The sequence below is a fragment of the Lichenostomus cassidix genome, chromosome 1, assembly GCF_008360975.1.
Source record: "Lichenostomus cassidix isolate B80296 chromosome 1, HeHo_3.0, whole genome shotgun sequence".
Taxonomy (NCBI): Eukaryota; Metazoa; Chordata; class Aves; order Passeriformes; family Meliphagidae; genus Lichenostomus; species Lichenostomus cassidix.
In genome coordinates, this window is record NC_139479.1 from 106,482,598 (window position 1) to 107,059,313 (window position 576,716).

The window sequence follows — 576,716 nt, forward strand, 5'->3', positions numbered from 1 at the left end:
CTACCAGGGGGATGCCTGGATGTGTTCATAGGTGGACTCTGTCTGTAAAATCCTGCTACAGCTTTTGTGTTCTGGTGAATAACATCACTGGCCAAAAGCCATGTGAGAGATTGTGACAGTCAAGAAAATACAAATTTTGGCAGTGAATACAATTTCCAGAAACACTTAAATGCGAAATACACTATTTTTTTTTTTTTTTTGGTCACAGGATAGATATTCAATTCAGACTGGTTAATAAACTGCTTTATAAATTACTGTGATTACACATTTTTTGTGTAACTAATTGCACAGGCATTTAAATATCATGACATTGTAAGATACTCCAATATCAATAAAACTATTATAAGCTACTGTAAGTCTTCTTCCCCATTCTATTTGAGATTCAGCTATGCAGGTAGTGATTGCTACTCTGAAATACTTGGGGAGGAGGTTATCTCTAATTACACTGAGATAGTAAAAATTGCACAACCATTGTGTGAAGGGGCCTAAAATATCTGAATGTAGTAAAATGTGCTCCAGGACTAAATCCTAGGCTTCTAAATAATTTAAGCATATTTGAAAATTATTTCTCTTTTCACACTTAACACCTCGGGTGAAAAAGATGTGCTTTCAGACACTGAATCAGTTCAGCAGTCTCACAGAAAGGAATCAAAGCAATACATAACACCATGCAAAAAACCCCCCACCAAAACTACAGGTGGAGCACAGTTATCTCAATTAACTGCATTAAATTAACAAGTGAGGGAACTTTTCTGCTCTCCAGATTGTGTCTGGCAGTAACTTACATGGTATTTATTCTTCCCAGATTCCTGGAGACTTTCATAATCTCAGAGTTGTCCACTTTTGTCTTCTGGACCATGCCACTGAATGGGGCTTTTTCAGCTTTACTTTTGGAGGACTCATTTTCTCCCTTCTCATATTCTGTTTTTCACTTACATTTTTTCTCCGAGCTATCTCAGACATTCAGATGGTCCCAGCTGTCATCTTTGCAAACAGATTAAAAACCCTCTGGTTTACAATCAGTTTAGGGTGAAACACTCCACTTTGGATCCATCTCCAAAAGATCAGTTGCAACAGGAATGAAGTTCATTATTTTCTATATATCCATTTACTTGTCTCAATAGTGAAACCAGGTTGACCACCATAGGTTATCTCAAGATATTGGTACTCTGCCATTTCTCTAAAACCACTTAGATAACTGTTCTGTTTTCTCTGTCTTTAGATTAAGGTTTAGATGGAAAGGCCTGATTTAAGTATTAACCCTAATGCCTTGCTCTGAAAGTGAATGTGATGATCACTTCTGCCAGTTTGAGAAGCAGAGTTTCCAATGTCAGGGGAAAACTTGCATCCTGTGCTTTCATGGCTCCCCTGATGACTCCAGCTGTCAACAGATTGCTACTAAAGAGTAAGTTTTCACTGAAATTTTAGACCAATTACACTGAAACCAAAGAGAAATTAGCCTGGATTTTTCCCACATAAAAATATTGAAGAGCTGGTTTTTTTCGTGTGTTTATAATAGCTCCGACTAAAAGTTGCATCATGTTATGGATCAAAGTCATTCTACTACACCCCTTCTGTTTACAAGGAGCAGACCTGATTATAAAGCACAGATACTTGCAATTTTTTATAATTTCCCCGCAGCATCAGCTCCACAAACAACTAGATTTGGACAAAGCATGCCATTTTGTGCTTTTGTAACTGCTGAGACAATGACATCTGCATTTCTCTCTTTCTACTGGAAATACATTTTATTGGATATCTCACGTTTGTGTTTATTTTGCTTTGTTTTTATTGGCATCATCTCACTGGGAGCTTCTAGAATTTTCAGCGATCAACAAATACAAGTCAGGCTTTTTTCTTCCTCACTGTTGTTTACAACTGATGAATTTCGAGCATATAATGGACATTTATATTAATCGCTAACAGCATGACTTTGCATAGTGGACTGCTTAATTTCATGCTTTTTTCATACTCCAGCCCTGAGAAGGTGACCCACTGGTCCATAAGGACAATTGCCCACAACTTTTGTGATCAGCACATTTCATTATCAGACTCCTGCTTTTGTGCTAAGTACTTTAATGAAAATATTAAATAAGGCTGTCCCAAAATTGATCCTCGAGGGGCTCCACTGACAGTCTCAGAATATCATTAGGCCTTACATTTTAATACTAATTATATTGTAGTATTTGCATTAGGGCAGCAATGCTCTTGCTCCCATATGGACTCATGACAAAGAGTCTCCATCCAGAGGAGACAACCACCTGAACTGGCCAGAATCTAGACAATGTTATGGGAGCTGTAATAAAGATAATCTAATAATATAAAATTATTTAAAATTTAAATTTCTGCTACATGCAGACTAAGAGAGGGGGAAAATATTTTGCTATATCTTACTCAACTGTAAGAATGATGTTCTACATTCAGTAGAAAGTTGAATTTTCTAAGCAGCTGACCAGAAAAGTGATAAAGACACTTTGCTGCCCATTATAATGCTTCAAGAAATATTCAGAATATTTCTTGGGTGCTCTTCACAAATCTGTCACACTAGTCTCCTCTGGATGTCTTGAATGGGACTCCTAAACATTTAAGAAAAGCAGTTTTCAACATTAGTTTCAGTATTTCTTAGAAAAAAATTTAACATGCTATCTTTCCCCAACACAAAATTGGTTTGATGACAATAATCAGAAATCCAAGAACTGTTTTCTTCTCATTGCTGAAGTATTGCAGTCAGCAAATACTTAAGGGAAAGTTCCAATTATATGTTTCATCCCAGTTTTTCTTTGATCCTTTCTATAAATTGATGGTAATATGGAGATTAATTTATTTAAAATGAATTGAATCATACACTTTGTTAAGAACGTTGTCAGTCTATCATTGATAGCAAGAAAATTTTCCCATTGTTTGCTGGACTAACATCCTCCACATTTTGCCATCAACAAGAAGAATAAAGCAACTGAAATTAGTACATATGTGTTTTCCTGGCACTTGAAATCTGCATTTCCCCAGTGTGGGCATGATGTCAAAACATAGTGACAGTGTGCATGCATCCAAGAAAGCAAGCCTACAAGCAGTGAGCATGGAACAAAAAAGAGAATCCACATAAAATGTATTTTTTGTTTTCTGGGTTTTTTTCCTGTAGTGCAGATTTACTGCACTTCAGTGGACTGGTTAACTAACTCAGTAAAAGCTCTCCAGAAGCTATTGAGAAAACAGCCTGAGTGATTGCAAAGCAAAACTGACAGAAGTGCTCCTACTTATGGCTTTTACAGAAATGATCATATTCAAAGTGCTTGACAGACATTAAATTAATCCCACTGTATCTTAATTCTAATTGCCACAGGGATTCAGACTGTTCTGAGACATATCTGCTGCAGAAGTTAAGTGTCTGCAGCACCCTCCTACTGCAGGAAATACAGTTCAGCTCGTTTGTTATTTCAGTGAGAATATTCCTCCAAGGCTCTCTTCTTACCTGTTTTTTAAACTGGGCCTCAGAGGTGCTCATTGGTATCTTGTCAGCACAGCCTTTTTAATCTGTCAGCTCTGTAAAAAATGGATGTGGCTGAAATGTCTCATTTGAGAGTTTTATGACTGCTACTGTGGTAGCCAAAAATGGCAATCTCACCAGTTATTTGGTTTTTATGTCACTCCTGAGCTTTCATGTACGATAAATTAGGAACATAAGAGTCTTGTTCTTCTTCCAGGGGAAAAAAAATCCACCAAAATCAACCACAAAACACATATAAGTGCAGTTTTAACCCCCCTCTTCACCTCCTTTGTTCAACTTCAAATTTTAGATTCAGTACATGTAATATTTCTGACCAACTCCTTTCCAAGCACTTGCACACTCAACCAGCTCATCGCAGATCAGGGTGACAGGATGACCAAATGTTTTTGGGTTTTACAACCCAAGTTTTTTCATGGTCTTAATCTTCTGGAAATAAGTTTCTTCAGCCCCTGTCACCTTAAACTGAGCTTAATGTCGCTGCCCAACCTACCCTATGCAGAGTTTTAACGGAAAAATTAAAAATTCCCCCTGAAGAGCATTTGCAAAATACTCACCAAAATCACAGGGGTGCTGAAAACAAGAAAGGGTTTTAGCAAACTAGACAATCACACCCTGTCATGCAGGTTTTATGGGAAAAAAAGTGCAGGCAAAGAAAGTCAAAATGCAAGCATAGAAGGGCAGAAAAATTTAGGTTAGTGAACAAATGTACATTCTTTGCCTTTACACCTTCTGCACATAAAGCTGCTGCCGTTTTTTTGGTGAAGTCCTCCCAAAGAATTCAACCTACAGTAGCAGAAGCATAATAATATACATGTCCCTCCTAAAGGGATCACATAAGAATGAAGTTAGTCCCAGGAACAGACAGATCCATCGATCTAGCTATCTACCTCTCTGTCCATCCATCCATCCATTTGGCACTTATGATTTGTTTACTTGTGCCTAAATGGATTCTGTTTCCTATAAGACTGGAGTCCATTGGCACCTTGCATTGTTAAACTACGTGTAGGATTATTTCAGGTATTAGTATCCCAGAAATAGACTTTGGGATTACGATGGTTTGTGAATTTTAAGCTGCCTAAGCCATCAAATACTGCCACCTTTGTAGTATGGTTAACAAAGGCTATGGGAACTAACATTTTGTTTCTATTTTAATTAGTTTTAGTAAGGTGAGGGATCTGCAGGGTGAAGACTTGGCATGCTGCTGACAAGGTTGTGGCAGGACCCTGTACTCAGCTTCACTTTTTTCAGGCTTTTACTAGGTATGAGGAACTGCACTGCTCTGTACTCAGCTCAGCAGAATGCAATTTCTTGTACAAACATCATTTTCAGGAATATAACTAAATCTTTGATACTGTGACAATTAACACAGCAGAAATAAAGGTTCCTGGCCATTATTTTCATGCTATCCAAATGCTTTAGAAATATCCCATTAGTTACCATTTGCTGAAAGAAGGGGTGGAGGGTTTTTCTTTTAATTTTTTTTTTAAATTTATTTTGCTTTTGTCCTTCTATGCATCAAAGCCCATAAGGGCTCCTTTACTGTTATCCCTTGCTGCTGACTTTGAACCACATTTGTGCTTTAAGAGTGGTGGGAAGCCACAGAATAAAAGTCGATACTAATAGCTTTATTCTACATTTCCTGATGTTGCTTTTTCTAAAAATATCTTAGGCTTGAAAAAAAAAAAAAATCAATAAACACCATTTTTATCCTCATGGCTTTGTCATGCTCCAAGAAAAATCTGAAAAGCAATTGGCTCCACTTTATGCCAGATACAGAGACTAGAACTGAATAGGTCCCATCCTCATCATCCCGTGAGACAAACTGAAAACCATGGTGAATTAAAACCTCACCTTTCTCTTTTGGTAGCTTAAAATGAGGCAATTGTGTTTATTTAGCAGGGGCCCCAAACAAAATAAGCATGCAGCAAGGATTTCACTCTTCTTCCAGTGTTCATTGCACTGTGATGGGCATTGTTTGTCATTCCATAAGAAGGCAATTCACTTCCAGAACAGTTCAATTCAACAGTATTTTTGCCATTAGCTTCAATGAAACTTGGGTTCCTCAGTGCCTCTGTTTTTTTCTCTCTTTATATCCCTTGGTTCTTCATCTCCATCCTGCCTTCCTGTCTTATAGCTTTCATAGAAACTGGATTCCAGTTTCATCAACTCCTCTTCCTTTTCTCAACAGGATGGATTTTTTCACATCCTCAATATGGACAGAAAACATAAAAGCATCCTCATATCCATGGTGTCATCTCAAATGTTTGACTGTTTCTGTGATCCAAAATTCAGCGGCTTGCTAAAAAAACAGGAGCATTTTATAAGATAATCTTCTTAATCTTCAGACGTTTCACTGCCACAGACAGCTAAAGAACATATGTAGAGACAACAGAAAACTCATCATAGACAATGAAATAAAAACCTAAAGAAAATCAAACCTGAGATCCATAGTTGTTGCCAATTTTAAAGATTCATGGTGTGACCTAAATGGTCAGATTTTCAGTCAGTTCAATATAAAATTAAGCTTGTGAAGGGCATGTCCAGTGAGGATGATGTCCATGGTGACACTGGAAGTTACTCATGTGTGGGCAAACCTCAAACACCCATAAACAAGTTCACCTTTCACTTGCGTGTTTTGAACAGACTCTCAGTTCCCAACCTTAATCTCAGCAAATACAAAACTCCATGGAAATCTGCATTTGCAAATAGCAGTATCTTCCTGTATACACACTAAACATTATTATACATAAGCAGTAGCACTTTCACATGCAAAGAATTTTCATCTGTAATATAAGCAAAAACAAAGTACAAAATAACTTTCTCCACTTGTAAGAAGATCCTTTAATTAATTTGTAAACTTCACTTATGGAACATAGCATTTTAAATTTTTAATAGATGGTTGTGTTGCTGACAGAAAATCTTTCAGGAGCTATGAATACAGAAGTGGGATATTAACTTTCAAAAAAGCACATTGCAGAAGAGATGCTATGTTGGGTAGATCCTACAGTCTTCCCATGGAAGTCGTTTCTTCCTTAAGTTTACTGAAAAAAGATAATAGATTAAAGAAAAATAAAGTAGAGAATGTTAAAAGCAAAACATGGTGTAAAATGTACATGCTAATTAATGCTTTAAATTAACCAAGTTGTTATTTTAACAAATAGCTGGTGCTGGAATACAAGAAGTGAGGTGGTAGATTAGGTTTCATGATCAGTTCCAGCTAACCTACTCCTGCAAAATTTTTGCAAATACAGAGCTGGGGCATATTTGCATTACCCTAAAATAAAAGCACTTTGTCATTTATACATCAGGATAATTACTCATTGGAAAATGAACTGGCAAATAATGCTAAAACATATGCAAGGCATTTTATAAAATTTTATATATATTATTTTAGACCTCTTTCATAGCATTATTAACAAGTATTATTTTACTTCAAGTAAAGTCCTATTTAACAGGAACTCATACACGATTTCACAGGAAACACAAGAAGAAAAAAATAAAATGCCTACATCAATTATATTAACTCAGCACACAAAAACTATTGATTTTCCAGTAGAAAACACCTTGCTTTTCCAGGTATTCATAATCAAAACCTCTGAACACTACTCTGGCTTTCCAATCACTTCATAATTCTTTAGGAAATGTAGCTATGTATAAATGACCTCATTTTACTGTACCTAAATGGCAAAGACTAAACCAGGTGTGTCTCAATAGTGACTAACAGGAGTCATAATTTCAAGATCAAGCTTGTGCACATTTTCTCTTAATGCCATTGGTTTTGGTAAGAGCAGGGTGCACTGAGAACCCAGGGTGGGTGCCAAAAACCTTGACAACTCTGTGACACTGATCAAGACACTGCAAGTCACAAGTGAATAAAATCACAAAATAATAAAAAAAAACCGCTTAGGGAACACCATCAACCATCAACAAATTTATAACAAGTTCATAAAAAGTCTCATAGAGCAACATTTCCCACTTACTGCTGGCTGAGGTCAGAACTTCAGCTGCAGCCTGATTTCCAGTGAAGCTACCCAGATGGACGTGGATATCCCTGGGGATGCAGTGTGTGCTTTCCATTTTGTCACCATGCCAGCAGAGAATGAAGCAAGCACCTGTAATTTCAGGCCTGCAGCACCAGTGTTTCTGGGCAGATACACCTTACAGAGGTGCAACCAGATCCCAGTTTCGTGATGCAACATCTTACCTCTGGCAGAGGGATTTTTGTGCCAAGGGGCTGATGCTCAGACACTTCCCTGAGCTCCACCTTGCTGCCCACAGCCTGCTGTGGGAATTGCTGACCCCAAACCAAAGGCTGCTTCTGGTGCCAGGAAAGCCTTTCACTTGCCCATGAAAACAGCCTCTCCTGCCTCCTCCAGAGGAAAGGGGCAGACCAAGATGGGTATCTCCTGTGGCACATCCTGGGCTGTCTGTGGGCTCCTGCCTGGATGATGCTGCTCTGAGGCACAAGCACTGAAGACATCCCAAAAAATTCAACACAGAAAGGTTACACATTCACTTATTTGGATCTTACTTCCTTTGCAGCCAGTGTCTCACCCCTGAGGTGAAAGCTTTTGTTGGTACAGATTTTCTCCATCAGCTCCCTCTGGAAATTGGCAGGCTGAGAGAAGTTTTCATTATCACAGTTCATGAAGCACCCAGAAATCAGATCTTTAAGGCAATCAATTGTAATTATGTAAAATCTTAGGCTGCATCCAGCTCTCCCCACTTTGCTCATGCTACTGTAGCTGCATGATTTTAATGGAACAGATCCTGGCTCTTGCCAATAGAAATAAAATTAGAGTTGCCCCTAAAATTATGCTTCAGGGAACATAAGAAACTACACGAGAAAGATAATGTATTTGAGAACATTTTTAATAAATAATGTGACAAAAATTACTTTTCTGATTATTGGATCCTCAGTATGCAAAATTATGGCTAAAATATGAGGTTTCTTACATGAACATAATGAAAACATTAATCACATGGATTTTTCCTTTAGTACTGCACACCCTTTCTATGGAACCTTTCTTTAAAAATTAGCTAAATGAAAAATTTCAGTCCTCGGTAAACACCAAAACACTTTTTTTTTTCTTTTTTTTTTTCATTGGGGCTAGTCCTGATAGCTGTCAATAAACAAACACACATTTTTCCATTAGCACCAATGACAAAGAATTATAATTATAATTACAAAAAAGATCAGAAAATCTACAGACAGAGGACATCATTTGGCAAATTCAATGCAACTAATGCCTCTATTTCAGCTTTAATGATAATCCAATGTTGCGAGAGGCCACAGAAAAATTTGTAATTTTCTGTAAGTCCAGGAAAAGTGAGAAGTGTTTTGATTATGGCCCACATTTACGTTTGTTACTTTACCATCTGTCATCATTCAAATATTCCAAATACAAACATAGAGCATTAACAAAAAGATGAAAAATATCCCAAACAAATGCTTAACATTTTCAATAAGACAAAAAAAAAGGTTAATAGTTACAATGGTTTACAAACAAAGTTTAGTGATTGTGCTTTTAAAACCAAAAAAAAAAAAAAGATAAGCAGTGCATTACAAAAAAATTCATTGCCAAGATCAAACAAACTTCTTTAAGTGGCACTTCTTCTTTAAGGTGAATTGACGCAAGTAGAGGTCTGAGATTTGGGCCAGTAACAGTTGATGATATTACCTAATTGTTATTAAAAATGTCCTTTGAGCTTCTTTTCATAAGCATTGTTGAAGCTGAAAATTAGAAAAAGTTTCAGATAAACTTGCTCATGCTATGATTAGGCAAATAGCAATCACATTGGCTTACCTCCTGCCTATCCCAAAGGACATTTTTAATAAGAATGTATTTAATGATGAAAATGGAAAGACAAATCAAAGTACCACAGGGGTTTAAAATGAGTACATATTTACAATAAGAGCCACCTTGTCCCAAATTAATTTTACTTTCATTTGTCAAACTGTATCATCTGCAAAAGGTTAGCAAGAGACTGGCAGAAAACAAGACACACAGTCTGTATTAGAACTGCAAGACACCCTTTGCACTGACTGCAGACTGCAGTGAAACCCCGAGAACCAAAGAATGTTCTGCACCACGTTCACTTTGGGGACCTTTTTAACCAATGCTGTGTCACTTGCAATTGGCTCATGGGTGAAGTGGCAGTGCTCTGAGCACTGCCTTGCTGGGGAGAAACCTTGGAATCCCAGGCCCTGGAATTCCCTTCTGTTCTAATCCTGAAGCAGCAGCTGGCCCAAGAACCTGGAGGAGCAGCGAAGGCGACGCGCTCAGCCTCACGGAATAGGCAAGGGCCCTTCCTAGTGAGGAGGGTTTACAAAGAAAGAGTAAAAGAAAAACTAGCATTCTGATGGCATGAAGAAAAAGGAAAAATTGTACACTGATTGCACTGAACATTATTTCTGGCGTCAAACATCATCAGACTTGAGGCATCTTAAGTGATTTATTTTTTTTTCTGATTAGATTTTAAAAGCCTGTTACAGTACATGTCGTTGTCTTCAGCTTTCTGTTTCCTGTATAAAAAGAAAAGGATATAAATTATTACATGTTAAACTTTATTGTTTAAAATTTGTTTTAGAGACTTAGAGATTTACTATTTTTCCATCATAATTACTACTTTTAATTATGCACAGCAGTGTGACTGTATGTTAGCCACCTTTTCTACAATCATAATTTAAACTAAATCAGTATAATTGGGCAGAAAAAATAAAGAAAAAAGTTTGTACCTTAATATCTAATAAAATCTAGAATGATAAACTCTCAAAAGATGTGAAAGGCAAAGTCATAGTGTTCTTAGATTCTCTAGTTCTTTGTTTTCATTTTTGAAAGAATCTGGGTAATGTAAAGTGCACTTCCAAACATTGTATTTCTGCAAGTTCTGTTCTGTAAGTTTTAGTGTGGTGACAATTATATAATACTGTAAGTTACTTTGGGTTTTTTTTGACATATTCCCAAAGTTTATTTACTTGGATTGGGCATAACATTAATGGACAGACAAATGCACTAATTTTCCTGAACAAAAATATTTCTGGTTCAAAACCACTTTTTTTCTTGGTATGTGTCTAAAACCAAAAGCAGCCTTATTGTAGTCATCTTCAGAATTACAACTGCACTTACCTCCATCTCTTCTTCTTCTTCCTCTTCTCCTTGTTCATAGGCTCCCAGTACCTGCATTTCTGCAACATTCCTTCGGGCTAGATTTGCTTGATCTGCCCTCTGTCTGCCTCCTGACCCTCTTGACGACATGGAGCTGGAGGAGCTGGGATCTCTAGGATTATTTGACGTTGGAAACGTTGGTCTAGAATATGGCAGGATGTCCTCTGTATAATTAAATGCATACATTGTTATGTTTACAAGCCCAGAGATACCGTGATGCTAGAATTTCTGCATGCAGCTGATTTACTTTTTATGATTCTCAGGAGGTTTAAAGTGATGCCTGACAAGAACATGAAATACGCTGCTTCTGTAACAGCATTACAGAAATTTTCTCAAGGAATTTTATAGTTTTTACAAGGTAACATTCACCACAGAAAAACTAATTCATGATTAGTGTCCATTCCATTACAGTTTAGGATCCCTGGGCTATGTTCTACAGGAAAATTAAAAAACCCTACCCCTTGTAGTATATATTTGATAGGACAGAGTAGGATGAAATGAGCACACATGTATGATACAAGGAACTCATTCCATCTAAATACTGGACCCTGCATTTCTCAGGCTGAATTTGAGACAGAATTTCTGGCCATCCTTTAAAATTTCACTACCATCCTCTGTGGTAGCATTCTAATAACTTTTCTCCATAGCAATCCACTGTAATTAAACTTTAATTCATGTGCCCATTTAACCAGCTTAGTACCCAAACACCTCTGATGGTATTCCTAAATTCATATAGGTAGAAAGGAGCAGGCATTTGTATCAATCTGTGTTTTTAGTGAACTCTTGGCATGTTACATTAATTAGTAAACTTGCCACCTTCCATATAAGAGATTACTTTGATCAGGTCTGGCTCGTACTCATGTCAGTGAGTATTTACAATTAAACTGCTTTCTTACTTTCCAAACTGGACCAGGTATCATTCTGGCCCTTTTGTCCTCTACAAATCAGCAAAATGGGCCAAGTGCTGATCCTTTGGTAGAAAAGTTAAGTTTCTGACTTACTGATCCACTATCTGACTTCACTCCAGATTATAATTAGAGACTTTATATATAACTAGACTTCAAGTGTATGGTGTGAGCAAGGACACTGATCCTTACAACTCTTAAGGAATATTTCTTTTTGGTTTCCTCGGCATCAGTTTTAATACATCTAAGGGCAGCAAGATAGAAAAAGGATGTTTTTTAAGCTTGTAATGAGCTTGTATTTCTGTTTTACCCTAACAAGCACCTACAGTGTGACCTATATTAACACAGCAGTGATGATAAATCCAGCAGCCTGCAAAGTTCCCAGTGCCCAACACCCAGCACTGCAGCCAACCCCGAGCAGGCAGAACCTTGAAGAAGATGAGTTTTTGCTGGTGTGCCGTCTCGTTTCGGTGCTTTACTCCCGCGCAGCTTCCCGTCGCTCGGCTGCTCCTGGCATTCCCGGCGCTCTCCCGAGTTTGTCCGCGTGTCGGGATGCTGCCTGCCCTCCGCCCCGTCCCTGCCCTTGTAGCTCGCTGCTTTCCTGTCCCCCGAGCGCTCTGTCCTGGCCTCGATGGCAGCCAGCTTGGGCAGCAGCACCGGCCGCACCTCCAGCTGCGCCTTGGACTGCGCCGTGGGCGACTTGATGGCCGGAGGGGGCACGGGGGGAGGTGGCAAGTCTGTGGAGTTGGAAGAGAAGAGCAGTTACAATGACATCATGCACTAGTGGAATGAAGAAATAATATTTAGCTTGAACTGAAGAAACAGATGCTCTTGTTTGCTTTCAGCCCTCCCTCTGCCCTTCTCTCCCCACCCTGAAAAGTATAATGTTACTGCTAAAACTGCTGATGGGAATTTTTCCAAAAGCTTGAGCTTTAAAAACACAAAGGAAGACCTCTCACTGCCTTTTCAAATCACAGTATTTTCTTAAAAATCATTACCAAAAACTGCAATAAACTTCAGGCACTTGGATATTAACATATCAGTTATGTATATCAACGAAGAGTTAAGGATACTAACATACCCTTCCTGATATTTATGATTTCTGCTAAGTCCATTCAACGGTACAGCACCTTGTGCTGTAATTGCTCAAGGTCTTCAGTGTAGTAAGCATTAAAGACAATGGGCTGGCATGTAAGAATGTGTATCAGATGCATTGCTGACATATGTAAGGATAAACTATAGGAATTATTGCATTCTTCTTTTAAAATAATAGGTTAAACTAACACACATATCCTTGATTTCTGAGGGTATGTTATGACATTTAAAAAAAAAAATGCACAGTTGGTCAGTGAAGTAATAAGCTCTCAGAAAGAAGAAAAAGAAAAGAAGAAACACACAAAGACTTTTGAATTAGTCTCTCTAAATTAGCACAGCTTAAGGGGTTCTACAATTCTGAGTGTTTTAAAATACTATTTATAAAACACACGCATAATTGACTTCGTTATATTTTTCCATTCTTGCATTAATTCATGAAACTATAATATGTAAAATGTTCATCAGGATACAACAGTGCTCTGTGGAATATAAAATGTGAAGAAAAAAATATAGGAGTCAAGCAATGAAGTGGCAATACAAAAGCAATTCACAATAAAGCTGTAGGCACAATACACAGGGATATAAGAGAACAACAGGTTAAAAAAACTGAGATGAGAGATGTTGCTGATGTTAATATTCTCAAGTGAAATTGCTAGGAAAAAGCCCTTCACTATTAAAAAATGTAACTTCTGCATTTTGCAATAGCGTGCATTTCTATTTCCACAAAAATCTGGGAGAAGCTGTGTTTTTAAAACACCATCACTATATACACAGATAATTCTCTGTCTATTCAAGAGAATGTTTCAATTGAAATCTACCTAAATTGGGCCAAAAATAAAGGTGGTACTCCTGAATATGAAAATAATAGGCACCAAACATATATGTATAAATTCAGATATGGCAGATGACAGACATTTTTGAGAGTTTTTCCAGTGACACAAAGCATGAGTGACTTGATCCAGCCCTGCAGAAAGGTGAAAATGCAGAATTCAGTGCTCTGTGCAAGCTTACTGGGTACCATCCACCACATTCAGCTGGTGGCATATCTTGGAATTATCCTTGACCTGTTTTAAACAAGACTGGAAAATTTATCAATTGGCCAGGCAGGGATGATAAGGAATAAAGATGTCAAAAAGTATGTTTCAAAGGGCTGGACATACTTCAGAGAAATTATATCCTGCTGCAATAATTCCACTGTTTTGGGAAAAAAAAAGAACCAACAAACAAACAAAAGACCCCATCAAGGTAGTTTTTTTGGATCTACCGTTTTGTTGAACTTTAGCAGTTTGGGTAACACCAGTTTTGGAGAATAGCAAAAGGTAAACAATTGAACACTGAGACTTCATTTTAGGTATCTACTTAACACTCACTATTTGAAGATATCTTTTAAGAAAATGGACTGCCATTTCCAAAACTTAAGAAGGCATAATGTAAACTGGCTGTAAGCTTGGATAAACTAAGTGGCTGAATCAAAATGAAGGGGAGCTTTAGGTGGGTATCAGGAAAAGGTTCGTCACCCAGAGAGTGGCTGGACACTGGAACAGCTCCCCAGGGAAGTGCTCACAGCACCAAGCCTTACAACATATTTGGCAAGAAAGCACAGAATCAGTTATGTTGCTTTCCTTTGTTATCTGTAACTGTTTAAACATGGTTTAGAGAGGTAACCTCTGTTCAGTACACAGCCTTAGCAGTGAAAGTCTGTAATTCCAGCCACCAGAGCAGCACTCAGACTACCTCTTCTAAAAATGCTCTGCCTTTCTAAAAAAAGGTCCTGCCGCTAAAGAGCAAACCAAACTACTTTCACTGGGCTGTCCAGCCCTGCAGATGCAAATTTGGATTTCTTGGTCATAAAGACCCACAGCCAGATGATCTTAAGGGTCAATACCTGCTGAAGTATATAACCTCTCACAATTCAGCAATCATGTGAAAATGTATGTGAAGTCTGTCCAAATCCAAAACAAAGCACTCTAACTGCTGCTGAGTAGAAATTAACTCCACCCCTGTTGAAACCAGGACAGTGCAATATCTTGTCTCCCACACTCCACTCACTTTCTCTATAACAAAGTTCCCAGGGCACTGAACAGCCCTTCTCTTGAGCCTGCTGATGTGAAGGAGTGCAGGTATGCAACACCAGCCTTTTCAGCCACACTTGGAGCCACTGTCCCACAGACGTGGCATGGCAGTGCACAGGCTGAATGAATACTGCAGGGCAGGAACATTCCTGTGGCCTATAAATTCAGCTTGGAACAAACTACTGTGTTCAGGAATCCTATCTGGCTACACAGGACCATGAACAAAGTGGTGTTGAATTGTGACTATGGAAAGGGAAGATGCATTGATATAAAAAGTTCCATAAACTGGCAGTAGCTCTGTGGTACAGTAGTAACTAAAGAAAAGTGCTATTCTCTTTCAAGAACATTTTTGCAACCTGCAGGGAAACTACAAAAATCTTCATTATAACACAGTACTTCTCACTGGGAAGAATCCTTTACAGAGGAAAAAAAAAAAATCCTTTTCAGAGGTCAACACTATTACACCCCAGTGGTATTTATTTTAACAGCTCAGATCACAGAGAAAATCCAGATTCAATCTGCCTCCTCGAGTACAAACTGGCACACTTCTTATTAAAAGCAAAATGGAAGCTTCCATTGTAAAGAATAAAAAATAAATCACAAAGCAACATCAAACCAATAGAAAGAACTCAGAAGTATTTGTTAAAGGTTAGCTGTGCTCACGTTTCATTCATGTCTATGTATTACTGTTATCCTGCTTCCCACGTAACTCAAACAATTAATGGATGCCATTTCACAGCACAGCCTACAGGAGAAACCTTCCATATGTGTCTTTTGAAAGGAAAGATGGTAATTTTCTAAATGAGAACACATACAGGAACCACAGGATAAGCAAAACAGTACTGAGGAAAAATAATCTGCTAAATTAGTTTGACACTAAAGTGGAGAAACCACAGATAAGCACAAAAAGATGAATTTTAAGTAGTGACCAATGAGGAAATTAGGCCTCAGTAGACAACTCTCTCTTCCAAACTCTATCAGGCTGCAGATTTTTCAGTCATACCCTGAAGAAAACAGCAGTTATGCGCTTGATGCAATCGTGAAGAAGATAACTGGAAGTGTCCAAAGCAAGGCTGGATGGGGCTCTGAGCAATCTGGTCTAGTGGAAAGTGTCCCTGCCCATGGTAGGGGGCTTGGAACCAAATAATCTTTGAGGTCCCTTCCAACCTAAGCCATTCTGTCATTCTCTAGGACAAAAAGCAATTTTTTTTTCTACTGCATGTTTATGCAGGCATGCAAAACTCAAGATTGTTCCTGACTTAAAAAAACTTACATACCATTTAGGATTCTCAAACACATCATAATTGGAGCTATTATTCATGTATTGAGTTTTTTTCATGCTTTGGCTCTCAAGAAACATGGCTCACACTGCACATAACAACTGGATGAACAAATTGATACAGTAAAACCCAAAGTGATGTATAAAAGCAATGGGTTGTTTTTGTTGGGTTTTTTGTTTTGCTTTTATGTGTATTTGCATAATTATCAAAACAACTTTAACTCCACAAAACCTCCCTCAAGTAACAAAATCAGTATCTACAAAATATCTATAATGGACCCAGAAGCAAGGACTGAGAAGAAGGCAAGCATCTGAAAATTATTATAATTCAATAACGATGATTTTTAGCAGAGGTAAGAAATGCATTCCTACTTATTTTCTACCTTGCTAAAATTTGCTTCACACAGAGTAGATTTCTTTTGTACTGCACAGGCAGAGGGAGACAGAAGTACAAATGGTGTTGGCATGCATAAAGGTTTAACATTTCCAAGTGAAAATTTGAGGAATATTTGGCAGATGCTCAATTGCCTTTTGTGAGAAATTCAGCTGCCCTCACATCATGCCATTGATAACATAGCTAAATAACTCAGTTACAGTCTCAGCCAGTTAGTTGCAAAACTGTTTAGTGTTTTTTTGTCATTTACAAATTTAAAGAAGAATCAGGATTTAAAATCTCATGTGAACTGTCAATGGCATAATTTCTACTGGAAAACCTGCTGAATTGGAACAATGGCAAAGTACTTTTATCCTTTTTATCCAAATGCTTAAAATTCTGAGGGCTTGTAACAACTGATAAATCAATTCAAGACAGTTCAAGAGAGACTCTCACATCCATATTTTTAGAAAAGACAAACATATTCTTCTAAAGTTTGGTTTCCTAAATTAAATATGTAAGTAGGTCAGACAAGGTTGAGAAGGAGGGTACATTTGCTAGTTGGTTCTTGTAATGCATTCTTAGTAAACTCTCTTAAAAGGCTAGATGAAGAGCAATTAAAAATTCATACATTTTAATCCTTACCACCTACTGAGCAAAGATTTCTAGCAACAAATATGAAGAACATTTCACTGCCTGGATGACTGTCAAGGAACAAAACAAGCAAGCTGAAATCCCATTCCACATAAAGTAGGAACTGCCTTGAACTACTGGTCACAGAAAATACAAAATTGTTACTACTTGAATAATGCAGAGTAGGTCAGAGAAAGACCAATCTCTTCCACAAATTTCTCTTTATGAAGAAAATAAAATAGAGACTTTTTAAAGAGTTATATATATTGCTGTTGGTAATACTCCCAGCATTTTCAACTATTCATGAAAAACTTTAATTAATTTATATATCCTTCCTGTCAACTAATCCTTCAAATTCTTCATTAAATTCATATTTCATAGAAGTGTTACCAAGTACTAATTCAGGTAATTTGGGAACAGTAGAAAATTCTTTATATGTAAAAGTAAATTCCATTTTAAAGGCTGAGAAAATAATGAAGGAATGTATTTTTCTCATTTTAGTATTTATTGAATGCTTCTAGCCACCAGTAAATTATTGAATTAAGAATATCCGTTTTTTTTCCCCCAACTACTACAAATGCACAAAATTTTTATCCTCAACATGAGGATAAAAAAGCAACTCTGTATCAGGCACTCCTTTATTAAAAAAAAAAAAATAGCGTGACATTAAGCCAGTACAAAACCCCAAGTATTTCTCAGAAAGGTCAGCCAGGCTTAATTGTTTCATTCATGCATCCATATCACTTTTTTCCACCTAAGGAAAACAATTAGTAGATGTTATTTTATAGCTAATTCTAAAGGGTCACAGTATACTAGATGTGGCTATTACAGTGAATGATTAGAATCTGCAAGAAGGTTCCAAATACGCTTATGCAAATAGACTGAGGGGAAAATAATAATAGTTAAAAAAAAAATCAAAACCAAATAAGTCCTTCAACCTTTGAACTGGATTTTATTAGATCTGCAGAAATTAAAGCCATAATTTGCTATTCCCTGAATGACCACACTGTATAGCACTATAAAAAGGTTAGTGGAAATTCTTACCTAATTAGAAAATCTGCTGAAGTAAGCAGGTGCTACATAACACAAAACAAATATTGATCATGATTGTCAAATCTATATTGCAATATCTAATGACAATGGCTCAATGATTTAGCTCTGTATAACTATTTTCACAAAAGCCTGTCATCAAAGACAGGCCCATCTCTTATTTATCCCTGTGTTAGAAGCAAATGGCCACATAAATTCCTTTATTTATTTATTTATTTCTGATGTCCTAGCTGTTGTGTTCGTATTGAGGTTTGATGCTCTGCCAATGATTCAGTTAAGAGCATTCTCTTCAAGAGAATAAAAGCTGATAAAATGTCAATAAAATCCTGCGAAACACCATTATGAGACTCTCATAAATGTAACGTTTCTGGTACAGTTTTGGGATTTACACCTTGTGTTGTCCTTTCACAGAAGCAAACATGCACAAAACCACTGTAATAACCTCTTGAAATCAGATAATATTCCAACAGCTCAGTTTTGCTGACAGAAGGGGCCTGGGCACAAGCCAAGAGGCCCAGGTGCACTGTGTCATGCCAGCATTTAACGCAGCCTAACATCAGATAGATGCTACTGAGAGAAAATACTCGGGATAAAGTACAGATAATAGCACGGACAACCACTCATTGCTAAATTACTTCTGCTCATCGTGCTTTGAGCTTTGTATTAAATTTTTTCGTCAAGTGGCAGGAATCACAGGGAGAAGTGGTTCAGAACTCCCTTCTTGTAACCCTGGATAAGGATCTATAATGTTAGGCTTTCATATGATAATGGCAAATGATGCCCCTCTTTGAAAAATTTCAGACTGGTAATGAAAGTCCTAATCAGATTGTTGTTGCAGAGAAGCAGGAGGTGGGGAGCTCTGCCCTTCTTTCCTTTTCCCTTCCTTCCCCTCCCCTTCCCCCACATCTCCCTCCTGTTAGCAAATTCAGCAAACTTGACAAGATGGGTTAAGTCTTGGGGAATTTATCTTACATGAATTTCCAACAAAGCCCACGGATTGTTTGATACAAGTGGAAGGCAGTGCTTTAATAAAAGCTGCACCACCTGAGGCATTTTCATTAAAGGCTCTCTCTAGACAACATCACGATGTTTGCATTATCATCCTACACCCCCAAGAGAATACAAGCACTACCTTTTCAGCAAGAGTTGATATTGTGTGTGAAGGCACGAGGGAAGATGATTAGATATTGCTTTCACTCACAAAGTAACCACTCCCAGCAATACTGCGGTCAGGATCACAATTCACTGATTTGTGTTGCCCACCATTTGAATGGTGAATTGTTTTTTTTTCAGGAAAGGACACATTCTGAAGGTTTTAATAGTCAGTCACGTGGATGAAGATTTTAATCCTAACCACACATTATTCTCAATGACTGTACTATTTAAGCTATCTGGGATCTTAAATAATGAGGGTAATTAGCCGATTAGGACACTATAGAAAACAGGTGCAAGGCTCTGGAGTGGAAGCATCAATGTACAGTATTAAGGAACTCTGGCATTCAAAATGATTAAACTGTTCAGCGTGTTTAGCAACAGGAAACACAAATCACCGAATTCTGAAACACAGCGCTATCTCTGTGGAAAAATTTCACCCACATGCACTGAATGCACATTTAGAAAGGTTCACTGAGGCTCTCACCCGTTTCAGTGGACTCACCATCTGTGTAGACTTCTCTGCGCAGATGTCCTGGCTGGTGTTTTTGCTTTTTGGCAGGTCGGACCTTCTGTATTACAACAGCACTCATGTTGCTGTCGGTAGATACAGGGCTGGTGGGTCTAGGACAGTGTGATGCATGAAAATGTCTACGGCCTGGAAATGGTTATAGAAAAATAGCAATTATTTTTCTTACCTTAAATAAGACCTCACATACTTTCTCTTTTCACATCAGAATGCTCTGTCCATACAAAACCTAAAAATACACTGTTGGAACAATAGTAAAGCTCATCCAGTTTTAGAATGAGCTGTAACTAAATCAAAGCATTTGCTATCCTATCATTAGGCAGGCTGGCTTGGTTGCACAGAAATTATCCAGCTGCTCAGTAGCTGGTAGCTCCTGCCCCAGGAGCACAAAATCCATCAGCAGGCAGGCACAAGCAGGATTCCCACCAAGCAAGTTTGTGAAAAGAGCAGAATGTTTCCCTTTCAGGACAGGTTTCCCCTCCCCTAGCTCGGGCCACACGAGGTCACCCCTGCCACAAGCAGAGCAAGTCACCAGCCGGTCTCAGGTACAGAAATCCCCTCTGCCACTTGGAGTGAATTTTCAGGAATACATTGAGGCTGAAGGACTGGCATTTTAGCATACAGTATTTGCAGATAAGTGTCACATTTTAAGGACATGCAGTCAGGCATACACAATACCAGTATATAGAAATCACTGCATAACATGAACTTAACAGTTTCAAAAATATTAGCAACCAGATATAAAAAGGTCTTTTCTAAATATGTAAGTCCCTACATATATTTATAGAAATTCGTATGTACAAAATGGATAAAATCCTGGCCCCGTGGGTATGAATGGGAGTTTTGCCACCTACTTCCATCGGTCAGGATTTCATCCAGAATTACTAAATTACCTCCCCTCTCACTCTTCATGATGAACAGCTGTGTTGAAATGGAACAAAGGATTGTTAACTGGAAGAGGATGTATGAAATGGGAGGAAGGTTGAAAATCTGTGCAGTTAGTGTGGACACAGTTGTGACAGAGTACCTCCTCTCCAGGTCTGGCAGTTTAATAGGACTGATTGTCAAAACATTCATGGATCTGCCTGAAACCTGCCGTATTCTTATATCTTATCTATAACAATACCCATTTGGCCTAGTCAGGTTACTGATTACCTGTATATATCCAGTCCTACTAGTATCTAGTATCTTATAAAAAAAGAAATATTTCAAATAATATGTTTCATATGTCCAGTGGTGATTCAGGAGAAAAGAAAAAGGAAAAACAAACATATGCATATGGCCCTGCTGCATATGCATGATCTATAATCTAAAATGCAACTCATAAAAGCTGTCAAAATATGAAACCAACACAAAGACTGTTCATCCTAATAATATAACAGTAAAAGCTTGAAAAGAATTCTTCAAAAGAAAAAAAAAATCTGCAAATGCAGGGAAAATAGGACTCTAAACGTTTACTATTTATTTGGACATTTCAACAGAGAGGGATTAAATCTTCTCATGTAGAGTGACTGAAAACACTAGGAGCCTTATACTGGGAAAAGACAGAATTTCTTCCTCCCCTCTCATTCACTTTTGAGTGTAAATCTACCAGCAGCGTTGATGTTTGTCCATGATCAATGAGACCAAAGAACTTGGAACTACTTATGAAAAACAATGCAGAGGGGCAATTTATTTGAACTGTTTCACCAAAACTCCTTTTCTGTCTCTTCCTGACATCACCTGAATTTCTAAACACCCTAAGAACAGGAGCTCAGGAAGCTCCTGTGGGTAGATTCATTTCACAATGGCCACTTTTTTTAATTGCCCCACCAAGCAGAGGACAACTCACCTCCTGCTGCCTCGTGCATTTGCCGTCTGGCGACTTTGAGCCCAGCGTATTCCGCAGCTGCCGCGACAGCCTGTGCAAAATCCGCGTCGGTAAAAAACGAGCCGTCGGAAGAGCTCACGCTGGAGCGCCCGCTGGAGATGTTGTCTTCTTCCGAGGCTGAGCCCCAGCCATTGATCATGGAGCCTGTCACTGAGCTCTCCAAATCCCCAACGCTGGAGGCAGGGGTCTGCTCCAGGCCACGCAAGAGGAGCCGCCTGTTCTGCATCTTGGCGACCTCGATGTCTGCCTCGTCCTCCTCCTCTTCCGGGGCGTCCGTATCCATGTCAGACACCAAGGGCCCTGAGATGTATCCATAGGTGTGGGGTGGGGAGATGGGCCTTGGAGGGGGTGGAGGACTCACAGGCTGACGTCTGCATAAAAATACAAGGGTGAGAAGAATCACATAACAGAGTCAGAGGAAATAGTAGATTGATGAAAATATTTTTTTTTTATTTCTCAGCAAGCCTGGCTTGCCTTTTTAAATCAACCTAATTTATATCTGAAATGCTCAGGTTTGTTTTTTTAGTTTACATTCTTGCTGTAAATCAGACCTGACAAGTATGTAGTTTGAAAACTATCACAAAGAAATGTGATTTTTTAATACAGTTCCTTTATCATTGACTTTAATGATAAAACTGTTCATTTTCCCTAAATTACACATGTAGAGCTAAGCAAAGAGTTGGTTACAGATCATGTGACTATTAAAAAATTATCTGTGCACCCTTGAGAGTATAAGCAAAAGAAATAACTGTAAATATATAGCTTGAAACTATTGATGTCAACAGATGCCTCTATCCAAACAGATTGCTGCCTAAACATTGTCTCCCCTCCACCAACCCCAGCGATTCAGAAAGATATGAAAAGAGAGGTTGCAATTTAATTGTTTTTTAAATTGATTTAGGTGATAAAATAGAAGAATTTTCTACCACACGGTTAGTTCTAGGCCTTAGGGATACCAACATGCACACAGATGTAGAGGTTAACGTACTATGACTTTGTCAGTAATGGTGTCTCCAGCTTAAAAAGGCAAAGGATTAGATATAATAGTATTAGATATCAGATGAATGTTCAAGTTTAGTTAATACTTCACTCAGAAGTTCCAGGTAGCAACATTGTCCACAGTTCTTCATGGGGCCATGAAGAACTTTTTAATTGCCATTTGTCTAGCAGGAAAACATACTTTCTGCAGTAATGGTTCTCCTGTTGGCTCTGCTCACCAGGAATCTCTACTGCATTCTGCTTTGAAAAAATGTTAAAGTAATTTTCCTTTGTCAACTTTGCCCTCTTAATATAGAGAAATGGTGACTCTCATAGTTAAATTGACTCTTTTGTGCAGGGGACATGCAATTTTGGTTTTTAAAAACTGTAATAAATGGCAATACATATTAACAAGGGAAAACCTAACAGTCTAGGGCAAGAGCAAGCTGGATCCTCCCTGGACTACATCCTCTAGCCACTGTTTTTCACTTGGTGTATTAAGTACTGAACAGAGTTAAGAATAGTTAGGGATAAATATCCAATAATCACTTTATAGCAGCACTCCCAAATCCCAGAAGCTGTTGCTGACTGGAATCTGTGCCTGCTTTGAGTAGAGACCTTGCCCAATGAAGTTTTACTGCCTTAATTTAAAGCTCTTGTGACAATTGCCCTTGTGTTATATTTGCCTGTTCTCTTGGTTTTGGTATTAGAAGACAGGCATCCAGTTACAAAATATGTTAGGGTTCTTGAAAATGTAGTTTTGCTGCCAACCTTTAAGGATAGGCCAATTGAGAGCAGCTGGTTCACGGGCATGCAGAATTAACAATTTTTCTTTCCCTTTATCTGATGCAGGTTCTCACTTTAACAGTGACACTGTCTCCTATCTCAGCTCTCGCTTTAACACTGATATCACCTGCTATCCCACTAAATCTTTAGTTTTTTCTGTCCTTGTTGATTCTTCCAGAGCACAGGTTTCTATTTCAGTTTGCTGTATTTCCAGCAAGCTCAGCAGACAGAGAAATGTTACAGCACACCAACACCACCAGAATCCAGTTCTAGATACCTGGTTCTGACCAGCAACTGAGATAATACTCAGCAGAACTATGAGTAAAGCTAATCAAAAGCATGACAAACAGTATTTTAGGCATTATTTTCACTATAAACCCACCATTTACAAAACACCCCAAATCAATATGGAAAGATACTGCTTGGAATGTATTCTTAGTTTCAAGGTATTGCCACACCACATTCCAAAGAGAACCCCCTCTTTCCAGAATGGGTCATATCAACACCAGTGGATGGAACAGGAAGTCAGCCATGCCTTACAGATCAAGTAAATAGAATTATATGAATATTTTTAAACTGATGAGATTGATGCGGGAAAAAGAAAAGAAACAGCGTTTGAAAAAGTAAGGTGGAAAAGACAAATTTAGTCACTAACAAATGTTAAGACTTCCAGCAAAGCTAGACTGAACCATTGTGGGAGGGACAAAATAAATATACATTTCATTTTTTTTCAGTCCACAAAAAGAGTAAGTTGCATGCCCTAGGAGCCTAAATTGGAACATCCTTCCAGCTACTTCTGCCATTACGTTTTGATGGCATTGATGGTGACCAGACATCTTTGTGTTGAGCAAACTTTCTACTTTCCAGGCAGCTGCTGGCTGGTTATGCATGTTTGTATACATCTGTTTCCATGTCTACTCCATTTTGTGTTTCAGTACACATATCCTAATCTCCAGAAAATCACAGAGATTCTGGAAAGTCACTCGTGACTATTGCCCCCTTTTCCATTTGTGTCCAGCTAGTTTAACCTTCCAATAACCCAGAAAATTTAATGATTAAAATTAACACTTCTGTGGACCAACACACCAAGGCCAATGGAAATTACAGGAAATTAGCCATCCACTAATAAAAAGAGTAATTTTAAAGACTCAGGAAAATAGAGGAAGAGGAAAAGATACACAGCACAAGTGTTACCATAAAGAGTAAAGGAAACAAACCAAGGCAGATCAAGTAGTGGGGAGCTGAAGAAAAGCAGATATAGGGCCATTGAAAAAAAGATGCATAACTACTGCCTGTTTAAAAAAATGGGAACCATAAGGATGAACTAACTTTAAAAAAAAACTCTGGAAAATACATCCATAAATATCCTGTGAGCTCTGTTGATAAAATCAAAGTTCTACAGTCTACTCAGAAAGATCAAATAAATTTCATTGTAATAGGCTTGCATTTTGCTAAAAATAGAAATGCTACATAGAATACTGCAGGTAACTTTATATATTTGTGGCAATAAACAATATGTGCAGACCACTGGAGAAAAAAATAATAAAAGCCCATAATTTGGGATGGAAAAGCTGTGCCTTCTTAACAAAAGCCAAGAGAAGTAAGCATTGTACATAAAAGGGCTCATTCAGAATTCACTGTTTTATGGGAGAGAAGCTGTGAGAGTGTATGTGCAAAACAGTTGTAAAAGCAACTCAAAGCAGAAACAAAATTTCCCTGTAGCAAGTATCTATCTTTATTAATGTTGGTCATTCCTTTAAATAAGGGTAGATGGAAATGTTAAGAAAATTTTGCAAGCAGTAATTTCCTGTATTAGGATTTATGAGAGGAGGAAAATCTATAGGTTATATAAATTATATATTTATATATATTCATACATATTGGTGACAAGTTAATTGCACAGTTACTGTGAAATAATGCATGCTATTTTATGGTAATAATGCAGTAAATCTATTGGAAACAATGGAACTGTAATTATATGGTAAGCTGTGTTAACGATACCACTTTAATAACCTGATGACTGCGAATTTAACTTATGTCAGCATCATACGTACCCTAAAGTGATATACTGCATTTCTTCCCACGGTACAATAATAAAGCAACTTAATTACCCATTTCTTAGGTTAAAATAGTTCTAGCATCCTGGATTAGAAGTTACATAGTAACAGAATAATGGGGAAATTGTTGGCCTCGCTAAATTCAACAGGAATTTTCAGCGGGGCTCAGGTGGCTCTTGTCACATCTCTCTGGCTACATTTGCATTCACACACCTCCGGTCAGGTTGGTGTTGTGTGTGTCCCAGATCCTCCTGACAGTCCTGTAACATGGGCTGGAGTTCTTCCTGGGGAGAGGGGGTGAGGGTGGCAGTTGACTGATGGCTATAGGAGACAGCGGCTGGAGAGGAAGCTGCTCCTCGCACAGGTGGAGTAGGACCTCGCTCATCTTCTTCCTCTTCCTCTAGCTCATCCTGCTGCAGATACATCCTTGCAGGTGGCACAGGACAAGGAATTTCTTGGTCATAGCTAAAATTAATTTTTTAAGAAAATAAGGACTTAAATTTGCACTGTGTAATTAGCATATGTGATACATGTATTAATAGCCCAGAAACAAACCATTGTTCTCTGTGCTCTTGAGAACAGCTTAGCAAGGATGTGCTGAGTGGATGCAAACCACTGTCAGCAAGTGCTCTCCAAATTGCCACACTACAGCTCAACAGCAGCACCAGAACCACGCTGAAGGAAGCTCTCACTGCCAGCTTGTAGGGCAAATTACACTTCAATTAACTAGTGATTAAAGTGGGAGGTGGGTGATGTCTTCATCTTTCTTACCTTTCATCCACGGAAAGGCTGTAATCTTCGCTGTTGCTGTGGGGAGGTGGATGTGCTGGAGGGGGTGGGAGAAGATCTGCCCAGTTCATGCCAGCCTGCTTGGGAGCCTTTGGGGTCCTGGCACCCTTCTTGTGCCCTTGACTCCCTGGGAATACAAAGCAGCATATATTTGCAATGCTTTTAAGTCTCTCCTCAGCACTAGGTATGAAAAACAAAATCACTGTAGTCCCTCCCAGATGCTCTTGCATTCCTTGAGAATTTACTGTTTTGCTCAGTTTGGGGCAAATTGGCATTCTTCCTTTCTACACCGCTTTGTAGCTTCTTTCTATAATTAATCTACATTTTAAGTTGTTGAATTTAACCAGAAACTTTACATAGAATGGAAAAAAACACATGGGATACTAAACTTCAATTTTTAAAATAAACAGTCAAAATGCGATAAAACCGCAAATGAATTTTACAAGCAATGTCATTAAGAGTGAGCTTCCTACTTCTGTTAATTACATTAAAGATTATCATCTAAAACAAATGAGCTGTAGACATATTTTCTTAAGTGCCTTTATCCTATTTAATTGCCAGAACCTAAAATACAATATGAAACAGATATGATCTATTAAAGTTCTACTGTTGCATTAACTCACTCAATATAGGTAATTTGTACTTGTCCACTGAAACATTTTAGGCACAATGAAATTACTACTTTTAGTCTAGCTGGCAGGTGCAGTTGAAAATAATTGCTAGAAGAACTAAAGTAACAGGAAAAAAAAATAAAGATCAATGAAGTATTTCACAAATGTTTTCAACTACTAATACTGGAAAATTACAGCTCATAATAAAACAATGCAGCTTTAACTGTTCAAGTAACTTTGAACAAGACCAAATACCCAGGTGGTCTCAAATTTTAAGTTTGGACATGGCTATGACAAGAACTGGCTCAACCACTGTTCCTTGGTATACATACATTATAATCCTGCTTTGCTGTTGTTACTCCTTTATTGTAGATAAAGTCAGTGTGGTTTTGAGTGTTTTAGAATCCTTCACACTTCTCTCTTAAACTGAGGCATGATTTTACATTATCACAGTAAAGCCTTATACACGTGATTAAATATGTTGCGGTGAGATTTAGGCAGCTTGTTTTTTTCACTTCTGCTGTCTCAGATTTCTCACTCTTACAGACAGTAGTTCTGTTTATTATTGTCCCACATTAGCTGCCAGATACACATTTTAGCTATGCACAATTATTTTTCTGGTATTTCAGTATGTCAAGCAAGACCCTAAATATCCCAAGGTGACCATCACCTGCATTCTGTACCCTAAGCACCACGATATATACTAGGTTCAACACAATTAATCTATTACTTTGGGCACCTTGCTTCATTCCTGCTGGAATCCTTGGTATTGGACTATAAATTGTTGGAATTATGAATGCCCCTAACAGGCATCAGCACAGAGAACACCACCTTCTCATTTTTAATTTGCATGGGTTCATACCACTGACATGTTTCATGCTAAATTTCAAGTCTTAACATCCCTAAGGACAGGCTCAGCACCACATCCTGATCATGCAGACCTGGGAATGGGCAAAAGGCTGTCTCCCAGAACAACACTGCTGAGCAGCTGGGAGAACTGGGAGCTGTGCTTATCTCACCCCAGCCACTGGGAATTCAGGTCACCCAGAAGCACAGCAGGGCTCAATCAACATATTTATGTCTCTGCCGTGTCTCAGTCAGGACAAAGCAAAGGTTGGGATTAAGACAACTGGACTATCAAACGCAACAGCAGCACAGAATGGGAAAATCCTCATCTTGATTAGTAAAGTTCAGGGCTCTCGTGACTGTGACCATCACTCACCCCACAACTGGTTTGATGTAAATAAACACAGCTGAACGACCAGACTTACAGTAAAGCCCCAAACCAAGCTATGTGTAGTTTCTGGCTTAGCTCATATGCCTCTACCAGAAATCAAACCTCAAAGTGAACAGGTTATACCACAATGATAAAGCATAACTTTTGAATTAAAACATATTCTGTGGTCCCAAAGTACACAGTGCAATTTCAGTGCTCTGGTCAACACAAAAAGCTGTTTTGTTTCAAGATTTTTACAAAGGATTTTTAGACTGTACAGGAGATGCCAATGAAACACAAAATTTAATTTTCTACCATCTATATCTAAATTATGAACCTATTCAGTGACTGAAACCTATAAAATTTTGTGTATGCCTGAACGCTCTTTTACTCAATAAAATACATGGGTTTAATTTACAAAATAAAAAACTTCTTAAAGCAGCTCTGTTGGGTATCACTCAACTGCTGTGGTATCTTGAGCTGGTTCATGAATTGGTAAGTAGACCCAAGTGATGGGAAAAAAAGTCACTAAAGTACAAGGATGGTAACAGATAAATTAAAATTATCTTTTTTTGGTGAAAGTTGTAACAAAATTTCTATGACTTGCCCATCTGGAAAACATAACGTTAACCAGCAGGCCATTAGAATTAGGAAATCCAACTTTTATTTGATTACGTGACTTTCACAATTTCGGAAAATCAGTTACTTAACTGACATTTAGATGACACTAAGCAATCATGAGGATGCAACAGAAATGCAGGCACCTATTGGGACAGCTTTTGTGCTGTTTCACAACCCTGTGCTGTACTACTGTCAGTGGATTCCTCCCCATAACTCGTTCTCTGAGCCCAGTAAATATTGCTAACCATGGCTACATCATCCAAACACCACAAAGCTGTTTGGAAGGCTTGGAAAACACAGCAGATACTCACCAGATGTGCTGCTGCCTCTGTCTGAGCTGTTGTAGGATCCACCTGTGTTCTGGTCGTAGGACTGGTTGTAGGGAATAGTTGGAGCAATGTTGTCATTGACTCTGTAATCTGCAAGTTTAATGGGACAGTTAATGCTGCCCTTCAGCAACACATCTACTTTTATCTACTTCCTTTGTAACACAAAGTAAGATCTCCTGAAAATAGTGAAGCAGAAACAAATTCATTTTTTGAAAGAAAAACTCATCCTGCAATCATGTTTTATTTTTAGCTTGCCTCTAATTGAAAGTTTAAGGGAAATCATGGCAACTTAGTAGCTGCACAGCTAAAATGCAGAAAAATGGAGTTCTATGCACTGGGCTTTCACAAAGCCTCTGCAGCAATCAAATCTCAAGGAATCTATCTATCTACCTATCTGACCTGTGTGAACATTTTGCATACAAATACACTGTCACCTTGACTGATTTTCCATGGTCTCTGCCCAATTTATGCATGCAGGGCAATCAATGGACTGTGGTGGCTACTTTCTGTATTTCAAAGATGACAAACCCACATAGGAGTCAGCTCAGTATGACAAGGGCTGAATGATCTGTTGGAGCAACAATGCAGCTCCAACTGAATTTGGCTTACAACAGAAGTCTTTGTTTCAGGTCTGCTGGCTCCAAGAATATTTTTATTTACACTGGATCATGCAGGTTCTACAGGGAGGGCCTTTTTTGCTACTGGCTGTTACCATAAATTTATTCTCCAGTACCAAAGCACTTGGTATACACTTATTACTTTTAAATCTAGATTTGGCAACCAGATCTGTTAAACTTCATCAGAAGTAAAATATTCATCTGGCAGAACAATACTCTCATGCTAAAAAGCAATTACAATTTACAGAGGACAGAAAGGAGAAAAGTTACTCTTCATACAGCAAATAAAACTGCGTCATAAACAGAACCACTGGACATAAAGTAGTGATACTGAAGCACAGCATGTAACTCATCAAAATGGTTACTTCCCATCACAAAAGCTATAGGTATAATCAGCAGCAAGATGGCTTAGACTTAGGAAATGAGAAAACCAAGATCAGAATATCGACTCATAAAATAGCAAATCAAAACAAAAACAAACAAAACTAAGAATTCAGTCCCCATCTGCTGCAGAAATGTTTGCGATAATGTAAGCATGGGAAAAAGAGCAAAATGATAAATTCCACACCAGAGTGTATTCTGTAATAGTTTCTCAGCCTAGTTGCATTCCACAGACCACGCTGAAGCCCTACATACCACATATGTTTACACAGAGGATAAACAGTAAATCAGCACTCTGAAATATGTATATATGACTGTCAGCAGACAATGCTTTAAGGGGCCTTTCCACACTACAATATGCTAGAGAATATGCAGCTGTAATATACACAGTTTGAAAGATGCAGTATCTTCCAGCACATAAAAACCAAACATGTTTTAATTCCCAAAGAGGTACGTAATACACAGTTCATAAAAGAGAACAGTTACAAAAAATACAGCTTTCACCCTCTAGTAAGGAGCCAAAACCCTTGAATGTTCTTTTGGTACGTTTATGTCAAGGGAGGGTGTCACATTTTATATTGCCCTTTGAACTCCTCTGTGAGTAGATGGGTCCGGTAGAGAAATCAACATTCCTGTAATGAAATCTTTCTTTTTACTGGATCACTTATCACTATGGCATCACTTGAGTTACAAAAATCCATGCAAAACGTTCCAAGTTAGAATGGGTCCAGCTCCTAGGGATACTGTTTTGCAAATCAGGTTATTAAAAGAGGTTGCATGGTAGCCTGGAGGACCAGAGAGAAGAAATCACATACCTATTTCTTCCAGCTCCCACACAGTATATTAAAGAAACATGCCTTCAAGGCCTCAAAAGCACATTCTGATGTTGCCCGTTAACACTGAAATCAATTTATTTTTAGCTTCTGGATCCACAGACTTCAGTCAGGGTAACACAGGAATTTAGTTTCCGAAATTGTGTGCGGTAGCATTGCCTCTCAATATGAGAATTGAAGGCTTGCTAGGAACAAGTCTAAAATGAATTGGATCACTCCATTTGTGTCCCCAGTGTACAACACAATACAATTTTACAGAGTTTGCTATGCAAAATTTCCTTCGTTTACATGAACATGTAGATTTAATGAGTCTCCATCCACGACTGGGAAGAGTGGGTTGACCTATTTAAAATTTAAGGCAGAGTATAATGTGACTACCATGCATCTGGCTTGTGAATAAAATATCTGGCCTCTGTCCTAACCAATCCCTTAACTACTATTAAATTTAAATTAATCTCATATCCATAGGAAATGTATTTTATTTAACTCTTTTCTAAAGATACAGCTTGTTATTTTTTACAATAAATTCAGTATCTGAAGGTTATTGTGGTGCTAATTAACTTTCTGACACTGCTAACTGTATTTCTAAATCTAAAGAGGCAGAAGCCTAAAAGCACCACAGAAGCCTGTAATTGCTGAACCTGAAAGCTTTAGACTCCCAGAACCAGAAGGTCAAAACTCCTCTGATGCCTAAAGAGGAGAAACAAGCTAAAAGCTCTTCACCTTTGTTTAATTTGTTTTGCTCCATAATGTTGTACTGTATGGGTGGAACCTCTTGCTTTTGCTGAACAGAGGGTTTCCAGTGTTTCTCATTCGTGTCCCCGCTGCCATTGTTAACATTATTGCTGATATTTGACTGGATGAGCTGAGTGGTGGCATAAGGAGTGGGCTGCCCAGGCTGGCTGACAAATCTTCCGTCCTTTAGATTTGGACTATTGAAGGTTTTCATCTCATTGATTTTGTTGCTGAGGTCCACGTCCCCATACACAGTTGACTCAGGCAACATCAGGTTTGTCTGCTTGTTGTCCAGCTGATTGTTGTAATTTGCTATACAATCGGCTAACCACAGAGGAGAGAAAAGAGAAAAGGTCATTCTGTTCGCTCACACCAGACTTTCCACGAAACCCCCTCTAACATTTCCTCAGTGCATACCTATATGGCTTGAATCCATGTAGCACACACACTGAGGGAGAGATACTGCCACTAACTATCTGATTTACAGAATATTATTTACCTTATACACTACTGCTGCAAAAGTAGGGGTCACTGTTCTGATTCACTGTAAATTCAGAATTGTATCTACAATGACTTACCTTGCTGGGCCTTTTCCATAGTGGCCATATAAACATCCATATTTTTAGACATTATTCTCATAGCAGTATAGATATTCAGTTAATAATTTTGATTAAAATAATTTGCATTTCAAGGAAAATTCAACCAAAACTTAATAGCAGGAATAACTAAATAAGCCAGTCACCTCATGTCTGTATGGATAACTCAACAGTATCTAGACATTCTTATATTTGTGACAAGACATAGATGTACAATGGGTTTTTATAAAACAGACTGAAAATTGATTACATGTAGGAGAATTAAAGAAAAACAGTACAATGTAAAAGGTAACTCAGTACCCAGTAGCAAGTCTTTATTTGATCATTGTTTCCTTGTACAATCTTAAACTTGAAACAAAAAGACAGAAAACCAATCTGGAATTTTTGCTAATTCTTAGTTGCTTTGGATATTGCAAAATACATAATACCACGGATAATATCGTTGTTCTGTATGCTAAAGATATATCATATGGATATAGACAGCATGAATTCATTCTTCTGACATTTACTGCATCCTGAGATCACCACTTATTGCAGACAGTAAATTGACATGTGCTGATGCTCTGGCCACTACTGCATGAAACAGTGTCCCTGCCTTGCCACCTTCTCCTGCCACTGTGACAGCAGGCTCACTCATTTTTTCCTCTCCACATCCAGTGCACTGAGAGAATACTGATGAAGTAAAATAGGCTGTGGGTCAGCAGTTAGAAGGCTTAGGAAACTAACATTCAATGATCCTTAGGCAAAAATTCTCATTTTCCAGTTGATTAATGCATCAATAATTACAGAACACTCACCAGGAATATAGTTTTCCTCTTTCAAAAGATGTGGTATTTACACTAATGAATTTGATTCAAAACTTGAAGTTCATTACCTGTGTCCACAATGAATTTATTGGAGAGGATGCCAAGTAAAACTACACACAGAATTCAAGATTCTACTACTTCTATTCTACTCTAAATGAAATAACTAGCAAACATAGAGGGTGTTCAATGTCAAAAATACTCCCTAACACATACATATTTAGAGAAATATTATATAATAAAGGGAAATAAAATAATACTTTTGTAAGAAAACCACTGATCCACGTTCTCAGTGACTAAGGAACAGTATCAGAGCAAGCCACACAGAGCTTATCACTGCACATTTCATGCCCCCCAGTCTGTGGTTTTCTTTGAAGGTTTTACTGTTTGATATATTTTTCTTTCTTATGTGAGGTGTTATTTATTGCTTCTGTTATTTATTGCTTCACAGTCTTCAACTTCTTGATTTCTATTGTTTAAATGTTTTCATTTCTCTCACCTACTGAAACCATACTTGTCTTTCCTCCTTTCCAAGTCTATTGTATTATACTGGGCAATTATATATACAGTATATTCTTTACTCCTGATACCTCAGGCTTTGCTACAGTATCCTTGCAGAGTCACATATATTTTTACCTCCTTCCATTTGCAACTACATCTGATTTGTGTGTAAGGCAATATCATCAATACAGTATATGCAGCAGGTAATTTTTTTACACAGACACATTAGAATTCCTCGTAACACGTACTTAAAACTGGTTTACCTATATAACAGAAGATTTATCCTGTTAGATTTTTTAATGGCATCTACTTTTGGAACAATCCATTCCCATTTGGTAGACTTGGAAGACAGAGCTATACTTAAAAGCAATTAAAAATGCAGCTACTTTGCATATTCACAGCTACAGAGGGGATATCCACTGCTGCTGCCTCAGAGCATAAACCAGCCCCACATGACAGAATGATGATATTTGCCAGAATACCCAGGAAAGAAGAGACCACTCTGAGCATTTTGTCTGACCCACAAGTTCCAAAGATCTATTGAAAGGAAGGAAACACTTTGCAACAGAATCAAACTTAATATGAAAGCTAAAAATAGGGAGAATCCACCGCAGTTCAATACAAGATGTTATAATAGGTTGCAACCATCAAAAATGTGCACTCTCTTCCTTTTCTGAATTTGTTAAGTTTCAGTTACCAGAACTTGCTATGTCTGTCCTTGCCATAGTAAAGTATTCCTGCATCACAAACCTTTTTATATAGGTAGTGGTGGAATGGCAGCCTCAGCCAGAGTGAGATACGAGTCTCTAATGCCAAAATCTCTCACCTTGCTCTGCAGCACCTGGCAGTGGTCACTGTCAGACAGCATTACTGCAGGAAATGAATTGCCATTACCACCACCCATGAATTACCAGCCATTATTGCTGGTTTCACATTAATTACAGGAGGTAATGCTGCTTGGCACTCATGCAACTTCACACACTCCCTCTCTGAAATGCTGGGACATGCTACTAGCAAAAACCAGCTAGAGGTGCTTGTAGTGGAAAAGCTTCATTTCATTCCTCACCAGTAACACAAACTGGGTTAAACCAAAAGGAAACTAAGGTCTATTTAAAACAAAATGTGCAACAATTAGCACTCTGAGATATATTTCCCAAAATGTCTTCTGCGGAAGTCATGAGGTTTTCTTCCACAGCTCTCTTGAGTCCTGCCCAAGCTCCCAGGAACTAACACTTAACCTGACATTTTTTAGTTGTTTTAAGTGTGTGAAGTTAACTTCCTTATTCACACACCCTAAACAGAACACCATCTATCCAGTTTTGTACAGAATGGCACTCCCAGGGAAGTTCTGAGTGTGCTAAAACCAGACTGACTTTGGTGCAAGTACTGTAGCAATGTTTTATTTCTTGCTTCCCATCACATCCAACCAGAAGGAAAATCTCATTAGTGTCGTTTTGGTACTTCTCCTTCTCCATCCAAACAACAAGGATGTACAGAGCAACCTAAAAATGACCTGATCTGCTCTATTCAGAAGCTGAAACATATCAGTTCTGTGTGACTTTTGGCAGCACTGAACTTTGCAGGCCAACTATCCAAAGGGGGCTGAGAAAGGATCCAAAAAAGGGACCAAAAAGCATCATCATGACATAGAGGAGACACTATATAAAGTCCAAAAGCACTGGAAATAAACAACCAAACAAACCTGCATGTTCCCTCAGGTATTAGAAGCACACATTCTGTAAAGAAGGTTCCTTAGCAAGGTAGAAACATATCTAACCTGGTCGACTGTACGTTGTAAGGTTGCTATCACTGTTGCCATTGCCAGAGGTGCAGCAGTTGATGGAGCAGTCATTGTGATTGTTCCCTGTGTTAGGCCAAGTATCTGCTAACCATGGCTGAGTGGCTGGTTCACTGATGTTTAGGAGTCCAGGCCTTTAAAAACAAAGCTTGGTCATTTCAACAATTAAACAAAAGCATTGTCACATTGCAGTTACACTCTTCTCAAATGGTGAGATATTACAAAATAATACCACGCAGCAAAAGGCTTGAGCACTGAAAAACACAGCTTGATTCAATTGTTTAGCAGTTTCTAGTCTCCTGTCTAACCCATTCCTTATTAAAACACTCAGGAGTGAACAGTCAAGGACTGTATCAGTTCATTTTGCTGGGCTACACTATATGTTGGTGTGCAACATTTACCATCACTTTGGTTTAATTTTTTTTTTTTTCTTAGGAGGTTACATTTTTATTTTTCAGTCCCCTTGCCCTTTCTTAAAGAAATTAAGGAAAAAGAAGGAAATTGGCAAGTCAAATAAACAAAAAATCCATACATGGAAGCAGGATGGATACACATAAGTGAGAGTCAAATTTAAATGTGAATACTCCCAAATTCTTGGTTGTTTATGAAGCAAGTTCTCCTCACCATCAGGCAGTACTGCTGTGGTGCCTCAAAGGGAACAGCAGATAACAGAAACCTCTGTGGCTTGGAACATCTGGATCTCACTAACCCTCCTGAGTGGGTGATACACACTTACTGAGTAAACCACTCAGCTAAGAGAGTTTAAGGTAATTGGGAACACTGACCACCTGAAAAATATCCAGATATGAATGCTGCATCCTGGCTGCATTTGGAATAAAGTGTATTCCAGAAAGGAAGAGCATTCCTTTTTTTCCAAGCTGCTGAATTTTTGTAGTGAGTGTGAAAGACTCTCTGATGAGAGAGATTCTGTAGAATCTTTGGTGGCCCCTCAGTTCTCACACTAACAATGCAGTGGCATGTTATAGATCCACACAAGTAGCATCCCTATACAATTTAAAATTGCCTTTGATAACTAAGGTGCTTTTAAAATATAGATAATTTTAGCTACTGTCATATAGGTATATGAACACAGTCTCCTTCTCATGGGATTTAACAGGCAACTTTCCATTTGAAATAGTGAAGAAACTATTTTCCATAATATTAGATGTGATGATCTTCAAAAATAAAATATGCTAATCCTCTTAAACTGCAAGTTGAAAATACAAGCTGCATGCAGTTATTTGTGGGGGATAGAGTCTGTCAGTGCTGCAGGCTTAAGTCATAGACTTAGAATGACATTTAAAAGATCTATACATATATGTGTATATATATATTTCTGTACTGCATATGTCATCTGACAATTTAACATAGGAGGTGATGAGGCTTGACTTGCTGTCAGGCATACAAACCAGGCAACAAACCAGGCAATATGCATTCAGTAAAGAAGTATTTAAAAAACCATCTGAAATAAATATACAGCTGTGTAGGCCTGTGAGCAGGTCAGCTGATTTGAAATTCCCTGCTTTTTTCCCTGCACTCTGCTCTTACAATAAACCCACACCTCAAGGCGTTTGGAGGAGACAAAGCATTCCAGAATGTTTCAACACTTCAAAGACCTCTGTACTGGATTTTTGCATAGACAGTTAAAAATCCTTTGTTTCTAAAATTTGCTTTGCATTCACACCTACTGTCATGTAAGAAGTGTGGTGTGAGGTACATAAGTAGATGAGAATTCTACTAATTGGAGCCATTTAGGTGGAACTGTAGGCAAGAGATGCTTGCATTACAGCTCCATAGCATGGTGATGATCATAATTTCCAAAGATCATTAGCACTGGCTAAAGGAAATTGCTTGACTCCCTGAATGACTGGACTGGCTCTGAGGCAGGGCTGGACAGAGCAAGTGGCTGTGTGGGTGCCGGCTGGAGTCAATCCACAACCATTACCATTACTCAAATCCTGTCTAGAAAAGGGATTGCCACAGAAATGGGTATTTTTCCAGCATCACACAAGTGGGGATTATGTTGAAATATATCACTGTGACATTTTGAAATCTGAAATATGCTTTAACGTGCTCACATAACTACACTTGGCAAAAATGCTAAACCTTTGCAAAACACTGCAAATATAAAGGAAGAGAGTGAAAACCTTAGGGCTGGATATCAGATGATGGTTTCATATGCAAAAATCTTTTTTTTTTTTTAAACATTGCAGAAGTATGTTTCATATCCCACAAAATAAGTTACATCACACATGCTGTAAATGCTATATATGCAAATGAACAAAACCAGCACAGATGTTTGCACCTTGAATCAATTACATTGTTAGATTCTGGCACTGCAGCTGAAAACCAGGACAGTAAAATTGAAGCTGCTTCTCTAGCAGTACTAAAATTACTGTGTATAAAGTAGACACTTGTGGGTTCATTTCTGTCCTCTGTGTGAGCGTGCTTCATCCAGCCTGTGCCATTGCAAGAGTGAGAAAGCACAGGGGCAGGGAGAACACAAAGGATGTTAGCTCAGTATCTTTTTGTATAGATACTCCCCCTTGCCAAGGAAAAAGAGGGTTCATTTCTCTCCTATTTCCTCACTGTCCTGGAGTAAAGGCAGCAACCCAGTGATTTACAGATTTGTCCATTCAAAAATAACATGGTAACTGTTCTACAGGTTTCCCTCCATGCTTTTCTGGCCATGACAGCACAGCAGCACATGGAGCTGGGCAGAGATATCTGCAATTGCTCTTTATATGCCAGGTCCAGCTGCAGCAGGAGCTGAATAGCCTCACCTCTGCACAGCACTCAAGTAGACTGGGAATGTTTTATTTTATGCCTAATCTTACAATTACCCAATTTTTGCATGGTCTTGCAAATTAGGAATCACAAGATGCCACTTGTGAACAGGAATTGTTACAGGACTTTGTTGCCCAGCTGGTCTCTGAGATTTTAGCATTCATTTCAGCATCATGCCAAATCTTTGAATGTGACCTAGAAAATAAAATGGTGCTACTACTAAAGCACCACTGCTTTGACCTGCCTTTTTGCTAAAACCATTATTGTTCTTCCTGAAGAAAACTTCACCTCTACACAGGAAATGTAAATTACTGTTTTCTCCAAGGCCATTCATTGAGTAGTAACACAAACCCAGTGAACATGCCTTAGTTAAATCCTCATTTTGGAATGGGCTTGGTTTGCAGAGTGGGGGGCTGTAAATTTAAAACCTACCTGTTTCCCTCTCCCCCTCAGTGCCCCATCTCTTTAAAGCAATGCTTTAACTGTTTTGCACTCACAGAAAGATTTTTTTCTTAAAATGCCACCTTATAAGCCTTTTATGTCCTCAACAATATTTCCCAATAAACGTTTTCTTTCTTTGTAGTATTTGTGAAGCATCTATATTTCTTAATCTTCATAAATGCCACGACTTAATTACTTTTACTCCCTTAATGAGGTGGTAAGCCAGGTCTCTATTTTGAAGTTAAAGAACTCCCTCTGCTGCTCATTTTTTGAGATGCAGTTTTTACAGGTTAACAAAGCTGACAATACTTCAAATAATGTTTTGGAAATCAACCTAAAAGTTCAAGCCACATACCCTCCTTCTAAACAGAAAATATATGACCAAAACATATAAATATAATGAACTAAAAGATATCTTTGCAAGTGATTATTCTGCCATCACTTACAAGGAAAATTGAACTCCTGGAATCCTTTAATTTATTTGCACACAATTTATACCTGTAAGAATAAAGCACATAATTACCTGCCTCCACTGCTTACGGCCTCTCCTCCTCTCTGATATGTTACTGAAATAGTTAAAGATAAAAAGAAGGAAATAATTTAAAAATCATACAAGACTCCTTTAATAATAGTATTTATGTTGCCTTTGTTTCATTTTAGCTAAGACAATAGCTGTGCACTGTTTATACATTAATTCTGTGTCTCATTCTGCAAGCTACTGCTTTAAATCCAAGTTTAGACACAATACTTGTGTTGCTTGATAAGTGCTTGTCTCAGCCCCAACAGGGTTTTATATTTCAGTTCTGTTCTGAACACACACACACACATGTATTTCTTAAGAAAGCAGGAAGCCATACATCAGCTTGAACTTATTCTTAACATAACTCTGCTGACTTCAGTGGAGTTACTCTGTGGAAGAATTTAGGTCATATATTTATTTCATGAATGGCTGGATGTTAAAGCTTTGCTCTACCTTATTATTTTGGCAAGATTAAAGAGGTATCATGGTTCTATAACAGACCTTACTTCCAATGTAAATAATGGCTCATTACTGCTGAAGCTACTGCAAAAACAAATGCTCTTTCTGAATATTACTGCAATACACTCAGGGAACAAGCACACTCTATAAGTCCACATAAGCTCAACATTTTATAAGATTTTACAACTGGATTTATAAATTATACTATCTATACTAAAAATTTAAATATAAAAATCTTGGTAATAAAAAGTCTGGCAGAAAGAATACTTTCTAAATTAGAAGGAACAATTCTTCTAGCATTTCAGAAATACTCTGCTTTAACAAAGTGGATGTCCACATGCACTTGTTTGCTGGCATGGATTGCATATCCTTCACAGGAAGCACAACATTTGAAAAGTTATCTTTCAGGATGCAAACATCCACGAAGAAGCAGTGCTAGGTATTTTGCAGGTTTGTGTTGGCTTTGGCAAAGGGTTAAGGAGACTGCCTCCCTGCAAATGCTGATGGATTCTACACTTTCCAGCTAGGAATGTGCTGAAAACAAGCAGCCAAATTCTGCTCTTTAGAAGAACTCCAAACTGGGAGTCTGCAGGAGAGAGATAAATGCTGGCAGTGATTACAATAACAGGATTAAAATGTAGGATGCATTCCTACAGGTAAGTCTTTTACTGTAGGTAATGCTACAGAGGAGGGCCTGGTTAAATTTAAAGTCAAAGAATGACTGAGATTCTGGATTGAAAAAAAAGGATTTTTTTTCCTTTAAGTGTTTTACATGCTTTATGTTTTTCCCAATTTCTTTTTTAAAAATCTCTGGGCTATTTATTTTGCAGCTCTGACATATCTTAAGAAACCCTGATATATTCTTTTAATGTTAAGAATCCAATGGAGAGAATAAATGTTAGCTTCCAACCTCTGCAAAATTTCAGTGGCTTGCTACAATGGAGATTACAACAGAAGCCCTCTGTTCAGTCAATTAAAGTAACAGCAAAATAATAAGAGTTTGAATTGTTCTCCACTGTGGCATTCAGAAACACTAAGAACCACTCTGGCTCCTGCTGAACAGGGAAACTGAGTGTGCAGAGGAGGGGGTAGGTGGTTTTTACTCTGCCTAGATACTCATGTCGTAGGATTTAGAACAAAGGAGGAATAAACAACCTGTCTGTTCACTCAAGCTGTAGCTAAAAGAAATGCAGAATAGTGGTGGGTACAGAATGTGTTGGATTTTATCTACTGTGAGGATGAGCTGCTCAGCTGCCAGACTCTGGGACCCTCTGAAGGTCAGCTCTACAGGACAGAAAGGCTCTCATGGACTTTGGTGGGCTGTGGTTCAGACAATGTCATATTGCACATTTTCAAACAAAAAAAAAAAAGAGAAGGTGATTTTAAACCCACACTGTATCTGAAATGCACCTCTGTTTGAGCAGAACAGGGTAATTATTGTAAAATTTCATAGCAGAAATACGGTTTAAGGCAGCAAGCAAAGAAATCTATCTGCTGTAACACTTTGATTTTCTATATCTTCCAAAGCACACAACTCTGAGTTCACTGGATCAATGCAGATTCAGAGGAAAGAAAAGGAGCAAATGTTTCACCAACTCTAACCCCACTGAATCCCTTTCAAGTCAGCATCTGGGCTCTGCTAAGTCATTCCTCCATCAGAAGCACCTTTTGCATTCCTAGATGTGGGAGGCCACACTACCCCCTTGGAATACGCAGAAAGAGAGCCCAGGTTGTACAAATTGACAGGTCATGCTACAAAAGGGCATGCTGGCGTGGAATGGTGTGCTATGAAATGATACACACAGATAGAAAATATTGTCAGCCACAAAGCAAATACACACTACTTAGAGAACAAATAATGATACCTGTCATTAATGACATTGTTTAGAAAAACCCTTCAGAACAGCTGGGCTGGTTGGTTATGTCAGAAAAAGAGAAATAGTACCACAAACACATGCTTAAGTAACAAAGAAGGGGGAAAAGTGCAAATATATACCTGTTGGTGTGAAGGTAAAAGACGGGACTGAAAAATCAAAACAAAATACAAACTGGTTATTAAGCTGAAGAGAGAAAGGGAAACATACCACATTAGTATAAATCTAGCAGACAGCTGAACATAAAACAAATATATATAACTAATCTACTAGTTCAGTCACATTGATATAAAAATAAAACTAAAATTGCAATTCAGTAAGAAGCTTGTCTCTGCAGGTACTATTCTGAAAAAAAAAAGAGAGAGAGAGAAAAAAATAAAAAGCTTGATATTCTATTGTGCTCCTGAGGGGATGAGACTGTGGTTTAGCCTTTCAAATCCCTTTCAGTTTGGTATTTTAAGTTTTTTTTCTGAAAATCCTAGCACAAACAAAGCCCCACACTGTTAATCATTCTAGAATACAGAATGACAAATTCCTTAACAAAGCCTTATCAAGGTCCTATTGAATCTTATCTGCAGTTCACTAAGTAAATGCTCATTACACTGAACTAATAGGCACACTTAAGTATTCAGTAAGGAAATAATAATCATAAGAAGGAACAAAGAGAACTGCTGTTTTACTGCCTCTGAACCAAGAATGGCACCAACTCTCACTGTAATAAAGGCACTAAAATCTACTGCAGCAATTAATTTTTGTTTTCAGAGATGAGACTGTTACACAGAGTTATTATCTTTCTTTCTTAAATAATCACCAAAAAAAAAAAAAATCTCCCTAGATGTAACACCTTTCTACCTTTCAACCCCTGGCTTTAGGAGGGAAAGGTTAACAACAGAACAATGACACTGCCTGACAATCTTCTCCCTCACAGCTACTATAAATCCTCTTTGGATCAATAGGATCTCTAATCCAAATACACAGCACCAGCATCTGCTCTTCCTATTAGCACATGCTCCCCCTCCTGTTGACAAGACAGTATCGTTTTCCTCTCAGTGATGGCAGAACAAGGCTAACATCTCCCTTTCTGATCTAATGAGAGCAAAAGGTAAGGGAAACAATCAAATATTCACTAAAATAGCCTGGAGACAGAAGTTGATCAGCAAAGCCGGCACAGAAAGAATAGGTTCTGGCTAAGAGAACAACTTCTTAATCTGATTTTTTAAATAATTTTGATGTTTGTGGGGAGTGCAGAGTGTCTTGTTGATAACAACAATTTAGGATATGCTGCAGATTTCCCTCTTTTTACCAAGCCAATTTATTTCCAGGGATATGACACTAAGCAAAGAAAGAAAAATGGAGCATCTCCCCATTTCAGGCTGCCTTTGTAGCAAAGCTCCTTATCTTGGGAATTCCATTGTATTTTTTTTGAGCTGGGCCTTTTCACACAGTCAAGATTTAATTTGGTTACATTCAAAAATATAGAACCATAGTAACAAGCTTTCATTAAAATAGAACAGGCATTTAAACCTGAGCTATTCCAAAGAGAATCAAGAATCTCAAAATTAATTTGCAATCACAGGGACATGAAAAAAAAAAAATCTTAAGCTACAGTCTCGTTACTCTTCCGTGAGCTAAGTACTAAACCTAGTTTAGTTCCTTAAGGAACTGAGGAACAGAGGTTCAGCTAAAAGAAATCTTATTGCTACCACATGAAAGAACGACTTAATTCTTAGAGCTTCTATTAATAAACTTTTCCAAGTGTGTAAGACTGCTAGCACAGTATGTATGTGTGGGAGTAAGTGAAGTATTTTAACAGATGACAGGCCTGAAGCTAAATATAAAAATAAATAAATGCAAGACTGAAGAAAGTTTGGGCTTGCAGTGATGACTTGATGAACTGCAGAGTGGCAAACTACTTTGCAATTCATATTTCCCTAAAGATAAGTTTTGTCTTTGAAGGATACTTGATACCACAGATACAGACCCTACTTTTCTGTATACTTTCATTTAAATTCCACCCCAAATTACATGAAAGATATTTTCACAGACACTGGAAAACACAGCTGTTTTGAACAATGGCTGATGTCACCGAAGTAACCATTTTTAAGGACAAATTGTATGCCTTTTGCTTAATCATAGGTAGTGGTGAAAGCACAGTGCTGTTAGTGTGACAGAGCTGTAGAAAGGCGGAGTGGCAGCATGCTATTAGTGAAACAAAACAGCGCAGGCCAGTGTAGCAGTGCCTGGGGGATGTCCTACCCAAGAAACCCCAGCAGAACAGAATCCAGGGCTGGGATTCCTTCCCAATTTCCCTGGCTGCAACTCCACTGCAGCCACTGTGCCTGGAGTCCAGAGTGATACTTTAATAGCATGGAGGGCATCTCAACTCTGCAACACTCTGGACTTATTTCCATGTTTCCAATCACTCGTTTGCTATTTTTAGCACTGCTTCTTCAACATAACAACACACTGCTGCTGTTTAAAACCATTTGTGCTAGATTTGCCTACCTACTTGCTTATAACACATTCATTCTTGAAGGGACGAAAGAATGTAATCTCATGACACCTTTCATACATGAGGCTTCTTCTGATTGCTAAGTATAAAATATTCTCCCTCTAGTTCTTCCAAAGCAAGATCTCCCATTTTCTGATTCATTCAAAAATTTATGGTTCTCACTCTGTAAGGTACTGCTTTGAGATGCAATGAATTGTAGCTCATTGAATTCAGCTTTAATTTCCAGGCTTAACATGGAAATTATTTAATCAGGAGGAGTCAAGTTTTTATTCCAGAAGATCTTCCAGGTAGAGAGTCTAGTTTTGGTTGTCAGAGAGTATATTGCAAAGCACTGCTTGACCACTGACAATGTGATATATAAAAGGTATCAATAACATGAAATAACACAAAAATGAAGAGTGCTTTAAGTTAGCCCCACTGCTGCCATTCCATCCAAACGCAGATGCAGGATGTGATAGCCCCACAACTCAGTCCCAGACAAGGGTCTCCCAACAGCATTTATGAAAAGAGTCTTGGAAAGTAGCCTGACTGCTGTGCTTTTGCAAACAGCCACACTGCCCCAGAACAGAGGAAATTCAAGTAGACGCACCCCAAGAGTTACTGCAATGCTCACCACTGTTAGCACTCCCAGCAGCAGGCAAAGCACTGAGCAGGGGACAAGGAGCTCCCAGCCACCTGGCTCCTTTTCAGATGCTGCAGTGTCAGAGAGCAAGGGCCCAGTGGAAGCTCCCAGCCTTAAAGCCATCTTTACATTTCCCATTTGTAGGAGTATCTTTAAAAAAAGCTACTCTGGGTACCTAGCTTGAGACTTATGCTCTAAAGCCAGACTTAGCACGTTATGTAAATAATGCTGCTCTCTGCACTGGTTCCTGACCCACATTTCATGAAAATACTGAAATAAGCTGATAATTCCTTATTCGAGCCTCAGAAGAACAACAGACTGATGACAAAATAAACAGGCAGCAAACAGGCATTCAGCAGCCATCAGACTGAAACAGGTAACAGGGCACCTTTTCTGATACCAGCGTAAGTACTCGTGAGCCCGTTCCTCTTCTTCCTGTGGCGATACAACCAGATGCTGAAGACCATCAGGATAATCCAGCAGGCTGCACCAATTCCAGCAATAAAGGCAGGCTGCTTCACTACATCAGAAATCTGCTGGGCTAAACTGACTTGATCTTCTGAAGACACAGGGTTTCCATGAGAATCTGAAACAGAGACGCCCATAACAGCCAATTAATTTGAATGAACAAGGCAGAGTGAAAAGAGCTGACATAATTGCAGTCCAGTTTCGCAAGGTAAAATCCTTAAGGCTGCCCTTCAAAAAAATCTCTTTTTTACAGGTCTAGACAGAAATGGTTTGTTTTCCACAAAAGACAGGTACCTCCAGTATCACTGACTTTTGTTTGCTTACAAAAGCTGCTAAAATCAGGCTACCAGGTACACAAATAGAAAGGCTCGTAAATTATAAACTTGTGGACTGCTATTTTTTATTTTTATTTTAACAAAGAAACAGCAGCTTCAGAAAATTATTCAGAAAACCAGCAAAGAACACACCAAGTAAAAGAAACTTTAAAAAAAAAAAAAAGTAAAAGAAACAAACAAAAAAAAAATGAAACATGAGCAGTAATGTGAATGGGTACAAGTCAGCTCCCCAAACATCCTCTCCCAGAACTGAAAATCAAAGTCACAAATTTAAACTACATTCACATGAGGTTGGTATTGAGTGAGATATTTTAATCTGGCAGTTCCTGACAGATTACTTAAATCTTGTATTACACAGTCTAATGTACTGTTTGCCGTCTCTAAGTCTCTCACTTTGACCTCAATTAAAAAAAGACTGAATATTTAAAAGGATGCGCAAAAGTAAAACTACCAGCCCTGCCCTCTTAGATATGGATGAAGAAGCTAAAGGATAACTAAAAAATTATTTATGAGTTGCTAAAAACAGCCAAGGAGTCTCATTAGTAATGAACAAACAGTGCTCTTCAAATCCAGTTAGCCTTAAATATCGCACATCAAAATAAAGAACATGTATTTTTCCACAGACTATTTTTTTTTTTAACAGAGACAGCACCTTTAAGAACTGGTCTTTTCTGCTTTTTCTGTACTGAACTTTTGCAGGAACTTTCTAGGAACAGCAGTAAGAAAGTCCAGCTAGTGACCAGGCTTTCTGACTGAAGTGAAGCAACTCAAAGACAAAATAGTGCCTTCCTGATGCTTTACCACCACAGTGAGTGCTCACTGGGAATTTCATCACTGCACAGGGCGAGGGCAAGAATTCAAAACCTTTACTCAGAGTGGATATTGCTTTACACATTCCTCAGCTTGGTCTTTTAAATACCCACTTTTATTCCTATATAAATCCAGCAGATCGTTGCTTTATACTATTAGTAGTGACTTCAGAATGAGAGATTTAGTGCTTTAAGGAGAACAGTGCTGTTACTAATTCTATTAATATGAACTATATAAAAAATGACAACCTATTTACTTAAAAACAGTATGTTTTCCCTATGAACTAAGCAGTGAATAGAATTTTTTTTATTATGACATTTTGCATTATGCCTAAGTAAGCCTAAATAAAATATAAGAAATTGCAATGCAAACAGAAGATAGAATCACAAAAAAATGGTACAAATAACAAACCTCCTCTGGAATGGAAATGGTTAAATTAATAACATCTTCTTCCAGAGAAGGATTCCAGATTCCAGTTTTTGCGACCTTGAAGTCAAATATCTATTTTGCTGAGAAATCACCCCCCACCTTTGACTGCTACCTTATTGGAAATTTTATTTCATATTTCAGCTCTCTTTATCTTCTGCGATCCTAAGTGCACTGCCTAGCCTGAAAGTTCACCAGGCAGTCTCATTCTTTTCTTACTAATACACTCTTTGTGTCTGCAGGGTTTATGGATTTCATGCCTATTTGTGCAAGGTTAAGATGGGTTGCTTCAGATTTTATGGAGACAGCCAAGTGAAGTTCCACACAAGTGGCCAGATGGGCTTAAATGTATAAAGTATACTGTGACCAATGAATTAAAGCTGTCATCTCATCTTTTGTCTCTCTGCAGCTGAGGCCATATTAAGATACGAAAACTCGCATCATCAGTCTCCTTTTCAAAATGAGTAATTTCTGTATTTTTAAACAGCTACAGTCAGTTATACAACTTAATGGAATAGCATAAAACGTTTATGGAGAGCCTCTGGTCCTGAAGAAGTAAGAGTGATAAACATTTTTTCTCTCATCCTTAAAATACATATTTTAAAACAATAAATCCAGGAGAAAAAATAATCACAAACTCAAAAACCAAATAAGAATGGTTTTTAAACATGCCAACAATTCAGCCATACAGAAAGACAGTACTTTGATACACAAACATATTGTGTTGCTCAGTTAACGTCTGAATATTATAAAATCCTGAGGAATCTCTTTGAATGTTAATTATTCTAATTTTTAATTAACATTAATTTCATGCTATTATTTACTTGCCATTGCAAGCATAAGAACAGCATAACAATACACTTGCTTTTAAGAAATTGTGTTTGTGGCACATTGAATATGGGTGGACATTTAGAACCATTAGATAAGCTGGTATATATCTATGCACGTGGTAAAGAGAAAAATGCATCTTTGTTCCCATACAGATAAACAGCATCAGAGAAGAGGAGATGGAAGGGCTTTCAAGAGGTCACATTTGACTGCATCCTACTCCTCTTATAATTCAAAAATAGACAGTAGGCTAAATACAAAGAGAATGAAATTTAGTGATCTCCTCATCACTAAAACCTTTCAGGAACACTATCTTGGAAGCCTTCCTTTGAGAAGGGCATCTTCCCTCTCCCTGATAGCCCCGTGAGATCCTGAATGATCAGTCATGAAAATAGCTCTTGAAATTAAAAAAAAAAAAACCTACTTTTTCTTCATCCCAGGAAATTTCTGGAACTTTGACTGATATATAAATGGTTCATAATGAACATTCCTGTTCCTGCTTGCACTCTTCAGGGAGATGTGCCAAAATAATAAGCGAACATAAACATTCTATGGCAAAGTGCATCCTACTGCCAGAGCAGCAGCCGCAGCATTTAATGGACTTGAAAATGCCTCAGAGTTGTTGGAGCAGGCTGAGCCCACAACTCCCTGAAACCAGCATATTATCACAGTGACTCATCCCTTCTTCTACCCCAAGATAAGAGCTTTCTTTTTAATCACAGATAATGTTGCTATGGCTATTGCTCACAAGCTACTTGATTCGAATGTCTTGAAGCTCCAAGTTTCAATCTTCAATGGAAACTAATTAGAATTTACATTGAGAAGTGGAAACTCTAATCCCCTAATGTTCAATATTCATATAAGTAATAATCATGTGAAAGCTAACATTTAAGCTGCTAAATGATAAATAAAAGATTAATATCCAATAAAGATTGGAATGCCAAAGATTCAAAAAAGACAGGAAATTCCAGGTTCACAGGTGTGCAAGCAACCTTAACTTTGCTTTGTATATGTACAACCTATGGAATGGTACTTTTCCATATGTGTGTCTCATTTAGTACACAAAAGGTACAAATAGGGTGTAGGAATATCTACATGATGTTGACACTGTTAATTCTGGCAACTAAAAACTTGCAGAACGCCTGAAATCTGTAACATGCTGTCTGAGTATTCTCAAAAATACATGCACGTGTGATGCAATATGAAAATTATTTGGTAAAATATTACCAAGGTAAGAATAGGCAATTTTGTCTCCTTTCTGGCTATGTATGTTTCCCAAACTGATAAAATATCAATTGTGCACTTCAATCTTGTAACATATAGCTTGAGGAGACAGCATCAAACTGATTTGGAAGGGTTTGCTGTGAGGGTGAAAAATGAAGATTGCTTTCTTCAAGTTGTTTTCAGGCCACAAACAAAAATATCAACAAAAACCCCCTTGCAGCTATCACATTCACAGCACCTTAAGGGCTGACAATATAATATCTCGAAGGCATGCTAGCTAGTTCACAAATCACATCTAAAAGAATCAATTAGAATAATAAAGATTCAATGAGACTTTCTTGTGTTTTGTACATTTGAGACACCCACTGGTTGAATAATACACTCAACATTTACAGTAATTGTGCAGACACCTCTTAATAAATAACTGCATACCATAGATTCACACAAATTATGCGTTTAAAAGTAACATCAACTGCAGTTGAGGGGCTTCTCAGAGCTGGTACCAGAAACAAAATATGTCACAATATATTCCAATGTCACTTCTTATTCGTCAACAAGAACAGGTAATACTGCCAAGCTACCACAGGTAGTATATCCCATCACTTTACAAAAGCCAGGCCAGAGATCAGCAAAAAACTGTTGTGCTAAATCTCATCTTTCTGTGCAGAGCATTTTTGTAAACAATGTCTTCAAGTTATGTGTTGTGACAAAAAAGAAAAGGTTCTATTGAAATTCTAGGATTCTGTTTCTCCACAGCACCTTGTTATAAGCATAATACCGTGAGCTGTGGCTAGGCCTCATGAATTTCTTTTCCTTAACACCAAAGCTTTTCCAGTCTTTCTTTATGTAAAATATAATCTTTTCTTTCAAAACAAACAAACAAACAGTTTTCCAGTCGTTGGAATCCACAGGAAGCTTTCAAAAGGCCAATTTGTTGGAATTCCACAGAAGCTTTAAAAAGCCAAGAGGAAAATACAGAAGCTTCACACAAGGTATTTTAAGAAGACACATAATTTTTCAGCTGATCTCATGATTTTATGAATAACAAGAAGGTTATTTCGTTGGCTTGTCCCTGGTGGCACAGGAAGTCTGGGGTACCACAGCTCAGTGAGCTGCTTCATGTCAGCAGAGACGTGGAAAATGAAAGAGCTTCGAGATTACAATTTGTACCTGTCTTTGTAACAGGTTAAGTGCGTGCACAAGGTCATTTATCACAGCTCAGCTGATGCATGGGACTGCGACTGCACGCCTCAGCTCCCAGGGAATCCAATGTCTCCTGTCCTCCCCTCCTGTTCTGGAAGACAGCCCCGAAAGGTGAAGCTTCCTCCTGTCACACATGTGGCTGAGACTCTGCCCAGCCATGTCCCAGAGCCACAAACCTGGGATCATCCCACACAGGCTCAGAGAGGAGATCCAGGGCCAGCCACAGCCTAGTCTCACATTTTTGTACAAAAAACACATTATAAGGAGAGAGATGTTGGATTTTGATGAAAAGTTCTTATTAAAAAAGTGAACCTCAGAATCACATAGTATATTCTGTTTTCACACACAGAATTCTTGTTTTATTTTTTTTTAAATTAAGGATTGCACTAATTCAGATATCAGGAAAAGATTTCCTGAAGGACTAGCTGGGAGCAGTGTAATGTAAAACTTGAAGCTGTCACATAGTCCTTAGATCACGTACATTCATTCAGGGTGTTAGGACTGCTTCAAACCTTCTACAAGGAGTAGCCTCAGTCTTCTTTCCCCCCTTCCCTGGCCTCCCTTCCCTCTCTCTGCAACAATGTAATTTATTGCCAGCAAAAAGTGCCAATTGATGACATCAACAAATTAATTCTCTCTCCTCAGAAAGCTACCAGAAAACTTTGCTCCCCCACCACACTGAGAACACTTCTAAGAACTAAGAATGTAATTCCCTGAGGGGACTGGAGAGAACTTGCATCACAGGGCAGAGTTGGATAAACTGGAGCCGTTCTTCTACCTGGTTGATTTTAGGTTGACCTGTGCTACCAAGGAGAGGAGATCCAGAGCTAATAAGCTACCTCTTATTAGCTTGAGAGGTAGCTTTTCAGCAGCCTCCTGCAGCTGCTCAAAGGACTGCAGCACCAGCTAGATATCTCTCCGTTCTGTTTCTTGTGGCATGGATCTTCACAAGACTCCTGTCTCCACATCTTTGCCATGGAACAACCAAATTATGGGATTTACTACAGTGTACCTAGATTTGGCCAAGCCACTTAATTAGAGGCAAGAAGTGAAAACTAGGAAAGCAAACTCCAGCCATGAGGAAATATATGTATTATACCAGACTTGCACTTTTGAAGGTGTGAGATTACTTCTTGTTTTCTAACATAGTGCCAATAAAGGTCAGGAACACAAAAGAAGGCAAAAATCCTACCCTGATAAGTCTCATTTGGTTCTTTTTCCACTTACCAAAACCTCGAAGTGATTAAGCCACATTATAGAATTCCCCTTCATTTAGTATTTGCTTATTATCAAACAAAAGGGTAAAAAAAAGTGGTTATGGAGCCTTTGGCTCTGAACATTTGAAGTTATCCTCATAAACCTCACTATTGTAGAATTTTCAAAACCTATGCCATATAGAATAAAGCTTGATTTTGACTGTAGAAAGCTGTGAATGGTAGCTGGCTGTCCAATCCAACAAATAACTACAGGGTTTTCCTATAATAATTCCATACCAATGGAATATCATACAAGCTGTGTGCAAGTTTATTGTAAAATCTCCATCAATGTAATTGGGAATCATATACCTGCCTAATTTAAGTAAGCTAAAGATGGCCTTCATTTTAATACCTAAGGAAATGTACATATAATTTTCTATATTAGTTGCTCTGTCTTGTTTTCACATGCTCTTAATTATAGATTTTTAAATAGAACAAGTGAAATAAGCAAGTAGATCTACTAATGATACAGAGACAGACGGGACATAAAGTCCAAAGCAACATGCTGAGCTTGCTTCCCTAATTATATACTGTAATGATAAGGTATTTTGCTCCAGGCATACTAGTAAAGCAGCATATGACTATACTTAAAGCTACTTTAAATAATCTTCAGCTAACCAACAGCAAAGATGCATTCTTCCCAGAAACATCCAGGAGCAATGTCCCTGGTCGACATTTAAGACAGAGATTTTTGGTGTAAATGAGATTAGAAGGTCAAATTATAGTAAATAATTTGTGTACACCTTTTTTCCTGTACTCAGGTTATTTACTAGCTTTCACACACAGCTAATACTTATTGGGCCCAATTTTAGCATGCTGGATGTTTTTTTTTGTTCAATAATGAAAAAATCTGATCAAGACAAATTGCATCCCTAAAGTAAATCAACATTAAGTGATTCATAGTCCTCTACAAGTTTTGTCACACCAGTCTTAAGGGTTATAATTCACTTTGGAAAGTCAGCAACCAAAAAGCACTGCTGAACTGGGAGACTAAAGAAAAAACAACCCTGTGTTGTTTTAATCCCACCTTTAGAATGCAGTTCTAAGGCAAGTTTAAAACCAGAAACACCAAATCCTGCTATTCCAGAGATCAAATAACAACTATCTATTTCACTTGTCTTGAAAGTACTCCTGGTGCCGTAAAAGACGAAAGTAAACAAACAGAAACCATCCAAACCAACAGGCAGGATTACCAGGAAGCTCACCTAATTGGATAAACTGGGGATCACTTTTCACTCCAGGTCCTGCCCCAGTGCTTGCCGCCACTTCCACGCTGTATCGGATTCCCGGGACCAGGGAGGGGATGACTACGGAGAAGGTGGTTCCATCCACCGTCTTGTTTATGTGGTATCGACTTTCATTGCCAAGGCACCAGACCTGCAGGGAAGGAAAGGCATGGCACATATAAATGCTCAAAATTCAACGCTGAAGGAGAAGAAGAAGGGAAGTTGACGCATTCTTTTGTCGTGGATGAAGAAATTTACACTTGGTCAGTGTTTTGACATCTGCATTTGTGGATTGCTGTTCTAGGCTCTCTATGAATACTGAAAAGATACATCTTGTTCCACAGAGCAGCTCCAGCTACTACCATTATTTGATGAGTTTATCACAATTCATTTAGAGTTTAACAAGTGCTAATAAAACTAGAAGCTTTAATACCACGGAAGAAATGAGGGAAGCCCCACAGCCAAGAACTGATCACATAAACAACAAAGAGCATTTAGTTAAATGAACTTGCAATTCTCTTTTTCAAGAATTATTTGTCAAGCAGGACTTTCGTCACGCAAGTGCACAAGCAAGTCTTTCATAACATGACATCATAACAGAACTGATGCCATGGTGAAATCCAAGGGTTTTTTGGGTTTTGGTTTTTTTTTTTTCTCAGATGGCAGCAAAGGGCAAATTTTGAGTGATACACTATCTTCTAACTGAGACAACAGTATGGCATGGGATCCCATTTTTTGATTGAGACCAAGATACAGGTCTAGGAACTTCAAATCACCACTTTATACATTACATCAGTGACATTAAATGGTTGAAAGAAACAATATGATCAGATATCTTTATCTCTTTAGGCCTGAACCATTGATGTGGCAAATGCTTTTAGGAGGATGGTTGAACTCCCAGCTGCTATTCAAGGTGAAGTAGCAGCTAATCTACATCTGCTAAAAAAAGTCATGAAGCTGTGCCTATTTCCTTTTTGTCCCCTTTCCACAGATGTATTGCTCTACAAAGAACATTTATCCAGAAAGTTAAATTAGTTAAATCCAATACTTTATCTGTAAAGAAGCAAACTTGGCTGAGAACAGCAGCATATCTGAACCTGGGCCGATTGCACACAGGAGGGAAGATTTTGCTTTCAACATATGGAGCTCCTAAAAGATTTAGTACCCAGATAGCTGCTTTAAATCCCTGGTGCAATTCTGCTGCTGTGGAGATTGCCAGGTGAGGGAGATAGACTTTCACATGTGGAACAATTGCTACAGCCCTTTCTGCCTGGACACTGGAAATTTTATCTCACCTTCAGGACAATGTAAAGACCGTTTTTCCTTCTCTGGATTTCATGGCCTGAAACAAGGCTGGTGGGACACTTGAGGATGTGAAATGTATTTTAAGTTCCTTTGAAATCGAATCCCAACACAGGATATATGTAAGTGCTGCTGCAGAGCAGGTCAGAGCACATGAAGAGAATCTCCTTTTTGTATTCTGATACTACACAGAGGCTGTTCCAACCAGTACTAGGAGTAAAACTATCAGTAATACTGCTCTTGAATCATAAAGGATGGCCATGAAAATGCTCTTATGCAAGTAAGAATTCATTAAGTGAGGAACAAAAGATTTAAATCTACATTTTGACTTAGGTCACTTTCACAGAAACTAGTACTGCCACCTTGTAAAATGGGGTATGTGCAAGCAATGAAAACCACTTATGTACTTGTAACTATGAACTCCTTATTCACAAAAAAGGTTTTGTTCTTAGGCGCTCAAGTACATGGAGAAGTGCATGAAACAAAAATATTTGCTTAAACATCAAGTTGTTCAGTACTTGCCATCCTACGTTTGATTGTATACATAAAATAGGCAAGTGGAAATGAAGTTTTAGAATGTTATAAAAGAAGGATGAATTTACATTATAACAGACACGTAAGTGAACAAAAAATTAGTATAACAAGAGAATTTCTAACTTTGTGTTAGAGAGGGACAAAATTCCTTCTGTTGTGAATTTGAATTTCTGACTTTTTGTGTGTGCTACTGACACTTCTTCAATTAAGGTAGTATCTTTCTTCCTATTTATTTTATCCTTTAATCACAACAGGTGCACTCTTGCCTTTGATCTGAGTTGCTAAGAAAATAATTAATTCTCCCATTCATGCATCCTTTTTTTGTTTCCGAGAGAAAACAGAAGATAGAAAAACAAAAAGGAAAGAAAATAGAGAAAATTTCAAAAGACTTATATTTGAATTTTTTTCTTGTTATTATTTCTTAATCTTAAATCAGTAGTTCTGCATTTCCTTAGGTTATTTTTTACAAAACCAGTAATTACATATAGCAACTTAAGTAAGAATCGCATCTATATTTTCACATATATAGTTTTTATGTCTGTTTTCTGTCCATGGTGAAAAGCACAAAGGAAAATAATGGCACCAATGCAACAAACATAGATGCAAAATGTGCCCGTGTGCCATCTACTGCTACACAAACACTACAAGGTGCTTGCTCCAGCACCTGATAGCCAGACATCCCAGAATCCTAGGAGGTGTGGTAGGGATTATATCCACTCAGAAATGTGAATTTCCTGAATTTTATCATTGTGTCCTTGCAACCACAACATTCCTCTGACGCAGTTTCTTTTTGGTAATAATTCCATCTCTCCAGCTCAAGGTCTGTCTTTAACTGAAATAACTTCACAAGTATTTTTTCCAATTGCATTATATTACACATCTGAAACAAGGCCATAAACAGATTTTTTTACCAGCTGACCAGGTTCTGAAAAGATTATTATTATTTTAAATTGACTGTGAATCTTCCCTTTCCCATTTTTACTGAGAGGATTAAAAAAACCAAATTGGTTTTGATGGCTAGGAATATGTTTATAGCACTGTGTTTAAACCTGAAAAATAGCCAAGACATTCCCATTTAAAAGATTTTCTCAATGATGTGCATTTGCAGGGAGCTGAAACCAAAGCTCCTATCTCTCCATGGCTACAAAGCTTACTTGATATCCACAGCTAAACATTTAAACACAAACTTGATATCCACAGCTAGCTTGCATATTAAAAATAAGCTTCATTTACTTTGCTGTGTAAATTATCACCAAAAAATCTGAACCGCAAATACAGACTATGCTCATAAATGAGTAACAAACAGTAAATACTTATAATGTACCTTCAATTTGTTAAAAATTAAATAACAATGAGAACTGTGTTTGGAAGAAAAGAAAAATTTCTATGTACTCCCAGATTTATTATCATAGAAGCACATTCTTTCCTTGAAAGTTTTCCATTTGTATTAACTATCCAGCTCTGCATAATTTACTCAGATCTTAACACTGTTAATTATTATCCCTAAGCTTTTCAACTCATTAAGCCTGTTTATATTTACTACCTTGGCCAGTGTCTTAGAGTCACAGAATGGTTCTCAAACAGGTATGGTTCCCTCTCTCCTTGGGTGTGCATTTCCCAAGTTATAATGAAGGCAAGGAGGTGGCTGTTTTAATTAAGAGTGCTGACCCTTTGCTTTGATTTATGGAGGCTGTTTTAATTGCTTTCCACCACCTAGGCAGAATTGCTACATACAGAGTTTGATTCAAAGCAGTGATTTCCTCTCCCATTTTCCCTGAGTAGCCAGAAGATGGAGCCAAGCATCCACGAACAGCCTTTCCCTCACTACCTGGCCATGCTCCCTCTGCCAGAGGAGCAAGGCATGCCAGCAGTACCTTATATTCCTGAACCATCCCGTTCTGGTTGTCCTCGGGCGGTGGCTGCCAGGTGACCACGATCGCCGTCCCGTTCCCATCGTTCTTCGTCACTGAAACACTCTGAGGCGGAGCACTGGGAGCTGGTTGTTTGGAAAGAAGTGACTTTGTTTAAGAGAAAAATGATTTCTGGGCCCTACAGATGCAATCTCTTGTGCCCCACCCTTCACTGAGGGCAGTTTGTGCCCAAAGGATAAAATGATACAGAAGGAAAGTGTGTCAACTACAACCAGGCTCTGAGTTCTGCCACAGTCTTGCTGTGCAGACCAGGAAAAGTAATATCAGATAGCCATTGCCTGAAAGTCACAGTCCCCAGCCCTGAGCTCCTCACTGCCCTCAAGTCATCTCGCTCAGGATCAACTGTTTTGAAAAATAAATCCAATAAACAGTCCCCAGTCTAAATCTCAGTTCCTCTAGTCCATAAAAAATAATGAGTTTCACAAAACTTATTACAATCAGCACAGATTGTTTAATATAAAGAGATTTATAAATATTTTTGCATTTGAAATACTCCTAGAAACTGGATGCTTAGCTGATGCTTAGGATGAATGTGGCTATGCACACCTTTTGAACCACTTGCAGCAATAAACTGGAGCTACACAGTGTTTCTAATGGAGAAGGAAGAATGGAAAGGTTGCACATCCTAGCAGAAGCACCAAAATCCCTGCTCAGAAGCACTGGCCACCCTGCATACTTATCATGCCTGTGCAGCAACAAAGGGAAAAGCTTTATGAATCTTGTCTTTTTAGCACATGTATGAGATGGAAATACATAATTTAGTCCACTATATCTGTTGCCCTCATTCATCTTCCCATTTTGTCTCGCTGATTGATCCAGATATAAAAGCCTTCTAAAAACCATGGCTTCCATTCCCCCAGCTACAGTGCTTTGATGATTTCTGTGGTGTCTGCTATCTACTCAAGATAGTGATTAGCAAGTGCTTGAATCTGACACAAGTCACTTGTGACCAGCCCATGAACTCAGCAGGGAGGAGAGCACACACTGCAGGGAAGATAAAAAAGCGCATTTCCCATTGTGTGTTGGAGGGGATTTTTGCACATCCCTCTCTGTCTGTCTCTCGTGCCTGGCTCAGAATATTTACTTCTGTGTCACCAAACAATTCACATAATGATCAGTCCGACACAGCCTCCTCTGCCACAGATTGCTGCTCTCAAACAGCATGCACTTCAAACAAGATCAAATAATGAACATATCAGAGGAAAGCCGGCCAGGCTGCTACTTCAAAAAGGAAAGATGAAGACAGTCTAGCTCCTACTTGCCTTCTTCCAGGGTCTTTGCAAATTTCACTTCACTATCTGCTCCCTGAAACTCATTAAAGAAAGGGCGGGCCTTGATTTCGTAGTTTACACCTTTCTTCAGCTCGGGAATGATAACGCTGTTTTTGGTTGGAGTCCTCACTTCAAAGATCAACCACTCGGACTCTCCGTAAGAGGCTGGTGTAGGCCGGTACAGGATTTTATATCCTTGAATATACTGGGATTGCTGGTCCACCTGGCAAGAGAGCAGAACACAGAACACATCCATAAACAGACACGAACCAGGGGTGATGCCATGCATGGCCCCTGGACCATCCCTCACGTCAGTCAGAGTAAACATCACTGCCAAAGCAGATAAAGGCTCCTTGCATTACAGCAAATTACAGGCCTGACTCACACGTGCATTAATCTCTCTGATGCTGGTAGAACTGTGCTGGTTTCCCTGGATTTAGGAAGGCATTAAAGGGGATAACGGAGTTGTATAATATAATGTGCCTCAGCTCCATGAAATGAACAGTCTTTGCATCCACGGAGCAACAGAGCTCAGCACAGGCCAGACTGCTGCCCACCTGAATCTGCACAGCAGGGCAGGGGGCACGTTGGAAAGGGAGATTTACAGTGCCACGACTCAGAGTGATGAATATGGAGATCAAAGAGAGAGCTGTCAGCTCTCCCAAGGTGTGGAAGCTTCCCAAAACCCTTGAAATGAGCACTGCTTCCTGCCTGCTTCTTTTTGGAGAAAGCAAACTGGGAGGGTGGCCAGCTGGCACCAGCTCCACGGCTGTGGCTGGGCTCTGCCAGAGGGCAAGTCTGTTCAAACATCTCCCCCATGTCCACCCACTCACAGGGAGGCTCTCTGATGGAAGGAAAGGGTTATTCCAAGAGGGAACATAAAACTCAGTATGGTAACACGGATGAGCCTTGGAAAAGTAGATCAAGCTGATGCTCAGTGGTCCTGAGCACTTTTCAAACCAAAGCAATTTTACACCAACTGTATGGAGAAAGAGATCTGAATGCAAGTGAGGGTAGATCCAGTATGTTTGGCTATAGCTGAAACAGAAAATTACCTTATATAAGTAATCTGTCGTGGAGCATTCACTAACTTTTTAACTACTGATTTCAATTTCTGGTGAACAAGAAACTCCAGTAACAACCACAATAAAATTTTTAAAGTGCATCAGATTTTCCCTGTTTTCAAAAGCCTTATACAGTGATATAATAAAACTATGTGCTTGCAATTTTACTCCAAAGAGCAACACATTTCATTTCTAATAATCGCATAAAGAATGCGTGTGTTAGCTGAAACTGAGGTAATGCTTATTTTTGAAACTGCAGAGAAGCCACAGGCCACCCAAGAGACTGACAAAAGCTGCCTGTCTGGAAAAGGTTGTTCTGTAAGTAAAGGTCAAACAAAATTTGCTAGGAACCTCAAAGATTTTTTAATGTGTTTGTTAAAACAGGAGATTGCCTGCTGCAGGTGGCCATACTGCAGGTGAGAGTGTAATTACTGTGCAACACATAACAAGATATTATTGGTATTCTTGCAGCATTCAGGAGAGCCCTGGTTGTGGATCAGGACTCCTTTGGGCTGTGGCTCTTCTACAAAGTCAAAATGTCTTTTGTTCCTGTTCAAAATATTCTGCCACGGCATGGCAGGGGCTACAACCTGTGCTCTCCCACACTATCCCTGCCAACATATTGAAATGTTCAGATGGAAGTCCTAAAAAGACCCCAAAGCTCACTCCTTATGGTTTTATTCCTCTACGTGGTATAATTATATCCCCAACCTTTTCTTAATTCTGCATTCAATATAAAACTGATCTTTGAGGTACATTCCTCACTCTCTCAGCTCCTCTGCTGTATCCTCCACGTGGCCAACTTCCTGCTTGCCTGCTGCCAGAGCAACATCAAGATGACATTGCCTTTCTCATCTCTTCTCCCTGCACCACATGCACTGAGGGCACCACAGGGAAGGACAGGTTCAGATGAGGCTATCTGGATCTGGGTGTGTTTGTCAGTGTGTCTGTAGGATGGAGGAAACACTTTCAAACAGAATTATGCAGTATTTTTCTCTCCAGGTGACTGACAGGCAGGGAAGTGCCCATGCTACCTCATTAGGGGGCTGATACATGTCCTACTGAAAGCAGGGCAAAGGCTTCAAATGATATGACTTAGGAGGGCTTTGATCAGTCCTAAAGCTTCCAGGGGAGGACTCTCAAACCCTCAGTATATTGTAAACAGCACTCTCTATGGAGATGGAGAAAATGGGACAAAATTTATTGAAGTAGGAAGGCAAAGCACAGGTAGCTCTCTTTCCAGAGAGAAACATTTTCAAGCATACAAACTACACAGCTTCTTAAAGTGTGACCCCGCTGCTGTCAAAGCAGGACAATTCAGCAGTGCATGTAACCTCCAGCAGGATACAGATTTATACTCACAGTCCAATGAACTTCAATTGAGGAGGAAGAAAGGATAGTTGGGTTGTGCAGATGTAGCACCACATCACCAAGCTCTCTCTGGACCTGCTTGTGATCCACACCTTGACTTGTTGGCGGCACATCTGCAACAATTTAAGATTCCATTCTCACAAGTACATATGATTGTTGAAATAAGTACATTAAATACAAATTAATATGTCAGAAAGTATATGATGCTATTACTAAAAAAGTTTATCCTAAATGACTTCCTAATCATGTAAGGAAGAAAAACTACATTAAGTATTTTCTTGAGCAAATCACCAACGCTTAGGTAGTACCAACTCAAGACACTGCACTTGCTTTGACCAAGAGAAACATGAGGGTAATGCTGCATAAAAAGACACATCACACTCAGGGATGGCTTTGGTAAATGGCTACAGCAGCATCTCTTTATTCTTTCCTGCCAGGAAGAGAAAGCATTCTGTTGCCCACTGCAAATTCCAAGAGACCACAAAACCTACAAAGAACAGCAAAAGCAGAAAAAGCAGAAACTATATCTTAAGACAAATTCATGACAAACTTACTTGATGTAACTACAAAATAATGTTAACAACTAGAGAAAAGAAAAAGAAGTCATATGGCTGCAGCTTCTCTAATGGCAAGAGGCTCCTGTAAATGGGAGGCAGAACCCAGCTGAGTGATGTCTGGATTGTCTGATATTTGGTTTATCCTATAGCTGGAAAAATTATTCATATGCATGAAGGGACAAATTCCTCTCAAAACATGCAATGGTACAATGAAAACACATTATTTTTTGCATGCTGAGCCCTTGGAAAGCATATTTAACTGAAACAAAATGACTGTCAGATGTATAAAATTTACAGGGTAATCACTAAAACACCTACTATGGACAGCAGAGTAACATAGTTTCTGTTCTAATTTCACATCTCACTCCTTGATAATTTTAAACAAGTACCACACTGACTACAACTAAAAATGCAATGACTGGAAAACTCATGTAAAGTGCATGTAGTGGTTACTACTGGGATTATTGTGTAGACAGTGAGTGACAAACCTGGATTCTTAGCAAGCAACATAACTAAAAACAAAACAACAAAAAAATAAATCCTCCACTGAGTCACGGCTATATCCCCATGTACTACACTCTGCAAACAGTCCATTATCACAGTGTTCCCCTCCTCCCAGAGTTTGAAAGCATTAAAGATAAGAGCTTCTGTTTGGGAGCATTGCCTAAACATCATCCTGCTCAGAATGTAACAGCAAAGTCAGTGGGATAATTAGCTCTATCTTTGCTAGTCAAAAAAGATGAGTCATCCACAATATGGACCAAACTATTCACAAGCTCAGGCATTTGCACATCTGTGCTACATGATGATGAGTGTGCTTTCTTGTTTCAGCTCCAAGCTTCCAAGACAGGGACTTGCAGTGAAAACACAAGAATGTGGTTGTTAATGTTTGTAAAGTGCAAAGATGAAGGTAGGAAGGTAGTATTGAAGGCATGAAGGCACTGAAGGTAGTGACTTCCCATCACCTTGGTTTGTGGCCTGGACATGCATTTAGGACAGGACTGTACAACCCTCTAGACAAAAGTTAACGGGGAAATTTTTGCTTAGCTAGACCACAACTTAAAGAAAAATGAAATGGTATTGGAAGAAGAAGATAGCTGCTTTAAACAACTTGACACTTGATTACATTTCTTGCTATTGGAAAAAATTTTACGTGTTAGTTGTTGTTTTCACTGAGGTATTGTGTGTTTCTTAGGTTTTCAGCTCTGCTAGGTGCCCAGAGAACAGCAGAGCCTTTCCATGTCATTATAAACCACTCATCTGAGTGAGCAGAGCATTTGCTGTTTCTCAGAATCAGGTCAGTAATCAGTTAATTTGGGACAGACACAATACCTCTTCTCATCTCCAGTAATGAAACAAAACTACATGAAAAACAAGCTCGTGCAGCTCTATTCTCAGAAATCAGGAATCACACTAAAAGGTTAATAAATCTCTCCTTGGTAACAGACTTGGGAACCTGTGCAATCCCAATTTTCCATGGGGCTGTGACTCTGCTGCCCATACATATCCACTGGAAACATCACCCATCAGGGAAAATGCATAACACCAAAAGACAGCAATGTGGAACTGGTCACTCCCCAGGGGAAAGACTTGCTTTCGGAACAACTACAGAAAAAATGAGAAGTCACCAAAGAAAACCACTTTGTTTCCTTTAGAGAACTTCCTTTCAAAAACTAACATGTACTTAGTTGTGCAAACAAAGAAACAAACATACAACACAGACACTCTTAATAAGCCAGTGGGTCAATTTCTCCAGTAAGTAGGAAGATCAGAAAAACAAATAAACAAAAAATGTGATCTCTATCACTTTTTCTTCGAAAAAGAGTGTGTCTAGTTTTCCCCTTTGTAAGAACCTAAGCTTTTCTACTGGAAAAATGCAGACTTCAAAGCTGCAATGCATTATTCCCTGTACCTCATCCTAAGTGTCATTTATTGGCTCAAAGATAGTTTTAATTTTACATAGCTGGACTCAGTCCATAGCTGGACTTCAGTCAGAGCTGGAGTCAGTGGATGACTTCTTCATTCACTTTTACCCAGACTTTCTTCCACTTGGCTATCTGTAAGCACTGTCTTTCTACACTGTTTTACTTCCAACAGTTGTACTATGGAAATACTTACAACATACTGCCAAAACCTCTTCACTGGTTCATGATGCCAAATTCCTTCAAATTTTCAACTTTTCTCTTTCCTAATGCAGCAGAAATCAACTTAGATTACATGTTGTTTCTCACCCTGTCTCAGTCTTAAGCCTTATTTGATTCACTGGACAAACTAATAACATTTCCATGGAATTTGAGGATTTGTATGGGAACTCAAAAAACCAGGGATTACTTTGCTAGCAAGAGCTACTCTGCAAGTTGTAACTATCTTAGTATAAGAGATACTAGGGTTCCCTTAGGCAATGCAACAGGCTGTCACAATCTATATTATAGAGACATGCAAGTTTAAACACTGTGTTTTACTGTAGTATGTATTATAGCCTGGATAAGAAGATAGTCCAAAGCTACCAGAATTTCTGCACCTGCTATTGTTTGATCAAGTTCTGACAGCTGCTGTGGACACCAAAAATGTTTAGTATCAACAACTTACCTTGAGTTTTCACTGGATCAGATATTTGGCTTGGGTCGCTCAGTCCATATGCATTAGCAGCTCTCACAAGGAAGAGATAAATTGCATTAGGTTTTAGCCCTTTAACTGCAAAACTCTCAGTTTTCACATTTTCAGCTACAGTTTGCCAGCTGCTCCCTGATGCATGGCTAAGGATAAAACACACAACAGCAGGTTAGCACATGGCTCTTTAGCAGCACATGACATGTAAACATAGAGACAGCAAGATCACACGAGACTCATATACCTGAAGGCCTCAATTATGTAAGAGGTTGGTGTAGCACCTGAATTCAAATTAGGTTGCCATGACAACGTTACTGTATTTCTGCTGACATCTGTAACCTCGGGCTTTGATGGAGCACTAGGAATCAAGTTTGGGTCAGTGGGTCTTGGTGGCTGCACTGGGACTCCAAACTCTGACAAAGGAGAGAGAAATTGCTGAGTATAGACAGGAAGCAGCTGTAAGCTAAATGCTGTTCACATCTGCACTGGCAATTTATGGCAGAGTCAGATAACTTCTGCATTTCAATAGCTGGTTTTCCTTCACGTATTTTCTCCAGACAGAGGAGCCCTGATGGATTTACCTTGGACCTCTATGTATGCACTCCACGTCGCTTCGCCGCTCGGGGTGGAAGCAATGCAGGTGTAGCGGCCAGTGTCACCCAGCTGAGGGGGAGGAGAAGAATAAATATTTGAAACAATCAGGCACTCAGTGGGCTAGCAAAGTGATTAAGGCTCTCTGTGCTCTCCCATGAATACGGATAGATGTATTAGCCTGCAAAAACTCCCAACTAGAAACTTCTTCCATTAGAAGTTATGATTCTGACAAAACAAATATGGGTATTTGTTTCTGAGCAGTTACAAAAGAATCAGAAAAGCTGCAGATCCCAATTTAACATTAACTATTCTGTAATGAGCAAACTGAAGGCCATTTCCTGTAGCATTTATTCCTTACTCTGCAGAGGTCCTAGCAAATAAATTGAGAAGGAACTCGGATGACAAGACCCCATGCAATTGTCAACCTTCTGCATAAATAATGCCCGGGGATTTATCAGGACTGGAGCACTGGAGAACATGTCATCCTGAAAACAAAGCTTAAATATTGCACAGGGTACATATGGGGCTCCCTGTGTTAGTATAAATTTCACTCTACAGCAGACCCGAAAAAGAATCTCCATATGCTATCCTCATCCAGTTCTGAATGTTGGATTATTTGCCCATATGTGACTTAATCACATTTCAAAAGAGGGTTTTTTTTTCCCCAAAAAAGAAATGCTATCCTCCTCAGGTCCCAGCCTTAGCAGATGAGCTGAATGGAAGTGATCAAAAATCAGAGGTTCAAGCTCTAAGCCAGCCTAACTTGTAACTGGCAGCAGGGCAACTCTAGGGAATATGGTAAAGTGATGTATTCAGCCTAATAAAAAAAAAAAAATACTGCATTTCAAACCACAGAAAAGATAGCAGAGAATAGCCAGTATGCCACAACTTAATATTTTTGAACATTTTAAAGTGTGCTATGCAGGACCAGCAGCAATACTGGCCAGGTACTGTAACTCCCTGGGGAAGACAGGTATTTGACAGGTGCTTAACCATTTTAAGCTTATGTTACACTGATGAGTGAGCATGTTTAAACACTAAAAACTCATTTTAAAAAGCTGGGTACATGGCTCTATTACTGCATATACAAAACAATGGTTTTCTTTATAAACATTTGAATTAACTAGATCATTTTAATCTCTTAGTGCTAAAGCCCATATAATGTGTAATGATTTGTCTTAGTGAAATAGATTCCCCTTTATGTTTCAAGTACCAAATAATTCCCTTAATTAATACCTCTTAACAGCATTTTTTTGTTATGAAATCTGAAATAATGTGCCCTAGGCAGGTGTTAAGCATAAAGAATGCAGTATCTGAAAGCATGAAGTATCAAATATTTTAGTACATTTATGTAACCTTTTATTAATTCTAAATGTAGGGTTTACTACATCAAAAATGCCTGGAGGTAAAAACACAGAGTGAAACAAACACTGAGAAAACCCATTTGCCAGTTGAGGCTACCTTGGCATATCGAATCTGCAGTGCTCCTGTCTCCAACTGCTTGATGCGAGAGTCTTGGGTGGAAATGAGGATCCCATCCTTTTTCCAGAGGATAGTGGGCATTAAAGTGCCTGTGGCCACACAGTTCAGTACTAAAGTACCATCTACAGCTACAGTCTGGTTCACAGGACCCTGCCGAATGACAGGGGGAGGCCGGTCTGCAATCACTGCCAGGAGAAACAACAGGAAAGACATTTCTGCAACTGGAAGCAATTTTCTAATCATCTAAGCAACAGCAGTTGCTTGAGGCTTTGAAACAAACTAAAAATAATTAAACAAGTAATTAAAGTTGGAGCCATGCATTATTCAGGGCAGAGTGCATTATAATGATGCACAGCTACGGAAGTTTAAAATGATACACAGCACAGTATTTTCAGAACAGAGAAAGTATTGCAGATTATACATTGGTATCCTCCAGGCATTCCCCAAGTCCAAGGTCTTTATGAAGTGATAATGGAAAAAGAAAGGACTTCCCAGATTCTTTGGCAAGGCACAGACTTCACCTTTTCCATCTTTTACCACTGGCAGGCCTGTATAACACAGCTCATACTTCCAGCAGTTAAAGACAAAGAAAAAGGCAATCAGGGGATAACCTGACAAATATCTGCTGCCTTAATAACCATTTTTTATGTGCCACCAGCTCATCCTGGTGCTGTGTTCCAGTCATGAGATGCCTGGCAGTAGGGTAAAGCAAACATAAATGGATAGAACCATATTGGAAAATTTTTATCTACAAAATATTTTTCCAGTAGTTTCTGACTTTTATGATGACTCCAAAGCCACAAAGAAAATCTCAGTGTGTTTATGTCAATTTTAATGAGTCTTTCACACTGTGGAAATTAAATGTTATTGATGGGTTATGTGATTATACTGCACAGAAAAATATAAACCAGTCTCAGTATTCACAGAAAAAAGAATGATTGTCTTCCATTTTCCAAAAAAGTGGTAAAAGTTATCTTGTATTTCGGGGATCTGCTCTACCTGTACCATCCAAGATGACATGGACTGATGATCTGAAAATAGCCATAATTTTAAATGTCATAAATCTGTTCAGCAGTGGCTAAACAGTGGGGCTCACATAATTTAAAAACTGGTTTGGTAGCTGAAATATAAACCTGAAGTTCTGATAATTTGTGAACATCAGATATTTCTAAATTACTTTTCATAACAACAGACAGGATGTTAGCACTGCTTTTTTTGGCTGAATTCCAACTCCCATAATTTCATTTGCATGTTCAAATGACACTCTGTTTTCAACTGCATTATTTATCCTTTAGTGCTTGCCCCAACCTGTTGCTACACACTTTGAGGCCATTACTATCTTTCCATGCAGAGACAGTCAAAATAAGCCCACTTACAATTTGCATTTGACTTTGACAAGTTTGTAAAGAGCTTTGCAGTTGGCAAAGGTAAGGAGTTGGCTGATCTGTGCTTTACAGGGGAAATCTAATGACACTGAAATGCAAGGCTAATTTAAGTGGCACTCAAGTTGATAGCAACTCCTCCTACCTTTAGGAAAAGCATTCTCAAAGGTATTCTAATACCTTTAGGAATATTCAGTATATTCTGTCTTCACTTTTATCGAAGTACCAAAAACTGTCCCCCAAGACATCACAAAAACAACTACCCATCAGATCAATCCAGAGCATGTATAGTAAAGAAAATGCATTCAAACTGACTATTTCCAACTTCCGATGGCATAGGTCATTAGCAGAAAACCATTTTAAATTTATTTCTCACTGTGCTATAGCCTTCTCTCCAGTGCAAAAATGGATAAAAGAGGATTACGAAATGTGACTTACAACTTGTGAGGAACCAGAAGGGATAAACTCCTATTCCTCCCATCTCAGTCCAGGGGGAGGGGGAGATAAACAATTTTATCCTACAGGTTCACTGCATATTTCTAGTACTTTATTATTTCAATGTTTTCTATAGGGAAAGGGCTATTTTATGGAAACTCTTCCCAGACAAAAGCCTGCTTCTGCTCAAATTCTCTCCTCTTATCCTCTTTCTCTATAAGTGCTAAGATTAGTATTTTCCCCATGTACCTTTGCTGTCAAAAATAAGAAGTATTTCTGATAATTGGCAAACTGGCTTCACATTGGCATGTATTACAGCTTGTAGTCATGCTCCCTGTAGCTTTTTCTCCTTATCTTTTTTCCTAACTACTCCTAAGAAAGGATGTATAATTTCTGTTAATCTGCTGGTCTCCATACAGGTTGATATTTTTTTCCTTGCTAAAACACAATATTAAGAAACAGGGAAAAAAGCAGCTAAATGGAAATGCTAAGCAAATGGCCACGCAATAAAAGGGATCAAGAACCAGGCAGCAAGCAGTCTTAAAGTAAATTAAATCCAGTGGGGGAAGCTAAAAACCAGTCAGATAAAAATTAACAGATCTGACAAAAATCCATAAACTGAACATACTTACCAAATACAAAATGTAAATATAGAGTTAGACATTATCCAGAATTGCAAGCCCCTGACAGAGATTGCCAAAACCAAATTTTTATGTTCAAAGAAACATGCAATCCACACTTATGCAAAACAGATTTCAAAGTAGTGTCACATCACTGCACTGCTGTCTTCAAATAAAAATGAAAACTTGGAAATGATAAAATGGATCTATGATTACCATCTGTAACTTCCAAGTAGGCTTTTGTTATGATACTTCCTGCAACATTTAAAGTCTGGCAGATATAATACCCAACATCAGATCTCTGGACATTGGTGATGGTGAGGTCTCCTGTCTGGGAAACTGAAAATCGGCTGGATGACTGAGGGGGCTGGTATGAGAAAAGCAGATTCTAAAAGATGTACAGGAAAGAAATTGAGGAAAAATAGGTTAAACAAATTCAAATACCAATAAACATAACTTCAATGTAGCTAAACAAATTAATCTTTTCATGTCACACAGAAAACATTCTGCTCTTCTCGTCTTAAGCATATCTATACCACAATGTGAATAGCTTCTGTAGAATTTTTTAATGATAAAATAGGTGCAGATATGCACATAGAATTGTGTAAGACTTTTGAGATTGCTCTAACACTCTAGGATCAATACTGGGCTTTACACAAAGTGTAAGAGAGTCTAGTGAAATGTGAAATGTACAAATACCACAATGGTGCAGGCAACTGTGGTGAACCTCAGTAATTTGCTTTAATGTTCTTTTTTAGAATTTGCTCCAGGGCATTAATTTTCTTTCATTTAAATGCAGATGGTGGTTTACTTATCTGTATTTTAACATTCGCCTTCCTATGAACGGAGCAGTTTTTAAAAAAGAGATGCTCTGTAGGTTTCTCAACAGAGTGTTTGTGTTTTATGAGAAGTCTTATAATACAGAATTAAATCCTATGGCTATTTAGAGAGTTTGGGTACGAAGTACATAGTATTTATGAAATATCAGTTGGGGGTTGAATTTCTACATCTGGCTGAATAACTTGTGAATGGGAATACTTTAGGATCCCAGAGGCTGTATTTCTCTCTTTTTCTTGCTAACTACATTTTGCATTTCCAGAAATTGTCCAAAGGAATGGGACACAATATTCTCCAGCACTAGCAAACCCTATTTGTTGACCTCTTCTTTCATTTCCCTCAATCATCACAAGTGGTCACCACTCAACAGCATCAAAAATGAGTGAAAAAAAAACTATGCACTAGACAATATGTGGCTAAATAAATCAATATATAAAATACAAACATAATATACTGCTATATATACATACCACTGAAGATTATAATCTAAATTTGGTTAGCAGTCTAGTTGTACATAGGTATTCAGACAGAAATGTTGCAAATGGAGTAAAGAAGCCCATCTCTAAGTGCTCTCAATTTCTCTGCCCTATTGTTTTGTAACACAAAGAACCCTGTCATATACTATTGCACCATTCATTCCCTCATTCACAGGAAAGCCAGAATCCCATATTCCTTCTTTCCTTCCAATAAAGAATACTTTGTGTCACATCCCTCCTTCAAAAGATGACTCTGAAAGAAAACTGCAATTCTCTTGCTGTGCTATATTGCGTTTCAACCACTGGCTTTCAAGTTCCTTCACAAAGAAGCTGAAAATAATTTTGCCTCCCATTCAAACAAGGAACCTGGGAGAAAAAGTGACCTATTCAGGTATGATCTGTCAGTCAACTGATGAAGTAGGAAATCAGTTCTCCTGAGCCCAGAACTACAGTTCTACCCATGCAGTGATGCAGATCCCCATGCAGCAAATGGTTTAGTTTGCCAGAGACTCAGAAACACATGGCAAACTAACAGCTGCACCATAAACCCAGAGCCAAACTTCCTGAAAATCTGGGAGTGTTTGGGGGTTGAAACAAATTTCAGCCTAAGTCATCTCTTCATTTCTTAAAAGTTCTCCCTGTTAGGAGAAATAGAAATATTAGAAGAAATAGAGTAGTGAAACATGGAATGTTTCTAGTTGATTCACAGATTTGTTTTTACATTCATGGAGAAAACAGGAGACAGTAAAACATATACATCCTTCCTACTAAGGCTGACATCACTGAGCGTGCATGTGACTTAGAAGTGAAGAATAAGTGTCCAGCATCTCCTTTTGTCCACATCCTTAAAGCAGTAATTAAAATATTCTTCTCTCATGTGAAATCATCTCCTCAAGAAGCTGCCAGGAGGGAGGACACAAAGGCTGTCTTACCTGGCTCCCTTCTCTCCTCCAGAAGATGGCTGGCTGAGGGTTCCCAGTTGCCTCACACTGGAAAGTCACAGTTCTCCCCAGTGCAGCCACCTGGTCTCGAGGCTTTACAACAAACTGTGGAGGCTCTGAAAGGAAAACACTGAAATAAATCACACTGCTACCAGCTGATCTGAAAGAACAGTTCCCCTTCTGAGTTTAAATGGTATAAACCACAACAGTTAAGCTTCTTTAAAAAGGAGAGGCAGCACAAAAACACATCAGTCTCTAACAGCCACAGCTTCAGCATCACTCAGATCATCTTTCCTGTGTCTGGAGCTCCCAATTAAAACTCTGACTGAGCAAAATGTGCGTTTATTGCTGACCCAGTGTACAAGGAAATGAGTCCCACCAGCTTGAGGAGACAACTTGCAGAGCAACAGTCACCAACACAAACAAATCTGTTACAATTTGGTTTTCAGAGAAGGAATAGGGCTGAAAGCCACAATGGAGAAATCTTTGAGGGACAGCTGGCCCAGAGGCCACACTTTGTTACAGGCTGCAAGACACATTGTCGAATAACTATGAATTCAGCCTTACACACACAAAACTCATAATTTCTGACTTGGGAAAGCTGAGGAGAGAAAAAGCCCTTAAGTGTTTATATAAGAGACTTTTGATGTAGTTGTGATCTCAAAAAAATGAAGTCAAAAGCCCAAGAAATACTATTCAAATTAAAACCACTTAAAGTCTCCAGTTCAAACATACTGAGAAGGAATGAACTTAAAGGAACAGCAGAGCTAAATGTCTTCCTCATTTACATACGCAAGAGCATGTTCAAACAAAATATATATGCAAATGAAGGCAAATTTGAAACATCTGCTCAGCCTAACATTATAAATACTGCCAGCATTGTTTGATTTATACTGACTTCAACAACCCCTTCATCCAGTAGTAAATAGAATGTCAAAAAATCATGTCAGTCACATAAAAAACCATCAGCATAGATGACATTAGATATCTTGGTAGTGCTAGCACAGAAAAAAAATCTAGCATGTTCTATAGGCTGTTAACTCTTGCTTCTTGAGAAATGTGCATTAAATGAAAGCCCATTTATTTATTAATTTCCAATTCTTTCTGATCATCTGTCTGAAACTAATTATGCTCTCCCTTCTCTTTGGACTGAGAATAAAGGGGATGTTTTGTATCTGATTTTAAGAAATCAAATGTTTTTGGTATTTGTTTCCTTTTTTTCCTCTTGTGAACACTGATGTATTCAAATGGTTTTCCTTTAAAAACATTGTAAAATATGTAATGCAAAGATGTGTTTCATAAACATTGAGCAGTAGTGGCTTTGTCAAAAATAAATTCAATAACACTTAAGTCCATTAAAAGAAAAAAAAAAATCAGTGCCCCTGTGGGCCAATACTTGCAGTTTTCTGCTCTCCATGCCTTGTGTCCGAGTTCACATCAGAATCTATTCTTCCTACAACCCTCCTGCTTTGATAGGAGGTTTTCAAGCATAACACTGTTGTGTATATCTGGATGCAAATGCTACCTTTCCTAGCATTTCCTTAGATAAGAAACTATGCAAAGTGAAGCTAAGATTGACCCACTGTAATTAGCAGACTTCAAAACATTTAGCTCTGAAACGTTCAACCCGCACCTTGGAGGAAGATGTGGGAAGACTTTGACATGACAGCAGGTTTCATTTGGAAGGGAGGGCTTGCCATGGGGGTGTAAAATATGAGGGGAGAAAATGGAGATGAGGGCAAAGCACCTTTGTTATGCTGCTGGATTCTAATAGCAAGAATAAATTTAGCATATAGTTAAAATTTAGGGTTTGGCTGGTTCTGCACTGGCCTGTGACACGAAGCCACACAATATGGAACTGAGGGTTTCTAAATCCTGTGCTAGTGCAGGATTGATGGGGTTTGGGATTTTGTTGAACTTGAGGACAAATACAACTCTAAAGAGATTAAAATGGCTCTGAACACTGGAGAAACAGCTGAATGGTTGTGATTACAGTACCTCAAGATGACCATTCAGGGACTACTTAACACAAAAAGGAAATGAGAATTTAGTCTTATAGGCAGTCATGGTAGCATTTATAAAACGTAAATAGGTACATCTTTCTCTAGGTATTATTCTAAATATGTATTTCATATGGATACTATTTTAAATAGAGATGCATATTGCCCATATATGTATTATCCTAAATCTAGTGCCATTAAGGTAAATAATAAAAATCTTATTAGCATCAATGTTACAAGAATTAAACAGGGTTAAGTTAAATTATTAATTGATTCCATTCTATGTTAACCGTACTGGAGGCTTTTTCATTATTTTTTTTTTTTTTTTTAATTTCATGTTGATTTCACACCTTGGGTCATATACACATATACACATATGATATATACATATTATGAGACCATAAAAGATGCCAAAAAATTTAATCCCCGTAAGAAAAGAACAACTTTTACCCTAGAAACCTTCTACCCAAACATGATTTTTATGGCACCCTTTGAAGCTCAACCAATGCAGCCACTGGAGAAAGGAGACATTAGGATTTGACTCGTTACATCATTTAAAAAACAGACAGAAAGTTTGCAACCCATTACCTTTCTCTTTGCCATTAAGTTACCCATACTTGATGCAGAATTTATTCTGTTCGAAGTGAAAGATGGGAGCTGACTGGTTGGAGGAGATGGAAGGGGATGGATGGGAAGGGGAGGAGAAGTTCTCGTCACAGTGACACGATGACTAGAAGATGGCCAATAAAATTTCAACTTACCAGACACAACTAAAAACAAAAACAAAACAAAAAGAAAACATGGAATAAATAAAATTGAACAGACATGAAACAAAGCAAAGAATAAAGCAAAATTAAAAAAATAATAATAAAAGAAGGATCCTTGGTAAGGACCTTAGAAAGCAAACATGTATTCTGATATATGGAAAATAGGTTTAAAATGTTGAAGAACATATTTTCAATTTCATTTTTAAGCAGCAGTCTATCAAATACTGAAAGTAGGTGATAGAGGAAAATGGGTAACAGACTGAAATAATGGTCAAGGCAGTCTGGGTCCTACTCCAAGCCTTTCTAATGAACTGATGTGTACCTTGAGTAAACTATTAAATTTTTTTCCACATTATCATTATTCCTCTGCATCAAGATCTTTCCATGGTAAAATTAAATCATAATCTCCAGTAAATATCAATCTGCAGCATGGCTGAAATGGAACAGTGATATTTACAGCCTTTCTAAAGCAACCAAACATTTACAAATGGAATATATTTTCCTGAAGCTAGTATCTATTAAAAAAGAAAGTTTATTAAAAAATTAATATTATGCTAAGGCATTTAGCCCACACACGAATCTCTTCAGTATAAGAGTGCTGTGTCAAGGTTACAATGCTGACTATAAAACCATAAATGCAAAGTAAACCACAATTACAAGTAGTTAGAAAATATTATTAGCCTTTTTCTTTACCCACCCAAAACCTCAATTTCATTGAAATATTAAAAAACAGACATTTATTGCAAAATATTAGATTTTTCAATGGAAATGGTCAGTAGTAGATTATCAAATAATAAATTATCCTTCAACCACAGTTCAAAATTTTCATGAAGTTTGAAATGGCACAGATTCTGGCAAAGTAACTCTGCTTATAAAATAATGGCATGTTAGATAGTGTTCCAGCCTCATCTCAGTGATGGAAAGAACAGATTGAAAATAAAAAGCTAGAAATAATGCATTTCGAAAATATACACAGATCCTGACCAAAAATAAGGTTAATCAAAAAAGGGTAATTAGTGATAATTAGAGTAAAGGTCCAAAAATATATAATTTCTTAAATGCATGCTATACTTTGGTCTTATCACTTTGTGTTGACAGTAAACCAACTCTTAATCAGCAATGGCAAACTTTCATATCAAGAAGCTCAGCATCCTCAATTCACCATCCTCTGATAAACACATACAAGAAACCAGTAATATCCACTTTGCCAGCATTCATTAGCCATGAGGAATCCTGGCCTCCTGTTCTAATAAATATAGAGAACTCCAGGTGTATTAAGAAAATGAAGCAGAAAGAGAATCAGATATAATATTGGAATTTGGAACATGTTGAAGGCAAGAAGCTGCAACTGAATATGCCAAACCCAGATCAACCAGATTTGAGTTTTATGCTATTAGAGACTTCTTTTTTAAAGGAAATAATCCCAAACAGAGAAATTTGTAGTTAGCATTTTTCAAATTTGAGTTTCAATTGTAAGTAACTACTCTGGATGTGCACTAGCCTTCTTTAAGTGGTATTTCTCAGAAAGAAAATCAGTGTAATTGGCTCGGATTATATGCAAGTCTACAATTCCTAAGAGGAGTGCCCAAGAAATGCCACACACAAATTCCTGAGGGAAATCTGCTCTTCTCCAAGATTCAGCTCCCAGGTACTCTTGTTCCTGTGTAACTCTATTTCCCAGTAATTGTTGCTTTTTAACTGAAAAACTCTATACTAAACTTGCAATTACAGTCTGACGTGCTCTGGAATTAGAAATGATTCTCCATAAAACACAACTCATTGTACATGAAACAGCCTGATAAGAGGCTTAATGGAATGCAATTCTTGCACAGAGGAAGCAACTCAAAATTATCTGTTTTCCATTAGCTGAGTAGTGCCAAGGGGAGAAAAGTTCACCCTTCTCAGTAGCAATGCAGAGCTGCTCAAGTCCTCTACTGAAAACTTGCTGAAAAATGCCTAACAGATAGAAATCTTTCCTGGTTGATCAATGATATTTCTCCAAATTAAATTAACTTCTAAGGGCTGAATTTCCCCTTTTCTTTTTATTAGACATTTCTTACTGTAGGTCAAAAATAACCCTGTTGAGCAAATATAACTTTCTGCCCACCTGTGAAAACAGAAGGGATACTAATACATGAAAACAAATCCCTGTAGAAACAGGGCATCACATTGGTTGCAAATCTGTGGAAAGGGCAAAGGGTGAAGTTTCATAGAAAAATTTAAACCATTCTGTCAGAGGGATATCATGTGGTTTAAAAGAACAACAATAATAGCAACATCTACAACAAAGACCACATTCTTAGTTTGATTTGCAGGCTATTGATATCTAAGGTTACTAAAACTGAGAAGCGAATAGCTTTTCCTCTATTACAGCACATTTTATTTGACACCACTTTCAATTAAAAAGTAAATTAATTTTCCCTGTGTTAATCATGGCTTTTCACATGGCAATTAGGTGGAATAACCTGTTTGCAAAGACAGGAAGTTAGCATGTAAAACCACAACTACCAAAGGAATAATATTTTTGCCTTTCATATAATTTCCTTGACATGCAAGGCTTTTCAGGGAAGACGTGTCCAGTCACTGAACAAAAACCAAAAGAAAAGTGGTTTCCAGACTAGTGACGTGATCTTTTAATGCCTTATTCTTTCCAGCAATCCTATCAACCTCACTGGGACTATTGGTATCATTAAATCCACTCACAGGAGTAGGAATTTGCAGTTTTAGGACTTAAACTACAGCCTAGTGCAGTTGCCAGATGTTAATGGAGCAACTATTGTATTTGACAGATGTAGGTTGGTGGGTTCATATGATAATCAGGTTGGAAGCAACCTCAGGGGTCTCTATTCCAACCTCTTGCTCAGGAGGGTCAGCCACAGGGTCAGTCAGGGATTGATCCAGTCAGGGCCTGAAAAATTTCACAAAATAACAAGGCACAGACTCTGGCAACCCTCTCTGCTGCTTGGCTGTCCACCCAGTGAAGAAATGTCTTCTCATTTCCAGCCTCAATCTGCTTTGTTTCGACTTCAATCCATTGTCACTTGTGCTCCCTCCATGCCCAGCTGGGATGAGCCTCGGTCTGTCTTACCCTGTGGGTCTCTTATATAAGACCTCAACATGCTGTGTGCAATGTCTGTATCTCAAGAGACTATTTTGTAACTCTCCTCACAGAGCTGCACACAAATGTTGATCTATTGTTTCTCTATAACTCATTGGTTTACTCATATTTAGAATAAAGTATTACAGTGTGACGTCCAATTCTTAGTCTGACATTGGTCAAGCTAGAAGCTTCAAGTACCCCATTTTTGACAGCTGTGTTAGCAATTATCTATCTCAAAAAGAGTAAAATTATAGAAATTCTCATTCATGTATACTAACAAGACACTTCTGAGATCTTGAGATCTGAGGTGGTACTTAATTACTAAAGACTATTTTTTTCTGCATGTTATAATTATTGTTCTATTATTATTTACAAATACCTTCCAGGTGCTCAGAAGATATCGAGTTATTTAACTAACACAAGTTGAATACTTTTGATTTAAGCTCAATGCATTTCACTTTTGATTATTTAAAAAAAAAATCTTAATGTCCTCAAGGACTGTTTGACACCCACAGAGGCTATTATAAAAGCAGCAAGAAAGTATAACTCTAGACCAGAGAAATTAAACAATACAAATTTTCAGGGCAGTCTTTAGCTTCTGTATAAATCCTTTGCCATTATGACTAATCTAGGAGATGGCAGTCGCAATGAAATTTAGATTCCTTTCAAGGAATTTTGTGATACAATCATCCCAGTTCAAGTGAAAAACATCAGAAGTTGAATGTGCCTGTAGAAACAGAGTGACACGAGCTGAATTCCCAATGGGATTGGCCAGGGACAGACTAGACAGTGAGAGAGGAGAAACTGCAGAGCTAGCAACAGAGATAGCAGAGAGATTGCTGTGCTTCTGTCAGGGAGCTGAAACTCAGCTGTTTGTCATCTTGATATGAATGCAGGAGACACCCACAGTTTATAACCCCTGCCTGAAGTCAGTGGGTACAGAAAATTTGGGTACCAGAGTCACAGGTAGAGGAAATGTGAGAGTCTGAGTATGTTTAGCAAACTGGTCAAACTCTGGCTGCTCCCTCCTTAAAAAAAACCCAAACAAACAAAAAAACCCCAACCTGAATAATTCCAAATAAAAACTCAGCAAAAAGTTGCTAATATCTTCAGTTCAAAAATATGTTTAATTGCTAACCCTGCTAAGATCTGAAATCTAATGAAATACCTTTTACCTTTCAAGTATCTGAATGAGGTCCATTGAATGGCTCCCTGCAACATGACTACCAGGTATTTGTGTTGGTGTTTTGCAAAAACTATTATTAAAGGAGTTAGTTTAAGACAATGTGCCATGTCCCGCTTCCTATCTGGTGATTTGTAGGCTATTTGTTCTTATCAAAGCAATCTGAAACTCTGAATATCCTTGATATGCACATCTCTCTGCAGTCATTTGTGGGAAGTATCACTTTCTACAGAGAAATAAACAAAGGCCTGAATCTCTTGTCCTGAACAAAACATAAATGCTGCCATTCAGCTGCCTCCTGGCCTCAGCCTGTGAAAAATGCAGGAACATAACACCAGGTACAGTACAAAAGAATCAGGGCATATCACTTTTCGTCCTCACTGGACTTTCTATTTTCAGCTGTCACTTCTTGAGGTCTACATACATATACAAACAATTCATATTTTCCCAGGTTTTCTGCTGAAGGTCACATTGATGTAAGACCAGCCTGGGCCACCCTTACTCACCATGAATGCTTTCACAGTGGTCCCAGAGCACCAAGTTTGACACAGTGCAGCACAAACTTCTGAGCAAAGGTTTCACAGTCTGGCGCCAAGCATGCCACAGCCCCAGAGCTGAGGTAAAATGTTTACATGAGATTTTTGATGTCTCAAATCAAAAGTGATGACTTGTAATTCCAAAGCCCCAGCAAGGGAGTGATCGTGGTTTATTGCATTTATGATGACTGGAAAAATTGTGTTTTAGATTGCTGCTGATTTGTCAGATAAGCACCTCTTAAGTTTAAAGGAACAAGTGACTACAGTAACTTCACATTTACCAAACCTGAGAATATAAAAATCTGATTGGAAAAGAAAGTGATTCATTGTTTTCTATAATGGCTATGTGAGAGAATGAAATTAAGACAGAAAGGCTTGACTTATTAGTTGGAAAAATAGTTCTGCTAGTAAGATCACTTTTAGACTTAGTGAAAATCTAGAAGACAAGGTTTTCACTTGTAGCAATGTTTCAAGATCATGGACAGAAACATTAACATGGGGAAAATCAATTAGGTGCCCTTTTCCTTAACATATTTCCTAAGAGGTTTGTGGATTTTTTAACATGTATTATATGTACTTTTTTTTTTTCTTTTTACTGTTGATTCACATTCCCTCTTCTTTCTGAACACTGAAGACCTGTCATATGGTCCTGGTTTTGGCTGGATAGAGCTAATTTTCTTCTTAGTAGCTGGTGTAGTGCTAAGTTTGGTATTCAGAATGAGAAAAATGTTGATAACGAACACGCTGATGTTTTGGTTGTTGCTGAGCAGTGCTTATCCCAAGTCAAGGACTTAGTGTCTCATGCTCTGCCAAGCAAGGAGGGGTGCAAGAAGCTAGCAGGGAGCATGGCTAGTACAGCTGACCTGAACTGGCCAAAGGGATGTTGTTTGCTATAGAACATCATGCCCATGATTTAAACTGGGGACAACTGGGTGGGAGCTGCTGATCATTGTCCAGGTGGAAGTTGGTCATCAGTCAGCAGGTGGTGAGCAGTTGTACTGTGCATCACTTGTTTCTCTTGGATTTCATTTTTCTTTCTCTCCTTTTCATTATTATTATTACTATCATTACTATTATTATCAGTAGTGCTACTAGCATGAATATCTTTTACTTTGTTTCAATTATTAAACTGTCCTTCTCTCAACCCACAAAGGTCAGAGTTTTGTTTGTTTGTTCGCTTGCTTGCTATTTTTTTTTTCCTGGCTCTTTTCCCCATCCCACTTGGTGGAGAGGCACTGAGGTAGTGCCTGAGAGGTTTGTGGTACTTAGTTGTCAGCTGCAGGGCAGAATCTGTGGTCTCATTCTCAGCAAGTGGCACATGCCAGGCAGGCTGGATTTAGCCTGAGCCTCTCGACTCAGAACCCAAAGGAAAAGGGCTGGCGCCCGTTTGTGCTCAGGAGAGCTGATGTGCTCCAGGAGAAAGTGGTCTGAGCAGGAAAAAAGGCAAGTGTCGCTCCTTGGTGCTGACAGAACAGACAAAGCCTTGGAAATGTAAGTGCTTCTGGAGCTGCTGCACATACCAGGGAGAGACAGAGGCCAGGATAAGGCTTTGGAACAGCCCTCAACACGGACATTGTAAACACAGCCGGGCAGCTCGACATCATCAACTCCAGAAACAGCTTTAAGAAATGAGCTCCAAGTACCATGGATTCAAAATCAGTGATCCTCCCTCCTGCAGCAAGCAGGAATGGAGGTACCTGTTTCAGTTCTGTGGCAGGAGCAACAAGCAATTTTTTAAGAGCTTTTTGTTTTCCTTACTGGCATTAAAATGTCTCAAAGCTGCTCTTCTCTGTGGTGGTCCAAACTCCACCCTCTGCTGATAGACAGCACAAGCTCTGGGCATTAACCAACCCCCTCCTTGGGTGCTATTCTCATGTCAAGAGCAATCAAATGGCATTGATTCCTTATGGACTTCTGGCCATTTTAAGATTTAGTTTAAGCTGAGAGGTGTTTCCTTCCTCAACTCTAATTCATGGCGCTGGACAGTAAAATCTGGCTCTATTTCAGCTGTGTATCAGTCACAGAACTGTATTATCTTAAAGTCTGATTAGCAGCAGGGTAATGAATTTTCCCTTTAAAAATCAAGATGAAAAGGGCTACACAAGTGTGCATGTTTGTCTAAGTGTGTGAGAGAAACTTACTGCAAAAATCTGTGTGAAGACAACAGTCTGTGAAATGTACTCATATGAGACTTTGCTTTGCAACTGACACTAGCAAAAAATAAGATAAATCAAAATCTCTCCTCCTGCAGGATTCAATGAAGATTTCCACAACAAAAAAAACAAAAATGTGGAAAAAGGCTTTGCAAAGTCGTTTTAAAGGCAGCACTTCTCATGTTAATACATGTGGTACACAGTTTAAAATGTGTATAAATCCTGTAGTCATTGACTTGAGGTGACAAAGAGAAACCTGAAATATGGAGGGTAGAAGACAGAGAGAGGGAGAGGGGGATTTAAGATTTTACAGAAGTTTCTCTCCTAGTCTACCTTCCCCCTTCCTTGCTCTGAATCCTCCTAAACCACACTATAAACAAAACATAATTTAGAGAGCACATTTATGACGAGTCTGATTCCATCTATTTGAAAACTAGAGTAATGTGGTAAACTGTGAAGTCCTGTTTCCCAGGCTTCTCTTTTCAGAGAGGAGTTGTCTTCCCCAGTGTTTTAAATGAACTGAGGTAATTTTAGGCACTGCTGCAATATAAGTAGTTATGGCTACAAATATTTATGCTAAAGCCTTTTAAAAGAGTGAAAAATATTAATTTTAAATAAACTGTGCAGAAGTACAAAAAGATTATGATAGATAGACACTATTCGAAGAATTCTTAGGAGCTTCCTACTGCATTTTTGACTTACAGTTAAAGATAGTAGAGCTGAAAAGGAAACCGAGTAGGATTTTTTCCCCAGCTGTTTATGATAGCACAGAGTACTTCTTGGAAAAGAGAACTTGAAATCCATAGCAACCTTCTTATAACAAGTTAAAGCTATTTGTGAAAAGTGGCCAAGGCTCATGATCAACGGATACCAACACACACTAAAAATGGAAGGACAATAAATCTCTACAGTGTACTAACTTGTGATCATTAAAAAATGTTGTTTTGGGCATGCAGTACTCAGCTAGGAATACTGTCAACTGAAACACATTATTTCAGAAGAAATCTGGATTTCTTCTTATGGGGATGCCATACCCCCCACATAGAGACAACCCAAGTCTACACTAACACCCCAACTTTCTTTTCAATAATGTTAACAGGAAGGTAACTGTGACATATTAACAAATTTAAATTACAGGTAGCAAAAATTACAACATGTAAGAATTCTATACAGGACAGACTATCCACCACGTACTAGGAAGTTTTAATGTCATGGAGGCAGAAATGGGAACAAGATGCTTTAAGAAATAAGGATATTCTTCAAAAATAAAATAAAACTAAAAAATTCAAGGACACTTAGCCTGATTTTCATACAGTGAAGTAGCAGCCCACCTCTGTTGAAAGACGACAATGCTATCAAAAGTTGCTTGGTAGTCTGAAAAAAAAGTGTTCCTGCAGCTGTGATGGTCTAGAGATGCTAGCAAAGCTATTTCACATTTTAGATTTTAGTTAGGTTATAGCCTTCAAGCAGAATATCTGGCAAGTTCTAAGCAGTGAAGAACTTTGGAAGAAGAGGTACAGAAAGGGCCATCAGACCTCGCTGGTGGACGACTGGACAAAACCAGAACTCTTAGGTGACTTCCTTCTCTGTACTGAGACTCAATGTGTGACCTTAACTGTGTCAAAAGAGAGAGCAGATGTCTAATTTGAGGAGGTGCAAGCCCTAAGTGGGCTCTCAAAGGCCAGAGAAAGACAAAAAAGTGCTGTGTTTAGAAAGCACAGAGCATTTATGAGAACAAAACAAGCAACCTGGTCCATCTGGACAGCTTTGCTTTTCTGTTTCTCTGCTCTGTCATCCTATCTCATATTAAACCAAAACAAAACATGCCAAACATTGGGAATTAGTGTGGTCACAGATACAAGAGAAGCATACAAATGCCTCCTGCAGAAAATGATAATTTACATTTAAAAGTTTAGCCTAAGCAAGGAATTTTTCTTACACTGGAAAGTTCTGATACTGAGCCTACAAGGCAATCAAATCCACATATAAAGAAAGCAAAATTCCTTATTACCAGTTCTTGTGCATTATTCAGCACCTAGCAACAAAGAATTTTAGTGTTCAAACAAAACACAACTCATAGTAACAAATGGTACTCAGAACAGTTTATCTAAATAATGTTTGAATGCACTGTTATTTAGCATCTTTAAATTTTTTTCTTGAGATCAATTTAGAGATGACTGACTTTACTGATGCATGTAAACTAACAAAAGTAAGGGACTGTACTGCAATCACTGTATTACTCACAGGCTGTGAACAAGGCAAAAATAAAGTGTATATTACCTGTTTATGGATGTTTAGCATCATTTAATAAAGCCTGTATTTATTTCAGAATGAATGTATAGCAGAAGTACTGTTTACTGAACAATCAATCAAAATTATTATTCCTCACACACCTAAATTTTATTCATAAAATCAAAAATTTTCAAACGCAACAACTTGAGTATAATTCTACTTTGTCTATTCCAAAGACAGAATTATTGAAATGTTACCTTTAGAACAGCAGTCACACAGTAAAGTCTGCAGCAGTGAAACCTGATACAAAAACAATTGCTTTTTCCATAGCCATGGGATTTAGGAAATTTCAGGCACTAGAAAACAGCTTTCAGATTTTCTTTGCTACTTTTTAATTGAGTGCTGAAGTATGCTATGCAAACCTACTTGCTTCAATGCTCTGCACTGAGTGATTAAAATGCAGATTTTTTTGAGAACTATACAGTAAATAAACCCCTTCCAGCAGGAAAAAGCCTCTAGCTTCAACTTATTTTTGTAGTAACATCTCTCCAAGTTCTTTGGTCTCCTATTCTGCTAAGAAACATCTGTCTCAAGTCCTTGTTTCAAAGTACCAAACTGCAGGAAGGGAATCTCAAAAGTTTTTACATGTTATTTTCCTGTAAGCTGCTGTTGTCACTGTTGCGAGATTCTATGTAAAAAACCCAAAAAACCAAACCAAAAAAGCCAACATCCATTTAGAACTTAAAAACCATGGAAGCAGTTATTTATTAAAATCTTTACAGATTCCTACTTTTATCCATATTTTAGAAATGCTTCAGGAATCTTAGTGTTCATCACTTGCATCAGTAAGACAAGGATCTTCAGGGCTCTAATCTTATCTTCAGACAGTTTCCTCATTTCCTTCTGATTAACTTTTAAGATTTCCATTCTTTCACCAGAAATTGGTTGCAGTCAAACTCCTCAGTTCCTTGATAGAAATCTGATGTGCTATCAGAGTTTACAGCAGTCATTAAAGGGGAAATGGGCTCTTTAAGCTATAGAAATCAAAGGAGATGGTCTCCTTCATTCATCCTGCCAAAAATTTACTAATTAAAAAAATCCTGAAGTTCATTGGACAGTCATTATTCTTCCTTCCTCTTTCAAGAGACTGAAGACAGAATATGGCTGCAAATTAGTTCTTTCAAAGGAAGAAATACTGACTTAAAGGGAGAACATGTAGGCAAGTTTAGATTTAAACCCAAACCCTAGTTTTAAAATCCCAGTGGTTAAATTCACCCCCGAGACTGTGAGGTGTTCACAGCAATGCATAATAACTGCTGTACACCTCAACAGCATTTCTGCAATCCCATTAAATTCTGAATTTTGTCTTTCTTGCCTTAATGTAGATAATTCAGATGTCCATAAAAAAAAATTCTGTTTACAGCCAACTTATACATGTACCAGCAGCATGACACAGTGGAAATATTTCTAAGGTATCAGACAGATGAAAGTGCAAATCCCATTCCTTCTCATTCCGAGTGGTATTCTCAGCCCTTCCCAAAAGCCTTATCAAATAGATGCCTTTTACTGTGTGCCTTGAAGCTACTTTGCACAAAGAGGAGGTGGAAGGAGGAGGAAATTCCAGACCTGAAGCATGTGCCACCTTTTCAGATTAAAATTCCCTGTCAGTTTTACTTGTACAGCAGAATCACAGCCAGGAGTCACTTATCAGAAGTTCCACTCGCTATCTACCTTGCAGACAAGCTCTGCTAATCCTAAAATTAAAGACATTATAATCTAAAAAGGCTTGGTATCAAAGATTGCCACTGTAAAATATGAACTGGCCGGTATAATTTCCCTTGGAATTCTTCTTTTTTCCTGCCAAACTGATAACACCGAATGTGTTTAGTGCCTTTGAATGGCAAAATTTACATTTCACAGTTCAGTCCCCGCTGCTGCAGGTTTAGGTGCAGGTTAGGCAGGGCCCTGTACCAAGTATTGCACGCTCCTTTTCATGGTTAAATGTGAAATTTACATATTCTTGAGAAGCTCTACTTCTATTTGCATTAATGGTAAAACTAGTTCTCTTTTAGTACTGAAGTTCTGAAGCATGCATTTTTGGTAACTTTGTGTGACTTACGAACATTGTTTTCAATTATATACATAATAATGAAATGCATAATATCATAATTCCTACAGTTCTGCTTTGAGGCATAAAACTAAGCAAGTCACATAACAGAAACTCACACAAAATATGAAAAGTATCTTGCATATATATCAAATACAATACAATATAAATACAATAAATATATCCAGCTTGCTTAGTGTCAGAGCAAGAGAGAAACCCATTGGTTTCAGAGTTGAACTTTTGGCCATTTTTTTCCTTTTCTGGAGCACATCAGCTACTTGGTAAAATATAATGTATTGGCAAAATATAATGCATTGTACTCTGGGCTGCTTCCTGGCATTATGTATTGACTGAGGTATTTATTTAATAATTAATCATCTCCTGAATGAAATGCTTCCACATGTATTTAGCAACATCTCTGGATGCCTTACAGATGCAGTACACATTGCTGCAAAATGAAAACAGAGGGCTAAACTCTCCAGTTTTAGGTATATGGAAACAACATCAGGATTACATTTCCTTAACTATTTAATTTTCCAAGGAGACAATAAGATAACTTGACAGCTTTAGGGATGGAAATGCTTCTAAGCTGCAGGGGTAAAACACTAAATGAAGGGCTCAAACTTCGCCATGTCAATACAGAACTTCAAATTTGGTTTCTAGATATGGCTGAAGTCACAATAAGAACACATCTGTATGTAGGAACTGGGAGCTCTGATCCCCAAAGTTTGGAGCCTGTATAGAGGGAAACTGTGATTGCAGTAACCAACAGCTGTGACACCAGTGCCATGAGCAGGAAAAACATTAAAGTGGAATTGATATTCCCTCCCCTCTCTTGTATTTTCTCCAGTTAACAGTTTATTATATACGGAGAGGGGGAGAGTTGAGCTATCAGAGCTGACAGTTCCTAGTCCAGGGACAGAGCCTGGGCCAGCACAGTGCAGAATTCCCGAGAGCATTCCCAAGACAGGGAACCCTGCAGGGCTGCACCATGCCGAGTCTGCTGCACCGAGCAGGGGCAGAGCTGAGCTGCAGGGAAGGATCCTGGAGCTCCAGGGCAGCTCCTGCCAACACCCCAGGTTAGGTGATCATCACATCCCATCCACACCTCCCTGACAGCTGGGGGTCTCAGCGGCCCTGGTGCTGCACACTCCACCTTTTCGTAGCCCAGATAACCTTCCCCAGGATAGAGCACACACGGGTCAGTCACAGTGTGAGTGAAAACGATGAGCAGAGAGGAAGATAAGTCCTTTTCTCAGCAGTGCTGCCAGCCCTGAGGCCCTGAAGAGCGCTGCTGACAGCCCTGTGTGTCACAGCCCCACTGTGCAGACACCTGGCACGAGGACTGTCCCTTTGCTGACATGGACACACATCTGGGGTCACCACTCACAACTCTCATGTTCCTCCTCTGGCAGATAGGCTGGCCCAGACACCACAGCCTGCTGCTGAAAAGCAAAAAAACCCAAAGTCCCACGAATAACCCAAACCCACCCTAACCCAAACCTCCTCCTTGTCCTTTGCTGAATTTAACAGGTCTGCATGGTGGCAGCTCTAACTTCTGAGGCTGTGATTTGCAATGCAGCCCTCTGTTTACAAATATTTCACAGAAATAACTCTGTCTGGCACAGCAGAACACACATTTACTAAGCTCTACAGTCAACAGATCATGTGACAATGACCAAAAGGGCAGAAAAGATTTGTCATTTGCATTCCTTAAATCACCCAGAAAAAAAAATCATAAAATACAACCAACAAAAGTAAAGCTCAAAGAGCTGTGTGTCCACACACAGTCAAGACAATGTTATTAGAGTACTGAAAAAATATCAGTCTACTTTTCTAGATGGACCATAGTCAAAAAGTTGGACCTTTAGAAAAAAAAAAAAAGAAGTGTTTTAACAAGGGAAGAGGAGAGGAAGTAAAAAGAGAAGGCAAAAAAAGGAGGAAAAAGTGAAAAAATCTATATGGAAAATGCATTTTCTAGAGGAGTATTTTTTTCCTCCCATAAAGCTTGGTCTCCTAGATACACTAATAAATGGATTTCGATCATAATTTGTTTCATTACCAACTACAACTTGTCCTTACACATTACAGTTTCTCACATCAATCCCTTCTACAAAGACATTAGTGCAGACAAATGGCCCAGGAGGTAATCCATTCTCACTGGGAAACAAATTATCCCATAGCAATATCCTCAGAGCAATGCTGCTACAATGTAAATATCCACTGTGTAATACAAGTACTTAAAAAATTATCTTGCTGAATCAGGACTTAGGCTGTGCTCTAGTTCCTTAAAAATACTAGTTTGTTATCAAAAAGATCTCACTCAATTACTAACATCTACATATTTAAGTCATTTTATATCTACATGGGATTTCAAGAATGTTTTTGTTTATTATGTTGAATAGGACTAAGAAAGATTAGGACTACCGACAGCTTATTTCCAGAAATGTAACTGCTCAACCAGTCATTAAAGCAAATTTTCTTAATAGTAATATTTTACAGTATTAACAGTTGATATGTGATCTTCAGAACAAATCACCATTTAAAAAATAATTCAGTCATTTTCCTTTAAATAAACTCTGCTTACTGCTCACATGCTTATGTTTAATTCTGCAACACTGAGCATGAGAGCTGGTTATTTCACAAACATAAGGTATCAGTTTTGATGTATAAACATCATGGTGACTAACAAAACAGAGCATCTCAAAATTCTTGGTTTTATGAGAGCTTCGACAGAGAATTCATACTTTCCTAACAGAGGGAAACCAAATGTTTCTGGTGGAAAAAGGAGAGCAGGTTAAGGACAAGACCTTTCCTGTTACAGTAAATGTGTCAAAATAGAGGTCTGTTACCAAATAAAATACTTTTAAGCCTATACTTCCCCAGAACTCCATAATGACTAATTCCCACTGAACAGAGAGAAGGACAGAAGGACCATCAGTGCCTAGAAAAAAGCATCAGGATGACATCATTGCCTGTCTGCTAGCCAGGAAAGGAAGAGAGGGATTATCTGAATGGTGAACATCTGGATTGTGTATATAGAGGCAATGAAGGATTTTTATACATATTAGTTCACCGAGTTCCACTGAATTTTTATCTTACAAAGAAACAGTAGTGCCACGATACGCTTCTATAATGAAAAAGCAACAGGAATTCCAGTGGTCTGGGTTAGTGTATTAAAAGATACACAAACAGATTTATCATTCACTGCTTCTACACTACATTTAATTGAAAAAACTTGGCAGATACTTGAACTTGCAACTCCTTCTTCTTGAATTAAAACAAGTAACACTGACTTTCTTCTTTCTGTACCTTGTCAGATACAAAGATTGCAAATGACACGATTCTGAACTTGAAGAACTGAAGTTCAAAACAGAGTTCCCCACCCCAGTATTGTAAAGACTGCTTAAAAAAAACCTTACACACAAGGTGTTTCCATTTCCTCAGAATACTACTCAAACCAAATTTGTATTTTCATATTTTTTTATCTCCAGAGTTGCAGTACAAAAAAAAAAAAAAAAAAAATCAACTTTATTCTACTACAACTTTTTTCCACGCTTTTCTTTGCAAAGAAACATTCTTACCTTGGACTGTTAAAGTTGCTGATGCCTCAGCTTTTCCAACCATATTTTCTGCAACACAAGTATAGGATCCCATGTCTCCTGCCATAACTTTCCTGATTTTCAAGGTATGGTCATCACGGATTTCGTATCTTTAAATATACATAGGAATTAATAATGAATAGGAGTAACTGAACTTTGTACAATTTCTGTCAAGGGTAAAAATATCAGGGATTTGCTCTCAAATGCTCTTATTTCTGCATTTTCCATATGGTGAAAAAAGGTATAAATACTTATAAATTAATAATGTAAAATAAAGTTATAAAAACAAAATATATCCAAGCATTTGCAAACCTTATTCTGATATTATTTGCTCACAGTTGCAAAGCCATAATACAGAGCATCTTAATTGTTAGAATCCTTTTAACAAGTAAATGTGATAAAATATATTAATCTCCACCTGAATGAAATATTTCTTTTAATACGGTTGAAAAAAAAATATTGTTCCCAAGAATATCAGAATTGATTGAAAGTCAAGATAAATAACAATTCATTTTCTTTATTTTTTCCTGAAGAACAATGTGGCCTTTTACTAATTTCTCTCCTTCCATTACCTTTCTCTCTTTTTTTGTATAATGCAGTCAATGTGGTTCTATTTATGGTAAGTAGATTTTTCTCTTAAAAATGACAGTTTTTATTAAGGTTATAGACTACATTATCAAGAAGCTGGATTTGTTGGCTGAAGCCAACTGTTAAAGGGTTTCTTCTTTCAGTCTACTGCCCTAAAAGTTTTTTAAACTGATAATTAGGATTTCAAAGTAAGTAAATACGTATTTAATCTATTTCTATATCTAACTATCACAGGATGTATTTATTTTTAATAAGGTGCTTTACTTTTTGGCCTGAATTGCAGCAATGACAAAATAGTAAGTTGATTTGAAACCTAGTAGCAAAAACATGTATAACCAAGGCAGCTTTCTACATTACCAGACTATATTTTGTATCAGTTGTAATTCCAACATATACTTCTTGATGTTGTAATCTCTTTCACTATTTGTTATATGTTCTCCAAAAATTTAGTAACCACAAAAGACTCTTCATGTGAAGTATTAATCTGTATCTGGTATTCCGGGCTGAACTTGGTTATTTTTTGCTGTATTTGTCATGTTTTGTTGCAATAAAAATTTGAGAACAGGCTGTTCTTCAGTTCCAACATAAATTGTAGCTTCAACCAGAGCACAATAGTTATTAGAAATGCCTCATCAGCTCAAGCCAGGCCTTTTGTGTTCAAGACAAAGAAATGCTAACTGTCACTTGTTGAACAGCCCCATCATAAACCAAACTAGATGACACAGAAAGGGTAACTCCTATACTGCACCTTGCTTTTGGCAGCTCCCCATCATCTTTCCTCCATCTCACTGTAGGCACTGGGTCACCTCTCGCCTCACACTTGAACTCTGCACTGTCATCCACAGTTACTGCCAAATTGCTTGGTCTCTTCACAAAAGATGGTCTCTCTAAAGGGAAAGGAAAGCAGAAAAAGGATTAATCCAGCAGCTCTGAGTCCGAATTGCACGGGATCTTTGTGAGGTAGCTTGCAGGTGGCAGCAAGTGTTCCATGCAGTAATTTCCAATGCTGGATTAGGAAGGCAATGTTTTCTTTCACCAGCACACATAAAGCAAAACAAGCCAAAAAAAATCCAGAACGTCCTCTCTGTAATTTTTGTTCCCAAAAATTCCTTCTATCCCTGACTTAAATTGCAGGACATGGATGATCCAAGTCTTGGCTCACCAGTCAGATTAATTACTGCATACTTATGCTCAGACTTTCAGGAACAAAAGGGTATCCCAGTACAGGCTGTGTTATTCTGGTAAACCCACATACTACTGCAGATTTCAGGAAAGTTATTGATACACTTTTCCACCAGGGTTCAAAGCTGTAGATTGCTGGACTAATCATACTTCCATAGTTCCACACCAGGCTACAGTGCAGTGAGGTTTACATACTTCCGAGGACAAAAGCAGTTTTAAACAATTTCTGGAACATTCCAGGAATGACCCATCTAGAAGAACAGCAGCAGCTGACAACAGTATGTCCATAAAAGAACTGGGAAGGTTTAACAGGAGAGTGTTTGGCAGGTTCCTTTGCCTAAGGCAGATGAACTTTTTGTCTATAAACCTGTGAAAGTTCTGAGGGAGCTGAGAAGGCAGTTGCATGTTGTGACTTGTATGTATTGAAGATATAAATATCATCTCACTGGAACTGGAAGAGTCTGAAGCCATTGGCACCATCAGGAAGTGAGAATACCCAAAAATACACCACAAATTTCTCACAGGAGTACAAAATGACCAGACAGGAGGATAAAGAGACAGTCCCACACTCTTCATGTCTCACATTTGTGTTTGGAAAAAGCAGTTCTAAATATTACTCAGGCTTTGCAGATACAGAGATTCAGTATTACAAAAACTTAATGGGTCGAAAAGGAAATGTGAACTGAATAAAACCCTATTAAAAAATAGGCTTCTTTTATTCTCGAGGATGTCCAGACCAGCTGGACACTTGTGTTGTAGAAAACTTAACTTTGCTGGAAACTCTGGGAAATAATGTTAAATGAAATAGCAAGTTGATCTTTAAGCTGTCAGTTCTAGCCTGGGTTCACAGAAAAAAAAGTAAGAAATAAAACAGAGATCTACAGACAGAAATCTAGCTGTGAATTAAAAAGATACAAATATAGACAATCCCCTGCCCTGGCCCCTTTCTTGTAGGTGCCAAAAAAATGAAACCTGAATGTAAGAACAGAACATTCCAGATTAAACCTCAGAGTAGGAATAGTTTGGGGAAGAATATTTAACTTAACTATTCAAGAAAAAAAGGACTGATCTGGTAAGCCCAGGACTGCTGCCCAACTCAAAACCCACAAGAGGCACATTGTTCTCCAGATCAGTTTCCCAAAGGAAGAGTAATGGACTTCCACGAGTTTTTGTCTGCCCATTCATAACACTCTTATTCAAATGCAGAAAGGGATAAGGGAAATCAGCACTGATTTAAGGATCTATCTTTGTCACACCACTATTTGGTACATACAAGGAAAGCTTAGCAAGGATCACTTTGAAACTTTCTAATATTACATTTTCTGGCACACAATCCTCCCTCTGATCTAAAGCAGAGACCTAGAAGCAAAAGTTCAACTTCTAAATAACCAAACCTCATAAATAGAAGATTAACGTTAAAAAAAATTAATATATGAAGTCAGCATATTTCTCGTGCTTTTTCACGCATACCCAAGTCTGAGTTGAAAGAATAAGGTGTACTAAAGAATTCTAGACACAGACTGGTAAGACATTCAAAGCTTTACTGCCCCATTTGAAAACAAAACCTCACTAGTTTCTCCAGGCTAAAAGTCTGAAGTATGTCTGAAAGGAACAGGACACGAAGAAAAAGCCAGACAGAGCTCTGCCTGCAATGCATCCCTCTTATGAGTGTTTAGCAAGAGTAGTATTTTGTCAGCCCAAATTACCAAACAGTTCAGCCCATGATTCCCTGGCTGGCAGCAGACTGGTGATGAGCTGTTAACTGGTACAGTTAAATAGGAGACTTGTGCCAGGACTTCATTCATGTAATTACAACTTACTTTCAATTTTAGATTTTGCTGGAAAGGTCTGTAAGTCTATTTGACAACAAACTTCCTCTCCTAGTGCTTCAGAAGTGTTTATACAAAACCAAAACAAAACAGTACAGTGGATCACGAAGTCTTCCTTAGCTTCTAAAGGGTTACACACTACTTTCTTCCTGGAAACTCAGTTTTAACCATTTTAATATGGCAGAAAATCTTGTTTTATTAAAGAAACCTCTGCTTCACATGAAACTCTGAACAGGTCTTCAAGTTGCCTGAATCCTGGCTCTACAAAAGTGCCAAAGACTGACAAGAGAGCTCTTAAACATGAATTAGACAAAAATAAAACCAACAACAAACTACCAGTACTGCAGCAGCACTGTGATGGAAACCAGTGTGCTAAGAACCAGGGCTTAGATAGTCTCATCTTGTGAAGACAAAACGCCTGTTTCTTTTGCAGAAACAAGCTATCTCAAGCCCCCTCTAAAGTAAAATGGGACATATTTTGAAGGAAAACCACTTAAGGGGCATCTATAGTGAGCATGACTGAGTTCTCCCATGCTGAAAGAATTCTGAGATTGCACTTGGAGTTACAACTTCCCTTCTGAAGTAGCAGCAAAACATGCAATTTTCAGCTAAGCTCAGCTATCTTAAATGAAAACATATTTTTGATGCTCAGAGGGACTATCAATATGATCACTTGAACAAGCAAATCTGCTGCAGCTTTACAACCCTCAGTATACACTCCTATAAATGAAAGAATAATTATTCCAAATAGAAATTTAGAATAATTCTGATTCTCTCCAGTAAGATGGAAAAATGAAGCCTCTGCTCCTTAACCATTGTAATTTTTCTTTTGCTGTTATTTCACAATCCTGATGCAGTCATAGACACTGGAATTATTTTCAGCTTGGAAATTAAATACAAAAGAACCTTCTGATAGGAAAATTGTCCCAGGTGGGCTGCAGAGCCATTAACTTCTTTCTATTTACTAGAACACAACCATGAGGAAAACATTGTCAGTGCTGAAAAGGAAATGGATGAGAATTATCTTTAAAAAAAGGCTCACTAGGAGAAACAAAAGTTGGACATTTTCATCAGGAGAGTCTTAAAGGAGTTCTTACCTAAAACAGTGAGCTCTGCAACTTCACTTTCACGTTCTCCAACCATATTTGTTCCAACACAAACATATTTGCCAGCATCATTCTTTCTCGTGTATGTGATCATAAGCTTTCCTCCTCTGATCTAGGACAAAACAAGGAAAAAAAAAATACTTTAATATGAATTATTGATTTAATAACAACTTGATAAGTATTTTGTTCCAGATAATGAAAGAGAAAAAGCCATCAGTGATTTTCCATATCATATTAAAAAAGTGGAAAAAATTTACTATTAATCTAATTTCCTTCTCTTATGGAAAAAGCTTGTGTTTTAGTTTTATATATATATTTTAAAATCTCTGAGACTTGGACCTTGTTACTTTTCTCTTCATTCTGTGTAATGAAATGCTGGCTGTTCACCAGTCTGTTTAATGCTTGTTAACCAGAAGGACTACAATTCCTTCCTATGTACTGATACAATCAGGTGGAGAGCAAAAATTAGCACTAGACATAAATCTGATTTTCAGATCAAGTGCTGCAATTACTTTTTCTTGACAAGAAATATGTGCACACTATCCTACTGCTGGTTGCACTCATTATCATTCATGAATTTTGTGTTTGTTTTGGTTTTCATTTCTTAGGAAGTGAAGGAAATTCTTTATCCTTTAGTTCTTCAGCTTTAAATAAGTAACTTTAAAAGCTGATAAGCAGATGAGGGAAGCAATTACATTCATACTGGGAAATGAATAACATTCTGCTCTGAATTTTGAAATCACTATTTGGGAGATAATGGAATTCCAATAACCCCCAAATTAGAAAACATACTTACCTTCGTGATTCCAAGTCTTATTATGTTATAACAAAATATACATTAAATGCATATGGAAATATCTGATCTTCCTTTAAAAGGATTTATTCACCCATTTTATTGACTCAATGGTTGAACAAGTTTAAACCAAAGTTCACCAAAACAGCAAAATTTGTGTGGGCAACTGAATATGTACCATGTTAACTTTCATATACAAAAAAAAAAGTTCCTTAATTACATAAACTACATTTTGAAGTGCACATATGCTTATGAGTCCCAAAACCACAGCACTTCAAGGCATGGGTGGAAGCAGACAATAAATAAAAGTCACATACGAAGCGACATGAAAGGGTCTAATGTGGTCAGTGACAAGGAGGAGAGTGTTCTCAATATGAGGTATTTAGCTCGAGTTGCCTGCAGCTAGATATCTATCCCTGGAAATTTGACATCTCGAGCAGCAATGGGCTCTTATTGTCACTGTAAGATGTAGAGGCACAAAGATGACAGTCAGTTATTGAGATAAATGGACACGTGCGTGGAACGTAGATAGTGTTGCATACAAATTTCATTCTGTTGCCTTTGGCACTCATTGCTTGAGAGCACAAGAGATATGTCCTTTATCATTCAGAAAGCTGGCAATGCTGAAATTTCAATGGAGATTTGAGGCATGAAGAATGAAAAAATAAAGGTGACCTGCAAACACGCATTTTTCAAGAATCTATGTGCATTTTTAGATTGCTGACTGCCTGAACTGGCAAGCTGGAGAAGAGAATGTAAAATATAACTTGAAGTCAATTTATATTTACTCCTGTTTTACATCTCCCTAAATCACAGAAAGCAATATATTTTCCACATAATGTATGCAAAGAATTAAAAAAAACCAAAAAACAAAAAAACAACAACAATTTTAGAATGACTTCCACTTGCATTTTGGGGTATTTGTATATACAGACACATATGCAGAAATATATACCTTTTATGCATATAAATACTGACCACACTGGATATAACAAAGAAATGTATTTACATATCACATGAATTTACCAACTCATCTGATGATTTCAAACCCATGTAAACTGAAATCAGTGATTTTTGTGCATGTCTTCAGAGTCTAAATCCTAGTGACATTCAGTAGCATTTGTGCTCCTCTGCTACTTTATCACTTAAGAAAATCCCATTCAAATCCACCACAATATGACACAACTGCATATCTTGCACAGATTGTAACCTTAAGCAAGAACAATCCTAGGAATTTCTTGAAGGAATCACTACAAGACTCTTCAAAGCATTGATTGAGAGAAGCATTAAAGCAGAAACATACGAAAAACTAAGATGTCATTGAAAACTGCTTTTCTTCTTATTTGAGATTTAGATAAAGAAGGAGATACAGAGGAAACACTCCCTCGTGGATGTTGAGACAGACTTCCTAAGATGTGACATGCATGCTGAAGGAAGCTGTGCTTACAAGATGGAATTCTGAATGCATTTGCAAAGGGGTTTCTTTAGTTTGTTTGGTTGGTTTCCTTAAAACATGAGAAGGGTTTAGAACACTAGCTCCAATGATGGTTATTCCACATGGAATTGTGATGAATTACACAGCTACAATAAAATGTGCCATCACTGGATGTGGAATTACATATGTCTGTAACTGGAGCAGTCACAGATGGCCAGAAGGAAGTGAACTTCCCCTGGTGCGCAACTACCAGAATTCTTCATTGAATTTTTAACAGTTCCCCACCATCTCCCTAAGACTGATCAAGACCTTCTGTTTCTTAACACGACATTACAAGTGGAAACTGCAGCTATGAAAAATTTATGCTGTCTGTGTGCAATATTTCTCTCAATGGGAAATCCTAGAAACACCTATGGACAAGTGAAAAAGTACACAATGAAAGACATGCATGTGAAATTTGGTAGGAACACATAAAGAATCACTACTGAATTTGTCTTACTAAGTTCATATCCAGTAAGTCCAGTTCATAACCAGTTTTTAGAGGTGCAAGCAGTCAAATCACCTTTGGGGACAGTCTGAAATTCTGCAATTAGAACTATTCACAGTCTGTGGATATTTAACAGTTAATGAAAGCATTTTAATTTGAGTGCTCTGGCTCTTCTCATGTTTTTGCCCCTGCCCCAGAATACACCAGCTGGATTTTATAGCAGCAAATGATATAATGGTTTGCAAAAGTGACAGGCAGTGTATTATTACATCCCAAACCTCCTGAAGAGTTGTGACCACGCTGAATATCGAGAAAAGTCCTTTCTTTCTAGTAAACAAGATATAAAAAAGAGTTTCATTCCTCTACGCTGGTAGATAGGGTGAGTCGTGGGAAAAGAATGGCTTTGCTAACTGCCAAAGCTTAAGGACTAACTCTGAAAGCAAGTGTCATGTTTCATTTATACCAACATGAAGCCAAGGCACTTTTTGACTTTTCATGGCTCTTCAGGATTTTGTTCTGTGTCTACCAGCAAAGCTATCAGGGCTTTGCAAGTAGGATAATACAAGAATAGCACTGAATTCTGATCAGAGAAAAGACTGTGATCAGCATTTCACAGATGATCTTCAGTTGCCTGTAACACGTATGGATTATTGTATGTATGCTAAGAAAATATATGATGGTATGGTGACTTACAAAGACTTATAGAAAGCTATTTTCTATGACCTGCCTGCCTAACCATATTTTGCTCCTCATCAGTAAATTGTTCATTCAAGCAAGTCCACTTCATTTATTTCTTTAAACAATAGTTGGAGATGTTCATACAGAAAACTCTAGGCACCCACAGAGTTAACAAGGTCCAGAATTGTAAATTATGGCCACCCAGGAGCAAAAAATCATATACAAATAATGAATCAACTCAGCCAGCCAATAAATCAAATCCATAAAAACTTACCCAAGGGTTCTACAACATACCACCAAGAATTCAGTATAGCTGTACACACATATATTCTTACTCTAAGACCATATTTCATATACCTATGTGTGTTGTGTATATATGTGTAAATTTCTCTATGTATAAATCCATACCCATCTGTGTTATGAAATATTTTATATATGTGGGTGATTCATTTACTTTTCACAGAAACGTGGTATGAAATACAAGACCGAATGAAGCCGCAAAAGAAATGCTTGGGAAGTCCAAATATGAAGGTGACAGAGATTTTTTTTTAACTTTCTTTCAGTTCCTAGTTTAATTCTATTTAATATATGAAATATGCTCTGTTGTAAAATAATTCTAAAGCAAAACAATGCATAGGAAAATGAAATTTACACTGCAGAATGAAATACTGACTTCTGTTTGTATAGCCAGGGTTTCTGCGTGTGTTATATCCCAAATTTCATATATTTCAGTCTTCTACAGTACAGCATGCACAACAACCCATTTTCATTAAATTCAAAGTGGTAGGCATGTGATACTAACCTGTCAGACACTGCTTTTGCTTTCAAAGTCTACCATCTAATTAAAAATAACAATGTAACAGTCAAAGTACAAGGTGAGTTCAGGGAATTGTAATTAATAGTGCCACCAACGGTATATCCAAGTAGAATGGAGCTTTTATTTCTTAGTTGAGAAGCATGAAGTTTGTTCCTTTCCCTCTATGTGGTCTAGCATCCCAAAATATCCATATGACAATTTAGGTTTGCTGGAGAGGCTGTGAGACATGGAACGTCAGCAATAGAAGGCAACTTTGCAGTTTGAACAGAGCTGAATTAAAAAGAGTACAAACGGCTATCTATATTTAAATTTTTATTTAAAAATGTGAATTTTGTTCCAAGCACTGTGAATCCCACGTATTCTTCCCTACCTACTATAGCATGCCTAAATATCAGACACTAGACATCAAAATGTATTTGGAGCAGGTCTTCAACAATGATTAAAGTTTCTTCTTGTTTAACTTCAAAGTTCAGACAGAGCAGTCTGTCCTGCTTTCCGCTCCATTCTCTGGGACCCCAGGAAGGCACATGCTGCCTCCTCCAGATCAAACACATGAAAAATTCTATTTGAAAGTAGTCTGAAACATTCTTTCAAGTGGTCTTCCTGTGCTGTAAATCTGTCATGACAAAGTGCAAGTCAATTGTTCCCCCCTACCACACAGACCAACAAAACAGCCTTGCAATACAGACAGGCCCGGAGGCAGTCTGAAGGACGGTGCAAAATGCATAGGAAGGTGGCTTTACATAAAAAGAAAGTATTTAAGGTAGATGAAATGACAATAGATTCAAGCTGCTGCTTCTGGCATCCCTGCCAACCTGGCTAGGATACATCAGAGTCAGGATGAGATTCAAGTCCGCTCATAAGACTCCTTTTCCCACTTTTCTGGCCTCATTATTAATGGATGTAACTACAAGGGGATGGATATCTACAAAGGCTTAAGGGTTATCTGTGTCCTGAATTGCTTGGTGAATTCAGAGGCTGCTGAGAGTTATTCAGCCCTTGGCATTATCACAAGACACCAAATATCAGAATTACTATGTGTTTGATACTTCACCCAAAGAGATTGTGGAAACAGCCAAGATATATGCACAATGTCATAAATCAAAATTAAAAAAGAAAAATCCATGCTTCAGCATATGCAGTTTTTGGAAGTTTAAAACTGTAACAATCCCAAATATTAACTTTCTATAAACATTTGACTTTTGTTAATCACAAGGGAAGATTTAATTCACAATAATCCGTACTGGCTCACATTAGTCAGAACTAATTTCTGAACAGACAGCTATGTTTATATGACAATATTTGAACTAGTAAAATACTTCCCTGAAGTGGTTACACAGCTACAGTACAAAGTATTTACTATTCAATACTCCCTTCCTTATTATAAACCAAAATTAAAATCTTGTAACAAAAGTATGTTGCAACTACCTTCATGGCCTTAAATCTCTTCTACAAAGATCACAAAAAAAAAAAAAAAGAACAAGAAGAAACAAATGTTTCAGGAACTGTTTTTCACGTTGTTTACTAGGTACAGAAAATACACTAAACTCAACTAATGGACAACACATAGGAACATTTTATGGGTCACTAAAAATGCATCTGGAACTAGAAATCCTGGAACTAGAAATGTTTCTGCAACACCCAAAGGAGGCCCAGCATGGGAATGATGTGTTTATAATGACAACTGTGAAATTTCTGTAAAACTGTAAATTTAACCTCATGCATAAATCTCTCCTGGATGCACCAGTGCATATGTAGCTTTCACTACAATCAGTGATTGAAATCAGAAATAAAAGTGAACTTGAACTGAACTCAATGTCTGGTATGTCTTCATTTCTCTCCCCTTAAGCAAGTCAGATGATTTGAAGTATCAGTTACACAGGAATTTGCTTTCAAGCATCACCACTACTGTGTTATTTACAAACCTCCAAGGATAAAATCTCAGACCAGATGGGGTTAATTTGCCACACAAAATCTCTCAGTTTTTAATTACATTACCTAAAGAATCACAAATGTAATAAGGAAAAATAATACTAACAAACCACAAATTTTAAAACATGTAAAAAAATCCTACCTGGTAACCATAAAAAAACCCCAAAAAACCCCAGACCTACATAACTCAAATCTCCAGAGGAATTTAGCAGCCTGTTTTGCCAGTGAGAGTGCCCATGCTGTAAAAGACAAACCAGGGTCACTCTGAGGGGCTGTTGAAGCCACCAAGGATGAAGCCAAGGGTCCATCCAAGGGCTCCTGACCTGACTCTGCATGTGGCAGATCACACCTAAACCCTGCAAATGGCACTGGGGTGGAGGGAGGAGAGTACAGCCACCATGGCATTCCAATGGGCTCCAGACTATGCTGCTGATTCCATGGGGATTTCAGTTCCTAACTGCCACTGCAGGTATTGACAATATTGTCTTTTCTGTGTCTGGAGCTAATGTTGGCAGGATGACAACATGGATTTAGGACAACTGTGTATCATGGGGTGTATTTCATCAGTAGGAAATTTCCTACTTTCCCCTAAGAAAAGTGCAGCTGTGCAGAGCACAAGCCTTCAACAGCAGAGTCCTAACTTTCAATTTCAAATTTCAGAATGATAGGCAAAACTTCACCAAGACTTGTAATCTGATGAAAGACATTTCTCAGAGTACAGATCTCTCACATGCTAAAAAATATGGGATTTTTCAAGGTCCTTATGTAGGGTCCCCTAAAGAGAACTGTTCTGACAGGACTCAAGAAATTTGAAGCAGAAGTTCATAGGTCTTCTTTTACCATGAGCTCCCACAAGAAAATGAAAGGCCTGAAACGAAACCAAGGTTCTCCTAGGCTTACAAGAACCATTGGGAAGCAACAACAAAATCCTCACAGTTTGAGAGGAGAGAACAGAAATGAATTATTCACATATTTTCTCCTGGCTGGTCTGTGCAGCAGGTCATTATTTTCCGCTATGGATTCAGTGACCTTTGGAGAGGCAGCAGCTTTGGCTCAGACTCCCACTTGTCTGGAAGGGAAGGCACATCCCCTGTGAGCCTGGCTGCCCACTGCTGGCTCCTCACTCAAGGGATGCGAATCCCAGGCTCCCGGATCCTTCCCGTGACCACTGCACTTCCTGCACTAAATTGCCTGTGAAAGCTTTCCTCCCTGGAGCTGGCACAGCAGCTTCCCAAGGGAGGAAGGATTTTCTGCGCTCCTCTGGGGGTAAACCTGAGCTCTTTATGGCAGAGAACACAAACTGAGAACCAAACTAAGCAAATAAAATTAGTCACAGGTGACTAAAATGCAGTGGATTCTTTCATACGTTTCCAAGTTTGTATTTTGACAGTTTTAAATTTTGAGATTGATTTGACTTCTCATTCATAACATTTTCTTTCAGAACTTTACAATCAAGTTAACTTCAAAAGGAGTTTTGGTCCTGCCAACTAAATACTATAAATAAACAAGTATTTTGCAAAACCAACCTTGAAAAAAATATATAATGTTTCCTAACATAACTAAAAACCCACCAATTCTCTGATTTTCTACCAAGATAACATGTAATGGAAATGAGACCACACTTCAGGAGAAGCATGTAAAGCCATGTTAAGTTTCTACTGCATTTATCTCTGACTGAGCCCAAGCTTAGTAGAACTCTTTTATTGTAAATGATGGACATACAAAGTTGTGAAAACATTAAACCTTTCCCATCATTTGTGGAGCTGTAAAGAAGAGGAACATATGCACCAGAATGCTCATTTTTCATGAACAGTTAAACACAGAAGTCATATATTAATCTGCCACATTTCACTCTTCCATCAGCGATCACTACAGCTCTCGTGACTGCAGCACATGCAAATCATAAATCACAGATTTCCTTGTATTTTTTGTGGTTTGCACACAAGCCTAGTGTTACTGGACCGAGGCAAAAACCTGCAGTCCTAGGCAACCACAAGCAAATCTGAGTGTAACTATCATTATTACTGAAGCAGCACTGAAAAACCACTGGGCTAGACATTACAGCTACAGAAAGGCCTCGGCTTGGATGATGCTAAAATTTACACTTACGAAGAGTAAGGAGGAAAATGCATGCACAGAGAGGCAAAGAGCAAATCCCCCAAGTTTCCAGCTTACAGAGCAGCCCAGAATCATTATTTTTATGCTCAACTTTACATCCTCAAGAGGTGCAGGCAGGGAAGGACCTGCAGATCTTGGTGTGTTCAAACATCCAGCCCTCCCTTGCCACAGCCTTTACAACACAAGCTGATCTTCAGCAGCACATGGTGAAGCCAGGAGCTACTGGGAGTTTCTCTGACTCATAAAGTAAGCCAGCGCAGGTTGCAGCCAAGCAGAACAAAGCATGCACTGTTCCCCCATGCACTGGAGGCACTGCTCCCTGATGCTCACTGTCCCCACTGACATCCTCTGGCTGTGATACCCTGAGCACTGCTGTCCCTGGGCTGCAGCCAGGCTGGACATGGACAAACACACTCCAGCAGCAGCAGCACGAACAGGCTGCCTTCCAGTTGGCCTCTCAGCCCTTGCCTCTGGAGCAGCAAACCCTTATTACCCAGAGTATAAATGGAAGTGGTTGCCCTGTGAAAAGCCAGGGAGGATGAAGAGACTGCAGGCTGAAAAGCGGTGCCTCTCGCCTGGCCTTGTCTGCTCGCGGCTGGGGGCTCTGGAGCCCTGCTGGGATAATTGCTTCCTTTGCAGCAGCTCCTTGCTATTCTTCTCAGATGCCACAGTGGGTTTAAACTCCTGGCACGATTCTTGTTGTTGTTAAAAGGGAATTGTAAACTGCACCAATGGAAAGGGCTGAGAGAGAAATGTGGCTGGAAGCGGGGAGAAACAGTTCTGGACACTGAAAATACTAGTTGCATGACTTTTCACATTTGTATTTACAAAGCAAAGGAAACTACAGTCTAGCTGGCCATGTTCTGTATGGAAATCAGTCTCCTGTTTGCTGATGTTTGCTATTATTGCTATTGGAACAGGCTTGTAAAAATGGCAAAGAAATTGCAATTCCTCTGCACTTTATTTTATTGATTTATCTTGTGTCTGCATGCGTGCCTTTTTTAAAATCAGTACTATCCTAACAAATGAAAAGCTTTGAAATCTTCTGAGGGAGCAGTGTGAAAAGAACATAATGAATAAGAAGTAGTCTTTAAAAAAACGAAAAGTGTTGCTTGTTCAGATTTCAGTTCACTTGGTACAAATTACCTTTTTTATGACAGTGACAGGAAGTTAAAAACTGCATATACACTCCCACAGTATACTTTCTTCCCCAAGAACATGGAAAGAGCCCACACTATACTTCCAAAACATACAAATACTGAGTCTGAAGTAAACCCATAACTTTTAAAGACATTACTGTTGGCATTTCTTTGTGTTGTAAGGAACATGATGCAAAAAACACACTAAAGAGTGCCAGGGAAAGTTGACCCATGTGAACAGGCAAGAAATACAGCATTTAAAGGACTGTCTTGATAACATCCTTGCAAACAAAAGACCTTACCAATGAGCTTCCTTAGCCGTCTTGTCTCCTTTTCCAACACAAATATTATTAACAGGATCGACCCCTACTGCAATTACAGTATGTCACATCAGTACCCTGATGTCTGCACCAAGGTATAAGCTTACAGCAGTATTTGTTGACAATAAGGATCACCCTTGTTTATATTAGAGAACACAGATCTACTCTTTTCACTTACTTATATCCCGAAAAGCTAAATAATTGATATTTGCTACTCTTGCAAATTAATTGTTAATGGAAGACTCCCAATACGGTTTTCCAACTCTGAATGAACATTCAGAATCAAGGGGAAAAGATCTAACAAGTCTTACATATAAATATAAAAAGAAATATTCAACTAATCTAAGAAATCATCAAGTATGCATTGTATTTTGCATTGTACTATTAGTGACTATCCTTCATGTGTTTCAATGAGATTTTTTCTAAGACAGCCCTATTGTTGACTTTGGAAGACAAAAGAAAGTCAAGTTCTATTGAAAGTGGAAGCCAATCATGACCAGAAAAGTAATAATTTCAGAGAATGTTTTATAAAGAGAGGGAGAAAAAAGTGTTCTTATGATTCTCATCTCCTTTCAAATAGTTCCATTTCTTATTGCACATTTGACCAAGTGCCATAAAATCTTAAATAGTTCTGTCATTTGATGAGATTCACTTTCAGTGGATTGCAATGAAATACTGCATGTTTTTCCAGATCTAAGGTTTGGCAAGAAATGCTTTGTAGAATGTAACATGAATATTTTTATTATAGTTTAGAAGAATGCTTAAATATTCTTACATTTCTGAATACAGGAATTCTGGACAATCCTACTAGATTCAAAATTTTGATCATGACCTGGCAGAACTAATGCATAAATGCTGTATTACAGATATTATTAGTGGCACTTTCAAACATGCATGCAAAGAACAATTTGATATGCAGGCCATTCTATGCATGGGATATTAAAATATTAAAATATTAAAATAGCTGCTGTATTTAGAATTGCCTTTAATAACATGTTAGATTTGTATCTTGGCTCGTTGTGCAAACTAATTTCATAGCCTGGAAATTTGCCACAAAGGTATTAGTTTATGATCCTTTAGTTTATGATTAATTTATGAACATTTCAACAAATGCTTAAGATAAATTCACCTTGAGGCAGAGGACTACGTCCTTGTAGCCCAAGCAGCAACTCTGCTCCTGAGACATGAGAGGAGGCAAAAACCAAAGCAGGAAGAGGGATTTAATGAGACACTTACTTCTTTGAGGAGCAAAAGAACAGAAGTTCATTAAATGTGGACTTGGAAGAAAGAAGGTATAGATACAGGGTTCCATGGGAAAGGAATTTCATATGCTAAATTGCCCAGGTAGGCACATAGGTATCAGAGTGGCTTCAAGTTTGGAGGTTTTTTTTACAACCATGTGGTTAAATAAACAATACTTTGCCTTTTCAGAAACTTCTTTCATGGCACTGTCAACTACTCTTCAAACACAAAGGGAAAAAACACTGGAGCACACCTAACTGGAGTTAGCATAGTTGTTATACTATTAAAAGTTTTCAGACAAGTCAAAGAGAAGGAAAATTATGTAAATCTAATTGAAAGGACTGATTTAAGGCTTGTTGCCTACAAGATAAAGCTAATTGAAAGGAGTGATTTACAGCTTGTTACCTTGAACACTTGTGTTCAAAGTGTTAATAGAGAGCACAGAAAAGGATACAATCCTGTCCCAGTGTCATCTCAAATCTCCAGCTGAATGTAAAGTGGACAGAGAGAACTTTGTATATCATCTGAATGCTGCAGATTGGTATCTACGTGTAATGTTTGTAGACCTGTTTTAAAGACTGCATTTTGTAGCAAGTAAGAAGCAAAGAATACAAAGGTGAAATCTAGTAGACTATGGGCTGCCTGGGGTTAAAAGTAATCTCCTCCATGAGCAGAAACAAAAAATCCCTTTGCATTCTCCACTGCACCTGAATAAATACATCATCTTTACCTTATAAAACTTGTCAACACTAGTACAGTCAATTCTCCAATGAGAATTTGTGGAAATCATTTGAAACAATGTCCAGAGAGAGAATTAACCAATTTTAGCATCTCTTGGTTTCATTATTTCATGAATGCAAAACTGATGGCCTTTAACAGCATCCAGAAGTAGGTCTGGCCAGTCAAATGGCCTACATGTTTTATCAGAGGACAATCTTAGAAAAAAAAAATGAACTCTGCTAAGAGCACATTAAGAATCACAGAATTGTTAAGGTTGGAAAAGATCTTCAAGATCGTGAGTCCGACTGTTAACGGACAATACATTAAAACAACATTGTAATATATACTCGGAAAATCTGTGATAACAGGCTTTTCTTATAAGAGTCCCCTTGGCTAGTCATCAGTGCCTCATCCAAGTATTTGTATATACCTTTTTCTGGGTTAGCAAAACAAATCCCATTTTAATTATAATCAGCTTATTCTCCAACATGATACTTTGGTAAGAAAATTGCAAATAAATAAGGGGTCCCTAACCTTATCCTACAGAACCAATACTTAATGCTGTAATTTTGTCTGTCACCACACACTTCTTTGCACTGTGCAGCAGGTATGAATGTGCCCATTTTCAAATTTAAATAGAATATGCTTCTTCACCTCTTTATTTTTATTTGTAGTCATACGGTTGATGTTTTAATGATAAAGGAAAAGAAGAGATAAAGCTGGAAGTTTTAAAATTTCACATCTCTTTTAACACAAAACTAGAAGAAACACAATTCATTCTCAAAAATCAACAAGACATATTCCTCTGAAAAAGCAAGGAGAACTGAGACTTCTGTTTGAGTTGTGTGAAACAGTGCAGGCTGACAAAGGCTCCAAAGGCACAGGTATCCCGAACATCCCAAGCTGTAATGATGTGTTAACCTTGGTGACAGTCAGAAGAGAAGGGTCAAAGGTTCAGCTGGAATCCCTGGGGGTGATCCTTCAAGGTGAATTTGACACTCATTGACAGGGCAGCACAGTGAAACTGACACTGCAGTCTGAGAAACCTACATGTTACAAAGATGAAGAATTGCCTTTTTCTTGAACTTGCTATCCGTGGCAGTAGAAAAAATAGTCTTTGTTAAGGTGGTTAAAGTAGGGAGAACACAGGTCATTACCAGATGAGATGCTAAAAGAGAACATTTATAAAGATTATGTCTCTTTTTGAATTGAAAATAATTGTCAGAGTAGGCTTGCAGTTTAATTTATTCTGGTTGCTCCAGCTACTCTTAATTTTGCATATTTTAGAGGTTATTTCCCATATCCTGCTTAAAAGGTTCAGATTGCTAAAGTTAAGGTTCCTCCTCCTGCTGAAAAACCCATTACAACTACTTGCCTTCGTTAACTTCAAGACTAACAGATACAACAGATGACCTCTTACAACTCCACAATCTTCAATTATAATGACAAAAGCAGAGTAACAGTTGTCACTGCCAGCTGTGTGATTTCCAATCTTCAAGAATGACAACGCAAAAGATACTAGGAAGACATGGGAATTTTCTTAGTGGAAAGTCTCATTAGAACAAAAACTGAGAATCAATATGCAGTATGCCCAGAAAGCTCCAGCTGGAATATCTTAAGTAAAGAACCTTAATGACAAACAAGCCAATAAAAACAAGTGAAGCAGTAACAACATTAGCAACAAAAAAAGTGAAGAATGTCAACTCATTTAGCACTTCAAAATGAGGCTTCTCTATGCTATAAATTATACTATATACTTGCTTGGAAAGTATTAGTCTCAGGAAGGACAGTGGTAGAACTCACAGATATTTCAGTATTGCCAGAACTCCACCCTGAGAGTTTAGGATGTGCGCAAAGTGTATTTTAGTGAAACATGCTAACCATGCAAATTTCCCAGGAGTTATAATCATGCAAAGTACCTGCTCTGTAGGCATTCCTAGATTATTACAAACCCTTGAGATCCTTGAACACAAGGGACAATAATCTCAAAACCACTCTAACACTTCAGCATGTAACTTGAATGATAAAGAGATGTTTCCTTTAAAATCACAGAGGATCTTTAAGTCTTTGTAGCTGGGCTAGATCCTGCAAGTATCACACAATCACAAACACCTAGAGTGGAGCATGGCCTGAATATGAAAATGAGGATATGATTCTACTGTTCTGTACAAAAAATAGCCTATTTACGATTTAGGAGGCAATAACACTTTGCAAAGGGGCACAACACAGCTTTGCTCAGCAGTGTCAGGCTGCTTTACATGTATGAATGAATTCAGGTCCACAACTCACAGAATGCTGAACAAGAAGAACTGAACAACTTCAAGGCTTGCCCAAAATCACCCAGGAAGATTGCAGCAGCCCAGCAATCTGCTCTGCTTAGCTTGCAGACTCTCTACCTCAAGGCAATCTTCCATTTACTGCACAATAATGTTCTCTGTAGGAAAATGCTTTACAGCACACTGCTAGAAATCATGTTGCAATGACTGTATAGTCTCATGGCAAAAACAGATATTCTGTGATTCTATCCAGTGTACAGGTCTGCCAGAGAGCAAAACACTCATTTCTGGAAAACCTACTATGCACCATGAAATTGCTTCAATCAGGTACCTGCAGCTTCTTGGTAACACTTTACCCTGAATAGGCAATTTTTTTTTCCCTTCTTGATTTTCATCAGGTCTTACTCGAAAAGAAATTCTCAAACTGAACACCACAGTTCAAAGAAATCCTAAGAGACAAAGGATTTCATATGAATGGGGAGAGCAAGATGTGCAGAGTTTGAAACGTGAGGTGTGCTGGAGGGAACTCCAAGCCATCATGTTAACATATTTCACTTTCAAAAGCTTGACATTCTGAATGGCACTAATACTTTGGAAAACAACGATATAAAACCCCCACACTTAAGAGATCTTGATTCATCATCATTTTGTTCAAGGAACAAAATTTCATATTTTGTGAGAGAAGGCAAATTACTTAACCGTAGATATCTCTATGGCTAGTTTCAAAATTCAATATATCCCATGGGGCAGTAAAAATAATTTGAGATATACAGCAGGAAAGCATTTCTTTTTCTCATGCTTTAGTTTTTTAACAGCATTATTTTCCCTGCAAAACGTGTGGGGTTTATTCACTCTTTAAACTTACTCACTTTTGCCCCTCTTATCTCTGTGTAATTTACTCTCCCCTGTGCAGTCAGAAGCAGGAGGCCAAGCAGAGGCAAGCAGACAACTGACAACAGCAGCAGACAAGAGGCAAAAGCAAAGCTGCTGAGTTAGAAAAAACCAAGATGAATATAAATAGATCCATGTATAACTAACCACCCACACTTCCACTTTAAACAAAGGAACAATCTTCATGTGACCATGTGCCAAGTAGATTCTTGTTAGATAATGATTGTTCAGAACGAAAAAAAATCAATTAATTGCTCAGTGCAGCATGAGTATTAGCAAGAATTATCCCACTGCTAGATAAAGAGAAAACAGCATTTTTTTTCCCCTTTCCCTTTTAAGAAGGACGACCTCCAGCAGGCAGACTTGGCCCTGCATAATGTTACACAGGAGTCTGGAATAACACCCTGCAATGTGTGTGTGAATCCCACACTACTGCACGTGGTGAATATCTGAACTTGGCAGTAAGTAATTGTGAGTATATTATTACCTGGAGAGAGAGAAGTACTCTGTTGGGTTGAGGAAACCCAAGAACTGAAAAATTATTATTTTTGAAGTGCTGTGATTTGGACTAGACTTTTCATATAACCAGAAGCATCACAGGAAACTCAGTAAGGCAAAACTATCCAAACAAAGTGAAATAAGCAAAAGTGAAGTTGACAGAACTTTCAAAAAGTAGACCAAAAAATCAAAGCAAACCAAACAAGAAGCTTTAATCACTTACAGCTGTTCAAGGCTCCAAAATGGGCACTGTTCTTCTCTACTATTTTTATTCTACATTTTTCTTTTGATTATGAGAACATAATATGTGCAAACTCAGCACACAGATTGTTGAGGTTTTATTAAACATGCTTTTAGAGTTAGTGTCATTTTTACTTTACAAAAGTAATTCCTAAAATAAGCATGATACACAATAAAGTCTCAGTTAGCAGTTATCTGATATTTAGATTTTAAGTGACAACATGTGGCTGCTGTGGTGTGTGAGCAACTAGGAATATCAAAAATGCCAAGTACAATCAAATTTATAAGGTCCACTAGAGACTTTCAAGAACAAAAATGTACCTTTTTTTTTTCTCTCTCCCATCCCCTGAAATGGAGAGGGTTTCAGTGTTTGGAAAAGAGTGAACACAGTGAGGAGCTGGGTTGCTTCACTTCACTGTACAGACTTGCCACAAATACTACATAGATTTCTGCAGGATATCTGTTTATTAAAAAGTCTTTCATGCTTTACCAATAGAAATATCTCTGTATATGAGTATAAAATGAACCTAAATAAAGAAAAATTAAAGGCTGACAGGTCCAGGAGTCTGCATGATAGAATATTGGAGAGCAGAAAATTGGTAGTGCTGTTCTGCACATTTGATCTGTAGGGGATCCTAAGATCCTAAGAGGATGCCCTCTTCCCACTGTGAGTCCTAACATTCAGTGTGTCAGACTCATGAAAGCCTCTGAAAGCCCAATTTTTTTCTATATTGCTTTGCCACTCATTGTTTTTGCTCCTGAGGAGGAATCAGAGAAGGCACAGCAGTCAATAAGGGGCTGGGGAGAACAGTGTTTCTAGAAATGGATTTTTATCTTAGAGCAGGATAACACACTCCACATGTAAGATTTCTCTGCAGCTGATGAAGGGAGGGAAAGGGAAGAATTAGCTTTCTAAGCCCAAACTTCATCTTTATTGCCTGTAATACAAGCAAAGGCTCCTTTCCTGACTGCTTAAAAAAACTAACTAAACAATAATGTTTCTTTTTCATTAGGAGAATAAAATGAATGAAGAAATAATTTCCCTCCCACATCCTTTTTTCATCTCTCTTATTCATCCAAAAAACCCCCAACAACGAGACTGTCAGCCAAACAAAACAAAGAATTTACTTTCTCAGCATAATAAATCACCTTTGCTCCTAACCATCCAAATCATAAAGTCCTACACACCCTGGATAGCTCAAGTAACCTAGTCTGAGATAACAACCACCTGGCTTTTTATTATTTTTCAGGGAGAAGCTTCCCAGACACCATTTCTATAATTTCAGATGGTCCCAGAGGTTCAAAACTCTCAATAAGCCATTTTAACAAGAAAATCCTGATAGTCTAATATCTAGGCCTGTGAATGTCCCAAAACTCAGATATCTAACACATACTCTATTTGCTGCAGGCATTTATTTTCTTTTACTATCTAGGTCATCAGTTCATGACTAGGGACAAAAGAAATCCGTAGAGAATTTTGAGTCAATGAGAAGTTTTCAAATTCCTCTAAGTCCACAGAGTATCTGCAAAAGAGCCCCATTCTTCTTTGCTCTACTTTCCCAATCGAAAGTAGAAATTGGTGTAAAATAAAGCTGACCGTAGAAAAATACACACTTATTTCACATTAAAGGAGTACTTTTTCACTACTGCTGGGTGAAACAATACTGAGAAGCCATAGTCATGCATGTCTAATGCTGAACTTTTTAAGTGGTGGGAAGACAAAAATAGCTGGAGCAAAGGACATCACTGGTGCAAAAGAACATTTTTGAAAGTTGCAAGAAAAACCAGAAGGAAGAAATACTCTCATAGATATAGGGTCAAATATGATCAGCAATAATTCAGTTTAAAACGCCAGCAGATGAATGACCACAGGCAACCTTTTAATCTAACACTGAATTAGGATGAGTTTTAATTCCAGCACTTCTGATTAGTGCAAACACAGTCAATAAATCTGATAAATTCAGAGTGGATTACACTACTACCAGGCATGCCCTTGGGAACACAGGAGAGCAGTTTGGTCCTAAATGTGAAATCTGGTCCCTCTAATAGTTGGCACAAGCCTGCAGACCCTGGTGCTCTCCTCAGCCCACAGATGTTCAAGATTGGGCCATCTCTTGCCCTTTGTCATGATGCTCCTTCCGTTTCCCCTAATTCCAGAGACCAACACTATTCTTGGGAGATGTCTGCTGGGAAGATATATCACATCAAGTGTCAACCTATGCACGGTTTAACCTATCCAGCACAGAAGATTCAGGGTTAATAATGAGCTATTTAAACCAAATAGTACAATGCTGGGCATTGAACATGACCCAAACCCTTGAGACTGACAGGCTTTTTTCTCACTGTTTTCTTATAGCAAACAGAGAAAGAACCTCATCCCCCACAGAAGCAATCGGGACAGGTGACTGTGCGAGCTGTAGAAAAGAAGGGAACATCCCCACGGGCATTTTCAGGCCGCTGGCTTTGGTTTGGCACAGGGATGGAGACATCAAGCCCCTTTCCCCCAGTGCCACAGGAGCAGTGTGGCCATCAGCCCCCGCTGTGCGGTGCCGGGCCATGGAGCCTGTCTCTCAGCAGGGCTCATTAGCCCTGGCTCGGCGCTGCAGTAACCACTGCCAGATGGCTGCTGGGCCTCCACATCTGCCCAGAAACATCTGCACAGCGCCGCTCTCTCACAGGGCAAACCTGAAATGCAAGCTGTGAGGGGAGAGTCTTGTGATGGGTTAGGGTTTCCAATCCACAGCGACGCGGAGAATTCAAGCTCTGGCTATTGGCAGCTGTGGTCAGGGCTGGAAATGACTAGTGGGTGTGTTAGAGATGAGAAGTTCTGTTTCAAGGAGATGAAAAATGAAGTGAGGATGGTCAGATTCCAAGTGGGATGGAAGAAGCGAAAGAGGAAAATTAATACAAAAATAAAAGTCTGTGTGATATTTCTTCACTTCATTTTAGCCCAGGCTATTAATCAGATTTTTTACAACCTTCCAAGATGAGTGTGGCACACTGCAGAAGGTAATGTTTTTTAGGGTTCAGCCAAAATCCCCACAAACAACACACAAAACGATGCAAAAAATGCTAATCAAAGATTAATGGACCACTAAAAACAGCTTGGCTATGCCATGATAATGAAGAGAAATTACATGGGAAGTCACAGTGCAGCAGAAGATATCCTGAGAACCTTTTGTCTGAACAGAGAGTGGCTGTGCAGGTGTGGAAACCTGAGTGGTTGAGACACAGCAGGGGAAGAGGCAGGCATGCAGACAGAACTGAGGGGAAAAATGGGAAAAGTGTCCTCATGCTGAGGAAGAAGACAGCACAAGCACTTGGCACTGTCAGAACGGAAAAGAAGGGAGAGGTGATCCAGAAGACACATTCTGAAAGATTTGTGGAATCTGGAGAGCAAAGAGATTTTGTCAGGAGCAACAGGGACCCTGAAACAGAGCTTAAGCATGAACACAGAACAACAATGTCACATTTTGGAAAAAAACGGGGAAGAAACAGCAGGATTTAGAGGCATTCTCACTATCCTCTGGGACAGCTGTGTGGTTCCAAATTATTTTTCACAATTTTTTACCCTGTTGAGGTGCCAAGTTAACTCAGCAGCTCCAGCTGTGTCACCTGGGGAAACAATATTAAGAGCATAAGAAATATAAATCATTAACAAAAAACTACTCTTGATCCTTGAGGAAGCCACCATGGTAGGGATCAGCAGATGAAGGAAAGAGAGAGGTAGAGTGGGAAGCCAACCCTCCCAGGGAGAAAGAAAAAGGACTTGGAAGAAAGGAAATTGCTGGGGGGCAGCAAATACATATTGGGAATCAGAAGAAAAAATACACTTCTCTTTCTAGCCCTCTTGGGGCCTATAGGAAATTGCTGCTTGCCCTTTAATCTGCCCCAAAAAAGAAAAACAATTAAAATGAAATAAAACCCTGAACTGTAAGTCCTTGCTCCCTGCCTTCCCCTCACCCCCACTGCTCTGTGAGCTGTGCAGCCAAGCCATGATCTCCCATGCAGCTCTCCATAGCAGAGACAGTATTACCATTAGAATTACTGCTCCTGCAGGAATGTGCATTCTTTTGCTGTGTATCTAAAATAAGTAATTTGGGGAAATGAAGGTGTTAAGAGATTAACGATCAATAAATCAATGAAAAAGAGGCCAGAAAATAAAAAAAAAAGAAAAAAAAAGAGAAATGGAGAAGAAATAAGGATAAACATCTTGAATTAATTTGGAGTGGCACCGTAACAGAATGGCTTCTGTCAGGGGCATTGCTGTAGTAACAGGTTAAGACTGTTACTCCACATAGCACACCCCAACAATTCAATCAGTTTCTGTTTAATTTCTCTTGATTCACCTCCCCATTGCAATTTTCCCCGCAATTTAACTTTAGAAAGAAAGATCCTTTCCTAAACAGGGAATTAATTTCTGCTCTTTCCACTGTTCCCGCCAACACTAACACTTTTCTCTTTTCCTTTTTAACTGACAGTCATAGCAATTTCTTCCACTTCCTTTTTTTCTCTCTTCTTATGATCAAGGTCACATTGAGATCCACCTATGTAGTTTTAAACTTGCCCAAGCACAATGAGGCTATGACTGGTCTCCACCAAGAAGACTGAACACAGTTCTCTTTGACAATTCATTAACCAAAAATTGGGGCAAACACATGAAACATCTTCCTGTGGATGGTACCTTTAAGGAGGTTTTCCTGTCATAAGAGAAGATCAGAAGGCTTTGTTTTCACATTTTGTACAAACATTTTCATCACTCACTCATGTAAATATAGCATTGTGTAAGATACAATAAATGCTCCACATTTGTGATGAATTTAAGGGCTGGGAAAGGAGATGTGAAATGAAAATTTAAGTTGCAACTCATCTAAAATAAGAGTGTAAGTCATTCAAAACTGTTGATGTCACAAGACAGCCACACAAAAAAGGAATGAAAACCTATATGCATTATTCATCTTGTAACTTTGATCTTTAAAGCTAAGAAACTTGAACAAGGAAAGATAAATGGCTTCTCAAGCTTTTTCTTTTAAAAATCAAATGAGGATGATTCAGGATAAATGAGAGATAAGAGTTAATACGAATGAGAGGGAAATTGCAATCACGGTGCTGCATGGAAGTTTCAATGCAGGGGCTTTGCTTTTTGTATTCAATTACAAAGGATTTCTTTCTTAGGTACCAGCATCCTTTTTCATGTATATGTAAAAGATTTTACCTATTAAAATTTCATGTTCAGTATGCATAGCTTTTTTCTTCTTCCACCTATACCATGGCTGGATGTGAACTATTAGGAAGCCTTCTGAAGCATGGGCTAGCAGTGGTTATAGGGCAGGAACAGACCCAGCTGTGAAATCCTGACCTCCAAACCTGGCTGGAACATCAGCTTGCTCTAGAGTTTATGCAAGACATGTCTACTTTCTCCCACTGGGAAAGCACGGATAATTACAGGCACTCTGACTGCATCCTGATTTCACTGAGGCTTAGTCAATTATGCAGGCATTGCTGCTAAAATATAAGACAAATTGATAGATCCAAAAGGACATGGAGGTTGCCCTGTCTGGATGGGAGAGCCACAAAATCCTCTTTGAATTCTTTGCACTCTCAGAGTCTGTAATTATTGCCAATTTTTGCCTAAAGATATGCTGAAAGGCCTCACCATCTTGGTGAGATTACTGGTGTCAGCATCTTACATAAAGGCAGTTGCATTTGGGATTCAGAAAGAAGGCAGAGCAGCAGCACAGCTCCTCGAGGGAGGCTGTGAGCAAACCCAACACAGACAGACACTGCTGCAGCCAGCAAATCACAGCACACCAGCCATTCACAGCAACAGCAAAGCCAAGGGAAGGATGCACTGACCCCACAGCATGCTGCAGGAGGGGTTGCTTATCTGAGATTCCAAGTTGTTACCTCCACACAAGCAGGTAGCACTGATCAGATGGAACAGCTAGACAGGCTGGGTGGATGCAAGCACATGCTGTGAGATGGAGGAAATGGCTGAAGAATGAAGCAAAAATTTCATGGTGAGATATGTGGTGGGAAGGCATTGGGAACACCATTTGAAAAGTAGTGGGAGGTTTGTGGGGTACAGCAGAGGGGTGAGAAGTGAATGGAGGCACACTGAATTCACAGGCTTACAAGCAACCAATACTGTGATTGCTGTGAGTGCCTGAGCAAGTCATTGCTAGTGGCACTCGCAGCCACTGACACTCTGCCAACTGCATCCAGACAAAATACACTTGGAAAGACCAAACCCAGCGATTACAGCAGTCAGCAGAAACTGCACTGATTGCACTTCCTGCTCAGCCTCAGGGAATGCAAACTCACAGCTCTTGGCACCGAGGTGACACACGTGGCTACACCCCAGTGACACTGCGCTGCCATGCAAAAAAGATGGCTAGACTGACGGGGCTGGGAGCAGGGCTGCTCCTGCGGAGGATACCTGGCAGCCTGGAGTCCTGGCCCAGATCCTTGCTCCAAGCAATGGGCAGGTCTGTGAATTTCACCAGTGCCAAATGTGTAAACACCATGAACAGCTGGAAACAGAATCAGGAACTTTCCCACCCTGGTGTGCTCCCTTCTCTCTCATGGACAAGACCTTGCACCTTCTTTCTCCAAGAGGAGTGAAACACAGCCTCTCCTAGTGCAGACAGATCACAGAAGAAATTGGAAAAATACATTTGAGCTTCACACTGTTCTCAGTGAAAAATTAGAGCTATTCACTGGACTGAGCTGAGGCACTCCTTTTCAGCTAAATATATTTATTACAGGAGGAATTCTTGATTCCACAGTAATCCAGGGAGAAAAATTAACTAGATGAGCACGGAATCACACTGGTTCTGCTCTGTCCTCATAATAACTGTTTTTCAATTCAATAAATTAGGCTAAAGGTAAGTGTTTGCTTTACAGACAAGACTGCTCCAGCTTCATTTGTAGTATTTGGAGAGGGATTGATCACATCAAGCATTTGCTTTCATACCATGGTGTAAGGAACACACACGAGGAAAATCACATTTGGCCCCAATGCACTAAGAAAACTGTTCATAGACAACACACTCAAGAGTAGAGAGAAAAAATATTTTGCTGATTCTTCATCAGGTGCACCCAGTACACATTTGTGTGCTGAAGAGCTCACACCAAGTCTCTAAAACTGAGCACTGCTGGGAGAGCTGTGCTCAAATAAAATGTCTGCTTCTGTAATCCCCTTCACAGATAGCTGTGCCCTCACCCCTAACTTTCATTTCCTATTTGTTCCATTCACTAGTTTATAACCTGAAAGACATATACATTTTTTTTTCTCTTCAAAGCACATTTATTTGCCCTACAAATGGACCAAAAATATGAAAAGACTGATTTTTACTATCTCACCTGCAAAAACACATTGATTTCCTTAACTCTACCCAGGATAAAATAATATTTTCTTTTTATTGCATTCCTGAGGAAACAATGCCTTAACTTGGATCTTATTTATCTGCTATTTATCTACATATTTTGCTTCAAACTCTCAGTCAGGAATGGAGCTTCCAGCTCTGTTTCTCTGGCACTCTTAGCACTCATTCTGAAAAGTCCAGTTTTTCTGACTCATAGACACTGTAATTGTAGAGGAGAAAAATGCTTCTATATATTAAAAACAAGGTTGCTCCATGGAGATACTATCTTTTTGAAGAAATAGATATGAACCAAAAGAGATGTCAAGCATCATGCCTTATTCAGAAAAAGTACAGCCTTAATGTTTACTTTAAATCTCTTGTCAGAAAAGAAAGCATTAATAGGAAATGCTTCAAACAGCCTTTGACACTTACAGAACTCTTAAAATTGCAATGAGAGAAGATGAACAAACCTCTAAGAATAAAAACAACTGGAAATGCTTCAGAAATGGAGCCACTTTTTTCTTTTTTCATTTATTAAATGCCCACTGGTATTACATATCTATTGAACATCAACACATATAGTTTGACATTTCCTGATCTGCTAATTTTGTGGCTTAAAAAGAGGAAAGTAACACTTGTATTACAGAAATTTACTGCCACTGAGTCAATCAAAATTTTGCCACCACGTGAAGGTAGGTGTTAATTTTAAATACAGACACTTAAAGAAAAGAAACCTGTCATTTAAAACCCATGAACTGCATCCTTGTTTCAGCTTTTGTAGTCTTTTAGATTTTTTTACTCCTGTTGCCAAGCTGAAATAGAAATGCCTTTAAGAAGATAAATGAACAGAAATGGACTAATTCTAAGTCAGGTTTCACAAGTAGCGTTTTATTCCCATCTGCCCTTTAGCAAGCTGTCCATTCCAGGTCCCAATCCCCCCAGTTGCAGCCACCAGCAAGATCACACAGATGGTTACTGCAAAGCTGCAAAGAGGTGCATCTGAATGCATATTTATCCACTTGGCAAGATCCTGCTACAGCTGTAAGATGATGCAAATCTGCATTACAATACTGCTCCAGGCTCTGCCTCGCCTGTGTGAAGCACCCATGATATCAATATTGCTGCTCAGGACAATCCCAGGCACATCTGACATCAATGGACAGAGTCAGGCTGGGAATGGCAGCTCTGCTCATTTACACCTCTGGAAACAAACACTCCTTTGGGTACCTGAAACAAGGGTATATCTACACCTACATCAAAACTCACTTTAATTTGTTTCCTTTTGGGAGGAGACGCTGACAACACACAGTAACTCTACCAGACGACATGGTGAAACAATACTGTGTAGGTGGGTATTTGAGACAAACACCAGAAAATAAAACCAAACTGGGGGGTTTATTTCATCCTAAGAACAGCTTTAATGACTACAGGTGACACTGCCAGTCAGTGATGGCTGCTCTTGTTCTGGGTATGTCTTTGTTCCAGCAGCTGGAACAGTTTTCATGTACAACAAAAGAAATGTACTTAATAGGCAACACCTGAAAATCCTTTGAGAGAAACTACAGCAATAGAAAATGCAAGTTTAGAAAGCGCTTCCTGGGGAAAAAAAGAAATAGGTAGCACTGGAATCTTCTCTTTATCTCAGGTCAATTGACTTGTCATGGTTGGAAGGAGATTTGAAAAGGAAATTGCAAGTTCTTAGCAAGTATGATTGGAGGAATAGAGTTAATAGCCAGCAATCAGTATAGGTTTGGTAGGGTACTTAAAAATTTAAATGTATGCATATGCCACAACTGCAGAATGCCTGAGCTTTGTTTTATTTGTAAAAAATAAATGGGATAACAGGCAATTTCCATCTCAAACAAAAATGGTAATTTTATACTTAGGTTGCTGGGTTCTTCCATTAAACCTTTCCCTCATTTCATGATGTGATTGAGGCATACAAATGGTATGTGCCTCTGATCCTGCTTTACAGTAGTAATCTTCCCAGCACCAACAGGGTGGTATGTGCTTTCAGATGAGAGTTTCTCACCACAAGGAGAGCTGTTTCTCCTATCACCATATTGGCAGCAAACAAATAATTTTTGAACTCCATTTTTCGCTGCCATTCCTGCAAGACATTTAGGCTCCCTAACTATTTGTTTCCCACGTCAAAAGCTAAAAAAAAAAAAAGATAGTTTTCTAGTTTTCTGATTTGAGAAGTTGCTTTATCTGCACTCTTGATTAGTTGTGCACTGTATTCAGCAAGCTACAGATACAAGTGAGACAAGTGAGTATGACAACACCTCTAATGAGAAAACACATTTATTTGAGACAGCAGGATAAGCCATTATCTCTCTAACAAAATGTGGCTATATCCCCAAACTCTTTTTATCCTTTCTAATACAATGCACAACTTTTCCGCGTGTATTATTTTCAACAGAATTACAAAAGAAGATCTCACCAAGACTACTTTTCTTTTTTCTCTTTGGTTTCTCTTTCCAACCCAAGAAGGCAGATATTACAGGTTGTGGAAATTTGTAGGTGGATAAAAGGTAAGAAAATTATAGGACAGTGATGAGTATAATGAATTTCATTTCCAGAAGCTTCTAATTCTTCTGAGGAAGGGAAGAACATAGGTTTTGCATAGGTCTCTTAACAAGCAAATGCATACCCTGCAATGAAGTACTGTGAGATGAGAGGTTACATTCCACACTAAATGCAAACTAGCCCTTGCCTGGGAGGCAAAGAAAGGACATATCCTAGAAAGGACACCACAGCCAGATACACAAATGCTCAAGAGACAAGTAATTTTAGATTAGTCGATTTTTGTGTTGCTTGCAAAACATTTTGTACTTACTGTAATTCTCTCATCTTTGTCATCCAGAGGGGTCCCATCTTTCTTCCATGATATAGTGGGTTCTGGGTGACCTCTAGGGGGCTGGCATTCCATCACTGCAGGTTCCCCCACAGCCACCATCACATCTGATGGGTTTTGTCTGAAGTCATCCCGTAGAACTGAAAGAATAAAGACAACGAAGCAAAAAATTACTTAACGATACACTAACAGTTCAGCAAAGTGTTTTGTATTGGCCTTTGATGGTGCCTGTTGCCATTGGACTTTACATTAACAATCATCAGTTAATCAATATCATCTGTTGATGGTCTCTAGTACTTCTGGTTTTTGATGACACTACGAATCACTAAACATTTGTCCAGCCTTAGCCAAACTCATCTTTGTAATTTGGCTTGTGTCCTTTTCAAGAAAATAATATTAAAAATCTTTCCTGATCTCTGGTAGTCATCACTTAGCCTAATCCAGGACCACATCCTTTATTCAGAAGTCAATTTTACTACTTTTATGTAGAAAGAAACATTTTTATTGCAGCTTCATTAATAGAATTTTTTCTCTCTCATCATTTGGCCAAACCCAGGCCTAGGAAACTCTAGTTTCCTCCAAACATCCACTATGAATTTTATCAATAGCTGTGAGATTATTTTGCTTTTGGGGAAAGGAGAGACATCCTAGTGTGCTCAGCAGACCACTACACAGGGACATGGTTTAACAGAATAATGGCATTCCTAAGCCTTGCCAAGTAAGTGGCATTAGGTTTAATCTAAAAATAAATAACTCAAACAATAATAAATACAACATTCTAGTCCTCTCCACTGCTGTTCATTCATTCATGCTGAACAAAGGGTAGGGCAATGGAAAAAGCACATCACCACCAAAGCACTCTCAGGATTTTTACAGAGCTATATGTCACACTTGCTACCTGCACCAGTCTTGTGTCAACAGCAAATAATGCCAAGAAACTAAAGCCATATATATATATACATATACATACATATATATATATATATATATACACATCCCCCAAGCCATGGACCCCAGATAGATGGACATTCACTACTGAACAGGGGTTTGGTTGTTAATGCTGCTTCAAAGGGAGCTGTGATTTATTGTCAGCTGTACAGGACTGTGGCTATTCTCACAGACTGGCAGCACAGCACCAAACCATCCCTCTCTGTAAGAGCTTTCATGCTGGTAGGACCTTTTGAAATGGTCTGAGGGCAAATGGGTCACTTCCTTTGGGACAGAGTACAGACACCTCCCTCCCACCTGCCTTCTGCAATGCTGTATAATCCACAGTGCAGGAGGGGAGCCAAAACTACTCATAGTTACTTATTTGGAGGATTATTGGCAAATAGTCCTGCCAATAATCACTAGGACTGTCTTCTATTTTTCCTTCTCAACTTACATTATGACCCCCTACCATCCAGCAGCTACAGTCACAGGTCTCTCTCTCCTGCTTGGCTTATTTTAATGTAATACACAACAAGGGAAGTTCCACATTGACACAGAAGTGTAGGCGGGAATCAATACATGAGGAATATTTTGCCACTATTCTAGAAAAAGGACATAAATTCTGGAAGTAACAAAGAACATCTGTGTGTTTTTAAAAAAGGGGAGTGATGTAATTTTGAGTTATTCAAAAAGGTAAGTCAAAAGACCAATCTAACTTCCTTCTGCTATCAACAAAACTTTATTAAGTCTAACCCACATTCTCTTACATCTTTCTTACTATATTCCTTTCATACAGTGATGCACCAAAACTGCACTTCAAATTAATTTTTGGTTATGGAAGTGTTAAAACACTACAAAAATACATTGAAAACATTAAATATCCTTATTCCACTTATCCTGAATACGGTGTTAACAGCCAAAGACAATTTCTTGTGTTCCCAAGCAACCCTCAAGCCACCCAGACACAGTAAATCATGCAGTGCAAAGGGACAGCTGCACACCACTTCTACTAAAGTCCAAGAATTTTTTCTATTTAATACTTTAGAGACTAAATCTGGCTTGGAGGCACTGATCATGTTATTACTTTTTTTTTTTTTCTTCATCCACTTCTCCTAATTAAAAAACATTAAAGAAGACACAGAAGTTGCCCTAACTTACCAACCCCTCCCTCCCATACATCCAGTTCCCATTGCCAACAGCACATGAAAGTGCACAAGAGTTCATTTGCCACACCACAGTTCTACTGCAACACAATGAAAGGGGTGTTTTGACCATGAGTAAAAAGCCTCTTATTACTGCTGAAGATTGTATCACTTGGATAAATTTAAGAGACATATAAAAAGAACCACCCTGAAGTTTAAAAAAATATTAAATCTAGTGATCTTAATAAAGCATAAGTGCTTTTCAAGTCTGAAGGAACTTTTAAATCTGAGAGGAAAGCCTATCAGATAGCACCTCAGATGGCTTTAGCACCTTTGAAGCAACAAAGAAGTCCAGTACTTACATAATAAAATCAAATTACTTCTGTAATTTCTACACTCAGTCTTATAATAGCTTTACAAGCATAGTACCTTGTCTGCAAACCAAGACCTTTCACAAATTAACCAGTTCTTAATATAATGCCCAGGAGGACATCAAAGGTCCAGGCTATGGATACTTCAAAACACGTATTTTTTTCCCATTTACTCTGAATTATTTTGGCTCTAACATCACATAATGAAATGCTAACAAAATGTAACCCATTAGAGATTACTCCACAGATAGTCCTAGTAATTATTTTTGCAGCTGTAAAGTAGATACATGCTCTGTTTTGCTTGCCTCAGGCCCTGGCAATCCCGCATTAAGTTATAAATCTAAAATTTTCATCCCTTCCTAAAAAAATATAATCTTTTCTTTGCTGTCTTTCATTGTCAAGACTCACTGTAAATTGAGCAAACATCTCCTTTTTAAGTTACATTAGGAATATACTTTGCAACCCACTACAGCAAATGCTTTCTTTCACCAAATGGTCAAATTTCACCACACGCAACTCTTTCTACATATATGCAGCTGGAATGAAAAAGGGATATATTAAGAGGACATTTGTTTTTTTTTTTCTTTTAGAGTATTCATAGATGTAACATCCTCCTCCTCATTTCTGAAAGACCTTGGTTAAGGTTTTTGAGCATTTTACCATATATTTTTGGAAATATGATGAAGAGTGATTGTAACCATCATCAGTGCACAGCTGGGACAACTCCATGATCTTGCTGTGTGAACATGATGAACTAAACAGGTTCAAAAGCAACTTTTCTAGCTCCACTTAAAAGTCAACTGCTCACACAACTACTTAATATCTTGTACTATTCAATCAACTAAAGAGTTTTAATTTCTACAGAGAAGCTTTCTCAGAGAAGAAGGGAACAGGCAACCACTTGAGGATAAATTTTTATTGATAAGCAACCTAAGGAGAGATGGCACCAAAACAGAGCTTTGCAAAATGCAGCACCCAGAGCATTCTTCTTTTCTTTGTTGCCTGCTATGAAAAAGAGTAGGGAGACACTACTAGGTGAAAAGGGAAGAAGTTCGGCAGGATTTTTTTTTTTGCCTATATAAACTCTATAGATAATTCAGAAAGATTACTGTTGCAGTTTATCTTTAAATAACTGTGATTGGAATGGGATATGGAAAACACAAGATAAAATAAACCAACCAGAAAGTTCTAGTCAATACTTGAAAAGAATGAATGTGTAAGGAACACACTAATTACCATCCTACAGTATGGATAGCATGCCTTAACAGGAGATATCATTTAAGATCTGGAAAACAGAAAATTTCCTGAAAATTTCGATTACAGGTCTATTCTAGTCCAGACACTTCAGGCTAGAACAGTTCAAAGCAGTGCAACAAAATCTATCCAGGATCCCTAAACAACCAAGATTTTCCAGCCATGGTCACTCAGTGAACAGAGGAAGAGGAAAATGATGATGCTTGTGGTACAAATTTCTGAAGGCAATCCTAATCCATTTCAATTCTTATAAAAAGGCATCACCCAGACTTGTTTCCCATTAACTCTCTTGCACCATCCCAGACAAAATACATTATTTGACAGGTCTACTTCTTAGAGAGAGACTGGTGAGGCAAAGTATTATTTAATTAACAGAAGAGATCCCAAAAAATTTCACTCTTTCAGCATAAAGATAATTTGATTCTTTCTTTGAGTGGCAGCACGTGCCTTAAAAATGGGGAAAAAAAGAAAGCTAAATAATTACAGGAAATGCTCATTCCTTACATTTCTTTGGAAAACAACTAGACCTCAGCTAATGAGCAAGTTTCCAACAGCAAACAAAACTCTCCTGACATCAAAGAAGCTAAAGCTGAGCAATGCAGCCTTAATGGCCCACTGCCCCGCCTTTTGGCTAATTTTATGAAAAACTGTAATAGATTTTAAATATTTTTAAATACCCACCAATTCTATAATTTTCATTCCAGTAAATATATAAAAAGTATTTCCATGAAATACGTTTTCCTCCCCAACAAAACATAAGTATTTACAAACTAAGTTTCCACTTAATACTTCTTCTGACTAATAAAATATGATGAACAAAACAATAAAAATGAGACCTTGCTTTAAAAAGCTGTAAGATTAGGAAAACAAAAATAGGATCCAGGAGGTTATATAAATCTTCTAATCCCATGAAGCTGTAATCAAAGAGAAACTAATTATTGCTTAGTCAGGATTGAGCTATTATTCAAAAGCAGAACTCTTCCTGTAATTTAGGATCAGCAATGACCCCTTTTCCCCACTGCCTACTGAACTTGTAATTCAAATTTACTGAAACACACCAGACATTTTTGGCATCCAAATATAAGATGGTTGTCAGTTGGAACAGTGCTTCAAACCAGGTGCTTAATTTTAATTACAACTAACTTAAGCATCAGCCAGAATTATGGTACCTTGTTTAAAGACTTTGCTGGCATGAAATTTATACAGATGTCAGGAAATAATTTTTAATACATGCATGCCACTAATAGGAAATTGTTAGAGCACCTAATTAAGCAAAAAAGAAACACAAAAAGGAATGCATTATCAAATTTAAGTCAACCCATGTGTTACCATATTATATTTTAGACCTCATTAAACTGTTACCTGGTTTGATGAAAAAACTTGATCATTTACAAATGAGAAATATTCTTTCTTTCTGAAGAGACCTCCCCTAAAAAAGTCTCCATGCAGCCATAAAAAGTTAAAGGAAAAATTTATTCCCTGAAAAAAATGCTTTCCTTTCCTTTCTGAAGGTGTTAAAACCAGGTTAACACTGGTGTTAACTAAAATAAATAGCCATTAAAACGGAACAGAAGGAGTAGGGCTATAAATAGCCAGAAATTACAGTTATGATCATCTAACAAGACCACTCATGTAACGCAGGCAGTAATTCCGAGCAGTGACCGAGCCCAGCAGTGCCCTATGGAATGCCTCAAAGGATGTCTGCACTTCCACAAGGCTCCAAGAGGCTGCAAGTCTCAGCCAGCATGCCCAGGGCTCCTCACTTCCATCACTTCAGTTCTCTCATCTTTCCTACCTTGCAGCACTTTGACCTCTTGCTACCCCTTGCTCAGGCAGACTGAAGCCTTCTACAGCTGCCAATCAGTTCACTATCCACGTCTCTAATATTTTCTCAGCCTTCAAAAGCCACACAAGCACTGGACATGTGGCCACTGCTCTGAGCACAGCAGCTCTGACTGCACAGTCTGAGAATTCCCATCAAACAGGTCTGCAGACAGAGGAAGCTGCTCATGGCAAAGAGACTGATGACAAAGCAATGACCACCACTTGGCATCATCACAGGAGAGATCTATTTTTAATCTCTGGCTATACATTTAAGACAACACATTCAACATCAGGTACTCATACAGTGCTGTACTGCTCTGCTTCAAATTCTTCCCATTAGCAAACCCTACCACCTCATTGTCTGAAGAAACAAAAGCATTTCAAAGTCAAATGGTTCTTTACTTAGCAGCCATATATGTTTGTATGAGTTAGTTCAGACCTTTACCCGATTCTACATAATTGATATCACAACATTATACATATTTAAATCTCTTTCAGTTAAGGAAACAACCATTAAAACCCTTCAGTAAAACAACTGTGTTTTTTCTACTTTATTACCACTGAGATCTACTAATTTAGTTTAAACAGCTGGCTCATAAAATACTTCTTCCATGATGTCACTATGGAAGAAACTGAAGGGTTAATGAATGCAAGAAAAGATTTCAAAAGGCCTTTCTTTTAGACATTGTAACAATTTAAGATCTGCCTTTTCTTATTATGCTCATTCTTCTGCTAATGTTTCATATTGCCAATGATTTATTTTTAAATTTGAAATTAAACCACTTCTAAGATTTTGGGAGACATTTTAAGAGGCACATAGAAATTATAACATTAATTTAAATTTGGAAGACTTAAGAGTGCCAAAGAATAGCATTATTTAACTTGAATGAATCGAAAATAATTACTTAAAGCGTCAAAGACTGAATGGTATTCACAGAGTGCTTCAGTTCAGAAAACTTGTATTCCCACTACCCACCAGAATAATGCAGAATTAGCAGCAATGGAAACTGCCTATTTCTCATCAAACATGCAGATCTGCTAAAGATTTTACTGAACCTTTACCACCTTATGCTGTAAGAATGTTAACAGATTAAAGGTGTCAGAAAGCAGCATTAAGTTCATGTTACCAGCCTATGTAATTTAGTACTAACATTATTAGTACCATCTGGCTGATGACACCAGCAAACAGCACTGACAGTCAAAGCAACAAAGAACCATAGCTTTGTTTTTGCACTGACAAGCAGAAACAAGATATAACCCAAAACTAGCTGAAATAGTTAAAAATAGGTGATAGATGTATAAAATAGCAGCAGTGGAATTAGATCACCCTTCAAAATGTCTCGGGGGAGACCTTATCACTGTCTGCAAGTCCCTGACAGGAGGGTGAGCCAGGTGGGGGTCAGGTTCTGTTCCCAGGTAACAAGTGACAGGACAAGAGGAAATAGCCTCAAGTGGTGCCAGGGGAGGTTTAGGTTGGAGAGCAGAAAAAAGATTCCTCACTGCAATGGTGGTCAGGCATTGGAATATGCTGCCCAGGGCAGTGGTGGAGTCAGGATGCCTGGAGGGATTTAGGAGATGTGCACATGTGGCACTCGGGTTTAGAGGTGAATTTGTCAGAGCTAACAGCTGGATTCAATGATCTTAAAGGTCTTTTCCAACCTAAACCATTTGATGATTCAACACAGCATCATCAAATTAAGGTCTTCATATCTACTGAAGGTTAATAATTACCATCTCTGGAGAAGTGTCATTCCCTCATACACTCAGCAATACATGTTAGCAAATAAAAGACCAGCCTGCCTCTAATCTGTTAAAGCAGAAGGAAATCAAGGAGTGCTGCACAACCTGGATCACAGATTTAAAAGGTGCTGATGACAAATACAACTCATATGCTTGAATCAAGCAGTATGTTACACTGCGAAAGCAATCAAATATTTAGGCATTTGGCGATAAATTTATGGCTGCATAGAAGGACTTTAAAATAAATACATTAATATCATTCATTACTGCCATTAAACTCACAATCATTAATAGAAATGCATGCATAAGAAGCAGGATTAAAAAAAAAACCTATAAAAACCATTGGCTGAAAGTTACTGAAAACCATTGCAAAAAATTATGGAAACCACTCACTGTGTCTGAATTTAACTCATTTAAGATTTGGGCTTTAAGTATTGCCTGGAATCTTACTGGGCAACATAGCTGTCAGCCTGTAACAGTATTTCCATGTGTGGAAAGGAAATTGTAAAAGGATTGGATGATGAATTGAGAATCAATTAAATGACCAAATCTGATAAGTCTCATAAAGAGTAATTTTAACTCCTGTGAGAAAGGGTAACTGACAGGCCTCAGAGAGCATGCTGCAGCACTGGGAAACCTAATTAAATCCTGAAGGACCTGTGATGCCTCAAGCACGCAGCTCTGAGAGTATCCCTTAGGTTGATTGAAAATTGAAAATAGATAAGGAGAAGGGACCTAATTATTAATTTGACTGACTGTGTAGGAAAAGCAATCCTTCTTAACATCTTCCACATATTACGCTCTAGGACAAGGCTTTTACTACCTGTAACTAAAAATTTACCTCCTGGAAGAATAGATTAATTTCTACAGACTGCAGAGATTATTTCCTTTCACTTGTCCTAAATAATAAATATTTTCAGATATTCTCTGTTATTATTAGTAGCAATAGTACATTTACATTTCATTTTGGGGTTATTTGAATCATGCTGGATTACAGACAATATTTTCAGCATGACTAACACAGCATATTTTCAAATTTAAGGACACAAAGAGGTTTCAGACACAGCTCAGCCAAGAGCTGTCTTTCAGACATCACAAATTAGTTTTCACAAGGCAAAGAAGGGTGTGCATCTTTAAATCCAGGGATTTGTCTGCATTCTGTAAATGAAGATTTTTCTCTGGATACTCCAAACCAAGGCTCTGATGTTTAGTTTGAGGGGAACTGTTGGCTGCACTGGCCTTCCTTCAAATCAGATTATAATGCAGGAGAAGAACCAGATTAAGAGGTTGCAGCAAGACCTTGTCTTGGCCATCCAAATTACATCATAAGGATATAACTGAAATCAAAGAAGAGATACAAGGACCAAACAAGCAAAGAGAAAAGATGAGAAGACACTTCACCAAAACCCCAATGTTTTCTTTAGTTACTCACTAAACTTCTTTCACAAGCAGAATAGATTTCTCTTTTAAGAAGGAATAAAAGAATCAACCCAGAAATGCCTCTGTCATATAACTCAGGATTCCAGGGGAAAAAAATAAAGGAATACAGGTAGCAAGGACAGAAGCAAGCATTTAGCCACTTTTCAGTGACAGGTTAAAGCTAGGATGGCAAATGAAGGTAGATTGCAATTGATTTAAAAGGTTTTGCGCTCAAATAGCAATCTACGCTGGTTTGTGTTGTGAAAAACTTACTCTCTTCCCATAGTTCCTAAGATGGAAAATCCCTCAGCAGGCCAAATCTAAAGGAACCTCATTTGTTGTAACCTGTGATGTTAAAAAAGGAGAAGCAAATTCTCCAGTCTTGCCAATGGAACTGGCAGCACTGTTCCTGTAGTACAGCAAAGACTTCAATGTTGGACATACTTGTATGTTTGCTGATAATCATCTTTTCACTCTGAAGAAGTCAAAAACTTATCAGAGGAGACATTTTCAAAGAAATTGATATTCCCATGCCCTTAATAACAATGTTTCTGCAGTAGTTCTAAATGTGCATATGCACTGTGTTAGGGCTCTGTTAAAGGTGCTGCCTCCACACAGTAATTTTAGCCACATCCTTCTGCTTAGCATGCAAATTCTAGGGTGTTATAAGTGTACCACTACAATCAACATTTTTTGAAAGCACTCTATTTCCATGACAAAATGCCCATTATGCTCTTATGTGAGAAAAAATATGACATTTTAATATCAGAGAATATACAGTATCATTATCACACTCAAACAGCTAAGTTGCTCCTTTAATATTCTGGAAAATTATATTCCCCCATTACACATGAGGTCAAGCCTGAAACATCAGTCAGAAGGGGCAAGATGCAGGCTCTTCATAAGGCTGAGTGGCTCATTCTAAATAACAGCAGAGCTAAGAACAGCATTTATTGGCACCACAAAGTACAGCAAGGCCACACAGCTCAGGAATGTTGCTGAACTATCACATACACTTTTATTCTGTTCTACTGTTCTCTCATTGTACACAGTTTCATTCTCTTGGCAGATCACAGAGCTGCACTGTCTTTTTTCAGCTCTCCAGAGTGCTATACAGCAGGACATACCTCAGTTAGATAGTAGATGTTTCATCAATTATACCCTGCATTGCCAAATGCATGGATGTATCATCCTTACAGTAATGCTATCTTGCTTTTAGCATCCTAAAACATTCAAGATCTAAATTGACAAGAGATTGCCATGGTAGAAACGGATAAACCATTTCAAATTTACATTTATGCCGAATATCTTATACTTTCCAAGTTACTTTTGCTGGCTTTAGAAAACAATGGAGGGAATCACCTCGGGGAAAATGGTCATAGAGAAATATAGTCTTCATCTAATTCAATTAACTGCTTTTAGTTAGATCCCAAATGGTACAGGCAAACATTTGTTCTGTTTCAGGCATATTCTAAGAAATGAATCATCCTGCTTTCCCACCACACAAAAGCATTTCAAAGTATCACACACTCGATTATTTTATTGGTCAGAATTTGAAAAATCTCAAGGCAGACATCTTTACGATTTATGATGACATCTCGTAATTTAGGAAACCATCTGAAGGCCTCAAATATTGTAAAATTCTACGAAGAGCATTACAAACTGTAGCAAAGTTAATAGCTACAACAATGAAAAATGGTTTGGTAAGCAAACAGACACACCAAATTCACCAAGCTGGAACTCTGAATTGCAACTCTTGGAGATTTATATGCTATCATAAATGGCAAAAGACAGTAAAATCATACAGAAAAGTACTTCTGCATTTGGACTCTCATGCTGGCTTCTATCCCTATGAGATACTCATAGGCAAAGTGCCAGTTGATCAATATGTTAGTATTTAATGTGCAATAAGTGCTACTGAGGAAAAATCAGAGAAACATTGCCTGTTAGCAGAGTCTGCTGCACTGCTGGCAGGAAGGAATGCACGAAGTTGTGCATCACCCCATGTGGTAAGACAGCAGCCAGAAGTCTGATTCAGAATTAACAAAAGGAAACAGAGGGCGATGCTCAGCATGAACACAGAAGTGCATAAAGCCAGGCAGATTTCATTACTGAAGATTTTAATTTTGATTAAATGCTTCCTTTTATATCAGGTCGCACTCATTGTTTCCTACCCTGTGTTTTCATTAATACTTTAATACACAGGGAACATTAAGTTGCATAACTTCAGTGCTGCAGCTAAAGATAGCATCTTTAATAAGAACTGCAAAAGAGATGCTGGCATCTACCACTGTCCAACTTTGGGATGCTCTGAGGCACTGTGGGCTGGCAGGGGCTTTGTGGCATGCAGGACAACATCTGCACTCACCACCAAGGCAAAAGGAAACTGGATGACTGCAAGGTGAGCTGAGACTGTTTGGAACAGGAATGCATCATCCATCCTTGTAAATGCATCCAAGGCAAAGCAAACCAACGCAATGGAAATGGCTGTGAAAGGCAGAAAGTATCAAGGTGGCAAGTACATTTGGGGAACATAATGCATTTGACTTTGTTTCACAGCCTGTGAGAAACTGCAGTACAAAGCAACTCCTCAAAGACTTCCCAGGAAACTACGGCGGTAACATGAAATTTTAGTAATTTGACAGTTATCTTTTCCCCCCTTGTTTTTGGTGTTTCTGCTTACAAATGATGAAATTTAAATCTAGACAAAACTCAAGAGACCACACTTTTTCTTGATCCCATATGAGCGGAGGTACCCTCAGCAGAAGTACCTACACTCAATTTCCCTTGCCCTTACAAATCTGAACTGTGGAGTGCATGGTGACCTCTGCAGAGACCTCCCAACTCTGTTAATTCAATTCCTGCCTGTGCTGAGCAGGCCCTACAGGCTAATTTCTTAGATTTCCATTCAGAATTGTAATAGAGAGAAAAAGCAAATGTGCTACTCTGTGAGACCAGGATCTTTTCATTTCTCCATGAACTCTGAATTAATTTTCAGGTTAATTCAGTGGCCTGGTTCTTTTCTGTATGTTTAAGCACAAAAAGTAAGCTTGAAAACATTATGAGACTTGACCTAGTCTATCACTATATGCATAAAAATGAATGCCATATATTTTCAGAATAGTTTTATAAAGTCAGTTCATTGCTATTAATTTTGGCAAATAGGATACTTAGAAGCCACTTAACTTGCAAGGTAAAACTACTGGTGTCTTCTAATAGTTCACTCAGAAACAACTGACTTAAGAGGGGGGGAAAAAAGCAACCGCCAGAAAGTACCTGGAGTGCCAAAATCCTTACACTTGTTTTTCTGATATACAATGTGACAACATGTTTTTATTGTCTTTCTGAAAAATGAAAACTCCAGTGGGTGATGGATGAAACTACACCAGGTGAACAGCAGGTTCCAACACACCAAACTCGAGTCTTCCTGAAACAAAGAACAGTGTGGGTATCTCTTCTCAGAAAAACTGTTTCCCCCCATAAATACAACTCTATTGGGCTGCACTATTTGAAACTCCTTTCTGCACACACAGCAAACATACATTAGAACTAACAATGCCTGGTATCACAAAAATCCCTTATTAATATCCACTGTAGCAATCTCAGAAATGTCAGGTAAGTTTTAAGTTCACATTACAGTGTATTTATTTCTTAGGCTTTGGGTTATGATTACAAAACCACAAGGAGCAAGAGGACCAAACAGGCAATACAAGCCTTATCTTGTCAAGAAAGAAAACATAAACCAGCAAACAAGAATCTTCAAAGTCACCATGTTCATTTATATATGAAAATCCGAAGGAAAAAGAGATACTGTCTATGCTGAAAAAAGTGATTTATTGCTGTTTGTGTGCTTGAATGCAATTGTTTGGCACTTTTCAGTAGGGTCCCTTGACAACTCATCACTCAGAAGCTTTCCTGAACTTTCACACTGAAACACAACAGTTACTTCATGCAGAAAATGCTTTTAAATAGTAGACACTCCTAATGTTTATACAAACTGTAAGGTGCTTTGGTCCTCTTTGCTATATTTCTTGTTGGCTTCTCAGCAATGAGATACTTGTCTCAGAATTGAAATACTTAGAGTATTATGTAGTACCAAATCCACAACACATGTGCACTACTGCTAAATGTGAAAATCTATTTGTATATTTTGCATTTTTGAAGGGGAAAGAAGTACATCTGTTGTGTCCTTACTAAAGCCACAGAAATAATATTATATATCCACAAATACACTTAATCCATGTACCTGGTCTAAAATGGGAACCTTCAAAAGTATAACAGTAAACAGGAAAAATAAAGATGGATATGAAAGTCACAAAAGAGTTTATAGAAGTTATAAAGATACCAGCTCTCAGAAGTAAGAAGTGTCATTAGCATTATTCCCATTATTGTGTCAAACTGCTCTTATCACTATGTCTGTACACAGAATGCCTGGGTAGCCTCTGCTATTCTAACATGTAAAACTGTATGACAGACCAAACTATCTAATCTCTCTGAGGGAAAAAAAGAAAATAAAGAGGAAAGGGGTAACTCTATACATATTCACCTAAAAAAACCCAGTAACAAATACCTCACTAAACTCTGCCAAGGTTCATGGAAACTACTGGGATTTGGATATACATCATTTGGATATAGGCCATTATCAATCTATCTAGAGAGTTAATCAACAGAGGACACTCTCAGCAAAACAAGACTGATGCTACATAATCAGAAACACCAGAGCTGTAAACAATGGGAATGCACATTATTCCCAAACAGTATAAATAATTTAAGACTTCCAGAACTGAAATTAATCTACATACCATTTGAAGCACACAGAAACACCAATTCAGACAGAATAATAAAAGGTAAGGGAAAAACAGATGGATAATTAAAAAGATACTTTTCAAGTGGGAATAGTCTTAGCTTTGCACTGCTGGTAACAAGAAATAAATATCAAGAAAATCCTATTACATGCATGTATATTTTATAGGATTTTTTTTTCCAGAAACGATTGTTGTGGTTTTTTTCCTACAGTGTGATTGGACACTGAACCTGCTATATCAATCAACATCTATCTGATTAACACTTCATCTCTTTGAAGCATCATTGTTTCCATCTCTCCACAAGTAGTGCCCTATAAAACAATCTCATCTGCCCACATTTGAGATGGGCATTCTTCCTTTAAGCCCCTGCTACCCTACAAGTCAGCACCCTTTCATCCCCACATGGTCTCCACAGCATACTTCAAAGGAAAAAGATACTTATGGTGTCTTAACCTTTCCTTTGAAACTGAACCTGTAGATCCAATATCATCTAGCAAGGCTAATTGCATAGTATGCAAGGGAATTACTATTATTTCAATATAACCCACCATAGAGAAATGATGAAAGCTGAGGCACTGTTGTAACAGGCTTTACATAAAGACAGCACCACAAACTATCAAAGGCAAGTATCTAGCACAAGTACAACAAGAAAAGTTCACAAATTATCTGTATAATCCAAAAAATTGCATTCAAATATCATCCATCTTACCCTGCAAAGAAAACATCAGGAGGAGAGAAGAAATAGAAAAAAAAGAAAAGAGTATGTGATTTCATGGTTAGATGTTACCATACTTCTTTCATCTTATTAACTTGCTGTACTCCGTATTTTACGTTTTCATCTCCTTACCCTCTGCAAATTTTACATTTTCCTATAACACAGGTCTAAATGAATTAAAAAACTGATTTAAGATAAAATAGAAAAATACGGAAATTCAACAGAGGAACTAATATGAACATTTCATCATTAAAAAAACCAAATTCTCATGCAGGAAGCAACAGTGCTAAAAAAAGGTGCATGTGCACAAGCAGAAGTATGACCTAAACAGCAGTTTGGAAAGCTCTTTCTGTATGAAACAGTTTCTACTGTAAGAATGAAAAGGAAAGGGAAGTAATTTGGAGATAAATATAATTTTTAAATTAAAAAAGAGTAACCTTCTATGCCTCACCATGAAAATTCACATCTTCCATGAGTTTCATTAATGCAAAGATAAAAGAGAAGTATTGAGACCCAAGTTAGAAAAGTGCTTAAGCATGTCCCTGTGTTTCTGGAGCAATCATCAGTTTAAAGTACGCTCAAATGTTTTCTCCAGTTGGGGAGAGATTGGTCAGTTCTCCCTCTAAATGTCAGAAGCAGGGAAAAGGTCTTCAATCTGGTAAAATTACAAGTACAGTGTTCAGGCAAAAAACCAAAACCAACCCGAAACCAAAACACAACAGAAAAAAACCCACTCAAAACCCTTAAATAACACTAAAAATCATATTTTTTTTACAGGATGGGAGCTGCCTTCTCTATTACTTCCTTATGGAAGAGCGGGGAGGTGCAATTCCATGACCTCCATTTGGCACTGTTTTGTGTTACCTGTGATTTTACACCAGGGACCATGTATCATCTGAGCCAGAATGCAGCAGTTCAGCCCAAATTCACTACAGCCTAGAAAGCAGTGAGAGGATCCAGCCCCACATGAGGTACCAGGGATTGAAAACAGCTTTGTCTGTTTATGAAATACATCATACTATATTTATTTTTGTTGTTACATTTACCATATGAGGTTGGAAATTAGTACATGAATACGTTTTTACACATACACATATATATATGTAATCCCACACTTTCTCCATCTCTATCAAAACACCTTTTGTTTCTCATGTTCCTAAATAAGTGTGGAGTACTAACAGTATGTGTTGCTTATCACTAAATAAAATGCATCTAGAATTTATACATGTTTTTATGTTGCAACATGATCAGTCAATAACAATCAGTTGTGTTTTTAAAGGCAGCCAAATTCTTCAGCAATGGGCTGGATGTTACTTGGTAACTTCACTTAATTTTCCACACGAGTCTATTAGTAGCACCTACACTCAGAAAACACTGAAACAATCATCCAGTATTTTTAAAGACATTTGAGGTTAGATGTAAAAGCTTCAGGGGAAACAGCTATGAAAAAGAGCACAGAAAGTAAGGCTACTTTTAATTATACACAGAAATTAATATCTAGCACAGAATAACACATTATTGATGTGGTAATTAAAATATTGTATTCTGAAAGATAAATATATTAGCAAGCCAGAAGGACCTGGCCTTATTTTATTATACTTTAATAGAGAGGAAATAGAGTTAAACAGATGGCACTCAGTATTTCTCAATGAATTCAGCATCTGTGAGTACATGTTGCATAAATGCCAATTAAAATGTGTCCGAGTAAATTTAATTCCCTTGCTGATAGAATGTTAGCCAACCTAGCTGGCTAAAGATCAAGGTTAACCTTAATCATCTGCTCAACTTGTAGCAAGTTGTTCCCAAATTGTACAGAAAATCCCAGTGAAATAATAAAAGAGTGTTCCTATTGATTTGTATTCATTTACATTCATAATTCTCTTCTCAAGTGTTGGGCCAAAGCACTAAGGGGAAAAAAATATAGTACTGTGTGAATCACTTGACAAGTCTAAACTGAGGAAATATTTCTTTGATGTAAAAAGCTTCTGCAGAAACGTTCTGCAGAACTTGTCCTTTGGGTAATTTTATGAAGTAATTATTTTAGAAGTGACCTGATCATTTTTATTAACCACACAAGACACTTTTTAATTTCCTGTATTCTGTTACTGACAAACTACCACTTTCTTATATTAGGTTGTCATCTAAATTTTTCAAAGAATGCAACGTGAGTTTTGATTATCATGTGATCAAATACACATAAAAAAAGACTATATTGAAAAGCTAAAGAAATACTGTTATGCAACCCTATAGGAGCTCTAATTTAATTTGACATTTTACTGTCTTGTAATAAGTCAGAGAACTGAAATAACAAACACCTTAGGTATAAAAAACCCCCATCAAACACCATCCAAAGGCAAAACTCTGAAAACTTTGAGATTTTGCCACGTATTTCAAAAATTACAAAGTGCAGTCCAGTGGGTTTGCACCCAGGAAAAGTGAGCATCCACCCTCATGAGAAAAGAGAAGGCATTTTTGTGATGTGCTGAGCCATCCATAAAAATTTGGTATCATTGACTAAAGCAGGGCAAATGTACACCAAGCAAAGCTTGGATCTTTTGCAGAGCTAATCAATTAAGTCCCTTTATACATAATCCATGTGTGCAGTCTTTTCCCATACCAATTATTTCATGCTGGCAGCGTTTTGTTGAGGGAAAAGCCAGTCAGAAACTATAAAACATACAGCCCAACAGCAAATGAAATTAAATGCCAGAAGTGCAAATTACTATCTAGGAAATGAAATCTGAACTATTCATGCATGTATACATACTAGCAATAAATTAAATTATGGCAGTCAGGGAAAAGACCTAAATGTCATTAGAAAGAGTGCAATGGAAACAGTGGAGCCACAATCAGAAGCTATAAAATAAAAGCTTTCCTTGAAAGTGGGAAAACAAAAGGTTTACAACTGTTCTCTACAATAGCAGGAATAAAAGGACTCAGCAAGACCTCTATGCATTTTTAGATCACAGAAATCATACTTGATCTTGAAGAGCTCACTAATTCAGCAAAATCCACTTCTTGGGCAGTTCTGCAAGACTGGCTGGGGAAGACATCATCATGTCTTTTATAGGAGGTCAATGCTCAACAGAATGCACACAAGGAGCCTCATTTTCAGACCTATTAATCAGTGAACTATTGAACCTCTGGCCGAGGAGCACCTTGGAAAATCAGGTCCCTAAGCATTTTAATAACCACAGATAATGGTACTAGAGAAGAAAGGAAATAAAAATTTAAAAAACCCAACATAAAGCCAGGGTCAAGAACAGACATACTTCCTAAATCGAATTATGGATTGTGTAATGTCAGCAGAATTCTCAGATATTTAAGTAAGTAGGGATGGTGCCCTACTCCTGGACTGCCTTGTCACTTGTAGTCCTTTACTGCAATAGAGACCACAGAAAGAACAGTAAAATACTGAAATGTTGAGGTAGTCAAAGGTGCTATAGCACAACATGTCTGACTATATAACGTACTCGGGAAAGACTCACATGGACCAAAAATGAGAGAACTTCTTATTCAAAACACCACTACCAGGTAAGACAAATTCTAAGCACAGGCAACATTCAGGACAGAGGAAGGCTGATGGAAAGAAAGACAGATGGACAGGGCAACTTGGGGTTGAGCAAACAAACAATGCTGTCCACTTCCAGCCCTTCTGGGTCTCTACCTTTACCTTTTGGGAGAAGCATTTTTGCTTGACTTACCTGAAAAGAGGACTCCTGGCAAAGAGCAAATTCTAGGGGACAAACAAGCAGCCCCCAAACAGCAGACTGGTTTTAATCCCCTGCAGGAGTGCAGAAGCAAAGAGCAAGGGAGATCTGTGTGCTCTGTCCTTCCTTTATACTTCTTCAGTTGTTATTCCTGATTGCACCTGTGCTTGATTTCTGCACCTGGCTATTTCAAACCCTTTTCAGAGGCTTTATATCCTTGCACTTAGAAGTCTCACCAAAGCCAGGATGGGTCTGTTCCCCCAATCAGCTGATAACAGCTCAATGTCACGTGCATCTCAGCACACTACTAGAATTTTTAGAGTGAACTTAGAGCTTTTGATGACAGAAGCATCTCCAGATTCACAAACAAGATTTGCTACTGATGATTCAGACATATTTTTCCTAAAGTTCCTGGAAAATGAAAGGCAGAGCATCTGACAGGATGGATCAGGCCCTACCAAGCACTAATCCTCACAATGATGGTAGTGATACTTGGATTAGGTTCTTAACTCCAGCTTGCAACGTGCAAAATAATATGATTGAACAACTGCTCTAATTCTTTGCAGTTACACAAAGAATAGGCACTTAAAGATCCAACTGATCCGATTGTTTTCTACTGTAACTACTGCTCTATTTATTCAGAAGAGGTGACCTTCCAGTAACCTTGTACAGTAGCCATAAATGAATGAAAATTTGACCTCACTTTAAGACCTCCATAAAAAGAATTATACTACAATGATTTTGCATCTTTATGTCAGCATGTCAGATAAATATTTTATTCAGTTGCTAACTGGATAATGCATTTTCAAAACAACTCACAATGCTGAATGCATTTTTTAAATATATTGCTAAATGAAGGACAAATTCATCTAATTTTTTAATATTTAAATATATTTGACATTTAGGAACAATTGGACATATTTTCCTCGGTGCAAATGCATTATGCATTTAAAAAGTTTTAGCTGCCATTAGGAAGCAGTACCTATGAATAATACATCTTTTTCTAATGTCTTTGTATGTACACAAAAACATCAATTTGTACCTAGCTTAAAAGAAATCTAAATTACAGGTAAGCCATCTAATGTGTCCCTTACTACCTTTTGGCAAGATTAGTCTAATCAGAGTTTTTCCACTAAATTACCCAGATCAACAGAAACCCTGCACAATTATATCCTGCTCTCTAAAACAGCACATGATCTTTGCTCATGTGGGTAATTGCCAGGGTGGAAAATTGCAGTGAGGATGATGGTACAGATGTTCTTTTTCAGTTGACCAAACAAAATGAAAGAAAACAAGGAATTCCTGTTTCATAATGATTTCTGTTTAAAATGCACTGGTTTACACACATTTGCACACAACACGTAAACAAATACAACAGGGATTTTCAACAGATTTTTCCAACGGAAGATTACATTCTTCTGCTGGTGGTACAGGAAAGGATTAGGTTTTAAGGAAGAGAAAGTATTAAGAAAGCATCAACATGTGAAAAACAAATGTTCCATATTTGCAACCCATAAGAATGCACACCAGGATACTTCTTAAATTAAAGTTCTGGAAGGGGACTTCAAAGCAGGATAGCTACACTGAAGGCAGTCTTTTTCACTTGAGTGCAAGGACAAAAGACAAGCAATCTTAGCACTGACAGGATTAAAAAAAAATATAAAAAAAACCTGCACCCATTATTACTGGTGCATTTACTGATCCCCATGGCTGAAATCAGAAATTGCACTTTAGGGGGGATGAGGGGAGGTCACTGTGAGTGATGTCCTCTGTATTCACCAGAGACTGCTGCAGAGCCATCCTCTCAGAAGGGACAGCTAAAAAATCTAAATCTGTTTTCCAGAGCTCACAACCCCTTGCCCTCCTCCCGTCTTGCTCCTCTCTCCCCACAGGTACTCCTTGCTCTTTATGCCTCTGGAAGCTCCAAAAATTGTTTTCCATTATATGTTTGTTCCATGAGATTTTACCAAATTGTGGGCTTTTTTTGGTTTTTTCTTACCATTAACTATTTTAAATTGTACCCAACACCCATCATTAAGCACCATTGCTGTTACAGTTCAGGATTTTTCACATTTAGGTTATTTCCAAAACTGCCCTGCTTATTCTCTAATACAAAGCAAAGCAAGCAAACAAGGCCTAGCAATTATTTTGCATTGGTTTCTATCAGCACCAGTCTTCAGTTATGGCAATACAGAGTGATTGAGATTTTCTACTTTACAGGAACACCCAACAACAAAAAAAAAGGAGACATGGAACCAGGCAATCGTGGTGGAGAACTTAGAAAAGCACCTGTTTGAGGCCAGACCACAGAATTCCTTCGTGTAAGTGACATTATTTTGCAATATTATATATACTGTTATGTATCCATATCCTGGATAATCTCTAGCCAGGAACAGGGATGGAACTGTTCTTCCTATGAACCTAAAGAATGTGTTTTATTTATCCTCCGTTGGAATAAAGTAATTGGAAACATCTGACAAGTGTTTAACAGTAACAAATAAATAATTACTACGAGTTTATGATAGGAAGAGTAAATACACTATTTTTGAGCACCTCCTTAGAGCTCACCTGTCGGGAGCAGATTAAGTTCCCATTTGTTTCCTCTACAGAGCATGGAGCCATAATTACAAGCTGGACTCACCCTCGTTTTGCAGTTCAGCTTTATGGACAACTAAGACAAAAATGCAGCATCCTTTGGGCTACATTTGTCTCTAAACTAGTCTGTCAAAGATCCATCACAAAGGGCAGGTTCCTGAGATGCTGACCCTCTCTCAAAGAAGCAAGTGACAAAGAGTCAGAAAACTAATTTCATTTCTATGTAAAAGCCTAACACCCACAGACTTAGTTGATGACTACAGGATCTATCATCATCTTACACTTTCAAATATTTGCTGCAAGAGAAATGGAGAAGGACAATGCAGAGAGTGACTTATTCACTGCATCAAAATGAAAGAAAGTAATTTGGATTATGCTTCCCTCTTCCCTAATCCAAACCCCAGTTTGCAGTGCAGGGTTTGAGCCAGTCGTGTCTGGCTAAGCCAAGCATTAACAGTGTGTTTTTCTTTGCCTTGCCCTGGCTAAAGCTCTAAAAACAGCTGAAAAAAAACTTTTCCAGCAAAAGATATCAGACTATTGGTGAACTATTTTTTTATTTGACTTGAATCACTGAATAATTTCAACAAATATATGTTTAAATTTCAAGAATGTAGTAATAATAACACTTAAACTGCCTCCCATATAACACTGAGAAGGAAAGGGTGTTAGCACTGACACCCAAAATATATGCACTGGTGGCACACACAGGTTACCTCTCACACCCAAAAGGTCAGCAATTAGGTTTTTTCTCCTTGTGATTAATGTCTTTCTGAACAATGTCTCAAACACTAAGCATTTGGTTTATGTGAGCAATAAAACTGGCAGCTCCATCCTATGCTTATTTGTGAGCTGTGTTCTCCACAAAAAGTTAGGCATCCCACCAGAGTAATTTAGTTTGCAGCAGATTTAGGCTTCAAGCTGCTTTAAGTATTTGGTGTTGAAAATCATCTTGTTTTACAGTGATACTGTCAAAATTCTTTCCCCTACCAAACATGTCAGTATTTAATTTACTAAGCAGTACTCGTGGCTTATAATAAAACCATCACATTTTTGATGCTGTGTTCACAGAAACAGCTGGATGTGCACACTATGGAATTTACCAGTATTCACATGATGCTTCATGACACAAAGATGGGCTAAATTTCAGTTCTTCCAAGAAATGTGAAGTTTAATCAAGAAGTATATAATTACCTGTACCCAAATGAGAATACCAGGACTCACTCAGGGTAATTTATTGATGTTTCATGACTTTGTCTGAAATATTGCAAAAAGTCAGCAGTGTTAGAAACAGATCATGTGGGATTATTGTCCAGGTCTGAAATCTGTGCTGCCCCATAACCCAGCAGCTAAAGAGATAAAACCACTCGTCAGTGATTACAAATCTGGGAACAGAACCACATTGATTGACTGCACTGTGCAAACCTGCCTTTCCTTGCTCTAGTCCCAGTTTCCTGGCTGAAAAAAACACATGGCTTCCCACACAGCCAAAGGTCACAGAACAGTAGAAACATGAAGGCTGTAGGAAAGCTTAAAATAGATGTAGAGCGTGACCTAGATCTAGACATAAATACTGAAATGTAGATAAATACTGAGAGGATTTAGATCACTGAGCCCTTCAGAAACTAAAATGGGTTTATGTTAATGAAAATCCTTCCATCCTCCTCATATTGCCACAAGTCTATTCACATATGTTAAGAAATTCAACTTATTTGTAGCTTTCTGTTCTTAGTGCCCTATGTTTGCCACAGACATAGGATGTGTCTACATCTTCCTTGACCACATTATCAATATGTTAACCTGAAATAATATTAACAAGATACTTACACTCTATTTTTACACTCACATTAAATTCTGAAATGGAAGACTGCAAATCAGTCATTAAATAGCTTTGAATCATACTGAAACTATACAACTGAGGTTTCTCTATGGCCTGTTTATAACATAAAAAGCATTTATTGTGGTATGTATCCAATAACTTCCACTCACCTGTTCTCACGGGAGCATGAGGTTAATAAAAGATACAGATTTAAATAAAAAGTACCAGAATTGGAACCTCATCTTTAAGTTTGCTCTCATCCTATCAAATCCTGCAGAGAAAATGGCTGTCAGATTCCTGGGGCAAAATATATGAGGACTTCACATCACTGACTTTTATTGGATAATGAGGCTGCTGCCATACCTGGATCTAGGCAACCATTTTATGTGCACTCAAATTAAATTTACATTCTTTAACAAGCTCCTTGAAGCCCTGTTGACATTAGGTGTACTCTAATTACTGCTGGACTTTAAAGTTTTAGTTAATCGTGTTAACTTGAATTCAAGTCAGATTGTTAAAGTTCAGGAGCAGCTACAAGAGATGACAGGAAGCAAGTGTATAGCAAAATATTCACAGAGATGGACGACACACAAGCAATATACTCTTCTATAGGTTTCTGTTTTCAAATTGCCTAAATAATGATTATTTTCAGTGACAAGACGAAAATTTTTAATCTTCTCAGAATGTGCACCTACTATTCAATTCCAACCACGAGCTGAAGAAATAGTTTTATTGTCTCCCATTGCTTTTTCACAAACAAAATCCCTAAACTAAGAATCAACAGTTCCACACACTTAAAAATCACCTATTCATATACACATATACAAACAAAGATGCACATGCTTACTACTTGCTTCTCAGCAGTCCTAAAAAATCAGGAGATCCACTGGAAGTCCTGGTACCTCCCGAGATCCTGACAGTGGCTTTGTGTCCTGATTTCAGAGGAGGCCTTGGAGTCATAACAACTGCACAAGGACCAACACAAGCATCTGATTCTAATCAAACCTGCTTGCAAGCATATTGTGGGATTTTTTTTTTTTTTTTGAGGTGGTTTGCTGTTGATTTCATAAAAATAATTTTAGAAGTCTCATTCACAGGCCAGCTCCTATGCAATTTACCTGAGAGCATTTCTCAGCTAAATAATGACTGCTCCTGTGGTTGTGGCTGAGATTCTGTAACACTGCTGCACACTGATTGATTGCAAGACATTGGAATGCAGGATTTGTACTCAAAGGAAGGCAGGGAGAAGCAAAGAAGAACTGTTACAGCAATGGCAATCACCAAACTCATGCCAGCAATGCAAATTCAAAATTAAAGATGAAATGTAATCCCTCGTTTTTTGCATTTAAAAACTATGTATGATTTTTCATTTGGGTACACTCATAGATGATAGCAAATTGAAAAGCATTGTTTAAAACCACCTCCACAAAATAAGCAATTGTTCTTTTACAGCTGTTCTTTTTATTTCCTTTGGTGGAACAGGTTAGCCTGTTATGATTTTGAAGTGGTTAATAACTGTTTCCTTTCACAAACTTGTAGCCCAAGGACAAATGCATTCTTATGTGTAGTAAGTGCAACGTGTTTCTAACAAAATCAATAAACTTTCGTCCTAAAGTGCTTTACCACCACTAACAGATGATTCCTATATTCTATGAATTAATGCAGTTTATAAATTCTAGCACATATTCTTATGGATTTTTAAAAACTCAGACTCTGGTCTACATTTAGGTTTGCATCAGGCAGCTGTAACTGAGTGATCAAATGATTTTCTGAACTAAAATTAAACTTACACCTAGATACAATGAGTGACTCTTGGGTTTGTAACAGCAGAATCTACATAGAAAGAGAGCCAAACCAGTAATTTATAAAACTCAACTCCATTTCAGTGACACTAAAATAACAGAAGGATTTATGAACAGTTTCTCTCCTTGTTATGCCCAGATTACTGTGTCATCTGGGTAAGGCTGAAGACTTAAGAGTATTTCACCTAAACTAATAAAGCTATTTACTGAATCTGAACTAAGTGCTGAAGTTTACTTGTAATGAGTGTTGACTGATCTTGGCAAAGAAAGTGAATTAGAATACACATAGCTGAGCCAGACAAGTCATCACTAGTCAGCATGTCCCCGGGGACAGAAAGAAGAAAAATTGTTTCTCAGCTTATTTTTTTTCTGAAGGATCACCACAAACGCTCATGTTGATAGTAGCACTATCTTGACATCCTTTCAGAGCTGTTCTTAGCACTGGTAATATCTTGCCCTGCTGAGAATCTTTTTCCAAGTTAAAAAATGAAGCCATTTTAACAGTTCATTTTGTTTTTATCTCTCCAAACACTTATAACACACTCATCACCCCCATGTTTGTAAGCCTGAGATGTGAGTGTTGTCACACAGAGGATTACTGTGCAAATCCCCCAGGGCTGGAGAGCTCCATGTCAAACTGGTTTGCAGTGCAGCAGCTCTGGGGTGGCAAAGGGCTCTGCAAAGAGGTGCTGGATTGGTGGTCTGAGGATCCAGCTGGTCTGACTCAGCTTTTCCTGACACCCTCAACAACTCGAGTCACATCCCTCTGCCTCGGTCTCCAAACAGAACAGAAGCAGAGATCTCTCTCAAAACCTTTGTCTAGAAAGCCTAAATGAAAACTCTGCCTCTGTGAGCATTCTCAGTAAAAACACACTAAATATCACTAGAAGTTTCAGGGTGTTATATCTTATTGCTTCTACCAAAAAGGCAATGCTGAAAGGATTTTATTAATGTCATCACCATTGTCACTGTCATGAAAACAGGAAAAATAATCCCGAACTAACAAACACATAAACATAAAATATTGTGCAGCTGAAAGTTTTGCTGCTTTCACTTATCTGAAGTTCATGAAGGTCATGAAGAACAGCAAGACAGGAGGACAACACTCCAAAGTTGTAACTTGATTTACTGTTCCATGTGTGTTTACATTTCAGCTGCTTTAATTTGGTTTTGGTAAATTTTACAGCCACTCTCCCCCTTAATTTTCTCCATAGTTTAGTTGTCTTTAAAATAAAGACAATTAACGTACTGTGTTACAGAGAAGTGTGGCTAGAGCCAGATAAATTAGGCCTTCAGTAAAACTTTTTAGGTGTGAAATCAGAATGAAAACAAGACAAACTCTTCCAAACCAATATTTAAAGGTTCAGTCTTATATTTAATTTGTGTAAGTTGCAAGCTCCATTGACATTAGGCTAAAAAGGAAAAAAACAAAACCAAAACCACACAGCAAAAATGCTCAAACCCTCTATTTAGCAATGACAGGTATTAGAGGCAGATGGTTTGGAACACAGCACTGTTGGGACCACATTACTCCACTGACCGTATCACCACACAGGAAACTGGAACTCCTTAAAGGCTATTTTAGACACATCAAAAACATTTGCAGCCTAATAGAATAATTATAATAACAACAACATCTCCCTTAAAGTAGAAGTGCATCTGCTAAGCCTCTCTGTGTAAAGCACATAGCTCCTTTGCTCCCTGAAGATTTTCAGCTGTGCCCTGTATTTCCTTGAATAGTCATAAAAATAAGCAAATATCACCTTGCCATGAATTTTTAAAAAATACATTATGAGATGGTCCTGGCTCTTTCTAACTATGTATTTTGTTACCTCTCTGTTTCCCAGATTAGGATCCAAGGCCAAAAAATGCTGGTTAAGAATAAAAAGCCCCTCAATATTGGTTCAGTGTTGGAGGAGGAAATTAGCATGCCCTTTGCATAACAGCTTCAGAGAACCTGGAAAAAGTAGAAGGAATTGGGTTTTCCTCTAATTGAAACCTAGTATCCAGATAAACTTGCATACATCTAACCTTTGTTCTCTCACTACAAAGCTGCCCAATTACACATGGAAAATGGGGCACAATAAAAGCTACAGCATCTATTCACACCACGGGAATCCAGTTAATTATTCCCACTAGTAGATATGAAGTATTTCCTAATGCAAATACATGGACTCTCAGAACACTGACATCAAGGACCTGCACTTCACAGGGATGAAGTTGCATTTTACATTTTAAGCACATCATCATTTTCTAATGCTTCTGCTATGGAATTGAAAAGGCAAATATCTGAGTTTTCAGAAAACTGTGTGCAGATTTTCTAACATGAAATATGAACATGCATATCAGATGACAGCAAAATGTAGCTATTTCTGCAAACAGCCACAGAAACATAACACAGTACACTCTGCATCCATTCATGGATCTGCCACTGAGATACAAGGAGAGTTCTGCAGGCCTCAAGCATTTTAGTGCTTTAAAGAGTTGTTTTGAACAAGAGACTCAATTAATCTGCTAATGGTTCCATCAACAAGCCAAAAGATCTTTATGGTGCAAAATTCAGAACTGAAGCTTCAACCTAAGTCAAATTCATATCTTTCAGGTCCCTTCCAAGCCAAACCATTCCGTGACTAAGGTTTATGGCAAACACTGAATGAAAGCTACACTGTGTAGAGGAGTTTCCTCCCTGCTCTCTGCCAGTGCTCCACGCTTGACTTTGCCCACAGACACCTCCATGTCCCTTTCAGCAGCTGCTCTCACAGACCTCCTGTTCCACTCTCAGGTTATTTCCAGTGTCTTCCCAGGTCTGTAAACAGAGGCATCTCCAAGCAGTAAATATAGCATGGTAACCTCAAGTACTGCAGAAATTCAAATTTATTATTGCCTGTATTTTAAAATAAATATGAGGGGAATAAGGTCCTGACTTTACAGACTGCCAGACAAAGAGTCCCTTGAATCTTCTCAGACTCTGTGGATTCTATGTGAAGTCCCCTCAAGCAGTGACTGAGTGCCAAAGCACACATCTGTCATGAGCAAAAGCTTTTATTCCAGAGACAGAATAGGAAATAGACTTTAAGAAAGTATCTGTGTATTTTCATTAAAAGCATCTGTCATATGATCCTGGAAGGAAAAAGGAACATGATTAGGCTACAGTAAAAAAAAAGGAGTCACAAAGTTTAATTTCAGGGGAAAATTTGGTTTACATTGTCCTCCATTCTGTGCTAGCAATCCAAACATTCTCGCTTATACCAGAAATGGTGTTGTTGCAGATCACACTTATAAAAGTAAATTGATTCTCAGTGTCTATGGTGAACAACATATATCCATATGTAAATTTTATATATGTATATATATTCTTTCATCCAAAATACTAGAGCTAATGTAGGGTCTTTGTTAAGCACAAACTTCAAAGGTACACTTAAATACAAAGAAACCTTTTAAATATTACATTTTTAACTTGATATATAATTCAGAAAGATGTTGGATAAATGAAATGTTTCAGACAAATGTGGCAGATTCACCGGTTTAACTTCTGTACAGAGACATATACACTTCTTTGCCATACACACAGCTTAAAATTACTACCATGTGCCAAATAAACTTTTACAGATGTTCAGCAGCAGAGTTCAAAGAAACTGCATTGTGTCTTCCTTGATATATACCAGCCAAATATACAAAAACAAAGAAATGTCAAGATATCAAATGAAGTGTCCATTTGCTGATGTTCAGATAAATGAGAGATGCAGGGCTGCTAATATTCTTTCCTTCCCATTATTTGAACTACATTCAAACGATGCTCTGTAGTTATTTTGAGCTTCCATCGTGAAGCATTCCAGCTAAGCTATGACATATTTTAAAGTGATTTTTCCCTGTGGCTTTTTCTACAAAAAAACTGGACATTTCTACATCACAGTGCATGTGTTAAATCCTCCTCTGAGAAACTTTTGTGAGCAGACATAGAAACTATCTCTCTTTTTCTCGGCAGTATATGTATTATTGGGAGAAAAACACATTCTTTTTGGGGTTGGGTGTCTTCTGTAAATTTGATCATAAAAAATTTAGGGTTTTTGCTCAGTAAAACCAGTAATATCTTGGATAAGGTAAGCCCAAATAGGGTACCACCTCTGCTTTTATTTTTTATTCTTTTAAAGGCAATTACACTGCAAATTCATGTAATAAATCTAAAAATCTTCTAACTAAGCCTGTACATTAAGTTTATTTCATCATGTCCTGTTGACCACTCACATGTTTCATACTTGTGTTCCTATTAATCCATTTTCCCTAAGGCCACTTCTAACATTCCTACCTTTTGAACGTTTGAACATCTCCAATTACTTCTCAAAAATAAAAAACCCAACAAACCAAAACCTTCCCACTTCACCAGGATAAGTTTCCTTCCTTTCTCACCATTGTGGATTTCCCTCCCTATCCCTAATGCAACCCCACACACACATTCCCAAATTGCAAGGTACAGGACAAGCAAGATTCAGACCAAGAAGAGGTTTAAAGAGACAAATTTAAAGTATGATATTTCTCAGCCCATCAAGGCTGGAAAGAAAGGTTTTTTAGCAATTTAATGAGCTACAAATTCTCTTTCCAATAAGAAAGATTCATTTCTTCCTCTGTGTTCATTCACTCACTCATTCTCTATAACCATGTATATATACACATAAACACACACATATATATATGCACCAAGTCTAATACATATGTCTTTATATACCATAATCACAGATATATTAGGCAACTTTTGAATATTTCTACAAATTATTGCTTATGATTTTCCTTTATTTTCTAGTATCACACAGGTAGATTTGTTCTACAGGATAGAAAAGATGAGAAATAACACCAATGCAAGTAAGAAATTATTCAAGGGGGTTTTCTGAAGCTAGGTTTCTCTTCCATGCAAGTTTTGTGGTACATAACAAATTCACGTAACATAAAAGACGTAACTTAATGGTTTTATTCTCCTTTCCTTAGGACGAACTGCAGGAGTAATTTATGGCTTTCACACCCTATACCATCCAAAGCTCTTGCCAGTAAAAACTAGCACTAACCCTTCATGCTTTCTTGCTCTCTTAAATCTAAAATTTCCTCTCCTAAAACAGAGACTGAAGTAATTACTACTGAAAAAAAATACCATTTTTTGGTGGTGTTTGTTTTTTTTTTAAACTGAACTGACAATTCATAAGACAACACAGTTCTGTGAACAGTGAAATTAGTGAAGTCAGATTTCATGCATATTTCTCTCATAACCAGTCACTTCAGAACCTAAAGAAGGTAGACTTCCATTAGTTAGGTAATTTACAACATCTCTGCTCCCTAGTGCCTCACAAGGGCTGATCTCACACATGCTACTTCCTCCAAAGTCCCTCATTCTCCAGCTGTCTTTCCTAGGTGCCTGCACTTCAGGAAATTTGTAGAAATGGACTGTCTCAGAAACTAGGCCCTGTCTTCAGATTTGGTTGAAATTGTCTGGAGAGTTAAAAAACGTGTCGTTGTGGGAAACACCCGCATTGGTGTGGCTGCACGTGTGCACACCCAGGCACACAGAGTGTAATCACATAAAACTCATTTCCTTCGGAAACCAGGCTAAAAGCGATTTAGCAACAGCAGATGTGAACGCAGTTATGAAAAACAGCTGCGTGAGTTTTCCGTGAAACAAACAAACATAAGGTCAACACACATGCAGGTTGCTTTAACAAAGCTCAACTGGAGAGCCTTTGAAATATTTACATAAATATTTTAAATATCCTCTTTCTGTGGGGCAGGGGACATACATCTTGACATCAGTTCATGGAAGAAGGCATGTGTCTCATTTTCTCTGGGTTGAATTCTTACCAACTGAAGTCAACAGAAGCTTCATTTCTGACTTTTAGATCCACAGTCAGGATTTCTTTCTCTGAGTATATTGATGTAATTTATCTGGGTGTCCTCATACCTTCCCTTTCTCTGACTGCACTTGCATAAATAATGTTTTGTATAGATATTTAATGCAGTTAATATATTTAATATATTCCAAAATCTATCACTGACAAAATATGCATGAAAATCTGTGTAACAAAATGAATTAGAACCCAGAGACATTTGGAAACAAGTATCACCACAAAACAGCTCCATGGTTTTAACTAGGGAGATGAGCTTTTCAGTGCCCCTGACAATGGAACACAGTTTGTGTTCTCTTCTGAGAGCCATTTAGCAAATACTTTGTTACATCCAACTTCAAAAGCCATCTGGAAATTATACTGGGGCATGTGTCACCCGGGTAACACAGAAACAGAAAACTGTGAGGGATCCTGAGGGGCAACAAAATCCAGCCTTATTGTCTCCTTTATGCAAGACACATTTAATCCAGAGAAGTCCAGAGCACATCCACCTTTTATACTCCACAGCTCTCTCATCTACTTCAGAAAGCTCAAGTAGAAACCAGAACAAGGCTCTAATTAACCACCCCTCTCAAGACATCTCATGTTCAAAAATCTGTGCCAAATATTAGTTTATACGTGGTTTGACAATATTGGGTTCCAGTACATCACAGGAGCTACATTTCCTTTTCAAGTATTCCTCAAGAAAAGCTTCCTGCACTGAATTTCCGTAGTTTGGATGTTTCAGCTAAAGACAGAATATTAGTTGCTGGATCTATACCACTTCCAGAAGTAAAAAGGTTTGTCTTAATCTATGACAAATGCAGTAAAACTACTTTTTGCAATACTCTACCAAGGGCTGAGTTTTGCATTGTACTGACCAGTTTCATAGGAAACTGAGGGGATTTGGACTGTTGGTTTTAGCTCTGTGGCTGATCTCTTGATGAATAAAATATCTGCCCCTCTCTCCCAACTGGATATAGAAATAACAACAATATTTAAAAAAAATAAACTATCAGAATTTTAACAGCTACCTCAGTTATGGGCTGCTTTCCCAAATCTCCTTTTTGTACGAAGTGAGACTCAAATAAAACTCAAATCACCTCTGCAATGCAGATCTGGGTAAAAGTTAAAAGAGGTGAAGGGAGAAATGCACCCACTATTTCACGTGCCGTCAATCACATCTCATCAGCCTACAAGCTGAAAATAAAGACCAGTAGGATTTACAGTGAAGCAGAGATATCCTACAATACCACAATTTCAGTATCAGAAAACAAACAGCCTCAGTCTAGTACAACCTTGGTGATCACCAGCTATAGTTAATTGGGATTAGTTATCTTCTAAAAAGAAAAAAGGGCCATGTACTTTTACTGGTCCAGTTTCTCTTTAGAAGAACAGACAGTATTTTTCCAGATGTGAATGAATAAATCAGTTGTTGAGACAAAGCCTCTTAAACTGAGTGCAACTCCATGAGTGCCTGCATGTATCCCTGCTTGAAAGACCATTCTCTGATTCCTTTTTCCCATTCTGTCATATTTGGTCTTCCTCAAATGCTGGGGGCACAATTATATTATTATTAATAATTTGAATAGTAAACATTTCTGAACAATATGTGAGATTTAAAGTACTTCAGCAGAGATGACAATGCAGTAAGAGCTTTGCCTGGTAAAATGCATGCCACCTGCAAGGTGGGCAATCACTGATCCCTTTACTTAGGAAGAGGAAAGAAAGGCAAGTTCAAGTCAAAAAATGAAGATATGAAACATAAATATCAAAATTAACTTCACCTAGGATAACTTAATAACATTTTAATGGCATTTGCAGCAAAACACAACCCATAATTAACGAGATCACCAAATTTGCAGGGACACAAGCAGAGTGCCCAGGTTAATTCTGAAGGCTTGTTTGAGGCAAGTGTTTATCTGATACATTGGGAATATAATTAGAAGCCAGTAATCATGGAAGGAGGTCGATCTGAGAAGCTGGTCTGCAGTGTGCGTGCTTGAGAGATGTTATCAGTGCTCCCTGTTGAGAAAGATTACCAGTACCCAATCTTGTTTAGTGTTTGGGATCAGAATGGTGTTCTAATGACATCTTCTTGCCTTTTTTTCCAATGCAAATTCTAATTCTGTAAACATGTGCCTGGTTTTTTGTTTTTTTTTTTTTTGCTTTGCTAGAACATACACCTTTGTGTCTATAATCATGTAAGATAAGAAAAAGACTAATGTGATCTGACAGTCATCAAACACAGTTATTTCCTAGAAACACAATACTTCCCCACGCACACACCTTGAAATATGTAAATATTATCTGGTGATTTTTGTCCTCCCAGATGTGTTTCAGTTTTAGACTGCTGTCAGAGCAATTAAATGCCACCTCCACTGCAGCACACAAACTGAAACACAACTGCATCTCTGGAGAACACAAAGCCAGATCCCAATGCCAGTAGCACCACCTTGACCTTGCAAGGCAGTTGTTTATCCCACTGGAAAGTTTAGCAATACTTCCTACAATTTATCTGAAAGAAGAGGGAAAAAGCTGCCTCCAATTGCTTTAGTTGGTTTAATTCTTGTATATTCATGCATACAGAAATTATTAAAAATTGTCACAGTATGCATTTTCTCTGCAGTAAAACACAAATGTTGGGGTTTTTTTTGTCATCAGAATAGTACTCCAGCCTCTATCCAAAGAAGAAGTAATGACTACACATTTTTCCTAGTTTACAAAAGCAAAAGTAAACCAAAACCTAAAAGGAAAGAAAAGTTCTCTTTCCTTAAGTGAATCCTTAAGGTAAGGCAAATATGACTGAATTTTATTTTCTTTTCTTTTTCTTTTCTTTTCTTTTTCCATCTGCCTCAGGATTGGCACATTCTGGAACAGCTTAGCAGTGCTTGGCTGCTTAGTTCACTTGAAGGAAAAAATTAAAACTAATAATTATTTAAAAAAAAAAAAATTCTTTCTTGCTTCTCACCAAGTCTTTCTCCCTCATGGTAGCCTTCCCCATAGTTGTGAATCCTGATGCCTTTTTCTATGGACAGCTCAGAAACCTCTGGGCTAGCCCACCTTCTGCAGTCCTCTCAATTTCTTTGCTCTGCTTCTTGGACCAAGTTCCCAGACTCTTTACACTCCTAAGCATTCTCACAGCTCCCGCCTTTTGCATGGTTTCTGGGCTGATTCTGGCACCGATTTTCTCTCAGTTCCTTTCCAGCAATGAGTCAATCTGTGGTGCAGCACAAGTCTCAGCACAGCAGCTTCCTTCATCTTCCTCTTATTTTAACAAGCAATTCTCTGCTTAGCATCTCACACAAGGCCAAGCCTTAAAATGAGTTGTGGAGGTCAGCAGCAGCTTTGCTGCCTTTTGTCTGGAGCTCAGGATTCCTCCAAGGCTTGTTCCTTCTCTTGAGCAATGTCCCAACACAGACAGACTTGCTTTACCTTTCCAGCAAGTTTTCATGTGTAGGTGACTAGTTAGATGGCAAAGCCGACAGCTGAGAAGATATTTGCAGTTTGATAAGAAAATATGGCACAGCATAATGGAAAGATAGGAGGTTGCTTTAGATTTTATCTACCAAAAGAAAGTACTCACCTGCATATGCACATTTCCCTCTCTATTTTTTTTTAACCCCAAAAGTCAATGTGGCCATGGAATACTGAAATGAATCTAACTTTGTATCCTAACGGGCCCAACAGTTTAAATCTAGTTTCAGTCTTCTGATTTGCATCTGCTCAACCTGAATGAATTTAAGGAAGTCAGGAATTCTTCTGTGAAACTGATGCTGTTAGTAGAATACAGAAACTAAAGGACAAAATAATTTCTAGGATTCAGAAAAGAAAAATTTATTTGCCTGTAGTACAGACAAGATAAAGACTTATATATCCAGAAATATTTATATAAAATACTTTTGCTTGCTGCTGTTACAGAATGACACCTAAAAGAAAAGATCTTAAAGAAAGTCCTCCTATAGACAGCTCTTCCATATAATTTATAACAAAACCCACACGTCCTATAATTTTCCTGTGCCATCAAATACCCATTCACTTTGGAATTTTGCAATAGTCACAAAGCCAGTTCTGAAGCCCAGAGATAACAAGGAACATCATGCACCAAACTTCAACAATGTAGGGAGCCCATTCATCTTACTGTGGAGCACAGGTGTCACTGGCACATGTTATCACTTCAACTTGCTATTTTATGCTTTCAAATATTGACGATACCAGTATCACCATGAAGATGTAAACAAATCTTCCTTTACAGCTCTCCTTACATAGCTTTTTTCCTTTTTTGTGCATTACAATGCAACAGTTCATATCCTACAAATCCTGCTTTCATGTCTTCCTTATTAAAATACCTTTTCCCGAATAAAATACTTTTTTTTTAATTAGTCAATCTTTTCTGTAACCCTCAATTGTCATATCACAAGAAGATGTGTATGAGATTAGGAGTTGAAGTGGAATCCAACATAGGATTCTGGCATCTGAAGGTTATTTGTCATATGGAGATTCATGCCGTATCAGCCATTTTATACATGGCTACAAGGGAAACATCTGCAAGGTCTAAGAGTGATAAGGAGTAACCTGCCCTGCTACTAAAAAAGGGAAGACTGCATTCTATTCAAAGGCTGCAGATAAGACTTAATGAACTGAGATTTCATAATGGAGAAATGATGGATAATGTAGACCTAATATATTCCACATACACAAAAGCATCAAGAAAATATGTCAAAAACAGAATCTTAAGCTCTGTTTTTCCCTTCCCCTCTCTCTCAGAGGTATTTGCAGCCCTGAATAAAACAACTCTCAATATCAACTTTTCCAGAGATTCTATTTTTAAATTCAGATCTTCTGATTCCACTCCCTCTCCTACCATGCTTTTGCAAGCATTATTAAAACACACTATTTTAAACCAGGATGGAGAAGGCAGAGAGGGCTTTGACATATTAGTTTTTCTGGCCATTTTCACAGAGAAGAGGTTAAGCCACATAAATTTTAATAGCAGTCTTGCTGGTCATTTCAGAGAGAAACAAAGCTAGTTGGTGGCATGAAAAAGAAGGATAATATTAGAAGTTAAAGGAGGAAAAAAAAACCAGAAAAACCTTTTCACTGACAATAAACAACAAGCTTGACCTTTTGGACGAGGGCACTCGTTCCTAACACTGCATCTCAAATGAGCTGAAAAGGAGATCTCAGCAGCACAGAATGATTTATAAAATGGCAAATCCTACAGCAGGAGAGAAGAGGGAGCCCAAATGACAATGGACAAAGGAATTAATCCCCATGACTGTGGGCAGTGTTTCACTTCTAGTGAAGTCTGCAACCAAAGGCATTTGCATCTGCATCCTGACTGAACTCCTTTGCAATTGTTTGGCAAAGGCCTCACTTTGCATCTCCACTGGAATGGAATGAAACCCACATATTGCTAAGTAAGTCCCTGACACTTCATCTGGCTACAGCCAGCACCACATAGGCTGGTTTTAGTTTCGGAGGTATTGAGACATATGAGTTTCAAAGCTAACAGAAATCTCGGAAACAAACAGAACTTCCATTTCTGATCAAGCCCGTCGCACCACAGCCCTTCAAAATACTCACAGCCCTGTCAACAGTTTTCCTTTCAAAATATATTGCTGAATCCAAAAGCTAATCTAAAACATTTTAGTTGGCCGGGAACTGCTGCTTCTCAACCCAACGCTAATTGTGCCAACATTTTTTCCTCGTCTCAGGAACTTCGAGTTGTATTCTTGAAAAGATTGTTAAAGTATGTTACAAGACTTGTCCTTCACAGCAGTGATATCAGAGTGGTAAGCGAAGAGGCTTTCATCAAGTAACAACTCTTAGCTGCCAGCTTGCTGTACTGCATATTAGTGAATGAAATGGGATAACCACGTGTTGTACAAGTATAATTGGCTGAAGTGATCAATATGATTGGCTTCCCCTCGTGCGGTTTTCGTAGCCACACGGATCAGTTTGCATTTGCCTAATCTCTCAGTTGGCGTTAAATAACCGAACGTGTAATTTAGGATTGGCGTTTAAAAAACATTAAAACCAATTAAGGGCAATAAATGCTCCTAGGAATGCCAAAGGAAAAGCCTGGTACCAAGATTTCTAAATTGCTTAAAGACATAAAAAAAAAAAAAAAAAAAAAAAGAAAAAAGAAAAAAAAAGGCAAGGAAGAAACCCTATGTAAGCAAATGTATCTGCTGAAAAAATTATTCTGCAAAATGCATTGGAAAAGTTACTTTGTTTTGTAACTACTTTCATAATTCCACTCTTCTGTTACCCGTAATGCTCCCAGGTCTGTGTAGGACAAAGGGAACTCTGCATCCAAAAAGTGATACATATGGTTTTAATTGCTTTTCGCAGGCAAGTCAGGGTCCAATGTAAAGAAAAGTTATTCCAAACTCCAGCTTGCAAACCAGGTTTTCATGTGAAAATTTCCAGTAAAAAAGCAGCAACAGATGTAGCTGAGGCTATAAACTGGCTTGGGACAATTTTTTTCAGTCTGTCCATTTCCAGTCAACTACCATCCACGTCTGCCTAATCAACACTGGTTTTACTTAGCACAGTCAAGGCTTCCCTCACAAAGCTTCTTCCCAGAAAGAATCAGCTGTACTTACAGCAATGCACACCCAATACCTTCCTTTCCCTTCATTTCCCTTTTTTAGAAGTCATACATGCCTGATTTTCTCCCCTTTTATTCCTGAAATCATAGATTTGATTTATGGTATCATTTTAAAATGAGCTGGTGAAATACAGTATCAAACTACTGCACAGCAATGAAGCTGTCTCTTCTGACACCAAGCAGAGCAAAAGAAATCAACTTTGAACATCAATAAAATATAACCAGTGTTTTCCTAATTTGATTCCTTGCTCTTGGCTACAGTCAGGGCATCAGGCACTGAGTAAACCTTCACTTACAGAAACTGAATGCAATTACACAGCACAACTTTAATGCCTTCCAGAATAAATGCTGCCTTTTCCTTAAATAAATTAATCTAAGAATTTCCATAACTGAGGAATGTCTGCTGTTAAGTGCTCTACAATTAAATTTTTAGATGATAGCTACTATTTGGTAAAAATTTCCTGTCAAACTATAAATATTTCATTTTGTCATGATTCACAGAGGCTCTGCATTGTTAGCATCTGTGATGGATATAGAATAAGCAAGTATAGCACAAGAATTCACTTAAAATACTAATACATTTTGTGGTTGCAAGCAGCCACTACAAAATGCCACCTGAATGAACTCCCTCCAGAACAACTCCATTTGTATTGTCAGTAAAAGTACGGAGGTGATGATTAAAGCATGGAGTGAAGGGAACATTTTCTATATAAAGGTGCATTTATTCAGGCTTTTGTTTTTCTGTGATTGCATTCTTTAATTCTGACATACTTGAGGCTGGGATTCTACATTTTTTAGGTCCTTTATATCGGTTTTCCTGACACATTACTAAATATGTTCAGCATTTAGAATTTCAAAACACTCTATGTATAACAAAGGAAATAAAAAAACCCCAAAAACCAAAAAACAAAGCCCAAACAAAAGAAAACCAAACAGCAATGAAAACACTGTAAATGCTGACTTAATATGCAACCCCCTGAAAATGTATAAAAGAGATTCATTTTAATCTATAGTCAACTTAATGTAATTTAGCTACCTTGCATTTAATGAAAGAGCATTTACCAGTAAGTTCCAAGTGAACTGGAGGATATGAAATTCCCTGAAAAGCAACAAGGTTTGCCCTTCCTACATGTTTTTACCACACCACTATGTGTGTCCTTGGCTCAGCAAGAGAGAGCTTTTCACATGAGAAAACCTGACTGTTCTGAAAAGACCCTTTAGTTCAATGATGCTTTTTCAGTAATGAAAAATTTTTGGTAGTCATCTCAGTAACAAAACACCAGAGTTTTTCATTTTGAAACTGAACTCAGAGAGTATTTTACGTTAAAAGATAGCCCAGAATTGATCTGACGAGTTGCACAGTCTAGCAAGCTGAATAAATAGTGATATTTAAAGACAATCAAAGAACTGGTTTTTGCTGTTCTTCCTAAGTAAGTTTGCACTCTGTTATCTTAAGTCTTTGAATAAAAAGCAAGAAAAGAAAGGGACAGACAAAATTCCCAAGGTTTTCAGATACTTTTCACATTAACATTTCTAGTTCTTCAAGGACCATTCACAATCTATGTATAATTCTTCTACAATTCAATGACTTAACATTGTGAATCCTACCTATGATTACATTTTCAAAGTGAGAGAAAAGAGTCTGAGTTGCCAATACTTATGTTAACTATGTGTTTTCAGTTGGTTTTAAAGCACAGGTAATCAAATTAATAGATGTTGGCATGAAAAAATCCAATGCAGTCCAGCACGGCCATCTTTAAGGTTGTTCAAGAAACATTCCTAGTAAATTTAATACACTTTTAAAAGGAAATTCCTGGATGTAACTGGTGATATCTAGCTCTTTGGAGACTGCAGAAACATGTATCCTCTTGAGCATTAATTTGGCTGGAGGTTGGAAATATCAACAGTTTATGGACTAAGGCACCAGAACAAGAAAAAGAAATCTTGTTTATAAGAACACAGCAGCCATCAGACACTGTTAATGTTCTATAAAGGGCTCCCAAAGTTCATTAAAAAGTACATAAGCCTTTCTGTTCTCTTTTTGAGAAAAGGCATGTTTCCTCTGTACGTGATGACAAGGAGGTATTGGAAAGGCTTTTTGGAATCTACAAATTCTTCCATGAAGAACAGCAGCAGTGCCTCCACTGTGCCCTCAGACAGAGGTTGCTTATCACTTGACCAATGGGATTTGAGTAACAAATGATAACACTGAAAAACTTTTGCAATACATCCCTGCTGTTTAATTTTCTGTGCCTCTGCTTCTCCTCTTTGTCTCTGCAGCAACATTGAAATGTCCATTCTCCTAGCAGGAAAGTGGATCTGAAAATAAAATAGGTGTGTAGGCAACTGTCTTATCCTTGTGCTTTACAGTCATGAGGGCCAAACATATAAAACTAACTACATGATAATACCATGCAGGTTCTGCAACTGCACCACATCACCTGTCAGGCTGGTGGTTTCATATTTGCAGTGCTTGTCTAGAGGATTTCTTAGGGCAAACAGCAGCAGAAGCCAGAGAAGATAATTTTAGAGCAAGAAGCTTTGCAGGATCCAACTTCAGGGAAAAGAACCAGGCTATCCTCTGTCCATGGGAGTCTCTGCTGGCTGCCAAGGAAAACAGGCAAACAAGAAATCTTGCTCCAATACCTGCCTACACATGCCTGCACATTTTATTTTACGACAATTCCTCAACTCTATGCTTATTTTATCTGAATACAGGCATTTTCTTTAATCTGAGATGAAAATAAATACCTAAAAAGGAAAAAATAATGTCCTGTGGTCTAGAGAAAAGTCAAAAAGTCTTGACCTTCACATATGTGAAAGGATTAAAGAACCTCCATGCAATAAGTCAAGTGTACAAATACATACTAACTTTTCAACTCCTTATTTTATACAAAGTGAATTTCTAGACATCTAAAACGTGTGTAACTTCACCATGTGAGATCTTCTCATGTGAATATTCCTAAAGACATAATCATGCATGAGAAATGCTCTGAAACCCACTGTTAATAAAAGCCATGAACTGAAGTGTACTGAGAAAGTGCTTAATTTCTCGTAAATGATCTAAAACAATTCATTGAACAAAGGAAGAAAGGCAGTTCAGATAATTACCACCCAAATAATTACAAAACATTGGTGTTACCATGGGGCAATAACAGGGTGGCTGAAATGATGACAAATTTGCATTTGTTCTACTGAAATAAATAATGTAAAATCCTGATTCTGCTACTGTGAACACTTGGTTGTGGGATCTGGCTACTTTCTGTAGGTTTCAGGACATCTGTGGAGTGACTACTTCCCAATATTTTGCTTTCTGCTAATAAGGAACTACCTTATTTTTTTCTTCCAATATATGTTTTCCTATGCCCATTTAACGAAAAAGAGTTTACTTTGGTTATAAAATAAAAATTCTACAATTCTGTCCTTACTGGTTTTGTTTTCTGTCTTTTTAGTTAACACTCAAGCTTCTAATATTATCTTTTTTCTTTCCCCAATTTTCTTTCCTATCTGAAAAACCTAATACCATAGCATTTCTCTATTTCTCATGTGGCTGTAACAAAATACAGTGGGAAATATTTAATTTTATAGCTTCATAATTAAGATAAGTGAAGCTGAATAAAGAATTGGTCCTATAAAACTAAAGAAAACCAAAGAAAGATTTGTAATTAGTATGGGTTCATAAAGATGCTACAGAGAAAAAAGTACATTTTGGTACATTATAAAACATTCTTCTAAGGCCAATGCAAATTAATATTTACAAATTGTTCTGAATCTTTTTTTCTACATATACAATAGTTCACTTGTTAACACTGACATATTTATCTGGCCTCTCCCAGTTGTAGGAAAAAATTATGTCAATTTTCCCTCAGACTGCCTTCCTATTCTGTCACACACATTATTTCATGAAACATGAATCCAAATGTTCTGTTTCTTTTCAATTTCCTTTCACCACAAATTCCAGAGTCCCCCTCTTCATGGCTTTTAGTAACAATTCAGCCTTTCTAGTCTAATGGCAAAAACTCAATACTGCTGTCTTTAATCAGGCTACTTTTCACTTCAATGCCTTCAATACCAAAGATTCAACCCTTTGTTAGAACTACTTTTTTTTCCAGGTCAGATGTTATGTCTGTGATTTCACATTAAGGGTCTACTCTCATAACAAACAGCAAGCCTTGACAAGATGTCTGAAAAACACAGACATATAAGGGAAAAAAAAAAGTAATAGATTTTATTAGAGAACATCTTTTAAAAGTTGCAATAGTCAAGTATTCAAGCACTTTTAAAAGAGATGATTTTTTAAGCTGGATATGGGCCATTACAATTATGGCTACTGCAAAGCTAACCCATATTACTTGGCAAAGAAAAAAAAAAGTGATGTTTAACTAATTAGCGGGATTAGAGCATGTTTGTCTCTTGCCTTTCCAAATTCAAGACCCATTGGTTAGTTGGTTCAAACTGTCTAGGACCACAAGCTTGTGTCAGGCTTGTGACAGCTGAATAGATGAAGGTCCAAAAAGCTGCGTTCAAATGATGATCACAACACTGACATGATACTTTCTGTCCTAATGAGCTCTCTAATAGAAGATGTGACAGACTGTAGAAATAAGGGGACACCAGTTACTCATGCATTGAGGACAAAAACAAGCAGGTGGATTTTCTTATTTCACAAGCTGTGGCTTTTGAATGGTTCATCCTGTGTGCAACACACTGCAAACTGTGACCTCAGTGTGACCACATGAGCCACAGGCACACAGGCAAATCCCTCCGAAAGGAAAGGGCAGAAAATCATTTGATGGGAAGGAATAGCTGCCTTTCACACACTGCAGAAAGGCAAAGCCCAGCCTGAGACAGAGTTTGATATAGGCTGTCCAGCTCATCTAAGAGCATCCTTGACTGGGAAGAACAACCTCCCTTGATCAGCCATGTCCCTCAATCTCAAGGCATTAAATACTGCAAAGAAATATCATATACCTCCAGAAACTCAACATATGAATAGAACATAGCAGCAACCAGTATGTAAGAGACATAAAAATGCCTATGGTACAAACTAAATATACCATAAGTAGTGGACCTCAGGATAAATCAACATTAAAAAAAACCAGGGATATTGTCTGTTCCAATGGATTGTGTATATTCTGGGATTCTGCTCCAGAAGAACCAGATGTTTGGTATTAAAACAGATACATTAAGCTCAGAATTGGTTACATAATGAACAGCAGTGCCAATTCAAATGTGTTTATAAACACAGAGGTTATGTTGAAAGATACCCAGGCATTTAGAAATGCTATGTATATTTGTGTATGATTCTTTGCATGTAAACTGGCCTCAAGAGTTATTCTTTAATTAATCCCTATAATTCAAACTTTCAAAACTAAGGACAATTTACAGTAATAGCAACCGCAGAAATGATACAGAAAAGAAAGGTTTACCTATGGAAAATAATTATTTCTTTAAAACTGAGGATTCAGCTCAGGCATCCTTCCTTCTCAACTGAACACCTTTCTAAGGACACAGGTGGTAGGAACAGATGTGCTTCAACAGGGTCAATACCAGCAGAAGATTAGGAAAATCATGATAAATATGGCTCTTCAGCATTCCAAATGTGTAGCACTTCACAGAGCCACTAGCAAACAAAACACTCAGTTTGTGTCTAAAATGTAGGACTACATACTGGATGTAGTCAGCTGAACTCCTCTGGGTTTTATCTAACCAAGTGACCTGGAAATTTGTTCAAATAAAACTATTGCTTCATGGGATACTAGCAATATATTTTAAAACTGCAGCATATTAGGCACTAGAAATATTCACCATACTCATCCTGTCCCAAGGGATCAACAGGCAAAACAAGAAGACAGATGAAAACATATTAAGAAACCTCACCATGGAGTACTACATACCAGTTTCTTAAGGGGGCACACAAATTACACCTCTCAGTCACTGCTGTGCATGTAGACTTGACTTTCATTGGCTCAAAACTTTTGCCCTATGATAGCAATTGGTTGCTTTAGCATTGAGTTGTAAAATCAGGTATATGATCCTAATGCATAACCAGAGCTCGTTTCCATGTATTGATCATTATTGGCCCAGTTAATTTGTTTACATAGCTTCAGTTTTGGAACATAAAAAAATGAATGGTTCCATTTTCCTGTGTTCTCCGATGCCAAATATATTTTCATATATTGAAAACAAAAGGAAAAAAACCAAAAGAACTCTGGAATCTGTCTTGGACTGAAAAGAACTCCTGAGGTCAGTGCTACACAAGAAATATGACTCTCGTAAGTCAAAGAATTAAGACAAATAAAGTCACATACTGCAACAAGAATGAGATCTAAGGCCCTTAGATCTGATCCTGAGGATGAGGAAGAAAGAAACTTTTGAAATGCTAGCATCAATAACCTTGAAGACAGTTATTAAAAGGTACAGAACTTGAACAAAATTATATAAGAAGGCTGTAATGGAATATATCATGGTTCTCTATTTCCCATTTAAAGAGTAAAGAGATATTTGCAAAGACCAAGCACCTTTTGTTGCAATGTTTAAGCAGGTTCTCACGTTTCCAATCCCCTGGTAGAAATTAAAATGCCAAAGTTCCTGGTAAATCTTAATAAGACTATGCAATTGAATTAATCTCCAGGTGAACAAACGGGAAGGAAACATTCATCTCACAGTGAACAAACGGGAACAGAAAGGAAGGGAAATACTATGCTAGGAGTGCTATTCAGTTCTTAGAGCTTCCCAGAAGACTGATGTCTGAGTACTGCAGTTAGAGCCAAGCAGGAGTTTCACAATTTACATCCAGGGACTGCAAAACTCAGTGTGTGTGACAGGACAAGTGCACTGCTCTGATCTTGCTTGTCATGTACTTTGGAGGCTTCAAAATAATACTGTGGCTACAAAAACATTTTTCTATGTTTTGTACAGAGATCTGAAACACGTGTGGTCCAAAATGTCCACAGTCATACAAATTGTTGATGAATAGGGAAATCAGGACAAGCAAGCATCAGGTGAGCCTTCTAACTCTTCTGCTTTGGAGACCATGTAAGAGTTGCTCAGCACTCACAGAGAATCAAGTCAAGTCTGGAGAGTAGCCACTGTATTATTTTAATTCCTTTTACTGTAAGTTTTGTACTATCCTAATCTGGAGCTAAACTAGATGTAACAGTGATGACTGCAAAAATGACATGTCAGTCTATTAAAGATTTAATTAAGCACTCTATTTGGAATAAGACTGAACAGTGCTTGTCACAGGGTGAAGTTCCATGTTCTGTTGATCATACAAACCCAAACCCAACTAAAATTTCCCCCAGAGTTTTTAGCATATTCAGCCACAACAAGTTTTAAGGCAGATTTGTTTAACAGATCCCATTTTGTCTCTCTGGCTCCCTGGCATCACATGAATGTACAGTACACCTTGTTCATTGAGATCTGTGTATGACTAAGAATTATATATTGTCTAACAGGTAGGGACAGAGGCAGAGGCTTCCTATTTAACTTGATCTAGAAAGCTACAACCTCACCTTATTTATATATGCACAGTTTATCTGAAATCAGTTCACCTCCCTCTATTTGCTCAGGCTAAGAACAGGGGATAAGACTTATACTATAATAAGCCTCCAAGAGCCTCACCTCAGCTGTGCAAACCCACTTTCACCAGATACACTGATCACTGATTGCTTTTTTAAGTTTTGGGCTGTGCCCACACAACTGACCCCATTCTGTTCCATGCTTTTACTTAGATTTTGCTGCTAGCAACCCAGAACTCCCTCCCACCATCTCTTGCTCATGTTTCTGGTACCAGGAATCCCAGATCTGCTATATAAAACTCAACCCCTGTCAAAGAACTACTCTGAGTGTTCTGACTTGGCTTCAAGCCAATAAGATTTTTTTGCAGGAAACAGACAAAACTGGAACATATTTTCTATTTACCCTGATGAAGTCAGTCAGCTGGAATATATTAAAGAATTTGCTAGTGTTAAATTAAATTTTCTAGTACCTGCATCACCTGAATGGAAGCAACAGAATTTCTCAATTATAATGGTTTTACCTGTAAACCTGTTTCAGATTATATGACTAAAATGATGAGACAACTTCAACCCTTGCTTGATGCTGTACAGCTGAAAATCAAGCTTATGCTCTTCTGTGGCTTGGAGTGAAACTGTACTTGATTTTAATTTATCGCTGATAAGAATTATTTTTTAGTATACTTGTCAACATTGCTCTATTTACAGCAAGAGTGAAAGGGTTTTCTTTCAATAAATAATTCATATTTACAGATGCTGAGTTTTATATACATTGATATTTAGTTTCACACACATTGATAATCAGAAAAATGTGAAATACAATACATGTAATTCAAGATTTGATTTTCTAAGAAATAAATTATAGTCCTTAGGAAAAAGATGGAGCTTTGAGACAAAATGTAGTGATTCTTTTTAAGTTATTTTAGACATGCTACTGAAAAAAGATATTTAAATTTTCCAGCTTAAATACTATTAAGCAGTAAAATCCCAAATACTCAAACCTTGGAAACTATAAACAAGTAAAGTATATATTGTTCGAAAAATACGTACTTAGAGCCTACAAATATCAATGTCAACCAGCAGGACTAGCAAACCAATCTGTTATATTTTTGTGATGGTGTTAGTGGTCTCTGTTGTGTTGATATCTTAGATTTTCATTTCCAACTTAATAGCTGAACTTGATTTTATTAAATACTTGCATTATATGTGTTCTTTTTTATGACTTTTTGGATCACAAAGAATAAGAAGTAGTGCTTTAAGGTCCCTAGGGACCTCTTTACAGTACACTGCTTTTTCCAACTAGTTTTGTTGTGGGTTTGATTTGCAGGGCTCATTGTTAGTTTTTTTTTGTTGGAAACAATGATCTAAACATAAAATCTCTATTGCAAGCATGCAGATGACAGAGAGCTTAGTAAGTACATAAATAAATAAAGAGTTAAAGCAACTTGGCTACTGCTACAGTATAACCTACCAGGTTAAACAACTGCAACTCAGCAAAATTTACTTTATAGTGACAAATAAAAAATAACACCTTGGAGATTAAAATACAACTCGTGTAATAGGAGAATAAAAACTAAAGCTTGGAAGGTCTTCACAGAGCACAACTAAAACAATATAGACTGCAAGCTCCCAAATAAACTACTGTTGGACAGGGAAGAAGCTGAGCCACAGCAGCAGGGCTCCGTGCCAGAGCCAGACTAACCTTGGCACAGAACTGCTGGGAGAGACAATCTGGTCACCAGCAAGTGAGACTAATCCAACATTACCCCACCACTGTAAAAGGCTTACAGACTTCTCTACTTCTGGCCAGCAGGCAGCTGCAGGGCTCCTCGTGGGGACTTGGATCAGCTCATCCATTCCGACGGAGACAAGGGTGGTTTTATTTTTTCCCTGGTAGATTTGGTCAGATGAGTGAATTGGATTCACCACGCCAGGGCAAGAGCCAAGGCAGCAGGAGAAATGGGAATGTCTGGTTGTGGCTGAGGCAAGAACAGCTCGTTCCCTCCAGCAGCAGCACAGCCCCTGACCAGCTCCTAAGCCAATAAATAGCTGCACTGCTTCCAGAACCACATCAAGACAAAACGCCGTGCAGCAGTGCTTGGAGACCACTGCCACTACATGTTTCTAACGCAAAACAGTGACCAAAAAAGAAGGGGAAACAAAAGGTGCAGCAGTACAGCAATCACTGGTTGTACACAAAGAGAAACTGCAAATACAATGGAGAACTGGCTACACCTTTACACAGGGGTAAAAGGCAGTTTTGGCTCCCTGAGCTCCAGCCAGAGAGGCAGACCTCACATTAAAGTCTTAAGAGAAAATCTGTTTTTCCAGGCTAAACTTAGGACTTTTAGGAAATTCCACTTGATTTATGTAAAAGTGATCATACATACCCTGATCTGATTGATAAAATTTTTCACATTTTATTATTATTGTTTTTTTATTTCTGGGTGGTGGAAAGAAGGAATGAAAGAAAAGAAATCTTAATTCCTTCCTAAATTTACATATTGGTCACCAAGAACTGAAGAATTACTGTTCCTAGACAGCTGCCTGTGTGCATTGCTTGCCCATGGACAGTCGTGGTGATCCCATGTAAAATCAGATGGGATGCATACCACAGGTCTGACTGACAGGGGGGAGGGAGGGAACAAATCATCTCCCCTTTCAGCATGCATGATGGCACACCTGCTGAGATCATCCTAGCAAACTAATCATCTGGCACAGACCTCAAAAACTGCTCACGTTCTACTCTCTGCTGCTTTCAGCTGTTGTAAAAAAAATAGTTTTATTTATATAAAGTTGCCAGTCTTAGCATGCAGATAACTGGGTGAAATTTAACAGATTGTGACATGCAAGGTCCCAGTGAAACTAAATGGTTTATTGATCCTTTCCAGTCTTAAACATTATGAAAGCCAGACCCTGTGTGCATGGCAGACAGATCTGAATTATGATGAATCCCCAGGTGAAAACAACAATTGTGGCTAATGACAGTTGCGGGGTGGAGGTGGGGAGAAATCAATGCAATATAAAATAATTTCCACTTTAAGTAATTTCATTTGCCTGAGCATGCAGCCAGATGGATCCCAGAGTTCGAGAAGCCCTTTGCTGCCTGTACACTTAGAGGAGTACATGGAGATATGTGCACCATTAGGGGGAATTCATAAACCACTGAGTGTCCCTTGCTTCCTTTAATGACACTCATCAAATTAGACTAGCTGAGTCACAGCCAGCAGCACAGGGGACACCAAAAGACTAAATATATGCTGGTTTGGTTTGGTTCAACACGCACAAATTAAGAAAAAAAGAATTAATCCAAAAAAGGGCAATTTACATAAACATTTTCCCTGCTCCTGTTTTGCCATCACAGAGCCTGGGGACTGCCCTTGCTGCATGTGTACAGTGTTGAGCATAACAATGTCCTGGCCATACAGAAATCCCCAAGGCCTGCTGTAATATATGTAATGAGTGGTAATGCAGTCTCCTGCTGCTTCCTGCATCTCGAGCTGCTATGCTGACCTTCTTCTCTTGATACTGCACATGTCAGCTGGCTCCATTTGCTTCTGGAATTAGCATTAAAATGGCAATCCTTGGAGATTATGCTACAGCCAGAGCAATGACAATGGAGATTTTTAAATATTTTCTAGGGGGTTTTAATTGCATATTTTAAAAATAGAACAATTTTCCTGTGAACGTATGAAGCAAAGCTAAAACTAACTGTTTTCATTTAAAATAACAAAACAAAAGATTACTTTCAGAAATTTGTGTCAGGAGACATATTTCTCCATCTCCATCTCTTGTTGCCAAGACAGCCTGTGGATGTATTTCTCAGAGCGATGCCATTAATGAGATTTTATTGCGCGTTTATCTTAATTAAAAGAATGATATTTTTCCCTTTCTAAAATAACTGCAACAGACATGAAAATTCCTGCAATCTTTCATCACATATTAAAATAAAAGACAGACTAGATTAGTTTAAAAATCTGATCAGCACTTCTAAGATAGGTGGAAAGAACATAATACTTGATAAACAATAATTTTCAGGTACTGAGGTGATTGGTTAATGAAATTTTGCACGGGCATTGCATCTTGGAGAATGCATGTCAACCTATATGTCAAAGTTGTTATATATTAAATCTAATTCTTTCTATTGAACTAAACTGCATTTCCTACATTTGTATCACCTGCCCTTTACCTAAAGCTCAGTAGGAAATATTGTCACAACAGATTTGTAAGACCATATAAAAGTTCAGGGAGAAATAAGATTAAGAAACAGCACAAAACAAAGCCTGTAAGACAAAATCTTTTTTGTTCTAAGATGAACCTTATTGTTTAAAACTCTAGAATCAAACTTAATCTGTATGTTTATATTTCTTTCTTCTTGTGAACAGATCTATTTTTATACATTTGAATCCATAAATTTGGATTATTTTTCATGTATTTATTGTTTATGAAGAATAATAGCAAACCCCCTGAATTTGCACTACAAACTATTAACAATTTAGAGAAATACAGAGATATAGTTAAGTACTGCACTTACTAATTTCTTTTAACATCATCCTGATTGTGTTTGCAGAATGTCAAAACTTAACCACTATCTCCTAGTTAAGTATCAGAAAATATGAATATTTCTAGTTTTAAAAAAAGGGCATAATCTGGCAATCAGAAAGATAAAGTGCAGTTGCTGATTCCTTCAATTGGACAAATTTAGTCCAGAAAATAGAGAACACTCCACAGTCAAGGAATGTAGTAGATTCTCCCTCATTTTAAATCTTTTAATTAAGACTGGATGTCTGTCTTTAAGATATGCCCCAGCTCAACCACAAATTGCAGGTTGGATGTTGAAATTACTGAGTGACATTCTAAAGCCTGTGTTATTCAGGAGGTCCATTTCTGGTCTACATTTCCACCGAGATGAAAGGCACTCTAAAACTAAGTAGCACTTAATTTGATTTCTGTGAATTTTGAAGTCAATGCATGTTCTCAGGGGTCAAAAGGAGAGAAAGGATGCAGGCACACAAACTGCACTCTCTTTCTTCTAAATGAAGAGGGTATTTTACCTTTCTTTAATGACAGCACCGTTCTGATTGTAGTAGCAATAGCAGTAGTGCCCATGCTTTAGAAAACATGCCAGTTCATGAGAAAAACTCATTTACACCATTTTAAAAATAGGAATTTATGTTACTTATCTGATTTGTCATTGTCATTCAGACACCATCTCAGCTTACTAGTCTACCCTCCTGCGGAACAGCTTAGAGCAATATTGCTGCTTTAAAGACTGTGGCATTACCACTTTAAATACTTATCTGTATTTTCTTTTCCATTAACAGAAAACAGAATTAAACCAGATCTCTAATAAATGCAGGCAAGATACAAAGATTATGATCTCTATCTATATAGTGCTGAGTGTGTTACGGAAAGAACATTCCACACAATAACTCAAAAGTATCTCAACAAACCGATGGAGAATTTGAGGGCAAAAATAAAAATGTATTTCCAGACTTAAGAGGATCCACTATGCAGGAGTATGCACACATATCAACAAGACAACAGGAAATGGAACTACCACGAAAACTCTCTGGGTGTCAAGGGCAGAAAAGAGAGGGTTTGCTTAGACTGCACAGGTCCAGCAGCCTTATTTACAGCGCTAGACACACTGAGCACTGAACTTCAGGCTCAGGCTCCCAGGTGCCATCCATTATTAAAGGCTGGCTGTGGCTCACAGCCCCTGGGCTGACTCAGCTCAGTGTGCTGTGTGCATGGCTGCCCTCAGCCCCATGGGCACACACCCTGCCCTGCCCTGCCCCTCACTCCTGCCCTCTCGCTGGGGGTGCCACCAGCCTGGCAGCTGCAGCCAGCTCAGCCCTCTTCAGCCAGGATAAGCAACACCAGCCTTGCAGGAGACCTTGCCCCTGTGAGCAGCAGCACTCCACAAACAAACTGCTCAGGATAACCTGTTCTCCCAGGTTAACTTCCCATGCTGCTTGCCAGCCTCCCTGGCTCATCTCTGTCTGAGCCACTACAGCCCCTAAAGCCCTCCTCTCCATCCCCTCCAGCCAGCATTTGTTTGTTTTTTCCCTGCTGCTTTCCATCTCTGGCCTCTGATTCTTACTGTGTCAATTTTTGAAGTATCCACTGGAGCTCGGAGAGAGGGAATCTGCTGTCCAGCAAAGAGAAAGAACAAGGTTTAGGGCTGACTGGATGCAAGTGCTCAGCCCTGGCTCAACTGCAGGGACATGCCAGCAGTAAAAGCCTGGCTGCAGTTGCTGCCTTATCAACAATTCCCATACCAACACTGTCCCCAGTCCTGGCCAGCCCTCCCGAACAGTCCCCAGCACCAGCAGCCCCTCCCAAGCACATGGACCCATGGGATCCAGGCTGTCAGGAGCCACAGAGCATTCAGGAGGGCAGCAGAGGAACTCTCACATAAAGTGCAGTCAGCTCCAGTGATGTGAAAGACGCACCGATGTTTAAGTAATTCAAACATTCATTTAATTACTCTCCTTTGGGAAGTAACTGCACTGGTGATGGGATGATCTAACAAGTTTCCATCTCCTCTGTGAGCCTTTGGAAAAAAAAGAATTTTATTTTAAAATGCTTTCTTACCAGTTCTATGATATTATCACCTCTGATCATTCTTATGTTACCAGCACCATTTCCCTGTTCCTACTCAACTTTTAACTAAGATGTCAAAACTGTAATTTTCACCAATAAATAAAAATGCAATGCATTTTTAAATGGCAGAATTACTCATTAACTTCACAGACTCCCTTATCTACTACTGAATGACCATCCCTGAGCTGTCTAACTGAGATCGCCCTAGGGAGTTGCTCCACTATCAGCTGAAGTCACAAAGTCTTTGAAGTCCTTCTCTTGTAATATCAAGTTTAAAAGAAAATGTTGCCTCCAAGGAATTCTAATTACAGTATTTCATTTCCAGGAACACAGTTTTATACTGACCCAATGGTTCAAGGTATACACATCTTTTTCTTGTCACTATGACAAATGAAAAAAGCAAAATATATTTTAAATGTTTCCCAGTCCAGAAGATTTTAAATATGTGGCTTAAAAACAAAAAAAAAAACCCAAAAAACAGGGTCAGAAATCATCTCCAATAAAATAAATTAAACTGTAATGAGGATTAAAAATGACGTCATTCATCCGCTTTGCAGTTCTATTTACAGTGTGTCTAGGTAGACTATTTATTAAAGTGGGTATACAAACGGATTAATAGGAGTGGAAAAGAAGACAATAAAATCACTAACAAAGAGAACATCAAAAGTTTGGATTACAGTTTTTGTTGCTATAGCTAAATACAAATCAGTTAAACAGGTTGTATAACTTTTTATTTCTTTATGGAAGTCTACTTCAGCCTTTTTTTAAACTACAATGAGATAATGGAAGTATGTCTCACTCACTAATATCTACACTCTTTCATTTGGTGTTTTGGAAAGCATTTTTAGGATTTTGCCTTTCTGAAGAACTCAAAGGAAAACTTTTCATTAAATCTTCAGCAATGACTTTGTGTGGACAGGTTCTAATGAACTGAAGTAAAAGTTCCCTAAAAAAACATTATTCCTGTTTGGAAAATTTTGTCCACTGACTTAAAGTGACTTGGTTTCATATCAATTTGGCTTCACAATCAATTTTATGAATATGGCAGAAATGCAAAGAAGACTGAACTAACCCTAGACAACAGTAATGTATATTGTTTACGTTACAAGACAGCACTCTAATTTTTCTACAGGGAGCACTTAGTGTTAAATTATAAAGCAATAATTTTTTTACATAAAAATCCTACTGGGAAATGATATGAGCTGAGTATTACAGAGGCAGTATGTCTAACTGATTAATTGTACCAACTTAAGAATTCCAAGTTGCCTGTATTTAACCGACTGGGAAATGCACATTTCATTGTATTTTTAATGCTGTATTAATCTCCAGTATTTCCATTTACCCAGGCAGTCAAATTAAACATTTTGGAACAGTGCAGTGATACATCTTAAAATTGCATTAAAAACATTCCCTGCTGTGAAAGCTTAAGTATTTATTAGGAGTTCAGGTGCAACAGAAAGAACTGATTAATTAAAAGACAAAAGGTATTTGGTTGGAAAACTTTCTGGAAAGAAAAAGAAAAAAAAGAAAGCAACAGGAGACAATGGGATGTGCTTAGTTATAGTTAGTTGCCACTTGACTTAATGAGTTCTGCTGAGCAAACCCAGCTCCCCCAAGATTCTCATTCCCACTACCCTTCTGGTCTTAAAACTTGCATCAGCCTGGGCATGATGAGAGTTCATTTGACTGCATTTCTAGAGGTTTGGGAACAAACCTTCTCTTTGCTGTCCTGCTGCCTCAAATGGGCTTGGGTACTAGCAGGTGTCCTTTTCTGGAAAAGCCACATGCAGGAAAGCTCTGAGACAGCCCTGCAGAACCCAGATCACAGAGTGAGCAATGTCAGAAGTAGACAATGGGGGAAATGTAGAAGAAAATGTGAAAAGTTTAGCAATCTGTATCTGGAGACTTTTCCTACATAGATGTTCATGAACCCAGGTGTAAATGGCCCAATAATTGTAAACTCTCCACAAATTCTGACTTGAGCAGGTGGCTGTGTTTACCAGTTATGATATTATTCATATTATTTAGATATGCTCCTGTGTATTTAGGAACCTACTAACCAGCATAACATATTTGAAGAGTAATATTTCATAAAAGAATAGGAGAAAGCAAATCAACAAACCCAGGAAATTTCTATCAGCTTTGTAAAAGCAGTAGTGCTTTTCATCTCTCCCCTCCATACTGTTCTCTCAGCAGAGAGAATTCAGTAACGAATTGAGTAAATATATCCATATTTCATCCAACTTTGTAATAAATTAAAAATCTCTGGCTGTCTCCTGAAACACCTTAAACACTTGAATCAATTAGTCTGGCAGGGTTCCAGCTGGAAATTGAGCTTTGCTATCACACCTCAGAAAAGATGTCAGTAAATATAGAGTTAAAAAGAGAGTAGAAAAGAATAACTAAAAAGTCTAGATGTGTCTTTAGAGGGAAAGAAGTGACGATGCTCTACAGAATGAGTAAGACTGAAAGAGAGACACAATAATCCCCTTTTTATGCAAAAATTCCATTCCTTTAACTCGCTAATATATCAGAGACACTTCACTTTGTTAAACACAGCTGAGAAGCATTACTTGGATGTAGTTATCTGCAGTGAGGTTTGGGAGCAGACCTGATGGGAAGGGTGAAAGACAAGTTATCTTACACTTCCTGCATCTTACACAAAGCATGCCTCATCTGACTCACATGCAAAACGTGAACAGCAAAGTTATTGTACAGACAAACTTGTTTTGGATGACATCCTCAAGTGTCAAAACCTCTGCTTTTGATTCGCCTAATTTTAATTCTTCAAGTTCAAACTTTCTGTCAGGATGACCGCCTGAGGCTAGTTCTTTTTGGAGGTATGGATTAGAAGAATGATCCAAAAAGGCTGCCATAGGATGAATTAAACCTTGGAACTGTAACACAGAATATGTGGCTTCCGTGGAATTTTAAGTGGTTTTCCTATCTTTACTTTGAATCAGAAACTGAAAAAAAAAAAAACCTAAACCCATCATTTTTTTCATAAACAAGTCATTGATAGAGTCAGTTCCAACTTCCATGAAGTGTATCCCACAATTCTTTTCAATGACTCCAAGTAAACTCAGTTTTGTCTGTCATGATAGTATCTGGAGACAGAAGACTGATTTTTTTTTGTTTTTATTTTTTTTTTCTTCATTTCTTAATTTATTCTGGATGAACCTGAAGATATGTCAGCAAGGCAACAGATGTTAAATGCCAATTTCAGGCATTTCACAATAGTTTGAAAAATCGCTATATTGAAAGATTTACAAGTTTCATGCAGAGAGATACGTAACACAACAGATCTGACAGGGATGAGAATTCCAAAGACTTTCTTCATATTAGAAGTCATTATTGCAGAGAATAAATGTTTTCATGTCAGGTTTGTGTGTGCATGTATGTGTGTGAGAGTGAAAAAAAAGTCCTAAAATATCAGTATTATGATGATGGAAAAACATAAGTCTAGACCAACATGCCTGAATGAACAACATTTATGTGAATGGTAGCGTCCAAGTTACCCGAAGCACTGACCTTTTTCCAAGTATAAGACTATTCCTAGGAGGCCCCTTTGCATCTAAATGTGTTTTCACTGGGCATTTTCCTCTTCATTGCTAATATATGATAAAAAGAAATTCCTGAGAATAACCAAGTCAAATATAATATTGCTACATTACCTTTTCAGCAAGGGGCTATGAGAAACACACTCTGTCATTTTACCTAATGCATAATTCCAAGACACTTCAATGGTAAAGGCACTTTGAAAACATATACAAGGCAGAACTTTTCATAATGAAGACTTAAAATATTGCCATTGCTGCAGGGGATATTTCCACCCTACAGGATGCTGTCTGTAAGAACAAGTTCCTACACAGTTCCTACCTATTATACCTGCAGGACATAATGAGATTTCAAAGACTTGGTGTTGTGTGAGTGATGCTTTCAAACAGGAGCAGCTTTCCTAAAGCAGCGAGGTTTATATGGATAGATTGCCTACCTGTCTGCTAACCTGCCTCCTTCTAATAACTTTGTGGAATACACTTTCAACCAAATTTAACATCAAGCTATGGTCTCCTAGATAGTGATGCTCCTGCAAGTTCTGTGAAATTGAGCAGCTAGAGCCAGAAAAATCTAAATCAGTGTTTGCAGTAAGAAAAGAGCAATCAGAACTTTCAGGCAGTGGTTGGCTCAGCAATCAGCATGCACATCCATCAATCACAACAGCCCTGTGGCTTACCTGGGCATCCCAGAACACACAGCACTTGAGGGGTCATGTGTACGTATCCACACGTTGAGAAAGCATCAGTAAACCATCACCAGAATTCGTTTTTCCTCTTTAAACAGTATTTTTGCCTCTGATTGCCTGTAGATTTTGGGTTGTAACAGAACTCTAGATACCAGGACAGACCACTTCAGTGTGCAATTCAAATGCTGGGAAGTTTTCCATGACACTCCTCTGTAACCACCAGAAGAGGCAGAAAACCCCTCTGACCCAGCTCTCTTCCCAACCCCTTTCTCTGTTGCTGTAAAAAGCTCAGCTCCATGCAGAGTGAGAGAGTCTACAGCAAATGCATGATAAAATTAAATTACCATAACATATTATTGACACTTCAAAAACATCAAACCAAGAGAATAGTAAAAACATTTGGGGTTTAATGGATTAACTACTTTGGGTTATTCATGTGCTGCCAATGGTACCAAGTTTCAGTGAGCACATGAAAATGAGAAAAGGATTGGACAGCAAGGAAAATCTGTGTCCCTTTCGATGGAATTATACATACAACTGTCCACATCTACCTAGCCCAGTTTTCCATTTGTCTCAATTAAAAGCAATAACTCAGGATGGTCAATCACCATGTTTTGTTGGGGGTATTTTCCAAGGAAGAATGTTCTGTCCTATTAGTTTGATATGTTCAGCATCAGTTAACAACTGGACCTCAAAAGGGCATCCTCTGCTACACAGTTCAACTTCAGACCCCTTCCAAAGCCTAGTAACAAAAGCCTGGGGACTGAAACGCTGCTTATTGTTCAAAATGTAAAGCTACCAGACTCATTGAAATGGCTACATTTTATCATAAAAAGACTGGAAAATAATTAAACAGCAGGTTTGAGGAAAAGTATTATTTGGTTTTTTAGCATGTCAGGCTCTGTCTTTCCAAAAGACGATATAGGAGATATCCATAAACTATCCTGATAAACTGAATCAAACAATCTTGTCAAACTCATAACATAAAACGTGAGAGATGTAACTTTATGTCTTGAAGGCAAGAGTGTGTCTCATCACTGCAGTACTGTGCCCACAAGGATAATTCTATCCTCTCCATGAGAATACAGATTATTTTATGGCTATACAATACAGCCATTGCTGCACTGTGCCCTATAATGCAGAACTATTCAAGGGTTTTTTTCTTAATCTAGATTTCATTTTAACCATAATTAAGCAATTTACATTAATAGTAGAAAAATAAGAATAGGAGAAAACTATTTCAGTCAAGTTTAATACTTGTAATATTAATATCCTCTTCAGATCACAGATACAATTTCATTCAACTGTTGAACTAAACCACTGCTTTACAGCCCATGAAAAACTATCAGTTTGAAAATGTCCGAAGTAGCACTGATTGTTTTTTTGTCTTTCCTATCTACATGCGAAAAATCGTATCAGGATCTTGTGCTATATTTTAGTTAAGTTTTAAATTACCTTTAAATACGCATTATCTCCACCACGGCCATGACTTGGAAATTTCTATTGTTAAAAAATGCAATGAAGTTAGATTAAAGCAGTAAAATTACTTCATATCTTAGTGATATAGCATCTGGAAAAAGCTTGTTTCAAGAACTTTCAATTTTACCAGGCTTGATAAGCCTTTGCAGAAAAAAATCAAGATTAAAGTGGAGCACAGTCAGTAGCCAAAAGAAGTGAATTTGCTCAAGGTGCAAAAAGATCTATGTTACTCATTTGTGCAAACACAGGGCTCATTTTACAAGTCCCTTAATGAGTAAGTGTTCAAGGAGCTGAAACTAGTTTTAGTTATTTGACTCTGGTTACAGTCAAGCAGAGTCTTGTTGCTAAAACCTCAATTACCACTTTGAGAATTGAAGTGTTGATGGAGGCTTTGTTTACGCCGTGTCCTTTCTGAAGGCTGTCTGTAGCAAGACACTTCCTTCTCTATGGAGCAAACAACTTGTACCCAAACAGCAGCAGGACAATGACTATGGATGGTCCTTTTCACAGTCCTGGGGCTGATAGCTTTTAACTGCCCTGCTCGATGCCAAATATCTCAAGATGAATTCTTACCCAGGATACAGGAATACAACATTATTAAATTGCATTGTTAAGCAGAATTGCCCTTTTTGCTTTTGCTCTCTGTCAAATGGAAAGCTTTAGCAGTGGTGGTCTAAACACGTGTGAAAGCCCTCCATGTTAAATTCAACAGAGAGTATGTGCAAGCTAAACAGAGACCCAAAATATGACATTACACCACCCCAAATACAAAATATTTGAGTGGAAAGGCTAAAATAGGCAGCAAGAACAGGACTTTACTTATCAATTTAGCAAAAATGTCTACAGCAGTACAATGAAATTAAGCATTTGGCCTTTTATCTTAGTTCTCAGACAAATCAATTACGATGATTCCAAAAAGGCAAAATTACTTTCATACAATTTCTTATGCCATAGCAAAGATCATTTCAGTCCTGCTGTAACACACATTCTCTTACTCAGCTGCTGTAGAGTGATAAAGATAAACAGACATGGACAATAGCTAAAAATACCTGAGCTATGTCTAACAGATATATAAAAATATATGTATAGGCAAAGACAGCAAGATAGCTTTATGTGGTTCTGTGATCCTACCTACTGCTGTAATGAAAATAAAACATCCAAACATTAAGCTTGTTTTGCCAGGAAGAAATTTTGCTGCACCAACGTCCACCACAACCCCCAAATATCTAGTCTTTGTTTACTTGGCTACACACACAAAATCTGTTTGTAAACCCGTGATTTGAGATTGTTAATGACTGGATATCATAAAACTGCATTATTTACGAATATTAAAGAATATCAAGAAAATTTTTAAAAAACCACCTACACATCATCATGCACATGATATGTCAGAACTCTAAGACAGAAAAGAAGGTATAATTACAAAGGATAGGGGGACCCTAGACTGATGCTTTGTTATTTTTAACTCCTCTTTGACATCTACTGTTTATACAGTCAGAGTATTTACTATGAAATTAGGATGGGGTTTTTAAAAGCTCTCATTGTTGGTTAAATCTGCTACCACTGAAGTTAATGGGGGCCAGATTCACAGATGGTGTAAATCGGCTTAATCCTATAAAATCCAGCTTTGAGTATTTTATCACTAACTTCACTGAGTACAGATGAGGCCACTGCTGAGTCTTTTGAAAATCCCACTCCTTAATTCTTCTGCATACAGTAAATGTAAAGCCCAGTAATTAAAAAAAAAATTAAAAAAAAAAATGAGGCTACTAGCTCCAGAGGACTCCACTTGTCCTCTCAATGAGCATCTCAGCTGAGGCCTGCAATCCCAATTTTCAGAGATACACACCTGTATAAATATAATTATTACATAGAATCCTGGCTTTTGCTAAGGGAAATATAAATATGCTGACAAGTTCACAACCAGCTACACACTTGTGAACTAAATATTCTCAGAGCTATTTGATAAAATCAAGGGAGGGCAACAACAGGTACAACAGCTAGTTTTTATATTCTCTTCATCTGACTCAAATTAAGACTGTAATTATAATGTATTCATCTCATGATGAAACTGCAAAACTGAAAATACTGGTTCACTTCATTTACCATCAACTTTAAGAACATGTAAATCCCTTTGTAAATAATGAATTGAAAGCAAAGAAAGGGTCTGTTTGTCGTAAGAGGAACAGGGATGATGTCCTCTGTGAGGGTATCAACTTTTAGGGGAATAAATTTCACATTGGAGAGGGAGAAGTGAGCATTCAATGTGTATTGTTAATTTTCACTTCTATAGTGTAATGGCAAATCCAACAGCCCCAACTATGCCAAAACACTTCCCTTTTTTAGAAGCAGTTTTGTTTCACAGACAAAGAACTAGAGAGACCAAACTACTGAAGCACTGAAATGTCAAAGAACTGATCAGATAACATGATCAGGACTCTATTGGGCAACATTTTTTTTTCACACTAACTGGAAAAGCAAAACCCTTTTTACAGTCCCTTCCAACCTTGTTTGCAAACCCTACATGTGGCAATCATTTTCAGCTTAAGTATTAGAACAGAGGGTACCAACTAGATTTGTAGAAAGTGTAGGTTTTTGTCCCATCACATTTAGTGCTCAATGCCTCTTCTCTGAAGATACTTTGATATTCCAGAGCCAAAGCAGAAAATGAATAAGCAAAGAAAACAAAATGCATTCGATCATGTGTGTATCAGGGAAGAGTCTAAGCCCCTGGCTGAATGAGAACAGTCATTCACTGAAGGGTCAAACTTATGAGAAGGCTGAAGGCAATGAGAAATTCTCCCCAGGGCCCCTGAAGGAAATGCAAGGATTTCCCAGGGCTGTATCTCTTGGGAAAAGCAAAATGTCAAAATTGTAAACATTGCAAACCAGTGTGTCTTCCTGCAGTTGAAGGACACTGTTCCTGCTCTATGCACATGCACCCTTCTTACACTTCTGTGACATTTTCTCCATGCTAAATGTCTCCAAAATAAGTAAGAAAGTTATACAGATGACTTGGAGGTTTTCATGTTATAAAGACACAGAACATGATAGGGAAATTGATTCTGAGGTTTTCACACTAATTTAGTTAAACGCTGTCAGATGGCATATCATCATCATCATATGTCAATGGCATATCATCATGGCTCTGTCGCAGAAAAACAATGTACTCCTTAACTGAGACTGAAGATATGAAATGACAATTTCAACCTCATTATTCCTTGAGACTGAAACCTGTCCCACAACCTGTTCCACAATTGAGTCAGATAATTTAGAAAGACTCTCCCTCTTTATCCCCTTTTGAGTTCAGTTTGCACAACTGAAGGGTGCACGTGGCATTTTTGCAGTTTTATTATGACAACAGCTCAAGTGTTATTCTCTACGACAGCTTTTGAGGGCCCATAACACCTCACCCCTCCATCTGTCTTCTGCTTAATCAATAGTTTCTTTACTCCATTTTTCCCCACAGACAACTAACTCTGTGATTTCCAAATAGCATCCCTGTAAATGTAATGCTTCCCACAATATGCTCAAAGACACAAAGTGCTTTTATTGAAGTTGTGCTGTTGCAATGCTTACACAGAACTCAAAAATTGCTGGGCTGCTGATGGGCTGACATCGTCACGTGCCATTTACTTCTTTCATTATTAGCTTATATTCCCTCTGGCTGTTTTTTCTTTACCCATCTACTGTCTGACATTACATGTACTCTGCGTGGTCTCATATACAGCACACACTGCACAAAGTTTCTTCTACTGTTTTCCTTCTCTATTTAGCAATTGAAATGACTAAACTACAGCAACTGTTCATTGCAGTACTAATAAGTGATAACAGGACAAGTGCCCCTCCCAAAACCACCATCTTTAATACCCACATTCAAATTATATTGTCTAACCTGTTAGCAAGTTAAAACTTCTAAAATTTATCACACAAGGAGGTCATACAACACTAGAGCAGGAAGAGTTGTTTGATTTTTATTTTTAAGTCTGCACTTTATTCCAGTGAGTAACAGACTCCTTGAAACAGTGCTTTCAGATCCTGTGGTCTGTAGCAACACATAATAATGAACACTCAACTTTCTTCTTTTCATCCAGGGAAATAATGAAGTGAGGGCAAAGGAATCAGTTGCAAAGGAATCAAACAAGATCCCTTCCATGGTGCACTCCTTGTCAACTACACATGTTCCAAAGCTGCTTACTAAAGGTGAGATTTCAGAACTCTGTTGAAGGCTGGTCTCCATAGGAATATATAAGTACAATGAACTCCACTATAGTGTTCATAGGGATTTACATACAAAATCCAGAACAGAAATTAAAAAAAAAAAAAAAAAAAAAGATCCCTCTCAGGCGTTAAATCTTTAATCCTTGATTATTTGTCCAGCAAGGTGACAGATGGCAAATCTACTGCTATTATTAAAGCTCTTCCTCTGCATTGGCATCTGTTTTCCCTGGGGTGAGTAGGACGAGGGAGTTTGCCTGCCTAACCATATCAGCCAAGGCTAGATATGACTCCTCCAGTATATTAATACTGCACAGAGCTACATTTCCTCACATTGTCTTCCAGCACTGTGCCTGCTAGTTACATATTGGGTTGTCATCATATCCTGTTCCAGTCTTGGCATAAAGGAGAATCTAAACTGATATTAATTTACACCTATCTTCATACTTCTAGTACATGAATTTCTGACACAAGTAGGCATCACATTTACCAATCTCAGAGACCTGCAATTGTAGTCATGGAAACAAGATCCAGGCATCAATTTGAATTTGGAATTCAAAATGAATGATCATTAAAAGAAGGTTAGTATTGACAAACTCTTTGATACAGCTGTGTGTTCCTGCAAGCATATCTAATCCCCTATCATAGAGACCTAGACTGGGTCCTAGGTAAAAATGAAGCTGCAAGGATTCATCCACTGATGAATCTATGGATGGGCAATCTGAGGTGGGGGCAAGGGGGTGCCTGGGTTTCAGAACACTGCATTAATAACAAGAGTAAGTTTCAATAAAAAGAGTATTCCTGAAGGTACTAGGAGAGTTACCTGTGCTTTATAACAAGAGTTTGCCATACAGCCTAAAGAAAACAAGAGAACACTGGGGGTTTTTTTCACTAAAAACTATGTTAAAAAAATCCAGTGGAACAAAAACTTGCTGAGCTTTTCCTCACAGTCAATCCCTTTTACTTCTGTTGAGGCATATGCAAACTCTAGGTGGTGTCTGGCAAGAACATGGGCTAGTTCTGTTACCTATTATTTTAGAAGGAGAAACTATGATCTAGTTCAGAACTCTACAAGTTAAAGTTTTTGTCTTCTAAATTATGTATAGCAATGATGGAAATTTTATCCGCATTATAATTAAAGTATTTTCACTCCTAAATGTAAAATAAAGTCACAAAGTAGAAGATACTAAGCTTTGAGGTGCTGATGATTATTACATGCACAATGCTACATTTCCATACAACCCCAATTATAATACTGTAAACTACTTTCCAGAAATAAACAACTGGTATTCAATGTACAAAACTGCTTTCTGTTTTTTCTCTTTTGGAGGGGCAGAGGAGAGGGAGAGAGCAGGGCAACAACTACAATTCATTCCCATTACTTCCATTAACAGCCTTTTACAAACAATTTCAAACAAACCAAACAGAGACAAAGCAAAGCAAAGAAGCCATCTGCACTATTAAATGGTCAGTCAGCACATTTAACTTATATAAGCTGTATTACTGAACAATGTAAACACTATCTCCCAGGGCTGACATCCTGGCAAAAAAAATTCATCTTTCATGTGTCGGGTGTTAAAGCTGCTGTGAAGTGGTATACCTTGCTCTAGAGAAGAGGGCAAACATTACTTTATCTGTGAAGAAGAAATGGGAAGGAAACAAATCCTCTCAGTGGTCTGTTTGTGAGCAAGATTAAAAAGGGGGAAGCTTAAAACATGAAAAATGCAGCAATCAGGATCTTGTCTACCTTTTTTTCTTTCCTCCACTTGGTACAGATATGAGATAAAAGACAAGTAAAAAGGAAGAAAAATGCACGTGGAAACAAAAGGCAGCTACCCATTGTGAAACATGCACATTTACTGTCTCCTGAAAAAACTCATTGTTCAATTCTGAGAAACACTTTTGGCAGTCAGGTTTTCCGAACTTCTTAATTATGGACAATTTGCTTTCTCCTGACACCTAGATTATTAAAGTGGCTGATTTATTTACAACGAGTCTTTTGGCCTTTTGCATATAGAAAAAAACATATTAAACAGTGTGACTCAGGCATGTGCCATAATTTTCCCAGCAACAAAACAAAAGGTCAAAGGCTGAGCTTAGAATTGACAGGTTGGCTGTGCTGTAAATCAATACTAGCCTTTGTTGACCACAACGATCGCTTTATGGATAAAGGTCAAATCATTTAGAGGGTTCAGAGAATAGTAATGAAATCTCGTGCTTGAATCCATACATTTTTCTACGTTCCCAACATATACTTTTCCTTTATTGGTCTTTTGCTGAATGGAAATATGTGATCAGTGATAAATCATTATGTTACCAGTCATAAATGGGAGAGAGACAGAAAGCATCATTCATAAACTCCAAAAGTTCCCCTGACACCAGAAATTAAGAGGATGATGCCTTTCCCTGCTGGCCTAAGAGAGTGATTACCAGAGCTGTGCTAGTGCTGTAAAATACCACTTAATTTGGAATTCACCATGAGACTACTAATTGGGTCAATAGCCAGAAAGTGAAAGTCGGCAGTGACAGTCTGTCACTCAAGCATGCTTTTGCTGTGTGGTCAGAGACATTTCATGCATCTGAAAGAAGCCACCAGCACTGGGATGCAGCTGCAATTACAGGAGGAGAAGCAGAGGCTGGAACAACACTGGCTGAACCTGCGTGGAGGATGTGGGCTCTGTGCACTGCAAACCTCTTGTTTTCTGCAGCACTGCCTCCCCGATCATCCCAGCACAAAGCAGTGCTCTCAGCCAAACAGGGGAAAGTTCAGGGCTAGGCTAGAAGACAATGTATTTTGAAAATAGAAAGGTCTCAATGAATCCAGAGTGTCTCTGACTGTCTTTTGTGAGACAGAAACTTGTTCATTGTCTACACTGAAAAGATAGAGCTAATCCACACAGATCTTTTCAAACAGACTCATCTTATCTTGAGATAAAGTCCCTCAAATAATTAGATAAAACTAAATCCTAAAACATTTAATTATATCACCTTCAGAGAGTCATCACTGGTTCCTCTAGCAGGGCTGTTTCTGGGGTTCCAGTGTTTACTTTGCAAATGCATTCAGAAAGGCAGCACCTTGTCTGAACATTTCTTTTGATCTATTAAAGTTTTATAAGTTTCAACAATTTTTTGCTGCTGGCTTAGCATCCTGATTAGTTACCACTCAGCCACTACCCCACTGACAGATTCCTATTAGCAAGAGTTTAAGCCACTTTGTCACTACACTGCAGGGGAGGGAGAGGCTTTCTCCTGTATTTCGTCAGCTTGGCAGTCAGAGATTCAGGATTCAGAAGAAAAGACAGATGCTTTTCTCTGTTTTGATGAAGGTCAGCTGCAGGAATTTGTCCCTTCCTGGAAAGTCTGGTACTGCTACTATTTTACACTTCACTGGAGTCAGTCAAGAAAGGTTAAAAAGTCTGAGGTTCCCTCTGAGGTCAGAAACAGCAAGAAGCAAGTAAAGCACATGGTCTTACCATGAGCTCTCAAAAGCTCTCCTCCCACTGCTTTGCTTTTGTTTGAAACGAATTTCTGCCCATCCTGTCAATGCAACTTCCAAATGTTTGCACGTTTTCAGGAAGATTTTCTTCTCTTTATAGCAAAACGTTGTCTGGAATAGAATTGTGCATGCAACCCGATTCAAAGGTCATACCCTTATATGCAACTACCAAAAAGATTTAAACAAACCTCTTAAGCTCAGTCTTCACATGCCATCTGCCCTGCTGGAATCACTGCTTTTTCTTCCTCATTTAAAAAAGAGCAACAAAATTCCTAACCTGGCTGTAGGATGAGTCTGCCAGCTCACAACAGACGCCGTGCACAGATAAACTTAAAATGGAAGAATTAATTTCAAACAGACAACGCTATTTAAAAAAATAATAAAAAGAAAAACCACAAACCAATCTTCCTGTGGTTTTCCAAAAGCATTCCAACGAGGTTACTTACATTGCTTTGAAATTGGTTTGAGTTATGAGAAGCCCACAGCCCGAGACCAGCAGCTGAGACAGCAACAGAGATGAAAGTTTTTTAGCTTCCAGATCCAAGGGGGAACACAGCTGCTCCAGCTGGTCCCCTAAGATCTCAACACTTACTAGAGCGATCGAGAAAGCGATAAAGTTTTATGTCTCAGTTTGAAGAATGCATTAATAAAAACAGTCCTGAAATAGAATGAAAAAACCCACAAAATAATTAATCAAATCCTAAGCTTTCAGCTCTGGAAATTGAAGTGGGCTGATTCTAGGGAAGCTTGGTTCTGTTACATACAGAATTACCACCTCTGTGGGAAACTCCCATTGGTGTGAGTCAGCACTAGTTTTGGGGTTTTTTTTAATCACAATCATCTGTTTATGTTAACCTCACAAATGAATTTATTTGAAATAGAGCAGCAGCATATATGCGAAATAATCATAAAAGTTTTTTTTTTTGGTAGAATACTAGGGGGAAAAAAATTATGCCATTAGATGTGGACCAAAGCAGGTATAATAGGAAAGTGTGATATGAAGCAGATTTTCAAAGAAAACCAGAAGTAAAATCCTAAGTGGAAAGGACCAGAGATCTTTAAGATCACTGTTCAATAGTGGTTCTGTGGTATTTGTACAATCCCCTCTGAGAACTTCAGGAAAAAGCTGGAGGATGAGGGAGAGAAAATACAAACATGGATTTTGGAGGTAACAAGCATCCTACTTCCTATATATAATTTCAACAACAACTATTGATTTCAGAATTTACCTATGAACAACTACCTGTTTTAAAACAAAATGGCATCGTGGCTATGGTTGTTGTTAAAGTATCCAAGCCTACTTAAACGGAATTTATCCAAATCCTGGAACAGAAAATAACTTTGTTAAAGAACTGAGGAATGTACCAAGCCAGAAACTCCAAATTTTCTGGCTTGGTTTACAAAAAAGGTTTCCGTTTCCAGCTGAGGGCAATGCAAGCCACTGAACATAAAGTAATAATGATAATGATGATGATAATACTAGTTCAATTCAGGAGTGTAAAAATGAACAGAGCATCTTTGGGAATTTGCTTTCAGTAGTGCTGTGTTTGCCTGGGACAGAGCTCATTTTCTTCACTGCAGCCAGTACAGGACCATATTTTGGATTTGTGCCCAAAGGAGTGCTGATAACACAGGGACATTTCCGCTGAGCTGCACTCACACAACGCCAAGGAGCTTCCTGCTCCTCACCTGCCTCACCAGACAGTGCTGGGGCTGCACAAGGTCCTGGCAGGGGACAGGTGACCCCAGCTGACCCCAGGGATATCTCAGACCATATGGCATTGAGCTAAGCAGGAGAGCCAGGGGAAGGAGGAGGAGGGTGGGGTGGGACACAGGGACAGTGGCAGTGATGCTGTTTGTCCTCCCAAGTCCCTGTGATGTGTGATGGAGCCCTGCACTCCAGGGATGGCTGAACAGCTGCCCAGCCATGGGAAGTGGGGAATGGATTCCCTGCTTGCTTCACTTGCCCACGCACTTCTTGCTTTACTGACTGAACTGCCTTTATCTCAACCCACAAGTTTTCTCACTTTTACCCTTCTGAATCTCTCTTCATCCCTCTGAAGGGAATGAACAAGTGGCTGGGTGTCTGCTGGGATTCACCCACAACAGTCAGGAACAAACTGTCTTTAACAAAATAAACACCATCTTCAAAAATATAATACTGGTAAAACTATTTCATACTGAGTTATAGATAACTTTATGAAGAAGAACATATTTCAAATGTGGCATGCTTTTTTAACAAAAAAATATTCTTTTAGAGGAGATTAAAAATTATTTTTGTATGAAAGTTTTTTTTTCTGGAAGAATACTATCCATCCAAAATGTTAGGAAAACTTCAGGACTGACATTCAGCAGCTGTACCTGAAGGATGCTATGATGATATTGCATCAGGTCTATCAGAAAACCCTATTTTCTTTCTTAAGTTATCTCCTATATCATTTGATACCTAAGAAGCTGGAGATTCCTCTGCCATCAGCCAAACTAACAACATTTTATTCTATCTTAAATTACCCCTAATTAATTTTAAATGTCCTTTTTTTTTTCTCATAAACTCATCAGTGGCCATGAGAAAAGGTATCCTTGAAGACTTTATTCAGAAATTCTCTCTTTTCCAATAGTTGAAAAGCTGAAAGCAAATGACCATTTGTACCTAAGCAGTTATGGTTCTATTAAGTTAGCTAAACCACATGGGCAGCTGGAAATCAATATGAACTAAGAGCTGAAGTTAGCATGCATGAAAGCACACATTTAGACAGTCAAGACTCCAAAACTATTTTCTGATAATTTGCTTGTTAACTGCAATGTGATCAGTGTTGCTTTACGTCACAGGACAGATAACAGAACTGTACAAAATCAGCACTCTTGCTTCACAATGATTAATTAATACAGTAAACAAATGAAAAGTCCTTCTCCACAGGAAACCTCATTTAAGAACCACCAAGCAACAGGTATGGCATAAAGTACTCCTCTAACACAAACAAACCTGATATGTTTAATTATGTACCATACACATAAATCTTAAACTGTTTTGTTTGAATATCCTAGAATCTGTCTTGTCTGAAACAAATCCAATCTTTTTCCCTCCATAAAGCTTTAAAATAAGCAGAAATCAGCCTTTTTTTCCCCTTTTCTGTTACTAAATCAAGTACTTATTAATTTTTTTTTACAAAGCAGAATCTTTGTGTCTACCAAAGGATTTTGTCCATTTTATGGCGGATGCTCGAGAAATTAGGTTCACAAAGAAGTTAGTAACAATTATTCTATGCTTTCAAATGCAGGTGCAAATTCTTGAAGCTTTTGTTTCAGCATTGTGGGAAGTGATTCTTTTTTGTGTTGCTGGTTTTAATCAGCCTATATTTGGAAAATGTATTTCAGAGCTTTCATACACAACCTCCAATTTTAAGAGTTAGTTGGAAAAAAACAAACCCCAAAACCTTCCTGAGTAAAGGGGACATAGGAAGTAAATATTAATTCATTTACAGTAGGATTCTTGATGTAAAAATTCAACAATTGGCTATTGTGGGTCTGTCTAGCATTTTTTCTACTCTTCAAAAGTATATTTCTAAGCTCACCACTGGACCCCATATTTTTTCAGACTCTCTTACTTGAGAAGGTTCCTGTATCAACAAGGCAACACTGCTGGCACTTCACTGCAAAAGACAAAGCATCCACAGAAGTGGATTTATCCCATCCAGCAATCAAGGAGTACAAACATTCTTTATTTCAGTTGTTACCTGTAACAAACTGTGCCAATACCTAAGCAGAGGTCATGAAGCACCAGCCAGAAACAAGAGTGTCACAGAAGAGCCTGGCAGGTCCTACAGAACAGAGAGCATGTGGATCCAACAGGGAAAAACCTGGGGAAGTCTGCAAACCTTGATTTCCCGTAGGATCCACCTGCAGTTCACAGTGCTCATGTTGTAACTCGCCTGAGGTTAGACAAGACTTCAGAAATAAAGAAAGAAAGAAACCTGGCAAGAAGTCTATCACACAAAGTACAGATCACACCCAACAGCTGTTAAGTCTTCCCTAAGACAGCTGCTGTACCTAATTTTCAGTAGGGGCCACACTCAGTGCTCATCACTTTTATTCCCAGCCAGCCAACCATCCCATCACAGAGCAATATTATGGTGATAGATAGTTATGAAAATCAAAAAAAACCCCACCAAGACCTCTAACCATTTTTCAGTCTCATACATTGTGCTGCATACCCAGACAGAGCTTCAAATCTCATTTGAGGAATAAATAGCGGAAAAGGTATTTGAATTCAGAGGCCCAGAATATTAACATGTCATAACCTTAATAATTCCTTTAAACATCTGACATTAAAATACCATCCCTTAAATGTATAATAGCTCAACAGGTTTGAAAAAATTACCATTCTGCCTTAGCAGAAATCACTGTTACAGGGATTTTATATTCCTTGTATAAATCAAGGGTGGCAGGAGCAGGTAATTCCATTTGGCTAGTGAACATTAGATGTGATAGTTTCAGTTAGGAATGCTTCAAGACAATTACATTACCTCCTTCAGAACCCACATTTGGGATCACATCCAACAGTTCATTACCACAACTAAAGTGAGAATATTTAGAATTTAGAACCAAAATAAAATCCCCATGACTTCAATGTAAGAATTGGTAAATAAAATAGTAAGAAATACTCTTTTATCTTCTCAATTCTTATTTAGATCTATTTATATTAATGAAATATATTATTATTATTTAAATTTCCAAAATAAAGCACCTAATCTTCCCAAGCTTAAAATTACTGAAAACAATGAGGTTGTCAGATATGACAGTGAAATTCATTTGGTGGAGTGTCAAACAAGCTATAAAAATTACAACTTCTGAAAATTTGGTAAGGCTACCTGTGAAACTTAGATGAAATAATGGAAAGAAAGGTCTAAAATTAAGCCACTTAATTTACTCAATTATCAGTTTGAATTAGCTAATTTTAGGTAAATGACCCTACTAATTACACATTTACTGTAATTTTAGGTCAGAATTACATATTATGTGAGGAATTCTCAGCAAAAAGACAAGAGCTCATATAATTTATATTAAGAACAAAAGCACTGCTCTACTTGACAGTTTATAAACCAGAACACAGAGGAGGTTTTTTTTAATGTTTTTAAACTTTTCTCTTTAAAATATACAGCTGTTTCTCTTAAATAAGTCCTTTGCAATTGGAGCACTTGGTCAAGAAGTGTTAGACTTTCAACAAACCTTTGGGATTCACAGGAGACTCAACCTCATCTCTACTACATCCTACAGTCTTCCTGAGCAAGCATTCTAGTAGGCTACCAATAAAAATTGGCTTTTGCAGCCATTATCATTCTAAAATGAGGGTCATTATTGATAAAGAAGCCATGCTTTGGGACCCATCCCACATAAAGGTGATAACCCCAGGCACCAAGCTGTTCAGACAGCACAGCAGCATTTAAATTCCATTTCCCAAGCAGCTGTAGACATGAATTCAAAATGAGATATATTATTGTGAGTCCCCACAATAATAAAAAAGTAGACAGCTGATAAAAGCATGAGATACAAGCAACTTGACAGAGCCTTTTTGGAAATATTTATATGGGTTAAGAACAAAAGGTCTGGTGAATTTTTTTAGATTCAGCTCTCACCAGTACAATTCAAGTAATTATTTTAAAATATTTGTACTACTTTCCCTTTTGGTAAATGCAAGCAGGATAATAATTAAAGCTGCACATTACCATCAGCTACAGCATATAGTTTGCCAGTATTCTTCTTATGAAGTTAAGACACATCTTCAAGCTTTGCTATTGCTTTTACAGCATCTTGTGGGCAGCAGCAAAACTGTCCCTAATTAAGCCAATGCCACACCACTGCTGAGTCAAATGCCTGAAAATAAATCCAAACATTAAGAAAGTCATGAAATCCCATTATTTGTGGAGAAACATGACCTCAAATCTGCTGTTATTCTGGGCAACCATGACCAAAAACTTGAAACTGGAGGGAAAAAGTCATGTACTGGGAGATGGAGATGAACAGCAGACACAGAACTCTGCCTTCCTTCTTTAGTTCTCGGGAGGCTTTGCCATGGGAAAGCACTTGAAAGCTCCTTCTCATCTCACCCTCTGTGTCAAAAGAGAAATAGTGGCTAAAACCAAGTCTATGAAGTACTGAAGAAGGATCTGATCAGTGTTAGATGCCAAACCTAACAATTGGTACCCCAAGGACCCTGGGCTTTGCAGGAGGTTATGGCCTCCAGACTTCTGTCTGTTGTGTTTTGAAGATCTTCCTATGAAGTTACACTTTTTACTCAGACCAAGCAGATAGTTCTCTCAGTGGATGATCCCAATGTTTCTTTTCTAGGATAATTCATTAAAATAACAGTCTCTGTAATGAACTGATGTAGAATGAAGTTTAACATACTAACGAAGAACTCGAATTAAAGTCAATGCTAAAGGTGCAACAGGTACTGACTTTATCAGATTTTTGCTTGTGTTCATGCAAAATCTGCTAACTCCAAACTGGTTACAAAAGCAAGTGAATGGGATAAGCCAATCTGTCACAGACTTTATCACCACTCTCCAAATATGTGCACGAAAGACAGAAGAAAGCGTCAATCAAAAGCTAGGACAAAGGTAGAATTATAGTCAGAACAACCTTTTAACTAAACACTCCTAATTTAGTTTTTTCTTCCTCTGAAAAGCCTAAAATATTGAGATATTCTAAGCATGTGGAACCCCAGCCTCATTTCCAGGCAGCACAGAATCCATCTGAAATACCATACATTTTAAAAAGTCATGTTTAAATGAAAGGCCTATAAAGCACTAAATGCATGAGAATCTTACTGGCTAACATCTGTAAATTTTTTTTTCCCAAGTAAGTTCATCACAAAAACCTGTAACATTAAACAGCTCTACTTCTCTCATAACTAAGCATTTCTTATAAATATTACAACTAACTCACAAATGTTCTGCATTATATATAACAGGAGCCTAAAGCTCATTGCTATGGTTCAAATGACCTTTCTGTAAATCAGCAAAGGATTTTAATCTGATGCAAAATTCTGGCAGAAGAGACACTTCTGGTAGGCAATTCAACCTTTTAATGCTTTCTACCAATTTGCAGCCACCCTTGAAGCCATGTCAGGTTCTTATTCAGAACTACACCATATTTATATTAAGATAAATGGTTTAGTATGTTTTACAGAAGGTTGAAAAGATCCTTTATCAAAACACCTTTTTGCACTCAAAACATATTTGTCTGATTCAGTCATTTCTAATTAATTCACATTGTTTGCCACCCTGAATGTTCCCTTTTCTTTTTATCTGCTGTATTCATTTTTGTTGTGTGAAGAGTATTTTTAAAATATCATTAAGACTGTAAATGATACCGTAAATGCGTTTGGCACACTAACAACAGAACAACTTATATATGTGTTCAAGGGAAACAAATTCTGAGAGAAGAATACATGTACAAGTGATCTAAAAGTCACCAAAATGATTAGCAATACTATGGCTCATGTCCCTGACATCAAGCCTGGAAAACACAAATATTTAAAGTCTTATATGTCATTTTATTTGCCCTCCTTTCAACAATTCTCTGACAATGACTGCAGCTATTTGATGACAGCCTGGAAATGAGCATTTTCTATTCACTCATTTACATCCAGAAGTTTATCATCGTCTAAATAAATAAACCACATGCTTTCACTAGAGATAATAAAACTATCATTAATTTCAATCAGCAATGAATTTTAATCATGTAGACCTGCAGTTGTTTCATAACTTGCCTGCAATTTCAAAAGCATTTATCACTGTCATCATTTGTATATATTTTTAGACCTCAGTCCTGTAAAGATTTATGCATGAGAAACCTGTTCCAGTGCTGCTTTTTAATTCCCTTAGAAAAAAAGCCATGATCTGTATTTGAAGTTTGCAATGTGTACTTAAAACTCCAAAATATAATTCAATTATAATGGAGTGTGTTCCAGGTTTTTAAAGTCAATTAAAGTAAAATCAGTAAACTATTTGTAGTGTTTAAAACACTTCAAAATGTTTACATTCTTGCCATATGAAACCTGGAAAGGGGTTTTTGTATTCACTGGCAGGCACTTTTTCCATCCAGGTACTCTCCAGTGATAGCCAAAGACTCTTGGAGCACATTTAAAGTGACTACATTGCCCTTGTCAAGAGAAACATGGTAACTCACTGTGCACTGATATAAAGTTATATTTATTTTATATACTATGAACTAATCAAAAATTAGGATTTGTGTACAATCTATTACACCATTCATAAGACATCAATGATATCATGTTATCAAAATTAACATTCATTAAAAATTAACAAAAAAAAGCATTCAGATAGATCCACCATAGAAATTAAAAAATATAATACAGTCTGACCAAACTCCTTTGCAGTACATGAGTATTGTTTTGCTAGTAAGTAAAAGGAAAAAGCAGAAACAAAAATGAATTTGAACATGCTCTTTCTTCTGAACTTTATTATGCCTCAGCTGAAATTCAGCTCTGGGAAGCACAATGGTGCAGACAGGTGAACATAACCATTCTGGAATAACCACTTAAAGCAAACACTGAAAGGCAAGAGAAACATTACATGCCTATTTCAGCAAAACGAGTCTGACCATCTCTCATAATTATCTGTACAACTCAACCAGATAAGAAGATAGAAACTGCATTGTTTAGCAAAGGTTCTGTACTCTTTGCTTCATACTTCTGCAATAAACCAACACAATCTGAATTTCATTGAAACTGTGTGTAGCATTAGCCTAAGGTACTTAAGGGCTTTTACGTATTTAAGATGATTTTGTAAAGCATTAAAATAAAAATTTATGTAATTTAAATTATATATAATTTATAAATAACCATATAGCAGAAATTATTTTCAAGAGAAAGAGCAATTAAAGTCTTTACTATTAACATGTCAAGAGCAGTGGGGTTGGTTGTTTTTGGTTTTTTGGGGGTTTTTTTGGTTGTTTTTTTTTTTTTAATAAAGGGTTTGTAGACTGCGGGGCAAAGATTTAAAGGGTAAAAATGGAGAGGAAGACTTGGCTAAATGGAGAGTGGTTCATTGGAACAAAAGGAGCTAAGAGGGAAAGTAAATCTTGCCATGGAAATGGGATGTCCACTAACAAGGTGCAGAGACAAGGGCAGTTTAGAAATGAGGTAACAGACTTGGAAAGACACCACGAGAATACATCACCTGTTTCCTCTCAGCACACAGGGGACAGAATGGGCTAGAAGAGTGAAGAAGTGCTATCTGTTCTTGATAAAAGACTGAATACTAATTTTTTTCTTTGGCTGTGAGACAATCACAGATAAATTACAAGTAATGTCTCTTCCCTCCTAAAAAGCATACTAATGTGATTAATCTGTAAAATTTTAAAACCAATACAAATCAAACCAAACACAGTTGAAAGTAGCTCAGATATCTTAGCACTCTCCCACATGAGAGTAATAAATTTAAATTTTTTAGACTTTGCAGCTTGGAGTAGTAGCAATTGAGCTGTAAGGCTTACATTTTTCATGTGCAGAAGAGCAAGTGCTTGTACTGATTTGAGGAGACCGCTAAGTGAAAGTTGTAGCACTTTCATTAAAGCGTGTCATGGCTATTGTCCAAAAGGACTTGAGCACTGCTCTTATCTCTAATTAAAACGTAACAATTTATTCGCTGTATCTGTCAGTTCAGAAAGGATAGGACTCGAGAAGCATCAAAGGACACCGCAGCTAGAAAATGCATTGGATTTCAGAACAAGCAGCAACTGCCAAAGAGCCGCCCTGCAGTTCATCATCTCCGAGTTAATACCTTGTCATTGCAGCAGCAGCACAGCACAGGGAGAACGCCTGCAAAAAATAAACCAGGCAAAAAATACTCCAGGAAACAAATGACACTTGACAACATACTTTTCTTTCATAAGCGTGTATGAGAGAGAGCGGGAGAGACGGAAGACACAACATCCTAAGAATGGGAGTGTGAATATTTTACTTAACACTCATGATACTGTTTCCTAGAGGCTGTCTCAGTCGCAAAACTCATTTGTGGAATTTCGCCAAGGACTAATGAGGCAAAACTTTCACCCACTGGGATACCATTCTTTTTGGGTTGAAAAGAAATAAAAAACTGAAAAGTGGTCAAAACCCTCTGATCCTCCAGCCAGTCTTCTGCAACATCTCCGCTGCAGCACACATCAGGGTGGACTTTGCCATAATATGGAACAATTTTGTGTGCAAAGCACCACATGTGCCTACAAAGTATTAGGCTGTGTGTTTAATTACTGGTAATTACTTTTTGTAAAAACATATTTCTTAAGATTATAATGTTGCCCAAGAATATTTTGTAATGATTTAAATATTTGAACCTGAAGGTGCCTTTATATTGCACAGAAGTACAGTGGAATTGCTACAGAAACACCCTGGTCTACCAGCAGGAAGGAGACCTCTCTCTCTGCAGGCAAGACCTACCAAACTCTGAGGTTCAAAATGGGTGAACACCACTTATCCCATTACTGAAAGATTCAATTCATTTACAGATCAGCAGCTTTACACAAAGTATAAAAAGTCAGATCACACACCATCACAGGTGTGCACAGATCTTTCCAGACTTGCTCCATGATTGCCTGGAGGACTCCTCCTTCACCCAGGACCTGGTTAAAGAGAAATGCTGCAATATTTACACTTGCTGAGATGATGAAAGAGCAGTGAGGCATGATGGACTGTATGACTTTGGAATTCAGACTGTGATTTAGGGGATTTTGCGTGAACAAAGCATTCTGAAATCAGCGCCTGCCACACGGATCACTGGTGATTCAGAAAATATTTCAGTGGAAATGATACACACAGGCCCTTGTTAGCATTTTGGCAACAGACCATTGCAGTTTTTCTGCCAGACGTGCAGAAGCTGAACTGGCATAACATCATGCTGCACCCTGTACATCCTGCACGTATCTTTCAGCTGTGATTGCTCTGCTGTAACAAATGGCATCTGAGAGACCATAAATATCAGTAAACAGTTCCAGCCTATTAATAGCTTGTCTCTCTCTTTAATTTGGCATTTCATACAAATAACATCAGGCCATTTCTGCTGCTCTGAACAGAGGGTGTTTGCTTTTGGGAAAGACAGACGGAAAGACAGAAAAAAACCCCAAAAACCAAAATCCCCACAAATAAAAGAAAGAAAAATACACAGCTTGCTTTTTCTAATACTACTGAATATATGCAGGAATTATCTCCTGAGTCATACCTTTACATATGAGTGATTGAGTGCAGCTAGGATAAAACAGACACTTAAATTTTTGCCACTACTTCCAGACAGGAAACACTAAAGCCACATGCACTGAACAGGCTGCAAGGAAATCTGGTCAAGACGTGTGGCAAAGCCTCTACTTCTCTACCACATACTTTCATTTTTGCCTGCACTGCTGTTGCAAGCCCAGCAGCAAGTGTACAAGAAGCCTAAATCTCCTTCCATCCAGTGCTCAAGCTCATTAAATGTCACAAAATGTTTCCAAATGGAGAAAGCGGAAAGGGCAAGGTTCATAACAGGATTTACAGAACAAAACATCCCTTTCATTCACTGTAACTTGGGAGAACACTTACACCAAAAAAAAAAAGGAACAAACCCACCGCCAAACAACCCCCTAAATGATCAGTGGAAGAAGTTCAGTCACCTGACTGCCCTGAACGCTGTTAAACAAACCCCATAAAGCCAACCTATTAATCCTCCAGCAGGGCTACTGTAGAAATAATAATTTATGCAAGCCCCCTGGTTACTCTGATGTCTTTATCTGTGGAGGAGCAGTGACCCCGAAACGTCTTTGACCTGCTAAGTGCTAACAAATCAAACACTCAACGGCTTTTAATATATTTTCAGGCTGGAGTCCTTCTAATCAGATGCTGACTCCTAAGTTCTCCAGCAATGAATATTTCATAATATTCAGCCAAATAGTGTTAGAGTCAGAAAATATCAGCTCCTGTGGATTATATTCAATCTACTCTCTGCATACAATTATAATTATTTTGTTTCCTAAGTTCTTATCACTCGGCAGTATCAAGTGAATGGAAGGAATGAGACAAGGCATGGCAATAATACTTAAATAATAAATCACTGTGAAAAATATATGGAAATTTTTGGTATATAGAATTACATACAGTTATTTCTTAAGCAATTTTTCTTTATACCTGAAAGGTATACTTCATATATTACCTTCAGAAGTTTATACTAAAAGGAAGTATGAAGTGAAAATCCTGAACTTTTTCCACTGAAATTCCATGTCTGTGAATTTATCATATTGGCAAGGAAATACACTACTCTTAAGACAGCTCCAAATGTGATATCATGTTCCAAAAATAAAGACATTTAATTATAAATTTATCAACTCTACTTTATCAAAATGTAAAAAAAATCCCAAAAACCAGAAGTGCAATAAAACAAAAGCTGAGTGGAAATCAATGCTAAAAGATAATGCAGCACAAAAAACTAATGACTGTAAAAGAGATTATCTTCTTAGGTTGTTGTCTTCAATTGCCAAAGCCAAAGTAATCAATTCAACCAGTCCTAAGCATTTTAAGTTTTGTAAATACTTATTCAGTTCCACTGGTTTCGTTTATCTTATGACAAAAAGGGCTTCATAAGGAAGAATATGGAACAGATCAGAACAAAGGTTCATTGGATTCTACTTAAATGTGTAGTGAAGAGCAAGATTGCCATTCACCATAGTAAACACAACCCAGCAGATCATCCTTCCTTTGGTTCACTTTTACTGTCATGAGAAGCACCACGTTATTTCAAGCTTGTCTCTACCTAGCAGCAATTAAATGCTAATAATGTTTAATGACTCATTTTCCAGTTAATCATCTACTTGAATGCAAAAATACTACATGAAGTAAAATCCTTCCAAACGTGCATATTAAATAAATCCACAGCACTCAAAATAGGGATTGAGAAGGCAAACATAATTTGTAATGTGTGCCAGTAAGTAGCTTACCTTCTCATGAACTCAGATTTGATGATTGTTTCATTGGTTTCTCAAGCCAAAAATGGCTTGTATTTCAGCAGTTTGCCAGAGTGAAAACAAACTCCAGTATCTTGGGAAGTGCAACAACAGAACAAGCAAGTGCTAATTTGAACAGTCACTAAGCTGAGTTAACAATAAATAATCAATCCTCTCTAAAAGATGTGTTACTTCTCTCTTATTTCAATATGGAAAGTACATTACCTTTTGAACAATCTCTTACTGAATTCGTTTTGTCTATTCAAATTTTAATAATACAACTTAAAATGGAAAAACTGAGCTTGAACTTTTGGCTTTGTTTCCCCTCCCCACACACTGGGAGGATTCTAAAAAAATCACAATATGACTTATCCTTATTGTCTCATCCTGCTGAAACCTAACTGCCCACATTCACTCAAAACATCTGTCCAAAAGGAAAGCTGTTACTGGAGACAACCTTCAACACATGATTTGCCCCTCATACTTTATATTGTGACTTGTACTGAACCTCCTTCCCACTACGTGTAGAAATATGTCCCAGAGAAAGAGAACAGGCAGCAGCAGCAGCCATATTCTGTCTTCCTAATGCACCGAATAAGCATTTCTTAGAAGCCAGAAGCAGAACTCCAGTTTTTATCTCTTGCTGAAGAATCCCTTTTATGAAACATGGATTTGTAACTATTTTCAAACCATTAAAGCTGTCCCAACTTGCTCTAGATGAAGTAGTACCTTCTGCTTTCTAAGGTGGTAGCATCTCCTGCATTTCTGGAATTTATTTGGAGCGAGAAAATAGCAGGAAGCACAAATAAGAAAGTTCTTTGAGATCTATCTATGAACAACAGTTACACCTTCATAGTAATTAAATAATATTCAAAGTTAGTGTAATAAACCTTACAATGTGAAAAGTGGTCCATAAAAATGACTGGGATTTCCCCATCTAATTCAACACTTCACATTGCCTATGTTCAAAATCTAAACTTACTTTCTACTGTTTGTGTTTAATTAAAAGACAGATTTCCCTGCTAAACATGGCCAGTTGCATGGGAAGATTTTCTAAGGCATAAGGAGAATTTTATTGGAACCAGCAGGCAGATTTATGCCTCCATTTATGCATTTGAAAGTATCCCTCCTGTAAAGCCTTGATAAAAACATATGTGAAATACTTCTGAACATTGCTGTTCACTGCTGAGAAAAAGGGAAATAATGTATTTCACTAATGCTGCAAATGCAATGATTCTCATTCTAACCTAAAGTAAGCCTGATGGAGTAGATTTGTCTCAGGAAAAGTATAATGGCTACAAAGTCCAGGCACTCTAATTGTTCTCCTATAAGTACTACCCTTCACTGAGGCCAAGTCTGTAAACTTCTGGTTAAAAGGAAGCTGTGTTTTTCTGGCTTATTCGAGATGAGCCTGCAGGACTCTCTTGCAGCTGGCAGGAGACTAAACTGAAGTTTCTCCAAATATTTTAATTCAGAAAATATTCGTTTGGACTTGAAAGAATGTACTTTCCAAATCCTGGGGAAAAAATAGCTTTTCCTCTAGATGAAAGAAGCAAATATTAGAACAGAGCAATAGACTTGAAATATTTGGCTTTTCTGTGTAACCAGTAGATGTTTTCTGAAGTAGACAATCTGGCAAGTACCAGCATCACAAGCAAGTGGTTGAATCTGTGACCTTGGCCAAACATCTTACTGTGAGTCCTAGAAGGCAGTATGACAGAATTCCAGAGCACAGTTCATGGTTTTCTATATATTAAATCTTATCCCATATCCAAACTGGTTTTATTTCCCGTTTAAAAGCTGCCAGGAAGAAAGAATACATATCATTCATAACACCTCTACTCAGCTAAGACTTTTGATTACCTTTTTGCTACCTTAGCATGAAGAATGATACTGAAATAAGAGGCACTCCAAAGCCTGTTGGCACTGTATGTGAAGCAATGCCTTTTGCTCCAAAGCATAAAATGTCTAATATTGTAACTACACAGCAACCACATTTCTTTTGTGCTGGTTTTGATTACCCCTCATGATGTGGGAATAAAAATATGCATTCTCGGTGCTTGTGTGCTAATACCAATTTCTTCCAGAAGTACCTTCAGATGTACCTTGTTCAGATTCAGGATGTACCTTTTTAACCTTTAGGTAGCAGACTTGGATCTTTATCTGCAGTGGAAAGTATTAATTCATTGACATATAAATTAGCATGAACTGTATCTCTGAAACAAGTAAGAGAGAAGGTAAATTGTACCAGTACTACTTGTGTAAGTGTCCATGCAGAAACACTTTTGAAACAGGCTTTAAATAATTTAAATACCATGGATAACAACTAGGAAATAAAAATAAAAAAGTAATCTATGTCACTAAACAAGAATTATCTTTTTTAAAAACAAAATTATTTAACAGTAGAAAATGAAATTGCAAACTTCTGATTCAAGGTTTTAGAGATACCTTTCAAAAAAGGACCATGGCAGAGATTTGGATAGGTTCAGTGTTCTCTTAGTTATTCCAATTTTGCAGCATACATGGTAGAATTATTATTTTTTATTTTATTAAGAAATAAAAATCATATATATTTCAGAATAATAGAGTCTGGTAAAGTGATCCAAACTACCATGTGCTTTGTCTTCCTTATAGCTTTTCAATTTTCACAGTATCATAGAACAGAACACCACATTGGAAGAGAACTCAAGGATCATCTTGTCCAAATCTTGAAAAAAAAAATCATACTACAATTTAAAAAACCATACTATCATTTTCTACTCCCACTGTAAAATAAACATGAAATGCCTTCATGTGGCATTCAGCCTAAGTGAAACCCTTCAGCTGTGAATCGATACTGTTGAGATTTTCCTCTTCACTGCAGCAGGTGATGACAAGTCAGGCAGAAGAGAAATTGCACTTGCAATTCCACACATGTTGGAATTGCAACCAATGCACTTCAGGGCCTGCAGGGTTTACACCATACCATCAACTTTGTTATTATAATATCATTATCAAAATTCAAAACACAACCTTGAGGTTCTTCAGACACAGATTCTTGACATAAACAGTAACACTTTGTGGTAACCTGTATGTTTTTATAACAAACCTACGCACTAAAAACATAATAAAATCTTGAGGTAACTTCTTTATTCTTGTCAAAGGCAAAGACATTTCCCTCTTGGATGAGGCAAACAAACCCAGAAAGAATGAGAAGCTCACAGGCCATAAATTTAGCAAAGGTGAAGAGTGGTAATTCTCACTTTGAAAGCATATGCACAGGTGCACAGGCACACACACAGACACACAAAAGATCTTTTCTTTATTAGGCTCATCCTTTATTCTCCAGCCCCACAGAAGGTGCCTTGCTAACCAGCAGAGTGACAAGCCATCACATCAAGGTACAATGTCTCCAGCCTGCCCTACCAAACACTCTCCGCACACACTCTGAATTGCTAGAAAATGGTTTCTGCAAGATGAAAGTCTGCCTCAAATTGCTAGTTGAAAATTCCATCTCACGCTCAGTGAGCAGACAAAAAAATACTGAGCATGCTGGAAATGAGCACATTCAGCTACATCTTGCCCGCATTATTTTACATAAATATTGGATTTGGGGTTTTGACAGGGCTTTTGTGGGGGTTTTGACCAAAAAAAAAAAAAAACCCCCACCAAAAACTCATTAAGTTGAGAGAAGCATGGGAGACACAAATAAGGACCAAACCATGTGTTCTCCTAAGCTAGAATCCAGTACTGGAATGCAAAGCATTAGCCAGGAAAAGGAGACATCCTCAGATTCTCATTGGATTATTTCATACCATAGCATCTTCCAAACTTTATCCAGTTCCTTGCTAGGCAAGTTTCTGCACTTCAGTAATGAGAAGCAGCCAATCTACTCAGTCCAAGATGAGTGCCAGTCCTGTGCTGGCTGAGAGCACTAGGAAGACAGTGACAAAAACCTGAAAATTTCTACAGGCTTGAATGCTGATTACTTGGCAACACACTTTTAGAACTATTTTTAAATATGATTATATTTAGAAGTATTACTTAATATATTAATATATATATAGAAGTATTAAATCCAACTTAGATATTATCCAAATACCCACTAAGGCATTTTTGAAGTCACACATGACATCTATCCACATATAATTGAAAGCCCCTAAGTGTCTTTCAATACCCCAAAACTCCACAATAAAGTTCACTTTTTTGTAAAGCATTTGTGAAAAGCCATGATTACTCCTTCCAAAATTTAATTATCAAAAACGCTTCAATTACAGGGATAAATACAATACAACCAACCAACCTAATTACTGAAGCTACAAAATCAAACCAGAATCTGACATGCAAGCTCTAGATTATTCACCTTACATACACTAATACAAGTTTTATAATTTATTGGGTTTTTTTCCCCTCAGTGGTAACTGTATAACTGTACTGTCCACATAGGCTTGCCTTTATGATGCTGGGAATAGCATCCTTGATATCAGTGAAGTTACACATCTAAAGTTCATATTAAACTTGCAGGCCAAAACCCAAATGGCTGTGACATATCATCTCCAAATCTACAAAGCAGATTTCAAAAGACAAGTCCTCTTTTCTGAGAGAACAGATCTGTGCATGTACTGCGATGTACTCAGACTCAAAATTCAGAGAAGTTCATAAAAATCAGTGTATAGAAAAAGAATGTAAAACAAAAAATAAAACAACATGGGCTTTAACATTTAAATTTGGGAAGACTTCCAAACACAAATAGGTCTAACAGAACAATGGCACCTTACTATGTATAGAAGAGCTATGCATATTAAAATTGTTAACAGTCTAAAATTAGTTATTCATTACTTGAAAGATATAACAGAAAAATCTGTTAATGTAACCTGCATGCATTACATAAGTAATTACTATGTTATCATAAGTCCTATCTGCAATTTTAATTATCTTATTGTGCAAGTTCTTATTTCTCTTAATAAACAATCATGTATTCTGAAAAGAACATAGGAAAACTTTCACAATACACTTTGTAGAAAAGGTGTGAAATGAAGTAGTGAAAGTAAGATTTTTATATATCTTACTACATAAGCACGCATATATTAAAGTTTTTTTATTTGTTTTCTACCTTAAAACTTTTATCTTCTTTAGGCTGAACACTAATATTATTCCCATGCTTTGAGGAGAGAACAGAAAGTGGGAGGGAAGAAGGGGAAGGTAAGGAGGGACTGTGGGACAGAACTAAGCAAAAATTCCAATGTTTGTAGCCTTTTCATCTCAATGGAAAGGAGAAGGAAAGTTTTGGCTTTGTTTTTCCCATTCTATTGTGACTGATTGAGCCACAACGAAAATAACTGCACGTGCCTGTACATATTTCATGTGTTACATATCAACAGGCATACACCTCGATGCTCAGGGATGCATTCAACATTACCAGATGTCTTCTGTTACAATTGCTGCTCACAAACATATCCCACTGAATTCAGCATCCGTATCAGTAGCTGTAACAAAAGGCCTGGATCTCATGAAGATTTCTCTTCTTAACTCTCACGGCATAATCCTCTTGGCAATGAGCTATTCAACAAAACAATGCTCCCTCCCTTCAGAAAGATACCAGTCAGGAAGTTAGATATTGCATCAGGCAGCCCCTAAACCAGACCACCCCCCTGGCTGGTCCTTCAGAAGCCACACATGAGATACCAGTCCTTTGAAAGCCACTGCTAAAATGCTGAAAGCCCAATCTGCAAAAAATTGGTTCCAGGAGACAGGAATGGAAACATCTGACACAGTCTTGCTGTGGTACACAGAACTGAGATTTTCCCTGTCATCCCAGCCGAGTCCATGCTGCGCTGGCAGACAATGGGACTATTCTGAGAATGCCTCTATTAAGCTGTGCAATTATAGCAGACTGCCAAGTGAAAAACAGACTGGTTTATGTGCAAGCCTAAACATTATTTATCAATCAGATGGGAAGTATCCTGCAGTTAAGTTTCCTCACTAACTAGGTTTGCCCTTTGCAGAAGAGTTTCCAAATGCTCCAGTTAACATGATCAAAATACAGCATTTCTATTTTTCTGTCCCTGAAATGTGTTCTGCTTTGTAAGGGAGCTGCATTAAAGAATTCCTATTACACCTTGGAAAATCCTTCGTGGAACAGGATTGGTAATAAAAGCACAGATTTTGGAAGAAAGTTTTCTGCTCAGGTGTGTTCCCTACCACTTATTTCTGCTTCTGAAGTTTCAATTTTGACATATAATTAATCAAGTAAAGGCACACAGTAAATAGAAAATATGAGTGAATGGCACTTGTGAGGTGAAAAGTGTAAATACAAACACAAAGGGACAGTCCCAGCACTAAGTGAAGCTATTTATCATTACCACCCTGTCATACTAGACTATCCTGATATGCAGAGAGAGAAACAGCTTCCCTATATTTAACCCAAAACTTTACCTGAATTTGTGAAAGGGAGCTGTTAAAAAAACCCCAAATTCCCCCCAAAAAATCCACTAAAAACCCAGAGAAAAAAAATTTATGTAGATGGGTTTTTCCAAGAAAAAGTGCTAAATAAAATAAAATCCATGTACCAAACATATCCCTGTCTAAAACTTCCTCATTTTATCTCCTTATGATAAAAAATGGTTACCTTCTCAAAACAGTAAGGCAGTCATTGCCACTGAACTACATTTGCTGCCATGAACAGGTGAGTGCAATTGTGAATTTAGAGGTGTGCTTCCCTCTCCTTTGGAGGAAACAGGATAGGAATACTTCCATGCTTTTTCCATTTCTATTCTTGTGGATGAACTGAAAGCTTCAGAAGATTCAGGATTACTTGTTTGAGAGTAAGAAAATGCTGAATGTAGGAAAGCAATCAGGATACAGCCATTAAAACTCTCAATAGAGAGTTTTATAAATAAAATAGTGATTAAAAAGAAAGCAGCAACCATACTAAACTAATTATACATAATGTTCAGAGAGAAATAGGAACAATCAGCTCATATTTTACCTGTATGTGACTTTTTTCTTTGTGGTTTTAATGTCTAGAATATGTATTTGTTGGATTGTATCCATTTTAGTAAACCCTCTCCTGCCAGAGAACCTATTAACTCACATTAATAACTTAGTTAATCGATTAACTAAGACTCATGTGCATCTGCAATAGTCAGATATAACCATCAATGGTAAACTTACAGTTGGGTAAAACAGAATAAATAAATAAATACTTTGATTAATGGATAATTTTCTTTTTACAAACACAGAAAATTAAAAGCACCTGGAATCTGCAGGATATCTCTGTACATAAGGCAATCTTACTACAAGTTCCATCAATGCAGAAAGAATTTATCTTGCACTTTATTTGACAGAGGTGACTAAACTTTCTGACTGAGGTGACCAGGTTACTCAAACAGTTATCCAGACTTCCATTAGCATGAAACAAAAGAAATGCTGGGCCCCTGAAATCTCTGGGGTTTTTTTAACGGATGGACACCAAAGTTTGACTGGACATACACAAGAGATAAGTACATGAAAAGCAGAAACAAATGTTTCAACTATTATCTTGAGTATATACAGAAAAAAAAATGTTGGATTTATTACTTGACAATGTGGGTCATACACATCTGAGAGCTACTCAACAAAACAGGCACAGAAGGAATATAACAGTGCCAAAGACAGTGCCATCTTTTTTCAGGATGAAATGTCTCTATTTAAAAAAGAAAAAAAATACATAAAAAGACCTGTGCGTTTGGGGTCTCACAGAACACTACTCCAAAATTTTCAAGTGTGCTATTAAAAGTCAAAGGAAAAATTAGCAGCCTTGTTAAAGGCAGCAGAAGAAAAATAGGAAGAAAATATCAGGCTTGCAATGGAATTTTAGTTGTAACCTTAACTATAGCTTTTACATTCAGGCAAAAGATAAAAGGGATGTTTGGTACATCATTGCTGTCTTCCATTGCCTGTAATTATCCATGTCCATACCACACTGGGAAGGAGAAATATAAATGGGACAATCATTAGTCTTTCCAATACATGGTGCCCATTTATCCATGAAAATCACCAAGTTTCCTACTTGAAGGATACAAGTTTTTGTTTTACACTGTGGATGTTTGAACTGAATGCAAGTTAAATAAGGCTAGTTTTAAAATCTCTATTATTTTTTAGATATGTCTCTTGTTAAATTTTATTCAAGGATGTATCCCTACAATCATGTACTTCATAAAAACAGCCAATTAGTACAGATGTTCTGAATTAACGAGGCTAGATCTCGGTTTCAAAACAAAGTATGCAAACTTTCTAAAATAATTATTGAGATCTGTCTTAGAAAGCAACACTTTTGCCCTCAATATTCTAAGCAAAAATCTGCTTCAAAGTGCTCACATCTCTTATAATTAAACCTCCTTTGTAAAGTTCCAGTCAGGTTTTATTTAAGATCATTTTCTGATCATTTGTTTTTAGGTAAAATCTGGTTTTTTAACTGTAAGGAAATACCTTCCTCTTCTACACCACTCATACAATATAGATTTTTAGCTCTCAATTTCACTAGGCCAAGCAAAGCTGCTCTTACAGTATCTTCTTACAACCCTAATTCATCATTCTCCCAGTCATTCTTGTAGCTCTCCTTAGTGTTACTTCTATTCACAATTCACGTCTCTGGAATATGTGAGATAAAAACTGTCTTTCTACAATGGCAAAACATATCCTTATCTACTTGATGATAACATTTTAAGCTGAGTCTCAACAGTTGATCAATCATCTTCTGATACCCTCACAGACCTAATTTTTAGTCACTTTTGCTTCATAAGATCATTGGTTGTATTTGACAATTCTGTTATTCCCCTTAAATGCACACATTTCTGTTCATCATTCTAGTACAGGGCTACAAGCTTTGGCCAATACTGAATTTGATTTGTTTTTACCCTATCTGCTAGATGAAATTCTAACACTAATATGTGTAGACTCATGTTCTCACAAAAAAACCAAAGTTGAAAATGTTTTAAAGCTAAGTTAGGGAAAAAATGGCAATTAATTACAGACTAACACATCTTTTTCCTTAAAATATACTACCATTAAGAGGGAAAGGGAAAAACGTATTATCTATTCACCTGCTAATTTTTTTTAAATCCCAAATAGTTTCAAAAGCTGAAAGCATAGGACTTTATACACCCACATTCCGTCCCATCTCTGTACTATTTCATAGTGCCACTACCATATTCACTCTTGAAACAAAACCCCAAAGACAAGGGTTATGGCAACTCAGACATCTTCAGTGCTGGGTTAATCTCTTTCCCAAAACCAAAATGCAGCAGTTTTCATCTGACACTACTGATACAAAAACATCTTTGTAGTAGGATGCCAAAGAATCATCATGCTAAATAAAAAAAAAAAGTTAACATGTTCAGCAGAGAAAGTTCCCTGTCATTAAGTAACAGAAATGCTGAGGAAAACAATCTTAAATCCCACCACTAAAACAGGCACCTTGGATCCTCTTTCTGTAAGGGAGATCCTAGCCAGCAGCTTACAAAGACTCAAGTTCATAATAATGGCTCATTACTATAAACCACAAACTAATTTAAAGACAGACTGGTCTTCTGGGGTTTGGTTCACTCTTGAGAACATAAAACTCACATTTATTACACTAGCGCTGCTGGAGAACACAGGAGGATCTGTATGTAACATCATCTCTTTACAAGATACAACTGCAAGATGTCCTTTCCATAAAATTCTGACCTACTTAGTGGTTTCAAAGTTGGCCTTTCCACTAGTAGAATTATGTCCCAGCTTCTGCTGGGGCAAATTAAACATATTCAATGCCTAGAACACTGAGAGAATTAGAGTCGTGTGAAGGATAACTATTCATTCTCACATTTAAAGTAGATTTTTAAGTTTTTCTACCAGAAATTATTTCTGCTGCTGCTGCACACTTTTCAAACTCTGCTTTTTAAAACCCATTTCTTTGTAACCTTCCTTGCTGTTGCATAGGACTGAAAACACTTATCTCCTCTTCCTAATTTACATAGCAACAGCCAATAAAGCTTCCTTTTTCTGTAGATGATTTTGTAAGATAGCCATCTAATTTTACCAAGACTTTTAATTTTCCTGTAATATATTTCAGTACTGGAGGAGAAAGGACATAAAGCTAAAATATTTAGCCATAGTCCCCTTCTCACTTCATCTTTCTCCAAAAATTCTTTAAACATTAAATGAGTCATAAAACCATTGCATCGACTCAATTAAAAATATCCTCCCTCTTCTCATTTTCTTTCATCTGGATGTTCTCCTTCCTCTACAAAAGATAAACCACTCGACAAAGAGTGTTATTCTTACATGTCTGATTTATTTTATTCACCTTTCAAGAGAACTGAGGTAACTGTGACATTCAGAAGGATTTATTGTCTCGTTTGCACTATTATCTCCCTCTGGAGATATCAAATTTTGCTGTCTCTCTTCTGCCAAAACAGAAATAGATGGGCTAGCTGAACTGTTAGATCTTATTTCTGGGCTGTCCGTGTTGCTTTGTCCATCGACTGGAGCTCTGTCTGCAGTAGCAAGCCTGCCCCAGGTCTCCTTCTGTTCCCAGGCTCCTGGATAAACATTTCAATACCACTGGGATCACTGAACAATTGCTTGAAAAGTCCATCAGTTTCAAGGTTCCTTTCATGCTTCTATCCAGCCCTGATAGTTCTTTACTCAGATTAAAAATCAGACACCTAAATAGGGAAGGCCTTGTCGAGAACCTTCTAAATCAGCAGTACCTGATCTCTGACACAGTGGAGAGATCTTCCTCTCACCCAGTGTGACTACATTCTAATGTCTTAAATCAGCTTCATTCAATGTGCTCATTATATAAAGCAAATATTTTACCTCTCAATTAATGATTCTACAACTGTGGCATGGTCCCATGCTTACTGCTGTGCCAGAAGTTTCGCTACTTTTTCACTTCCACTGTTTGCAAACACTTGTCTGTCTCTTGAAAGAGAGCTAAGAAAATCTTCACAGTTCCACTCACCAACTCACTATACTGGGATCTTTTTAACAAAACAGATTCCACTGGAATCATTTTAGTGCTGGTATTTTACACAAGCAGAATATTCTGGAGGGATATGGAATGGCAATACTGTGGAAGGGAGTGCTACATCCCTCTCTTGCCTTGCCAGAAGTTCATTGTTTCTCACATCCTCCCAGATGATCACAATTACAAACCAGAGCTGTGCTTTCAAAAGTTTACTTATCTTAGCAATGCAAAAAATGTGTTCCTGCTTTGCTATTATAATCACTGCAAGTCACAAGACTTGTGAAATATGATTTATGCAAATGATTCTAATATTTCAAAATATCATTTTAGCTGGGAGAAAAGTGATACAGGGCTTCAACATCAGTTTTTAAACATGCAAAGGTTGCTGCAAAGAGAATGAGGACAATTCTCAATGCCCCTAGTGGACTGGACAAAGAGTAAAGCATTTAAATTAGAGCAAGAATAATTCAGATTAGATGTTAGGAAATGAAATAATGAAACAATAGTGTATTGCCCTTGAGAAATGGTAGAGTCTCCAACATCGCCAGTCTTTCAGAATACAAAATAACTCCTGCTGGCACTTTCTCCTAGGCTTACCCTTCAGCTTGGTGAAATATATGGCATTCCTGGAGGTACTTAAAAGACAAGCAGATGTGGCACTTAGGGACATAGCTCAGTGGTGGATTTGGCAGTGCTGGGTTCACAACTGAATTCTTGATGGGTCTTTTCCAACCTAAATGATTCTGTGACTCTAAAATATATCCTTATGATTGTAAAGGATTTCATGGTAACCAGAAACACTCTATTTGTAAATCTGGTCATTCAAAGAGCAGTTTACTTTTTTTTAATATATTCTAATTGCAGGTCTACACAGAGTTTAACAAGTTTAGAACATCACTGTATTACATAGTCTCATGAGATCCCTTTATAGCTTTCAACTTTCTGTTATTTTTGGCACATTATCTAAATTTTACAGGGGAAAAAAAAAAAGAAAAGATACAAAGACTGGTGTCCACATCCCTTTTTCCCCAACCCCTACGCTATGACTGTTCTTTCTGCCTCACTGTTAAGTAAAATAATACTCATCTTTCTTACCTGGAACAGGAAATTTATAAATGTTACTCTCTTTCTCCACATCATCACTACTACTCTGTTCATCCAGAAGCTCCACCTGCTAATGTTAAAAAACTAACAGAATTTAAATCATTTTCCCAAATTCTGTTAGCACTGGGTTCAGGACATTTTGTTACAACTTCTTGTATTTTCTTTACCTCACCTTATCTTCTGATTCTGCCCTCTGGATGTTCCTTGCATTTCTTTTTTTCCCTTTTATTTGTTCCTTTGAAGTTCTTATGAGAATCTCTCTGACACTTCAAATATGTTCAGTAACAGTAACAAAACATGGTAAATCAGTGTTTTATCAAAACAATGTGGAAAATCTGATTTCATTCACTGAAAGTCCATCTTGGACAATTTAAAGGCTGCAATTTGATTCCAATCACACCCCATAAATGCCAGACAGAACAAGGAACTGTCAGTATAATTGGCAAGTCTGATATAAGATATAAACACTGCAAGTCTCTGCTTTTATACTGGCTCACTTCTTTGTTATCTCTCAGTTCTGTGGGTGATGCAAAAGAATGTAAAACACTGCCATCAGTGGAGTAATTTTTAAGGCAAGTATGTAATTTTTCTTATATATAATATTGAGGCCATTTATGTGATAAGATTACAAAAAAAATTCTTTGCAAATGACTTCCCAATGCAAGTGCTTTACATTAATGCATCTCCCTCTGACATCCAGGGATTATATAACCCCTTTGTCCAAAATTTTTAAATGAATCTATAGGAAATTAACCTACTATATATTTTAAAGCTGAAAACCCGGTATGTCTTTATCAGCATTTATTATTCAAGATAAAAGTAAAACATACCTTCTTTATATATATACTCTCAGATAAACCACTGGAATGAGTGTAACAATGCAAGCTTTACTGAGTTTTCCTCCTTGGGGTCAATGACTGAGATAATAAAAAAACTTGTTGCATTGTCACAAATACCACTAGAGTGGTGCAATGCATTTACTGATTTATTGCATGCTGCAAAATGACTTGGTAAGAACTTCACTGTGTACTTAGGTTCAATTTCACATTTGTTTCCATCCAGTGGTCTGGCCCAAACACAAGGTTAAGAAATATGCAAGCAAAACCTACATAGCATGTTTGATCTTATAAAAAATTCATGAATATTGTTACCACATGCTTTCTTCACAGAGAAAAAGGAATCTAAATACCATCTGTGCAAGATAGTCTAATTAGGGGATTAGGACCACAGAAGTTCTGCTTGCTCCCTCAGCCACTGAGGCAAAAAATGTTAGTGAAGAAGAAGAGGAAAGGGACAGCAGCAGCACCCTTCTGGCTCCAGTGTAGACAGGAGTTAACTACCCTCCCAGAATTAAGTTGTGCAGCTCTACCCACGGGAGTTTGCATTTTTTTCCCTTGATGTATAATGCCTGGCCCAGCGCAAGGTCTGTGAATAAACTTGGCAGCAGATGAATCACATTTTAATAAGTTCAAATGATATTCTGCAACCAACTGGTATTTAATGGCTGCAGCATACCACTGGGACCAATTTTTCAGGATTTGGCAGCAACAATAGAAAACTAAATGATAAAAGCACATAAGTAGTTCTTAAACAAAATAAATGAGGTATAAACATAAGTAAAGGCTGTTCTGAATATATAAAAAGTCTGACTACACACAAAACCAAAGACCCATTTGGAACCACACAATTTTAGAAACAGAAGTGATAAATGTACAAAGCAATGTTCTATTACAATAGTCCCTAACATGCTTCTCCATCAGTTTAAAACTGTTTGTTTCCCACGTCATTTTTCTTAATCACAGGACAATTTATGAATGCTAGTAACAGCATGCAACCAAAACCCTTAAAGGAAAATCAGATCCTTTTATTTTGAACATGAATTCTAACAAGTTTCAACAGCTTATATCATATTCAACAATTTGACAGAAATTTGTAGACCTAAGCAATGAACTCCCTCAGAAAAATGTATTCAAAACATTTTTTTTTTCTCTTTGGCTCACCAAGTGCTCACAAACAGATGGATTCTATTTGTTTAACTTATTTAATACTTTTATTTTCTTGTTTATTTTTTTTTTACCATTTCTGTGGTGGCTGCTGATAGTTCACTTCGACTCAAGAAAAATCACAATGTGAGGCTGGTCATGAATCACAATTATGCAACTAGTCTGCTTTTTGACTGAAAGCACATGTGGATCTGATGTATCACCGACTAAAATTTGTATTCCCAAAACATTTTCCAATTTGAAGCTAAGTCAGAATATCTTTATGAAGCAGTATATTCTTCCAGACTATGGAAATATTAGATGTCATGCCCACTGCTGTGCTGATCTTAGAGTTAGGAGAATGCCATATGAAAAGTCAAAGTGCTAAATCAACGTTGTGCAGGATAACCAAGCAGGGAGGGAACACCAGGTCTCCAGGTCCTTGCAGTAGCATTGCCAAGATTGGATCAAGTCTTTACCACTGCTCAGACAAAGCACAATTATCTTTTTAAAGCACGGCTTAATAATAAAGATGATCAATGTTGTGCAATAATTAAGTTGGAGAAGGAAATTACTCAAGTCAGTAAATGTTGAGGCATTTAACACGATTACATCACTGAACCTAATTTTGATTTTCAATGTCCTCCCTTGTTTAGTCTAGCACTGCTGTGGAAAAGCAAAGACTGATTACAAGGAATCATGTCTTAAAGTGATTTGCTAAGATCCAGCTGGCCATCCAGAAGAAAAGCAAATCCCCAAACATAATTTATTTAATTACTTAAGCTAGATTTTAAAGTAGCTCTGAAATATCAGGGCTCTACTAACTTTCCTGGAAAGATTTGCTTTGATTAGAATTTCAGTAAAATCACAAAAACAAAAAAAACCCCTCAATTCTTTAATCAAGTAAATATTCAGTAACTGGCCCAGCCAGAAAGGACAGGCTTCTCCCAGCATAATGACCTTTGGTTTTCCAGCTGAGTTGCATAAGTACTGGAGAAGCAGAAGACAAAAAATACCATTTCCATATTTTACCATGTAAGCAGGTGACTCAAAGTGCTCACATTCAGAGCTCTCACTTGTTAGTGACTGGTATTCCAGCTCCCATTCCTGACACTCTGATGCCTTCTCAGAGACTGGATTCCACACTGAACTCACACTGCCAGCAGATGTGAGGGTGCTGCTTACTCAGCTTATGAATGCTTGCCAGAATTGTTCTGCTGCTTCAGGCTGCACTAAATTAATCCCAGCAAAGGCAAGGTTTATTTGCTTCTCCAATAGGTTCAACAAAATACTGATGGCACGTTTCTGAGCAAGGCTAAGGGTAACTGAGCACTGGAGATAGCCTTGGAAAAGCCAGAGCTCTGCTGGAATGCTCTTTCAAGTCCATGTTACCTATAGGGTATTCACCTCAGAAAATCCACTTACCCTTTACAAGGTACTGCTGTTTGCTCTTCAAATGTTTACACAGAGAAAATTGTTAGGAACAGTGCATATATACATTAAAGTCAAGGACACAGAGGTAGCCAGTAGGGTAATAAAATCAAACAAAGGGCAAGCTATAGAACCTTTCTCCCAAAGCTCTAAACTAGAAGGGATACAGCATTTTTTTTTCAGCAGAAATGCTTTTCAAGATGACTGCAACTCTCACAAATTCAACTTTTCCATGATTGATTTTGCTTTAATTTTTATGATCATAAAACCAAACCTAAAATAACAAAGGCAAACCAAGTTTGCTTTCATTTTCAATACTTCACCTAGAAGAAATGCCTTGCTGTCTATTAGCAAAGTGCAGTTTTCTGTTTTGAAAGCCAGACAAGGTGTTAGTAAACTCACTCTTTTCCCTTTTACCTGCCTGGTGAGTCAAAAAACAGCTAGAAATTGAGCTCTGGATACTGCTTTCCTGTCTTTTGCCTACCAGACTGGATATGGTAAAATACCTTACATATCTACACCACAGCAGAATTCTAACAGGTACCTGGAAAAGCCAGCACAGCACTGAGTTTTTTTAACCTAACACAACTTAATTATTTTAAACATGATGCTTAGTTGGACAGCCAGAATCAGCAACACAGGAAAGAAATATGAAGAACTTACAACAAACCCTACATAATTGCAAATGCTTAGAAATAACTCATGTATTGAGAAAGCTGCAGTCTGATCTTTCAAAGTGCAAGTAGTGCATGTGAGAAGGAACTTCTCTCCAGCAACATTTATTCCATATATGCTGATACAGGCATTACTGCCAGTGGGAGTACTCAAGTGCTAAATTGTAGGCTAGGCAACATAAAAAGTTTGTCTGGTCTGGGTGCAGCAGAAAAAGAAAGAAAGGTAGAAAGTTCTATACTCAACTTCTATTTTATTTATGTACACATGGATTTTCTACACCCAAGATATACAAAATACGTATTTGAACAATATCTAACAGTGCAACATAGAACTTGTACAATATTTTGGGTTCCAGGAATTTTTCAGCTTCCTGAGTAGTACTTTTTTTTTCTTTTGGTTCAGCCTTGACCTGCATTTGCAGCTTTTCCATGGCCACTTATAAAAATTATTCTCATGGAGCAAAAATTTTTGAAGGGCACTCCAAGAGCTGACATGTGGGAGGAAATAGAACTCCAAGTTCTGTCTGCAAGATAACTGAAGGGCAAATATTTTCAAGTTTTTAAATAATAATCTTCAGTGATGAAGATACAAAACGGTGTTACGTTTATTGGTAAATAAAGAATCTTTAGCCAGTAGTTTTTCGACTTTATATCTAAAAAAACAACACCTTAATTGACCTTGAAATATTCACTAACTCAAAGTAGAAAATTATTCAGAAACCTGTTGGAAGTCATTATTTTTAAATTCTTAAGTTTCAAAAGAAAGAAATATTCCACAGGTGAGCTGGAACTTAATTATTTCCTTTTTTTTTCTGATTCTGCCAAGCATGCTTTTCAACTGATACACTAAGCTTTACACTCATTCTCAAGCAATCATTTATGCTCACTACAATCTTTGCGAGCTTGAGCCTCCTGATATTTAAGATTTCGTAAAATTTTCTCAGAAATACAGCAGTAAAAAAGTTCTCAAGCTAGAAAAATGAACTATTGACAGGTGGCACAAATCTGACAAATTCTGTTTTCTCCACAACCCTGTTAGAGTCCCACAGTCATGACTTTGTCACAGAGAGCCTCAGCAGGGTCTAACGGGAATGTCAAGTGTTGTCCTTGAGCCACAAGGCAGGAGCAGTGAGACTGAGTGGAGGACAAAGCAACAGGAGTGTTGCCTTACTTTCCCTTCTCCTAAAGTCAAATTGGTATACGGAAGAAGAGTTAGGCTTGAGTTATCAAGCCAGAAGAAATGAAATTCATGAACAACAGAAACACGGGAGAATTTCATCACTGCTCCCTGCAGATCGCCTCTAGAAATGTGACCAGACCCTTAGTTTTAGTAACGCTCTTTCAATGTCGTCTTTTCAATCATGTCCCTGAAATACTAGCTCTGAACTTTCTTTAAAAAATGCTACTGTGTTTAGTTCAGTAGCTGAGAATGCTGTATTGAGGCTCCTGAGATTCTGCACCCTTGGGACACCTGGCATATCAGTGGACCCAGCAGGAGAGAGGAGGAATGAAACAGAGCCCAAGGCAAGAGAGGGTCGGAAACCTCAAAGACCTTCTAAAGCCACTTCACTTTGACTCCAGGCTCTTTATGCCCCTTTTTGAACTCTCTTGAATATTTAAAAAATGCCACATACTATAATTTTCTTTGTTGTTTCTCCATTAACCTCTACAGAAAAATACCTCTACCAACAAAACATCAGAACATAAAGTATTTCTTTCCTTGCAGAATTAGGCTCAAATTCTGCTTTTCCCCATTACTGCATCCCCATTAGTGGTGAGTTGCGGATGCTTGAGTAACAGATTTAACCGAATTTTTGTTTTCCTAATACATAGAGTTAGGTTTCTGGCAGCCAGAAAGTGTGGTTTGAAAGAGTCTGCAACTGGACTTATGTATTTAGTACCCATGAACAGACCTATTCTTCAGTTATTTATTTCCTTTAGGAAATAAATAGTTTGTACCAGTATATTGCACCGTTTCATCATGCCAGAAGGAAAAAAAAACAGGCTGAGATTTTCCAATTCAGTAAGCTGGCAATTTTTTCCAGAGTTTCTCCAGAACAATGCCTCAATTAAGCAAAATGATAAATCATTCTCCATTTAATGGGAGTGAGAGAATAGACACAAAAATCATTTTCTGACAGTCATCTCAGAAAACATGCAATCTTTAAACATTACATTCTAATTAGAAAAGATAACTAAAAAAAGAGCAATGGAATTTTCCTTGATTTTCACATGCTGGTTGTGAAAACACAAGGAAAGCTTAGAAAATGTGCTTTTGCTTTCTATGCCCACATTGGACCCTTAAGGCTTTTGCTCCTGATAGCTGCTTAATCTGGCCAAATGAGCAAAATCTTCCTTGCCAAAGCATTTCCAAGTGGGAAATTACACAAGCTTCTCCTTGAATAGAGCTTTTTGAAAAATGTTATCGTGGTTGTTATTCGGACGAAAAATAATCTTACCAATTTACCAGGAAGTTGCCAGTTAATAAATTATTCATCACATTGCTTTGCAACAGTCATTTCATATATTAAAATTTTAGGGTTTATGAGGCAATCCCCAATACAGGGGAGGATAAGCAGACAATGAAGACAAGAAGGTCTTCACCATAGTTTTACAGCTGTTCTCCCACTTTCTTTAAAAGTAAATATATGGAAAAACACACAAAACCCGAAACGAAACAAATAACCAAATAAAACTAGCTCGGCTATGATGTGCAATGATCTAATGCTTCACACAGGAGAATCATCCAAAATATTCCAGGTGATCTTCCAGAAGAGAGAAAGGAAACAAAGGAAAGGAAACAAAATTTTATCAAAAGTTAAAGAAAAATTGATGACATCCTCAAAAACCAAAAAATTTCATTTCTCTCAATTGAATAATTGATAGGAATGTGAATTGTTACTGAAGATGTGTCATTCAAACTTTATGCACTCATTACTGGCTGATTTAACTGTCAGTATGACTGGCAAAGGGCCAGCGCTACCAAAAATCCTTCAACTCACACTAGCCTAGAATTTTGGAGCTGACAGAATGACTACACCTACAGTGCCTCTGTAAAAGCCCCTCAGCTCTAGAGCTAATGTTAACTGTGCCTGTTCTTCCATGCCAGGATCTTTTTCCCTGTTCCCTTCTAATCTAGCCTATTCATTTTCTTACTGCTTTCCCATCAACAATACAAATGTTTCCATCCTGAGCTTCTTTTTGATGTAGATGAGTAGCTGAGTCTAAAACAATGTGGTTCACAGATTCTCCCTTAGAACAGGTGTAATTAATTTTCATACAATCTGGACAAATCCTGAGGCGAGTTCCTTAGAAGGCAGCAGCTAATTTAAAAGAAAGAAACAAAACCCTTTTAGGACCTTCTCAGGGTTTAACCTTCCTAGAACCTTGCACTTTCTTTTCAAATCTAGTGCAAGCAACAAAGAAAGGAGGACAGTCCATCAGCTGCCTTCCTGGACACATAAAGAGTGATTTCAAAGTTTGATCAACATTTTGGAAGAGACTTCTCTTTAAAAACCAAGTTCCCACCACTTCCTTTGTGGTTCCACTCAAACAGTGGGCAATAGCATTAATTAAAACCATTCAGCCAGATTCAGAGTATGCGCTCTGTTTGTTGTTTTAAATTGTTGAATATCAATTACCTTATTATTTTGTGATTAGCATGAAACATATGCATCTATGTCTTGTGGCTTTTGGCAGTGATTTAAAAAAAAAAATTCAGCAACTTTGCATAAGGCTGTAAACCAGCATGTTTCCAGGCATTTTTAGCGCTGACTAGAGCCATTCTCAATCTGCTCACCAGCATGAAGTTAATTAGGAGAGGCATGAAGCTTATGGCTGGGTGCAGAAATCAGCAATGGAGCAAAATTATCCTTTTTTTGGCATCAGCCAGTAACTGCCACTGTGTCTACATGATTTTTTTTTTAAATGCTTTCACTGTTAAGTATCAGTTTAAGCTTTAACTTTGTATCTTATCCAATTTTCTAAATCCTTCAATGAATGTAAATTGATGAACATATGAAAACGCAGAGAGCTAATTATGTGGAGCTCAGGGAGGTACAATAATGTACTAATTTCCAGAAAATCCAGTTTCAGACATGGCCTTGGGATTCCTTTATCAGCAGTTCATTTTTGACCAGAGTGCCACTGCCCATTTTATTCAAAGAATGCCAAGCCAAGCTGGTGCTGCAACACAAACCCCTTACCAGAATATCCATGTAAAAGGCAAACTCCCTGAATGCATCATTATAGTTCACACAGGAGAAAAATAATAACATTGAAACCCTCAATAAGTGGATTTCATCAAGGCCCTATCTATTTTTCTTGTTACAAGATCGCAGTGAAAGCAGAGGAAAATGATGAAAGAAATGTAGATAGGAAAACCTTCCTACAAGTGTTCCTAGTAATATATTTTATTCTTTATATCATATTAGATAAGGGATTTATTAGGAAAGCGGGTGCATTAAACAAACAAACAAAAACATAATCTAGGACTAGATGAAATTCAAACTCCTTTGTGTTAATTCATTTTGCAAACTATGGATGGATTTCCTTGGCTAGGTCACCTTTTCCAGTAAAAGGACCTCTCAGCTACATAATAAAGCATTTGTTACCCCTGCTATGCCTCAAAATGTGCGCATACATTAGTTTTTCAATTTACGTAGTCTGCTTTTGAAGTGACTCCCCAACATCCCCCTCTGCACTGTATTTTAGTTTGAAGTGAGCAGCAGTCCTGCAGCATGTGAACTGGATTCCCTGCAGATGAAGGCAAGGCAGAAGACAAGGTCCTGGAGAGGAGCTAAGGTCAGTCAGGCTAAACATCTGGACCAGACCTGACCCAAAGTAGAAACCCCCAAAGTCACAAGCAGCTGATTCTGGGGCCTTAACCCAACCCTTTCACTCCTATTGCAATGAGTATCTGTCAATACCAATATAAAGAGAGCCTTGTTAGGTGTCCTTTGGTTTCTGCTGGCAGAGTTTAACCAGAGAAAACTGAAGCTCATATCCAGGACAGCTCTCACACAACAAGGAGACAACATTAGCTTGGTGCACGAGGGCACATGGGAGGATGGAGCAGCAGGAGTTCAGATGCTTTCAACAGGAGAAGGACTGGGATATTCCAATGCAGCCCCTTTGTTCTCTTCTTTAGAAAAGTAATATTATAATGGCTCTTTTTTGGAAACTGCTATTGTCTCGTCCAACACTGACATATGTTTCTATTCAGAGTATTTCTTTAGGAAGTGCCACGAGCTTATCACGTTCAAAAAACCACCACTTTGTTAAGTGAACCTTTCTCTGCTTGTTTAACCCCAAAAACAGCTCTCTGAAAGAGGATCCACACTCTTTGGAACATTGATTCCAAATGCCACAGAGTACTGAATACCAAAAGCCAGGAGATTTAAGATGGGAGTCCCAGCCTCCCAAAGCAAAATGTACTCAGAACTTTGACAACTCTTGCACCAACTACTACCTGTGCACTTCAAAGCACAAAACAGGACTTGGACTTTTGAAACTAGATACAAGTTCAGACAGAACCACCAGGTTATTTCAAAACTTCATAATTACAGCATTCCGTCATGTCAAATTCACATTAAAACATAATTAGGACATTAACGTTTTGGTAGATAAATACAAAAGATGAATTTTATAATGGGCACATCAATCAAATATTGGTATGTCTGACCTTAAATTTTTCTCTACTTTGAAAAAGATTTAAAGACACAGTCAAGACATCACAAGGAAAAACCCCCAAAATGCTGCCCACCAGCAGAAAATAAGACAGTCCTACAAAATATGTAGGTTTCCAGAAGGAAAAAGACATCACCAGGAAAGCAGACAAATACTGAAGACTAGAGAAGAGAAAAGGAATCAGAATTCATAGTTACAAATTATATTAAACCCCATTATTTTTACTGTGTCTTGCTTGTGGCAAAAAAATTGCTTATCTCTGATAAACTTTTCCAAAGAAATACAAATAATTTTCCCCTTTTTGCTGATTATTCAAACAAGGTATCATTGAAGACTTCTAGATTTGGGGACAAGATGAACACACAGAGGAAGCTGCTGCTTTTTTCTGAATTCAAAATTAACATTAGAAGAATTTTGAAGAACGAGAAATTAATTAAATATTTAAAGTACATCCCTGAAACAATGAGAACTCTGAAATCCAGTGAAACTTTGGGTCCTACTGATAAAAAACTACCTTGATATTACTAATTCTTCTGAAGGTAGAGATAAAAAAAAATTCATGTATACTCCAGACAACAATATAAATACATGACTCATGAATGATTAAATAGAAAGAAAACACACCATATTTACCACTATAAATTCAGCTACCAACTCCAGCAGTAATGTTTGGTTATAAATATGATGGGAATGCAAAAATTAACACAATTTGAGTACTGCACAAATACTGCATCACATACATCATAAGTTCACCCAAAATACAAACAAGCATGCACATTACTGATCATACAAAAATCACGTTAGACTGCAGCCATTGCTATGCATATGAGGGATTTGTAAAGATATTTTCCCCTAATTTATTCTTTTGTCAGATGCAAGAATTTTTTGACAGTGGTCAAGCAAAGGGAAAGATTCAAGATGCTCACTGGTGAGGTAAAAAGTTTTTATGCTACATTCTTGCCATTTTGAAGAACAGCTTTCTCTACCCTGAACAGTACAAAAAAGTTCAAGATTAGCTCTGTTTTAGTAGGTAGTCACTACTCTGTGGCAATCATTTTATGTTCAGGAAGGAGCTGTCATTCTACAGCTATTTTAACATATACTTAAATTCTACATGAAGACAATTACAAATAAGGTAGTGGAAAGCATGGAAGAGTTTTAAAAAGAGTAACAATACTCTTCTGTTCGGTGTTGGCTTTGCTCCACTAATTGGCTGAATTGTGCAGGATTGCTGGGAAGATTAATTGAGGCTAATGAACTGAGATGCCTGCAAAGGGCAGGAAAGGCCCAACTCTCCAAGGCTGGTCACAGGGGCAGCTTTCAAAGCAGCAGGAATATACAAATAACCCCAAGTTAGAAACAGGAACTTGTCACAAGGCGAGAGAACAACTCAATGTGTGTAACCCCATTCCTTACCTCTACAGGCTTTTCACAAAAAAATAAAAAGGGAAAATTTAAACAAAACCAAGCAACTCACTCTAAATTTGGTCTTAAGTCATTTAGTCATGTCCCAGCTGAAGCTGTTCATCCCTTTAGACATGAGAGATGTCCTCGGATGATGTATTAATCCTGCCTGGGAGCCCTGGCTGTAGGTGGCTGGTGGCTGTGAGGACCACGGGTGGAACAGGAGCCACCAGCTCTCCAGGGCAGAGCCAGACTTCCCAGGGGCCAAACAGCCTGCCTGCAGCTCTGCTCATCAACCAGCCGAGCTCCAGGCCAGCCCAGAAAGGGAATCCTGTGATGGGAAGGGTGGGGAGCAGGAGGACAAAGAAGAGCTTTTTGTACGCGTCTGTGTCTTGAGCGTGGCTGTGCCACTTAACCCATGTTCAGGGCTACTTTAAATACAGAAGCACAGAGCTGGCTTTCCACTGCTGATTTACTACCTGGCCCAACAAGGGACAAGTGGTCCTTTGGAAGCTGCCACCAGCAGCCAGGAGGAGGGGACACGGTCCCTGGGTGTGAGTGGCACGTGAGGGGAGCGCGGCGTCGGCCATGGCCTCGGCAGTGCCCATGGAGCGTCCCAAGGGAACAAGGGCCTCGCTTGGATTAGCAGAGCTGCATAATTGCTGGGAACCCGGAAAATTAAAGCTCGTGCAGTGGTGAATGCTGCCATTATGAACACGGAATGTCCTGAGTGTCATTCAGAAGTGCCTGCAACCCAGGCTATAAATTAAGATATCTACACCTCCCTCTGAAGGCTGTGGCTGTTGTAGAGCAGTGGGTTCTTACAGACAGTAAAATAAAACCAGTTTTCCATGTTTCTGTTGCTCTAGATGTCTTTAATAAGCCCTTTTAATTTAACCCTGAGAGAGAAGTTTCAAAGACCTCTTTCTTTGACCAGGAAGCTTCTATTTAAAACTTTAACCAAAATTATCTCTGAAACCTTTTCTCTGGTCATATGCTTATACCCCAGAGCACGCATGACAATGTAGCATCTTCTCAACAAATCCAGTCCTCTTAAATATTACTCAGGAAGAGGAACAAACAGCACCCTGACCTCAATGACTCTGAAATTCTCATTTCTTATTTTTCCTCATGAATTGCACATTTCTATTATTACAGGGCAATTAGCACTTAAATTTTATGCTGAGGTATGCAGATATTTCTAAAGCAAAAATATTACTACAGTAGACCTCACATTCAAGGTGCTCTTGCATAAGACACAAATCATTATAATGCAAACAAAAAGAACATAAATGACATGGCAGAAATCTTAACACACATTCATTGGTCAAAGAAGAAACAATGAGAAACTGTTTCAGGAAGAAAAAGGAAATCATTGCAACTCAAAATACAAAGACCGTGTCAGCAGCCAAAGGTCACAAGTTGAAAAGTGTGCCATCTAAGCTCTGACACCAGCCCAAAATAGGCGTGCTGCAAAGTGCCATCTGTGCAATGCATGTAAATGTAAATGTTTTTGGGATCTGTCTGAAAACTCACAGGAAATATAACCACAGCCTGTGGACAATGACACTGTGCTGTTTCTAGGAAATTCAGGTGTGGGATCTCTATTCAAGGAGTGAGTCTTCATGCTGGCTTGTATTTTGCTTTAAAGCATACAACCCCTCTGATAATTCTGCTTTAAGTACAACACACACACAGAATCTTCAGTGCCTTTGTTGGCTGTTGAAAAAAACACTGCAAAACCAGATGTAGCATTTGGCTGTACAGCATTAAACCTACTAATATTACACTAACTGGATTTGCCTCAGCGTCTACTGAGCGTCCTTAAAATAAATTTAAATTTTTTTTAAAGTACTCCTTTTCCCAAATTCCTCATCATCTGATCCAACATTTTCATCCAATAAAGTACTCTGTGCTTTTGTATTTAGTCCTCACAATACATTTATTTTCACAAAGCTTTACAGGAATACTTTATTATATACTCTAAATGAATATGGCTTTAAAAGCTTTGAAAACTTTTCTTAAAGTAACAGCAACAACTTTCAGACCCTAAAGAAATCAGTCATGAATTTTCATCCGAAATTCTCTTTAAAGATATATTACAAAGAAAAAAAAAGCAAAAAGGCAAACAAAAACAAACCAAAAAAACCCCCAAAACAACAAACCTCAAACCTTCTCTACGCTTTTTATTTCTAAGTTTTACAGGGAAATACATTGTAAGTACACACAAGTGTACATAAAGCATAATACACTGATTTTTTTTAATTGCACTGCAACTCTGTTGACTGAGAGTCCTACAGTCCTACAATTACAACATTAGTCTGAGCACTAGGTTTCAGTGCAATGGCTGGTTAGTGTAACAGTATACTTCAACTGACCTGAAGGTTTAAAATATTACCCAAAGAAGGGACGTCGCTCAGAATTAAATACCAAAGCAATTTAAATTTTATGGCATTTTTCTAAAATTACTCACATTAAATACGAGAAAGTGAAAAAGTACGTCAAGAATTTGGCTACGAAAGTTACATTACCATTTATCAGTAAATCTTAATATATATATATACACACACACATATATATATATGCTTTTAAATACCTTAACCTACTTGTCAGGGGAACCATAAAACAAGGTATAGCAATTAAAAAAATAATAATAAACATGAGTTACAGAAACTAGAAAAAATTATCTCCCTGAGGAACAGCAAATTTAGGTCTTACAAAGCCCTGGAAGAAAGAAGGACTGTAATCATTATATTTGCAAATGATGTGGAATCAAGGAAAGTAGAAGCATTGAAGAACAGAAGCAGAAAAGCATCAACTCTGAAGAAACGTATGAACAAAATCAAGCATGTGGGTGGAATATATTCTGTACTGAGGTTAAAAAAACATATTCATTTTAACTATGAACTGCAGGGGGAAAACTGGAATGAGTCTGGAAAATGTTCAACATATTCACAAGAAAAACTTGCATGAAGAAAAGAAGATTGGTGATTCCAGGAGGATTACAGGCTTCAGGCAGCCATTAGTAAAATTGTAAAGCATTCTAGATGAGAATTCATTAGCTACAATAGTATTTATTTGGTTCAAAGAGAAACTGGAAAGGACACAAGTGTAAGATTCTGAATGTACAAATTGGAATCATAATGAGACAAAATGCAGGGAGTATTATTTGGGTCAATTTACAGTTGATGCAAATCCGGATGGAGTTACTCACTATGGTGTTTATTTAAATAATCTAGTTTCTGAATCATGGAAACACAAAAAAAAAAAAAGGAAGAAAACCAGAGCAAGTCTCAGGCATATCATGCATAAAGTACACAGACTTTGGAAACAGCCATAAAGAACGTATATTAGTTACTCCAGTGACAGCAGTCTCGGGGAGAAAAAGGCAAGAAGGAAAAGGATTATGAAGAGCCAAGAATCCAATGTTTAGCCAACTGTGGAACGATTTAAAAACAAGTGTCCTTTTCAAAACCAGATTACAGGATGAAGTATGACAACAAAGGATAAAATTTATTAAATCTCTTGTAATGCTTCAAAATCAAAGCTCCAGCCATAGGAAATCATGATAATTCAATTTAAGTTCTTCAAATAAAAAGATGTTTTCCTCACTTAACTAGATAAGTTAGTCTATAGCCTTAGCTGGTTCTGTAGCTCCCCGTTGGAATTAAGGGTGCAAGATGGGAAAGTCAAGGCTGAACCTTTGGATGCACACAATGTTTACTGATTTACTATAAAAAGAGTCTTACAGCTAAATGCACACCAATGTTTCAGAGATACTTGAAGGTGACAAAACAATTTGCTAATGAGACACTGAAATACCTTCTGCCGGATGGCTGCTAAAGAAGCAGTTTATATTGAAAAGTTAAAACCTCTATATGCCTTGAAACAAAAAATTATTTATTCCCAAAATATGAGCTGCAAAACTGTGTGTCGCAAAAACATTTTTCTTGAATAATTCTCCTGAAAAGCAAAAGAACAAACCTCTCAGACGGCATTTTCCAATGAAAAAACCTCCCAACAATCCTGAAAATTAACTTTTTACCTGAGCATTTGAGATAGAAGAATATATTCATTACAAACATCAGTCTCGAAGAAAATTCTCAAAATACATCAGCTGTAATTCCTAAATGGGATTAAGCATATATTTGATTTTAAATTCCTTTCATTTAGTCCTGTCTTTTAACACTATAAATGCCATTTATTTGTGGAGTTGTCTGATTAACAGATTTGATTACCTAGGGGAATCTTTGAAGACATGAAAACTATTGTTACTGAATGATATATAAGATTTCTTCCAAACATTATGAATCTCCAAGTAAACTGTCCTTTAAACGTGAAATTGAACTATCCATATGCTTAGACAATGCTTGATAACATACTTCACGGGTCAAGGGGTGTTCTTACAACAATTTAATTGAAGGAATTTGTCTTTTCATAATATTGTGTTAAAATCAAATCACTGGTCATCTCAATCACCCAAATTTTAATTAGACTAGAAGAACCCATATGCAGAATAATTCTGTTCAAGCAAATGAGAACTCAGGAGAATAAATTTAGAGAAATAAAATCAAGTATAATTAACTTCTGGGGATAAAGCATGAAAACTCCACCTCTAACTTCAGTTTAAGTACTTAAATTTTTAAGCATTATACAGCAAGGATAAACACTGGAGGACTCAGCACTTCAGCATGCAAGTGATGTACATCAGGGCCCTGTGCTGTTACTTGAGGTGTGACCTCACTTGCCATAAAATCTTTATATTCAAACATGATACTTTCCTTTTAGCCACTGTAACTTACATTCAACTCTGTTTAGTCAATTAATTTATTTTATGCTGATATAAATTATTTTTCCCCTCTTTAAGGCATTCCTTTGGTGCCTTGCAGCCTGGTCTGGTTCCATTTTAGACCAAGCAGACCATGCCCACTGCATGGACCCCAGTGAGAAACAGGGCAGTGAGGCATTTTCCAGTCTGTGCTGACCATCCAGCCAGCTCAGAGTCTCTTTTAACAGTCTAATTAAAAACTTAAAATTATCAGTGTGACCACTGATCCTTGGGAAATCTGGATGGTTCATTATTGGCCATCACCCTTACTGTTACATTTGCTGATGCAAAAAGTTGTAGGGACAAGTGACCAACACAACACCCTCTAAGCTAACTCAGACATGGTTCAAGGTATCTGCTGTTTTTTTCCAGTGCCATTAAATCCTACTCAGAAATCTGGGGTGGGAGAATCCACTCTTAATCTCATATTTATCTATTCGTCTTGCCTACTGTGTATTAGGGTCGATCTAACTTTTTTTTGAAGAAATGCATCATTTGAAGGGAAAAGACATAGATCTGTCAGTTTCTTGAAGTAGTCCAGGATTGTAGAACCTTCAAATAAGATCTGATGAAACACTTTACTAAGAAAAAAATAAAAAGACATATCCAAATGGGCATGAAAGTACTTTTTTCCTGTGCCACAAGTGCTTTTACCTACGCAAGCCTGGTTTTAGCTCAGTAATGGAAGAAGAAATCATAAGTTGGTTTTTTTTGTTTTTTGGTTGGTTGGTTGGTTTTGGTTTTTTTAATGGGAGTTTCTCTACCATTCTGAAACTTTAAAGAACTGTGATTACAGCCTCCCAGTTTCAGAACCGTTATTAGTTCTTGAACCAATGTCAGCAATTCATAAAAGCTGCAACTCAGTCTTTATTACCTGGGCTGCCATGGGAGAAGCATTACAAAAGCTCTCACCGCAGGCACATGCTTCAGTCACAAAACAATTCAGATGATTTTACTGATACTACTCAGAGGAGTAAGAGTTACAGGAAGACTGCTAACCCTGCCTGTAAATCAAGACCACCATAACATTTCTATCTGTAAGAAACACAGAAATAAATTAAGTAATAAAAAATAATCTTTCAAAAACAGAACAAGAGCAGCTACTGGCCTTGCCTCATATCCTGCCAGTGTAAAGAATTCCTGCTCACAGGAAAAACAGTCCATGTTGGAAGCAAGCAGAGAGGCCTGTGGGAATTTGGGAAGTGTAAGGCTATTATTTCTAGGCTTTCATTGCCAGAAATGTGACCAGAGCTCCAGGAAAATGCAGAAACCAGAAGACACGGCAATTTCAATTTAACCACAAGAACTCTGAAAGTCCAGCTATGCATAGCTGTGGCTCTTGAAATTATATCAGTATTACCACATAAGCCTTTATAAAACAGATAAATATTTAATTTTTAGTCCAAGAAAGGTCCTTTTGGCAAGGTAGCCAGTCCTCCAAAATGCACAGAATGAACTCAGGTATGTACACTGAAAAGAAAAACCTAATTTATTTGCTGATTATTGAATGGATGACTTTTTTATTTTCCTACCTGAACATTAGGACGACAATATGTTGACAAGTACGTATTTTAATTCATTATTTCATTCTCAGTTCTGGTACTACCAGCCAAGATTTGAAGGGTGGGGAGGGAGACAAGTGCTACAGGGGGGATTTGTCCAAAGAACATCCTTCAAGAAACAGCAGTCTGGTCCACATACAGAGTTGGACTGTTTTAATAAATCAGTTCAGCTTCACATGTTGACACATTTTAATGGCTCTACCACCGACTTGTATATTTTAACACGTGTCTGTAAATACACAGAAATAAGCCAAGCTGACATAGGCAGTTTGAAACCAGTACAAATATTCAGCTAGGATACTGAACTTACTCAGTTAAGTCGGCTTCAAAACCTACTTTAAAAAGTAAACAAAGCTTAGCAAGTGCATATGCATGACTGTAAAACACTTATAAGCACCCCATGAGTCCAAATCCTAAATGTGCCAGAAGCCCAGCTAGGGTGCAGTGAGAAGTGAGAAAGGGTTTTTTGGGTTTGAGTGTGTTTCAAATGTATTTGAATAGAAAAACAGTGATACCTGACGCCCTTTTTTCTTTCATTTGCTGTAAGATGACTACAAAAAAAATTGTTTCAAGTTTATCTTCAAAACAGCTGCACTAACAAGCTTTTGACAAAGTCTCATTCCTAAATACACACAAAATCATTATGCAAAGTGATATCAGCAGTAGGCCTCCTGAACACTGCTCTACTCTATTGAATCCCCCTCAGTCATTCTTGGTACATATAATCATCCTTCTCTTTTCTGATCTCAGAAGACGGTGTTTCCTCCTCTTGTCAGCTGGTTTTTAAAAGAAATAAAAAAAAAACCCAACAAAAAACCCACACACACAAAACCAAAAACAACTATACAAATGGTTCCTGAGCTCCAAAATGTGACTTGCAAGACCAACGAAACTGAAAACCTACAACTGATTGACAAAAGGGGAATTCTATTCACCTTACGTAATAAAGACAAAGTTCTTCATTATCATTCAGTTTGCCTAATTGCAAAGGATATTTTTTGATAATGCAAGTCTAGGAAAAATTATATTATTAAATTTAAAGAACCAGTAGAAATCTATTACCTAAAACCTCAGAACAAATGTTTGTATTTTGCATGTAATCTAACCAAAAAGAAGAGAGAAATAAATAAAAATAGGGACCTTCATAAATATTTGCCCTATTGTCTTACTTTTTCTCTTTCTTTCACAATATTCTCCCCTCCAATTGCTGTTGCATCATTGGAGTGGAAATTGCTTCCTATATTAATCAGTATTTAAGGTAACGTCGTAGATGCATTTTAGGCTAACATATAGTGTGGATATTGCAGGAAGATCCCCAGGAGCCAGAGGCATCAAGGCAGCATGGAATCTCAGAAGCTGCCTGTGACAAGAGCTCGTGCCCAGAGCTGTGTCAGGACTTGATGGCCATGAGAAGTGACAGTCATTTCTGCGCGTCATGGAGAGCTGATCAACCAGCTCCACTTCATTAAAGCACAACCCTGCAGTGGCATTCATTATCAGAAGGGAAGGGAAACCCTGCCTCACGTTAAACACAACACTTCGGGAGAGAAGGAATTTTGAGAAAATCGCAATGAAGACAAGAAACCTTTTGTTAAAGGAGTGATTTCTGAAAAGATGTTTTCAAAATGATGAAACAGCAGTATCCAGAAACTAATTAAGAGTCACCACAAAATAAAATTCTTGTGGGGTGGGGGGGGTGGGAAACATTCTTACACAGAAATTATTTAAACCTGTAAAATGTTAGCCTGACAGGCATGAATTGGCTCCTGCCTTCTGATGCACAGGAGACACATGAGCTATCATTACTTCACCCATACCTTTGGTAAATTAGACCACATCAAGTGTCTCCTCTAATAACTTCTGTGATAGCCCAATTTCTCCTCTGTGATGGCCATTTTCATGCTTGTTTTCTTTCTCTCATTATGTCAGTTTTCCCCCTGTCTGCAGCATCCTCCCCCTGTACTGGTTTAACAATAAATAAAGAAATAAATAAAGAAATTCAATAGTTGATGGCCATGTCCAAGGGGAAGTGAATATGCTATTTGATTTGCTTATCAACATTTTAAAAACAGAATACAGAAAATATTTACTTTTTTTCTAGTCACTAGGCCAACCTTTATAGACTAAATGCTTTTCCTATTAATTCATCTTTCACTAAAAGCTCAAGAAGAAAAAGTAAAGCAAGTTTTCAGAAAAAGTTCAAAACACCAAGAAAGCATCATTAAAAATTAAACACACCTATTAACTCTACCATGTCATAAATATTAAATTGTTCTAAATATAACATATTTATTGACCAGAATTTTTAGAGCTGGATTTTTTTAAAAATCTAGTTAGAGTGCACATACTAGAACAGGATGTACTTAGTATTAAGCAACTCTGTATCAGATCAAAGGATTTCAGAGCCATTTCTAGCCAGAGAATGACATTATTTATACTACTGTCTCCACAGAGGATAAATCCATTTCTTGTTTGAAAAGGTTAGGCAATAAAGGGAGATTTATAAAACTAGTACAAATAATTGGTTTCCTTTTCCTTATCCTCTGTTGGCTTCAGTACTCGTTGGATAACCTTAAACCTCCACCCAGTCTGAAGCAAAATATTTTTACTGAGATTTTACAGTACTATTTTTCTAAAAGATCTATATAATTGTCATTGTGTTTCTACTGAATCAAACCCCTATTTAAAAAGAGGTCCATCTTCATATATATTTTCACAGTATCCCAAAATTCTCATTATATAAAACTGATCTTTTCACTAAGTCAACTGTACTATTTCACTCCTCTGTGAAAAATAACAGTTACAACTATTCAAGAGACAAAAGATGGGAAGACATTTCTAGTTTATAAACACTAATATTAAGAATTTATTCAAAAGAGAGTGAAAGGCTGCAAGAGAAATGAGAAGGTAAACAGGAACCTTAATTATCTCTGAAATCTGTAAACTGACACTAGATTTTATTATGGTTTAGTTTTCAGTTTAGCTCCTGCTTAGTATTGAGTCTTAAATCAATTAAAAAACATATTTGATTTGTGAGCTAGTAGTCCTTGGGCAAAAAAAAAAGGGAGGGGCTTGATATGCTGTGGCAGTCATTAAAAAAATTTCCTAATAACATTTGTAAATCAAGAGTTCCAAGATTGTATTGTTTTTCACCCAATGTCACTGATATTATCACCAATGGCTACAACCCATTTTTAAAAGCATGTCAGACTTGCTGCTATCACCGAGTACACTACATGAATAAAGTCACTGAAAATTGCTTTTAAATAAAAATGAAGATATAAGACTCCGAATTAAATCACATGTATCTTATGTTCTATTTATCCATAACGGAGGCAGAACAATTCCAGCAAAGAACAGAAATTCTTTTCCTGTGTAATTAAAAATGAAATCCATCTAAACCATAATTGTACAGGAGGAATTTCTCAGAAAAATGGTTCAGTGCTAGTTTTCATGATCTCATTTAGCAATTTGATCCTGCTCAGCAAAAGACTTGGATACTTACTTATTAGAAAGTTTCACAGACTTAGAATTTTTTGATTTCCAAGTGACAGGAGAATGATTTGCTAAATAATTGCAAAATTACTACTAAAATATTTGGTGTTTCACTGATGACAGCCTGAAAATTAATGCAAATTACTACAGCACTTAAAGCACAACTTTAACACCTGGGCACCAGAAATTAGGGAATATTCACTTATTCAATTCACACAGGCTTTGACGCAATAAATCAGGCACAATGGCTAGAGTGCAACTCCTTACCTAAAATGGACAAATTGAACAGAACAAAAGAATATTTAACTTGCTTATAAATAAATGCAGCTTTTGAAGATTTATTAGTCTCTATTGGAAATGCTCAGTGAATATCCAGCCAAAGGAATGATGTAAAAATCACAGATGTTAGAGGGAAAGCATCCCCTTCTTTTTCTCAACTAAATATGTGAATAGCCAGTGGACTCTATATAATATATACAATAAATGGCATCAAGCTAACAATTGGTTGGTCAAACTAAGAGAAATCTAGTCAAGCACAGTTGACATTAGGCTCAGAACCATGAATGAAAGTGGTATTCTTACAAAAAATGTGAAGAAGCAACTGCTGGGTTGGATACAAGCACAAGAGAATCTCTGATGAAGACCTACTTAAAAGAGTGACCATAACACAATGCATTTACCATGCAAAGGGGGAAATAATGAATGAGACTAAAGAGGTGTACCACAGAAATCAAAGAGAAGTGTATTTTTGCAAAAAGAACATCAAGAGAGAACTTAGAAAGATAATGTGCTTGTACCTGACACAGAACTATTCAAAGATCCCATGACAGATTTCTCACATTCTGTCACTTTGCACAGACTAACTGGGTATGAAAACAAAAATACCAGAGAGGACACTTGCTCTTTTATTTTTCAACATGAATTTTTTGAGTTTGCTGTGTTTCTAAACACATTACAATCTGTAAACACCCATGCTAATATGCTAATAGTCACTGAGAGTGGAAGGAGCTCTCAAATGTTCCAGTCCAACCTTCCTGCTCAAGCATGGTCAGATAGAACAGAGTGCTCAGGATGAGCATGTCCAGTCAGATTTTGGGTATCTCCACAGACAGAGACTTCACAACCTCTCCAACAACCTGTTTCCCCCTCAAGGTAGGAGAGCGAATTTTTCTGTTCAGATGGAATTTTGTGGTTTCTTTTGTGCCCATTTGTCACTGGGCACTAGTGAGAAGAGCTTGGGTTGCTGTTATACATTCCTTTCCATCAGGTATACACAGACATGGTAAGATTCTCCTGAGCCTCCAGGCCTAACCTCTTCTAAAGCAGAACAGCTCTCCCACATTTTTAGTGATAACATTCAAACCTGATCTCCACTTTCCAATTGTCTCTCAGTAATAACTCCTGACCCTACTATTTGTCTGAATTATTGAAGCCTCTTCTCACTCATCTGTTCTCACTTCTCACTCAGCTGTTCAATAGTGGAAAATATCTACAGTGGCTTTCCAGTGCTGTACCATCCTATACCAATCCACCTTCTTCAAAGTAATATTAAGTCATCAAATCTGAACAAAAGCTCTGACTCTGTAACCAGGGACAACATATTACACAGTACCTGCAGTATATTACACATAGGACCTTTTCCTGATGTTAGGCTTCCCCTGAAGTACTCCCCCCATTTAGAGGGAAGCATGTAGCACAACTTCTAGCTGTATGTTTACTTTTGCTCAAATGTAAATTGATGAAACGTACCATTTTTAAACTCAGAATCAAAACCATCAAACTTGGCAGTAAAGCATTTTTTCTGAGCAAGATTACTATGTAAAAAAAAAAGTCACCTTTTTTCTTCTTTAATCCCATTTTAATTATCTTTTTAATCTTCCAGCTAATGGAAGTCTACTCCAAATGCTATTTTATTCTATTGTGTTTCCTTTCAGTTATACTGCAGTGCTCATCTCGACTAATAGATGTCTGTAAATCAACCAGGCTCTCTGTCTCTCCCAGTATCTACTGACCAGAAGGTATAGCCCAAAAGCTAATGAGCTGCTAAACATTGCTGCCATTGAAGAGAGATGTATTGTGAATTTGCAATTTTGCCAAACAGCATGCACATAACTGATGATTCCTGTCAGTAGCTGCAGTGTGAGATCACGATTGACTCCAAGACAACAATTAAAATGGAATACATTAAGCAACTCGTTATGGATAGGAGAAGCATAAAGCTTGTCACTGACTATGGCTTCATTTCTCTGATGCAGACACCTCATGAAAGCTTTAATGATTTGCCAGGTATCACAGATGATCAGTCCATGTATAAAACTTATTTGGAATAGTCTATAGCTTTGTTCTACTCCTGGTAAATCACAAATTTTATTTATTTTGGAATATAAATTTCTTTCATGCCCAGACGGAAAAATGGCTAAATGATTCAGAAGAAAAATATTACCATACAGTCATTTCTCTCACACAATTAAAGATCTGATTTACAGAAGGACTGCTTATTTTCCAAGAGCATGAATTCCACACTGGACTTTACTGTCATGTGCCTTAGTTCCCATTTTTCTGCAGAGGAGGAAAAGGCAGCTCACAACCAGATTCACATCAAATGGGGTTATAAATGCACTCCTGCACTTGGTACACAAATCCCAGGTATAACTTCCTTCAAACACCAAAGCCCTCTCATGTATCCACATGTTCACTAAACCTTTCATGGCAGAAGAAGCTGCAGAGTGAAAACATGAAATTTCATAAATTTAGAGACCCAGGCATGTGTTTTATCACTGTATTCATCAACCATAACTGTCTAGTTTTAGAGGCTAAAGATGCATCTTTTACAAGAAAAAGGGAGTGATTCTTTCCAAATACAGCAATATTTGAAAGTGTACTTTATTTAAATTCAGCAACTCAGTGGTCAAAGCTCTTGCCATATGTCATCACATCCTCAGAGACCATCTCCCTAATCATCTGGACTGTTACAAGAAAGGGTCAGAGATGTTTGTTTATTCATTTAAAATAAAGAAATAATTACAATTTTAAAAGATCAGTTCACTCATGACCACTTCAAAATAATATTCACGTTTACTATGCTCTCTTTCAGTGAGCCTGTCCAGAATGTCAGACTGCAGATTTCAATATGTTCTTCCAATTACAACTTTTTGTGCCACTTGAGTTCTGAGGCGCAGTGAATTTTACATAATGAAAAGAAAGCTACAATGGCACAAAGCTCTTCTGAATGGCACAGGCTTCTTCTGAAGGCTGTTAGCTTAAATGAGAAATGAAAACAAGACATCAACAAAACTAGACACATTTCAAATCAGAGGTAAAAAATAAAGCAATACACCAAGTCAATTTCAGAAATTTTCTATTTATAATGCATTTTAATTCCTCACACAAGAGCTGATAGATCTGGGGGTCTTAAAACTGTATTTTTTTATTATTTTTACTAGTTTGCTGTGCTTCATTAGATAAATTCCAAGCCTGACTTTTTGCACTTAAAGCATAAAAGACTAAATCTATGAACCACTGCTTTCATTATACTCTCCCTTTTAAGGCCAAAACCCAGCTTTCAAGCAGCACTGAACATTATCTAAGTGCAGTGGCTCATGAAACAGTGGACATTAAAAATCAATCAGAGTTTATGCTGGGAGTCTAGACATAAAATGAGATGTATCTCATGCAACTTTTGGAAATGAAAAAGGAGAATTTTCATCATTGTAGCTGATCATCACTGTATGGGTGAAAAACACATGGACAGAACAGTACAGACATCTTTCTGCTCAGGGAATACCTGTTAAATGTGGATCTGAGAGCAGCAATCAGACAGAGGAAAAAAAGGTATTCTCCAAGGACACATACAATTAACAAGCTGGAACCAATTAAAGTCAAGTGCAATCCATTAGAACAGAAGTTCCTCAAAGTTCTGTTCGTGCCTCTCTGGGTGGCCATGTGCTGCCTAGATATCTACATGCAAAAAGCTTAATGCTTCAAACAAGTAGTAGCCTAAAAACAATACTTTAAAACCACCCTAGATTATACTCCATGCTGGAACTTAAATTTAAGTGTGTTTGAAAAGCAAAAATCACTCTTTGGTGACATGAATTAAAAAAAAAAAAGCCATCTACAAAACCCAGTATTTCTACTTATTTAATCAAATAAGATTTTTGATATATATTCTTTTTATTCCAAAGTGATTCGGAATAAAGATAGATATATATAAAAATCTGTCTTTGATAATATCTTCGAAAGGTTAACTTGAAAAATCAGAAATCTATACCTAAACTTGAAAATAATGTTGACATTTTCTAACATAACTCGTCTAAGAAGAAATCATATCTACAGTGGTCTTTTACACTGAAGATTAGTTGCAACAGTTCTTTTATCTGATGTTTCTTTTACCTTTAGTTTAAAAGGAAAAAAAAAGTTTTACCAAACAACAACCAGACAAAACGCTGCCAAATTTTGTTAACTTCACAAAGCAATTTTGTTTCATCTCCTCTATTACAGACTCTCTAGGTAATCAATTCACTCTAGCAAAGCCATCAAAACACCTTTTCAGCTTTTCTGCAGGGTACTACATGTGGCAGCTCATGAAGACTTCAAAGTTGAGGCCACTTTCTTGATTGATATTAAGGCTTCCAGTTCTCAAATTAATACACCAAAGTCTCTGCAGAATTTCTGGTTTTGTCTGTCTCATCACCATCAGAAATCCAAGCCCAACAGCACTCTGGTAGGCAGAAAGCTAGGAGCATTGCACAAAATTCATGCTCCTCTTCTGGACAGAACCCTTTTGCTGTTGCTTCAAATATGGGGTGGGTTTTTCCTCCAAATTCATTGCACTCATTTATATTAAATAATCCGGAGCTTGCTTATCAATTAACTGAACACAGCCACATGCAGAGCTGGACAAATGTGGCTCCCCCTGGCCAGGGCCCAGAAGCAGAGTCCCACAGAAGCAGTGCCTGCTGCCTTTCATGAAGCAGCAATACCTGGTTACCCCACAACCTAGACAGTTGCTAAATATTTAAGAGAAAAAACAACTGTGAGTAATAAAGCTCTCCTTAGAAAGGAAAAAAAAAGCATCATACGCATGCTGGGAACCAATTAGTGTGTTCAGAAAGGAGAAGTTACACATAGCTGAATATTAAGCAATATGGGTGGAAGTAAACAAGTGAAGTTACAAAACAATTAAATTTTTTTCCATATGGCCTTTCAGATTCTCCTGAACTAAATGAAAGAGGGTTGAGTCTCAAACTTCAGTACGGAACTTTGTGCGACATTTAAAACAAAAAAACTATATAAATTATAAACTTAATATTTTTATCTACCCATCTACTGATAAATATCATCACAGCAATGCATGTAAAGAGGTCCAAAAGCCAAGATGAACACAGCCCTGTCACTAGAAATACTAAATCACCAAGCTTATGCACAGGTGGTCTGCAACTCCCCCCTTTGGAAATCCCACAGAAGTAGATCAAAGGGTTAACACACACTTGGTATTGTTCTAACAAGCAGGCTATCAGCTGGTAGGTGAGAGCATACAGAAAAGCAGCCCTGACGCCCAAGGAAAATACCAGCTGTCTGTGCTCAGAGAAGACAGATTACCACCTGTCCCCGTTATCTTCCACACACAATACGAGGCACGCTGGCCATTTTAACAGGGATAACTGTCCCCATATGCTGTTTAATTTTGAACTGCACTCTCCCCACTTGTAAATATTCGTGATGGATCGGTGTAAATTGTAGATTAGCTCAGCGGTGGTGTTTAGCTAGAGGCTGAACTTCACACTTTGGCTCCCCGAAGCCTTAATGTACAGTGTGCTGCGTTAGCATCGCCACTTTGGGCAAACAGCAGAAAGCAAACACACGTGCACACGGCTCTGCACACACATACACACACAAAAGGGGGAAAGGAACTTAAAAAAATACTAAGACTTTCAAAATATCTTATGGAATAATTGTTTTAAGTTGCAGTCCGGCAAAAGAGGCTTGTTTTATGTACTGTGAGAAATCCTGCTTACCTTTTAAGCAATATGTGAAAGAGTGGCGTTACAAAATCATTAGTACTGCTGTAGATTTCAAAATAAGAAAAGAAACAGTCTTCCCATCATCTACCAATTAGGAAAAGAAATATATGTATATATACATATATATACACACACATACACATATATGTTCCAGTAAGTTTTACAAAGGCCAGAGAACATGCCATTCATGACATAAATACATAAATGACACTTTTCTTTTAAGAGCTAATAACTAGACTCTCAGCAACAACTTTCTGTTGATTTGGACACTTGATTCTTGCAAGCCAATGGTGTGGTTTTGTGTTTGAAATGTGGTTCTAAGTATTTACCTTTATGGCACAATCTGAGTTTATAAAGAAATACGAAAAAGAACAAAAAGAATCATCTATGCTGCCACCGTCACTATGATAGCTCTGCCAAAAAAAAAAAAAGTAGACTCAACCCAAATCCTCAGATCCCATATGAGCTGCAAACTTTATTAGAATATCTGGCTCTTCTTTTTATTCTCTTTCAGCCATTCTGTGTGTCGAAGCCACAAAAAACCCCAAAAAAGACAAACAAACAGACAAAAAAACCCCACACCAAAACCCACCAAACAAACAAATAAACAAAAGAAACTCCAAGAAAAAAATGCACTCCAGAATTGCTGACATGGAATACAGCTGTCTGCTGTCCATCAGCCAGATGTCAGTGGCTAGAAGCTGCATTTGCAAGGATGTCTGACTAGGAGGCAAGAATACATCAATGAGCAGTGGGATGAAGGACCTCAAATTCTGAGTGCCTCTGAAGCTTCAGAGATTTGCAGAGCTCTCTAGTCTTGCTCAATCCCTGTGAATATTTCACCCTAGCAGCTGTTCAGATGTTTGTTTGAACAAATTTTAGCAAAAAAATGTTGAAATAATTATTTTGTATAAAGTTCTTGCATCATGGTCTAGGCTGCTAGTTATTGCAGGGCTCTGAGACAATGCACTGTGGTTTTGACCCAGAATCAAGAATTCACTTATGCCGCTTTTAGTTTTAGAAAAAGTTAAAGACTCAGAGACATGAAAGATTCACACTGAAAGGAAAGGATCATAGATTTCCTCTGGTCACTCACTCCTTCAACTCCCTCTATGCCATCAGGCGTGCAATTCGTGATAGTTGAGCAGAAACTTGACACCACATCCATGTCCATGTTTTTTTGCTAAAAAACCGACACACATCAAAAGTCCACCACTAGTCTTTTCATGATTTCAAAGTCCTCCGTTTTCCAAACAATAAAATGTCACCACATGTTTATTCATAATAAATATTTTGGTGGCACTTACTTGGTTTAAGTTGCTGAGCAAGCACACAAAAAAAAATTAAAAACTCCTATCCAAAAATGCCAAATCTACAGAAAAACAAGATTTTCAACAGTGACATATGATTTCTTATTAGAAATTCACAGGCTAGGAAACATAAAATTTTCATAAAATTAAACCAAGGGAACTTCTAATTTTTAAACATGATGCAAGAGATGCACAATTTATCGACAAATTGTCTAATGATTTCTAGCCATATAATTAGCTCCCACTTCACTGAAGCTGGTAAAAATTTACTCTACTCTCAGCTGAAGCAAGCCAAGGCTTTTCTTCTGCTGATCTACAGAGCAACTATGTTGTTGCCTCTAATGAAGACTCAAATGCTCTGAAGGTGTGTTTCTTTGAATACAAATGAATTTACCTTCTTAAATTTGTTCCCCTGTATTGCAAGGGAAATATACAACCCTTAAATTAATTTTTAAAATAAAACTTGTAAATCTACTGAAAGAGTATTCCTATCTGAACTTCACACAGAACACTCATTTATATTCTACATCCAGAAGAAATAAGTTGACCATTAAAAAATTTGTAATATTTCACAGGTTTCATGCATAAGTGCTTATTCCCTATAGAATAGTCTTATTAATTTGACCTAAACCCCTGCAGTGAGATGCAACATTATACTAAACAGTAAGTGCTGTAAACACAGATTTATTCTGTTAGCTACTGCACTAAGTTTTTTTTACAGTTGGTCCAAACAAATTCTCTTTCCAAATGGTTTTATGAATTGACAGGGTTTTTTTGGTTTACGCCCTTGGGGAGAATGAATGTTTCATGCAGTGAAAATTTGATTGTTTCAGCTTGATTAGACTTTTGTTTCAAGTATCCAAACACAGTTGTGTAATCCAGCCCAGAAACACTGGTCCCTGTGAGATGTCATTACCTAAGGTTAATATATCAGGCAAAAATAAGGAACATCAGTAGGTGGAATTCTAGAAGTTCAGTTGATCATTAGGCTGAAGTCAAACAAGAAAATGCAGTCATAGGCATAAATACTGTATAGAAAGACAGAAGTCACCAAAAGCTGACAGAATCTGAAGGAATATAATTTTTTTTACACTTTTGCCAAATACATACTTAGTGTATGGCAGCAATATGCCATAGCCCTCCATTTGTAGCAGTATTTTTCTGTGAGAAATGCCTGTAATCCAATACCTAAATTACATTGGTAATTAAGGAAGAATACTGAATGCAAACCTAGTATCCTTATTTATGAAAGAATGCTGAAGAAGTGCAAAAAGTTAAGAAGTACTGCAAAATAGACCCTGAAAAAAATCAATCAAGTCCCCACAAAAGTCACCCTGCCAGAAGTCAGAGTTTCACCCAGTCTCCTCAAAAAGAAGACTGAGGGGCAATGACCTAGTTCCAGTCATGGAGAAATGCTGCATGTTAAATGGTTCTTCTGACTTGGAGAAAGCATAATAATAAAATGTTTACCAGTCTGGAATTGAAATCCAAGAAAGATATACAGGAGGCCAATTTATAAATTTTACATGGGAAGAGATTAATCTAAGGGAAGTGACAGAATACAAATGCGTTCCGGGTGTCTCAGGCACATGGGACTTTTCTTTCTTAAAGTTGTTTGAGTACAACACAAGTTATTGAATTTAATAGAGCACATGGTGTGATATTTGAAGTGTCCTGTGCAGGGCCAGGAGCTGAACTCCATGATCCTTGTGGGTCCCTTCCAGCTTCTGACATCCTATGATTCTGTGCAACTCTTGACAGCAAGATGAGATTCCCACCTTCATCTTCTCATTCATGCTCCTTTACCAGGAGCTCTCCTCCCTGATAAATACCTGTTTAAATACCTAGGCTTAAATACAGGCTCAGTATCAGCTAGCACATAGCCTTTTCCTAACTACGTTGTGTCAAAACAACTCTGTACAGTTTACATAGCATAATCCAACTCAGATTTTATCAAAACAGGTTGCCTTGACAGTGGCTGCACATGCAGTCAGACTACCTCCAAGAATGGGATATAATAATGGTAAGGAAGGAAAAAAAAAAAAAGAGCTGGGACCAAAATCTAAGCCACAGCTGTAAGAGCACATCTGACCTAACTTGACAGAAAAGCAGTTCCTGTCCCATCAGCCAGCTCCCCTCTGTGGGGCTGCATATGCAGAGGAAAGGGATGAGGTTATTATCCACTCCCCATTTTCTGAGCCATGCTGGAAGAAGAGCAATTGCAGGACTGGCATAAGGCAGCCTAATACTTCAGCAGCTGCAATCCAGAGAAGTAAACTCCACAGGACTGGAATTGCTTGTGCACTCAAAATAGCCTGTGCTTGCTGCTCATTTCTACACGTAAGAAATCCCTTTTTGGTTGGATTTTTTTTAATTCTTTGAGAAGATTTACAGAGAAAGAGTAAACATCTGAAAATAAACAGTCTGTTTCTGCTGCAGTTACTTTTGAGCCTGTATAAACTCTCAAGTATTTAATTATCTATTAGATTGTGCAGCTATTAGATAGATTACACCAGGTTTGAGTTCATGTGTTGTGACTGAGATGGAGCAACCCAGAGCAGCAGGAGGCTACAACCAGTCCCTTTACTGGGAGGTTTTCTCTGCAGCCTTAAGAAAGTGCTCAGACATCCAGGCTGAGCTCTCTCACATAAAACTAATACTAAAATAAACCTTTCCAAACTATAGCCGAGTTATTTATTTTAGATGGAGACAAAATCATTCCCATTAACATCTCCTCTATCTTCTCCTCATTCATGACAAGGTCCATGTGCACAAAGAATTTCTGATCTTGCCACACACAAAGCTCCACGAGACCTGCAGCAGTAGGGTGGTTTAGTCTGCATCTGAACTGACAAATCCAGGAGACACAAGCACAAACCATCTCTGCACCATGTCTGGGACTCAGTTCAGACTGCCAGCTCAGGTGGGAAGCACAACTGGCTGCAAACTGGTGGGCAGAAGTTGAATGGCAAAGCCCAAGTTCAATATCCAAAGGCTGCAACTTGCTACCTATGCCTGGTCAAGCGCCTACAACAGCACTTAGAGAGCACAGCACAGCCACTCCTTGCAGCTTACTCAGCTCTCCCTACCCTCTCCTTCAACATGCCCACTCTTAGTCTGGGCTGTAAGCTCTATTGGATCCTGGGAATGCTGGATTTCATTCTGTCATCAGTGTAAAAAAGGGTGAAAACCAAGCAAGTTTTCTTAATGCCTTCTCGACTTGCTCAGTATCTATACCTATATACTGAAGGGGGGCTGGGGTTATCTAGAAGTTTAGTTAATACTATTCTAGGAAGAAAAATAAAAAGAAAACAAAAGCAATGCATTAGAAGAAAGTTATTAAATTTTTATTTTCAGACTGAAGAATTTTCTTAAAGAAGAGAATAAACATCTTTGTCACATATCATAATATGAAAACAATCAAGTACATATAAATAAGCCAACCAAAGACATTATAACCAGAGTAAAGGTGATTTTTTTTCCCTTGTAATATGTTCCTTTTGAAACTCTGGGAAAGATTATAAATCATATTTTTGCAAAACTTCATATAGGAAATGAAGTATTTTCTCCTGTTGCCCAGCATAACATAGGCAGAACAAAAATATATCTGTAAGTATATTTTGGTCTATTTAACTTCTTTGAAATAACCATTATACATTTTTAACCAAAAATTAATATATTTTTAAGGAATTTCATTTAATAAGTAGAAAAGGTAAGAATCTCACACTACATTTACCAGAATTTTAATTTTCTCACACACAATTGTGTGCACAAAAAAAAAAAATCCACTAAGAAAAATCTGAGACAGTACAACTCTAAAGATCTGCTAGACCAATATTGACTTTCATCAGTGCATCTCTTGATTTCCCCCCTAAGAAAGAAAGCAGTGAAGTAACCCATGAGGAACAGCTAAGAGAGATGCTTTATTGCATCAGATTTATGACAACCCGAAATCTATTACTTTCCCTTATAAACTCAGGCATAGTTTGGCACTGACATTATTTTGAACTCTCTCCATATGACTAAAAGCTGACATCTTTGGGGGGGGGGGGCTGGATGACACATTCCCCAGAGAAACCTTCTAGCCACAGTGATTCCGAGACACTAAAGATACATCTTTAAACTCTCTCACTATCAAAAGTACTTGTAGGCTTATTTTCAACTATTATATTCTACTATTTTCAACTATATTTCAACTATATTTTTAATAAACAAAACTTGCTGCAAAAGACCTTCATGCACACTGGAAAGCAGATTATTCAGTGATGTTCCAAGGCTATAAACATGCAAGGCCACATCACACCAACTCAAATCAATCACCTTCTCTAGGTGTCTGTAAAAAGAGACAGTGCACAACCAGCCTCAGTAAGAACATTTGCTTATTTCAAATATAAAACAAACTAAACGGAAATTTGTGCACTAATAGTGCACAAGTCAAAGTACAGGCCAGTGTTGACTGCTCTGAAACTGCACAGTACCTAGGCTGTTTTTGCAAACCATCAAAATGGAAAATACCTCCATTACTTAGCCCGTTAAATGCTGACTGATGTGATCAAAAATTACACTGAGCTTGCCAAAGTCAAGCAAGCAAGGTAAGTAGCTGAGCATTGCCCTCCCAGCAGGTGCATCTGGTGCTTCAGGACACTGTCTGTCAACATGCCACCTCACAGAGATGGTTACAGCCCACCTGGAGTAAAAAAAACAAACCCAGAGATCTGATCCAACACTGCCTCTGTCATTAGTATTATCCTAATGATACATACAGTGAATGTGTAGCAGTTTGATTGAACTTTGGTGTAGACACAGCCTCCCGTCTCAGGTAACTTATTTGTCTTTTGCAAATATTCCATATCAAACCAAGATATAGTTTGTAGACTTTGTACCAGTCTGTTTATATGGACTAATTTAATATATATCACTTCATGGAGTGATAAGCCCCAGCTAGGCAGAAGAAAAATCTGTAAAGAAAGAAAAAATGGCAAATGAAAGTGAACCTTAAGGACAGACAAGTTTCTCGAGATAACTAGGTCTTCAAAAGACCAATGAAAAATAGTAGTAATAGTAGAGATTAACAGCTCCTTTACTGGAAGAGAGCCCAAGGCTGAGGTAAAAGCGAGGTGCAAGATTCCATGAATTAAAGCCAAATATTCTCCCCATCATTAAAATAAATTAAAATCTTTCACATTAGAGTTTCCCATTCTTTACTAAAGAGGAAAAAACCCCAGGCTATTCCTGTATCCTGCCTACCAGAAAACCATTAAATAAATGAAAAGTTATTGGATTCAAAATTAACCTTCACTCACTAGCAGAAGACCCTATTTGTATCAACAAATGATTGAACACAAATCAGTTTTGTCCTTATGAACAGCCTTTTTTGTACTCCATCTTGAACTGGAACCCAGGTATTTTGAACTGCAAGATTCCCTGCCTCCTTAAATTTATCTTAACATCTACACTGAAATAGCAGCCAACGGAGAGTTCACATTACACTCACTCCACAATCTTCCTGTGCATTACAAACACTCAGTGTGGAACTGCAGGGATTTGGCCTCTGCTGCACTAATGAACAAGTTCAGGTGCTCACAGTCACACCATAAAGCCAACTTTCCCCAGGACATACACACTATGTCCCACTGAGACTTTTATTGGCTAACAAGTCTTATTTCACACCACCACTAATCCTTATCACAGAACAAAGCTGCAAGAGAAACAGTAATGCTCTACCCAGGAACCTTTTATTATGAATTAGCTGAAAATTATCATGACTCCTATTTTTCTAAACAAAATGGCAAAGCGTGCTCCAAAAGCATTTGTGTAACTTGACCATCCAACCAATCACCACTGAAATTTGGAGATGCTAAACAATATTTAGAAAGAAGTTGACTACATTACCAAAAGAAACCATCCTACCTTATATTCCATGGCTGTCACAAAGAAACAATTACCTTCCCATCACCATAAAGCTGCTTCTCCCCACTGTAACAAAGCACAGCATCTGCAAGCATCAACTTTATTTCCATCCATAAAAAGGGTGAGGGCTTTCAGACAGTACTTTCCAACACATTTTGAATAAAATTCTCTTTCATAAAAAGAGTGCTTCTCTCCCTCTAATGAACCCTAGCATAGCACTACTCCTTCCCAAGTCTTGAAGAAGCTCCCTTATTTCCACAGACACCTTGAAATTCCTCAAGAAGGTGAAATTTGTACCATTTCCCAATCAGTGCCTTAAAAATATAGCTGCAAAGCCTACCATAACTTTTTATAGTGGCCATATTACTTCTTTTATAGATGATACAGTAAATCTAAGATACAAAAATAAAATGCACAGGCTCGTAAAAGATCTTTATTGCATGCAGTAATTGAAAATACATTTTGTATTTTATTTTTTAAGGTAGAATTTCTCCGTGCATTAAGTTAACAGTTTTGAACAAGATGCCTGAGTAAATCTCTGCAAAATTTCTTATTTCAAGTGAGATATTCACAAAACTTACATAATGCACACATGCATGCTTAATTAAACAATTTTAAATCACAATGCTAGCATGCATTTAATTTAGAAGATCAAAGGTATGTTATGTGAAGTTAAGATGTTTATTACTTCAAGCAATTGAATCTATATGAACACTGACACACCTTAACAGTTGTTTCCCTTGTAATTGCATTGTAAAAGCAATGCCATGTGTTCCAAAGTTTGACACTCTGCTAGGATTACAGAAGAGCCTACCTGTGATTATTTATTCCCACTATGCACATGTATTTCAGATTCAGTTTCTACTCATCAGTCAGAAGAGTCTCCAATACTCTAGAGTGTCCAAGTGTCTCTACAGTGGGAACAACTAGATGCAAATAACCATCAGGCATTAGGCACAATAAGCCACATATCTCAACAAATCATCTTAGCCAAACTAATACCCTTCAAGAGAAGCAATTATTATCTCTCCAAATCATTTAAACAGAAAGAGAGAAGCTCAAATAATTAAAAGTCAGGAATAAAGAGATCATTACTCTTAATGTAACATCTGTGCTTCAGGTCTCAGCCACAGCCCAGTGCTGAACTTAGAGCCAACACCACACATCATCAGAAACAATATTCTGTTAACTTTCACAGGGGCAGAACTTACCGAATTCCAGAGGGGCTGTAGACAGAGCTTCAAAATATATAAATCCCTCGAAACAACAGATGCATAAAATTTGACCTAGCTTGAACAGATCCATTAAAAAGAGTTTTCCTGGTTTCTTGTAGGTAATGATCCTGTTTCCTGGGCTGCCCTGTGAGTGGCCTTCCCTTCCCTCCCTAAAGCCTCTGGGCAGCACCTGTCCCAGGAGCCCCTGTCCCAGGTTCAGCCCCTGCAGCTGCAGGGCTGCCAAGTCCCATTTCTACACTCCAAAGAACAGAAACCCTGAGATCCAGAAGAGAAGACATAAGGTGGCTCATTAAGGACTAAAACTACAGCTACAACAAACAGCACTATCAGAAAACGAATATAACTGCAAGAGTCCCCAGAAAAAGGGGAAGAGGGGAGAAAACAGAGGAGCCATGGAGCCCTGAGGGACTGGCATCTCCTGCCACTGGGCAAGGCTCTTCATTTTCTTACACAATCCCAGCTGGCAGAGCTGATGAAGCTGAGTGCCTAAAGGCTGAGGAATCAAAAATCTTTACCTGCTTCGTGCTGTGCACACATCAAGACACTTTCAAACAAAATCTGCTGAGCAAGACTAGTGCATAACCAGCTCTTTTCAACTGTTTCCTGCTCTTTTGGTGGTCTATGGCTTTTACAAGATGCCATCAAGATGAATTACAGACAGAGACAGTAACTAAAGTCTGGTGAATAGTTAATGTCTTCGGATGTAGACCACAGACCAATTCAAACGTTCTGCTCTCATCTTTAACTCTAAAGATACCACACAGAGCTTCACCCAGTCTTGTGTATCAGATCATTTCAATACAGGAATACTTTAAGCAAATGTTAAAAAAAAAAAAAAAAAAAAAAAAAAAAAAATCAAACAAGTGCTCAAAAACTTAAAAATGCACATCTCCTCATTTCAGTAAGACATGACCCAAGGAATTAACATTTGCTATGAAAGAAAAGCTTATTAAAATCTACCCCTCTTTTCCAACGAGTTGTGCTTCTCAAGTTCTCTTCCGCCCCTTCAGCTTTGCTTGGATTCACTAAAGAATAACTATGTATTTCTTCAAGATACAAATGTTTCTTAAGAAGCCTAAACAGTCTGAACTACAAAACGTGCACTTGATTTCTATCCTGACTTCCCCTACTCTTAATTGAAAAATAATTAACATTAATGAAATAAACTCCAGTGCTGATTTAAGTTCCCAGAGCAGTAGGAAAGCTTAAGTACAGCAAAATAAGCAGTGTTTTACCTACTGATTTACTTTTTAGGCACAGAATTGTTTATACCTTCTTCCAGCTGTAAATGTGGTTAGGGTAGTACACACATATGTAGCTTAATAGAGACAGAATCCTTGCATTTACAGTGAGGGAATTATCATCCTCATTGACACTTCTATATAGTATGAATTGACTTATTGCCTCAGGCTAACTCTTAACATTTACTTTAATAAAATTGCACTAGGCTGAGCAGAAATCTCATGGATCACAAGCTTTTTAAATTTGGAATAACCTGTGCAGTTTTTCTGAGCTCATTGCAACTTTCCAATGTCCTTCTTTGTGCATGTGAGTGGACTCAGCATTCCAGTATTGGTCTCACCAATACCTTACCTCTTGTATTTCACAGCTTAGCTAAAAATCTTGTTAGACTTGTCCTGTTAGACTATCTAATGTGATTCCAGGTCCTTTCCAGCATCACTCCCTTATAGCCTATGGTCCCATAATGCAAAACTTCTGAACTTACACCTTTCATGTTCAGACATATGGTGTGGCATTTTAATGCAAGCATGTACTTGCCAGGCCATTCAATTCAAATATGGAGAGTGGACTTAGCTTTACCACTACTGGTTTATCTGGCTTTTTTATCTTGTTTATCTTACTTGTCTTATGTGCAAATCCTGCAAATTGTGACTGATGATTATTGGGTAAATGCATTTAGAACTATGTACATCCACTCTTTCCACCTCTATCTACTAACCCAGTGGGTTTGTGTGTGTGTTTAGAGGAAAGGGTCACTGCTTTACTCTTTGTACAAAGCAGTCAGATAATTTGAAGAAAAGTAAATAATGTTTTTTACTGTTAGTTTACACTGCTCTTCTGTGGGCAAGCTCTCCTCACGCTCATCTAATCCTCTAGGAAGACTGGTTTAAATCAGGTTTCTTTTTTGTCATAATTGAAGTCAGGAAAAAATTAAGCTTACTTTCTTCTTTCCAGTAACAAAATATTTAAATGATGACAGCACACTGAAGGAGCAAAACCAGGGGCTGTAACTGCTAATTACTGCTCCCATTTTCTACCCTCCTAACTTTGAAGCTCTGCATCTATTCCATGACATAGAGCAGAAATATGCATGAGTTGCAATTCTCCCTCTACAACAGGGATAACTAATTGACAGCCTGAAGGCTGACTCCAGCTCTGCAAGATGGTTTTACTTGGATCCCACGATGGCCTAGAGCAAAGAGTGCACATCATGTACTGTGCTAAACAATTTGCTCAGCCCACAGGAGAGCGGGAAAGAAGCAGAGTGAGGAGAAGCAGGGAGTGGGAGGAACAAAAGAACGTGGGTGATGGCTGAGGGGCTAAAATGGAAGTGTAGCCATTCTAGCACTTCCCCACCTTCCCAAGATGCCTCTCCAGAGAGCAGCTAGTGTGGGGCAGAGCTGGAGCAGGCTGTGCCCTTCAGAGCATCTGCCCCAAGCTGGGCTAAGCCAGAGGAACCACAACAACACCAGGATCTCAAGCTCACACACCTTTTGTGACGAGCTTTTCCAAGACAGTTCTGCCAGATCTGCTACACAATTAGGGAAGACTGTGAGTAAACTGGAGCCCCAGGAACCCCTACAAGCACAGGGGAGGAAAGCAGCACCATCCCTGCATTTGAGCTACAGTTTCTCCAAAGGGAGGTCATGCTGCTGGAGCAGACAGTCTGGAATTCCTGGTCCAAGCACAAAATTTCTGCATCCTCTGTGTAATAAAGCAAAATCTGAATTTGACTTTAGAGGCACTTCCTGAGCATGAGTGAAATTAAAATCATAGACTCTCATCTGCCCCTGCAGGAGCAGTCCTGAATCCAGCAGGAACACAGCAAACTGAAGGCAGAAAAACAAGTGCCCTGGTTGCCATCCAGCACCTTCTACAGCACCTACATATTTCTCTTTTTTGGGCTTCTCTCTCTGGGCAACAGAGGGTTAAAGACCCAACCATCTTGATATATTCATCTGAACCATGAGCAGCTGGCAGAGAGGAAGGGAAAAAAAAAAAAAAAAAAAGAGACCCATAACCATAGGGAATCAGCAATACAGGCTCTAGAGGAATAAATCCAGGGAAACAGAAAATTACCAGCTAGAGAACTCCATTTTTATCCCAGCACCACCCAAAAGGGATAATTTTTGGAACATTTCAAAGGGTTTCCAAAGTTATTTGTAATTAGTGCTAAAAATTGCTATGAAACATTTCAATTAGTCCATAAAACAGAGCAATGAACAGCAGTCTCGTGACAAACAAACAGAACTGCAAGAGAGTTCCCAATCACTCCAGATTTTTTGGTGAGCCTCTGAGATCAAGATTTAATTTCTTCCTGCCTCAGTTTTTCTGTCTAGAAAAGAGCAAGACCACGTTGATTTCTAAGTATGGGCACATTTAAGTATGAAATGCCTTTAAGAACTTCTTTTGAAATACCTACTTATAAATAGAGGAGAGAGGACTTTTCATGGTATTCTTGCAAAAGGAAAACAATGCTAAGGTGCTGGAATTGAAGTATTCCTTGATTCTCTGTCTCCTGTATAGAGACAAAATTTCACATTCAAATGAAGTGAACTGACCTTTATGATCTTTTTACTTTGAGAAAACATTGTGACTATTTCTGGGCACAACAACAATTACATCAGTTACCATGTTAAAACAAAATAATTTGTAAATCTTACCACTACACCTTTTATTCACAGCACAGGATTGGTTCAGCCCAGTAAGAGTGAAAGAGCTACAAATCCATGAGATTTTTATTATATTTTACTAGCTAATTCCATGATGGCAATTTTGAATATTTCAGTGTCCACTTCTTCAGCAATTATTAATACAAATCTAATACATTAAATTTTATAAAGAAACTTTGCTACCATATCAAGTATCTTGTTAAAAATGCTGCTTGATGCCTATTTATGAAAGGACAGACCTTGACACTGGATTTTATATTCATTCAGAAAGTGAAACATAGGTAATTTTTCATATATTTTGAGGAAAACTTGACCTATGAATAAACCAAAATCATAAGTACTACAAAGAGCAGTCTAGAAGGTACCACTTTAAAAAAAATCTCAGTAAAGTCACTTTATCAGTGCAGCCTTTCCTGTTTTAAAACCTTACCACACTCTACACCAAAGAACTAATTCCACTAATAAAACTGGAGCCATACAAATTCTCTTCAGATAAAGATGTCTACGAGGGAGACTTGCTAGTGTCTGCTGAAAAATTTAAGAACAGCATGGTATTCAAGGAATCTGCTTAATTATTGCCATCTTACTCTTGCAGAATTTTTCCTTTACACATTCTGTGTACTTTTGGGTGAAAAGAAATTACTCATTTAACATCAGAAAAAAATCTGCAGTTTTTTTACAAAACAGTCTATCAGTAGTGCTTTCGTTGAGTAAGGATAAGGCATTGAGCTGAAAACCAGACTTTTAACACTAACAGTTTCTGTCAGGAAAGCATTTACTAAGAGGAATTGAGGAACAAAAGCAACCAAAAATGCCTTTCCATCTGGAAATGGTTACAGAAACCAAAATGGCAACTATGTATAAAGTAGCACAATCACATAACCCTAAGACTTTTTTTTCCTTTTAAAAGCAAGTGTTACAAAAAATATTTGACACTTCCTTCTTTTTTTTTCCCTTAAACTCAAATACTTTAAAGTTGTAAATTAACTAAAAACTAACAAACAAGCATTTTGTGTGTTTTTTCCCCCTCCACCTCATTGTGACCTTTTGGAACTGAATTATATAGCATGTATATAGGTAAAAAATTAAATTTCAGTCTAGCCAGCTCTAACACACAGCTCCTCCCCCCAGTCAATTTTGATAGCATAGAAGCACAAAGCCCAGTTTAGAGAGTCCACATGTGTTTAATCTTTGATTAATTGAACAAAAACCAAGCGCCTCCAGACATATTTCTTTTAATCACAGGAAAGATACCTTTTCAGTTGCTTTGCTAGTAGGAGAGAATCAGCAGATGTCTGCCTGGTCTAAAGGGAATTTCTCCTTCTCTGGAGAAAACAGTTTAAATAGGAGAGGAACAGACATATGCTGACTATGCACTGCTTAACAGATGACGTAGAGAAGCATCTACCACCTCAGGGAGTGGAACGGGGCAGTTTTCAAATTAAATTTCTTTCAAATTCAAAGCGATCAGCTGAAATCAATTTACATACAGGATGCAAGTCAAGTCAGACAGTTCTCATCGAAACAGCTCACAGACACAAAGATGCAAATCTGTCTTTGTCAGCAGTATGATCTCAAAGAAAGGTTTTAACTTGATGACAGTAAAAAGAAAAAAAAATTCACTTCACAATTTTAAACACAGCTAATACTTTTGTTTTCTGGGGAATGATACCTCAAAATAATATTTCATTAATATGGACTATTTGCCAAATATTCTTAATTCATACACAAAATGTATTGGTACAACGCAAATTTATCCCCAAATATTAACTCAGAAGCAAGTCTTTCAGAACTTCAGAAAAACTTTTTTTAAGATGTCATACTAGGGAAAAAAATCCATGAGAACAACCAATACATGAGGATTACTGGTCAGCATTTTATTTGTCTGACTTTATACTTCTGCCTACAGGTGCATGTCCTGTATCATCAGCTGGAAATGGAAATACTTATAAAAATAGGAATATTCTTCACTTCATCTTGCTCTACCAAGATGTCTTGGGGCAGGGAGGAGGAGGGGTGGAGGTAGGGGAAGAAAGATCAAGAGTCTAAAGCAGAAGCTGGAAGAAAATATAGGAGACCTCTATTAGATGAAAACACCATATAAAAACTGCCTTGGACCAGAGGAAGCTCACAGCCAGGAAATAAAGGAGACAGCCCCTTTTGATTCAATTTTTTTCTCTGAAAATAACTTGATGGCAAAGCGTGCAAAGCACAGCTTCCACCTCACTGTAAGAGCTAAAGTCCCCAGTTTGGGTTCAAGTTTTCAGATAATCTTCTATCCATCAGAGCTGCCATTCCACAGACTGCCACCACGTTGTTTGATTTATGAATTTGCTGAGCTGCACAGCAATTTCTGGCAAGATTATAAAACATCTAATTTTGTTTCATCTAATTTTGCTTAATCATGCATCCCAGCATGGCCACCGTAACATCCTAAATTATTCATCAGCTTAAGAATAATTTATATAGTCACAGCATCACAACTGATCAAGAACTCTACTCCTAAATTCCTCTGTTCTACACAATTTCTGGGAAAACACAGCCATGCAAGAGCAGTTTTCTTGGTTCAGGCAAAGTGTGCATTATTTTGCCCTGATCTTGGCAGGAGTAGATAATTAGACTGAATAGGAATCCTTTATTCTTGTGCTCTGTTTTCACAGTGGTTTTAAGTTTCACATATAAGCATCCATGAAAAACTTTCATTTTTTAATATCATTGTTATCAATTGACAATAGCACTGACCTGTGAACTGTTTTGATCTAGAATTAGCTATAATGCTCAAATATGTTGGCACACATCCTGAATGAAAGTTCTCTTAGTCTGCTTCCAGAATCTAACAAATCTTAGCACTCCAGATGTAGTATGGAAGATGCTTCCAAACATTCCCATGGAACAACCAAAATCCTAAAACACTAATCCTTCAACTCACGATTTTTAAGACTTTTAAGAACTACCCTTACAAATCTCCAGATACACACGAGTTGCATTTTACAAATATATACATTTTTTGAAAATACAGATGCAAATTTCATTTAATAATACAATTAAACATTACTGTAAAATGAAGTTCTGCCATACCAACTGTCAAGTAGAAGCATATTTAAATTATGGGATTTCCAGTCAAGCCTTGCTGCTTTGGTTTTCTCTAGGGTGTTTTTGTTTTTGTTTTTCAATCTCTAGGGCTTTGTTTTTTTTAAATCTGTACATAAGTTTATTTTTGAATGCATAAATTAACCTTGTAACACTCTCTACAGCATGCATAGCCGGTAACTCAATTATTTTATCCATTTATTTCATGAGTGCAGGCAAAAGACTTAGAAAGATCTTTTGTGACACCTTAAAACTAACCACATACCTGAAACAAAGCCCTGACTTTTGTGAGACTTTACCAAATAAAATTGTAAGCAACAAAAACAGCATGTTTGCCATACAATGGGTGCCTCAAAACATGGAAGTTCTGATATGTGTCCAAAATGCTTTATTCAATGTCATGCAGCTGAAGAAGGGAGTAACCTGTTGTTTGCCCCATCCTCAACACACCAGTGATTACACATAATGTGTAATTTAAATCACTGCCCATTAACACAAATTGTCTGAATTCTCACAATATTTCATAACTTGCAGGTAGTAATACAAATAAGTCCGGAAGACTGTATATTGCCTAAAACTAAAGCAAAGTGAGAATGAATTTTGCAGCTAATTGAGAAGCTCATATTCTGCGTAACAGGAAAATTAACTACAGGATAGTCATCGCTGATCTTCAGATTCTATAATCTTAAAACTGCAGTAAAGCATTTTTAGAACTAGAACAGTCATCTAGTATGTACTGAAGATTGTTATGATGATGACAAAGCTATACATGAAAGAATCATGCCAAATACCCTGGTCATAAATGTACCCCTTCTCTAGAAACTCACTCTGACCAGGCAAGGGGTGAGGGGAAAGAACTTTTGCGGCCAAAGACAAGTAAGTTTATCTCAGAGAAATATGATTTGAAAATAAAGAGACCCTGATTAGCAAACATGACCGACTTCATTTCATTTGACTTTTTCTTAACAGCCTGAAGAATCTCTAGACTGGAGAAAGGAAGATGAATAGACCCTTGCAGCTATTGCTGCCACTCTTGACACGAGTAGGCTTCTACAAAAGGTTACTTAACAGACACCCACAAGATCCAGAGATATAATTTTCCTCAAAAAGGCATAACAGAAAAAAAAAAATAAACACCTGAATCTAACTATCACACACCAATAACAATGTTGTCTTAATCAGGTGAATCCATTCACCAGACAATCCTGAGAGATTCAAACATATCAAGCAGACACAGCCACTTTCCAGTCTGCTAATGCACTTTTTCAAAACTGCTTCCATTCCTCTACTCTGAAAAATGACTTTGTTTTCCAACTGTTTATGTGATAGCCAAAACAGTTTTCAGCCTGTACTCTGAGGATAAAGCAGGATTCCACTTTCTTCTCCCACCCATAAAATGTGACATTTATAGAGAGAATTACCCAGCTTCATTTTGACAGGGACATGCCCTTTTCACGTTCTGTAGGACCTTTCACCACCAGAGAACGTGTCACTGGTAGGCAGTAATCCAAAACCAGTTACATTCCTCCAAAACAAAACATGGAGCTAATTTAAGAAGGTCTCCAGTGATCAAAAGGCTGGGTTCAGGCAGTCAGGAAGAGGGAGGCAAATGGACTTGGATCAGCCTCAGTCTGGAGGATGCTTCCAGCCTGTTCCCTGATTATCCCATTGCTCACCCCTTCTGGGCTACACTGCAGAAACTGCATTCTTCTGCAAATTAACTCTGAACACACACAGCCAGCCTCCACTTCAAAAATTTTGTGGAAATGGAATTTCAAATACAGATTAAACCGTCAACTAAAAAAAAATCCCCCAGTTAAACAGAAGTTACATCTCTTCTTTGACTGACTTGTAATCCACATTTCTGTTGAGTTCCTGTTTATGCAAATTTATCTCCTTCCCATTTATGAAGACATTACAGATCTAAATTACAAAGAAAATGTCATGCAATATTAAATTACAGAGCTCCTTTGCACAGAGCTGTGTAACAGAGAATAGTTTTACTAGTCTCTGAAGTGTCTGAAAGACCTTAATTCCTGAAATAGCAAGTGGCTGGCTAAAGTACACGTTTGGTAGATTTCAGATACTACCCTTCACCAGCCAGAGGATCACCTTGATTTCAGGGCATGGTTTCAAAGTAAGAACCACAGAAACTTAAGGAAACAGCTGCACAAATATTTTTATATAAAATAAAGTAGTATTATAGAAAAGATAGAACAAATCCTCAATGCTGTGAGTAGACACACAGCATCTTCAAACCTTCTGGAAGGGCCACAAGAGGCAGAGATTGAATAAGATACTTATTTAATTCAATTTACTGATAAATGGTATTTAGGTCATGTTCAATGGTATTAATTGAGGACTAACACTATCATTACTGAGATATATATCAGTGGCAGAAAATGCAGCACCCTCTGGATTAAATGACTTGCAAATGTCAATGAAGTCACCAAGGAGAGGTGGATAACTAGAAACTGACAAAGCAGAGGGGAAACTATCTTCAATTCTATTATTTAAGTCCCTTCTTCCTTGTGGTAATCAAATCTAAAGCTGTTTTTGAAGTTCTTAAAATACACAGGTATTTGAAAAGATAAAGATAAAACAGCTTTTCATACAATCTTCTGAAATCTTTGCAGCTTTGAAATCCCCCTGCATTTCCTTCTTTGCAACTGTGGAATCTATGTGTGCAAAAGGACAATGTCCACCTGATTACATAAGAAACAAATTCTCTTTGTGGAATAACCTCAAAAGATGAGCATTGAAACTGCTTAAAAGAATAAAAAAATAACTGCATGAAGGCATAACAGACGTTAAAAATTACTTTAGTATTAACCTGAATCTAAAGTCAAATGTACAACATCCATTGAAAAGTGAAGGAACTTCATCTAATTGAATGTGTTACGATATGAGATGATGGAAGAAAAGTGATAAATTGCCTATCATGTTATGAAACAAACTGGTGCAGACATGAGTTACCTCTTCCAGAGACAGTTAGCAGGTACAGTGCAAAGCATGATGCTGTTTCAAAAAGGTTTTTGGTTAAAATTGCAGCATCAAAGTATACAATGGGTACCCCTAGTGATCCTCTGAACTTTGTGGGAAGTAGAAACCCAATAAAGGCAATTTGACTCTGTAAACATACAAAAATTAAACTGTAACATAAGGATTTCTAGAACAGTGACTGTGCATGACTACAGGTACACAAATATAAATAATTTGGTGCTCAGAACAGGTGTACTGTGAACTAATCAGTTTGCTGGTTTGCAGCAATCCGCTTTGAATGTAGCTCCAGTTTGTAATGACTATAGCATCATGCCTATAATGCAGAGCTTTTTAATTTAATGCAAATTTATTCCACCAGCCTTCAACTCTTTCCTTGTTCCTCACCTCCTCTGTGCTATTTAAAGTGTTCTGGTGCTATTGCACTGTCACATCACTACCTTTTCTACTAAAATAATAACCTTTACTGTTAAAACTCTTTGTCTACAATGTCCTGGTATGCAATTAAAACTGTATACCATTATACATACAAATTTTATTTCCAAATATAGATTGTGATTTTTTTTCCCCCTTACAGCATTGTTGGTGGTTATTTTCTGGCATTAGCACTCAATATGAGGGCTAGTGAGATACATTTTGTGGTGGATTAACAATTTAATGCTACACTGTTGTTAAATGGTGTAAATTTATGCACTTTTAATAAGTTACTTTTTTTTCCTGTCTTGAGTATTGGCAGAAGCTCTTAAAAAATTTGTAGCCATATCAATATTTTGCACTCAGACCATGTTGGTCTGAACTCTCTACTATAAACACATGAAAATTTCTTGAGCCAGGGGTGACAAACACTTTTAAGAACTTTGCACGAGTTAAATTGATGCATGCCATAGTGCACCAATCACTCAAATTCACCTCACATTTCTGGGTTCTGATGAGAAGTTGTGGAAGACACAGAAAACACTACATGCATTCCCAAACATTGCTTCAAGGTACATTATAAACCAAAACAACGTGAAATAAGCACAGAACATTAAAACTCATTGTAAGGACCAACACGAAGTGCTATAAGTGAAACAGCAATTAGATAAAAATCAACATCTCAAACATTAATGGCTACTCAAAATTGCAGCTACAGGATACGAAATACAGCATCTAGGAATAACCAGTCAGGGTATGATTTAAACAGGTTACACACTTACTGGATAAGCACACTTCCAGCTACCCAGATACTGATTACTTTTATCACTAAAAGTGGTTAACAAGGAAACAGCATGGTCATAGATCTTAATCACGCATATCTACTCTATGTGAAGCTTGAGATCCTTCTGGTGTAGTTATGAAAGCCCTTGAGATTGTCTTGAAGGTGAGAGGGACTAAGCAAAGGGCTCAAGCAAATTCACAAATTGACAGTTTATTTCCTTGGCCTTCTGTGAGAGTTATGAAAATCTAACCCTTCTTCTCCTAAAATGATACACCAACAGTGGCACTTAACTTATCTAAGAGTTAGGAGCCTCATCAGAGCTATTTAACAACATGAATCATTCAGTCAACAGAGATCAGTGTTTTCAGAGTGACTCACCCAGTTCTGTGCTGCTCTTCAACAGGACACCAGGTGAATTGCTACACTTTACAAAGGAAGCCTGTAAAAGCCACTTAAAAATAGATAGCTAACTCTGAATTGCAAGGTTTCCTCTCATACTGCAGTACTCCCAAAATTGATTTTTTTTGACCTACACTTGGCACTCCATACAAACGCTTAAAACACTTTAATGCACACTCTCTTCGTCTAAAACAAGGAGAGTTTAAAGGATATACAGGAAGAGATAAGCCTTACAAAGTGATGTGAACATACTTGACTGCTCCTTGTGTTGGCCAAATACTTAAAGCTAGAAAGATAATTCTGTGGGCCAGCTCTTTTAGAGAAAAAAAAATTAATTTTGTGTTTCTAAACCTGCCATTCTTTTTTCTAGTGCTTATTTGTGCAACAACAATTACCCTGTTAGGTCAAATCCAGACCATCCTGCCTGCTGTTACACAGTGTAAATTGCATGGTTATCTGGAGAGGAAAAACCATGTATAAATTGAAACTAAGTATACAAAAACCTTACAAACAATTAAGTCATCATAATTGCATGGAAGCATAAAAGTAGTGAGAACGCACAAAATCATCTGAATTTCTCCAGTGATATGACACATCTCCTGACTCTCCTCCTATTTCCCTACCTCTGTATAAATAATAATTAACCATGTAATTCCTTCATTGCTTTTAAGTCACTGCCTCAGAGGCAGCTCACACTTATTTTTATCTTCAAATAACATCAAAGCGAGCGGCTGTTACCAAAGAGCAGGGAGGGGGAAAAAAAAAATAAAAAAAGGCACTTACTTGCCACCTCCAGCGATGCATTATGACTTACAGCCTCCCCGAGGTAATTCCTTGCCACACACACATAGACCCCTTCATCCGGCCGGCTCTTGCGGCCGTGCACGATGCGCAGGAAAAACAGAGATCCGCTGGGCAGCAGCATGCGGTGGGAGCGCGGATCATCCTTGTCCGTTTCCACCCTCTCGCCCCCCTTGTACCACTCGATGGTGGGGGTTGGCCTCCCTTCTGCCTTGCAGTTCAGAGTGGCTGGTTCTCCTTTGGAGACAATCAGGTCGGAGGGGTGTTCCACAATTCGAGGTGGGAAATCTTCCTGTCGAAGACGGGAACCTGTGAGGTGGAAATGCAAAGTTTCCTTAGGAAGTTATCGCCAGGTACAGTCATGGTCTTCGGCAAAACAACTATTTAATCATTACATTGTAGCACAGCATTTAATGAGAGCAGCTATTAACATCTTAATGTGTATAAAAGAAAATCTTAATGCACTTCACTGTGGGCAAGGTTCTCCCAAGTAAGTTCAGAAGCATTTTTTCAGCAGGGGACCTATATCAGTGAACTGCCATGTTCCTTAATCACATCAATTTTTACGTGGATCTATTCATGTACATAAATGTATACATGCATGCATATGCATCTCTAGAATTACAGAAACTAGTCCTACAGATACTCCACAGACATCAGACCACCTCAACCAGCAGAACTGGTACTGCTCTAATCTATAACCCAGAGCCACAGTCAACCTCATGCAACCTTTTGGAAAGGCCATTAATTCATGTCTACAGAGTAACATTTTCTGTGTCCCACAGTTGCTTTATTTCCTTGTACTATTGTCTCTTAAGTTCCTTGATAAGTAGTGCCATAGAGGTATAAATGCATGGAGAGCTTTAGTGCTTCTTATGCCTTGTGCACCAAGGAAAATTTTTACTTTACAAAAAAATTTTACTCTCTCCAATCTAGAAAACCGTGAGACAAGAATATCCAGCATAAAAGTTACAAGCAACTAAGACTTTTCTAGACAAGATACTCCTAAATAAAATGCTCTTCTAGAAAAGCATTCCATTTCAAACTACTTCAAAATTCAAGCTGATAACTTGCATTAAAAACCCAACAAAAATCAAACAAAAAAAAAACCCAACGCAAGCCAACAAACTAAAAAACCCCAATCCTGTAACAGTCTGCATAGATATATACCACAGATGAAAATAACAACCAACTGCATGCCCAAGAATTCCAAACTGGAAATAAACAGCTATCAAAACTTTCAGGGTTTTAAAATGTCGACTTGAATTCAAATTACTGTTTTCCTTATTTCTCTCTTTCTTGAAGCACAACTTTGCCGTGGATAAAAATTAGTCTCTTGGGTCACTAATTCCTGATTATTAAAATCTCAGATGCCAAGATTCTTTATTAACATTAATAACATGGGGTTTGAACAGCTGTGAAGCACCAGAAAGAAACACAAGATCTATTCACTGCAGGTTAATAGACCATAAATTGGTAAGGAAACAGGCAAAGGAGACAAGAAGAGGAGAGCTTCAGGGACTTTTGTTTTAAATATATGCTAAATATGTCCATATAATATGTAATTTATATATATAAATTAATATATATTTACGTATATAAAATAAAAATATTCTAAAATACACAATTTTCATTTTATTTCACATTTTCTCAACGTCAAGATAATTAGATGTTAAACTAATCAGCTAGCACTACCACACACTCACAAATCTCCAGCAGTACGGCCAGACTACATTGAAATCCATTTGCATTCTGTATGTAGCAAAACAGGCTAGTTTTACATGAACATCACTGCTCATTAAATACAAAACATTTCAAACAGCAATAAAGCTGCTCTTCAGATAAGGTTTGGGTAGACAGAAAAGAAGCCAAGGAGCTTCCAAACCCTTCTGCTGGCTACACAACCCTGCACAGCCCAAGCCTGCACATCGCTCCAAACTCAGTGAAAGGAGAGCTAAGAGAACAAGTAAAGAAAATTATGCCAACGAGCCCTGGTCTTTTGAAGCAGCACAAAAAGCCTCTAATATACTTCTGTGCTCCCTTAGAACACATCTCAGTCCCTGCAAAGCTGCATTTGTGTCTACTCATCCTGAACTTTTACACAGCTTTTGTGAAAAGGCCCTCATCCAATACTTCTGCCCTCACAGTTGGGCTGGCCAATTTCAAATCACTCTTTCCAAGGTAAAAATGCCTAGAGAGAGATTTTAAAAAACCTTATTTTGTTTATATTTTTACTTACTTCCTATGTAACTCCCAAGGAAAGGCACAGAAACAAAGGATTACAGAGCTAAAATCAATTGCTCAAAGTCACTCTGGAAATATAAAAAGCCAATATCAATGTAAGATGTCTAAAGGCAGCTAAGAATTCTTTTAAAGATCAACATTTTGACATATGCTAGGATGTATCATGTTTGTATTTTCACAGACAATGCTAGCCAGCCAGCACACAATGGAGGACAAACCTCCTATTGTTTCTGTCAGCCTGGCCCAGACCACAAATAAATGAAATACCATTTTCAGATATATTGTATGCAAGCTTTCCACAATGACATTTAACTGGCTGTACATGTACTTCAAGTACTGTACAGAATGAAAGCATAAAGATTGACCTCTAAACTTTCTTGGAAACTGAGACACAAAACCCTACACAGGGAAAAAAATTCCTTCAGGATCATCCAGGAATGCTCATATATATTTTTATCTTTGGATAATATTGGAGAAGATAAATGACAGAAACGTCCCTTTTTTTTATTTGTTTTTAAATTTTAGAATTTTATAAAACAACATCACTCTAGCAAATTTCATAAAACTGCTTAAATCAGAAAGGGACAAAATTGCGTGATTAGTTGACTGGCACATAGTGAACATTAACCACAGATTTAGTGACAACTGTCTGAGGGGTATAATGGCCTTGACAGCCAAGTGATAGTCTTTCTACATAGCTACACTTTTTCTTTTTTTAAATCTTTCTTTTCTTTTAACTAGTTATTTAAGCTGCATTTAAGTTTTATTGAGAAGAAGCAGCTTCAATTATCAACATAAATCTTACAGTGGGCACCAATCCTGTAATTTTCCTGTCAAAAATCCTTCCCAAGAGGATATCTTATGGAAGAAAAAAAAAAAAAAAAAAAAAGAAGCTGAGCACCTAATACATACTGGATCTGCCACTAAATATACAACAGAGCTGCTTTTTCTTCCCCCAAAGATGACAGCACTGGGTTATAGGGACTAACCCACTTGTGCTCTCTGCTTTTATTATGATTCAAGTCTTTCATAAAAAGTCAACTGTATGCCACCAATTAAAGCACTCCATACTAATTATTTCATGCTGCTACTTAAAAGAACAATTATACAAAATCATGTTTCCAGTTTCTTGGACTGTGCCACAACAATTTTTACAAGAATTCAAACAATGACATAAACAGATGTGAAGGTTCAAGGAAAACTCACATTAAATGAATGGCAAACCCGTAGAAGCTAACATTTTCCTTCATTCCCACCTTGAAAGTTCCTGTTGGTAGCATATGCAAACAAAACTTGTTGAAAAACAGCAGGGAGTATATTTAAATATGAAAGCTGCTGATATCAAGGGTTCAAACACTGTGTACCCCTTGTGTACAAACACTTTCTCCTTTACGGGGAAAACAAAAAAGTTGTGTGCTATCAGAACAAACTGCATCAGTCAATCTAAACCTGAGCTCAGATGGATATGGAAAACCTCACCTCCCAAGACCTATATATCTAAATAGTAACTTATCATAAATATTATAAAGTATTGCGTGACAGACTGAATTCTTAGCCAGATTCCTATGGGCCAGTATACTCTTGGCTCTGTTTCTTTTCCATTCCACAAATACAGCATTTAACACTGATTTTCAGAGCACAAGATCCTTGCTCTTTTTTTCCTCATTATTGAAACCCTATGCAAGATCTGAGTAACTGGCCTAATTGCTACCAAAGTTATTACTAAAATGCTAACAAACAAAAGCACACGTTAAAAAGCAGTGTTAGGTGATTCTTGCAAACAATTACACTTAATCAGAACATAAGAGCTTCCCCAATTCCCCAGTGTTTCCAGCACTACTAACTTAACCTCTCTCAGAAACGTTTCAGAAAGTGGAGGGGAGTAGCTTTGTGGTTTTACATAAGTTGAGTGGAAAGATGTTCTGTAAGTTTCTTGCTCTAGTGGTTAGAAATCTTTCCTTAATCGTCAGGTTAAACATATCCCCAAATAGTAAATACCTTGTTCTTCCTGTGCTGGAAGTGCCCTGTAATTCAGATCTCTCCACAAATTTCTTGGAATTTTATGCCTTTGACATGCAAATTGCAACCTTTTCATTTTTTACCATCCTCTTGGATTCTGTGCTGTTGCTGCTCAGAAGTCAAAATCCTTACTTCAGCTCATAACATTTTCCTTGTCTTAAATTCTAGTTTGAGTTTATCCCTTTTGAAGACAGAAGACCCAAAGCATATACACTCCAGAGGCAAGCAGATTTTCAGTACTATTTCAAGCAGACACTGCAAAACAGTATCACATCATGCTACAGGGCAAAAATAACTAAAGGATAAATCAAAGTGTTTTTCTCAAAGTGTCTTTTCAGCCCCTATACCTTGCCGCTAACCTAACCTACTGTGCTTGCCTTGTTGCACAGGCAACAAATAATTTTCAAAGAAAAACAACAGAAGATCCCCTGAGATTTTTTGATTTCTTTCTCTCAACTTCCCCATCCTTTTAATATTCCTACTCTTTGTATACTACCTTTGTGCAGCTTCAATAAAACACCTGATTTCCTGAGCTTTGCAGACTACAAGAACACTGAATATTAAAAAAGCAACTATTTTGACATTTCCTTTTCAGGTGTTGTGGTTGTCCCTTCATAACCAAAGACATGAAGTAATTAATAAAGACAGTAATGCTGTTTTGTAATGCCTGACAGTAATGCCTGTTTGGATTTTCCCAAAACAGTCATTGCATTGGAACAGAAATTTCATTGTTTAATACTACTTTGCTATAAAGTGAAAGAGTAAAAACTTCTTTTAATGTTATTTCTCAAACACTGATTGGAGAATAGCACTGGTATCACTTTGGACTGAGGAAGTAGGGCTTTGGCAGAGTTTTATTTATTTACAACAGCTGTTAATTTCTAACAACTGAACATTAAATTGTGCAGAATATATTCTAGAAAAAGTTACACTTTTTACCTAAATCCTTCCTTTGCACAGTCATAACTGTGAACATTTCCATAACTCCTTTAAAAGGATGCCACCTTTATGAACTAAAATGTTCACCTGCAAGTGAGAATATTTGTACACTAAGGAGGAAAATGCAGAGTTGGAATGTAACAGCACTATCACATCAGTGATTAATGCCCATCCGACTACAGGTTTATTGAAAAGCATTTCAAGACATGGCAAATGGTTCCAAATCCTGATCTGGGAATAGGTCCAGTTATTTTCAGACACCATAAAATATGACAAGCAAGACTCTGAGTTTGGCTCAGGAGAATCTGCAATTTCTCTACATCTTCCCAACAAAAAGAAATGCTGCATTTATTTTTTAGAGAACACGGTGGAGAACAGGTGAGTAAGATGTAACTGGAAAGAAAAGCCCTGAACACTACCTGATCACTCCCACCATGGAACCACAGTGATGTTCCCTGAAAAAGAAGTTGCTCTTATTTCAGTTTACATCACCATGTCAATGAACCCTTTTGGCTCCCTCCTTTAACTGCTATTGGAGTTTCTGTTCCTAATGAGCGATAGAATTAATAATGTATTTTCTTTTTATTTATTTCTTCTACTAAGGGATATTTGGGGGTAAAGCAAGTTGCACTTTAAATACGAAATCTGATTACAAAGTGGGTCATGGCTATTAAAATAAATTTGTAGGCACCCAGAAAACATTCTTCCCACTTAAAAAGACAGCAACAAAAAACACTTCAAGGTTAAGACACCATGAATTACAATTGCATTTCTGTCACAGCTACCACACTATCAGGAGATGTCAGAAACCAATAATTTACTGTACACTTATGGCTGGAAAAAAAACCCAGGGTAATGACAGAGCGCCTGGAGTTTTAAGCCACGTCTGTCTCTTTGAAATAAGAGATTAAATGGGAGCTGTACTAAAAATGCCTCAAATCCAGACTGATCTCGTGCCTGGCTCTTACACTGGGAGATGTAACCCAAACATTGGAAGCTACAGACATTCAATTTACACAATATTCATGACCTGGTCAACTGAACAGGAGTTAGTTGAAGTATTGTAGCAATAAGCTAAATAAAAGAAGGAGAAAAATAAATTTTAAAAAGTTTGTATATCATTGGTGTAAATGGTTTGTTTCTGTTCTTTATTCTGCAGTAATTCTGTACATATATGATTAGGTCAGAAAAAGTCGTAAGTTTCTAGGGGAAAAAATCTTCTGATAAGAGGCACATTATCTTATAGTTATTTAAATACTCTGCCTAGTGGGAATAGGAAAAAAAAAAACAACTGGCAAATACTGCATTGCTCAGATATTAACACTGAGTCTTCGTTTTAGTTCCTAAAGACATATTTCCCAGGAGATGTTAACGGAGACTTGCTCTCTGAAATAATCACTTTTAATAAAGAAGCCCAAAGTGGCAACAGTAAGACTCATGCTTTAGCTTCTTAATCCAAAATTTAATTCAACTCTTCCAAATTGCTCTTGAAGAAACCAGTTATTTTCAAGAGACTCAGCTTTACACTCAATCTTTGTTACGTGAACACATGCTACTCGTTTGTGCAGCACTTAGCATAAATAAGTCCTGACTTGGTTATTCATTAAATTAGCTAGAATATAAATTTAAAATAATAATATTTATATTGTGCCGTGTAAGAGGCTGACATTTACATAAAACCCCAGGCAATAGTTAATGTTCCCAGGGTAAGAAACTGGTCAGTTTTATTATTCCTTTCCCTCAGTTGTGCTTTCTGGTAAGATATTTATCTCTCCTGATTTTGGTGGACACAGGAATAGTCTGAGATATCAGTATCTAGAGCACTGACTTTTGAAACTAAAACTCCCTCAATAAAAATAACAACATCCCACACCAAACTGGTAAGTTGGGAGTAGTATTTTCCCTTAAGGGAAACATTAATGAAATTACAGAAATACTTTCATTATTAATGCAAAATCAACTATGACCCAGCTAGCAAATCCACTATATTCAAAACCAAAACCAAGCACAATAGTAATAAAGCCTATTTCATTACTCCTTTTGTCTTTGAAAGGGCTGGAGTAATGCTGGGAGATATTTTCTACACCGGGATGACACTGAGAAGTGCACTACAACAAGAGCAAGAATGGCTGAGCTGTATCTGAAGGCAAAATTTGGAGATCTGGAAGGGACCAGCTGGGAATGACCACCCCAAACTGCAGGATGGGGGAAGCAGTGGGGTCAGGAGGCACACAAAGAGCAGGACATTGTGGGAGCTGCACAGGACCTGGAATGGCTGTCAAGAGCATGAGGCAAAGGAAATGCCCAAGGATTATGGAAAGGATGCAAATGTTAAGGAGAACGGAAGTAAAGAGTGATTGGAAGGCCACTAGAGAAACAGATACTTGAACCTAATTAAAGTAATAGGATTTGATGACAATTGGATAATTCTGTGGACAACAGAGCTGGAAAGATACTGAAAATGACCACTAGTTAAAGAGAAGAGTTGGGACACAGTGGGAAGATCTGAGACAGCTCAGAGCAATCACTTCTGCCCTGCCCTCCTTCCTCCCTGGCAGATGGCATTCCCTACAAAGGCAGAACTGACAGCTCTGATCTGCTGTCAGCAGCTTGAGAAGGAAAGACAGACTAAATGGGAAAGTGTGGGACTAAGGCTGCTGTGAGTCACGGAACAATTGCCAGTTCCAGGGCTTGGTTTTCTATTGAGCAGGGAGGGAGGGAGGATTAGGAAACAAAGAAGAGGCAGTCAGCCTCTCCTCTATCTTCAATCCTTCTCCTCAATCATGTTTTATCCCAGACTGGAATATCTTGTTGGCTGTGAACCACTGGTTTGCCATCTGGGAGAGGAAAACAGAACTCGGAGAAACAACAGTGCAAACAAAGCAAAACCAAAGGAGGACTCTTAGCTGCACTGAAGGAACCAAATGAACTTCCAATTGAGTGGCAATGCTTAGGACTCAAAATTATGTAGATACATTATAAAAACTATTATTACATTAATATAGTTATAATATTTTATGTGTTACATATTTTCTTCATGGATGTCTTGAAGAATCCGATGTCAGTCATACTGACGCAGAAAATTTTTACCTCACCTGTAGGTTTGTCTGTAATCAGTGTCAAAGGTTTCACCTATTCATGGCATGATTACTGCACATTAGGCTATTTTATTCCAAAACTTAATCTATAAGGACAAACAAAACACAAAATATGCTTTTGGAGGATCACACTCATTCACAAAAATAGATCTAAAGATACATGTGTCTTTGGAGCTATTCTTTTTTAAAATCGTGCAGTCACAAAAACAAACACAATGATTTATCTCGATAACATTTTGGATGGGTTACCCCCACATTCTCCCTGACTTTTCAAAGTCACCTCCTACCATGCTTCTAAACTATCTTCCACATCCAGATTCAGTGTGAGATCAAATCTGATATTGATCAACCTCATGTTCAAATGGCTGAGATGCTGAGAGAAGGGAAAAAGGATCCTCATTTCCGCAGGGCTATTGGAGAGCCAGAGGAACAGCAATTCTCAATAGGACCAGGGGGTTTCTCTTCTCAGCTGTGCTCAGCTTTGAGACAACACAAGGATTGTAACACCACAGTCAGTAGCACTCCTAGGCTGTCCCTGGGCCCACTTCAGTACATCTCATACAACTGATACTGTCATTTTTTTTTTCTGTTCCCAAACTGGATTTAAAGAGGAATATGATGATTCGAAACACCTGTCCAAAATCATACTTTTTAAGACAATTGTAAATTGGTTTCAGATACATGGGTGAATGAAACATCAAACCTGCCTTCATGAATCCAAACACTACGTATTTACAGATGTATGTCAGCTCAGAAATAAGTTTGAATTTAAATACGCAGTGGCTAATTAATTTAGAAATTAATAAGAAAACAAAAATAATTGTTATTAAGCAGTTCAGCTTCCCTTTTCTTATTATGATTTTATTGGGCTAAAAATTCAAATTGAAAGAGCTTTCTTTCACTCCATGTAATACATTTGACCTTTTGCATGACATTAAGTTTGGACAATTACAAAAAGTCCAGATATTTTGAATTACAAGTTGTTACTGACATAAGAACACCACCATGTTTTAGTTGCATAAGGAAGGATGGAAGTTTAAATCCAAATTTAAAAAAAAACCATTTTCAATTAGTTTTGTACAAAAACATAAAATGTACAGATCAATACAAATTAAAAGATTTTATAATAATTTCAAAAATTTAAATCAAATAACCCCTTACTGAAAAGTCATCTATCCCTACCCTTTTCCCGAAACATTCTCTTATTCAAATATAAAGCTAGGTAAATGAGCATGAAAAGCATGAAAGATAACATGCTTTTAGGGATAAGTAATAAATATCTCCTCCTGAGTTACTCTGCATAGCAATCAACATGATATTCACTGCAGGATAACTGAAGATATTTTTTTATTCCAACTTTTCCTGAATAGAAAGTAAAGTCAAAACAGCAAAATTTAACCTAAAATAAACTTCTATCCATCAATGCCATCAAAATAATCTTTTGTTGAGAATAACTAAAAAGTTTTCCCTTTGACTGTGTTTGAATTCCAAATTATGACCAATTTCCACCATATCAACCAGTGGCAGTGAGTGCCACGCCCAGTCTGAATTCCTACCCCCACAGTATGACTCCTGAAAACTAGTGAAACTCTTTAGTGAAAACATATCAAAAAATGTCAACCAACATCTCTGCCAACACTATACCTTTCCAGCTGGATTTTAGTCCTGGTTGTGTGATAATCATACAACTACCTGAATACATCACAGAGAAGGCTTCACTGACTGGCTAAAACCAGGACCTCTGTATAAAATTGACAGGGAAAAAAAGCATATTTATCAAGTTGTTTCTAATGAAAGAAATGGTAAAAAGAATTATCAGCTTTTTTTTCCTGAATATTCATCGTGAATTCTTCAGAAAACCTGTGGCTAACAGCCTAGGTGTTCCTCAGCCTGAAGTGTATTTAAACATGTAAGACAAAGCTTTTGAGACGTCCTACATGATAGGAACACTCAGGGAAGATACTTAAACAACACCAGTTTTCAGCAAGTTATTGACTTTTTCCAAGATAAAGTACTGAACCGCAATTTTAAGGATAATTGTCTAAAGCAATTTATACTTTAAAGAAAACAAAATATTTGAAATGGCCTTTTAAAGGATTAGTACCAAATCCCTAGAGGAATGCAGCCCACCTCAGTCAATTCTCAACCTTAAAAGCAAATTCTGACATATCCCGAACATTCATGAAGACAATGTTTATGCCTTACATAGCATGCTAAGTGTGAGAACTCTACAGATAAACAAAAACGCTGCTGAATGTCTACTGAAGCTCATAATGGAATGTAAAAAAAAAAGGTTGAAAAATGGCAGAAGCTTAGGGTTGTTGATGAAAAGATATAAGAATATGAAGAACACTATTAACAGTAAGACAAAAAGCTAAAAATGTAATTATTTGATTAAATTTAAAAAGTCAGGGGTCTATTTTCCATAATTTTAATTCTTTTATAATTATTTTTTAATAGCTAGCTTAACGACTAGCTTTTGAATAACTGTTAGAAGTGGCTCTGTTGAAAGGGACAGTTACGGGGGAAACACAGATCAATATTTAGTGGTCATAAATGGAAAAAGGAAGGAGAAAGGAGAGGTGAGAGAAAAACAGTGCTACACAACCATGAGGCTGAGTCAAAGCAGAGAGGAATATTCAAGCATGGCAAAAGACACAAACCTCAAGAGCTCTGTAGAGCTGTGCAAGAAAGATAAAAAACCAGCAAGTGAAAATGAGAAGAATGGAGCTGAATGACTTGAGAAGATTTTAATGCATAATGTAACATCACCACGGGCAAGCAGGCAGAGGTTTGTGTGGTTTACACATATAAATGCAAATGCTGACAAAGCCTTCAAAATTATTAAGGAGAATAGCTGTTTGAAAACATGGGAAAGGAATCCTTATTTTTGTATTACTTCTAGCAGCAATCACCATGACAGGGGTGAGGTTCAACCAGCAAATAAAAATTAGTTCTTGCCAAAAATGAATAAACCTTAGAGGAATCTGTGTGCCCAGAAATATTATCTCTTTTTTTCTCTTTATCAATAGTTCTGGTAGAAGAGATTACTTCTCTGCATAAGGCTTGTTTAGATAGTTAAGATATCCTGCCCAGAGAAGCAAGTGAAAAAACAGCAGCAGTCACCTAGAAAAACAGGCAACTAGATTCAAAGAATTCAACTGAGTATGCTGCATCAGCTGAGGAAAGCCATTACTCTCCAGTCTGCAAGACTGTAAGGTATGATTATATATTGGAGTTCCCTTTCCAAAAAATTAAACTCTATTTTACAAGGATGTAGAAATGCTGATTAAAAAAATAATTAAGCTACTTATATTCATATAAAGAAACAAATTCTCTCTTATGTACAAGTATCTCTGCTTAGCATGATGGTAATATTATGCAGGGAAGCTACCTGTTCACTAAGTTTGCAATAAATTGGAGAGGAAAATGCATGGTGGACTACTTTTAATCACCACTTGCATGCCCTGCCTCTCTGTTTCCATTCTCCCATGGTTACTCCATGCAGGATTTGGTCAGTGCCTCCTGAGAGGTGGAAGTTGTCTGGGACCTTTACTGCCAATATGTAACATAAATATCACTACAAACTCACACTGCTCAAGCAGCTGCACCCATCTCTGCCCCAGCACTGTCAAACATGGCTGGGCAGGTGGGTACAAGGAATTGAAGGATTTGTTTGTTTTTATCCTTGCAAAGCACTATCCAAGGTTCTAAGCATCCTTTTTTTGCAATAGGGTTTTCAAGGATAAACTACTTTTTTTTGGATTATAATTGCAGCATAGTTTCCAAGTGCTAAAAGGCAACCAGCATACAGACTTTCCCACTTTGTGTAAAGAGCTATTTGAAACAAAACCCTAAATTAAGGCTTCCTGAAAGGCTGAAAGCCTTCAGTGGGACTAATTAGACAGAACCACTAGGCCTTGAGGCTCACAGCTGCTCACCAGTACCCTCTGCAAAGACTGAGAATTAAACACATGGTTAGGGGTTTAAATTGATTAACGGGCATCAGTTGTTCCTCCTCTACAGGTAAAGCCCTAATATCAATCTTTTTATTTTCTAATAACCATTATATGACTAATTAGTAGGCATTATGGCACATATATCAGTTTAAATGAATTTTTAATGACAATTAATCTGCCCTCTTTTTAAATTTGTACTTTAAATAAATGGGAACTTCTCCCCTAGTGTTTTGATTAAAAACAAAAGCTAAGCAGTGCTAAAAAAAAAAGTCAATTAAAAATGAATGGATCTTTTAACGACAGATTGTACTGCAAATTGTCAGTCCTCTACGTGTTACACAGGAATTCTACTCTTCATTTGTTCTATAATTTTGCGGTTGCTGAAAGTATTTATAAGCTGGTATATCTGTGTTAGGAACACCACACTAGAAAAGCTACAGGACTTTGCAAACAGAAATGAATTATAAGTAGTCAAGATACACAGGACAGATTAGACAGTATTTGATTCTTCACAAGCACAGTGGTAAACCACTCACTATCAAGACTATTAGGAAGGAAACACTGGAGAAGGGCTTGGAAATCTTTATTTCCATCAACTGTATCAATCTGCCAACAGAACACACCATCATCACTGAGAAACATTACCATCAAGAGAGCAACTGAGTTAATCCATCAGCTCTGAAAATAATAATCTAACAAAAAACAAATGAAGAAACCAGTGTATAAGACTTAAAAGAAGGGAAGAAAAAGGTCTCTAAAATACATCAGCCACTATATGCAAACACTAAGCATGTGGCCTTGACAGTATTAAAAAAAAAGTGTATAAATATAAATAAATAAAGAGACTTTCTAATAGGTACTATATATAACCCCTACAGAGTGCAGAGGAAAATGACTCATTATAATGTTTTTTTTAACATTCTTAACAGAAAATTATGCAGAATTAGCCTACTTGGTGTGAAACTGCCTAACCAAGCCAAAATCAAATCTCTCATTTCTTCATGCCTTGACACTTTAGTAATGGTAAATTAGTCACTTCCTTCCATCTGGAATGAAAAGTTCACAGACTTTGGGGTGTCTTTGGGGTGTTTAAGACTTCTCTTTCAAAACCAGACAAAACCACTTATTCCCAAGAGGGATTTGAGAAAGGTGATGAGGGGACAGTTTGTATCAGCAATTACAGAAATCCAGCAAATAGACAAGTTTCTGCACCAAGGGTATTGATCAATTTTATATAAACCACCAATTTTAGAAGAAAGCAATTGTGACTGGTTTACAAAACCCAATTTACTGGGTCTGAGACAGTTACAGAATGTGGAAGAAACTCAAGGATTGCCTTCTCCAGACTCAAGAACAATGCATTTCTATGAGGAGGAAGTCAAGGAAGATTGCCAGGAGGTGTCCATGGATAAACAAGGAGCTCCTAGACCAACTCAGACAGAAACAGGTAGCTTAGTGAGGGTGGAAGCTGGGAAAGTAGCCTGGGAGGAACACAGAGTAATTGTCTGAACAGGCAGGGAGATCACAAGGAAAGTTAAAGCACTGGCAGAAGCAAATCTGGCGCAAGACATCAATGGTAACAAAAAAACTTTTTAGGTAAATCAGCAATGAAAGAAAGACTAAGGAAAATGTGAGTCCCCTCAGGAGGGATACGAGACACCTGGTTACCCAGGATATGGAGAAGGCTGGAGTACTCAATGACTTCTTTTCCCCAGGCTTCACCATCAAATTTTCCAGCCACACTGCCCAAGTCGCAGAAGGTAAAAGCAGAAGAACTGGAGAATGAAGTATCACCCACTGTAGGGGAAGACCAGGTTTGAGAAGGTCAAAGAAACCCAAAGGTGCATGAGCCCATGGGACCTGATGAGATACATCCATGGGTCCTAAGGGAGCTGGTGGATGAAGTGGCTAAGGCACTACTTAGTCATAGTTGAGAAGTTATGGCAGTCCACTGACTGGAAAAGGGGAAACAACCCTCATTTTTAAAAACAGAAGTAAGGAGACCCAGGGAAATGCAGGTCTGTCAGTCTCATGTCAGTGTCTGGCAAGATCGTGGAGCAGATCCTCCTGGAAACTGTGCTAAGGAATAAGGAAAATAAGGAGGTGATTGGTGACAACCAACATGGCTTCACTGAAGGCAAATCATTCCTGACAAATCTGGTGACTTTCTACAGTGGGTTTACGGCAGTGATGGGCAGGGAAAGGGCAAGAGGTGTCATCTTCTGAGCTGGGGAGTCATGGATTGGACAGATGGACCACTTGCTGGATAAGGAATTGTCTGGAAGGTCACACTCGAGAGATTCAGCTGATGTTTAAATGTCCAGACTGAAAGCAGTGACCAGTGATGTTCCTTGTGATGTTCCTTGGGGGTCAGTATTTGGACCAGTGCTGTATAAAATCTTTGTTGGTGACACAGTAGGATTGATATGTACCTGTAAATCCCACTTTATAACAAAACACGAACTTAATCACTATTCTAAAGCAAAGCAATAGATCCCAAAAATGTCTTCCATCCTAGTTTAAGTAAATGTCTTTAAATGTTTAAAAGCAAAAGGAACACTCATATAAACATGTAGCACCAAGCCATAGTAGAGATCATCTCTGACCTTGAAAAAAGCCTTTCTTGGTATACTTCAGGAGGAAAAAAAGGACCATTTTCCTGTTAATGCTGTCATAAACCCCGCAGTGAATTACTAAAAATCATTACTTTTAAGTTAAAAGCTCCCACAATGACAAGAATGAATTAGCAGGGGACGGGAAGTAAAAAGACAAGTAATGCTTAAGAGGCCATCTCCACAAAACACTGCTGGGAATGCAAATGTCTAAAGCTTTGTGTGCTTATTAATATTGCTCATTGTAGTCTCCTCTCTTTGCAACAATTTACCTGCTCCCCTTTGCTAATGTACCATCTCCCTCCCCCCCACACCCATTAAGAAGACTCCCTTCCTTATAAATATCTGTCACTCACCCTGCAGCATGCTGGCTCTCCACTGACACACAACTCTGCTAATAATGCTATTAATAACTACTGGTGAAAAAACCTGCAGGGGGGAAAAAAACTGTAGTAGCAAATAATGCATTGTTTCCAATGCAGATAAGACAGTACCCTCCTAGGGACAGTAAGCCAGAGGAACTGAAGTTTCCCTCCTGGAAAAAGGAATCTACTCCTAAGAATTATTTCATGGGGAGGGGGGAAGGAAAATGTGATTTCCAGCTACTGAATATAGGAATTGTTCAAAATTTGAAGTGATCAGTATCCTTCCTTGACTGAATTGTAAAAAACCAAACTTCCTTAAGACAATCTGCACACAGTATGTCTGTACATGTTCACCAGAAACTATTATTGAATAGTAATCCATACAACTTAAAGAGATTTCTATAAATCATAAATGGTAAACATCACTAAAATAAAACATAACTCAGTAACAGTAAAGCTGACTAGCCCATTTCCTCCAAGTAAATATGTTTTTAAGTTGAGCCTTCAATCAAAATATGATCGATGGCATTATAACTAGGTATTATGCTCAGGATGAAAGATTTCTTCACACAGGATATTCACAACAGGGAATCTTTTAAAAAAAAACCCTGACATGTTCCTTATACTTGTTCCATTTCTATTTCTAAGGTCAACAAATTGCTGCATTCAGATGATAGATTTGCAAGTTATCTGCAAAAAAGATTTTATTCATTACACCAAGTCTTTATACTTTCAAAACTCACAATTTTTCTTGTCATCCCCAAAAGTCCTCCCAAAATGTTAAAAGACCTTCTCAGGTCTGCAGAACCAAATATAGAGAGAGACCTGACCCATTCATTTTTTTCATAAAAATGTCTAAAATAAAATGCCTGCCTAAACAAACAAGGGGAAAAGATGTATGATTGAGCTACAAAGACATCTATTATGTCTTCACATTGCTCCCATCATCATGCCCAACAGCTAATTTTAGTGCCATAAATACTTAAGTTTAGCAGAGTACAGTTGCTTTCCAACTCTAGCAGGATGAAGAAATCCCATTAACTCCTACAGAAATAGCAGATCAAGAATCTCAGGATATTACAGCCTTGTCATGAGGAAGATCAGTACAGAAACCCTGGAAAGGATTTTTAGTTTTGTTGTTTCTATGTGACCCTTGAAGAAACTCGATGGAAACAAACAGCTATTTTCAAGTAATTTTCTGCAAATGACATTCATAGGTTAGAACATACCTGTCAAATAGAGTTGTGCACACTACTATTAAATTCTTGTTATCCTTGTATTTTTGTTAACAAAAAAGTAGAGTCTTGCAGAACTTGTCAGCAAATGAACTTGGATTTCTCATTACCATTAAATTACATGGGTCAGGTGGCTCATTTCAACTGAAAAAGGACCTACAACATCAGTATTACAGACTTCCTCACTTAAATACTCAGATTGTCCAATATTAACCCAAGTTAAACTTTATAAAAGAACCACACAACAGCCAAACACAAGAAACTTGTTCATAATGAACAATTAAACCCAAAGTTATTACCCAAGAGAAGTTATCTCCTCTTCCCACAACCTCTAGCACTTCATCTCACTGCCACTGCTCACAGCTGGCACAAGTTGGACCTTTACCTAGATTGCTGCTCTTTTTTCTGCCTTACCTCCCCCTTGCCTTCTTTTTAAAATAAAAGTCCTTAGATTAATCCACTATAGAACTATTCTCCTGTCTTTATTCTCCTGCCTTGACTAGGTCCTCATTTACAAAGCACAAATTTTGCTTGGTATTACCCAAAGTTTCAGCAAATACAAGTGTATTACTCTGGAGACTGACCTTATACTATTTTCACTTCATAAATATTTTTAAAGTCTCAGTGAGCCACAAGCTAAAGCAGCCCCATGCTTCAGCAAGCCCTCTTCACAGAAGTATACTTTTTAATAAAAATGTATATAAATGTCCCTCAAAATCATCACTATTAACAACATAATTTGCTTAGAGCATCAAGCTGTTTCTGCCAGACACAGATGGCAAGACTGAGCAGAGCTGGCTCCTACTGGAACACCTCATCTCAACCTATGTGTGCTCTCCTCCTCCCCCACATCCTTATTACTCAAATGATTTTTGTAGAAACGGATTTTCCAACTCCCACTGGTAGACTGGAGTTTCTTTCATCCCATCCCAGAAAGTTTCCCATCTTTCTGCCACTGAACAGAAGTATTTCAGAAGACACACCATTAGATCTGGTTAACACACCATCAGTCCAGTTGTAAAAACTTTATCTGTGTACATCTAATAGTTTCCAAAAGAACAAAATAATTTAAAAGAATTATCTGCAATATTAGCCATTCATGTTTCATTTCTGTCCAGATTGCCCTACAGCTTCTATACTGTAGTATAACTTGCCAACATATCATGCAATACTGGAGGATTAACAGAGAGATTTACTGGATGTGCAAAAGGAAAGGGAAGTTGAGGGAAATTCCAGTGTGAATCACCATTGAGAATCCTTGGGAGGAGAAGGGGAACAGAAGGGAAAAGAAGAACAGAAATAGTTCCTCCTATAAAGAATGCTTTTCTATTGAAAACTAAACCAGAGCTGGAAAGAGCAGTCGTGGATTCCTCAGACAGATGGTGTCAATAGATCTGTCTATTAGTCACTCTGGCAGCAGCAAGTGTGGTGATGGGGCTTACAAAAAGCCACTTAAAAACTCCACATAAACAAAAGAGAAGTGCATTAAGAAGTTAATTCCACTTTCCAGGGCAAGACACTGTTTCCCACGTACCTATATGTACGTATAAAAGCAGCCACTGTTCATTCCAGTTTGCAGTTTCTGCTGCAGTTTCACAGACTCTGGTAGATGTGGACTCAAAGCAAATCCCTTGTGGGACGTCTGTGCTTCCCAGGTGAAAAGCTCAGACCTGAGGGCTTTTCTGTAAAAGTCCTTCTGCACCTTTGCTTTTGGCTAGGAACTGACAACACACAGTGATCTTTACTCAGCGATGTGACACTCAAAATTGGAAATCAGGGTCACCAATGCTTCTCCCTCTGGTACTGTGGGATGTTTAGTTCCTACTAATGTGATCACAGAATCATTTAAGTCAGAAAAGACCTTTAAGAACATGGAGTCCAGCTAGCACTGCCAAATCCACCACTAAACCATGTCCCTAAATGCCACATCTACACATCTTTTAGATACCTCCAGGGATGGTGGCTGCACTGCCTTCCCAGACAGCCTGTTCTGCCCTTTCTGTGAAGAAATTCTTTGTTAATAGCCAATTTAAACCTTCCCTGGCCCAGTTTGAAGCTGTTTCATCTTGTGCTATCATTTGTGACCTGGGAGAGGAGACCCACCAAAAAGAAAATAATTTAAAAAATAAATTTAAAAAAAAAAAAAATCAGAATTACAATATTACCATTCTAAAACCATTTACTTTCACAGAACATGGTAGGTTAAAAATAGCTAAATTTGACAAAATAGCTAAATGCATTAGGAACGAATTCAAATCCGTATTACAAACTCAACTTTGAATTATGCATTAGCTATTAAATGGCATCCATGTGTTTAAGTTCAACAAGTATAGTTTACTCTATCAGAAATTAAATAGACTTTAAAAATACATATTCTTAGGATTACTCTCTTCCTCTCTGTTGGTTCACTGATTAAAATAAGCTGTAGCAATAATGTTAAACAGTCCTTTTGGTGGCAAGGACCCCAAAAATGCATTTTTAATTCTCAGAAATATTGAGAACATTTAGAAAGTCGAAGTCCATCCCACTGCCCTACTTTCTCTCTCCAATGAGAAATTTAACTGAGAGAAGCAGTAGTTGAATCCTGGGATTTTTAAGCAGAGGCAGATGTTTAATACACATCACCCATCCTCACAGAGGACAGACATCTAGTTCCAACAATCTTGGTTGCCAGGCATGTAGAAAGGAATGTATAAGTCAGACAAAGACAAGGTTGGTCTTATCACAGGTGATGCGTATGGTCAGAAAACTCCTTGGAAAATGATCAGGAACTAAAAGCAGAAGAATTATAATTTAATTACCCACAACAAAGCATTCCACCTGCCTAGCACAAAATCTGAGTCACACAGCTGCTGCTTTAATTACGAAAGATTCATTGGTTATAACTATGCCTGCACTAGCATGGCAAATCTATCTTCAAGAACATTTTCTCTCTCTTTGTTACTGTGCTAGAAGGGAAAGCTCCCCTGAAAGAATCCACAGGACACACCTGAAGATGGGCAATAGCTCCTGAAGGTGAGTACAGAGTCACACCCAGGTTAAGGAAGGCAGCAAGATTTTAGTCTGTTTGTAAGATCTAAGTCTGATGAAGAAACAAATACATATGGAGAAAACACAGTATGTAAAATATCGATGACACAAGTCTCCAAAAGTCCTTTCTGCTATTCTGTGTCATTGAAGTCCATCTTTGGACCTTTCTTGAAGCTGGATCCTGAACTGCAAGCCCCATGTGAGACCATTCTTAGAGGATCAGTCTGATATGCTGGAAGCAATGGGGAACCTTTATGGCACCTTCCATTAAAACTCATTATAATATATAGTCGTGTACAAGGATTGGCTTGCATTTGCATAGGATCTTAATCCAAGAAAAAGACAAAACACACTTTCTATACTTTATTGCTATAAACAATTTGTAAAATACTACACTGCTACTTTCATAAATCATCTTATCAAACTTAATTCCAGGCTTTGGTGTGTATGTTTAGTTGAAAAATAATTTGGTTTCTATCGAACCACAATCTGACAGACACACGCAGACACGAAAGGCAGCTCCTGGCATTTCCTGCTGTCTATACAAAAGGCAAGAGCAACCCAGTTCTGTAACCAGAGCTATGCTAAATTCTAATTCACTCAGTTTTTTTGCTGTTGGACATGCACTTCCTTTAGGGAAAGGGAAGGAATGGGAGCAGTGTGGCCTTGTGTCCACACAACAGAATCCAGCAAGGTAGAGCAATAACAGAAGAGGATGTGGATGCAGGGGGAAGAGTGGCATTTCCCAAGGAAACTGCAGCATTACCATAGCAATGCTCCAATTAGTGTCTCAAACAAATGTAGAAGGAATCGAACAAAAAATGCTTAGAAATGTGGAACAGAGGGACAATGAAGCATTTGTCATCATATATTTTTTAAATGGCATTTTCTATTCTAACGGAACAGAAAATTCATTTTTAAACATTCTCCTCTCTGAAATTTCCCAAATTGTAACATGCTGTTTAAATATACATATTCAAGCTACACCTTCTTCTTCTAAATGAATTTAAGCTTCATTATTTTAATAACACTCTTCATTTTTTCTTTAAGGCTGAATATTTTCTCAGAGAAAACATTCCCCCCCTCGCTAGCATGCCTAAACCTGTATTTGTAATGAAGGAGACAGGCAGCAGTAGAGGATTAAAGGCTTGTCTAAAAGGAGTTGCTGAGAATTGTCAAAACTATTGGCTATTCATGAGAAGAATGAATGTGCTAGGGTAAAAAAGTAATCACAACTGAGTTTTATTGGTATGCTGTGAGAGGATGAGTCTATTTCACACTAAATAACCAGGTATCATGAACATAACATTTGGCAGTTTGTGATGTGGAAGAACAAGTACAACCTCACAGCTATCTCAGAGAAAGAATTTGAAGCAAGACAGAGATTTTGGATAGGAAACATAGAAACTTTTACCTCAGGACAACGGATTTCCATTTGGGACTCAAGGATCCAGTAAATAACCTAGCTCCACAGATAGAACACAAGTGTACCAAAGTAGTTAAGAAACATAGTTGCCTATTATCTTTAAGAAACATTCCTTATAATAGAGTAAACTCTGCTACCTAAACGTATTACAAATTATATATTTTATGTTCAGGATACACCAAAATAAACCAGCAGGATTTATTTCCTTTCTACAAAAGCCCTTGGAAAACAGTAAAGACAACATAAGTGAAGAAAGCTGACCAAGACACAGTCATGAGCACCTGTATTCACCTATCAAAAAAATCCACATAATACAGAGAAAGCTAAAACTTACAAAGGACTTGAAACTGACAATAGACCAATAATTGGCTATTTATGTACCTGTTCAAAAATACTATAAACTTCAGCTATCTACCCTGAAATATGCTGGACCTCAAAACTCGTACTAAATGAGTCATGTTACCAATTCCCAAAACCAGCTCTCTCTCAATTCTGACACACACTGAAATACGAGTGCACCAAAACAAATTGCTATGTGGAGCCTCTGACTTGATTGTCCTAACAAGTACTTAATGATTTTTGCATGATTGTATTTATCAAAATTACAAACTGAACTTTGAAGTCTATTCCCACGACAAATTGTTTTCATTTCACAGAAGGCAAAGAAGAAGAGAAAGAGCTTATCTTTAGAAACCAATATAATTCTTGCTTACAAGGTTTACTCCTTAAGACTGTTCAAAGTGAAAAAGTAAGATGAAAAAATATAATCAAAATACTTAAGATTTTATCGCTCTGGTGAGGATATCTTAATGCAGTGAGAGGAAATATATTACTAAATGTAATCTAGAGAAATCTTGTCTTCTTGGTGCTCTTGAAATTGAAAAATGCTCCTTATTAAATCATGTTGAGAAAATGTGTAATTTTGTAGACTTCAATCGCAAATATTATACTAAAAGTCACATGATTAATAGCAACACATTCCAAGCAGCTGTTACACTTCCTACACAAGTAGTAACAAATATTACTACATAAAAGGTAGAATTTTTGTTGTTAGCAGTAGTTCTAACTATGGTAAACCTAACATCCTGTCAGAACTCCTATCAAAGGCAAATAAATCCAGTGCATATTTCCATCTCTATCTGAAAGTATCCAAACCTTATCACAGGAAGAGCACTTGTAGCATTTTACCAATCCAATGTCATGTTTCCTGCAATACACATCAGCAGGGAAGATTAAGTGAAGTGAATATCCAATACCACTCAATAATCCCTAACAGAAGATAAATGCAGTGAGGATAGATAAGGAATTCTGTGGATATTTTCTTTGTTGTTTTTCTTTTTAAATATTTAAATGTACACCCATACACAGAAAACCAAACGGAACTAGTGCTTCATTGTTAAAGGATATATAAAATATTTATCCCTAATACAACATTCCTTCAACTGTGAGACTGAAACCACTTCCTTACGATGGCAAGATAATATTGACTACACTCCAATTTTCCATTCATGTTGTTGAATGGAGTCTTGTTCCAGGGCTACACCCAAAAAGGTAAAATTATTTCAGAAGTCAGTATGTAGCTATTTGAATAAATCTTGTTCTTCAGAATCTCTATCAAGTTCCTTCATGCTAGAAATATTTCCTTAAAAGCTAAATACAGCTAGAAAAGCACCTACTTTTTAGTGAATTCACATAATTAAAGGCAGCCAATGTATCAGAGAGGCTTAATACAGAGGAATTATTGGCTCAACTGCTGAATACTTCACAGATTGCTATTGCTTATGATGGCTGAGTGCTGTGGTCTTCTTCCACAGCTTTCATGGCATTCTAATTGGTGCTTTCTTAACCCCATTAAAACAAACAAACACACACAAAAACCCCAGAGAAACCCCCCAAAAACAACAACAATCACCAAACCACAACACAACACAACCACAAAACCAACCTGAACTTTAGGCTAAACAGGTGGCTATTTACACCAGGTCAAACCAAAAGAGCCCATAAAACCATCTTTATTCAGTCAATGCAAAACTAAAGTGATGAAAAATCCTGAATGATTAATCTTTCTAAATTGCAGCTGATTACAACATACACTCCTTAAATTACAGAACTGTTGATATCCCACACATAACACACTAGACATGAACGGCTGTTTAAATGTATGGCTTCCAAAAGAATGTATTTGAAAATTCTGATGCCCTAAATCAGGTTTCAATTCAGAAATAAACTGCAATTCACTCCTCACTTGGCACTTCTCACAACCAAACTGTGGAAACATTCACAGAATGGCCTGGGTTTGAAGGGACCTCCAAGATTATCTCATTTCAAGAATTCCATGGGCAGGGAAACCTTCCACTGGACCAGGCTGCTCAGAGCTCCATCCAACCTGGTCTTGGACATTGCTTCCTTTAGTTTAATTCACCCCAGAAACAAACAGGCCTCTACTGATCTTACTTGGTGTGTAATGACATAGAAAACAAAGTTGAGGAGGAAAGGAGTTTGGTTTGACACCTGCCCTGAAACTGGGTATTAGCCCTCAAGACTGACAAGTCATTTCACTGGCTACAAATATTAGCAAAATTGCACTATTAACACTGACAATATTTAACCCAACTTCTTAAATAGAAATGGCTTTTGATCCTACTTTATCCCCAAGGGTATTACTTCATATTTAAAAAAAAATAATTAACTTGGTATGTAACTTCAGACTAAAATAATAATTTCCTACACTACAATATACATAAAGGCATAATTTTGCTTAACAGTTGCCAGGGAACTATGCACGTTCCAAAACATACCAAATACATTATATAATATCTGACTTTCAAAACAAAATGCATATGTATTTTAGAGACATACCTTAACATGTTCAAAGAAAAGTTAACTCAAGCTGTAATTAAAATAAGTAGGGCAGGGCAAGCAAGACGTCTGGAATAGATTGCTTAAAAGAAAAAAAACCAAAACCTAATTGAAGCACTAAGTGACAGAGCAATCACACAAGTCAAACCTAGAGATTCTCTGTTGTTATCTCCACAACACTATCCATGCTAAGGAACCTCTGACCAGGAAAGAAGTCCTGCATACAAGGCTTGTTTCTGATGAATTAGTGGAGATCACAAGTCACTGAGGTCCCCTCTGTGTCTAACCCTCCATCACCCTTCTATCACACTTGCTGTGCTCAACACCACTTCACAATCTGCTGACATCCAAGGGCCCTCAGATCCCCACTGACCTGGAGCTACAAAATGACTTCCTCATCAGCAGGCACGAAGCTCAGGGCAGACCTTTGGACCACCACTGCTGCTGCCCAGCTGATGGACAGAGGGCAAGGGAATTCCCATGCTGTGAAGAAGACACCAAACAAAACAGGTAGCTGTGCTGGAGGATGTGCCCTCATCACAGACAACTGTGATGGAGATCTGACTTAGCTCTGACTGCAGCCCTTGAGAATGTGAGGCCACGTTTAGGTTACTCTAAACACAAAACCACACAGAATCCTGCTTCCTTATACATACGAAACACATTACAGAGCTGGGGAAAAAGAAATATTGAGGAGTCTTTCTTTGCATTTGGCTTTCTTTACAACTTGTACAGCCAGAAGATTAAATGTCTGATGATTCAAAGATTGTCTTATGAGTCCCACATACAAATGGCAACTAATCTTACACAGTCAACCAGGGTGCAACCTGGGACAGCCATTCACAAAAAAAAAAACCAACCCCAAACAAAAAACAAAACTAAATCCCCGCAACCCACAATGTGATATTTGATATAATTTTGAATTATCAAGAAAAAAAAAATCAGGCTAAACATTTAATTGGAGTGCCTGTGGAAGGGGAAAAGTATTGAAGCTCCTGATCATGTGTTTATGAATGTTTAAAAAGTAAAATGCTGCTGTATTCCTGGAGCTATTTGATCACAAAAATGGGAAACACACATTAAAGAGTAAACATTTTGCATAGTTGCACCTAGTGTAAATACAGAGCAATTGGTATGCAAAACACCTCATGTAAGAAACTCCAATTCCTCTGATTACAGGAGAAACCAAAGTTCGGGGCAGTCAAAAGCTGCAAAGCAATTCAAGCTGAACAAAATACAATTTTCCAGGCCTGCAAACACCTAGAACAACATTAAAACCAGGTAACCAATCATCTCATCAGATGGAAAAGTTCAGAGTCCTGGCTAGAGCTGAATTGTTAAGGACAACAAAAAACTGAGTCAGTTGGCATCTTCCTTCCTCATTTAATGCACACTCTTCCAATAGGTGTGTATGTAGTCCACTATGGAATTAAACTTTTGTCTTTTTATTTGTGCATTCTTTAATTTGTGCACAGTCTAGTCACTAAAAGCATCTCATCCCTAAGACTTACAGACTGCATTATTTGATGACATTAGATTAGGAAACTCTAATGGCTTAGCTGCTCTGACACAGCTTTTGGAGTCACCAGATTTGTCATCTCTCTTGCTAAAACAGCCAGAGATTTCATTTGATCTGTAAGGTTATTATTTTTTGGACAACAGAAAATTATAAGTGTTACCAGCCTTGCAATTTCCTGTGACACACATTTGCATCCATAGGGACCAGGCTGACCCAAGCCTGTCTTTGATGAGGTAGGTTTGAATGCACAGAGCAGACAGCCTCACAAGCCTCACCAAAGCTGAGACCAGTCGATATCCTGCTCCTTTACTATTTAAGAGCATCAGGTAAACACCAACTACAACACAGCCAAGTAAGCTTTTGGGGTAAAACACAGTGTTTATTTAATTTTCAGTAGACATATCAAAACCCTTGGGATCCATGATGCCTCTACTCTGAGAGCAAGGCAGGGTAAGTGTTAGCAGTCTCCACCAAAAGCAATCTTCAGCCTCCTTCAGCCAGACACTGCTAATTATGTCAGTCATGCTGCATGCTGACTGACAGTTTTGTGCTGTGAAGTGATACCCACTCATTTTATTAGTAAAGAGAGGATCTGGAGTGAGAAGCTGAAACACCTATTATCCCTTTATTTCCAAAACAGCCACAGTTTATAAACTTCCTCTCGGTGAGTAAAATTCTACTTTCACTAAACACCATTGGGATGTAGGAATGTTAACTTCTGCCTCAGAAGAGAGGGAGAAGAAAACAAATACAAAACACCTCACTGGTTTTGAACTTCTTGTGCTGGATAAGCACTTCCCTTTGAATTTTCTAGTTGCTCATCTACTCGGGCAGATTCTCAAGTGAAGTAAATTAACAGCGGCTCATTGACTTCACCAGAACTACACTCATTTACAACAGTTAAAGCTGACCTACATTAAAGCAGCATTTCACACCAAAGAAGAGCTGCCTAGAGCCAGCTGGAGCCAGGAACTGCAGGGTGTTTCTTCCTCATACTTAATCACTATATTGAACACCCCATCTTCCTCTGCAGCAAGAGCCTGCAGCCCTCCTTAGTGACAGCTCATCCAACCAGGCATTTCGAACTGGGCAGCCCCAGCCAGCTCACAGCTTGGGGGATGGCTGCACAAAGCCTCTGAAAGCCTGAGCAACTGCCCTGGAAACTTCTGGGAGGGAGTGGTGCCTGTGCTTGCCAGACTAAGCCCCAGAATTCCATTTCCAATTCAAGCCCTATGGGTTTTGCCAGCCCTCCTTCTTTAACCAGTCAGAGACATGTTCTGTCTGGAGCTGCTGGTTCGTTCTGGCGATGTATGGTAATGAAAAGAGGCTCAACATAAGGAGTCAGAGATGAGGCAGGGGGAAAAAACTGTCAAAATTCCTCTCATTCAGAAGGGAGAACTGTTAGGATACACCGACATCCTTGAATTTCTTCTCTACCATGCATTAACGTAAGTCTGAGAGCATAATGCAAACCACTAACAAAGAAAACAATCAAACCCCACAACCACTGGAACAAAATGAAGGTTTAATGTACTTGGGGAGATATACAGCAACATTCAAGGTCAGGTCAGACAGAGCTCTGAACAACCTGATAAAGTTGAAGATGTCCCTGCTCAGTGCAGGGGGAGCTGAACAAGTGACCTTTAGGAGGTCCCTTGCAACTCAAACTATCCCATGGTTCTACAATTCATGACAAGAAATAAGCACATGAACTCTCCAGCAAAAGGAAAATAACCTTCAATGGATGTAACTAGAAATACAAAATTCCACCAAGAAGTCTCAATTTGAAAAGAACTACTGCCTACCTGCAGATTTAAGGAACAGTCTCAGGGAAAGCTACAGAGATGTTACTGCACAGAGCAGAAACCACTCAGCAGCACAGGCATCCCTAACAGAAGTCTGTACTTCACACTTTCCACCTTGCTCCATCAACTGGTTAGAAGAGGGTATAGAGGTTGCACTCAAATTTTGATATCAAATGAGTACACCTTTGTTCTGGATTTGTTTTCTTCTGGGTGGTTTGTTTTGGGGGCGAGGGTTTGATTGTTTGAGGGGTTTTGTTGCTGTTGTTTGGGGTTTTATTTAAAATTATCTTAACCTAGTTAAATCAATTCTTATACTTACCAAGGCATGACATTGTTTACATAAGACTAAGTGCAAAACCCTGACCTCTGTATTTCCACCATGACCTCAGAGAATAGAGCCCCCTCACCCTACCCCAGTTCTTACAACTTTAATTATGTTCGACAAGGCTGCTGTGCTTTAAAGGTATCATTTACCGAGACTAAAAGATGTTTATTTTTATTCCCGTTAATCACTTCCCTTTTGTTTCGTTCCATTTATACACCCTGGCTTTTGCACTCAGAATTGCTATCAGATTAGATCAGTTCAGATGCAGCTGAACAGCTTCTTATGCTACTATATAGTCCTATAAAAATCCACTCTATTTAACTTTCAGCCAATGTAAGTAGAATAGATCGCAGAAGTTCAAAGGAGCTTCCAAATTGCTAGGCTATTTAAGAAATCTTTACGGATGAGGGAGGGCAACACATGGATAGAGGACAGGGACAGCCCTACCTGTCTCATTAGTTACAATTTTAACATCATAAATTGTGCTGATACCTTTAAAAAAAATTCCAGCCTCTCCGTGTAACTTCCCTATCATTCAAAAAATGGCCATTCTCTTCCCATGTGTTTTTGAACTTATAATTTCATGAGTATGTTTAAGTGAGAATTGAGTGAAAATCCAAGTTACCGATGCTACTTTAGAACTACCTAAAAGAAAACCTTAAACCCACTAGGAGAGTTTTAAGTGTTACCTCAACAGGTTCTTCGAATTATTTAATGGGATATGAGGAAATCAACAAAAATACATTAATGCTAAAAGTTAAGCTATTATAGTTTAAAGCCATTATCATTCAGTTTATCATTATCACTTAGTTTAAAGCCATTATCCCTTTCACTTTACATTTAGATGATGAACAGCCCAAATAAAAGTTATTCTATTCAATCTATTTAATGCAAGTTCTAAACTGAAGTAAAAAGCATGTAGTTTTAACTTTATGGCAAACTGCACAATATTCCCGTTTTCTTTCCCGTACCACAGGCTACTTGCTCATTAGACACAAATGGGGAGAAAACAAGAGTTTCTTTGTTTGCATACATTAACTTCAAGCTGTAAAACTCATTCAGCCAAACTTTCACCTTTAAACCTTAACCTGATTTGTAACAACATTTGTAGCCTCTAAAATTACACCGCATGCACCCAGACAGAGTTAATCACCCTTCACTTTTGATGCATAGAATAATGATCTACCACTTAAACTTGAGCCCTTAAAAGCCTGAAGAAAACTATGTACATATCTGTGTCTTAAATCAGTAGCGAAATAACAAAACTCTACCTAGCAGTGACCAGTTGAAAAGCAAAAGAAAAAGAAACATACAACTTGTAGCTGATAGAAGTTGTAAATAAGTGCATTTCAAGTCTCCTCAGATGAAATTCTTGCTTCCCAGCACATGCTATTGATCAGACACCTGGTACTTCTAGGGAAAAGGACAAGTCACAAGGGATGGTCTGGTTTGGTTTTTTTTTGTGTAATTTAAAACTTCATAGAGAAATCTAAAAACCAAAAAAAATTAGTAGAGATTTGACAATAACATGTCCTAAAAGCTGATGAGCTTATTGTCATTTTAAGTTTCTTCTCTAAACAAGTGATCTGTGCTTAACACTTTGTTTAGAATATATTATGGCTCCCTTCAAATACTCTCTAGTAGGAACCAGATTGCATTAGTTTTCAAAACTCAGCAAAAATACTCAACTGTCACTGTTGCTATCTAAGAAAATCACACCTATGGAAAACAAACCCTTAGATTTATGTATTATTCTTCCCTAAAATCTACAAAATCAAAAAAAGTACGTTGTACAGCACAGGAGAATTCCAAACCAGAAATGTTTTGAAAAACCTATTAGACACAAATGTAACCAAAAAAAACCAAACAAAGAAAAAAAACAAAAACAAAACAAACAAAAAAAAAAGAAAGAGCCAAAAAAAACCCCAACCAGACAAAAATGAGAAGCTAAAACAAAATCAGTTTGGCTGTTCTGGAAGCAGAGGAAAGACTGTAAGGTTGCATTTCTTGTGAGTTGTTTGTGCTGTTGGTGACTTTTTTGTGGTAGTCAATCAGTGAAAAAAAGGATCCTAAACCACAAAATTTTACAAGCCTTTAAATGCTTCTCATTTCTTAAGTTAAGCAGAACAATTAGCAATCATGTCTTTTTCCCCACTGTTAAGGTTTCTATGTAACACCACGTAGAGTGACACACACCTTGACTTCTGCAATGCAAGATAAAAAATTACATCAGTACTTAAACCTCCTTTGACTTTAAGGGGATGAGAACTCATCCAGATTTTGTTTTATTTCCTCAGGCCACGAAAGGAATGAGTTGCTGCTCCTCTTTAATTTATGCTAATAAAGAAGAAGGAGCTATTTTTATTTTCTCTTTATTACTGCTTTAAAAAAAAAAAAAAAAGGAATCCTCAATTTGAAACAAGTTTTAACGAGTACGATAAAGTCTGCACACATAATGCTCTGGGTGGAGTAAAAGCCTCAGAAGCCCTGCACAGAGCCAATAATGGACTTGTCGCCAACACCCTGTGATTTCATGACTGCCAGAACAAAAACAAATGCCACGTTCAGTTCATTGCAAAGAAAGGGACTCATTAACTTGATGTGGCTTTTTACTTGACCTTAGTAAGGTGAGTAAAATAAAATTTCATTTTATGAGATTCGAAATGATCAGCTGCCCGCCTACAGGAATTGTGATGAAATGACCAAGTGAAATTACTAACTCTGTTTAATTCTAATTATTACTAGACTTTAGGTTACTGTGAATTTCTAGCTGAGAGGCTGACGCTCTCCTTCCTGTAATAAGGTAACAGACAAACAAACTCTAAGTGTCTTTCTGGAAACTAATGTAAAATGAAATGTAAATTTCTGTCAAAAAGAGAAATACCAATCCTGAAGACACAATAATCTCAATGCAGACTTTAATCAAATATTTTTGGACTTTCATAGACATTTAAATGGTCATTTCCTCCCCAAAAAAGTTCATAGTTATATTAAAAAAATCAAACAACCATTCACACTCTAGCAACAAACCTTCCAGTCTGAAAATACAAACAAAAAACAAACAAACAAAAACCCCAAAAAAACACCAACAAAAAAAAACAGCCACAAAAGCTGCCTGTGAAAGTAACATTCACTCCTTCTGGTCACAACATTAAAGCACCAGGTCAGCCTCCCTAGCTTGGCTGTCTCAGCAAATGCAGGATAAAAAAAAAAAAAATTAATAAAAATCCCCATCTGATGTGAAGCACTGGAAGCTGGACGAGGATTAAAAAGTCTCCTTCCATATTATGGTCATGAGAACCACACTAGCATATGGATGAGAAAGATGCAAAACTTATGCTTTTAAAAAACCTTACTTCTTTATTTTCTGCTGAATGCACCTTCCCGTCCCCAAATAAAAACAAGATAGCCATTAAACAAGTAAAAAAAATAGCAGCCCACAAGCCAAAACTTGGGAGCAGGGATTTTTCAGCAGTGCATTTTAGGGAACTTCATCCCCTAGCGGGTAGAAATTAAAGTGGAATTCTATTTCAGCTCCAGAAAGACACCAACTTATTCAAGAAGGGCTTAGTTCCCTTTTATTTTCCACCAATATGAACTTGCTGAAGAAAGGTCAACTGTTTTAAGCAACAGCACCATTAATGATGCCACTATTTCTTTTCATGATTCTGAAAAAAAGTCAAACATCTAAACACAAACACACACTTCACTTGTTTGTGTATTTGCTCCACTAAAACCTTGAAAGTAAACATAAGTGTGTTCATATCGGTACTGTAATCCTCCTCCAGAGTAACAGCCTCTGAACATTTTGAACATTTATTCCTGATATGATACCAAGCTACATCACCATTCAGCTCAGCAAACTGCCAGAATCACACTCAAGGAAAGTTAAAGTGCTCCGTACGTCTCCAAGCTTGCTTCACTTTATATGTTTCAATATTTGCTTTCCCTACAGGTAACACAGATTAACATTCATGAGTGGGAGAGAAAACAGAAATCACTATTTTGTGAAGCTTTCTAAAAAGCAAAGTACTCACCAGCAGTGAAATCCCATCCTGCACACTCCTTCCCATTTTAAGGCCTGGATTGCTGCATACATGTTTGATATATCACAAAATGCTCCTCAAAACAATTATTCAAAAGTCCATCTCTTAGTTTCTAAGATCAACAGCAGCACTTAAGAGATTTTTCCCTGTAGTAACGGGTAGGGAAAACTTCATTCCACCTTCCGTATTCAAGAGGTAAATAGCAGCAATGGTTCCTTCTTTCTGCTTTGCATCCAGTTTTAAATTTCTCCTTTTAATTTTAAAGGCTGTATAACCTAAGCAATGAGCCTCATTAATCACTACTGAATGATTTAACCCAGCCATTCAGTTCCAGATGCCACTCGGTGCTAGAGATATGCTAATTCCCTCCAAGCTTCACCTCCTCTTGCAGTTGAAACCATAATTTTCCACACTGGTGAAGACAGGATTTTACTCCATGCATGGGGCCTCCTGCCAATCACTTTTATGCCTAGCACAGTGCAAGTTTCATTCCGTGGTTACATCAGACATTTTTGTTAAACCTGTTCATTATAAACATCCTCTCTCCTACATTCTGCTGCTACAGCATCACAGTCCCAAACTCTACCCTGTCCTGTGACAACTGCTTTGGGAAGGAAAAAGTAAAACAGTTTCTTACTACCCCTGCTTATCTTGCTTTCTTCTTGTTTCCTCACACTACTTTTAATTTTTTTCCCTTTATCACCTCCTACCATTAAACACTTTGATTATGAAGTCTCTGTCAGCTGCGGTACCTAGCGCCTTAGATATATTCCAAAATCAGAAAGTTGCACTGACAGAACTGTTTTGCAAGTGGGAGGTGAGGGGAGAAGCATTCAGAATTTGCAAATCCCAGTTCTGAACCTACCTAGCATCCAAGAGATCTCCTAGAACAAAGGCAGACCAGGTGCCAAGTTTGATACCAGGTTTTGAGAGGCTTTGATAGAAGAAAAAGCTTGGTGACATGCTGAGCACTTGATGCAAAAATAGCATTTTAGGACCTTGTATTATGCTTTCAACACATAACTTCCAGCACAACTGTGGATCTGGGGGCTGCCAGCCTCATCTTGGGCTTACATGCCTGGGCTTATTTGGCCAACAGGAGATGTCTGGGTTGAAAAGTCTGCTTTTAACCAGCATTAGTAAAATGTACTACAGAAGTGGCAAGCTGTGAAGTTTCCAAAAGAATACATACTCAAACACATTTTTGACTGGCTTCTTACCCTACACAGAGCTAGAGAGGCCCATGCAAATTCAAAGTTATACAGCTTTTTCCAGTTAATTGGCTCTTAAGTCAATGTTCACTACAATCTCAATTTTCAGACAGGCTAAGAACACACAACGCTCCACAAACATTTGCAACTGAAGATAAAGTCAAACACTTTATGCAATTTAATTTAAACACTAGAATCAAGATTTTCAACAGGCACTACTGATTTTAAGTGGCTCCAAATTTAGATTGTAGGTTCCCAACTTGAACAACTCACAAGACTTAGATTACAGAAATCTGAGGTTTAATTTCTACTGAAAATCCAGCCACTCTTTCAAGCACATCCATCTGGTCACTATCAAAACCCCGTTTCTTTCTCCCTTCACCTACTTCCAGAATGAAGTGAAGCTGAGCCAATGTACATATTTAGGCCTACATTCAATGCTTGGCCATACATTAAATTCTAATTTCCAAGATAAAAACTGTCAATGTCTATTATGCTACTGGAGAAACAAGCAGTAAAATTGAAGTCTTCTACACGTGAATTTATAACCATGAACTGCTCTATGTGTCTAATCTTCAACATAAAGGCATTTAAGCAATTAGGTACGAGGCAATATAACTAACCCAGAATGTAAAATAAATACCTTGCCTAAGGATATGCAAATTTCAGAAGGCACAAAAATGCCAGCCAAGCAAGTTTTAATGCAATGATAGCATGAAACAGTTTAACAGTACTAAAGAAATCACAATTCTATTTTATGTACAAGACAGTCAAGGGAGCAGAAGACAAAGACTACAAAACTGAGCAACATGAAATATATACACACTGTAGAGTTCTCTCAGATGGCTGTCATGGATGACTGCAGACTGCACTGGTTAGGGACTGATCCTTGTCATACCCTGCACATCTGAAGGCTCAGGTTTTTCCCAAACTGAGCATAATTCATTGCTAATTCACTACGCAAGACAAAGAAAATAAAATATCAAGTTTAAGATTTTAAATCCAGAGCTCAGCACAGGCTTGTCAGATTTACAGATCTTTAATCTACAGTAAGGGGTGTTCATATTATTTTAATCATTCACAATATTAGCATTAGACTTAAAGCAATGCAATACCATTTTGAGCAAATACTTCCCAACAGAAAAGGGCAGCTTGAATAATTTTGCATATCTGACTCTCCATTTCTTCAAAGAAAGTATATGTATTTCAAGACCACAGCGGTACAGAAAACATGTTTGTTTTCTAATTAAGAATATTCATACCACTTCAATAATAATATAATCAACTGCCCATTTTGGTCTAAGTTGAGTTTATAACAAGTTGTACTAAAATTAAATGCTCTATTAATTCAATTTACAGTTATTTACTTAAATGTAAATAAATATAAACATTTAACATAGTACAAAAAGCTGCATGCCCCTCTAGAGGTGTAGTCTGGTGGCAGAAAACAAGACTTAAATGGGAGTAACTTGTGGAATTTACCTCTACCACCAGTAAGCAAACCCACAGAGGTTCTCTCCTGTTGTTTAGATATGGAACCCAGTAATTTGTTACGGGATTTCTTCGAATGCTAAGTAAGGAAGAAATCTTCAGCAACACATTTACTATTATGTGAAAGTACAGATGCTAATACAAGCATTTTGTACAGTCAGCCCTCTGACCAAGAGGATGAATACCTAAGATGCCTTTATGAAAATAAAAAAAGTTTTATGCACTAGCTGTACAGAATTTATATATATAAAAAATCCCCCACAATGAAACCCAAGTGTGTTAAAAATGAGGTTGGAGATGAAATCTGTGCTACCAGTGTTATCAAAATCCATGTACTGAACATGTACATCTGAAGGTGAAGTGAATGCCCAAATTGCATCATGAGGACCTCCACTCCTCCAACAGCACACAATTTCAGTAAAAGCTGGATGGAAAAGTGCTTAAGTTCTGTGTAGGTCTTTGGGTAGTGGTACTGAAAGAAACTACTACTAAGTTTGAGGACCTGAAATGCAGTTTTCACAAAGACGCAAAATTGCTTTATACACTCTTTAAACATACTGGTCTTTTATTTAAATCCACAAGTGTATTCTCTGCTTTATTAACTCCACATTCTCCTTTCTAATTTTCCAAGTTTCTGCTTCCGGAAAACACAATTATCATTACTTCCCACTAAAATAGAAGGCAAAAGGTTTTCTATTCTCCTTCTCAGCACATTTTGCCTCCTTTTGGTAAGGCCACCTTAAGGTTACACCATTCCATAAACCATTCTGTCCTCAGCAAAGGTGAAGGGACTTGGCTGCTCACGAGTGTGAGCAGAGCACTCTGCACCTTCCCCTTGGCTGCAGCTGCTCAGATGGCAAGCAGGCTCTAATTAAAAAGACTGGCCTGACGCCACTCACAAATCTCATTACTGTCAATTTATCAATTTTGTTTTAATCAGTCATACACAGACACACATGCACACACCAGTCCTAGTTGGAAATTTTCCTAAGCTTCAGAACAAGAGAGGCATGGAAAATACCTACAAGACTCAGAGAACAGCTCTTAGTATTTGACAGTACTCAACTTCACTGGTTGTTCATACACTTCCTCACTATCTCAAAACAAAAAAAAAGTTCCCTCACTTTGTTTTCAAAAGACATGAAAAGAAATAGAATATATTTTCCCAGAGTCGCTATTCATTATTTTATTGAAGCATAGGACATTTCCCCTACTACTTACACCTGAATTCTCCCTGTGCACTGTTGTTTTAACACCATTTATATCATACACATTCCTGGCCTGAAAGGCCTACCGTCAGGATGTTCCAGAACCACACTTTATCATTTTTGTGGATAAATCTGGGCCAATGCACCATTTTTTCCTAATGAACAGTCAACCAACAAAGTAGTTCTGGCATCCAGAATGAAATTCACACCTTTCTTATTTCAATAAAGCTTACTATCAACTTCAGGGTAAGGTAACTCACAGTACAGGCTTACATTAATAATCAGGATACCAAAAGATTTAAAAACCAGAACTCAAGACCAACAGCAGACTAACACAACTCTGCACCTGACCTGTCTGAAAACTGAAGTCATCATTAGCTTCCCAGCTGCTTCACTTTTTCCCTTGTTGAGATTTTCCTTAGTACCAAGTCTCAGCTGTGAGAGTTCAACATAGCTGGCTGCATCTGTGTCAGCAGCATAAAAGATTTGTGCCCATAAGCCATTTTCTTTCTTCACATAAAATGTCCTTCTACCCACAAGAAGTTAGTGCTGATGTTAAGGTTGACCCAATAAGCCCAGAGACATCAGTGTAAGATTGAGATATAAATGTATGTCTATATATAAATATATGTGTACATACAGACACACATCTTCTTTCTCCTAACATATAAACTAGAAAATTATCTGCCCTTAAAAGCATCCCTACCTTTCAAGACACTTAAGAATATTTCTTTGTTGCTCTACTCTCACCTTTTGGTCAAGCTCCTTATCACTTATCAGAAAAATACTCATATTACCCCTGTTTACACAATTTATTGGACTTAAAACACACCTTGGTTGCTACTTCAGTTACTTCACTATTTACCTTACAATTTTATGAAGAGGCACTCAGGTGAAAAGCTAAGGAAGGTTATCACCACCAAATGAGATTATATAACAGAGCACACAAATAAAATGTGTCAGGACCTCAGCATATGAAATTCTTAGGTTCCATTTCATTTGCTTGGAAAGAGCAGTGTTCCCACCAACTTCCTGGTCACAAAATAACCTCAAAATATTAACAACAATCGACAACAGAATGCCTCATTGCTAACTATTCAAATACACAAAACCCTGCAACAATAACTTAAACATTGACTATGCTGATCTTCACTACAAAAGAGAAATTTTAAAGAAGAATCCAAGCCAAGTGACCGTTATCCACACAACACATTTAACAGAAATAATACACTGAGAATTGCAACAACTGACTGGACTTGCTAAACCCAGCCAATTATATTCATTACAGAAAGCTATCCCATAATGAGACATAATAATACAGTACTTTAGGATTGTGAAATAAAACTCTTCCAGTTATTTAGCAGAATTAAGTGTCAACCAAAACCAATGTTATTTGAGAGTGAGGGAACAGGTTCTCAGATTTTTAAGCACAACTGTAATTTGTCTCTCAAATTTCTGAATATTTTCTCTTTCCACTTTCTTATGAAAACTAAATTGGTTTTGATCCCTTATTGAATCTCTTTGGCCATCACTTCCTATGCATTTTATGTTAGAGCATTGTTTGGCAAAGGTATTTAATGTCTAATATTAATATGTGCTAACACTGCTACCTAAGTGTCACTAGTTTCTGATAACATTTTTAATGGCCCATCTATCTTTGTAGAGCCAATCAAAACCTTTATCATGTAGACTCAGGAGTACTCCTCAAATAAATTCATGTTTTCTAGTAAAATCTTACGGACAACACATATGAATCCCCCAAAATTCCATACCCTGAACATTACAGATGATCTTTGCTAATGAAATTATTGTGTAACTTCAACAACAACAAAAAAAAAAAATCTGACAACCAACACTGACTGCAGGGAGCAAAAATCAGCTTGAATATTCTCTTGTTTTAAACTAACTTAATTGCCAAGCTATAGGAAAAAAAAAAGTTTCTCTTTCTAGCTGAAAGATAACAAAACTCACAGTTATGCCAAATGAAAAAAAATGTTTGCTTTCCACAGCTACTATCAGTACTCAAAAGGATAAGTGGTTTTGAATCAGTCAAACACCTGGATACTTGGAGAGCATTTCATCACAAGTGAAGTATTACCAATTTTATAGTATGTGGTTATTTCTTTGATAGCTTGAAGTCTTCAAACACAATACAAGCGTGGCTAGCTTCTTCAGCTCTAAGCAGCTGACTTTAGCTTTCTTAAATATTCTTATAGTAAAATTACTTAGAACAGCACACAATGCATTAGGGATAGGTGAAAAACACAGCATTTTTAAGTTTCCTTGGGTGGCTTACTTGCTTTTACAGATTAGGCACTTAATACTTTCATAATCCTTTGAATTACTGTGTAATTTTAAAAAAAATCTCTCCTAATTTATTACTATTAGGCAGAGAACACATAAAAGGAGTAGAAACACTTCCAGAAATGCTCTAGCACTTCTTGAGGGAGCTTTTAAGCACCAACTTCTGAGACAAACAAACAAAATGTATCGAGGAAGTGGCTGATTTATTTACTCCAAGGGGTAGGCTAGCCAACTGGAAAGGACTTTGGGGACACTCCATGGACACCCTTAAACTATTAACCATCAGAAGGTAACTCTCCCATGAAGGAATACAAGAGACAATTTTGCCCTCCACTGGCTAGAACTATCACTGAAAAACACGCCTGCCTCGCTGTGTCAGCGCTGCTTGTTCCACACAGCATGAAAAACCCTCTGGAGCAAATGTACCAATCCCATCAGAAGTACAGTCATTAGGAAGGGAGAACATGGACAGGAAAAGGGGCAAAGGGTGGGTGTGGAGAAGATGGGAATCAGCAGTGCAATGAAATACCTCGTCAAAATATAAAGATTTCCACGGAGGGAATCAGAAAAAAATCACACAGTAACATATTTAGCCTTGAGAATTGCTAGAGCAGTGAACACCCATGTGGAAAGCCAGAACCTTGACACTCGTTCCCAGCAAAAATGTTCTGCATGCTGCCCTTCAGATAAGTGAAAGCTTTTCTTTTCCAAACATGTTAATTTGATGCTGCTGCTTCCTGGGGAGTGGAGAGATGAAAAATCCATGGATTCTGAAGCAAAGCCTGCCTCAGAATGAAGGAAAAAGTGCAGAATGCAGGTAAATACTCAAGAAAATAAGGATACAAGAGAAGTATCCCTTAAAGCAATTTTTATTCTTTATGCAAAGCAGCATTGAAATTACACTGGGAGAATAAGGGAGGAAAGCTGCTATATTCCAATTTTCAACAGCATTCAAATTTAAATTTATTCACCATTTATTAACCACAGGCTTACATGAAAGAAGGTACTTCACAGGATTCCACAGAGACAACACCAGGGTAAAAATTAGGGGTTTTAAATGCTAAGTGGTTTACCAATTACTGTTTTAACAAACACTAACCCACTTACTTTTCTATTATTAATTTTTTTTTCTTTCCCATCCCCCGATTATTTCCCACCTCTCAGCAGAAGTTTCTAACATCCCATTTAGACTTTGGGATGCCACACAAACCATTGATTCAGTAAGTGGGTGTAAGAGAGGGAAGTGAGAACCTTCAGTGGAAGAGGGAGGAAAGGATCAATCAACTTGCAAGATCAGCTGTCAGCAGAACTCAAAGGATTTCAGTGTGGAAACTGCTGTGGATGACTCCTGTCCTTCCTCCTGCACTGCAGCCATCTGCCCCCAAACTTCATTCTGCCAAGGGTTTCTGGCATCTCCATTGTTCCACACACAACACTATTTGACCACACTCTAGTTGAGGGGGAAAATAAATTCCCCCAGCAACGGAGTTCAGCAAGAGTTATTATCTGGTGCTTGTCTCTTATCTTTGTTACTGAGTTTGCTTACATGACAAAATTTAAAACCTCCGTAAAAAATCATGGCTTTTTTTCCTTTTTTTTTTTTTTTCTTATTTTCCCCTCTCCAACTCAGCTGGAATCAATATTATTAGAGAGAGCATCCTCATCCTGGAGGGGAAAGAAAAAAAAACTTGAATGCAACTTTGTTGAGCATTTATAAGATAAATAGACGAGAGGATCAAAAAATAAATTAAATAAAATTGTTTCTTAACTTGGAGTTTAAAATAGCCCAATAGAGAGGCAAGTTAGAGAGTACATTATGAAGTCAACTTTTCTAAGGTGGGGATGATTGACATGAAAGATTCAGAAAGACCAAACTGGTGCAAGGCTCTTCCCCATTCCATTTGCTTCTTCCATCACATGAAGGAGGCGATACAGAGAAAAATCAAATGGCATGACTGACATGGTCAAAAGTGAGAGCATGGTCGAAAGTGGGTGAGAGCTACTCAGGGATGCAAAGTTTTCCATATCCAAAGCCACAAGGAGCAAACTAATACCTAAGAGCAAAAACTTAACTATTAAGTTTATGATATAATCTAGAAACAGACGTAAGTTACTACACTTAGTGACATAATTAAGACTTAAAGCTCCAGGCAGTGTACTTAAGTCTTTCAAAACCTTCATTCATTCATTCACTGACCAGATGTCTCATGCCACCATAACTTTAATGACTCAATGGGGTCCTCCGCAAACTTATAAAAATCAATTAAGGTAGAAAAGTTAGCGCCCAGACCAACCTCCTCAATGGGAGACGGGTTTCCTGAGTTCACTTAGCGTGTGACAAAAGGCGTTCCTAGGAACGAGAAGCAATCCTGCAGGCAGACAAGCCCAGCCTCCTGCGAGACACAGGGACCTTGCAGAAAGGCAAACCCCAAAACCTGCCGAGCCCCCGGGAGAGACCACAGAGCCAAACCTGCCCGCCGCGATGCCCTACCAGTGCCGCCCTACCAGAGCCCTACAGGCACCATAGGATGCCCCAACTCGCCTGAGCCCCGCACAAACTGTGCCTGATGACCATTAATCCCCCTACCGATCTCCCCGGCATCGCCCCGCTCCCACTCCGCACGCTGGCGCTGCACTTCACACACGTGGGCAAACTTTAATCGCCAAGGTGGAGCACAGCCCATCGCCAAGCCCTCCCTTCCCCCCGGGGCGGCTGGCGAGGAGTGCAGGGTCCGCCGGGTACCCGTGGGCAGCCAGCCGCCTCCCGAGGGAGGACGGGGTCCCTGCCCGCCGCCGGGGCTCAGCAGCGGCCGAGGTTACACCAATGGAGCCCCGGGAGTGCCGCCGGTGGGAGCCTGGGGAGCGGGACCGGCGCCGCGCATCTCCCGCGCCCGGCCCCGAGCAGCCCCGCAGCCGGCAGCAGCTCCCGGGTCACATGCGGTCCAGGCGCCCGCAGGGTGGAAGCCGAGCTTCGTTCCCGAGCAGAAGAGCGGCCCGGGAGGCGCGGAGGGGCCGCAGCGGGGAAGGGAGGGGGGAAGGAGCAGAGCGGGTGCGGAGCGCGGCCGCGTATGTGACCCGCCCGCCGCGAGGTGGTTACCTGAGGTGACACAGATGAATCCAAAGAGGTAAAAGTGAGCAAACTCCGCGATCATTGTCCTCGGGTGGCGCCTGCAAGCAGTCTCATGCCAGAAGAGCGCGGGGAGAAACGAAGAGCCCCCAGTTGTAATTCCACAGAAGCTTAAGGCGAGCGAGGTTCTCTAATCCCGCCGGGCTCCGGGGCTGTCAGCTCCGCGGGGCTCCAGCCGCACGCCAACTCCGGCCGGCCTCCTCTCAGCGCCGCCTTGACACTTCCCAACACTATCCAAAGCGACAGGAGAAAACAAAAGATCCTCGAGTTCCCGCAGCCGAGGTCCGCCGCCTCCCGAGCACAAGTTGCTGCCCCGGCCCCAGACTCCGCTCTGGGCGCCGGGACGAGGCGGTAGCGGAGCGCGGGCGGGACGGGCACGGAGCGGCCACCGCCGGAGCGCCGCGGACGGACGGAGCGCCCCGCCGAGTCAGTGCGCGCCCGGCGAGCGGCGGGCAGAGCGCGGCGGCGGAGCGGCGGCAGCGCCCGCTCCCATGGCGGGGGAAGGAGGCGGGCGCGTCGGGGGCCGCGGCGGAGCCCGGCCGCGGTCAGGCGGGGCGGCGGGCAGGGGAGCCCCGGCGGCAGCCCCGAGCCCAGCCCAGCATCGCCGCCGCCCCCGCCCCTGCACGCGGGAATCCCACCCGCGCCCCCGCCCCAGCGCCGGAGGAGGGCACAAGAGGGGCGATGGAAGGGAAGAAGAAAGAAAGGGGAGAGAAGGGAGGGCGAGCAAAACTTCCCCGGGCCAACGCCCCCGAGCCACCCACCCCAACCGCCCGCCCTCGGTGCGGCGGCTGCGGGAGGAGGAGGAGAAGGAGGAGGAGCGGCTCCTCGCCTTGCCCCGCCGCCGGGGCAGGGGTGCACGAGTCAGGCGCGGCCGAGCCCGCCGCGCCTCAACTTTCTGCTGTCACGTCGAGCCGCTCGCCTCCGCCGCGGGTTTCCCCGTGCCCCTGCCGGCCTCCCCCGCCGCGGCAGGTCTGGTGCCGCCCCGGGACACCTTAAAGGAGCCGCACCTCCGCGGCCCCCGCACGCCCCGGGCGGCGCTGCCCGGCCCGGCGCATCCCGCCCCGCCCCGCCCGCTCGGAGCCGGCGCCGCCTCCCGCCCCTTCCCCCGCCGAAGGTAAGGCACGGGGCGGCTCCCGCAGCCCGCCGTGCCCGGGGAGGGGATGGGGCAGCCTCTGGCACACGAGAAGTTCACGTTCCCTCCGCCCACCGCCGCCGAAAACAAGCGAGCACACAAAACCCCCGCGCGGGTCTCCGCCGGCATTCCCGGGGCAGCCGGGAGACAGTGCCCGTGGCCTGGCCGTGCTACAGGAGCGGACCAGATCTCCGGGAGAAGCATCCTCAAACCCTCGGTGCTGTGGATGAGTATTTGTCCTGCACGGACAAGTACTAGAGGCGCAGCTCTAGCAGCCAGCTCCGCATGGCCATGTCAGACTTGTGTCACACCACGAGAGGCTGTGCCGGGGGAAGAAGGGGAAGAACACTGTAGGGGCAAAGGGAAGGTGGACTTGGAAGAAGGAACACCACCTCCTCACAGCAGAGCTCCAGCTATTCCTGGATTTGATTCATTAAGTTATGAGGACTGAATGAGACAGAAGAATAAATTTCATTTCTAGGCAGTGTATTGAATATATTAACCTCATTGCAGGCAAGAGTGCAGTGGGATAATAAAACCCCATAGAAAGACCCTTGATGTATTTCCTGTCACAGGATTTGTATGCACCCCACACTGTTATCAGTCAAACAGGTTCGGGTGCTCAGCCACTATCAGTCAAACCACAAGGTATGTCACTAGGTTTGCCCCATTTTGTGTCCCTCAGGGTGGTGTAAAGCAAACTGACCAAAAGTCCAACAACAGAACGGTCCTATGGATTGCACTGAAGCTGTTTGAGTCCACTTTTATGTGTGTGAGATCTGTAAAGACAAATTTTCAATAATCTAAAGCAACGCTGGTTTACTTTGGAAAGGAAGCTCCTATCTGTATGTATACAGTGTATCTATATCAGCAGCAAACCGGCAAGATTTTCTTCTGAAACTGATGAGAATAGATGAAACATTAGAACATCCAAAAGTTAGAAAAACAACCTAGTGTTTTAACACCAATCAGACATTAATTTTCACAGAGAAAAACAAATTAGTGTCCTACTTCAAACACATTTAGAAAGCAATCATAACTGTGGAATCAATAACAGTGAATACTTTTGAATATGAGCAGATTTTTTCATGCTGTACCTAACCAACAATTTCTCTCCCCGTTGTGACCTAATGCATCATGCTGCACTTCAAGAAGGAAAAATGTATTAGCACCTCCGGAGTTAAAACCACACCGCAAAAACAGTGAAGAGGCCTGAGATAATCCTTGAATCCTAGTGAGAAATTTGAGATTTCAATAAATTAGATTTGGGGTTGTTCTTTTACAACAAACGGGAGTCATAGGAAGGGCTGAAAATGAGCCTCAGGAGTCCATTTATTTCACCTCTCTGTTCTCAGAGAGGGTCAAATATAAGGAGACCCCCACTAGCAGGTATTTTGTAATCCCATTAGTATCCATTTCTAATGACTGGAATTTCATACTATCTTTAGGTAAACTTTTCCAGATCCTATATAGTCAGATTTCTTTTTCTTAAGCCTAGACTCAGTAGTCTTCTGGAAGAAAACACACCATCATCAACACCAGCAAAATTTTGAAGGCCTTAGTTTTTATTCCTTCTGTAGTATCAATACCTGACAGACTCACATTGTACCAAATTACATATTTTAATTGATTACATCTCTTAAAAAAGCAAATCCACATATCTACAAGTAGGCCACTTTTAAGGGAATAAATGGGTTCACATATTCTGTTTATGTACATACACACACGTATGTTATGTATATATGTATTAATTTACTTGTGAAGTGTCATTCTTATGTATCCCTCTGTTTATATGGGATATACAATATTCCCTGTAGTCTTTAATTATAAAACATATTTTTAAGGCATTTCTATGTCGTATGTACTATCAAGAACCTTAAATTAAATTCATCCATTTACTTTGTAACGGGCAACAAATATATACAATGTGTACAACAGAAGGTAAATAAAGCATTTTCCTAATTCCCAGAGAATTTTTTCTACTCAAGATGAATCTGTTTCCTATTCATTAGTGCAATAGTAGGTTTTTAGATCCACACACACTTTTGCTTACATAATTTTTTTAAAGGGGCCAGTAAAATCTTATGCCACGGTGAAGTCTTTGTGTATGCTGGCTGCTAATTTCAAATTCACATGCAGAGAAATTCTACATACAGCAGTGGATTAAAGCTCTACAGCTTGAATGACCTTACCATATGATCACGAGACGAGCCTACGTAAAACAGTTTAAAGCTTTTGTGCCACAGTTACCCCATCTTTAATGAGCCTCGAAGACTGTTTCAATCACTATAAAGAAATTTTTATCCTTTCAGAAGCACCGAGTCATTCTACTTTAGCTACCTATAGTGAATGTACACTGGAGCTTCAAAGGTTTGTTCAGTTTGTACTTTCTCAGATACTTCATAACATAATGTTTAGCTGTCAGTGCTTTCTTACTTCAGAAAAATTGCTGGGAGTGAATGTGTACTGCTCTAATTATCTTTCTTAAAATTCATTTAGATTGTAATAATATATAACAGCTGCATGGCTGAGTGAATCTCTTCAAATTGTAAGCCTACAGAATTTCATCAGAATGTCTTGTAAGTAATTGACATCATCTTTAATTCTGCAGATGTTCTTACAAAATGTGTGCTATTAAAGCACCCTTATTGTCCTTGATACTGAGACATATAGACATTCATGTGAGACACACACATATATGTATATCTGTCAGAAAGTGTTTCTAGGAAAAGAAATATGGCTTTAACCTCTTCAGATGTGGGGAACAATACATCTATGAGTATTATAAAGCAGATGAACTTGCGGTGTTTATTCTGTAATATGTAATACCATTTTTAGGATTTAGTCAAACATGTAATTTCCAGGAGAACAAGTCTACCCCTAAGCACAAAAGTGCACATGCTGCCTGAGTTTGAGGCACAGGAGTTGGTCATGAAACCTCCAAGAGAAAAAGAAAAGGTTCTACAGAACTGATAGTTGTGATTCAGCAGATGGCACTCTTCCCTCGAAGTGACTAAAATCAGTGCTGCCTCTGATCCAAGGGACAACGTGCTTTGAGAGATTATTCAGAAGAACTTGAACTTCTGTAAGTGCTAAAGATCCCAGGCACTTCTCTCTAAGGGCAGAAAAATGCACATGACGTCTTGGATGTGTCATGGGGGCAAACACACTCTCTCTCCACAAACCTTTTTGAACTTCAAATGACTCTTCCCTTCCTGATCTCCCAAGTACCGTGTAGCCTTCCGGTTATCTGCGGAGCTGGCTGCCAGGAATACCTCAGTGTGTACATTTCATGGTCACACACACTCGTGTCTGCAGAAGCTCACGGGCTTTATCGTTCTCAGGCTGGCAGCCAGGATTACTGAATCACTGACTTTATTCTATATGCTGTAGCTAAGCTTCCTTTGACATCATAGGGATTATATGGATATAACTTAAGTTTCAAAAACTCTTTCTTCCAGACTGTTTAGGACACAGCAGAAGTGGTTGGTTGCATTATTTAGCAAACTGCCTAAAAAAAACTATAGTATTTTTTCTAAGAATAAGCTGAAATTAAACAGAAAAATAAGAGGAAATATACATCTCTCTTTGTACATTTGTCTCTAAGTACATTATGGGCCTTAACCATGGTAGGAATCCCAGCTGAAGTCAATAAACATACCTGATGGCACAATAGTATATTATTTTAGTGGTATTTTCATTAGTAAAAAAATTGGATTTTTCTACACTAGATCCAAACAAGCACTGAAACTGTTAGAAGAAGGAGTACTGTAAAGGGCAGCTGCATATAAAAAGTGCATGAATAGCAAAAGCTTGAAAAGCTGCAGTTGCCATATAATTAATTGGAATAATTATTATGAGCAAACAAGAAATGTTATTATTTCCTTGCCCATATAAGTCAATTTCTGCCTCTTTCTTGACCTGTCTGGTTACTGTTTAAACATGCTATTCACAGACATTGTTTTCTTGTGTTTGATTGCTAGGGCCTTACCATGATTTTGCTTTTATTTACATGAATTCTGTGATGTAATTCTTATTTTCTTTGATGTTACTCTTAATTACACTGCTAGTGAATTCAGACTTCCAATGTCTTTCCCTACATACAACATTTAGAATAGCACTCAAGAGTCATTGCAGAGCAAGGAATACTAGCAGTAAAATATAATATTTTATTTGCTATGATGAATTCACAGATAGAGACCCTAAAGAAGCTCAAGCCTCGTTATGCTAGGTGTATAAAAACAACATGATAAAAGATGCCTTCTTCAAAGGATTTATAAAGCATCATTATCAACATAAAGCACTTCAAGAAAAAATCACCACTGGCATGAAAATGCAAGATTCCATTGAATTTTATCCTTTAATATTCCTTTATATTAAGGGTGAATGGGTCTTTTCATTTCTGTTCAAAGATGCTACAGCACATCCCCACTGGAAAAAAAAAAATCACTGAAGCTGTATTCCTTCTGTTGCCCCAGTAAAAAATGCTAAAGGCATATTTGCTATTCAGTCGACTCAGCAGAGTAGCTCAAACGCTTTTAAAAAATTATTATAATTATAGGAAATATTGCATACAACTCCTGCTTTGTGGTTTTGCTCTTCTTAGTGACAAAATGCTAATCTGCTTAATATGTAATTTATATACAAACAGCACAGTATTTATTACAAAACCAGTGTTATCTCTGATATTGCTAAACAAAGAGAGACCTGTCCCTGAAATCTCAGTATTTGCTTTAAATGTTTAACAAATGAGGCATTCAGTGCTCACTCTCCTTGCCTCTGTACGAGGAGTATGAGAGTGTCACCTAGTGGATTGTTCTGACTGCCTGGAAGAGAGCTCACAAGCCAAATCACCCAAATGGCATTGACTGAACTAACAAAACGAAAGCGAAAGGCTTTCTTTTTTTCTTTATTTAATTACTCCAGGAATTGTGAGAGCTTCAACAGAGCGGTATTGTTCTGTAATATCTGCCTTTGGGTTCCCATTCATGCCACAGAATCTGCTGGCACTGAAAAGGGCTGTAAGAATGATGCATCCAAAATTTTGAAGAGAAAATTACCTATGTTCCTGGATCAGATGAAAGGTTTAATATTACCACAGACAACCATTCTAAATGAGTTGCGCAAAACTTTTGTTTAAGATTACAAATAATAAGTGGAAGAAATGATATACTGTGCCTGTAAGTTTCATCAATTACATTTTTAAAGAAGGAACTATTCCATGGTTTTCAACAGGCCATCAAAAAAAGTAGGTTTTGCATGTATTAATTTGAGATTGCTGTATACATTTATAATTCATGAATAGTTAAGGTTAACCTTAGCAATCTGGAGATGAAAAGGATTACATAAACTATCCATCTTATTTCTTTGATTGAATTACTGCACATATTTAAAGCAGACGCCACTTAAGAACTGAATACCTGCAGTGAATTAACTCAGTCAAATGCAAAGCAGATACCCAGCCAGCTCACCCAGTACCATTTCAATTGCATGTTGAAATTTAAAATAACCAGCATACAATTTATAATTGCATGATGAAAGCCTATCTGATCCCATATATTTAACCTCTCTTAATTAAAAAAATGCTTACTATAGTTTTAATATTGCATTCTGCCCTTGAGTGGAGGAAGGGAAGAAAGCAAGGATGGAACTACAGATGATAAAGACATCCTGTTTTCGTGCCTAGAGCGTGCATTTGAATTACACCCCCTGAAATTTCTGAGTGTGTGCTGTGTGACCAGCATGAGAAGAGGAGAAAGTCTTTGCCCCATGATGGTACGCTTGTTTTTTGGTGTCAGAAGTCCATCCTACCTGTCAGCAGATGCAGTATGCTACTGGAAGCAGCAGCAAAAATTTTACGTTAGCAGCACGGTTTGCTGGCCTTGCTGTTGGTATCCTGCCATAATATGTTTGTTTCAGTGGACAAGTGGATCTACCTTCCTCTGTGTATAATGTCCAGTAAATCCTCAGCCTCTTCTGCATATACAAAATACAGTCCATCTAAAATTCTTTGCAAAATACCCCCTGGTGAAAAGGTATAAAGACCCTAGCAATCCTTATCTGTATTAAAAGCTCTCAAAACCACTCTTCAAGAAAACTGTGAAAATGTATTATACTTAATTTAATTAGAAAAAGAAAATGTATAAATGAATTTCAAGTGCTTGACTAAAATCAAACTACATCTACTTTTTGAGAGCTTATATGAAGGGAAAAAAAAAAAAAAAGATTGGTTAAATCCCTGACCCTCAAAACAGAGAGCAGAGTTCTGTTGATCAGAAGCATCTTATTCTGCTAGATATTAAACGTTTCTGGCCCTTAGAAGCATTTCTCCACTCTTTGGGACATAGAATTATTTGGGAATTTTCTTTTTAATGTATTTTGTCTTGTCAAAACTGTTGGTCTAGGTCCTAATGGATTCTGATGTGAAGTGCCCAGGTGATGTACACTGTGGAGCTCGGTGGCAGACACTGATAAAGTACTAAACCTGCAGGGCAAGTAAAGATTACTGCTGAGGGAGAGAGTACTGTCAATGAGCCTTGTATACCCATTCATACAGCAGGCTATTTTATTTTAAAACAGCTCCTTCCAGCAGCAGTACCAGGCTCCCATACCTCATACATCTCCTTTCGCACAGAAGGTCAGATTGCCTTCAGAATGGGGGGAAAAGAAGGAAAACAAACCAGAGGGAAGGCCTTGGGCCCCAGCTAAATATTTCATTAGAAAGAAAACTGGTCTTGCATGTGTTCTCTTTAAAACCTCCCAGAGGACAAATCTGTCAGGGTATGTCTCCATAGTTGGGAGCATCCAGTAACACAACTATTCCTCCCACTCTCTGAGACAGCCTGACACGAGCCAGCTCCATTGCAGAAGCTGAGTAAATATTCTCCCCCAGTGCCAAGCCTGAGCTAACACAGGTTGTGTCTCAACAGGCCCTATTAGCTCAGGCTCATTACAGTAATAACACATCTCTGTGGCTGCAGTTTGCAGCTGGCTGTGTGTGCCTGGGCTGCCCCGGCGAGGAGCAGGATGTGCTCCTGGCGCAGCAGACATGCCGTCAGCCTGTTCCTCCTCCTCTCCTTCCCGGAGATCCGTCATTTTGCTGAAAGGTGCTCCTCTCACAGAGCTGGCCTGGCATACAAGGCCATTGCCAAAACAGTGGGTTAGTGGGAGGTTGGGAGGTGCTGGCTGCCTCTGGCAGGGCGGAGGATCACCCCTGGTTCACTATAATGGCATTTTCCTGAGTACAAAGCACGACCTCAAGCAAGGATCACATCAGTATACAACTTCCAGTTCCCTCTTCTATCACCTCTTAACAGAGAAAATGTGAGAGTGAATTACACACCGAGCGCTGGAGGAGGCCTTAATGCAGCAATCTGCCTTCAAATAAAAAGTTGAAAACTCACCCTTTTCTTTTGTATGAATGGACAAGTTTTGTGCTACCATAGTTATTACTGAGCAGACACAGTTTATCTGCTTTTACCCTCAACTGTCCTGCTGGACAAACAACGTGCTCTTTAGCTGGAGTGCACAGTCAGAGCTGCGTGGGCTCACAAAACCCACTTCAAAGAACACAGTGAGAACAGAAAAAATTGCTTTTTAAATCTTACTGCTCTGCAGGCACAGAACCAGCATGGTAGTTGAGATAGCAATATCAGACTGCAAAAATACCAAGATTGAAGAATGTCTCAGGCAAAGTTCCTACAGACCAAAATAGGAGAGGATATTATCTGGGATCTAAGCCTTCCACATACCATCCCTGTCGCTGTAGTTATTAGGTGAGTAAGTAAGAGAGCAGAAGTGAGACACAAACATAATGTGTCAAAACCGTATTTTGAAATCTACACCCACACACCAAGATGAAGAAAATTATTTCAAATTATTTTGCATTATTTATTTAATAAATGATTTCTGGTTTTAGCTTCAACTGACATTTATAGATGTTGCTTCATAGTGATGGAGCTGAGAAACCATCCACTTCTGTGTTCGATATTGATAGTCTCACACAGAGGTAATAACCTTAGGCCAGGGGAGATTTCCTTGGCAGTAAGAGGGTTTTTAATACTAAAATTTTGCATATTACCATGTAAAGTTTCTACTAACCAAGAGGGAACTCTTTTTAACTTCTAGGGTAAGCTATTCACATGAGTAGAAGTTGGAGAGCTTTCATACAAACGTATTCAGTTGGTTCTCATTATGAACAACTTTATATTTAATTGTAAAATTTTATATTTGCTTCCCAACTTTTAAAAAAAGATACACACTTGCATTTTGGGGCACATTTTGGTATGCAATACTACTTGTGTTGTAAGAGTTTGCATTTTGCTTTATTGAAGCTAATTAGGTTTAAAACCCCTGATTTTCTTATGATAATGGGGAAATCCTCTCAATCAGTTCAAAGTGATGATAAATACATATCTTTCAGTAAAATACTTATCAAACCTCCAATGTACTTTGTTCTTATCTGGATTGAGTCCAAAATATGTTTTAAGTGAACTATGCTGTAATGCCATCTGCTGGTTTGGAGCTGGTAAAAGCACTCTAAATTTCCTATGTGGTTAATTTGAAAAGGTACAAAAATGGCATAAAGACCTCGGTCTCAAACCATCATAAACTTCTACCAGTACCCTAGGCTGGTTATAGACTCTTATAAGACATTTTTTCAGTAAAATCAGCCAGGTTGATCTTAAAAAATACCAGATTTGACATAAACTTTTTAAAAAGTTGCCAAGACCTTCAAGGTTTCTAAAGAAAGAATATTTGCTAAATTCTCAAAATCCAGTGAAAAATCCCATAGCTAAAGGAAGAAACTATTAAGAGCATCAACTGAAATTCATTTAACCTCAAGAAGTTGATATTGCATTAGCAAATCAAGACTGAACATCTTACCAGAGTGGTTATGTTAGATTTCAGAATTTCAAACAGAATCACAAAGCTCTTGACTCATATTGTTCCCATCCAACACATAGAAATAACCATAGGCTGAAGCCACTCTTTAAACAAAGAACTGAATATATGCACTAGGACTCACATTGGAACTTTGGTTGAAATTTTAAATAGCTTTAAAAAAAAAACCAAACCCCCCCCCCCCCAAAAAAAAAGAACAGTACAATTGTAGACAGTTAAGGATATATTGAAGGATCCTGCTTTGACACTTTTATGGGATGAAGATGTGGAAAAAAGGAAACAGTGAAAAATCAACTTAAGATTTTTCCTCCCCAACTTACTACTGCCTGACAGAAGGCTTAGTGAGATGCTACACATTCCCAAGGAGTTAATTAGTACCTTCTGTGAATAAATATCAAACACACCAACATGTTATGTGCAGCAAGATTAAACAAGTAATGGTTTTTAAAGTTCCGTATCTTTTGAAGTATGCTTGGCTAAAATTGCCTTAATTAGATAGCATACTGCTAAAAATAAGGTCTAGGGTGTTCTTGTTTGTGTCTCTCTGAGCACAGAGTAAAAATTATTATCCTGGCCCAAATTTGGCATAATGGAAACATGAATGAGATTTTCAAAAGCACTTTGCAGAGAGGGATGTTCCACTGCCGCTGAAAGAACTCCCCTTGGTATTTTTGAAAATCCCACCCTTAACCCTTTATTAAGAATCCCCTGAAAGAGATTTTTGCTTGAAGCCATAAATGTGCCCATCAGATATGCAGGGTGAATCACCAATTAACAGGAGACATGAAGGATTTCCTTGATTACAGTTTGGACAAGCATTTCTCCGGAGAGCTGCTGCTTTTGTTCAAAATCAGCCTGTCTCCTCTATGTTTGAGCACACTGTATGCTTCACAATCAGAACCCAGAGAATTTCAGTGCAACAGAAACCTGGGTTTGAACGGCCTAAAATGTTTATGTTATACAATAGGAAAAACCTTATTGTTGTATCACATCAGTTCAGATGTGAAGTCAGTTCAAAAACTGCCATCTGAAATGATGCTCTGCTTTTGTGGGACACGATGACATTGGATGCAAATGATGAAAACGTGCAATGTGGTAATGAACACATTAAATGCAAACATTAGCACTCAAGTATTGTGTACATTCAGTCTAATCCTTAGAGGATTCCAGGTTCTGGGATCCGCTTTGTCCTAAGCTGGCAGTAGCTTGAGGTGACAACCCACTGCTGGTGTGGGAGGCATGCCTGCCACTTCCCAGATATGTAGGAAAAGCTGGAGTCCATCTGGTTTCTTCCCCAGCATCTTTAATGATTTGTCATGTCTCTGATTATCTATGTTGTTTAAGCCACAGTGAAACCAAGAGTAGAGATAAGTTTTAAATAGCATAATGGTGTTCTCTTTGAAATCTGCTTTATTATGATAAAGATTGTAGTGACTTTTATTTCATCTGTTTGGGTTTATGTTTGAAACTTGCCAACTCCAGGAAACTGTTAGATCAGTGATCAGAGTTCCTATCAATGAAATAATATGATGCCTAGCTAGCCTGTGAAAAATTTGCTTTGTTGCTATTCTGGAAGACATTGCCCAATGTAGTACATAAAAGTAACATTCATTAACTGCCTCTTATCACTACTCCTCTCTATAAAATACCGCATTACAGGTGACCCAATTATATGTAACCATTTCCTACTCAAGAAGTTTGTATTGGGTCCAGAAGTTAAAACGGGACATCCTGAAGAAACAGCCTATTTTCTTACTACCCTCTGGATTCATTATAAACTATTTATTTGACACTGAATTCTCACTTAAATGGCAGAGAGACTGAGGTCCATGGTGAAGAACCCATCTTACAGAGAGGACAGGACTTCTAGAATCTTGGTGGACAAACACAGATTGTTGCAGAACTTTAACAATGTAATTAAAGTATAGCAATCCTGTACCAACCTCCTCAAGTGCTCCCATGCTTGTCATGACAGTACTTAGAGCATAGGTCTAGTTCTAAATAACAATAGAAGACAGCTGTCTTGGAGCAAAGTCCAAGAAAAGACCAAAGTCCAGTGCAAGTCCTGAAAAACCAAGACCAATGTATTATACCCACAGCGAAAAAAACCCCAAAAACCAACAAATAAGTAGCTTTCTGGGCACATTTATGCCTAACTGTTCACAAGTTTAGCAACACATGAAATAGATCTCTGCTTTTGAAATCAGACACCAGTTTGTGGAAGTGATATTTACAAACAAATTATTAGTACAAACAACCTCTAATAACTGTACTGAAGAGTCAAGGGAAGAAGTGGAATTTTCATTTCAGATCCCTGCAAATTAAGATAAGGTGCTTTTCTGGAAGCCTTAAGCAAATACCAGTGTGCCTTATAGAGCACAGTAGAGGAGTTAAATGGGTGAAATTTAAATGCCTTTATTACAATTAATCAAGTGGTGGGGTTTGTTGTTTTTTTATCATAGATGTCACAAAACATTCAACTGATACTAGACACTACATAATTTGTGAGATGAACTTCAGTATATTAAAGATTTTATACACTACAATGGACTTAAAAGGTTTTGTTTCTGTAACTATAACCATGCCACAGCTTGCAAGAGATTCTTTTCTATTCTATTGACAAAAATGAACATAGATCCAAAACATGATATCCCATACCCACAAAATGGCAATGAATCACTCCTTTGTCACCCCTTCAGTTTGTGGTTTACAGACTCCAGCACAAGCTGATTATATTGAAGTTCCTAATTGTGAAAGTTGGGGGAATTTTCATATCTTTCACTGAAGTAATGTCTTCAGTTGATTACAAGTAAGATTGGAAAACATATCTTTTAATGAAATATGCAACAGAGAGTTGTACGAAATACAATCACACATTGCTCAGCAAAGCTGCCAATGAAGTGAAACAAATACAACTCCTCAAATATTTCAATGAAATAAGTCATTAACCATTTTTGAGGATGGAGCTTCATGGAGTACAAAGAATAAATCTCATAAAATAAAGGCAAGACACTAACAACCCAATTTCATGCAGAATTCCAACTCCTGAAAGGTCTGAAGCCTCAGGCATTTAGAATTTACTGTTCTCATTCACAGAAAAGATTTGCAGACCTAGATGAATATTTTAGGGTTTTTTCTTTGAGTCAAATGATCCATCTGTTTACTAAAACAATCCACTGCAAAGCCAAAGAGGTCATTTCAGGGTAAAACCTCCATCTTAGCAAAGGGCAAACCAAACAGGGTGTCAAGTTGAACTATTTGAAGTATAAAGTAACATCAGATAACATTTGATGATGGTCAGATTGTATGATCTTTCTGCTCCAGCATTTTTAAGACTGAGATACAAAGAATCATTTTCTTGGAAGGTATTAAATTAACAGACATTTGTATTTCTATGTCATTATCCCAGTTTTACACTGTTGAGTAGTGTTGATAATTAACATAAGATGTAAAAATGCATATACTCTCCAACTTACAGCCATTCCATTAGACAAGGGAGTGTTTTCAGTAGGCTATGAATTTGTAAGTTAAATCAAGGCAATAGGCATAAACAACACAATTTTTTCGTCTTATCCCATGAGAGAAGATGAATGGGAGAAGATGAACGAAAGAATGAGAGCTACTATTTATTTCAAATTTTTGATTCACAGTAAAACTGCAATTTTTTATGTGGGTGTAGGTGGCAAGGAAAAAAAGAATAAAACACACTAAGCAGGAAAATATTTGTTTGAACTGAAACGATACCATATCTCCTAAATTTAGCATTACCAAAAATTTCAGTGGTGTTAGATTTACAATACAGCTTCTACTGTGAAAGGGAGAACTCCCTTTAAATGGATATATTCTCAAAATTATAATCTATTTTTGCTTCCTAGAATATAAAAAAACAAAAGAGTAATTGCCATGATTCTTCAATTACAATCACCATTCCCAAGAATTACCAGACTATAGAAAATAAAATCTTTCTCAGTGAGCTGATTCCCTCCACTTGTGGTGCTTCATTTTCCTAATTCTTGCCTTGGACACAGGCAGGTGTAAAAGCTGTATCAGGTCACAATGTTCTGATTTGGAAGAGACCCACAGGGATCAACAAGTCCAACTCTCAAGTGAATGGCCCATATGGAGATCAAACCCACACCAGTACAGGCTCTAGCAGAGGAAAATAAATTAAGCACAAAACCTGCAGGGACAGTATTGTGTATAATCTTCCAACTTCCAACCTTATCTGATGGGTAAAAGTACAGCCCTGGGTCCCAATCAGAGTTTATTGGTGCATTTGCATCACACACAGCACAGCTCTGTGGACCTCAGGGCCTTTTCTGGTTGAGAGAGATTTCCTTTCCATAGATATAAATATTAGTCACCTCCAACACAGAATTCCAAGAGAATTTGTTTTAATCATATTTTTTCAAAAGGTTTTCCTAAAGCCACTGTGGAACTCTGTAGATAATTTTCTCTTTTTTTGCATTATCTCATTCTAGATTTATTTAACACAGGTCTTTGAGTTAGCAGTCTTTGCTGCAAAGTCTGTGAAGAAGCAGAGAGACTTCTAAGAGCTCTAAACTCAAGTGATTTGGCTGAATCATGGATCATCTGAAACAAGCAGCTTCCTTGATTATTTCCACAGAAAATTCTACAACAGTTGTAGTCATGCAATTAATTAGAAACTGGAGTGTCTATAAGAAAGGGATGGACTAATAACTCTGCAATTTCCTGTAACACCATAACAATTCTCCTGCTACTATGCAAAGGACAAACACAATTTCTTTTCCTGGGCAGCAGTTTTCCAGTGCAAGAGGAGATTTCTCAAGCCATAGTAAAGGACTTCTTCTGAGTCTTACATGTGCACCATGTGTGCACTTCTCTCTTTGCCTCCATTGTGTCTTACCCACTCTTTTACTTCAGAAGGAAACCATGACCTCTCTGTGCAATTAAGATCTTGTCCTAATGTCCTTCTCAGCTTCTCTTTGAAACAATGCTCCTTGATTTTGAATATCATAACAGTCTATCAACAGGAAAATTCTTTTCATGTTTTTTCTACAAACTTGCACCTCTTTCTGGCTTATAGAAATTGTCTTATCCATGAGCAAAAATTGCATCAACAGTCTAATAAAACAAACAGGGCACATGATGGCACTATCCATTCTCCCAGTGAAAATTTCCAGGATGACTTTTTGTTGCCATGACCCTGGAATTGGAGGAGACCCCTCACTGGGGCAATGTTGTTTTTTCTTGTGCAGATTCTGGAAGATGCATTTTCCTTTGAAATTTGTGGAGATGACAGAGGAATTGTAGTGAATCTATGTAAAGTATCAGCACCAAAATCAAGTCTTATTCTCCAAACATGTTACATGTTAGACACTAAGCAGGTAAGAGGAAGGAAGGAAGGAAGAAAGAAAGAACAAAGCATGAATAAATCTGGCTATTCTGGCCATAAAAACCAGTAGAGTTTCCTGTGTTCTGCCATGTTCTGTAGAGTATGTGTGAAGTATGATGATGATGATGATGATGATAAGAAGAAGTTGCTTCTTGCTTTAATCTGTTTTCAGATCTCTCTTGAGTTTTAACACCCAGACAGGCGTTTAATCCTTACACCTTGCTTTCAAAGCCACAGATAAATTCTTACAAAGGTCTTTAGATAAACAGTAAAAGTGCTGAATGTTGTGAAAACATACGTGTTTCTTCTTTTAAATCCATTCCTTTGTACACTTCTTTTTATTAGTTTTGAGATTATTATACACTCCGGCTGGAGATAAAAATACTGATATTACATAGATCTAATCTCATAAGAAAACAGATGCCATCTTTAAAGTGATTTAAACCATACAGGTGCTTTATATTAATCAAATTCTTTTTTTGCTTTGAGTATAGCTGTGTCAATTGAAGCGCTTATCTGTTCATGTTCTGTTCAAATAAATTACTGCTAATCGTGTGTAAGGGCATGTTTAAGAGTTTTGAGACTGGTAATAGATATTATACCTTTTCAAAACTATCATAAATATTATACTCTAACAGCTATAGTGCATCTGGATAACATTCATTGAATTGAATTGATTCATAACCATTTCCACCTACTGTGCTGCAGTAACCAAGCCTAAAAGCATGTTGTTTTTAGTCTGTGCAGAGTACACTTGAACTATGCAGTAAATATTTTTGAGGTGGGTAGCACAGCCTCACCCATTTGATAATCGGTGTATTTGCACATTACAGTTGTTAAGTATTTATTGCAAGGTGCCATATATTCAAACTTGTTCCACTTTCTGCTGGTAGTAGGCTGTAAGCAGGGGAGGGAAGAGAACCAAAGGTATGCATCTAATTTCTCATTAGGAAAGACAGTTTTACACAGGGAAAGACACCTGGAATAAAATTGATTCAGATGAAAAAACCAAACCTTTTTTGACTGAAGACACAGAGGTTCATATGAAGTACTTCCAGTGAGCTCTAACCCTGCTGTTTTAAATATCACCAACAAAATTACTTTCAGAATGGAAAGATAATCAACCTGAGACTACTAAAAACCTTTGCAAGTGGCAGAGACCACAATGGAAAAGATGCATTGTGACTTGGCTGATATTGCAAGGTAGGGCCATACAAAGTGCTTACTGAGAGAAGGGAGCAGGAGAGGGGAAAAAGAATCTGAAAAATTGACCATGAATTTCACATGATGATAATTTGCTACTAGAAGGAGATAAAGGGGAAAGTGAGGGAGAGGAAAGGGGAGAAGTAATACTGAAGAGAGTTCAGTTAGAATATATTGAAGGGAACCAGGGAAGAGGCAGATGCAGAAGCTGAGAAAAAGTGACAGCCATGCTCTAATGAGAAGTGGAAAGGATTAGAATGGCTTCAGTAAGTCTAGCAGCATAGCATTAACTCTGAGAAACCTAATGACGTTTGGGAACTTAAACAAGGCCTCATATCTAGTCTGGATGCCATCAAGGTAAATGAAAATCTTTAGCAGCAGCACCATTGAGTTCTTATTCCAGTGTTATGACAGCTAGTGTTCATCAAAAGACTGCACTGTTGAGCGGAGGACTGGCACATGCATTAAATATCTGAATAGAGAAAAAACCCTCATCTTCTGAGCATACAGGAGTTCCTATCCCTTTCTAAATAACACTCCCCTCCTTATTTTCTTTGACAGGGGTCAAAATGTTCAGTGTCTGACAGGGAGTGAGCCTTAAGAATCGTCTCCAATCATCGCTTTCTACTTTCCTCTTGGCTGCCTATCTCATGAAATATGATTTCCCAAGCCCAGTGCCAACCACCAGGGCTCTTCAATCAAATTCTTCGTGGAGACTCACAAGTGTCACATCAACCAGTCCAGCACCTCATTATAAAACAGAGGGTGAAACACTGGGAAAAGAAAGCAAACAGAAAAGAAAAATGTAAATAGCATCACTTCTTGGTTACCAGGTGCATTTTATCTTATCTCTCTCTGTCTCCCAGGCTGTAAATTCCTTAGGGATAAGGGCTGTTTTAACAAGTGCTTTTTCCAGTGTTTATCACAGCATCATGCATGTGTTCTAGCACAGTGACAGATCTGTCACAGAGCTACTTTTCAGCTATTGTATGTTATCTTATACTACTTTGGGATTATTAATTATAATGCCACATGATTTTTGGTTTTCTATGGCAAAGCAAAAATCAAGAAATTTGGATCTCATTGTCCCTTTCTTGGAGAAAACTCTGGAGATTTTTGCTAAGCCTAACTTCTCATCAACCTGCAACATGAGGTGATGCATGAACAAAATAAGTATTTAATTTGTTCACTCTCAGCTTCTTTATGCTGAGATTTGCTGCTGCTTTGTTGAATTTCACCATGCTGGTCAGATTATGTGATATTTAGCAAATCAAACAGTCTTTATACCATATTGCAGAACGTTCCTAAAAACTGTCCTAAAGTCAGGACTTCTCATGGAGCCTTGTGTTCTGAGCAATGCTATTTACGTATTAGTCAACAGCAGACATTCAAAACGTGTATTTTATGTGTCCATTCCATTTCTGCCTGGTGCTATTCCTGCATGACCTTTTCTCTTTCAGTGTGGTGATTTCAGGTGATGTCAATATAATTTAATTCCAAACTCACAGCATATTGTCTGTTTTTAATCAAGCTCTTTCTAATACTTATCCTTGGGGCAAAGATGTGTGGGTGAGCACTTTCTTTGCACTGTTTATAGCCCAAATTTGCATTTTTTCCTCCACTTAACAAGAATTGAAACTACAGGAGGAACCTGCCATTCTTGCTTCTTCTGCTACACTGATTCTTTACACTTTCTATCCACATTCCAAAATTATAGTGGTACCCCTTGTCACTTAACTTATTTATTTATTTAAACTGCTGTTCTGACTATATTAGGGAAGTGGGTAGGTTTCCTGGTGGGTTAATACATTGTGTTGGATGGTAAAAAAAGGATGGTTTAAGGTCTGGGATTAGAACTAAGAGATCACAGTTAAGAAAGATAATCTCCAATCCAATTTTCCATCATCATTTTCATATATAAAGTGGAGATTTGCATACCAGCCTAACAATCCAACTACAAAACTATACATTTAATACACGTTTTATTCCTTCAAGTAAAGCAGTGCATGCTCACATCAGGACCGTGTGACAACAGGTCATATGGCCTGTATTCCAGCAGTGAATGAGAGCAATATTTCACATGTGAGCTAACAAGACACAGGAGAGCTGTTCAACAACTCTGGGCCTCTTATTTCTTGCACTGCACTGTGGTCGTCACGGACTTCATCATGGCTGGTATTAAGAACAGAGCTAGCCCCAAAATTTCAGTGAGCTAACAAGCCATGTCACTTGTGTCACTCTATTTCCTTGGAGAGGAAATGGGTGTGCTATTGCATAAGTTCTCTCCTCATCCGTGTGGACCAGAGTTACGTGCCCTCGTTCTTTGCACCATTTTCTTTCTAGGCTTGGCCATATTTTGTGGTCAGCCCTGGAAAGAAAACACACAACCTTTTATTTGTGCCAGAACACGTCCATGCCCTTCAAAGTATGGACACGTCCCTCACTTAAAAGCAGCAGGGAATTTGGGGCTATGTATTTTTTTCCTTCCTTATACTCAGGTTTTAGAGTCCTAGTTCTTCTAAAGCCACTTTAAATGAAAAGTGCTGCTGTTAAGCAGAACTTCTAAGTCCTACTGCTTGCCAAAACCAGGAGGTCTGAATTTACTGATTCCTCAAAAGAACTTACCAGCTGCAGGCTACTGAGAAATAGTGCAAATGCAACCAATGGCTTATTTTGTTAGAGTTTGTTTGGAGTTATTTTCTTAGATGCTGCGTATGAAAGATTTAGGCAGCTGTAAGGAGGGAGCTGAGATTTCCTCTCATCTGGTGTGGGGAAACCCAGCCAGGGAGTTAGTGTGGCATAAAACAGGCTCTCCAGTCAGGTTTTCTCCGGTAATTGCCACGAGGAAGTGAGGACTCACCAGAATGTACATTTTGCTGTACATCCCCAGTGCGGAAGGGGTAAAGCAAAGGTAACGCTTGTTTAACAAGGATCCATGCCTATGAATAACATTTGCAGCCTCTGACTGAATTCCAAGTCTCAACATACGTGACGGAAATATATCCATTTACTGCAGGATGAAACATTACACCTAACCTATAATCACTGGAAGGCTTATTTTTTAAAACTCTCCATTTAGTATTGAAATAAAGATTTTTTTTTTTTTCCCTTTAAAATGAAAGAAGAGTAAAGACATCACGCTGAGGAAATTATGCAAATTTAACAAAGTGCATACAAACCAATTAGTTTCAAGATCAGAGGTGACATATTTTCTAATTAATACCGGTTTAAGCTTTTATTTATGAGCCTATAAATAAATACACCCTCACAGGAACATGCACGAAAGAAGACAGAGTATCTACAGAAGAGGATCATATTAATTTTTCATACCACTACATTATACTAATAAATAACAACCGCTGAAGAACAGCTTATTGATAAATTACAGAATTTCTATTATTGTCCTGCATTTATGAGTTTACACAGGAGTTACAGACTCAAAATTTGCTAAGACCATGGACATAATGGCTAGATCCCTGGGGAGCCTTATAACAGAGCCTTTGATTCAGGATATAGCAGAGCAAGCATTCATCTGGGGGCTCTCCTTGTGTCCACAGGAACACCACCTGCCCTGAAATGGCTGCTTTGAGCAGCTCTCCCCCAAAGCAGGCAGTCAACTGCTGCTCTCCAGTGCATTGCTGCCTCTTAATAGCCATACACTACTTTTTTTCCCAAATTCCACAGCATCTATTCGTTGGGGAGTCTGTGGCAAGCTGGACCAAAGCCAGAGAGTAGTTCCCCTGCTCTGACTGCTTCTGGCAGAATGGCCAACCCAAACCTGCTATTTTGAGCAGGATTACTGGGGGGGTGTGGAAATTGCACTCATGGCTTCAAAAGGAATTTGCAACTCTCTATTTTTTATATGTTATATTTTTAATTATGTTCAGGAATGTAATAAAAAGAACACATAAAGCCTGAACGATTTGGTGGCTGAAGAGGACTATTTCTAAATTGTGTCTTTACTACTAAAGTGCATAATAAGTTCCATGAGGAGCATTTAGAAAAAGAGAACTTAAATATCTCACTAAATCCTGCTCCTATTAAATCACCATATTTTTTATTTTCTCTTTCTACTCTCTTTAGAATTTTTTTCACTCATCTGGTATGTTTTGATTTTGATAAATCACCATTTCAAAGGAAAAATTGTTTTGCTAAACATTAATTCACATTTTACACATTAACTTTCCTGCCAAAGTATTTGATTTTGCACCAGCTATCCCTGTAGGAAGGCTGTGCCAGAATTTTACTCCTCTGATACATAGATGCATTTTTCTAATTTGTAAGTATATTTTGAGCCATTTTATGCCTTCTTAGCATTGTGCCAACGTCGTCTTTATGTTTGGTCATTACCTTCTCTTTCCCTGATGAGTGCTTTTGGGAACAAACCTTCTCCCTCAGCTTTGTTTCTGCATCACTGTTTACCAGTTGTCATTTTGTGATTGATGTGTACACTCAGGTGCTTTTCCTTTATCATTTCAAATAGTGAATTCTCAAATTTGTGATAGATAATCTAAGCCCTCTAGTTTATGACCTTGTTCTTCACATGCTCAGTCCCACTTCAGTTTTGATTGTCCTTGTGGTCAGTACAAATTTCCCTAAATGTTCTGATATTCTTCTGTATTTATGATGTCTCCAAAACTTACCATACATCATATTCTTATACAAGGATGGTTAGGAAAAATAGTAACCTAGCACAGAGCAAAGACAAGTTTTTGAAAGATAACTCCACTGTTATTTTACTTCAGTTTCAACATTTCTGTAGTTCACCCTTCTGCATCTCCCTTTGAGTTGCTTACTCAACTAACTGATATTTATACTAGTTTCAATCTTCTGCAGTGTACTTTAATTTTTGCTTATGTTGAATAATAAACATATGTACCCAAGTCCAGGTATATAGAGTTTCTGCTTTTCTTTCATCTCAGGGAATCAGTTCTCAAAGAAAACTATGACATCTTATAATTAGTATTCATAGTCATCAAGTATATAAAATCCTACTGCACTTTCCTTTTCCCCTCTCCCTTTCTCAGTCATAAATATGAATCTCATTTAATAAGACTGTGATCACAGTGCTTTTCACAGTAAAAATCCATATCCCTGTCAACACACAGTCTTTTTCCATCCACCACACTCCAAACCATGCAAACCCACAGTTTCTCTTTGGTTTAGACCCAATACTACCAAATCTGAATGTGTCAGGCAAGTGTGGGGCACTGAAAGACATCCCACACTTTGAGTTCCAGCTTCCTGCCAAACCTTCCACACTGTCCCTGGTCTTCTATCCCCATGCCCTTTCCAATTTAGTTTTCCACCTCCTTCAGAGAACCTCAAGCCAATGTCCACTCCCTCTGCCTCCATCAGAATACCTACTGTTCACCTCTCCTCCCAGGAATCATGCTCTGCACCTTGTGCGTTTCACTACCTTGGCTCACGTTTCTGTACCTTCAGCTGCTGCAGGAAAGCAGTTGTGGGAAGGGGAAAACTCATGCTCCTCGCCAAAATTTTGCTTCTAAACATACTTTTGCTCAGAATGAGCCTCTCTCATTTTCCAGGCATCCATGCTAACATTTGTGGAGTCTGGCAAAAAAAAAAAAATCTGTTAAGTCTGTTTTTAATATAAAAGAAGCTGAAAATGAAATGTAAGATTCAGCTGAAGTATTCTTTCCAAATTTGGTCTTTCCAGGAAGTTTGCTTTTCTTGTACCAGATCCTTTTTAAGTATTCAGTCCAAGCCAGCATCTCAAAAGGAATGGGTTGTAACACCAGATAAGATCACTTATTATTCCTTATTCAAATTAATTAAAAATAAATCTGAAAAAATTAAGCACAGAAGAAATTGAAAATAAGCAGGGTAGATAAGGAATCCTTCTCATGGCTGCTGTAACTAAACAGCAGCATTTTGATACTGCAGGAATTTCTTCCCCCCAACCCAACAGTTTGTATTTACAAGTATTCCAGGGCACCTTGTGGTCTTTGCAATGGTAGATTCTGCAGGACAGCGAAACAGCTAAAGCTTCCGAAAAGGCTTGATCCTTTGGGAAACAAATAACCCATGTTTGCTTTGCCTGCCTGATTTTGTATTCTTGTGAAAGATGAGACTCCAAGAAAACTCCAGAGTAACACCCCCTCACTCACACACAAGCACTAAACACTGCTACTGATGTCTGCTGGGGGAGCAGTGGAATAAGGCACTGATTTTGGGGGCATCCTGTCGCTCCCAGCAGTTCCCACACTCAGCTCCTGTCAGTGCTGCTGCCAGCCAAGCGTTACCCAAAGTGCCCCAAACACTTTGTAAACTGGGATCCGGCGGGACAATGGCAAAGTTCAGTCCTGGAAAGAGATAGTGTGCTGAATGCACAATGCCAAGCTTTGTCTGCGGGGGCTTCTGTCGAGGGAGAGGGCTACTTAATCTCCCCACTTGCCCTGGGGATTCTGGCTGTTTTCATGTGTCCTTTTTGAGAGCCTGTGAACTGTGGAATATAGGCTGGTAACAACTTTCTTTAGGGCTGCCTCGGCAGAACCCCGAGCTGCCAACACAGAATACCAGCACAGTGGTGCTAATGAGCACAAAGAAGACTTTTAAATGTTTTTACAGCTACCGTGGCTAGAGTTTCATGTCATTCCTTGGTGAAGGAACTAATTCTTTGGCTTGTTTTATATGAGCCTAGCTTCTATCACACTGCAGAGGATGGCCTCTTCACCCATTTTTTCTTTTTCTTTCCCTCTTTTTTGAATGATAATAAAGCCTGATGCATCTTTAATGAACTGTGGGGCTTTCAGAGCTTTTTTTTCCCCCCTTCTTACCATAAGATGTAGATACACAGTGCATATATACTGATTCATACAAAAAAGAACAAAAATTTTAATTATTGATTTGTTGAATCACTGACGTATTTAAACATTCAAGGATAAACTCCTGAAATTCCTGAACTCAGAATAGAATACACAGATAATCTTTACTTCAGACATGGTCCAGTATTTCTATTTGTGGAAGACATTAATGGTCTATTTTATGTAATTTGGGCCTTTGGCTGTTTATTATCTATTACAAATGAAACTGTGCTATGACTGAGAAAGATAATGTGAAAATGATGCTATATCTTAAAATGGATGCACAGGGCAAGGACAAAGACCCTAAAACCATAGAACAATATCAGAGACACCTTTTAGAGAAATGAATGACCTGAGGCAATTAAAGGAGTCCTGTGTATTAACATACCAACCCAAGGGCTTCCTACTGTCCAACCAAAAATGCTTTCTTTATTAGCTGCATACCACATCACCTCTATGTGGACATGAAAAGTATAAATCATTTCTCACTTTAGGCTGTGTGAATGATTCTCTCTGCATCAATCTATTGGCTGCACTTGTCAATTCACCCACAACAGGCCGCATGAACATTTGTATTTGACTGCTCTCTCCTTCCCTCCAGGTATCCAGACACCATGTGAAACCTGCATGTGCATATATCCATATTGGTCTCTGAATATCCTTTTGTTTCCTTTTTATCCTCCCTCACTTCCCTTTTCCTTTCTACTTCACTCTGAATTTTTGCATTAAAAATTAAACAGATACAGCGCAACTAAGGTTGAAGTGTTAATGAGCTACCCAGGGCAAAGGACAAGTTCAAAAGCTGCTGTAAGTTGCTTTTCACAGCAGTAACGTAAGACAAAGAGGTACAGTTGTTCTTTGTATGTATATTAGCACTTCATATCAAATAATAAATGGACCATAAGCAAGGGATTCTTGCATATGCAAGGCCAAAATGCAGCTGCACGTTTCGAAGCTCACTAGCTTGCTGCTGTGTCTTTGTGAATGAATACTCTCCATGGTCTCGTGAGAAATCACAGATCCTTGCTCATATAACCAAATCAAAACCAGGCTGATCAGATTAAATCCATGAGAAATGCATGTGGTAGTTAATCTGGAAGCATTAAATTAGCTTTACTTTTAGTACTTGGGGGCTTTCTCCTATCTAGAATCATTTACACACCACTAACTTTTTTATGTGGAAAGCTCTGCTGTGAAGCAAACGTGCTTTAACATATCCTGATGCCTCCTGAGACTCACCAGCAAGGTGAGAACTCCTGCTGGGACACTGACTTTACACCTAGATGTCACGAGCCAAATTCACAACCTGTTTCAGTAAATTGTTGCACACTTCTCACATAACAGCACAAGATGGTCAACGAGGTCAATTGAATAATGTGGTTTAAGAAGAAAAAATATCATGAGTAAAAAGCTGTAAAAATTTTCTTCTAGTTTATATTAGAATCATGGGATACAGATTTAGGTATTTAGCAAAAAGATAAATTATGCATGGGGTTTTACAGGCAGTGGAGTTTTGATTGGCAGCAAACATTTACTGAGAACCAGAAGGTCACACAAATCCAGTAACTCAGACCTGTTGTAGAAACTCAGAAAAACTGCTTTGCTGAAGAGTTTCTAGGAAACTAAACAAAGTTCTACAGGGTTGATATTCAAAGATGTCTTTATGCAGCTAGCCTCACAGATTAGATTTTCCTTAGAGATTGTTGCTTCAAGCCAAGCACAAGCCAGTTGCTCTCATTTAATTTTTCCTAATGGTATTTTGAACCAAGCCTGTTCCTATGGAATGTTACTGACTTTCAAGGATGACTCCAAAATACAAAGCTAAGACAGCAATAATGTTAGTGATGCCAGAATTTAATTAGTCACAACCTCAAACAAAACAAAACAGAACAAAGCAAAACATAGTATGTTGGTTTTAGAAGACAAGAGGAAACATGCAAACACGACCTAATGCAATAAACTACTAATGAAAAACAAGACATTTGTTATTAAATGTTGCAGGTAAGTGTAGGTTATCTAATCCATGCAAAAGCTGTTGGATGAACCTGTGGATCAGGAGGGAAACACCTATGGTTTGGCTTCCTCATGGGACAGAAAGTCACAAAGATCTACAAACCCACTTAAGTGTACTTGGAAGTGTCATTATGGCACTGGGTTAGCTTATATCTGTCTGGAGCAAATGAACACCAAAAGATGTGATAGGTGTAAAAATCATCAGTGGCATGACATTTTTAAAGGCAGGTTTTATGTCACTTGTACTCACAGGCCCTGGGGTAGCAGAGCAGAAGTAAAAATTTGGTGAAAGGGGGATGAATGTGGATGGAACAAGGTCATGCCCATCAGCTGCCAGAACATAAAGTGGGTGGATTGATATATGTGAGCATGTTTGATTACCTTGTTGAGGAGAGAGTGCTTGGGATAGCAAAGGCTAAAGGAAAAATCTATTTTCCAGGCTTTGACAGTCAAAATTAATCTTTATATTAGCAGTTTAATTTCTGACCTAAAAAGAAATAAATTTAGTTGGCCACAAGAGATTGAGTCTGGATCCTCATGAAACAAGCAAAAAAGTGAAGAGGCAGAGAAAGGGAAACTAATTATATGAAAGCTACATCCACATTTCCCTCTCTGAAGCTGAAGTCCAAACGGGAAAGCTTCTGTGGCTTTGCTTTCCATGGAGCATTGCCTGTGACTCTCTGTGGATACAGGAAGCCCCTAGGTGACTATAAATGGGAGATACCTGCATGAATGCAAATATAGCTACATTCACACATCTGTGTTTTATTAGACCGATGTTGGTTGCCAAAATAACTATTATTATTTCCACTAACAAATAAATAGCATTCTTAGAACTAGTCAAATGCAAACTCAGTTTTACTGCACAGACAGCCCTGCTTCCATAGAAAAAGGCTAAGGCCTTGTACCCATCATGTACAGAAAGTTGTTTGATAGTGGAGTAACACAGTTTCCAGAAATTATCTGCAGCAGAATCTAACTAATTCATCCTAATAAACAGCAGTCCTCTTTATGATTTATATCTTGTCTATATGAGGAAATGAATGCAGTGTGAATGAGCATGTGCATTAAAAGTCTACTTGCTGCTCAACACCAATTCCTTGTATGGATATGCTAAGATCTAGATTCATCCACCTAATTTTGGGTATGTAACTGAAGAACCCAACTTAGGAGTGTAATTGCCTTGCAGTTTTTTTCTATTGCCAGTGAAGAATCCATTTGACATTTTACTTATGCTCTAGAAGAGTCTCTCTTTAGCTATTACCTGCAGAGAGTGAGTAAATAGATTGCCTCAAATTAAATACCAAAAGTTGGGTGAGATTGATTTTGGTGGGAGGGTTCTCTGAAATAGTGAGCCAATTCGATGCAGAAAGGCATCTTGTGTAGGTGTTGTTTTGGCTCTGGAATTGCTCCTTTTGTCTCCAGATCAGCAGTGAACAGGGCTTGTTACTGTGGCTGCTTATGTTGTGTTGGCTCTCTACGTGAAAAGAAGAGTTCTGTCTTTGGGGCTGTCAAATCAATACTTTTACAAGCTTCAGAAGTTTGCAGATTTCAATGGAAACAGTATAATAAAGAAAATAAAATCCTCAGGCCCCTTCCTTCTTTCAATCCCACTCCAAAAGGACATTAGTATGTTCTGCCTGGTCTCTTTCGCCTTTAACATTTCCTGCTACACTCAGTGAAACTTAAACAAAATCACTTTTACAAACATTTAAATGGAAAAGTATGGAGTTTTGTCATTTCCCTCCTTGTGTAGCACTAATTAACAAAGCCTTTTTGTGAAAGCAAAAAGCTTTCCTTTTTTAGAGCTGGCATGCTCCTCCTTACTGATTCCCAACTGTGGTGGCACAATCCAGTATTTCTGAACAATGATGAGAACAGAAATAGATGGAATTCAATAGACACATGAATAATGGCAACCAGAAATGGAGTGGTGACATAATCTGTCTTCCAAGATGCCTTGAGATATGGTCAAGAAAACACCACATTGTATCTTGTATGTTGTGATCATCTCTGATAGGTATCACCAAATAGTTTTCAGGACAGATTTATCCACTCCAGTCAGCCATTTAAACATTTTTTAATGAAAGCTAGCTTACACACTTATGTCATATATGCCTTCAGTTCCCACTTCCTAATGATTATCAGCTGTTTATTTTCCCTCTTGTGCTTGAAAAAAGTGGAGGTTCTACAGTGTTTTCCATGTAGTGGTTTCTGAAAACACACTTGGGAAGGATAAGCTGCATAAAACCCATATTGAACAAACATGTTCAAGGGGGAAAAAGAGATGTAACGCTCAGAAAACATAAAGATGCATGGACACACAGCAGAATACAAGGGAAAAACCAGAATGTGGTGGGAGGCTGTTAAGATTTCAAAAGTGAAAGAGGTGGATGAATTAATATTCAAGAATTAATATTCAAGAGTATTCAAGGAATTAATATGCAAGAGAACAGGCCCTGTTTCCAGCTGATGCTGTGGTTTTGTTCCAGCACCAAACTTCAAGCATGCTTTCTCAATACTATATTAGGGTATTAGAAAGATGAGAATAGTTTTAAAAGTGATATCTTTTTGCAGGTTTTTTTTTTTTAATGTAATAAGAACACTCTAATTCATTACTAGTAAAACCATCTAACACAGTGAAGATACACAGTATTTAAGTACTGATTGAATTTTTAGTCCTTGGAGGGATATGAACCCTTACAATTTGCCTGTTATTATAGCTTTTAGGGGAACAAGAGATGTACGGGTGTTAAAGCTGCATCCACAATTTATCACAGTCTTCTGTTTTCATTTGTTTGTGACTTTCTGAAAGAGTCTTTTTTTGGGCTGAGACCTCTATAATTGGTCTCAGCACAATGGAACTCCTCCTCACTCATCCCTCTTCCTTTCCCATCCCCCTGCCTTCAATCTGTTCAGCATTTTTGTGTTAGTGGTGAGTAGGAAAAAAATAGCACTTATTAGAGACTTTTTTCAGGCTTCACTGTGATTTAAAAGCTGTCTAAAAAGAAACCAAGAGAATATTTATTTGGCACAGAGAACAGTGCAAGCTGCCCAGTTTAAAGGTGCAGCTGAAATAAACTGGCAAAATGCCCTAGGAGATGTTTTAGTTATCTTTGCCACAGACAGGTAAAATCCTTCCACTTCCTTCCTGCTCGCTGACATAACACCATGCCTGCAATTCAAGAACATTTCTGATTGCAATTGCCAAAATCACCCCAAACTACTGGGAGCACACAAAAGTCAATAAAGCAGCAAGATCAAATAGAGCACTGTGGAAGAACAGGTGTATTTGGAACTACTGTAGTGCTTTTTCAGATCTTTAAGGCCTCTCCCCTTTCTTTCAAATGGATCTGTACATGATTTTCATGTCCATTTCCTCCACATGCAGCAGGTGCTGCAGATGAACAATCCTCAATATTTTCCTTCTTCCCATCATTTCTTTCTGATCTTTCTTCTCCCTTTTCTTCTACCTTCCTTGTGAGATTTGCTCCCCAGAGTTTGGTCTTTTTCACTCGCAAAGGCACTCCATTTGGGTTTTTTTACTGCTGAATCAGTTCACGAGGGGTTTCAGGCAGCTGGTAGCTAACACATCCTCCAAAAGCTGTGAGGCTCCATTACATTGAAAAAAAGGCAACTCTGAATGACAGTGCCTCACTGTCTTTCTTGCAGTGAGGAGCCCAGAACTGAACACAGGTTTTGAGGTGCAGCCTCACCAGTGCCCAGTACAGGGGAGAAGTACATGTCCAGATTGACTGGTAACCTGTTTTGCACCCTAAAACACACTCTAAATATGTAGACTCTTTGGAATGGCTCCTCAGTATATGGAAGTGCAAGGTTTAGGACAAGAAGATTCTGCTTTTATTTGGGATCCAGTGATACGATTTCCTTGCCTACAATTAATCACTGTAATGTTTGATGTGGGTTCAAACTCAAGACTTGCTCCTCTTTTTCCTCCCTCTTGAGTTTTGAGAAGTCATTTGGGCAAAGGTAGGTCTTTCCTGCCAGGTCTGCACCAGGGGAATGCCCAGAATTCACTCACATTCCTCCTCAGCTGGATGAGGTCAAGGGGAGAAATACTCACAGTGCAGTGTTGCTTGCACTTGATTAAATACACTGACACTACCATTAATCAAAGTTATGTTTTAATGGTAACTTCACAGTGAAACATATGATTAATGCTGTTGATATCAGAAGACTAACCTTCTGTTATCTTGCAACCACTTTGTCTTGTTTAGAATGATTGGCAATTCGCATTTGAGGGCACACATGAGTGAATGAATGCACGTGTATTTACTAACAGCTTCTATGCATTTATCTACAGTGTCTGTGACACAGATTTGCTTCTCTGTGTCTCAGGCTGCCCGTGTGATATGGGCAGAAGCAATTTTGTGATTTCCATGTGTGAATCACTGCTGGATGCTTTCAGAGCAGCTCAGCACACCATTCCCTGGCACGCAAGGAAAGCCTGGGGCAGCTGAGCCCCAGCACCCTGCAGCAGGAGCTGGGAGCCATTCTACTCCAGGGAACTCTGCTTCTCCAAAGGCACAAAACAGGGGTGTAAAGGGAAGAGTGCATTTGGCATGGCATTGATTTATGGGGTGCAATGTCCTCCTTCTGCATACCAAACACACAGGCTGGCGTGGAGATTAGGGGAGGGGAGGCCCTACTGTACCTCTGTCCCCTTGAGAGCCTGCTTGCCCAGTAAGGATGGGATAAAGAGCTCTCTGTAAACACCTGTTTCTCTGTTTTTCCCTTTGCCTTCTGCTGAGGAAGAATCTCGTCTATATATTAACACAATTTATTAAAAAAAACCAAATTACAATCCATGAAGAACAGGTTTAGCAAGCAAACAAATTACATTCCTAGCTGCTCTCTAACGGCACTGCTTCAAGGCTTTGTAATTCCAGTCCCTGTGTTTACTACACACACTGCCTTTCCCTAAAGGAACTGACAGAATTTGTCTTGATTACTGAAAACAGATGTTTGTAGCACATGCATCATGTGTTACAGCCCTGTTGCATGAAAAACTGTGGAGATAAAATTCAAGTTTCATCTCATGCAGAGTTATAGGATTCCACTAGAGGGAGATCAGTAGATAGCAGTAAAAAACATTCTCTATCCAGAAAGCATTATAGCAGCATGATCCTATTTTTCCCTAAACTGGCAGTTTTAGGTATGTTGCTCTTTCTGCATTCTTGAGTAAATAGAATCTACCTATACATGTTTTTCAAGGTGTTTGCATTTTTATACAAGAATTTATGGATTTCAGTTATTTCAAAATTATCTTCTCTATGAAACTAAAATATCTACACTGGAAGACTTCATGTTTAGCTTTTTGTGTTGAAATTTTGGTTTATATGTGTCCTATAATTGAAAAATACCTATCAATAGTAAAGAAATACTGCTACTGGATCACACTGATGTTTTGCTTTTGTGTGACCTCCCTGCCTTTTACTACATTCACTGTAATTTGAGATTTCAGGAAATAAACATGTAAAAATACTCTATATTTATGGATTTTAGATTATCTTTCTAATGAAAGGAAGAAGATAATTCTCTGAAGGAGAAGAAATTACTTCAATCCTTTTAGCATTTAGAATATATAAACAGCAATAAGGATTTGAAATTTTGCTTAATAACTACATCTCTTACAGTTGATAAAGGGAAACCAACACAGCGCAGACATAGTGTAAGAAACCAGAGAACAATGTAGAATCATGTCCTGGAATTTACAATTTTCACTCCCTGTTACCATTCAGTTATAATCAATAATTGTTGGTGTACTGCCCTTTAGGAGCAGAATGTCTCCCTGGACTCTGTGTGTATTCACATGTTTTTCTAATGTCCATGCAAGAATAACCTCTACTTTTAAAAGCAGTGACACAGACCTCACTATAATGACTCTGTTGGCTTTTACTTCTGACTACTTTAGACAATAGTCTGAATCTGGCCCAGCTTGCACTCAGAGCAGCTATAATTTCTATGATAAAATAACTGGAAAAAGGAAGAATTCTTTAATGGGTGTCTTCAAGCTAGATTATTTGGCCACAAACAGGAAATAATTTCTGATGCTGTAAAAATGTAAGTCTCTTTATTCTTATCAATCACAGCCTATCTAGTCCAGGAGCTGGTCTCTGGGACTGATGAGTAACAGGGAACAGAAACTAAGTAGTGACTTTATGGTAGACAATTTATTCAGTGCTACAGAAGAAAATATGGGCAGTTAGTCCAGCTTGAAATACATGGAAAATATTTCCATCTTTCCATCTTGGAAAATATTTTCAAAAAACTGGTTATTCTAAATGTATCATCTAAAGTTATTTGTGTATTTTTACATTACATCCTAAAATAAGCAATTTTTATGCAGTTGTGCTTGTTTAATCTTTATTTCATCTGACCTCAATTGTTCTACCAGAACTGAAATGACATCAGGCTTTTTATTTTTGAAATTCTAATATCTTAATACCAATCTCTTTTTTTATTTGAAATATGCATATCATCACACAAACAGAAATAATACAGCAGTCTAGTAGATCTATCTACAGTGATGTGAGTTCCTGTAGGAATAAAACAGAATATTTCATTTGGAAAGGACCTCCAGCAATCCTCTAGGCCAACTGCCTGACCAATTCCAGGCTGAGTGAAAGTTAAACCATGTTGTTAAGGTCACTGCCCAAATGCCTCTTAAACACTGACAGAGAGCACTGACCATCTCTCCAGGAAATTCCAGTGTTTGACCAACCTCTCGGTAAAGAAATACTTCCTAATGCCCAGTCTGAACCTCCCTTGGAACAGCTTCAAACCACTCCCACTTATCACAGGATCCCAGGGAGAAGAGATCAGCACCTCTCTCCCTGCTCTCTCTCCTCAGAAACCTGTAGAGAGCAACAAGGTCACCCCTCAGGCTCCTTTTATCCCAGCCTGACCAACCCAGAGTCCTCAGCAGCTCCTCACAGGACATTCCTTCTGACCCTTCACTGGCTTTGTTACTATGCTCTGGACACATTCCAGCACCTTCCCATCCTGTTTAAGCTGTAGGTCCAGAACTGCACTCAACACTCAGATGAGGCCACAGCAGCACTGAATATAGAGGGATAATCACCACTCCTGACTAGCTGGTTATGCTGTGTTTGATGCACCCCAGGATGTGTTTGCTGACCTGCACAGCTAGATCCCTTTCTGCAGAGCTGTTCTCCAGGCACACTATCCCAATTTATATTTGCATCTGGTGTTACCCCACCAGGGGTGAAGAATTCACCATTTGGACTTGTTAAAATTCATCCCATTTAAAATTGGCCCTTGCACCAATCTATCCAGACCCTCTGCAAGGCTTCTTGTCCTCAAAAGAGTCCACAGCACTTCTCCATTGGTATAATCAGTAAACTGTTGTGTTTGTCACATTTCTGTGAGTTCCAGTGAAGATTAGGGACTCACTAATCCTTTTTCCCCTTCCTTCCAATACCCTTAGTAGAGGCACCCTTCTTTTTTTAGTAATATAATAAAGAGGGAAATAAAAAAGAGCTTGTTAAGTGAGGGTGTAAAATACCTCCCTTGGCAGGCACATTGCCTCAAAGCACTGCCAGCCAGATAATTAATGGCAATGTGTCTGTGGAGATATTGGCTTCCCATTCAGAATTCTCTGGGAGCCCAGTGGCTGCCCTTGTGTGTCACAGGCACAAGGTGCCAGCTTGCTCCTGTGGCAGGCAGTGACTCCAGCCTGTCCCAGCAGCAAACACCGGTGCCACAAACAGCACCAGGGCACTCAGGATGACACCTTCAGAAGTGTCCCCACTCCTCCTGTGCCTCCCAGCAGCCACAGCTGTGTGACAGGCGACGGATGCACTTCATTGTCAGTTCTTCAGAAGAGCACAGCAACTGAGTCAGCAAGAGAAAATTCACAGTTTGTGCTGAAGCACACCAGGGACAGTGCGTTCTGGAAGGCAGATGGCTAAAGTTTTGTTAAACAAAGCTATATGATATCAATTGGGTTCACTCACTGGTAAACAGATGTATTTTTCAAAAGCTAAGATCTCTGCCTGGCTGTCTTTCCTTGTTTCACTCAGGCAATTACAGACACGTGGCAGCAGTACATTTTGCTAATATTTATGCTACTTAGTTCTGGGATAGTTGATGCTCAAATAGTACCCTAATTCTTGATTTCTGGGAGTATAAATTTGGTTTCCTAAAAGCTGTTCTTTAAAAAAATCTATTTTGAAACTTGTTTTGCATTTTCAGTTGCAAATTTTATTATATGAGTTTAGAATTAGAAACTTCTTAGAATTTCCTTAAAATTCAGAAATACTAATCTGGCTGTAAGTTTAAGCCAAACATATATCATAAAGACAATTTCTTCTGCCATATGAAAGTCTCTTTTCCAGGATACAAAAAGGCAAGCTTTAAGAAGAATGCCAAGGAGAGGAATTAAATGATTGACACATCTAGAAGTTGACAGTGGTAGCCTGGAAAAATTAGAATGCAAATTACAATATTATATATTTATATATATATATACTTTATATATATATATATATATATACGTATGTGCATTATATTATGTATAATGCAAATTCACTTTTGCTTCTATTCACATTCCCATTTGGATAGATGATTCATCAAGCAATTCTCATTCCACCAAGTACGTTGGAAACTTGACAAGAAAATAACCAAACTACAGCCAAAAAAGGGTGCAGTTTTTGGGCTACCTGACTGTGGTGATAGATTTCTGTTTCCTGTCCTTTGGAAACTACTGTTTTTAGAAGCAAGAAATGTGCACATTCTCCACTTGGCTGATTCCTGAACATATTTACTCATAAATATGGTATTGGCATTACTATACATTCACAGAGGTGTCTTGTTATTTACAGCACTGTATATACATTACTTGTGGTACTGCAGCTTACAAACTTCACAGTGCACAAAATACAACAGGTCACTGCAAGATATAGGAAGAAGAGTAAAATTTTCACTAATTTGCTATCACAGATAGTATTAAGCCAATTTAGGTGACACAGTGATTTTCACCCAGCTTCCAGTGGGTGCTTAGACACAAATCTTCTTTCAGCTGAAGCTGTGTCAGCTGAAGAAGATTTATCCATGAGTCACTACCTAACGTTTCCCAGCTGGAAGTCAGGTTCCTCTCCAGTTGCCCCCTAACCTGTTCGGTGAAAATGAATGATGTGAGCTGAGCAGTGATTTTCACTCCTCCTTCACTCATTGATTTGGGATTGTTTTCAGGAGCAGCTGAGCCAGCAGCTTGCTGGGGGACACACCTTGCATAGTCTCCAGCAAGGGGAAACATGGAAAAGACAGGGAAGACTAAAGGTGTTAGCTGAAGATGTATGAGCAAGGGCAGCCAGTTCAGGTGGATTCAGCTGTCACCACCAGCAGGCTGCGAAACTGATGGGAAGGTTTAAGAACAGGAGCTCAGGGAATATCCCTGCCTCTTCCACAGTATGTCTGCATGGCATCCTGCAGGGAAGCACGAGCCACAGAGCACCCTGGCACAGTCTAGGTCACTAAAACTTAGCAAGAGACAGGAACACTGGCAGTTATTTAACCCCAAAGACTCTGAAACCATCTAAGTTATGTAATGTAGAATAACAGAATCATTTATGATGGAAAAGACCTCCAAATATTGTTGAGTCCAACCTCTGAGCCATTGCCACCTTGTGAGCACTAAATGCCACATCCAGTCATTTCTGGAACACTTCCAGGGATGGTGACTCCACCACCTCCCTGGGCAGCCTGTTCCAGTGTTTAACATCCTTTCCATGAAGAAATTCCTCCTGATGTCCAACTGACCCTCAGCAGCTTGAGGCTGCTGTCATCTTGTCCTGTAATTAGCTGCCTGGGAGAAGAGACCAACTCCCCCATAAATAAAACAGCCATTATATTTTATGCTTTTTTTCTGAAAGCTGTTCCTAATAATCTACATCACAGAATGAGCTGCACTGTCATGGCTTCACATTTTAAGTGTTTGAAATGTGCAATGATGAGGAATTCAGTGCTTATTTGGTCATTATGCTAAAATGTGTTGCTTCTTTCTCAATCAAATGTCTGGTTTTAACCACCATTCACTGTTCTGCTCTGTGCTGCCACATTCCACATCAAGAGCTGTTTAGTGAGGATGGTAACACACACTGACCAAATTTCTCCTTGATCTCCCTTTAACAATTAAGCTAAATAAACCCAGTTGATTTTTAGGCTTCCAGTAAGAAACACACAACAGACTGATGCTCTCCTGCATCCATTTTTTTCAATATCTTCTGATAACAAATATTAAAAAACCTCAAAATACAGGACTTGTTTTATCGTTTGGATTTGCATCTAAAATCCCAAACTACATAAACTGTATCACAGGCAGAGTGAATGGACACAAAATGACAGTTTATGAGGCTTTCTGTTTCATATACTGAAATACCCTTTTCAGGCTGAAGACATGTTTTCCACTCATCTACCTTCTAAAGCAGCAAGTGGGAAAGTGTGTCATATATCAGCTATAGTGATAGGCATTCTGAGGATATATAATTATATTGTTTGATATAAAATTATAATAATCAAGCACAAGGTGGATCATTCTGTAGTTTGAATACACAAGTGCTGATTAGAATGAAGAGTGAGATCCTAGGCTCATTGAAACCAGTGGAAAAACCCTGTTGAATTCAGTGGGCTAAATAGCATTTCTAATTTCCCAGAGAAGGGTTAAGAGTGAAATAATTAATTCTTTTCAGATTTTTTTGTGTTCTTACTGTGCTGCATAAGAATGTTCACAGATTTGTCAAAAAAGGCAGACATTGAATACTGACCATGCACATGCAAGCCCCAATCATTTTACCTGCAGACATTCCAAAGAAAATTTGGAATGTTAGGTGTTCCTAAGACAGAAAGCTGTTTTAGCCACAGAGGTGCTGTGCAGGCTGGAGAACTGGGAATTTTGTGTATTATACCCCCTTATGAACTCTGCTTTTATTTAGGGCAAAATTAATTCTGCGTAACATTTCTCTCCTTAGCTCTTTAAATTCTGGTCATTCCTACCAGATTTTCCTATATTCATTAATTTGATAATATGTGAAATCCCAACATGAATTAGCTGAGCCACATAGGCTGTTTACGACTCTTACCTTTCAATTGTGAACCAAGCCTAGAAATATATCAGATTTTCTTTCCAGTAAGCCAATTTTTATCCCATAAGCCAATTGACCCAAATGTTTCATTTTCCTTTAATAATGGTATAGTGCTGTTTTAATCTCTTAACTACCCACAACATTTCATATAAAGCTGTGAAAACTCAAGACCACTAATAACATGATGTGTCTCTTGTTCCCACAACAACAAGAAAAAAAGAACACCTGTATGACTTTTAAGCCACAACACTGAATCATTTGGCAAGAGATCAAACAGAGCAGCATTGTTTCCAATTGCTATTCATTTATGTGCTGCCAAAACACATTATACTGCTTTAAAAGTGTCATGCTGATTACCACTTCCAAAGAAGATTGCATTTCTACAGGTGATGAGCTCTGCTTCATTGCCTCTGTCAAAAATGAGCACTTGCATTGTTAATGCTCTCTCTCACAGGTTCTAAAACACATGAAAGGGCTTACAAAGTTTGTCAAAAATATGACTAAGATTATTTAAGTGGTCGTTTTTGTCGGTATGAGATCTAGAAAGCTTAACCTAAATAGCACCCAGGCAGGTGTTGATGATGTAATTTTGTCATTTTCTAAAAGATTGTGTGTTTGAGATGACTGTGACTGACTTCAACAGACAATTTAATTGTGCATTTCCAGTCAATCCCAGAAAACTCTTTCCAAATGAGCAATATGCTTCAGTGTCTGAATGGATTTATTTTATTTGAATGATTGAAATTGAACATGAGAATTGGTATTTTGGTGAACTATGCTTCAGCTTTCAAATTTTCTGAGTAATCACATCTTCAGAACTTCAGCACACAATCCATTTACCTTTCAGTAAATTAAGATTATTCAGAGACTCATAGCTATGCATCTACATAAATTTCAATTGCAATATGCCTATGATTTTTGGACTTGTTAGGGTTGAATTCCCATCATCCTCCCAAATTACAGGGCATCTGCCTCTTGACTAAAGGCTTAATGCTAAGAAGTATTAATTGAATAAAATTAAGATACGTCATTTTAACACTAATTTACACATTGTATCTAAGTAATTTTAATGAGTAGCATTGAGTCTTACAAAGCAGGTGTAGCTTTCATGGCTAGATTGTGTCTTTGGGGTCAAATTGAAGGAAGAATATGTCAGTGAACAAACTGCTGTGACATACAGAACACCAGGAAGGATTTCTCATGGAGCATAAAACAGGTTAGTTACAGAATTCAACAAGGTCCATCTTTTCAAAATAGACCTTCTGTTGCTAAATTTTAAATAAAATAAAATTTAAAAAATCCCAGACCAAAACAAACCCCAAAAAACCACTAACTTTTTTCCATGGACTTATGACATACTTTAATAGTATGAAAGAGAACAGAAAATCCACTTAGTTTCTCAGTAGCCCACAGCCAACCAAGATTGTTAGCAAGACTTTCAAAGTGTGAAGAAGACCTTATAAAATGACAGCGATAAAAAGCTGTCTTAGATGTTTTACAGAATGAAGAGTCATGATTCCTTCTTTACAGAGTCCCTAATCTTTGAGACAACTAAGGATGAATAGCAGTGGAGGAAGAGAAATAAAAAAAATTTCAAACAGAATCACCATGGGGTCTCTTTGCCACACAATATGTTTCCGGTTGCCTGAACCACATTGTTACAATATGTGAAAATCTTGCACTTCTCAACAGGGATTTTCATAAGAGCCAAAAGTTGAATGTTCATCACACAAAGCAGGTAAAGCAAAGCAATCACCTAGCAAGGACTGATCAAATTGAAGTAATCTCATTTTTTCCCCTACTACAGTCACATGTCTCTGCACACTTAGAACTGATTCTGTTTCTTTCTCATATCAAGTAAGAACTACTTATAGTAGAGCACCAATTAAAAAAATAGCTTGAACATAGTCCAAATACATTTCTTTTACTAAAATGTTCATGTTTTTAATAAGAAGTCAAAGACTTTGTTGAGACAGTTTCTATGAAAAAGACTTGAAAACACAATCTTGTTTCAAATAGTGTTGCAAACAAATTTCAGTCTGACATAATAATAGCCTAACCATACTAATCAAAAATGGATACACATAAATTAAAGGAGAGTACATTTTGCTCAGAAAATAATCTGCTTTTGGACAAATCAAAGCTTAAAAAAATTCCAGATTTCCAGACCCTTTATTTCCAAAATTTAGGGTCATCTACCACATTCTACATCAAGCTCACTTACACTGAAACACTCACACCAGGACAACCAATATTATTTCCTACGCACAACTAACAAATGATTTTGGGGAAACTACTTTTTATTCACCGTTCTAAGCCAAAAATTGTATGACAGTCACACTGTGAGGGAGGTTCAGATCTAATTTCCCTAGAACACAGCACATATCTAGATGTAGTCATGGGAAATGTTAAATGTCAGAATCTGCCCTAAGGATTTTTCTTCTGAGATCCACTCAAATGGGGACACAGACTCTTCTCCTGATCTGCTCTGGCCAGCTGTTTACAGAGTTTTCAGACTAAGATAAAAGAAAACTCAAAGGAACAAATGACCTCATGAGATTTCCACTCCTTAGGGTAGAAGCCTACAAAGCGCAGTTTATGATATTTCCCAGCTGTCAAAGTCATAAGGAAAGCCTTGCATTAACTAATTTAATATAAACAAGTACCTCCAGACTCCACTGACTTGGCTAACATCAAGTTTATAAGTAAAGATATTCCAAAACCAAAAAAATCTGAGTTTAATTTTCCACAAATATATGTGCATTGATTCTACAAAATATCAGCTTTACAGAAAACACTTCACAATTCTTTCCAGAATGTATCTGTTTTAATTAGCTGAATCTGATGATGGAACTGTGTCAGTTTTCAGGTTTCTAGCATTTAAACCAAATATTTTAGTTCACAAGGATGGGAGCTGCTCTGTGGGATATTTCTGTGGCAGGTGGCAGCCTGCTTTCTTTCAACACACACCACTCATGCATTCATTAAAAAAAAAAAAAAAAAAAAAAGAAAGAAAAAGGAAAAGAGAAAGCACTGAATAAATTCCAATTTGGCATGATTATGTGATATGTGGCCTTGTGTGCATGGAAACTCTCACCTATTGGCACTTGCAATTTTAGTATCATGTAATTAAATTGATTTTTTTGTCAAGTCAGTTTTAAACTATGTCTTTGAGGTAAAAGGCCAGTGCATTAATCCACTGTGGTATTTATTATTTAAATACTAATCAAGAGGTCAATTAATGTTTTCATTGCTTTTGCAAATGAGTAATGGAGTACTGTTCAGAGCTCTTGGGAGAGCCTACTGTTAAATAGGAATCCAATTTCATTCCTTCTTTTCAAATGGCCCTAAATGCATTTATTATGCAGCTCTTACCTTTCTTATAAGTGACTGGAGTGTTTCACTTGAGCTCTAATCCCTATAAAGCACATCCAAAAGCTTCTCAAATATTCTAGGATTCCTAGGATTCTAGTTCCACTTTGCAAGTCCATATCTATTTTGCTGTAAAAGGGTGTGGTGAATATACAGCTGATTTAAATATGAGTGGAATTGTCTCCCTGTGCCAGACATGAACTAGGAAGTTTCAATTTGATTCATATTACCTCCAGTATTGAACAGGAGGGAAATTAAGTCAGCAAGGAATGATTAGCCCCTTTGCTAGAATTGATTTACAATTCCAGTGTATGGAGAAAGAGGTTTTGATATATACACTCCTGAGTTTACTAAACACCTCTATAAGCTCTATTTTCCCCACTCATTAGGAAAAACATTATTTAGTGCATTTTTTGTTGAAGCCAGACTTTCAGTTCCTTTATCCTATGGGAGTCAAGCTTGCACAGCTACTCCATCACATAATGAAACTCCACACTGCTATCAAGTGATTATGGTGCAATGTACTTCTCCTCATGGTTATCTCTTCCATGATAAACTGGAAAAGTCTTTTGGCCCCAAAGCATGCTGGTTATCCCAGCTTGGAGCAGACATGCCAGATGTCAGCACCAGAGAGGAATGGGCTCAAGATCTTCACCCCAGCACAACCTTCCTCACTGTCCCTATGGCATCTGTCACTTTTCACTCCATTTCCTTTGTTCTCTTGTGCAAAGCAGAAAGATCAGATAGACAGGGAGACACTGATGCCACTCTCTCTGAAGAAGATACAGAACTTTTTAGGCAGTGATATCTAATATCTTCCTGATGTTGCATTTGGAAACAAGGTTGATTGAACAGCTAAAATCTGATTTCATTCCTGGCTCTAATGTTATACCAGCAAGGAAAAGCTATAGACATGGCCTAGAATTGCTTAAAGTGTTCAAATGCATTCTTCAAGTTACATCTTTATTACAATGTTGATAAATTGAAATTGAGTACTTAGACTGGATTTTTTTGTCTAAATTAGTAACAATAATGACAAGCAAAATTTGCTTCTCTGTAACATTTTAGTGATTAAACCTAGTTTTTAAAATCCTGTGGATTGCAGATTAGAAGCTATCACTATTATACTGATAAATAAATCAAACTCAAAAATATATACCTATACGTGAGAGTTTGGGAAGAATTTTAAGAATTTTAGGCCCTCAGAATATAAGCATAACCCCAGTAGAGAAAAGAGTAGGATCCAAGCATGACCATTAAAAAAGAAATGGAAAAAACCCCATGAATGGTGAAGAACAGGGAATATGACTGAGCTCTGCACTTATACTGAAACAGACAGAAAATTTCCTCTGTGTACTTTGTGTAAAACAAGCCCTTTTCCTTAAGTCAAGTTGCAGACTGTCTGCCTCTTTTTTGACCTTGCTCATCCAGTGCTCATGTGTGATGTATGAAGCGCTAGGCGAGGTGCTGAGATGCAGATCGGACTCCAAAGGGGATCACAGCTGTGTGGGGGATGCTGGGACCTTCAAAGTGCAAATCCACTGCAGAAATCCAGGATTGCTGCTGCTCATCAGGACAGCCACGCACTCAGGGCAGTCAAGGAGGTTGTCTGCCACTTAGCAGAGGTAGTTAATTGGCAGTTCTCCACATCCACTTGAAGAAGGGTGCTCAATAATAGGATTTTCTGTCTGCTTGTAAGGGATGAAGATTCGTCACTGTGCAACAGATTTTTTTTTTTTTTTTGTCTTTGGACATTTATCTGGAACTAAGGCTTTGAAGCTCAGGGTCTGCTCTCAGGCTTATTTCCTTTATTGGTTCTTGCTCCCTTTCAGACTAAAGCAACACAAAAAATTGAAACTGACGATTTTTTTGTTACTAATGTATTTTTCACAGTTTTTGAGCTTCGTATTCAAAGGTTTGTTCTCACAGGAGAAGAAAATCATGTTCAATTTATATCACAGTAAAGCCCTAAAGCTTCCTTTCAGCCAAGTGCAATATGATGCTCTTAAAAAGACAATTGTACAGTATTTCTCACAGTTCTATTTCGGAGTGTGCTGAATGCTTAGCCAAGATACAATCTGACAAATGAGGTTCAGAATATGACTACTGCTAATTAGAAGCTGTTAACAACTGAGGAGAAGCATGTGGTACCCATGCTTCAATGCCAGCAGAGAGAAGGGCTTCCTCCATGATGAGAGGTTACTCACAGGGCTGCACTGGTTCCCTGAGCAAGTTTTTGGCACCCATGCTGGAGGGACAAAGATCTTATGGGCTGAGTGCAGGCACAAAGCCATCCTGACAGATGGCTTCTGCTGTGGGTAGAGTGTGTGTGTTGTGTGCAATGTGTCAGGGCAATGATGCCCACTGAGGACAAGTGAAGTGTCTGCTTCACCTTGATTTTCCACACTGCCATTAACTCAGTGCTCAAATCGATGCATTTTCAAAAACCTGTTCGTAGAGGGATTTGTAGTATTCCTGGACTTGGCAGAGAGCTGGAGAGGCAAGAAGGGTAACAATGACAATCCCATCACCACCTTTCATCCTTCAGCTAGAAGAATCCAGTGGTACAAGCCAAAAAATTTTGGTAGGCCTGCCAAGGTTTGTAAATATGTCAAGAAGGGGAGGAAACTCTATGACAGACCCTGTGCTTCAACGAAAATCACATGTAGGGCTTTCAAGTGAGAGAGCTTTCTGTGTAGCTGCTTCTGCTGCACTGTGGCAAAGCAGTTCTGTACACTGGAGATATTTTAGCTACATGTGCTTTCTCCCCATGCTATGCTGAATGTATTATTCCTTTGGTCTATTTACCTGCCTCACAGCAGAGAGTAATATAACACTCCTGGAAAAAAAATAATTAAGTCCCTAAAACCAAGAATGGATAAATTATTTTCCTTAATACGATGATAATTTTAGCTTTCTTTCAAATTATGCAGTAATTGCCCAGTGCTATTGACCATGAATAATACATGACAGCTCATGGTATGAGAACAAATGGCTTCCTGAACCACCAGATCAATGAAGCCTGGTTTCCTAAGAATGTGCCTCTTGCCTCCTCTCCCAGCATCCACACTGCCCCAGTTTGGTGCTCGCTCTGGTTGTGATCTCTGCATTCTGCAGCCTCATCAGTTCTCCCACAGTGTTGCTTGCACATTAAAATACTCATCTCCCTCTCTGCATGCTGTCTTCCATTTACCATTTTGGAGATGCTGGCTAAGAATTAGTTTGTGCTTGAAGGCAGTCTGCACCTACAGATCTGTTCTTTTGTCAAGCAAGCCAAACAGAATGGGACCTGCCTTCTGGAAAAAAAATCCAGGATCTTCCTCCTCTGTCAAATTTAGTTGATATTCAAATCTGAAAAGCAGGGCTGAAATCACAGATGTTTTGTTCATGCAAAAATGCAGACAAATAAAGACAGCTTTTGGCCTTAAATCTAAAATATTGGTATTACTTTTATGTATTATTCTACCTTTGAAGCAACCCTACGTTCACATTTTTCTTTGCTACTTAACATGCCATCATAAACATTTTATTGACTCCAAAATGTCTGAATGTTATGGTTTATGTTCTGTGCAGAAGCAGCCCCTGATGCTCTTCCTTTGCTTTTCAACAGAGATTTACTAGACAAGGCTGAAAAGCAGTATTAGGGAGGCCTTGTGATTTCCAGTATGTCATGATTCTGAGCATTTATTCCATTTTCTTTAGTTAACGGGGCTTTCTAAACAAAGTCTCTGTCATATAAAAAAATGTAATGTACCTTTAATAAATATTTTCCTTCCATTTGGATTCTATTTACTCCGATGTGCAGCAATCGCAACCATCATTTAAAATGAGGTTTTCCTTCAGAAGGAGGAATATAAGAGGCTCCTTCCTATTCAGTTGGAATCATACGGATCATAAAGTCAAGAAAAAATGGAAAACAAATTAAATTGTGAAACACAGCCTTCTTATGAACCCTTGTGATTCATTGCTTGTGGAGATCATTCTTATTTAACCAGAACCTGAGGGAGAATGTGAAGCTCTTTACTGTACACCTTGCTGTAGAACATGGTACTATATAAAACTTATAACAGCATTAGATTTGCCAGTAACTTGTCGAAGTCAATAAGGACAGAAGATGTTTTCTGATGTTTGTTCCACTTGAGAAGCTTATTCTTGGTTTCTATTGATTCAGTCTGATGTACAGCAGCTGTATTAGGAAATGTTCTATTCTCTGAGTTGCAAACAAAGGTTACTTGGGAAACTTCACACATTTGTCTTACCATTTTATGTGGTTATCTACAAAAATCGTGTTTGTTATTCTTAATAAATATAGTCAGGCATTTCTCCATCCACTGTAACATTTTCGATGCTCAACCCAAATATAAATCCATTCATTCTGACATACAAAGAAACAATATTCATTTCATCATTGATTTCTGTTTATGTTTACTGTTCATCAATGGAAATGTATTTCTGTAATGCAGTCATCTGTGAAATTCTACATTGTTTAGTCCACAGCTTCATTTGTTTAGTGTCCTGGACCAATAATATAAGTACCTGTCTTGTAATAAGGAGGATATGTGAAAATTAACTACTCTAAAACCTTATTAATCTTGCATAGAGATTATTTATCTGGGTCTTTCTAATTTGCCTTTCTTATTTTTATTCTTTTTCATAACCAATGTCTGTCTTTTAAGAAAAGAAACCTTATTTAATTTAAATAAGACAAGAATGTAACAGTTTCCCAGCTGGACAGATTGCTGGGCATTCATTCCTCCCTGCTGCCAGAGGTTGCTCAAGGAGTAGAGAACTGATAGCTGCAGAGGGAATGAGATAGTCACCACTTCAGTCAGACATTTAATTACTCTTTCATTTGCGCACCTATCTTGGTGGAATTCCTACTGATTTAAATCCAGCTAGATCTATTTCTGCTAGCTTTGCCACAGAATATATTTGAGGAAGAGGTGTGGAGTTTGGCAGAGGGCAGATCCATAGTTAGATGGATTTTTAGGCACAGATCCATATAAATCCATAAAAATCCATATGAGGCCTAATCCTTCCTTAGAGCAGTACTGAGTAAAGGACTGGCCATCAAAAGCAATACACCCTGAATTTCTGGCCATTTGGAACTGAACCACATCTCCATAAACAATTGTGAATTCATTTGTAACTCTATGGGTTAGAATAATCAATATAAATGGGACCATGGCATTCAGTAACACACACACAGCATTTTAGTATGGAGTAATTCCAGACAGCACTTGGCAAAGATCAACAGGCCCAGTCTAACTAAATGTTCCCTTGCCAAAGGGGGTCTTAATGAGATTGGGATGCCATGTAATAACTTTTGCCAGAATAGTGCTTCATCTACAGGTATTTCACCTAAAGCATAATGATTTCCCAAAGATGTAAAAAAATTATATTCTTGCATATAACATTCTATTGTCTTCAACTGCTTGATAAAAAAAGAAACCCCCAGGAATATTATTGAGAAATCCTTGTATTCTTACATTATAAATGGCAGCTAATAATACCAACCCTTCAATACTCCACTCACTTGAACACAATGAAAGCCTCTAGGGAGATCATTTAAGGAAATTAATGATATGGAGCTACCACATAAAATTCTGAATATCTTGATTTTTTTTTTTCTGAAAGAGATTTTTGATATGCATCAGGCATTACAGTAAAATCTCTTTAGTGAATTAAGAGTTTTCCATCCTCTCACACTGAGAGCCATACAATGTGTAACAAAAAGGTATTGTGTTTGATTTTGTAGCCATGAGGAACTTGTATCTATCAATCACAAACTGACTGAATACAACACACACACCAGGCACCTTTGGGGAACATAAAGCTGTGAAATGTAGTTAGAGTGTAGCAGTACAGTTAATTTCTACTATTTTAGTGTTATATTCCCAGGCTGTCTTTAGACAATCATTCTTTAAAAGAAATTTAATTGTTTCAAATCCCTTCTGATTCTTGCCTGTATGTGAAAGGACACATTGAAAATAAAAACAATTTCAGAATGACACAAAGCTTCTGCTTGCTGCTTTTATTCTGTAGCACTATTTTTGGCTTCTTATTTGAATATTACATATTTAACTATTTAATTTCTCTGCCAGAGGAGGTACTTGTGTTGCCCATAGGTAATTTAAATTAGAAAGCACACATATGAAATAATTCTCAGATTATATAAACATTGAAGACATGGTGGCCTAATTTTTTTGCATCCTTAGGTTTTGCTAAGAGACCTTTCAATGCTAAAACACTGAAGAAGCAGCTTCAGTGGAACTATTTTAAATAATATTTATGTGGTAGGTCTGTTTATTGCATTTAAAATTAAGACCAATTAAAATTTCACATTTATTTACAAAATTATATTAATAGAGATAATATTTTTCTCATATATATTTATGTATTCATAAAGAGTATTTTACCCTTTCACTTAAAAAACCTTGACCATGAAATGTGTAAATTGTTATCATTTTAACATCATAAATAACATATTTAGACTTCACTTAGATTATTTTCTGAATGGAATGAAGAGATTCATTGATTTGGAAAAGAAAATAAGGTGTGTTTTTGTTTTCATTTAGTAGTTAATATGATAGATTAATAGACTCCATTTTTAGGAATATGTATCAGCTGTGGAGAATTTTTTCCATTTTTGTCTCAGGAAAGTAGAGTTTGTTGTGCTAATAGCAGAATATTTTACAGCTGTCTATTAATCTCATATCCTTGCATGGATAAAGGAGAATGTTTGTTAAAAAAATAAAATAGAAGATCTACTACTAGATGTATCAGAGCGAGATTTCATTTCCCAAAAGAAGGTGATCTTTTCTAATTCCCTGAAAAACTATTTAAATGAGGTCTCATTAGCCTCAGTGATTGGTGCTCAAGGTGTGCTGCTAGGTTTGCTAACCTTTTGATTCAATCCCTGGAGATCCCTGACCTAGTTCTTCTGTGCTGACCATCTAAAAGATGTTCTGATGCTTGCTGTTGTTAAGGTAGTCCCACTACCACTATAATTAGTGAGCCTTAAGCTATTTAGAGCTTGAAAAGACAAGAAACCATTCATATGGAAACTCACACCCTTGGTGTCTCTCCAAACGGAATCAACAATCATCGGGTGAGACCCTAGCAGCTTTCAACATTCCTTATAAGATTAATTTCCTATTTAACTCTCTTGCTTAAAGAAAAGAAAATTGAATTTTATAAATACAAAAAAGTATGCAGACAAAGCAGAGTTAGATATTATTAATAACAGTGCAAAGGAAGGACATGAGAATTTGTAATTGATAACATTTTTTAAAATTCAATTGTTATTTAAGTCTGCTGGGAGCAAAAGATGTTCAAATACTACAAAGATACTTGAAGTTTGGTAGGTTTTATGTATGGTTTTATGTTGGAAGGAAGTAGTCATCTCTGGCTAAATCAAAAGGATGTTCCTCTGGGCTTTGTTTTGAGCAATGCCACTGAATGTTACAGAAAATTCAAATCAAGCTATAGCTCATCTATCAGTCTGATTTATAGGAACAGTCATAGAAGGGTTTGGGTTTGAAGGCACCTTAAAGATCATCATCATAAAATTCCAATCCCCTGCCATGGGCAGGGACACCTTCCTCTAGACCAGTCTGCCCAAAAACCACATCCAAGCTGGCCTTGAACACTTCCAGGGATGGGGCAACCACAGCTTCTCTGGGCAGCTATTTGTTACAGACCAGTGTGTTCTTAATACATAAATAACAAAACCTGTAAATCTGATGGCTTCATGCAATATTTGTCATGTCATCAGTCTTACTGGTTTCTCTAACTGCACTTCTAAAAAATACAAAAAAGAGCAGAAAACACCCAAACTGTTCCAGCCCTCTTCAGCTTCACCCCCAGTCTCTCATTTTCCTTCTATCCCTGTAGTGGCACTGAGAAGCCAAACTCACTGACTCAGAAGGAAATGCTGACTAAATAATTTGCAAGGAGCTCTTTTGCAAGGAAAACACCATTTAATCACTCAAGCTCTTTTCCACTGCTGCTCCATTACAGTAGCACAGGCAAGTGCCCAGTGGGTATTTGCAGTGCTTGGCTCACTGATTTCTGTGTAATATTTGACTAAATGTAAGTTTCCACTTATATGGAATATTTGACTTTATTCTAAACTACGGGTTATTTTACAAGAGTCTGGATATAATCTAAGTTCTTGTCCTAACTATTTGAGTGCTCTGATATAGTCCTGAATATTCTTTATCCCTACTGGAAAAGAGAAATAAATAAGCAAACAAAAAACTATAATTAAGAAATGCTCCATACCTCCATAATTAAGAAAGTCCTGTGCTCCATACAGCACAGAACTTTCCACTATCATGGTAAAAAAAAAAGAAGGAAACTACATTTAAGAAGTTGCTAGAGGACTTAGGGCCCTGTGTTGTTTTAGTTAGACTAGTTATCTTAACTATTTTTTAAGTTTTGGGTTTTTTTAAATCTTCCCATGGATAATATTTACTGAATCCATTGCTTGCTGAAATAATTCAACTGTAGTTGGATGGGCGTTGGATCAGTCTTACCATGAACAGATGTGTTATGGCTAGAGGGAAATTAATATAGAGGCAGCAAGAGATTGTAGTGAATCATAATTTCTCACTATATTGGGTTCAAGCTGTGTCCTGATGGATGTACAACACTTCCCAGCACTGTGTGCTCTGCCAGCTCCACTGCAGAGCAAATCACAGGGACACAGTTTTGGGAATGCTAACTCAGCTTTTTCAAACTGGATCCCTTTGATACACTTGTCTGCCTAAATACAGCCGTCCTGCTTTGATCAGGCTGCCAAAATAACTGTGTCGTGACGCTTTTTCTTTATCTTAGCTCAGCTTCTGGACAGCAGATTTTTAAGAGCATCTGCAGCTACAAAAAGACCTTAACCTTAATACAAGGACGTTTCCCAACAAAATAAGTAGAAAATTCATAAAGATGCCATCTGGGTGTTGCAAAAGAATTAATTATTTAGATTTGAAAACCAGATCCATTCACTCTTCAGAGAACTTTTATAGACCTGGATAAGAAGATGTCAGCAGGTGTATTCTTTCTAGGCATTATATTTACAGTCATGTGAGTTTAAAATAGAAATTAATCATTTATCCTCTCTATTCTGTTCTCCTCTGAGACCCTACTCTCTTGATAATATTTGTAGCTGTGTTGGTTTGGATCGACATTTATCATGTTGGCAAGCACAGAAACACAGAAACAAACTATCCTGAAAACCCTTTTATGTATACAAGTGGATAAGCCTATAATTAACATATTGAATTTATATATAAATTAATTAGTTTATGAAGCACATAAACTATAGAAGAACATTCTAACACACCAGCATGGCAAAAAACATCCCTCTCCATAAAAATAGGGCTCTATAACACTAGTTTGTGTTCCTGGAAGATGGAGCAAACAGCTCCTAATCTTGGTGATATTTTCCATTGTTTTCTGGAAAGAAAACGCCTCTGCCTTCTTTGGGACTTTAAGAGCAGAAAAATACTCTTGCTTTTCCTCAAATCTTTAAGTTTTTCAAGGAACATTTTTGGCCAAGAAAATAGTTATTCTCAGGCAGGTGAAGATCTACAAAGGTTTTTTTTTGTTTGTTTAAGTTTTTACATCATAGAATCACAGACTGGTTGAGGTTGGTAGGGACCTACAGAGGGGATTTTATCCAGTCCCTCTTCTCTAGCTGGGTGCCCAGGATGATGCCCAGGTGGCTGTTGATTATCCCCAAGAATGGAGATTCCACAACCTCTCTGGGGAGCCTCTGCCAGGGCTTGGCCATCCTCACAGTTCAGAGGGAACCTCCTGGGTTTGAGTTTGTGCCAATTGCCTCTGGTTCTGTCTCTGAGCATCACTAAAGGAGCCTGGCTCTGTCCTCTTTTCACCCTCTCTTTAAGTAGTTATCTACATTGATGAGATCCCTACCTATTATTAAAAATTAGTGAACTTTTAAGTCAATACTGTCTATTCTTAAAGAGCTATAAAAATGGCTTTCTGTGCTGATGTGCTGAAGTGAAGCCTAGATTATGACCACCCAGCTATTAGTTATGTGCTACATGTAATCTCATCTGTTGAGAAAATGCACACTTCCTTTACCAAAATAAACATCTCCTCCCATGGTTCTCATCTCATTATAAAATCTTCCCTTTAGTATGATGATGCTGCTTGCATGGCTTGTATACCCTTAAAAGATCTTGAATTTTTCAGAATTTTCATCAGGAACTGTGTGGAATTGAATCATCGTGATTACTGAGGATTTTACTTTTCCTCCTAATTTTCAGTTTTTGCAAAGCCTTCCAAATGTATTTGTGTGTGTGTATCAAATGATGACTCTGATGTCTACATCAGCTCTCTCTTAATTTTTTGGTTTTTTTTAACAGAGGGTTTATTTAATTTCTTGTTGCATACTATCTTTTTGGTCATGTTCTCTATATAATTTTATTCTTAATAAAGCCAGAATTAGAATGTATTATATGTATGCATCTAAATTTTGCATAAAAATGCAGTTAAAAGTGATACTGTGTACGCAAGAACTGAAAATCATTTCAGTGCATATTGCACAACAGTGTTCACAGTATTCCCACTAATTTCTACAGAATATTTCGCAGATGAGCCTTCTATTTGATCCATCTGATAATGGTCTGGAAGATGTTATTAAACAGCTGGAATTTTGAAGGAAAAAATGCTCAAGTCATTTTCAGCCTCCTGTGATGTATTTACTGTCCATTAAAAATGGTCTCTAAACTCCTTGTAGTACTTAAACACTGCCCAGTAGTTTGTCCAAGTGAAACAGGCCTCTTCCCACCAGACTTTTGTGCTAAATTTGCCATTTGAGGTTTTGAAAGAAATCCAGAACACTAATTTGTAATCACTTGATCAATAAGTTCATGTTCCTTTCACCTTCTTCTTCCTTTGTCTTGAGCTTCCTGTCAAAGCTTATAATTTCCATTGATGGAAGGACTGCAATAACAGCCATTTGTTTTTAATAAAAAAAATAAAGTAATCCACATATGAAATGATGAAAGGCCTCATCAAACACCAGAACAGAAGTAAACCACCTAACTGAAATGAAAGCAAATGATACTTCATTATCAAAAGTTTAAATCTACTGAAAAGTGATTTGGGTTCCCTTGGACAGTACTTACTCCTAACAGGAAAAGCAAAATTTTATAGTTAATTTTGCACTACTCCGGAAACAAGACAGAGAAATTTATTCTGCTAAAGATTAGACAGAAATAAATACAGAAAATAGTTTTTCAGTTTTTTGAGTGGGTAAGTTATGAGCGTTTGAGTGGGCTGGTTACTCTATTCCAAGTTTAGCCAAAATGCAACATTTCATTTCCTGATGGTTATTCACAAATAAACCATGAAATTAAGAAAATAAAATTAAAGAAAAGGGAACGAGGATGAAGCAACTGGAACTTATTATCTCACAAGAACCATCTGATGGGAATAAAAGGAAGAGTCTAAGCAGATGCAGAGAATCTACTAAAAAAGCTAGTTATTTGGAAGAGATTATTTCAACATACTCACAGTCAAAAAACAGAATTCTGCTTGTATTTAGGAGTGCAAAATAATTTGGGATTTTCTGCAATAAAGAAGGCAGCAGTAAATTTTGGTAGTAGTTTCTTTTCCTAATAGTAGACACCCAGTAGTTTACTGTCTTTTAGGAAGTATTAGACAAAAGCCCTAAAAATAATATGCTCTCCAGTAAATCGTACCAAAGAAAAACATCTCTGTTCTCATACAAGGGTCACTGAAAATCAATACAGCTCCTTCTAAAAAGCTCTCTACAATGTTTTAACGCTTGTAGGTGATGGTTCAACTTGTTATGGTTTATGGATAGGCAACACAAGAGAATCACATAACACAAAAAGCACTGAGAGTAAATGGCTGGCAGCAGTTCCAGAGGGATCTGACAAAAATAACTGTGGATCTTCTGACAGATGTTACTTTATGAAGCTGTGATGCTGGGACAAGAGTTGCAGTTAAAAACAGTGGAAACAGGGGAGATCAGTTTTGATGGGAAATCCTAAATTGATAGACTGTGTTTTCAGACTGCCATGTATTGGATTCAACACTGTCTCCTACAAAATTCCTGCATCCAAGCAGGGATGTTATGGCCTGGATGGGTGAACCACCAGGTGAGCAAAAACTTGATGAGACATGATAAAATGGTGAGGAGAGGCAGGCTGGGGAGCAGGCTGCCCAGAGAGCCTGTGCCAGCTCTGTCCTGGGAAGTTTTCAAGACCTAACTGGGTCTGAGCAGACTGGTCTGACCTCAAGAAAAGGTCTGACCCTGCTTGTTTAGCAAGCTGGACTAGAGACCTCCAGTCATTGCTTCCAGCCTGAATTAGCCTGTATATCTATGATTCTATACAGTAATTATTAAGATAAATGACCGACAATGCTGATACCTGAATTATAGAAAACACATTTCAACGTTTTTGTTTTTCTGTACTACTCATGAAAGTGCGTTATTACAGAAACAATAAATTGATGTTGTCATCTATGCAGTGCATTTCACTGCTACGCATTTAATGTAATCATGTACATTACTAACTTCCTTTTTCTTTAAATAAAACAATTTGCCTGGCTAAAATCAAAGACTAACTTGTCTAACACTGATGAAGATGGGGAATGATGTCCTCTTACCTTGCTCATCCTGTGATAATTCATACTCTTTTGACCTAGTGGCAGAAATTTGCACTTCAGAACATCTTCACAAATTGCTTTGCATACTTAATTCACTGAACTGACAGCACTGTCTGAGGGTAATTTGCTCTGTCTTTGCTCTTGCTAGGAGGCCCTCAGCAGAAAGCCTCTCATCAACTCCAGGGGTTCCTGTCTGTGACAGCCCAAATGGAAAAGAGAAACTATAATATGCTGTGAATGCATTTTATTTTGATTTTGCTTGTCTCATAATTAATTAGGAACACATGAACTCAAGATTAAAATGCTCATCCTGGGGAATGAAATAGAGCATGCACAGCCTCTCATAGCCTTTCACAAATTTAAATATTTGGAAAGGAGATTTCAAACTCCTGGCTGAAAAGTGCTCTAGAATCTGCTGCTGTATCATGTCCTAAATTTCTATCCTAAATTAGTAAAGACCATTTTTTAACTTCTTAATCTTTTGTCAAGTGGTAACATGAATAAAAGTTTAGAATCCCCCATTATGAAAGCCTGAACTTTGAATACTGTTTGAAGAGAGACTATTTGTCCATAACTGTATTTCTCCAGGGTGAATAAGCAACGTGCTTTATTCTTCTATCTGTTCTCTAAAATCACATGGCTCCATCAAAGGCCTCCATCAAAAGAAGGTATCTATTCCTTAATTATTTTAATAGCTCTTTCCTGCACCTTCTCTAGCTCAAGTTTGTCTTCCTGAGATATGATTGTATAGAAAAATTCCTAGCACCTCAACTATATTGAGACATATACTGCTGCTATAGTCAGGATTAGACAAATTCTTCACACAGCACTGTGACTCTCGCTGATTGAGAAACAAGGGACATTGCCATTGCTTCCTGTTGTAATAAGAACTCTGACTTGAAGGATAACACAATTTTTGGAAGAGGAGATTTTCTATTAACTTTTTCATAAAAATTGGACGTGCAAGATTTATGTAAGTAGGATATTGTGCTCCAATATTGTTAATGTATGTTTCAATTAAATTATTATTGCCTCAATATCAGTGTTGCTTGCTATCATTGATAGGCAATACTATTGACTGGTGTCATATTTACATCTATATTTTAATAAATATTAAAAGCAAGTCTTCAGTATCTGTGTCAGAAGAATGCTTGCAAAGAGAAGGACAAAAGTAAATGGATTTTCCGACAGTTTAGATTGACATGGGGAACAGAGAGCTTTGCTGATGGACAAGAGCAGGAGATTTTTTTTAAATCTTTTTCTTTTTTTTTCTTTTTTTTCCTTTTTTTCTCCAAATAGGCATAACAGTAGCCATCTGTTCCTGGATTTAGAGTGCAGATGTACTCTAAGAAGTTACTTTGTAAAAGTGGTATCGTGGGGCTTAGTGTTCATTCTCCCAGTGACTGAGGAGTCCACTTGCTCAGTTAGCAGATTTTAAAAAAGAGAAAGACGAGGAAAAGGGTTTTAACTGCAAGCTCTGTACATATCCTGAGATGTAAAAGTCAGGCTGAAGTCTACTCTGTATAACCACTAGCAATAAGGATTCTGTACCTGCAAATAAATTACAGTTGCTGCTATCTGATGTAGTGATTCATTCAGCTCTGTCAGATGTCTGTTGGTTCTGCGCTGCAAACAAGTGTTTGTTTTTCTCTACAGGTGGTTGCCACGATGAACCCAGAGCAACATGAGACATGCCAATAGCTCACTTGGAATTCTTTTAAGGAAATAAGGTATTTGTTTTGTTCAGACATCGCTATGTACCTGCTTCCCTTCCAAAATTGCAGCCTCCTCCAAATAAAAATACCCATTCTGAAACTTACACCTTCATCTACCACTTTGCAAACCATTACCCAAACATCTTTTTGCTATGTGGTTTTCTCCCTAGTATTGCTCTTTCTTTCTAACTAATCCTTAGACATAAGATGATAATTTAGAATTTTGATTTGTCATCCTGTTGCATATCACAGCTTTTTCTCCTCTACCCTCTTCCTCTCAGCCACAAAATCTGTATGTACATTTACTACTTCTGCTAATCTTAAAAAAAAAAAAAAAAAAAAAGTGACTCCTATTTCTTTCAGGGTAATTATTGGTGTAGATTTCTGCCTTGGATTTCAAAGAAATGTTTTCTTGAACATGTTTCCTGAACTACCACTTTTCAAAACAAGCAGCCTGTAACACATAGCATAACCTAGGCAAAATTACTGGACTGGAGGAAGAAATGTCTCAGACATAGCCATGAAATGAAGATGGATTTCCCCTTCATTTCTTGAAATGCTCTCCAAGGCCAACCTGTCCTGTTTGACGAGGGACAAGCAGTGATCCACTAAGAACAATTCTCCAGATGCCATAACAACATAGCAGTAAAGAAGAAAGGCAATGTGAGAAAAAGATGCGTCTTCTGTTACACGAAAGAATGTCACCACAATATTTTTGTGATTAAAATCAGGGGGAAAAAATTGAAGACTAACTTTGGGTCACAGGTGGGAACCACAGGATTTCTTTGCCTACTGGAAGAGCTGGTTGAGAAAACTAGGAATGAAAAAGCATTTGGAAATATCCCTTTAAAAAGTCATGACTCAATGAGAAGTGCTGATCCTTGCCTGCAAATGTTTGACTACACAGTGTTAATTTAACAAGCCATCATTCTGGTGTCTGTAACACAAGCGATACTCTGTGATCTGTTAAATGATCCCCAATATTTATGTCACAGTTGATTTAACAGGAAATGTGCTACTTCCTGGGATATCATGCATGCACACACTTCAACAGCACAGCACAATGCAATCTCAGAGATTACTCTGCAGCCATTGATTATGTGAAAATAACTGAGGAAAATAACTGAGCCTCATATTTGTCACCTACTGCCTTTGCACTATTTTGGGGAGGAAACAAGAAGTCTGTGAGCCAAGAGGAAACATTTTCTTTACTATTCAGGCTGGCACACCACATGTGATTTCTGATGTGGAAATATTAATTACTTTAGTCTTTTCTTGAAAATCTGTTCTAACAGTAAATATTAAACAGAAAAATATGTTTAGCAGCTTTAATCAAGATGGTTTTATCCTATGCTCTTCAGGCTTCTTTACTCCCTGCTGCAGAGCTGTGGCTCTCAAAGCTTCTCCAGGACTACAGGACATCTCTCAAAACATCATCTGCTCCATTTAGTGACTAACTACAAGCCCTTCTCTTGGAAATCCTGATGTTTTAAAAGCATTTTCTTCTATGACCTTTTTTCTTCCCTAATTTCTCAATCTCCTGAGTTCCTCCAGTATCTTATTCAGATGATTTTCCATATTTTTCTTCTGATACACAGTGGGAACTCTGCTAGATATTTTTCCTTGTTTCCGTTCCTCTTCTGTTTGTCCCTATACTTTTCTTAAGTACTTAAATGGGGAAAAAACCAATGATGGGTAACTTTAGAGTTTATTTCCCCTCTAAAATAACTGTCCAAACAATAGCTTGGTCTGACATCTCCACAGCATTAACCTGACAAAGAACTGAATTCCTACTTGCATCTTCCATTCCCCTGTCTTCCTTTGGTGATCAAAATAAGTTTCATTATATTCTCTGGTGCACACTCCTACCACCTGGTTCTCCTTTCTGAACCCTAAATCCAAACTTATGGGGACACCAAATGACCTGCAATCATTTTTAAATATCTACATCACTGCTAGTAATCTGAAGTCCCTTCAAGGTCTGTAGAAAGAGAAACAAACGCAGTCATACAGCTTTTCAGAAAACCACTTTGGGTGTCTTCCTTAGGACAAATGAAAAACAGCACCAAGTATCTAAATCATATGCTTTTATCCCATCAAATCTCACTGTGATTTGGCCTGCTCTTTATGCATGTAGTTTAAACAGCTATTTAGATTTTTGCTCTTACACATCTTAACTATGTAATTATTTTCCAATCTGGCCTTGACAATGTAGAACTGATCTTTTGGGAAGATGCAGACAAGGTAATCTTCCTGGCTTATTTCTTTAAAATCACAGGGTTACAGTTAAAACTTCTTAGCTTTTCCAACACTAAATTCTTTGTTGAATCAATCCAGCTACATGTAGCATCTTTAATATGCTGCCTATGGGGCCACATCAGCTTACAGAGGTTTTTTTTTTTTTATTCTTTAGTATTTCTCTGGTATTAAATATGCAAGAAAAAAGCCTTCTTATAAACTCCTTCAGTCTAATATCAGTGTCATGCATATGGAACAATCCTGAGTGGCTGAACTTCTTTTCTTGATTCTGTAATTTATTCAGCCCTTACTTGTGCACATAACAAATGCTTTTTGAAAGTAATCACCTTTAATAAAGATGCATATAAACCCTCTCCAGTTGTGTCTACAGTTATTAACTACTAATGATTACTTTGATTGTAAAGCCCTGATGATCTAGAAGAAGTATAACATCTACTGGATGTCACTTTACTATGCTGATTAAAAAAAATCTGGAGTTCAGTCCTGCAACATAATGAGAATCATGAAAACTCAAATAAAAGTTCATAATTTTCCTGATATAACAATCTTAAAATGTATTAACAACTTCAAACTTTATCTGAAACATTTTGGGTTAGCAACTCCTCTTATCCCTTGAAATCAATGTGTTTACTGTTTGGTATGAGGGTTACTTCTCAAATCAAGTGCTCACATCCACATTGGAGACAACAAAACCTAATGGGATAGCAAAAATCCTCCTGATTCAGGAAACTAAATATTAATGATAAAGAGGGCTTTAGGAGGACACACTGAAACTCTCCCTATGAGTCATGTACATCCACTTAAAAACAGTACAAAACAGCTGCATATATTCACCATGAAAAACATATAGGGAGAGAAAAAGATGCAGGAAAATAGTGTAATTTTTGATCCTGAAACTTCCTATACAAGAGAATGCTTTGCTTCTATACCTCACAGCTAAACTTATATAGAACTGGGAGGAATTTGTGCCCTGCAAATGTGTGAATGCTCCCAGTATGAGCAGAAATGTACAATCCTGTGGTATGACAGCAGTTATCAACTTGTGTGGGTTTGATCCATTCAGGCACCACCTGAAGACAGACACATGATTGAAAAATAAACTGCTCTTTATTTCACCCCTGGCTCCAGACATCCTGGACTTAATCTAAGTGTTTTTAGGAAAGAGAGAATTTTCAGTACAAACAAGCTTCTGGAATGATTTTCCTTTTGGAGAGCAGAATTCTATAGGTAATAGAGAGCAAAAATGATGTAAGAATACTTCTGTAAAATCCAGGAATTCCATATATATTAGGCCCATATGAACGAGCTCACAACTGGGGGGGTAAGTAGCTTTACCTATAAGGTTGCATTCCAATTAATATTATTTTTAAAATATCTTACTGATTAGTACAGGAACCTGTTGGACTAATTTGAATAAATATCTCAGGGCTTTTCCATATAAACCAAGACATACACACATAGTTCTACCAATTACTATTACATAATGGAGAAAAAATACTGGATCATTAAATCTTTAAACATTAAAAACGTGGTCTTTCCTTTATTTGGTGCTCAAATAGAGGCACAAAATCTCTAATTAAACAAGACCAGCCACCTTCTAGGTTTTAATTTCTGTTCATCTTGTGTTTAACTCCATCCTGACTTTTGTGCCTATTTGGAAAACGCCTATTAAAACATGGCCTGGAGTTAAGAAGTGGAGCCTCTGGGGAGCTGCTAGAGCAGGGGTTGACTTTGTCAGTCCTCTCAAATGACCCCATTAGTCTCGGAGAGGAAGGTTAAACAGCTGCAGCACCCCACAGAGGCCTTTCCTGGGATGCCCAGCTGCTCATGGGCACCTTGGTACAGGACAAGGATATTCCAGGGTGGATGGATGCACGAGGATCTGTGCTCTGCTTAGGACATTGCCCCACACTCAAATACTGTTTTAAACACTGCCTGATTGCTCATTTGCAAGTTAAACTAAGTAGTTTTTTATTAAAAGAGTCTGACTGGTTATTCCAAGTAAATTAGTGGCTGTTTAAGCATAAGACCCAGGGATCATGATTCCCATCCCTGCTTTCTGAAAGCAAAAGTCTAACTCACAGTTAGTAAAAAAAAAAAAAAAAATTAAGATATGTTTTGTCAATATGATGACCCCATATGCATCAGAGCATGTACATGTGACAAACTTGGAGAGTGAGAGGGGGGATTTAAGATAAAATTAATAGGAATATTCAGAAGCTAGAAAAGTCTAAGTAGTCCATATGCAGCAGGATTCATGCTAAGTTTTCCTAAAAAGGCATCTGTCTTGACTGAGGGGAAATTTATATTGCTTTACTTTTTTTTTACCTTTTCAGAAAAAAAAAGAAAAGTATTTTATACTGAAATAAAATTATGTGTCAAGGTTTTAAACCACATGCAGAGATGATTGTGAGGGGCAGGTGATGAAAGCTGCAATCACTGTAATGACATATAACAGGACCTGAAGTTTTATGAATAGACAAGAAATTGCTCTCTCTCTCTCTCTTATAAACCTATGATCTTGTTGTACCCTGTAGGACTGTCTTAGTTATGAGTTTCTGAGTCACACTGGACCACCAGCACTTCATGAAAACCCGTGACTGCAGCTGAGCCTGGACTGTGGTCAGTGACTCCTGGAGCTGGGGAACATTTCAGGCTGCAGAGGAGGTACAGAATTGGGTTCCTCAGCAATCACTGCTGTATGCTGCTGCTTATTCTGTGGCTTTTCCTATTTGGCCTAGAGACACACTTCTGCAGTTTATGCAAAGCAGAAGTCAATGAAATGCACTCTTCTCCAATCACAGTTTAGTCTCATTTGGGTTTTCTTCCCTGCTGCAACATATTTTACTTTTGTTTATAACAGAAACAAAGCAAAAAAATTCCCCAAATAAACATATGGAAAAATCCCCTTGGTCTTTGGATAAATTGCTTTGACATTGTATGTTGCCTCATGCACTAATATATACAGTTCAAAGGAAAATAATGGGTGCATTGTCTCAACAAGGCAAATTTAAACATTTAAATCATTGACATGTACTAACACACACACGCACAAGGACAATCATCTTGGTTAGTTAAAAGACACAATAACATTTCCCAACAGTACTAACAACGTTGAACTTGTAAAGGTGATGGTGAAAGAGAGCCAGCTAGCAAAGATGATTAAAAGAACGTACACAGGTGGCAATGGCAGATGCAGGTGGGAAGGGTCAGGAGGAGGCAGTCAGGAATATTTTGGAAAGGTGCACTCTACCTGTGTAGCCCAGCGAATTGTCGCCGTTATCAGAGGTGGGCAGTGGCGTCCCGCTGTCGCTCCCCCTCTCTAGGTCCTCGGAGTCTGTCGGAAACAACACCAGAGCTGCTGATGGGGTCACAGCACTAACAGGAGTTGCCATTTTGATCACAACACGTCCAGACACAATTAAATCCACACATGACAGCAAGAGCCACAGTGCCAGCACACGGCACACCTCGTCCTTCCTCCGCCTGCCTGGCGGAGCCCGGAGAGAGATGGTCGGGAGCATCGCCCAGGGTCCCCAAAAAGCTGCCCAGTGTCCCCTCTGCCCAGTCCAGTGTCACTGTGCAGCCCGCCAGGCACAGTGGCCACCCTGCGAAGCAGCCAGCGCAGGCTGCGGGGAGCATATGGGGACGGCAAGGCAGGGGAGCTGAATGCTAGCATTGCTAATTTTCCACCTTATTGTTAATCAAAGCTATTGACTGTGATCACTCCCCATCATCGCTTCATCTCCTGGCAATTACACACCCAGGGGACTTCACCTCTTTGTGGCGGGGAGGCGGGGGGCCACTGGGCTAGGCGAGCAGAGGGGGATGCTCTACCTCTGCTGAGCAAAGGGCTACAGCCCCTCCATGAAAAGGCAACAGTTTCGCATCACACCCAGCAAGATGCATTTTCCATGAAAAGATCCTTGCAAGGAATCGCTCCATTTTAATGGCACGTTGGAAAAAGAAAAATAAAAAAGGGAAGGCAGCTGGTCAGCTAAACGCATAAATGGACGCATGTTTTAAGACCCCAAGATGAATTGCTGATCAAAACACCACAGAGCACCATGAAGATAACTCTTAATAATGGACTAAATCGTTCAAAACAAAATAATAAAATAAAATCCCAGATGCTCTGAAAACAACACAGCACAACTCAAAGGGATTTGTTGACAATATCACTGCATCTTTTTACTCTTAGTGTAAAAGTGTTTACTGAACTTAAATCCCATTTTAATTTACTTTTGATAGTGCACTGTCCAAGACATAATACCTAAAAAGAAACATTCATATTTTGTTCAGAAAACAACTGCAAGAAGCAAATCTCTTTGCAAAAACATCACTGCCACAACAATAGGCTGCTTATTTCCTTTTTTCTCTGTTGACAGGTGTCAGAGAACTTATTAATTATTGCGAAGACATGTTTTGCTCTCTCAGACATATTCTGGACTTTCATAATGACTGAAAAGAACTGTTCTTTTTCAACAAAATCCATATGCTGCTAAAACTTACTCTGAGCTTTCACAAAGACACCAAAAGCAACTGTGTATGAAACTAAACTAGAAAAAAAAAGTGTATTTTTTTCCTTGATGCTTAATTTTACTAGCTCAGTCAATCTCATTTTTTAAAATGCAATGCCAAACATTCATTTTCTCCATTTGTTTTTTAACCAGTTTTATAGACAATGTCTCTACAAATCAAAATCTTTTTAATGACTTGCAAAGGAAAAACATAAAGAAAACCAAAATCCTCAAGACCAACCCACTCAAGGGGACTTATTGGAAAAAAATATTTCTTTAGAAAGGTCAATTAAAGGATTGATAGCATGCCTTTCAAAATACTGTCGTGCAAATTAAGAAAATAAAAGACCAAACAACAAAAAGCAGCCAAACACCAAGATGATGTTTCATCTTGGCAGATGAAAGAAGTGAAATATGTTCGTTTATTGGCCCATTCATCTTGGCTGGCTCACTAATGGCCAATGTCACGTACATCTTTAAAATCTGCTCTGAAAATGGCTCTAGATTGACTGGATCAACACTCTGCTTCCCCAGATTGCTCACTCATTTGCATTCAAGGGTTGATTGGGTCAAAGTTTTAAATTACTGCAGTAAAAGACAGAAGGATGGGACTTTATATTAATTTAAGTGGCGGAGGCTGTGCCTACCTTTTTTAGGGCAAAGGTTTATAATTGACTTCAGAGAGCCCAGACCGAATTTAACCAATGAACCTGCTGATCATCATTTTGAGAGATTGATTGCCTTCTAGGAGATTTAACCACACACTTCTGAAAATGATGGAGGAGGAATAAGATGCACTAAAACCTACTCGAAGTGTTCTGTGTATCAGTGTAATGTTTGGTGTCATGTACAAAACATAATTGCACAATGAATTGGAGTTTTTTGCCCAAAATAGCCCCTCAGATATGGCATTCCAAGCAGTGGCATCACCCTCCTCACTGCACATCACAACCAACCAGTGCTAATACCCCTCAGCTCACTTAGGTAGCAGTTTAGGCAGTTTCCAATGCAGAAATTCTGAGCATTCAATAAAGCCAACAGGCCAGGAGAGCAGCAGGTTTAAAAGCCAGGCTGAAACTACTTGCAGCTATTTAGGCTTTCAAATCTTCAGCCACTCAGTGGAAGGAAATGAAGGCATCAGTCTCTTTTTGACACTGCTGATATTTGCATGATATCTGTTAGTGACAACACACTTGTTATTTCCAACCTAAAACTATACATTGCCCACTCTCTCGTTCTTTGAGAAATGCTACTCTTCCACTTGATATTGAAAATGATATTCAATATTAAATTATGGTCTCTGGCTGGAAGTTACACACTAATGGTGATGGTTGAAGCTCAGTTGTTGCTGTGGGTGAATTCTACCCATTTCACTGAACAATAAGTGCTACATTTTGGGCTGTTGCCCTCTGTTCTGGGCTGAATTTAATTTCAGCTCTGTCCCAAGTTCCAGCTTTGCTTGCTAGTCCCTGCAAAAACTTAACAGAGGTAAGTACTGTTGACTTAAAAACCACATTTCACCGTAAGACTGCTGTGAAGGCACTCTGTTGAATGGCTGCTAAAAGTCCTGAATTAGATAAGACATGATGTATTTCTCATGCCTACCATGCTGTAAGATCAGGCAATTTTCAACTTGGCTCTCTTAAACACGATAAACAATTTTACATCATTGTGCTTTTTGAACTAGTTACAATGCCAAAAAAAGTGAAATAAATGAACTATAAAACCATGAACAATTCACCTGCTGTATGAAGAATTTACAGTTCAGTCTGAGTCAAAGCAGAAGCTGAACCTGGTGCTTCATCCCTCAAAAAAATGTCATAACCACCCCATAAAATGTTTCACTGAAGTGACAGAGAGAGATTTCCGTTAAAAAAACCCTCTCAAATATGGCTCAACACCTTGGCTGAATTTCATGCAAGGTCTCTATTTTTGCTTAGCTGCTCAAAAAAAAAAAAATAGAGCCAATTTTCATTAAAATAAAACTTAAAATTTAAAAATATGCCTAGGCAGTAATTGGTTGATTCCTCACACTAAAAACCACAAGCAACAAAAACAACCAAACAAGCCCAAAACCCCCACACAGTCCCCCACTCCACCAAAAAAAATCATCAACAGAAAATTACTCTTATCTATAAGTATGAAAAACTTCAGGAAGAAATCAAAAGAAGTTTCCCTCCTTTTTTTTTTTTTTTTTCTGGAAGAGGAAGTTGAAAAGTGAAGCCTTGACTACCAATGAGAAAATAAGGATCAAGCCACCCCTTAACAATTGCTCCTACACTCTTCTGTCACAGGAGCACTTGAGAGGCTCCTCATTGCAGAGGGGGAACACTCCCATCATGATGAAAACTCTCATTCCCTCTCTTTCCACAGAAATTTCCAGAGCCACCATCCATTAAGTTAAGCAATGCATTAAAAAAAAAAAAAACCAAAAACAACCCAAGCACCAACAAACATCTACTTGGGACTTGAGAGTGTTAAGCTGAGTGCTCCAGCTTTTTGGTGGAACGTTGTCAGCCCAAGCACACATGAGCCCTTCAAAGCACAGAGAGCATTTTGCACAATCATACAGCTTCAGAACAAGTCTAGATGCCCACATGGCAGTTGGTGAGCACAGAATTACATGAATGTGGGGAGCCTTTTCCAATGAAATTTCTGCTGAAATCTCTAAGTTATTCCATTTTATTGGATGGCTGCACCATTCATGCTTCAATTTACACATCTTTAGCTCTTCAAAATTAGAAGAAAATCCAAATAGTAAATATTTACTATTGGTATTCATTTCCTTAGCTCCTACACCAGGTCAAACCAGACAGACCCACTTATTTTCACAGCTACTTACATTGGAATGCATTTTACAATCCTAGCCTCAAAATTATATTAAATATGCTTTTAACCATGGCCCTGTTCTTCATAGAAAAGTCACCAGTGCCTTTTTTTCCCACTGGTAAGAGAAAGTGATGCCATCAGTTATTGCTTCTTTTGAACCAGGAGATATGTCTGGATGACACATTTTATTGATGATGCATCCTTAAAAATCCCCAGATGATTCAGTATTGATGCCCTGGCCCAGCCTCCTGGTGGACATAAAGAAAAATTGAAAAGACCTAAACAGACAGAATTTCTTACTGCTGTAAGAATCTCATGTGTGACTTTCTGCACTGGAATTTGTTTATCTGAAATTAAAGTCACCTATTGAAAAACATCTGACTACAAAAAATAGTAACTGTTAACATATTAATTCCAAAATTTATAACTTCATTATTTCTTGTTTTGTTTCTCTAAATTTCATTATCATCATCAGCTTGGGGATACAAAGCTGGGAGGAAACAGCATGAACAGCATTTTGCAAATGAGCATTAATAAAAGATTAAGGTGAAGCAAATGAATATAAACTACTATCAATATTAGAATTGTGTTCTACAAATTGGATCAATTCCCATTGATTCCATTCTAGTGATCTAGACCAATTCAGGAAGAGACATCAGAAAAAAAGCCCAACTGGGACTGCATCAAACCACAGCCTAGGATGAGGAACTAAATTAGTAGCCAAGCTTTTTTTTCCAGTATTTTGATTCATTTGAGGTTTTCTTTGGAGTTACAGTAGAAATACACTATAATACGTCTTAAGGAATATTTAATTTATTCTTATTTCTTCCCTTGGTTATACATAATGACAAAAGAGTATATGCTATCAGAGTATAAGTAAGTAAGGAGTTCTCCTAAAGGAGAACTACTGATAAAGGTCACATTATTAAATCCCTGAGAAGCAACTTTTGTACAGGGAAGTACTATCTAATACTATATGTTTACTTAGAAAAATACAGACAAGCTTTCAATAATGTAAACCTATCCTTCAGATTTGGAAGAAAAGGAGAATCTTCAGGCTATGTGCAGAATTGGGAATATTTAGGCCACCTTTGGACTATCACAGCTTGTTAAACACTCAGGTCTATATCAGGACTCTGTATAGCATAAGACAATATTTCATAATAGCTCAAAGGATGTATTCTGTTATTTTTCATAAGTCTTAATGCAGCATCTTTCTACAGAATTTCACATTCAGCCAGCTAACTTGTTTAAATTGGATAACTTAGGGAGTTATGACCACTTTTATCAGCTAAGAGTCTCCACAAGTAATAAGTATTTCTTCATTAAAAATTTACACTGCTCAGCTGCCTCACTTTAAAAGATAAGAAAGATTCAAGCTAAAGGCAAGAATTTGCTCTCACATAATGTCCTTAATGTGAGGATCTGACTCAAGTACATTATAAATAACTCCACAAGGATACTTTTTATTAATAACTTGTAAAAGTGTGTTCTAGCAATTCAGTATTCTAAAAATAACATGTACACTTATGCATAGGTACAGAAATGTTACTCATTACACTCAGAAGACATTCTTCTGATGAGAAAAGAATACTTTGTAGTGCAAAAATACCAAAAGCCCTTAGAATTTTCTAAAACAAGGAAGAATAAAGCATTTATGTATTGTTTTGAGTATCTTTCTTTCCTTTTTTTGCTTTTCTTCAAATAACAGTGCATGACTGAATTCTAACAAAACCCCAGTAGTGGATGCTATTTAAAAACCTTTCCTTCCCCTTATTTTCACAATTCATTCAAGTACAGCCTTTGATTCAAGAAAGAAAAGTAAATGAGTGAAGACTTTATTATGCATAAACAGCAAACAACCTTGTGTCTTTGCAATTAATTAATTTATTTATGCAGTAAGTAGTAAACAAAGGTGTAGAGCAACTGCAACACCTATCCAACAAACACATTTTACTGGGTAGCATAACTGTAAGCTGAAATCTTATATGGGATCAGTCACCATATGAATCCAATTACACAGGAACGTTTCTGACTGAACACCTAAGTTCTCAAAACTTGGTATTTGGCAGAAAGCACCAAAAACATGCACTGCAAGACTTCGATGCTGCCAAATCTGCCCACTGTCCTCTGTCCACCTGCCCTTGCTCCTTGACTGCTTCTGGCTTTTCCTTGCCCTTCCTGGGCTGCCCCTTCTAGCTCTCTCTCTCTCTCTCCTTTTTGGCATCTGCTCCCATTTCTTTCCCTGCCAGACACAGCCGAAGGAAAGAGCCACTCAGGAAAATGAAATGGTGCTGAAGTGAGTTAACAGGTGGTGGCCACAGCTGCTTTATTGCAGAGGTAGATAGAGACCCATCTCTGGCCTGTGCAAGGCACTGGGATTAATTAGGACAAGAAGCCATTTTCTAGGGAGGGAGAACCAGATTTGTAACAGAATGTTCTACTCCGAGGTAACAAGCAATGTTTCTTCAGAAAAGAGAGAAATAAATGGCTTTTTTTGCAGTGCTCACTGGCCATCTTGACTATGTTCAATATGGTATAGGCGTAAGACCTACTTGACATAGATTTCTTCATATCAGTATTTTCTCTGTAAACTCTTGAGTTTTATCTTGCTTCAGGAAATGTTCTCTCCCTTAGAAGACCTCTTATTTTGTTTTCTTCCAAGTAAACTTACATTTTTCTAAGTTCTGATTGCTGTGGGAACTACCATCAAGGCATTTAAATTATAGCAACTAATGCCATGTACAGCTGAAGAACTGGTTTTGCAAGCTTCCCATACTATCCTGCAGCTCTGCTGGACTTCTTGCAGTAATCCCCTAACCACTGAAGTAAATTCTCTGGGACTACACCCAATCTTCCAGGCATTAACCCCTGCAGCTCCTCTTCCATGGCTTCAGCCCTGTAAGTGTGTTTGAGGCTGAATTATGCAGCTGCTTTACAAGTAGCTGCCCCCAAAAAGCTGCAAAGAAAGGGGTTCACTTGCTTTTTGCTGTAGAGCTGGAACACAGCAAGAAACCCACCATGCTAAATTACCCCTTATTTATTTCAGCTGACTGGTGAACTTTGGGAAGGTGATGAATTGCCCTTATTAATGACAATTACAGACAAGGAAAATGCAGGAACTAATTCAACATACCAGCAGCCTTGCAGTGGCATGATTTGAAATTAAAACTACCCTAGAAATGAATATTGAAGGGGATGAACACAATCCAAGAGCTGAGGAAGCCCTTTCTCATTCCCTTGCTTTTCTGAATATGCAAAGTCATCCTCTGAGTTGTCAAAGATATATCTGCAACACAGCTGTGTCATTTGCATTTTGCCAGTCTATCTGCAGAGCTCAGCACCAAGAATAATCTTAAATCAATGTGTGTCAATGCTTGCTAAAGGAAAGAATAGACATGCTTGCACTAATACACTGTCCAGCAAGGCAATGCACTGGCACATTAACTCAGCTTATTAAAACAGATATTTAAGCAAGGAAATCTCTCTGATGTCACAAGAATTACAGGGGTTTTTCCTTCAAAAGACCCTCCTAGCTGTTCTGGTTTGACTCCCGCTTCTTTTTAAAGGGCAACATTTTTAACCATTTTGCTGTGGCCAACACATGTTTTCTACCTTCCAGCAGTGACCTCAGCCACATTCTGATTACTGATACCCTTAGCATATGGATTTCTTAGAGGAAATGTATACGGTTGTTGCTCCTCTCTTCCTTTTTGCCTCCCACAGTCCCAGCTCTTTGGCTATAGCAAAGAAACCAGCAGCCAGGACAGGCTGTAAAAGTCCCTGTCCTTCCATACTTTAAGCCAGTCACATTCTTATTTACTTTGTCCTCTGTACAGAGCAAAAACATGCTATAGCCTATGGAGTGATTCAGGGATTTAAAAAATGAAGCTTTTACTCTGTTGTAGTTTACAATTAAAATTACTGTTGCCTACCAGGAAATTAATTTGGTAGCTAATGTACAGGGATGATTTTGAACTGAAGTGGAAAAGGTGACTTGCAAGGTAAACAAATATTCACACTCACTTGTAAAAAGGCATGGATTGAAATCATGCCATGTTAATCAGTACTTCACTACGAGGATAAATCTACAGCAAGCTTCAAGCATCATCAAACCACACATGCCTATCCATACCATGTGGCAGTCAGTCAAGACTGTCCAGAATTCCCTTCCTATTCACCTTCCAAATGTATTAAATAAAACTCACTTGCAACATTTTTTTTTTTGTTTTTTTAATCCAAAGATTGTCTTCTTTTATTCCTAGCAAGTGGAGGTAAGGACTTTAGGGAAGTTTTCTCCCTTTGTTATTTGATCACAGGCGTTCTCCCTGTAAAGCTCTTCTGAAGAACTTCTGCTTTTTGCAGCATAATGAAATGCATTTCACAAAGAAGGTTTTTGAGTTTGTGCCTTGGAGAGAAGCTGTACAACAGGTGTTCCTCCTTGCTTTGTTTACCTGAGCTGACTACTCACTGCTCAAAATCATATCCTTAAGAAAACAAATGATGGAGCATTTAAGCATTTACATGGAAAATTTGATATTAGGCTTGAAGCCCTTTCTTGTTAAAGCAGCAGAATGCTCCCATTGACTGTAGGCAGGGCTCTGTTAGCACAGCTGTGAATACTTCAGGGAGGTAGGAGAAAGAGCCACAAATAAAGAATTAGCAATTATTATCTAGCTCATAATGAAACATACAGATATGTCCCAATCAACTTAATAATTCTCAGTCTGAACCAGGAAAGATAAAATAGTGGAAAGTCAATTTAATAGTTTGTAATGGTTCTTCAGCATCTTCCAGCTGGGAATCTCATTTCTCAGTGTGATTAATGTCAGCCTCACAAGAAAGCACAAGGTCAAAAATTACTCCAAGTTTATGAACTTAAACTCCAGACAAAATAGAACAATGATGAAATGAAATAGCTGAGGAGGAGAACAATCAATAACTCTTCTATCTTGTCACAATTCAACTCTGCAAAATTAATACCAGATAAGAAATCATACAACACAGCAAGGGGTACTTGGATTTACAAGGATCTACAGATTTCTCTAAATATTGCCAGTTTGTAATACTGTGTACATTGAGCATAGGAACTACTAGCTGGAGGCAGTAATTTTGAAACAAAAAGGGACCTTCAATAGTTCCACAGGAATCCCAGAAATAATTAGAGATTTAAGTGGAAGCACAAAGCCCAAAACCACCAAATGCGAACACCAAAGGATTAGTTTTAAACTACCCAAATATGATGAGAACAATGCCAGTGTAAATAACAACAGCAGACACATCCAAATTTTGATAGATAAGACTACCAAGGTGTTAAAGATTAACCAAATGACATATCTGTGTTCAAAAAGCAACCAAACCTTTAAGATAAGTAGACAGTAAGACATAACCTTATCGGAAGCTTCATTTTGTGCTTTAGAAGGTACAGAACAACAACAAAATAGCAAATGGAAGGAACAGCCATGCCCACCTTAAAAAGCAAAACCAAAACCCCCATAGTACTAGAGACCAGGAAGTTAGGCTTCTCATAATAAGGGACTCATTTATCACCAGTAATGAACGGAAAATGGAAGCACAGATGACTGAGGATTCATTGTGTCAGATTAACATGTAGAAAGTTTCCCAAGTATGTCATTGCTGACTGGGTCACAGCTCTAATATCACTGACCTAAAGTACAACACTGCAAGAGTGACAGCTTGGAAAAAAAGAAAAATTTCTTTATCAAGCCTCAACTGTTTGTTTGTCCTACCTTCGTTTAATGTGTTGGTGCAGCTGCTTTGGGCAGGAAATAAAAAAATACTTCTGGAGCAACATTATACATCTCATGTGTTCCTAGCGTGATTGGTTCCATATTGTTGGGGCCCTCAAGTGCCTCTAGCAGAGATCCTCAGCAAATTTAAACCTGTCAAACTGGATAAAATCAGAAATAGATGCTTTATATCCCTACAGGCTAGGACCACTGCTACCCAGCGCTGAAATTCCAACAGGGAAGAGGATGCTCTGGCTTCAGTCTGAGCACAGGGCTGGAGCCCTGAGGTGGCTCTCAGCAGCCCTTCCAAGACCTGTAAAAATAACCTATCAATTGCAAACAATAGGTGGCTCACCATTGGGTGTGACACAATTAGTGCTATTGAATTCAAACACCTGCATAAAGGTTTGATGGTTTGAAACTTCGGCATATCATGACACTCAATGTTTTTAGGTATATCCAAGATTATTCTAACTACTGTACTAAACTTCTACTATAAAACAGAACAAAATGAAAAGGTATTTAATATTTCTACTCGCTTCAAATTTTTTATTTATTTTGGTGGGAATATAGGTATGAAAATTATGGGAAAAGGAGACAGGAGAACAATACAAAAGCTCAAGAACCTTAGAGAAAGAAAAGCATATTTAGCATATTGAAGGCAATTAATCATATTTCATTTTAGGAGGCCAGACTACAGAAAATTCCTGGAAAAACACTGTAATTTCAGAAGGTGCTGGATATGAAAAAAGGGAGTAACACATTGGATCAAATAACACATCCAGCTAGAGATTGATCTGACACTGAACACTAGCTAGAAAGTAAAACAACACAGAATGCTATTGTTTTATATTTCAAATAGGAAGAAAATACCACAGAAAATTGTGAGAAAATTTAAAATTTAAAACAAAAGAAACTACTGAGTATAGTCCATCATTCCTATTAGTCAAGCTTTACAGTTTGTTTAACTCTACCAAAACTTGTGTTGCAGTTCTACAACTGTAGACTGACCAAGCAGATATGATAAAATCTTGAAAGTTTAACACTGGAGATAAATAAGCTGCAAATGCACATAAATGCTCAAAATGGATCAAAACTGAAGCTTTAAGCAAGTCAGTGAGAAAGACTTCACACCTGAGGCAAAGACTATTTCAAAAGTACTTCAGGAAAAGCTTCTAAAACTGTTAAACAGTTTAGAATTTTAATTTTAGCTTCAAAATACTGAGCAATGAATACAGAAACATTTTTTATTAGAAATATTATCATTAAAACAAATCTAACATGTTTTCCTCATAGTATTTTTTTTTCTAAATGACTATGATTTTGAAAATGCATTTTGTCTCAGAAAAGGGACACGTATAATATAAAGAAAGCTATTTTCAATTATGAGAGGGAAACATGGTAAAAATTGGAATAAATAAATAAAGAAAATCTCCCATAAGCATTGACTGAAATGTTAACTAGCTTTACACTGATTGGCACTCATGCCTAAGAAGGCCCCCTAGGTAAGCTTCTATTTAAGCTTTTCTCCTCAGCTTGAAACTGGAACATAATTATGTTTGACAAGATTCAGGCTGAGTGTCTCAGGGTCCTGCCCCTCACCATCCCAATCAAAGTCCTAGGCAAAACCTTTCCCACTTTCCATGAAGACTCCCATCACAGGTATCTTTCTCAAGACAACCAAAAGACAGAAGTTTGTCTATAGAGAAATCTTGTTCTAATATGCAGACAAAACGCAACTGCATCTCACATCTACTGCTTCAGGCATAGTTTTGTGACTCCTTCCATCTTTTTTTAAGATGCTAGTTAAGATTAGCAAGTGAATTGTGAAAAGACTAGAGCAGGAGATTCAACAAATACCGACTGTGTGATAGCAGAAACCCTATTCTGTAGAAAATCAGACTGAAGTAAAACACTTCCTAGCCCTTCCTCATCTCATACATCTTATTTTATCAATATGTATTTCATAATCTGAATTTGTGACATTCACAGAAATTCCGTATTTCATATTTCTTAAGTATGAATGACTAATTCCACTATTTGGATTCCTACAATTGAATATAAAGGCCATTCATAAGTAGAAAAAAAATGCACTTGATGAAAAATGCTACAGGCACATGAAGATTTTTCTGATGATGTACTATCAAGGAAAATTTAGTCGAATTTAAACTGGCCCCTCATTTATCATATCCTGTGGGCAAGTCAGTTAATGGCTATATTGATTCTCTTTTGTGTTCATTCTTATATACATCATCCAACCAAGGTGAAGGCAACCATGAGATATTAATTCTAGAGAAAAATATTTCAATGATAAATGTTTGAAAATGCAGTTTAGGAATTATTATTATATAATGGATCTGCTGATCTTAAATTATAAGATGTATAGATATAATCATACCAGGAAATATCCCATTAATAAATACTTGGTGATGCCTGGAAGTGTTGCACTGCTGGGAACTGAAAGGGATTGGAACAGAATTGTATCAGCTGAGGATCTGATACATGTTGAGCACCACTTTCCCACAAAACTCAGGGGCACTGGATTGACTGTGAACCTTTGCTCAAAGTGCAACATGAAATAGGTATCTGAGACTATGGTTTGCTTGGCCTCCAGCATCTGAACATTAGAAGAGGGAAAAATGTTCCATTTCTGTGCACACCTGATTTCACAGGCAACTTAAAAGGTGTTTGGTTTTTTGCTCCCACTGAAATGCAAAGAGCAGTGCACACAACTCCCACCCTAATGTTTGCCTGTTTTGAAGAAGGATGATCAATGACAGAAAGGGAAATTATTTTTCTTCCAAGGGCAGAAAGGATGCACCATACTTTGTGCAAATGGCTTCAATCTGTGACAAAAGGTATGGAGCATACTGAACTACTACATGACCAAAATACTGCTCAACAAATCTAACACTACCCTGTTAACACTATTATGTCTTCTAAAAATTCTAGAAGCAGTGTAATTTATTTTCTTTGGCCTCCTCCTTGTGAAGTGTAACTATTGTTGTACAACTAGTTTTCATTATTCAGCTTAACAGTTCAACTAATGATGAATCCTTCATTCCTAGACTAATTCAATCAGTTATTTTACTCAATGCGTATTTAAGAAGTTTAACCTTTGAAAGGATTTTTTTGATATTTTCTTTATTAAAAGACCTATTTCTCAACAACATTTTCCCCAAACAAGCCTGAAGACTCCTGGCATTTTTTTTCAATGCTTCACATTGTTCAGTGTGCCAGGTTTTGTTAGCAGAAAAAAAAGACAAAATTGAAGATGCATGTGTGTGAAAACTGTGTTCACACAGGCTTCCCTCAGCTGCTTCAAGGTCAAGGCAAGCTGCAAGGTGGGAGGTGAAGTTTATCTTACCATCTTATTTAATCTCTTTGGAGAAAAGAGAAAGGGAGCAGAGAGAGCTCACATTCGGTCCAGTCTGCAGCTCCTTTCAAGAAAACGATTTCTTTTGTATCTTTATTACTGGAAAAAGTGAAAACAGATATCTGAGGAAAACAGAACCAGATCTCCTGTTGGAAGGACACTCAGTGAAATCCGGCTGGTGTGTCATGCAGTGCTCAACCCCAGGGAAAGGCTGGGCTGGAGAAGAGCTGCAGCTGAGGCTGGAGCCCCAGCAGGGTCAGCAGTGCCTCCAGGGAGAGCTTCCAGGGGCCTTTGGAGCTGAGCTACAGCTGCTGCTGAGAGGGGAGGAGATGGAATTACAGCGTGGAAAGGGGAGAGAAGCAGAAAGTCTGAAGGGATGAAAACACAGAGTTTCACTTTCATCCCGCTAATATTCTCAGGAAGCTCTTTAGGGGGATGAAAACCATCCCCTTGATTCCTCTGTCTTTATGTTTTGCAGGCATCTGCAGACAACAGAAATGAAGTTATAACGAACAATTGGAAACAGTACAGACTGCTGCCTGAGTCTCATTGAAATGAGTGTGGCAAGGCACAGGCTCCTTCAACAAACCTTGTGAGCAGCTATTTTAGTCAACAGCAGCAGCTAATATGCAGTTATGATATGACAATCTCTGCTACTCCCACCCAAAAACCTCTGTGAGTAAAAAAACCTCCTGAATGCTCTTATGGTTACAAAGCCACAGACTTGAAACTTAGGAGATTGTAGAAGTGAAGCTGCATGCCTGATCTTACTGTAACTTGCTGTCAGAGTGTTCTCCCAGTGCAGAGCACAGATAACAATCAAGGGAAGTACAATAAAGTACAAAATGTGTGAGGTGTATAGACACTGAATAGTGGTCAGGAATGACTTTAAAAACATCAAATTTGCAGACACCACTGCTGAATGCTCTCCAAAGGTGAACTAAGACATTTTCCCTGAAAGACTGCAAGGTGGAGCAGGGAGTGCTATCATCTCCATTTCAGCTGGACATCTGAGATGTCTTTGTGGCTAGAGACAAGTTATCTGCAGAATGCTGCTCTCCAGATCTCCACAGCCAAGGCTTCCAGCCCCACGTTTAGAAGCCTGCAGTGCTGGAGCTAATACAGGGAGAAAAAGGGCACTAGTGAATGTCCCAATAATCTGATGATCTTTTAGAGCTTTCAGTCTGCTGTCTGACTGTACAAGGTTGATTCGTTTCAAAGGCACCAAGCAAGCCAAAGATCTTGTAAAGCCTAAATGGGGACATCTCCTGGCTTCATGAACATTTCCAGGCTAATAAATTACTAGCTGATTAGTATACAAAGCAGCATTTCCAATTCTTATAAAAGGATCAGTAAGCATGAAATAAATTTTCCCTTCCACTGACTGTATGTAAATAATATAATAGTTAATCTGTACTATTCTGAGTAAGACCCAAGTTTAATGTCTGCTTTTTCAAAATATATTTACATGTTATATTAATTTTTAAAAAATCTAGGTTTATGTTTATATGATTAACATGAAACAAAGTACAAAATGTAGACTTTGATTGCTGTCTCCTATTATTCTCTCTTCTTCCTAGCCCTTCTCCCAGCAAAGTTGTCATTTTAAAGTATGGATGTGAAATGAAATTGATTGCTGGGGCAAAGTTCTCTACATGCTGCAGAAAGTAGGGTCAGGCTTAGAAAAGTTCTTTTAATTTACAGGACACAGTTTGTGACCGACTACTTGGGAAGACAGCAAATGAAAATTTATTTTAGAGAATGCTGTGAGTCCTGGAATCAAGAAAGCTTAAAGAAGAGGAAACCTTAAAGAGTGACAGGCATTTTGAAAGAAAGACTGTTAGCCTGGAAATCATCTCAGCTGCTTACTTTTGAAATCAAATATCTTAATCTGTCAATTTCTTGCTGAATTATCATGATCAGATCAAAAGTACTCAAAACCAGACAGGTATTAATATGCCAGAGACCTGTGTGGATCTATTCCTGAGCCTCTCTTTGCCCCTTCTGTCAAATGGGAAAACAAGACTAATGAATTATACAATTTGCATGTCCATAGCAAAGTGACATGAATCTTCATGTCTGTGATATTACTATAAACTAAATATACACAACAGTTAGGTAAAAATCTAGAAATTTGTCGTTATGAAGCATAATTTTTTTCTAAGACATTTCTTAAACACTGAAACTTTCAATTCTTAAGGTTAAGAATTGTGTAAGTGCAATCCTTGTCTTACTACTCTTATACTTCAAGAAGGACATTTTATTTGCATTGTAGTTACATTGCCAGAAACATCAACTGCTGTAGCCTAAAAAGAAATAGTTTTTCTGAGCTTCAATTTGTCACTAGTCCTGAAACCCTGTGCTTTTCTGAGCCTGTATAGGTATTCATTATTTTGTAAAAAAATGATTTTTCTCACAAAACACCATGCACATCTTAGAGATGACATCAGAAATTTTCTTTAGCAGAAAGAGAAATACTAATATGTTAAGCATTCAGAATTTTTCTTCTGCAAGTTTTTTACATGATTAAGTGACAACTAAGTCTTACAAATTCAACTTTCTTAGTATGAGACCCCTAAGCTACAAAATAGTACTTTGCCTACCAAATATGAGCCAAACATGTTAACAGATCAGGTTTTGTCTTTACTATAAACTAGAGTCGAATTGGTCACTGATATTTCTGTGGTACTACAGAATTCCCAAGCAGCATTAAACATGATGTTTTGCAATACCACTGTGATCCTGAAGTGACACAAAGTGGATATATCCTCCTTCTTTCCAGTGTCTCACTGCATACAAACCCCACATTTGCAGAAGCCTCATCGGCAGCTTCTAAGATTGTTGGCTCAGGTTCTGCTAATTATGAAATAAACTGCAAAATGAGGGGGGGAGGTTTATTCCCTATGATATTGAAGTACCCCTTGTCACCCACCAAACTGATTTATGGGATCATGTCCAGGTGAAGAAGCTACAGCAGCTTGCTCTTTAGTAGTTTAAGAAGTTAGTGACATTTTAGATATAGCAAAAAATTCTGATTTGGAAACAATAAATAATGTGGTCTAAATATTTTTACTTCTCAAAGCTGGGCTAACTGCAACACACCCAGGTTATTCCCAAGACAAAGAAGTTCAGACTAAAAAATCTTGGCATCTAAAACTGCCATATGGAGGGTCCATGTGTCATTGTCGTGGGGTAAAATTATCTTCCAAATTTTTCCCCAAGTTATTTATAATGTATCAACATTTTCCCAGCTCTTTTCCTTTCAAATCTGAGAGGAGGAGAATCACATTATTTTTGAGTCCAGAAGCAGAGAAAAATATAATTATCTTGAAAAACTCCAGCTAAAGTATGAAATGGCTTTTTCAGGAGTAAAACCAACTTATTAAGGCCTAATGTGGGGCTTTGCATGGCTTGAGGCTAATGCTCCCTGCAAGCAGGGCTGAGGGTCCATCCTTTCTCATGGTTTGTCACTCCTGTTTCTAACCTTCATGGTTTGTTAGCCAGGTGACCTTCAACCTTTGATCCTGGGAAGACTATTAGTGGTGACACCAGATTTGCCTCAGGAGCAGGGCTGCAGGGCAGCAGTCCCAGGTGCACTATAAATGCACCTTATCACATCATTCTACAATTAATCAAACATCAAAATACACTCAGAATGTGCATATATAAATATATTATCAATAAATACATGCGAATGTAAATAAAAATTGGCATTTAGGGGAGATAAGTCAAACTGCATCCATTATACTGCTGTGACCCATTTTTATGCATTTATTCCCCACTTACTCTAATCCAAAATAGGATTTATGTCTGTGCTTTGCTTCAAGCAAAATCTTAGAGCAGTGACTGGGGAGTGCTCCTTAAACAAAACTGTAGAAATCAATGACACAAACTCCTATAGAAATTATCTCTTTCAGAGGCTTTTGTTGAATTGGGGTGTAATCCCAGCTCTTTTGACTACAAACTAACATTTCAAAACTTGGGACAGGTTTGACTACATGCCAGGGAAACAATTCAACAGCTGCCATATTTGGGGCATTATTGTAATAGCAACAATAAATAACTTCCCAGAGCCTAGAGCTGTTTTAAAACCTTTCCAATGAGAAACAAACAAACAAAAAATATACCTCTTTTTCTTTGTAATCCCCTCTGTTTCTTCCCTTCAAGATTCATGTGGGTGTCTTCTAAAAGATTTATTTCGCAATAAAAGACTAAAAGAAAGCTTTCTATGATGAAAATGTTTCACTAGTTAAATTCTGCTGTGTTAGATGCAGTTATAAAATGAAGATGTACTCGATGTAGGAATGCTGCATCTAGACACAAATTCAAAAACAATTCTAGAATCACACTTTTTTTTCCTTTCTATTTAAAGCACAATGAAAATGAAAGTGTATGCCTAAGACAGGAAGAATAATAACTCTGACAATAAAATGTGCAAAGAAGATGCCAAAATACTGTGATTCTTAAAGCAAGTAAGACAAAACAGTATTGTTTTACCAAGTTTATGGAATTTGAAATATATGTTTCACACACAGCACACCATGATTCAAAACAGCTGACCTATTCTTAAAGAGAGTCAAGAAAAGATTTTATTGACAATTGCAACTTAAAATGGCTCCACTGACAAAACTGTAATATGAACCAAAAGCCTCATCTTACAAAGTCTTTTGTCCTTTTTATAATGTGCTGTGGGAAGTCCCATTGACCCCATGGCTTTGCAGGTTAAGCAGGCAACCTCATCTTCTCTTTATGGTTTAGTTTGCTTGTGATCCAGTAAATGAAGAACCAAGAACTGCCAAGCTCAAAACTGCATTTTTTTGGGGGGACCAATAATTATGTGGACTGAAAGGAAGGGAATAACAGATAACGAGAGCAGAGTCACAAGGAGATAAGAAGGAAGAAATTGGCTGAGAAATGAGCCCCAGCTGCTGAGTCATAGAAACATTTCTCAATAAAGTTCATGAGGATGTTGCATAGAAATTCAGTATGTGTGTGTGACAGCTGAATAATCCATGGCTTAAGAGTCATAGGCACAATTAACATCCTTCCTTTTAAATTGTAATGATTATCAAACATGAAAGTTTCCCTCTTTCTTTTGCTTCTTTTACAAGAAAATTTATGAGTTGTATTATACACACTTAGAGTCTCTAGGGAGTTCCCATACTTATTTTGGCTGTATGTATTACCCTTTGGTAATATTGTTATATAAATAATCATAAAGAAAGGGGGAAAAAAACCCCCAAACAACCTTTTCCCAGAATATTTTTGTGAACTTAAGTAGTTAGAAATAAATATTATGTCTACATAACAGATACCTTCCTGTATATTAGGTCTACATAACAGATACCTTACTGAGGGAAAGATAAACTGTAAAAAAGTATAAAACCAGCCTTCAGCTTTCTGCTCCTCATATTCCACGATTCCCAGCAACACAGGGAAAATTTTTCTTGAAATTTCTCTGTCATCCTCACTAATAGAGCTGCATCACTGACACCAAAACATTTTAAAAGCACCAAGAAATTAATCAACATCCTTTGATACTCAGTCTACAAATACCTAGTCATGTGGCAAGATGCATAAAATATTCCAACTTCAATAGAATATTGAGATTTATGCCTAAAAACAGCAGCTAAGCACAGACTTTGTTCACTTCAATAGGGCTTAAGCATGTGTTTAGCAGCCTTGCTAAATGAGAGAAAAAGTGCTGAGAAATTAATATTGGTTCTACATTTGAATTTCCTGGTGTCTCAAAAAAGACAGGCTTTGGTTTGTAAATGCATTCATTTATTATTACATATTCACTAATAGACTTGTTCTGGGGAGCCCTATAATAGTACAGTGCAGATTCCCCAGATTATGCAAAAAAATCAAAATACCTATTATATGCAATGTCTTTAATGTAAAATGATATGCCAACTTCCATAATCATTTGCTATTCTCTCTTTAGAAAAAAAAATTGATATCTTTTAAACCTCCTAATTATAATAACAAATAAAAAGACCTTTTTAGTAATAAGGAAGGAAACTGGCACAGAATCACAATAAAGAAAAGCCAGCTGAGGAGCCTGCTGGAAAACAATACTATGTATAATTGGTGTTTAATTATGCAGAATTAACAAATGGCAGCAGCACTGGTTGTATTACTTGACCAGGGCTCTTTGCCAAGTCAACAAGCTGGTTTTAATGTAGGAAGTAACCCATTCAGTTATCTGTGCCTTTGAGCAGAGCCCTGACTGCTGTGTTCTCCATCTGCGTTGCCAAAAACGTTTAGCAGAAGAAAGAAATCTGTTGATTTGCTAAAGCAAGATAAATTTTGGTCATTGATATGGGTGAATGCATCAATAAGATCATAAAAAAAAGTTTTCTAAACATTTTATTCATCTAGTGCCAATGGTTTTGTAACACCATGAGAGCTCAAAATACTAATTAGTATGAATTTCCAGGGTTGATATATTATACAATGGAATATCGAACATGTTTATTAGAATGCATTGCCTTCACTAACCCCTCCCTTCTCCATACACACATATTTGAATGCATTTAAAAACATGGTTAAATATTTATGTTCTCTAGAGCCTCATTACATAATTTTCTCCTATGGTAAGCAATCAATTTGCATGTTGGAATGAACACAACTATGATGATACATAGGACAAATTAATGGAAGAATCTGCCATTGTGCCCACACTCACAGCTGACCCCTGTGACAAACCTGAGCACACACCCCACCAGCTGCATTTAGGATTAAATGCACATAAGAAAAAACTCTGGGGGAAGAAGAAGGGAACAAAAACTCCTGGAGACTCCCAAAAGCAGGTAGCAGTCTGCCCTTCCTTCTGAACCTTTCTGTGATGTGTGGGTTTCTTTGGGGGTTGTCACCTTGATAACAGCAGCAGTAGCAGATGTGCTGGAAAATGAATGAGAACCTTCAAAGAGAACTGCCTTGACACACATATTTGTGCTGTATATTTATGCTGTTTGCAGGAAGGCAGAAAACTGTTGCAAGCCAAGGAGAGAGAAGCAGAATTTGGGGTTTGATAGAACAGAGAACGCAGCTCAATAATAACAATTGGGAAAGTCTCTGTCACCCAAACTCCTCTACAGATTTTCATAGATTCAGGTTACCCTGGGGTTGGTAATGTTAAATCCTAACTAGTTTTCTCTTAGGTTGAACCAGGATTTAGGTTAATGCTAGGCATGGTGAACTACTCTCCTCAGAAAGGTTAGTTTTGACCTATCTTTCTCATGAAGAGTCATTGTAACAGAAGTTTGGATGCAACTGGAGAGAAATTAAGAACAGAAGTCTTTACTTTCAGTGCTTCTCAGGACAACAGAGTGCATGCAAACCAAGGACAACAACCTGTGGAGTACCAAATGTGACACAGGACTAAATAGGGTCTTCTTTTACATCTTTAAAAATAATGGGCTTTAGTATTCAATAATAATTTATCCCCCATCTTTACTGGCAAAGAACATCAGTTTTCTCCTTTTTTTTTTCTTTTTTTTTTGCTGTACTTTTTCAATGACGTTCAGCATCATAAAAATCAATTCTTAAATCCCCAGCATGTTATGTTTGGAAAGAGAAAGTTAAATAAAAATGCTCCTCCGTGTGTGCACGTACATCAGTCCACGACTTTACAAAGTTGAGCTATTTCCAATGCAAACACAAGTAAATCTGGACATCCTCATATATTCCCTATTTTATAGGCCCAGTAAAACTTGATCAAAATCCACTTATACTTGTCGGGTGTGTGACTTAACCTTTAGGGTAGATTAATTAGATTAACAGACCACATACTGTAGATTCCACTACTTCCTCAATGGCTATTAAATTACACAGAAGGAATTATGTTTTAAAGTCCTGCTTCCTTAAATCAAATTCCAACCGTCACCTTTCTTTCATTTATTAGACTGCAAAGCTCTTGTTCCTTTCTTAATAAAAACTGAACCTCTGTTAAATTCCATCCCTAGTACTTGATGCTATTCGTCATTTCTGTGCTTAGGATCAGATAACTACAGAATCTGATCTACAGATTGAGAACCTGAGAATCTACTGAGAATCTGAGTCCACACTGGGAAAATACCCTTTGTAACAGGTATTCTACCAAAGGGGTGAAAAAGGTAGTACTTAATTTGTGAAGACTCAGAGAGTGACAGAGTATTCTCTATTTTGAGTGACCAGTTTCAAAATGTTATCCAGACAATGAATAAAAATTCTGTATGCTTTTCCAGTATTCCCAGACCCTAGGGAGCCTGGGGATGCCCAGAAGCATAATAAAAATATCCAGTATTTCTCAAAAAGCACAAGAGAAACTGTACCCATAACCCAGCTGAAGAAAAGAGAAAAGGTTTTGAGCTTTCTTGCTCTTGCATCTACCTGTAGACTGTTTCCAGGGTATCACAAACAGCACAACAGCTAAGAAAATATCCTAAGCTTTAAAAACTAAGATCTAAGCTGAGATATCTTGTTCTGAAAAGGCTGTACAGCTGGGAGGAACATAATAATAGCAGTGCCAAGAGAAGGTCAGCCCTCTGCACTCCTTCGATGCAAGGAGGGAGAGAAAGGTGGACTCTAAAGATCTGTGACACAACAGCATTTTACTATGGGTACAAAATCTGCTGCACAGCTGCTGATGCACACTCTTCCACCCAAATGCCAGCATGCTCTTGCTGACAATGTCATTAGAAACACAAAAAAATTATGGAAGAGTTTGCCATAGTGTATTTTTTTTAAGCTTTCAGGATGCCAAGGCCATCTTTGAAGCAGTGCCACACAGTCCACCTCTAAACACACCAGTGTGTGCCCAACCTTTGTTCCCATTCAGCCTTCAGGACTGTCCCATAAGGACATAGGAAATTCTTGTCATCATCAGGGCACTGCAGTCTTGTTCTTTTTCTGCAGCTCCTTTCTGGCTTGTGAATAATTTTACAGCTTGTGATTTAATTTCTCCCCTGCATTTGTTGCCAATGGGGCTCTTCCTGTGCTCCCCATACTGCTGGAAGTGGGTGCTGGCAAATCCCTTTCCTGTTGCTTTAGCAGCAAGGCCAATCCATGGCTCCCAATGTCAGGCCAATTGTCTTTCAGGGTAGCAATTTATCCACAATTTCTCCAAAGCTATTCAGTTAAATCCATGTGGTTTCAGTAAATAACAAAGCAGTCTTGGAGAAAAGCTTGATGAATAAAGACAAAAGAATCCTTCACCTTTCTGTACAGTGCACTAAAAGCCACCTACTTGTGTACATTTTTAAGACAGAAATTTCATTTCATTCCTAGCAGGCAGGCAGAGCCTCTAAGCAACCTGAGACAAAGAAGGTTTGGAACAATGGATAAAAAAGCAAATCCTGACAACCCTGCACTTGTGTGATCAGGTAGCAGAGCCCAGGAGGTGAGCCTGCTAAGGCAATTAAGAGCAGGTGACACTTGCCAAGAGAGACTTCAGTCTTCAGACAATTCATATTAAGAGAGACTTTGACAGACCCCACAGAGCAACCCAAAGATACCCCAAACTGCTCAAAACTTCTCCAGGATATGAATGGAATCCTACATTTAGCACAGGGTGACAAGCTGTGAAGCATTCTTACCATAACCATGGCAGTGCATAAAAACATTCTTTAAATAGTGTTATTTTACTCTATTGGATTTATATGCCTTGCTGATGCTGAAACTTTTCTGCTTTGCACAGCAGGAAAAGGAAGTGTACATATTTTACACTGTTTATTCCTGCCATCTTAATTTGGATGGCACCTACACCCTCCATAATGATCTAAAGCACCTGAAGGAAAACTGTGTCTGGAAAAGCTTGTCCTCCTTTATCAAGTACTTGTCAGCTAGAGATAAGCAGCTAAATACACCAAATTGCATGTCTAAAATGGGTGACATGATACTGCACTGTAAATAATGCTAGAGGGTTTCTGCCCCCGAATGCTTACAGGTCTAAATCAGAAAAGCAGCAAAACAGAGAGAATGGATTTGCTGTTTTCCACAAGTTAGCAGCAGAGAGGGAAACAGTATCAAACAGTATCCAAAGTCTGTTCTCCATTCACTAGACTTCATTTTCGCAGCTAAAGGCCTTCATCTGATCACATTTTGAAGTTTAGCAAAAAATCCCTTCCTAAAGAAAACTTTACCATGAATATTAGGATAAAAAAAATCCCCCGCAAAAGATCTTTCCCTTTTCCTTGAATCCATGGAAAAATAAAATTCTTCAATGCCTTCATCTTCTCACTTAAGATAGAAATCTGCATTCTGGACTCTATTTTTCTCCCATTTGATTACCATATTGAATTTGGGGGGGAAAAGGCATGCAGTGAAAGATACATTCTTTGAATGAAAAAAGGAAAAAATCTTAGTGTCACAGATGGCTGTCAGGATGAAACGAAGCTTGTGTCTGCTGAGGGAATCAGACCTTAGTGTGAAATCTGAATAGAAAGGAACATAGCAGAAGGCAACATTTCAAAAGGAGTCCAGCACCAACTGGCATTGTGAGGGTTAATTTACTGCCAGGAACTGCTGGGCTTTTCATTCTCAGTAGACACACAATAGACAGCTCCCAAAAGTACCCATCATAATCACAGATGCTGGGGATTAATGCTAAAATGAAAGCTTCATGAATATTAAAAATATCAAAACTGCTAATGATGTAGCAGAGTTTGGAATAACAACCAATCTGAAAATCTACGAGTGTGCCATGCAGACATAGTGAGACACTGTCTTTTTAAAACTGATTAAACCTACTCAATTTGTAACAGAAAGAGGCTTATGCATATTAGGAGCTGAACTGAGTGCCAAACTTTACAAATTGCACAGGCTAATTACCATAATTAAGCTTTGGATTGAAGAAGAAAATTCCATTTATCTCAGAATGACTCAGTGGAACTTCAACAAAGAAGGCAAAGTACATCAGATGGTTTCCCTCTTTTTTCTCTCTCTCTCTTTTTATTTATTTTTTTTTTACCTAAGTGGTGTTTCAAAGGCAGTTGTGAAAAAAATGGAGTGATAGCATAAAAATAGTTTTTCTTAAAAAATAATAAAAGAAAAATCACAGTTTAGGAATCTGATTTTAAAATTCATTGTAAACCCTCCCCTACTAACCAGCACAGTAAAATTTGTTGTATTTTTCAAATAGAAAAGCCAAAGAGAGGACACTGGGGAGGTGTTTGACCCACTGGACTCTCCTGCTGTCTCCTGTTTGCCCTCATGCCGATGCAGAGAAGTTATCCTGAAGGATGAAATATCAGCTACCACATTTTGAGATAAAGATTACATGTTATTGTATTACTCTGAGCTGGATCCAAAGACTTCCACTAATCTCTGATGGGATTCGGATCCTTTCCGCAGGGAATTCTTAGTCTGAAAATAATCATAGCACAGCTGTGAAAACTTTATTATGGGGTACAGAAAATGTCTTGCTCCATTTCCTTTCCTATCCCAATTTAGGGAAAAAAAATATTATATGAAGGTCTTCCTTAAACTCACCTAGACTTTTAAGTCAAATACGTGTGAAACTATCCATGTGCAGAAAAGCATAATGAAAATGAGAACACTGAGATACTGAGGGAGGATTAATTCTCCCATGTACAATGTGACTGACTTTTCACCCATCAGCTACTTCAGTTTTGTTTGCATTTGTCTAACTTTTGCTTCTATCATGATGTCTGTATATTTTCAGTTCTCTTTACAGAGTGAGTGCCTTGAATGAAATGGTCCTGAAAAACTGCATGTAGAGGTTCATATCTAGAAAATAAGCTCTAAATGCATAACACACCCCCCACCCCCCCCCCAAAAAAAAAGCAAATTAACAAGAATTGCACTTCATTCACTGTAGAACTCAGGGCTGTTGTAATAGATCTACCATTCCAGACATGCTGTAAATATTTGTAAAAATGAATATGGATTAAAAGCATAGGAAGGAATATGATGGAAAACCAGGCAGAATTAAAGAGATCTCATTCAAATATAATTTTATGCATGTAGTTCAGAAGAATCATAGGGCCATCAGAACAGAACTCTGAAAAGGGAGACCACAAGCAATTTCAAAATGCAGCTGGCTAAAAGTGAGATGTGTGACACAAAAGAGGATAAGAATCTCGTGATGCTTGAGTATTGGCACAGATGCTTGCTGGAACACATCTTTATTAAAGAATCACTAAAATTATAAAAGGACATATTCCCATATAAGTAAGAGAAGAAACTACCAGCTAATTGCTGTCCAGTACTTGCATCCATCAAGACCAAATCAAAAATTTAATGCAGTATTACTCATCTCATTTATGTAAACCACACATAGCCTACAAAGTCTAATCTCATGTAACAGCTAAGACACAGAAATTACTACCACATTTAGCTATTGTGGAATCAAGATACTATATTAAACCACCAGATCATGGTTTCTTATAAAAAAACCTTCCATCTATGTATGCCATGCCTGTCCCTCTTTTATGTGGCTGCTCACACAACCAGCTCTGAGATAACCATCAGCTGAAATTCCCCACTCTGCAGACTCATCACCCTGGCAGAAACACTACTCTGCATTCGGAATAATCAGAAAGCCTTCACTTCACATGCTCAAAATTAGGCTTGTGTTACTTTGTGTGGTGTGAGGAGAAAGACAGACAGGCTGTGGAGACCCACTCATCATGAGGAATTTCCACAACTGGGATATGCAAGTGATTATGGCTGAAGATGCACGTGAGTGAGAGGTTTGGTCTGTTACCAATTTTGTACACAGAAATGTATCACACTCCTTGTACAAACTGGCAATATATTCATCAGATGTAGCAGAAATACAAGTAGTAAAGGCATAAAACAATCACAGATTTACACCACTCACAGATTTCTTCAAAATATTCACAATTAATACAGATACTTTAATAATGTAGTTTCAACAATACACAATTCTTGTAATTTCATTCAAATAATTGCTCTATATTTTGCACTTCTAGAACTAAAATAAAGGTGTATGTACATGTTTGTTTTAGAAACTGCAAAGTTAAAGAAGAAATAACCAAAACAACCACATAATAAGGTTATGTTTCACCAGCTTAACAAAGCACTAAGGATCTTTAGAGGCTGGCATATTAATAGTCAAGAATTTTTATTACAGTTTATAATATGTCTGTTATTTCTAGAATCACTCAGGATTTTCTTTCATTCTCTTTACATATAAACATATCCAGGGATGGTGGGCAAAAATCTTCAATATTCGTAATAAAACCACTGAAGAACAAAGCCCTGCTCCTTCAAGGGGCTAAAAGAACCTGAAATATGCCTTCCTTAAAAACTCTCATTCTTGTGCTGGCCTGGAAGGAACATGGCAATTCTACCACCTGATGCTAACGAGGCTCTGGAAGTATTCCAAAAAGTATACTATGGAATTGAATGCTTGAATGTTAACCTGTCAGCACAGTAGAGCACAGACACAGAGGTTTTAAAATTCTTGCTTATTTTTAAAGTATTTCCAGACACAGAATAGAAGAAAAAGCCACTCAAGTCACCTTGAGCCTTTAGTATGAAAAAGTGTAGACATGGTCTAAAAGATATATGTAATGATCCTTAGAGGGAGAAATGTGGGTAATACCCTTAAAGAGTAGAGTTTGGAAAAGAACACATCTTTATATTGAACTGTGGATGATAAATATGCTGAAATGTCACTTGTTCTGAATCTTGAATTACGAATGGAATAGTGGCAGGATTCAAATACTCCAAAAATTAAGGACTATATTGCCTATCACCTCTAGGTTAGTGGTTCAAATTCTGTCAGTTAAATCGTGACAGCAAGTCAATACAAGGCTGTTCCATGAGCTCCATGTGAGTCAGGTAGAGAGGCCAAGAGCAGATCCTGGTACTGTACAATTCCTGATGAGTAACAGCTGGCACATGCAGGAAAGGAGTGAAACTGAACTCTCTAACAAAGCCTTGTGTTATGAAAGTATGCATTTGGAAACAGGGGCTGCACATCATTTATGCTGTGGATTCCAAAGATCCATTTACCATCAAATGTTGTTAATGTGGCATGAACACACAGACAAAATCAATATCACCAGGCATCAGATTCCAAAACTCTGCAGAGATCATTTGTGCTGCCCAGGGAAATGCTTTAAATTCACAGAAATATTCACTTCAATGAATTGTATTCACCAATGCTCTCTCTTGCAAAGCAATTATTGAAAATCATAATTTCAAAATGGGCTACATTGGTGCTAGGTGACTATTATAGTGATGACAACATAAAAACAATGCAAAGATAAAACTATTAGAGTTTTTCATTCTAATACAACTCTAATTTATACTAATGGGCTTTTAAAACAAAAAGAATTAAAGGTTTAAGAAGTTTTTTTTGAAAGCTGACAAAAAAGGAGAGAAGAAAAGGCAGGAAGATGAAAGATGACATTCTGACTCTTTTTTCCCCTAGAGAGCTGATTATTAGCAATAATTTTCTGATTTTAAAGTTTTTCATTCTAGAAGTTAATTTTTTGTATATTCCAATGAATTACAAGTTTCAAGTTAGTTTAACTCCCAGGAACCCCATGGTAAATTTCTTTTGGTGCTAGTGTGGCCAGACCCTTGGGGAACATGTCAAGGAAGCAAACTCACTGGTGCCATAAATCAAGCTGGTTTCTAAATTTAATTTCCCATGCCGGCCATAGTATTTTAGAAAATAGAAAAGCCAGCTATTTACCACCTACACTGCAGATAATGCAAAGGATTCTGCTAATAGCATCTGGAAGCACAGTTAAAAACTTAAATTATTTAAGTCATTGGAATTTAAAGGACATGTTTTTGGAACCAGATTTAAGTGGCTCCCAAAGGAAAAAAGAAATAAAATTAATAGGTTCCAAATAAAAAACAATTTAGACAAATGAATGATATTATCAATGCTTTTATTCATTCTGCGCACATCATTGTCCTCTTAATGCTCTGTTTTCACTTTTAATTTCTCTCAAATTTGTATAAAATGATGTTTATTTTAGAACCTCAATCACATGACTAATACAGCACAGTTTTCAACTCACTTCAAGGCAACAGCTTTCATGATGTACATTTTTAAAAGAACCTCAGATATTGCTCAGTGAAAATCCTTGGATTTTTAAGTTACTCCTTTTCAGTAGATCTTGCTGCTTTTATGCAAAGTGTCTACCTCTTCCACAAGTTATATTTTCTATTAGTTTGAAGACAAAGAAATAAACTTCTGATGTATTTTTATCACTGAACTTCCACCAGGGCTGAGCTTACATACACACAACTTTTTGTACTACAAAGAGAAGCTAAGTAGCTTTATCTTGGTTATAGCATAGGAGAAATGCTTTGAACGAGCTGAGGAGTGTTTGAATTTAAAATTATAAGGCAAAATATTTGGAATATTTAGGAAAAACCTCAAAAAAGCCAACAAAATAATTGAACAACACGCCCCTTCCAAAACCACTTTGCTTTGTGGGAAAGGACAACCTTATTTGTAATACCCTGTGAATTCAATGTGCACCTACTTAGCAAAACCTCTTTTCAAACCACAAAACATCATAGATATCTGTACCAAGGCTGGCTAGTATTCTCCAATAGTAGACAATAATATTAAACACCTGTTTTTACAGCCTACTGGATGAATATGGCTGCTTCTGACAGACAAGTGCTGGAACTAAACCATCAAATTACAAACCCAGTTAATCTCAGGAGGAGCAGAAGAGAGGGAGAGAGTGGGAAAGGATACAAATGTCTATCTGTGTGTAAGCAAGTGATAAATCATGGAGCACAACGTTGTTTCCTGGCATCTTTTTATAATGTGGCTATAGACTGATGAAATACAGGACCAGCCCTAGTAAACCTGATAACTGGTTCTATCAAGCCCAGATTTTTGTCTGTGTTGTCTGTCCAGAGAGCTAAAATATGCCTAATCTATTCGACAGCATCAGAGATGCAAGAAGACTTCTTATAATCCATTTACAGTTGGAAGAATGAGTTAACTTTTTTATTTAAGAGAAAAACCTAAAAGAAAAGAATTTACAATGAAAAAAATACACTGCACATAAGAGAGACACCGAACATTTCAGCAACTGTTGCTGATAGGAGTCCCAAACAACACACTTGGAGTGGAAATCACTGCCACATGTTAAATGTATTTAGGATGTGATGCAGAAGGGCAAGATTAGTACAAAAATTCTAAATATGTGCAGGGAAGGAGATAACCCCTAAGGAATTCCTGCTCCACATAATAAAGGTGAAACTGCTCTGCTCAGGTTTCTCCAGGCTGGCTGCAGCTCCATCTGGGCTGCTATTCCCACCACTGGTTTCACATGCAGCTGCACCAAAACCTAAATGTGAGGAGAACTAAGAACCCATCTGTGTTTAGCACAAAATTGCCACGGGCACTGCAGTGGCAAACATGCAAATGAGACGATTAATCAGGACGTAATTACGCTTGGGCTCCTCCTTCTGTTACAGGACTGCTTTGATAGCAAGACTAGGTATTATGCATGGGAACAGCTCATAGGGGAAATTGTTACAGTACCCTGTGAGACAGTTTAAAGTCCTTTACAGGCTCATTTTCTGTAATATTTAGATGAATGCTTCATTTAGGAGAATGGGTTTATGTGCCATTACTAAGATGACTAAGATTCACTAAGTAAATCTTAACAGGGAGAAGCAATTCTATGTAATATAGATTTCCAAAATAAGACATTAACATGGCACCTTCCAGCTAAGGTAATTCCCTGCCAAGGAATAAAATCTGTTTACTAATTTCCTTCAGGGACTTTTTTCTCAAATTCAGTGACTCTCAGATCTTTCCATCTACTAGGACTCTGCTGCTGCAAAACAAAGCAGGAGTCACTAAAGCAAGAGTACCTTAAAAAAAAGCCAAAAAAACCCCAAAACCAAGATATAAAATTACCATCTTCACTGACTATACCAAACCTCTTTTGAATTCAGATGGATTAAGTCAAATGGCAAAAAAACCTGTAGCAGTTAAGTTGCAGAGTAATAAGCAAAATTTTTATGCCCAGAGCATAAATATAAGACACTGGAGGATTTCTACCTCCAATTTTGAGAAAAATTACTCTAGAGGATCTTCAATCACAGCAATCAAGAAGAAATGTCCCTGGCTGTGACTCAAGGATTACTGAGTCCCAGGTCCTTGGTAGGTACTCTGGAAGCAGCAGGAGTTATTGCACTTTGGGATTGGGTATTATTCTGCTGCACTGTACTGAATCTAAGTACATTCTCAAGATGTACTTATAACTTATTTTACTCAGCATTATATTACTCAACATTTGGAATACAGCTGACATTTACCATTAATTTCTGTAAATAGCTTAATTCCCTGCATGCTTACATGCACACATTTCCTACTTTTAAACTTTTATAGGATCTGGACACAGACTTCCAGAATCAGCAGAACATACATGTGAGAGCTAATTCACGAGACAAGGACTTCAATGCTTAGTTGCACTGAGGATTGTAAATCTTTGTGGACTCCAGCCTATGTTGTCCCTATCAGTTAATGCCATTTTCCCTGCTGAGAAGATTTAGTGCACTTCACTGCCAGGGCAGTGTGCCCTAGGAGGAAGTAGACTTTCCCAGATGTCAAACACAATAGCCTGTTCACAGGTGAGAGCTACACCATGATTAGGATCACAATTGTAGAGGTTCTTACTTCTGGAGGGACTATTAAATGCCCCATGATCCATTATTTATACTGAAAATATTTGTATGTGCACAGGTATTGTGTTCAGCTTTCCCCCTCCTGAAGGGCTTGGCTTTGCAGAGCAAACTGAGCACCTGCAACCCTCCCTGCTTTCACGGGGATGAAATCATGACAGATTTCTATCCAATATTAAATACTGCAAGAAGCCGAGGATGAGGTGGATACACCTAAAATATATTTCCCCCCTGCAGGGACCTTCTCTGTCCTGACTCTGTAGTGATATCTGCAAAGGGTGTTTAAGTGGGGATTGCACTCTGGCACTCATACAAAGGCACCCTGTGCAGGTTAACTCAACATTTCTCCAAAACACTCAGATGTGCCCCTTTTCCTGTTGCCTGCCTGCTCACTGATGTGGCTGATTACACCTCTGAAGAAAAGCTCTGCCAGGGATTTTCCACTGGGCTTGTTCAGAGACTGGCAGCTGGTTGACGCATCAGTCAGTTGGGAACCTAGGTAATTTCAGCTGGATTTTGGAACCTTACATTCACCTGGGATCAGGCCTTATTAAAATTTAAAAAAAAAAAAAACCCAAAAAACAAAGGAATCCACTGAATCCCCGCATGCTAATTTGAATTCAGAAACCCTTCAGTCCTTTCACCTGAGCACCAAGCATTATCCTATTTTCTCCAGCATGTTACTTGAATCAGAGAGATGAAGAAACGCTGGAAGCACTGAATTTTTCAATGCTTTTGTTAAGGAAGAGACTTCCATTGCTCCTAGATGCTTACTGGCACTTTTGATACAATACTAACTTCCGTATCAACCAACAGAAAAAGAAAAGCAACAGAAGCTAAAAATATTGTTTCTCAAAAATATTGATCAGCACTTTGTTATTAACTGTGGCATTTCAAGGTAATTGAACACTCTTATAATTCACTGTCATTCCCTAATTGTCCAAATAAAATCACAACATTAAGATAAATAAAAATAAACTCACACGAAACAAGTAATATTGGACAAATACTGTAATACCCCTGCTGAGTAGACATGTAAGACATTCTGTCTTACAGAAACTCAATTTCATTTTGTGGAAAGATGAAAAAGCAATAAATTTGAAGCTGTGGTGTTCCATCACTTGAGCTTTTCTTACACTTCTGACATAGTGAAATAGGACAGACATTTAGGGTGAATATGTCTGCAACCCTCTCTTATATTGAATACACAAGGTGGACCAGAGGATCAAGAGAATAGGTTTTATTCAATAAAACCATCAGCATTTAAAAGAGAAAACTCTATGGACAGAAAAGAAATATATGAAGTGACAGATAATTCACACTATTCTCTTTCCTGTGGCATATTTCCTTAGTCCTTTGTTTCACACCCTGAGAGACTTTTTCATAAGATCGCCTCTGATCAGTCTGTGGTGATCCCTGGGAAGTTATTTCTGTCCCTGCTATTGTCAGGATTTTTTGGTTTTTTTTTTACATGGGCTCCCAATTGCTCTTTTCCATTTGCTTTTTCCTTTTCCTGTCATTCACCCACATTTGTGAAACTCCTTTTCCTTACGAGAATAACAATCTATTGAGAAAACAATTAATTTTTTGTTCATCATGGCTCGAAGAAAAAATGTTCTCTGTGAAGACACTTCTATCATTTAAAATCTCAGAAAAGGTTTTGCACAACGTGTGTTAAAATCAGCTGAAAAAAATTAGATGAATTAAAGAATGTCAGGTAAATGATCATGCTAAATGTGGCTTTCCAAGCACAAGTTTTGCCAAGAGTGGATTATACATAATGGATTTGTGTGGGGAAAAAAATCCAGTAGAACAGAGTATTCTATTTTGTATTGTAACTTCTTAAAACAGTTTTACAGAAAACAAGATCTCACCACATTTGGAAGACTAAAACTAGGTAATCATGCTAAATCTCTACACAGGTGAAGCCAGGGGATTTCGTTGCTCACCAACACCAATCAACAGTGCATTTCAAAAGATTTAGCTCAATTTGTCTGCCTAAATTCTGTAAAGGTGAGTTCATTTCTTTTCAAAATGCCAAATCAGCCAAAAGGATAAAAGTTGTTGTAGTAATAAGTAATCCCAGAAAATACTAGGCTTAAATTTTACCTTTCCTCTCACTGACTGTGTATAAATTATACTACTTTTAAAATGTGGTTCATTACACATATTCTTCCTTATCCAGAAATCTTTTCAGATTAATTCTGAATATAGCAATTCACAGCACATACATTAGGATTTCGGTTCAGCTAAAGAATAATAATGATGTGATTAAAATGACTGTAAAATAATATAATTAAAGCTTTTACGTGATCTCTAGAAGCTGCACTAAAGCACTTTGAAAGCTCTCAAGCCACAAATATGTTTCTGAAAAACATACTAAGAATATACTATTTTAATTTAATTTTTGGCCATTAAAGAAAACAGAATAAACCTCCCCACACCATTTATGCTTAGTTTGCTTTTAGCAAATGTAGCTTTCATCAAATATATGTGGAGCTGATACAAATCTAATGTAGAAATACCATAGAAATAACAAATATTGCCAACTGCCTGGTAATATTTTCCTGAGAGTGGATAGTTAAAGAAAAATATGGGTAGATTTTTAAAATGAAAACAGTTAAATTTGTCAGTATTGTTAGCTTAAATAGTGAAATAGTTGCCAGACTATAAAGAGTTATTAAGGAAGTGGTAATGAGGCAGTTCCATGAACAACTGAATGCCTTAATATTTGTTATTTATTCTTAACAGGCTAAAAGGATGTGAAAATAGAACTGAAACCACACCAATATAATGGCCCAGGGAAGGCTACCCTTAAGTGATTTTTTTTTCTTTTTAATTAGCATTATGAGCAGCTTCTGATCCTTTAACTAAAGCATGCTGTTGATTTGTGTGTGAATTTTAGCCAACTGGACAGAATGCTCCTTCAGGTTTATTGATGTCAGAACCCCCAAAGGAAAAATTGGCATTTTCTCACCTTTTTACATGGATTAGAGTTTAGGTCTTCCCAGCATAACCTATTATGCACTGTTTACAATGTGCAAACCACAAGTGGAAATCTGTGAAACACTTTTTGGTGCTTTTCTCAGCTTGGGCAGCATCTGATGCTCAGCCATGTCATTCACTCCATTTCCTGAAATTCTGTCTGCTCCAGGAGCTCAGCACTCAGTGGCTGAGCTTCAGCCTATGTACTGTGCATGGAATGTAGTACAGCAGTGATCATGGGTTTGTTTTCTCTCTTACAACTGGATTTTAATAAAGGAAAACTGGAGAAAATTCTTAGGTCATCAAGTACAGCCCCTTGGTATTACAGGCAACCACTTTTTGTAATCCCTTATGTAAACTGATCAAGCTGCCTCAAATCCGTAATATTTTTATGACCTTCAGAGATGGAAGCAGTGTATTTATTTATTTCTTTTCTTTTTTAAACACCGCAGGAACTCTTCCTAGCTTTTGCTATAGCCAAAGACTTAGCTCCCCCTGCAAAAAATGCAACAGATTTTAAGAAAAAAAGTCCCAAATGTATTAAAAAATAGTTTTCTCAGAGTTAACCAAATACTTTTGTGTGCTGAAAAAAAAAATCTGATATCATGCTATATTAATATTTCTGGTAAAGTGTAAAAAAAATTACACACCTATAATCACAAAATCATATTGAAATGTGAATTTTTTGCTAAGAGCTGTGCCATTCCAAGATGCAGTTACTGCTACAATTAGGAATGGGGCTGAAGAGTTAAATGTAATTCAAAGCATTTGTGAATCTGAAGCTGATCAAAGATTCCAAGATTTGCCAAAAATCTAATTTAATTTGGTTTTACTTGATATTCATCCCTACTGAAACCAGAAGAAAAAGGATAAACAGCACATTGCACAGCACAGTGATTCAGCATCAGAAGAGCCTAATGAGACGATATCATGAGTTGCATCTGGAAAATTCATCTCTCATGTGGAATTTAAATTGATGTCATCTTTTAAGCCAAATCTACACATTTGTTCAAGACTAGACCTGGGAACAGGAGTGGCAGAAGATATTTCTGAACAAAGGTTAAATAAGAACATTAGGCGAAAAAAAAAAAACCAAAGGGGAGACCACTGGAACAAGACATATATTTTTTCCACAGGCAATGAGGAGCTGATAATTATAGGCAGTAGCATGTCAGACATTCTTTAAATAAAGAACATTGAATAGAACATTTAGTTCTATTGAACAGTTATATTTCCAGATCACACTTCTGTGTTGTTCAGAAAGCTGTCTAAAGAAAAGCAAACACCTGCTGTACTTGTGTTTGCACAACAACAGCTTTATTTGTGGTCTCATGAAATACCTCACATCTTGCTGATGACAGAAAAATGCCTGAATTTCTTGCTCAAAGGCAAGCTGAAAAATCAAGACTTTGGACCAGAAAACGTGCAATAAAATGGTTAGGTTCAAATTATGACTTTAGCAAGCACATGCTCAGTTTTCAATAAGCAGGATCTGCTAAGGCTTTTCTTAGCTGTAAGGCAATTAGTTACATATTATAGCTTTTTCCAAACAGACTGGGCAGGGAAAGGGTCCCAGACCTGGCAACATCTGTGCTCTATGTGCTTAGCAAGGCCAGCTTCAGACACAAACTCAGAGGATCAAGCTCCATTTTTTTGCAAAGATCCTGGTGCTGTGCAGGGAGAGAAAGACATTTGACCTGGTGGCTGTTACTGTCAATCTCTGGGCTTGGAAAAAACACAGCATGGCAGCAGCAGCAGCTACAGCATCCTTTTGCTGGTTTTTGTTGTGCTGCATCTCAGTCATTTGTGTCTGGGAAGCTATGGGATGATGAACTGTGGTGACATTTACAGCCACCTTTACCTGGTGCCCTCAATCCATCCAAAAGCAATGGTCAGGAGCACCAGGGAGTGTGCTGAGCCATCTCACACAAGCTCCATTTCTGTCACTGCTATCAAGCACTCCAGACATATTTAATAACTCTGCCATAATAGCCTTACTTCTACGGTTCTAAAGCTGTGAAAACCACTTTAAAAAATGAAAAAAAAACCTGGTGTGAAAACAAGGGCCAACAGCCAAATTCAGGCCATTGCAGCTCTTGAAATACCAGCCTCAACTTTTATTGAGAAACACAGATATCTCACCCAGCAATCGGGCTGTATTTGTTTTGCAATTTGAGTGAGTCAGACACATAAATATTTAAGTTTTAATTCAATTGCCTCTCCTGCGGTCGATGAGTCACTACTACTCTGATATCTGAGGAGTCTCACTAGGGGAGGTCCTGGAAGTGTGTTATGACTCCCAAGTGGGTTCCAGCCGGAAAGTCTGTGAGCTGTACTTTTAAAATGTATAAACTTATTTTCCTTTCAAACACTCAAAATATATGTAATGAAGTAGAATGTGTTTGCTTCCTGGGCAGCAAACAATCTTGCAGCCAGAAAAAATGTTTACTTTGTAAACACTGTTTTCTTTTCAGAAAACTGTTTCAGCAAGAGGTTCCATGATGAAAAACAGTTTAGGTCATAAAAGACCAAAAAGAAATAGAAAGGGTTACATTTTTCCTTCTCGCTAAACTCCTGAAATTAACTTAGAAGAACTTACAGTCACTCTAATGTGTTAAAAATATAGAACATACTTTATACAAATGGATGATGCAAGACAATTTCAAAAAGCCTTTGCTCAAATAGGGCATGTTATGAATATTTCCATTCACAGGCTGCAAAGAGAGACTAATTACAAACTAAAAAGCTACATTCCATTGGCATACACCTTACAAATCAAGTGGGAAGTCAGCTGTGACTGTGAAGTAAAAAAAATTAATGGAAAGGTATAAGAGATTCACTCAATTTTCTGTATGACACTAATATTCCTGTAATCTTCTAGAGACACCTTACCACCACTTTGGATGAAATGGGCCATCACTTACTCACTTCTGGCTGTGTCTATTTTGATTAATACTGGATATAATGTGGGGTCTGTACTAAAGAAGAAAACCCTGAATTCAGTTTCTGCTGTGAATTCTGAATTCACGTGTTTCATCCATGGAGGTACAGCTGAGAGAAGAATAACCTCAACGGAGCTCAGCAGGTCCAAAGCAACCACAATGGCAAAGCAGAAGACAAATCTTCACAGCCTTGCTGGCCCTGTGAGCCCCACAGCCCCTGAGCAGCTCCTGAGCCTAGGTGTGAGCCAAGCCAGCTACTCTGCAGATAAAAACCAAACCTTCTGCAGATGTCCCTACAGCCCAAAGCCCGCAGGTCTCCAGCTGCAAGCTGTGCAGCCTGGGCAAATGAGCTCCCTGTGGTCTCCATCTGACAACTCCCAGTCCCCAGACAGAGGTTCTTCACACACCTCGTGGGGACGAGGCCCAGAGTAGCACAACTGTGCTGCACATCTGTTAGTGTGGAAATATTAGGTGTGAGAGCAATATTATGAAATCTTCCCCCACCAATAGCCATCTGGTGTTATACCAAATAACCAAACTCTATATATGAAATGCAAAGAAATGCACATGCTTTATGTCCTTCATCCCTGAAAGAGGGACAAAGCCCTTTGGTTTGAACGTCACTAACATTTTGAAACTAGCACTGGTGTTTACACAAAGCCCAGGCTGTCACAGATCGGTTGGCAGGTTTTGTGGCAGCTCAGATAAGTGTCAAAATCTAATGCCACCTATTTCTGGATGCACTGTTTTCATTGCTCAGTAGTGATAGCACGGGAAACACCCAAAACACTCTGTTTTTACAGAATGAAAAAGCCCCTTTTACTATATATGTAGCAAGCCTTGCACATTCTTCTTCATTTTTCTTTTCCTCCTGCCAACCTGTATTAATGAGGTGGTAGACATAGGAAGGAAATTACATACTGCCTGCACGTTATTTCAGAATAAGGATTCCAAGAAGAACTTGGAATAAAAATGTCCTCCAAATGCTTCAGTTTAAACCCATCAACTCCCATCTCTGATGGTTGTTAGATTGGCTTCTCTTTTTCACTTTGCAATAGGTATATCAATTTTCTGGGTGCTGCTGCAGTACTCTTACATGGTGTGCTGTTCCTAACCACCGCATCCACCTTCCATCACATTTTTCTGAGGTACTGACAGGGAGCAGCCACTTTCCTGAACACATGGAGAGGGAAATACATGCCGTGGGTAATTTCATGGACATGGAACGACATCATGCCACTGGTGCCTGAAATTTAGCAGTTAACTGGGTGCTGCAGGGCTGCTTTTTATCATGGGTGTCAAATTTACAAGAATTTTACCACAGAATGCCTTTAATGTTGGCTAGAGTTTTCAGTTCTGGAAAGCATCAGAGGGATGCAGGGCAATGTATCCCTCCTCATGTACAAGGATCTGTCTTTCCAAGCTGGAGCTATTATGGATGATGGGCTGTAGTGCACAAACAATCAAGATGTCACTGAACTACAAAGCATTTTTTTCCGCACATGTCACATAAGTACGACAAAATTGAATTTTGAGCTAAATAATGAATTTATTTTATTTTCTTTCACTAATTTAATATTCAGATCTTGATGGTGGCTTCCAACTCCACAGACAGGAGAAGCGAAGTGATGCCATTTCATCACTTGGGAGCTACACAGTCTTGTCCTCCATACAAGAAAACCCAAAACATCTGAGTTCAGATAACTACAACTATTCTACAACTGCCCCTAAAAAGGTACTTTTATTCGTTAGAAATACAGGTCAAGAGTTTTATCATGTGTAAATTAACACTTTTCGATCAATAACTGCAGACACTGTCCAATTTTAAATAACAAAGTAACTAGTTTATTAACTAAATATTCATATTAAAATGGTTGGAAAAAGAATTTCAGTATGACTTATTACCACTGAGCAAGAGTAGGGATTTTACATGCATTAATTTGGCAAGATTTGACATACAGTAGTTGTATTTTCCCAAAGGGAGAGTCAAAATCTGGCCAGATCTGTCATGGTTTTGTAAATGTGCCAGATATGACACAGAATAGATGTGATTAATTATCTGAAGAATTATACATATGTATATTTCCATGAAACAGCCACAATCCCCCTTATACAAATTCTACCAACAGCCACCTTGCTCGGCAATGAGAGAAATCTCACAGAAGCGGTAAGGTTCTACCACGTACTGAAAAAACACCCAACCAAAACAAATCCAAAGAAAAAAATAATCCAAAATTTTACTGGTATTTATTTCTTATTTTAGGTTTATTTTTAAATCTCTTCCTTGTTCAGTTTCTCCTTATTTTCCCATTGATATCAAACCATAAGAAGCAGCTTGAATACTAAGAAATCCAAGCAAAAATGTGTGTTTCAATAACTTAAGAAAGCAACATTTTCAACAGTAAATCCTTTTTAAATGCTGTTTTTTAAATATTTCGTTTCCTTACCAACTACAATAATTGAAAATACTTTCCCCCACTATTTTTTGTAGTCTCTAGAAAGGAATACAATAGCTTCCCAAACTAAGCTACGTAAATTGTCATAGTAAGTCATAAAGATTACAACTGAAATTAAATAATTTTAAAGACTGTATATTTTAGTAGATTTGACACCTAAACACTGTGTATGTGTTTTAAGATATATATACACACACACACTCTCTATATATTGTTAGATGATAATTTCCAATTAAGCTTAAGTTACAGGAAAAGAGTATTTTAGACATGTTATGGTGCAGCCTCAGTGTCACTGTGACTATAAAGGAATTCCAGAATTCCTCAGGCACAGTTCTGATTTTTGTGCCTTGGGGAAGACATAAAACAATTGTTTTATGGTCAATCAGTGGAGTCTTTAGAAGGCCTAGCAGGGGAAACTGCTACTGCCATCTGTAGTGAAACTGTATAGGCATAACTAAAACAGAGCACAAGATATTCTTCCTTCATAAACTCAGACCTGCTGGAGTAATTCCTGTGAACAGCCACCTGCTCCCACAGGCCATTTGTTCCATTTGTAAAATGGATGTTAGCTCCATTTTAACTTCTAAATGAGAAAATCATTACGTTGGCCAACCATTCACGCAGCATTTCATTGTGAAAATTACCAATGTTCCTACACTTCGAAATAATAACCCATCATTCAGTTGTCATTCCTCTAAGATGGTACCATAGAATCATTCAAACTGCAAAACAGGAGTATGCAAGGTAAAAGGATACTAGAAAGAGAGATTTTGCTGATAGTTTGTTGAACCTTGCCCTGTAGAGTAGCCCATGTCCAACCTCCATGGTCATCTCATGGCCTTTGAAGCCCTAAGAACATCCAGCAGCCACAACAGACATGAAGCTTCATCCTCAGCTATTCCAGACAGATCAACCACTCTAAAATCAGGCATTTTCCCCTGGGGAATGACATCATCACACTGCCTTGAGACACCACCAGTTGTTTCCATCAGACAGCGTGAGGCCACCTTGGATCTGCACTTCAGCTGTCTCCGTGCTGAGCTGCATCCCTGTGGCTCCCCCCATGAAGGGCTGAAGTTGTGCTCCAAAGGGGAACAGCAAAACACACTTGAAACAGCTCAACTGCATAACCAACATATTTAGTTTTGCTTCCTTCTGGATATACAACAAATGTCAGAAGTTTTCTGGGAATGTTAAGCAGGAATTTTCTGGCTATGCACTACAGTCAGCATGTAGAGCACATTGACATCATGTTAGGGGAAATATGGAGGAGAAAAGAGCAGGATAAGGTTATAGTTCATATCTGCAGTGGAGTCCTTCTGGGATTGTGGGCCAAAAGGGAAATCCAGCACTTCCAACCAGTCCCAAATGCCTTACAGGACCTGGAAGCATTGCTGAGCCTGAGAGTGCCAAGTCCTGGCAGTCACTCTGTGCTGTGGGAGTGCCAATGGCACTTCAGTGCCAGCATGTAAACAAAGATCGTGACCTTTGTGTCTCTAGCTGAACGAAAGAGAAATTCCACATTACATGATAGCCAAACCAAATAAATAGAACCTTAACCAAGGACCAAGTGTAAACACAAAACTGTTCCCTCACTTTATCCAGACTCTGAGATACAAATGTCCCTTTTGTCCAGTTCCTGCACATTTACCCTCCTCTAATGCCTAGAATTAACATTGTAAAATCACTGTTCACATTGCAGTATGTTCCCAGGAGTTGATCCAAACAAAAGAGTAAAGATCTCTTCAGGATGTCCATGTATTTTGTACTGTTATGAGACTGTTTTCTAAGTGGTAGAATTAGAAAGACAGAAGGTGAAAATCAACTTCAAAGCTTTTGTTCACTGAAACACACTTACTAAATCGTAAGTATTAATGCAACAGTATATTTTTGAGAATGGGATCTGATGCAAAAGATAGATTTGATGCTAGAAAAATGTTCTATGTTTTTGATGCCCATGATGTGAAATGCCCTGTTGGCTGTGTCCTTCCTGTCACCTAAACAGGAAAAGAGCATTTTAAATCCTTTTTTGTTATATTTATTGTGTGCTCTCAATAAGGAGGTGAACACTCAGTCCCAGCTGGTTAACAAATCACATTCATTAGATTATTTTAAAAGTAGTAACAATGTCACTTCTTTTTTGTTTATCAAATAATAGATAGTTTATATCTTCAGAATTAACTTTTTAAACCCTGAAATATTGTTCTTGTTTCAGTGCCTAGATGTCTGGAATTATTTCTAGGCACTAGTCTGAATACTTGAAAAAGCAACAGAGGTGAATTAGCAGACCATATTTAGCCAGCAAGTAACAACTTCTATAAAGATCTTTCTATTTTGAGACTACTTGAAGTGAACAGCCTTATCACTGCTGTAAAAAGACATAAAATCATGCCATTTGGGAGCTTGGATCATTTGTACTGGCAAAAAACTTCATATGCACCTTCATGTAGGGCAGCACAACTGGAAAATTTGGTACAGCCCCTTCTGCCTTGGGAAGAGCTGGCTGGCAGCACCCCACTGGAGCTGAGTAGCTGTAGATGCCAAGGCTAAAAGAAGGTTTCTAAATTTCCCCTTCTCCCTCTCTCTTTTTTTTTTTTTTTTTAATATATCTGTTTTTCTCTGTTCAAATACTCCGAAAATGAAGAAAAACTTAAATGTGGAAAGGATGAGCAACAAATGAGAAAAACTCTAGGGCCACCTTGTCCTCAAAAGCAGAGTAAAACTGTCAGGATTGATTAGGGCTTTAGCCTGATGAAATCCAGAATTAAGACTTTGTGTCTGACCTTGAAAAAAATCACTTTGCTTCCAAATCAGGTCTTAAAGTGGGAGTATTGACACATTCTCCTTCATTATCAATAAGGCCTGAAAGTCTGTCAGATACCCTGGGAACAGAAACCTTTAAAGTACATTAACATCAGTGTGACTTTTCTGAAATGGATGACTTCAAATAGATCCCCACTTCACCCACTGGGTCTTTACTTTACTTACATATGTAAGTACACACAAGTATCTCTTTATAAAAAAATACTTTCCTCAGGTTTATGTTTTTGTATTTCTCTGAAACTCTCTCTGAATATATTGTTGCAAAGCAAAGTATGAATTCTCTCCTGTATTTTTTCTTCTCTCTCCCCTTACCTTCTGAGAGGTCACATTAACTGTCACTTACATGCACAATTCTAGTTATGTTTTGTTTATGGCTTTTCAGCAACTCTGTAATCCTAGAGGATGAAAATATTTTCCATTTGCCACAGTGACACGTGCTGTGGAGAAAAAATACCAACAGCTGCAGCCTTCCCTAATGGTGGGATCAGATAACACACAATTCAGGATTTCAGGTTATCTTTTTTCCTTAAAGGAAAAATCAGGTTGTCTGGTCCAGGCATCTCCACGTGTGACCACATTAGGATTATCATCCTTTGAATCAGCAGGAAGGGCTTCAAAATGAAACATCTCTACCCTGCGTGGCTGAGGGACTCTCACTGGGACAGGATCAGCATATTTTAAGCATCTTCTCCTGACCTAAACTTTAAATTAGCCATATGTGCTATATGTGAGTACTCAAGACTTCCGTCCTTTGCAGTTAAACAAACTCTTCAGAAGAAAAAGCAGTCTGCAGGTCAATGAAACTGAGGTGGTGAGTTACCATTCCCTTACTGGAGAGCTTTCAGTCTTTGTCAGTGATATATTAGGTTCATAAAAAATAAAATATCATTATTTAGGATGTTTACTTTAGCTCGGCTCCGAGAGGCATTTGTGACCTTACAGAAGTACTTCATTGGAGGTCATTATTTAGACTAAATTCCAGATATAGAAAACAAAGAACTCTATTCATAACAACTAAGACAGCAAAGTATTCACAAGAGAAATAAGCAAGAATTTCAAAATGTAGACTAAATAAAGGTCCCAATCTAGGAAAGTAACCCTGTAAAGATAACTCTTTAAGCACATCGTTATTTTCATTCTAAGCAGCTGGGTATTCAACACAACTTTAAAAATACTTTAAAATAATTTCTTCAGTTTTAGGCTAGAATTCCTCTCAGGTTCCTTGTTTACACATAGAATACACTTTTTAGAAAACAAAAAAGCCCCACTACAGTATTGGTCACCACTGCAGCTATCAAGAACTTCTTATTCATGGTTCAGACTTAGAAATTATTCTTACCCAATGGCTAGAAGCACACAGCTGAAAAGGGGTGCAGCTTGCAGACAGGCAACGAGAATTCATTGAATGAACAATAAATGAGTGAGCTAAAAGAGGGAAGCTTGTATTCCCAGGATATGCTGTAGCAGGATACTCTGTAAAACCTTGAGATCTGAATGAGCAGATCACTTTTTAATGAATAATTCATCTTTCTATCTTTGCAGAAATCAGTCCTGCTGAAAATATTGAACAAAAAGAACAAGCATTGCTGGGGCAAGGACACTGTTCTGTTTTGTCATAAAAGATACATCAAGCATTTCCTGAGGAATGCATAAGTATCACTTACCTCAGGTGATCTCACAAATATTAATGTATTTCAAGGTACCTGCAAACAGTCTCCAGACTAACAAGACTGGTGGAACAAAAAAATTGAGAGAAGAATTGCTAAAAGCCAGAAATGGTACAAAGGCAATGAATTTTTGACTGAATTCACTTCCCTTTGTGGAAGCTGTGAAGAATGGGTCAGTGGCTGGAGAGGCCCTGGAGACTGGTTTGTCAGTGAATATCAAGTCTACAAAAATTTGGGGATGGGGTATTTTCTGACAGCCACCTCAAGTAAATACCAACTGATCATCATCAGCTTCCCCTTATATGAAATGGGAATCCCTGTTAGAGCTGTGTAGTCTTATCCAAGCTGACCTGGTCATGAAAAAAGGGAATCTGTCAATTTCACATTTGTTCTTGAAAACATAAAAGAATTTCAAAAGTTCTCACCGAGAACCAAGCTAGCTTTGGATTTAAAAAGTTTTGCCATTAAAATATTACCCTGAAAGAACTTCAACTAACACCATTTTTAGTAATTTAAAAATGGAATAAAGATTTAAAAATTGAGTATTTTAGCTTCTTCTTAAGCTGCATCCTTTTCCATTCCTTCCAATTTTGTATGCCTTTATAACGTGAAGGCTTTGTATAGAAATGTTATTAAATGGTTGTTATACATCCTGCACCAAAGGGCTTATAAAGCCTTAGAGATACTTGTGGTATTGTGATAATAATTGGTGAGACATGATACCAGGAATAAATGACTTTCTGAAGAACATCCTTGGAAACCCAACCTTCTTTCTATCCCTGCTGAATGCAGGGGTTGAAAAGCATCACAAAGAGAGAGGAAATAGTTTTCACTTTTACAGACATGGTAAAATGAAACCTATATAACCCTCACTTATAGGATAGATGATCCTGCATCTATGTTTATTATTTTTAAGCCTTCACACTATATAAAGACCATTGCTTTAACAGTGTGACCTAATCCTCCTTCCAGATTAAAGAACAAAATTGATTCAATTTAAATGAGGTTAATCTTGTTTAAAATAACTGATTTTTTTTCTGTCACAGCAGGCTTGAAGGGAAGAAAGTCTTCTATTCTCTTATAAATTATACTAATGTATTTTAATATATTATTTATAGATCTCCTGATCCTGCTGGATTTTTGTGTATGATCACCTTTTTCACACTGGAGTGATGTTGATCCTGGAAAGAAGAAAAGCTCTCATTTTCCAGAAGGAATGCTAACAGAAAATTGAAAAACCTCTTTTTCTTGCTTTGAAGGAGGGAAAGGAAAAATCTTTGCAACAGATGGTATGGAGCCAAGAATGTACTTTGCCATATATGTTCTTCACCTAATGCAGAGTTGGTTTGTTTTAAACAAATCCCTTTTCCATTGTTTTGGGCACTCAGTGGTTCACATCTAACAATTGGCTTGGTCACAGCTGAGGAAACCCTGACTTCCCTTACAAGCATTTACAAAACTCTAAATCATTCTGTGCAATCATCCCAGGAAACACATACATATAGACATAAAAAAATAAAAATAAAAAACCTCAAAGTTCTTCAAGAAAAAACCCACAGTTATTAATAACATATATTCTTGCAGTGCAATATGCAGGACTACAAGTAATAAGAAATTTAATGTATTTGCAACAGAATATCTATATATTAAAATTCTATTTGAAACTTTCTGAGATACCATTAACTTTTGGATTGCTTTTGCACTGTCTGGGCGTTTTCTGAAAGTTTAAGATTCAGCATTCTTAAACTGAAGGAATCTTTTTCCCCATTCTCAAACAAATTAAAAATTCAAACCAACCTTTAGCAATTACACTGGTCTAATGTATGAAAACATCAAATCTGAAAGGAAAATTGCATTAAAGAAATAGACTCCTATACATACAGGAACACAAGAAGCTGAAAAGCACAGAACTCATTTAACCAGTTTCACTCTACAGCTAAAGTGTAATACAAATATCTGAAAAAACTTTAATCCTAGCTGCAATTATTCCTCTGCCCTGTGGAGTATGAATTATCAAAGCACATGACATTAATTTTAACCACGTTTTACTTTCTCTTTCAAGGAGCCACAAAGATCTCAATTTGCTGGTGCTTAGAACCGCCGAATACAAACCCCAATTTTGGAATACAGATCCCAACTTCCAGCTATCCCTGTGTCTGTTGAAAGGCTAACAGGATTAGCCAGCATTAGAGCAGCATCCCCAGGAAGTGTGATGCACAGTAAGACCTAAGGAATTCTCTGAGGAGGCAGAAGGTCTAAGTCGAGGCATGCATGATTTCAAAGCAATTCTTAGCACAATTAACTGCCTGACCTGCAAGATGAACAAGCATGTCATGTAATTAATTGCCCACCTTTTTTGAACCACGTTGTTCATTTTTGTTTTAATAAGTGTATGAGAATATACTGCTACCAGTTTTTATGGAGACAACCAAAGAAATCACACATTAAGTCGCCTGGTGATGAATCAGGACTGCTTTTCACGTTGCCCTCAGTCTCTCCCATCAACTGATATGAGATATATATTCATGCAACTTTATATTGCTGCAAAAATGAAGCCACACTAATAATACTAGAAGTAGTTCTGGTTCTTACAGAGGTTCCAGATTTTTCTGTCTCCTTGAAAACAAGGGTAGAAAAGTAAACCCAGAAAGAAAAGATTTTAAAATCCTCAATTAGGCAAAGTGTGAAACACCCAAATGATTCTGTTCTATAAATAGTTTCTGTCACTTTTGGACTCCATCAGATATAATCCATGCTGACTTTTGTACAATCTAGAGCCTGTAAGTCAGAACAAGATTCAAGCCTTTTTCTCCCTACATAAATATATTAAAAGAATTTTATCAATTTTTTCCTATGGATACACACTCATTTCTAATTATTTCTTTAACTAGTATGTGCTTAGAAGCAGAAATGTGGTTTTTTTAGGATTAGCGGCACACAGTGCATCCGAAAGTCTATTCTGTAACTTACAGTATGCACAAGGAAGCACATATGCATTGAGAATTTTAGATAGTAGCTCATAAAATGATGCCCAAGGGACATAAGAAAAATCCAGAAAATGACAGTTTCTTGTCCATAACTGCTCCTTCATGCAGTAAGTTTACAAACAGAAGATATACTTTACTGAGCTCTTTAGATTTTCATTTTGACAAAACAGGTAGATGTTTTGTCATTCTACTGGACAATTTTGGAGGACTTTGTGGCTTTGCCCTGCCCTGGTGAGATTCCAGCTGGAGCACTCTGTCCAGCTCGAGTTCTCAGAACAAGACAGACATGGATCTTTTAGGGCAGGTCAGTTTGGATGGGACTTTGACCAGCCTGGCTTACTTAAAGATGTCCCTGCTCATTTGAAGGGAGGGGCTGGACTTCATGACCTTTAAAGATCCCTTCCAACACTATTCATTCTATGATACTATGATTTAAGCAAAATCATCTTAAAACTTGGCTTTACTCACAAAGCTGGGAAGGTCCAGGAAAGTGGTGCTGTGCTATAAGAAGATAAAGCTTCTAGTAATTGAAATTCTGCCTTGGAGTCTCTGAAGCTATGCTAGAGGTTCTAGGCAGCCCTGTAGTGCACATATTTACACTTTGTCAGGTTCTTATTCATTCACTGTAGTTTTTCAGTCGAATTAATTTTAACAAGTGAGTAGGGTCACCAACAACTGCTTTTTAATTTCCAGCATTACTTTTAATTATTTTTGGACAATGCTATTTTATTGCAGTTTTTCTTCTCCACCCCCAAACAATAAATATAAAATCCTAGTTCATACCACCTACATGAAGCTCATTATAAATATAACATGAATGAAACAGTATATAAAAAACTACTTTAATGTCTTTGCATGACCAAATTTGACAAATTATGGTTGCTTGATGTTCCTTCCCTAATTCTCCTAAAAGACAAAGCAGAGATCCATCTGTATTTTGTTTCATTTAGTCATTTAGAAGGGGCTACACTTTTGTCCTGTTTTGTTTTTCTTTTTTTTTTTTTTCCTTTAAATAACCACATCTTTGGATAATTTAGATGATAAGTGATGAAATAGTTTTTTCTTCGTAGAAATGTGTGTATTTATAGAACTGTAGAAATAACAGAACACTCACAAGAAGCCTCTAGCAATAATAATTTTTTCAAACACAAACTTTTTAGTCTAAATTATTTCTGTTTGATCAAACAGCATCAAAGTTGCAAAACCTGTTGCTTTTAAGAGCTAGTGAAAGCATGACAAATTTTCAGGATGGCTTAAGAGTTTACTAAGGAATATATGAAGATAGTGCAAATAGCACTGACTTTAATAAAAATATAGCAGAAATTGGGCAGGGAGTTAAGCTGCAGGGATGAATGTGAGTGTATATGTCTTCAGAGATTGAGGAACCATCCTTTGTACCTCTTTTGGTCTCAGAACTATTCTTCCTGACAGCAAGAGATTTGCTATTAAAAGCATTTCACTCTTCTCAGTACTTATCATTTACAAAGCTTTCAAGATTTTCTATGACCTTATCAAGTCTCCACTCGCTCACATTCACCTCTGCTCTAAAAAGTACCAACAAGAGTTTTCTCTTTAATTCCCTAATATAATTAAGTTAAGCTTGAAGCAACTCTTCTCTTCTGTGATTAGCTTAAAGTTTGCTGTTTCTGACCTTGGTGCCTGAGAGCCAAGGAATCTGTAATTTCCAACTGTGTCACCTAGTCTAATAAAGTAACACAAGAATCCCCAACAAGCCTTGTCCCTGGAGCCAAAACTCTCACCCAATTCAAAGTGATTTATAAATATACCTTACTTCTTAAAGTGAAGCCCTTAACACACTCTGATGCTTTGAAACTGGTAGTTTGAAGATCTGAAGAACAGTCTTTCTACAGTTAAATAATTGTGGAAACTCAGAGACATCAAGATCCCTGTGAACTACTGTACCATGAACATATAAACAGCAAATGGCAGGAAGGTTCCTGTATGATAAATCAGTTTTCTATATAAATATATTCAAAGGAGGTAGAAGAAGAAACACAAAGCTTTTTTTCCCAGGTGTCCAATTTTTCCTCTCCTCCACCTCTTTTTCACATATACTTAACCCCAAGACCTACTGATGTCAGAGGAGATCAGAAAATATCAGCCTGCACTGCCACTCCTTTTAGCTTACAAGCCTGATGGAGTCAAGACAGACACAAAGAAAGTGTAAGACAGAAAAGCAGCCCTGGGCTGCCTCCTGTTCTCTGATCTGTTCTCTGGTGTCTTGTGGTCAAGAACATTCATTAGTAGCACAGACAAACCAACTAATGGCATGCAACCCATCCAAACCCCCCTGTCAAATATTGGAAATGCAGCCCATTGATTTGTACAGGTCTCTGATCAACTGCTTAACAATGCAGCATCACACACACAAGGACAAGCAGGAGCTCTGACAAATGAGTCATGTATTCTGCCACATTTGTAGAAAAGGGAGTAATAACATTTTTCTACTTCCTAGCTGTCCAATAGTTTCATTTTCCTACACCTGAACTTACTGCTAGGAGGTACAAATGCCAATATAACTGACATATATTCTGTTTACTATCAGATTTGTACATTTATTTCAGCTAGGTGCAAATGAGACAAAGGATGACATTCACTACTTGGAAATCCTCTGTGCAGATGAAATTGCTTCCTATTGTTATAGGTTTTTTACCTGCCCTAAGGTCAATGACTAAAATTCCTCCTCCAGAATTTCCACAAAGTCCATGACTGTCCCCATCCCAAAAGTCACAAAAAACATAAGCCACAAAAATCCACAGGGAATGGTGTGGCACATCTTGAACAAAGCAGAAAACTCTTCCTCCTCATTTCTTATTAAGGAAATAAAAGAAAGGAAAATATTTCAATTTGCTGCATGTATGCTAGATGACTTTTGACGTGAAACCCAGCACGCTAACACTGCTTTAGAAAGAAAAATGGTCAGTACATTTAACCAGTTAAGGTAGGAAAATTTCCTAAAGAGAACAAACATCTGTCTGCTATGTGGCATTCATTGCATTTTCACAGAAATGGGAGTAGACTTCCACACTTTCTTCCCCCCAAAATCTGGGGGAAAGTTAAGATCATTTTCATCATACAATCTTTTCTGCTTTTAGATTTTCAGTGCAACTACTGACATTTTGGGCCTAGTGAAGAGTCCATGGGAGAAGCTTCAAGGCTGCTTCTTTGAGGGCACCTGGGGCTGTGCTGGACACAGACAGGTCACAGGGGCAATTACTGTGGACATCAAGACTGAAAAATAAAAAGGGCAAAAATATAGAAGAAAAAAAAAAACAAACCAGGGCATAGGAGTGAAAGGCCTACTATCTAGACTTTGTATTTAGGGTAAATTTCTTGAGATGCTTCAGCCCACAAAAAAACCCAGTTTGGTTGCTTCTGTTCAATCTTTGAACAGCTTCCATGGAGGTCTAAATCTCAGTTCCTTAACACAAAACTGTCACAAACACACAAACATAACCCCCCCCCCCCCCAATAAGAAAACAGAAACCAATACATTTCTTTTTAGCTGGACCAGATTCCATATCTGGTGCAAGATGTGCCCATCCATTAGAACTAAGTGTGGTACTGGGAAAGAACAAGGTTTGCAGACCAAAGTGGAAAGAAAGATCAGTTGGATCATTTCCTCTAGTGGTTCATTCTGCCTTTGAGGAGATCCCAGCTGCTTGTGAGATTGCATCCCCACAAAAAGATGTCAGGTACAATTCTGAAAAGCACACCTTGTGAAACTCTGTGTAGCTCCCAGGCAGAGCTGGTCAAGTTTGTCACCTGAATTCAATCTACAATGCCTGGGGAGAGTTAAATTCATAATAATATTTATAACAACCAGTAGTAAGAACTGAGTTGATTTTAAATAAGCAATTATGAAATCCTGAAGAAATCCTCTTCATCCCCAGACACAATCAAAACCTGATGGGATATGGCCCTGAACAACCTACAAAGGTGCACTCCCTCCTTGACTACCAGTGGAATTCACACCACTGAGACACCTTTAGGAAGCTGTGCAAGGGTTGGAAATCAATACCCCACAGCCATAGAAGTTTGTGAGTTCCCATCACTTTAACTTTTAAAAATACCTTGTGAAAAGTAAATGCCTTCAGAGAAATTGGCAGGAATTGTACAGTTTGTTTTCTGACAGGTAAATGTACCCCTCTATTTCCAGTGGTAACATTTTAAACTTTATTTTGAATACTGCTACACCATGTCAACTGATAAGGAATACAAAAAAGCAAAGCTATTTTTTCCTAACAGATACCAAACAAACAACAAAAAGCCCCACCCAACCTAATGCATTTTTAAAGACTTAAAACTGTCTGACTATACGTCCTTTCTCATTAAGGTGCAACAATTTACTGCTTTCATGAAACTTTTTAGTACAACTTCAATCTCAAAAAAAATGCTATTTTATATTCAGTACTACTTCTGGCAGTCCTTTAAACTACTCTTTCTTTGACTTACAGAGCTATCAGTCACTGTTTAAAAGTCCTCAATAAATTAAATCGACTGCCCTGAAAGAAATCCATCAATCATATTGACTAGCACTAAGAAAGGCCAACACCACGTTAATTGCATGCAAAATTAACAGGAATTTGCCATTTTCTCAAGAAGAATCCCTCCTCTGCCTTGCATGTCTTGAATTACTAAGTATTCTTACCACAAGAAGTAGCTCAGGAAATCACTTAATATTATCAAAACACAGAAAAAACAGTGGGAGATGAAGCTTTCCTTTTAAAAGCCTTGACTGCATCAAATAATAGCTACCACGCTTCTCTGAGGTTTTAGGGCAGGGCTGCTTGCAGCGTCTGTGCACCTTCAACATCCGAACAGCTGCTGCAGTCTCATACATGAGGCTCACAGAAAACCTTGGCCAACTCAGTGTCAGTGCTCAAAATGCAAGTAGCAGCACTATAACATACCTAAACAAGGAAGAGGTGGTCAAATTTGCTGAGGAAAAAGCCCTACCCCCACCCCTGCTATTGCTGTAGTTCTAAATTCCAGAAATGTCCACTTTGGTGATCACACGAGTAGTTTTGTTGAAGTATTAGTGTAATTCCTTATGAACAGCATTAAAGTTGTACACACAGCTGTATCCATTTTAGTCTGACATGCCTTTGTTCTTAGTTTCAACCCTCTACTTTTTCCACGTTATAACTTGGGGGGATATTCTCCTATTGATGAGTTCAATGTTTCTTCTATAACTCACTGTGCAGGAGAAGATAATTATCCTCTGAGTAAGGTCTGACACCTTTCTTCCCTCTTTTTTTTTTAAAAAAAAAAGAGTGGGTAGATGAAAGCATGCTTTTTGAATTTTATATTGTATGTAAAATAATCATACTTCTTTCCCATTTGATCTATATAATCTCTATCTAGCATCAGTCACATAAGCTTAAAAACAACAGGGCAGATCACATGAAAGCATTCTAGAGGGGCAGATGTGGAGATTAACAGCTACAAGGATACATTTTCACCAGCCTTCCAGACTGTCTTTTAAGACAGATTTTTAATCCTGCAAGTAACAGACTGATGACCTGAAACATTCTCAAAGTGTAATATTTTGTACAACATCTACACACATGTTGGGGGAGTTTAAATCCAAAAACATACAAAATCAAGTGTGAGTTTTGGGTGGTTTGGACTTTTGTTTGTTTTAAAAGCAGCCTGTCAGCACTTCATGGTCTGTTAAGAGTCATTTTGTTTTCTAGTTCAAATTCTATTTCTTCTGGGAGACTTTTCTCAAGAACAAGATGGGCCAGATTGTGGGTTACACTCTCCACACTGCATGTCTGTGTTGGCATAAAAAGGCTATAAAACTGAGAGCCATGGCAGGCAAGACATCTCAGCTGACCTAAAAGGCTACTGGAGGTGGCAGTTCACCTACTCCTTCCCTGTCTCCTGATTATTCCTCTTTTTTCCCCAGACATGTGCTTGTGCCTCTCTCACACTGACTGTGGTACTGATCTGACTTCACAGCAAGCTGATATGGCTCATCACTAGTTCCCTCAACTCTTTATTACTTTTCTGTTCCCCTCTGAGCCCCTTTGGTTTAACAAGAAGTCAACCAAGCACCAGCTTGGTCAGCTACACCCTTGTTTTCCAGTTTCATCGTAACCCACTTCATTTCAGAAGCTGAGAACCAACAAATGGAATACACTGGTAAAGGGAGACTCTCTAGAGAACATTGGTGGATGCAGTCATAGAATCATTTGGGTTGAAAGAGAGCATTAAAAGTCATTTAGTTCCAACCCCCTGCAGTGATCAGGGACATCTTCAGCTAGATCAGGTTGCTCAGTTGGAGTCATCATCATGACCCTCATCATGACTAAGACAGAAGAATGAGTCTTACAGATTGCTCTCCCAAAAAGAGGTTGCCAGGTGTGCTGGAGTCCTTTAGAGTAAATAGGTCACAGGCTGAAAAGCTATGTTCCAAGAGAAGGTAACTGTGCCCTGAAGTTCCTTTTAAACTAGCTTTCAGGAAAAGAAAAGTAATTTAAACAATTCACAACTTTGAAATTTAGTCTGAAAATAAGCCTCAATACCTAGAAATTAAGTCATGATAAAGCTGCTCCATCTTGCATTCTACTAGGTCAGCTTGTCTGAATCCAACAGTATGAAATTCTGCATCCACCTACAGCAAGAGGCATTGCTGCTACTACTAAAAGATGCACTCATTAACCAGTGCACCTGGAATTTATCAGAGGACAAGGAAAAGAAACATAATCCTTAATGGTGAAAGGCGAGAGAAACAGTGTGCTTGGAAAAATTACAACAGTCTTTGAAAGACCAAACTGAAGACATGGTCTTTTCAAGAATCCAGCTAAAATAAAGCACATTCAGGAGGTCTTAGATCTAGGCATTATATTTTTTATAAATCAATAAAAAGTGAGCCTCCTGAGAGGCAGCTCTGCTACTCTCCCAGGTAATTTGATGATTTTCTCTCTACAAAGTTACACCACTTACAAAGATCACTCTGGTATGGGCTCTCCTGGGGAGCAGAGTGGGAACAGCTGAACACACTGATAATATCAAACTATTGATTTGTTGGTCTAAACAAACTCACCAGCCATCAATACCTCTTACAAAGTAGTTTCATGGGCACAAATTCTGGCTGAAAGCTGCATTCAAACCTGTTTGCCTGGCAGCAGCAAATGGAAAACCCCTCTGCTCCCATGCTGGGTGTCCTTGGGCAGGCCAGGACAGTGGTGCTGGCACCATGAGAATCCCACTCAATAGTGGACTCAGGCTCCAAAAAATTTATTTATCTGGGGGGTTTTGTGCATGTGTTTTTTCTTCCTTCAGATAAATTTTATTAGTAAATTACTTAACCTTACAGAACGTAATGTCTCTAATGTGGTCGAACTAAAGCAGATTTTTCTGACAGAACAAAAAGCTGCTGGTTCAGTCCCTGTCCAAGCCCCTACTCACAGCCCTTTTGAAAAAAAAAAATGCAACTATTTGGTTTCATTGCTGCATCACTAACTATATGTGCCCAATACCCTAAGAGCTCGGAGAAGTAAACTGAACCCTAATGAAGGATTTCATTAAGTATCCTCTTTAACTTGTTGCATGTGTATTTTAACCATAGCAAGGACTACATAAGACTCACAATTCCTGAAGCACTGGAGTCTCCTTGAAAATACTGACACCTTCAGTGAAGTACTGGAAATTAAATAAATACAGTAAACTACAGAGAGACTTTCTCTGCTTTAACCCATATGTGCCTGCAATAGAGCAAGCACAGGCTCAGAATAACAGACAACTGTTTTGAGATCACTAAAGGATAAAGAAATGTTAAGAAAGCAGGATGAAGCCCAAAAGCTGAAATCACCAGAAAGATTAGGTACACTTTGTTAAGACGAAACGCCACTGCAGGACTCAAAATTCTCATGATTAAATTAGCATTCTCCATTCACAAAATTAAAAAAAAAATCCACATAAACCATTAAGGCACTAAACATGTGAAGCCCTTCATGTGTGCAGTCTTACTGCAGCCACTGGAAGTGGACAACCCAGTCTGCTGGATCAGACTTATTTCCTCTGTAGTATTTGTCACCAAGTGCTGCCATTCTCTGGAACCCATGAAGGGGAACCTCCTAGTACAGACGTGGTGTTATGGCACATAAACTGCAGGAATCTGGTTATCCCAGAGGATCCTCTCCTGCAGCAAACAGGGGAGCTCAGTCTTGGGGAGCACAAATAGAGGACTACTTAAATAAATGAGGCAGCTTTTTCTGCCACCTCTTCCGTGTAGGAATTCGGTGAAAAATGCACTAGGTTACTTATTGAAGTTTTCCTCCTTTAGGATAACCCCCTCAAGGCTTGCTTTTGCAACAGCAAGAAATTTGAGCTTGATGAAGGGCAGAGCTGGCTGCAGTCAAATGGAATCCACATGCTTGTGCAACATGAAAAGGCAGAATAATAGAAAGAAGTTACTACATGTCATGACTGTAGAGTTTCCAGCCCAACTTCCTCCCAATTTTCCTTACTGTCTGTCTCATTCTCATTCACATCACAACTCTCTAAAAAATAAATAAAACCAGCTGGGCTTCTCTCTGCAGCATTATATCCAGGAAAGAATAGCTAAACCCAGTGTTCAAGTTACACAAATTTAGATCAGCTCAGGATGAGGTCCATAAAACTTCTGAAGTAACTCACCAGTATCATAAAAGCTCAAAACCACTGGCCAAGCCAAAAGGTCTTAAAACACTGGGAAGCAGCTGAAGCTGGCAAAATTATAAGCAATTGAAAACAGACGTGGTAACAGAAAGTGTTAAGAAACTTCAGCTATAGACATTGCTGCCAGCTCCAGCTATAAATCAGACAAGTAGAATGGGAGGGAAACCTTCAACAGTCTGTTCAGAGCTTTTTAGAGTATGTCTGTTTATATACTTTTGTACAGTGCTAGAAAAATATGGTAATTCAAATGGAAATACTACACTTTGCTTTACACTCAGAAAATTAGAGATCTTCAGAATTTACAGAAAAAGACAACATCACAGGACAAAAGATTTCCATTCAATTTTTCAGTGTTCTCTGAGATTGTGTCCAAGTTCTGAAATTTGAAACAAACTACATGTCCCATCCAGGTTTGTTGAAAGTGTCAGAAAGGCATGCTCACCTTGGTCTAGAATATCAGCAATTCTTAATGAATTTCAGTCCAATCATCAAGCCTACTTCAAGAATGGGAAGATGTTTTGTCCAGAACTAAGGAATCACTTTTGAGTATCACAGGGTTAAGAGTGAGGTGAATGAGCATTGCCCCTCCTAATTTTGGTCTTTGCGGTTTACCTTCCTTCCATCTGGCCAAGAATTTTCTTATTTCCATCTTAAACCACCTGACAAAATAATTCTGCTTGCCTCTTTCAGTATTTTGTATCTGAGATATATTCACTCATCACAGAAATGCTGTCGGTCCTCACCTTGCAGATGAGGAACAAATTTACTCTGCTTCCTTAGCAGCTCAATAGTTGGGCTGAACAGAATGACCAAAATAACCCAAGCAAGACACCCACAAACTCCCTCCCTCTGCTGAGCTCTGCCACTCCCCACACCTAAGTGGCATCACAGCCAAATCCTGGGCACCACTCCCTGCTCCATTCCCTAAGCATCCTGGCCTTCACAGGATTGCCCTCATATTATTCCTGCTGTTGCTGGCAGCCCACTCTACTCACAGATTTTTATGACTTTTGGTAATGGCAGTACTAGACAACCACTTGGAGTGACACTTCAGCAAAGATAATTTTGTTCCACAGCCACCAACTTGAGCTTTTCCAACAAGCCTGTGGCAGGCAGAGAAAAGCTGTGATGAGGACAAGAGAGTGGAAAGAAAGTGAAAGGGGAGGGCAGGAGCCTTGCTGGTCACTTCTTACTACTGGTGATTCACTGATTATGAATTATGCACCAACTTTGTTATTTATGAAAATAAGAGGTATTTCTAAAATTTAATTTACCCACAGCCAGGACTTCTACTATTAAGGGAATTATTGAAAATATAAAAAGAAAGGGGCTGTAGAAAAACATACGCAGTTAAATTTTTATTAACTGCTTTACTCATTTTCATTAATGACTTAGTAATAATAATAATATTTATTCTCCCCCAGATGGCTTGATAATAAAATGCACTATTAGTTTTAAATAATTCCAGATTATCCTGGAAGTTTTTTTCTGCAAAATCTAAAATAACACTGTGGCTGATCTTGACAGGAGATTTAAGTCAACTAAGCCTTTTATTAATTTTTTCAAATTCTTATCTTCTTCCTCCTAAGCTATATCTCTGTGTTTGATTCGATGGCCAAACACCAAGTGAAGCTATGCAGTCTAATTATTTATTTCAGCCAGATTCTCCAACACATCTGTTACGTGGGAAGATTTCTTGCATATGCTTTTAAGAATCCAGTATTTCTTGCTTTAAGACTACTGGAAATGCAAAACACTTCAGCAACTCTTGCTTATTGTAGTATGCAGCCAGGATGATAAATAAATGATGGTTCAGTGCTTCTTGGACATGTTTGAGTTTCTATTGGATACATTTCAGTGACTTAAGAACACCTTGACATATAGAAACTAATTTTGGGTTTGCCCAACTAACACATGTACAAAAATTCTCTTACATGAAAAGTATTATTATAGGGGACAGTTTCACTTTGATTTAATCAGAAATATAGGATTTTTAAAATTTAGACCTGAAAAGCCTAAAATTAGTCCCATTCACTTTGAAATAAATCAGGTAAGTAGATGGCATAGTATAAACCCTTTAAAGCAGAAAACTAGTTTAAAAAAAAAAAAATCTATATTAGACTACATGGGATTCTCTAGAATAGGTACAGTTAGTAATGAAGTGGGAGATTAAATTACAACAGGGACAGCAGAAACAATGCAGGAGGTGCACACTAGTTTTATATCCAAACACAGTTTAAGAGTCAGTGTGGAATAAAACTGCTTTGATTCACTGTAAAAGATGTGAAGTGAGGTATCCAGGAGTGAGAATCTATGGAGCAAAAGAGCTCAGAACGTGGGGTTTTTTTTCTGCCAATGATACAAATGAAACAGTTAAATGAGGAAAATAGCAGTGCAATAATGAACTGTATTGTTTTCTTTCATTTTGAGCTTGGCAATGTCTCTAACAAGCAGGAAAGGACAACCACTGGACCAGCATGTATTTAAACAATCAGTTTGATCAAGGTCAGAGTGCTCAGGATTTGCCAGGACTGAAAGGAATTCAGATTCCAAATAACCCTACTTTCCTTCCTAAATTTTACTCCCCAGCCACAGTGGTGGGAAAACACAAGGCAAGTTATTATTAAACATGAGTGAATATGTAATAATTTATTAATTTACCACTTGTCACCGATTAGAGGGGCAGTTGGCTCTAACCCAGAAGGGACATACATGTGTTTAAGATATCCATATCTACCTCCTGTATTTCCTTACCATCCCAACTCCAGCTCTATGTGACAGCCACTCTCTCCTGGTACATCAATCCAGGCTCACAGGATAAGTGTCTGGCAGCAAGGAGCTGCAGGGCAGCACCAGTATTTTCTGAACTTAGAAAAGGGTGGAAGGTAACTCCAAGGAAGAATACAATAAAAAGAGATCTAAAAATGATGCTTTTTTTATATTAGTATGTTTTGCTTTTCTTTTTTAGACTAACCAGCTGCTCATACTTGTCTAGGATGCATTATCAAACATGCTTTTGACTTGGTTAAATATCCTCCTTCTGTGCTGGAATGATTAGACTAATAGAATCACATTATATTTATTATTTACAGAGCACATGGGAACAGCTTAGCAAAAGTTCAGGTTGAACAAAGCTCAAAAGATGACTATTTTTGGCACTTGTCTTGTTTGCAGAAGAAACAATATCTAAGGAAGTGGAGTTAATGAAAGGAGTCTGTTTAATCAGCATAAAATAAACAGCTAAAAGCAGGTTGCACAGGGAGAAGCAATAAAAGAACAAGGGACTCGCTATGCTATTGTTTTCTTTTCAAGCTCTGCTCACAACAGAAGGTTTTCAACAACTGTACTGAAATGTCTCAGTTTCAACACTGAATTCCATAAGGAAGGAAAGAAAAGCTCTCAGTCCTTTTTACAGCAGGGCTCACAAACCATCCTGGATCTTCCGTAAGGCTCGTGACACGCTCGTCCAGTAAAAGGTAAAAGCACAAAATCAATAAAAAACCCCACAATTTGTACACCAGATGCAAGTAAAAGCACTAATGGAGCATAAAGGCTAAAATCTAACTGAAAAGCTGTGCTCTCCGAAGAAATAAGCTCCTCTTAACAGTATGTATGTAGACTAAAGAGTACACACTGAATTTGGGAATGTGCTGCTCGGCTGGAAATCTTTACATGATTGAATCCTGTTACCTCAGTGAGAGTTACAAAATTAAACCTAGATTTTCTTCCAATAGTAAACAGCTATGATGCTATTTTGATCCTAAGCTGCTACTAGAACCAGACACAAATAATGCATAAATGTCTTTGCAATAATAAATACAAAACCCCAAACCAAAACAACAACCAACAACCAACAACCAAGCCAGACTCCTTTTCCCCTTTCTGCTGCCCAAACTCAGAATTCACCTAGGAGACTCAGAGATAAAGTTTTCTCCTTTTCCTGTTAGTTTGTTAGGATGATCACATCCATTGCTAATGGTCTGTGATGCTGCAGGTGATTCTTTTCCTGAGGCCCACCTTGAAATTGTTTATACTTTCATTATTCAGGCAAAAGATTGTTATGTCACATATAGCTACAGAATGAAAGCTTTTCAGGTTCATAATAACCTTGAAGAGTGTCAACGTGATTCTATATCCTGGAGTTTAAGATGTCTAAATTTTGCTTTCCTTAATTAAAAAAAGCATCCAAACAAGAAAAACAACAGAAACTCCCTAAAATTTTTCCCTCAAATCACTCATGACATTTAAATGACCCACTGATTCCCAATGACATTCCATGCTCTAAAAAAAAAACAACAAAAAAACCCAGAATAGCATAAAAGGACCCTCTGCCAGCTTAATTTTCTCAAAAATTTAAAGCTGAATACTGAATTTGCCTAGAACTATTTATTCCTCTTATTTTTTAAAAAATGCTTTGCAAATACAAATTAAATTAAATTAATAATATTCTATTCATATGAATAAGGAGTCTGGGATATAATCTATAATTAGCCTGAAGAGGCAGGAAGGTAGAAAAACAGTAAATACCCAACATCCACTAGTGCAGCACAGAAGAAATGAGAAAATGGTGATGTTAAAAGAACCACTGCTTCAAAGTACACACATTCTCCCATGAAGCAAGGGAGGGCAACATGTGGTGACATTTTCCTAGCAACTAAACACAGGAGAAGTAAAGCTGAGTGTAATTGTAGTGCTTTTTACTGACTGAACAGCTGCAGCACTGGGAGGGTCTGGACTGGGGCTGGAACAGGAACTCAGTAGTTCTTGGCGCAGTTGCTGTGATGTGCAACATCTGAGAAACAGCTCTGGATTGAAAGGAGAACTTGAACTAAAGCTGTGTCACAGATAAACCATGTGGTTCAAAATAACCACAGTACCTGGGATACCACAGGGCATATGCTGGAGTGACATATTGATGCAGTTCCACAATGCCTTTGTTTTTTTTCCATTAGGAGATGGGTTTCTAATTACCATCTGGGGTCTTTGATTTAGAGGTATTTTTATGTGCTGAGCTACTACTTAGTTGTTCCCTTATGTGGGAGGCAAAGGAAGAAGGATGGAAGGATGGATTAATTTTGTTTAAAGCAAGACTTTCAGGAAAGCAGCTCACTCTTGAAAAAAATTCCCATGGGTAAATATATCTTAATTTCAACGTTTTGCTTTAGGAAATAAAGGTTTTCACAATTTTATATTGCGTTTTACCCTTTTTTAATAGTTAAAAATGTATTGCCTTACATTTACTTTTGATCATGCTGGGTATGTTTACATTTGAAATATGTATACATATCAACATGAAGTTCTGCCGATTTGTTTTCAGACCAAGAGATATTTGGGAGAGAAAAGGCAATTTTAGGGAGTGTCAGAATTCACTGCATAATTCTTAATAACTTTTTCAATTGTAAGAGCTGCTAAAGACAGAATCTGTAGAAGGAATAAAAAGGTTAAAAATCTCAGGCTGTAATTTATAGCACAGAAGGGTACCATGAATGCAAAAAAGACTCATAATTTCATACTGTTTTGTAGAAAGAATAACTTAGGAAAGAAGGTGCTAGGGGAATTTACTAGAAATGAAAGAATATCTTTGCCTTGTAGCCATGCTTAATGAAGGTATTAAATTTTTCTCTTCTGAGGCTGTCAACTTACCTTGCTGAGGTTCACAAATTCTCCCTTAAGAGACATTTGTGTAGCATGCATATCAAGAAAATGAGCTGGAAGATGGATTTGAAGAGGGTTTCTCATGAGCAGCTTATGGGAAAGCTGAACAAAACACTAGCTTTGGCTGCTAGTGCTGTTTTCTCCCCTTGCTTTGTTGAGATACGACCATTGCACAGACTTAAAAGAAAGACCAGATGAAAGTTAGGGAAGGCTGAATGTGCCAGTGGGTAAAAATAAAAAACATAAAAAAATAATAAAAAAAAACCCCATGAAGCAGAGGATTCAGATACAAAAAAGCCCAGGGAATTAACATGAGAGACAAATGAAAATAGCAGACATGGAAATAGCAGAAGACTATGTGGTAAAAAATAATGGTAGGAGAGACCAGAAAGAACTAGATACAACCAGAAAAACCAAAAGAAGGCAAAATTTTAAAGAATAGAAAAGTGAGTTTGGGACATAAATCACTTGAAGTGATTAGCTTAATATTTAGTTCAATGATTCTCCAAGTGAAAAGGCTTGTAAGTAATTATATCTTCTGAATATAGGACTTGAGCTACTTTGAAAGTTTTATTCAAGGACAGAAATTATCTTGAGGAAAGGGAAGGGATTTTTGGAGAGAGTAACAGCTTTAAACAACATGTACAGCTACAGAAAGGTTAAAATGGAAAAACGAGCTAAAAAAAGGATCAAAGAGAAATTAAGATAAGAAAGTCAGCAAGAATAAGGGACTTTTTAAGCTTTTACACAAATGCAGAATGGATAAAAGGAACAAGAAATGAATACAAATCAGGGACTTTCTTGACACAACAAAGTTGAGCATTAAAGGCAAATCTGTCATCTCAAACCCATGTGTTTGCACTCAGTTTTGGTGCTTTAATTTTTAGACATGACATTGAAATGGAGAAATCTCATTGAATTAGTAACTTTGGGCAAAATACATCTTTTAATTCAGCATGTTACTGGAGCAAAATCATGTTTTAACTTAGCCTGGAATATGTGCCAGCATGTCATTACATTGCTTGAAAAATCAGCTTTCAGATTTTCTAGTTGGCATTCAGGATGAGGTACCTCCATTGGCTATTAAAAAAAAAAAAAAGTTTTTTTATCATTCCATTTCATTTTGTAGGAACACACAAATTCAAGTTCAGAGAACTTTAGTCGCCAATGGAGCACAGTAAATACTTTGCTTATTGTCCTCAGTTTTCTTTGGTAGTTTCCTGAGCACCAGGATAAATAATTGAGGAATACCAGCCATGAAAGCTGACTCTCCTAACTTCAGGGGGTGCCAAAAAAGAGACAGCAGAAAGGCTGTGTGGAGTCAATGATCTTTCTAATTGCTCCAAGGAGACAGCCCAGGCACAGATCAGGAGAGATCCATGAACAACATGATGTAATTTTACCACACAATAAACATCCCTGTCATTGGACATTATGTCCTACCCTTCCCTCTTTCTGGGCTGATCCTAATGCACATTACAGGATTCCACTCCATGCTCTTTTCCTCTCATCCTGCTCTGATCTGCCCAGGCCTCATATGAACTGCAGGAACCAAGGAAATTTAGGACTCACTCTATAAAATACTCTGTACCTCTCTGTGTTGTATGGCCACTCCTAATACTTCATTTCCCATTCCTGCCATGAACTGTTCATGGTGACATCTAATCCCTGTCCTTCATGTGTCTCCAGCACCCACTGCTAGCTGGTATGCAGGGCAGCAGCCTAATTGCTCATCCTTTGGAAATAATCTTTAACTCCCAACTCTCAGCAGATAGTTTGAAGAGATCTGCTCCGATGAATATGTACTCATCTGAACATAAACATCATTTTCCTTTGCTTGCAGTATCACATGTTCCTCAGCACTAAAGACTGTGCAAGAGATGGGTCTCTAAATCAAGGCAGTTAAGACAAAGGAATAGAAGCAAAACAGGCACAGAAGGGTAATAAGAGAAACAAAACCTGAATATCCTTCTAGTGACAGCACAACTAGGGACAAACCTGTGTTTTAACAGCCAGAACAGTGATTTGGCCTTTTCCCTCTGCCAGATCTATCTTTTGGCAGTATTGTATCTTCACCAACCTTATAATTTTATTTTGCCTCCACCATAGGTTTGATAGGAAATATTTAAATGCTTATCATGTCTACCTTTTTAGTCAATCATAAGGCTGAAAGAACTTATTTTTAAAAAGCAAAAATTAAAGCAGTCTTTTGTTAACAAAAAAATTAAATAAAATCAAAGACACCCAAGACATTTTTTTAGGTCTGAGCACTGAGTTGAATTTTCATTCAAGATCACCATTTTAAGCTGCAAATTTTTATTTTCCCAACACTCATAAAAATTTCCATAGTGTCTTTCTTCAGTCATAAAATTCAGTAATGGAAGAGAAGCTGTAAACATAAGGTTGCAAGAGGTAAGTCTTGAAAACATTCATTGAAGTACTCTAGCTAACTAATATTTCAAAATATCAAGATACACCAGTGAAGGTATTTTGTATCAGTAAATATTCCAAACCATTTCTTCCACACTATCTCTAAAATAATTTTTAAAAGGAATTGGTTTTCATAAGAGTGTTTTGTTCATCCACACCTAAGTAAAGGATTTAAGTCAGGGACCATGATCAGTCATAGCAATCTCGATTATAATTTGTAGGAAAATATTGTAGAGCCAGAGAATAAAAAAAAGAAGATGGGCAGAAGCAACCTGAAGAACCTTTTATATACAGTGAGGCTTCAGTCCCCCCTCCCTTTTTTTTTTTATCTTTTATACCAGCTTGCATGATTTTGATAATCATTTCCATCTGTCTTAAAACTGCTTGAAATGTAATGTTGCAAATGAAAGCACATCTAGAGTCCTGCATCTGCAATTTTCAGCATATCTGAAACCAGAAGCAAAATCTTGATGACAGAATTTGCCGAGTGAAATCTTAGTTTAACCTTGGGAAGATGAAAATACCTTCATTTAATATTCATTGACCCACCATCCTAGTTTTGATCAATATTAATTTCTGATGCTAATAAATCTTTACACTCTGCCAAGGACAGGGGAGTCAATAATTGCTTATTATCGTTAGAAATGAAAATATAATCTTGCATTTTTATTTATTTCACACACAGCAATTATCAGGCAGCATTAAGGCTTATAAAAACATCTGTCTCAGGATCCACCAGGTAAAAACAAAACTTCCTAGACAGCCATGGTTGATTTGAACACTATGGAAAATTTGAGGTTCTGCTCAATGAGCCACAAAGTACCACCTCATTTAATACCTGTTATGTTGCAGGGAGCTTATTTCATATGGACAAGTGATATCCCAAACAGCCTCTCACAGAGAAACTGTTTCAGAGACTTGTACCTTATAACTGAACTGTTGTTAAACTTTTAGGCTAAATACTTCTTTTCAAGATTTCATTCCCTACATCCACTTAGGCATCAGGAGTTGAAAGGGAGACCCTGACTATTCTTAAGGCAGTGCCAAAACTATTGATTTCAACTGTGGCAGAGTCCCTCTTTTGGGAAATGACGATGTCTGTCAGCAATATAGGGAGAAAAGCCAAAAGGCTCAAGTAGCCAATAGTTGATAATTGTATTTAATTTCAAAAGTATCCTGGTTTTGCCTCTAAAAACTAATGCCTGCTCTACCAGTGTCACTTCTGGCCAGCACCAGTGAATGAGTATGTTTAATGGGATGGTGGTGTCATGATAGCAGGTCATGCAGATGAGAAGGCAATATATAATCACTTGACATATTGATGGCTCAGTTCCTCTAATTTCACTCCTAAAAGGAATTTCTAAGACCCCAGGTAAGGCTGTACACAAATCTTACTGCACAATTAACTTTAGCTGGCAAGTCCACATTTTCAGTTAGATTCCATATAAGTTAGTGACTTTTGACTTTGATGATTAAGCTTTTTAATGGGATGCCACACGTTCACAGGGGCAAAGAATCAATCAGTCCAATATTCAAACCGTTTCATCAATGACTGCAGCAATTGCTTTTTATCACACAGTCAGCAATCTCCTGCTTTCAGCCATCCAGAGCAGCCTTAGTCCACTGCCATCTTTACCTCTTTGACAAACCATACTGTGACATTTTAATATAATTAGAAAAGAGGCAGTTATGGTTTCTAAGTTTTCTGCTATTTTTCTTTTGGTAGAATCTCTGTCTTTTCACTAAAAAAATGAAATCGTCATCCAATTTTACTGAAATCTAATTTATACCTATGTTAATTATGCAGCCAATGAGCCTCAAGGGATTATGTGGTAAATTCTTTATCATCATAAATATTGTATTACTTCAAATGCACTTTGGAAATTCCATTCTCAGCATTTCTTAATGATATTCAGAATTCCAGGACAGAGCAGACTCTTATCATCTGGTGTTACAACAAGTTCTACCGCTCATGTATTATTTTTCAATTAGTGCAACATCAATCTTCTTTTGTATTTCAATAATCCAGTAAAATTATTATTATCCTTAATAATCAAAGAGTCGCTGAAATTTCTATTTAAATGCTTTTTCTCATAAAAATGTTAACAGTTGCAAAGCTTTTACCATTGAAAGGCCTGTAAATGTCTTAATTAAAGCAAATCCACCACTTGTGGAGGAAGATTTTATATCGTGCCTGCAAAATTAGTACACAGACCGATTTAAGTGAAATAATTGTTTTATATAAAAGGGCTTTTTTATGAATCTCTAGTCATGATTTCCTTTATCATCTCTCTCAAGCTGACTTGCCAAAGCTCCTTCATTTTTAGGGACATGATTGCTCTTGAAACTGCCAGGCTTCTAACTACTACAATCTTCACTGTTAATTGTTGAGTACTGATATAAAAAAAAAAAAAAAACAAAAAACATCTTCATACAAACACCTGATGTGCATTCCTTTGCCTTTCTGGCCCTTAATCTGTAAATACAAAGATGGGAATTGTTTCTACTATAAAGCAAATAATGCAAGTATTCCAAAAGGCAAGGGCTGTGCAAACCACCCAGCTCTGGGCAGAAGAGAGACATCACCTGTAAACTCTGTTTTCTGTTTAAACTCACTGCTGCTCATTATGAGGGCTCACAACAGAAAATGTGAGCTGAGAAAATAATGACAAAGACGCTGTGAGAGTGCCATACAGAATTCCACCTGAGTGTTTGGTGATGGATGGCACAGAAACACGTGAAGCTGGGCTGCTGAAGGGTCACAAACTTGCTCTGCACTGCAGATTGCTTTCATACTCTACGCTTTACGTCCCTCTCACTTCTATAAATGCTGGTTTGCCTTGCCATAAACCACATTAAAACCCTGACCCACAGCTGTGGCTTCCTCCTTGGCTCTTCAGGGACTGGACAAGGCTTGGGAGCGGAACAGGGCTTTGCCTCCGTGGCTTCCCTCTGACCCCTCAGCACAAACGTGTGGTTTCCTCTCAGCTGCACACAGCTCTGATAAGCACAACTGGTGGGACTAACCAGATCCCAAAAGCCCTGTGGAAACAGTGCTGAAAGCTTCTTAAAATTCGTGATACCTCCCCTTGCGTTTCAGAAACAACGTGGGGAAGGGGTGAGCACTTTATTATGAACATCGTTTTTGTAGGTTGCAATGGATATATCCATTTGACCAAACCAACACAGAACAACATGGTAATTCCAAATTCAACGCTGCATTATAATGACAGCTTCTAGAAATCTTTAAGACATTGTGTCATAAGTAGAGCTCCATGTAGAAGGCATGTGCCTCAAAGAGGAGATGGAAAGAATGAAGCATGCAGTGTTTCTGAAATTAATTTCAGACAAAGTTCCAAATGGAGTGAGTTCTCAAGTATCACTCACTTATCAATTCTTACACCCACTCTATTTGTATCAGCACATTTCAGATTTCAATGTGAACTTAACTGTATTTCATCTGCAGTGAGACAACTAATATTATTCAGGTAATTTAAAGTGCACATTTAAGGTTTAGTTGTGCAATAGGAGATAATAAACAAGTAATAAGAAAGTGAAAGTATGATGATAAAAGCAAACACATTTTACAAAAAATGAAGATTTTTTTTCCACATTCCAAGTTGGGAAGTTGACTTTTTCAAAAAAAGGGGTTTTGTTTCCAACTGGAACAGAGAAGGCTCCATTTAGGTTCTCCCTATACTTTTAGATAGGGGCAAAAAAAAACACCTTTACAGATTTTTATTAATCATAACAGAACCACATTCAATATAAATCCCATGGAGACTTCCATGACAGAGTTGAGAGACTATACTGTAAAGAGGTGGAAAGAATTTTTTTCTTTTTTAAATACAAAATTACTTCACATTTGGAAGGTTCTTGTAGTGTCTTTCATTTGTTGGGGATACCATATTGCATTTCTTCATCTCTAGGAACTCTAGACCTCTTCATCTGAGGACACTGTCTATCTGCACAATATAGTCATCTGTTGCTTTCATGACCTAGGGCAGTGTTCCAAGATTTTCCTCCCTAATTTATTATTTATTCTTTATTAGATATGTTTTTCTAAATCAGTATGATTTTGGTGTGATGGCTATTTTGTCAGGGAAAGCTGCAAATAACCTGGGTGTTATTTGATAGTAAAATTGGGATTGAAAGTCCTAAAAACTGCAGAAGACAACTACTAACTCATTTGTTGTAGTATTAGAGCTTTTTATTAAAATACCATAGATTTGCATAGTCCTTTGCAAACATCTCTTTTAAACCTTGTAAGACTTGTGTGACCACAATCTGAGCTACTTATCTGTCACAGAACTGCTGATTCAACATCCTAAAGCTTCTCAGAGGAGTTCTTGATTTGTGCTGACATTGTGCTTTTTGTACTGCATACCTCTTCCTTTATTATATATTGATTTTTATTCCTATTAACTATACAATTGTTTTCATCTTTTTTATTTTCCTTTATGAGGTGCTTATGTCCCATGAATTCATCTGTCATAGTTGCAGGCAGTCTACTTCAATAAATTATGATTGGCTTCTAATATATGAAAAACAGTGGTTTTGTACAACATTCAGATTGTATGAAAGAACAGCAGAAATTAAAGAAATTATAAGTGCTTTTATACAAATGTAGAGAGTTTCAAACTGTTCTTTTTAACAGGATAAGTATTTCATCAAGATACTTTAAAATTTAGTGGCTACTGATAAAGGCTGCACCCCACAGAATGAAGAGTTCCAGTCCTACTCTCTATAGACAGCAAGGCATGATGATTTGAATTCTGCAATTAACACCACAACTTTATTGTATTGAACATAAGATATGTTTTTGAAAATAAACACATGAATGGCATTTAAATCACATCAAATTACTCTGGACAAGGGAAGTGAGTGCTCCCTTGCTCAGGCTCACCACATTGGCATTTTGGCTTCAACTCTTCAATACCACTGGTACTGATAAATAAAAAGAACTGTGTCCCAGGGTGATACCAATCTAAGCTTCACGGCACGAGACCCCTAATTTTGTTCTAAAAAAAATTATCCAGTGTTTCTAGGGTAATAATAAAATCTCACAGGAAAAAATACAGACTTCTAAAAATAATGAATTGCCTGGCTAGATGTATTTTATAAGCTATTTCTGTAATTTAGCAAGTCACCCAGACTAATGTGGCTTAGTCAATAATGTTACAGGAAATTAGACTTGTGCATGTAATGTTTCAGAAGAGAAGATTTTTGAATAAAAATCCTTCTTTGAAAACTGTTCTGTGTAGTGAATTGTAGCAAGTGTTTCCTTCTATCTGAGAATTATCCTACTACAAGTGGAACCTTCACAAGAGGATATTCTAGCATTTCTAACCACCACCTTCAGGTACCTTTGAGGACAAAACTCCAAGTTAATGCAAACATAAAGGAAGGCAAAATAATCTACTAACCAGAAATCCTGCTAGGCAAATACTGGCACAGCCACAGCTCCTGTCTACTTACAGGGCTACTATAGATAGGCACCATCCAAAACAATTATTTGACACTACAAAGTAAAAATGCAGACCCAGCTATTTTCAAGTTTGGTGTCAGGAGAAAGAAGCTGGAGAACTGGAAGTGAACAGGACAGTTTGCATAGTTCTGTTTAATTAGATTTTTTTTCCCCATCTCTCTCCCCTACCCTATCACCCTACAATAGAAATGTAGCTAATTCAGACACTCTGCTTATTGTCTGTCAGGGGTAGGAAAGAAACAAGGCTAGAGCCTGACTAGAGCATCATTTCCCTGCTACAGCTATTTGAAATTATTGTACATCTATATTTCTATGTGTACGTCTATAATTTGAAATATAGATGTACAGCAACAATAACAAATTTTTTTCTTTTGCAGCCTAAAGGACTATCTGTGTTCTACTGATACCTCAGATGTGACTGACCCAACTTTAAGGTTAAGACCATTTTTACAGGAAGTTTATCAGCTTTCTCATTACCTGTGGTCAGGAGCTCCTATCTTGCCACTTTGATTTTGCCTTAGGAGCTTGGATATTATAACATAAATATTTGGATTAAAATCAGTAGTCATGCAGAATAGCCCTAACCTTATTTACTAATTAAATGCCAGATGTACATTCCATGCAGGTATTTTGCATTAATTGAAGATATTATTTTGATGAATGCACCATTAAGAATTTCACCTAATATTCACTGCAAACTGTTAAAAAAAAAAAAAAAAGGAAAAGAACCAGAGAGACACCTCAGGAGATATGACCAATGACTGCATCTACTTCAAAACCACTTATTTAATGTTTGGTATTTGGAAAGTATCTTAAGCCCACTGTAACAAAAAATAAATTACTTTAATTCAACATCATCCATCTACTAATTATGTTGCTAAGGTATTAGCAGGAAAGAATTTGGTTCTATGGCTCTTAAAAGCTTGATTGTTAAATTCGTAATAATATGGGACTTGTCTTTCATTCAGCAGAGAAAAATGGAAACCAACAAAAACCAGATCCCTAAAATGAATATGTACAGTTGAGGAGCCTAGTTTACTGTCACTGAATTTTATTCTCCTTTTCATTTTCAGTAATTGCAGCAAAATAGCTGCTCTTCAGGGACATATTAGGGAAAGAATAGTAATTAAGCTTAGGAAGGTATAATCTGTATAAAAATGAATTACAACTGACTCAGTCTAAAACTAATGTATTACAGATTCAAATGAAAACCTAGCTGTACCCTGTGAATAGCTTATTCAAAAACACTTCCAGATTTCTAGATGTCAGCTCTGTCACTTTGGGCACATTTATTATCCTCTTCAAAATGCGTAACCCTTCAATGTGAAAAATGACATCACTGAGGAGTCAACACTTTCCCTTCCCTAAGGAGCCATGCCTGGGAATACAAGCAAAAATCCTAAAAACAGACAAATAGAAGCCTTCTTTATGAATGAGCCTGCATGGTTTATCAAGAGAACCACTTAAATAGCCCACATTATTTTAGCAAAACACATAACTCAGCCAAAAGGAGAGAAATCAACGTCCCAAGGGCTCTTAAAACTTAGTTTTCTAGCACCAGTTTTGAATTGAAGCCATTTATTAAAAATAAATAAATCCACTGGTGAATAGTTCCTGTACTTGGTTTCCAGAGGGTGACCAGCAGAAGGAGAACTAACAAGCCATAAAGAGCTAGGAGCTTTTTCACATGATGTGCTCGACACAGGAAAGCAGGGAAACATGGAGCTGGATATATATTATGGGAATATCTCTCACACTCCAAAGAAACTGAACAAAAAAATTGGTGGATTATTAGAATATGCATTATCTACCAAAATTTCATAAAATGGCACAAACACCATGAAAGATGCCATCAAGTCTACTAGCTTTTACATTCCTGAGAGGTCAGAAATGGTGTACTTCCAGTCTTATATAACATTGGTGCTTCCCTCTCTCCCATTCTTTCAACTCCAGTTTTAGGCTTTCCCTTTTTTATGGGATTACAAGTCCACAGCTTATTCTGTCAAGTCTAAATACTAGATTTATCATTAAAATTATTTTAGTCAATATTTGCACAGAATAAAATAAAAGGGCTTTAAACAAACCTCTTGGATTTCTTTGCTATAAATTATAAATCCAGAAATTAAATTAAACAGAAAGCAAAATAAAGCATGACCCTCCCTAACCACTAAATCATCTGTGGCAACTTGTATGGATGGATGTATTTTGGAATGTTCCCAAAGCCAAAATGTTGAAGCTAGCTTTAAAACAAGATATGAATTAGCTTGGCATGGTCCGCTCTTGACTTAACCCTCAAGGATGTGGTCAAAAATTTACTAGACAAGCAGTGAGGGAAGCAAGAGCTTTGTCACTATGAACAACTAATCCAATTTCTTCCCTGGAATTTTGCAAAGCACTGCCCTCTGTGTGGAAAATTTAAGAAACAAACCACATGAACTGCTCTATTACACCCAGAAAAATACCTTGTGAGATGATATGACTGCTTAACTTTAATTGAAAATTATATTTTGATGATTATCATGTAACATTGCATTTCTGAACATCATGCACCATTTTCAACTTCCATCTTTCAATAACATGGCAAACTACTGTGGATAAAAAATTATAAACTAGTAGGGAAAACAGTTGTGAATAGCTTCTAATCCCTAAGACTTCAAAATGCATGATAACGTGTATGAAATTATTGCAAGCAAGGAGGGGTAGTAAAGATTTACTATCAAACTAGAAATACTGGTTTTAATTACTCTAAGAACATTTGCAGGGGAATTATCTCAGAACAAGGAGATCTGAAATGCTGTGCAGTACCATTCTGGCCTATGGATCCACACAAACACACAGAGAACAGCTCTGGGTGCCTTCATGCTGATGGATAAGACACTGATACAATTCCAGCCTGACACAGCATGTCCTGGAAGACAGGCAGTTGGTTTAGAGAATGCAGGGCTAGGGAAGATCTACCTTCTGTAGAAAGCAAGTCAGCAAAAGAAATTTAAAATATAATATAACCAGGAGTCCCTAAAGCAGTCAGTTTTATTTATTAAACACTTGACAGGGGATATCAAATGCTGGAGTATATCACAAGTGGTTTGACTGCATCATTTATTTGTAGTGCAATACAAAATGAGAACCATGCCCCAGCTCCTTATTGTATGTTAATATTAAATCATTACACATGGCAGCTGTTTTGTGTTCCATGTGGTTTTCAGTTTCTTGCTGACAGGTGTCCAAATCACAGAAACTATCCCCACATGTAGTGGCAGCTGGCCACACTGTCATCTCTGGGATACCAGAAGTGAATAAAGAAGCAGTTTGTATACTGGGATGATTAATACAATCATTAGTTGGCTCTCTGTTTGGTTTGAAAACCAAACAGAATTTAGACTTGGTGTATTTTTAAGTATTTGAGAAAAACCAGTCTTTCTGAAAATATAAGCAGAATGTTGGTTTTGCATGAGGAAAAAAAGCCCAAAAGCCCTGATAACCACTTGAAATATTTGGTCAAAAGATGATATATAGTTTGCAGAGTTTTCCTTTAGTTTAGCAACCTTTCCATAACACAACTGTGCTCAAATTGAGTAATCCAATCATTGTAAGAATTCATTATACGACACAAATACACCATGTCATTCCTACGTATCCAAATCCAGATTTTTGTGTACTTTTGGAGGTTGCAGTCATTTTTCTGATAATAAGTGAGAAGAGTTAAAAGAAGAAAGAGGTTTAAATTACAAAGTAGCATTAGGTCAAACATGTATTGCCAAGTTTTTACTTTGCTTTCTCTGGGCACACAAATCAACAATACTATTTTCAGCTGCCTTTTGAAGCAACAGCCTATTGCACAAGAACTGTCCTTGTGACCAAATGGTGAGATGACACTGAAATGAAAAATGGGACAGACTCCCAAAATTGGCTTTATAGGAACACAGATCAGTGGAGGAGCAGGGCTGAAGAGCAAACCCCAGACACTGAGCAACCCTTCCCAAATGTGAAGTTTGCCCAACATGCCATGATCCAAGCTTTTCCAAAGCTTAAAATTAGAAAAGAGAAGTTGAAGGCCAAATGGGCTTCAAGTCATACAGACACTCCTCCATTTTCCCTGTTAACTTCCAGGCTTTAAAGGGTTTAGCAAAATATTAACCATCTTGGTTGCAAGTCTCAGTCCCTTAAGAAATTCTAAACCTGATATTGCAGAAAGGCATAGATATTTCATCCTCACACCTGCTAACCCTGGAGGGAAATATCTTTAAAACAATCTTCTGGGAATGCTTAAAAAAAAAAAGAAAAAAAAAAATCCTTAGAGCACATTCCCAAGAAATTTTAGCAATCTTCAAGCAGCACTGAGCCTTTGAAAAGAAAAGGAAGCAAAAACCCCCAGCCAAAAAAAAAAAAGTCAAGTTAATTCAAAGCATATTCTGAAGTATCAGATGTGCTCAACTATAGTAACTTTTGCTTCTATCATATAAAGTTACAGCTGAGCAGTACCATCAACATGTACATTAAACATATCTAATAAAAAATTACTTTTTAAGTGGTTACAAGAGAAATAAGTGAGTTCTTTTTAACAGCAGTTCTAATTTTGCTGTTGTATGTATAAGAACTAATGAATTTTTATTATCTGTAATGCACTGTGAATGCAGTTCTCTCTTTAAAATTACTTTTCAAAACACACAGAAATTCCTACAACTGCAGTTCACAACATACATTACTTTTTACTCGGCATTACATTTAGAAATTATACATATATTTATTGTTATGGGGAAGCTTTAAATTAAAAGGTACCTACATTATATAATCAGCAACAAAGAGTCTACTAAATATGCCAGGAGCCCAAAATTACATAAATGGTGCTCAGTTCCATACTATTTACAGCCCATTTCTACACCTTTTTTCCTCACTAGCTGCTAGAGCAGATGGATGGCACATGCAGGAATCTCCTCAGTGGCATTACATTCCTTCCCTCAATCCAATGTCAGCTCCAGCCACATCAGAAATCATTCCTCAATATGCTACCAGCAATTTAGCACAGAAATCAGCTTTTCTGCTACAAACACACACGATTTGACCTGCTGAAATCACAGTCCCACAGTGCTTGCTGTGTCTGTGCTTTATAAAGAGATAAATCGTGTACCTCCAGCAGACAGAACGCAACAAGCTGGGATGGGAATTGCTCCTCAGGAGTCTGAGTCACGTGCTGATAAGCAATCCAAAACTCTGGGTTTGGATCCATATGAAACCAAAGAGAACAGATGCAGAACCCACTGCTCTGGCCATAAATCTCCCCTGCCCCCAGCACTGTGGTTTGCTTTATTGAACTGCCTCCTTTAGAAGTTCACAGCTGCCCCTGAGCCTGACCTTCAACCTTCTGCCTGAGCTGGTGCTGCAAGTGTATAACATTTGCACTTTCAGTGCACATCAGCAGGGATTTTACTTTTATTTTTTGGAAGTCACTCGTTTTTGTCTCTCAAGCAGAAACATAGCTGTTGAACATGCTATGAACATTGAATTACTGCTGTCCCACTCGTGTATGTCCTGAAGAGGGGCACTGATACTTGGCATTGTTAATATCACAGGTCAGACTAAGGAAGCTCATTCCTGTGAGCCACTGAACACAAGATGTGCAAATACAATTCACAATTAAAAAATTATGCACATCAAGTTAGGAAAAAAGGTTTCTTTTTATTTATTTTAATTAGTAAAAAGATACCCAGAAGACACTGCTGACTCTTCACACTGCTGCCACCCTCGACAATGAAAGCAAACTCACACTGTCTATCCTCACTGGCCTTCCTATTAAGACAGATATAAAATTTGAGGCAGAACAGTGAATATTGCAATCACCAGTCCCCAATGGTCTGGGCAGGTTTCAGACTCTACCTGACCAAATCCTGGATATGATGATGTTTCAAGTAAGTATTATTAGGTTTTTTTGCAGTTGTGCAAGTCTGGTTTACTTGACAAATCTGGAGATTACCCCACTACCTACTGAGGAGAGACTCTTTTTTCTGCTATTACACAGTTATCTTTATGCTTTCATAGTGGCAGTACACCTACCTGTACACACCCTTAGTAACTATTTAAAAGAATTAAAGAAAATACATGAGTAAATAATCTATTTTACAAAAATTTATGGCTCTGTTTATTTAACCTGACTGGCAATATAACGTGATTCTAAACTACAAACATTTTTTCCCATTCTGAGCATAACATTCACTCTAATTTTGTTTGCAGTATAACAATTATCCCTCTCTATATCCCAGCATAAGCTTTAAAGAATATTTTTCTTAATATATGAAGATAGCTACGTAAATTTCTACTTTCCATGAATGCACAATTCAAAATTGTTTACTAGATGTTTTATACTAGTTCTCTGTGACCAGGAAAAGAGATTTAAGCAACAGTACAAGGAAATTAATCTTTAGACCCAGCCTGCTGTTTTAACATACCCCAATATATCTCTATTAGGCCAAAGTCAAAAGTCAACACAAGTGCAGTCTGCCTAGCCTCCTTATTCCTACATTAATCAAATCTCATCCTGCTTAATTTTATTTTTGGAATAGGAAAAAAGTGAAATAAGAGAGGAGGAAAAAAAAATAAAAAAAGAGATGATTACACAAACATACACTTCAAGGAGATAGATCCTCTGTAGCTACATTATTGAAATTATTCAATAAAATAAGGCAGCATAATGCTTTCTTTATGTAAAGGAAAGATAAGTCACATTAATGAAATAGCCAAATGGAACCTTCAGGCCTAATGTAGTAAATCTCCAGTAAATTCCAATTAGTATTGAAATAATAAGTCTGGAAATGATTTTTCTCCCTTTAAGTAATGCATATACTTAGAGGAAAAAAAGAAAAAAAAGATGCTTGGATGACTTGGATGCCATCAAGGACCAGGTCTTTGGATAGCTAAATTCAGCATTTATACAATACTGCATAATTCAAGATACATGTCTTTAAAAACAAACAAACAAACAAACAAACAAACCAAAACCAAACAAACAACAAACCCACATATCAGTAAATGAGTAAAAAATAATGCTGGACCCTGGAATTATGCCATTTGACGGCCACTTTCAAGCTGGCAGTGACTTTCACTGACAAATTGTCATATAACATTCTGTATCCAAGAGCAGAAAACTCACGGATGTAAATGGAATTCAACAAAACAAAACAAATAATAGCAATAACAATACAAAACAAACAAACCAAAACAGAAATCATCAGCCATGTTGTACTAGTGCTTTGTGAAACAGTGTATAAATACACTAAAATTACCTCTGCTGAAGTGGGGGTTTTAAAAAAAAACACTTTGTGCAGAATTATTTTTTGTAAACTTTGTTAATTCAGGATATTTTAAAAAAGCCAAAATTTGTGACCAAATGATGCTTACATTCCAACAGCTAAGCACTGTAGATTTTTGACAAATACTGTGATGAATACTCTTTACCACAAGTGAACCTAGGATCTGATCCCAGATGCATCAAGTGAGGGTGAAAGTGGAAGACAGAAATGATTACCACCTTTTTTCACTTATTCCTACTCCATTCTCATATGTGTAACACAAAGGTGGAGAAAAATCCTAATTAACCTGTACCAGAGACAAAATCTTATGGAATTCATGAGAATCAAGACTTCAGCCCCAGGTCTGGGCATGGAGTCTTAAGTTGTGAGGCTCAACTCTAACACAGCTGTCCTTTTTAACTAACTGCTCTGCACAATCTTGCACAACACAGAACATACCTGCGCAACAAAACATGGTAAACAATCCAATAAATCACCTAATATCTTGGATCAGTAAAGTAGGTAACAGTGCTTCTTGCCCTTGCCCTTGCTTTCTTTCCACATGCTGACCAGTAAATCAGAGCTGATGTAAAGAAAAGACTTCCCAAGAACATCTGCCTCCAGAAGGGACAAAGAAGAGTCTATACATCCTTCCCAAGGCATCCCTGTAGCAGGCTTTTCCCTTTTTCATGGATTTTGCCATAAAAGCAATTCACTCACAGACCAGAAGAGTAAAACAGTAGCTCTTTACCTCCTCCCAGCTGCTCTAATAATTTAATTTTTTTGATAGTATAGACTGAAAAACATTCATTGCATTCCTTTATCTGTTTCTATAGGTATGTTTAACACTGAAAAGAAAATGTATTTTACTCTTGCTGCTCCCCAGCCACTCGTGTTTATGCCAGATCACTACTGCTTTCCTCCAAAGACCTGGCCACTCACAGATTGCATTTTCATGTTACTGTGATTTACAGAGTGCAAGGGGGAAATTACATAACTGTTTACTTAAACTCCTAATTTCTTGGAAGCCCCACACAATCCTTTTGTTATCATCATCTCCAACGGGCATAAGTATCATGGATATATCATGGCATGAAACTGGATATAGCTGACTTTGCCTGTCTGACTGGTGACTTACTGAGTCCTGCATGTCTGAACTTCTGGGAAACAGCTGCTGGTCCCACACTGAAATTAGAACATTTGAGCTCGTCTGATTTATATTAATTCCCGTGGGAACGATGACATGAAAAATGAACACCACTTGTAAATAAAGTACCAGTTCTCTCAGCGGTAGGAAAAAAAATGAAATCATCTATTTCAGCACACCCTGATCTATTTGCCACCTTGCTACACTGAAACAGACAGTCTAATGGTTATCATAAAAAAATGGAGCCTTGAGTATCCAGCTATTCAAAGGTTATCTGTCCCTATCTTGTCATTACTTGAAGAAATAATTTGCAACAGTTATTGGGCTGGTTTTGGTTGAGGAATAAATATTTTGATGTCACCAGCCATAAGGGAGGTGAGCAGAAATGAAGTTTTATGTAGAAAAACACAAGGTGTAGGAAATATGTTCAGGCGATCCCATTGTCAAGGAGTGCATATTATCCAAAAACTAGAAGCCATTACAGTTTATCTAGTTCTGATTGCTCAGCCTGACAGGTCCAACAGTTGAAATCTGCTTTTTTAACATCCTGGGCTCTCATGAGATACTCCACACAACATTATACTGTCCACAGATCAAAGCTGGTATTCATAAGACCAAAACCGAGGCGGCTGGAAATGACTCCTAAAGGATTTCATAGTTTTTCCTGTAGATGAGAAGACTAATCCCTCCAAATATTTAGTGTAGTCCCGAAAAGCAGTTTAAGCAAAGCAATCAGTAGTCTCTGAGACCCGACTGGATCACAAAGTAGCACAGCTGAGATACTGATCAGACATGCATATGTAAAATATAGATGTCTTAGTTTGGTGACTTTTTATTGTTCAGGATTTGCTACTTCTGAAGCACTGGCAAGAAAATTCTAGCAGAAAGTCTAAGTTTTACCTCACGAGTACAAACTGCCTTTAATTTACTCTGGAGGTCCTGCTGCTTGAGTTTACATGAGGTAGAAGAGCACAGGCACGATTATTTAACAAGGAATTACTCTTAATTTAAGGAAATTCTCTTCGTGACAAAGTCCTTTGCCAGGCTAGCTTGGAAAAGGAGAGTCAGGGGAGGAAAGAGAAACAGTCAATGTGTTTGCAGCTACAGGTAGAGCCATTTCAAAGGACAGAGCACTAACAGACTCTTCCTAGCTCTTTCCTTTTGAGTTTCACGCTGCTTCCTGTCGTCAAAGTTTCATTTCTCACCTTCATTTTGAAAAGGTCTAAGATATAAAGAAGAAACCTACCATGATACATTTCAGCAAATTGCAGATTGCTTACCGAAGGAGCTCCACGAAAACTTCCTAGTTTTCCTGCTTAAAATTTGAAAGCGACAGATGACAATTTTGTGTAAATGCTAATATGGAAATGACCACTAAAGCCAAAAAGCAAGACCCAACAGTGGTACTTTCATAAAATGTGCTGATAGAGTGTACTTCTTAAAAAAGCTCCCCCCCACCCCCCCAAAATTCACATTTAAGACTGACTGAATTCCTCCACATTCTGTGGCTCTTTGGATGAAACTTTATTGGAGGCACAGAGTGACCCAAATTTAAATTTTGATGTGGTCTGGCACAGTGTAATTTGAAAACCTAGCTGACTAATCTGCAATGGCATTACTGCAAATAGCTGTGGAAAGGAAAGCAGGAAAAGATGGCTTTGCCAAAGGAATGAGGAAACCTACAAATATCAAAGGACTGGAGCAAAGGCAGGGGAAAAAGATACAGCACTTCATACAGATGTTTCATTAATGATTGCCAATCCAATTGTGTCCCTCCTCAACATGCTAAAGGAGATTAAAGACTTTACTACAGTCTTCAGGGTTTGGAGGTAAATTAATGTGAAATAAGACTTATTGGAACTGGGAATTGGACTAAAACAAAACACAAACAGAGGGAAACTGCTATCAATAGAAGCTATTAATAACAAGTGAAATTGGGAATTTTAATTTTGGTTTTAATTCTTTTTTTTCAATAACTGCAACAGCTGAGGAGAATAAGGAACAGAATGCTTATGCTGGAAAGAAAGCTAAAGGAAGAAGAACCTACTGTCATTTAAAGTCTTGTTGCCCAATTTTTCTCAAAAATGCAGGAATGGCAAGATGTAACACAACTACTTGGTTATTTCAGATTGTAAACCATGGGGGAATCAGATGAGGTACAGCATTATTTTGAAATATGTAATGATACTTTGTAACCTTACTTTAATATTTCCATCCTTTCCTCCAGAATTTCCAGCAAAAGAAAAGGGATAATATGGGAGGCAGAACAGACACACATGACCCATAAAAACAAACAATTCACCTCTGTTTCACTACCCACACACTACTTTTTATGGTTTCCCTGAAATTACATTTCATACTTCATGATGTCAGCTTTCCAATCGCTAAAAATTGTATAAAAGGGTTTTTTGCCTTCAGCATTTTGAAAGGTTCTTAAAGGAATATTTCTTAGACCCTCAGTACAATTTCTTGTTCTTTTTTTCTGGGTGCATGCATTAAAGAGCTACATAAGTGTTGAAGCACCTTGCAGATTCATCACAGGCACAGAAGGGTCCCTTCCTTTTATCCACAGAAAAATTCCTCAGGAACTCAGAATCACAGATCATGAGATAAATCCCTCTGGAAGCTTCATTTTGAGCCTTTGTGTGAGCACTGATTTTGAGGGAATGTACTTTGTGCTTGGCTGTCACACGTGGCATCCTCTCACTGATGAAGTATTCCAGTCAGCCACAAAGGAATATAGATACTTTATTTATATAAATTACCTGTTATGATAGTAATCTACTTTTTTTGGTAAGTAGCATAACAATTCTCCCTTCAGTAAGTAGCCCAGAAGAACAGCAATTAGAGCTTATGCTCTAATTAGTATTTATGTACCTCATCAAGGAAGCAGGAGTCCGTTTGCTCATTGGAAATGCAACAGCGACAAATGTGAGGAGTGAAGACTAGATTTGTTTTCTTGTGTCCTAGGGCTTTGCTTTCTCCAGAAGAAATGCTCAAAAAGCAAATTTAATGAAAATTCACACCATCATTTCATCAGCTTCTGTATGAGGCACAATAGAAACAATTACACTACAGAATTCCATCAGCTCTTATTCCTGCTTTTTCACAGGGCAGATACATGAGGGACACAGTTATTCATGAGCAGAGAACAATAAGACATTAAAATTTTATGTCCATTAGTTGATTTAAACTTCAGAAGTAGAAATATCCAGCTCTATTTCATGGCTATTACATCCATGCCATTACATCGTACTCATGCAGAGAAATCTTGTTGCTGGATGCACCGGGGCAAAGTCTAGCAGACCAGTACCATGTAGTTTTTCTAGCTTAAATATCAGCTATATTATAAATAAATGATAAATATATTTCTTATATATTAAGAAATATAATGCATTTCTTAAATTATATTTCCTGAATATAATTTAAATATTAGATTAAATATTTCTTGTGCAAGAAGTGTGGTGGCACCTTTATGTGGGTAACACTACACAGCAAAAGCACAAAGTGTTCCCCTCTCTATTTCTCCATTTGTATTCTATGGGATATACTTCCTGCAATGCTCCAGAAAAGAAAGTTAATAGTGTATGTTTCCTTTTTTTATTAAGTATTGAGGGCAAATTCTAAGATGGAAATATTGACAGAAATAATTTTAAAAATATTTATCCAAGTATTACTGGTTAGACAACTCAAGCATTTTTTAAATTATAAATTGACAGGTATGTGTGCTTCCATTGTGTTGTTCTCAGAGATTATTGCTCAAGGTAGTTGAATATTGAGCATTTTCTCCTTCAAACTGTGAATAGTTCTTCATCATGACAAGGAGAGTAAGTGACTAAGAATGTGACTTTTTTTTTCCCAATTCTTGTTTGTTTATCAATAAACCTTGAGACAAGATGTACTATATTTTAAGTGGTTAAAGCTAGGGTTAGTACTGAGAAGGTAATTTTTTTTTTTTCAGTTTATTTTCAAATAATTTATTTTCTTCAGTTTTGGTAAGACCCTTGAATTCTTCAGTGTACTGCTTTGCTTGAACAAATAACATAATAGACTTTACACAAGACCCTCTTAATATATAGGATGTTTTATTTGTTAGGGTGAAACAGGCAGCCATGGGGGTGGATTACACACCTGCATGACACAATCCTCCTTCCTCTCCTCCCTGCTTAGAGAACTGTTGTTTCCACAAAATACGCTTTCCCCAAGCTCATGGGAAGCCATTCTATCATCTAATAAAGCAACCAATATTCACTGCCTCACTTTTTTTTTTTCTTTTTTTTTTAGCATTTCTGTAAATCTGTTCTAATCTTCACTTGAGGACTGATAAGAGTTCCAGGGAACTAGGATTAACCATACTTTTTCCTGCATCTTTCACATCTTAAAAGTGCTTCCTGGAGCAAAAAGAAACAGAAAGATGCATGCCTATAACTAACACATCAATATTCCTGCTTTGTTTTGATCCATTAGCCTAGTATGGCTGCTGTAATTCCTGACATTTATGATGCAATTATAATCCAGTTGCTCCCAGCAGAATAATCTTTTGTTTCTACCATATTCCCATAAATAGAGCTACTTGGATGCAGCTATAAGCAGTCCAGAAACACACTGAGAAGTGAAAAAGACCCTGTGCTGAAAGATCAATAATGTAATTTTCACAAGCCGTGGTGAGAGAAAGGTGGAACATGTAGGATTCATCCATTCTCCTCTTTGCTTCTCCGAGTCTTGAGTTTTGACCAAAACCAACACACACTTCCTACAGATTAAGACCACTAAACAACTTCCTGCTTAAATATCTAACAACATTCCAGTGTCTGTCTCGTAAGGGAAATTATGAAAAAAGCATATCCTAAACCTGATCTGTATTTTTGCACACAGTGCTCCTCAGCTGTTCCTCAGAGCCTTTCCCTTTCAAACAGACATTAATCTTGCTGCCACAGAGCAAACATCCAATATGGTACACACTGCCTTGTTTTCAGAGGGATTCTCTCTGGCTTGGGTGTCCTCAATATGGAGGAGATGCCCAGGAAAAAACAGGAATACAGTTCATACTTGAATGGAATCCTAGTTTAAAAACAAAGAAAGAGAAAACAAAACCCAAACCGCCCAAAAAACAAACATACCAGTGAAGAACTAACATTCAGAAGTCTGCCAGATCAGCTGAAGTCCTTCATACACATTAAATATTTTTTTTCCCCACTGTAATTTGCTGAGGAAAAACAAAGTCCAGTGGAAGGAAAACAGAAGAGAAAATGCTGTGTCCTGCCATCCCACATGAAATATTGATGATAACTCATGTGGAAAAGACTATAATGTTGAAGTTTATCAGCATTTGACACACGATACATTCTAAATAATTAGGAATTACTGTGAGTGATAAATAGACCAGAGCACAGTGTCAATAGGAAGGGTCAGTCTCACAGCAGCCTTAATCTGTGGAGGCACAGTCACAAAGAAATATGTTACCAATGTGAATTTCCCATGGAAAAGATAAAAGAAGAAAAAATCCACACACAAACAGTTTTTCTTTCAAAGTGAGATTTGTTTCACACAGAATACCAAAAAGAACAGGAAGACCTACAAACCTGCAAATGTCTTTACACAGAGATCAAGGTTTCAGTGGCTGCAGCTCAAAATTAATTAAAATTAATTTTAAGAAAATATGTGGGACCGGCAAAGTCTTCCAAAATCTTTTCAGCTATGGAATCAAAGAGTATCTTCTTGCCCTCTTCTATCTTTATCTAACCTCTCCTGTCTTTATAGAATGGGTTAGGAAATTAGAACAATTCACAGATTGGCTAATAATTTTAGAATGCCAATTTCTTTAGAAAAAAGGTTTTTGATCATATTAAATATATATTTTTGATATTGCTGCACACAAAAATTTAGAATATTTTGGAAGGTCCAGAAGTGCAAAGAAGTTGAGAGCTTCGTTACTATAATTCTGAAGTAGAATATTATCTGAATAAATACGTATCATGAAAAAAATTAGATGTTCTTTATGATATTAAACAAAACAGGCTGTTATACAAATTTCTAAAAGATTGTTTAAATAGAACATGGAAACATCTGCCTGTGTATTTTTCACTGTGTTTTTAAAAGGAATGTTGACTCTACAAATAGTTTCCTGTGAAATGTCCTTGTTTTGGTTTTTTTTCAGAAATAAGTGTTCTCAATTAAAAGCCATTCTTTTCCATCAGTTATTATATACCACTGACTCCCATCATTATCTGTTCCCTTCTCCATAGACTTTTGGAATGGTTAATTTTCCAAAATGCATTTAATCACTCCATGGTATTTATAATTTTGGTACAGGAGAGGGAAAGAAAAAATTCTTGGAAATCTTTTTTATAAACAAAAGTTACTGAACACTGTTTGGCAACAACCAAGCAATAGACCTGCACCTTTTATTCTAAATAATGTTATTTACAGCATATCTCGAGTCACCAGCACACAGGGATAATAACTGAGTGTCAGGGATCCTTTTCAAACCTGCTGAATAAACAAGTCAGGCTTTCTTCAAAAAGACTCAGCTTGAAGTCCCCTGACTGCAATTGTTTGTAGAAGAATAACACAAGCAGGACAGAGCACACACAGCACTGGCACAGAGAGCTGGCAGAGCGTTAGGGAGATGGAAGTGAGCACATGTCCTGCAGGCGTGGGCACAGCTCCCTTGGACAGGGATTTGGGAACAGCCACAGCAGCTGCCTGCCTCTGGCTAACTTGGCCCGGCTTGCCTGGCCTTTGCTGGCCTCCTGGAGCTGCTGTGGAGCTGACAGAGACTACTTGCACAGACCATGTCAAACATCAAACTGCAGCAAAGGGCTTGCTGGGTAACCCCAAACAGCTGCTGTTCCTCACACAATTCCCTATTGCCTCCAGAGCTCTCCAGCCCCTGCTGTCCGGATGGGTGGGATGGCTGTGCTGCTGTCGGACAGCCAGAACTATAAATAGCCATGCTCTTGCTGTCTGGCCACACGCTCAAATCTCAGCCACTTGATACTTGGAAATTTAAACCAAAACCTCCAGAAAGATGTATGGGATCAACACTGTTGTGTGCAATTCAGGGGTGGGGTTTTTTACATTTTTGTTTAAATTTTCGTTTCCCAGGCAGCTGCAGCTATTGCTAAATCAGCACAAGAGAGGTTCAACATAATTATTTGCCATCCCTTAGGTTGGCTAATCCCCCCTGAGTGGGCAAGCCTGTTGTGCAGCCCTAGGATGATAGGAAGTGAGAGCCTTCTGGCAGCAGATCAAAGAGTTACCCTGCTTGTCTGAAATGCATACAAGTCAGAAGCAGCCAGGGCTTTCATTAAGGCACTGAAGGTTTTTCCTGTTCCACCTCTTCGCTGGCCATTGAGTCGACTCTGCCAATTACCTGAGGGAGGCACGAGTCAGGAGACAAGGAGGATCTGCACAAAGAATCCTGTCTTTCCATCAATCACACAAAACACATCCAGCCAGCAACGGTTTCACAAACCAGCCATTAATTGATGGGAAGTTTGTGCAACTCTGCATTTGTTTGGCTGCTGCTACGAAAGCAAGTCACAGCATTTTGTGATTCTTTTTAAAGTGTGCAGTGGGTGCCCAGGGCTGACATGGGCAGGGTCCAGGTGGTCTCTGTGAGGAGGGGCTGGGATGTCCCTGTGCTGGACAAGGATGGTTACAGACACTCAGCACAGGGCACAGCTGAGCCCCACAGCTCAGTTTTTCCCACCAGGGAAATCCTGGGTGAGGAAAGGCAGAACACAGCTCACAGCCAGGGGTGAGAAAAATGTGACAAATGAGAGGAATCACACACCAAAATCTGCTAAGAAGGAGGTGTTCCCTGGTGCCCAAGCTGAGATTCACTGCAGGCTGTAGAAAGCCCACATGGGTGCAGTGGAAATCTGTGAAAGGGAAGAAGCTTTGTAGAAATCTCTGTGCTGACTGTACCCTCCCTACAACCCACTGCAGGCTGCACAGGGCTGAGGGTAGAGAATTTGGGAGGCAGGGAGTGGTGCTGAGCCTGGGAAGAAGAGGCAGCATGGAGAGAAACTGTTTTTGCTTTTGTCCTTCTTTCTCAACCTCTATTCCTCACTATCAATCCATTTAATTTATTTTCCCCAAGCCAAGGCCATTTTGCCTGTGACAGAACCTTCTAAGACACCTTGCTCTCTATCTTGACATGTGATCTTTCTCCTCCTAAGTTCTCCCTGTCCTGCTCATGATGGGAGGAAGTGGTGAGCATTTGGCTGATCCAGCTCCCCACAGATGTTATGGCCACATTGCTCTGCACATTGAAAAACCTTCACAGAGCTCACCCAGGCTTTGCAAATCAATTTGGGTAAAAAGTAGAATAAAGGAACTCTTAGGAATGTTTTTGAAAAATGTATTGAAAAATCTACATTAAAAATGTGTCGCAATATTGGAATTCTCTGTAGATTGAGAAAAGGCAATCTCCATCACCAAAACAGGCTAAGCAGTGCAGGTTTAGGCTCAGAACATCTCTTATTTGTGCATACATGTGCATGCTACATGCAAGAGCACACTGCATTCAAAGCAGCTCTCTCTACAACAGCAGCAATTTTCAAAACACTTTGTATTGTAGTATACACTTTGAAGTATGAATGACTTCTCAAGGTGGAGTGAGCACTTCTGTTTTATAACAAAGAATTTCATTGCAGAGATGGTATTACGAAAAGAAATTAATGAATTCAAATCCATAAATTCTGCACCAGGAAAAAAGGGAGATCAGAATTGTGCAAACTGTGAATGACACAATCCAGGGTAATTTATGATAATTTATAAGACCATATGTCAAGTCATACTTAGAAATGAAGGTACCACAGTCCCTAGAATGAAAAAGTCACTCCACAGCACTTTGATTGCTTGATAGTGATAGATGAGAGCTAGAAAATATGGCCACCACATTTCACATATCATACTGCAGATTGATGCACATACTGCACTTTGAAAAACTTCCACAGTATTTTTGCCTCATGATAAAATAATTTAGAAGCCCTTTGCCTTGCTGTATATCAAGATAAGCTGTGACAAGCAAAGCAAACATCAAACAAACAGACAAACAGCTTATTTCTATATATTCAGCAAATCTCCATGAATCAAATCCACCAAGATATTGAAAATTCATATATAGATTTTCTTTGAGCCATGTGCAACTGCCACATGCCTTTTTTTTTTTTTTCCCTTTAAATGCACAGCTGTCTAATTGAGCATTAACAATCTAATAAGGTACACAACAGGACCTGAAATGCAACTTTTCTTTCAGGCCCAGCAGTGCACAGGTTCTGTATCGCTCCCAGCTTTTCAATTAGATCATAATTATAACATGCCTCATTTAGAGCTACAGGAACCCTGACCTTGTCAACAGTACTGGACCATAACGTGTCTGTCTTAATTAGATCTGATTAGTTCTGGGCCCAGATTTCATTGTGAGTCTCAGCTCCATCAAAAGCTGCTCATCTGTTTGGCAGCTGCGGGTGCTGCTGAGCCTTTTCCACCACCCTGCATGGGTGGGTTTGGCTCTTCCCAACTCTCCTGAGACAGCAGGAATCAAGGCAGCACTTCTGCTGGGCCCTCAGAATAAGGAAAACTGTGGAAAGTAAAGGAAAAAGAGGTAAAAGAGAAGTCTTAACTGCTTTATGGACAGTTTCCCGCCTTATCACACAGGTCACATTATAATAATTCTTAAATTCTGTAGCAGCAAGTCATGTACTGGGGAAAAAAGGAAGGATTTTTATAAAAAGTAATCACAGATATGTTGAGATTGAAGACAAGTGACAATAAAAGTTCACATACATCATCTATGAGTGGCAGAAAAGTGGATAAATAAGTGGTGTGGCATCTCGGTGTTTTTCGTTGCTTGGGGAGCAGTTGGTTTGGGGTTTTTTTTGCTTATGTTTTTTTGTTTGTTTTTAACATCAAAGGTAATAAAATAATCAGCATTAAAATGCTGGGGGGTATTTCTTCACTGCAGTATTTTGAGCATATTTTAATAAACCTAAAATTTATAACCCCCTTTGTTTTCTATAATGATTTAATCTAAGCTTGAGTTTTTACAACACACAATTGATACAAAGGAGAGAAGTCACATCCTTTTTAATACCCTTTCCTTCTTCTAAATTGTAACGGTTGATTCTTCTTCTGTATCACATTTTTGGAGTAATATTAAAAGACCAGTTTGAATCTTCCTCCTATTGAGGTAACAATTAAAACAGGCATTTCCTCAGAATTACTTAAGACTGTACACCAATAGCCCTATTTCCATCATTAACTTTCATAACCAGGCGTACTAATGAAAAGTAGCAAATCTCAAAAACTTATGTTACAAAAAATCCTGCCACAATCTCATGCTGTTAACATTTATTCCATATCCAACCACTTTGACTGCAAATCCCCCCATTCCTAAATCCCACAGTGATTCTCATGCACTGGCTGTAATTGCAGTAGAAAGCTGAAAACTCCTCAGCATTACACACACAGTCTTCAAAGCTGTCATTGTGTACAATATGCCTCCAAATGCATTGGCTAGAAAAGGCATTTTCAAGAGTTTTTACTATTGTCAAAAATACAGACTTTTATTTAAATAAAGAGACAGCTCAGGCCCCTCACAGAAGGCTTGTCTTTACTACAGAGAAGCAGCACAGTTTTCAGACAAGAGTTGTAGTTTTTAAACCTCACTCTCTGCACATCTCAGCTTCTTAGGAAATTAAAATATAAGTCCTATGTGCTAATGGATCATTTTACCTGTATTCTGTATCACAGCAAGAGTAATTTGCATCTATCCAAATATGGCTAATTTAGTATGAATTTCCAAGGTCTGCAAAAGTTAAAAGTATCTGAATAACTTCACTTGTGAAAAAGCATAGTATCTGAAAGCTTACTGTTCTAATTAAGGTTTCAGAGTGAATATAAGTTGTAGTGAGGCATTTTTCGGAAATCAGAGCTAATCAATACCTAACTCTAAACCAGCATAAGAGATTAGATAAGACTGAGACCAATTTGTTTAAAAAATACCCACAAATACTAGTACATGCTTCATTATCAAGCCCACACGTGTCTGAATTTAAAAGTCTGTGTTTTCTTAATTCTGTTTTCTTCATAAAACTAGTTTTTTTGTTGGTGGGGTCTTTTTATCCTCTCTACATCACAATAGGTGTTGCAGGAAGTACCAAAAGCCTCAGCTACAAAGCTTCCATCACTATAGCTCCCAGAAGCCCATCTTGCTTTGAATATTAAAATATTGAGCAGGACCTAAGGAAGAAAAATATTTAACTACCACCACATATCTGTGTAAAAAGAATTAAAATAAACCATGTGGGCTACAGGGGTTGTAGACATGTTAAACAGTACTTACAGTTTTCCTACTGACCCAAGTGGGTTGCAAGCAGTAATTTAGGGAAAATTTTAATCTTATTTGCATTAAAGGGGTCACCATTAAAATCCCTACAAATTGTTTTACAAGTAATTACACAAAGATAATATTTATTAGGTATTAAACACACAAAATGCCATGGTAATGTTTACCCCAGTGAATAAATATGAATCATTGTGCATCTGTGCAGATTTCTGCCTGCTCTCTATTAAGAGTGTCATAATATTTGCAATAACAGAACATTTACCAGATTCCACACATGCAACTCACTGTAAATTAAAAAAATATATTTTGAATAATGAGGTCACGAATTTTGCAAAACACTGCTGTAAACATTAAAAGTGAAGCAACTCACTATTTTAAGATACTGTGACATCACTACAGGAAGTTTCATAAAAGGAGAAAGACTTTCCCCAAGTTCTATGCAATACTTATTGCCATTAATCATAGCAAAAATATTTGCATGGAAGGATTCATGTTTCATAAACTGTAAATATAAATTATTACAAATCACTGTGAAAGATTTCCTTGAATTTAACGAAATACAGTAACGAAATACAGTACGAGTTTATGCTCATGGCATGAACATCCAGCCACTGCAAAAAAATAATTGATTCCTACAATAGCTCATCTGCAGGTTTGGCACTGACTGGCCAGGAGGGTGGATGTCAGAAGCTAGAACAGCAGCAAAGAGTGACTGAGTTCTGCAGACTCTACCATCCCTTTTGGCAGAGCAATGAACACTCCATCTGGATAAAAGTTTCACTTGATGGAACAAAACACTAGATATAAAAAATGTTTGGTTTTTGGTTGTTTTTTTTCCCCCAATGATCCAAATATCTGGTATGATAGTAGGCAGGGATATGGGGGAAGAAATGCAGGAATCAAATATATGGAATTTTTTTTTTTCCCTTAAAGCTAAGTCAAGACCATCATGTTTAAGTCAATAAGCTATTAAAATTGCCTATGAACTACTGAAGCAAGAAAACATCTTGATGATAAAATAAATTAGAACAGTACTGTCAATTTCTCTCCACTGTTAGCTTAAAATATTCCAAGAATTACCATTAGGAAATACCAAGTCTCCCTCCCTTATTACTCTTGTCATCATCTCTTCCATTCCCCCAGCATTCCCTCTCCCTTTCTTCCCTGTCCACATGAAAACACAAATGTAAAACTTAAGAAGCCATCTCCAGCCTAGAGTACAAAACTCATACTGGCTAAATCTAAATATAATTGTAAATGAAAAAAATACCTACAATAGAGGACATTGGATTTTTCATTTGTATTCTTTGTGAGTTTTCCGTTGGTTGCTTTGTGTTTTTGCTTTAGTTGATGTTGGTTTGGGGTTTTTTTAAACACAAAGGTGATCATGGAAATGTGTTTTAATCCATAACGTGGCACATAAAATAAATTCAGATGTATTTTAAATGTAAATGAGATGTTAGATTTATATGTTGCCTCTCTCAATGCTATCACCCCAAAATGGACTCCAGGCTTCATCAATATAAATACAGAGCAAAAATAAAACTGATCCATCATAAGGGAAATTAAATTGTCCTTAAAATATAAGGACTTCTGGAAATGATGAGGAAGAGAGAGTTCTGACAGTCAGATAGATTAATAGTGTGATAATAAATTAAACATAAAGCTGCGATCCCAGCTGCCTGTGATCTAATGGTCACTCAGGGACATTGCAGAGCTTTAACATCTGGTGCAAAGAGGGCAAAATTACCACTACACTGGCCTTTCACCTTCTAAAGACACTGGGATTGCATATGGCACAGTTGCATGTGTGCCAGATGCTCACTGAAAATGTGCAACAAACCCTTCCCAGCAAACCCACGCAGTTTAAGTGACTTTAGTAAGAGGGAAATCACTAAGATTTTCAAAGAAAGAAAAACCAGAATACTACTTTTGCCATATAATATTTCCTACTTGGGAGATCTACACTTAGATAAGAGAGGTAGTTGTTTCCCTCCAGGTCAAATGAGAGGGCTGGCCATTAAATCCTGGGAAAAAGCTTTGGAAAGCATTGTAGAACAGTTGGGTCTCTTTAGCTCATTTTCAGTATATCCCTTTCAAATGAAAATGGCTATGCTTGAAAGCACAAAGTTGCAATTTAAAAAACTAATGCCACGGCATGCAAAAATAATGATGTCCAAACCAATAAAAATGTAAATCCAAATATAATGGGAGATTAAATACATTGGGAAATTAACATTAAAGCAACAATTTTATCTTTCATACGAGATATTATGTTTCACTCTTTCTTAACATTTGGGGAAAGAAACATGTCTAAAAGATTCACTGACAATAAAATATAATATATCATTGAGCTCAGGAGTTCTGCAGCATTTAATCCTTATTTAGTGGCTTATTTCTGTTCATCACCAAAATTATAAATTGTATCATGACACTACTGTATCAGACTGGAAGTACTTGCTTTGAATAAGTCTGACCTTCATCAATAAGAACAGGAATATTACAGGCTTTTGGATTTCTGTGATTTTCTTCTTCCTTCTTTCTTTAAAGCCATGCACTTTTTGGAATATCTTATTACTCAAGCTCTCCTTTATTATTTAGCCAACAATTAACTGCCTTTCTAACTATTAATACTAATACCTAACTGATTCAACTCAAGAATTAGAAATTAGTGGAACAAAATAGTAAATTCTTAACGATGCCTCCCCAAGCTGAACAAGCAGATCCCAGCCCTACAGACCCATGGGTGTTTTTTACTACATGGCAACAGGAATTTGTTTCAAACATGTTTCTGGACAGACACGACTTCTGTAAGAACTTCATGCACAACTGACTTCATGGAAAAGGTAGCTTAAGACTATGTAAATCTTCCCAGAAATTACATAAAGGCTCAATTTGTCTTCTCATTATGAGTTTTCTTCTTGTCATTAATTGCAGTATTTGTACAGCACTTCACATAAAGAAAATACATTGGGCCTAGGGAACCATTTGTAATACCACATTATAAAAAGAAATCCAAACATTTTCGGTTGGTGAAGAACTGCAGACAATTATGGGAATGTTTGCTTCCATGCCACAGCAGGTGTTAGGACAGGTATTTTGTTAATCAAGTCAAATATCAAGCTTCTCTAAACTTGCAAGGTTGTGAAATCACCAGAATTAGTTGACTCCTCCAAAAGAAGAGATGGAAAACCCCATGTTTTACTCTTCCTCCTTTTTGTGGGGATGATGAGAGGAAGGGATATGTGTTTTTTGTGGGAGATGAAAGGGCTTACAAAATTGTAATTGTTGAATTAGGCACCTTTTAGGAGACAGTACCCTACATTTTTACTCTGTTTGTTTTCCCTACTTGACGTGCAAATCATGACTACTAAGCCTAAAAAAAAAAAAAAAAAAAAGAGGCATACTTCAAAACAGTCTTTCTTCAAAAGACCTAATACAGCACAGTACACATGAAAAGTGAGCCTGTTTGCCTCAGTATCTATGAGCCAAACCCAATTTTGTTACAGATGTAATGTAGTTAATCTCTAATTTAGAATATAATCTAGTATAGTTCCATACAGTATTTTCTGCATCACCATCAAAAATTAATGCAGGCATACAACTACTCCATACTGCTCAGTTAACTCAGATGTTTATCACTGTGGCATCACCTTCGATTGTTACGATTGTAGGTTGATTTCTTTTCTAAATGTAGCCTTCAAGAACAAACATTTAAATTATGCTCCTTCAAACCAGGGATGAAAGTCTGCTGTAGTACAAGTCCATAGCATAACTATGTCTTTTTGCTTGACTTCCAGTTTATGAAAGGGTGTATTTGGAATTTCCATTTCAGAATAGAGAACATTTTCTCTATTCTGTTCTTTTCTGTCACATTTTCTGAGCTTTCACAAATGCCTGCCCATGCCTTATGGACCAGGTGCATTCCATCATGAAGGGCTCTGGGAAGAATGGGAAAAGGTGCCCCATGCCAGACTTCGATGCCTAACAAACAGTGAGCCAACATTTCCTCAAAATCAAAGATGGAGACTTCAATATTGACAAGGCAGAGGGGATCATTGATCAAATAATGATTTCACAATTATCATGCATTATCCTCTGACATCCTGCAGCACTGTCTAAAGTATGTTTTGCATTTAATATTTTAAAATTTGTATTCTCAAAAGAGAGTATCATACAACTGAAGGTAAAAATTTGGGTAATGTGTTTACCAAACTGGAAGACTTAAACTGACTTCCAAGTTTACTCCCCATTATTTGAGATGGCTCAGTTAGAATCCCACTGTACAAGTTGGGTTTACTCAGCAAGAACTTATACTGACCTGAACAGCAAAAGAAAAGAATTTTGAATTGAAAATAGAAAGTGAAGAGGCTATCACAGCAATGAAAACCAAACAAGATTTTACCATCTCTTGTCGGGTTTTATTTTATTCTTGTTTTATGGTTTCTTGTGGAATCACATTACTAACGGAATGCTTTGAATATGAGCTAAACACACGAGACAACATCTGGAGGCTACATTTCATCTGATAGCATTTGCAGAAATGGGCTCTTTGGGATGAATCTCCCTCATGGTGAGACTATCTCCATTTCATTTTAATATTGGGCTCCTGTGTAAAAATGCCTGGGCAAACAGCATCCACACACGAGTTGAAGGATGTACAAGAAGATACATCCTATATGTTTGTGCTGTATTAGGAAAAAATTGATTTATGCCCCATTTAGTGTACTGTAATGCACCTCAAGAGAAGTGACAAATGTTAGTGAAGTTCTACTATCAGGCACTCTTGCATAGCCCTTTGACTTCCATGTGCTTCACCAAATCTGCAGAACAATAAAAATTTGGAATGCTTACAAACTAGAGACCCTGAACAACATCCTTCAAAACAGGGAATGAAGACAGCAAAATGAACAGATGTCCAATTACTTACACTTTCTCACTCAAACTACTGCAAATATTTGGTTAGTTTTTATGCCATTATGGCTGTTCTGCCAGAAAACACTGACAACTTTATGATTTTCTGAAAATTAACTACCCCTTGTATAACTAAGCTTTCAGGTACACATTGGATTTCCAAATATCATATCAACATTTATAGGCCCTTTTATTAGATTTTTTCAATACAGATACCAGAAGCAATATAATGCTTTAATAGGTTACTAACACTCACCTGTTTGGGTTTGGGGGTTTTTAAAATTATTTTTGAGTTTACTTTAGCCTCCACACCTAGATGTTCCCATGATGAAAACACAAATATTTCATACTTCAGAAAAGTAAATCAGGGAGTGGGGAGTACAAATGCTGGAATAAAAAACCCAGAAATAATGTCATTTAGGCTTGACAGCAGCTTCCTCCCTTACAGACCTCAAAGGAACTTGATTTTGATGCTCCTGTTGGAACATAACCAAGTGACTAACCAGCACCTTTTTATCTGTAGTCTGAAAAGGATTGAGGGAACAGGGATCACAAGGAAACCAAACACAAACCCACAGTGCATTATAAAATAATTTCAATCAGTCATCTGAATAATTAAGGATAACATTGAAATATAGAGAGGTTAAAGATACAATATGTGAACTAGACTATCTGTATGCTCTCATATCTCCTATTTAGCTGCAAGATGATTTTCAAAGCCATCACTTTAACCTTTCTTTTCTATTGTTGCTTTTTCGCCATTGGGCATCCAAATCCTTTCTAGAGTCAACATGGCACACCTGAACAGAGAAAAACAGCATTTGTCAAGGCTTGGGAAAAATAAAAAGAAGAAAGAAAAGGTGCTGTGCTAGCTGAGACACAAGTAAGAACGTGGATGGGAATTTCAGGTACGTGTGTGAACAGCAATTACCACAACACTGAGGTACAAAGAGGTGATGCCAACAAAGAGCTGCCATGGATTCACGAGCTATTGTTCCTCAGCTGAGCAGTAATACCTGAGCACACAGAGCTCCCAGCTCGCTCCAGGTACAGAGCCTGCTGTTCCCAGCACAGGACGTGCAGCAGCAGGCCTGAGCTCAGCCTGACCCCTCGGCTGGCAATGATCTGTCCTTGACACCAAAACCGTGTCAGAGCTTGCGCGCTCCGGCGGGCACACTTGAGTGCACACCCTTGATCTGTGAGGTTCCTAACTGATTGCTGCAAGAAAAAACAAAACAAAATCACCTCAGAGGTGTCTCAACGCTGCTGTTTGCCACACGCAGGTCAATTTGTCCTGAACAAAGAGTACCGAGGTATTTCTCTCTGAATTGGCCCCCTCAGGGTAAAGAAAACAAGAACTTAACACTCAGCTATATCAATACAAAAATCATAAGGAAGAACAGAGCTGTTGAAAACAAGATATTTTACTTGGGGTTCTCCTGACTTCTTTATAATCGTAGGAAAGTTGAATATTTCAAAATTAAACTATTTCATGTGGGAAATCTGGTGTTTAGTTATTTATTGCTTTTATTTCAGCGAACAAAAAAATGATGCTCTGTCTTTTCATTCTTGTCCTTAGATTAACTGCTGGGAGTTCAGTTGCAAACATTGTACATGACTTTGGCAACTTCCGGCACAGATTAAGTATTTTATTTTTTTTTAAAGAAACGAAGGAGCATTGATAAAATTCACTTATACATGCTGCTCACATACAGTAATGCCATCAATAATACATGCCTGGAGACTTCTGGGTTTCTATTTTATGCAGTATGAATAACCACTTCTTGTATATGTATTGTAATCGGGAGACTTTGGAACACAAACTTTTCATAGCTTCATTATCAATCATAAACTTTTTTTTGGGGGGGGAGGGGGTGGCAGGGAATGCCAATACTGCACAAAGCAATCATTCCACAGAAGTGAAAAAAAATGAAATGTTTTCATTATTAAAAATTGTTATCAAATCTTTGTCAGGTAGAAGCTACATCAGTCTAGGCTGTACAAAAAACCAGAGAGGCTTTTCCATTTGGCCTTTTTGTAATTTTTCTCTGCGGCCTTTTTCTTTTCCTGGTACAGATTATTCCCAGCTAATCCATGCCCATTGCCCCCCTCCCAAAAAATACAGCATCATGAAAACTTGACTTAGTCTTCCAAAGAAAGTGTAAATGGCCTTAAAGACAACTGCCTTCTCAGAGGTGAAGCTGCTCAGGGCTCTGTGCCTTGCAGCCCTGCAGCAGCTCCTGAGCAGCACAGAGCTGTCCTGGCCAGAGCTTTGGCACAGGCTGAGCTCTGGTTGAGCAACAGCTCCCAGAAATGGATCTGCTTTTCATCACAGAACAGACAGGGTGGGGAATCTTTCCTTGGCACACAGAGAAGGGAAATACCCTCATACATCATGAATAAAAACAAGCATTGGAAATGTAAAGCTGTTCAGCACACTGGCTGTTGGGATTGTCACTCTCCAATGCTGCTTTCTTGGTATAAACACGAAACAAGTCAAACTGGATCCTAGGCTTGGTCCTCGTAGTTTTGCACACCTTACAACCACCACACCACTTCATTTGAGTTTCTAACTTCATATAGCTCATTAGCACTAATATTTACTTTAAATGCTTTATTGAAAGCAGCTTTTCTTGATTGTGTTTACAGTCAAGTTCATTTTCAACGCATAATATGAATTCTGCTGTCGATTATTAAGATGTTAGTCACAAAATTTGTCTTAAGTCCCTTGATTCCTAGACAACTGTCTGAAGTTTGAGGTAAACAGAGAATCTGAAAATTTCAGCATGTTTGCCTGTGGATAAGAGCCTGGATAAATTACTTCTAGCACACAGACCATACAGTAGATTTAAAACATCGACAAATAATTGCTTGAAGCATTTTAATTATCATTTATGATTCTTAATATTACTGACTTCTGGGTGTCTCCTTCAATCTTCTCCTTTGTAAAACAAGTACCATTTCCTCCAGTCTAAACCCTGCTTACTAGCACTGGGACCAATACTTGGCCATTAAGTTCCAAAGACTGAAAGTACTCTGTATGAGTGAATTTCCCTTCAAGAAAGAAAGCCCTCAATCAATAACAAACCTGGAAGGAGTTACATAAGCAGGCCTGTGAGTTAACCAGAAACAGACATCAGGAGTCTTACAGCTGCTTGTATACATGGGATTACTTTATGATCAGCAGTAATTTTTATTCACAGAGGTTACTTCCCAATAGACAAATGAATTAGAGAAAATTGCATTCTATTCACTACTCTTCTTCCACGATTGAATTCAAGAAATTCCATCTTTATCTGCTGAAGTACTTCCAAAACAAAAAAAAAAAACCCAAAAAAATCCCAAACAGTATTAACATCCAAACCTCAAAAATGTTCCTTTTCCTAATGCCCTGACCCCATACAGAGGCTGATTTAATGTAAACTAAATACGTAAGTAATAACTATAATAAGTCTTCAACCATCAAGTAATCTTAATAAAACCAGGAATTAAATAATTTCGTTTGATTGTTTTCATGGGAACCTAACATCTGTACCATGGGAAAACCAAACCACAAACGTGCACTATGGGAAGTATTTCCAAAGTCAGTGATAGTATAACCTAAACAACAGTGCACAATTATTTAGGGTTGTCTTTAAGCCCCAAGAGTGAAGTTATTTAAAAATAATTTTTCCTCAGTGCACCTTCTGGATGTTTTACTCATTCAAAAAAAAAAAAAAAAAAAAAAAGAAATTGTTCTTATAACCTGCAACATTATTTACGTTCTTTGAATGATTTTGAATACAATTACTATAGTATTTTTAATGCTGGTTACGTCTTGGACATTTGGGGGGGTTGTTATTTATTAAAATAAGAGTTAATTTTGTGAGTTTTTAAAATTTATATATTGTTTAAAAAAATCAGCAGGAAAGTTTATAATGAAGCTTTTTTCAGTCAAAAATATAGCTTTGCCTTAAAAATCTATATCTGATAAGAATCAAGTAATAACTTGGTTTTTCAGAAGAATCCTTTGCATGTCTCCTTTAGCACATATCTACAGTTATATTGATTAGGTTCTAGCACAGCCTTTATAGTGGAGAAAGACTTTCCTACAGATAAACAAAATTATTTTATATACATTTTCATGTTCCAACCTTCTATACAGAAAATAAAACCAATACCAACATTCCTAAACAATATAATTTTCTGTAGCTTAAAATGCTCTTCGTCACAGACAGATGATGACCAGCAAGAAACCAGCAGAGATAAGGATGGAGAATTTCCACATTTGGTGAGCAGAAAGAATATTCAGTCTCTAGTTGTTTCATTACTGGTGTCCGTGAAATTTGAAGAGAGCATGAAAGGTAGATAATTGCTTAGATACATAGAGAGAGAGCTGAACCTCAGAGATATTTCCTCCTGGAGTACTACTATGGCCAAGTAACATTAACCAGTTAACATCTCAGAATGGCCAAACACCCAGAACAATGTCCTATTTGGTTTCTCAAAGGGAATGCATTCTTGGAATGCTCCGAGTCTCTTCCAAACCTTGCCCTCAGTTATGGTCCCACAGTCCATTCCACCTCTCACAAGCCATTTTTAGTAACATGGGGAGCACTTGCTCAGAGGACAGTATGATTTCTGACCAAATGCATGCACAGGTGGAATGAAATTAAGATTTTTTTGTATAAAGCCTAATCTAAAGCAACTTTCACATCAAGTCATGAGCTGGGCTCTGTGCTGCCTGTACTTTCTTAAGTCAAATTATAGACCACCTTCTGCTGCTATATTCAATGTAATTTGGCATCAGCCTGCAGCTAAGAAACTTTCCAGATCCTTCCCTGCAAATCAAGACATTTTAATGAACTGGTATCCCATCATCTGTTAAGGGGGATCTCAGAAGCTGTCTTAAGCTCTATCTTCTTGGCTATAAGCCTTCTTTTTATGCTTGATAACTTAGCTTCATTAAGTACAGTCCAGCATTGCTTTAACTTCCTGCTCAGTTCCTTTAAGAGATTTGTATTAAAATAATGAGGACACAATGTGTGACAAAACTTACATGATTAATACCAAAATTCCCCTTTGTGTACGACCTCACAGGAGAAGCCCTTACATACATATTGCTTGCAAATAAACTCAAATTGAAAAATTTTCCCTGTGAGGGCTAATTGATTATTTGAGCCACTGATTGTAGACATGACAGATACATGCAGGAATAGGCTGCTGTATTTAAAATTACCAGGTGTAGCCAACATACTTAAAATAACATGAACGTGTTTCTAATAGAAAGCAAAAAATAATTTTAGTTTTAAACTCTTCTCTCATCTAGACCCAGTTATAGTAAGCAATCATCAATAAGATGCACTGCAGAACCTATTGTTTTCTGCAGTTGTTAAGAGTCCCTTTATTTTCCAGGGAGAAAATGAACTGCTATAATGGGCACAGACAAGATCTCCTATAAAGCAGAAACCCAGGCATTAGGCATGGAGTTGCTCAGTAAATATCATTAAATCCAGAGGATTATATCAAACACCTCTCAACTATAAGTGCAAGAAACAATCAGTTAAAGTTAAGAAAAAACCCCTGAAGAATTCTGGCAAGGTACAGTAAAAGCTGTGTTTCACTCATCACACAAGATGAGAAAAGCCTAATTCACTTGAGATTCAAGCTGAAAAGAAGTGGTTTTTTTTTTTTTTATTTTCTGGTGGACATGAATCAGAGCTCCTTGCAAAAGCTTATGAAGATGGTGCTCCTGGGTTCCCTCTGCAATCAGGAGAGAAAAAACCCTAATCACGTCCTAGAGAGCTTCTCTCCAACTGCTTTGAAAGAGATGAATCCTGCCTCAGAGGCCATTAAGCAAGAGCACTTCCTCGAGTGGAATGACCTGCTGAACCTCGAGCAGCCCAGCCTCCTGTTGTGAGCTGCAGGACCTGCACCATGTGGGGAGTAAGGAACACACCAAACTCCTAACTCTGCTCTGAAAACAAAAGCGAGGCTGAAGTTGGTGGTTAAAGCCCAGGGTGATGTATGAGGAGGAGTCAGCACCTCAGGTCTCAGGTAGTGCTTACAACAGTTACATAAACTGCAGCAAGGTCCAATATAGACCACAATAGTCTTGCAAATAATTTTCCATGCTAGGAGCAAGGAGTTCAGGGATGTTAAAGCCTGTTCTGTGACATAATAAATATCTTCCTGATTACACAGTATTTGAATGGAAAGGCAGTAAGGTAACATGCAATCCCATATGGCAGGATTTACTGTCCTGCCATGCAAAAATCCCCATTACCAGCACCACATGGAGGACCATCAGAGCCATTCCTTAAAAAGCAATTTTTGATTTTGTTCATCAGTAGTCACTGTGGACTGATGGGGATTTCCAAGACAGGTTCCCAAATCCCAGTCTATCTCTGCTGTTGGAGTCCTTGCTGTGAGGACTGATGGCAGCACAAGACTGCATTTTGCCCTTTTTTCTACTGTGTGTATACAGGCTACCTACATCTGGTACAGAAATCAGAGTATAAATGTTATTAACTGAAGTGCAGCAAGGTGACTGTGAACAAGACTCCAGTGGTTTAAGTATCAAAGTCTGCCACTGCTGAATGTGATCTGACCCCATGATAAAAGAGGCCTTGGTTCCTTCTGGGCTATGGAGTTCAGCAGTTTTTCATATCACAGTTTCTACTCTTTCCCAGAGCACTGATTTTAAACAAAGGAAACATTACATCTGATATAATGCTTATCACTCGAGTAACATCCCTTTGATAAGCACATTGTCCTTGAAAAAACAACATCAAGTAAAAAGTTAAATATAACAGACTTTATCTTTTTGTCTGGCTATAACAAGGTTTTAAACCCTAGAAATATGGTTTAAAAAATAGGAAGGTATTTTATTATGGTCTTTGCCTAAGTAACTTTTTCATTTTCCTTAAACTATCATACAAAATCCAAGTAGAATGGAATTGGGAGCTATGAGAGAACTCAGAATGGAAACCAGCAAGAGCCAAACAAGAAAATTACTGTGCATACTCCAGCTTGTTATACAGATGCCCATGAAAAACACCCTTTTATGGCAGTTGTTACATAAAAGTAGTGCTAGTTCAAGATGTCACTGTTGGTTTTGTTGGAGAGCACTCTTGCACTTTGGAAAATACAAATCAAAAGACAATTTATCAGTATATTCTCCTAGATTTGTTCTAGCAAAGTCTTCAGTATTCTGACTAAAAAAACCAACAGGAATGAAAAAAACCCTAACACACCACTGCATGTAAATCTATGGAAAAAAACATAACCAGGATATTCTAGAGTGATATAGACATTCAGGGTCACATGGTAAATATCTGCAGCCATCCAAGCTGGGTGTAATTGAACTTATCCAAACCAGCTTTGGAGACAAACTAAAAGTCAAACAGGACTCCAAAAAAGCCTGTTTAAAAAAGAAATGCCTACTGCATACATTTTGGAAATCCTTCCCAGAATGTGTGATCTTCTATTCTCCTGCCAGATACAGAGGATAATTATTTATTCAGACAAGGAACAATGCACAATTGCAAAAAAGGGACAAATATTTAAGTTCTCAGCCCCTTACATATAAACCTGCCTATCAGGTCGTATCCTTGATTTAGAACAAGATCAACTTGCTTTGGGTTCTGCTCAACCCACGCTAAAATTACTTGATAATAAGGCAGTAATTTGTTTGCCTGTTCAGCATTTTAAGAGAGATTAATCTGCTAGTGACATTTAATGGAAATTAAATCACAGGCATATTACAGGATAATTGGGAAGCATCAAAGGAATTGCTCAACTATAGTCATGCACATCCTTTTCTTCAAAATTACAGTACCGGAGACTTGTCAGAGTTTCTTTGAATTTCTCTGTGAGGAGAACACAGCAGAATTTAGTGCCTGAAGGTTATAACAGTAAGTGACTATTGAAGACCAAAATACAGAACACAGCTCTCAGCTAGCTGCTCCAGGAAGCAGCAGGACAGCTGCTGAGGGCAGTGGGCAGTGTGTCCAGCCTCCTGCTGGACTGGGCTGAGGAGCACAGCCAGCTCCCAGCAGAGCCACAGCCAGGCACATTCTGCACAGACACCACGCTGCTCTTAAACCCTTGCTGCTTTCATTCTGGCTCACCAAGGACATTCCACTTTTTGGAGTTATTTAAACGGTTAAATGGGCTAGTTTATGCTGTAATAAAACTTGATCTGTTAGTGTTTGAAAGCATTTTGGTCAATCTCAGGGCTGCTTGACAAAAAATCTAGCACAGGCTTCTGAGTATTTGTTAACTCTTTCATAACAAGAAGTCTGCCTCTCCAAATCCATAGTCTGTGTAATATAGAATACTGATACTTTTATCTCCTTCACATCTTCAGATAAACAGACCCTTCTGAAATTTCAGTTGAAAAAGACACAAAAGACTATGTATTTAATTACCCACCTCCTGAAAATGATTTGCAGTCTTCTCAAAACACAGAAACTTGATACAGCCCTCTTTGATACCCTTGATTAATAACAGAGAGCAGTTTTCAATCCTGATTAAATAATGGAACAAATCTGAGACAAGTCCAAGACAGACTTAAAAACACAGTGAATCTCAAGTACATGAAAAACTTTCAACAATTGTTTTGGCCCCACGTTACATTTGCACATCATTGTTTTAATACACTATATTAAAAAAATAAATAATGATAATAAAAAGGCCAATACTTTTGAAGTAGAACTAGCTGACTTGCAGTCAAGACAGAATAATGATAGCCTGAAGGGAGAATGAATATAGCAAGCTGTACGAAATAAGGAGTATTGCAAATTTTTGATGCAAGTTTGATACTTGGGAGGAGAGCGGTGGTGCAGAAGGCAGAACTACTCTACTGCACATGTGAAGGCAGAAACAGCTGCTGTTTGAGTACAGCCTCCTTTGATGGTGGTACCCAAGCAAGCCAGACTTGTGACTCTCAGATAAGATGGATAAAACACAGATGAGTCTGCACAGCCTGGTTAGAACAGGTGGATGCAGTTTCTTGTGTTCTCTTGCAGGGTGTATTAGGAGTGCTGCTTTGCCTTTATGGCTCAGTACCTTTAGCTGTTATTCTGCTGGAAATAACAACTTGTCCCCTGAACCACACATCCAGGCAAAATCTGAACTTCAGTAAGGATAACAAAAAACACAGCTAAGAAAACACCAAAAGATATCAATGTATTTAATTTTAAACACAATGAGATTTGGAATTTGCATTCCATTCATTTGACTTTTAGCAGCATAAGGCCAGCTACAAGCTGGAGTAAGCACAGCAAGGCTTGCTTTGGCCTCATCTCAGTGCAAGCAGCACACGTGTGGATGGCCATCAGCTTGCAAACCATATGCACAAGGAGGGTGGTTACAGGTCAGGAATGCTGTGCTCCGGTAAGACCGTGTGGGAAAACGCATATGGCACCTGCTGACACCCTGCAGGCACTTTCCAATACCTTACTCCTTCAGGAACACTGCGTAAACAAGTCCAATTGCTCATTCTGAGATTTACAGCTCACGGGTGGGCAGATTGCTGTGCCCACATGGTGCCTCGCTGAAGCCAGCGTGGCTCCGTGCAGGTGCAGCTGTCCATGTGCACGTAGTAAACTGCAGGCTCAGAGCTCATACTTACAGCTATAAAGCAGAAATAAAATCAAAGACACGAAAACAAGAAAAAGAAACTGCTTCACACTTTCCCTGCACCCTAAAGAAACGAGTTTTTTGGAGAGAAATGACAGAACTGATCCTGGTTCAATTTCTTTCTCCCTGGATAGATGCCTGGGGAAATGTCTCCCCAGGGTAGCTTGAAAAAGGCAGCAGCACATATTTTTGCTTGCAAACCAAGGATATTGGAGTAATGGTAATCTAGTCAGAGTAAACGATAAAGAAGTATGATTCACTGCTGCTGAATCTATTTTGACTTCTTTATGCATACACAGATCCTTACAAAGAAAAGATTTGGCTGCAGTACGCCTGGCTTTGTCAGGTCCTCCAAGTTTGGCTCAGGGAATGCGTGGGAGTGGCATAAAGCAGACAGCTGTTCCTATAATCTTCACTAACCTCCTGTTTCGTAACTGCTAGGTCACATTATACAGAAAGCACATTGTAAGTATTACCTTTCAAAGCAGCCCTGGCTATACAGTTGTTGCAATAAGAATACTCTAAGCAGGCATACGGCGCACAAAGCAGACCCTCTGCAGTCTGAAGAAGAAAGAAAATGGGTCAGAACCTCTGTCTCTTCTCACACTTTCAGAAAATACACGTCCCATTTTAGCCACCTGAATTCTCAGTTCTGAGGCTGAAAGTCACGGACTGTAGACTCATTAAAACAAAGTGTTTCAGTGTGCTGTTCACTTTGAATGATGCCAGTTCATCACCTTAGCATCGATTCAGAAGCCCCTTCCCATGAGCCAGCAAAGACTTGCAGAACTTATTTCATCAGTTTTCACATTTAATTACTTAGTCTCATTTGCTGCTTTGGTGTTTGAGAAACCTCAGGAGACAGCAAAGCTTAGTGTCATGACAGAAGCCATTTTCAAAGCAAGATTATCTCCCCTCCTTTTCTTCCAATTGCATATAATTTCCAGTTTTCAAAAGGGGTGGGGGGGAAGGAAAAACAGAAAAAAGAAAAGAAACCAGCAAAAAAACAACCTAACCAGCAGCCAGGCATATGTCACCCTGATATTAGGGATGCAGCATCATTGTTCTCATATACACCCTCAGCATTCTTATGTGGATTTCCAATACAGGCAGATCTTCATAACAGTTTTCCTCAAATAACATCTATGTTATGACAGAGATACCAAGGCTCTTACATTCATAGATGGCAACGTTAAGCTGCAACCTTTGCAGCCACATTTCATCTTTGTAGCAGATCTTATGCAACCAGACATTTTCCCATCAGGTTTGAAGTTCATATACTAGGAAATTTAATTTTTTTCCACTCCAACTTATGCATGATAGACAACGCAGAGAATGCCAGGGCAGACCATGCCATGGTTTCACAACACCTGAGCAGCTCAGAAACACCACATACAATTATCCTGCCACTTTGTGCATTAAATATATATTGCACAAATGAAACAGATTGAGGAGTTTTTGCTTCACTAGGTTTTTAACAGCCAAAATAGCACTTGTGGATTAGAGGACAGTTCAGCCAGGCTTAGCTGAAACAGTAGGGCAGAGCACAGACCACAGACCTGCGTGCAGCCTCCACCAGCATTCCTTTCTGCTCGCCTGAAGAGTAATCCGTCATGAAAGCTTGTTTGATTTCCATAATAGAAAACAGTTCAAGAATATAGCAAAATATTTTCCAGCCCCTCGGTTGAAACTCAGTATTTTCTAGTTGAAAAAAAAGTTATCGAAGCGTTTTGTGAGAAAGTCTGTTAAGCTCATTGTTTGGGGACTACTTTTAAACCCCTGTTCTTCAATTTCCTGAGTCGTGCCTTAAGCGGCAGGTTGTAATCACTTCCATACTTCACAATATTTTAAATATGCCTATTTCAATCTACAGTCATAAAAAAAAAAGAAGACAAATCAGTGAAGTACAGCAAGTTTGGTTTTCTAAGCATTAGCCATTTTAAAAACAATATGGAAAGGGTATGACCTGCAACAGCTTTTTTTTTCCCAATTCCTTTTTAATAATGTTTTATATAACAAATACAAAACACTTGAAAGAATACAGAGTTTAAGATGTCTTCTCTGTTACGATATTATTGAGCAACAAGACCGGTAGAAGTCTCATTTTCTTATCGTTTTTCCCCCCTCCCAGTGATGTCTTTTTCTGCAAGTGAAGAAAAAGGCTTGCTGCTATTTTTTCCTCTTCTGGAATTATTGCTTTTATGAGGTAAAGATGCAGAAGAGTATCAAATCATCCACTAAAGCTCAGCACTCAAGAGGAAGAGAAAACAAAAGCTTTACTGTGTCTATGATTCTTCCTCCCTTCCAGACCAAAAGCTTCTGAAGGAATTTTTGTTTTTTATTAAATAATAAAAAAAATTTAACCATAAGTTTCATCTATTGGTGTACTCAACAGGAAAAAAAACTAATCTAGATTTATACGAAAATGTATAAGATGTCAGCGAAAATAATTGCAACGTTCTTAAGAAAGTGGAGTAATCTGAAGACATAAACTAATCACAAGCAAATCTAAGTGTCCTCCTGTATATGCTCATCGTAGAGAATTTGGACTCAATTATCAAAATATATAGGTAAACCCAATAACTCATAAAACACTTCCATTTGAGAGCTTTTGGACTGAATTTTGAACACAATTCACAGCACAAAACAAAAAATCTTGAACATATTCTGAAGTAGAGCAAGTGCAAAAGTGGTTGCATTTTATAGTGACCCAGATAAAACTTCTTTCTCCAGGAAAACCTGCATAAAAAGGGTGTACTATGTTTCTAATATTCAGAGAAACAGGCTTCAAGCATATCACTCATCTGTTAGATTGGTCTGCCCTCTGTAGGCCACTGAGAAAATTCCTTCCTCCTGGCATTTCATGTCGCTTTGTTCCTTAGTCTGCATTTCTGACTAGGCAGTAATTAGAAGCGTTACCATCAGTAGTGTCCTGCACACATCACAAAGAGCTGATTTGCAATTCATTCCAGATATGTGATCATCACTAGGCACTTAACACTCCCCACCCCAGAAACCCCAAGTTGCACAGTTATTGTGTTAGCCTCAGCTCTAAGGGCACACCAGGATTATTAAGGTGCAAACTAGAGCCTCAGGAATGTCCATTTATATCTTCTCAGCCCTATGTTTTTATGTATTTTATCCCTGCAACGCTGAATTGTACTTTTATTTTATATATATATATATATATATATATATATATATGCACATGCATATATGTATATGAAAACACATTCTTGCATCCTGCATGATTTCCCTGCAGGTTTCTTCTAAGTGTCACACAGAATATTTTTGAGAGATGCCACATGAATAAAAGAAAAATTCAACAGCCTTATGATGCAAAATACTCTCTTTCTCTTGAATGTCCTCAGCCAACCTCAGCTGCAATTAGTTGTGAGCACTCGGATTCTGCAGCAAAGAGGAACTGCTGCGTCTGCATGTCATGCTCACAGATGTCACTTAGACTGCATGGTAGGAACAAGTGTTCCCTTGGAGATTACTGCCTTCCTATCTGTTATGATAGAATAAGTTAAAAATACCCTCCAGAGTAGTTGACAGAAGGCACAGGTAGAAGGCTCGGTGCCAGGATCTCCCAGATTCGGGCAGGTTGTCTAGCACAGTCCAGGGTGTAAATTAAGTTATGGTCCACTGGGATTGTGTATCAGACCAGCACAGACACACGAAAATTCTCCTTAGACTCACATGCTCTGCACTCCAGTGACAAGCTATTTAAGGATAAACTACTTGGAGGAACTTTCTTTCCATATTTCACAGCCTTTCTGGAATGAAAGGCAAAGGAGTCTTTTGGTTTACAAATTGGTGAATAGTTTCATGCAACACAAAGTTGTTAATCAGTGATATTCAGCATTCCAGTGCTGAAGTACAAAAGAAACTGGATACAGATTTATAATCTGTAAAATCGGAAACTCTTCACAAGGCTGTGGTGCTGCTGAAGCAAGAGATGATCTTTTGTTCAAACATTTCAGACCACTAAAATCTTCTCCACACAGTCTTGCCAAGTTTCACACAGCAAAGAACATCTGCAGTGCACCATATCTTATTGATCTGTGTGCAGAAATGTCTTGGCTAGTGCTGAACAGCTGAATCACTGGGGATGGGGAAGTAGCTGAGAAGTCCCTGCTCAGACCAGTTCCAGTGGGATTAGGCTCCTTCCACAGCTCTGCCCACTGCTGCTGCCTTTAGGCTGCAAAGCACTGACGCATAAACATTCACTTGGAGCAGCTTGTGTTTCCAACATGCTGATCTTCTTTTTCTGGGCATTGTGCTTTTACTGTCTCTGTGTGTGCACCTGCAGCTGGGGGATGTGGTCAGCACAGTCACAATTTGTGCCCAAGTCTGAAAGAAGTTGACTATTGCACAGGAGCAAGGAGGATAAAAATCCCTACACACAAACCCTCCAAAAATTGCACTCTCCTTTATGATTCCCCACATGGATCTTTTAATATAATAGACTGCATTTTTCTGAAACGGAGCTGTATGTTGCTGAAAATACAGACTGTCATCTGTTATTCCAGCCTTTACTCTCTAAAGGTGAAATATTTAGTCAAATCACCTACTTCAAAGCACACCATAATCTTTTCTTTCTGAAAGCTGCATTGATCTCCTCATCCAGAAATGCACTTTAAATACAAGGCGTAGAAAGGATAGGTCATAATACTAATTTATCCTAAAAAAATCAGAAGAAAACCCTACTAACCTTAATGTCACCAATACTGTATGTTCAGTTCTGCCTTGGATGGCAGAAGCTGGAATTTTACTTCACTTTTAAAAGAGCACAAGAGGAGTTTTCCTACACTTCCAAAAATCAAAGCTGTGCCCCAGAGGAAGGGAAAAGAGGGTCAATATTCTTGCAGCACATCCTGAAGTATAATTTCTAGGGATTATCATCATCATTAGCAGAAGCAAGTACAGACAGCCTGCATCTATCAAATGTGCTTCCTCATATTTTAGGACACTTTGGGCTTATTATTTGTCAAGAAAAAACAATAGCTTCCCAATCCCATCTGAGCACCTTAGCAGCAAGATAGATTTAACTCCAAATTAATTTTGAAAATCCTTCTATATTGGCATGGTTTCAAAAAAAGATGAGTAAATATTATAATGAAGATTGAACAGTAAATCAGATCAAAGTGTCAAGTATCCTCTCTCAGACAGGTGTCCAAGAAACTTTCTGCACTTCAATAAAGAGCTAATACTTCCCCATATTTATCAGTATCCCATACATGGTGATCAGCTCTAGAGGTACTACTTAGCCAGGGTAATTTTTTGCAAAATATTCTCAGGGCTTTGTTTCTTTCCCTCCTTCTGTGTAGTCCTAAAGATATTGTTTTAAGAACTTGCCTGGGCTCCTACAGGTTTCCAGCCTCCATATTCTTTGTTGGAGGGGAATTCTACAATGCAACTGTTTCTGGTAGTACAAGCATTTACTCTCATGCATGAAACAAACACATTAAAAAAAAAAAAAATTAAAAACCCAACAGAAGCCCAGGTTGTCACCTGACATCTTCTGGACCTTGGACTGGATGACTGCACTGTGCAGGCAATGGAGCATTTTGGCTCAGACTGCCAGACAAGTTTTTTTAATCTAATCCTAAATTGCCTCAGGAACAAAGAGTGTTTCAAAATACAGACGACCACAGCCAAAATACAAATTTAGCCCTAATACAAATTTAGCCCTAATGTGGAGAAATGTTAAATCCAGAGGAAGATTTTCTATTGTGCAGAGCACAGCTGTGGGCTGAAGTGTCCCACAACAAGACACAGCATGAGTGCAGTCCACAGCTCCAGCATGAACGTGGATCATGTCCTGGCCAGTGACAAAAAAATCTTACTAACTACCACATGATTATATCTGTCACAAACCCCAAACTGAACAGGAGAAAATCTGGGTCTGGAAATTTGAGCCGTCATTCAGAACTTGAGACAAAGAGGTATGTTTCTAATAATTTCACTTTTCAAACAGACTTGTTTTCCTGTAGAAGTCTGCCTATGGCAAATAAATTGGAAACAAATCTGAAAGTTATATCATTGAACACCTGTGAGGTAAGTGAGCCTCTGCAAGTCTATTCTCACAGCTTGAAAACTGAGAGCACATAAAGCTGCTGTGATCTCAGGTGAGATGAGGTGATGTCTGATGAAGGACCAATTGGATTATTATAAACAACAAGCATTTGAGATTATGCCTTTTCCTAAAACATCACTATAAATACGAGTTATGGGGTTCAGTGTATGAATATCTGGGCAACTGCTCCATGGTTTGTAGCCTAGTAAAACTTAGCCTAAGTTTTCTGATTACTTTTTTGGAAATAACAACCCCTCTATAATTACTTCCTTATTTATATATATATATATATACACACACACACTTGCTGAACAATAGAGGTGTCCTGTGGCCTAATGATTAAATGGAAGACTAGAGAAATATTAACTTTGTGAAGAGGACAACCAAAATTGTCAGAATTTTCACAATTTCCCTGACCACAAAAGTGACAGACCCCACTATATTCCAATACTTGACTGTTCCAGCTGTGAAAACAAACTTTTCAAAGTTCTCAAACAGCAGGCTTTCACATTTCTGGGAAATGAAACACTACTAGTTGTTTTATTTATGGTATCTTTGCTTTATGACAGTTAATGAGCTGTAATTTTATAAAAGAGAACAAAAACAATACTTCATGCCATCACAAATAGCCATCAGCATTATTTATTGCAGATGTTTTAATCTATTGTGGTAATAATGAAACATTCATTGTTTTGCTACCCTGAGCTATCTGTGAGAAATTTAAAATGACAAAAGCTCACCCTCCCTTTCCCCCCCCTGAAGCTTTTGCTCCTTTCCAGAAGGTTCTGTTGTGGAAAGCATAATGATGTGCTCAGTCAAAAACAACATAGTCGAGGAAACAGCAAATGTGCAAAAATAGTTTCCCGATGAAGTCTAACCAAAGCCTTCTGCAGAATGCAACTGGTTGGTAGACAAACAGGACATTAGAGCTGTGATTAAAATATATTAAGTCTCCAACTCGGTAATATCAACGTAAAAGAAAGTTTCACAGAATTTAGTCCGTGGTTTTAGTGTTGCAACTTGAAGATGTCAAAGAGCGAGTTGGAAACCATCAGTTCAGATGCATCCAGCTTCTGTTCTGAATAGGAACTCCCGTGGTTGTTCTGTGATCTTACCCAAGCCAAGGAGTTTCATGCATGCAATGAAAACATCTGCCAGAGGTGGCCAAACTCACGTTGGCCCAGTGTTCCCAAACTCAGCTCTGCACCATAACCTGCCTTAAATCAGCAAAAAGGCACCTCCTTCACAGATTCTTTGGCTTCCCGTCCACTAAGCAATGATAGAAAGCTGGGGTGATTTTACCACTTGAGCTGCACCTACTTTCACTCAAAATCACCAGGGGCAAATAAAACCCAGCCAAAACCAACCAAGTCCCTGAAGAATCACAGGACCAAGTTTTTGGATCATGTTCCAGTGAACATTCCACATCATTCCCTTATTTCTCAGTGTGCTCAAATATTGACTAATGCAGCCCCAATCGCCTGGTAAAACAAGTAGACAGCTTAATTTATAGCAGGTTTAGCATCTGTCAGGCGAGTAACAAGACAATCATTCACAAGGCTCTGTACCTAAGAGTGTGGGCAATTACTCAGCCGTCTGGAAAAGACAAAAGAAAAACTGAGAAATTTCGTGTGGTGAGCTCATGTTCCAGCGGTTGATTTTCTGCAATAACACTAAGGAGCAGGGAGCTCGACTTCCACAGCTCTCCCATGTTTGCCAGCATTGTAGTTTCACTTGAAGTGAAGTTTAATCACCGAGGAAACAGTGAGCTGCAGAAAATGGAGATGTGTTGGGGAAGAAGACCTATAGCCTAGCTGAAGCTGTCTTGATATAATCATTACATTCTTACTGTTAAAATCCAGGCATAAGGAAACAAGTAGTTTGTTTATATCACAGCTAAAACGTAACTCTTCAAAGACTATTTCATTAATTTCTTATTCCAGTTTCCCTGAAAATAACCCCGGGGTCCCAGCAAGGAGCAGCTCTCTGACTGTGTGCCCCAGACCTGTTGTATCTATGAATCTTAGCCAGAGTGACTACAAGTGGGAGATGAAGCACAATCCTCCATGCCTGCATTCCTACCCTAATCCTTCATTTCCACTGCTCATACCAGCCAGAGAGTGCAAGGGGAGCACTAAGGAACCAGAGATCTTGCTCTTCATCACAGCTCATCACAAAGGGTCTTTAACACCCAAGGAATTCACTTTGCATGCAGATTTAGAGAAAGCCAAATCGAGCCTTGTGAAAGAAAACATGATCTTTAGATGCTGCAGCTATCTTAAAAAGCTCTGCCTTTATTCTCTTACAGCTTCTGCAGCAGCTATAGATAGAATTCAACTGTGAATCCTGCTCATACATAAAATGACAATTGAGCTCAGCATCATTATAGTTGGACTACACTGTATTTCTTAAAACATGTCAAAAGATTTCAGGTATTATTTTACATACTTTCACTCTGGCAATAGAATAGGTAGCATCTCAGGATAGCCTGGCCTATTTTTCCAAGTGGATTAAAAGCCACAATCACCTAGCAATTTCCATGGCTGCATTTCCCTCATTCAAGCCAGGTCTCAGGTATGTCCTCACACTGTCCTTATCTACCTCCAGAGCAGCCACATCTCCACAGCTCTCAGCTTCCCCTTCGCATAGCTCAGTGATGCTATCTGCTGCAGAAATACCTGGTCTCTTTAGTTTCAGGTTCCACAAAACTAACTCAAAAACTTAGTAATATTCATGTTACAAGAGAGATCTGGGCCTTGATAATTGATTTACAGCTTCCTAGAGTTTGTTTGTCAGAGGCAAGAGATCTTTAAGCAGGTTATTTGCATAGAGGTCTTTCACAGACTGTTTCCAATAGGGATGCTTTCAAATGGAAAACAAGGTAAATGCTGCTGACCATTATCATTAGCGGCAGAAGAATCCCTCCCTGAGCCAGATGAAGCTCTTAAGGGAGTTAATTACATTGCTAATGGGATAAAACGACAAAGTAACATTCAAAAGTGACCTTAAAGCAACCACCATCGTGCAGATTGCCCCTTTTACTAGAGGCAAAACAAGTGATATTTCCTGGTGTTCTGATTAGCAAGACTTTGTTTATTTATTTTAACCAAGGAACCTGTGCTCCCACAGGTGAGCTAATGCCATAGAGCAAGAACACCAAATGCTTAGTTTCAACAGAGACTTTTCATACATGTGAATACTTAACACAGAATGTTGGTACATTAAAGGTAGAGACTTAGAGATAGCCAGGGAGAAGGTTCTGACAGCATTGAAGATATGTCACAATTGAGGGGCACTGCTCCCTGTAGGAATACTGTGATTTGCTTTGCAAGGTGGAAAGAAATATGGTTTAAGAGCTGCAATTTTGAATTGCAGTGCCCAAACCCTCAGCTAAACACATGCACTGCAAAGCCATCACTGCATGCAAAAAGACTACTACAGCATTAAGGACAAAAAGCAACTACAAAACAAAAAAACAATCAGTAAGCCAGGTGGTAACTGTGCCACACACCTCCAGAACAACCTGGATTCCAAACATAAAACTTCAATGGATTCAGTATCATCAAAAGCAGAAAGTGATGAAGGATGAAGGCTTAGTCATGAGCAAGCACCCCTCAGAAGTAGGAGGGCCAATCTCATGCTTCACAAAACCCTGATGACTATTTGGAGATGCTTTTTGAGACAGCAGATCTTGACATGAAAAGCAAACCAAATAAAACAAAATAGAATGCACCAGCAGGTAATCCTAAATTGCTGTTAGAAGAGGTAATTGCTAAAGAGATACTCAGATATCTTTATGTAAAATTTCACACCCAAACCAATTGCCTGCAAACATGCTGCTTTCAGCTGGAAAACAACAAACCTGAAAAAACAGCAGTTTTGTGAAAGCACCCCATTGAACTTCTTTTATAAATGTTTTTGTGGGAAGGATAATGGAGGATTTTCCAGTACAGCAAGAATTGCTGTTCCCATAGCTTCACAACATGAGCAACCTAATACACCATGCATTATCCTTTAGGAACTTATAGCACAACTATTCATAGCATTTAAACAGGATATTAAAATTATTAGGAAGACACTACAGACAAGGAAGTTAAATGCAATTATGATTTACTCACCTTAAGATTAAAGGCAACATGCAACTTTGACAGCTCTTCACTGAACTGTATATAATTCATTTAGCTGATAGGGCCCCAGTTTTATCTGTTTGATGTTAAAATCATCAAGTACACCTCAATCTCTTGTAATCAAAGGAGTTGCTTTGCTTTTCAGCAACCTTAATCACTTCAATGAGATCAACAAGGCTCAAAGTCTGTTAGATACCATTTTTGTAAAACCCAGTGTGGTAAGCTTTGTAAATACTCACTTTGATATTCTGGACTTAGTAACAACAAAAGTTTTGGCTCTAGATGGACAAGATCAGAACTAGATCCATGCCATGTGTTGTGTTAAATTGTTGGCCTCACCATGCCTAGAGCCCTGCAACTAAAGCAAGATAGTACTGAAAAACCCCAAAACAACCAACCAGACAAAATCAGTTCACACGATAAGCTTTAACCACAAGAGTTTGAACAACACAGGGAAAAGGATTAAAGACAAACAGTGAACAAAAGAAGAAGTTATTTTAGTTTTGTTTACCCACGAAAATTTAAGCTACAATTCAAGGATAAAACAATGCTATTATTTCCTTAGAGAAAACTACCTGGGCAACCTGTTCTCACTTCACTGTTTTCTTTTCCCTGTCCCTGCAAGGGGCCACACACTAAGGCACCCTCCTTCTCAGACTGTTTCATCTGTTTCCCAGTTCAGTTCAGCAGTAATCTCTCCAGACTGGATTATAAATATCCACCAGCTAATCATCACCATTAGGGTTACAGTCCTTAAAAACAAACCAGAAAACCTGCTAAAGGCCAAACCAAGCTCAGACTGGAAAATTAATAGCGAAAGCCACCAAGCCAAAAATACCACACATGGTATTTTCATAACAAAAGTAAGATATTCCTCTGTTTTACAAAACAGTTAGTAACACTTACCTCTAGCTCCCACGTCACTCTAAAGTCTTTAATTCTGCAAGACAAGGCTACTGATGGGCTGCTGTCTCTGCTGCCACTCTTCTCCCCCAGTGAGACACATCCACAGCTGGTATAAATCAATCTCATCATTAAATTTATTCCTGCCAGCTGAGGAAGGGGCCTCTTTTTACTCTGTAGCTTGGAGTACACTCCATCTACTGTGCCATTTGTCATCTCTGATGCAGCAGCCTTAGCCCAGAAATGGTTATGTTTCTGATAGACAGCCACTCTCCTTACTTTAAATGGCACCTGACAACACATTTGCCTGTCAAACTCTTGACAGTAAAAGTAATTTAAAGATCTGTGATGATATATATTAGAGTTATTGAAATCAGATGCAAGTCTTGAGTATGACAAGTAGGGGTTTATTACTTCAGACTGAGGGTATTCTTACACTTATTTCCCTCCATAGATGGGCTGGAGATAATTCAGAGCTGTGAATCAAAACACTCAGCCACTTTAACAGCAAACTTTCATTCTCATTCATAAAGTGTGCACAAACTCTCCACTCATTTAGAACTGGGAACCTTTAGAGACAGCTGACTACCCCAAAGTCTAAAAATTCCTGAACCATTCCTTTCCCCATCGCCTCTCTTTGTGGTCTGATGATCATATGAATCCTGCTGCTCATACGACACATCTAAAAAGGGCAAGTCCTGGTATAAGATCAGCACCTTCCGATACTCATCCTACTAAATATACTACTGGCATTTTCCATGAGATGAGAACAAAATGAGCTGTTTCCTGCAGCAGGAACCTGGAAGGCTTTTTCTCTCAGATGTTAAAATGCAACTGTCTAAATAAGTATTCTGTACAAAGTGAGATTTACACTGTAACTTTATACTACACATGAATAACAACATTATTTAAAAAAAATGCACAAGTGGAGTTTTTCTGCATTTTGGTCATGCTTCTGAAATTCAAATTTTTAACCTATGCATGCACTTTTGGCAAATGAATTGAAATTTCTTTGCACCTGTAAGCTGTTTTCAGATCACCAGAATAACAACTGCAGCAGGCAGTTATGTAGCTGGAATGCTTAATGTCCTAGAGGAAATGTTTTATTACCTTGGTGTTTGAAAATTAGGTGTCTTAAATATGCATTTTGCTATAAAGTTAAACTTCTGAGGCTGAGGGCAAAAATAAAAGCAAGGTTTCTCAGAGTAGTGAAAGCATCTCATTGAAATAAAAGTGCCTTACATTCTCTAGCATATTATCCCAGCAATCTTATAGTCGTTAGCAAATGCTCTTTAAATAGTTCATATTTCTCCTTTCAGTCTCATCTCTGCACTTTCTAAATTTCAAATGAATGTCTTAAATATCAGAAATATATTAATATTATCGATAATAACCAAAGTTGCAGCCTGGCAAAACTGAACAACTATTCCCTTTTAGGACCTTTTTTCCAAGAACTAGTAACTTTTTTAGAACTTTCACCACCGAGATCTTGATATTTTTCCATGATGCCATCCCCCATGAAAGTGAGTGGTTTTAATTAAGCAAAAATGGCCTTATTCCTTTTGAATGAAAGAACTATTTTTCTGTGCTAGTAAGCACACAAGTATGTTTCCTTTGAATAACTGGAGCAGGTGTAGACTGGAAGATAAAATTTACCATAGTCACGTATTTCAGCAAGTACTTGTGCCCTCCTAGCTCTGGAAGCTACTGGTTCTATATGGAAATTGTGCACTAAATATACAAAACACAGTTGGACTCCATGATCTTCAGGGTCCTTTCCAACCTAAATGTTTCTATTATTCTATGAAAATGTAAAATGTGCTTCTTTCTCTGAGCTTGGAAATTATATCCTCAGAATGTGTTGTGTGAGGGTGTAGGGATAATTTAGCTGCACAAGTGAGCTGTTAGTATTAGATATTTCCATTTTTCTGAATGGGTAAAAACACTTGAGTTGCCATAGGCTTTTTTCAGATGCTGGAGCACAAAGTGAGAAAGGATTGAAGAAGTGCAAAGTGTTTGAAAAAGTTTTTTAAAAGCACAGAAACAGTATAGGATGAGCCACAGAGATTTTGTCAAGCACTGACACTAACACAAGGGATTGAGAAAAGAGTATATTTAAAAGTAAACCTAATTAAAACATATTCTATGAATATTCTGCCCCATCAGGACTGCAGCCTGAGTCTGTAACTACTATGCTGAAGTAATGTAATAACAACAGTGGCAAGCAAAGAGCTTGAACATGTCTTTGTGAATATTTACAGAGCAGAAAAAGAGTTGTATGATCAAAAGCACCTGAATAATGCAATTATAAACCAAATGCTGGCACTTATTCTGAATTCTGGCATTTCCTGAAAGTGCTTATCAACAATTACATTAGCAGCATATTGAGTATCTGAACATGAAATCACATTCAATGTACTTGGCAGCTTTGGTGTGTTCTTTAGCAATTTACAATTTTGCTCCAAATGTTAACCTTCTGAAATGGGTGTAACTCAGCTGCGAGGCATTGACATTTGGATTTAAAATACCATACCTGTGAGAATACAGCATACCTTCCAAGGGCTCTACAAATAATCAGGAAGACACTGTCAGGCTGGTGCTGTGTGTATACAAATAAGAGACTTGGGATTGTGAGCTCTACTTGTCTTCAAGATCAAAACTCACAAGTGACTACCCCTAACAGTTCAACTCTAAGGAAATGGTAGGATTAAGGGTCACATCAGGCACAGCTGGGTTCAGACTGGCTAAACTGGAGAGGTTAAGGAAGCTTTTTTTTTGCTAAATATAAGCAAAGGTGTTTTAACAAGGTATTGCTTTAAGCAACTCTAGTGCTTCTCTGCTGAATCTCATTTAAAAATAATTTAAAAAACCCCAAATATACCATGAAAGCTGCTGAGAAAGACAGATGTACATATCACATCTAAAATCAGATCTCAAAATTTCATGAAGATGTATTATTACTTTATATTTGTCTAACTCTTGCTAAATTGGAAAGTTTTAATCCTTAAACTTATCATAGCATATTTGGAAACATACGTATTCAGATCTTGTCCAACCAGCTAATGAGAAGCTTCTTTCTGCTGCTTTTTATTCCAGAGCTTCATTTCATCATACTGAGTTTATAGCTTACAGCTTTTCTCTAGAGAAAGTAACAATTATCCAAGTACTGAGTAAATGCTTCTGGTATATGTGAGAGACATCTATGCTGCTGTGCATGCTTTACAAGTACCATAAATTTGTGTTCCAGCTCTGTCACAAAAGAATTCATTCCTTTTGGTAATTAATTACTCAACCACTGAGCAGGTTCTACTTGGCAGACTACTCACCATCACAATCTACTTTTTAAAATATTTACTTCTCTATATAAGTGATGGAGACTGCTGTGTGTAATCTTAAGCCTGATTTATTGTTTGGTAATACCTTATTCTTGCTTAGTGAGTAATATCACTTAAATGCAAGCCAGAACTTTTTATAAGAGCGCAGAGACTCAGATTTTCTTAGGTGGTTTCAGCACACCATTGTGTAAATGAATTCTTCAGATGGATCTGACTGTAAGCATTCAGTTCCCTAAGAAACATACCTTATTGCATGTTTTCTCTGTGTCTGAGAAGCTTTTTCCTGGCTTCTTTGGATTTATTTATTCCTAGATACATTCTTGGCTCTTAGGACATTTTCTGTTTCATTGAGGACTCCAGGCCCATAGCAGAGATATGATATACATAAATGCTGTTGCACTTTGAGTGATCCAAAGGCAAACTTTACCCTAATGAGCTTAATTTCCCTGGGCTCCCCTTACTAGCTCCTGCAGCGGAAACTCTCTGCTGAGAAGCTTTGGGAAGCTGGCTAAATTCAGCCTTTACAGAAACACCACCCTTGTTTAGTTACTACCTTAATTGACTTGTACATCTGGTCTCTTGGACTCCAAACAAAATGTTAAATCATTTGATTCCTCTGTAGGCCAGAGAAAACACATTTTCCTCCGTCCTGAAAAAGCTGCTGTAGATTTTGCAAAGCTGCTTAGGTCCTGAATCTATAACTTCAATTTTTATTTTCTTGCTTATCTGCTTTCCAATGAGTTGCTATCACTGTGAGAAGAGCTAGGTACTGAAAAGCATTCTTGCACAGCAGAAGACAGCATGCTGCTGTATATATAAACACAGTTATGTACAACTATTGCCAGACTCTGTGCCAAAGAAGTTTTATCAATAAAGAAACGCTTAAGCTAATCCAGAGTTACATTTGCTTTCTACCTCTTCTGCAATGTCCTCAAAAGACCACATATGCCCAGATATTTATGGATTGCCCCTATTTCCCTAGCTGCTCATAACATATGGCAACACTGTCAGTAATCGTCATAACACACATCTAGAGCCAAGAACACATACAAGAATACCCATATATAGACTTTGCACTCTATACTGACATATCAATTTATCATTTTTTTTTAGCAACACCATGTCCTCATGAGCAAGAATCTAATGACAAGAATCTGCAAGGCTACTAATTTTCGGTGTGGCTTTTGCAAATTCTCATACGCGTTTTGTCTATCATTGAATTAATCCTAGAAGTAAAGACAACAAACACAGACCCACTTATAGCACCTGGCAGTGACATGAAGAAAATGGATCAATTTATGTCTTTAGATACTACAATTCCTGTGAGGTTGCTATATTGTATTTCTTGGGCTGGAGCTTCTTCAGAGACAAAATGCTTTTGGTAAAATATTATCACAAAAAGATGTTGAATCCCAGGATGAACTAACTCTTCAAATTGCCTTTTGGGGAAGTACTCTTAGGTGACCACTGATGATTCCTGTACTTAAATTTAGTAGTGACAATGAGGTAAGAAAGGAAAATTGGTTCATTCTGAGGGAACACATTTTCACAGAGCAGAAGGTGCTGCAGCTGCAGAGAGAAAAGGGGGAGAATTTCTCAAAGAATGTGTCAGGAAACAAATCAATTGCATTTGCTGTTCTCTAGATACAGGATGAATCCCTCAAAAATAAGATATGGTATAGACTAAAGCATCTACAGCAGCAGAATGATGGACAATACACAATATGATGTTATATTGAACATACCTCAAAATTCACAGATCTAACTGTACCTGACTCACAGTCCGAGATTTTAATACTTCAGATTAAAAAACAAAAAAAGAGGTGTGAACTTTCTAATCTGAGTTGGATAAAATGCATGTCAAAAATTTGCTTTGTCACCTGCCTCATCATGTTCAGATTTCTCTAACAGTTCATATGAAAAGGGTTTCTGAAATACAGCAGACACTCCTGGGAGACAATCTGACAAAACAGGCTCAAGTCTGCATCCCGCAGCACAATAGCATCATTGCTTCTCAGTCTACAATTTCCACATTATCTGGGAGGTGCTTATGTACACAGACTATCAGATGTCCAATTAAAGCTTAAAGGTGCTGCATATAAAATGCAAACTAAAATGTTTACAGTCATTAAAAAGAAGACATTAATGTCATCGTGTTATATGAAACTAAGCAGGCTTTGCTAAAAAAAACAACAAACACTGCTATTCAGGGCCATGTGATTTTTCAATCAAATATTGCATATAAACCCATCAGAAGCTGGCACATAAAACTGTTATATTCCCAGTGATCTTAAGAAAAAAAGAAAAGCCAAGTCAGTGGGAGTTTATTTTCAATGAAACAAGTAGTTAAATTCTTATGTTGCTGAACACACACACAAATGGAAAAAAAAATCCTTTATTGGTACCTGAACATTAACAAATCACACCAGCATATGTTAAAGCAACCAGAAACTGATTGTGAGAAAAATATTGTCTTTGGATATTGTTGGAAAGGGACAACTGGTGTTACGAAAGAAAAAGAGTACATTTGTAAAATTTTATTGATATAACTAGAAACAGAAAAAAAAGCCTTGAAACCTGTATTTATTAGATTCCTTTTTTGGGGGGGTTTGTTTTTTAAATGAAGACATTCACAAAGACTGTATATTGGACAGAGTAAGTTAAAAACCTCATTTTAAGTAATATCTTAAACACCAAGCATAAAATTAACATCTTGTTACAATGTCCTGTAACCTAGATTGTTTTTATTCCTAATGTTATGTGTTAGTTTCTCTTTACACAAAACAGTAGTCTTTCTCCATTAACAATACACAGGCCCCATCTGTTTCTCATTAAATACCTTATTTTTTTTGTAGTGTGTTGTGTTTCCGTTGCTGAAATCTCTCTGAGAAAAAAGGGTTTTGTAACTAAGGATTTAGGTAAATTTTTAAAGCCTCCTCAGCTCTAATTCACACAGAAAAAGAAGGGTAAGCTGCTGTCACCAACTCTAAATTTAGAGTCCACACTTGTCTCCTCACCTGCACCAGCCAAATGTACTCAAAGTAGCCCAAAAACATGAAGGGACTTCTCTGTGCACTGTGTGAGAGTCAAGGTTTGTTTTGGGAGAGTAAGGATGAAGGGATGAAAGAGAGTAAGACCTCCGTGAGGTAGCTCCTTTCAGCAAAGCCTGTTAAGGAGAAAATGCAAATAAAAATGGAGGGAAGAAAAGCAAGTCCGTTATCTGGACTGCAATATATCAGAGGAAACATTCCACAGGGGTAATTTCCCAGTCTGACAGTTCAGCCCATTGGGTAGGCTGAAACATAAAAACCTTGATGAAAGGCAATATAATTGAGAGTAGCAAAGGGATTGATTCTGAACACATGTAAAAGAATAGCAAATAAATGTGTTTGTAACAGCTACACTTTTCAGCTCAAGCCATCACAGGCAGGTATTTCACACTAAGATTTACTAGACAGCATACCCAGGATTTAATTTTTGTAATTCATATATGTTTTCACACTAATTACTCAAATATAGATTTTTAATATGTTGTGAGTTCTCAATGCCTACTTCCACTCAAGTGTGGGGTTTTGTTTTTATTTTATGTCATACTCATTCTTGAGTAAAAAGACTGATTCACCAAAGACTCTGCAGGACAAAAGCCTCATTACATGGCTTTTTGCCTTAGTCAGTTTGAATCACAGTAATGACATAGGATGTTGTATCAACACACAGTACCAAGTAAACCTAGTGATGGCAAACAAATGATCTCATGCACTCTTTATTACCTAACAAGCAATCCCGAATTTTATAAATATATTCCTTGTAAATGTAGACAATACATTTCTGGAGACTGCATATGCCTTGTAAAATCCACATGCATTCATGCATATCTGGATTTTTAAAATTTCTTTAGGTAGCATGCAACTAGTCCCTGAACTAACCTGCTACAGGTTTTGGTGCCTTTTTTGGATTGGAGACTTTCAAAGACAGTGAGAACAGTTGAAATACTTGTCATTTATTACTTGCAAGAATGCAAATATGGGTAATTATACAAAGAACAGCCATTCCTGAATTGTCTGTGGACAAGCCTGGTTTAAATGGGTGTTTGCAAAAAAACAAGCAAGTCAGATCTCTGATGGGGCCACTGAACAAATATTTATAAAATAAACTTAAGGTCACAAACACTTAGTCAGCATTTGTACCAACAGTTGGTTGCCTTGAGCTTGCTCTCCTGTAGTTTTGGAATAGTGAAAGAAAGAAATGCAATATTACCAACCAATTCCCTTTCTGGAAGATTCTGATTCGATGATTTTAAATTCTAACACAAAAATCCAAAGATTGCCCAGGAAACATAAAGTACATATTACCCTGGAGATGCTCTATATAGAGCTAGCTTCATGTTTATTTTTTTTGTTTTGCTATTTTTCCTATATGCATCCACTTACAATGCAAAAACACTGCCTGGCTGACACTGGGTTCTGTTTTTTAAAAAATGCATACATGTTATCTAGAGTTGATTGTGGTATCTTCATTATTCCCTCACATAAAAATAAATAATTCGATGAGTATTCCTATATGGCCATAAGGAATTATTTTCTTTCATCAGTTACAGGAGGGACACATTTATAACATCAGTAGTCCAGCATCATGTCATTATAAAGCAATAATTTCACTGAAGGGCAGACCTGAAGCAGAACAGTGATGAATCAGACAACTCTTTATTTTTAAGGATGTACAAATGGCACAGCAGAAAAATATTTGTTGCCTATAAAAAAAATAATTGCCAACTAAATCTATACTTGTTTTCTGGAAGAATATGCTCATATAAATAAAATAAGCAAAAATAAAGGAATTTGGCTCAATAAGGTGCTAATGTATTCCAATGTCTGGCTCACTCTTGAAGCTTTGGGACAGGTATGGGCAACCATCATCATCTACAGCATCTGTGTAAACAAAATAACCCCTCCTCGATCCACTTATGGTCAACTTATAATATGGGAATAAAGACTTCTGTAAAAAAAAAAAAACCACACCCAAAATTACAAGGAAAGGTTTTTATTTTGGCTAAAACATCTCTCTCAGCCAATACAAGTAGCCCTAAACCCCCACTGTGTTCTAACTTGAATTTTTTCTATGGCAGTCAGATTTTCCACTACTCCAGTGTCCAACCCAAATTTCCCATCTTGCTGAAATTCAACAGGTACTTTGGAGAACCCCACAAAGCAACTCTGATGTTACAGTCAAGGTCCCAGTTCTTCAAAAGGTGGGAAGCAGAATCCCAAGGACAGATGAGAATCTCAATCACAGCAGTACCAGGTTGCTTGTTTTCGTGGCAATGCTGGCTGCCCCAGGACCTTCTGCCATGTGGGATGGCAACTTGCACACAAGGTACAGGAAGAGGTGCAATAGACTGGAAAAACTTGAAAAAGCTTTAAAAAATGACAACTGAGGCACCAGAAAATGGTGTGGTTAAGAAGAGGTCACCAGGGAAAGGCAGAAGGGAAACTAATGCAGAGGTGAAGTGAAGGGGTAAAGATACTCCTAAGTACACACCAGGCATTGCTCTGATCCCAGTGGCTATTTCCTTGGTGGGTCTGGAGGGGTAAAGAGCCTCCTTTCTTTTTCTTGATGTGGAAAGTAGGCTGGCAGTGAGATTCCAGATCCACAGGAAGAGAAGAAAGGCCATCAAGAGGAAAACGTCTCTTGAAGAGGGAAAGAAAATCGATAAAGCACTGGGATTCCAAAACATTTCTCTGCTACTTGTAAGCAGTGCTCCTGTGACTGCCATCGAAGCACATCCTGGGATTTCATCAGCAGTGGGACACAAAAAGTGTCCCAGGGACAGCTCTTGGCCCTGGGGGTGAGCAATGAATGTTTGAATTGTGCTTGAGTTGGGAAAGAGCCTGAAAATGGAGGAGCTGAGTGCAAATACAAGGTTTTAACATTGCCCTAAGAGGAATGAAAGGGTTCTTTACTGCTCTTTTCTTTTTCTTGAGACTCCTTAACCATGGGTTTAGCTGTTTGGAGTTAATAATTGTGCTCTTGGCAGGAAAGCCAAGAATTGGAGCACCATAATCTGCTTATCTAGGTACTGGGTGGTCCTCATGTTCCTCTGAATACTTGTGCTTCATGATTCCATATATATCCAAGCAAAGAGGCAGAGAAAGATGAATTATTGGTGAGCCTGGCTATCTAAGATAAGAATAAGAAAGGGAATGCAGTACAGAGAATTTTAGTAGAGTTTATGTGGAGAATTGTGTTAACTCTTCCACTGTCCTTAGATCATAGCTAGAAAAGTGTTATGAACAAAAATGATAAAGTTACTCTTGTAGGTGTTATGAAGTACATATAATGTTTTATGAGTCATCTACAGAGTGGTTTAAAATAAATTAGCATCAAATGTATTTAAAGAACAACATACACAGGTTGGATTTAACAGGTGGTACAGGAAGGTCCACAAAGGGAAATGGGCAATTGTCTCTCAAAATAACTAAGTTAGAAAAAGAACACCTTTTATGCTGTTATTCAGAAATAAGAAAGGAAAAATAAAGTTCCAAAAAATTTATAATGAAGTAATTTTGCACAAAAGTAAAATAAATAGGAGAAGAAAAATTATACTTTGCTCTTTTCATACAAGTACTTCAAAATCATATAAGGGTCCTCTTCAAATTGTGGAGTCTGTTACAGAAATACAACCTCAGAGCAGCTTCACTACCTATCTATCATATGCTACACTGCACAGTGAAATTCAATTCAATTCCATTCAAATTTATTAAAGGTTAAAAGTTCTGGGGCACCAAATGTTCCAAATTTTAATTACTCCAAAATCTTTATGCTTTTATGAATCAATGTCATCCACATTGGTTCCGACTGTAAAATCGTACTGAAGCAATTTCAATATAAAATAGTTCATTTTATCCTTATAACTTAGACAAATTAAAGTTCTAAATAAATTTATTTCTTGACATAAGAGGTCATTTCCCAGATGCCACAGACAGTATGATGGAAGTGGGACACTTGAGTTAATACCACAGATTAAGTAGTTAGCATGAGAAACTGCAAATTAGTTAAATGTTAACTGCAGAAATAGTTTGTTTTATACTCTTCCAGATTCTCTTCGCCTTATCTTTCTTTTCCTTTTTCTTTACTTTCCTTCAGCCCTCAGCTATTTAACTGTCACCTTTTTGTTTGCTTCTAATTCCCTCTTCTTTTTCTCCCGTTAAAAATATCTCTCCTCCCCCAACTATTCTCTTTTCACTATTCCTCTAAGTTTGTTATCAACCATATCTACTTAAGGAGAAAAAAAGGCTCCAGCAGCTAAGGGCAACTATCTCTTCTGTTCATAGCTCTTTTTAGATACTGAATTACTTGACATTAAAATATTTGCGATAAAACACTTTCCTTTGTTGGGTGAAGTAAGATTTCGTGTAAGAAATACAACTACCTGAAAGGAAAAAAAAAACCAAAACCCAAAGTATTTTGAAAGTGGCCTCAAGGTTAGGAAAAGCTGTGTCAAACCTTTCTGGTTACACTTTGACACCAAAGATCACTAAAAGGTTTTGATTTGCTGTTCCATGTAAAGCTTCCAAAGAAACCTGTAGTGCAAGATGATAATATTAAAAGGTGAACTCACACATTTAAATTATTTGGTGCATGTCAGGGTTAAACGCTGTAATAAAAGAGCAAATTTGAGCATCAAAGACCACTCTGTATCTGTTCAACAAGAACAAATGTTTTACTCCATTCTGTAAGATAAGGAAATAGCTAGTTTCTTAAAAAAACCCATCAATTTTAGCAATATACCTTCTAATTTTTTTCATCAAATCCAGATAAATAATCTGGGCAAAGAAATTACTTTCCTGTTGATGATGTGCTTCCAGCAGGTATTTGTCTGGGGATCCCAGTGGTCACTGCCATATGGAGACATAGCACACAGGTAGTGATGAACCTGGGCAGTGTCACCTGAGACCTCCTCATCTCTTTGAGCACTAGTTTGATCCTTTTCTTTTTATACGAGGCAGCAACATTACTGTGAAATCTTTTTTTTTTTTTTTTTTTAAAGGATCCAGACAGGTAAACCACGTATCAGATTCCTTTTCCTTCTTACCAGAACCATTTGAAAGATACATTTATTTGATAGTCAAATAGAAACCATTGAATAACTTGCAATGTTTGTCAGCAATGCACACTTTAACTTGTCTAAATGGTGATGAGTCTGAGGAAACTTAGAAACAAACTGCTTAATTTTGCTTAAGAACAAAATTAGGACCGTGCTTCTTTAACCATGAAAGACAGGTAAAAATGATGACTACCAAATTCCATAATAAATTCATAGCCTATAAACCAATCAACAAACAGCAGTACGATACATTCAGCAAAAAAAAAAAAAAAAGTTAACATTTGCAGTATATTCCCCATACCTAGAAAACACAGGATTGTGACTCACTGAGAAATTACTGATATGTTGCTAACAGGTTTTAGCACCACAACAGAAGATTGTTGAAGCTTTTAACAGAATAAAATAGCTCTTTATGCGCCCACACACATACCTCTGTATGTATACAGATCTGGGTGTATACATATATAATATATATATTTCAACACACAAAGAATCAGCAAGAACAGGTATCATTCTTCCTTACTAGTGGTACTCTTAGTAAAAATAGCAGTTAAACAAAGGCTATGATATTTGATATTTCTAGTGCCATCTACAGTAAATAAACTAATTATGCTGATCCTAAGCTCTTTGCCTGAAATGCAAAGTGAATTGAACAACACAAAGTACAGTTCTAATGCCTTGTAAAATCTTAAAATGCCATCATTCTTTTTCTATCAGAAATACGAAAGACACATATCTGCTGCACTCTTCACTCTGTGACAATTTTCAATTCTGACCTTTATATATGACATCCAAAACCTGACCTAAAAATTACAATGTTATTCTCTATAAAATGAAAAGAAAAAAAAAATCACAGATAAAGGCAAATTTGATTAAGTTTTCCTAAAAAAGAAAATTACACGTAATACAGCCAAAAAATATACAAAGGTATAAATGTCAGAAAATAGGCTTGTAGAGTCTTCAGTGTAAACATGATATGCAGTATATAGCACTTTTTAATAACCAGGGTATTGCTCCATAATAGTTGTCTGAGAGATAGTAAGAGTCTTAATACATTGCCATTTTGGTATCAAACAATGAGATTTCTATGCATAATTTCCAATGATCATAGGCAGATAAATCATAAAGTACAGGCATTCAAGCAATAATTGTTGGATTTCTTAAACATTAAGTCAATACAAAAAAGTAATAACCAGTCAGAAGACATCATTGCATAAACAATTACACAGTTATTTTTAATATGTTTAAAATAGAAACATTAATTACATAATCACAAGCCTTTGTGGAATATTTTTTCATTAGAATTTTAACTATGATGGGCAGAAATGAACCAGCAAGAGAACATCTTCAAGTGCTATGTCAACTGACAGGCAAATATACAGCATTAATAGCAATCAGCAAGTAATCCATCAACTATGATTACACTACAGTTTTTCTCTCAGAAATGAACACTTTACTGTTCATAACATCCAGTTCTGCATAGAGAAATTTTCTGACATCATGGATAGCAAAGCCAAATAGTATACAATAAATGGCATTCCTGTAAAATCTCTCTTCTTCTTGTTAGTGAGACTGCTGCTAATATTTAAATAAAAGATACACTAAGGACTAATCTAAACATCTTCTCTTAATTTCAAGGAGAGCTGATTCAAATCCATAACTTTTAACACGTTCAACAACTGATCTCTAAGCAGTTAAATAACAAAATATCAAGGTGATAGAACAATTAAAAACAACCTATTTTTCTTTCACCAAATATTTGCAATGTGCTAATGTGTTGGCATGAAAGCACCCTGTCCTGAGAGAAGAAAGCAAGTAATTTGAATCAATAAGGTCTAATAGCTAATACAGGTGAAATTAAATGAATTATTGTAGCTACAAAACAATCTCCAAACATGTGGTGCTCTTAAACTCCTGAGTATTTTCATAATTTACTCATTGTGGCTAAATGCCATCCCAAAATTATTAACTTTTGTGAGGCATTATATCTCCATCTATTTCAAGTATTCATAGAAAAAAAATCTGACTGAATACTCAGAATCAGGAACTTCCAAACACCTAAAAAGTCAATAAATCAAAACTGAATATATAGTATTTTTACTCTAGGATCTGACTTTTTTCATTAAAGATATACAGTTACTCATTTTAAAAGGTCTTTTTACTGAGCCAGAAACATACTGTGGAAAATTTCAATCAACGCATTTCAGTGCCTCAGTTTCCATGACCATTCAATTAAAGGGCTCTTTTAGTCATAATTAATTCATATGTTCAAATATTTATAAGGTGTAGTTTGCTATTTTTGTGCATCCCTTATGCACAGATTCATGACCTGCTAGTTTGGACAGTGTGTGCTTTAGGTGTAAAGTACCTGTGGGTAGAACAAGGAAGTTCTCAGTTCCACTCAGTCCAGCACCTCTTTCCTTAATGGTACTGATATGGGAACTGATTTCTTAATATATATATTCATGCTTTAGGAAACCAAAATATTGCTGAAGTTGCACATCAGTTTCCAGATAACACGACTGACAAGATAATTCCCATTCCAAAAATACCAAGAGCCACCCCTTCAAGATCTGATTATTTTAGGGGCTTCCATCACTTATATTTTCCAAGCAACCACATCACGTTTTCATTCCATTTGCAATATTCCTTCTCTCTCTCTCTCTTTTTTTTTTTTTTTTTTTTGCAATCTAAGTGTTTCTAAAAATAAACCCCAAAACAAAACCACAGCAAAATTTTACAGGCATGATGATAACATTATGCTGCCCATCACGGGCAATCTTGTTTATAAATAGCTGGACAGGAATAAAGAATAATGTCAGCAAGAGCTGACTTGCCCTTTAAATGGAAATAATCATCTGGTTATTTCAGTCAAGCAGCTGTGTATGCAGTAGGAAGTCTCACTCCCAAATATTATGATGACTCATCTACTTTCCTTTTCTAATAGTAAATGTTCTTTTCTCTTTATGAGTGCAGCATTGATAAATCCTTCACAAGCTGCGATGTTACCTTACACCCCCTTACCTAAACCTGCAGATTTTAAACTGCAGTTACCCATTTATATCCATAAAATTATCAATTACAATCACGGGGGTTACAAGGTTCTTTCACACAAACCACAGACATGTGAGATTTGCTGCCTTTCTCAAAGCTCCCATCTGAAACAGCATGCAAAATGCTAAGGCTATAAATAGAACAGGTCCAGCCTGGACATCTCCCAAGTGCCTGGAAAGAGAGGAGTTAATCAGCACAGGCAGCTCGGAGAGCTTGCAGTGAGGCACAGGACTGTACTGCAGATGTGTGGGGAGCACCGAAGGTGTGGCACCTGCTTTCCACATGCATATTTAAATAATCCAATTTTGTGGCCTTAAGGTTGCTATTAAAGAACAACCTCAGAGAGAGGAAGAATTACACAGCGAAAGGAGGCCTAACACATTTGTTCAAACAGAGAGCAGAGAAGAAGAGAAGGAAAAGCCCGGGTTACTCACGATTCTTTTCACCTCTCCACCTTGACCCCGCTTTTATTCTAGGCGCGACGTCCACGGCAGCAGTAATGTCTATTAGCCCAAGCAGCAGCAGCAGTGACAGCACAGCCATCCCAGGTAACAAAAAAAAATAAATCACCTCTACCTGGAGTACTGCTAGAGATGAATTAGAGAAGACTTTCCTTAGTAATGAACTACTGGGAGCTAACAGCACTTACTCAGCAGAGGCAGAGGGAGATGTAAAATACTATTCCTACTAGAAATGTTTATTAAAAATTTCCATTGCATCGCTTATTTCCTTTATCCGGGGAATGCAAAAACAGAAGAGTTGTAAAGGCTTCCCTTAACTAGCAGCCTCTGGCACTCAGACGCAGGAGGAGAGGCAGTGGCAGCTTTCTGTGGTCCCTCAGAAGCCATCGGCTCCTCACCTGCCTCTGCCACCTCTCAGCCCTTCCCAGTGTTTATCAACATTCCCCACAGCACCCTAGCAGAGGACACAGCCAGGCTGAAAAAGGAGTTTTTTCTCCCTCGCTTCCATATTTCACTGCAGTTTCACAGAGCTGATGACACGGAACATTTTAATGTTGACACTCAAATCTCATTACGTTTATCAATGGGCACAAAAACACAGCTTGCCAAGCTTCCCCCCTTACCCACAGAGGGGGGCAAGGGCAAAAAATAACATATCCAAGACGAAAAAGAAATGCTTAAAAAAGAAACTTTTTTTTTAAAGCTGTTCAATAACTCTTTCTCTTATTCAGCACAAGTATCTTCTATTTCTAGGGAAAATAACACAAACAATACCACCTCCCACACAGGTTTCTGCCAGCAGATGCTGCACAAACGGAGCAGTTCATCTGCGGTAAGAGAAGCTCTGAGGAATGGTGTAGAGAAGCTGTGTTACCTAACAGAGCTTCCCCTGCAGCCCAGCAGCCTCGGGGCACCCAGCACCCAGAGCAAGCAGATCCCAGGGCTTGCAGCAGTGCTGCTGGGAGAGATTTAACCCTGGATCTGGCAGTGCCAGGGAGCCAAAGCATGAACTTCATCGAAACAGTCTCAATCAAGGAAAAGCTGGAACACAAATTATCTGCTACCCCTATCACCACAATTATGAAATCATTCCACAAGAATCATGAAGAGCCAGGAAGGCTTCATCTTGAGAGCTGAAAACCACAATACTAGGACCAGAGGGCTTTTCGTTCATGGTGCCAGAGGGCTTTAGTCTGCATGAAGTCTATATTTATGTCCAATAAAAGTAACTGCTAAATATCTAGTTCTTTAGCATCATAAGCATCAGCCTCAGGAATACTTAAAATTGTTACTTATACAACAGTAAACTTATTTTGTTAATAGAACAGCAGTGAAATCGCATTCTCCAAGCTGATCTTCTGCCTCACACATTGCATGCTGTCTTTCGTGTATGGATATAACTGAGCTGCAGAATTAAGGTTTTGGTTTTTTTTTTAAATAAAGTACTGGAATAAATTTCTAGATACAATTTCAGCTACCAAGAAAGGAGAGACAAAGAAAGTTATTTCCATCTTAATAATGCATCTATTAATTTATAATGTTCACAACCACTCCTCTCTATGAAATTCAAGCTCAAAATGGTTAATGCAATTGAAATACTGCACAAAAACCAGTTAGGGGTGGCCAGCTGAAGTTTGTTTCTGGACATTCTCATGCCAGTGATAGGAACTTTCCAAAAGAGGGCAGGAAGAATTTCCTCACCTGGAGCTGGCAGACCTCAGATGAACACAGGAAAGTTTCAATGGCTATTAAAGTAGTTATCCGCAAACCCTTTAAAAGGGATGCTCTTCCTCTTTGGACCGGCTGGATAAATTAGGAGGAGAGATGTGCTCTTATTTCAATTTGGGTGAACTTCATTCGGTACAAAAAGCAAAGTATTTATAATATAGGATATAAAGAAGCTGTGATCTGCCAAATCTCCTGCATGTTACCCATTACAAGCAGTTTTGCTCTGACCTCAGCAGCCCCTGGTGGCTCTTCCCCCTGGGGAGATGACCAGGAGGGGGTGGTTTCCACATATAGTCCCAGTGTTCGGGCAGGGAGAGAATCACCATGTCCTTCTCTCCGTGGAATTCCCTAATGAAAAGCTTTGGTTTCTTTGTGACTATTTTGTTTGAGAGGAGTCACATCAATGGGCTGAAGAACTGTGTAGAGCCTCACTCCTCCACACGCTGTTGGGCCTTTGCCCCTCAGCAAAAATAACTCCTATGGTAATATACAGCGTGAAAAGAAAGGGTTGGGGGGCTCAGATTGTCTTTTTTGAAAGCACTTTCTAGCTGCACATTTTTCACCATCTGAACTCATGCCAGTTCAGTCAATAGTCACTCTCCAAAGATGACTCATCATGTTGCTGGTTATGTAAGACACCTGAATATACCAAATTTTACACTGCACCAAAATACAGCAAAGGAAAAAATCCCCTCAGTTAATATAAGGCAGACCTTTATGAGCACGTGAGCATTAATGCAGAAAGGTGTAGTTTACTATGAATGCAGAAAAATTGACTTTTCAAAGCACAGCTGCAGTTTTGAGCACTGAAACCAAAAGGCTTTGCAATCTCACAGTTGACAGTGAACTGCTTGAAGGACAGAAGATAAAGATTTTCAAAGAAGAAAAAAGCCAAAGCAAAGTGTAAAATTCCAGAATGAAAAAAAATTAATCCTAGCTAAAAATTCGAGCTGCCTCACAGAAGAATTCCCCCCTGCCTTATAGTTAATCGCTGTTATCCTTTATCTGGTCCCAGACTCAAACTTCATTGAGCCTGCTGCTGTGCAAAAGTAAACTGGTGCATCAAATTGGTATTTCAGCAGATGTTGGCTGAGCTTTCAAGCCCCACAGTTGTTTTGTCTAACAGGGAATCCTACACAGAGTTAATGGAAAGTTTCAGAACTGTAGGCCAGATGGCTTTTTATCTTACAAGATTGATGGAAGGATACTTTTATTGACACAAACCCCTGCATGGACACTTTTGCACAGGCTGCACCCATTTATCCTGTCACAGCAGAAAGAGCTGCTGCCTACAAAAAAGCTACCCCATATTCCTGAGGAGTGTGAAGGAATGCCCAAAGCAGTGTCTGAAGAGTGACCATTTTCATTCACACAAAGAAATGCAATCAGACAGGCAAAACTCGCCACCAAAAAGACTTTTTCTATCCCTCTGCCTGACAGAGTGCCTCATGCACAGTGTTGCTGGTTAGCAGAGTAGCAGGCAATTACTGTCATCAAAGCAATGCCAGTCCACTGCCTTCCCCACTGGAGCAATAGCAAGTAAAACCAAACCAATTAAGCATTCAGAGGTGTGAAGCCAAATAAAAGGTGGCCTGCTCCTATGTGATTCAGTATTTTATAGCTCATTTAACTAGTTTCAGTTTCTGCTGTATAATTTCTGCTCATGTGAGTTCCTCAGCTATTTGAAAGCTTACCCAAAAGCAATATAATTAATTCTGGAATTAGCCATGTGGACAAATTTTTCGGAGATGCAGTGGACCACTTGAAGATATTACACCAAGACTGGATGCCTTCCTGACTTATATGTTACAGTTCAGTCAGAATGAGTTGAAGATAAAAGTACATAATGAATTTATGGTCTGTGTTATGCTAGTTCTGTCCAGCTTTAACACACATCATTCTTTCAAATCTTCAGACATATTTAATTTCTTTTCTCCTCAGCTTTCATTATGTCCCAGCCTTTTAAATTCTGGTTTAGTGTGCCACAGATGAAAGTCACTCCCAATTTATTGCACAGATCTTTCCTTGGATTGAGAAGCTTCCACAGAGCTTTTTATCCATAACAGGCAGAACATTTTTTTCTAAAGTTCTCTCTCCCTTCATTAGAGACTTCACCTTCTTTTAACTAGGGACAGAGCTCTCTAGAGCATCTTGGCACTGCCTTGCAGGGAGGGTTTGAAACAACTTTCTTCTGCATTCATTGACAAAGACATGATGAAAGCAACAGCCTCTCCCACTGGCAGCCTGCAAGGTCATTCCTGTGGCACACAGTGGTCCTTCTCCACTCCTCTAAGCCAAAGTCACTTCTTTACACAAGGACACCTCTGTCACTTCTGAAGAACCCACCACTGTTTGTGCTGGAAACTGATGATCTGGGAAAGCTTTTTAGCACAGAAGTCAGGTGCAGGTTTAGTGCTAAGGAGGATGGGCTGATGAGAAAAAGCCTGACTGGGCACCATCCCACAGGCTTGTGAGTCATCCTCTCCTCAAAGTCACACAAGGACTGGCTCAGCCTGGGAGTGAGGACAGCTCCTGCTCCCTCCCTTTCTAATCATGGAGAGGAATGTGCTGCCCTTTCGAGTCCTTGATTTTAAGGCATCTTTATCAAATTTGCAAAACCAAACAGGTCTCTGTTTCTGCAGAATGAGTTCTACTTGAACAGCTGCCGCACACAGTTCTTACACTGCCTTTGATGCACTTCTGCAAGTCTCTCCTTTTAAAAGAAAGGCTAAATCTTGTTTCTCTCGGGGAGCCTGTGTGAGGCAGCCATACACAGACTTTGGGGCATGACAGGACAACAGTGACAGAACTCATTAAAGCTAAACATTACCCCAGTTTTATTTTACAAGCCTCATAACTCTAAAAACTCCGGGGAGATCAACTCAGATGTAGCAATGTTTGCCATGAAAACATTGTAATGCTGGGAAGTGAAGGGCACACACACACATAATTCAGAGTGTGTGTGGAACAGACCCACACACCATCTTACCCCTGCAGTCTTGGGGAAACACTCAGGCTCCCAGATCAGCTTGGAAGGGGTTTTTTTTGTTTTGATTGTAATACAGATCTAATTAATACATCAGCTGAACAAAGATCCTGAGGCTGACTGGGGTTTTTAACCATTCAAATGCATAAAATTGAAAAAACCTGCCCAATTCACCATTCTAACATACCTGTTATTTTTTTTCTGTTTACTTATAGAACACCAACAGTGCACTCAGCACTGCACAATCATATAAATTAACATTACCTCTCCTCTAAAAACTTCATGGTCCAACATGACTGGGTCTTAAAAGTCATCACTTCTCTCAGGGCATACGTTTGTTTCTTAATTTCCTTACATTAAAGCCCTTAAATCCTCAACCATAACATTATACATTTTGCCAGCAGCTTTTATGTTTTTGGTGTTAGAGGAAAACAAGTGTGCTCTTCATGCAAAGATACACACAAATCTGTAAGTATATGTACAGCATCTATGTATACATGCTTCTGCTAATAAAAACCATAAAGACAAAACCATAAAGACACAAAATACAAACAGACCAGGATTTGCACAATTAAAAAGCAGTTCTGATACATATTATTTCGTTTAGATTAAAGTTACATTTGAGTAAACTGATCTTGGTTTGGGTGAACCAGCCTTACATGTATACTCATTAATTATATACAGTTTACAAGAAAAAGGATTTCTCTTGATGAAAATTGGAAAAGAGATGATCTATTATTTGAGGGAAAAAATATATTTTTCTTTCTCATGTACCTTATAAATTTGCCATCTATTCTTATGCCCTCAAGGCAACACAGATTTTTATTTTTATTTTTTTCAGAGACTTCAATTTTCCTGAATTAACTTTTTCCGTGTGGCTGCAGAGAAGTAGGCATTAGACAAAGCCTGTAAAGATAAGCCAGCAGCTTTTACAAGAAATTCCCCATTACAGGCCTAGCTAGTATGAGAAAAGCAAGAGCTAAGACTTTATTTTTTTCTTATGTCATACCATTTTTTTCTCTTTGTTTGTAAAAGATGCTTTAAGTCCATCAGGAAGTAAATGGAAAGAAAAAAAACCAAAAAAACCCCAAACCAAACCTGATCTAGGAACATGAAATAAGGGATAATAAAGTAAAATAACCAAAAGGAGCTACTATAGGTTAGCAAGTTGAGTTCCTTCTTGCACCACCTCCTCCTCCAGCCACAAATTGCTTCTGCACAATAGCAAATGAATTCTTCTTCAAAAGCAGAAAGTACCAGCAGACTGGATCCAATACACCATTAGTGGCGAAAGCATCACATCTCAATATGCTTCCTTAGCTCAGCACCAAATCAGCAAAACCCCTGAGTGCATCTCAAGGGTTCTCAGGACCCTCAACCACAGCACTTCAGGCTTTTAAAGACATTCTGTCTCTTACTGCTCTGATCCCACAGCAGCAGCCAGAGCGTGCCTTCTTCTAATGATTATTTAGCATTTTTATGTGTGACTGCACAGCTAACAGCTCTCCCCAGTTCTGTGTGAGCTGATATTTCAACACAGCCAGTGTTTTATGTCAGCATAAATGAGAAGCCGTGTGAGGCTACCGCAAGAACGCTTCCCAGATCATGTTGATAGTAAAATTTTATAAGGTAATGTTGGCGTTTTAACATCAAGCTTATGGATTAAATGTGTCCCAGACACATTTAATGTATTCAAGTCATTTATCATTATCTGTTCTAACAAACTGGCAATATTTATCCTATTAATTCAGGCAAATGTAGGACTGTTTACTGAGTGGTGTAGAATTGTAAGGGTATGTTCAGACAAAAATAAACATGAGAAAACTAAAGTGAATATTGTTTAATGTAAAAATATGCCTTCCTACTCAGCTCTCAAAATAAACTGCTAAACTGTCGTCGGCCTTCTGCTTTTCAGAAGAAATGATTGTTAGGCTAATCTGTCAAGCCTGATTTGCATTTCTATATTTACTTTTTCTCACACATTTAAAATATCATCCTAGTGGGTTTCAAGAAAAGATTCAGAGAAGACCTGGACCTTTAATGATTGCAAGATCAAATACTTAGCTCATTGGGTTTTTTTTCTTCTTATTTATGCTTTTAAAATGTCTTTCCCTTTTGCTAATGGCTCTTTACTGAAATCCTTTTTTCCTTTCCACTGAGCTCTGACTTCTTCATACTCCATTTCAGTGTACTACTCCCTTTTTTCACAGTAAGTAATTTTTTCCAGCTTATCATTCCTCATCTTCTTCTCCTGTACCTCCAGTTAACCAAGCCCTGCTCAGCAGTGAGGCACTCCTGGAAGAGGTGCAAAGGAAAAGGTAGTTGAGCTGAGAATTGTGCCAGCACAAATTAATAATTGATGATGACAAACCTAGTGTGGCATTATCTCAGCAGGTCATTTTGAGTAGATAACATGAGATAAACCTGTATTTTGTACACTGGCCCTGTGCTACAGTTCAGCTCAAAAAAACAGAAGTTGATGCCAGCTTACCAAGTACATAAAACTCCATGAAATTTATCCCAGAAGGTGGAGATATTCCTGGTATTCACCCTGTTCATTTAAGAAAAGAAATTGCTTTCTACACACACTTACTGTATGTTGGAATACAAAATCAGCTAATTTTTCCTGGGGTGGGTGGCACCAGAAGCATGGGAGACAATGTTGGCAGATGGGCAGAGAAGAAGAACTATGACAAAATGCCTAAAAGCAGGTATGAGAGTCTGGTTATACTTTTTCTGCTCCTGCCAACCCAAACTGCAATGCAGTAAAGGTTTTACAGTATCTTCATCCAAGCATGGGAGGGCATTTCCTCTGCAGTGCTTCCATACTGATCTTTAGAACAAGAATCAAGGTCAATGTCTCACAGCCTCATAAGGAAAGATTTCACTTGAAGGACAACTTTATCAGCCAGTTGCATTGGTGTTAATGAATTGGGTTTTTTTAAAAATTTTACGGTTTTCCATTTTGTCAGGGAAAAACTTAATTCTCCAGTGTTGAATCTTGTTATTAGGAGATGAAATAACTTATAATAATTTTAGCAATGACATGGCTTGTGTCCCAAATGGTACAAATAATTCACTGACCCTACTGGATCTACAGCAAACTGTGAGCATCTGGCCTCCTCTGCTCTCATCAACATTTTCAAAGCCTACTTGAGAAAGATGGATGCTCTTTCCTATTAAGAGAACAATGGGAACTGGGTTTCTCTGTATCCAGAGAGAAGGCTGTAATACAATTTTCAGCAGTCAATGGAAGTTAGAGGTCTGACTTCTATTTGTGCCTTTGAAAATCTCCCCAGTGAGATTCTTTAGAGCTATGGGGTAATCTCCTAAATTGGAACAGAATCAATAAGCTAAATGAAAACATTTACCTCAAGCTCTAATTTAAAGCCTGAGCTGATGGAATGAAAAATGTCGTATCTTTAATAGATGTACAGAAGTAAAAGTGTCACTATTAGCTGATATGTCATAAAGAGCATGGGGCTAAAACTACCATCAAAAACCTCATGTAAACTCTACATTCAAGTGAAATGAAACACAAACACATTTAATATGTTTTTCTATGGGTTGGGATACAGCAATACTAGGAATACAGGCCTCTGTGCCTGACTTTTGTTTATATTTCAAACTAAAAAATACTTTCGTAGCTGATTCAGGGCAACCTTTCCCTTTATGTTCCATGTTGCCCTACTGTACACAGATGTGCTGATGGAAATCAGCCCCAAAAATAAAAAAAAGTCTGTGTTTTTAATGAGTTCCACACTTTCTGAAGTAGAAAATCACCATCATAATATATTGGTGTTTAGAACAATATTATAATAACTAAGACCTGGGAAAATAAACATTCCTAAGTATATGAGCTACTTGAAATTAATAACCTCAGTAATAAAATCAATACTTTTATCATAGTTCTTAGTAATTGCTTCCAATATTGAATTTTTTTTGTCAGGCACTGTAAGGCTTGCTCAGCATTTGGGTTGCTGATATTGTTTTTATCTATCATAAAGAGAAACATTTTTCTGGGAAATTGTTGAAAATGCACATGTGAAATAACCAAGGAACAAATGGAGACAGCCAAGTGACCATTTTAAAGATTAAAAAATCAAAATTTGAAGACATCTAATGCTGAATAATTTTCCTTAAAAAAAAATTTGAAATACCCATAAGATGCAAGTGTACTTTTCAATTACCAGTAGAAGCTTGCTATGGGAATAAAAAATTGTACATTAAAGTGTAAGATGTGCTTTTAACACAAAATGTGATTGTAATAACAGATTGTCCTCTCTAGTACCAGGATTAAACATAGTAAATTACACTGTAGAAAAGATGAATTTCTGAGAGGCAGAGCTATATAGCAAATTTTTTTGCAGATAACATGGATATATTATGTATAACACAAAAATAAGTAATAATAATCCAAACAAACAAAAAAAAAAAAAACAAAACCCCAAACTTCAACTTTATTAACAGCAGATGAGAAAGTGATTCTCTTACTTTCTTGTTAGATTGGAGTGACGATTCTCACCTTTCAGAATTATCAGTATAAATCCCTCTTTATTCAAAAGAACTCAACCTAAATGCTTTAAAATGGTTTCAGTGACTTCAGGTGTTGCTTCCCACAGAAAATCTATTTTTTTCTCTAATTAGTAAGTCTAGTCTATTCCTCTTCTCTTCCTTTTTTACTTTGTGCTGATTTTTTTGTTTTCCATGTTAGCTAAGTTAACACATTCCCTTCCTACATGGGGACCAGTTGTCTGATCCATTTCACAGATCTCTGCTCTGTTGACAGCTACTCTAGGTGCATTCAGAGCTATTTTAAAGATGAAAGCTGTTAACATGACTTTCTCAAACATGCCAGCTAAGACAATAGCTTCAAATCTATAACAGCTTGTAAAAAAATCTGTTAAAAAAAAAAAAGTTTAAAATAATTTTAATCAGATTTTTGCAATATTAGCATTCATGGAAATATTGATAGCTTTTCAGGTAAAAGACAAATTTTGAAGTATATAATTACATTGCTATTAAACATTAGCAGAAAAATCAAAGTATATTTGCCTGTGTGATGGTATAACATGGAAGGTTTTTGCAGAGAGTAAAAATTAACCTCTGAAACCGACTGGGCTTGCATGTTGTGCATTTTCCCAGCAGTGAATAGGGAATCTGTAACCTGTGAAAAATGAAGCCTGTACAGTCTGCAGGATGACAGCCTGCCCATGCCTCCCAGAGTAGGTACTGCTGTCTTCTCAAAGTGAAGGCTTGACATGAGCAAAAATAAAGACCCAAAGTGCCAGGAGGGAGGTGAGGGAGTGCAAAGTGTGAGTGGCAGTGCTTGGGAAGGGCATGCAGCCTGACACCTTGGCAGGGGATGGAAGCTCCTGCTGGAAACAGCCTGAATATGATTTTTTCTGGGGCCCCTGAAGTAGCTGAAAGCATTCTGGGCTGAGTCCCACTCCTCATTTCTTTCTCTCCACTGTGGATCGCTGTAATTTGTCTCAAAATGTCTAATACAAGCCCAGAGGGCTGTGTCAAATGTTTTTGGTTTTAGGGTTTTTTTCAGATTTTTTATACACTCAATGCCCATTGCGTAAATGAATCTCAGCCTCTTTGTACTGGGACACCTTTAACATTCCCACTGGTTTTGGAGTGAAGCACTGCCTCTAAAAGTGGGTTTTTTTCTCTCCACCATATTGCAAGAGCTATCATCAGCTTTTGCTATGCAATGGGACTCCATGAATTTGAGTTGAAAAAAAAAAATGAGTCAAAGAGAAGCCACAGTCAACTCTGATGTAAACAAATTCCACAGAAATTAAAAGCATCTGGTTCATAAACCTCAGGGCAGGTTTCAATCCCACATCACTGTGACATCTGGAAAGAAGGAAAGAGGGGAAAGAGAGCCCTGTAAGAGCAGCACAGAGCTCTTTCCTTTGCTCATCTTTTTCTTTTTCTCCATTTCTTCATATTTTTCCTCATTTTCTCCTTCTCCTCTCCATCCTCTACATATCTTCACACAGCACTCATATAAATGGACAGCTTCAGCAAGTCACACGGCAGAACTTCAGATATGCCAACTCAGTTTGTCTAAATAATTCATTCATTTAACCTGAACTTCATTGGTTTATCAGATTACAAAATTAGAGGACTTTTGACAGAAAGATTTACCCACAATTGAATTAACAAACCCATTCTCTTAACTCTATCTTTGTAGGGATTGTTTAACAATTTGCTCTTTTCCTCTCTTTGGAGCAGTTCAGGTCTTCTTCTTGGAGTGTCTGTACCTCCTTATATAAAAATATATGCAATAAATACTAGTTGGTTTTGGGGTTTTTTTTAATTAATTGTTTATAGCAAGGAAATAGATGGAGAACAGAATGAAACAAATGCCTAACATCTTGTTTTGTAAAGTGATAGCTTCTCTAACTAGCTGCTGCACTCTGTGGCAGACACTGCAAGGCCACCTGTGGATCCATTACCAGTTATCTGTAATTTAGCCCATTAGCCCTAACACCACATGACATCATTCTCTGCTTACAACATATGTTGGCAGTTTCCCTCTGTGAGGTCCATTTACTGAATCTAAAGTGCCAGCACACAGCAAAACTGGGCAGTGTATACACAGAAATCCCCACAGTAACTTGGTATTTGTAACTCACATTGCTGCTTGATTTGTTTTGAATTAGGTATATTTTAAATTCATTATTCTGAGACATATGGAACTGCTTCATATATCACCATGCTTACTGTGCTCATTGTGCCATATAAGGCAATGTAGACCAGAAATTAGGAATTGTGACTTGCTATGTCACAGTTTAGAAAGTGGCATAAAAGAAAACCCCAAACAAACAAAACACCCAGCCGAAGTTGGAACATGGAACTCAGCATTTCTGGAACTCAACAGGAGTTATAACCAAAGTACTTAACAGAGCAATGAAACAATCCAATAAATTTGCAGCTACCAGAAGATGTCTGAACTTTATTTTGTGACTACCTCCAGCTCATCATATTGGCTTTTAGAAGTTAACCCCAAAGAAAGTTTGGAAAAAAACCAGTTTTAAAAACTGTTTCATAAAATTGGTTTTTATGTTTTATTTAGTTTAGACTGTAGATGTCACTGTATCAACTGTTGCTAATGCCTGTACTAGTAATTATAAATGGCATCAATACAGCCAGATTAATTTTAAACAACAGAATTTTAACAGGAAGAAATAAAAATTTGCATTTGTATTGGATTTAAATAATTAAACAAATCTAAGAACATTTGGGTCCAAAGTATGCAGCCAGTTTAAATGAAGGCTATGACAGGTGACTGTAGACATTATGAAGATTATTTCTCATACTTCAAATGAAGTCTGACTTTTTCAGACTACAACATAGAAATGTGAAAAGTTTAAGGCATATTTTCTAAATCCTTTGCTATCAAATACTGACTTGGCTCTGGTACTACAAATTCCAAGGGTAAGGATTCAGCCTACAAATACTTCTTTAGTGTACAGGAACGTTTTTTTAGTTCAGCAACACAGAAGAATTGATTAATTAGTATTTGCAAAAGTATTAAGGCCTCTGGATCAAATTTGTTCTGGGATAGAAGCACGTGCTTTTGAACTTGAACCATCATACAATGATGAATAGATATTTGGCCTTGTATTAACTTGTGAAGTTCTGCATCAGCATTTTACAATTGCAGCACATATTTCATTTTCATTGGCAAACCACAACTCATTAGAAGTCTAATTTATACATAGCCAAGTGGTATGACTTGTCAAATAGGAACATATGAACTTGGAAATAGCCAACATTTTCCAGTAATTTCAGAATTTTTCAGTCTTCATGAAAGGGAGAGTTAATGGTTTTAAGATTTTCTAGAGTGCATCTGAATAGTTTGAGGAGCCAACTCTTTTATTATGTGTTTCAGTGCCAGCACAAGGTTCCCTCAAAACCATCCTCCCTGTTTTTACTCTTGAAATAATACTCCATGCAAGACTTCTGGTTCTGGCAGCAGAACATCCATATTTTCTTTTATTCTTCTCTGAATCTTAATTTCTCCAGCTCCTCATAAAGAACGATCATGAGAACTTGCTATTCTTGCAAGCACACAGAAGAGAACAGTAGTCAGGAAAACCATAAGGCAGAACTTGAAAATAAAATGTGGAGAAGGATTAATGAAGAATAAAGAGAGCTGTAATACTCTAAATCAAAATGAAAATCAAAAAGGAAAAAAAAAATCAGTAGAAAAGAAGACTTATTTTTGGGCAGATTTTTGTCAGGAACTTTTCTCAAGCTGTGAAGCTGATAAACTACTCCAAAGGGTCTTGGGGAAAAAAAACCAACATAGAAAATGTGAGGTTTGAGAGCCAAAAACCCGAAAATATAATGATCAGTTGCAGTATGTTCACCACTCCTGCCTGAACATTCCTTTCTAATTTACAGAGGTTAAAAGCTTTAAAGCTGCAATAATAATCTTTTCTCTTTACAGTTGCAATACCTGAATTGAAATATCTTCTCAAAACCTTTGTATATTTTTAATGCATTTAATTTGCCTCAAATCCACAAGCAAAAAAAAAAAATATTGTTTAGAACTCTTTTTACAGGAATTCTTTTAAATAAAATTCTGTTGGACATTCGATTTGAAAACTTGTTTCTGAAACAGTCTGCATGGCTATAACACTTGATAATTAACCCAAATATAAAATTGAATTAATTTACAAGAGTCTCTGTAATGGTGGTAGCTTTGTTTACGAAGACGTTTTTAAAACCATTATTATTCACTCAAACCATAACATAACTGTTTTTTCATGGCTCTTGGCAGAGAAAGCAGAATGATAGGTATGTATATTCTACTCACTAGACAGAAGCAAGACCACTTTTATTACAGCCTTTAAAATATCTCTACTGTGTATTGCACAAAATGTCAGTCCAAAAGTTCCATTGGAAGTCTAACAAGGTTTTTCATCACCGAGTCTATGACCTCACTGCACATTTTGTTCTTAGTAATGTACATTTGGTTTGTTTGTTCATTTGGGTTTTTTGTTGGTTTTGGGTGTGGGTAGCACAGGTCTTTCCCATGAGAATTCCTTTTGTGTTTTATAAATAAAGATAAAGTTTGAATGTTATTAAAAACAGTGTCCCAAGATCTGGACGGTGCAGGCCTGGCCAATCGGGCCTAGGGGGAGGTTTCTAACTGACCAATCTGGGTGACCTTTGAAAACTCCATATATGTGATGAAATCAAAACAATAAAGGTCTTTCCTTCTTGCCACTGAGAACTGGGTTCTTTACTCTGCTAGCAGCTCAACAGCGACATTTGGGCTTTTTTCGGACCCAATACATTGAAATAATTTTCATTCCTGATTTTCCAATATTAACTTAACTGTGGAACAGAATAATTACCAGTTAGGAATTATAGTCATTTTTCTGAGAAGTACTAGGTTCTAATGCTCAGTATGTATTGAATAAAGTATGTTACTGCAGCTAACAGTAATTAATAGTAGTTTATGCTCTGCTGCAATAGCAGCTTGTGCTCCAGTTTTAATTTTATTAGAATACCATATATGCTGAATAATCTCACATTGGACTATTCATTTTTGCTCCAGCCAGAGTGGAGTTTGGGTAATCCACCTCCTGGAGAACAGCAACACAGCATCAAGTCTCCCATCAGCTGTGGGTGTTGCTCCTAACCCCATAAACACAAAACCAAAACCAGATGTCTGAGATCTGCAGTGGAGATTGGAAGAGATCTTGTGACTCTCAGGCATGAAATAAAGTTCCAATGAATCTTTTTTTTTTTAAATGAGGCAGTAGGACTTAAGTATCACAAAATGCTCGCATAGAGTATTGTAAGTTGTTTCTGCCTCATGCAATGCCAAAACCTACCTAAGAATCTTAAATATGGATACTATTCTGATTTCTTTTCCTTCTTTTCCAACATTATCTCTAAATATATGAAAATTGAAAGTGATACAATAATAAAAGTTGGATTTTCAAGATAATTATCCAAAATAAGATACATCAAACTTCTCATAATGTGGAACTAGGTTCAAGGTATTTTTCTGTTGAATGAATCTTCTCTTGCTTAAAAAGAGACAAACATTCTGAAAGCAGAGGATCTACAATAAAGATGGTGTTAAGCTGAGAAGCTCCACACATATGAACTAATTGTGTAATTGAGAGTTTCAGCTATATCATTAAATAATACTTCACCCTTAGAGGTAATTTGGCCAAGTGGACATCAAAGCAAGTTTCTATTGTATCATAAAGAGTTTAGTCAAAAACTTTGACAAAACCAAGTGTCAGTGTCACAAAAAGAACTTTAAAAAGATGACTGGGGAACAAGAAAAGCACTGCTTTGCTCAGAAATTATAGAAATTCTAGAAAATATACATGCAGTTAAAATCCCAACTCATGCTTATGCTGAAGCATTAATATAAAAATCCTAAAATACAGTAGGTCTTTCCTCCAGGAAAAAGACCATACACCTGCTCTGACAAACTTTAGTCATGCCAAAGAATGAGAATTTTTTTAAAGTTTTAGATTGTTCCAGTTGTAATATAGACTATGGGAGGTTAATGTAATCGCTACCCATTTTGGAAAGACTGAAAAAGGAACTCTCAAGCAGTTAAAACTTGTGTGCTGAAATTTATAACTTAATGTTTCATAACAAAACACATTCTAGAGTTAATTCATTTTCTGTATTCTATAAGAATCATAGATGGCTGCAAAATTATAAAAAGGATTACTGAAAGTGCTGAAGTAGTTTTCTCCAACTTGGACAGTCCCATAATGTTTTTTCCTCATTACTGTACATGCTAAGGAAAGAAGATGAAGTCATCTGAATATAATTATAAGTCATATTTCACTAGATCATCCTTCTGAAATCTTCTGTATGTTCCACCTAGAATTACAGACAACTTAAAGCTGAAGTAATTTACAATAATGCATCTGATGGCTTTGTTTACCAAGAAAATTTTCAAAGCAGTATTATTTACTTAAACATCAATCTGATTTGCTTTTTTTTTTTTTTCTAAATGAGTTCTTTCAACAGGAACCTCATCCATGGTTCTTGTTACTGATATCCTCCTCCTCTGACTAATTTATTACAGGGGAATGTGTCACAGTCTTCCTTGTTCCTAAAGCAATTCCTAATTCTTATTTAGTGAGGTTTGCAATGAACAATATACTGAAAAACCACATTCCTGTTATAATTAGGTTAAATAATGACTTTCATGTTTAAGTTCTCTTCCATTGAGAGTTTTAAAATTTAATCCTTATCCACTAAGATATTTAGGTGCAAGACTTCAGTGGACTAATTTTTACAGCAAAACTTGCAGATACATAAATAAAAACACCCCTTAACCAAATTTTTATGTATGTTCTGTAGTAAATAATTAAAAACATATCTCGAGAAACAAGATGAAGGATAAGCTCATCCATCTGCCACAGACAGCCCTCAGTAGATTAAAACTGGAAAGTTCAGGTGGATTGATACTGTCAGTCCTGAAAAAACACCTCAGACCTCACAAAGTGCCTACTGTACAAGAACTTAATGTAGAGAAAATGAAATAGAAGTCTTGAAAATAACCTTCAGATATAATTATCTGACAGAAGAAAATGTCTGTTTTCAACATAACTACAGAATACAGAAGATAAATTAGTAAAGACAACGGTAAACTGATAAAAGCAAAATTGATGAAAGACAGATGATCTCTCTTAAATTACCACTTACAATAAATTCAGGAAAGACAAATGAGGTTTTGAATTGATACATCACAGAAGTCAGGAATGTCAAAACTGTATTTTCTAAGAGTTCATTATGAAATGTAACTATCACTGAAATTAATCTTTGTGGTCATCAGAAATTACATTAGTACATATAGCTCAGGGATGTAGTGAACTGGTTAATATCTGTCCACAGAAAGCAGAAGTGCCTTTTTGGAGTCATCAGTCAGCCTTGGACAAGAAAATGCCCAAGAATTGTATTTATAAGGGAAGATATGTTACTGCAGGGAAGCTTATCTGTTTATTTCCCATCAGCTTCATCCATCTCTTCTGGCTGATGACTGAACTAAAAATGAATCAGCTCAGAGATGTCAGAGCCCAGAGTCCAGTGTTTCAATGTGTTTCAATGTGAAAGTGTACTGCCAACAGGTCACAGCAGCTTGACGTGCAGCTCATCCAGCTTCACAAGGACAGGAAGCTGAGAGTAGCAACTGCTTTGCCATATGACTGTCATGTCTTTATTGCTTCTAAGTCAACACAGGGGAAACTCCACAGCTCCACTTCTGTTCCTCAATTTCAGTCACTTCCATCAGCCGAGTTCTGAACTCTGCTTGTCCTGCCATCCCTGTGATCATACACACACTGGAGGATCAGGAATGACCCTCCCTGAACATCTTTGAGGGTGATCTCCTTCCCCAGGTTGGGTACCTGGGGCCTGGAAGGAGATCAGCACCAGGTATCCCCTCTTCAACATTCTTAAACTTGCTGCCAAAGCAAACAAGTACAGATCAAAAGTTTATGACCAAAAGCTTCTGAGTCTCTGCACTTAGCCATGCTGCACAAAAAGCCTTTGACCTTGAAAATATTTGAGTGCTATGACACCTTCCCTCTCATTGGAGTAGAGACTCACAGTAATTGGGAAGTCAAGATTTTGCCAGAGAGTTACTCAGTTACAGGTACATGACATACCAGACAAATTCTGAAAGATACTGGCGTAATAAATAGGAATAAACTGAAAATTGTTCAAATGACCATATCCACATCTTTTGAAGTTGTGAATGTATCATGCCACAGCAAATAGAAACCCAAACTTAGCATTATTTACATTCAAAGAGAAATAAAGATGCAGTTGTAAGCCAGCAAAACTATAATATATGAAGCAGAGAGCTACTGCCTGTCAGTATAATCTTCTAGGAATAGAATTCTTCAGCTCCATCCTTCTGGGCACGTAGGAAAAAGAAGTCATTACAGCAGTGGGAAGGGAAAATATTCTTCTTTGAGGTCAGAGGGGCAACTCCTATTTGCTGGCAAATAGACTCCTTAAAGCATGATGCGATCAAAGGGACAATCCAGAACAAAGCCAAGGCACAATTGCCTGCTTTCCCAATGTCACATACACTGAACTGAATGTGAGATTAAAGGAGTGTAGTATTAGGCAGCACACAACCTCCAAATTCTGTACATTTACATCTTGCTAAGAATATAAAAATATCACTGCTGCTATTGTGATGTGTGCTACTGGAAGGGTAAAACCTGATTACAAAGACAACCCTGCCCATGCAGAGTCTTGGGCATATTGCACATGATGTGTTAAAAATGGAATTCTGCAACAGCTGACAGGACAGGGAAATGAGGGGAGGAGGGGAATGAGGACTGGGAAAAAAAAAAATATAAGGAGTCAGGGAAATGTAGACCCCCAGGCACACAGCAACAATTTATTCAACCTGCCTGCTAGCTGTCGGGTACTTGCAGCTCACTAGAATATGTTCCAATACTGATTAAAAAAAAAGTGTCACACGGAGGTGGAGAAAAAATAGAAAAACATGTTAAAGTTTTTGGTTGGAATTCATAATGCCTATTCAGAAATGCCTAGTAAATGACAAAGAACAAACAGCAGTAAATAGTTTTTACCAGACCTTCAGCGATTTTGTTACTATTGTTGGGATGACTTGAGAGACTGGTAGAGATGCATCTTTTTTAAAAACTTGCATCTCATCCTGTCTTTCTGCTTTATTAATTCCTTGCATTCACAAAGTATTTTTAGCCATTTAGTGTCCAAATTTCAGCTGTATCTTCAAATATTTACTGGTTTTGCTTGGTATTTTTCCTGTGTCCTGGCTAAGCATGTAAAAGAATACGGAAAAAAAAATTCGAAGTGCCAAACAAATCTACACTTTTTGCACAAATCTGTGCAATGTATGTTTGCACGAACACAGTATACATTTCCATCTCTTGAAACAAATTTCTAAGAGGGGAAAAATATCTAGAGGAGCTCTAGGAAGAATTCTAATATGAACAAAACCTCTATTTATCTATGGCTGCATGCTAGTCATTTATTAATACACACAAATCTGCAGTGTCTTTTTTTCTAGTTAGCTTACTTCCATTTCCTTGTTTATCATCCAAATATCTGCCCATAGCTAGTGTTTCCTAAAGGTGTTTCCCTGTGTTGTAAGGCAACAAAACTATGCTATAAGGAATTGCTGGCAATTTGGTGCTTTTTCCCCCCTAGTGACAAAAAATACCTTGCAGCAGATGCTATTCATTTCTTCTGGGAGAGTTTGGTTCTTACTGGGTTTGCAAGGGAATATAGGGAATGGATTGATGAATAGTGTTAAAGTAAATGAGTTGAGAAAAGTAATACTTTAGAAAAACAGAAATGGAGCTGGGGTGTGAAAATTGGGGTGGAGGGAAAAGTGTTTGTGGTTAATGAAGAAAATAATTGGAAAGGGTACGTTTTACAGCCTGCCTTGCCTGTTCCTGTTCGAAGATCCAATCTCCCATATCCTCAGGATGACAACTTAAAAGAGATCTTTGAGACTGATGAAGCCCTCAGTGTGACACCATAATGCTACCTTCACAAAGAATTTATGGGGACATGGCAGTGAAAAACTGGAGTCCTTTCCTTCCTTTGACAAAGAGCAGGAAGATTATGAAGACAAAAAGATACAGCATCACACACATCAATAACCCACATGCATAAAATTAAGTTAGAATGTCTAACACAACACTCCTGCAAACAGGCTTGAACATCAGGTGCTGATAGTGGTGGGTTTGAACAAAACTGCTAAACTGTGGCTAAAGCATCTAAAATAGGATTTTCAGAGGCAATCAGTGTAGATTGAATTGGTTTGCCAAAAGCAGCAGAGATTTTTGATGCTGTGTCCACAGAAAACAGCGTTGAATCACGTTTTCCTTTTGAATACAGCTCTACTAATGATTTGTCTTTGACAAACTGCACAACTTTTCTGCAACATAAAATTAGCCAAACAAATACTCATGGCTTTGATACTTGAGTATTTCATTGCTATAAATCCCATGTTAGGCAAGGTGTCACACTGAAATCAAGGTGAACTTAAACCACTGCAGCTTTCTGGGACCTTCTGGTGATAGTGAATTTCCACAGCTGGAGCTCAAGAAAAGCAGAGCCATCATTTAGTTTTAGTATGATTATGGGTTTCTTTCTATGCTGTTTGGTTTGCACTCGTACTTGTGGATTGCAAATTATGTTGGTAATCCAGAATTTGGGATAAGCATTCTCTCCATCACTTCCAGCACTACAACACTGAAAGGATTCTACAAACACAGAATGACTGAAGTTCTAGCATATTGTAGAAGATTTCTTCAACAATGAAGAACATTTCCCTGCAAAAAATCCACTTTTCTTTCTTTGGATCACATTTAGTTGTATTAATAGAGGATAAATACCTCTCAGTTGTACTAAATTCTCAGATGCTAAAGGCATGTCATAGACTAGATTTCTCACCTTACCGTACATTCTAACATATGATCAGAAAATACTGTTATTTTAAAGTGTTGTACCTCAAGCAAACAAAATATGTCTTGAAGTACTACTCCTAGATTTAACAATAATTCTCTTGAAGCAAGTGAAATATTTTGCATCAATCTTTTTTATTCTTTTGGGAAATTAACAGAGCTAATTGTAGATTAGATGACCTAGGTGCTTTGTCTTTTCTTTTGCAATTTTTATGAGACTAATTTGTCAAAAAAATTACGGTGAAAATTCAAAGATGAAAAGGAAAGGACACCTGCCAAAATGCCTCACTAATTAGAAATAATTTTAAAAGATGGTTATTAAATACAATTTGTTCGGCATTTCATGTGAATGAAATATACTTGAACATTTCAAATCCTTTTTCACCATTTTTCCTAATCACAACTTCCTACGTTGTCATAACATGGGAATCCCAGTACACTATTTTTGGAATTGCACACATCTACATTAAAAGTGACTATTCAATTTATATCATCACTCCTATGCCCTATCATTGTTCTCACTACTGAAGAAAATGTTCTGTCAGTGTGATGATAGATGGCCTGGAGTCAGAACAATGCAATTAACCTTTCTTAAGCTTATTCTTGTTTAAGTGAGATAATGAAATTTGATTTTTCTCTTCAGAAACTTCCGAGTTTTAAAAATTATTTTACAGTATGCAGAAGCCAAACTCTTTCGATGTTTCTTATTAAAACAGTTCTACAATTTTTGTATTATTCATTTGCTTGTCATTCAAAAGAAATGTAACTCATCACAATTAGCTCACAAAAATATAGCTCTCAATAACAGGACTTCCTGAATAGAAAAATACAGTTCAGATTTTGTGTTCTAATTCGTTTTCTGGTTTTCTGATTATGACTTTAAAAAGCATTCTCCTGAAGTTTTTAAGCATTCCTCTGAAAGCTTACTCTCTACAAGAGTTGAAAATTCTTCTCTAAAATAAGAATTACATAAGAGTTTCAAATGCTGATATTGTTAGCATGGACTAGGAACTGATGGGAATTTTGGCTTGAAACAGAAGTGGAAGAGGTGGAAGTGTTGATTAGAATGCACACATCTTTTCCTGGACACACAAAAAAAGGAGAATGAGCCCACTTGTGACAGCTCCTGTTTAACAAGGCTAAGTGACTTTTCAAAGTCACACAGGGATGACTTTGCCTTCTGATTTCAGTTCCCTTGCTCCATTAGATCTCCACAGTGCTCCACACTCATCCTGACAGGAGGATGTGCATGAGCTCGTTGTGACTGACAGCTTGCTGTACTGTCACCACTGCAGAAGGAATATTCAAAGAGAAAAGGAATACAGTCTTTAAAGCAGGTTGCGTAAAACCTTGAAATACTGCTTCCCAACATTATACATACCTCAAATTGTCAGTCAAAGGTATAATTTTATCCCTTGGAAAGATGTGGTTGCATATTTAGCTTTCTATTTTTTGTCCTAGTGGGAAGAGGAAATAAATAATGTCTCTCAGCATAACAGACCTCCTTGCAAATATTTGCCCAGGTGAAAACACGTATGGTTTTTTATTTTAAACTTTGGGTTATCCCACTGGGATTAATTTCATAGAATAAAATCTTATCTAGTAATTTGTCCAAATTAGTACTTGAATTGGCCTACATGGGTCAGAGCATTTCCTTGATGTTGGTTAGCCTGACTCAGATTCAATACAAAAAACCCTGTGCTGTATTGCAGGAGAGATATTGTCTGAAATATTATCCTATTCCTTGTGTCAAAGAGCCAGGACATCACAAAATAGCTGTAGAGGCTGAACAGGGCTGGAGGTCCTCATGATACACACAGTCAGCAGTGAGGCTGATTCTCCACAGCCTCTGAAGTTTGTACAATTAAAGGAAATATCCAGGGAAATAGAACACCAGCTCAGAGGCAGAAACAGGGAATCTTCCTCCAAGAACTGAGCAGGATATTGGAGAGAAACAATTTGGCCTCTGGCTAAAGATTTAGCAATGCTCACTTGAGCCTCACTCCAGACTCCTCTTGGCACAGCAGTGCTGGCTGGCTGAGCTGTACATGAGCATTTCCCAGAGACCAGGCTGGGGCACAGAGCTCTCCTCAATCCTTTGTACCCAGCTGCCTGAAGGAACTGGGATCACTGACAGGGCAAGGAGTACCAGGAGGAGCTATAGAGCACATGAGGGCACCAACAGTGGGAATAAAGCAGAAGAGTATTAAATGGATCAATTTGCTCAAAGAAGTAGAAGCAAAAGCATGCTATACATGGTCATTGAATGGTTTGATAGACGAGGCAGAGTTGAGAAAACGTCATGTTTTGCAGGTTCCTACACAATTTAATTAATCCTTCACACCACTATGAGTAAAGTAATGCATAATCCAATAGGATTTCACTTATAATTTATCATCAATTATTGCTCCTCATTGTAGGGTAAATAATACCAACCTCATTCAACATGTGAAATGAGTCCCATTGATTCCTTTGCCTTTGTAATTGGAAGGGACAGTCCCATCAGTTTCATTAGAGGTTATTTGTCCTCTAACACATCAAACAAGATTTAAAGCTTAAATATTGGGGGGGAAAAAAATCCATTCCAAAACACAAATAAACCCAAAGGTAAAATTTATAAGGTCAGTGAAATACTAATATTAGGTTCAGCTGCCCAAGCACCCCAGAGACAGATAACATATTAGCAGCTGGTACATGATTTCCCTGTGAAAATTGCAATAAAAGAAATGACTGTAACTTAAAATCAATGCTAATATAGAGAAGTATGACAATACACATTGCAGGCAAGTGTACATTTCTGAAAAATGTACTTTCATAACTGCAGTATCAGTAGCTTTGCCAGTCACACTCGTGTCACACTCTGATTTAGGACCCAGAGAATGCTGGGACAGCAGAAGCATCACTATTCAATCGTATTATTTTTGGCTTGGGAAGAGAACATGCTTTTTAAGGAAGCAATCCAAACCATAGATAAAAATCAGTCCTCCTTAAATAAGTCCTGGAATTGCCAAAGGAGCTTAGAAATATGAGGCAACATATTTACTGGTCAGAGCAGTTAACTCTTTTTATGCTGCAAAAGTCTGAAAGTAATGTAATAACATCAGGACCTCTGCAGATGCTCAAGAGCTATAGTAGACTAAAAATATATAAGCAATTATTTATTTTATATTCAAAGGCTTGGCCCATTATTACCCATTATTTCTAGTATATTTTAGTTGTGTTCTTTAGGAACATGATGCACAATCTTGACCAGAAATTTCAAAGCAGAAAAAAAATAGCTCTTAGCTGTCTTGGAGAAACCAATCAGCAGTGTGTTCATTGAGTTCAATATTATTATCCATGCATGAAAGAGCTGCTTGTGAAAAGCAGTTATGGATTAGAATTGATTCCTCACATTAGGCTTCCAGAATGAACCTTTGCCTCTAAGGTGTTATGTATATCCCTGGTGTGAGAATCCAGTTTTCTTCCTCCACTTTATGGAGAGGAAGGAAAGAGAGGCAGAGCTGCATCTCTCACATCATGCTACCTTGGGATCCCAGTCTCTCCTGCAGCCCAAACTGCTTTCATATCTGGGTTCACATCTGCCTCTCCTGGCAAGAAAATACACTTTCAGGGTAAGGGCTGGCTCAGAGCTGAGCTTGGCTTTTAGGGGATAGATGAGATGAAATGGATCAAGCCCAGTTATGTCAAGCAAGGCAGATATCTTGCCTTCAATTGAGAAAGATGAGAAGAATGGTAAAACTTATTTAGCAATTAGTATCTCACAACCAGGAAGACGAACTTTACAAATTAATGAGTGAATTAATTAGTGAAACATACAAGTAAAAGAGAACAGCTTAATATTTTGTAACCTATTTGTCCTGCTTTCCATCTGGAAGTATGTTTCAGTGACTGCACCAAGAATGTATCACCTTAGCAAGGTCTTTGTACTTAACTAGAATTCTTCTCCTTACATAGAGTACTTTGTGTTAAAATCCTTCCTTGAAAGACCAATGTGCAGTTAACATTTGTATGACTTAAGGCTTAGCTTGAATCTTTGTACCTGAATACCATTTTCATCTTACCTGTGGTTTATTTTCTCCATAAACATGTCAAACAAATATTCCTGTAAGTATTGCTTCTCCTTTCCTCAAACATCCTTAAAGGATGGACTTTTTTTTTACACAAAATGGCAGTGAGGAAGTTTTCTGGATTATTGAATGCATGCAAGGAATATCTAAGAGGTAATTTCTTCTTTATGAAGCAATAGCTCAGCTTCATTCAAAGACTCAAGCCAAATTAACAATTGCTCATGAGCCTTGGCATACAGAGTAATGACACAAATATATGTTTACTTCTACAGCTTTATCTGAAATAATGAAGCTATTCTCTATTTCATATTCTAGGTTCTCTCACCAACATTTTAACAGAATATCTTGAAAAGCAAAGGACCAACAGGGAGGAAGTATCACGGGTTAAACATTTTCCCATGCCTTGAATTTTGGAGGAAAATAAAGGGATACAACCTTTCCTCCTACACAGACATCTACACAGCAGTACCTCAGGTTTTTCAAACTTCTATGCAATACTGGATCAAGAATTTTATGGAGTGGTCAATAATGTTCCTAGGCTACTGGAGGAAGAATTTCAAATGGAGACTTTGGTATGAAACCTGAGTGATCCCTGGCACCATGACAGATTTTCTCCTGCCCTGAAGCACCTCCAGCATGACCCAGCTGCTTTAGCTGTCCCTCTGGCCAGGGAGCAGAAAGAAAATCTCAGGTAAAGGTCTTCAGGCTTTTACACAAATCAACTGCTGTAATTTCCATCTGGGAGTCTGAAACAAAAGTTGAGTCCAAAATTCAGCAAGCAATCTATAAATCACACCAGACACCCAACAGTAACATGAAAAGAAAAAGAAAGGCAAGAGAAGCTGGTGATTTAGGGCATTTTTTTAAAAGAAGCTAATAAATAACAGCAGAAGAGAGGATAAGAGCAAAGAAAACAAGGTGAGGAGTGACGTGACTAAAGGGAGCGCTGAATGAAAAATACAAATAAAGATTTTCACACCCCCCCCTCATTTTTGATAGCACAAAAATGTTTACAACATTTTCATCACACTTTTCCAGTGTGAACTTTGTGATTTCCTAGTCTTTAGACATCTTTCTAAACACTACCTCCAATTTTCATTTTGGTGACCATGCTATGTTCAAGGCGCTGTCTTCAACCTTGTGCTACAATAGTCTGGCACTAGCTTGAATAATTATTTCAATATTTATTTAATTGTTTTCTGCATTCAGGAGTGAGTCTTAAAAGAGCTCCACAAAAAGTGTAAGGTGCAAACTGTCTCTATATTTGGCACATCTGCTAACCTCAAAATTAGCACATTCTGTTGTCTTGAGCATCACAGAATGGTCTGTATGTTCCCTGGGTTAATAGTAGATGATTTTGTTTTTCTGCTCAGTTTCCTACCATCAAAAATATGGAATCTTTGCAAGAACTTCCCACACACCTACTGAAATTATGAATTTACTATATACTACATCTTTTTCACTAATTCCTTTTTGTTGGACAACCTAGCTGGACAAGGTAGAAGAACGTAAACTATTGTGTATAAATGTGATTTTAGTGGGTGCTAGAATTAGATAGCTTACTATTAATTCATATCTTACATTGTTGTGTAGTATTTTTTGTGTGTTCCTTGAGAACAGAAGCAAATGGAAAGTGATGAGTGTATTGTACTTGGAACCTGGAGGAGACTTTATGTTTATGTTTGCTATTGTTCCTTTTAATGTCCCAGTAGGGTTTCTCTAGGATATGTAGTCAGCATTCTGAATTTCATTAAGTCTGCTGGACTAGACTATGAAATATGAATCCTTATAAGCAGAAATAAAAAATTGTTAACTCCTTTCTGTCCATTTCTTTCTATTCAGTAATACAGAGTACAGTGATGCCGCCTCAGCACCTGGATTTTACATCTATATTTTTGTATGTATTTACTATGTTTTTCTGTATTGCAAGGGCAACTTGTATAACACAAAAGAAGATTTCCAAGAAAAATATTCATCTGTGTCCATTCAGAATCTGCAAGAAAATCCAGAATATGGAATTTGAACCACTCCCTTAGCTAAAGGATGATCCTCCCTTGAATATTTCATTAGTAAGGATAATAAGTCATCCAAATCTTCATCTCTTTTTTCCTTTGAAAAGGGAGTATGCATTTCAAATTCGCATGGAACACAAAGGTCAGTATCACTGTGCTCAACCATTTGCTCTGATATAAGAGAGAAATGTAATAAACCTACCACAACTAAAAATGGAAAAGTTCTTGCTTGACCTTGACATAAACTTAACTTGGTTAGAGAATTTAGCCCTTTTTGTGACCCTTTGAAAATTCCTAACTTTCTTAATATTCTTTTAATTTCTCACCAGCTTCTTATGACTTCTGAATATTGTCCTTCTATATGGAAACTAAGAATATTTTTTTATTCCATTCTCCTGGTCATGACAGCATGAAAATATCAGATGGCATGATCTTTTTCATGCAAATGAAAACAAGTAGATTTTTTTCTAAATTACAGAATTTTGATTTTTTTAAAAAAATTTCTATGTGATTGTATATAAACCTAAGGGAATCAAATTGAGAAGTAAGCTCTTCTTACAGAACAAACTTATTTGGTTTCAAAAATCTAAAATCATTGTTTCAAGTAACTTTAAACTTATTTTTAACCAAAGTACCATTTTTTTCCTAAATGAAATGTATATTCAATTTTAAAACTGCATAATTAAAATTTAAAGTAAAGATTTTCACTTCTCATCAAAGGACATAGTGGTTTCAAGACAACTACAGACCTCTCATCATTCTATACTAACATACTTATTAACCACAAATTCCATGGATCTTCACTAAAATATACAAGAAGAATATGTAAAAAAGTGTTACTGAACTCTAGCTTTTCCATGGCCTTCAGAACTTCAAATTCCTCAGGCTCTTTAAACTGCTAAGCAGTATCTCAAATATAGTGCATGTTCTTTGTAGTAAATACCTTATAGAATCCCAAGATTTATCTTCTTTAAATTAAGCTAGCCCTCAGAAGCTTAACGTTTAAATCAGGATTACTTCTCCACCAAACCAACACAGGCTGCACTTGAATATTCCAAATCAATGCATGACTAACAGGATTTTTCCTGCTGGAGACTGACTAAATTCAAATATAATCTTAGCTTCTGCTTCCTTTCTACTGATTACAGTCAAGGATGCAGCAACCTTTGCTGCTTGGGTGAACTCTTTCTGATATCTTAATGCAATTTACAGTACACCCTGGGATAATCCTTTGGTCGATATAGCTGAAGTGGCTTTTTCACTGACCAGTGGCTTGAGAAAAACTCAAGACATTATTAGTGAACAATCATTAATTAAAACAGTTTACTTTTAAAATCATTGTGGTACATACAGCTGAACAAATGGCTTTAAACATTTCATTCTGTTAATATCATTTTTTTATTTAATTTATTGATTTCTTTTACCCAGACTGTAAGGAAAGGCTGAGAGTTGGGATTGTTCAGCCTTGAAAAGAGAAGGTTTTGGGGTTCCATACTGGGCCTTCCAGTATGGAAAGGTAGCTACAAGACAGATGCAGTGGGACTATTTACAAGGGCCTGGAGTGAAAGGACAGGGGGGAATGGATTCACACTGACAGTAGAGTTAAAATAGTAAATAGGAGGACATTCTTTACTGTGAGGCTGGCGAGGCACTGGCACAGGGTGCCCAGAGAACCTGTGGATGTCCCACCCCTGGAAGTGCCCAAGGCCAGGTTGGATGAGGCACTGAGCAACCTGGGATAGTGGGATGTGTCCCTGCATGTGGCAGGAAGGTTGGAACAAGATGATATTTAAGGTCACTTCTAACCTAAATCATTCTATGATTCTGTGGAATCTCCTCCAGCTTTGCCATCAGATGAAAAACTTCTTAATGGGAATGACCAACTCTGCATCACACTCCCACCTTGCAAAGCATCTCCCCCTTCTGCTGGCTCTTCCTCTTCCCTGCCCAGTATGTGAGCAAAGGCAGCTTCTCTGAGAATGCAGAGGTCAACTCACATATTTTGGCTGCAACTCAAGTGCCTTCCATCCATATTGTAGTTTAAGGACAACATTTGCAGGATACTTCAGGTTTTACATTCTGACGGTTAAGGGAACCACGATTACTTAAGAGTGGGTCAAACCAGACACACTCAGCTATTCCACCCTTCCCAGAACAGGAGTAAAGACAGTAAAGAGAGCTTTGAACAGTTAATATGAATGTTGTGATTGTTTCCTTTCTGTCTGATAACAATTAAAAAATGTTACTGGTAGATCTTATAGTTATATATGACATTATATACCATTCTGTCCCCTTTACATAGAGCTGAACTCATCTGGGAGGCTGAAAAATAACAACTGTCTCCTAATCCCTGTACCAGGCAGCTAAAGAATTGTTGATGAAACAGCCTGCTTACTCTCTTTTGTCTCTTTTCTGTCCTCCCCATGCCTTGGCCAAATAAAACAATATTTTTTCATCCTCCCAGAGACTGTTTTGCATGTGTACTCACAGCTTTGCCTTCTGTGTTTGGGGACAATGCCTATTTATGAGAATCCTCTGGCAGCTTCTCTCCACCCTGGGCTCTGCTGCCTACCCAGGCATGGGATGCTACATCTCCATCACTGCTGTGTAAGAGCAGCACAAAGCAGATGGAAAGTATTCTGGGACCATTCCTTTCATTTTCCTTTAAAATTCTTAGAACCTCACTTCTCTGTTTGCCTGACTTTTAAGACTCCACTCACTACTGTATCTAAACACCATATCGCTTTTGCAACCTACTTATGATGCAACTGTGAAAAGGGAGGTATTTTTATTCTTCTTGTCCTAACCTGCACTTCAGGAATGGAAAGTCTAATGAGAAATCCCACAGCTTTACAGAGAGTTTACCAGTCCTCAGCCAATCCTATAAGCATCCAATGCATTAAGATCAGAAAGGAAATAAAATTATTCCTTGCATCTATTCTTCTCTTCCAGAACAAATTATGAGAACAACAGGGAGATAACCAAATATGTTTTTGGAGTGGGGACATTAGCTGCTAACAAACTGTGTTTGTGCAACATCAAGGTCAACATGCAGAACTTTTAAGTAGAGGAGGACTACATTAAAAAACTCAAAGCTGAACTAAAGTTATTGTATTCTGCAATTCTGTGACTAGCTCATTCTATAAGCACGGAAAAATTGTTTGTTTTCATGGCAAAAAAAATTTCAACATTTTGTTCATGTAAGCAATTGGTGGGATGACATTTTGGAGCAGAAACTGTACAGTAAAACACTCAGGAGATTATTTGCTGCATTTCCAAAGTAGCTTAGCACAAAGTCATGCTCCAACTTTTTATTTTCCGTTTTACAAGTGGGACTTTCCTTGCCATTCTCTTGCCATGCAGCTGGGGAAGGTCAGAAGCTCCCGGGTGGCCATCTTTTGAAGGCAACTTTCATTCTTGCTCCTCCGAGCTCTTTTATATCAGCACACACCAATGTCAAATGTAATTACTGAAAATAAAAAATTTCCTAATCGATGAGAAAGTCTAAACCGAAATGAATGGGTGGAACTAAGCCATTAACTGAGCATTGCTCAGCATAGGAAGTGTTCTACAATATATGTTGCAAGTGGGATTAACTTGAGGTATTAGCAATGAGAAAATACAAGATCATGTCTGCCAAATTATAAATTAATTTGTTCCAAAGCAGAAAAATTAGATGGAACAGATATTTCCATTACAGTGAAATCTCAAACTAGTTGTAAGAGCCTCCTTTTGCTATTATGGACATTTCTGTGCACTAATTTCTAATTTTAAAGCAGATCACCCTAAGGTTATTGCCTCCCAAACAGCCAAAGTGAGCAGAGTTCTTCTCACAGTACATTTTACATCCATGGAATGAAAAAACCTGAAGCTTCTATTCATTTTAGCTTTTACCCATTGCTAAAATGGAGAGAGAGGGATGGATTTTGGCAAATAATGACCCAGTCAGTCTACAGGTGGAAACAAGTACAGAGGGCTCCCTCAGTAGTTGTGATCAATGAACAAGCAGATCTACACTGCAGTGACCTGATTGGAAATACAGAAATAATCTATAAGCCCCCACTTTAATTGGAGACTTCACCCAGATGGTAGGCTTTGTATCACCTGAAAGACATCCTAGTTCTGATAATCAGGACAGAAAGGCAGAATACATTAAGCAAAGATCCTCTGTAAAACTCAGTTTGGCCTGCAGTGAAGTATACAATAAGAACTGCTAGGTTCTGGATGTCCACCCAATTGTTTTCACAGAAAGTACCTTGAAAAGAGTTACAGCCAAGATTTGTATGAAAAACTGATATTAAGTCAAGCCCAAAGTAATTCAGTCCTTTTTTTAGTCCCCAAAATTCAAGGTGAGTTACCTAAGTTGGGGAAGAACAGTTGCAGTTTTTCACTTCACCTTTTTTCATTTCCTTTAAGCTGACATTTGTGTAATGCTCACAACTACCTTATCTGTATCTGCAAGAATCATAAACTTACAACTGATTAAATACTATTCCTTTCCATAAAATCTCAACCTGCTACCGAAATTAAAGAGAAAATTTATTATGATGAACTTCCCACCTATGTAAGAGAAAACTTTAAGAAATGCACTGTAATACACTCTCACACTCAATTTTCATCTGCTGGATAAATTGCTGTGGCAAATATGTTGAAAAGTATCCCACATGTTATACAAGGACTGATGGCATTTTCACTACTGGCAGAAGTGATGATAAACATTTATCAGCAACAGAGGGGGACTGGAGGGACCAGAGGCTATGAGGATTTGCTTAAACTGTTTATATAAAATCAGAGCACCTGGTCAACTGCAGAGACAAGAAGGGAGAGTTGAGGTCAAAGTGACCATCCCACTGAGAAATGCAGATATCATGCAGTATTAGGTTTTACTGAATGCTTTGTTTCTTTCAGAGAACTGAAGACAGGAAGTGCCTTGGGGAAGAGCCAAGGGATCTTTTCAGGCACTGCCCTCAGAGCTTGCAACACCTTCTGAGTTAAAGATCTTAATATTACAATCTTAATATTGCTGCCTCCTAGCCAGGGGAAAGGACAGTTTTGCCACAGGTATTGCCAATAGCCAGCTAGCTCCGTTTCCAGGTTCCTGGCTGAAGTTGTGTAAAGATTTTCCCAACTACAGAAAGAAAAACTTATGAAATACAACCAGTAGCCATACACAGTCTCTGCTCTGACAGACAACAAACCACTTGTGGAGCTTTTTGGTGCAGTGTGAGGGGGTGTTAGCCATGGCATCTGTTCAGCTGGGGCCCTGGGCTTGACTGTGTCTGTGCAAATCTGGGATAATCAATTAGGCAGGGTGTCAGCGTGCCAGCACAGATGTCCTCAGTCAATTGCAGATAATCATCGCGCTCTTTGAAATTTCCAGAGGAGATTGCATTACTCTTGGGACACCCTTGACCTGCCATCAGGAAAGGTTTCCCAGATAAGAAAAATAAAAGGATCATATCTTTTTCCTAGTGCAGCAATATATATTGCAGGCTATCCATAACCTTGAGAGGGTTAGAGTGATGCACTGAGAGCTGCATGCATACTGCAGGATCCAGGAGCAGAGCTCTGCTCTCCCTCCCCTCCCCAGAATGAAATAAATACTGCAGCACGTTATGAAATACATCCAGGCACTTACTACAAGATATTTCTCCATGAACTACACATCGTGACAGGCTGTCAATGAGGTATAAACAGTGCCATCAGTGGTATCAGCAGACATTCTTTACCCAGGAGGACCAGCAGCTTTCTGGGTGTGTAGCTTTTGCAAGGTCACACAAAGGGAGAGGGTTTTTAATTTCAGCCAATGCTTATTCAAGATGGCACCTGGAATATAAAGAACTGTTTGTGGAAAAATGAGATGAAACTTCATCTCACAGGGGCTAAAAGAAACAATTTATCAGTAGTTCAAATTTTACTAGTACTGACTTGAAAAAATTCCTAAATAGGAATAAAACAAACCAAATAAAGGTCTTCCATATAATCCAACTTCAATATGCTGTTAGAAATTTTTTAGAGCTGATCAAGGTATCAGTGTTAAGAGCTTAGAAACCAAGCTTGATTTCATTAGAAGCAGAGAACAACTTTTAAAACTGGAAGAACATCTTAGTAAGAAAACAAAAATGAAGCTCACTTTGCTTAATCCATCACTGCACAAAGGACAATTATCACAGAAACAAAGACTAAAAATGGCTATGACACGAATGAAAGGGAGCAGGATTCAGAGGATTGTTTTGAACTCTGCTGACTGTATTCTGATTCTTAGTAAAATTATGTTATATATTGGGTTTTTTTAAAAATAAATCTGATGTGATAAACAACAGCATCAAGAACTTGTCCACGTGGGATAGAACATGAAAACAGAACAGTGTTTTATTCAGCTGAGGTGCATCTGGAAGACCTAAGGATAGAAGAACACTCACTTTTCCTTGGGACATGATTTCAACACCCAGGCAGCTGCTGAGTTGACCAGGAGGCTGCAAAATAGGTATTGGCTACTTGAGACACCCCATAATTTCTCTGATCCACACTGCTTCGGGAGAAAGCAAAGGAAGAGTAACATTTAAATTGAAAAAGAATAAAAAAAATCACATCAAGACTCCTAGGCAACAATGATAAATACAGCAAAGCAGGTATGCTGGAGTTAATCATGTCTACATTGCAGTCAGGGCTGTGTAGCTGAGAGATAAACCGGCCAGTCTTTATCTGGCTTGGGTTTCCATAGTCAAACTGTTGTGACAGCAGAGAGCTCCTCGCAACCTAATTCATACACAAATAGCTGCTGTGACTGTATTTTAAATATCTCTGGGCTTACTTGGGCATGCACTACACCTCCTGTACTCTCAGAGACTTTATTCACCCTGCACATAATCCTTCATCACATGGCTGACCTAAAGCAGAGGATTCCTATATTGAATTGTATATATTTTATTTTTTTTGTTCTATTAAGCATTACTAGAAGTGAAATAAAACATAAAAGCAGAATTCTTTGTCTGCTATTCCTAGAGGCTTTGGATAGGTTGCACTAACTTTTCCAGGAAATTTTTGCCAGTTTCAGTGAGGCTATTATAAAGAAGGAAGAAGCCAGTTTGAGTGTCCTGTGAAGGCAATAATGGCTATTTCTGTTCCTAAGCAGTGATGTAAAGGGTCAGACATTCCAAGTTACAAGAAAATGTTCATCACACAGTCAGACTGGGGAGAAAAGTCTGTGAAAAATGAAGTGATTCAAGTGCATTAAAGAAGTTATATTCCAGAGTTTGAGCATCCTACTGCATTGGTCATTCTTTATGAGCATACAGTACTGCCAGTTTTGACAGTGAAATATCAATGTATCAGCTTCTCTAAAAGTTAGACTATGTAAAAATGTTTGCACTAAGAATTGAAAAGTTTAACTTGCTCATTCATTGCAAGGAGAGGAATAAAAGTGCTCACCCCTTAGAGGTGAGCCCTGAGAGTCTGAAGAAACCTCTGAGTTTTATGCCAATGCCATTGATCAGATGTCAGTGTCTTGCAGGACTGACTTAATTGGGTTGGATCAGCCTGGACCACCCTGATTCAATTAAGAGTGTAATTGATTTTACTGTGATGAGTTGCAGAGAAAAGTCCTCTCCAGTGTGAATAAGAAATTCAGGCTCCTGACAGAGCAAGCAAATGCAAAAGGACTAATCAGACAAAGTTGCACTTCCACCCTTAAACTTTGGTATTTTTTACATATTCTGCAGAGATTCTATCCTTTAGCTGTGTAACATGGTGTTGTTGAGTGTTTTTTTTCTTTCAAGAATCCTCCCAGCATTGTCACTAACCTACTCCAACATGAGTATTAGCAAATGCTCTGCTAACATGGGACCTTTTGACACTGCATGCTTCCCTTAGCCATGAAGGCATTCCCAATGCAAGAATGCTCATGGTAAGACAGCCCAAGTGACAAATGAAATGCAGATTAAGCCTTAATTGTAATTAATTAGAAGTACACCTAGCAACGCCCATGTTCAGCACCATAAAAAATCAGATTGGTTTCTATGAACAGCTATCAATGTGGAAGGTTTAGATAACAGCACAAATGAATGGGGGAGAATGCTAAATACAGTATCTATGAACTTCATCCAAGTCTGGCGACTAAAGAATGAATTTTAGCAACACCTTTGTAGTGAAATGCCTGGTACATGTTGCCCTCTTGTGGAAGCTGGGATAAAGTACAAGTGCCTTTGACTTTATTGGGATTTTGCAGTGATATTTTAATGCCTGGAATGTAATGATTTATTAAATTCACGATGTGAGCAGTTTATCATGTTAAACACTGAGTATATTCTGTAAATGGCTGCACTTGACAAGCAAACCGAGGTAATTAACTCTACTAAATCAGGCTCGTGCACTGCAAATTGAATGGCCGTAGCATAGGTTTCATTTGTTCATTTGGAAAATAGGAAAAGAAAAAAAAGGAAAAAATTATATATATCATATATAATTTAAGATCCTGGTCTAAGTTAAAGTTTTTTCTAGCCATTAAAAATATTTTTTTAGATTTTTGTAGGTGTTTGTTATCGAAAAACCCAGAGTTACCTCACCTATGAATGCTTGTACCTGTATTACATATGACGTAAATAGAATCTCTTGGATGCTTCATATCTCAATATCAGATCACTCACATTCTTTAAATGCAGAGTAATTATTTATTCACATTTTTTCTACACATATTTAACATACAGATATATTCCTTGTCAACCAAGAGGAAAATCATTAAGCCTGAATTAAAAATTTAAACAAACATCAGAGAACTAGAAAATATATTTTAATGATGCTAAAGAGAAGAATCAAGAACTTCAAAGGCAGTATAACACACTATCAGGATACTTTAAGTGTTAGACTCTGAATGGTACCTGGGATACTTTGCTCATAAAAAAATACCAATATTTGGATTCCTTTTGAATGTCTGCTAACAGAAGGTAAGCTATGTTTGACACACTGCTATAGCATTGTATTTAGGGCAACTTCAGATAACTCTAAGTGGTCATCTTTGTTGTTTGTTTGGGGGTTTGGGGTTTTTTTGCCATTTCAGTTTGATTTCAGAGATGAGACAGTTTAGCACAAACTTGTAGCCTTGATCAAAGATTTCCATCAGCTGTGGACAAAGGTCAGGTGTCCATGTTAATGTTATCAGTGGTCCCTGATACTGCTGACAGCTAAGTGTCACTGATATGTCTGCAGGATCTGATGGATTTGGTGTGATTGCTTTATTCTTCACCCACTGAAGTTTTATTTAGTTTAGAAAAAGGGGCTGAAGGGAGGTTGTGATTAGCTAACACATTTCAGCTCACCCTGTCCCGTGACCCTTTTCCTAGTGCTGGCACAAACTAAACATTTCACTTGATTTGCTTGGATGAAATCAATCCAGGAGGCACGAAGCTTCAAAGTTTAACTGGTTGGTATCCCTGGATTGTCTCACAAAAAAAAAAAAAAAAAAAAAAAAAAAGTAAATTTACAGGATGTTTGAAGTCTTTCAATATATGGGATCACTTATGGAAACTGTAAATGACTCAGGGCCACAGTGTCATTGATAAATATTTGGATTAATGGAAATCTTCAAGCTTTGTTTCTTTCTAGCAACTCCCTCTTTTCTCCCATATGAAGTTTTTGGCTATAGCCTCTGCCTGCTCTAGGAAAACAATGATTAATGAGCAACTTATAAACTGAAGCTATGTCAACTGATAAGGCCCCAAACCGCTGACTATCATGCTCAAATGATTATTCCATATTTCTTCAAGACCAGTTTTCTAAAAGAGCCTTGAATTTCTTGGACTTTTACCTCAGAGTTTTTTCTAAAACATTCCTTAAATTTTGTTCTATGCTTTTACAGTATTAGGCTTGTGTTTAGAAATAGAAACTTCTTGCTTCACAGAAGTATGTTAAACAAAAATAGCTTCTGCAATTTTCAATGCACCATGCCTTATCTATCATCCAACTCATAACTAATTATAATCTCAATAATATTAATATAGACACAAAAATATTTATAAGTCTTATGTCAATATGAAATATGCTGATCTGAAAAGCAATTTACTGTGTTTTAGTGTTCATTTATCAGGGCTGCTGTGATCAGTTCTTGGGGCTGCCTGCCCATGCAGCTCCCCAAACCCTAATGCTGGCTCAGGGCAAGTGGAAGGCATGGCTGGCAGAGAGCACTGGGGACAGCACAGCCATGGCTTCTGCCAGCAGAGTCAATTTACTCTGACTTGATTCAGATGTGAAGCAACACCCCAGCTAGATGACCTAGGTAAATTGAGGCTTTAGCAGTTTGAGGTCAGTAAGGGCCAGACTGGAAACCCCAAACCACCTACATGTATCACAAAGCATTAGGCTCATGTGTTCACAGAGAGCAGCAGCACCAACACAGCCCCTGCCCTTCCTGGAGCTCTGGGAATTCATTCTTTCACTTTATTAATGAAGGAACATCCTGATCTCCACTCCAGAAAGTTATGGATCATGAAACTTTAGCAGCACTCACCATAACATCCAAACTGAGGAGAAATGAAAACAATATATTAAGGTGGCTGCTTTTATATTCTTGCTCAAAAGCAGACATAAATACAGCACTTGTAACTCTAGCAAGAGCCAGGGTGGAAACTGCTCTCATTTCAAACTGCAAAACATAGCTGCTTCTGGTTTCTCACCTAGCCAATTACACCTGCATCTTATCCATCTGGTAAATCATTTTGGAAAAGTACCATTTACCAGAGTCATGAAGGCACTGACAAGGTACTTGAAATTTCTGTTGGTTCTGACAAATTATTCTGACAAATTATTCATAGTGAGCAGAAAATCATCAGTGCAAAAAAGGCTTTAGCCATGAAAAAAACACCAGAGAAATGTGAAAAAAAGTCAAAACTAGAGTCCTTCATTTGCAGCATATACACAGCTGCACATACACAGGAAACTAAGTGAAATTTCTGAAATAGCTTTTGGGATCTATACAATCTGGATACAGGAAAATCACTGTCAGCAGTTTGTGTCTTGACCAACCTGATGGCTTCTTTTATAATTTAGTGCAATAAATTTTATAATTTTTGTGCAATTAGAACTTCTCATGGGGCTGTCCTGTCTTCAGGTTACTTCTGCAGAGGAGAATTAGGGAATCGTAGCTTCAGAAAATTAAGGGTGAAGGTGTTTGGTGTGAAATGCTCCAAGGGAAAAAAGTAGGCAATACTGCAGTCATGGTGGAGAGAGGATCCTAAACTTGAGCATCCCTGCCATGTCCTTCGTTTCCTCACAGCTTTAGGTAAAAAATCCTACAGATTGTCCACACATAAGCCTCATAAATTCATGAGTTATATGAGAGGAAAAGGATAAATCTTAGAAAGCTTATCTGCACTTGAATGCAAAAGAAAAGAAAAAAAGGTTGGATTCTAAAATTGCGCTTAACAAGTGAATGGTCAGCATTAAGCTTGTTGCAATCAAAAATTAAGATGACAGTCATACTGGATTTGAGTTTCACCACTGCAAATTAGTGCAGAGGTAACTCTAGTTAGGCTGGTGAAATTTTCCCTGATAACTGTGTTAGCAATTGATTAAGTGATGAAGGGATGATTGTGTGAAATGTATGACAACATTACGTGATTTGGTCTTACAACATGTCCTTAGCATCTTACATGGTCTGAAAATCAGGTTTTTGAGCAGAGAAAGCACAAGTTCTTTCTGGTTTCTATCTGTCGCTGAGTAATGCAGAAACACAAGTTGTTACTTGCAAGACCCTTTTACTAATACATTACGTAGCCCAAGGACTATTAGAAAAGTCTGCTAACAGTCCCTTTGAGGAACAAATAAAAGTCATTCTGTGTATACAGAGTACTTTCCGTTGAATAAAACATTTCATGGGTCATGATCAATGTTTCATATCCTGATAAATTTGGATTAGAAGCCATACTCCTTTATAAAGGTGGGTGAAAAAAGCTGCTTGTTCAATAGACCTTCCAAAGGCTGGAGGTCTCAAAAAGCTTCTAAAACAGCTTTTCTTTTTTTTTCCTCTACTCCAGAAATCAATATGCTTTAAAACATTTTACCTTCAAGAGTTACAGCACTATAAAAAGAATGAATTAAAAGCAAGACTGTTCCCCAAGATGTTTTTACATCTAGCTTCTCCATTTACAACATTATTATATCCCCACAATTGAACCCAACAATTAAGGTTCAAAACTTATATTGTTCTGTCATGGATAAGTTTTATTTTTGATATCCAGAACTCAAATGAAATAACTTTATTTCACACACTTCAGTGGGGGGAAGAAAGGGTTGAGAGGCCACTACGTTATCCCCACTGCATTCTTTTTTGTTTTCCAGCTAGTGTAAGATTAATGTGGTACTGCAGTCTGCTGCTGAATTCACTTCATAGTGAATGTGCATGCATAGCAACTTTACAACTCAAATCAATGTAAAACTTGCAGATATCTTGTTTTATTTGTTCGTCTGTTAACACAAAGCTCATCTTTGAAGTAACGTCTTGGCAGAGCAACATCTAATACATTTTGTTATATTGCGTGTGATTTTAATGCTATTAATACAAGGCCTATATAAAGAAGGAGTTACTGCTACATATTAAAGCCTTTAATTCTGTTTCTGTCCTAAAACTGAACCATTAAAAGAATTATTTCAAGCAAAACTTATTAGGAATACAAATTTGGCCCAAAATCTCCACAAAGTCATGAAAATCAGTAGGTTCTGAATTGATACCTCCAGCAACACCCAAGGATTAAAATGAACCTAAAGCCAGATATCAAAAGGTTACATCTCTTTAATCATGGGATTTATAGATTCCCTGTCATTTCTTACAGATATCTGCAGTGTCTGTATTTTCTGCTCCTCACTGTTGTCCCATTAACTCTTCCACATCCACTGAACACAGCTGGTGACAGAGCCATGCTCCCAGTTTGAGGGAACCTTGTCAGACCCATTAAAAGGTACATGAACAACAGGATGAAGAAGAGGTCCTGGGCAAAATACAGCAGTATTCACCATCATTTGACAACTATTTATATTGGCCTCAGAATGTAAATTTTAAATTGACAAAATTATTTACATAAATTATGATTTCTTCATTCACTCATATGAAGGCAGCATTAAAAAGGATGAGAAAAGCTTGCCCAGGCCAGCCCTCCCTGTCCCTGGAAAGGACAGCTGTGGGGCTGCTGTGCTGCTAGCCTATGCCACAGTCCTGGAAAAGCAGTCCAGCTGCTTGGCAAAGGGAGAGGGTAGGGCCAGTGGAGGTAGAAGGCTCTGCTGGCAGAGTGCATCTCTTTTTTTTAATTTTCCACCCACAAGGATGAGGGGCAGCCTTACAACTTTCGTTGAATATTAGCATGGCTAGCACAAAGTTAAGTACTTTCTCTTTGCTCTTCAGCCAGCACTCTGTCAAAGCTCTACTCCTCAGCAGCTGGGAGAGGAAAATTTATTTTTGCCTACATTGTGGAGAAGCCCTGAGTCAGCTCTGCTAGAATGATCCTTCATGATGAAAAATTTATGGCTTTTGCTTTGCCTCCCTCCCTGCCTTTTAATATCCTTCCCTTTTCCCCACAGTGTTTTTCCCAATTGGATTTGGCAACCTCCCCAATTCCTGTTCCACATTCTCCATTAGCATTTTCAAAATAAATGTATCTAGCCTTGTGCCTCTATTTCAAGACCTTTATCCTTTGTTTTAAGACTGATGGATTTTAAAGGGTGAGCCAAATCCCTAAATGCCCTAAATCAATATTGTTCTTTAAGAGTTGCTTTAATCACTCAGATGAGGCACCTGTTTCTGGCAACTTGTGCAAGGAGTGAGCCACACAAGACAACACCATCAGATGTGAAGTGCTGTCACCATCTAGAGATGCTGGAATGTGCAGTCATCTAAAAATAGCCAGCAAAGCACAAGAATTGACTATGAAATAAGGAAGCAAATTAAGTGATACCCCTCTTCCCAGCTGCCTGCAAATTACCATTCTCTCCACCCACCACAGGGCTCCAGCCCATTCAGGTTGCTGGCAGTCAGCAGCCTGGATAAGAGAATGGAGCTTCCCATCAGTGCCATCTGTACAAGGACAAAAAATGGGAAGGGTCAGCCAACCAGTCTCATCACTGGTACAGTAAATGAGCACAAAGTAAGTCAGGGTAAAACTACCACTGGGTTTACTCCAGAATTTTGTGGGCTGAATTTACTAGGAAATTTTCCATCTCAGAAGAAAGTCACAGCTTAAGGAAACATTTAAAATAAGTAGTTTGTTCCAACAAAGTATTTTAGAAAAAAACTTCATAAAAAACAGATACAAACATTTTCCTCTGCTTTGTCTGGGGATTTCTCTGGATCTCATTTTGATCTCTGTACTTTTCCCTTGCATTGGTTTATAAAAAAATTCTTTGTCTATGATCTCGAGGAGTGTTTCTGCCACATCAACAACCAAATGAGGAGAACAACTGACCTAGATGTTAACACACTTTTACTCCTAATTATTATTATTTGGTTTTATGTATATTACTTGTTTATGAGTAGCACAAAAGGAACTCCTGTTCACACTCCACCTCCCCTTGCCTTTGGAACAGAGGAATGCTGCATCTGTGCTCAGAGGATGCCAGACTGCTGCCTGTGCCTGCCTAGATTGAGCTGGCAGGCAGCCCACTGGGGTGGCACAGCAGCTGGCAGGAGCTGGGACAACCCTTTGAGTTTCTTTTTTCCTAAAACTGTACCTACTGTAGTCAAGATGTAACCAAAGTATCTCAGTTATCCTAAGTTATATGTTCACAGGATTATAAAATATCCCGAGTTGGAAGGGACACACAAGAACCCACATCTCCTGATCCAAGAATCCCACTGTGAACCTGAGAGCATTGTCCAAGCCCTTCTTGCAATCTGGGAGGCTTGGTGCTGTGACCACTGCCCTGGGGAGTCTGTTCAGTGCCCAACCACCCTCCGGGAGAAGAATCTTTTCCCAATATCCAACATAAACTTTCCCTGGCACAGCTTCCTGCTGTTTCCTTGGTTCCTGTCACTGGTTAGAGAAGAGATCAGTGCCTTCCCCTCTGCTTCCCCTCCTGAGGAAGATGGACACAGCAGTGAGGTCTCCCCTTGGTATTTCCTGAGGAAAATGCAGTTACTAAGAGCCAGTGGAACGGTGATTCCAAAGGAGTATGTAGTGTTCCAAAACTGTCTTTTCTGAAATTTCAAATTTCTGTGTCTGCAATTAACAGATTGCCTGTGTTAGCAGAAACACGTCAAGTATTGATTCATTCTCTTCTTTCTTCCTAAAGCCAGATCCAGAACCTTTAATGAAGAACTGAGTTCAGTTCAAAGACAGAAGTTCCAAATAAGTCATAAGCAAGTGGTTCCCATCAGGTGGTAGAGCTGCCTGTGCACCTCTGTGGAGCAGCTTTTGGGGGGCTGTGTGGAGCTGGCTCCCAGCTGGAGCCTCCAAGTGAACTGGAACCAAGGGCCACACACAAGAATCCACCCATAAAGACACTGTGAGCACAGACAACTTTGCAGAGCCTTCTTATTCTTATCTGATGTGACCAGAGCCCAAGTACTTCAAGAGAAGCATCTTGAAATACATTACACCTCAATTCACTAATGAGAAAACTTGTCCTCTAGGCAACAGCAGCCAGGTGAGAACAGCACAGAGATCTCCCAAGCAGGAGAAACAGAAACATTCTGTATTCTGCATGTCCAAGTAGATACTCTGAGTCAGCATTCCCCTGACCTTCACACAGGAAAGGTAATGTCTAGCAGCAGTATTGGGGTTAAACATCAAAATAATCTCATTTCTGATTCCTGATCTGTGGACAGCAGGAGAATTTCAGAGAGAAAATAATATTTAAAAAAGTATCAGCAAACTAAGATATTTAATGTAGTGTAAGATGTATTTTTTATCTTTACTGACTGATCAATGCATCTGCTGATCTAGTATTTCAGAAAATGCTGTTAATAACAGAACACCCTTATTTCTATCAAGAGGAGCATATTTTGACTTAATGAACTTACTGATGAAGATAATAGCATTTCTAGGAAAAGAATTTGCAAGGTTTTTTATTTTTTAGCTAATTTCACGCTTTTAAAAGAAAGGACACCTCTTTAAGCAGAAATATCTGTATTCTGTGCATTTTGCCAAAATGTTTTTCTTAATTAACATTTCGTATGTTTCAGAAAATTGAAAAAGGAGCCAGTAACACTGATGTTATGATAAATGATAAAACTTTAGCTGTGGAGTAATGGAAACTAAAACAGAATAGGTGCATTGCTGCCAACTTGGAGGGTCAAATACATAAGTGTATTTCTTTCATTCTGAAAATAAAATAGATTTATTGGATTTTCTTGCCCACATGGAAGAATGCAAAAAGCAATCCAATGATGGCAAAGTGATTTAAAAAATACATTTTTACAAATAGTCAGTGTAGCCAGAGCTATGTTTGTTTATCATTTACAGCTTTGTAACTGTAACTTGGAATTAATAATAAATATACCTGAGTGTTTTGAATCAGCCAAAGAGGCATCTGAGCTTGTGAAGCTGAAATTGTGGAATACATTTGGAATATGGTGATGAGCTACAAGGAGTGAAGTACAATAAAATTATTTGCATTTTGAACATACAGTTTTTTAAAACTAACATGCTGGGGGAAAATAAAGATCTTTAATTACTACAGGCTAGAACGTGCAAGGAACAGATATAAATTTTTTAGCAGTCTTTTCTGGTGCCTTGTGTTTTACTTTCTTAAAGAGCCATATCTACATAGGAAAGAGGAAAAAAACCAAAAACATATATTACTTTCTTTTTTTTTTCCCTTCTCATTTTCCTTCTCATCACACCCTCTGCTGGTGTGTTTGTCTGCTCTCCCCCTCACCCCTCTCCCATTCATTCCCACACCCAATAAGCATGGACATCTCTGGCTGCTCTTCTCTCCCTGCAAGATTAACAGCAAAATTTGAGGCTTTGATGAAGACAGGGAAAATATGCAAAATAAAGTCAACATGCTTCCTCATCTGCAGTCACTTGAAGACAGGTGTTGGGCGAGGAGGTAGCAAGAAATCTGAGCCAGACAAGCTTTGCCTGTTGGCACAGCTCCTTTTCCATCTGCTGCTTCATGATAAATGACTCTGTTGCCCTGAGCTGAAGGCACAATATTCCCTCCCTTCTTTTATTTTGTACCTCTTTAGAGTTACATCGTGTTTGCTTGAAGTTTTCTGCAGAACACAGGCTGTATATTTGCTCAAACATGTGTGTGTGTTCTTTGAGCCAAAGAAGAGTGAGTTGTGTGTTCTCTCTGGAAGACCCTCATCCTCTCCCACAGAGAAAATGTTCCCCTGCTCTGGACAAGAACATGAAAGTCTGTTATTTAAGCATTATTAAAATGGACATAAAAACATCTTTAAGCCTTTTGCAAGATGGGAATTGAAATGAAGGGTTTTTTCAGTCTTTTTCCTCTTCTCCATTAGCTGGAATTATGCAATCATTTTTCCTTTTTACTTTTTTCATGAATGTGGACAATAATCAAGATACATACGTTGAAAATTTTGATTCAAAATGACAAAGCAATAGGGTGTTCATAATGGTAGCCAGAAAGGATTTGAGATAACTGCATGGCAAACAGAGCAGCTCTTCTTTTTGAGATGCAAATTTCCACATTAAATGTAAAAATTGTCTGTTGGCAACTAGGAAGATATCAGAGCTATGTTGTACCATTTCAATGCACAGCTGAACATACTTATCCATCAGAGTTTTTACTATTGCATAAATAATGTATTCATACTTGACAGTTCCAAATATGTGTGTTGATTTTGACTTAAAAAAACAAATAATCCTGTTTATCTGTGAAGAATAGGAAGATGACTGGATGCTGAGGAGTTATTGTGAAAGGAATAAAGACAAGACTGCATGCTGAGTGTTACAAAATTCAGACTGAATGGGATATTTTTTGACATCTGAACCATGATAAAATCCATTGACTGGTTGCAAAAATACATTCACAAAGACCTGGCTCATAAGATAAGGGCTTCTGCAGCAGCAAAATGCGATTTTCTTAGATACCTTGCAAACACACCAAAAATGAGCATTCTGCCCCTGATTTTTATGTAGTTGATTTTTTTTCTTTTGGTCATAAGTTGCTTCATACCAGAAAATAAAAATAAAAAGGTTGAACATAGAATGTCTTATAACATATATAAATGTCACATTTGAAGGTGCAAATAGGAGCAAAGACCCTGTTTTACAAACATAAAATGAGCTGTAAAGTTTACGAGCCACATCTGACAGAAAACAAAACAAAGCACCCTCTTTTTTATTTTTTTTATCTTTGGAAGGATACAACATAAAAATAGCAGAAGACAGGATCATATTTTCCAGAAAGCAGAGAAAAACCCCAAACCACTTAAAGCCTGTGCATTACAATTCAGAGGTGAATTTCTGCAGAGCTTTTGCATGCTTTAATGCTGTTGGGATTGTAGCTGAAGTTTTTTGAGGATAAGCACTCCTGTACCAAAGGAGAAGAAAGATGGAATGCTTGAGGTATGCTTGGACAAAGAAAGAAAGTGTGTGAAAGATGAATTTACCATACAAAATGTTAAACAATGCAAAGACAAGTAGGCAAACCAAATTTTCTTGCTTCTCTTTAAAATAAGACAGAAAAATCAAGTAGGCCTTTTACAATTTAAAGGTACTGAGAAATTTTCTACATTTTCAAAGAGAAGGACACTCAAAATTTTGATGTCCCTAATTCTCCAAGTTACCACAGAGACCAAAAAGGATGCAGATATGAAGGAAATGTGAAAGCTTGGCATCACAGAAGAGATATGATGTACAATTTCCTGATCCATCCTTTTCATGGAGATTTGTGCTACACTGTGCTATTCAACATGCCAATAAGTTATTTTAATCCATATGTTTGTCAGAGCTAGCAACAGATCTATAGTAATAATAATGTTTTCTTTATCACATTCCAGGTTTCTTATGATTTTAGAGGGCAGTGCCCAGAGACTGATCAGAGATAGTACTAAAATTGGATGAGGAAGACTAGGGGCACCTTGAAGCATCCATCCTGCATCTCAAACTACACAGTCTTTAGGCATTTCATGGAATTATTCTCTACATTTTTATTTTATCAGCAAATTTTGACAACATTGCAACATACAAAGAGAGAAATTCAGATTCTGACATAAGAGACGAGTCTTCTTAGGATTGAAGAGGTCTTCAGACAATTGCAAAGCAGTGTAAGTCCACTGAAGTGAAAGAGTATGGAATGGAATCTAGAACCTTGTCCTTATTAAACATAAAATGTTGAAATTATGTATTATTATAGCCTTGTTTTTTTTTTTTTTTCCCCTGGAATTTCTCTCTGTATCTCTTTAAAACCTAGTTTTTCTCCCATAATTTTCTTTGCCTCTCAGCACAACTGGGATAATACTACTCCCAGCTATTCCCCCTACTTCCATTCTTGTTGTCTAAAGTTCAGCCATGATTTCTTTCATGTGATTTACTTGCAGTCTGAAAATGATCTTCATTCAAGAGCTAGAAAGGCACAGGAGAGCTCAGTTCCCCAGACAAATCACACTCTGGCCCCCCACAAGGCCAGTGCCTTTCCTTCATTTTGCCATAGCCAAATGCATTATTACTGCAAAAAGAAGGGAACTCTTCTTATTCTCATCCTCCCATTTTCCTCAGACATGATTCAAAATGATTAAGGCTTGTTCTTCAAGAGGTCACTGTTTTACTTTACATTTCTGAAAATATTTATTTTGCTTTCTTTTTTCCTCAGTCAATAGCACTACTTACTAAAATTTGACACTAATAAGCTCCCCCTGCCCCTCAAAATACTTGAAAAAAAACAAAAAAACAACCCAGAAAAGCAACCAGCCAAGTAAGAAGTTGTTACTGGTGGAAGATAGTGACTGTGCAACATTTGAGGATGTCATTAAGAATCATTTTACTAACTAGAAGATGAAATCAGCTGTAAACAAAGTACAATTAAAAAATGCACTTAATTGGTACATGATTTGTTACAGATTTTAACAGGGATCCCATCAACATGGTTTTGTACTGTAACTCCCAGTTAAATAAGTTTCCATGCCATCCCCAGTCAGAAGTAATCTGTCTGAGAAAGAACATCTTGTAGGGCCTGAAATAGAGCCAATTATTTTTTGCTTTAAAAGCCCAGCTAATCAACTAATTATTCAGATGTCAAATAGTAAAAAATAAATAGTCTAAAAAAAAAACCCAACAAAAAAGCCATCAAAAAATCTGAGCACTAATTATCCAAAGTGTCTGGTGACTATTTACAATAAGAGATACACGCTAAGACACAGCTGGATTCACTCTTAAAATTAATTTGCTCTTAACTAAACAAAGGAGAATCCAAAACTGTGTGACTAACAAAAACTTTTGTAGCTCTGCCAGTGAAAAATGTTAACCTAAATGACAACCAGTAATTTACTGTCTACAAGAGTATTTCTACTTAGAATGCAAATAATGCCATTTGTATTGAGTCTTGGCCAATTGTGCTACCTTTTTTTCACACTAAGAAATGCTGTTTTTCCACCTTTTTCAAACTGTTTGCTTTTTCTCTAAAATAAATGTCAAAATCGCTTTGCTGAAGTGAAACTGTCCATATTCAACACTAGATGGCAGAACAAGGCTGGAGCTGAGCATCTGAAGAGCCTGCTTAAGCTTTCCTGCATTTCTAGAGGGATCGGCTGAAACATTTCACTTGGTTCTTCCTATGATTTGTGTCTGTGGTTAGATACAAATCGTCTCCATATATAATAACCTTTGTATCCACACGTCGTTTTCATTCCCTGAAAAAGAAAAGCCAGAGGTGTGCCTTGCACAGACTCCTGGCACTTCCCTCCTGTACCCACTTGATGGGGCCAGAAATGGTCACTGTCCCAGGAGCTCTGCAGCGTCACAGAGCTGCAAGGTCAGGTCCCAAAGCCAAATCTTCAAAGGGCTGCCTGCCTAAGTTAAATATGACCAAGAACTCAATGGAGAATTTAGGCTGAAGTACGGATCAGGGAAGGAGATTTACTTTCGTTTCAGGCTTGTCAAGGAATCTAACAGTAGGACACACAGAAACAATAAAAGGACATAAAACATTCAAAGAAATGAACAAATGGATTTAAAAGAGCTGTTCTGCTTTCTCTTGTAAAATTTGAAATTGTTCTTTATAAGCAATATAAGCTGAATCAAGGCTTTACCAAATTTAATTAAATTTGAGTGGCCTTCCAGTCTCTGAAGAGAGATGACAAGAAAGATGGGGATTTTTAACTAGAGCATGTAGGGACAGGGCAAGGGGGATTGGTTTCAAACTGAGAGTAGGTATAGATGAGATATCAGGAAGAAACTATTGTCAGCGTGGTGAGGCACTGGCACAGGTTGTCCAGAGAAGCTGTGGATGTCCCATCCCTGGAAGTGTTCAAGGCCAGGTTGGATGGAGCTCTGAGCAACCTGGGACAGTAGAAGGTGTCCCTGCCCATAGCAGGGGGTTTGAAACAAGATGATCTTTAAATTCCCTTCCAACTCTAATCATTCTATTATTCTATGCAGTTCAGACATTTACACATAAACTAGTTTATCCGCCCAGCTTCGTGCTTAAAAGTATACATAAAACAAATGAACCTAAAGAACTCAAAAAAAGCATGATGTGATTCAGTTGTATTGCCACTGAAAACTATTCAGATAACATTTTGCTCACAGACACACAGGCATCCCACTGTGTCTATGATGAATCCCACTGCATCCCTTCAGTGGAACATCTCACATTTTGGGTCAGTGGGTGAAGTGGAAAAAGAACACCTGTTGGCTCTCTGGGAAGTTACATCCAGCTGAACTTGAGCAGTGTCACATGTGATTTTCTGCTACCAGCACTGGCAGCAGGTTGCAGATGGGACAGCAAATTTCACTGAGGCTGCACTGCAACTCTGTCTTTGATTCTTGCATAGGAAGTGTCAGCTGTGGCAGCCAAAGGCTTTGCAGATGAGCAGCCATGCACCCATTACAGCCCATATGTTGGGCAGCATCACAAAACAAGCAATGTGAACACACTTCATTCCCTATCCTCAGCCTTCCCCATGCCACATTATATTTCTTCCCACTCCTAGGGTTGTAATTTAGAAGCTTCAGTCTTCCAGATTTTGGAAGAGCTCTGCTCTGCAGCCCCTCAGGAGGTCTCTGGATGTACACACAAATGTCACAAACTAAGGCAACAAATGGTCATGGAGGGCTGCTGAGCTGCTGCTCCAGGGAAGGCAGAGCAGCTGCTCAGAGCTTGCCTGTCTCACTCAGAGCTGCCTCTGGCACTGCCAAGGAAGGAATGTACATTGGGAATGGCTTGGGCAGCAGCCTAGCTGCCATTTGTAATCAAATACGGAATTCACGCTGCATTATTTCAGGCTTGTAATACCATCTATATAATGTTTCAGGCTTCATGCTAAATGATAGGCTGAGGATTGCTGCTCTGGGAGGATGAAATTGTATGATCTCCTAAGAATCACCATACAAGCATGTAAACTACAGATAGAAGATGGGTAAGGGGAGGGAGAAGGAGGAGAGGGGGAGAGTGAGAAGAAAAACTCATGTACGTCAATCACTGGCTCTTTTGTTCCAGTTTTGCCTCATTCTTAAAATGATACATTTAACTGGAATCAGGCAGGAATTTCAGCCCAAATGGATTGAAGTGAGAATATGTCTGGTCTGCCAACTCCCCTGTCCCATGGGCAGCCATGGGAGATTTACCCCACCATTCCCAGGGGTCTGTTGTTCCATATCCCTCCTCACCCAACTCCCCCTCTGCAGCCCAAACATCCAGAAATGGGAGCAAACTCAAAAATGGTGAGAGAAGAACACAGGGAAAATCAGATGACTGGACCCCAGATAATTCAGAGTTTCCTCGTCCTCACAGATGTCTTGGCACTGCCCAAGGGTATTTCAGCCAAAAAAGGATGCCATGGGAAGTTAATAGGAATTTCCTTTCATTGTTGTTCATACCTGAGCTATGCAAGCCTTTTTGTCTGGAGTTTGGTATTGCTCAGGTTAATGAGGCAAGTTTCTCCCTCATATAATTTAAAAGCAGAAGAGGCAAACAGTGTTTTCTCATCTCCAGTCATAAATCTCAAAATGTCAAATTACAAACATACAATACAAATTAATTTCTTACATTTTTCCCTGGGATTAATTAGCTGTTTATCAAATGAAATAAGTTAAGCTAGTGTAAAAGTACTAAAAAGGGAAGGAGACCCAAAATCTTCATAATCAAGCAGGTTTTAGATAGTTCAATTTTTCTATCATTTTTCTGCTTTCCTATCATGTACAAACATCCTCATGTATATACTCAGAAATCCATCTCACTGCTCTATTTCAATCCTTTCTTTACCATCCAAGTTCACTGCACAAATCCTGTGGTGAAGGTAATTTCACAACATCTCACATTGCTCCCAGCTGTTTCAGACCTTGGGCTCTTTTTCACCCCATGAGAACAAATATACTCATTTTTCACCTCAGACTGCAGTCTCTTTGAATCACTTGCCAGGTTTTTTACTGTACTACAATTACTTAGTTGTCAATAGAAGAATATACATACACATACACATATATATATATATATATGAAAAATAACAAGGCTACCAGTAGGTTTTCTGTTTGAGTGTCAGCATTACACAAGTGAACCGAAATATGACCCTGACTATGCATCATCAGTGCAAAAACTGCTGGGAACACAGTGATGACCCCAGTTTTTACTTATGTATGTACATCTGCTAAGTTCAAGAGCCTTCACACCCTATTGAGCACAACATCCTCTTTCATTGTCAGAAATATCAGGTTTCCAACCTGGTGATTTGATTAAAAACAGTAATACCTATGAAGATTTTATTCAAGGATAGAAAAACTATTTTCTAGATATAGCACAAGAGCCATGGAGCAGCAGAAATAGGTGGCAGCAGCTGACAGATTTATATCCTCTGGAGGACTTCCTTCTTCTGAAAAGCCAAAGAAGCCATTGCATTGACTGACACAAAACAGAGATGATGCTGAAAGTTTGCAAATAAAAAACATTTAGACAAATTAATGGACAACACTCACTGCCACTAAAGACTATTAAAAATACTAACTTGGGCTGGGAAATCCCTTGGGGTATTTTTGGGAGGTGGGCTTCCCTTGGGCTTGTATTACACATGCATTTGCTCTTGGCAATTTTGGATTTCAGGCATCAAAAGAGATGTGATGGGTCCTGTGATAGCTTTTTTTACAATCTGGTTAAGCTTCAGTGTATTTTGATAGGTCACATGTCGACCTACATCAATTATTTCAATGTTTACTATAGAATTTAGTTAAACACAATTTTACATTTGTTGATTGTAGAGAAAATAATACATTAATAAAACTTGCGCATTATGCTGTTCCTGGTTACTCAGACAGTAAAGTAAAATCAGTAGCTTTTCTTGGCTTTGCTGTGTTTTTTGTGTATTTTCATTCAGATTAGGGCAAGTTCCTGAGTAAATGGAATTACTGCTGAACACAGCACTCTAATCACGGGTAAAAACATGTCATCCTCACTAATAGTGAGCATAAACAGAAACAGCTTTTAGTTTCATTAAACTAAGTAAGACCTCTTCGACAGTAAAATATTATTTAAGCTGATTAAGCATAGCAGAATCAGTTAGTGTATGAGTTAGTTCAGGTTATTTTTATATTGCCTTTCTGAACATGGAAAGAATAACTTCAGCTGCAATTTACAATTGAGAGCTGACAGCTGTTTCTGACTTAAGAGGAAGAAATGATCCTGCTAGTCAGTTACAGGGGCTTTGCTGCTTTATTTTGAAAAGAAACACCTTGTCACTGGTAGTTACAGAAACTGCCTAGAGCCTTTGGTTTTGTAAAAAAATTCAGGCACACTTAAATTTCCAGAACAGACCTTATAAATAAACAGAAAAAAAATCAAAATCCCCTGGAAAACCTTGTATATTAGAGTCTGACAGGTGGATTCAAATGGAGATTTTCTCCTGTGCTGCTCTTGACAAACAATGGCTTAAATCCATGGGCAGGGATGGGGTTGAGGAAGGCACAAAGCACCAAACCAGAACAGAGGAAAAGCCAAAGCTCTGCAGGCAGGGATGTGTTGCTCAGGTGGGTATGTGACAAGAGCAGCTCACACGGAATACTGGCACACCTGGAGCACCAAGGACATGGCTCCCTCTGCCACCCCTTGGAGGGGCAAATTCCCACAAATGCCTATGCACTCAGTTTTGAACCCCAGTAACCAAATGGCTGAAATTAAATGCACTGTGGATTGAATTAATTTTTAATAATGAAATCCTAAATGTTAGGAAACACTACTTCTGTGTATATTGCTGTCTAAACACAAAGGGATATGCTTTGATTTTAAGTGCAGGGGAGTCAAGTATCTAAGCAGTATTAACAGCAGCACATATTATAGGAATATCTTCATGTACCAAGAGCAGATTTTATTTTTGTTTATTTGACATACTGTATTTTATCAGCTGTCTCACTGCAACGAATCAATAAGTAAGCATGTCTGACAAGAAAATATGATTGTGAATGACATATAATCACAAATTCAGCCCTTATTACACATATAAGAAGGGATCATAGCTATTCTGAGATACTGCCAATTCTATTTATGAACATCTAAACTGAGACATTACAATGGTTGGTAGATTCATGAGCCATGGAGTCTTGGAAGAAGACCAGCTGAAAGTGAAAAGCAGTTTTGGAGAACTGGAACTGCTTAAAAACCAAACAACCCAAACATGAAAATGTGGACTCTGAAAACATTTTTCTCACTTTGATTCTGGGCAGCCTTGGGATTCTAGGCGAAAAAAATAATGTGAAGAGAGAAATACATTCTGGTTGTATTGTATATGCATTCTGTAGGACTTGAGGAAGAATTTTTACTGTTGAACTACTGAGTCCTGTTCCCAGATCTGGGCACTGGGACCTCCAGCTCCAGGTGCTTTCTAAAGAGACTGAATCAATCTGTTCTGCTCTGAAGTGCACACCCACCACTCACACACTGAGCAGCACCTTATTGCTTCCACATTTTCCCTAAAAATTAGAAGAACTATTCAGGCACCAGTTGAACATAAATAATAACACTGAGTCCATCCCTAAGCAGTCAAAAGCAGGGAGAGACAGAGAAACAACACTGCCCTTTTGCCAGTGCTGAGCTGTGGTGCTGGGTGGTACATTCCCAACTGTTTGCAAGGAATTTATTTTGCAGATCTCCTGAGTCTCAGCCCAACATCTGTATCACCACACAGACACCACTAATGTGCTGGAGGTACTCACAGCTTTGCTCTCCTGGGGAGGTCAGTCAGTGCACAGTGTCACTTCTTTCCCAATGAATGCTTCAAAAAGCAATCATCTCTCTCATTGATGGATATTTCTCTTTGTCAAACTGTTTTTAATGCATCTCCACATAGTCTGGGTTACTTACATTTTCTCTACCTCCCTAGAAAACATATTTTTAGAAGTGTGTGGTGCTATCCAACAGAGATAAGCCATAGAGGATGTAAGGGAAAGGAATATTTTGCTTGCCCATCTCCAGGGGAGATTACAGCCAGTAGCTTAGGTGATTTATTGTCTTGGATTGTAAACAGCATGCAGTAGCCTGCAGTAAAGACCCCTTGTAAAACAGCAAGGCATTCTGCTTTTATATGCTCTTACACATACTGGTATCAGCTAGGACAAATTCACTGAAGTCAATTTTCGCTGATATAAAACCATAGAAAAGAGTAAAGCTCTAAATACTCTGGTATTGCACCAAATCCAGAGAATTAAAAAAAAAAAAAGAAAAAAAACCCAAAAAACCCAACAAACCAAAAATCAAAAAAACAAACAAACCAACCAAAGAACTACAGAAGCACAAAGATAAAAAAAGTTTCATCAAATGAGAACAAGATATTCTTTCATTCCCCACTAGGAAGCAGTATAGCCATGTTTCTAACAATTTGGAAATAATAACTATTCAAGTCAGACTTCTGGAATATTTAAAGAGAAGACCACAAGACAAAAAAAAAGCCATTTCAGTCTGATGACTACATCAACTACTTGTGACACTGAATGCCCCTGCCAGAAAGTAAAACTGGACACAATTCTGAACATGATGGAAAAGCTTCATGGAAGACATTTTTCTCATGATTAAAGGAGATAAACCTTTGCAATCTTTCTTGCATCCTTCCTGCATATGAGTACCAAGCAAAATAAAAGACAAAAGGCACAGAGGGCCTGTGCTTTACTGTATTGCACCCGGCAAGCTGCTCAGTTACAGCTTTGGAAACTTTCTGATGTCTCTGTAGAATGCTGTGATAAAGGTCTGAGCAGCGTGGTTCGTGTATAAGAACATGAACAAAATATCATCCTAAAAATCTATGGGAAGATGTTTGCCAGATTGGATTTGGGGCTAGATTAGTATTTAGGAGACAGAAACTGTGACAACTCTTGCTACATGTTTTATATTTTGTGATAAGCTTTGCATCTGTCTTTAGCAAGGAAAGGAGTGGCAAATACTTCATCTCTGTCTGTAGGGTCAATGAGTCCATAATCCTCCTGACCCTTAAATCCTAAAGATGTCCTAATTATTTCAGTAATAAGATGTCATATTCTTAACTGAGATTTCATTAACAAGAAAAGTCTGAATGTTTAGATTCTCTTGCAACCCAAATACCACAACAAGATTACTTACTGTGGTAACAGCACTTAACATTTACATCCCCTCATTCATCAGCTACTTCACAAACATCAGATAATAAGGCAGACTTAGAGGTGTTTATTTTCTTCGCCTTCTAGACTAGAAACCCAATCCAGGGAAGTGATTCATTAGTCAAGAGCAGTGAGTGCCAAATCCCACAATGTTACTTTCCCTAGGCTTTTTTTTTTCTTTGCTACCTGAAACCACTCTGTTACACTTCTTGGTATATACTGTGTTTCAGGAGACTGCTAAAGTGAAGGCAGTGCTTTAGTTTCTAAGACACTTAGTACTTTCCAGAGTATTAAATGCAGTTATCTTACATGTTCATCACCATATAAAAGGTTGTTTATTTTTGAAATATTACCAAATGAAAATGTTAGTCTGATAAATACCTCGTAATTTTCACCATTTGTAAACATGTTACTGGTTTTATACTGATACAAATAATGTTTATCTCCCTTACATCTTTCCTAGGTAGAAAGTTTCAAAAATAGATGTTTCATACAAAATGGTGGATTTTTTCCAATCCTGATTTGTATTCTCTAACACCTGCACTCCAAGTGATAATACAAACACTTCTCAGCTCTTCTGAATCTTTCATATTTCTCCTTCTTGCACACCAAGACATTTCCCTTTCTAATTTAATTCCAGCAGGTTTGAGGACTGCTGACCAAGCCCTTGGCAAAACACGCTGTTGGTATTTATTCTAGCCTCAATGTAAAATGTCATTGAAATTCACACCCACACAGAGGATCAGCACAGACATCACCTAAGAGAGTTTACATGACCCCCAGACAGAAGGGTCATCACTAGAAGGCAGCTTAGGTTGAGCTGGGTAAACAGACTCACCCACTCCCATTTCATGCCAGCCTCTGCAATCACACAGAACACATACTGTCAAATTAGCAGCGCTAAAAGTCTTTTTATTATGGGAAGGATTGCTGGAAAACATACATTGCTATGCAAGGATAAAAACTTTAATATTGGGTAGGTTGATGGTGGAGGTTCTGTAAGTCAAGCTGGTACCTGAGGGAAAGCTGCAAACACAAGCCAGACATAACATAACAAAGGAGGGAGAGGATAGAGATAATCTGGGACTGCATCTCGGGGCCTCAGTGAAGGCTGGAGCAAAAATTGCTAAAACAGCTGAGTGAGGACTTCATTCTGACTCAAGACCTCACAGTTCTCCCCAGGCCTTTTGGTGAGCTTGCTCTGAGTCCTCTGGGGACAGGAGGAGGGAAGAGTCCTTTCCAACCTAAAGCATTTTAAAATGTATGCTTCATAGTAATAATACAACACACTCTCTAAAGCAGAAATGCTGTGATTGCTCCCCCCTCAATGAACTCGTTTAAATACAGGAAACAGGATGAAAATATAGTAGCATGCATCACAGCCAGTACTGTAAATGATATAGAAATGAAATACAGCCTGGCTGGCAGCATTCCAGCCTTCTTGGCTACTTATCAACTCTCTGATGTGATGATATGCTGCATGAGATTTTTTTCCTTATCTTCTACACATAACCCTTATCTGACTGGGTCCTAAACAATGGCCTTCAGAGGAAATGGATTATGGATGCAGCAGTTTGCATTTCAAGCTAAATTCCACAATTAAGTGTAATTACATGCCATATGTTTTCATCCTTTCAATTTTATGTTGCCTTAAAAACTAAGTAAGTAAATATGCAGGTCCATAAAATAATGGGCTGTGTCACTGCCCTGATGAAGCATCTGTGGTACACTGCTGCAATTCTAAAATGGAAATGCAGTCAGTGTAATTATTCTAAACTAAACACAGTGGTTACCATATGTATGTGGAACAGCTTTGAAAGTTTGCCCACTTTTACTTCTTGCTATATTCAGGTCCCATTTCAAATCTCTCAAATGTTGAAGATGACAGAGAAACCAACAACAGTGCTCCTTAAAAACAGTAAATTTCCCCAAAACAAAAATAAAGATATAACCTCTGCTCATATATTTACAATGATAGTATTAATAACCATGGTTTCATTCTTTCTTATTCACCTATTCAATTAACTAAGTCTCAGGTACTTCAAGAAGTTACCTTTGTCTCCTTTAAAACAAAGAATTTTTTCACTAAATGAAGAACACACCGCTGAAACCCTAAGAACTGGAAAACTTTTTCATTTACAGAAACCAAGTCTCCAAGACTGAAAATTAAGTATTTTAAAAGATGATAATTCTAGTAGAGCAGACATGTAAGCAATTAACTTAGTTGACAGTGCAGCAAAGAAATTGTCCTTATAAATTAGATCTATTTTTATATATTAAACAAATAACTACGTAGTTTTAATGGAACATGAAAAAATAACTAACAAGCCATATACATGCACAATGTTGCCCTCTTTCCAGAAGGATACCAATTAAACCATGTCCCTTTTTGACTTTTAAGAATTGTGCAAAAAATGGACTCATAATGGAAATGTTGCTGCAATCAGAATAACACTACAGCAGCATTTATGGCCTGACCTGGTCTGATATATTTCCTCACAAAAAAAACACTCTAATGATTTTTATCTGGTACTTTAGATGGTACATTTAGGTCCAGCTGTAAAAGAAAAAAAAATATGCAGAGAAATGCTTCATCATAAGAGATATAATTGAAGACTCTGCTATTTAAGCATTCAGGGATCTCTGTGATGGGTGGTTTTCTTTTTCCCCAAATAGTTTTCCACAGAATTGACAATGACATAGTTATTGTTGGCCGTTGCCTAATAGCAACAATTAACATTCACCATGGTAGTTTGTGTACACAGTAGCATAATAAAAGTTATTCCTAGCAATGGAATAAGACTACTGAACAAACCAACAATGCTCCATTTTCTAAATCAGCCATAGAAGACAAAAAAATGCAGCTTTAAAGACATTTGGAAATCCTTCTTCCATTGTCTATATAGGTCCTGAAGTGCTCCTTTTTTGATTATTTAACATTCACACCAGGAATAATATTCTAGGAAAGAAACCAGCCATGAAGTCAAATTATCTATGGTGACCTTGGAGTCCTAACATAGTGAAAACTCTTGCTACAAATCAGCACCAGTTAAATATAATTTTAAATTTAGACTGTGAAGAAATGTACCACAAGTGTAAACCAAAAGTTATTTTTCATTCCTACTTAAGATTCCTCGTAGCAGCCAGAAGTCAGATAAAGATAAGAAAAACTCTTGTTTTCAGAGTTTGAAAAACTAATAATCGTGGTCTAATGGAATGTCCAACTACTACCTCAAATCTCACTAATTCTTGACCTCTACTCCAATAACAAACTTCACAATCTACTTTGAGAATTTTATTATGGAACAGACCAATTCAAGATCATTATTACTATCACTGACTTTATTGAAACACTGCGTTTCCATTAAGCTAATATGCTTCTGCACAATTTTTACAGTTAGCCTAAAGTGCCACACTTCATTTATAAAGATAACACATCTCACTCTTCTAAAATGAACCAAAGCTTAAGAGTGAACCTTCCAAACACATTCTAAAGGCTCTTTTTCTGACCTTGAACAAGCTGCTCCTTCAAAAAAGTAGTCAAGATAGCATGTGTGTGGGGAGAAAGGGTGAGAGTAAATCGGAGAGAAAAAAGAAATGAGAAAACATTCAGCAAGCTCAAAAGAGAATGAATCAAGAAGAATGAGTCAAGGCAAATTTGGGGCTCAGCCAGGAATCACCAGACTCCTGCAGCATGCATGCAGCTGTATGTCTAATATGACAACAAGGAAAAGTAGGACATTATGAAATCATGTGATTTCAGATAATGCAAGTGATTAGCAGAGTCCAGTAGATCTGTTAACCTCAGCATTAGACCCTACATGGCCTGCACACCCTGCACTGTCTCTAAGGAGAGATATATCTCCCTCCTACTGTTACTCTAGTAGAGAGTCCATGCTCTCCTGAAATCAGAATATGCCTGGTGGCCAGCAGCAGAGTTCAAGAAGCATTTCATGGCTCAAAGCTGTACTGAGAGCTCACAGTCAGCCTGGTCTCTCACTGGTAATTCTAAACCTCCACTCTGTTGCATAAATCTTTAAATAGCTTAAACTCTCTTTCCATTGATCACTGACAAGGTATTTAACAAGTTTTGTCCAGGGAAAGGTTTCTTTACAAACCATGATTTCTTTAGATTATAAAGAAAAAAATAGCTGTTTATATGGGTAACACATAAGTTTATGATCACTTGGAGCAAGTTCTCTAATTACTAGCAGACAGGTTATGTCAGTTTCTGTACCACCTTGTTTGCTTGCTTGTTTACAAATAAAGGCAATAAAGCCTCCACTTTTTGCTCTCCTTCGGTATTTCCATTTAGGATACTAAAAGTAGTCTGAACTGGAAGGGCAAAGATTGTGTTACAGTGAAATGGAAATTAAAATCCACAGTCTTGGCTGGGCTATGAAGTGATGCACATAAGAATCAGAAAGCAGAACAAGGTAGCAGGAGATGTGTACAGTGACAGTTTGCTGCTTTTACAGCACTGTAAGGAGCAGCCAGAAAGGGATTTTGCACAGAATGTTTTGCTGGGGATGCCTGTTGGTTTTTCCTCTCTCAGTTCTCACAGGCAATGGAACTAAATATAGCAGGTGGCTTGGGCTCCATCTGGTTCCAGAGCTTAGCATTATTATGTCACAGTAGAAACCCAGAGTCCACATCTTGGGTACTACATACAAGTCAAAGGTAGTGTACAGCACAAACAGAAATAATACAGGAAAGAGCAACAAAACTGATAGAAGACAGGCACCAGAATTTGCATGAGGAGGGAGAAGGTAGCCTAGGATTTTTCAGGGGGTTTTAGTTCTGAGACTTGACCATTTCTTTGAAATAATTTCCTCCATATTTTCATTTTTGTGCCTTTCAACCTTTATTTCTTAATAATCAACAAAAATAAACTCCTTTTTTCATAAGCTCATTAAATTACAGCCCTCTTTGCCACAAAATGCTTGGAACATCAAAAATAAAATTTGTGACTTCAATTCCTTGCAGTGGAAGATGGTTTTGAGGAGACAAATAGAGAATTTATGTTTGTGAAGCTCATGATGGGATATAGGAAGGGACTGTCCTCTCCTCATGCAAGGAAATCTGAGTTGATCAACACAGAGAGGTCTGGAGAGCAGGTTTTAGGCTACCTCAGTTCATGAGGTGCAGGTTAACAAAGGAGCCCAACACAGACTACAGAAGTGAATAGTAACAGAACTTAGGAGAGGAAAGGGCTTGTGATGGTTTGAGCTCATGTCAGCAACTGGGAAGGAGAACAACACCCAGCTGTTTTACTGGGGTTTACTTTAGCTGTGCATCTCAGTTGTGAAGTGTACTTATATTTGATTTCAAGCACTACTGCAGCACTGACTAAATCAAAATCCCAAGTCACATCACATAATGCCAGAGAAGTAAATCTGATATTAAATATCAAACCCTTCACATAGGGAATATAAAAGATAACTTGGTCAGAGAGAAGTGGACTCTTGACATTAATGCAGTCCAACATGGTCTTATCACTTAATGTAAGTAAAAGCCTTTAAGGACTATTAAACACCATCATTCAGTACAATCATTCACCTGAGATTCCCTAATCTGCATATGAGGGGAAATACCATTTTACGACAGTTCTTCTTCCCTAAACTGCTGGGGAGAAAAAAACCCAGGCTAGTCCTTTAGCCTGATATATTGTTTTGTTATATTAGCCTGTATATTGTTAACATACATTGTTTTTGTATGGCACAATTTAGAAGCTCTAAAGTAGGTCTCTCTGTTTAGTTAGTACGTTTGTTTATTGGGGTGGCAGAGGGGTTAACAGCAAAATCTGGTAATTTATTCTCAATTTTCATCTTCTGTATCTAAGCCAGTTTTTGTTATGATACAACACAACGCTTACAGCTTGCATCCCACGACTATTTAATACTTTTGTTAAGTGTTGCAAGAGATCTCTTCAAAGTCTCAGTGGAGTCTAAACAAAATGTCAGCTATGATCTTGTTAATGTGCTCATTTATGAATGTGTTTGTAAAAGTTCAACAGATCAAGAAGGGAGAGTTGCTCTTTTCCACACAGCCTTTTCTGCTTAGGATTGTCTTGCAGTTGTCTCCCAGGTTTTCCCTTGCACTAATAGATGAGGATATGGTTTGGAGGCCTGTAGCCCTTTGGTTCAAACACAGACCTCTGTAAAATGTGAATGCAATATCTGTCACTCACCAGTCCTGTGAATAAGAAAAACTCACATATTTTTAATAGTCTCTTGTTCATTTTATATTCCACTTTTTTAGCAGAGTTGAATTTGTTTGATCTTTAAGTGTGAATAGTCCCAGAACCTCTCCAAATTCTCAGTTTTTATTGCCAAAAAATGGAGGTATTTCTTCACACCCATGTGTGAGCAAGTCATGCATAAAGTTCATTTAGCTGCTTGCCACTTTCCACTGCTCCCATGATTTCCATTTCTACATAATCAACACATTTATTACTTATATATTACAGAAAGGTTTCCATATGAATTCTCTATAAAAAACAATATCTCTTTTAATGTGTTTAAATGAATCTCAATTAGTCCTAAATGACAACATTAGGAATCTATTTTCTACTATCTTTTAGCAGTTACCCAGACTGGCTTCACCACTGGTGCATATGCTGATACAAGAAATGCAGCTAAAAGGAGTTTATCTGCTATTGTGGCAGAGAAGTTTTATAATGTCTCTGCTGAAGACACGGGTAGATGTCAAACACTCCTGACATTAGAATACCTCTACTTCTGATTAAAAATGGAATTAAAAATTATTTAAAAAGAAAGCACTGAAAGATTAAACTAGACAGAAAACAAATGAAATTCTACCTTATTTTCTGACAGTTAATAAATCAACTTTAAACACATTAGTGCATATGCTCAGAGCAGGCCTGTTTGAAAAATAATCTTCTGAGTTCATGGGAAGTGATGGTTTAGTGAAGAAACTTAATTCCTGTGTTTTCACAAAGAAAAATGAAACAAAATACTTCCTGCATACATCTATGGACTCACACCTTGAAGTTAAATCCTGCCATAATCAACAAGCAGAACATTTGACAATTTCCATTTGTTATTTCTTTTTTTTTTTAATCTTGTGCCACTCTGCAATTCATCATGCTAAAATCTTTGATCCCTAGCATTGAGCAGACATGAATTTCCTAAATGACTAAAACTTATGTGTAAGTGTTTCCTTTTAGAGCTGTATGTAAATGCAATGTTAAATTTTATTTTTGTAATCTCTTTAATCAGAAACAAGGGAATTAGCCAGCTGTTTGGAACTCGTGTTAAGATCTAATTAAGCATCTGATTGGATTTCTGCGCATATCAAACAGCAAAGGCTTTTATTTGCACACAAGACCGATTGCTTTCATTAAAATAAGAATCTCACCAAATGACAACAGAAAGGGTTTACTCCAATGGTTTGTCTCAGAGATATCCCTCCACAAGCAAGCAGACATCAGAATGGCAGAAAGATTTGCTTTATGTGTCAATCACCCCAACAGGATCCCTTACAGAGTGACACCTAGCTTTCCCTTACATCTGTACTGCAAGCTCCTGCAATACGCCAAGGAATTGCCTGTCTTCAAGGCTTCACACAGGAGAAAAGAAAATCCCACAAATCCCACAAATTGTCAATTTCCACACTCCAGAGTGGAAATAGGCTTTACTGCCACCTGTGCATGTTTCATTTTTATTTATTTATTTGGTGGGGAATGCTTTTTGGTTTTTAATTGCTAGTGAAAAAATCTATTTATCTATTAAAAGTATTACTGCTGAGGGTTGTGTATATACACCACATATATAGCCAGGACTATTATATCTGTTAAAGCAAAAACCAAGTTTTCCCCTTTTCATGGGATAATGTCCAGAGATGATTATTCAGAAAGATGAAAATGCATCCTGCTTTTTAATACTAACAGGTAAGTTCAATAATGAGCTAAATTTAAAACACAGTTTTATGGTGTAGGATGGAGCCTGGTAAACAAATTATTGGAGAAAACTGCTTCTTTAAGCAATTTCATCTCAAGAAAAGCAGGAGCATTTCCTTGACTACTGCAATCAACTCTGATTTGGGGCACAGCACCCAAATGCCCTAGGTGCTGGCTAGGAACAAATCAGAAGCAGGAAGGAGTGCCATTAAGGTAGGCTAGGTAATCTCTTTTTGTCTCCTTACTTTCCAAGAGTGGATTAGGGTGAAACCACTGAGATCAGTTTAAAAATTCAAAGGATTGTACAAAGTTTTCCAAAGAAGAGCCAAAGTGGTTCTCCCTAGAAAATAACTGTACAGTTTAGAACGGAAAATGCTATCTAGTCTAGTTAATATAAGCAAGGTATTTATTCCTTGAAAGAAAAACACTCATATTATTACATATTATCACAATGTTGATGAGGTTGAACTTTAAATTTTTGAGCAACTATTATTTTTTATACCAAATGTCTGCATGACCACTGGAAAGTGTCATGGATGAAAGATTTCTTCCACAAAAGAAGCAAACCATATGTAAGCTCCAAAAAAGAGCACTTTATCCACTCCAACCACACAGAGTATTCTCCACCACAAAGCAAAACCAATATTTCCTAAGATAAAAACCACCTGGGGTAGAAATTGGGCTTTTTACAAAGTACCCCAAGCAAACACAACCCCCCTCTAGAATAGATGGTACTGGAATTGCATGTATGTAGAGAAATTATACAACCTTATGTTTAGCTATATATATATATATATATATATATAAAAGTACAGTAGACACACACACACACATTTGTTTATACCTACACATAATTTTCAACACTGGTTTTGTCCAAAATCCAAAGCATAAAATCAATATGGTTATCTAAAAAGATATCTGTCACTATGAAGACTCTTCCTCTCTTAGCACATCCAGCCATGTGAAACTTAATTCTACTCCTAATATGTCTCTGATTGCAAAGAATCTGTGACTTAATTTGTGTTTATTAGTCTATGAGTGCTTTACAGAATATTTATCTGTTCTGTTTTCTCATTAAAATTTCCTTTTTCTTTCCCATCTGCTAAAGGGTTTAGAAACTAATGCTCTAGATGATAGCAAATGATGACTGAATAGACATTTTCATGGAAAAATCAGTTCCAAACCAGCTCTAATTGTTACTTAGCAATTATGGTTCCTAAACTAATGTTGGCTTGGAATTTTTCCTGCTTTTTTTCCTTCTTCCGTGGAACAAACATTAGATAATCTCACTTACACAAAATAACATACACACAAAAATCAAATTACACTCTTATAGCTACTCTTTTGCCCTGGATAGCGAACACAGCTCTGCAAGTAAAATACATTGTGGTAGATAAGATTTGCTTTCCTCAAACTCTCCTTCTCTTTAAATATTATCCTAAAGCAACAATTTCTATCATACAATAGACATCACTCAGTCAATTTGGAGAAGGAATCTTCAAAAAATAACTGCTTTTTCACATTTTAACTTTTTGATAAAACTAGATTAAAAAATTAGGGAGTCAGCTATTTTGCATGTGCTCATTGGCTTTTTCCTGAGATTTGGACAGGGCTCCTTTCAGCCTGGATCTCTAAAATCTTTGCTCTGTGACTGATTCCACTACTCACTGTTTGTGGAAACACTAACAGGCTGAATCTCCTGTGATGGAACAAGATCCAGTCCAGAGCTATCTTGGTGAAGAGCAATGGGAAAACTGTCCCATTGCTATGAAGCTAGGAAGTTAGCTGAAACTGCCCCGGATTTGTTAGAGCTTTAAATCCTCGGGTTCTGGAGTCACAAAATTCTGCTAAATTCTCAATATCTCTTTTTAATTTTTCTGAAGAGACTGAAAAAAATTTGAAGCTCAAATATAAAGAATTTAAATCAGTGAAAAGGAAAATGTCTTTTTTTTTCTCAGTGTACCTCATGATTTTTTACAGCTCTTGGTGGGCTGTGTTGGGTGTGAGTCATATTTTCAACTTTAACTATTGATATAAATAATAAACGTTATTAGAGTTTCCAAGTGAAGACGGGGAAAAGAAAAACAAAACAAATGTCAGCTGTGATGCAACCATGCTTCAGAATAGACAGGGAGCCCTCACATAACCCATAGTGACTGAAACAATGGTTCTGTAAATCAGTTATGAAGCAGCTTTAGGTGCATAAAACCATGTGCTCAGAAAATGACCTTGTAGAGAGAAATCAGACAAGATAACATTCACCTGGGAACTCTGATATTTTCAGAGAATACAGCTGGACTCTATTTTAAAGTTTTTTCCCCAGATAAATGATTCTGTGTTTCCAATTATTACTGAACAGAAGGTCTACACACATTTCCTGAATTCTTGGTGCCTTTTCCTTAAGTGCCATCAATGTTTGTCCATAAATAGTTTTCTCAAAGCAAAACAAAACACAAGAGGCTCCATCTCCCCCAGAATACCTGAAAAATCAGATTAAGCACCTGTCTACAGATGAGTATAATATTTGCCAGTATATCTGAATTCCTCTTTCTATGGTCTACAAGCTGGAGACTAAACTGCCTTAATACTCACAAGTATTAACAGTAGAGTTTTTAATTCAATTTAATTTTAAATGGAGTTGATTTTAGTCCTAAGTGTAGGAGACCACATGTCCCTAAGCAATGGCATCATAGGCATTTCAGTCACACTTCACCTTGGAGGCTCAAGTACTTGTTGCCTTGGCAACACCATGCTTAATGTGCTTCATTTTCCCTCTTTTCTTCTTTTGTGAGTATGAACTTAAAAATGCAGGCGAAAGTAATAGATCACACCTTTTTCTAACCAAAATTGTATTAAAGGAAATGCTAATGATAATAATACCACCACAGGAGTGATCACTTCAGAGACAAACCATGGAAACAATGCATGTCACAGAAAAAAGACAACCTGTTCTCTCAGAACTCAACTCAGACACCCAGGATTTTAGCTTATTGTCAGCACCAGGTGCTGTTTCCTTCAGAGGATAAGAATGAAAAATAATTTTTTTCCTTTCATTGGAGAAAATCTATTTTATAGCATTTATCCATTTTTATAACTCTCTAGATACATGCATGTAGTATTTTAATAAATATTAAAATAATTCCTTAAAATTTCAGATTCTACAATTATGCCAGTACCTTCAATAAGATCACTGGCAACCTACAGAACCCTGCAGCATCTTTGCTGCTCTGACAACACCTTTTAGTAATGGATAGGTCAAAGGCACTGTTTATCTGCACAAAAATATGCACATGCTCCTGCCCATTGCTCACACTCAGTTTTACACACCTATGTAAAGCTGCACTCACAGCAGCAATTGAACACAAGGAAATCAGAGCCTTTATTGCTTCCATAGGTACAAAAATTAGGTGCAAGTGGAAGACACAAAGTAGGTATTTCTGGTCTAATGCTCTCAGCATCTCAGTTCCTCATTTACAGATCAGGATAATGCATCTCTTTTACCTTGTTGGAGTTAGGTGAATATGAGTTCAGTGGTATTTCTAAATCACTCAGATATGTTTGGAATGAGCAAACTGGGAGAGACCACTATAAAATTAATTGCTGTCTAAAAAGATAAGCACTAAACTCAGCCTGTATCCATAAAACCATGAATATTGAGTACTACCAGTAGTTATAATCACCCTTCAATTTGCCACATTTCTGTCCTTTAGAAGAGCTAGTGGTTTTATATGAGCATTTCAGAAAGAGTAGTTGATGTTATGGTCTGTCACACAGATTTTATGAGTGTGCAGTTGGGATTGTCACTCATGGGTAGCTATGTCAAAAATTAATTGTATAGATGAGCCTGAGCAAATGCAAACAAAGTGTTTCTGTTGCACTGTTATGTGTTTACTATGTAATGAATAGAACATTACTTGAATGAACTATGTGACAAGCACCTAAGAGGTTTCAATAACTTTAAATTTTATCTGTTACACTTATCTCACTCTATGCAGTATAATTTAGTTCTCCAATAGACACACAATGTTTACTTAAGTCTACTTGACTTGGCCTGGCTGGAAGAAAAGGATCCAAATGAAAAGGATTTTTTCCCTATTTAAAATATAGAAGAGATAATGTTATGATCTTATTTTCAAATATAATGAATGTTTTAATTGGAGACACTTCCAGGTTGAAGAATTTCCCAACTACCACTGCAGTGAAAGCTGTTTATGCTCTGTTGCAAACTGAGATCCTCTTTCAACATTCAAAATTGAATCAAATCCACAATCTTTTTTAAAAATTAGAATCAATCATTAGTTCTCCCCCAAACCCCTATATTCTTCCCTATTTCCACTTCATTGGTTTTATCTTATAGTCACAGAAGCTCTGTTAAATTCAATACAAACTTAACAAAACCACGGTGGTATCTCATGCTCCTGTTTTCTTCTGGGGACAACACCTCTATTGCTCTTTGAGAAAGTTCTTAGCCTTTTTCCCAAAGTCAACACAACCTGCTCACCACCATGTTCTCTCTTCCTATCACACAGCACATGCACACATCTGCACACACACAGAAAAAATACTTCCAGCACTGAGCAAAAGGATAAAACTTTTTTGAAAAGAAATGTCATTTTTTAGCTCTGCAAGGTCACATGCATATTTCAACCAATTGGACCAAATCTAAGCTCATATAGTAATAACCCTACATTCAGCAATTAATAAAGCGGTGCTGATCTTTAACTGGGAATTTGATAAACCATTTACATCCTTGCCCTAAACCAGCAGAAACTGACAGAAAAAAGTTCTAAGATTTTACAGACTGTGTACAATTTGCTGGTAGTTTCTGCCCACATAGCCAACAACAGCTTTCTTCCATCAGCAAACTATCTAGCAGCAAACTGGATGTGGAGTGCCTTTAATGTTGACTTATGAGGACAGGCAGTTAAATGTCCTATTGGGTTTGACCAAATAAATGCATAAAACCCAACAAAGACAGAAGATACAGAACAGCAGATTTTCCAGAAAGCATCCCACTGAAACATTTCATCTCTGCTATTAAAGGCATGATACAAGTGTCATAAAAAAGTTGCTCGTACATTCAAGCTGTCACTAAATTGATTAATGGCAGAGAGGAGGTGAACAGTTCAGCAGAGTTAAGTCTGAATCTAATACATACCAAGGCACAACCATTTGCTGAACAAAAACGATCTTGTTTTTATTAGTTAGGTTCAGATTTGATGGGATGAACCATTCACCCAGACAGAGTCATAACTCAAGAGAACCAGAAGCAACAATAAAGTGTCTCTCCTACTTTGGCATTTTACATCTAAATGTACAGACATAACACGGGTCAAATCCTACCCTTTATATTTAAAACTAAAATAATTGAAAACAGATTATGAAAAACATTAAATTAATATACACTCACCTGAGTAGAAGTATTTGCCTAACATAATGCTGCACAGTTTTTGCAATAAACCATCTTAGGAAAAGAAAGAATTTAAATAGAGAGCTTTTTGAAGATAAGTAACGAAACAGAATATTCATAGCTACAAGAAGCCTATGCACAATCTATACATTTAAATTTCACAAAACCCTTACATTTCTTTTCCCAAGGAGCACTGGGCCATCAAGATGGCCTTCTCACATATTTTTGGGTGTGAAGAAACACAAAAGGAGGAAATTTGCCCTCTTTTTTACTCGTCTCTCTCTCTCACTGGAGAACATGAAATACGCAAAATCTAAAAAATGAATGCTTAAAGGGCATTGAAAGGACAATTTAGAAGCATATTTGCAGATCCTAGAAAGATGTTTTTAATCACTCATCATTAAGTACAGTTATCACATTAATCTGTAGTAGTGTGAACCAGCAAGGATGTGGAGCATGGCCAAGTACACTGGCAGAGGAATAAAAGGGCCAAGGAAAATTTTAAAGGAATAAGTTACACAGAAAACAGAACTATATGATGTGATCAAAACCAACAGAGGTAAAATCTGACAATAAAATTTTTAAAATATTCTCAAACTCTGGAAATTTTCAACTCAACAAGTATGGAATAATGAAAATATATTTCAAGACATATTACCTCAAGCTTGTTAATAAATTTGCAGTTTTTAGTGTTTGTAAATGCACAATTAATTTAATGCTATCAATAATTTGCAATAATTAATAATTAAAATCGTTAATAATTTATTAGCTTATTGGGAAAGCATCAGTGCCTATTATGATGCATTTCAAGCAGCAGTAATTGTCAGGATGCTCTTGTCTCCCAAGATTGGTAAATTGTGTTTATTTCCCTGTGTGATTACAATTATTTGTTGAAGGACAGGTATTGCAGTTTTTAATTAGAATCATTGTTATAGAAACTATATAAGCACACCTACATCTGATGTGTTCCTTGCCTGAAAACTCTGACATCCAACTGAAAGGAACAATAGAATGATTATAAAACAAACAAGGGGGAAATGAAGACAGAATTCAATAACAAATCCTTTTGCTTACAAAAACAACCATATGCATAAATCATATATTCTTTACCTTTTAATGCATTCTATTTTCAAATGCCAGCTTTTATTTGATCTGCTTTTCACTGGTTTCTCCCTGCTGAAATAGATTGTGATACAAACTAACGTTCCCAGCAAAAAGTGAACAGCCTCTATCTGTAATTTGGAAACTTTCTGAACTTCAGGTTTCAGTAGACCTGTCTTACAGAAAGTGTGTGCACTGCAGTTACAATGCAAAACACTGCCAAAGGTGACTCTCTGGTCATTATAGCTAAGCCTCATACAAATAAAAGTGTACTTAACATTTGAGAACCAGATCAGTCTATTAACCAGGACACACATGCAGATATGTATCCTGTGGTGCTTAAGGACATTAAATAAATTCCAATAACCAAGTTAAATTAACATGCTGAAATTATGCATGAATATCTGAAAGTACTTTAAACATGATTAATGAAGACTGGATGATAATTACATTAGGAAACCAGTAGCATTAAACAAAGATAATTCTGTGCGAAAGAACAAAATTCATCAAAAATTTTAACAAATGGGTGAAAGATTAAAGACAAAAATCCAACTCAATTACAGTCTATGGCCCCAATCCAGCAAACCACTTAGAGTTTAAGTTTAGTTTTATCAAAGTTAGCAGACCTCATCAGTCTAAAGATAAGCATCTTCCTTAAGCACTCTCCAAACTGGACCCTATGGTCTCTGTGCAACTGCACCAAAACACAACATATTTGTCTGCCAATAGACACATATTTGACTATTAATTAAATACTATCTGTTAAAACAAAGTGTACTCTAAAAGGTTTTAGTGAAACACAAGTTATGTTTCTAGCCCTGTTACATACAGCATGATCTGGAAAGTTTTCCAGGAAGGTAAGAGGTCTCTGATCTCTAATCGCAGAAAGAGATGATGAGTTTCACAACTTTTTTTTTTGCTTATAATTTGTGCATCTTAGAAGCACATTTAGCTATTGAAAAAAAATCCGTGATGGCTGAATGAAATTTAAGAATAGCCACACTGCCAGCATTTAGCATTTGCTTAAGCTCTTTAGAATGAAAGAAATCTCCTAAACAAAAGGCAAAGTCTTTTGGGATAGTGATAAGACCACCAGCATTGGCTCTGGATATCAGTAGAGAGCTCTGCTGAAAATTAGGGAGTAAATCTTATTAGTAATTATGTTTTACACAGAAGATACAGCTTAGGGAACAAATATTGCCCTTGGGAGTAGCACTATCTGCGTGTGATAACTGATGATCTCTTCACCACTGAATCACTGGCTCCTGACACATTTTTAGACCTGGCTTCAATAAGAAGAATAAACAAACAGAACAAGGTAGTTTAAAAATAAACTCGATCAATTATATGGTAAATATATGAAATTATATGGTGATTAACTGTAAAAACAGGCACAGAACATAAAGTGGACCTGCAAACAAATGTTTAATCACAGACAACTCAATACAAAGTGCAATAGAAAAGCCCAAAGATCAGACTGTGATATTGCCCTGGAATGTTGAAGAAAAAGGTGGAAAACAAAACCAGAGATGGTTTTCTAGATAAAAGGTACCTCTATCAGAGAACAAGCAGAGGAAGGACTAGCTGAACATCAGCATGCATATCTTCCTAGATTTGCTTTTTAAGAGCATAAAATTTGATAAAATGGGAGAAATTGTGAATACATTAAAATATATTTTGTGGGCTTTAATAGAACATGATTATATAATATAATTGTATATTGAAAGTTCTCTTGAATTATTTTTTTTTTGCTTTGGCAGTTGTAAGAGTAAACAAAGGTTGACTTCTCCCAGTGGCTTGGTGACTCAGCATTTGATTCACTAAGGAGAAAGTTGATGTTGAAGTGCTGATGAGTTGAAGTGTGGTATTGCTTCTCTTCTTTTCTGATAAAAATTCAGTATTAAGAGAAAAAGAATTCCTGACAAATGTTTCAGTTCCTTCTCTGTTTGAAGTTTCAATACATGAGCTCCTAAGTCAGGGGAGTGATAATTGTTTGAAGTACTAATGGTGGTAGGAACATATATGGACTGGACATGTTCTCAATTCAATCCTTCCAAACCTCACCATGCAAACTCAAACCAGCATTTTCAGTCAGATGCATACAGGGATCCATTTCAGGATGCAATGGAGATTCTTCTGCTTTACACAGCACCCTGTTTAGGTTATATATAGCCGTGATTTGAAAATATATAGAAACCTTTAAGTAGAGGCATTGCAACAATAAAATGTGTTCACAGAAAATGCACAAAACGTAACTTACCATCCATATAGAAGAAGAATGTGCACATTATTCAAGTTAATTCATTGGACATAGTTGAAGTAGTTAACCATTAAATCTTTTTTAAAAGGACACTCATCCTATTAAAATTATTCCACTTTTCAGTTAAATTTTTGATAATTCACAATGTATGTGCATATTAATTTAGTTAACTTGCAAAGCAGCTTGAGGGGTAGGACTCAGGCAATGCATTCAGTGGAACTTAGATGTAACAGTTCTCTCTTTTCAGTCACTGGCAAGACAGAAAACAACAATGTCATGATGTAACTGCAGGCGAAGTATAAAATCAGGAAGTGTCAATCCTGCCCCACAGTAAAAAACCCCAAACCTTCAAATTATGCAATTCTGTTTGAGATCCCTGGCTGTGAAAGCACGGTTTGTCTACACTGACAATATTAAAATGATTCCTCTGAAAAGCATCTGGGTTAGAGTGTCATTCTTCAACTAATGCATATTTCTTTCAAATCTAAAAGAATATACTCTCTAAATCAATGCCAAGAAATAAATAGGTGAACTTGCCATTAAATCAAGTATATATGTCTATTATTCTTGACTTTAGAAATTCTAACAATTTTATAAGGTAATGCATCAGACATACTATGTTGAAGCATTTTCCTTGTTAAGAACCAGAACACTTCTGGTGTCTCAACAAGTTCTTATTCATACAGCATTTACAAAGACTGCAATATCTTTTCCAACAACAGCATTTTTTTTTTAAATAAGGCAAGCACAATGTTCAAACAAAATCCAGTCACTTTGTCTCAGGTTCCCCCAGCTGGATTTATATATTTTTTTAGCATATTTATAATCGAGAAAAAACATGATGTCAAATAAACACATGGAAGCATGGCTTTTTAAGGGTTTCATTCCATCCCATCCTGTTGCAAGTCAGAGACTGCTAGTTCAGCAGGTGTGAAATTCCAGTTTAAGTACAAGCTACTCTAATTTCACAGTTGAATCACAGAGTTGCCACAGAGTCCCCATTGAGCAAATTCCACATTTGCATGCATTCAAGGTCATTACTGAAGGTGATTGAAATGAGACTCGACATCTCCATTTATTTATTGTCAGAGAATGGGTCTGAAATTTGCACTGGCTCTAATCATTCTGATTCCCCGTCTAAGTCAAGGTTATTGCAGTCTCATCTTGCCTTGTCAAAGAAGAATTTCCACTTCTAAAGGACTAGCTTTCAATAATTCCCATCTTTGATCAGATTTCAAGCTCAATAATTCAGACACAGGTACTGCACAATCTGCTTGTACGTCGCTTCATCAATTCATATTATTACCTCTCATTGCTTCAAACTAGCATCTTTTTCTTTCTTTACCATATTCCTGAACACTTCATTCAATGAGGCACCTCAAAATCTTAAATAACACAGAAAACAGTTTAAAACAGATGTATACTTGTGTCTGTGTTTAACGAGACAACCCCTTCTTTGCATAAGTATATTTACACATACAGGCATACGGTATATATAATATATATTCATTAAAATGCAAACATGCCTCTAAAGAGGCTCATATAACAAGAGACTTTAGACTTTACATCCAGATAGAAAAGAAGCAATGTATGATGACTAACAGCAATTTGATTCATGATTACAGTAAACATTGTCTATAATGGGAATGAAAATCACCCAGATATTGAAGAGTACTGAAAATCTTACTAATTAAGATGAGAAACAATTGTGCTCAAGAATTATTTTTGAAAGTGAAGTTCTTAACTTCTGAAAAATGTGTTAGTGGAAAAAACCCCAGCATATTAAGTCTCAGTTTGATTAGTCTTAAAATAATAAAATTTCAAAGATCTATGAGCAGTCCATATGAATGGGACTGTTAGACTTCCACTACATAGATGGAAAAAAAAATTATGCACATAAAAATTACAATACTTGTCCAAAATGGCACATTAATCCCGAAGTGTTGGGAAGCCACCACAGAATCTGAAATTCCTTACTCAAAAAATTATGTGATTATACCTATGTGCTGTTTCTTTCAGAGCTTGGTCAAGTCCTAGGAACCATTAATTTCATTTCTTGTCTATTATCCTGATGCAGCTCCTGAAGTCTACTGGTTTGTGTATTTGCTTTAATGGAATATTTTTGAGTCTTTGAACTTGAACCTGAACCAAGCCTAATTTAGTCTATGATTGATCATATGTAGTTACTACGGAATGAATTTATTATGTCAGACTAATTCATGAAGTCAAACCACCCTGATTTGAAAGGTCCAGCTACATCTTCTTGGACTGACTTTCATGGCTAGATAGTCTCTGAATGGACTAGAGAGGCAATTGCTATCAATTGATTTCCTTTCGCTCATTAAAAAGCTTTCCGTTGAGCTGAAAAATAAGCAGGGAATTGATAAGTGTGAAATCAATTCCTTTTTACTCTTTGCAGGCCCAAGATAAATACTTGTAATAGACTTGGAAGTCACAGCACATGGCTAACTTTTGATCCTTGCACTCCTTGTACTGCACTATATGTCAGAGTTATCAATCAGAGTTTGTCTGATTCACAGATCCATTTCTCTTTCCCCAAAAAAATTAAGTTAAAATGTCACAATAAGGAAGCATAAGGAAGAACATCAATAAATAGTTAATTTGCTCACTGCATTTATATTAAGTGGTCTTCCACTGGGAGTTTTGCTGAGTTTAATACAGTGTATTCTTCGTGCTACATGTTAAAGATCTTTTCTAGGTATGCAGAAATAGATGAGGACTGTAGAGTCAGACTTTTTCTGTTACTACTTTGTTTCTCACATATACCTACCATTCAGGAGTACCACTATATAACTTCAGAAGACAGCAGAAAATACATAGGAGTATTAAATGAACTTAATTTAGCTGCACAAGCAGGCTACACAAAGGCCAAGAAAGAATTCTCAGCACTGAGTGCTTTACCCAAGAGCATTTACTGATACTTCCTCTGGGAGACATTATCTATCCATCAAGGGAGTGTTCAATACTAGTTCCCAGTAACGGAAAACATCCCTTCAATACAACACAGTTTTTAAACTTGTTTCTTAATAAATATTTTTATTGTTGTTGAATTAATCATTCCACTCCTGAAAAAGTTAATGACTTTAAATTTAGATACAGATCTTTCCTGGCTTCTGTCCATTCAAAAAGAAAGATCAATTTCTTAGTCTTGTTTCAACTATTCCAAGAAAACTCATTTCTCCTGGCTGTAGAACTGCAGAAACAAATTCTAGACAGAAAGGGAATTCTGGCTGCAAAGGGCAGAAAAACACCCAAACTATCTTCTGCTCCCTTTCCAGCTGCCCTTCAGTAATATCACTTGAATGCTTAATTTAAGAGATTCCATAGCTAAAATTACCATTGATCTCTAAAAGGTGCAAGATGCTTTCTTGATGGACTTTAGGTATTGCTGAGATTCAAATTTCTTCTTTTCAGAAGCAGACAACTATAAAAGGTTTTATGAAGTCTTTCAAGGATTTGTGATTCTTGTGTGCCAATAATAGTGAATTCAACACTCCACTGAGGTCCTTCCACGTGGTCCAAACCCTGCTGTGCCAAACTGTTTCACTCTCCAAGGTATGCAGAACTGCAGGGACTGCTCTCTGGACAAAGGTAATGTCCAGTCAGGACTCTTTTTCAGGATATCTAGTTTGTAAAACCCTAAGCTGAGCTTTGACTTTCAGAAACTCAGCACATTCTCCCACTGACATATAATGTACTAAATTATTTCTTAAGCTAGAATTATCTTATCAGTCCTGAAAATGATTCTTGAAATTATGCAGCTAGTAGTATATGTTAATATGTTAAGAGTTGTAGGGAGTGTCTGTGATTTTAAGTTATAAGGCCCTTAAATTACTAATTAAAAAGATGCTCAATATAGAATGTCTAAACAATCAACAGGTTGCAATAATTTAAGAAGACTTGGGATGCTAACTGCCAGCTCATTGTTAAATTGTTTTAATATCTGATGATAATGCAATCATGAAATATTACATTTTATAAGTCTTTTTCTGTAATGCGATACCTAAAAAAGTGAAAAAAAAAATCAAATAAAAGCCACAAAATCTCCTAAAATGTACTCATGTTTTAAAATTGCCCTTCATGAAAAACCAGCAGAGAACTTGCTTCTGAATGATGTTTGACATACTGAATTACATTATATCAGTTTTTAAAGAGATATAAAATTGTGGGTCACAAACACTACTCTCCTTTCTAAAATACATTGAGGATACTGATAAACCAATTCTTGAAGTACTGACAACTTATCTTCTGAGCCTAAAATTGATTTGTTTTCCTTGCCCATTGATTTTATGACAGAAAGGTGAGAAACGTATACAGGATGCATTGATATTTAATGATTGGAAGGAAAATATACCTCTTGAACAAAAACCTCAAGTTCTATCTTGTCAACCTGTTGCTCTGAAGGGTTTTTCCTATTTTCCTTCTATAGAAGGACCAATTTTAACTTGAGTTCCAGGTTACATTTTTGAAGAGTAGAAATGCAACATGCAGAAATCTATGAAGGAAAAACTTTAAAAATACACACAAAAAATTTAAAGCTGTCTCAGCAAGAAAATGGTACCTTTACAACTGGATTTACAGAAATCTGCCTTGTGCGTAAACTTAGTTTCTTGCAGACATAAAACTAATGTCTACTTGTTTACCTTTCCTCTTTTGCCTTTAAGAAGATGCTACCAACACTTTCCCAAGAAACCACTTCAGGGCAACTTTGAGCAGCCATAGCCCAAAATAAGCCCAGTGCCTACAGTATCTCCCTCCTGCTTATGTATTTATCTTCAAACACACCTACCAGGAAGTACTGCACAGTTCTACCTTTCTGATACAAAACCCAGTCAAAGGCAAGGCCCAGTGAAAAGAAAACCTAGGGACATATACTGATAGAACTGAGGTGATTGAAAAGTGTTTTTCTTTTCTTCCAAGAAGGGAAGAAATGAAGCTGTTGATGTATTGGGTTTTGAAGTTCCTGTGGAGTCTGGAACCACACTTCTGAAGATGCCTGAACAGCCTCCAATCAAGAAGCCCATGAAGATCAGTTCAACTCGCTGAGACTATTCAGTGAGGATCAAGTCAACATGGATTTGTTTCATGACAGAGTATTTCCTATTCAGACACCAGTACTCCCCAGCCTTTCTGAGAACCTTTCCTGCTAGCCCTTAAGCCTGGCTGAAGAATCCCACCTGGGCAGGAACTACCTGCAGAACCACCATCAACTATGATTTCAGCCCACCCAGAGAAGATTCAGTGCACAAATACCTGTCAAGGAAAGAGTAATATTAAAAGATGTACATTATTATCTTCATTGTAAAAATGAAATAGCTACAAGAGACTATATACTGCATAACACTGTGTGAAGAGCTCTTCAGGTATGTCCTAACCAGCTGCAGTGAGTGGGCTCATGCTGCTTCTGGGCCATGCTATGGACCTGAGTAGAAATGTTATAGTCCTGGTATAACCAGAATGAATACCTTTGATGGGAAAAAGGGTTCTTATAATGTATCTTTCAGATGTCAGAAACCCTATACAGGAGTTACAAAGATTATAATTCATGTTACTGCTCATATTTTTCTGCTTCTCTTAGCATGCACAGTATGAGGAAAGGAAAATACATTTCTGTCATCCTGTGATCTCCTGGACCATTTTTTGGTTCATCTGCTTCCAACCTCACTGCTGTTTTCCCATAAAGGTGTCCACTATAACACATGCACTTACTTGTCAAATGGTTACATACAATGTAAAACCATTACGGCACAGAATAGGTGTATCTTAAAAGTATGTTACTTGCCTGTTAAAAAGTGCATTATTGAGAAAAGATATAGTGCTCCTTCTTTAATATGTTTCCCTTACATTCAGCAATTACCAGGTCATGGCCTTTCGGTGCAAAAAGTAGCATTTAGTATGAAAGGTTTTTTTAATCCATTCATTTTTCCAGTTAATGTCTGATGCATCTTGTGGTAAGAAGTTCCTCAGGCAGACTAAATCTTACATAAAAAAAGAGCAAGGTGATTTGCTTGCTCATTCTCATTATGTGGGTTGTTTTCTTTATCAATAAGCCTTGCTTTAAACAAATTAGGTACAATTAAAAACTGAAGAGAAGAAACATTTACTTTAACAAATTTTCCTTTTTTTTTTTTTTGTCTTTAGTTTTGGACAGGGAGAAATGCATCTGAAAAAAAAAAAAAAGTACTGGCTTGATAATTCGGCTCTTAGCAATCTGTCCTAGCTCAGAAAACTCCTTCATTAAGTCGCAAACTATGGACCTGCAGGTCCAACATTAGCAATCACAGCCCATATAGCAGGCGAAGAAAATAGTTAACTCCCAAGTTGAAAGGCAGATATTGTTACTTGTGTTGCTTGTGGCTCATTTGTGCTTTGACTGAAGTCAAAAGTGAAATATCCACTGACTCCAGTTGAACTGAATCAATGGAAGTATATGTGTTAATATAAGTGCAAAACAGAACTAGTTCAAAAAGAGGTTGTATGAACACAAGGAAGGGAAAACTCAAAGAACTCTGTAGAATGAGCCCTGAAAAGGTAAACCTTTTGTAACTTCATGAGGAAGCCTGAACAATCTGAAAAATTCAGGAATGCTTTTTAAAGAGCAACAAAATATTTTGGTGCCTTGGTTATGATAGGAGCTAAAATTTAAGCTTGTAACTTCTAATAATTGTTTTAAAGGGGTTTTTTTCCCCCTAAACATTAAATTTTTCAGACATAGAAAGGAAAAATTCAGTTAACCCGTTACTATATACCACCAACAAAAGTAGACTCAGCAATCTGCATAACTGCTGTTTTAGATATCACTGCAATACATAGTCTCTAATAAATTATATATATATATATATATTAGTTCCTGGCATCAGAAAAGCAAAAGTTACTATTATCATAAAACTGTCACTTTTTAAAGTCTAAGCACAGAACTTTACATTTAGCTGTGCAGCCAGTGGAAGAAGTAGCTGTACCATAAATAAACAGGGAGGTGGTTTTATGCAGGTCTTACCTAAAATCCCATCTTGTATAACACCAGCTCACCAAGGTCTCAGTTCCTGTCTCCAACCACAGCCAGTGGTCAATGCCCATCAAAGCACATCTCTGGGCAAAGGAATTGTGCTCCTTCCTTAATGAGCTTTCCCTGTATTCAGCAATTACCAGGTCATGGACTTCTACTGCTAAAAGCAGTGTTTGGTATGGAAGAGCACTTTTTCTACCCTGAATTCCTCCAGTCAATTTTTGACATGACATCTTGTGGTAGTGAGTCCTCCAGGCTGACTAAATGTTACATAGAAGAACAAAGTGACTTGTTTGTGGAGGTTTTATTGTTGTTTTTTCACTAATTTTTCTCCTGTGAATATTACTGAATATTTCCAGTTCTTGAAGAATATCTAGTGGGCAATCACTCTAAACTCAGTTTCTCTGTTACAACCACATTTTCTAAATCTCCATCCATTCTACTTTTAGCTGTCTCTCTCAAGGGCTGAGTAGTCCTAAACTGGTAAGTCAGTTTTTCCATTCAGTCACATTCACTGTTTTTCTCCATTTTCCAGCACCACTGCAGACTTTAGAGATGGTAGGACTAGAAGCAACTTCAGACAGTATTCAAAATGTTAGCACACTAGAGATTTTTATATATGCATATCAAGATTATTTGCCTTATGCTAGATTACTTTCCTAATCACACCTAACATTTGATTTGCCTTTTTCCTGACTGTAACTGAGCTCTGAACTGACATTTTCATAGAACCATCAATCATAACTCCAAAATCTCATTCGCTCATTTCCATGTGATAATAGTCAGCTAGGAATCCATCATTACATATGTAAATTTGGAGTTGTTTTTTTCCCACGTGCATCACTTCATATTTATCTAGATTGCATTTCATCTGCTGTTTTACTGCAGTTATTTAGCATGGTAATATCTTTCTTCACTCCATCATAATCAGCCTTTGTTCCTATTACCTTGGAAAACCTGGTGTCATCAGTAAATTCTGTCTGCTCACACACACCCACTTTTTCAGTACTAATGAAAACATTGAACAACCCAGACAGGTGTGACTCTGCTGGTGACCTCCCTCCTCTCTCAAGAGAAACCTTTTATTCCTGTCCTCTCTTTCCTGACTGACTTGATTCTGCTTGGAGACTACAATTCTGCCTTTGTTTTCCAGCTCTTTCCTTTACTCTTGTTTTCATTCTTTTGCTAAAATCTCTTCAACATCATCATTTAATATTCTACTGATGTCCAGATACCTCCTGCAACAAAACCAGCAACAGCTAAAATAGGTAACTTCTGGGTAGAAAGGCTGGTACTTCTCACACAGAGATACGCAAAAACCTAAGCCTTACTGTGTGTATTTTTTGATTGCTATGATAGGGCTAAATAACAAAAAACCCACACATAAATCCCCAAAATAATTTATAACCATCAGATACATACAAAGGAAACCTCCATGTCAGAAGGAATGAGGCTAAAGTGACTGGTGCAAACTGGAATGCATCACCATGTTAAATGCTCAGTGAAGAACCATATATTGTGCCACTTATTTTTCCTCTTTTAATGCCTTGCCAGTTACTTCAGAAGAGTTACACTCATTGTCCATCATATTTCAACTGCACCCCTTTAGAATTTGAGCAACTCCAGCTTCAGTATCTGGTTATTAAAAACAGTTTGAATCATTCTGCAGCAGTTTTCAAGGGTATATAAATATTTATATATAATATGACTGACCCTTTCATCATAATACATTGACAATATTAATCTGCAATAAAATAGATTTCCCTCTCTTTGGCTTTTACTTGGATATCTATGAGACTTTCAATTGATATCTATTTAGAGTAAGTACTGGGATTAAAATGGAGATTCTTTTGCCCTGTTTTCCTGCTCAGGCTGACTCTAACACCAAAATTAAGGTGCCTGGGGCTTCACAGCCAATAATTGCTACCTGCAAGCAAGAGTAGGGCTAGTGAGGAAGGTTTGCTTCCTTGCAAAGTGGTCCATTTAACATTCTTTTATGTACTGCAGGTATTAAATTGCTTCATGGGAAGATGTGAAGTTCTATACTGCTACTCCCATCTTCATGTTTTTCTTGTTTTGCCTTGCCATCCTTCTCAACACTCTTGCAAGAAGAATCAGAAGAAAGGGAGTAACACTGCAGCTAAAATGTACCCTTTTTCCCCTCTGAGATCAGTAAAGGTCTAGACCTGTACATCTACCCTACTGTCCACATATCTTAACCCTCACACCAGCAGATGGAATACCCTACACTGGCATAAACAATCCCAGGACCAGGATGACACATACCTTCCCTGTGCAGTGAGGTGACTTGAAACTGCCACACAAAAAGTGCCCCTGAAAACTCTACTTCCATCTCAATGTGAGAATAGTATTTTTCACATTTTTTTAAGAAATGTAATAGATGCTTTCAAAATGCATTGAAACCATTGCTTTTTTTCACCCCATTGAGCACTAGAGGTTTTTAGTTATCAGAGGCATTTTTGTATGTGTATGAGGAGGTTTTGAATACCATTTATGAAGTACTTGCTATAATGTTTTCCTTATTCCACTATTAGAGCCTCCTTTGCTTGCTATTCAAAAGTCATTAAAACCAGACAGCACTGAGCTAACTTGCATTTGACAGTTCATTTAAAATAATCTAATATGACACCTTATATCATTTCATATTTGCAGAGGAAAACACAAATTATGCATCCCAGCAATTTTATGAATTCTCCTGGATGATTTATCCACACCAGTAATTTTGTACACCTGAATGCATCCCCAAAAGAATATGTAAAGCCATTTCAGCTTCTCAGCTCTTTTCTTCCTAATCTTTTAAATAGATTTTTCTAGCACTCGTTCATTGCTCCCTAAATATATAGGCATAAAGCTGGAGTCTGAATCACTACATACATTAAGAGTACAGATAATGCAGATATTGAACACAAATATTCATATGGAGATCCAAACTCTGCTCATAAACTCTCACAGGAAATAGAACCAGTAGCAACATAATATGTATTAAACATAGCCACATGGAATCTCAAATAATTATTTAAAGATTAACTTTTAAGAAAGACATTAAAGTTACTACAATTAAATTTGCAACATGGCATACAAACACCTAACATGGCAGAAAAGAAATTTCCCTTTCTAATCACAGACACAGCCTCAATTCTGTAAGTGAGTACAATTCATCTTTCACTTGAAATCTCCTTTTAAGTCTAGAATTAAAAGGAATAGATGAAAGAGTCTATCCCATCAACCTTTTCCCACCCTGTACATTACATAGGCCACAGTAGGTAAACTGAAAGAGGTAGTATTCCACCCAATTAATTTCACAGCATGAATATTAGAAAGTGGGTCATAGTAGCTGAGTAGTAATTCTGCATTCTCTTAATTTTAATGAAAAAATAACAAGAGCTGACACAGTTCAGTACTTCTCAATATGACCAGCATCTAACCATATTGTACATGTCTTCTTTTATTAGAAATACAGGTTAATTGCTAGCAAAGTATCATTACCTTTCTCCTGTATGACAGTCCAGCATTGGAAAGATTGTGTGCAACCACTAAGTGTATGTTGATAAGTTATGTTACAAGCTTCTGTTAAAATATTATAATTTAAAGGTATTAAATTGATTCTTCTTGCTATTGTAAAACCTACATAACATTTTTTCTGACATTACTGGCAAACCTACATTATCATGCTGGTGCACTAAAATAGTTTAGGATCCATTAATACGGAGGGAAGCATCTTGCAGTGATTGGAAAATGAAAGATAACAGATACAAAGTGAAAAGAAAGAGGTTTGGATTGGATACAAGATAAAGCTTTTCCCTCAGGAAGACAGTTAAATTTTGGAGAAGGTTTTCCAGACAGGCTGTGCAAACTGAGCCTGGAGATTTCCAAGAAGTGACTGGAAGGCTTGTCTGAGCTGGTGTCTGACCCTGTTTTGAGCAGTGAAGTCCCAAGGCTGTTCCAACCTGAACTTTTCCACAATCCTGTCACTGTCCTCTCAGTCTACAAGCTGGTGATGTCCTCAGGCTCCCACCTGGAGCAAAATCTTGGTCCCTTACCAAAAACAATGCAGCTCCTGTGTGCCCAGCAGTGCCACAGGGTGTGTACACAAACACACACTGTCTGCTTCAGTGACACCTGATGCAACCAGAATTTCCTCAGAAACATGCTGGTACTGGGTACCACGTTGTGATTTATGTTACATGTGTATTGAAGTACACAGGATTTAACTTGAACAGAAGGACTGTCTATAAAGGTCACTTTACTGTGTTTTCACATCTTCTAGGGCTGGGGGAAATTTGAATATTAAGATAACATGAATAATGCATTAATATATTTTGGAAGGAGATTTCCTTTCATATGGCGACTTCACAATGATCTGGTGGACTGAAAGACTACAAGTTTAAGACTTTTAAATAAACAATGGAACACTAAACTATGCCAGATCTCCCCCACCTTTAACCAAAGTAATTGAGTAGCTTAGTCTGCAGACTGGAATCAGTTACTCAACTGTGAAAAGTATGAGTCAGGGTAGTATTAATTAACAGGAATCATGATGAAATACATTCTGAATCTGCAGATTGGCAATAAAACATTTTTCAAACTGCATAGAATTTGTACTAGTGACAATTTTGGAAACATACATAAAAGTAATTGATGGTCTGTTCCCACATTTTTCAAAGATCTCTTTTCCATGTCCAAGTCTTTCCTGCTCTTGGCTTGAGTGATCAAGATGACCTTGTTACTAGTTGGCACTTCACTGCTACCTCCTCTGAATCTTTATTTTTATACCCTTCCACTACTCAGTGTTTCCTCTCAGATAAAAGACCTTTCTTTGATGTTTCCCCACCCTTCTTTATCCCTCACTGCATTTACAAGGGTACAAAGAACTTTCTCCATTAATACTTACAATTACATCCGGCAATTCCCCAATCTGAATTGATTTAATTTCACTACCATGTTCTGTGAAAACAAAAGGCATTCATCCCACAGTCCTGTGTATTTTAGAAAAAGGCCTTTACTGAGGTTTCCTCTTGGCTTCAGAGCCTATCAGGAAATTTTAACTTTTTAAGTCATGATTTATATGAAAATCTCAGGAAACTTCTCAAACACAACTTCTTAAAAATGTCCTGCTGAGTTGTCTTGTAAAATCTGAGCTACCCTGGGAGTCAATCTTGGTACAAGCTGATGGAAACTGGGGCTGGGGAAAAAGGAATCTGATGTTTAGTGTGGCTCTTCATTGCAGATGGTGGATTTCAGCAATGTTGTGTAATCAAAGAGCTGAACTTATGTTGGATTCTTATTTTACTCATTTTCTGGCCCACAAGTCCTCCTCACTGCTGTCTCTATTCCTTAAAAAATACAGGTGAATGCAAGGAAAATATTTGTCATGTAGGATAGATTAAAACTTGTTAGTTGTTTCTGTATTCAACAGTTCCTTACCACATTGCTGATTTTCAGAAGATAAACCCTGCATGATATTATAATTCCAATATAATTCAATCTCTAGATGAGGAAAATACTAAAAGACATCTATGACCCAGTGATTCTTTCAGTGCCCTGAGAAGAGTGGCTCAGAGTATCAGAACAGTGAATCTGTGCATCTCTCAACAGTGCACTGGATCAACTCATTTTTTATTAATTCTGAGACCTGTACTAAGAAGTGATGTATACTTTTCCCTGTGCTCTCTGCTAAAAGTGACTTAATGTGGTTAAAAAAAGGACAATTTTTAAGAAGGGTCAACATGAGGTTTTTCTATTCCTACATCTTGAGTTAATTTTTTTAATACTTTTTAGTCTAGGCAAAGAACTTCTCAAAGAACAAAAACAATGTATAAACAAAAAAAGGATCATAAATGTAGCATCACTGAATGTGAAAGAAAAAACAACGTAAAAAAGTATTTTGAAATTATATCTTGATTTTAAATTACATCTGACTGATTGCCATCAATCAGTTTATCTCTTTGTTCTGAGTAATAATCCCTTGATTATCAGAAAAGATTTCTATGCCAGACCCTGGCACAAAACTCATAGGTCTTCTTTTACAGTGATAAAATACAGTAATATCCACTCATCATCCTGCTTTGCCTTGAGCTGGCCTTATGCTACAGCTGTGTAGGTTCAACCCTAGATATTAACCTCAAGCTTTCAAAAATGTTTTGTAAATTCTTCACTATTCTTTATGGCTGCAATAATTGAGACAGGACACAATTTATTACTCTGAATCGATATAAATTCAGATAAACTCACAATTAAAATAGTTTCCTGAGGAATCCACTTAGAAGCACATTTTCTTGCACACTTACCTGAAAGCACAGTAGTTGCCTGAACTACTGATGTGTTTTGATATAAAAGTCTTAAAAAGATAGAGTGACTATAGTGACTTCTGAGAAAGACTCAGTGTCTGTCTGACACGTTTGAATTGCACTCTGAGCACTAAAAAGTCTCCCTGAGTGGCACATGGGAGGTTAATTCATGTCACCAGACATGTCACCACACAGAGCTGAATCCTTTAGTCAAACGTTCTCTTGACTTTGCTTTTCTCTTAGAAAGTAAATGTATTATTCCTGGGGCTCATTTCTCCTTTTCTCTCGCCTTTGGGCTACAGCTCTAATTCTAATGTTAGTTCTTGAGTTCTCAGGCCGCTCACTCTAAATTTTAACAGCTAGTGGGCATGTAGCTCAAATATTGCTATAAGGATACAACTTGTAGGACTTCTGTCTTTTATTCTCTCTCCTCTCTGTTACTGCATTCCTTTAATTTCACAGATGTGTTTAGTAAAAGCCTCTCAGCTGTTTATCTAGCAATTTCCCACACCCTGAACTAGTAATCCCCCAAATATGTGTATTTGCTTTGCTCTTTGTCCTCTGTGTTCAGAGAGTAAGGCTCCACAGTACAAGGAATCTGCTCTTCCTTTCAATGCATACTGCGTTAAAGACTTGAACACAGAAAAAGCAGAAACTTTTCTCTCTCAAAGTTTCCTCAGCCCAAAATAAAAATTAGGTATTACTCAATGGATTTTATGCAGCTGTAAAAAATTCAGTCTTACAAAGCTATTAATAATAGCTCTGCAAAAGCAGCATTCATTACCCCAAAAACAATACTCAAAACCCAAAACTATAAAAGAAAAATAGCACTTCAGTAATAAAAAAAATGGCAGGTTGTCTGTAGTGAAAACCAACCATTTCCTTTTCATTACCAGCATGTAAACTGGGATCACTGCTCCATTATTCCCATGAGAGTTTAAAATTTGATGGTTCACTTGTGCAATATAATTTTCAGAAATCAGTAAGCAATTTGGCATTTCTTATCTTTAGGTAAGGATGCTCACTGCTACAGCAAACAACTACACTGAATTATAGCCCTAACATGGAAATTACATCTGAACCATGCTGGGGCAATGACTTTTGTACGTGCAAATTAAAGAGGCTTTTAATAACAGAGAAATAAAATCTTTCATGCAGAAGTCTGTGTAATAAACAGTATCAAAAGCACAGCAATAATAATATGTATATTTTTACTACACTTGCAACATTGGATGATAACTACATCTATAATTCACAAAGCGTGTAAAAATGCAGGAGCAATAAAACACTAACATCAGCATGCTGAGTCATTAATCTGAAGATAAATTCAATTTATGAGTAGCAATTAATGGTAAAGGGCTGTGAGCTTTGTTGGTCCAACAATAACTCCAGGGGTAAGTCCATGAGCGTTTTTAGACTCCAAAGAATGCCAAATATTTATAAAAACAAGTGTGGAAAGCATTACATTTGTACATTCCACTTCACTTCAGTGAGCCAGTCTGGGTTTTATAAATATCACAGGCCTTTGATAATTCATGTGAGAAATCATGAGTAATTTTGAGATGATCTAAATCTTTTCAAGTTTGGTTTGGAGTGTACGAGAGATGAAAAAAGCATGACATCAAGAAATAAAATTTTGTTGTGGGAGTAAAATACCTACATGTAAAATTATGCAAATGTTATCTGCATGTGCTATAAATTAGGGAATTGGGATGTGCTTGTAAAGCTGGAATACGAAGGTTTACTTTCATGCTTGTGAAATGAATAGATTGACATTTGAATTACAAGCAGCATGCAAGATAAAGTATTTCCTATGTATTCTTTCTCGATTTAAATTTAAATTAGTTCAATTAAACAGTTTTAGATTAGTTATGTTAGTTCTAATTATTATAAAACCCATTTTTCTGTACCTTTTTTGAAGTCATTCCCTGGAGCAAGTCTTGATATGACCAGGCATGCCCAAACCTATTTTTGTGTACACTCTTCTACAAATCTTAAAACACCAGAGTGATTAAAAAAATTGCAGCATAAACCAGAATTTAAAATGACATTTGAAAATGAAATATTCTGATTACATTTTCTAACTACCATGCAGAAAACTTCCCACTAAATTATTAGCTTGGCAATGTATACAGTCTAAGAGGAAACCTTGGATCTTCTGCAGTATTCTGTTCCCCTATCCCTTGCCAAGGATTTCACAAATTTATTGTTATGATATTTTGGAGCAAGAAATGCCAAGCAAGTTTCAATATACATGATTTCAACCTCAAATTTATTTTATTTGCCTTCTGCAAAATAAGGATATCCTACATGGGTTTATGGTGTTTTGGGTTTTTTTTAATTTAAAGAGCAACTATAAAGTGAAATTCAACATTTATGAAATGTCAGCAAAATAATTCTATGCAGAACCTGAATTTCTTCTTAGTCTTTTCTTCTCTATGTGTTAAGTTTATTCACATGGCAGAATAACTCTTTCAGTGCAAAGGCTGGAGATTGGTCACAATACCTACCTGTCATATTTCATTTTGTTGCCTTCTTTAAAACTGTGAACCATTGTTTTATTTATTTAAGGCAAAGCCTGGCAATGAATTACTATCTCTGGTGGTTCCTACATTGCTACCTTAGACTAAATTCTTTAGCAAAGTTTATTTTTCTAATTCCTAGAAGAGTAGAAAAGTAATCCCAAGAAGAAATAGTTTGCAATTTAATCTAACACCCCTTCACTACATACACATTCTGGGACAAAAACAGAATAAGACAATTCAGAATTGTCCTCAGAGCTGACAGCTGAAGAAGCTCAGGGATCTGAGGAGAGGGAAAAGAATTGCAGTATTGCATACTAGAGCAAGTGATGTCAAGACTCCTTCACAGTGTTGCTACTTTTTCTTATGCAGCATAGTGGTTTCCTGGCTCAAAATAAAATGAGAAAGCAATTTTTAGCCTGGGTAGTGTAGCTCTATTTTTGCTAAGAAGTCTCATCATCATTATCAAGATGAGAAAACATAGGACTTAAATTTGATCCAAAATCAGACACTCACCAGTATTATTACTGTTTCCTTCTGTAGCCAATGGTGAGACACAGGGTAGCCAAGGAATAATTCAGCCCACTTCCACCTTGGCTGAAGGAGTGCCCCAACTCAGGTGTCCCTCTTAACATAAACTGGGATGAATTCAGACCCTCATAACTACTCCCTAATTAATTTCCTTGAGCTTTACACCGTTGAGCTCTTGTCTCCAGACACTGGTTAGCTTTCAGGCACTGTGCCCAGAGCTAAAGCTCCAGGCATAACCCTCTTTGCTCTCCTGGGATCTGACATGCTCTCTCTCACCCAGCTGTGAGACTTGTGACTCATGATTCAAGCTTTTCAGCAGACTCACTCCAGATTCCCTTCCAAAAGCATGTGAGGCTGCTGAAGACTTCAAAAAGGCTTTCAAAATTCCTAATTTCTCAGAGCATCATATTCAAATGATGCCATGAAATGTATCATGTCTTCCCACAGCCTTGTTTACTCTGGGAAATGCCAATGAATCCCTAATACTTCCACTCTCTCCACTAGTGCTACAATTCTGCATAATTTGGAGCTGCTGTCAGAATAGGTTAAAAATTTCCTGTATCATCTTTAGCTCTCTTCTAAGTGAGAATGAAACAGGTCTCACATTTAAAATCTGATTAAGACTTCTACGGTACAACAAAATTTGTGGGGCGAGGAGTCCATCCTCAGCCTAACCCCAGCTTCAAGCAAACACCAAGGGCCTTTTTCTTGGCTTAGGATTTCATGGAAAGCAAACAGGAACATGCAGCAGAGTCACAGCACAGTGTCTTGAGCCTCCATTTGGATAATTATTGGACAAATAGGTGCAAGATGAGCAACACCACATCCACTGTTTAGTCTAGAGACAGCCCAATTGTCAGAAGAGAATTAACAGACTCCAAGGATGGGATATATCTGACCACAGGTAAATCCATACTCTTTAGCTCAGTAGAGGGAGGGAACAGACAAATAGACAGGGCAACCCCCAAAAGTGCACCTAGAATGCATCAACTCTACTCTGAATTGCCTCACTTTGAGTATAAATTATTGAGAGCCTAAGTGATCAGTTCATATGCACGTATCTACAACATTATGTGTACATGTCTGTGATGCTGGTAAGGTGCATGAGGATCATCAAATGTCAGCACAGAGATGGAAAATCTGCATATTTGATGGGTCCAAACAATTTCTTGCAACCTTGCACTGTGCTACAAAACACAATGAAATTTCTTGGCTAAGATGTTGCTAAAAAATGTTAATTTTTTTTATTGCCAATAGTTGGGTGTTAAGTTTGTAGATAAATATTACAGTGCTGTTAGGTTAGTGGTTTTGAGCAGTCACATTCAGAGATCTGCATACAGCTGTATTAAAACTTAATTATTGGTAAACCCTTATTGTTTTTTCCCTTAAAATATGCAAAAAGAAAAAAAAAATCAATATGCAAAAAAACCCAACAATTTAAGGGAATTTTCTATTGTATTATTTTAACATCATCACAGTACACTATAATCTCTAAGTATGTGAACTTCATCATTTTCCTAATGTAGAATATTATTTCCTCTCTGACACTGAGATGGAAAGTACAGGGAACTACTACCCATGATACCAAGAGTTTCCACTAATACTGTACAAATGAACTGAGACATGGTAAGTCTCCTTTTTAAAGAATATTTCACACCTTAATCTCATTTTGTGGTAGAAAATGTGATTATGTGTAATTCTAATGGCAAATGCCCAGACCTGCTGGAAAATGTGGCCATGGGAGTCAAATTAGATACGTCATGGGATGAGATGTGGATTATTAATGTCTGTGAGCTGGCAGCTTGTTTGAAGCCCCTTGTGCAGCAGCACTTGGGAAACCTGTGGCAGATGCATGGATGAGCTCCAGCTCTCCGTGGCTGAACAGTAAAAAAGACAGGCAATAGAAAGGCAGCAGGGCTATATTATATTAATTCCCCTGACTGCAGTTCAGGAGCACTGTGCACTCAAAGATGGGGGAGTATTGTACAAAAATATGCCGTTCCATAAGCCATAAATCCAACAAAGCACAGCTTTCTCTCCTCTTGCATTCTTCCAACATGATATTCCCAGGTCTTTATGAAATACCCTCTGAAATCCTTTCAGTGGTGACTTCATTTCTACTCCAGTCTGTCTACATCCTTCTCCACATAGCCCAATTCTCTTATGAATGCCTCATTGCTCCAAATTCTCTTTTCCTGTTACATCCCCCAAAACTGGTAAGTTGATTCTAAGACTAGTGAAGGAAGGAGGATTAAAGAAAATGAGAGGAGTGGCATAATTTATGAGCCTGCAGATGTATACTACTATCAAATAAGCTAAATCATACACAGAATATCACAGTGCAGGTTCGCAACAGGAGTTTTGATAGTATGAAATGCTAACTCATTCCATACTAAACGGGATAATAATATGAAGTAAACAGGCTATAACCTGTACTCAACTGACACAGCATTTTCTCTTTATTTTCCTAATTTTTTAATACAACCATCCTCTGATTTTCCACATTGATTTCCCCAGACTGGCTGTTCCATTCAGCACCTCCCTCCTAGAAATTTATTTGGCACCACTTTAAGAACATGAAAGATTGGGTAATCTTCCTGATCACTTCAGCAAAGTCCAACTCTTCTTCAGTAGCAATGATCCTATGTCAATCCTTGTCAATCCTATGATTGACAAGATTTTCCCTTTCTAATCTAAGAACACTTTTTTCAAATTCCATCAATGTATCAAATACAAGACCAGCTGCTGAACATGAGAATTCATGGGCATAGACAACTGGAGTACATTTGAACTCACTTTTCTAAGAACTGACAAAAAGACATCAAGCAGGCCCCATTGCCAGTTTAAAGTTCTTGCTCCTAAATGTCAAGGATTTATTAGAAAGGGTAAAAGAGTCCTTTTATTGGACCTTTTTTTGGAAAACAAATAAACAAAAAAAGAACACACAAACCCCAACAACCCTGAGTCACTTCTCCTGCAATTAACTAACATGAATTTGGTTCACCTGGAAACATGGAAAATTGCAACCTAAATGATTAAGCTAGTCAAATGATCCTAATAATTGCAGCTACCGATATAGTCAAGTTCATTGCTTTATCACTATAGAAGACTGAAATAAACTTTCCAAGTGATGGAGAACCTTACTGTATGGTTAGAACTGAACAGAAAAAAAAATATATCTATTTGCTGAAGTATAAAAATATCATGCTACACCTGAATATTTTTACTTACCTTAACAGGCTAAAAAAATAAAAATAAATCTTTCTGTAGACTCATGTGAGATAAAACAAACATAAGGAAATATACACAAAGTAGGAATCAATAGTTCTGCAGTGAAAAGGCAGAAAACCAGTCTTCTGCAGCTGGGGAATGAATCGTGATGCACCTCCATGAGGCTGAATGAATACATATTAAAGATTAAAATAGGAGGCAAGACAGAGGCTTCCACTGAAGATGACTCAGACCACTTAATTTCTCACTTTGACAGAAGCCAATTCATTTGTAAGTTTTAATGGTGACTGCCACTGTCCTATGGCCCTTTAGGAGAATCTTTTACTGTGTTAGTGTAGTATTAAAATATTGCTTATGCTTTGTTATTTATATGAATGCTTATGTCATCAACTGCCAGCGTACAGATTTTACACAATTGTCCAGAATGGAGCAGTTTTACTCTAGATCTTCCTTCAGATTCAAAAAAACACGGGAAAAATGTGCTTTTATGAATTTCAAGCATATTGTTACTGTAGCCATATACATCATACATGCTTTTAGAGGTTTGTTTTGTTTGGTTTTTTGGAAAGAGGATAGACTGGTTTATTTCTAGTATCACAGTATCACTGTTGTGTCAGTCTTTCTGAATTAGCCAAACAGACTGCTCGGCAAGTGCTGATGTAGGGATTTTGGTTATTCCTTACAAGGTGACTGCAACACAGATTGATTGGAATTTCTGCAGTAATAGAAAGGTTAAATATTTTGAATTAGAGCTCAAAGCCAGGCTTGACACTGACTGAATACCTTCATAAGTTACAACTGACCTCAGACCATCCTTTTTCTCACTGTACTAAGTTCTTTTGAAACAGTAGATCATGCAGACTTTCCTGCTAAAACACACACAACTTACAGTGTTTAAAAAACCCTCAGCACAGCCTTTCAAAAGCCATGGGAGACAAAATCCATTAACAATAGAATATTTCTGGGGAGGGAGAAAAAATAAATCAGGAATTAGAAGCCAGCTTCATTTACATTTACAAGCTATATTATAACTTCTAAAATGTCTACAGCAGGCCAAAGCACCATAGAGTCTCACAAGAAAAGCAGCACTATGAAATAAAGATAGCAGACAGTGAAAGAACAGAGACTGCAATGTAAAGTCAAGGTGCAAGGCTAGCTTTAAATAAGCTAGCTCAGGTCCCAGAAGTAATCTAGCCATGACAGCAGGGAGCTCCATTTGGGTAAGCTGTCTGAATGCTGGAAAGAGCTGAACCTAAGCTAACATTTTGACCTCTCCATGTAGCAAGCACTTTCA

General features: G+C 37.8%; 1 protein-coding gene and 1 long non-coding RNA gene across 2 annotated transcripts; both read right to left on the reverse strand.

Annotated features, from left to right (window-relative positions):
* Positions 1-8,359: 8,359 nt before the first annotated feature.
* Positions 8,360-485,328, reverse strand: ROBO1 (roundabout guidance receptor 1). Its single transcript, XM_085075078.1, has 30 exons — positions 485,085-485,328; positions 355,724-355,807; positions 255,037-255,363; positions 117,859-118,016; positions 92,058-92,178; positions 88,698-88,836; positions 87,344-87,471; positions 69,673-69,797; positions 67,644-67,815; positions 64,970-65,175; positions 63,496-63,577; positions 63,159-63,327; positions 62,894-63,060; positions 59,739-59,860; positions 57,304-57,535; positions 55,985-56,106; positions 52,254-52,425; positions 44,887-45,084; positions 41,487-41,513; positions 39,035-39,077; positions 35,263-35,417; positions 31,574-31,909; positions 29,002-29,109; positions 26,225-26,369; positions 25,667-25,918; positions 21,594-22,003; positions 19,739-19,891; positions 12,008-12,316; positions 10,636-10,838; positions 8,360-10,031 (listed from the first exon to the last, which is right to left on the reverse strand). Exons 1-30 carry the CDS (start codon positions 485,191-485,193, stop codon positions 10,017-10,019), a joined length of 4,989 nt encoding a protein of 1,662 aa, XP_084931204.1. The 5' UTR covers positions 485,194-485,328; the 3' UTR covers positions 8,360-10,016.
* LOC146445494 (uncharacterized) lies at positions 364,111-377,481 on the reverse strand. The gene is made up of 3 exons (XR_014855195.1): positions 377,322-377,481; positions 365,570-365,730; positions 364,111-364,306 (listed from the first exon to the last, which is right to left on the reverse strand). It is a non-coding gene; the product is annotated as an uncharacterized LOC146445494 (long non-coding RNA).
* Positions 485,329-576,716: the final 91,388 nt, after the last annotated feature.

Coding starts and splice junctions, on each gene's coding strand:
- ROBO1 (XM_085075078.1), bottom strand. CDS start 485,193: ATGGCTGTGCTGTCACTGCTGCTGCTGCTTGGGCTAATAGACATTACT. Junction 87,472..88,697: donor GGGGAGCTGCCAAAAGCAAG/GTGCAGTATAGG, acceptor GTATATTTAAAG/ATACGAAATCCGTGATGACC. Junction 63,578..64,969: donor TGCAGATTCGATATGCCAAG/GTAGCCTCAACT, acceptor CCTCCCCCTCAG/CTGGGTGACACTGGCCGCTA.